This window comes from Balaenoptera ricei, chromosome 5 (genome assembly GCF_028023285.1).
Source record: "Balaenoptera ricei isolate mBalRic1 chromosome 5, mBalRic1.hap2, whole genome shotgun sequence".
NCBI classification, from domain to species: domain Eukaryota; kingdom Metazoa; phylum Chordata; class Mammalia; order Artiodactyla; family Balaenopteridae; genus Balaenoptera; species Balaenoptera ricei.
This window is the reverse complement of record NC_082643.1, coordinates 58370519-58947234: the sequence shown is the minus strand read 5'-3', so window position 1 is coordinate 58947234 and position 576716 is coordinate 58370519. Positions and strand designations below refer to the sequence as shown.

Here is a 576716-nt window from a genome sequence, read left to right as displayed (position 1 = left end):
AGAATTCAGCACCACCAAACGAGCTTTACAAAAAATGCTAAAGGAACTTCTCTAGGTAGGAAACACAAGAGAAGGAAAAGACCTACAATAACAAACCCAAAACAATTAAGAAAATGTTAATAGGAACATACATATTGATAATTTCCTTAAATGTAAATGGATTAAATGCTCCAAACAAAAGACATAGACCGGCTGAATGGATACAAAAACAAGACCCATATATATGCTGTCTACAAGAGACCCACCTCAGACCTAAGGTTACATACAGACTGAAAGTGAGAGGATGGAAAAAGATATTTCAGGCAAACGGAAATCAAAAGAAAGCTGGAGTAGCAGTTCACATATCAGACAAAATAGAATTTAAAATAAAGACTATTACAAGAGACAAAGAAGGACACTACATAATGATCAAGGGACCAATCCAAGAAGAAGATATAACAATTGTAAATATTTGTGCATCCAACATAGGAGCACCTCAATACATAAGGCAAATGCTAACAGCCATAAAAGTGGACATTGACAGTAACACAATCATAGTAGGGGACGTTAACACCCCACTGTCACCAATGGACAGATCATCCAAAATGAAAATAAATAAGGAAACACAAGCTTTAAATGATACATTAAACAAGATGGACTTAATTGATATTTATAGGACATTCCACCCAAAAACAACAGAAAACACATCCTTCTCAAGTGCTCATGGAACATTCTCCAGGATAAATCATATCTTGGGTTACAAATCAAGCCTTGGTAAACTTAAGAAAATTGAAATTGTATTAACTATCTTTTCTGACAATGCTGAGACTAGATATCAATTACAGGAAAAATCTGAAAAAAATACAAACACATGGAGGCTAAACAGTACACTACTTAATAACCAAGAGATCACTGAAGAAATCAAAGAGGAAATCAAAAAATACCTAGAAACAAATGACAATGAAAACACGATGACCCAAAACCTATGGGATGCAGCAAAAACAGTTCTAAGAGGGAATTTTATAGCAATACAATCCTACCTTAAGAAACAAGAAACATCTCAAATAAACAACCTAACCTTACACCTAAAGCAATTAGAGAAGAATAACAAAAAAACCCCAAAGTTAGCAGAAGGAAAGAAATCGTAAAGATCAGATCAGAAATAAATGGAAAAGAAATGAAGAAAACGATAGCAAAGATCAATAAAACTGAAAGCTGGTTCTTTGAGAAGATAAACAAAATTGATTAACCATTAGCCAGACTCATCAAGAAAAAAAGGGAGAAGACTGAAACCAACAGAATTAGAAATCAAAAAGGAGAAGTAACAACTGACACTGCAGAAATACAAAAGATCATGAGAAATTACTACAAGCAACTATATGCCAATAAAATGGACAACCTGGAAGAAATGGACAAATTCTTAGAAATGCACAACTGTCCGAGACTGAACCAGGAAGAAATAGAAAATGTGAAGAGACCAATCATAAGCACTGAAATTGAAACTGTGATTAAAAATCTTCCAACAAACAAAAGCCCAGGACCAGATGGCTTCACAGGCAAATTCTGTCAAACATTTAGAGAAGAGCTAACACCTATCCTTCTCAAACTCTTTCAAAATATAGCACAGAGAGGAACACTCCCAAATTCATTCTACGAGGCCACCATCACCCAGATACCACAACCAGACAAAGATGTCACAAAGAAAGAAAACTACAGGCCAATATCACTGATGAACATAGATGTAAAAATCCTCAACAAAATAATAGCAAACAGAATCCAACAACACATTAAAAGGATCATACACCATGATCAAGTGGGGTTTATCCCAGGAATGCAAGGATTCTTCAATATATGCAAATCAATCAATGTCATACACCATATTAACAAATTGAAGGAGAAAAACCATATGATCATCTCAGTCGATGCAGAGAAAGCTTTTGACAAAATTCAACACCGATTTATGATAAAAACCCTCCAGAAAGTAGGCATAGAGGGAACTTTCATCAACATCATAAAGGCCATATATGACAAACCCACAGCCATCATCGTCCTCAATGGTGAAAAACTCAAACCATTTCCACTAAGATCAGGAACAAGACAAGGTTGTCCACTCTCACCACTATTATTCAACATAGTTTTGGAAGTTTTAGCCACAGCAATCAGAGAAGAAAAAGAAATAAAAGGAATCCAAATCGGAAAAGAAGACGTAAAGCTATCACTGTTTGCAGATGACATACTATCCATAGAGAATCCTAAAGATGCTACCAGAAAACTACTAGAGCTAATCAATGAATTTGGTAAAGTAGCAGGATACAAAATTAATGCACAGAAATCTCTTGCATTCCTATACACTAATGATGAAATATCTGAAAGTGAAATTAAGAAAACACTCCCATTTACCATTGCAACAAAAAGAATAAAATATCTAGGAATAAACCTACCTAAGGAGAGAAAAGACCTGTATGCAGAAAATTATGACACTGATGAAAGAAATTAAAGATGATACAAATAGATGAAGAGATATACCATGTTCTTGGATTGGAAGAATCAACATTGTGAAAATGACTCTACTACCCAAAGCAATCTACAGATTCAATGCAATCCCTATCAAACTACCACTGGCATTTTTCACAGAACTAGAACAAAAAATTTCACAATTTGTATGGAAACACAAAAGACCCCGAATAGCCAAAGCAATTTGGAGAAAGAAAAACAGAGCTGTAGGAATCAGGCTCCCTGACTTCAGACTATACTACAAAGCAACAGTAATCAAGACAGTGTGGTACTGGCTCAAAAACAGAAATATAGATCAATGGAAGAGGATAGAAAGCCCAGAGTTAAACCCACGCACATATGGTCACCTTATCTTTGATAAAGGAGGCAAGCATATACAGTGGAGAAAAGACAGCCTCTTCAATAAGTGGTACAGGGAAAACTGGACAGCTACATGTAAAAGAATTAAATTAGAACACTCCCTAACACGATACACAAAAATAAACTCAAAATGAATTAAAGACCTAAATGTAAGGCCAGACACTATAAAACTATTAGAGGAAAACATAGGCAGAACACTCTATGACATAAATCACAGCAAGATCCTTTTTGACCCACCTCCTAGAGTAATGGAAATAAAAACAAAAATAAACAAATGGGACCTAATGAAACTTAAAAGCTTTTGCACAGCAAAGGAAACTATAAACAAGACCAAAAGACAACCCTAAGAATGGGAGAAAATATTTACAAATGAAGCAACTGACAAAGGATTAATCTCCAAAATTTATAAGCAGCTCAAGCAGCTCAATATCAAAAAAACAAGCAACGCAATCCAAAAATGAGCAGAAGACCTAAATAGACATTTCTCCAAAGAAGATATACAGATTGCCCACAAACACATGAAAGAATGTTCAACATCATTAATCATTAGAGAAATGCAAATCAAAACTACAATGAGATATCATCTCACACCAGTCAGAATGGCCATCATCAAAAAATCTACAAACAATACATGCTGGAGAGGGTGTGGAGAAAAGGGAACCCTCTTGCAGTGTTGGTGGGAATGTAAATTGATACAGCCACTATGGAGAACAGTATGGAGGTTCCTTAAAAAACTAAAAGTTGAACTACCATATAACCCAGCAATCCCACTACTGGGCATATACCCTGAGAAAACCATAATTCAAAAAGAGTCATGTACCAAAATGTTCATTGCAGCTCTATTTACAATAGCCAGGACATGGAAGCAACCTAAGTGTCCATCAACAGATGAATGGATAAAGAAGATGTGGCACATATATACAATGGAATATTACTCAGCCGTAAAAAGAAATGAAATTGAGTTATTTGTAGTGAGGTGTATAGACCTAGAGTCTGTCATACAGAGTGAAGTAAGTCAGAAAGAGAAAAACAAATACCGTATACTAACACATATATATGGAATCTAAAAAAAAAAAAAATGGTCATGAAGAACCTAGGGGCAAGACGGGAATAAAGACACAGACCTACTAGAGGCTGGACTTGAGGATACTGGGAGGGGGAAGGGTAGGCTGGGACAAAGTGAGAGAGTGGCATGTACATATATACACTACCAAACGTAGAATAGATAGCTAGTGGGAAGCAGCCGCATAGCACAGGGAGATCAGCTTAGTGCTTTGTGACCACCTAGAGGGGTGGGATAGGGAGTGTGGGAGGGAGACGCAAGAGGGAGGAGATATGGGGACATGTGTATATGTATAACTGATTCACTTTGTTATAAAGCAGAAGCTAACACACCATTGTAAAGCAATTATACTCCAATAAAGATGTTTAAAAAAAACGGAGTATGTGTCAAATGGTAAAATTCTTGATAATGCCTCACACCCATATGGATACTTCAGAGTCCCTTTCTGATGCCTTCAAAGCAGATCAAGTATGTAACTAACTTTCTACCTATGTATCTATGGAGAGATCTTTTGCTAGAGTTTTGCTTTGTGGTCTTTCAGCAAATCCTGGGGAAATGGCCTGTAGTCATGTTGATTCAAATCCTATCAGGCTAACCTGGCATCACTATTTTTGTTTGAGTATACATCATGTAGATTATTACCATCCACAAGCGTTTCTGTAGCCTTCTGTATCTCCCTTTGTCTTCTCAATGAACATTTTCTATCATTTTTGCTTCACTCTAATTACCAAAATGAATCCTCCAGGCTAGTACATCACTGTTCTGACAGGTCATTTCTTTAATTGAGAAGGATGTCTTGAAATAGAGGTAGTAGGGTTAATAATTTTCAACAAGATTCATTAGAAAAATCTCTAAAATCATGTTGACTGGTGAAGTCTCCTTGAAGTCCCCGACTGGGAAACTACACTTACAAAATATATGTCTAAAAGTGTTCTTTAGTGAAAGCTGCAACATATTCCTCACATGGAATCAGATGAAAATAGTGTAGCACATCTGGAATAAGCATCTGTTTCCTTAAATTTAATTTTCTAAAATTTCAGACAACTTATTTCTACCATCATACCTTTTTTTTCCTTTATAAACTAACATCTAGAGAACAAAAGACTCTATGACCCCTACACTCCCCCTCTAACTAAGTACTATTAGGTACTTACATAAGGAATAGTAATAGCATGAATACTCCAGTGAAGGGTTAATTCCATTTCTATGATCTGTAAAAGGACAATATTTGATTCTTTTCACAGAAAGCAATGACTAAGTTGATTACCAAATTAGTAATGGCATAATATTCCACTGGCTCTTTCAGGTTCTGGTTTTATATAAGCATACCTTCTTAATATTGGTACCAAAAAATCACTTGTACACATTTTAAAAAATATATTTCTAAGTGTTTATGTATCCCTCATTATAAATCAAATGGTTTTTGTGTTTTTTGCCTGTGTTACAAAAAAAAAAAAAAAAATTTGAGATCATGTGTGGTCGATCTGATTCATGTCACTATGCTGACATCTATAGAAAATGAATGAGTCAGTAGAAGACATAAAAGGTTAATTTAACGTGAACAAGTCAAGATCTGCATATGCCTTTGGGGGGATTCACATTAGAAAAAGATTTCAATTCTGGGATTCACATTTGAATGTAAGCATCCAGTATGTCACAATAAGTTACAGTTGATCTGAACGTTATACAAGTCCAGTGGCTCACCATATGACCTCAAATGCTGGAAACCACATAAGCAACACAGGAAACTTTGAGACTCAGAGAAATGGCAAGAAAAGTAATTTTTGGTTAGAGAGGAAAAATGGAAGTTAAAAAAAATAAGTCTATGAAATATTTATGGGTTTTGCATGTATCATTCTAATAAGAATGCAAATATTGTGAATGCTTTCTACTCACACAGTACTGACATTTACCAAATAGAATTCTGTTATTTGACCTCCTTCTGTAAACATTGACATTGCACTCACATTTATAATAGATTTCTGTCTGTTTTACTGCAGTTGAATGTTTCCACCGGGAATGTTATTAGTTATTACGGCTGAAAATGCACCTGCACCAGCTGTGCGGCTAAGCATAAAGAAGGCACCAGTCAAAATCCCGGAGTCTCTTAACAGACCTTTGCTGCATTACTGCCACAGATCCAACATTCATCCTGAAACAGCAGGGAGGAAAACCTCTTCCAACACTTTATTTCCGTAGAAATGAGGATCTGACTTCTACTCTTGCTTTCCCTCATAACATTAGCTACTGTTCCCTTCCTTGCATCCTAATCTTTATCATTTATCCGTTAGCTGTAGACAGTTTCACGCTGCATTAGTAGAAACTGTTGGAAGAAGAGGATGAAGTCAATTGAGTCATAGCAACATATAAATGTTAAAAGAAAAAAGATCAATGCAAGCAAGTTTATTTTAAAGTACAAAAGCACAAAGAGAATGGGGGAAAGCAAGAGCTTAGTCTATTTTTTCAAACTATTGAATTATTAACACAAATTACATTACTGAGAATTACTGAGATGCTCTCTGAGATCAGAAATATTTTCCAGAAAAATTCCTACTTAGATTAAGCTCTTGAATAATTATATTTTTATAATTTTGTGAGTGGTGGAGATGGAGACAAGAGTCAGGTCAATTTAGAGTAAAAATGCTAAGAACAGTCTATGCAGTAGTTCAAGCTGAGGAACTAATAAAACACTAACCCAAAATATGAATTAAAATACAACTTTCATAGATATTGTTTCTTTGAATCAATAAGGATATTTATTGATACGAACAGGTTTTTATTATACTATCAACTGGCCTGACTATTTTTAAATAAAATATTGGAAAGAGGTTATTTTTGATGTTATGCATCCAGTAGTCAATTTCATTGTATTTAATTATTTTTGAGTTAGTTGTTTTGAAGATATTTCTCGATCTCATAGGATAGGCTCAATCTCGACTTTGATGACACTTTTGTGGGTTAGGTTAAAATGAGCATTTTACTTTTCTGATAATCACCGAATTATTTTTTGTTGTTATTTATTGGAGGAGGTCATGGAGAGGGTGCAACTGCTTGTTGACCCGTGAGCTAGACCCCAGCAATCATAGGCTCCTCATCTCCTCCTCTGTCCTTGTAATGTGTATTCCACTTGTCTTCCCCACACTAATACATGCCTCAAGGACACAGCCTTGAGTTAGTGATGTGCTATTGAGACTGTCAGGATGGTATATATGACTGGACCCAATTAAGGCCTCTATATAAACTTTTAATATTCTGGCGTGCAAATATAGAGATCTACTTGTCTTGTGGATGCCCAAGACAAGCCCCATATGTAAATTCTCTTGCTTATTAAACCCACCACCTCCCAATCTGGAGAGATCTGTCTATTTCTTTGGTCTCTCACTGCCTTCCATGTACAGAGGCCACTTTCAGATTTCACCCAGAAGCTCCTTTGTGAACCAACGTTATTCCTGCTCACAAAATTATGTTTTCTCATTTCATTTTGTTTGTGTTGCTTCCAAACAATATATTTATGACTACTTGCAAATCAGTGGCAATAAATACATAGATGCTAGTTTTCAGTCAAAAGTTTAATTAATTAATATGATTTATTCAATACTCAGCTAATATGCTTTAAACACTATGGTTAGGGATCATATTAGGTACTGGAGAAATAATCCCTGCTCTTAAGAAACTTTAAATACAGTAGGGATGACAGATAAGAAGAAATGTATTTTAAGTCACTCTGATATATGGTAAAGTGTGGGGTACTTTTTTGTTTGTTAGCTGAAGGTCTGTGATTGAAGAGAAATGAAGTTTCATTAGAGGAAACAGCATATAAAAAGGCCCAGGTACAGTTTGTAGTTAGAAAAATATAATAATAGTCAGGACTTCCCTGGCAGTCAAGTGGTTAAGACTCCATGCACTTCCAATGCAGGGGACACGGGTTCAATCCCTGGTCTGAGAACTAAGATCCCACATGCCACATGGCACGGCCAAAAGTATATATATAAAATAGTGATTAATATTTTTATTTTCATCCTTACAATAGAGTTTTCCATACCACATTGTAAACCTCACACCTGGAATTCTGAAGAGTTTTGCCAAATTTACGAAGTTATAAAAAGTATGAAAGGTGATTATTCCAAATTAGGAGAATAACGTGTGTTCATGTGTATCTACATGCACATATTAATATGTGTGTTTTATTTGATGGTGTTTTAAAAGAAATGCAAACCAGCAAAACCCTGTAACTTACTTTCCTAAAATTGTCTCAGAGGCCCTTTTTGACATCATAAAAACAAAATCAAAAGCAAGTGCTTTCTCTCTCCTCCAGATATTTTCAGCACTAGAAACTTCCACACTCCCTAGTTTTTCTGCTTCTCCTAGTCAATGCTTGTATTTGAAAGAAGAACCATGTTGCCAGAAAAAGAACACCTGCTCTGGAGTCAGGCAGGGAGGGGTAACATGCCCAGGCACTAATTAACTGTTTTACTCCAGTTAAATTTAATAAAACTCTGAGCTTCAATTTTTTCATCTGTAAAAGGAGGATACTACCATACATAGTTGCAAGAATTAAGGATGTTGTAAAGTACTTTTCAAACATAGGAATGTATGAACTCTTATTACAATGATGCTTATCTGCCTTGATTTCATCTCAGTAAAATAATTTTGAATGAAGATATTGGATAACCTAATATAATTTTCATATATTGGATTGGCCCACTTGAATTGGCCCTATGCATTACATTCTTTTTATTTTCCCCTTCTCACTACTTTATAAAGTAATTGACTTATAAAACATCAATATTATTCTTAATTAAATGCATATTCATTTGAGATATAAAAATGAAAATAGTAAGAACTAGGTATAATATTCCTGTGACTCAACAAATGCAAAATCTAAGGCATTTTTTAAAATTTTTCTCTATTTTTTAAATTAATTAATTTATTTTTGGCTGTGTTGGGTCTTTGTTACTGTGCGCGGGCTTTCTCTAGTTGCAGCGAGCAGGAGCTACTCTTTGTTGCAGAGTGCAGGCTTCTCATTGTGGTGGCTTCTCTTGTTGCGGAGCACGGGCTCTAGGTGCACGGGCTTCAGTAGTTGTGGCATGTAGCCTCAGTAGTTGTGGCTTGCAGGTTCTAGAGTGCAGGCTCAGTAGTTGTGGCACATGGGCTTAATTGCTCTGTGGCATGTGGGATCTTCCTGGACCAGGGATCAAACCCTTGTGCCCTGAATTGGCAAGCGGACTCTTAACCACTGTGCCACCAGGGAAGTCCTTAATGCATTTTGATCAAATGTAGAAATAAAACGTAGAACCAAAGAAAGAAAAATAGTTTAACTATCTTCATCAATTAATTTCTTTATCGAATATTAAGAAAATTTCAAAGCAATTCTCTAGATTCTTGTAAGGGAAAATGTGAAGAATTAGATAGAAATTATGATTACTACAGCTTTTGACAGAGGTGGAACTTCATATATTCTGGATATGTAACAAAAATTAAGTGTATGAATGTAATTCAACATAATATAGCTTCAATTAAAATTCTGCCAACTATTTATGGTCTTGAGAAAAGCAACTGATCATTGGGTAAGAATTAAATTATTCTTAGTCACCTCATTTGTTGTACAGCACTTGCTGCACTCACTTTATTAATCAATGCATTCCCATGTCAAAGTACTAGTCTTAATACCTAGAACCTACTGTGTATTATAAGTACTTCCATGTTGCTCATAGCAACAGAGGCAAAAATTCAGTAGAAAATAATGATACCAAATTTAGATGGCCAAGGTTTATAAATATCCTATATGATATGTTCAGTTATCTTTAAAAATGCATTATATCAACTAAAAAATTAATGCAATCAACAGCGGAATTAGATTCCTGAACCAGAAAGAAAAACTTCAGTCAAAAAATTAATCTGAATACAATGTAAACCTTGTACAAATCTTTTTTTTCTCTCAGAATGGTTACTAACTTCATAAAAGCTAGACAAGATATTATAGGAAAGCCTGTTCTTAGGTACAGATCAGATCATATTTCCACAAACTCTAGTGGAATTTCCTATTCTGTATCATTAGACTATTGTTTCTCTAAATATTGTTTTAGTAATTAGTTCTATGACTAGATGTTCTTTCAGAAGAATTTTCATTGCAATTACAATGAAATTGCAAACCTATTTTATATGAAAAACTATCAAATAGTCCACTAAATAGAATTACAACACAGTTTTGTTATAGTATTAATTTTCAAATTAGCTGATCATTGAAAATACCTTATGCCAGCCCATTTACCATTACCGGAACGACAATGAGGCAAAAAAAAAGATAGCTGACTTTTTAAAGCATTTTTTCTGTACCAAATATTGTACAAAACATGAAAAATGTCAAATTTTACTTAATGCTCATTACAACCTTGAAGTGGGTATAATTTTTACATATGTATAGTAAATGATAAAAGTGAAGGTTGAAGTAATAATCTACTCTAGGTCACAGTCATTACCTGATGGAATCAGAATTCAAACTCACATCTGTATTGAATAAAGTACATGGGATTTAGTTCAGGAGGAAAGAATAACATAGAAAGTTTCCAATGTTCTATACTTCAATTTTTACATTTATTAAAATGGTATGTTTTATGATAAAACTGAAACTACACAGTACATTAAAACCAATTGTCCTAGGTTAAGGCAGAAGATAAAATGAACTCAAATCTGAACAACATCCTAAAACGTGTATTCTAAATCTATCCTTAGCACTACATAACTTGAGGAACCATCATTTTGAAATATTTAGGACTGTGTTTTCTCATTTATGAAACAAGAAGATTAGACTAGCTGATATCTAACATCTTCCCAGATCTCAGATTCTGTCTTCTTATTTTCTCAGAATTGTCAAAGAAAGAGCAAAAATATGGCCATGAAACAGGGGCTAGGCAAAGTATTCCTTGTAACCCATGTATTCCATGAAACCCATGAGTGATTAAAGAATTTTCTCTAAATAATAACCTAGTTATTAATATCTGACAGTAACATAATGTTATTATAAGATCACTCTGACAAGACAGTAGAAATGGCAGATGTAGATTTGGCAACCCTTGAGTTTGAATAACATAGAGAATGATGAAAAGGGAGTGTCCAGGCTGAAACAATTGGGTGAATAGAAGTAACTTTCTGAAATATTGAACATTGAGGGGAGGGTAAGTTTGAGAGGGACAAACTTGTTTTGTTTTGGACATGTACAATTTTACGAGGTGTGTTAAGTACTAGATTAGGCATTTGATTTGAATTAAACAATATATTGAGATAATGAATAATAATATTTTAAGGCCTTAAAATATATTGCCACATTACCCTTTAAAGGGTTTGTATAATTTATCATGTCCTCAGGCATAGTATGAGACTACCCATTTTCCATACTATTGCCAAGTACTAATATTTAATATATTCAAAAGTTTTTGCCAATTTTTCAGGTAAAAAAATGACATTCTTCAGGGAAGAAAAAGAATATTGCTTTAGAAAGCTTAATCTGTAGTGTAAATTTTATCTAAAGGGGTCATAACTGGCTATAAAAGGGTAAAATAAATAGAAATTAGAAATCATGAGTGGTAACTAATGTTTGGATTGCAAAACATAGAAGCCTCAATTTTAGATTTGGTCAATTTGAGTTGATTGTAAAATTAAAATTACCTATCAGAGCAAGTATTGGTGATGACTTGATGTATTAGTAATCAATTGCTCCGTAACAAATGACCAAAAGCTTAGAGGCATAAAATAACATTTAGTATCTCACTATATCCATAGGTTAGGAATCTGAAAGTGGCTTGGCAGAATCATAGGCTCAGGGTCTTACAAGACTGCAGTCAAGGTGTCAGCTGGGCTGTGTTTTTTCTGGAGCCCAGAATCCTTTTTTAAGCTCAAATAATTGTAGGTAGAATTCAATTTCTTATAGTTGAAAGTTGAAGGATTAGAGGCTCCTTTTTTTTTCCTGTCTGTCAGCCAGGGATGCTCTCGGCTCATAGAGCTACCTTCAGTTCTTTGCTGGTGTGATCCTCTTATAAAATGCAGCTTACTTATTCAAGGCCAATAGGAGAATCTCACTCTAGTCTGCTAAAACAGAGTCTCATATGATATAACCTAATTAGGGAGTGACTATCCCATCATCTTCCTGTAGTCTATTGGTTAGAAACAATTTACACATTTTGCTTGCACTTAAGAGTAGGAGATTATAAAAGGGCATGATTCATTGGAGAAACCCCTAGGGTGTATTCATCACACCTCTCCATTAGGTTACCAAAATGTACTGTGTTGGTTTTGGTTAGGATATGTGTGGCTACAATTATCAGAGTCTCTTTCTAAAATTAAATAAAAATTAGAGGGATTATCATCTCACAATGTAAGAAGAATAATAGTAGGGCAATTCCAACCTTGATGTTTTAGCTTAATGAAGTATCTAATGGTGGTGGTGGTTGTCACCTCTCCCCTATATCATCCATAGCTTCCATGCCCTCTCTCTTCTCATGGTCACAAATTGGACTCAGTCAGCTCTAGGCTTCATGTATAGACATCAAGCAATAAAGAGACAGAATGTCTTTCATTCACTTTTAATATGGAGGAAAATTTCTCAGAAGACTTCTCAGATCCCATTGGGTAGGACTGGATTACATAACTAGCCCTAGCAGCAAGAGTGTCTGGAAAAGCAATGTGGCATTTTCAGATCCTAGAGTTTTGGAAGAAAGTCTTCCATCAAAGACAGAGCATGAGAGCATGGCTGTTGGGTGTACCAACAGATAGTATCTTCCATGTTATTAAAGCATAATTTTTAATAAAAATATCACCTTTTATCCAAAGTTTGCATATAGATATATTTTAGTATATCCAGAATTGTAGAACAAACTACTGTCTTCCTAAAAGACTCAAAGTTTCATCCTATCCATAAGAAGCATCTGTTTTATTTCACTTTCAACTTTGATTCTTGCAGAGAAATCTGTTTCTAATCTTTATATAATGGTTCCTCTGAGAGAAAAGAAATACCAGTGAGATATGATCCACCATTTTCACCCCCGAATTCACTGGAAACAAACTACTGTCCTCAAGACTTCAAAGAACCTCACAACTAGAAACCCTGATAAACAACTGTGTTTTAGATCTCCCTTCAGTAAATTCCATACAATGTGTGATTTCAGTTTTCCACCTAAGGAAGACTTTGCATGCAACATGACAGCATGTGCTGTTTAAAATGATGCCTTGGTTCAGGCCAAACGGATCTCCCTCTTACTATTCCTACTTAAAGGAAAAATGGCATTTGAAATCCTAAGATAAGGCAACAAATTGGCCATAATTCAACAATGTCTATGGTTTTATATGACATTTGGCACATTTGAAATCCTCAAACAAAATTGAAGTTTCAAACTACTAGACTATCTTCCTGCATCGTGAAATTGCTTCAAAAGACTCTCAGGCACTAATATATTTAGGATCCAATTACAGGCTTTCTGTAAACAAGTAATTTTTCTAAATAGCTAATAAAGTTTTGTGTCTTTATTCATTGAACTGTTGTTGATAGATGGCAAAGAAAATACAAATATGTCAAAGGATTTTTTTCTGGCAATTGAGTGTTTCAGAAATTCTATTCTTTCTTTTGCATTATGGCTTGCAAACTGCTACTGCTATTTTTCATTGACAAAAAAATTGTTTCCTAGATGTGACAACAAAAAACAAAAAATTTGGAAAACAGGACTTAAATAATTAAATGTTTGAAATAACACATAATTTAAAATAATAACAGTTGATTAGTAGGATAAATGTTACCCAAAGCTAATATATGTTTTATGTTACATGCCAAGTGGAAGAAATATATATTTTACCCATTAAAAAGTACTTTCATATCACTTGCTATTTATTTGTCTTCTCACAAAGTGATGCTCTTGTTTTTGTTGTAGTTATTGTTATTTTAATCTAAAATGACTCTAGATGTTTCCAGAAATGACACCCCAGTAGTCAGAAAAATGTGTATGGATATCTGTGTGTACACACACACACAAATACAGTGTGTGTATGCATAGATATACATATACATATACATAAATATGCATGTATAAACAGACATTCATGCATACATACATCTGTAACAATTTCTATATCTAACTCTGTATACACACATACCGACACACACGTATATATATGACATGAGTTTATACCAATATTTCTAATTTCAATCCAATACCTCAAGGTTCTTTCTAGCCTTCCTCCTTTCCTTCTTAGTAAAGCCACTTCAGCTATATATGAGGGAAATCCTGGGAAAAGGGGAGACCACTTTATTTATTTCTTACATTTACTTTTTTTAAAATTCAATTTATTTAAACTAAGAAATGAAAACAAAAAGAGTTCACCCATTTCTCTCAGCACCTCACTCCCCCAGCTCTGGCAACCACCAATCTGTTCTCTGTATCTATGCGCTCGTTTGTTTATTTATTTATTTATGAGAGGGATCATATGGCATTTGTCTTTCTCTTTCTAGCTTATTTCACTTAGCATAAGGCCCTCGAGGTCCATTCACATTGTCACATATGGCAAGATTTCATCCTTTCTTATGGCTGAATAATATTCCATCATATGTGTGTGTGTGTGTGTGTGTGTGTGTGTGTGTGTGTGTGTATCACAACTTCTTTATTCATTTATGCAGCAATAGACACATAGGTTGTTTCTACATCTTGGCTATTGTAAATAATGCTGCAATTAACATGGCGGTACAGATATCTTTTCAAATTACTGCTTTCATTTTCTTCAGGTAAATACCCAGAGGGGGAATTCCTGGATCATATCATAGTTCTATTTTTAAATTCTTGAGAAAGCTCCTTATTGTCTCCCATAGTGGCTGCACCAATTTACATTCCCACCAACAGTACATAAGTGTTTTCTTTTCTCCACATACTCACAACACTTGTTATTTCTTGCCTTTAAAGCCATTCTAACAGGTGTGAGGTGATATCTCATTGTGGTTTTGATTTGCATTTTCCTGATGATTAACGATGAAGAGCATCTTTTCATGTGTCTGTTGGCCATCTGTAAGTCTTCTTTGGAAAAATGATTCAGATCTTCTGATCATTTTTAAATCATGGGGATTTTTACTATTGAATTGCATAAGTTCCTTATATATTTTGGACATTAGCCCCTTATCAAATATACGATTTGCAGATACTTTCTACCATTCAGTAGGTTTCCTTTTTATTTTGTTGATGGTTCCCTTCACTGTGCAGAAGCTTTTGAGACTGATGTAGTCCCACTTGTTTATTTTTACTTTTGTTACCTTTTGGTGTCAGATTTAAAAAATCATCACCAGAACCTATGTCAAGAAGCTTACCAGCTAAGTTTTCTTCTAGTAATTTAATGGTTTCAGGTCTTACTTTCAAGTAGTTAATCTATTTTGAATTAATTTTTGAGTATGGTGTAAGATAGTAGTCCAGTTTCATTCTTTTGTATGTGGCTGTCCAATTTTCCCAGCACCATTTATTGAAGAGATATTCTTTTCACATTGTATATTTTGGCTCCTTTGTTGTAAATTAATTGACTATATATGTGTAGGTTTATTTCTGAGCTCTTTATTCTATTCCACTGATCTATGTGTCTGTTTTTGTGCCAGAACCATCCTGTTTTAATTACCATGGCCTTGTAATATAGTTTGAAGTCAGAGCATGTGATGCCTTTAGCTCTGTTCTTTCTCAAGATTGCTTTGGCTATTTGGAATCTTTTGTGGCTTCATGCAAATTTTAGAATTATTTGTTCTCTTTCTGTGAAAAATGCCATTGGAATTTTCACAGGGATTGCATTAAATCCATAGATTGCTTTGGGTAGTATGGACATTTTAACAATGTTAATTATTCCAATTCATGAGTACAAAATGTCTTTCCATTTATGTGTGCTTCTTCAATTTCTTTCATCAATGTCTATAATTTTCAGTATACAGGACTTTTACCTCTTTAGTTAAATTTATTCCTAGGTATTTTATTCTTTTTAATGCATTTGAACATGGAATTTTTCCTTAATTTCTATTTCTAATAGTTATTTATTAATGTATAAAAGCAACAAATTTCTGTATATTGATTTTGTATCCTGCAACTTTACTGAATTATTATTTCTGACAGATTTTTTGGTGGAATCTTTAAGGTTTTTTATATATAGTATCATGTTATCTGCAAATAGTGACCGTTTTACTTCTTCTTTTCCATTTTGCATGCCTTTTATTTACTTTTCCTGCTTAAAGTGCTTGGCTAGGATTTCCAATACTATGCTGTATAAAAGGTGTAAGAGTGGGCATCCTTGTCTTGTTGCTGATCTTAGAGGAAATGCTTACAGTTTTTCACCATTAAATATTATGTTAGCTGTGGGCTTGTCATATATGGCCTTTGTTATGTTAAGGTACTTTCCCTCTATACCCACTTTGTTGAGAGTTTTCATTATAAATGGACATTGAATTTTGTCAAAAGCTTTTTCTGCATCTATTGAGATGATCATGTGATTTTTATTCTTTAATTTTTTAATGTGGTCTATCACGTAGACTGATATGTGGGTATGAACAATCCTTGCATCCCTTGAATAAATCCCCCAGTTGATCGTGGTATATGATCATTTTATTGCATTGTTGATTTTTGTTTACTAATATTTTGTTGAGGATTTTTGCACCTATGTTCATCAGAGATATCGGCCTGTGATTTTTGTTTTTTCTTATGTTATCTGTCTGGTTTGGATATCAAGGTAATGCTAGCCTCATAAAATAAGTTTGGGAGTGTTCCCTCCTCCTCTACTTTTTGGAAGAGTTTGACAAGAATTGCTATTAATCCTTCTTTGATTGTTTGGTAGAATTCACCAGTGAAGCTGGCTGGTCCTGGCTTTTGTTTGTAGGAAGCTTCTAAATTACCAATTCAATCTCCTTACTGGTAATTGGTCTGTTCAGATTTTCTACTGCTTCATGATTCAGTCTTGGAAGGTTGTATGCTTTAGAAATTTATCATTTCTTCTAGCTTGTCTAATTTATTGGTGTATAATTGTCTCTCAGGGACAGGTCTTAAAAGTTGGGTTACCTGATGTGGGGCATAAACCGTTCACTCTTCAAGGAGAAGCTCTGGGTTTTGAGTTACCTCCTGAGATGAGAGGTGAGATTGTGTCTCAGCCTCTCCTACCAACTTTGATGTGGAGTCCTTCTCATTTGCTTGATGTGAAGGGGTTGCTCCACCAGTTTTTAGGGTTTTTTTCAATGGAAATTGTTCCATATATAGCTGTAGATCCAGTGTATCTGTTGGATAAGGTGATTTTAGGATCTTCCTCTGTCACCATCTTGAATTGGAACCCCAATAGTACTTTAGCTATGCTCCTCTATTGACACTATTCTTTACATTGTGTTATATTTACATTCCTGTTCTGTCTATAAGCAACTTGAGGAGAAGACATAAACTTCGTCATCTCCAAAAGCCTCCTTCAAGTAATTAATATTAAATGATGTTTAATGATTACATGGATGATTAATGATATGTTGAATAAGTTGTATTTTTCTATGGGTAACACTTTCCTAATACCAAAGACAACTTATAGTTATAATGATTATATAACTATTAGGATAGTTGTTGAATGTATCTTCTGCTAACATCCATGCTTCTAAAAAAGTACTTGACATAAAGCAAATATATGAAGATTTACAAAATAGATACACATGGCCTAATAGCTATATTATTGTACATTTTCAGGTGATACTAATTATTTGGGTTTCTGAGAATGAATGTGGGTCAAGATAAAAGGAATGATGCTATTTTAAATAACAATGGATGCCTATTACATGTCAGAAATCCTCTACATATTATCTCAGTCAGCAAAATAACAGCAGTGAGGTGTTGTTTTCGTATTCATTGCACAGGTGATGAAACCTGCCCAAGTTCACACAGCCAGTAGCAATAGAAGGATATGAAGCCAGGCAGCTTGATATCAGGTAATATACTAAACCACAATTTGATATGGAAAATTTGTAGAATGATAACCAAAATTGGGGTGGGAAGAAGGGCATTTAGAACAGAAATAAAATGTCTACAAAGGATTCTTCAAATACAAGAATAATTGTACTAAATCTAGTTGTAGGATGTCAATCAATGTCCCAAGTGGACTTAGAGGCTTAATTAAACATTTGATTAGGCCTAAAATAAGGTAAGAGAAACTAAGGATAGATTTTTTTCAGGATTGTAAAAGGGCCAAAAAAGTAATAACCTATTTATTTATTTCTATTTCTGAATTGGACACAGAAACATTTTGATCAAAATATTAGCTTTACTGTTATAAATAGCTTAATGGAAGTCAGGACTTTTGACCTGCGAAAAAAGTGCTTGTTAATATGTTATGGAAATACACAGCCTTAAGGCCATCCTTTCTTCCCGCCCCTATGTCACTGGCTCAGTAGGACACCACAGGCTCCACATTGAGGGTCTTAGCCAATTACTTCAGCTTACCTCAGAGCAAAGAGCAAACTAGACTTCACTCTCTTTGCAGGCAGGCAGATACAAAATAGAGGCACAGACATATTCGCGTCAGCATGCTCAAGTCCTCCCTAATTCACTTAAAAAATAAGTCCCTCCACCCTTGAGAAAGACTGAGTAGCAGAGAGAAGGTGGGTTTTTTCTGAGTGAATTTCCTGAAATTCATGAAAACCAGAGAAATAGAGAGTTTCCCTCAAAGGATTAAACCTCTGGAACTGGTGGGGGGTGGGGAACCAAATAGATTAATAGGAATCTGGATAACATAATCCAAGTTATTTAAAAGTTCAGAATAGAAGTAAATGGGAGCATAAGGCTATTTAGGATAAATTGGGAATAGGACAACATAGTCTTGGATATGAAAGAAACTCTAAGGACATGACCCTCAAGGAGATGGGAGACTGAAAAATAACATTTGATAAAATTATAAATAATCCCAATTAAAAAAGAAAAAGGAAATCAACTAAACTAAACCAACTGGACTTGTTAAATTGTAAAACTGGACCTCTTAAAAGCATCAAGGACATATTGCTAAGAAAGTTCACTCTGATTCAAATCAGTAATAAGGACATTGTATTGAGACATTTATTCTTTGAAATCAAAGACCTTGAGAATTTTTGGTTTTTGAAACCATATTGGGGACAAAAAAGACCTCAGTAAAATATCTCTAAGTTGGGACAGATCAGAATGCTGAGGCAACTCAGCTTGGAAGGAAGGGCCTATGAGAATCTTTTCCTGAATCCATTAGAGCCAATCAGAATATTTCACTACTTCTTTGTGAACCAATCAAAGCACTCTATGCTTATACAGTGTAATATATACGAAATACTCAGACTATTCAGAGAGACTGCTTCGGAATAGGTTTTCCCTGCCTTGCCTAGCAAATTTAACAATTTAAATTTTGTCTTCCCTTTGGTTTTATTATCTTATCAACAGATTACATAGGAGACTTCTAGAAAGACAAGTTTTAATTTTAATTACAAAAGTAATTAATAATCATTGTAAAAATAATTAGTGACAAAGGAAAAAAACTAATTCTTTTTGAGTGCTTATCCTGTACAAAGTTCCTGTATACAAAGTTTTTCTAAGTGTTTTACAAATATTAACTATTTTAATCATTAGAACAACTAAAGTGGATACTATTACTATGGGCTTTTATAATAGAGAAAATGAGCCACAGAAATTCACATTCTATAATTTGTGAAGCCAGGATTTTAAAGTCAAGAATCCTACCGCTTAGCATCTAATAAAAGCTCTCAAAAGCTAATACCATTATAAATTTTATCATCTAGATATAACCATTGTTAAGAGTTCCTTGTAATTTCTTATAGAAATTTTTCCAATATAAACATATGCATAGACATATATGCAGTTTTTTTTAGAAAAATGCAATTATATTACAATATTGTTTTATAATACTTTTTCATACTTAAAATATATCTTCAATATTCTGTCATGGCATTATAGATTCGAGTCATAACTTTAAGAATAAATTCCGAACTTATACTAATTATTCAACCAAATCTTATTATTGGACATTTAATTTGTTTTCCAATTTTTACTCTTATACAAAATACAAAAATGAACAATCAGTGCATTCGCTATTGCAGAAATACGCAATCATTTATTCATTTAAGATAAATTTTAGCTTGTACATTTTTAATGCATTTTGATATATTTAATGACAATTCATCAAATAAATAATTTTTAGGACTTACAAGAAATAGACAATAAGATTGATGGTTTCTCCACAATATTTCATTACTGATAAATTAGAACTTTTGCAACATTTTACAATGTAATTAACAACAGACATCTCACTTTAATTGGCACTTCTTTTATTAATAACAGAGTTTAATACTATATCTTGATTGGTTCTATGTTTAATAAAATACTTTACCCTTTTTTATAATGTGATATAGATATAGATATCACATATGTGTGTTTGCATTGATATTTAAGAGCTATTTATATAATATGAATATTTTAAAGGTATAATATACAAATCAAATAATGTTCCTAATTCATGAATGGTGTTTCAAAATAGTTTGCTTAAAGTTCTGCTATTTCAATGATTAAAAATTATTATAGGAAAAGATAGTCATGATTTGTTTCTGGTTTCTATGACACCTTAGGAAAAAGACTGCAGAGCTGCCTTCCAGAAAACACCATTCACATAGTATTCAGGGAAGATGACACCAATCACTTAATACCCTAAGTTTCCTGAAGTTGAGCAACACCATGACCCTTCTCAGAAAGGCTTTCCTATCTCTAAGATTATTTAATTATCTCCAGACATTTTCTCCTGGTATTTTTATGGTTTGATATCTTTATAGGTAAAATTTTAATCTACCTGGAATATATTTTCATTTGAAAAATGGGATTTATTTTTATACTGTGAATAGACATTTAAGATCTTTCCTCAAAAAGTAAGTTATTGCAACATTATGTTTTTAATAATCTATTCTTTTATCTTTGATGTGAAATCTTGACAATTCTTGTAATTAAAATTGGACATACATGAAGTAGTATTAGGTATGTTTAATTCCATTCATCTCATTCATTGATCATTTATCTTGGCAGAAGTACCACAGTGTTCTGATTATGGAGACTTTCTAATATGCATTTTTATCTAATATGATGAAACACTCTTTTCCTGATCCTTTTCCATCAAGACATTCTTCTAAAAAGAAAAAGAAAAATTCTTTAGATTTCTGCAGAGTTAATCTGCAGAAAATGGTGGAAGCATTTGGTTGAAGTGCAAAGTATGTGGTTTTGTTGTATTCACTTTGTAGTTGATCTGTCAGTCATTTAGTAAGTAGCTATCAATTACTTTCCCAGTCTGAGGATATACTAGTGGACACTTAGTTATAGGCTATGCCTTCATGGAGCTTCCTGGTGATTAGGGATAATATACCTTAAACAAATCATGACAAATATCACTATGATGTGCTAAAAGTGAAATATGAGGGATGTTGTTCTCACATAAGATAAGGGAGTAACAATCTACAGGGTCAGGGCAAGCTTCCACGAGGAAGTGATGTTTAAGCTCTCACATAGAATATCAGTATACCTTAGTCATGAAAGGTAGTAGAAGAAGAAAATTTGGTAAACCATATTTTTACTGGTATATTTGCTTATTTTCTATCTTCTCAAATTGGAATGTAAGTTCCTTAAGGGCAGTGTATGTTTTATTCACTAATTCATGCTCTGTGCCTAGCTTCATGCCTGGAACAAAAGGAAGGAGAGGAGGAGAATGAGGAGAAAGGAAACGTTATAGTTGAAAGACTGAAGACAAGTGAGGATATTTTTTGTAGAATGTAAATAAGTCTATGTGTCCAGAGAACAAAAAGCAAGAAAAGGCAGATTTTGAAGGATTATAAAGGTCATCTTAAAAATGAATTCCATTCTAATAGCACTGAAAACACTGAGAGGTATTAAGAAAGTAAGTGATAGTCAGGGATTTTTCTCTTTAAAAGATCATTCTGGCTGCAGTCCTGAGTATGGATTTGGCTGACAGGAAGAGACAATGTGGAAATTACTTACTTGGGCTAGAACAGTAGCAATGGTGATAGCAAGAAGTGGACAGAATAAGAATTCACGCAGGCAGTAAAAAGGCAGGATTTTGACTTCAAGTTTTATGGCTTGAGAAACTGGGGGTAAATTGAGAAGAAGTGAGGAAGTCGACCAGTAAATTTTTGAACATTTAAGCTTGCAGTATCCATGACATACCCAGGCAGAGGTATCAAGAAAGTGGGTAAATCTGAATCTACTTGAATTTAAGTTGAGGGACATCTTTGGTAGAATATTAAGTAATTCTGTGATTGCTCTTCACTTGTTAAATATTTTTTATTAGTGGCTTACAAGATGAGTTAAGATAGGCTTACCAAATTTTCAGGTGGCAAAAATCTGAGGCCACATAATTAAATAAAAGTGAAAATAGTAATAGAATATTTTGTATATGATGACTTTGAATATTAAATGAGATAATTGCTTAGTACTGTGTCTGTGGATTAGTAAGTACTCAATAAATGTCAGGTTTTAAATAGTATGATTCAGTATTAAAACTAATATTTTTGGGAGGAGAGAATGTGACAAAGCTGAAGAGTGCAAGTTAATAGAAATATTCACATATGCAATTGTTTCAAGAAGCAAATTCAACTGTAGAATGGAGAAGTCTTGGGATCATATCAGTTCATGAACAAAAGTTCCAGGGATTCCATTTGACTAATAGGTTAACCTGAGTCCACAATCCATAGTTGAAGCAGCTTAGGGTAAGGAAGGGTAAGGAAGAACTCTATGCCCTGCACTAAACAGACAATATGTGATAGATTATCTTCAAAATGTAGGATCACAAATAGGATTGCATCCACAGAACAACCAGGACAATGAAGGACACAGAAACACTTCATATGCAGAAGGTTTGAAAGAACTAATAATTGTTTTTCTTGGAAAATAATTCTAGGGAAATGAGAAACATGACAAATAGTGATTAAATTATTCTACTTTTCCAGAAAACAGAGTAATCACGATTGTATGGAATTTTAAAGAAATCAATTTTTAAGGGAATCACTATTCAGTATAAAAATGAAATCCATAAATTTCACCAAGAAGTAAGTTTTCTCTTAGTGTATTTAAGTGAATGAAGGTAGATAACTTTCTGCTGGAATGTGCTCAGAAACTGATGTGCATATAAGACTTCCTTTATTATCAACAAAATTCACTACATCACATCAAAGATACACTAAAATGATGTGTATCAAACTGTAATTCCACTGTTGTCAGTTAGCACATGGCTAACTGTGTATATATTTTACAAGCTCATTGTAACATTGGATATCCTATTCAAGCTGAATACTGGAAGTAATATTTAGTTTAGTATACTAAAGTTATGTTTGGTGTAGCATACTATAAAGTATAATTTATTTTAAAAAAATCACATTTAACTTCTCACAATTTGTTTAAAGCGTATTTGTTACACTAGAGTGATTGTATACCTAAGAACCTGAGATCAGAATAATAGATATTAATTCACATTATTATTTGAAGTTCTGGGTTCAGAATATCCTGAATTACATCTCTTTACTTAGATTCTGCATTTTGTAATTTAAGGGTCTGCTACTTTGAACCCTCTATATAAATAATCAAGAAGAAATATTTTAAGATATAAAAGAACTCTAGCCTTTATCTGGTCTGTTTCTTTTCATAGAAAAGGAAGAGTTAAATCTCCAGAAAATAGACAACAAAATTATTAACCCCGTCAACTGGCATTGTGATGAAATAATTTTAATAATAACGCCAAAAGTAGCTAGACATTTAACTTTCAAGCATGCATAGTCAGTGGGCAAAGTTCTATATATGAACTAATTCATGTGTCATCACAGCCACTCTCTGGGGTAGGATGAAGAAACTGAAGCACAGAAATATTCCACTAGATCCAAGTCACACAGCAAGTACGTGTCCCAGCCAGAATCTGACCTCAGTCAGCGTGGTTATAGAATCTTCATTTTTAACATATTCTTTAATTATTTTAGTGGAATAATCAAAACTTGCACATGTCAAATTGTAAAGGACAAAATAGCTACAGTAAATTTAAATGATAATGCTATTGAATATTTCCACAAATTTGGTCCCATATAATATAATAAGAAAAATCTCATTTTGTAAAAAGACTTTGGTGATAAAGAGAATATTGCTCTAAATGCTCCTTAGAATTTCCTTGAAAAGACTTTAAGGGGAGGTTTGAAATAATTGCAAAATCTAGGCCTTTCCTTACCTCCTTTAGCAAGATACTTAAAGAAACCTTATCTCATCTAAAGCTGGATAAATCTTACAAAATTTAGCTATTTGGTAACATTACATCATTGCCATTTTCCTTGACCTTCCACCAGATGGAAAGCATCGACTCTAATAATTTTGCCTTGGAAATCCTAATGTTTGTTATTCTGTTAGAGAGGAAATGGTATATTGTTACATCTCTTCCAACAGTGTTCTTATTATTAAATCAATGATGCCATTTTACATAAAAAGGGTTCCATAAGAACATAACAGTCTCATAAATAAAACAGGCCCAGATTGTCTGGTGAACTGTTTCTTACACATCAAATAACGCCAGATGCTTTAAAGGTACTGGTACTGGACTACAATGTTATTTTGACCAGATTATTTATATCACATTCATTTATCCAGTTCTTTCCTTGAATAAATATCATTATTTTGTTAGCCTTAGTACAACTGAAAAGGCTTCTGGTAATTTCATAATGATTTTTCCAAAAGGAAGTTAAATATTCAAATCAGATCCAAATCACGGAAACAGACCAGGGCTACCTAGAAGTAACAAGATTCTCTTCATCTCGTCGGACTTGACAGTATGATTCATTACAGACCAATAGATTGCTATTGGTGGCTTGAGAAAGGTGAGACACTTTACCCTTATAGAAGTATAGAATATTTTTCTTGATAAAATTCATGATGTTGTAACTCTTTAGCCAGATACTATGACCCATAATGCAGGGGTTCAACTGGCAACAAACCAGTGTAGGGAGATATCCATGACTATGGGATTGTTTGCTTTTATTCATATCAGATGAGTAAGAAGAGATAGTCTCAGTGTATACAACATACACAGACACACACAGACATACCCATTACCACCACTACCACCATGGCTTAAAAATCATGTTGGACTCTTCAGCGTTAAAAACTGAATAAAAATATAATCATAAGGGAGACAATTTGGTTAACATTTTTAAGAGCCATATTTAGGATTTATAATGTTTTTCTATATCAGATCTTAAAATATTTTAAAGACTGCGTATATTGTATATTCACAGTTAAAATGATATGATTGTTAGCACTGGAGGGTCAAGTGACCCAAGCACTGTTATAGAAATAAATGTACAGCTGTTAATGAAGTCTTCTTTCTCACCTTGCATTGTAGAACTTAACTCAGACAAAATTACTTTACATTGTCTATATAGCAGGAATATATTATATTCATCCTTGCAAAAATCCACTGCTAAGTAGTTTTATGTATGAAATTAAACCTTCAAAGTGACCAAATTATGAGCATCTTTCTGAGTAGTTTTAGCACTATCAAGCCAAGAACAAGAATGAATGATCTATTGTTAGCTAATATTTAGTTGACACTTACATGCTAGGAATTTTGCTTAGTATTTTGTGTTAAAATATATGTAATCTTAACTAATAGGATTATTATTGTGTGTATTTTACCATGAGTTATCACAGTACTATGTTATTGAGAAAGAAAAAAAGAGGCAAAACATGTTTCTAGAACTTAGAAGTTCTATTATTTTGGTTAAGATATGTAAAACTAATGATGCCAAAATATTAGAAAATAATTGATTTTGTTAGTAGTGTAGCAACAATTACTAGCTCAAAATATTTGAAGATTATTATTGACTGGAACAATACATTTTGAATTTGTAGGCTATGTAAAAGCTGAGCTGAACTTAGCATAGCAGGTAGAATTTGTATACTTAATAGAATAAAAGGAATTCCTTCCTAACTAGGGGTCACGTATGAAGCACAGTGTCTATCATCCATGCTGAATGTAGCAAAAGCAAGTTCCAAAAAGAGATAAAGAGATTACAATGGGGAAAACTAAGAAATAGGATTAAATAGATGAATGAAGAAAACTAATACCAAGCTCTATAAAGCTGAGAGCTCAGAGTTTAGATTTTGATGTAAAAGACCATTAAGGGTAGAGTTACATAACAAAAGTTCTACCTGTCATGATCTATTCAAATAAAAATTGGGGTTATATTCAACTATTTAATATTCCTTTCCTGGTAAAATATAAATATTTCATTAAAAATTCCAATATTTGACTACATTGTAAGTTACTTATTAGAGAATATTTTTGCTAGAATTACAAAAGGATGGGGAGTAGGATGGAATCAGGATTGGACAACAGACACAGAGATTCAGTGTATGTAAAAACACATATCAGTAATAGAAGAAAGGATTGAGGGTATAGTGTAAGCCAAGGCGGAAAGCATTGAGAGGGAAGCAGAACTAAAGAAAATATTTCAGAAATTTCTGAGTGATGCAAAATTGAATACTCTAGGTGACTTTCAGAGAGGTATTATGGCAATAAGATCTACATTATTCTTCAAGACCTCGGGAGTTGAAATAGTGAAGAAACTGGAACTCAAAGTTAGTAGCTGGGGTGAGGGATAGGAGAGCATCTCTCTTCAGATAGCAGGTAGACGGTGCTTAAGATTTATGTATCTTCAACAAACAAAGAAAACCCCAGGCTTCTCAACTGAATCCAAAGAATAACTAAATGGACAAATGTGTATAGGCCAATTCATGATTAGCAAATAAATTTCAATCTTTGTTGATTTGATATCAAAGGTATCATCTCTTAAAATACAAGGCGAATAGGCTGAAATTCGTGCTAGAATAAAGCTCAAAATAAAAAGAAGTACTTATTTGGAAGCACTTATATAACTCAAAACCTCTTCCTTCAGTATTTTAAAACATATTTGAATTTAATATAAATTTTCAGGAGAACAATAAGTAATATTCAATTGGTCCATTCTTTGAATATCATCCAACTTTCCTATAGATATTTCTTATGAAAACTAAACACCCTTCACAATGTTTTTGTCTTCTTCATCTATTTTTTAAAATGTCTATTTATTCCAGATATTCCTTCAAAGAGCAAAGTGAGTGTTTCAAATTAAAACTGCCAAGCTCACAGCATTTTCAAAGGCTTTTGCATTTGGAGAACATCTTATACTCATTTGTCCGGGAAGAATAATTGGGGTGACTCTGACCCCCCCAATATGTGTGACTAAATTTAAATGTATTGACTACTATTAACCTTGAGAATATATCATATGATGGATTTTTTTCCATGTAACTTTCCCAAGGTATTCTCAACCCATAGAATTTTTCATGTATAATTATCAGAAATCTTATAATTTGACATAATTTAGAGGGAAATCTCTACAATTATAATAATTTACTTCTAACTCTTTAGGAATCCCCTCCCATTTTAAATTGTGATTTTCTCATTCTTGATTACCTTCAATGAGCAAGGTATATCTATAATAAATTGTTTTTGAAATGGATTTATTTTCTAAGTTATGCATGTGATACAGGTGCATATTGAACTCATTAGGTTGGATAATGTTTACAAATTGATTTTCTTCTGAACTCATCTTGTTTCAATGAAACAAATATAGTTTAATAAAGCCATTATTACTTGTCAATAAATGACATTTCATTCGATCATATATGAGTAGAATGCACAATATTTTCACAGAGCACTGCTTTTATAAAGATGATAAATATTTTAACTAATGAATTGGTAGCTCTTATAAAATAAACAATACATAACAGCATTATTGATGAAATTGGATATATTGTTCCTTACTTATTGATATTTACCAAATTTTAGTCTTTAGCTTGGTAAACTATTCTTTTCGGACCTCATTTTCACAAGTTTCTAAGAGTTTATACTGGGAAAAGAATTGCAGACGTATGGAAATGCAGATCTAGTATATGCCAATAACACTAATGAATTGATTCACTATTTTTTAGATAAGGAGGTAGAGAAAGAGCAGAAAAATAAGATGAAAACTGTCCTCTTTCATTCTTGCAGATTTCCCTATCTTAATGGTGCTACACATCATTTGGCTTTAATTCCAGATTTTCTATTTCTCAGCATAGAAAAGAAGATAATGTTTCTTTTCTTCCTTCTTAATAGCATCAAATAACAAATTTTATCTATTTAGAATGAGAAAACTTGTTGTATAGTAGAGGAGTGGCAATATAACACAGCAACAATCTCAGCTCCACCACATACTAGCATAGGACCTGACCTCTTTATGATTCAAGTTTCTTTGTTAATAAAATGGAAATAATAATATTACTTAACTTATAGAGTGATTGTGCTGTTGTTGTGAGTACATCAACCTTTAGTTATTGTACTAGATTTGTATGCTGTACAATAAATTACAAATTTAGCTCCTTAAAACAATACATATTTATTATCTCCCAGACGTCTGGGAATGGCTCATCTTTGTCCACTGTTCAGAGTCTCACAAGGTTGCAATCAAGACGTTGGCTGGAGCTGGGTTTCCTTCTGAGGCTGGGGGTTCTCTTCCAAGCTGATATAGTTGTTGGCAGGATTCATCTCCTTGCAGCTATAGAACACATAGAAGCCTATTTCTTCAAAGCCAGTGGGAGACTCTCTCTCTTCAGAAAGGTCCTAGTATCTCTTTCACATGTTTTCACTAATGAAGTCAGGCCCACCCAGGAGAGTCTCCCTTTTGATTACCTCAAATGCAAATGATTTGGCACCTTACTTACAGCTGCAAAATCCCTTTACCTTATGACATAATTTTATCACAGGTCTGAATCATATTCACAGGTCCTGCTTACATTCAATGCAAGGGAATTATACAGAGGGAGGGGAGTCATACAGCTTCCTTAGAATTCTGCCTACCACAGTTAGCTACCTACAGCTGGATATCTTTGTCCTTTCCTTTCTGTACATCTGGCAAGGTTGTACTCTACACAGAATTCTAGTCATTCATATCCTGGTCAATAAGTGGTATTATCAATCTTTTTGAATTTCATCTTTTCTTTTGAATGCATAGTGTTACCCTATTTTTGTCATAGATGTATTACTCACCTGAAATGGTGTCCTTTATCTTCCAAGTAAAGCCAAGTAGATTCTTTTGCTCTTCCTGGAGTGCCAGCCATGTCCAGAAAAGCATTATCCATATCCAGGGTGATACATAGAACAAAAGTTGGAAATAGAAGCACTCTGTTCAGTCACTGTTGTGATGTCAAGCATTGTGGGAACAACTGTAGCCTCTTTTGGTTAAACCCTGATGGTCTACAATAAGGCTCCAAGTAGAATATCTACCAGTGGAGACTAGGTTTGGCCCATGAGTCAGTATTGCAGATATCAGTTACTTATTTTGGCTGAGGGTTCTCTGCTTTTTCCATGTGCTCCACAATCTTTTCCAGAAAAAAGCCTTTCTACTTTATCACCATGTTCATGTACTTCCATGTCTGGTTCTCTGAATCAGCCTTTTCCCCAAAATGCAAGTACTTTTCCTCAGTGGTTGGCACCCAGGACAGGTTGCTGGAATGATTTCCCAATGGCTGAATACCAGTTATGAGCTGGCTTCTTCCTGATTTCATCCATGAAGTAAGCTTTTGGCCATGGGCAGCAGAGGCTTAATGAAAAACACGTCTGCCTAATCTTTTCTTTTTCTTGAAACACTTAAACTTTTCTCTTTGACAAGACAGTATAGACTTACTAAGCCAAGAACATTACCTGTGGGCATGATGCCACATATGTGCATAACTGCCAGCAGGCACTGAGGTCTCACTTGTAGCACATCTCAGCACACTTCTCTCATGGTGGCAGTTAGCTGTCCTGAGAAGAGTCCACAGCAATCAGGCAGTAACACTTCTCCTTTCTGAGCAGTCCCCTTCTCAAAAGGCTCAGAGCAGCCATCTTGGTTTTCATCTTGACCAGATTAGGTTTCATCTTCCCCCTGTTTCTCCTTTAATAGACCACTTGGCTCTTGATTCTGCTTATCACTTGCTCCTTGTTGCTCGAAGTTACTTAAGGCTCATATTCTAAGACAAAACAGATGCCCATGAGAGGGCATCCATGAGAGGATGGGCCCAGAGGGGGCTGCTATTGGAAGATACTCACAATGCTGTTGTCCAAATCTCAGTATTTACTGGCTTATTTGGAAATTTGATCAGTTGGGCCTGGTCATATCAAATTCTGAAAAGCTTCACTATTATGGACTAATAGGTTGGACCCAAATTTTCTTGGGACAAACAACCAGATTTGGCCAACAGTGTTCCTCCATTTTCTCCCTGTTAGATGTTGCTCTAGTTTTCCCTTGAATTCACAATTCCCTCTTAGATCTTCTGGTGGATCATGAATATTTCTGCCCTGATTCACTGAGGATGTCAGTTCCTCCATAGAACAAACCAGATCACTATTTTCTTCCAGAATCTGACTGACTTCTTCACACTGAGCTTGACAAATTTATTGAAAGTTGTTTTGGTGATTAGCATGAGTCAACCTGGATTCCTTCATGGATTTTGCTTTCTTTTGTTCTGTGTATGACTGTAATTTTTTGTTGATTGGCTATTCATTTACTATATCAATTTTTGAAGGTTTTATGATTGTTCTTCTGAATAGAATAATGGGTTCAGGTACACTGATTTGAATCTTTACAAATTTTTCTTTAAGTCATCAGGCATTGTTGAATGTGGATTTCTCTGGTTGTAACTAAAATGTGCCCTCAGCTCAATTTCCTGAATTAAATTCCAAGGGGTCATTTGGTTTAACAGCTTCATTTCTTTGATGAGGTGGGGCATTTCACTTGGGGGTCTTTATTCAACAGCAACCCTGACAATAAGGGTGGCTACGAAGTTGAGTGGAATAAATGGTAGGCAGGATGGCAAGCTACACAGTATTGCAGGAATCACCACAAAGTCTTGTAGGCCTCCTATTCTTAGAGATAGCCCCTCTAGATTTTCCAGTTCCTAGTTTCATTCTAATCAGAAGATCTGTGTTCTTAAGAATACAAAATGGCATGTGAGGACTTGGGGAAGGACATCTGCTGGAACTGAGAAACCTAATGGTACCAGTTGCAAAAGCTCAAGCTGACCGTCCTTGGGCCATCTTTCTTTTATTTCCTCTTCAAGCCATATGAAATACAACATACTTGATTGTTTCCCTCCTAAAACACAGGTTTAAAGGTCATAATCTCCATCTTTTGCTCATCACCTCTTGACTCTTCTCTCTTTGGATTTGTTTCATGGGCACTCCCATTTGGGGTGGGCTAGAAAGGCACCTGCCCCTGAACTGCTGCCAGCTTCTCCATGTGCCTTTGTCTCACGTCCTCATGTCAGATTTCTTCTTGAGTGAGAGATCATGGCTTATTGTGAGGGAAAACCTTAGCACTAACTGGAAATATTTTGGAAACAAAGATTATAACTGGAGGATTGTCTTCACTTCTACATCTCATAAAAGCTACATTCAGTGCCTGGGTTTCTTGTGGAAGAGAATCAAACATTTGTCCTCTTGTGCCCATTAATTTCTCCACTCTCTCAGCTATAATATTAAGCAAGCTATAACGTTTCTGACACACTATAGCAAGAACAGTTTGGGATATGGTGGCCACTGACATTAAATGGCATTGTTCTGAACTTTAGTATCTAAATGTGTTGCCTTCTGGGCTCCAATATTTTATCCTAAAGAACTTACTATTTTATTAATTTTTTCTTTGTTATTTTTCAAGACAGCATCATATAAACTACATATATTTTCCAGGATCAACTTTATAAATAAAAAATTTCTTTCCTTTTGCCTGATCAATCCTCCTAATTTTCTTATTCTTTATAGTCATCTAATAATCTCCTCACAGGTTTTCAAAATATCTTCCTTTTTGATGCTAATCTTTTGACTAGATTTTGTCAAGGAGCTCAATTCCAAAGTCTCACCCATCCAATGCACTGGTAACCATATTTCTTAAATCTGGGAGAAGTAACATAAAAAGTATCCATATCCTCTAAGCCAGTGCTTCAGTCATATTCTTGCCTTCCTTGTTCAGAATTTGGATTCACTTGCAATTTAGTCTCTCTCTGCTCTCCTTCTGGGACGTTAGAAGTAAAAGAGTTCCTGTGAGTGCATTAATCTCTTCTAAAAGATGTGTCAGATGAGAATAAGCCTCTTGTGGAGTGAATTTCAGTTCCACTATCAAGTAATCTCATTTACTAATCACTAAACCTAGATGAATATTTTTGATCCAGACTTGTCACAGAACTTCTTATATCTGCAGACAGACTGCTTCCATCACATTTACCACAACGATGTACCCATCACAAATGCAACCAGCTTATACTTCAGAGGCAAAATCGGTATGTCCTGGAGAGTGTATCAGGTTAACCAGGTGGTCCTCATTACTTGGGTAGATGAGGGGCAGGTGTGGACTGCCCTCAAGCTGGTCAGCGATCTCCACCTGCATCTAAGCCTGGACAGCCTGACTCTCTTGCATAACGTAGTGAGATGGAAGTGGATTTCATAGTGATACCTCACATCTGCTAATTTTCTCTGCAGTCCACGTACATTTACCCTTCCTCAGATATGTCTTGACTATTATTGGCCCTTTGTTCTTCTATATGAATTTTAGAATCAGCATATCAAGTTCCTGCTTGCCAGGCAACTGCCATTACTAGATATAAGACAGTCAGTCAGGGCAACAGGAGCCAAAACACAGATATGTCTGATGTTGGCAGTGTTTCTTTGGAGTTGAATCATCTTATCCAAACTATTGAAGGCTGTGGCCACTTTATTTCTTGTGAAGACTTCAGCCCCCAACTCAGCTCCGGCTCTTGGCACCCAGCACACCACATGTGAATGAGGCATGAAGGCCTCCAGGGGTTTTGTTTGTTTGTTTTTGTCATTGGGAGACTTTGTGATTGACAGGCCATTCTGCTGCCTAAACTTGCATTTTTAAAAGGCTTCAAGAAATGAGTAAAACATCTGTGAGGCTTGCAGGGTACTGGGCTAACAGACTAGGTGGCTACTTGATACCTACCCTGGCAAAATGACTCTTTTGGGGTTTGGAACAGACCTCTCAGCAGTCATTTAAAGGAGGAAGGCTAAGCTGACCTAACAGCCAGCCCACTCACTCAGGGCTAGCAGAGGGTGACCTGTCCTCACAATTGGAAAGAAATAGTATCCACCCATGACTAAGCCAGTTAAGTTTTTTCCAAAAATTCATAGGCAGAGTGGAGTATGTCCCTTAAGGACTAACAGCTGTCCTATAAAAAGAATGTAGACATAAAACCATAGTACCATAAAAGTACAGATGAGATGGAGCTTACTGGGAAAATCTTAGAGGCAGAGAAGAAACAGTGTCCAGAATCTCTTGTTATCCTATCTCACAGACTCTACTGGGCATAAATGGACTACATGCACACTGGCTAACATTTGAGGAGAGAGGAAGACTGCCTCAGTAATGCTCTGCTTATAGGAACAGGGGAGAAGGTAAAATACATGGGACTATATAAGAGTAGAACCTTCTTGGTTTGGGAAGTGACTTTGTTATAAGGGGTGATAATATGAAACCCATTGACTAATATCAAACTCTTCTGCCTTTGAGTTAACTCGGATCTACAGAGCCAGGTATCTGTCAAACAACCAAAGGGGGAAGGAAATGAGCTACCATCACCTTCCAAATCTGTCTTTCTTCAGTGATATTTAAAACTCTATTCATGAAAGTATTCTTCTCTGTTATTTCCTAGAAGTGTTTTTATTTACAGCTTTCATATCTAAATCTACAATCCATCTTGCATTGCTTTTGTGTGTACAGTATAAAATAGAAGTCAATATGTGTGGATGTATGTGTGTGTAAAAGTATACATATTTTCCCATATGGATATCTAATTAACACAAAGCAATTTATTGAAAAGGCTATCTCTCCTGAGTACACTGCCATTGCAGTGGCATATCTGTAAAGTAACTATATGTATAGGTTTGTTTCTTGATTCTCTCTTGGTTTATTTAGCTATTCTTCTGCCAATAACAGACTATCTTATTCAATGTTACTTTATAATAACTCTTGATATCGTTGGAAGACAATTCTACAGGTGTCTCTCAGATTCCTGCATGTTTTGCAAGCATAGGACCTGACTACCATTGTTCTGGTTTAACTTTTCAAGGGTGTTAGTAAAGTGAACTGTCTTAGAAGATGAAAGATAGTATCTTTTTCCAGAGCGAAGGGAAACTTAGCTTATAGTCTCAGAAGGTAGAGATAGTGTCTACCTCTGGAGCAAAGAGGAAGAATGCTAACTGTTTAAAAGATTCAGGTTCTGTAAGTTTAGGATTCATCTCCTATAATGCAATATTCTGCATATGCTGGTGTCATCTGGACCTCTTTGCATCATCTTGTAGGAATTAGGGTTTAAGGAACTGACACAAATATGCTGTTTCTGTTCTGACTCAAGGATAGATGCTTGTGTGATTTTGTTATATGAGTGATGCTGGCCTAAACTGATAGTTTCATTCCTTCAGTAGACTGGATCATAACATGAGACAAAAGGTGAAGTTTAAGACTGCAAAAACATACTGATTTTCAGAGAAGTGCATAGAAGCAAGCCATAAAGAACCACCAAAATGAATAAGCAAGTGAGATATCATTCTGTCTGCAAACACAATATTAACCCATGTTTTGAGTAGGTGATTATGTGCTATGTCCAAAATATACAAATTTTATGGTGGCATTTTAAGTAAGTTGAAGTAAGTCTAATATCACAAATTTCATAAGTTTTATTCAGTGATTCTTTTCTTAAAATCAATGCAATTATTATCACAAAAGTATTAAAGAATAATATCTAAGCATTTCATTTTCAGAAATCAAGAAGTAACTCTGGTACAATTTTATGGAATTATAAAAGATTAGATGAATGAGATTTAGATTTGTTAAACCTATCCAACATCAACACTATGCAGTTCTTTTTTATTAATTTCATTGTACTTCTTTTTCTATAGTTAAAGGATGTCCTTATCCATCTTGTCTAGAGAAAAAATGCCCACAGATTCTAAAAGCTAAAGAATGCCAGGATTCAGTATTAAATTTAAAAGACAAAGTGTTTCAAAGCAATTAATTAAAGTTGGCCCCATGTCAGATAAAAGTGCCACATAATAAAGTCCTTAGAAACTGATGTAAAAATCTAAGAGTTAAAGCAGTTAGTTTTAGACCTACTCTCCTACTGATTTAAGTTGTAGGGAGGCAAAGGGTTAGTATTCCCCAACCCTGTCTCCACACACTGCTAAACAAAAGTGTTCTTGCGTTTTTCATTTCATACCAGATCTTGACATCCTTTTGAATTTATTTTACATACTTGAGGAACATGAATACAACTTCATGCTTTCATCCTTTTATAAGACATTCATTATGTGCATTAACTGACAGCTGTGAAATTATCTGCCACTTGTCTTAAATAAAAGCAAGAAAATTCAAAATAGATGTGCATTCTGTACTTAGGCAAATTTCACAGAATCTTCTTTAATTCAAATTTCTCTAGACACTTCTTTTAATATAGGCTTTAAGTACAATGAATATGTTCAGTCATTACTACATATTGAGTGTCTGATGGTTTTTGAAAGCACAGGAGGCAGTCTACATTTTTCTCACTTGTTTTTAGTGTAACTAGGTTTGGCAGCTCTATGTGAGTATTTGCATCTTAAAAAATCTCCATCTCTGTTGCATTTTATTATATATTAATGTTGTTCTTTAAATTGTTTCAATATTCATTTTGACGTTTAAGGCAAAGTTGTCCAAAAAGAAGTGACTAGTGAGCACAATGTTTTCAGCCATTCAAGCTGATGCCACTTTTTAAAGATCCTTTTTGGTGACAAATATGAAAAAATAGCTAGTGGAAAAAGTATGTTTCCCTTAGGGAAGAGTGTCTGGGAAAATATTAATGGTCATTTCTAGCTACAGGCCTTTGTTCTGCTTTTCATAAAGATAAAGATCTGATTAGATCAAGAGACAAGGACACAGAGTTTAAGGCAAACAAAACTATACAAAATGAGTAAAAGTGAAAAGCCCTATCCTGGAAATTCAACTGTGGAGACTCCCATCCTCTTTTCACTATTATTTAGGTTTTTTTTTTTAAATTAATTAATTTATTTATTTTTGGCTGTGTTGGGTCTTCGTTTCTGTGCGAGGGCTTTCTCTAGTTGCGGCGAGCGGGGGCCACACTTCATCGCGGTGCGCGGGCCTCTCACTATCGCGGCCTCTCTTGTTGCGGAGCACAGGCTCCAGACGCGCAGGCTCAGTAGTTGTGGCTCACGGGCCCAGCTGCTACACGGCATGTGGGATCTTCCCAGACCAGGGCTCGAACCCGTGTCCCCTGCATTGGCAGGCAGATTCTCAACCACTGCGCCACCAGGGAAGCCCTATTACTTAGGTTTTATAGCAGTAACCTGCAGTAAACAAAGTAACAGCTGCTCTATAGAGTAAAAGATTATTCAACCCTCAGTTTCAATTGCTTGGGCAAAAACTTCCTTTGGAACATGCTCACATACTTTACCAAATTAATGTGTACTTTCATATTTAAAATACAGATACTAGACAGATAGATGGATAAATAGATACATAATAGATGTTCTCTTAATAATTAAAACAGCATAAAGATATAATGGGACATTATTGCTTTTTAATTTGACTTATTTTGATTGGTAGATTTATATTTACCAAAATGAAAATGACAGGTGACTAGGCAGTTACACTATTTAATACCTTTTGCTTCTAAGATTTTCTTTGGGAGGTATAGGTCTGCCCTAAATAATCTGTCTGTAGGATAATAACTTAAATCATTACAGGATACTGTTTCACTTCAGGATTTACCTCAGTTTGTGTGTTTATGTTTGTTGACTAAGTATGAGTAATTATGTTATTCTTGTAGTTATTTTACTATGATTATTATTATTACTACTACTACTATTATCATTAATGGGGAGAAGACATAGACAAATAACTTCAGAGACAAATATAAAAATGTAACCATAGTAAGTACAACAAATCAGAGGTATATTTTAGAGAGATAACATAAACGGATATAATACTGGTAGAAAAATAGTGGATTATTTTCAAGTGGAAGAATCTATTTAAATGACATCTGAAAGATGATTAGGTATTAATTAGGTTAAGTATTTGCAATTCCAATAAAAATTCTGTCAGTATTATTCATGGGGTTTGACAAGCTGCTTCTATATTTTACTTGGAAAACAAAGTATAAGAGGAGCCGTGTTAATTTTGAAAAAAGATAGGTATAAGTTGAAGAAGCTTGCCCCATCAGATATCAAAGTATAAAAATTAAAAATATGGTATTAACCAATGAAGAGGTAATTAGAACAGAACTAAATAAAGAACACAGAAAAAAGCCTATACTTATAAGGAAATAAAGTATGATACAGGGGGCATTACAGATCAGTGTGTAAAGGTAGACTAGATATTAAATGCTTCCTGCACAATCAATTATCTTTATGGGGAAAAAAAATGAATCCATACCTGACATCATATATATTTAAAAACTTTAGTTTTAATTTTAAATTTAGGAAGAAAATATATACTCTCTTCATAAAATTGGAGATTTCTTAAATAAGGAGTAAAAAACACAGACTTTAAAGAAAAATATTGATAAATTTGATTACATTATAATTTATAACAATTTATATTCATAAAAAGACATCAGAAAGCTAAAATATAATCTTAGGTTAGGAGATATTTCCCATAATATATTTTCAAAAATTAAGGAGAAAAGGTAAACCCAATAGACTAACAAACAAAATATTAAATTGGACAATTCATAGAAGAGAGTAATAAACATAAAATGAGCTCAAATTTTCTACTATCAAAATGCAACTAAAAACCTAGTAAGATAGAATTTCACAGTAAGTGATGACAAAGATGCAGAGAAATGACATCTCTTATTCTGCTAAAGAAATATGAACTGGTACAATCATTTTAGTCAGCAATATGATAATTCCTAGAAAAACTGAAGATGCACATACAATGAATGCTACCCAACCATATATATGTGCACAAGAGAAATAACTAACTTGTTCATATCAACATTTGTTTTATCACTCAAGAAAAGAAAGGGTAGTGGAAGGAAGGGAGGGGAGGAGGAAGGGAGGGAAGGAGGGAGGAAGGATGGAAAGAAAGAAGGAAATTTAAAACCCTAAATGTAATCTTTAGAAGAATGGATGAGCAAATGACATTGTATTCCTACATTGGATATCAAACAAAAATAAAAAGGGATATCTAGCTCTATATGTATAAATATAGATGAACTTTTCAAGTAACATTGGGTGTAAAAAAGTAAACTGCATGTGAATATATACCATGATATTCAATGGTATCTACCATGATCCCATTTACATAAAGTTTTAAAGCATGCAAAACAGTGATTTATTGCTTAAGAATACATATATATGTAATACAAACTATTTGTTAAATGTGTGGAATTGATAAGCCTTCAAATCAGAACACTGGTTATCAGGCGTTGAGAATGGGAGAGGAAGTAGAGGAAGTAGATATGATTGAAGTGACAGGGATTCAACTCTATTGGCAATGTGTTATTTCTTATGTTGAGTGATGTAAACATGATTATTGGTTATATTCTCTATTGTTGTTGTTTTTTTTTGTATGTCTAACAGTAGGTAAGGACTTTCCAGACAGAGAAATTGGTGTACACATAGGCCCAGTAGAAGGAAGAGACATGAGACTAAAAGAAAGCCAGTGTGCTCAGGTGGAGCCCATCAGGGCTAGAGTGTTTGAGATGAGACCATACAAGTTAGGCAGATGGGAAGATCATGCAGACAGAGTCTTGCTAGATGTGCTAAGAGAGCTTTGTTCTCAAAGTTATGTGGAAAGTTTGAAAGAATTTAAGTAGAAAAGTGATGTGATCAAATTTTTCTTGTAAAATAATATAGTCCCAATTTTATTGTTTAATACTATTTTCCTTCTGCCTGATTTTATGGATATAATCTAAATTTAATCATAGATTTTTTTAATAGATCTTTATTGGAATATAATTGCTTCACAATACTGTGTCAGTTTCTGTTGTACAACGAAGTGAATCAGCTATATGCATACATATGTCTCCCCATATCCTCTCTCTCTTTAGCCTCCCTCCCACCCACCCTATCCCACCCTTCTAGGTCGTTGCAAAGCACCAAGCTGATCTCCCTGTGCTATGCTGCTGCTTTCAAATAGCTATCTATTTTACATTTGGTAGTGTATGTATGTCGATACTAATCTCATTTCGCCCCAGCTTCCCCCTCCCAGCCCGTGTACTCAAGTCCATTCTCTATGTCTACATCTTTATTCCTGCCCTGCCACTAGGTTCATCAGTACCATTCTTTTTTTTTTTTTTTTAGATTCCATATATGTGCGTTAGCATACAGTATTTGTTTTGCTCTTTCTGACTTACTTCACTCTGTATGACAGACTCTAGGTCCATCCACCTCACTACAAATAACTCAATTTCATTTCTTTTTATAGCTGAGTAATATTCCATTGTGTATATGTACCACATCTTCTTTATCCATTCATCTGTCGATGGACATTTAGGTTGGTTCCACATCCTGGCTGTTGTAAATAGTGCTGCAATGAACATTGTGGTACATGACTCTGTTTGAATTATGGTTTTCTCAGGGTATATGCCCAGGAGTGGGATTGCTGGGTCATATGGTAGTTCTGTTTTTAGTTTTTTTAAGGAACCTCCATACTGTTTTCCATAGTGGTTGTATCAATTTACATTCCCACCAACAGTGCAGGAGGGTTCCCTTTTCACCACACCCTATCCAGCATTTATTGTTTCTAGATGTTTTGATAATGGCCATTCTGACCAGCATGAGGTGATACCTCATTGTAGTTTTGATTTGCATTTCTCTAATAATTAGTCACGTTGAGCATGTTTTCATGTGCCTCTTGGCCATCTGTATGCCTTCCTTGGTGAAATGTCTATTTAGGTCTTCTGCCCACTTTTTAACTGGGTTGTTTGTTTTTTTGATATTGAGCTGCATGAGCTGCTTGTATATTTTGGGTATTAATTCTTTGTCCATTGCTTCATTTGCAAATATTTTCTCCCATTCTGAGGGTTGTCTTTTCATCTTGTTTATGGTTTCCTTTGCTGTGCAAAAGGTTTTAAGTTCCATTTGGTCCCATTTGTTTATTTTTGTTTTTATTTCTATTTTTCTAAAACGTGGGTCAAAAAGGATCTTGCTGTGATTTATGTCATAGAGTGTTCTGCCTAGGTCTTCCTCTAAGAGTTTTATAATGTCTGGCTTTACATTTAGGTCTTTAATCCATTTTGAGTTTATTTTTGTTTATGGTCTTAGGGAGTGCTCTAATTTCATTCTTTTACATGTAGCTGTCCAGTTTTCCCAGCTCCACTTATTGAAGAGGCTGCCCCTTCTCCATTGTATATTCTTGCCTCCTTTATCAAAGATAAGGTTACCATATGTACGTAGGTTTATCTCTGGGCTTTCTATTCTGCCACTTTTGGGTGGAATGTTCTATAAATATCCACTAAATCTATCTGATCACCTGTGTCATTTAAAGCTTGTGTTTTCTTATTTATTTTCTTTTTGGATGATCTGTCCATTGGTGAAAGTGGGGTGTTAAAGTCTCCTACTATTACTGTGTTACTGTCTATTTCCTCTTTTATGGCTGTTAACATTTGCCTTATGTATTGAGGTGCTCCTATGTTGGGTGCATAAACGTTTATAATTGTTATATCTTCTTGGATTGATCCTTCAATCATTATGTAATGTCCCTCCTTATCTCTTGTAACAGTCTTTATTTTAAAGTATTTTATCTGATACGAGTATTGCTACTCCAGTTTTTTTTTTTTTTTTTTTTTTGATTTCCATGTGCGTGGAATATCTTTTTCCATCCCTTTACTTTCAGTCTGTATGTGTCCCTAGGTCTGATGTGGTTCTCTTGTAGACAACATTTATATGGCCCTTGTTTTTGTATCCATTCAGCCAGTCTGTGTCTTTTGGTTAGGTTATATAATCCATTTACATTCAAGGTTATTATTGATATGTATGTTCCTATTACCATTTTAAAAATTGTTTTGTGTTTGTTTTTGTGGGTCTTTTTCTTCTCTTGTGTTTCCTGCCTAGAGAAGTTTCTTTAGCATTTGCTGTAAAGATGGTTTGGTGGTGTTGAATTCTCTTAGCTTTTACTTGTTTGAAAAGCTTTTGATTTCTCTGTCGAATCTGAGATCCTTGCTGGGTAGAGTAATCTTGGTTGTAGGTTTTTCTCTTTCATCACTTTAAGTATATCCTGCCACCCCCTTCTGGCCTGCAGAGTTTCTGCTGAAAAATCAGCTGATAACCTAAAGGGGATTACTTGGTATGTTATTTGTTGTTTTTCTCTTGCTGCTCTTAATATTCTTTCTTTGAATTTAATTTTTGTTGGTTTGATTAATATGTGTCTTGTGTTTTTCCTAGGCTTTATCCTGTATGGGACTCTCTGTGCTTCCTGGACTTGGGTGACTATTTCCTTTCCCATGTTAGGAAAGTTTTTGACTATAATCTCTTCAAATATTTTCTCAGACCCTTTCTTTTTCTCCTCTTCTTCTGGGACCCCAATAGTTTGCTCACCTGGGAGCTCAGCAGGCTTCCTGGGCTCGAGTGGGCAGGGTAAGCACCCTCCTCTCCTCTCCTGCTACTCCTCGAGGGCCCCTCCCACCTGCCTCTCCTGTTCTCCCCTTGGCCCTCCTCCTTAGGGCTGGGACTGGCCTGGGAGCTCAACAGGCTCCCCGGGCCTGAGTGGGTAGGGCAAATGCCCTCTGCTCCTCTCCTGCTCCTCCCAGATGGCTCCTTCTGCCTGCCTCTCCTGCTCTCCCTGGCCTGCCTCCTATGCCCCCAAGGACCCACACGGCTTGAGGGGGGGTGCTCTGGAGGGCAGGGGATAGGCCTGGGATCTCAGCAGACTTCCCAGATCCAAGAGGTGGGCAGTTGCCCTCTGCTCCTCTCCCGCTCTTCCCAGAGGGTCCCTCCCGCCTGCCTCTCCTGATCTCCCCGGCCTTAGGGAAGCCTATCTTTTCTGGACTCCACTTCTCCTTCCCCCTCAGTCCCCCCACGTCCTACAGGTTCACTTGGTGGTTCCTCCCATCTCCTTGGGCATCAGGGTCCCCCACCAGCAGCCAGCAGGCGCCCTAATTGTGGGGAGATGCTAACTTGGCATCTTCCCTTACCACCATCTTCATGCACTTCCCAAGCCAAACTTCAATCATAGATATTTGATATAAAAATATAATCAAAATTTGTGCTGTCCTATGCAAAAGTAGGAGACCTACAGAAACATAGGACGTGCTTGTTTTTTCACTAGGGATTTTTCAAGACATTAGATTTTCCTAGACGCTAATAGATTACTCACATGAGGTCATTCATGTCCCTGGCACAAAGTCAGTGTACTGAACATTTTCCCATAAAGCTACACATGGATCAGAATTATTGTCTTCCTGTTCTCATCCAAGTATTAGTACTAATTTTGATTCCAGAAAATTAGAAGGGATAATATTTGGATCAGCTCTTAAAACAGGAGTTTTCACACATGGTTAATTTTTATAATTTAAATAAACACAACTTTAACTAGACTGAATGCTTTTCAGGTTTTTTGTATCTTTTTTCTTCAAATACTACCATTTAGAGTGTTCCGCATAAATAAGTATGTGTTAAAGATGTTGCACATTGACCAAAATTTCTTATAATTAATAGAAATACTTCAATCCTCAAGTCATAGAAATACTTCAATCCTCAAGTCAGTTGTACAGTCCTTTGGGGAAGTGACACTGCTTCATTGAACAGTTTTCATAACTTCTGCTTTAGCTTCCTCTTCAGAGAAATAAATGTACTATAGACTTCTTAATGACTAACAGATTCTTCCTATGGAGCTGAAGCCACTTTGTTTTCTAAGTCTCATTCTTCTTCAGCAAGTGAACAACTCTGAGGAATACAAAAAAACTTAACATTCATGATGAATTATCCCATCCATCATTAGAACTGTCACACTGCTGTGGTACTCATGTAATAGATCTTTGGTGCAAAGGCACCATTGTGATATATTACTAATAAGGTAGGTTCTTCTGAACAGTCGATTCAGCTTAATAAGAATCTTGCCAATTGTTTGGAAACATAAATTTTCAAAATGACACCTTATGCCAGACCCAGTGTCATTTGCCACTCAATAAGCAAACTACCTGTTACATAAAAGGTGTGAAAACATGCTTTGAAATGATACATACAAATATATCAATGAACAATTGTATGATTTTAGAACTTAAATTTAATAAATCTATATATCTAATGAAATTTAAATTTATAAGAGAACAGATATTTTAAAGGTTGTAAACTATCTTAAATGCTTCTCAGTCTTTTCCTCCTACAGTAATTGCTTACACATATACACAGTATCTCAGTGGAACTAAGAAATAAAGCAAAATCACTTTTAAAATATAATATTACCAAAAATCATACTACAATTTTTTCAATATATACTATTTACTTTTTTGTCTTTTGAATATCAGATCCATTGTATATAATTCATTGATTGATCTGATTAAAAAATAAACATCAATTCTTCAAGGTTTTCATGGAATTAAGACTTGTTACGTATAGTAACAAGATGTAAAATATGCTAAACATCTTTTTCCTCCTTGAGGATTTTTAAATGCCCATTCTCCTTTCAAAAAGAATAGTAAGTGATTGTAAAAGTAAACAAAGATTTTACTGTTAAATTCTAATAATTTCATACAGAGAATATTTTTTTCTCTCAGACCAATGCTTTCCTAGTGTTTCTTTTAATAAATGGCATTATATCCTTTGGACAATGTCCCAACATTTTATGCATTTATGTAATCATAGATCACAAAAATATTGGCTCTTATGTATGTCTATTTTTGCATACTTCCCATAATTACAAAAAGAATTTGGGTCCACTTGTTCTAATCATGTAATACCATTGGTAACATATAAAATTTAAAAGCAGTGTTAAATAAAAACAAGGTTAAATATTAAAATGAAACAGATTTTAAGACCTGAAAAGAGAAAACTCTGCACAAGTATAAACCTCATTCAAAATTTGACTACATCATTATCAAGTATCATAGATTGTGTAGAATAAAGGCTTATTAGTTCATATCTGATGTAGAAATTTGGTAGCATAAGAAAAAGTCTTTTGCGGGGCCCCATAAAAAGATGAAAAATTCACTCAAATTTCTTACCAACATTTTTACAAAAACTATATCTTAATTTTTTTCTCATAGAATTCCTCAATGAAACCTAATGAAGAACAATCTGGAAAATGGATATTTGTTAATATTCTCTGCTACTTTTCACACTTCTAGGCATCAAATATCCCTTTGCTTCTCTCTTTTCACACATAGAACATACTCTGAGATTGTTCAAGAGAAATAACCTACCTTACTGTCCTGTCCCTCCAGTTCAGAGCCAAGTTCTCTGGGTAATGAATTTTGTGCCATGTTTGGGTGTGGCTCCTTTTGATCCACTGACCTATAAACACAAAAGATAAGTTATTTGCCCACACACTTCACACACACACACACACACACACACACACACACACACCATGCAAAATGGTGGAAGAGTGATGATTAACGTTCCTTATTTAAAAGGAGGAAAAAAAGGGAAGGAAACACTAGAATTCCTTTTATTCAAGCCAAAACCACAGAGATATATCTATACCTCTAGAGATATATCTCATTTTAAAAATATTTCCTTTCTCCTTCAGTCTCTACCTCAGAAAAATGATGTGTGAAATCTTTACATACTTTTCTTCATACCATTAAAGATGTTTAAAAACAATAAAAAGACAAGTTTTTTCTGTATTTTGAAGAAAAATGAGATCATGTTTATCTAGCAATCTATCTGTTTTTCTAACTATTTATTCATATTTATTATGTGGCAACCTATGTATCTTTTTTCTTAACATTATATCATGAATTTTCTTCCAAACCAGTGCAAATAGGCCTAAATAATTTTTAAACAGCTACAAAGTACTTCCTACTATGCATGTGCTCTATGTAAGCGCTAGGATTTACTCCATCATTCTCTTATTTATAGGTTTCCAGGGATTGTTTTTCTCAGTTATTTTCCCACAACAAACTATCACACACACACACACACACACACACACACACACACACTGCACTTTTTTTGGGGGGGGGATATAATCTCAAAAGTGGCTTTTGAATCAAATTTTAATTATTTTATTTTACAAATTGTAGCATTTCAAACTTGGACTAGTGTACCACATCTTCAACAGCAATAGATATGATTCATCTTTATAATTATAAAATTATAATTTTATCAATTTAAGTGAAATTTTGCATTGAGTCTTTGAATTTCATTTCCCTAATTCCTAGAGAAGCATTTCATAGGTCTGAAGGTTTTTATATTCATAGTTTGCATTTCCATCATTTCTCATTTTTATTTTTGTCCTTTTATTCTTTTATCTTATTTTATAGGTACAAATTTATTTTCCTCCAGTTTAAATGAGAGATGATTGACATACCACACTGAATTAGTTTAAGGTGTACAGCCTAATGATTTCACTTACATACATCATGAAATGATTGCCATTTAAATTTAGTGAACATTCATCAACTCATATAGATACAAAATAAAAGGAAAAAAAATAATTTTTTATTGTGATGAGAGCTCAGGATTTACTCTCAACCCTTTTTTTACATAACATACAGAAGTGCTAATTATATTAATCATGGTTTACATTACATCCCAAGTGCTCATTTATCTTATAACTGGAAGTTTATACCTTTTGACTGCCTTCGCCCATTTCCCCATCCCACACACCCATGTTCTACAGCCACAAATCTGATCTTTTTTTCTATAAGTTTCTGTGTTTGTTTGTCTGTTTTTTGAAGTATAATTGACCTACAACATTATGTTAGTCCCTGTTGCACAACATAGTGATTTGATATTTCTAAATATTACAAAATGATCACCATGATAAGTCTAGTTATCATTTGTCACCATACAATGATATTCTGTTCTTATTTACTGCATTCCCCAGGCAGTATATTTCATCCCTGTGAGAGTTATTTTGTAACTGAAGGTTTGTACCTATCCCGCCCCCACCCCTACCACCGGCAACCACCTCCTTGTTCTCTGTATCTGTGTCTCTGTTTGTTTTGTTATGTTTGTTCATTTGTTTTGTTTTATAGATTCCACATATAAGTGAAACCATACGGTATCTATCTTTTTTTGTATGACTTATTTCACTTAGCATAACACCCTCTCAATCCATCCATGTTGTCACATATGGCAAGATTTCATTCTTTTTTATGACTAATATTACATTATATATTGTATATACATACCACAGTTTCTTTATCCATTCATCCGGCAATGGGCACTTAGGTTGCTTCCGTGTCTTGAAAATTGTGAATAATGCCAAAATGAACATAGGAGTGCATATATCTTATAATATTAGTGTTTTTGTTTTCCTTGGAAAAATACTCACAGGTGGAATTGCTGGGTGGTATGATAGTTGTATTTTTAATTTTTTGAGGAAATTCCATACTACTTTCCATAGTGACTACACCAATTTACACTCCCACGAACAGTGAACAAGGGTTCCATTTTCTCCACATCCTCTCCAATACTTGTTATTTGTTGTCTTTTTGGTAATAGCCATTTTGACAGGTGTAAGATGATATCTCATTGGGGTTTTGATTAGTATTTTTCCTGATGATTAGTGATGTTGAGCATGTTTTTAGGCATTTGTTGGCCATCTATATGTGTTCTTTGGAAAAAATATCTATTTAGGTTCTCTGCTTATTTTTTAATTGGGTTGTTTATTTTTTTATATTGAGTTTTATAAGTTCTTTGTATATTTTTTATATTAACCCCTTACCAGATATGCCATTCACAAATATCCTCTCCCATTCAGTAGGCAGCCTTTTCATTTTGTTGATAATTTATTTTGCTGTGCAAAAGCTTTTTAGTTTGATGTAGTCCCATTTGTTTATTTTTGCTTTTGTTGTCCTTGCTTTAGGAGACAGATCCAAAAAAATACTGCTAAGACCAGTGTCAAAGAGATTACTACCTATGTTTCCTTCTGGGAGTTTCAGGTCTTCCATTTAAGTCTTTAATCTATTTTGAAGGGTTTTTTTGTTTTTTGTTTTTGTTTGTTATTTTTGTATCATGTGAGAAAGTAGTCCAGTTTCATTCTTTTGCATGTAGCTGTTCAGTTTTCTCACCACCATTTATTGAAGAGGCTGTCTTTTCCTCATTGTTTACTTTTGCCTCCTTTGTCATAGACTAATTGACCATATAAGTATGTGTTCACTTCTGAGCTCTCTATTCTGTTTCATGGATCTATGTGTCTATTTTTGTGCCAATACCGTACTATATCGATGACTCCGATTTTGCAGTATAGTTTGAAATCAGGCAGCATGATACATCTAGTTTTGTTCTTCTTTCTCAAGATTGTTTTGGCTATTCAGGGTCTTTTGAATTTCCGTACAAATTTTAGAATTATTTTTCTAGTTCTGTGAGAAATGTCATTGGTATTTTGGTAGGGATTGCATTGAATCTGTAGATTGCCTTGGGTAGTATGGTCCTTTTAACAATATCAATTCTTCCAATCCATGAGCACAATATATCTTTCCATTTGTTTGTATTGCCTTCAGATTCTTTCTACAGTTTCTTATAGTTTCCCAAGTATAGGTATTTTATCTTCTTAGTTAAGATTTATTTCTAGATATTTTATTCTTTTTGATGCCATTGTAAATGGGATTGTTTTTTGTACTTTTCTTTGTTATAGTTTGTTGTTAGTGTAGAAATGTAGCATATTTCTGTATATTAATTTTGTATCCTGCAATTTTACTGAATCCATGTTTTAATTCTAATAGTTTTTGGTGGCATCTTTAAGAATTTCTATATGCCATATTATGTCCTCTGCAAACAGTGACAGTTTTACTTTTTCCTTTCCAATTTAGATGGCTTTTATTTCCTTTTCTTGTCTGAAATCTGTGGTTAGGACTTCCAATACTGTGTTGGGTAAAAGTGGCAAGAATGGGTCCTTGTCTTGTTTCTGATCTTAGAGGAAATGCTTTCAGCTTTCTACCCTGATGTGGAAAGTGACAATATGCATCTTCAGAGTAGGAGAATTAATGAAGTTAATCAACTGAGAAGAAACAAGTATTAATGTTTAATTGTGTGTGACCTTAATATTTAAAAGTCTTAATTGACTTCACTATTTTTATTCATTCATTCAACAGATATATATGCAGCTTTTATAATGTGTCAGATGCTATTCTAAGTACCATTGTTATAATAATGAAGTACAGATTTTTTTCCTCTCGTGGTGTTTACATTATTTTGGTGTGTGAGGAGTGGGAATAAACAAGTTAATATAAAAGCACAAAATGAACTAGGTGATTATGAGATAAGGCCTATGAAAAAATGAAACAAGATGACTGAAGAGAAGAGGATTAACTTAGATTGGGTAGCCAGAGGTTTTAGTGAGAAGGTGATATTTGATCAGAAACAGAAACAAGAAAATAAGAAGGATCCAGCTGTGCAGAATTTTGGGACTTGAGGGTTTCAGGCAGAGGGTTCCACAAAAGCAAAAATTATGATTCAGAAGTGAGTTTGGAATGCTTTAAATTCTGGCAGAAGATCGGAATGGATGGAATGAAGAGAGATAGGCAATGAGTCAGAGAGGCTGATTAGAACCAGATAGTGTAAGGCCTTGTGGGTCAGGATGAGATTCTCGAGTTTATTTTCTGATTGTTATATAAAGTCATTGAAGGGTTTGTGTAAATGAGTAAAGCAGAGAATTTCCATTTTAAAACAATCACCAATTTTGTTTGTAGAGAACAGAATCTTAGAGAGATGAGAATAGGATCATGGAGACTAGTTAGTAGGCTATTGCAATAGTGAAGATAATTGTTTAAATTGGATGATATATTAGTATCTTATTGCTGCTATAAAAAAATTACTGCAAATTGAGCAGCTTGAAGCAGTAGAAATTTATTATCACACAATTTTTGAGGTCAGAATTCTGAAATAGGTATCACTGGGCTAAAATCAAGGTGTTAACAGAGTACATTCTTCCTCCAGGTTCTAAAGAAAAATCTGTTCCATGCCTTTTCCAGTTACTATAGGCCACCCACATTTCTTGGCTCATGGCCCTTGCCTCCATCTTCAAAGCCAGCAATGTCTTTCTCATATTGCCATCTTTCCTGGTTCTCCCTCCCCTGCCTCCCTCTTTCATGTATAAGGACCCTTATGATTACAGTGAGCCCACCTAGATCATCCAGAATAAACTTCCCCTATCAAGATCTACTGATTAGCAATCTTAATTCTATCCACAACTTTAATTATTCTCTGTCACGTAACCTAATGTATTCACAGATTCCAGGGTTAGGACATGGACATCTTTGGTAGTCCGTTGTTCTGCCTATCACTGATAGCAATGTTACCAATGGTAAGAGGTGGTCAGACTCAGAATATAATTTGACAGTAGGCCTAACAGGATTTATGGATGCATTGGATGAGGAACAGAAAGCAAAAAAAAAAAAACAGTAGGAGAAGATTTCTCATATTTTTGGCCTGAGTGAATGCTGATACCATTTGTTGAGAGTGGGCAGTTCATTCTAAGAGGCTTGCTTTCAGGGGAGGGATTAAAGCTGGAGATATACAGTTGGAGAATTCAGGTTTCAGTTTTTATTTTTTCTTAAATATGTTCCATTCAGCCTTCTACTTTGCATGCCATAATAGTAGTAAATGAATTACTCTTCACTCTTTCTCATTTACTTGATTTCATAATAGTTGCTTTATGTGTGTCTTCTTATGTAAATTTTAATTATTTGGTGCTAAACAAAAGAGTAATTCAATTTGGAAAAGAGACATTGCCATCCATCACTCATGTGTTTTGACAACGTAATAAAAATATCTCTTTCTTGATTTGCTATCTCACTCTTTAATAATACAGAGCACTCAGCACAATCGTGCTAGAAGGGTTGCATTAAACCGAGGAACAGATAATTACTCCTCTTACTTTTAAAGGAAAATCTTAATTTACTCCATTAAAAGATGAATTTAATTCTAGTAAAGGAAGCATGTAGATCTTCTAAAACTGAAATTATCTGTAGAAATAGGTTACTGGTCCGAGATTTTTCAAATAGTTCACCCAATATGTAAAATCTAGTATTATAGTCATTAACAGTAGGTAAGCAATTTACATGTATACAAATTTTATCCTTAACTTGGTTGAAGAAGCTCATGTAATAAAGTGGAAAGACTTTTTATGACTTTTCAAAACATAGAGGAGATGAAAAGGCAGATATAGGTACAGATAATAAGTTTCATGTGTCCAAAATTGCATTCACTAACTGACTTGACAGAACAGATTGAATAGCAATAGGAGTAAGTGTAGTAGTTCCATAAAGGATAGTGCCACCAATCATGGACTCCCAGAGGGCTTGAGGGACCATAAATCTGGGTCTCTCAAAGACTGTGAATGACAGTAGATTGGGGGAGGGGTACAAGCAGTACAATACCTTTGTAATTTAAGAAAATATTTTTTAATTGACTTAGTTATACAAAGCCTTCAGTATGGAGGACTGCTGTGCTTATCTGTATGAAAATTTAACCACCAACATTGTCATGGATGTTGGCCATGTATATAGGTTTAAAGTCATTTGACTACTTTGGGCTTCCCTGGTGGCACAGTGGTTAAGAATCCACCTGCCAGTTCAGGAGACATGGGTTCGAGCCCTGATCCGAGAAGGTCCCACATGCTGTGGAGCAACTAAGCCCGTGTGCCACATCTACTGAGCCTGTGCTCTAGAGCCCGCGAGCCACAACTACTGAGCCCGTGTGCCACAACTACTAAAGCCTGCGCACCTAGAGCCCATGCTCCCAACAAGAGAAGCCACCACAATGAGAAGCCTGCGCACCACAAGGAAAAGTAGCCCCTGCTCGCTGCAACCAGAGAAAAGCCTGCGTGCAGCAACAAAGACCCAATGCAGCCAAAAATAAAATAAAATAAAGTAAATAAATTTAAAAAATATATATCAGAGCTGGAAGAGCTTTTTAAATAAATAAATAAATATAAAGTCATTTGACTACTTTGATTAACATTTTTTTCTCACAAAGGCAATAATATTTTGTTTATATAGGCTTGGCTGTCAGTGATTTATTTTCATAAATTCAACTATTTTCAAAGTACATACTATGAATTTTATTCAAATTTTTTCATTTAAAAGTAAAGTCAATTAAGAAAAATCAGTGGTAATTCCAATTTGGACAGTTTTGTGAGGAAAATGTACTTTAAATCATTATCTCAGTAGCTGAATCTATTTACTCCACCTGAGAAAGGGCAGTGTGTAAATTCTTAACTAACTCTACCCTTATTACTTACATTTGACCACAAAACAGAATTTTTCTATTAAATATTAACATAATTTAATTACACACACATGCACATGCACACACAAGCAGTTTTACTAACATTGTGATTGCTTACCATTTCTGGCTATCATTTATTGAGTGCATTAGTCAGATTCTCAGCAACTCAACAAGGAACAGTGTTATTTTGTTTCTCACACAATTGTGCTGGTCTGGCCCCTCTTCAAGTCAGCTCCCTTCAAGTCACTCCCCAAGCAGTGACTTGGGGATCCTGGCTTCTTCCTTCCTGTGACTCTGCTGTCTCACCAAAGAGCCTTTATGGTCAGCACAGCAGAAGAGAGGCTGACAGTGGAGCAAGAACATTAGCTCTTTAATTCCTCAGCCTGGAAGTAACACTTCTTTTCCTTGGATAAATTTAGTTCCTTTCACCTAAGTGCAAAAGAGCTTGAGACATATGCTTTTCCTGTGGCTCAGGAAGAGAAAAATCAAGAGATGGTGCTCACATAACTTGTTCTCTGCCATAGTGATTGCTATGCCAGACAATGTGCTAAGCACTTTCCAAACATTATTTCCCCAAACACTAAGAGGTAGGCACATTTTTATTTACACTCTTCAGGTAAGATAACAAGGTACAAAATACTCAGAAATTAGTAGCTCCTCTATTAGGTGGAGAAGGTTTTTTTTAAATCTAAAGCTATTTGAACTTTAATAGTTAATTTTAATGTAAGATTTAGTGTTTCAGAATATAAACCTTAATAAACAAGTGATATGACTCATGTAGTTAACAACTCTGCCCTGTATACATTGGATTTTGAATACCTAATCATTATTGGAAGCAATTTTTTTTATTTTGCAAATTTTGATCTGATTCCAAATTATATCAAACATGATATCCCAACAGTCATTTTATAAACTTGAGCAACATTTGTGTAATTTTATGGTTATTTAGGTTGCATAGATGAGCAATTGGTCAATTATATTAAAGCTCAGTTTTAATTAAGCTTCGTGTAATAGAAATATTGCATTGTAGAAAAATTGGTTAAAACATTGATTTAAAATATCTCAAAAAATGTAAAAGTGTTTTAAAATATTTTAATGGGTGAAAATGAAGAATTAAAATAATCTTGCAAGCTGACTACAGAAATATTAGCTCTTACAAGAAACACCAGACTACAGAAATCACCTCGTACAAGAAAGACCAGATTAAAACAGCAGCAACAAAACATTATAAATTGCCCCAGTAGAACATAAACAAAATGTTTTAGTTGTTAGAGTTTCTATAGGCTTCTATAGCTCCTAAACATGAGGTGTGATAGACTAAGTACTGTATTAAGAAAAGTAATGAACTCTATAAAATGTTCAATCAAAAATGCTTCATATGGGGGCTTCTCTGGTGGCGCAGTGGTTGAGAAACTGCCTGCCAATGCAGGGGACACGGGTTCGAGCCCTGGTCTGGGAAGATCCCACATGCCGCGGAGAAACTGGGCCCGTGAGCCGCAATTACTGAGCCTGCGCGTCTGGAGCCTGTGCTCCGCAACAAGAGAGGCCGCGATAGTTAGAGGCCCGCGCACCGCGATGAAGAGTGGCCCCCGCTTGCCACAACTAGAGAAAGCCCTCGCACAGAAACGAAGACCCAACACAGCCATAAATAAAATAAATAAATAAAAAATTAAAAAAAGAAATACTTCATAGAATCAATGAATGATAATTCCACAAATAGTTAAATTTAGCAATGGATTTTGAGTATGGCTTCTTACATTGAATTTACTAAAAATGTATCATTTTTAATACCTAACATTATATTAAGCACATATCCAAGAAATAATTTTAATCATATCTTTCAAAAATGCCAAAACAAGTTGGAAAATTTTTTTAAATCAATCCTTTTGCTGTTGCTTATTAGGTTGGTTGATTAATGAAGAAAAATACATATTCTTGTAAACTTTTTAAAATTTTAGCTAAAGTCGGTTACTTGTGTAATATATTTAATCATATTTGTTTGTATATAAATACCTTTACTTAAATTCCTGAAATAACATAGTATACAAAATAGTTAATGGCTGAAGCTAAAATTTGATTTAGATAACATTTATTGGTTTAATTTTCAGTGTCATTTTAATAAAAAGCATACTTCTTGATCATTGGAATAGAACAATATATTTTACAGTATGAAATTAATAAATGTAGATGTTATTGATTAAATTGACAAAGAAGATGATAGTGATGTTTCCACTGAAATAAGAATTTAATCATGTAATTCATGGGTTAGGAATGCAGGGAGAGAAGAACCCGCAACTTCTTAGATATTTCAGAAAATTTGTTGGTGAAATGATTACGTACTCATAAGTCAGGTTTTGTTTTTATTATGATAGCCAGGGCTGCTGTGTGTAAAATTATGCTTTCTGGCCTCAAAGGATTTTTCAAAGAATTTTTCAGTAACCCCGGCCCTCATATTATATAAGTTGGCTTTCTAGGAACTGAGGAGAAATCAAGCAAACCTCAGAAGAATCTCTAAATGTTAACCTCAGCCTAGACTTCTCCCCCGGCTCTATGCCAGGACACTGGAATAGAGCACTTTCTCTAATCTATCTTAATACAGTACACATTTCCAGCTCTCTCAGGCACAGCACCTCTTAAAGCTCTCTCCCTTATATAAAATATATTTTGTATGAATTAAAGACATAGGGCCAGATTCTTATCCCTTGTAACTTCCAGGGAATGCCTACTCATCAGACCTACTTACACTGCATTTCCCTAGAGTTAAGAGAATGAGCTGGCCTGCAGTAGTTTATTCTCTTGCCTTGGAGTGCTTTAACTTTTTCTGGGACTTCATAATTTGAAAACCTTATTGTCCCAATTTTCCCTTCTTCTAACATATTTCCGCTAAAGTCTGAGTCTTATTGCTTCATTTGCCTTAGCTTTTATTCCTGACTTTTTTGGCACTTAATCTTTTCTGAAATATTACTGATGCCCTGAGATAAAGGGTTATTTTTCCTATTTTGTCCATATGCTGAGATGATCAGGAGTAACAAGTAAAATAAAATGCTAGACTTTTTTTTTTTCAGTAAACATAGATTGCTGATAGATTATTTCTTTTAGAGAAAGAAAATTAGTGTCAGAAATCTTCCCTTTTTTTCTACTATATACACTTAGGCTTCAGACAAAAAAATAATCTTTTGTTTATGTGCATAGTAGGAATTGTTATTTAATGGATAATTAAAGTGAAAAGAAGTGAAAAGAAGAAAAAAAATAAGACCACTCATTGAAAAATGCTTGTCTATCTTGTCTATATTTTTAACACATCTTTAAGTTAGAGAATTGTCATTAACTGATTGATCTATCCAATTGATCTGGGTGTCAAAAATACTGTTATGACATATAAACATATTCTTAATTTTTGTTTGTTTTTTAATTTGAATTCTCTTGACCTCAGAATGTGTTATTACCTTTATGCAGCCGTTTCTTTATATAGATCAATTAATAGGTTATTAACTCAATCTATTAAGCCACTTCTATTTGACTGTTTCTGGTTTGTTCTAATCAATTGGGATATATCAGTAAAACAGAAAAGATACTCCTCTTCATGGAGCTTACATGAGAGAGGAGATGTGATTAAAAAAAAAATAATACAAATGAGAAAATAACATAAATGGTACTAGTTAAGAAATACAATGGACGAACAACGACAACAAAAAAAAGTAAAGCAGAGTAAAAAGCAAAAGTGCAATTTTAAATAGGAAGATAGGAATTAGATTTATTGGGAAAGTAATATTTGAGTAATGACTTAAATCAGTGAGGAAGTGATTTCTTATAGATATGTGGGGGAAAAAACATTCTAGGCAGAATAAAAAGTCAATATAAGTGTCCCAAAGGAGGAGTATTCTCAGCACATATTAAGTGTGTCGAGGAGGACAGTGTGGCGACAAAGAATAAGCTAGACGAGAGGATTAGAAAATAAAATTGTTGAGAAAGGAAGGTGAAGATCACACTAGGCCTTGGAGGCATTTTATGGACTTTGGCACTTTATTTGAATGAAATGAAGGTCAATCACAGGGTACTGAACTGTGAAATGACATGATCTAACTTAGCATGTCACTTTAAAAAATTCACTATGACTGTTGTGTTCAGAATAGACTATGGGATACAAGGATTTCATCCATGTGGCCAGTGAGAGGATGATAACAGTAATCCCAGAAAGAGATAATGGTAACTTGGTACAGGGCTCTAGAAGTGGGGATGGAGAGAGTGGTCAGATTCTGGTAATGTTTTGAACGTAGAGACAGCAAGATATGGTGTGAGACTGGATTTGGAGTGTGGAAGAAAGAAGGTGTCAAAGAGTCTCCTTTTTTTTAACTAAAAAAATAGAAGAATAGAGTTATCATTAGCTGAGATGAAAAAGGCAGTGAGATGGGCAATGGCTCAGAGGAAGTGCAGAAATTAAATTTTTGATATGTTGAGTTTAAAATTTTTATTAGACATGACTGCAAAGATGGTAAGTAGGCATTTGCAAATACAAGTGGGTATACAAAAGGGAAGGCTGAGTTAGATTAAGAATGTGCACCCTGTTTGTTTATTGATGGTATTTAAAGCCAGAGGTGTGGATGATTTCGCTAAGGCAGTGTGTACAGAGAGAAACAAGGACCAAGAATTGAGCTTTAGATTCTTCCTACATTAAAACATCAGGAGAAAGAGGAGAAACTAGCAAAAGTTCTAAAATGAGTGAGCAAAGATATAGTAGGAAAACCAGGAGAGTATGCCATCATGGAGGCAAAGTGAAGAAAGTGTTTCACAGAATAGAATGGGATCAACTTCATCAAATGCTGCTAACAGGTCAATTTAGAAGAGAACTGAGAACCAACCACTAGAATTAGCTACATAGGGCCAACAGTAACCTTGTCTATAACAGTTTTAATGCAGAGATGCAGACAATATCTTGATTGGAATGGGTTGAAATGTGTCCTCCTAAAAGATGTTGATATTCTAACCCTCAGGGTCTATGAATGTGATTTTGTTTGGAAATAGAGTCTTTGCAGATGATCAAATTAAGATGAGGTCACTAGGCTGGACCCTTATACAATATGACTATGTTCTTATGAAAAGGGGAAATTTGGACACAGAGATAGACATGCATAGAAGGAAGATGATGTGGAGTCAAGGGGAGAACGCCATCTACAAGTCAAGGAACACGTGAGGATACCAGAAGCTAGGAGGAAGCATGGAACAAATGCTCCCTCACCGCCCTCAGAAAGAACCAGTTCTGTTACACCTTGATTTTGGACTGCTAGCCTCTAGAACTGTGAGATAACAAATTTCCCAGGGTGGGCCACCCAGTCTATGGTACTTTGTTATGGCAGCCCCAGGAAGCTAATACAGAGTGCAGATAAGAATGTTTGGCAGAAGAGGAATTGGAAACAGATTATAGTCCATAGGTGGTAACTATAGTTATGGTAACAGAAGATGGGACTCACGTGGTCTCTATGCCCTTTAGTGCAAGCACATTCATTCAATTAATTCTCAAACAAGTGTTTGTTGAATGACCATTATATGCATTCAACTTGGATAAACACTGCAGTGCAGAGCGGAGTTACAGGGCAGGTTATCAGGCTCTCAGCAACTTGTGGACTTTTGCTACATTTCCCTATTTACAACTCATTCTAAAAATAAGGCTCTGCTGGATGTCACTACCCGCCTCCACCACCTCGCCCCAGTTCCCAGCTCTGACTCCATCTTCTGCTTCTCCTTCCCTCACTCATTCTGATTCACATTCCTAATTGCCTCAGGCTTTTTGCCTTTTGGGCATTCTCTGCGTAGGATGTTCTCACTCCAGGTCCCATGCGCCTCACTCCCTCCCTTCCTTCAGGCCTTTACTCAAAGGGCATCTTCTCAGTGAGACCTTTCCTGGCCAGAACTTTCCTAAAATTATTACTGTCCTTCTCCTTCCCACCATGGAAATATAAGAAGGTAGAAATAACAGAAAGAGAAACAGATTAGTAGTAGAAGACTCTTTGTACAAGACAGAGCAAGTGTACAATAAAAGTAAAATACAAGATAAAAATAGCATAATGACTAGCTAGATATAATTAATAAATAAATTTTATATATACATACATACCCATATGTATAGATACATGATAGATAGGTAGATAATGTAATCAAAACCTTTATACTGAAATCAGAAACTAGACTCTCTTTTCAAATCCTTAGAGTACATTTATAAAGATATTCTACATATTAGGCCACAAAGGAAATCTCAGTAAATTTGTCTCTCTGTGCTGGATTCCATGCATCAAAGACACTGCAGAGGAGTGGGTACCAGGTACCAGGAATGGGACCAGGCAGGCAAAACCTTGGGAACCACAACTACAGCAGCTCCCTTGTTACTGCAATTTGAGAAGAGAGCAAGCACTGACCAGGCTGCTGTGTGCTTTTCCTCCAGCCCATATCTCCCAGTCACCCAGATCAGCAGATCAAGGGTCTCAACAGGAAAAAGAAAGCTTCATTAAAGTACTAAAAATCCTTAAAAAAAAAAAAAAAAGACTATATTAATTAGTCCTGAGTGCCAGAAAGTAATTGCTTTTCATCTCCTATTTTTCCTGCTCCAGACTTGAAGGTCTGAGTTAGAAACAAAACAGAAATTCTTCCAAATTTAGTTAATAACCACTGCCTTGCAATTTCGGGTGATTTCCCTTTAGCCAACTTCGGACAGAATTCTACCTCTTCTTGCTTCCATAGTACCCTTCAAAAACCTGATCTATTGCCTTGATGACTTTCAGAAGGAAAATAAGTAGATTAGTAAGAAAACATTTTTGGCAAGCCTAGGCATTTACAAATGTGCAACCCATACACTACCAAAGGGAGAAATTTGTCATAATTAGCATTGTCACTCATCAAACACAGGGCAAGTTGTGGAAAAACTGATTATCTGGAAGGAAAAATCCTAAATTCCATTACCATATACAACTTTTGTTGGGAACACTAAGCTTCCCCTAAAGCTGCTATTTATAGGTGTGTTAGTGGCTCAGGAAATGATGGAATTGTTTTATTCCTACAATAGTATATAATTTGTATATAAAGATAATGGTTTTTAATACTTTCATTTATTTTTTGTACTGAAAACGATTCTTTCCATTACTGAAGAGACCATGTGATAAGCAGGCTGTACACATTTTTTTTTAAATTAATTAATTAATTAATTAATTAATTAATATTTTTTTGGCTGTGTTGGGTCTTCGTTTCTGTGCGAGGGCTTTCTCCAGTTGCGGCGAGCGGGGGCCACTCTTTATCGCGGTGCGCGGGCCTCTCACTATCGCGGCCTCTCCTGTTGCCGAGCACAGGCTCCAGACGCGCAGGCTCAGTAGTTGTGGCTCACGGGCCTAGTTGTTCCATGGCATGTGGGATCTTCCCAGACCAGGGCTCGAACCCATGTTCCCTGCATTGGCAGGCAGACTCTCAACCACTGCGCCACCAGGGAAGCCGGCTGTACACATTTTAAGGCCATATTACTGAATGGTGGCCAGATTTTTTTCCCCCTTGAGTCTTTCTGTGTTATTTTGGTCCTTTATCATCAGTTCTAGCCAGCATTTTCTTGTCCTTCTCCCTAGGCATTAAGCTAACCACAGAATAGGCATTTTAAACAACGATCAAATTTAGATGGAACTAAAATCATCTGCCACTATTATCTAATCCACAATGGTCTAGGTTAACCACAAAGAGAGTTGTGATTCAGCTTTTGGAATTTGTCTATTCAATTTTTTAAAAATAATGTGGAAAGTTAATCTGTATTATATTTATTGGCATGATAATGTAATTTTGCTTGTCTCAATGTTTTTAGTGTCTCTTGGTAAGGAAAGAATGCAATATTTTTTCCTTCCTAAGAATATGTACTGCTCACCTAAATTTGTATAGAGAAATATGGATGGGGTGAAGGAAACTGTTTGGGTAATAATCTCCCATTGAGTGACAATTCTCAGAAAGAATTGAGCTTATGTCTATGAGTTTTAAATAATGAAACCAGTGAGCTTTTCTCATTTAAGGGAACACAACTGTTGTACTGAATTCATACTTTATAAAAAATTCAAATTCTTATTATATCAAAAATGAGGATATAAGTTAGTTCTTTAAACTCCAATTATGTGCCAGGCACTATTTTAGGTACTAGGGATTAGAGAAGTACAATAGAATCCCTGTTCTCATAGGGCTTATATTCAAATGGCAGAAACAGAAAGCAAATATGCAAGCAAATAAATATATAAGAAACATTATTTAAAATTACTATCAAGAAGATTAAATAAGACATGGTAGAGGGCTACTGGGGAGCTGGTCATTCAGAGAACTGATAAGAGCTAGGCTGAGGGCAGATGACCTGTCAAAGAGAATTATATTTGAATTCACACCTCAGTGATGGGAACGAAGAAAGAAAAGATCTATGAAAAGTGTTCTTCAAACAAAGAGAAGAGGAAAAGTAAAACTACTTAATTAGTATAAATTTACAGCAACTCAAGTCAGGATTCTTAAGCAATGACTGTAGCCTAATTGAAGTGGAACACTGAAACCACAAGCTGAAGACATTTATCTATTTGACTAATAAAGAAATATCACTAAATATCTGACACATATTTTTTATGACACAGGCTTTAGACATATAAGAGTCTACGGTTTCTAAGGGGAAAAAGGTAAAATATACCCTGAGGAGCTATAGAAGGAATGAAATCAACAAACCCCAAAATAGCATAAATACAGAACTAAGTTTAACAAAATTTATAATACCTAGGAAAGTTCAAAAAAAAAAAAGGAAAAGAAAATAGGAGCTGGGAATTAGAGCCAGGGAAAGGCTAAAATAGATGTGAAATATACATTTTCAAGAGTCAAGCAATTATAACAAAATTTGAGAGATTCTTGGGGGTTCAAAAAGAGCTAAGCCTAGAGAATAATAACCTTTATCTTTGCAGATCTGATTCAGGTTGGAGGTAATTTTCCATCAAACAGTAAATAAAATATTATCCTTTGGGATTTTGAAACTTTTCTCTTTATGAGAAATCTGCATCGCTATTCTGCATTTCTTGTTTTGAAAGAGATCAGGATAATTGCTGCAAGGAAAAGAAATAAAAATAATCAAGACAAAAGATGATATAAGTAGTAATGAAAACTGGGAAGAATTCAACTAAGTAGACAAGTAGATTAAAAATACGAATAGTTAAAATTGTTGCTTCCCAATTTTGAAGCCAAAGGGGGGGAAAAAGATTAAAATATAGTCTGTTCCCTTTTTAATTTTTGTCAAACTGTTAAATGGAGCATCTTTTCATGTGTTTTGGACATTCTTGATTTCTCTTCTGTGAAATGCCTGTCCCCGATTTTTGTTCACTTTTTTATTGGTGATTTGTCTTTTGCTTAAGGATTTTTAAGAGTTTTGTGTGAATTTTTTTGATATGTCCCAGTTAATTATCCTTTGTCAGTTAGATGTACTGCAAATTTTCTTCCCCTAGTTGGTTGCTTTGCTTTTCATTATCATTATTGTGTTTTTTAATGAACAGCTGTTCTTAATTTCCTTCTTATAAGGAACTTACCTTTCTGGATAATTTTTGCCTTCATATTTTGAATCTGTGCTATTAGGTGCAGACAAGTTCACACTCATGATGTATTCACAATAAATCAAAACTTTTATCATTAAAAAATACACACACACGTATATGTGTGTATTCCATGGTTACATTTTCAGAAAGGAGGAAAAACAGCAGTTTTTTGGGAAAGGCAAAACTTTTCAAGCACCAAAGTCTAAAAGAAATTCTTTAATTCTTCCATTTCTTGAGTAATACTACAATGCACAACCAAATCAATCATTCAAAATTTTTTAGCAAAAAAGATGAAATATTTTATATGATTCATCTTATAATATTTTTGATGACAGCCAAGAACATAATATAAAAATGCAACATGCCAAAGGTATTTTTTGTAAAGCTAAAATATCATACCTGATAACATTTGGCTTTCTAATTATCAGGCTTTATTCAAGAATAGTGCAAAGAGTGTAAAGATTGCACATCTTTCAGAAAATTTTCCTAAATTTCTTTCTCAGCTGGGCTTTTGATAGGAACTTGAGAGAAAATACTTCATTCTCTTTAAAAAAGACCTCAATTGCTAACATTTTTAGGTGGAGGTTGAAGTTGCAAACAAAGCTATATAAACGTTATCTAAATGTATAATAAAATAGACATTCTTTTGTGAAAAGTTAAGAATCTAAGCAAAATCCCCAGTTATTGATTTTAAGTTAGTTTTGTTTATATTTATTGTTAATGGTTTGTCTTTTTCTAAATTTAAATCAGTGAACATCAGGAATTTATTTGGGTGCATGATATAAGATAGGCTTTTAATATAAAACATTTGGTAGCTCCACTTATGACAAAATGGTGACGAGCATGTTATACCTTTATGACTAATGTGCTCAAATCAGGTGTTTCTAATCCCAATCTATTTAACAGTCATAGATTGTACCAATTTCCGAGGAATCCTAACTTTGACTTCTTTTTAAACTGTTCTTTCCTGTTGTTGTTTTTCTGTTTTACATGGCATTTCAGTGTAAATTCAGCCACATCTTTTGTAGGTTTGTCTTATTTGAAAGCAGCTATTGGTCTTAGTCTTATGTAAGTGATTTTTTCCTTTGGCATCATGGCATCTTTCTGTCCCTGCTCTCTGAATATAGGAAGCAAAAGCTGGTACAGGGCACACTGAGATAAAGTTCCAAGGATGATGCAGAATACTAGGGAAATCCATCTGAGCTCAGTAGGGAAACAATGGAGAACTATCAAAGGAGACACTCTTAAAAGGGTAACAAAAATAATAGCAGCCAAAAAATAATCAAAATGTTTCAAAAGTGAAGACAGCTAACATACTATGTAAACAAATGTAGCAGTATCTTCTATGGATCCTTTTTGGAAGCCAGAAAATGTAACAGATTCTTTTCCAAGTCTTGGGTAGTCTTTCTAAAATGACTTTTCATTGGATATTTTACAAAAGAAATTGTGAAAAATATGGTAAGTTAAAGAAGTTAAATAGATTATAGCAAGATAGTTCAGTTTCTAAAATGCCAATACACTGCTGAAATCTCCAACAGGAGAAATATGAAATGTGGTTTTTCCCAAATGGAATACTTCTTTCTCATGTGACATCCATTAATCTCACAGAACTTTGTTTCTGGAATTGTTTCATGGAATAGGGTTTGGGGAACTTTGCTTTAAAGTATAAATTATCTTTCTGCTGGCTTTCTCTCGTATGTCAACAAGTTGCTATTAGTAATTCCCAGAGTCCAGAGAGGTTTTCCATTCAGCTGTTTGTCATTCAGTTGACTGAATAAAGAAATTGAGTTCTTTTTTGTGTATATAAAGGCTTGCATGTATATCAGGGAGCAGCCTGAAATATATCAAGAGACAAAATGAAAATAACCTCTTTCCTGATTTCTGAGTCAGCATCCACTATGCACAGAAGACTACCCTTTTCTTGTCTTTGAATGATGAGTGATCTCTTTCCCCCTGGGCTTTTTAGTTTGCTGTAGCTTATACCATATGACTTGCTTGTTTCATGCATTAATAACAAATATCTAATTTTTAATCTTATATTTAAACTACAATAGCAATTATTTTGGTGAAAGTTATATTGGTGATTTCAAGAGCCACAGTTTTATTCTATTGCTCCAAAACTTGATTTTAACTGCACCTCCCATTTTCCATCTTTCTAATACAAAAGAATGTTTGTTGCATAATGGTTGAGGCCCAATTCATAGAAATAGCTGCGCATTGTTTTACACATTTGACTACTTCTAGATTAAGGTATTTTTCTTATCAATATTGTAAGTAGAATTGTGATTAATTTGTTTCATTGAGTTAGTAAAGCTATTTAAAATTTTTCCTTTGATTTAACTTCTTAAGTCATCCTGCATCCGTAAGTCACCATTTCCTCCCATGATATGTGACATCTTACCAAATTTGTGAATATTTATATCTTCTCTGTTTTGTGCTATTTTAAATGAATGTATTCTGATGAACCACAACAACAATGAAAAATATTGATAATTGGATGTTCCTTGGATTTTCTTCCTCCAACTACTTAAAGATTTACATAAATCAGTATTTTCTCTAGAATTCTAAACTGAAAATCTTTTATATTCAGAGTAAAAAGCACACAGTCACTTCCACCTTTAACTGACACTTCTGCAATGAATGGTTGATTCATTAATACACATGCTTTTCAGGAAGTACAATTTTATTTCAACCACGTTCTTCTGACATATTTCTACAAAGTCCTTCTGAGAACACAAGTCTTTCTAAAACAGAAGATATGTTTCATTTCACAGCCTCTCTCACTTTCTTGGTGACTGTGTAGATTTATTTCCTTCCAAGCTGGCTAAGATGTTTTCCAAGTAGTTTCATAGATATATAGAATGTTTCAATAGTTATGCAGTAAAAAGTATTACAAATATGCATATATATGGATGGATTGTGTATGTTTAAAAGATCTTTCAAAGATTATGGTGTTCTCTGAAAGTGGGGCAAAATCTCATCTTCAGATATTGCTTGGTATCCAAACACGTTTGAAACTAGTATTGTTCTCATTTGAAGCCATAGCTTGAAATGGTAAAATACTGGAATTTAAAAGAACTGGTTCTCAGGGGTAGTAAGAGAGCATGAGTAGCCAATGAACAGGTCAAATAAATCAGCTTATGAACAATGAGTATCTTAAGTCAGAGATTTACTTCTTTTTGTATTACCCTTATAACCTAGTTCAGTGATAAATGCTTATTGAGTAAATAATTAAATAAATGAATAGATGAATACATCAAGAATATGGGTTTGAACTGTGCAGGTCCACTTACAAGGGGATTTTTTTCAATAAATATACAGTCTGCCATCTGTATATGAGGGTTCTGATTCCACAGATTGAACAAACTTCAGATCCTGTACTATGTTTATGCCCCAAGTTGGCTGAACTTGCAGATGTGGAATCCCAGGATATGGAGGGCTGACCATGGGACTTCAGCATCTACAGATTTTGGTATCTGTGGTGGGGCCAGGAACCAATCCCCCTCAGAAACTGAGGGGTGACTGCATAGCATAGTGAGAGAGAGAAAGAACCTCACATCATTGAAGAAGACAACATCAAGAAAATCAGCATGAAAAACAATTCAGATTTATCCATTTATTCAAAAATATTAAAAAAATAAACCTGAAAGTCTATACCATGTATGTCATGTATATAGACAGGGTTAGTGCATATCAAGTTGTATAAGATGAATATTTTTGCCCTTACTATATTCCAAATCAAGTTTTATAGATTTCAAAACAAACACACACACACACACACACACACACATGCACAAACATTCCTACTTTCTTGCATGAAAATGTCTCTTCAAGACGTATATATTGATAGGAAGCGTAAACATCAGTTCTGTCCTTAGGGTAAATGACAATAAACTAACAATTTGACAACTTCAAAAAAAGCAAAATGGATTAAAAAATCTTTTTCCATCTCAACCAATGAAACCTATCAGGGTCCTTGTGATGATTAACAGTATAGTGTAGCCAAGCATTATCCTGCCTCTTACGAAGTGAGCAAAATTTGTGATTACTGCTTCTCTCTGCAGAATATAAATCCAGACCAGACTCCCATTGACAGGGCAGATTTAAAACCACACAAGAGATTCATTAAATTCCTGAAGTCCATGCCCCTGCCTCCTGACATTCTCAAAAATCTTTTTGGGAACTTCTGAGGTTAGTTTCTATTCAAGTTCACCTTAGAGATTTTAATACTTTTATCAGCATTACTGCTAGATGTTGCATTGAAATTTCTTATGATTGATTTTTTTGATCAGATAATAATGCCATTTTCATGAATTTTATGAAATCTAGATATTTATTGCCTCTTAATAGTATTTGCAATGGAAGCGCTGAAGGCATCATGACACCTTGGTTAAAGAGATGATAGAAAAAGGTCACATGATAACCAGTGTCTCTGAGAGTCCTTAAAATTTTAACAGCAGTAGCTGTCTAACAGCTAGGCTGATTTCTGACAGCTGCTATGATGAGAAAGGCCAGACTGTGGAAAAGGATGTATAACTTCTCTCCACTGACCTTCAGGCATAACAGCTGTGCACAATCCTATATGAGAATTTTGAATGAAGAGTTCAGGTGTAATTTATATACACTCAGTGTGTTGGATTTTAAATGTTGATAGTTCTATAAAGCAATAGTTTCATTTTACTCAATGTAGCTTCCAAAATATAATTATTTCATAGTTTAATAACAAAAGACTTTATGAAGACATCATGCACATGTATGTTTGCACACTTGTATTAATATATCTTAAGTATAAATAATAGAAGTGAAATTTCTTGTATATATTAAAAAGTACATTTAACATTTTGATAAATGATTACATATTTCCCTCCTAGACAGTTGACAAGGACTTACAAGTTCACAAGAATGTCCAAAAGTTATTTTTTCATATACCTTTGCCAAAAGACAAACTTCTAAAATACTCTCCAAGATATTAGGTGGCAAAAAAATGCTATATGTTTTAAATGTTTATCGAAGGATGAGTGAGAATTTTTTTCATATTTATTGAGCATTTATAATTATTTTTCTATTGGTTATTAATTTTTTTGTAACAGCTAAAAAACTAGAACCTGCCCAGCCTACCTTCTGTATATGAATGCTATCTGCTGACAAGACAAAAAATAAAATCATCAACAAAACACACACACATATACACTCACAGACAACTCTACCAACTTCTCTTGAGGCAGAAACAAAGGAGGGTAGTGGTTTGAGATTCAGACCTTAGAAGTAAACTACTTTCAAGGGCATAAATAAACAAAATGCTTGTAGGAGTATTAGGATATGCTGGTAGTTTTACTTATTTTTTTGTTCATGAACTCTATCAATAAGAGTTTGAGTTTTGTTTGTCTGTTCGGGTTTTTTGTTTGTTTTTTCTTTTTTTTGAGAAGTTCAAGTATTCTTTAGTCAAAGTTTAAAATGTACCACACTGCATTTTCACAAAAATTCACCAGTACAAAACACTTTGCAGGTGCTGAGAAGGCAATAAAAAGTTGCCTTCAAGTTTTAAACTCATTACTATAAATTATTCTTACAGTACTTTGCAAATTCAAAAATTTTCAAACTGCATCTTATTTTTCTAAATTGCCCACAGTACTCAAAGTTCCTGAAGCTAAGAGGATTAGGCAGGGAAAAGTGTAGATAAACTTTTCACTCCAGCAGAACTGCACAGGAGGTATAATTACTATAATCTAGGGATCTTAGTGTATACTGTACCCTGTTTTTCATCTACAAGTCTGAAAAAATAGAATATTTAATGAATATTCTATAAGAACAGTCAAGGGAAGTTAATATAATCTGTCTATTGGCAAATAATGTCATGATAAACATCTTCAAAAGGACATTTTAAAAAAACACTCATATGAACACACAAAAAACTACAGAACAGAGTTTTGAGCATTGGAGTAAAACAACTGTATCTATATCCTCAGTATATTCCCCTAGAAGTGTGAACAGTAGTGAGACAAGCACTGTGGAAAAACCTCCTAGGAGAGTTACTACAGTAGCTCAGGCAAAAAAAGATGGCAGCAATTCTGAAGTATTAAAGTTAAACTTGGAAAAATAAGGGCATATTGAATGTTTCAAGAGAGAGTTAAAAATATATTTGGTATTTGAAGGGCTATTGAGTGATGGTACTTAAAGGAAAGGGAAATATCATTGAAGACATTAATGACATTCTGGGATGAACTATTAGGTGGTTTTGATTCTGGACTGGGACAGGTAGTCCTGGAAAAGGAGGAGTACTCTTGTGTCGTGTTGTTCTGAGGTTAGGGAGAAATTGTGAAATCAGTTTTAGACAAGATTTCGGGTTTCCTGTGAAACATCAAGGTGAGTATGTTAAGTCAGATTCTTGGAAATCAAAAGAGGGTTCTAAACTGGTGCTATACACTTCTAAATAATAGTCATATTGATGTTATGGGACTAGATATGATCACTCAAAGAGACAGTGTAATGTAAGAATAAGAAGGGCCAAGGATTGAGCCCTTTAGAGGAATAATGAAATTTTGAATGAATGCAGACAGAAAGAAAGATCTAAAACCAGACCTAGAAGAAGTTGGAAAGTCATCTATGAAGCAAGAGAAAAACCAGGAGATTGTGGTGTCACACAGGCCAAGTAAAGAGAATTTTCAAAGGACAGTATTGTCAACTGAAAAAAATAAAATGCTTCTGGAAATTTAACTAGAATAACTGAAAGGATTCTTTTTTATGGAACATTATGTAATCATTCTTAAGTCTAGTAAAAGCAAGACTCAGAATTCTTATCACTATATGCCTGAAGCCAGTGAAATAATTTCTAAGTAATTTTGATAATAACAATCGTGCAGAAAAACGTGTTTATTGTAGCTGTTTTATTCTATAATTTCAAAAACAATTGAAAATATTTTAGATATGCAAAGAAATTTAAAATATAATATCCATACAATGTTTTTGAAAATCACTGCAATACTGGCACAAAAATCAACAGAAAGATCAATGGAACAATTTACATAGACCTGAAATAGTTTCTAGTATATTTAAGATTTCAACATATCATAAAAAAGGAGTCAGTAATGAATGGAAAATCACACATTCCTTCAAAAATATTAATGTAATGTTTGGCTATCTGAACAAAAAACCATCTTACTATATTGCAAAATAAATTTTAGGAGGAGTAAATATTTATTTGTAAGATTACCATAATTTAATTCAATAAAGAAATTTAAGTAATTAAGAAAATTAAAATCATTACTAGAAATAGAATAAATTTCCCCACTCATTTCATAAAATTACTGTTGTATTTGAAAGCTAGATAAAGAAAACTCAAGAAAATTATACATTTGTATCACTTGGAGATAAATATTAGCTTAAAAATCACAACGGTGTATTTAAAAGTACTATTTCATGATCAAATACCTTATCTCAGAAACACAAACATCACTCAGCATGTTGTACATACATGGTCTAAGTCAATAGACCAAACAGAAAAAACATATTATTCCATCAATAAATATATATATAAAAACTTCTGTTAAAGTTCATTTCCTATTTAAGAAATATACTCCTAGTGAACTAGGCAATGAAACATATGGAGTAAACTCCAAATCAAAAATTATAAAGCAGAAAATTGGTGAATAGAACCACAGCAAAATTAAGAATCTTGATCTTTAATAAAGATTACAAAATACAAACAAAAAGAAGACAAATTAGATAAGATATTCTCAATGTTTGTAAGTAAAAGAGCAGTTAAAGGAACTTCTGAAAATTCACACAACATGGAGTGGACAAGAAGAACCTCAAAGAACTAATGGGCAAAAATATGAACAGAAATCCACAGAGAGGGACAACCAAAAGGCAAATAACCAGGTAAAAAGATGGTCAAACTCATTACAATTAGAGAAATGCAAACAGAAGCAGCAATGGAATATAACTTTCCTCCCAGAAATTTGGCAAAAATAAAACATCTAATAACATAAGTATAGGCAGATAAGTGGGCATTCAGGAATCTTCATACACTAAAGGTGTAAGTGATGATTGATATATTCTCATTCTAGGGAGTAATCCAGCTATATTTAGTCAAATTAGATAAACACGTACTCTTTGTTTCAGATTTCCTTGTCCTGGTTATATATGCCAAGGAAATGCCTACACAAATCTGTAGAGACAAATTTAATGATGTTCACACACACTGTTGGAGTTAGTGGGGTTTTGAAGGTGATCTGGGTGACCCTCTTGGGGAAATAGATTAGTAAATATGTTGGATGCAAGTTAAAGAATGTAAGTTATATAAACTATATATAATTATATATATATTATATATATATATTTCACAGGAACACATAGAAATAAAAAAGAATATACATTCAAAAAATTAGAATGATTCCCTAAGTGGAACTGAAAAATGGAAAAGACTGGGAATATATTCATAAAGCCATATTGCATAATGCTGCTATATTGTCAAGAACTCTGAGTATTAAATTTAATTCTCTATACCTGAAATTTTCTCTCTCTTTATCTAGCTAAGTATAGTTGAGAGCATTTTCTAAATATAAATTAATGAGAGAATTTCTAAAGGATATCTGATATTTTTGATATATTTGCATATATTTGATACATTTGACTGCATAAAGATTTATAAACTGTCAGGAAAAAAATGACAAACTGAAAAGAATCTTTGCAATAAATATAGCAGATGTAGATTTAACTGCATTGATATCTAAGTTTTTACATATGTAAGTTTTTACATATCAGTAAATAAGTACAGTTTCTCTCAAATGCGTATATGACATTAATAGCCTATCTACATACAATAAATATAAATGCCAATAAACAGATTAACAATATCCAATCTCATTCAAAGCCATGCAAATTAAAAAGCAGTGTGGTATTTTGCACTCAGCAATAAAAAGATATAAAATTTCTACGGGGCTTCCCTGGTGGCACAATGGTTGAGAATCTGCCTGCTAATGCAGGGGACACGGGTTCGAGCCCTGGTCTGGGAAGATCCCACATGCCACGGAGCAACTAGGCCCGTGAGCCACAACCACTGAGCCTGCGCGTCTGGAGCCTGTGCTCCGCAACAAGAGAGGTCGCGATAGTGAGAGGCCCGCGCACCGCGATGAAGAGTGGCCCCCGCTCGCCGCAACTAGAGAAAGCCCTCGCACAGAAACGAAGATCCAAAACAGCCATAAATAAATAAATAAATAAATATTTAACAAAAAAAAAAAAAAAAAAAATTTCTATGATAGTGCTTGCTAGATGATAGTGAAACAGAAATTAACTAATAAACCATATGCAAGTTGTGGAATGGCTAATTTCAAGCATAAATATCTAAAAGATCCTATGATGAGCAAAAATGAAGGAGATCAAGAGTTGTGACATGAAATTTCATCAAATGGAAACCAGAAAAAAAGAAAAGAGTCCTCAACTCTCTGTAAGTAAACAAAGAGGTTTGTTGAATAAACATTTTAAAAGTGAAGAGTCAAGATTTCTAAAATGAGCAGTCTCCAGTTATTCCTCACGTCTGTTCACATGCTAACTGAGGAAGTTTCCGGGAGCTGTGTCCTACAAAAAAAAAAAAAAAAAAAAAAGCAAAAGTTTATATGGAGTACAAAGCCTCTGCAAAAAAAGCTTACAGGTAAAGAGATGTCCAACTCATAAAGGGCTCATATAATCAAATTTTAAAAATTTGAGGGATATCTAATACATTGGCAAAATGCTGACAATACATGAAGTTAAAATATAGGCATTAAAACAAAAACAAACAAAATAAAACCATTTCATTATTTTCCTATTTATTTGCTTGTGTATTCATACCAAATATTAAGTCCTTATCTATGAGTGGTAGGCTGGTATGCAGTTTTTGAGTCTTTGCTAATTTCTTTAGTTTGAAAGTTTTCAACCATGCAAATATATTTAAGAAAATATTTTAAGAAAAGTCTGCTCACAAAAGCCCATGAAATGAAGAACGCAGTCACACTTGAGCGCTGTTAGTTGACTTGTGTTCCAAATTTAGAGTGTCCGGTTCCCGCTGGACACTTGTGATGGAGATTAAGTGGCCTGGGGAGGATCTCTGGAAACCAGAATTTGTGAAATGAAGATTGGACTTGGGGAACAAGGGCAATGTTTATGTTTATAAACCATCTGAGAACAAAAACCTTTTTAAATAAAAAAAAAAAATTGAAGAAACTTTTCTTTACAGAAAAAAAATTGTCAATGTATTTCTTTTTAATTTGTGGTTTTAAAATGTTATAAAAGAGGACTATGGTATCTTGGGACATTAAAAGTAAGACATGCGCCAAAGTTTTGCTAATAAGGCACAAGAGTTGTGAGTGACAGGCAATTTCAAAACCAAAATGATTACATTTTTTCACATAGTTCTCATAGCTTCACCACTGTCACATTTTCAGAGAAGCCCCTAATTTTTAGAGTTCCTGCCAGCTTCCTGAATTTTGCTTTATTTCACCTGACAAAACTAGTATTTACCTGAAGTGTTAGGAACAGTTTCACAGTAGTAATTAAGGAAATGTCATGAACAGAGGTTGGTGGCAAAACACTTTATTACTGATTCTTGTCATGTCTTTTCATTATATATTCAGCTTATACACTTAGAATATTATTGGCATTTATGAACTGAATAGGATCTCTAATAAAAATCATAATGCTTAGTAAGTAATATCTCATAAACAAAATTCATTGTATTTTTCAATGAAACACATTCCTTAATTGTGAAAATCCCAAACCTGAATTCAGTACTTTAAATATCATCAAGTAGTAACATTTTCTTTTAAGTCATTTCCCTGTTTTCTTCAAGTTAACTTCAGGAAACTTTTTGTTACCTGTTATTTCACCTTCCTTTCTCTCTCTCTCCCTATGTATATATATACATATATATGTATATATGTGTGTATATATATATTCACATATATGTATATATGTGCATATATATGTGTATATATATATATCACACTCTATATTTGCATAACAACACTGCCAATAATCAGAAATGGGGAAAATGAGAATATATGGTAAATGGTTAGCTAAACTGAAATCATCAACTGTGGATGAGACATATACTGAAAGATACCTTATACCATATGATAATAGAAAACCTGAATTTAGTAAAAACCACAGAAATCATAATACATTTTATCTGAGTACTTTATCAAACCAAATTGCATTTTGGACGATTACTCAGACAAAAAACATGCTATTTAACTGTGTTAGATGGGGATATCTCAATGTTCATTGTAAAATGAGTTTGTGGGATATTACAGGTTAAATGTTGCAGGTTACAAATGTTTCATGGATGAAGATATCTGGAAATGCTTGTTTAAATAATTTAATCATTACTGGCTGAAGAACTTGTCAGAACATTTTCAAGAACTGTGAAGGTTTGGGCTTTTACCTTACTTGCAAGGTAACAAGTTAGCTTGCTACAGTTTCATGGATGCTAGCAGAAGTCATAAGATCCCTGGGTCAGAGGCAAATGACTTTGTTACTTATGGCACAGCAGGCAGCATGAACATGTTCCATACAGGCAATAAGAATGGGTCCAGAGAAAGCCAGCACATGCAGTGGGTTGCATTACAACAGAAGAACAATGAGTTTAGGAAACTCAAATTTATTCTACTGAGCAGTGAGCATCCTTCTCTTTTGCTCCTATCTTCCAAGGCTGTTCACTATAAAAATATACTTGAAAAGATAATCCAGATTAAAAGACATCCTGTGCTTCAAAACATTCAGACAAGCAATATCCCATGGAGAATTGCCTCCTAAGAACCCTTTAAAATGCTTATTCGCATTGTGGATCTTACGGGTGCACTAGGACTTCCCAAATCCAATTTGAATATGAACATTGTGTATCTCTGTGTGTGTAAAACCTCTCTTAATTAGATGTAGAAATCAAGAAAAAAATTGAAATAAATCTTTTTCCATCTCATATGCTGGTTAAGATTTAAGATTGACATTCTCTTACCATTGCATATTTTAAGGTATGACAGGAAATGGAACCCTTTTGTGAAGTTTAATTAAAATATTTACTTAAGTATAATGGCCTATGCTTGAATCCTAGCTCCAACACTTACTGTTTACATGTAGGGGGGAAAAAAAGGAAAAAAAATTCTTAGAACTTCAGGTTTTAGCTGCAAAAACTTACCTCGTGAATTCATTTCTTTGATTAAGTTAAATAATACATGTAAATAACTTAATGTTCCTCATATATAGATTTTGTATTATTATATTAAAATATATTCTATAATGCTATGTACTGTATTGTTTTATAAAATATTAAAATTGTAAATAAATCTAAAATTACATTAATATAGAAGCGTAAAATAAGGGTCAAGTGAAAACTGAGGCACATGCACATACACGCATAAAACAACATCATTGGAAAGTGACAAATACCAAAGACCAAGCAAATTTTAATTTCCAACAAATGTCAAATACAAGATAAAAACATCAAAAATAAGGACCAAAAAAATCATTTAGTTTTAAATATTTCACATTTATTTTTAAATTATCTATATAGATGTGATCAGAAAGCAAAGTTGTTAACTGGTCAATCATTACTTATAGTCTGGAAGCAAAAATAGGGATATTAATATTCCTCTTGAAAGATGTAAGGACAACCTCTACAGAATGAGATTGATGACATTTCCTTCCAGGTCTAAATAGTTGTATCATAAGCACAAAGCACTGGTCCTTTTTCCCTGTTAACTTCTCAAGAGTGTATGAAAATAATGCCAGTCAAGTTTATATTCTTTTTGTTTAGCAAGAATTAATATTGTAACTTATAGGAGCCACAATCATGTTAAACATCAGTTGTTTAAAAAATGTGTTGAGGGATTCCCCGGTGGCGCAGTGGTTGAGAATCTGCCTGCCAATGCAGGAGACACGGGTTCGAGCCCTGGTCTGGGAAGATCCCACATGCCGCGGAGCAACTAGCCCCGTGAGCCACAACTACTGAGCCTGCGTGTCTGGAGCCTGTGCTCCGCAACAAGAGAGGCCACGATAGTAAGAGGCCCACGCACCGCGATGAAGAGTGGCCCCCTCTTGCCACAACTAGAGAAAGCCCTCGCACAGAAACAAAGACCCAACACAGCCAAAAAAAAAAATTAAAAAAAAAAAGTGTTGAAATAATTTATAATTAGAAAAAATACTTTCCCTTTATTAAAATCTAAACAAACAGAACAAAATGTTTCAGCCAAATTCCTTTTAAGATGCATGGGGCTTAGATTAAAATTGACTTTAATGAGATCAGAATAAGGACATCCAAGAATAAAATTCAGATTTCATGTGCTCATTTACTTGTGTTGTATGCAATCATTTTACTGTAAGTTTCTATTTTTGTGTAGTAGTTAATTAATACAAAGAGAAGAGCTTTTTTTTTTTCTTCAATTTTTACTGTTGTCTCAGTTTACTTATTCTAATAAATTAGCCGGAGTTAAATATATTTTTTAACGATGCTTTTAAAAAAAAAATTCATGTAAAAAGATTGGTATGGAAGTTGTGAACTGTTTAAACTATGAAAGCTCAAAAATACCTTGGCAGTGTTGCCTTTGTTAATGAACTTGGCATAAAGATTCTCCAGATGAGATATTAAACTAAGGTGTTTTCTGTAAAGTCAAATATTCTTACCTGTACTTTTTCCAGATGGCCTTCTGCAAGCCATCATTTTTCAGCCGTCCATGAAACAAATGCTAGGCCATCTATTTGTTTGGGAATTACTTTGCCAGAATCATTAAACCCATGTTGAGGGTAGCAATGTGAGAATTCCATAAAAAGTTTGAACCATGTTTGAAGATATTAATAAAATATTTGACTAGGTAAAATGGCTTAAAAAGGAGGGTATCTGTGAATACAGGAAAGCAATTTCTCACACCAGGTTTATTTGCCTGATACATAGCATTAGTTTAGGTAGATGCAACGTCTGTTAATTCTCTACAGGGTCTTGAATATTTTTTTAATAAAGAAAAACAAGCAAAACAATTTTCTGTCAAAATTATCATATGTGGAGCACTTTTTGTGTACTTTGAAGTAATGTCATAACCAAAACAAGAATAATTAAATTATTTTCAAACATAAAACAGTGAGAAAAATCTGGAAAAATGATTGCAGTTCTAATGATGTGTGTATTTGGCTATTACAAAAAAAAGTTTTTTACTAAGTATGGATAATAGATCTATTACTCCTAAAAAGCAATTAATTTTTTAGCAAGCACATAGCTTTTGTCTCTAGAGATAAGGTAATCAGGTAGTTAGATAACTGGAGACTAAGAATTTCTGAAATGTAATATGGTTTCTATCTCTTTTCTTAAATATCTTTTAGACTATGTATCTGTCTATTTATTATCTATCTCTTTGTGTTTATGAGTACAATATATGCTCAACTGCTGTCATTCATCCTTTATTTCAACTTCATTTTCTTAGAACCTGAGTTAATAAAAGGCTCTGAAATAATTATTTATGTTAAATATCATGAGAATCTTAATTTTGTCCCTGTGCAGTTATAAAAAAATTAATATGGCAATATTAATCTAGACATGGTTGTGTACCATATCCAAATTCATAAAACAAGTCAGCCTCTTTATTATGAAACTACTTCTTTAATCATCTCCATTTTCTAAATAACCTGGTTGAAGTGAAAAACCAAATGCAGTTGAATACTCTTACACAAGAAAAGTATCCATGTTTTTCACCATCAGTTGATATTAACTATTACTAGTCAAAGGCAAAAATATGAGAATCTAGAACAAGGGTCTATCTGGTGTAAGAAAATAGAGTACAGAAATTAACTCCAGGCATAAACTACCAAATAAGAACCTAAATCAAGTTGGTACAAACATACATATTAAGTTTTGTAAAATGGAGACTATACGGTACATAAGTTAGCACCGTGAAATTTCTCACATGTGACTGTGTGTATTCTCCATTCATTTATTCATTCACTGAGAAAAAAAAAAAAATCTGTTGGATACCTATAATTGGATAGGAACTATGTTAGGCCTTAGTGATACAATGGTGAGCAAAACACTAAACAAATAGGGTACTTGTTTTTATGGATATACTAGTAGGAAATTAGAGAAATTAATATTAAACAAACATAAAAATTCAACCATAAATTGCACAACCATAGAAAAGTAGATGGTTTTGTTAAACCATAAGGCTAAAAAACTTGGTGAAGTCTTCCTTGAAGAACTGACAAATAAGTTGAGATCTTAAGGATGACTAGGAGGAACAAGACAAAGAAAAGGAAGAGCAATCCATGAGGGAAGGAGGTGTCCCTGCTCTGTAGTAGGAAGCATCATGGTGCATATGAGAAAGTGAGGAAGTCCATTGTGACCAAAATGGAAGTTGGAGACAGTGGTGACGACGAGGAGAGAAAGGGGGGTGAGGGGCTCACCATGAAGTGGCCTGCACGCTGTGTTAAGGATTTTGGTTTTCTGTCATAAGAGCAAGTAGAAAGTCATCAAAGGCGTTAATCAGGAACTCAAGTTGTGACATAAACAAATCAATCATATTTTCTTCTGAGAAAGGTACATTCCAGAGGCCATATTGGAGGGAGGAGGTTGAGTAAGTCAAGGTTTTGAACAAGTAAGAAAACTCCTGCAGCAGTCCAGGTATGAACTATGTGGTTATGATGGATATGGAGAGGTAGAAAAAGATTTAAAACATATTTAGTGGGTAAAAAGAGAAGATATGGGGCTTCCCTGGTGGCGCAGTGGTTAAGAATCCGCCTGCCAATGCAGGGGACACGGGTTCGAGCCCTGGTCTGGGAAGATCCCACATGCTGCGGAGCAACTAGGCCCGTGAGCCACACCTACTGAGCTTGCGCATCTGGAGCCTGTGCTCCACGGCAAGAGAGGCCGTGACAGTGAGAGGCCCGCGCACCGCGATGAAGAGTGGCCCCCACTTGCCACAACTGGAGAAAGCCCTCGCACAGAAACGAAGACCCAACACAGCCAAAAATAAAATTAATTAAAAAAAAAAAAAAAAAGAGAAGATATGGAGATGGAATGAATAAGAGAAACATGGGATGGGGTGAGGGATGACTTCTAGGTTTCTAGTTTTTACGATTAACTGGATGGTGGTGCTAATCTCTGAAATAGAAAACTCTGAGCTAGAATGATTGGGAGGTAATGGGGGAAGATGATGAGTTTAATCTTGGAAGAACTGAACTTGAGGTATCTTTCTAATATCCAAGTGGAACTATCAGAGAGTTAGGCAAATACACAGGTATAGTGTCCAGAGGTGAGGTCTTGATGGAGATTTAAATTTGGAAGTTATAAATGCTGGAGAGGGTGTGGAGAAAAGGGAACCTTCATCCACTGTTGGTGGGAATGTAAATTGATACAGCCACTATGGAAAACAGCATGGAGGTTCTTTAAAAAACTAAAGATAGAATTACCATATGACCCAACAATCCCACTACTGGACATATACCCAGAGAAAACCATAATTCAAAAAAACACATGCACCCCAATGTTCACAGCAGCATTATGTACAATAGCCAGGACATGGAAGCAACCTAAATGTCCATCAACAGAAGAATGGATAAAGAAGATGTGGTACATATATACAATGGAATATTACTCAGCCATAAAAAGGAATGAAATTCAGTCATTTGTAGAGATGTGGATGGACCTAGAGTCTGTCATACAGAGTGAAGTAAGTCAGAAAGAGAAAAGCAAATGTATAAAAACGTTTATATGTGGAATCTGGAAAAATGGTATAGATGATCTTATTTGCAAAGCAGAAATAGAGACACAGATGTAGAGAACAAATCTATGGATACCAAGGGGGAAAGGGGTGGGGTGGGAGGAATTGGGAGACTGGGATTGACACATATACATTATTGATACTATGTATAAAATGGACAACTGATGGGAACATACTGTATAGCACAGGGAACTCTGCCTAATGCACTGTGGTAACCTAAATGGGAGGGAAGTCCAAAAGGGAGGGGATAGCTGTATGTATATGGCTGACTCATTTTCTTGTGCAGTGGAGACTAACACAACATTGTAAAACAACCATACTCCAATAAAAATTAAAATAAATAAATAAATAAATTTGTAAGTTATCTGTATATAGTTGATAATTAAAGCTGTGAGTAATGATTAGATTCCCAAGAGAGGAAGTATAGGTGAAAATGGTGTAGGACTCACTTGAGGAACTCAGACATTGAGAAGAGACAAACTGGAAAAAGAGATGAATGGACATGATCTAAGAGGTGGAAGAAAACCAGGATAAGAGAGTATTGCACGGGCTTCCCTGGTGGTTCAGTGGTTAAGAATCCACCTTCCAATGCAGGGGACGTGGGTTCGATCCCTGGTCGGGGAACTAAGATCCCACATGCCGCAGGGCAACTAAACCGTTACGCCCCAATGGAAGATCCCATGTGCCACAACTAAGACCCGACACAGTGAAAAATATACAATTTTTTTTTTTTTAAAGAGAATATTGCAGAAAGAAAGTAAGTTGATGAAAGTAGTCAGTGTGGTTCAGAGTTAGAATATAATAAGGCATGAGAAATATCCTTAGAATTTAATGATATGGAGATCCTAGTTAACTTAGTGATTCTGAAATAGAGAAGTGGAGATGAAAATTAGATACACGAAAGTGATAGTCTGGGTATGTTAATATAAACATTAGGTTCAGAGAATTAATGCATTTGCTATATAACATGAAGTATAACATAAAGTGGGAAATTTTTCCATCTCATCACCCAAAAAGGGATCCTTTGAATATGTTTACTATTTAAAATGGACAATTCTTAAGTATTCTAGTTTTACATGGGAAACAGTGTAGGATGTTAATAAGAACCTTGGCCCTGAAGTTATAACACATTGAGTCCAAGTGAAACTTCATATGGCTAGAAGTATGCATCTTTTGTGAACCTCAGTATCTTCCTGAATAGCAGGTTTAATGGTAATAATTAACATATCTCAGGATTGTTTTGGAGATTCAGAAAGGAAAAGAGATAGAACATATATAGGATATAATCTATAAAGTTGTACTGAATAAATTAGATTGATCTGATTGTGTGTAATAATATCCTAAATGGTGTCTCTACCTCTGGTCTTGCTACCCAGTATTACCCCCATTATATACTCCCCTTTGAACATCTGATGCTTAATAAAATATCTATGTCGTATATATCTTTGTGTCTCCCTACAGTGCCCAAGGTAATACTTTTCACATAGTATAGCCACAAAGATGTGTTATTTAAATCTCAAAAAATTATGTTAGATAAATTTATTGTTTGTTGTATGTTCAGACATAGCTAGAGAGGTTCTGCTTCTCTACTGTCACGCCTTATTGTGTTCACGCAATAATTATTTTTTTCCACTGGCATTTAGAAGGTGTAATTAATTGAAGTAAATAGTTACAAAGCAAAACAGTCAGTACTGACAGCCGCATTTTTTAAACCCTGTTGAATCAGTGTCATCCACATTTATCTGAAGTCAAAATGCTGACAAACTGTTATTAAATACACTTATGTATTCTAACTTTTTTTAAAGTACAATTGTATTTTCTCATCTCTCCTAGCTGCTTTGTTTTCTCCTACTACCTCTACCTTGAGTCAGTTAAGGATGGCTATGTTTCACTCAGCGCTAAAGGATATCCACAGACTTAGCTTAATAAATACCAAGTTGAAACCTGACAGGAATCATCTGTGCCCCTCTCCAGATTGATGGGCCCTTTCCAGGAAGCTTTAATGTGCACATAAAATGTCAACTCTCTGAAATAATTTGCAGAAGATTAGTTCCATGGTGATTCAATTTGATAAGAATGGGTATTAAGAACTACCTCAGTGGACTTATTTGTACAAATCTGGCTTATTGGCCATTTCCATAAAGATCACTGAAGTGTAGATGATAAACTAGCAGGAGGAATAGCTCTCGAACCACCAGCCCCCAACCATCCTGACCTGCCAGCCTTCTGGTTGCTGAATATTTTCAGTTTGCTTAATACATATCTCTGTTACATTTATGACCCAGGATTCAAACATGCAGCTATCACTGCTGGCCTCTGGGTCTCGAATTATAGCACCTGAATTCCAATTGTCTTCATCATATTTTATTTGTTTTTAAATGAGAGACCTGTACTATTATTTGTCATCTTAAAACTTATAAGCTGGAGGGAAATGTCAAAGTAGAAAATATTTTTGCCTGTGAATGGTGGAATCCTGGATAATGTTTCTGTTTTGTTTCATTATTTTGTTAAATTTTCTTTACTTTTCAAATTCACTGGTCATCAGGAAAAAAATATAGTGAAACATATTTAAAATGATGAATGAATACTAATATATCATCCAAACAGGTCATTTAAAATACCCAGAAATAATAAAACAAGGAATTCTCTCCAACCTAGAAAAGATCCACTGTCATTTTAGTTGAGACTATGAGTGTCATCAAACTATCAGTCTTAATATATGAGAAAAAGTGTTAAGCAAGCAGACACATAAAGAACGTTTACACGTAAAGACACATAAAGAATATTTATCACAGTGTAGTAGCTTTTACGAAGACGCTCCAAGGATCAAAGAGTAGCTTTTCAAATAACACTTAATGATTATTTTGTGAAATTTTTGTTAACCGTTTGTTTTCACCTTCTAAAGTCTTTGGAAAGAGGCTCACATTTCGTCCATTTTGCCCTTTTTCACTTCCTTATTTCTTCCCTTTGTGCTTAAAAAGACTAGTTCATATTCTTAAGATGTTTACTTTTTTTTGCAACACTATTCTCTTCAAATGTTTTCCTACTTAAATGCTAAGGAATACATTGAAATAGATTCTACAAAATCAGATGAACTGAACTACAAAAATGAAGCCTTTAATATGTCACTATCTAAAATAAGTTAGAAAATTGATTTTTAATACTAAACTTAAAAAGGGATATGATTAACGTTTACACAAACCTGACGGGAATGAGTACTGTGATGATGATCTTAGGTGAAAATATCACAAAGCCATATATCCACATACCTGTGCAGCTGAAAGCTACATAAAAGGACGAACCCTGTTTTTAATTCATTTTTACTCATTATCTTCCTAAGTATATACAGTAGTTAGTGCCCAAGTGTTTTGGGGTTTCTCTACTAAATTTCTTACAAGAGGTAGGCGAAGTCCAACTTTTTCCAAGTGGTACTTACACTACAGCCTTAATACTTCCCCTGACCCTCTGGCCACCCTCGCTGTTGCAGGAAAGAGCCATTGTTGTTTCATGCTGCCCTGTCCATCTCTGGGCCCTGCTGCTGCTACTACTCATGGTGCGATGCCATCTCTCTCTCAGTACCACCAACACTTCAACTAGCTTCATGTATGCCCTTCTGCGGTGTTCCACACCTCAGTGTACTAAGCACATATCTGGTACATTGAAGCCAGAAGCTAATGATTATTTATCTTTTCTTTTATACTTTGGTAAAGGTACTTTTACCCCTCACCCCAATTCTACCAGATTTTTGGTAAAACCACTGTTGTAGATTTAAATTACAGATTACTTTTGTCTTCCTAGTAACTACACATGAGTTCACGAGGTGGGCTGGTGAAGGATTCGAGTGACAAACCACATAGCACTAAAATCATTTCTTCTCTCTAAGCCTAACACTCTTATGGAGTCAAGTTTAATCCCATCAAATTCATCTTTACTTAAAACATTAATAAAACAATTTGTGCCAAACACTATCCTAAATACTTTATAACATTAACCTATTTAATTCTTATTCCAAATCTAAGAATCAGGTACTCTTATTAGCCTCATTTCACAGATGAGAAAACCGCAGCAGAGAAAGGTTAACTTGTTCAAGGTAACACAATAAAGGAAAGATTCAAGCTTCAAACCCAGGCATGCTGGCTCCAGCTCTGTGCTCTTAACTTCTCCATATTAAGGCAGGCTGCCTCTCTCTTCACGGAAAGCAACTCAGTATCTCATGTAAATATACACCCAGTAAACCTGATCTACATTCCAGGTTAGTCTGAGACTGCAGCCCCCTACAGAGACATCATGCCCTTGAATTGGCTGCAGTCATGCAAAATTGACCACATATATTCATCAATGCTTATCTTTTTGTTTCAAAGCTTAGGTAATTGCTCAGATGCATATTATCATCTTTGTCCTTTTATTTCTGAACATTCCTCTTCTAATTGTATTATCTTGTTTTTGCTCAATGCTAGGCAGGTAACATAGAATAGAATTTAAGAACATGGATTTTGCAGCCAGGCTATCTGAGTATGAATCCAGACTACCACTTTTTGTGTGACCTTAGGCAATTTACTTACCCTTTTTGTGGCTCAGTTTTCCCATATGTAAAATATGAATAATAATAGAACTTACTTTTTAGGGTTATTATGTTAATTAAATTATTTTAAAGTGTGTAAAACACCCAAACAGTCCCTAGCATGTGGTAAGCATTAGGTCAGTGTATGCGCTGTATAAAATTTGTATAGTCTGCTACCGTTTTTTATGCTGTTAGTTTGATCGTTGCTAATTATTGAACAATTATTATTCATACTTTTTTGTAATTCTAGAGGTGCACAGTTTATTCCCTAAGTCTCATAAGTATAATAAAACAACAACAACAAACTACCTATTAAACCTGTTTACTCATACATTGTTGAGAAGAAGCCAGTTAAAAGGTAAAGACTTAAAAACTGGAATATAACACAATTTTTTCTGGGTTGGTGATAGCTCTAATTCTGTGTAATTCCACCCAGACTTTAGATGTCTTTCTAATTATATGGGAAGCACACCGCTAAATTACAAATATTTCTGAGAGTAAAATACCAATGAGATATTGGAAATTTTGATGGACTTTTTAAACTTTTTGGCTAATGCACACATAGACAAAGAATCAAACATATTTAAATATTCCAAACAAAATAGCTCATAGATCATATTTCCATGCATTTTAGCCACTTAACGTGTAATTGGTTGACTTTTGAAACGACAGGCCAAATCATTTAAACTTTTTTCAGAGCACATGTAAACATTGGTATAGAACATTTAATTTCTCATGGAGATATTATTGAGTGGTATTTTAAAACTCTGATAAAGTAATAGGATTTGATCACATGTTATTACTAATATGCTCACAAACTGAGGTCAAATGTAAGATGATTAGTCAACTTATAGCTAATATTGTTATAATCCTGTGCTATTTAGAAATGTCAACTGAGCAGTAACAAAAAAATTGACACTCCATTTTCTTATCTTTCTTTTAAATGTCATACCAAAGAGCGAAATAGATGTGGGCCAGAGGGTATTTTGAGTTGTTTTCAGACTAAGGTTTTTATATACTGAAGTCAGTATGTATTTTGGCCTCATTTATGTGATAACATATCACCTTATTTCAATGAAACTTAGAATGCAAACAAGTTGAAACAGAGCATAAGAGAGAACGATCTAAAGATGCTGACAGTGAAAAAGATGAGAGAGCTTAATGCTTCCAATACTGGTTCCTAGGCCACTCAAGCTCCTATGTCAGTTCTCCAATGTACATTCAACTGGATAGACTGGTAGAAGCCATTGTCCTTTGGTATGTCCTTTATTTTTTCATATTATTCAACACTTTCAGATTCAGGTTTCAGATTCAGATTCTGGTTCTGGGAGCTCCTGACATACATTTACCAGATTTCCATGAGTAATGGAACTCCCTTTATTCATGCAACATATATTTATTGAAATGTTAATAACTGACAGTCTCTGTGCTGGGTTCTGAGATAGTCCCTACTATAGAAATGCTTATAGATCACTGAGGAATATATACAAGTTCACAGTCACAGTCACTGTAATAACTTCATGTCAGAAATATCTACAAGATGTGATGGAAGCTCATGGGAGTGGTTCCCAGTTCAGAGGGGGGCACTTAGAGAAGGAATCTGGAGGAATGAGAGACAACTCACCTGAGGTCTGAAGTACTGACAAGAGTTAGTTGAGAGTCTGAAGAGTGTAGTATCAACAAAGACATGCTTTGGAGTAATTGAATCTCAGTTCTACCAACGATAGGTTATGTAAACTTTGCAAGGAAACCGTACAGAGCTGTGCAAGGTGTCCATTATACCATGGTCTCTGGTCGAGGGAGCAAGTCATGATGAAAACCAACCAAAGCTCTAGTTACTAACCCATAGGCCATGGAAAGACCTGTGACTGCTTAGAGAGGACACGTTTTCTAATTCACAGGAACACTAGGGGCTAAAGACAGATCCGATGTTGGTTTAGTGACTTAACTTCATTAGCCCTCCATTATCTAAAATGTAGGTTATAATGGTAACTATTATATTACATAGTGCCATGAAGATTATATGAAAAAATTCCTATAATTTGCTTTGTAGCTAGGAACAGCACAATAAATGGTATTGTCATCACTAGAAAAGATGAAAATGGGAAGATAAACATGGATAAAAGTGGTTTCCAACACCAGTATCCTTCCACATTGAAGTCTTACAATATGAAAAAGAAAAAAAAAAGATAAAATATTCTGAGATATGGGACAATCACAAACATGAACTATATCTGACACCTTGAATTTAGAATAAGTTACTTTACACTAGATGAACATTTTTCTTTACTTCTCTATTTCTTCTTTTTACCTTCTATCCACATTTTATTTCTTCTTCTCACTTTCTATTTCTTCTCCTTTTCCCTTTACATCCAGTCTACGACAGTGACCTACCAGTCTTGCTCACGAATGTTGCCAGTAGCAACTAAAAAGCGTCAAAACCCCCAAACATCCACATGGCTAGCCACTGAACTTTTTTTTATATACATGGCCTTGAATCTGCTAATAGATAAATACATTAACTTCCATTTTAATTTTTCAAAATAAGGTAGAGAGAATGATATTTTAAATATCATACACTTTGCTTCTGCTCATTATGTTTCTTCCTCCTGAGCTACTCAGACCAGTACCAGTGCCAAGGAGATGACTCTTTTTGATTAGAAAATAAATGGAAATTGAAGATCTGTCACAATGTATCCAGGAAAATTGCACAAAGCAAAATAATTCTTCAACTCTGGGATGAAAGGATGAGCTCCCTCTGTGATCATCACTTCCTAGGATTGAAGAGTTCATGGTTGTATGTATGGTTTGAAATTAAACTGAGTTCAAAAGTGTGAAAGAATTTTCTTTTTTTTTTTTGCTGTTTATCTCCCAGAGAGAAAAAAAACTAAAAGGAACATAACAGTGGGATATTTGTATTACTGTGCAGCATAACTCACTAGTAATAGATTAAGTAAACAAATAACAGTGGTTATTAATAATTTCTTATATCATTATGTTACTCAGAAGTCCATAAAATTAAAACAGAGAAATTATCGTGATTTTTAATCTATATATTTTGATCTTTAGTTTTCTGTTTTATCATTATTATATTCATGCTCTTGAGTGTATATGAACACTTCCTAAATATATTATTAGAGATTATGACAAATGGCTCATTTATGTAGAATGTTAAATAAAAATAACAGGGAATTTGGAAACATCTTCATAGTAAATTAAATGGTGAGTGGAAAAAAATTATATCTTTTAGGGAACTTCTAAAAACTTTATTCTAAGATACAAAAACAAAGTACTATTCATCAAAAACATATCATGTCATGGTGAAAGATTACACATATCTCCTGCAAGTTTCTGCAATGGAAAATACGAATTGGTAAGAAACATATATTAGCAGCATGGGAATTCAGATAGTAAATTATGTCTTTATTTTACAACAGTGAAAACTTCTCATCAAATTGAAAATTAAATTAGAAATTATTATCAAAAATAGAACACAAGTCCTTACTTTTGGTATATAACTTTCTTACTCACCTTCAGTCAGTCATTCAGTGTTTCAGTCATGATCTTTTAAGGTTATATTTCAAATCAGCATTTATCCAAAAATAATGTTGTACCAATTATTTTATCTCGTTTCTCAACTCCAATACTTTTTCTTTCCTTCTTGCATTTTCCCTTACAAATTTATATAAGGATTGCTAGTTAATTTTACATTGAGCCTTTAGGTTGTATGATACTCAGGTAGGATTGTGACTAAACAAGAAGAGGAAGAATACGGATACTGTGACTGGGACCAAGAGATGAAAATCATGATCTTTGGGAATTTACATCTACCCTTTCTGGGGAGAGGGTGAGAGAGACAATTTGTACCAAGGAGAATTACATTTTGTTAGGTGGAGGCATATTGTTTGTATTTGTCATAACATATTTATAGGACGATGTATTCCAATGATGAGTAGCCAAAAGAATGTACTGGTTATTTGACAATTTTTTCTCAGCTCCAAATAGAAGGCAATAGAAGGAGATTGGAATGAGGAGAAGGACGTACTTCAACTCTTTGCTTGCTATCCCTGATAGTATTGCCCAGCGGTAGCTGTTTCTTCCAACAGCTACAGGTGGTTCTCCTCAGCTTCTTTTGACACTTTTGGAATGAGTCTCATCATTCTTCCTTAGTAGGACAAGCCACACACAAATTACATTTTGTGTAAGTTCTAGATCATTGGTGCCCTTGCTCAGAGATTCTTGATCTGACAATCTAATCTCTTCCTTTTGTTCTCCCAGTCCTGCTTTTTTGCAGTTATTATCTCTGGGTTATTTCTGTGCTCTCTTTTTTGCTCAGACAGCCTTCCAACTGCTTTATAACAAATTCTCTATATTAAATATCTTTTGTTGAAATACCTGGTGTGTGGTTTCTGTTTTCCTGTTGGATCTGAATCAATAGAAATACTGAAACAAATAGGATAAATTAGGAATTTGGGATTAACAGATACACTCTACTGTATAGAAAATATATAAACAACAAGGACTTACTGTATGGCACAAGGAACTATGTTCAATATATATATTCTTTTTCAGATTATTTTCCATTATAGGTTATCACAAGACAACTGAGTCACTTAGCTGTACACCTGAAACACTGTAAATCAACTATACTTGAATTTTAAAATATTTTTAAAAATTTTAAAGTGGTATGTACACTTTAAAAGTGTACATAGTTTATGTTAGCCCCTTTACCAGTATAATTTGTTTTACTACCCTTTATTTTTCTATCTGTATCTACTTTGATTTATACATTTGTACATTTAATAATGCAACTCTCATTAAATCTTTTTGGGGTGATCATTTAATGTATAAATACATACATGAATAGCATCCTTAGTATCTCAAAAGAACTAATGAAGTGAGTCCATTCATATCAAAAGAAGGTGGAGGTCATGCACAGGGTTGTTATGCTTGTCACTAGTGAGAATACTCATTATGCCTCATTAAAATTACAGCTCTTGAGGCCTTTTAGTGGTCAGGTAAATAAACTCTCTCCAGCTCCTGAAACTGGAATAGCACTGAATTCATTACCCTCTTCTTCCCTAAGTCACCCCTATCTTACACCATCCATAACGGGTTTTCTTTACTAAACAAAATAACTCCAGTATTTTCAAACAATTTTAATCACTCAATTTGATTACTGTTACCCACCTTTTCCTTCAAATATTGTATCCAATACATCACCCTTGTGTATTTCTATTTTTATATCTATTTGTTCATATTTATGTTAATTTAACGAAGAACTATATGTAACCTATATGTAGTCTTAAATATTTCTTTTTAAAATACCAGATTTCTTCTGTTTTAGAACTTTTACTGTCTTAAATTAGAGTCTTCCCATGGTTGCCCAATGCATATATACACTGCTACAAGATTAATTCTTAAAATTAAAAACAAAAAGTTTGTTTTCTATTTTTAAACTTGTGATATTTCAGTTTTATCTATTATTTAATACCTGACACTTTCAGCCCACTTCTGAAGTTTTCCAAAATCAGACCTGACTCTAAGGAGACAACAATAACTGCCTTTCCCAAGCCAAACCTACTTCTGTAGCCTAACCTTTCTTCTCATCTCTTAGTCCTCACTCCTAACAAAAAATGAATATATTCTCCAGGTTTGGGGACTCTTTCTTCTTCCATTATCTATAATAAAGCAATACATTTTCTCAAAGACAATCTAAATTCTCACTTTCTCTAGCATCCTTTATCAAAATCCATCAGTCACCATAATGATCCTATAGGATTTATTTTCTTTATTATGCATTTGATTACTTAATTACATGTGGCTTTGTCATTTTTCCACTTAACTTTATCTTCAGTTTCTCATCTCTCTACCTTGGTGGAAGCACCTAAATGGAATTTTTGGAGGTAATTAATTTTTACATTTACATATCCTCTCAGTGATTAGTAAAATACTCTATGTATAAATTGTTCCTAGTAAATATTATTTGCAAACTGTTCTTATATGTTTTTAATGTATTTACTACTAACAACATTTGACAACAACTTAATTAATTTTGTTCAGGTATCTTTAATTGTAATTGTTTGGAATGGACAGTCAAATATTTGGAAATAATTTTTTTTTAAATCAAATTATCAAATGAAAATTCACAGTAAGTGGTCTTCCAAATGTGCTTTTGGGGGAAAAAAAAAATTACCATATGGTTCTAACAACAACAAAATCCAATTCCAGACAATTTTGTGTGCCTAACAGATTGGAGTTTTATCACAAATATGTTGGTTACCTAATGAATTCATTAGAGTGTGATTAACTTCTGGATTGTAGCAAACCTGTTTATGTATGAAATTATGGTTTGGAATGATCTTCACTTGTTGGCTTGTGAATAAAATAATTTGGTTTGTATACAGAAAATTCAACGTGCATATGGCATGAATGCCACTTGTAAAAATATAATTCATAGGAAATGGATAGTGTGAATTTATGGTGACTTTGTAAGTTGGCTGACAACTTATTTTGTGACATATTCCCAGAAGGAATGCTTTATGTAGCTCATAAAAGAGGGTTTTAAATCCTAAATCTTATTTTCTCCATCGATTGCAATCAAAAGGATATGAAGCTATCTTTTTTGATATCTTTACAATTAGTTGAAATTATATAGGTGAAGGAATGAAGGATTTCTCAAGAAAAATTCTTTATATTAATAATTTTAAATAATTGTGAAGAAGACTTTTGAAACAGTTTTTGATTAATCTATGTTTTTACATGTAGAATATTTGTAATGTCTGCATTACGTGAACTTTAGGAAGTAATAATGAAATTAAGAAAGATCTTCAGTGCATTGAAATCTGTGAATAATTAGGTAAGACAAGGAAGGCTTTGAACTAAATGTTTACTAAGACGTTTTTCTTTTAGCAACGATTTTCTTTAGTTTCACCCATGAATGTCATTTTGGTGAGTTAATTAGAAACTACGTATTTGTAAAGACTTCGATATCTGGGAATATAAAAGAAAAACAGTCCTAAAAAATTCCCCTGACAGAACACATTTTAAAATGTTTGAATTGATATTTAGCTTTTAAACTAATTATAAATCAATAATAAACATAGTATATGAATTACTGAATTTTCTAACACAAGAACTTTATTTCACTTTAAAACATTATGTGTTGCCCACCAGTCACTATATAGCTTGAACATAATCTTTGTTCCCTCATGCTCTTGTTTCTTCTTTTCTATTAGTATTGACAGTGAAGTGATTCTATCACAATATCCAAGATATTATACACTTTTGTAAGAAAGATGTGACAAAGCAAAAGTACTTCAACCCATTTTCATATAAAAGAATGAAATAAATTTCAGTGCTTTGTTCTTACCCTCCTCATCCTAAACCCTGCCAACCAGCAAGACCAGGAAGAGCTAGAGGTAAGTAATTTGGCAAATGGTAATTGAGTGCTTATTATGTGCCAAAAAAACTCCTAAATTTTAAAATGGAAAAGTACAGTGAATGTTTACTTACATAGTTTCCAAAGGTAGTAAATAATGTTGCCTCTTCAGACTTGACATCTTTCCTGGTATGTTACCAATAGTGTTAACTACTAAAAAGGACTATACTCCATATCTAGTGTTAAGTCAGATAACTGCACAATGACCTTGGCAAAAATACAATGCCTGTTATCATGGAGTGAGTTATAATATTTCTGAAATAATTTAATTTTAAATATTAAATATCATTATCATATAACTTCTATTTCTTATTCCATTTACTGAATACCATTTAAATTGGTGGATTAAGAATTTTGTTCTGACTTGGAAGTTTTGGATAAAGGATACCTGAGTGTACTCAGAAATAATACCAGATATATGACATGAAAAACAGGAAGGGGTCCATTAGTCTGAAAGTTTATGAGAATGATTGTGGCTTTAAAAAGTTTTTTTTAATTTCAAATTTTTGGAGCAGTTTTATGTTCACAGCAAAATTAAGAGGAAGGTACAGAAATTTTCCATAGACCCCCATGGCCCCACATATGCATAGCTTCCCCCATTATAAACATCTCCCAACAGAGGGGTACATATGTTAAAACTGATGAACCTACGTTGACACATCATTAGCACTCAGAGTCATAGTTTACATTAGCGTTCACTCAGTGTCATACAGTCTATGGGTCTGTACAAATATATAATGACACATATTTATCATTATAGTATCATACTGACTATTTTTACTGCCCTCAACTCCTCTGTGTTTCATCTATTTGTCCCTCCCACCTCCTCACCCCAACCCTGGCAACCACTGATCTTTTTACTGTCGCCATAGTTTTGCCTTTTCTAGAATGTCATATAATTGGAATCATACAGTATGTAGACTTTACATGTTGGCTTCTTTCACTTAGTAATATGCATTTAAGCTTCCTCCATCTCTTTTAGTATTTGTTATTTTATATACAATATTCAAGGGAGGGCAACTTTTTCACTGAAAATTTTAAAAGAACAAAATAGAACAATCTACACATGTATTCATAAATTCTGATGGTGCAAAGGTGATCATGGTGATGGGAAAATTATGCTAAACTTAATATGGCTCTTTGAGTTATAGGCTCTCCTTTGCCCTGGGTATCTAAAAGGCACGTTTCATGAGCAAGATGGAATTCTCCGGCAGATTGCTTTCAGACTTCATCTGCACTACAGGTCTTCTAGGTCTCCAAGCTTCTGCCCTTTGACCTGGAGCTGGAACATCAGCTCTCCTGAGTCTTCAGCCTGCAGAGTTTGGACTAGTCAGCCTCCATAATCACATGAGTCAATTCCTTATAATAAATATATTTCTAAATATACACACATCTTATTAGTTACATTTCTCTGGGCAACCCTAATACACCTACCTTCTCATGAATACACATTCCAAACCTGGGGTCTATCTATCATCTATGTGTATTTGCATATATATGAACATATATATATATGTGTGTGTGTGTGTATGTGTGTGTGTGTGACTAGAGATAGAGATAGAGATATTGATATAGTTATAGCCAGGATTCTTTGAACAACCCTACCTCTAGCAGTCTGGGGGATTTCAGGCCTTTTCCATGTGACAATGCTTTGTCATCTACAAATACTTGGAATTGGTAAATTGTCACAAAGAAAGCCTGATAGAATCAGGCTTAAGCCATTCCATTCCCATGAGGCAATTTAAGTCAGTTATAACAAGGAAATGAAATGAAAGCACACAACGTTCCTTTGTCTTTGTTTCCCACATTATGTCATGAGAAATCCTTTCATGCCTGCCACGTTGTGATATCTCTGATGGTGAATAGAGAAGCCAGTCCCTTAGTGATGCAAATGAGAATGGAAAAGTTGTAATTAGATGTCATCACAGTCAATCATCTTAGACATAAAGGAGGGAGGGAGGTTATCTCAAGGGAGAGAAGCAGTGTGTCCAGATTGTGTCCATGGAAACACAACCTCTTTGTCTACCCCTCCTCAAACATAGGGTCTGGAATCTAGGGTCAGTAACCAAAACTGTCAAGGAAGAAGACTTCATCATTAGAAGACAAGCAAACAAGGGTCAGTTGTATTTATTATCCCATGTTAGCTTTGGTAGGGGGAAAAGAAAACACCTTGGTAAAAATTGTTGCCTCTGACTGATCTGCCTCTTAGCTTTCTGATGTCTCAGAGTTACAATTGGCAAAAGAAATGAATTTTTTAGTAGAAAACTTGACAAATTAAAAGACAACTTCCCTAATATTGGCCAAAAGTCTCTTAAAACAATCAGCTTATCCTAATTCTAAAGATAAAATTTGTGACTTTAAGGGATTAAATAACTTGTCCAAAGTCACCCAGCATCCCAAGGATCATACTGAGAACATTTAATTTCTGAAGAAGTCTGATTCCAAATCCCAGGCCTTCTGACTGGAGCACACTTATCACTCAACCACTCTCTGTTTCTCCCTGCTGGAGTGTAAGTGCCATGGGGCAGACAGTGTTATATGTTTTGCTCACTGCCACATTTCCAGCACCTAGGATAGTACTTGACACATAACAGGCACTCAATAAATATTTGTTAGGAGGATATATAGTCAGTCCAATTTGAAATGGTTCACAAATATTTTTCATTGTGTGTGTACATATGTCTATATACACACACACATATATATGAACATATATGAGAAACATTATTCAAGCTAATAAATAGAATATTCTCTGTATCTTTTGGTTTTCTAATCTATCTCATTCATATTTTTCACTGGTAAATTGGCTAAGCAAGCAAACAAAAGTTATTGTTATTTTAAACAAAATGATGTATTTTGTAAAGTTCATGATCAATTCAGGACTTGCATTCCTCCTCTGATATCAGTCTTGGCCACAGGTCACTGAGCAGACCAAACCTGAAAAGAATGTCATTTACTTTGGTCAAAACTTAGTACTTAAGTATGTAAATATTTAATGTGAGACTTTATTGATATTACAATACTTGAGATAACTTCTTCTTGGTGTTCCAAATGAAGTCAATGACATGTGATATTCGTTGCTAGAAAGGTAAAAATAAAATAAATTAATTAAGATAATGATAATTTGAAACCCTAAAGTATCTTTCTTTCTAATCCACTAGTAGAAATATTTTTCAGTAAGTACGTTCAGTTATAGAAGGCCTTTTTATTCCAATATTAAAGCATTTTGTCTCTGCAAAAGAACGACATTTTGGTTTAAGAACATTATTAAACCTTGAGTCTGTTTAAATGTCAACCTTGAAACGTATTGCATTTCCAAAAAATCAATAAAGTTTCAATTTCCTTTTGGTAAATATGTCTTTCATTGGAAGAAAAGTAAGAAACTGTCAGAGGAGCTAATCTCTTGTGGTCACTAACGTACTATTTCCTCTAATTTACATAGAGTCATATAAAAAGAACACTTTCTGTTGGTCGGTGTCATTGTTTTTCATTTGTGTATGTGTGTTTCCAAATTCTTGAAAAATCAAACAATTCCAGTCTGTTTTTTCTTAATGGTTAGAGTATCAGTCCATTTTCTATTTATTAATTTGTTTTTATTTATTTATTTATTTTACTTAATTACGTCACACAAAATCTGATATTCTGAACCAAAATGATATATCACCTACATTTATGAAAGTTTATTTTCTAATTATTTTATCATTTGGAAAAATATGACATTGTTTCCTTTCTTTGTTTGTATACTATGTGGGTTGGGGGGTGGCACCCAGGAAGATTTCTTTTTTTCTTTTCAGTTAAACAACACTGTTGTATGACTTCAGTCTTTTCCAAAAGCAAAGAAATGTCAGCCTGTGGCTCAAGAGAGAAAGAGTTCAGGGAACTGTTTCTTCTGATAAACCCGCAGTTGACTTTCATGGTCTATTTTGAAGAAATGGGTCAGATTGGTGAAATGTCATTTTCGTTATTTGTCTTTTGCAGTTTGTAAGCTTGGAATGCTGCAGAGGTTTAAGAGCCAAGAGCAATGCTGGCATGATCATAAGGTCACTGGTACCTTAACATATGCCAGAAACAGGATGGTGGTTCTCAAAACACATAAGTTCAGAGAAAATGATATCAGAAAGTTTGTGTGCCAAGTTTTTAATGGCAATAATTATGTGAAATTATTCTACTAACCTAAATCGTGTTCATTTGATGCTACACTTCTACAGCTCCTGAGATCCTCTCAAAATATGGAGCAGCTGTTTAAACAGCAGATGTATCCTATGTATTAACTATACATTAAAGATTGTCAACAGTCGTTCTTGCTGGAGAGTGTTGAAGGCTACTAAGGATTTGGAAATGAAGCAGACTGCTAGCAACTCTGCTCCAAACACAAACATTTACCATTTTAACTATTTTATATTGAGATATAGCCATAACATTTTATTAGGAACATTATTAAATTGCCTTATATTAATTTTTTAGAGCTTGTCATTCTCCAGCAAGTCTATTTAACTACCGCCACCATTGTCATTATGACTAATTATTCTATTTCCTTGGACTTTTTCCAAGGTCTTTAGCCATCGTGTATTCTTTAATCTTTACCATAACTCTATGAAGTAGGTGCTATAATTATTCTCATTTTATAGATGAGGAAATGGAGGCACAGAGAAGCTAAGTCACTTGCTCAAGATCCAACAGCTAAGTATAAAAGCAAGACTTGATGTTAGGAATTCTGGTTCCAGTGACAAACCTGCTTCTAATTATGAAAATAAGTATACATTAATTGAAAAATGTATTAGTCTTTTTGGGCTGCCACACAAAATGTCACAAACTCAATGGTTTAAACAACAGAAATTTATTTTCTCATAGTTCTAGAGGCTGGAAGTCTAAGCCCAGGGAGTCGGCATGATCTGGTCGGTTTCTGGTGAACCTCTCTCCTCCGGTGGCAGACGGCACCAACTCTCTTGCATCCTCTCTGGGCACATAGAGAGAGATCTCTCAAATCTCTTCCTCTTCTTATAAGGACATCAGTTCTATCAGATTAAGGACCCACCCTTATAACTTTTTTAATCCTAATTACCTCCATAAAGGTCTTATCTCCAAATACCATCACGTTGGTGCTTACGGATTCAACATACGAATTTTGGAGGGACACAGTTTAGTCCATGACACAAAGTATACAAACTTAATATTCAATACAATCCAAAAATGGCTCTAGAAATCTAAACATTACTTTACATTGGTTTGACTTATTTTATTTCCAACCAGATTAAAAATATCTTATTATTATAAGATCTTATCTTATTCTGTCTCCATTAATACAGAAATTGAAAAAGCAAACAAACAAACAAAACACTATGGTGACCGTTCTAGGCTGAAAAGAGGTCTATAGTCTTTTTGAATAGGCAATGCTTAGACTGTATTTTAAAATATAAACAGTTCATGAACTAGGTTTTAAAGTATAAACATGAGAGTGGGTATTCAAGAAGGCAGAGGAAGGACTGAGAAGATGAAGCATTCTCTAGTCTCATCTTTTTCAATATATTTCACTTATCAATAATTATACCTGATTATAAAAATTTTAGAGGTAAGATTTGCCACCAGCTGAATAGGTTCTGATACAGAATAGCTGCATTAGGAACTGCTGCTTCATTTCTGATGTAATATATGTACCGCTGGAGAAAAGGTAAAACAAATTGTAATATTGGTTTCCCTACGAATTCCAAAATGATGAAAAATAGGGACAAAGTGTGACTTCAGCTGAAAGCCATGTACAGGAAATGGAATTTGATATGGAACCTTGCTTCTCAAAGTGTAGTCCAGGGATGGACAACATCAACATCACCAGGATGTTGGAGACAGTACCTCAGGCCCGACTCCAGGCCTACTAAATCAGAATCTTCATTTTCTCAAGATCCTCTGGTGAATTGCATGAACGTTATTGCATAAGAAGCACTAATATAAGGAATGTGTTCATGTGGTGATGAAAACATTTGGTGGATAGGCACAATTCTTATATTTGTATCTGATTCCTTTCAATTACTGTGGTCTAATTTTTAGAGATTATATGAGAATTATGTAATGGCTCTTCTATTTATTTTTGTTAGGATGATCAAAGGGGATCATAAGGAAAATGGCTTAGAAAAGTTGAAATGAACTATAAAGGATACATTCTAATTATCTTTACATAGACTCTATTGCTTTCATTTAAACTTGGAATTTTGCTTTAAATATTAATAATAACACATCTGATTTGGAGACAAACTAATCAAGATGAAGTAAATATTGAGAAAATCTTTAAAAAAAGATTCTTAATCAGTCCATTAATTAATAATTCTAAAGCTGTCTACAAATGAAAGTGGACTAGTGTAGAAGTCAGAAAGAGCAGATTGATATAAAAATGGAGTATTTGCAACCATAAAAAGAAACGAAATTGAGTTATTTGTAGGGAGGTGGATGGATCTAGAATCTGCCATACAGAGTGAAGTAAGTCAGAAAGAGAAAAACAAATACCATATGCTAACACATATATATGGAATCTAAAAGAACAAAAAAAAAATTGTTCTGAAGAACCTAGGGACAGGACAGGAAGAAAGATGTAGAAGTAGAGAATGGACTTGAGGACACAGGGAGGGGGAAGGGTAAGCTGGGATGAAGTGAGAGAGTGACATAGACATATATACACTACCAAATGTAAAATAGATAGCTAGTGGGAAGCAGCCACATAGCACAGGGAGATCAGCTCGGGTGGGAGGGATATGTAAGAGGGAGGGGATATGGGGATATATGTATACGTATAGCTGATTCACTTTGTTATATAGCAGAAACTAACACAACAATGTAAAGCAATTATACTCCAATAAAGATGTTAAAAAAAAATGGAGTATTTGATCAAAATTGGTCATGGTAAACTCTAAGTTCCTTGAGGGCAAAGATTCTCCAGAATATATATTTTTTAAATTCCCATTGTTTACCACAGTTCCTGGCTCATAAATGGTGAAAATAACATTTGACAAAATAATTAATACAATTAATTATAAAATTAATAATATTCTTAAAATTAATTAATTTTATAATTAATACAATTAATTATAAAATTGATAATATTATAAAATATTAATAATTAAACTTTTGATAAAAAGTTTTCTAAAATGAAAATTTCTAATATTAATCTTTTATGACTTTTTGAGTAGAGATCTCCAAGTCACATTGCTATCTTGTCATTTAGGATAAAGTGCTCTTGAGTTAAACCAATGGGATTTAGGCAATGTATTAATTTCCTATTGCTGCTGTAACAAATCACAACAAATTTAGTGCCTTAAAAACAAATTTATTATCTTACTGTTCTGGAGGTCAGGAGTCTGAGTTGGGTTTCAAATGGGTGAAAAGCAAGGTGTTGGCAAGACGAAATTAATTTCTGGAGGCTTTAGGCAAGAATTTACTTTCTTACATTTTCCAGATTTTAGATGCTGCCTGCATTTCTTGGCTTGTAGTCCTCTTCCATCTCCAAAGCCAGCAGCAGTTAGTAGAGTATTTCTCATACCACATCACTTTGACACTAACTCTTATGCCTCCCTCATCCACATTTATCAATCCTTGTGGTTACCTTGGGCCTACCCAGATAATCCATGATGTTCTCCCTATTTTAAGGTCAGCTGATTCACACCATTCCATTAGATGGCAGCTAATTCCATCTGCTACCTTAATTCCTACTCTGCCATGTAACATAACATATTCACAGATTTCAAGGTCTAGGACATGAACCTCTTTGGGAAGCTATTATTCTACCTACCACACACAGAAATCACAATGGGACAGGAAAGATAGTCGACCTTGTGAGTACAGCCTTTTGGACCAGTTTAATGTACTACTATTACTTTCTTTATATCTGAATGTATAGTAGGAATTGCTGTGTAGTTATATACATAGATTTCCCCATCTTGCACATTGCAGTGGGTGTTATCCCAACTGGGGGATTGCTACATGTAGAGAAGAGCTACTACCTTTGTGGTCCCACAACACTAAAGAACGTTCTGAACTACAAATCCTTGTGACTGATGATGGCATAATAAGAAATATATATTTGATCTTTGTCTCTGGGTCCTGACAAAGAGCTCCTAAAACCTTGTAATTTCCTGAGTGATAGGGGGTGATAACAGCATCTTTTGTTTCTGACACAGGGCTCCTAAATCCCTTGGAATTTCCAGGGTGATAGGAGCTTCTTTTGTTCCAATGAGGTGACTCTTGGTGGGACCCTAGATAAATTCAGGATAGGGGCTGGTCACCAGAAAAACTAAGCTTTGATTAAAAGCCTGAAAGTTTTAGTTCCACCCTCCCCAACCTTTGAGAAGGAAAAAGGGAGATTAAATTAATAATCAATCATGCCTATGTGATGAAATATCCATAAAAGCACCTAAATGGTAAGGTTGGAAGAGCTTTTGGATTGATGAATGCGTCCACATGCCAGGAGAGTGGCATGCCCTAACTCCACACGACAGAAGTTCCTGTGCTCAGGACCCTTCTGGACTTCACCCTATATACCTCTTCATCTGGCTGTTCATCTGTATCCTTTATAATATTCTTTATAATAAACCAGTAGATTTAAGTGAAGTGCTTTTCCTAAATTCTGTGAGCCATTTTAGCATATTATCAAACCTTGGGGGCAGGGTATGGAAATCACCTAAATTTGTAGCTGGTCAGTCAGAAGTCCTAGAAGTTGGGAACTTGCATCTGGCATATGCAGTTGGGGCAGTCTTGTGGGACTGAACCCTTAATTTGTGGGATCTGATGCTTACTCCAGGAAGTTAGTGTCAGAAATGAGTCAAATTGTAAAACACCCAGTTGGTGTCCAGAGACCTGGAAAATAGATTGTCAGTGTGAATGAAAACTTCATACATTTGGGGGCAGAAGGACGGTGAGTAAAAATGGTTAGTGTTGATTATGTCACCGAAAGAAACTAGGAAATGGAAGCATCCTGCACCTTGGAGTATTTCGTAGGGCCTTGGACTAGTTGCCTCCCTGATACAGTTACCAGAAACATCTCCTTTGAAAAGTAGCTATTATTTTGCTACTGGGCCCTGATAGGAACTGAGCCATGTAAGTCTTATATACCCATTCTGAGGTATTTAGACAGATTATCCACCTAATCTTGCCTAGACATCTATCAGACTCAGCAGAGAATGGTGCCATTTCCTGTATCTTCCATGCAAAATATCTGCCAGAACCTCTGTTTGTCTGCCCTGCTCCCATTCCTGTAGCTGTTAGTCATTCCATGGATGAACAAATACCATCCAGTCAGTGACTGGAAAACAAGACAGGTTGTATTGACAGCCTTAGGCAGTTTTTCCATAAGCATGCACTGAATGTAATTATCCTAACTGAACTGGGAACCCTAAGGCTTACCAGCCAGCTAGAGGCCATGTTGAAGGTGCCATCATCTTGCACTCCCTGAGTGATGTAGGTCAGATCTGCAGATCACCAGCAGTTGTCAACAATTTCCCTCTAGGGGTATCACATACATTCCTGGAACTGTACTTCTTGAAGAAAGCCAGGAATTAACTTGCCTCTGAGAAACATGGTGATTGTATCTTGGTGGTGGTTAGGGGAGACTTTCAATTGTTTAAGGCAATACCACAGTCAATCGTGTGGTTCTCAAATGACTGTAAAGAAATATCAAAAATGAAACTATGCTTGGTTACTTGTATTTAGCAGATTGGTGGACTTCAAAACGTATATTCACATCTTGATCCTCAGAACCTGTGAATGTTACTTTATTTGGGAAAAAAAATGGTCTTTGTAGATGCAATTTAGTTAAGAATCTTTGGATGATGAGTTTACCCTGGATTACAAGGTGGGCCTTAAATCCAGTGACAAGTGTCCTTATAAGAGAAAGGCAGATGGACACTTGTCAGACAGAAGAGTTGAAAGCAACGTGACCACAGAGGCAGAGATTATAATGATTTAGCCACAAGCAAAGTAAAACCTGGAGCCACCAAAATTGGAAGAGGCAAGGAACAGATTTTCCCTAGAGCCTGTAGAGGGAGTGCTTCCTTGCCAACACGTTGATTTTGGACTTCTGGCCTCCAGAAGTGTTAAAGAATAAACTTCTGGTATTTCCAGTGGCCAAATTTGTGGTAATTTGTTACAGGAGCCATGGAAAACTAATTCATTCAAGAAAGCTTCCCAGAGGGATAAATGGCTCATTAATTTTGTGTGTTTTAGGGACAGTTATCCTAAGGAAGGGAGTCATTTAATTAGAAAAGATCATATGAACTTTGTACCTGACTTTAGTCAATATGATCAATGACACAGCTCTGGCCTTTGGAAGCAGTCAGGTCATCCCCAAGTCACTGGCCAGGGTTGTTATGAATGATAGACTTGTTCTAACTTCCTCCCTAGGAACCAAAGCAGTGTATATACACTTGCTAATATATTCTGCTGCACCTAGAGTAATACCTTCTGCCAAGAGGAAAGTGCAATTCATAAACCTAAGGAGAAAGCCACTTTTCTTTCTAAGATAGACACTGATGGTTTGGCTTATGGGTTCATTCTCCAGATTGGAGCCAGGACTCTTGAGCACGAGGTTAAGGTCCATATTGCTAGCTGGCCTCATTACACTGCTTGGAATCTTGTTGATAATAGTCTTAACTAAATACTGACAGGAGAAATTGAACAAATCTGGTGCCAGTCTCTGTTGCTCAGATTCATCAGAGTGGCCAGAAAATGGTGTAACCATGGGAAAATTCACTAGAAGCCAAGATGATGTAGAAACAAGAAGTAGATATTGGTGGGAGACAGTTCTCTGTGGGTTTCTCATGTCTCTGAACATCTCACAAGCAGAGGTGCTGTCTTTTTCCTGACCATCTTTTCAAGAGTATTTATAGAACAAATAGTCTTAGAAGTCTTATTTCTCTCCAGAATACAGGGCCAGTTTATTTACTATCCAGAATAATAAAGATATAGTCTCCCTTTGGGGAAGGCTTGCTCCCACTCTGAAATATTCGGGTTTCCTAAATCATGCGGTTCTCTCCTGTAGTGTACCTCCCTGCATGTGTGGGTATTATCGAGCCCTGTTTATATTGTGGCCTGGGGTCTGTAGCTCAGAAAGCTGCAGCAAATGCTACTGTTATGAGTAATAAAGTCTATTGTTTCTGATCCCAGAGTCTCTTCCACCAGCACCCATGTAACTGTGGCAGCCTAACTTGTCAGTTTGCAAGCAGAATAAAACTTCAGACTTCAAACCCTTCATTGTTCTTGCTACTGAACGACAACCAAAAAGAGATGAATTTAATTGTATAGGTATTATACCTCATTAAAAAATAATTAACGGAACAGTGATTATAATCCGTTTTCCATCTTTTTTGTTTTGCTTTTTTTTTAAGATAAACATGGTTCCTTTTTTCATAAAATACAAATTACATCTGTTAGTTCATTTTGATTAATTTTAATCTAATTAAGTTTAGTCCTATATTATGTATGTATATTATTTCATTTTCAATAAGTTTACTTTATTGTACAGGGTACAGATACATTTTGTTAAATTCCATATAAGATGATAAGTATTATGGCAGAAATATAGAATAGGGTTCTTGCTCTAGAATTACATACAAGGAACACTAGCATGGATGTACACACATATGTGGGGGGGGGGGAGTAGAGGGAAGGTGTAAATCAGGGAAGGCTTCCTGACTGTCATTACAATCATTTTGAAAATTGTGACACCAGAACTTCTGGAGATATATAGAATCACATCAGCTGTCATTTAAAAGTATATAAAAATTATGAGAAGAATATTAAAAATAATTCATCATAAACTAGAATAATACATACATTATTTATTAAGTAAATAACAAATACATTAGTTGAATCCAATCAGGAAGTATAGCTATAGGAAGTTTGAGTGTTAGGTAGACTGCAACTTGAATTATGGGGGTATTTACTACAAAACTACTCTTTTTGGACTGGAAGTCTTCTCCTGTTGTAAACATAGTAGACGAGGGTTCAACACAGCAGTTTGGATGTGGGGAAACTGTACCAGGTAATTGTTGCTTCAGTTTTCACAACCTGGTTTAAATTTCTGACAAATATGCAAATACTCTGAGATACTATCTTCAGAATTTTCTTGGCACTTGTCTTAGTTTTATGTTGCTTATGAAACATATTATCACAAACTTAATGGCTTAACCAGTACACATTTATTATCTTATAACTCTTTAGGTTAGAACTCACACACAGGTCTCACCAAGCTCAAGCCAAAGTATTAACAGGGCTTGGTTTCTTTCTGGAGACTTTGAAGGAGAATCAGCTTCCTTGCTCATTTAGCTGGCGGAATTCTGTTTCTTGCGATTTCCAGATTGGTTGTCAGCTGAGGTACATTGCCATCTCCTAGAGACCACCCACATTCTTTGGCTCTTGTCTCCCGTCCACTATCCTCAGAGTCAGCAGGAGTGAATTGAATCCTTCTTATGTCGCATCTTTCTGCCTTTCTTCCATTGTCACATCTCTCTCTAGCCAGACCAGGAAAGTTTCTTTCTTTTAAGGATGTGTGTGATTAGACTGGGCTAAAGCAGAAAATCCAGTAAGTCCTCTTCATCTACAGGTCCATATGTTAATCAATCTGCAAAATCAATTTTGCCACATAAGATAAATGTTTATAGTTTCCAGAGATTGGGGTGTGGACATCTGGGGGAGGGGGTGTACGCTGCCTGACACAGGGTGACATAGTTTTTCCTTGGTGGGTTAGTATATTTTACCCACAGGAAGATTTAGAGTTTGGTGTAGAAATAATAAAATAAATTCAATACATAAAAACTGCTTTTATGTTAAGGAATATTCTGTGCATATTTAGTATTATTCACATGTATAATGCTTCAGAGAACTTGGCTTAATTGAGTAACAGTTCTTCCTAAAGTACTTTATGATACTATAATATGTATAATTATTATTATAAGTTGAAATTTTACTCAGGTTATAAACTTTACCAAAACATTTAAATGAACTTAGTAGTAAAGATATTTATAAGTTTAATTTATCAGATTCACAAGTATTATTTAAGTACTTGAGAAGATCTATTGGAGATCTTCTCAAGTAAAGATATTTATAAGTTTAATTTATCAGATTCACAAGTATTATTTAAGTACTTGAGAAGATGTATTGGAGTACTTAATAAGAAAACCAAACGTATTAAATATGTAAATGCAGTTTAAAATTTTAGCAAATGTATCTAAGTTTACATGTTAGAATGGGTATTAATCAAAAAGCCACTTAAAGTAATGGTTAAAGTGTGCTAGTTTTATAAATAGAAGAGTAATATTTATAAACATTTAAGAAAAATAGAGTTTTGAGCTTAATAATTTGAATTAATAGAATAAAATTTAATTTTAAATAAAAAGAAAAATGCCTGAGTAGTATTTTCTGTGCATGGGACATACAAACACATACATACACTGTTAACAAGTTAACATATATATCATATGTCTTAGATGGGTACCAAAAAACATGTAAGAATTAGCCAATCATAAATAGGAAAGAGGAAGAAGGAGAATGGGCAGGTAATAATTTACTGGCAGGAAAAGAGGAAGTTTGACTGTTTCAAGCCAACAGAACAGACAACAGTCTCGATGTATAAAGACATCAAGATATGAGAGCATGGGCATTCTTTACCCTAAGCTATTGAGATTTCTTGTTGGTTAGTTACTTCAAACAATCCATTATAGTGAGAAATTGTAAACATGCATTCATTAAACTTAATTATACATTAATAATACATTAAACATGCGTCGAACTGATACCTAGCAGAGCTCTGTGGGGCTCCTGGGCACAAAGCCTTTCTGTGTCTCCCATTTCTTGGTTATAGGAAGTAGGCTTCATTCAGCCTCCATGACCTTCCCTGAGTTCCAACGGGCAGATTCAAGCAGTTGTTAATTAGGGAAGGGAGGGGATGCGAGACCAGGGAGAAATAAACTGTCAAGAGAAACAGTAGTGCAGCCTTGGGGCAGGGTCTTGGTTCCCCATCAGCGGATACACACAACAATATCTTTGAGCTGTTTTGCACAAATGAAATGCCCACCAGGTGGGAGAAGTTAACTGTTAATGAAGCTATGTTGCCCACAACCACGTAGCCCCCAGACCAGTTGGAATCTGAAGGTTGATGATGCTGACTCCTACTTACCTCACCACCAACCCATCAGCAGAATGTCCACAAGCTGATCACACCCTCTTTGAACCATTACTATGAAACTTCTCACTACCCTCTCCAAGTTGGGAAACACAGTTTTGAGGGCATTAGCCTACTGTGGCCCCCTTTGCCTGGCAAAGCAATAAAGCTATTCTTTTCTATTTACCCAAAACTCTGTCTCTGAGATTTAATTCGGTGTCAGATTACAGAGGCTGGATTTGGCTTTCAAACTTCAAATATATGCAAATACATTTATTCTAGACTTTCCTAGAGTATGGGGACCATGAACTAGAATTCCATGTAATTTTTTTTATAAAATCATACCCAAAATTCATGATCTGCACTCTCCAATTTTCTTTTTCTTTAAAATGGAGGTGGAATGTAAGGACATTTGTAAAGCAATATAGGCTCAGATTTTCCCCTGTATTTTATGGTTATCCATTTCACTTAATTTATTAACTCAGTTTCATTACATCTTTTCTAAAACATTCAATTTAGTTTTCATGGAAATAACGGGTTTTTCCTCTGCATGTTTCATTGGTTTACTCAATAGTTAATCAAACCATAAAAGCAATAACATCCATAACTGCATAAAAAGATTTGGAAACAAATGTACTTCCGGCAAGGATCAAACTCACTAGATAGGAGAAGTGTTGGTTTGTACTAGGAAGAATTGAAATAATAGTGGAGATCTATCAGTATGATTTACAGAGGGAATGAAGAACCTTAGTTAATACAGGTAAAAGGTGAAGTGCATGTTGGTTATTTAAAGGAATTTAACTCTGTTTTTTTTGTTTTGTTTTAAGTAAATTCAGCATAGAGTCTGGTAGGTGAAAAGTAATTCCAAAATTAATCAAGAATGAGATAATTAAAGGCCTTATATGCCACCATAAATAGATTCGCCTAAAGGAAATTTCTTAACATTTTTCTTACCTTTTATCATCTTGAGTATCTAGCTCAGAGTTTTGGGCACAATATGTACTTAATAAACAGTTGCTGTATTGCATTTAAGTGAGGTACAATTGAGAAAAGAGGACTTGAACAGAGGACAGGTGCCTTTAAGAGACTTAAATTATACTAAGGAAATTTGAGGGCTTAGTAAGTTAAAAACAGCATGTGCTATTTGTTATAACTCACTAATTTGCGAACTATTTTTATCCTCTCAGACTCTCATGTTCTTAAAATAATAACTCCTCAAGGGAAAGAAGAAATGGTGTGAAATCCATAAAGTCCACAATCCCTAATGCAGTTGAAAAAACAGATCCTCTTTTAGAAGTGAATCCTAAAACTATCCCAATGGTATTCTCTCCTGTTGACCTAACCTGATTAAATTCATAGCCCTAAAATTGCACTCAGTTTTTGGCTCACACTGGCAGACTACCATATCCAGTTCTCATGCACTAAAGTGAGGAATGAGAAACCCACATGGTGTCTGTTTTGGAGTCAGTGAGGTTGCAGGGGTGTAATGAAAGATATTCCCTAGAAGAATTGGTCCCTCAGAAAATAGCTTTCTAAGCAGATATCTGTTTGCAAAAGTTTTCTTTTATATTAAGACAAAACCCAAATCTCTGTAGCTTAATAACTTGCAGTGCTTTGCATTCCATACATCTCACATGAAGTCTCACCATTATGCTATCATATATAATATAACCATCACAGTGGAGTTTAAATACATGAATGTCACTGACAGATTGGAGAGAACAGGGGGGAGGGAACAAAGAGAAATGAACAAAGAACAAATCTAAATGACTTCAGGCTAGGTAAGGTCTTTAATTTAGCCAAGGTGTTATCTCATTAGCTAGGTGTCTTTATGCCCTGAAGGTGTTGTGATTCTTTTTTTTTTTTTTTTTCTTAGAAACAAATTACTCAACTGGCCCTCTTGTTATACAGCTGCATCATTCAGTAGTCAATTCATAGGTTTCTCACAGTTTGTAGCCTGAGGACAGGAGTGTCAAAGGATGGCTCAAATTTATCATGGATAGTGTCCCATACATCTGGGACATACAGATTAGTGATGGTATGTCTAGGTATGTTCATCTCTCAGTGCATGGTGGAAGTTTTTCTCTTTTCAGTTAAAATTTTTCATCGAAATAATTTAAAGATATTAAATGTATACTTCATTTCAAACATGACCTTGGAAGTAAATTACTGCTGATCATTTAAAGCCAAATTTATAGTCAGAAAACTTCTGTCCCTGTGAATATCACTGTTTTTGCAGAGTCGGTACAGTAATGAATAGAATATTTGTGAAAGAATAGTTGTTGTAAGAGTATAGAATATTTTCTATGTTCGTGCTCTACTAGTTTTGCTATTGTTAATTGTATGTAAGGTTTCAGATATACATAAATAGCACCACAATGTTTTAACTTTTTCTAGTATTAGAATAGGCAGAGAACTTTACTTTCTGATATCACACAGATTCCTTTGTATACATCCCCACAGAATGTTGCTCTCCAATTAAATGTCATAAAAGCTCTTGGCTGGGAGCATTGCAGATTGCCAAAAATTTCCCCCTGAACTTGCAGCTGGTTGTGCCACAAGGCATACAAACCATCTAATTCCACAGAACTTTTAAAAACGGTTTTATATCAGAGATTGCCCTCTATTTTCTTTCCAAATAGTAGCATTTCTCCACTTCTCCATACATTCTAGGCATAATTTATATGCAAATAGCCTTCTTATTATAAACCTCGATCCTCCTCAGATGAAGCTTACAGAAGATTCTAAGTGTACTTTTGGCTCGCTGACAACAAACATATTTAGGAAAGAAAGACCGAAACTTACAAAAGCATCCTTACAAAAGCTAAACTGATTTCAAGCCCTCTGAACTAATCAGACGGAATTAGCAGGGAGGAGTGGAAGATGATGAGAGAGCAATGTGTTAAGTGTTAAGCATATCATCATCGTGGTTTGCTTCCTCTCATGGCCTGACAGCCTTGATCAGCTAATTAGGAAACCTTTACCCAAACTAGTGTCAATTTGTTATTTAACTCCCGTGGGAAATTTTCACAGCTAGAAGTCACTTGTGTGAGAACATGTAGTGATATTTAGATTGAAAACAAGGAGACTTTAAAAAGATAGGAGAAGATAAAGGGAGGACATTCTTTACAAATTATCTTTTTTTTTGTTATTTTATGCCATATAAACGATAACCTTCAGAATGAAAAGAGACATTCGTGTGCCATGTGTCAACTTTTGATCATTTGACATATAATGTGAATCATATGGCTGATTAAATCCATCTCTTATGCTAAGTATGAAGCTTAATTATATCAAAATCGCCAAAGCCTCACTGGCTGCTTGGGTCTGACTGACAGGAACAGCATTTACTGTCAGGTTTCATCTAAGCCTGCCCCTTTCACGTCTTAGAGCTTTCATTCATCAGACAGTGTGAATGTTAAACCCATCTCTTGGGATGGGATTACTCAAATAATAATAGTGAAGCACTCTGTCTAGTGATGTACTTATAATTTTGAAAGCGAACTACAGTGGGTACCAGCACAGGAATGAAAGCAATAGCCTGCCTGGAAGCTTGATCTTTGATTATTTCATTGAGAACCACAATTTTTAAGGGGGTGTTAATTCTCTGAATGACACATTTTTTTTTTTTTAATTTCTAGGAAAAATAAATGGACTTTCACAAAATCTAAATATTTAGAGAACTCCAGCATATAAAGTAGTTCCAGAAATAAAATACTAGATTCAAATATATTTAAATCTTGAAGATTTTATTTCCCTTAAATTTAAAAAGAAAATCTTTAGACAAAAACATTTAAAAAATTCATTTTTAATCTTTCAAAATACTAAAGATGAATTTAAGATAACTTGAAGAATTCCAGGTTAGAATAATGAAAAGGAACAAAGTTAATTCATATTGCTCACTTATTATATACCAGGGGAAGGAAACCAGAATATGTCCCACCAAAATATGACTTTTTGCTGTAAAAATCATTTTGAGCTGAAGGCAATCAAGGAGTAAACACACAGAAAGCTCCCCCCTTTCTGCCTAAAGTCACGAAATAAATTTTCCTTTTACTGGAGACATCTCTTATCATCCAGAGATGGCACCAGAGGAATCTGCAAACAAATCTTGTTAAATTAACCCTTATCTTCCTACTTGAGGAAGATAAGGACTACCTAGCCCTAATCCCACTACCCTTAGCCCAAACCCCATTGTCTTGTCAGTTCTTCACAAATTTACTGTTTCTTTGTCTCGAAGGTATAAAAGCCTCCTCTAGTCACTTCCTAGGGTCTTCATTCTCTTGTGAAGGCTCCCATGTACATGCAAAAACTCAATAAAATTTGTATTCTTTGCTCCTGTTATTGTCTTTGTCAGTTTAATTTTCAGACCCTGCCAGGGACCCTTAAGAGAGTTGAAAGAAACTTTTTCCTGCCCTACATATGCATTGTTCTAAGTACTTTATATGTATTAAATCATTTATTCCTCATAACAACCAAGTGAGGTAGGTTTGTTACTATTTCCATTATGCAAATCAGGAAATAAAAGCTCAGGAATTATAAGTAACTTGCCCATAGTCATAGGTAAGTAGGTGTTAGAAATTCATTTCAAGTTTTCAGGCTTTAAAATGCTTCCAAGGTAGTATAATAGACTTTGTATATAATTATCATGATCATTCTTCCATGTGTTCATTGTATTTCCAAAGCTCCTTGAATCCACTTATTAGCAATTTATGGAGTTCTTTCAGTTGCTTCTCTAAGCATGGAACATGTCAAAAAATAATCAATTTTAGCAGACACTCTACTGTTGCACACCATACCCTTCATCCTACAGCCTGAGGCCATTAGTGGCTAAGGGATCTATTCTAGTAGCCCTTGGCATTTCCCTCATCCTCTGCTTGTCTGGAATGAACTTCAGAATCCAGGTGAGTACTGATTTTCTGTGTAGGCAAGCCTGATATTACCATATATCAAAAAATTGGAAGCCTGAGAAAATCTTAAAGAAATTTTTGCTAAAATGTTCTTAATTCAGACTTTGATTTCACAGGTCTTTCGCAAAAAAAAAAAAAAAAAAAAAATCCATTTGTTATCAGTGTAAGAATTAGAAAGCAAAGAAGATATGCTGGCTAATTAACAGGTTTAAATAAATAAAGATGAACTTTAAACACATGAAGATTAAAAAATTTTTTTTAATTATTAGGTTAGGTCCGTTATTCTTTTCATTTGACAAGTATTTGTTGAACCTGTTATGTCAGGATACCCTGCTGAGCTGCATCCCACAGACCTGCAAGACGTGTACCTGTGCAGCCTCAAGACTGAAGAAAGAGCCTGGAGTCAGCAACAGAGACATAAATAGTTTAATGGATGTGGGGAGATCTTACATGTCTGAAGCAAGGTCCTGCGGTGACACCCCACCGTGTGCAGCAGACTGTGGGCAGGACAAGGCGGCAGTCTTTGCTCCAGGGAAAGGAAGAGGGAGATTAGCAGTTATAGGGGGAATTGACATTGGGTTGGTTCATCAGTTACCAGGGAAACCAGCAGAGGGGCATAACCTCCACAGCCCCTTTGATAAACATAGTAGAAAGTTCTGATCTAAAGCTAGAACAATCATTAGCTGGGGCCTGGGGCAAGTACATAGGAAGGTCAGTCACGTGAATAGGGTGTAGGTGAAGCAGGCCCTGGTAGAGCAGGGGATGTACAGAGAGCAAGAAAACAACCATTTTGAGTGGCCTGACTATAGAGTACGCCCTCACCCAAATGGAGATTTCATTCTGAAGGATGAAAGGGCTAATGAACAAATAAAGAAGTAAATACAGAAATGGTCAAATGATTACAAGGACAAACAAAACGCCAAATTAGAGGACTAGAGGGGTTGCTGGGAAAGGGAAGGTGGCTATTTTATCTAGAGTGGGTGAGGAATGATTCATTTATCTGTGGTGACCTAAATGGGAAGGAAATCCAAAAAAAGAGGGGATATATGTATATGTATAGCTGATTCACTTTGCTGTACAGTAGAAACTAGTACAACGTTGTAAAGCAACTATACTCCAATAAAAATTAATTTAAAAAAAAAAAGTGACATACTCCAAACCCTAGAGAACATTTCCTGTGAATACAAGGGAGGTGACCTACTAGTTAGAGAGAAGATTAAGTAGAAATGCCCTGAGGCAAGATCGTGCTTGAGGAGATCAGGAAGGTTCAAGGAGGGCAGCAGGGCTGGGGCAAGGATGAGTGAGAAGGCAGTGGATACAGATGGTTGTCGGAAGTTAGCAGAGGGCGAATTCATGCAAGTTCTTGTAATAACCTTGAAATTTACTCTCAGTGAGATTGGAAGGGTAGGGAATTACATGATCTGAACTACATTCTGAAAAGGCCAATCTGTATGTTAGGTGAAAAATAAAGGGGCTTCCCTGGTGGCGCAGTGGTTGAGAATCTGCCTGCCAATGCAGGGACACGGGTTCGAGCCCTGGTCTGGGAAGATCCCACATGCCGCGGAGCAACTGGGCCCATGAGCCACAACTACTGAGCCTGCGCGTCTGGAGCCTGTGCTCCGCAACAAGAGGCCGCGATAGTGAGAGGCCCGCGCACCGCGATGAAGAGTGGCCCCCACTCGCCGCAACTAGAGAAAGCCCTCACACAGAAACGAAGACCCAACACAGCCAAAAATAAATAAATAAGTAAACTACATTCCTTTTAAAAAATTAAAAAATAAATAAATAAATAAATAAATAAATAAATAAACAAAAGGGGACAAGGTTGGGAAGAGAAAGACCGGTTAGGAATCTTTTAATTAAGTGAAACTAACTCTAAGGAAGAATGGCATAGGTAGTAAAAAGTGGTTGGAGTCTGGGTATATTTTGAACGTAGATTTCAAAGATTTCTATTAGTTCTATCAATAGAAAATACCAATGGAGTGAATATGGGGAGTGAGAGAAAGGGGTAACTGATGACCCCAGGTGCTTGTCCTGAATGGGAAGAGTGACTTGCAATGAATTAAGATGAAGAAGAGTGTATGAGGAACAGATTTAGGGGATGAATTAAAAATTCTGACTTGGACTATTTATATTTAAGGCGCCTATTAGACTTCAAGTGTAGATATCTAATAATTGGTTGGAGAACAAGTCTTCAGGTGAAGGCAAAGGTCCAGGCTGAAGGAATAAATTCAGAATCACCTGCATAGAGATCACAATTAAGATTATGAGATTGGATGAAATTCCTAGGGGAAGGCAAGGAGTCTGAGGAATGATCCCTAGGGCACTACAACAGGGAGAGCTTCAAAACACAAAACAACAAAAAACAAAAAGCAAAACCCACACAATTAAATAATTGAGTTAAAATCCGTGATAGTCCAGTAAAAAGAAAACTAAAAACAGAAACCCTGGATTTAGCAGTGAGGAGGGGTTGTTCTTAACAAGAGATATTTTGGCATGGGAGGGGCAGAAATGCCCATATGAACTGGGTTCAAGAGGGAAAAAGACAAAATAATTAAGAAATAGTGAATGAAGTGAATGTAAAACTATCTTGAGGTTTTACTGTAAAGTAGAACAGAGAAAAGTGATAACAAAACCAAGTCCCCCTAAAATCAAGTTCCTCTGCCGAGTTTATGCTTAACATTATTCCCTTTCTTGTCCATTACCTGTTCCCCTCAAGACTGAGAAGTATCACAGAAACGGGGGTGTTGAAATCCAGCAGGACCCTGTGGGGCCCTCCCAGTACAAAAGCCTTTCTGTGTCCCCTTTTTCTTGTTTGTAGGAAAAAGGCTTCAGCCTCCTAGACCTTTTCTGAGTTCCAAAAGGCAGATTCAGAGAGTTACTAATTAGGGGAGTGAGGCAATGCAGAAAGAGAGGAGGAGAAGTCAAGAAACAGTATTACAGAGATGAACCAGGGTCCTGGTTCCTCTTTAAGGCATATGCATAACAATCTGATACATATCTCTGAGTTCTTCTACAGGAATGAAGGTCCCTACGCAGGCAGAGGATGATAAATTTAGGCTGAGCCCAAGCACTGGATCCCAGACTTCTCAGAACCAGAAGGCTGCTAATTGAGATTCCTGAAACACCGCCCTGTTACCTCACCACCAACCAGTTAGAAGGAAGTCACACACCCTGCAGCGCCCCCCTCCCCCCAAAATTTGCCTTTAAAAACTCTTCCCTGAAACCCATTGAGGAGTTCCACTCTTTTGAGCACAAGCTACTTCTTGCCTGGTCCTTGCAATAAACCTTTCTTTGCTCCAAACTGATGTTTTGCTTTGTGTGGCCTCACTGTGCATTGGGCACATGAACTTGGGTTCAACAACAGTAACAGCCAGACATGCTCAAGGAAAACTTTTATTTTCTATGGGAGATTCTGTAACACATTTTTATGCTTTGGAGAATGATCCAGCCAATTTTGAAATAAATAAATGGTTCAAGAGAGAGCCAAAGCCAATTGTTGAAGTACTTTTTTTGAAAAGGAAAAGGGGCATGAAATTCATTTTGCATGTTTGGGCTTTGAAAGGAGCATGACCTGTGTATATGATGGTCTCAATGCCATCAGGCACACTAACTCTGTCTGTATCAAATATTTGGTAACTTGCCCTTTATTATGCAAAAATTATATTTCTAAAAAAGGTAATGTCTTTGCATTTAATTTCAAAAATATCAACATTATGTCCTAATTGCAATCAAAATGAGAAATAAAATAATTTATGACAAAATAATAATTCTTTAGCTTAATTTCTAAAACATAATTACACTGGAAAACCTGATGAAATAGTTAAATGACTGCACTGTCAAGGAGAATCTATGTTAATATAACAAGTACAGATATGGACTGACACGTGTATTATGTTTAGATCCAATTATCTCAAATATAATGAGCTATGTTATTTGGCTGACTTATTTTCAAAAATGACGAGCAGCTATTGGTAAATTTCTGAACAAATTAAAGTAAAATCTTCCCTCAAGAATATATGCTTAATGAAATTCACTATAAATTCAGTGTGCATTAAAGACAGGTAAATTTTTCGTTATGCTTACTTTCCAAGTAGAATTATGTTTTAGACACAGGTAATTATAAACAGATATTTACCTACATGAATTCATGGCAAGACATTTAAAAGTTGTAAGACATATTAGAAACACTTTTTTGAGGGTATTACTATCACATTTGTTGTAGTTTTTGTAGGATTACTGGTCTCTGCCATCTAGAAGCTAGTATCACCCTCACCCGCAAGCATTTCATACATGAAAATAAACCCAGAAATCTTTAGGAGACTGTGTGTTGATGATGAGCATCACTGATTTATAATAACAAGAAAAAAGGCAGAAGAAATGAGTAAAAATGCAGGTTGGCTGGCTAAGGTGGAGGTGTGAGGGGAGTTAATTCTGTTTATTAAATGTGAGAATGGGGGAGATGTATTGCAGATTGCGGAGGAAAAACCTATGAGTAAGAGAGATAATAAACTAGGAAAACATAGTAAGATTTCTGGAAAGAGTTCTGGGCTCCAATATTGCTGGTGATCGATCCCAAAATGATGATCAGGCATCATGACTCTGTAACTTTTTCCTTGCCAAGCTAGCTGCACCAGTTGGACTTATCCAGACTTTGGTTTTTTCCCAGGTAAGAACTGATGGAGGGGGAACACTGTAGATAATACAGCAACAAGGTGGAGTATAAAGTGGTTTATTTCTGTGGCATAACATTAAAACTGAAATTTTTAGGATGGAGGGACAATAATTCTAAAGTGACAATAAATACCAAGCCTGCTATAATACATGCCTGATAGAGTAGACCAGCCACTACTTTATGAGGTAGCAATATCCTCAAAGGAGAACCTACTTTTAGTTGATGTAAGATAGTTCAGAAGGAATATTTCAGAAGATGAGGGCATAGGGATTTTACTGAGATCAGGCTGTAGGAGAAAGCAGAGGAAAGCGACATAAGGGACTATAAGGGAGAATGACAGCGGATACTCTTTCTTCCCCCAACCCTGAAGGGACAAGAGGAGGGACCCAGAGAATGAGAGAGTATTTCATGAAGAGACCACTTGACAGACTAAAATTCAGTTAGGTATAAGTCTTGGATTACTGATGTGGGGCTTAGCACAGGTGAATCCATTTGGGACTTGTTGTTGTTTTAATAATAATAATATCATAAATATACTCACACATTAATAACTATTTGTTAGACCTACCACTTTGATCATAGAATTGCTATTCAAGAAAAACAAGATTTTAATAAATTTGAAGCATATCGTTACCTGAATAATTGAGGTCTATGTTAATGAAACTTCTGTGTAATCACTTTAGTTATGAAATATAACTGAATTAGATCATGATCTTTTTTGGAGGGGTTGGAGTTATAAAATAATTGTCAAAGAAGATCATCATCACAGTGACTTAGAGAAGAAAAAGATTTTTCATTTAAAAAGTGGCTAAGCTCCACTTACTAAAATTTTATATATTTTTATGTATATGTATATATGTATATTTCCCAAATCTAGAGCCTTAGCCAGAAAAAAATAAAACAATATTCTGTAACAGTAAAATTGCCAGGACATTGTTAAAATTGAAGTTCTAAGAGAATGTTAATTTTATTAAAACTGCTACTTAATAAAAAATCACGTGAAATTTTCAGTTTGTATATTTACTGAACTCTTTATTGTATGCTACCAACTTATTCCTGACATATTTAGATCCTTTAACTCAATAATGTGACTTGGCATCACATGCCTATGACCCATCCATTTTCAGTGACTTCTAGATCACAGGCTTCGTGCTCAGTGGGTCCTCTAACTTCATCTTTCCATTGGTAAAGATGGGCAAGGCTTGAGCATCGCTGCTCCCAGACGTTTCAAGTACTTGATAACTTTTTATTTTAATTGTGATTTGAGTCTACTTACAAATGTACAGAATGAATAATCAAAAGAACTCAATGTACTAGGATAATGTCTCTTGTTCTAGGAGCCTCTCTTATTAACATTTTGCCTTTGTATTAACATCTGATTTTGCATTGCCATCTCAGTTCCCATTTTTATGTAAATAATGACTGACCTCTGGCACTCATGTGTTATTAAAAATGCACACTTGGAAGCACATGTATTTACTAATTAGAACAACTCAGAGGCTTTGCAGGAACATTAAAGAACAGGATTCGTGATGGTTAAGTTTTCCCACTTCTTGCTGTTGCTTAAATTTTAAAATGTTATTCTTTGTTCAACTAAACTCTATTCACTTTTTAAAATAATATTTTAAGAAACAGCACCAAAGATGCTTGGCAAATAATTTAATGAAATGTTACTCAGTGGAGCTGAAAAATTCTGAAAACTCAATAAATCTAATATAAATTTGAAATTTGACGTTTTGCTGTAAGTTTATGTGTAGGAGAATATAGACATTTTTGTTATTGTGTGCAAGGCTTAAATTTCATATTTGTCAATTACATCAATAGAAGTTAATTTACAAAATAGAGCTCATAAAGTCATTCTTTAGAACTTTCCGATTCCAATTAATTTTAAATCACTTGCTGCTTTAAAAAAACATTTAAAAATCTAGTTTATATTAATTTCGAGTCACTCATAGAAAAATTATACTATTAATCTATTTACTTTTGTATTTGAATGGATTAAATATTAACACATTGGAATTTCATTACTATTTACAGACCATGCCTTGTGTTACTGAGAAAAGAAAATGCCTTAGGACATCTTATTATTGATGGTTTGGTAGAGTGAACTACCTTTAAAGTTGATAATGTAATATTAATAACCAGTATGAGTTTTTTAATTAGATGCTTTAAACATTTCAAGTTTTCTTTTTCTTTCAACTAATCAAAGAAGCAGAACAAATATGCACAGATTCAGTTCATTTCAAGCACTCTTACATTTGGACATTCGTGTGTTTATGTGTGTGTTTTAAAAATATAAAAATTACTTTTTTTTCTGATAAAAATGTAACATTTTCATGTTAAAAGAACAGAAAACAGGAATTAACAATTTTAAGTTAAAGTTGCCTACATACTAACCACCCCAAAATAATTACTTTTAATAATTTGTTACATAGTTTCCCAGAATTACTTCTTATATAGGTATGGGTATGAGATACCCTCTCCCCTGCCCCCCAAAATGTGCTCAAATTTCCAAAATATTTTATAATTTTGTTGTTTTAAGTTAACATTATGTGGTGAATATTTCATAGGTTAATAAAGAATTGTCATTGCCCTTACAATGGTTAACCAGCTTTATATTATGTTGAGGTATCATAATTTATTTAACCAAACCCTTTCCAATTGACATTTTAGTTGATATTGCTATTTTGACATCATAAATAGTACTGTGAAAAATATTTTTGTACATATTTGTACATTTCCAATTATTTTTCTTTGCATAAATCACCAGAGGTGAAATTGCTAGGTCAAAGTGTATGCACATTTTTAATTTTTATGCATATTGCCTTCTAGAAAGGTCAATAGGATATGATAGTGATTATTTCCACATACCCTCACCAATTAAAGTGGGTTAAAGTGTCAATCAGGAGAAATGGTATCTCTTTATTTAACTGGCCTATTGTTGTTTTTTTTTATTACTGATAATTGCAAGTATCTTTACATATGTACAATGTAGCTTTACAGGACTTTAAAAAAATAATGTTTATTTGTCATATGTATGGCAAATTTTCCCCAGTTATTTCCTTCTCAGTACTTTTTATAGTGATAGGTATTATTGTTTGAGTGAAATTTTAATTTTTATGAAATACTGGTTAAATTAAGTTTTGAAGTACAAATGAATGTGTGGACCATTACTTCCACAGAGTGAATTTTTTCTTGGATTTATTACTTTAGCTAATATTCAAAATTCAAGAGGTCTTTCTTTTCAAAACAATGTAGCCTTGTATTTTCAGACACTACTCTCTAAAGCCAAGGGGAATATGCTAATCTGTCTGTAAATCAACTGCAGTAAAAATTATGTACTTTAACTTCTCCACTATTTGCTCCCCAGTGCAAGGAATCTCTTTTACCACTCCAATCATCCTTTTTCTCATCTTCCATTCCCAAGATCTGTATATGTGTACTGATTGGGCATAGGTAGCTCCAACCCATGTATTTTCACAAATATATTCTGTATTTGTTGTGACAGAACATTTTCTTGAGAAATATTGTTCCAGTATCTACTGAGAAGTTACTGAGTTTTTGTTTCTAAGAATATTTATGATAGTCATCAAAATTTTCTTCATTAAATAAAAGATAATTGAAGCAACCATCCATAATATTTTATTGTATCTATATCAAGGTTTTAATGATTTACACAGAAAAAACAGATAAGACATTTTCTCTTATATAAGAGAGGTGAATGCTGTGGTCTAAGGACAACAGATTTTTTAATAATAAGTATTATTTTAAATTGAATAGTAAAATTTTTTTTGAAAAAATTTCTTACTAAGTGTAAATTTTAAAAGGAACTGTATCAAGAAGCAGGGAGATTGGGGCTTCCCTGGTGGCATAGTGGTTAAGAATCCGCGTGCCAATGCAGGGGACACAGGTTTGAGCCCTAGTCCGTGAAGATCCCACATGCCATGGAGCAGCTAAGCCCGTGCACCACAACTACTGAGCCTGAGCTCTAGAGCCTACAAGCTCTGGTGGTGCAGTGGTTAAGAATCCACCTGCCAATGCAGGGGACACGGGTTTGAGCCCTGGTCCGGGAAGATACCACATGCCACAGAGCAGCTAAACCCATGCACCACAACTACTGAGCCTGTGCTCTAGAGCCCGCGAGCCACAACTACTGAAGCCCGTGTGCCTAGAGCCCGTGTTCCACAAGAGAAGCCACTGCAGTGAGAAGCCCACGCACCACAACGAAGAGTAGCTCCTGCTCACCGCAACTAAAGCCCACACACAGCAATGAAGACGCAACGCAGCCAAAAATAAAAAAATAAATAAAAAATAAAAAATTAAATTGTGTTGGGGCTTCCCTGGTGGCGCAGTGGTTGAGAATCTGCCTGCCAATGCAGGGGACACGGGTTTGAGCCCTGGTCTGGGAGGATCCCACATGCCACGGAGCAGCTGGGCCCGTGAGCCACAATTACTGGGCCTGCGCGTCTGGAGCCTGTGCTCCGCAACAAGAGAGGCCGCGATAGTGAGAGGCCCACGCACCGCGATGAAGACTGGCCCCCACTTGCCACAACTAGAGAAAGCCCTCGCACAGAAACGAAGACCCAACACAGCCATAAATAAATAAATAAATAAATAAAATAAACCCAAAGTTTAAAAAAAAAAAAAAAGTAAGCTGAAATATTTAGTTTAAAAATAAATAAATAAATTATTTAAAAAAATTAAATTGTGTTATATCAGAAGGATGAGAAAGGGTAAAAGAGTATAGGTGTGGGCTATATAAGAGGTACATTCTCACCCATTGTAACTGTTAAATAGAAAACTCTACAATTGGCAAGACAAAAATAACAGTGGAGTGCAATAATTAGGAACTGAAATAGCAAAAGAAACATTGGAAAGATTTAAAATATTTGCCTATGAGGAGCAGAATGGGCAAAGAAATGGGTCACAGCATGACTCTTGCTCTTATGAAGCTTTCTGTAGTATATAATTTTTAAAAATCTATGTACATGCTCTTTACGTTGACAAAAATAATTAAAATAGTTTTGTTAAAGAAAACATTTCAAACATTACCTCAATACATGAAATATCACAAGTTTGTTGTTGCTCAAACCCTTGAAGTTTATCCCTCTCATTAAGTGGCAGTACCTCTTCTCAGAAAAAGATAACTTTAGAACTATTTTAAGGGTAAATGCAAGTATTTGTAAGAAAACATTCCTCTGACGTGAAAAATTCGTTAACACATGTATTATTTTTATGTAGAAAATTAATATTTTCTTAATTTTTTTCTCTCAGACTTTAAACTCCAGTTCTCATACTGGTAGTTTTTTAGTTCATTTTTCCCTCCCCCATTATTTTAATCTTAAGGCAGTTTAGAAGATAACGGGATTTTAATTCTCCAGAAAAACTAATTATGGAAAAGATGGCATGGCTTCAAAAAGATTTTGCACAGCACCCACATCACCAAACCAGCTTTGTTTTCTTTGGCACCAGCAGCTACTTTTATCTTTCTTTTTTATTTTGACTCTTCTTTTTTTTTTTTTCTTTTTGAACTGCATTTATCAATGTCAAGGTACTCTCACTTGCTCTATTAAGCCTTATGATAAGACATTTAAGAATAACGATTTTTTACAATCCAGGGAAGCACATCAGTCAAGGAGTTGTGTTCAGAAAGGGAAAGCAATGTAATTGGACTTTAGACCTCTACTGTTGAAAAACTAAAAGTAAGTCATCTTATTTTCTTTTTATCTGTACTTTGTTTAAGTACGTTAATATAAGAAACAGGGCTTCCCTGGTGGCGCAGTGGTTGAGAATCTGCCTGCTAATGCAGGGGACACGAGTTCGAGCCCTGGTCTGGGAAGATCCCACATGCCACGGAGCAACTGGGCCCGTGAGCCACAACTACTGAGCCTGCGTGTCTGGAGCCTGTGCTCCGCAACAAGAGAGGTCGCGATAGTGAGAGGCATGCATACCGCGATGAAGAGTGGCCCCCACTTGCCACAACTAGAGAAAGCCCTCGCACAGAAACGAAGACCCAACACAACCAAAAATAAATAAATAAATAAATAAATTAAAAAAAAAAAAAAAAAAAGAGTTACTTTAAAAAAAAAAAAAAAAAATATAAGAAACAGCAGTTTTACCTTACAGGGTAACATTAAATCACATTTTGCAAAAATTGACAAAACAGAAGAAATTGGTGACATCCTTTGTAAAAAGAAGCAAACAAAAGACACCAGAGTGATTTTTTTTTTTGTCTGTGAAATATATTAAAACTTTGCTGATGACAGTTGGAAATCAAAACATTAAAACTTTTAACATAATAAAATAGCTGTGTTTGTGAAGATTTTTTAAAAGTTTCCTAAACCAATAAGAGAGAAAAATTGAAAAGTAGTGAATATAATACACATTAAACATCAATTGAAAATAGGAGTCAGTGTGTTAAAAAAAAATTAAGAGGTTGGTCAGGTATAAAGGAGTTCATCTTAAATTTCTAATACTGTTACAGTATGTACAGCACGGCTGAGGTAGGGTGATGGACAATATGACCTCTTGATGCCCTTTACAATCTTAAGGTTCCAAGACAGTTGAACAGACTGTTGAGATGATGCAACAGCTGCATATAACGAGCCACTGGCTTTTATGATTATTGAACTTAATATTTTTCCTATATATATAAGATTTATTGATTGATGCATCCAAGCATAGAAGTACAACAGCTTTAGATTAAACTAAATTATTCAATATTCACTGTAGAAAATGGAGTCCTCTAAATCTACTTAGAAGTTGGCAATATTAATCTAAATCTAATCATTAATCATTAATCTAATCATTAAATCTAATTATTAATTACACCCAATACCAACTTTCTGATTGTCTTCAGGACTGTTTAGGATTACTTTCTTTACAGACATCAAAGTACAAATTTCTCCCAATATGAGTCTCAAGTTTAACAATTTTAAAATAATTGTGACTTCAAGCATCACTTTGTTATTTTAAGCTAATGAAAATTAAATATTTTGTTAAAAGAACATGTATGCTATTCAAGGATTTTAAAAATAAATATAGATTCAATTCTGACTTCTGTGTGAATGATTAATCAGCTTGCATTTGGATTCTTGGTCCACCTTGCTGTTTGAGTTTCTTAATTCCAAATGTTTATTAAATATTTTGATACATAATGACCTTACCAAATTTATTGTAATTACTTTTGGATAAAGCCTTTCTGTTCTCTATCCTGATTTTTAATACTACTCTAGAACCTATTTACTTATTCTTTAAGTATTTCAAGAATGCCCTTGCCTTCAAAATCTCCATGTTCTTATCTGTTCTGCTGATCACCACTGTAATTATCCTATTAAAGAACAATTCTGATTACTTCAGAATTTAAGTAATTAAGTAATCCATTTATATCACTGGACTTTGAATAAAGCAGATTATCCTCCATAATGTAGGTAGGTCTCATCCTATTATTTGAAGGACTTAACGGAACCAAGACAGGCCAGCAAAGAAATTCTTGCCAGTTGGTGCATTTGGACTTGAACTTCAACTCTTTCCTGAGTCTCCAGGCTGCTGTGCAAGCTGCTCTGCCATTTGGGCCATTACAATGAAACAGATCTAATGGTTCTCGAAATGTTAGTGACAGTTAAGGATGCTGTTCACTGTTGCTCTCTAGGTGCAGCACAGTGCAGGCCCTTAGGATTTTGGAGCAAAGCCCTGCCATCCTCTATGGATAGCTACTGTCCTTTTGAGAAGCAGCTTTGGCCAGCTACTGGGCCTTAGTAGAGACTGAACACTTAATCATAGGCCACCAAGTTACCATGTGATCTGAGCTGCCCATCATGAACTGGGTATTACCTGCCTCACCAAACTATGAAGTTGGGCGTGTAGAGCAGCACTCTATCATCAAATACAAGTGGTATATATGATATCCAGCCTAAGAGGACTTGAGGGTACAAGAAAATTACATGAAGAAGTGGTCCAATAACCCATGGTCTCCACTCCTGCTACACAACCTTCTCTCTCCCAGCCCACACCTATGGCCTTGCGAGGAGTTCCTCATGCTGAGTTGATAAAGGAAAAAAAGACTCATACCAGGTTTACCAATGGTTCTGCATTATATGCCAGTACCATCTGAAAGTGGACAGCTGCAGAACTACAGCTTCTTTCTAGGACAAAGTATAAATAAACAAAACTGATCAAGGGTGGATTTGTTATAGTTAATTTTACGTGTCAGTTTGGCTGGCCACAGTGCCCAGATATTTTTATTTGGTCAAATATTATTCTGGATGTTTCTGTGAAGGTGTTTTTTGGCTGAGATTAACATTTAAATCATTTTATATATGTGTATATACATATACACATATATATACACATATATGTATATATAAAACATATATACATATATATAATACATATATATAAAAGATATTTTAACATCATTATCTGAATATATTTTGTGCTTCGAACTTCCACGCATTGTTAAAGGAAGATCCTCTGACTGAATTTTGCCCCTCCCCACTCCATCCTAGAATAGGAAACGCACGTCTATTTTTCAAGGCCAAACTAAAATGCTACATACTTCTAGTTTTATGATAAAGTCTAAAAAACCGTGTGCTTGAAACTGTGCTTGTAGTTTAAAGATGCAGCACCAAGCGTTCCCAAGAAAGCCCATGGAAAACATCGAGGGGTTTTAGTAACATGTAATTTAATGCAAAACAGAACTCAAGACAAGAAAGGGGACTGTCTGTGAATCAAAAGCAGGTTTAGAAAAAGAAGTAGACAAGAAACTGCAATGCTTGCTACCGCTGAAAATCTCAGCTATTACCCCCAAATTGCCCCAAACTAGATAGGTTGCTACTGTTGTTGCAGCTCAGGAGTCAATGTAACCAGGCCTGGAAGGCTTACAAACACAGTCCAAGGAGAAGATGGGATAATTGTGATGCAGGGTGTGATCCACAAGTGGGAAAAAACAGACCTCAAAAAATGAACACAAATAAATTAACAAAGAGAAAAATGTAATTCAAGGAAATGATTAATAGAGAAATCAGGTAATAGCTTCAAAATAAGAATGTGTGGGAGTCTCAGAGATAATGAAGGGACTTGCATTCAAGGGGCAGGGGAAGCAAGAAGAGACTATGACAAACACATGTTGCTATTTTTAGACCTAGGAAAAGGAAAATACTGCACACAAAGAACAAATGAGGACACTGGAAGATCAATCTTGAAGAATTATCCTATTTAAGAATAAATGTTACCACAATTAAATTATCCCACTTGAAAATTTTTAAGAAAAAAAAACTGAGAGTTGAAAAACAGCTTGAGAAGTTCTGGGATTCATTTAATACCAAACTTAGAAGAAATAGAGTAAATAGGGAAAAGCAATGGTTGAAAATAACAGCTGTTACTTTGTCAGAACTGCAGAAGAAAAGTAATCCTCAGATTCACGACTTAGAACCATGCTTAGTATTAGATTTATAGAGACGGATAAGCCAGATTCCATCAAGCTTCATCCCCTTAGTTGGGGAGGGATGCGTGTGAAAATCAGACCTGCATGGAATATTAATTCTCTATATTGTCATCTACTATCAATCTCCTTCTCCAGGTTCTGTTCTCACTCTTACTATGTGTATGTAAAATCTATAGTATGTAAAATCTATACTCCAGATCCAGCCCACTTTCCTTTGCTTATCCCATTATTATCCTCATGCTAAAAAAATTTATTGTTCATAGAGTTCTCATAATTGCTTGTATGCAATCAATAGATAACAAATACCCCAAACAAGGAGTAAATATAACACTTGGTGAGCCTGTTAAAGGAAATAGAAGGCGTTGTAGATATAAAATGAATATATGTGCTAAAGAGAAGACTTAAGTGTTCCAAGAAACAGTAGAAATCCCATTGGTTCATCTCGCATTCTAAATTATACATACGGGTTCTACATTGAACCAATAATAATATAACTAGATATAGACAATTGCAATAAGGTAATTTGTCATGAACTACTGAAAATTATATCTATTCAGATGTTCCAAAAATATTTCTAGGATATTATAGAAATAAATGAGTTTGTGCTGTTAGCATTACTCTCTTTTTTATTCTCTCTGTATTTATTTTGTTTATGCAAAGCAACTTGCTTACCTAAATTTCATTATAGAATGATATAATACCAAGGTTGAAAGAGTCCTTCAAAGGATTTTAACCATGCATTCTTTTACATTTTTCAGGAAGTAGACTTGGGTTTTCCTTTTGATAACTGTATTGCTTATGAAGGTAATAGGTATTTTGTGAATAACAGAGAAACCAGCATTTGGGTAGTACTAGATATTCTATCATGATAGACTTCCAAATTCTTGTACAGATAAGAGATGTGTGATATAAACCAGATGCATCTTTTTCTCTCTTTCTTCTTATGTTTTTTAAGGCTCTAAGAGTGGGAAAGCAGAGAGAGTTTATTCTTTCAAGGTAATATTCAGATCCTCTATCAATGGGGTATATACTATACATGAATTTCTAATTGTCATGACATGCTAAGACTAAACATGAATATAAAAAACTGGAAGCCATTTGGAATACTCTTTTATTCTTTCATGCATTCTTTCACATATTAAAGTCTACTATGTCTATGGCATAGGGATATAAAGATAAATGGAATAACTCTCCTGTCTTTATGTCTACAGTGTGAATCAAATTTGAACATACACATGTATATTAATATGTATATTGGAGTTTCAAAGGGGGATTTCATAGAAATATAAATGAAATGTATAGTAAGGAGAGTTTGAAGTTAGGGCTTCACAATGCATACACTTGATAGAAGGTTCATCAGATGGAGAAAGAGGGGCAGAGGTGGATATTGCATTCCAGCCAGAAGAATGTGTTCGTAAACAATGCTGAGGCAAGAAAGACAGTAGGAGTTCCAAACACTGCAAGCGTTTACTATGTCTAGAGAACAAAATTTATATGTGATTGTGACATGTTTGGGCTGTACCCAGGTCATTATAGGTCTTGTATACCAGGGGTTGGATTTTATTTTAAAGACATAGTGGAAGCAATTATACATAGTCAAACAGAAGATCATCTAGTGTGTCTTTTAGTAAAATCAATATGGTCACAGTATTGAGCCATAGTTTTCAATTATTTTTCGTTTGAGAATTTTTTCATATTAGAATAGACTGTAATAATGTTGCAGTTTCTCAGCATTGAGAACTCATTTCGTGAAGGATGGGTTGAAGTCACGCAAGGCGGAAAGCCTGAATGCATTTAAAGCAGTGATTCTCAAACTTTAATATGCATATGGATCACCTGGGCATCTTGTTAAATGCAAATCATGATTCTTTAGGCCTGGGGAAGAGTCAGAGAGTCTGCATTTCTCACAAGCTTTAGCAGAAAGTACTGAGTAAGAGTATATTCCTCTTTGTACACCTAAGTTAAAAAGTCCAGTTCCTGTTTATAATCACTTTTCTCCAATTCTGGAGAGAATTTTTGGTATCTCTCAGGCTAAGAGCATAGTAAATATCCTGTACAATATAAAGAAAAAAGCCATAGCCTGAATCCCATAGAATAACATCTAACACTGCTACCAATTTTATGTAAATCTCAGAACTTTCAAGTAATCTGTGCCTGAACTTTTTGCAAAGTGATGACCTAAAATTCAAATACATTAAATGTATGCTCCTGAGAGAAATTCTGAGTGGTTTTAGAGTTCAAAATGCTTAGAATATTCTTTTTAATCTGCATGCATTTTACTTTCCCACCTGTATTGTATAGCTTTAATGAGAATTTCAGGATAATCTTTCTAAATCCCTAGTATCTTTCTTCCTATTATCTCTCAGGACGAGCCAAAAGGAACATCTAACTATTGCTATTTACATTGATATGTAAATTTGGTCATACATATTTTATAGAGACATGTAAATGACTCAGCTGAAGCAGATTCATCTGTTTATCCCTTGGATTGATGTGTGTACCCCTCTTAGCAACACAACGATTGCAGATACCTGCTTAGCATAAGCAGCTTATTAAAATTCAGTAAGGAGGAGAATGCCTTTGTGAGCAATTTTCTTATAGTATTAATAATCCTGATGGAAAAACAATACTACACAGATATGGACCTTTTCAACAGTGAACCATCTAGACTTTTTCACTGTGAATTAATGCAAAGGGCCTAATGGTTTCAGGGAGGTTAATGCCCAATGAAAGGGTTCACATTACTAGAAAAGGCAAAAAGGGAAGTAGAATGAGAGATTTCTCTTTGACTTGAAAGGAAAATCCATGGAAAATAATATAGAATTCTCAGTTGGGAACTAATTGAATGTTGCCAATGAATGATATAATTTTTGAAAAACTGAAATAAACCTTTCGCTTTTTTTATTATAAGACTTTTTCAGATTTATCTCATTGGAATCTGATCAGAAAAGAATTAAAAGAACTAATTAAAGCTCTGATTTCTAAGTAAAGTTAGATCTTATTGTCTGTACCGACAGTTTGTGACAAATTAGTGTTTTCAAAGTTTGAGGATATCAAAATAAATATGATGACAAGAGTGATCATGAATTTTTCTATATATTCTCAAATAACGTTTCCTTTAGAAATGTAGTACTGATGTTTATTTTACATTAAAAATTAGTAACACTGACCACTAAAATTGAGATTTGTTAGTTATATTTGAATTATAATTTCAATTAGTAATATATATTTCTGTTAGCATGTATATAAACAGAACTAGAAGGAAGTATCATCAAATAAATTTCCAGTCCAGAAGTCTGCTTCTGTTTATAGCAAATTTAGCATAGATAGATGTCTTATTTTGATAACTGTATGTCTACCTGGGCATTAAAGACCAGGAAACGTCAGACTTGACTTCTTTTTGTCATCTTCCGTAGTTAAGTCTCTATAGGCTGCCTCCTTTGTGGAACATATTTGTATCAGAAAAAAATATGAAAGGTGTTGAAATGAGTAAATGATTACTGGGCATCTTCTCTGTGGAATGCAAGGTGTTGCTAGTGGACATTTGGGGGCAATCTGGTTCTATGGGGATGTACGCTTTTCATTGTCTTTACTGGTCTGTTATACAACTCTGTACAGATGGAAGTTAACTTGGAAGGCTCATGGTGATGCAAGTCATTCCTGTTCACACAGATGATAATTAATTGTGTCTGGTGGAGATGCAATTGATTTCCAGCCCAACCCCCCAGGGTGGTAGAGATAATCCCAAATATCACCTTTTAATTTCTTTTTGATATTGAGTAGTTTTGCATAGATTAGCAAATTTATTTTAGTATTCCTGATTGCCTATATATATGTCTATTCTTAGAAATCTAATGAACCAGTTTTAGCATCTTACTGTTTCCTTATCAATTACTGAGTAAAATAAGATCTTTGACAGGTTGTTGTTTTGTATTTATATGTGAGTCATGCTTTTACCTTTATCATTTGTTGACATAAAGATTGACGCTCTTATCCTTAGACATGGTTTGTTGTCCAGATATTTAGAACATGGAGGTCTGGATGAAAATTCACTATACATTATTTCCTCCTTGTAAATTTTCAAGTTCACATGAGAATTTCACTCAAGTGAAGAAAATTATTTTACTAGGAAAATCATTGAATTATTAAGTAAAATAGTTCTTAAACAAGGTATATAGGAAAGTCAACTTGCCAAATTGCAAGGATCTCATTTTTCCACACTACCCATCAAATGCTACATCTACTCTTCTTATGATCAGAAAATTCTATGTCAACATTTACCTTTTAATTATATGCCAGCATTTTGTAGTTTACTATGCCACATAATTTTTCACTTATTCTGTGTGATAATAAACCTCTCCAATTTTAAAATACGCTATGTGTCTCTTTAGTTTTCTTTTCAATTAACAGGAATCATCATGTGCTTCATTGATATAAACTACTGTATTGAGAAAATTTAATATATGATTGAGGAAGCTTAGAATCATATACCAGACTAGATGCAGAGCTTGGCAACCCGTGTGCCAGAAATAGGTTGTATTTTTCACGCTGATATACTGATGCAGTAGGGAGGGAGAAACTTATGATTCAGACAAGAAGGGGAATAACTTTGAAGTAAAGACCTTGAGAAAGTAAAAAAGAATGGGCTCCAGTGTATGGAAAGGGGTTGGATTTGTATAGGAACCTGAATACCATATTTAATGACCCAAATGTAATAAAGAAAATATAGATTGGTAAATATGATAGGGGTTAGTCCTTAAACAATTACATCTATTTTCTCTCTGCAGTATGAGGTAAGGTCATCCAATGAGATTGAGGCCTTATTACTTCAGTTTTAGAAATGAGAAGGTGATACAAGCAAAAGAAACACTACGGACAGGTGGAAATACATGCAAAATGGAAAGGCTGTCGAGCATGACTAAACAGCTAAAAACATGTATTAGAAGTGTGAAGAAGGAGGAAAGAATGGTAACCTAGAGTCAAATGACAAGGGTCTTGAATGATATTTCTTGATTAGGAATTTATTTGTAGGTAATGAAGGATTGTTAAATTTTTGACACCATGAGAACAATGTTTAAGGATTTATTCAGTGGCTGAATGAAAGGCATTGGAAATAGAAGAGATTAAAGGCAAATATTTTTATTAAGAAGCTTTTATTATAGTGCATGTTCCAGGCCATGAGAGCTGAATTCAAGTACTGTCAGGAAAAAAAAAAAAAAGAAAAATTCACAGAAAATTGAGGGAGGCTTTTTAAGATCCTCTAAAGAAAGATAAAACCTCTGTATGGTAGTTTATTCAAAGAAAAATATACCTTCCGGTAAATTATAATTCACAGTATACTAAATGAAAGAAGTTTCTACTCTTTCTTACTAAAGGTCTATGGGTAGTATAGAATTTCACTAATGCTATCTTACCTCCATCATCTTATCATGTAGTTTCCAATATGTTCCATAAACATATGCTTAAATAATGAAGGGATTTCTAGAAAAATATAGATATTACACTATGAGTAAGAATGAGTTTACCCTAAATATGTGATAAATTAAACATGCATAATACAGAGGTAAAATCTACTGCTCTGTATTCTACACAAATCACAGAACTTTATATTTTCTAGCCGGTAAGAACCTTAGTAACCAACATCGCTTATTTTATATATATGGAAAATGAAAAAAAGATATTAAAAGCTTAACTAAATAAACAAAAACAACTTAGCAAGGCTATTAACAGTGAGTGATAAAGTTGTCTTTGTTTTTGTTTTACAAAGTCTTTATTTATCACTTGGAGGCTTCTGAGATTCACAGTTTAAAAAAAAAAAAATCACTTGAGGCAGGATTCGTGGTTTGCACTCAAGGACTGATTTGCTGTACTGAGGTATAACAAACAAACAAACAAACAAAAAGTGTTTCTCTGTAAATGTATAGATACTTCACAGGAGTTATTTTATCAAAGCACTTGTGATATGCCTTCTTATATACCCCAATTCAAATGTTCTAAGACAAATTCTTTGGAAAGATTTTGAAGTGCCCTTGTTGTTACATTGCTAAAGTCACCTTTTGCTGGCCTTGTGACAGTCCTGTAAGAGTCCACAGTTGTGAGAGGATGTGGGATGCATATATGTGACTGCCCCTTACTTGCCAGGCAGAAATTTGAAGACATTCAAAATAGAATCTACAAATGGATCATTAACTAATCAGGTTTATTTGAAAACCATGTTTATAACTAGCTTAAACATTTAAGATTTAGGCTTCAGTAAGGTGTGTAGTATTCACATTATTCGTTTATTGTAAGAGTTTGTTTCTAGGGCCTTTTTTGATCTCTCAGGATGTGTCAGAAAAAGAAGTCATGTTAGAGATAGATAAAAATAAGAATTGAAGTCTGTATTTTTGTAAGGATTTGAAGTAAAAAATATTGTAGAGAAGATATGTATAGTCAACAAAAACAAAATGCCAATTAATTAATTTTATCCATCAACAAGAATAATACCAAGAACAAAGTTTAAGAGATGGTGTTGGCAATGTCTTAGCTTATTGCTGGAAGAGTCCAAGGGAACAGAAGGGTGAGGTTCAGTGGGTGAATGCTGCATGGGGGCTGGGGCACCTATTCACTAGATCCTTCCCTCCATTCCTTGAGGTGTGTCCCTGGGGGAATTAACTCTTCTTTCTACTATTACACATTTTCCCCTAGTTTGTTAAGTAAGAGCAAGGCCTTTGGAATATATATTTCTTTCTTCTTTTGTATAAACTTAGCAATGTGAACGGAGCAACAAGTTTCTTTTCCTTCAAGTGTATGTATTGTCAGATTTCTACTTCCCCAAATACTTAATATCCTTAGTCCTTTATATCTTTTACATTGATTTGAAAACCCTTTTCTATGCTTGCTTCAAAATGAGTATTACATCTTAGAGTAAGTTTTTAAAAGTATATCTTTTTACATAGCCCCACTTAATAAAAATGACAATGCCATAGAGACAAAAACCAAAGAAAAACAAAAAGGAAAACAGACAAGACACACACAGGATGAAAAACGAATAGAGGAAATCATTAAGCCACCCATCCGTCCTTCAAAGTTGGTGTGGTAGCTGGAGAAATTGCAACACAGTCTGACTCATTTTGCTGAAAAGAGCATACATCTACCCATTATCAAGAAGAGAACTCTAACTTCCTTAGTTTCAGAAATTCACCATTGTGAAAACTAAGTATATTCCTTGGTATTACATTAAAAAATAATGAAGAAAAATAAGTATAGTTTTAAAAGCTTTTTTAATCGTGTTTCCATGCTTATTCTATTACTGTATTCTGGTAAGTAGACTTGAATATCTCATCTTCTGTGGCTATGGTTTTTTTTTTTTGCCTTTAATATAGAAACAGAAAAATTGGTTTTATTATGGATTACCCTCCAGAGAATATTCCTTTTGATTGAGTTTTCTCTTTTTGGTACTGTGAGACAAAAGGATGATAGCAATTAGAGGAATGTGGGCTAATCTAACTAAAACATATATATATATTTTATATATTTTAGATTATATCAGTTCTTTATGTTTTATCTATGATTGAAAATCTTAACATAATAGCCAAAGTACCAGAGCATTTTTACTGTATCATTCCTGAGTTGTAACTAACTATGAGTTTGATTGAAAAGCCCAATTTTTAAAACATACATGATGACATTAGGCCATATTATCCAGAAACTGCCCAGAAATCATATGTTTCTGGATATCTTATTAAATTGTTATATGAGGTTGTACAATGTTAAGAAGAATAACATATTTTTGTCTTGCTCTATCAATTCTGAAAAGAAATCTGAGGGTACAGGGAAGACTATAGAAAGAACATTAACTATTGACCCAAATGCATGCATTGTCTTACTGGGGCCCCTGAAAGCCCAAAGTAACTTCTCCATTAAATAAGAACAGATCATAAGATCATCATGGTTAATACATCAAAGAAAATCTGAAAAATCTGCTGTTTGTTATTAAAAACAAACAAAAATAAGAGTTATAGCAAGGAACTGTGATGAAGCAAAGCTATAGGACTAATATCTACTTCTACAGAATATTTTGTAGAGATTGGTATATGGAGACAAAGAAATTTCCTGTGGTTAATATCTTTTGACCTTAGATTAACAATCAAACAAAAATGGTACTAGTACCTATATATTATTTGTAAATATGAATTGCAAAATATGTATGCTTCCTCTGAATGATAGTTTTGTTAACATCCTATTTTTGGTCATTTTAATAATCTATTCATTCCTATGTAAGTAAAAAATTAACTTCTTATAGGAAGCATACTTATGGAATGTGAAATATTAGTTATGGTAAAATAAAAATTATAGGGATTTAAATTGATCCTACATGCTGTACTACCTAATATTAATTGTGATTTTCTTCATGTTTGCATTTAGTTTTCAGGGCTGGGGAGTTCAATAAATTCGGGCCCCAAACTAGACTTGTCATCTAAGACAGCAGTCCCCAACCTTTCTGGCACCAGGGACTGGTTTCGTGGAAGAAAATTTTTCTGTGGGGGCGGGTAGTGGTGGGGAGATTGTTCAGGCGGTAATGCGAGCAATGGGGAGCGGCAGATGAAGCTTCGCTTGCTAGCCCGCCGCTCGCCTCCTGCTGTGCAGCCCCATTCCTACCAGGCCTCAGACCAGGCTGGGGACCCCTGACGTAGGATACAACAGAGTGCAAGCCTAAGATACATATTTTTTTAAATTTTTTATTTTTTTGGCATTTTTCTTTCACACACACACACACTGTATTTTATTTTTACAAGAGATAAATAGACTGACACCAAGCATTGTAAATGGATGACCACAACAAAAGCAACAATGATTGCAATTACCAAACACGAAATACATTCATACTATGTCATAATATTGACATTCAGTCCAGTAATCCTCCACTGTAATAGCTCCTTTACTTTGCAGTGAAAATTGATTTGTATATTCTTTGCCTCTGAGTCCTTGTGGGATTTTTTTTTTTTTTTATTCAAACAGCAAGTCACAAAAGTTATAATCATCCTCATCAGTTCACTCAGTCCCATGTAATTAATTTTTATCTTGATCTTTTGTTAGCACTTTTATGAGTTCATCAGTTTTTCATTAGAGTTCTGAAAATGCTTATTCATTCAGTTCAGCAGTACAGTTACCAGAAACCTGTACTTGTCAGAGTCTTTTCTATGAATTCCTTGAAGATGAAACCCTTTTATAGGAGCATATTTGCAAAAGCATCAGAGTACACCCAGAACTGTCTGTAAATGACAAAAGACTTAAAAATGACCACGGTTAAAGATTTGATGAAAGTTCATAATAGTGCAATTGACAAGGAAATTTAGTTATTTCTGAGATATACATTTTAAAGTAATAACTAGAATTATGACTTATAACATTATACCAGAACATATAAGATTTTTAGAAATTTCACGTAATGTCTGAAACATTTGTATTAACATATTTCCATACAAATAACCCAATGAAAGTTTAGTATTAGTTGTTTTGTTTGTTTGATTTTTATACTGCAGGCTCTTATTATTAGTCATCAAGCCTAAGATATAATACTGTGCTGTTACTAAGGTACAACTGGGATAGTCATGTAAGTTAGGATTCTATGCTCATGGAATAAGAACCTAGTAGGAAAGCTAGCTATTAACCTAATAAGATCACACTAATAAATGTATACTTTTAAACTCAGAAGAGTACTCAAATGCAACTTTTTTGAAATTGCAATGTACACACAAATCACCATGAAATTCATTAACATGTAAATTCCGTGTCAGTGGGGCCTAAGTGGAGCCCAAGATTCTTCATTTTTATCAAACTGTTTGATGATGCTGATGCTGCTAGTCACAGATCACATCTGAGTAACATTTTAGTCAACGTTCTCTGGAGAAACAAAACTAAGAGGATAGATAGATAGATAGGTAGATGATAGATAATAGATAGATTAGAATTTATGGAATTGGTTCATGCACCTGTGGGGGCTATCAAGTCTGAAATTAATAGGGTAGACTGAAAATTCCAGAAGGAGTCAGTGTTGCAGTCTGGAGTCCAAAGGCAGTCTGGAGGGAGAATTTCTTCCTCTTTAGGGAATTTTTTCTCTTATGGCCTTCAGCTGATTGAATGAGACCCACTCACACTCATACATGGAGGCTTTACTTAAAGTCTATTGATTTAAATGTTAATCACATCTAAAAAATACCTTCACAGCAGCATCTACATTTGTGCTTGACCAAACAAATGGGTACCACATGGCCAAGTGGACACATGAAATTAACTGTCATACATATGAAGGCTCTAAAGCAGAAATGGGCAAACTGTGGCCTCTGGGCGAAATTTGGAAAACCTCTTGTCTCCTTCGTGTATCCGACAAACTAAGTACAGTTTTTACATTTTTAAAATGGTTGAAAAAACCAAAGAAGAATAGTATTTCATGCCACATGAAATAATATGAAATTCAAATTTCAGTGTAGCTAAAGTTATATTGCAACACAGCTATTTGCATTCATTTACATATTGTGGACACAGAGTTGACCAGTTGCGACTGAGATGGTATGATCCACAAAGCATAAAAGATATCTCATCTTTTACAGAAAAAATTTGTTGACTCCTACTTTAAAAGAAAGAACATGGTTTTATGTGAGTAGATTTGAGATGAGGATACGGAGGAGAGACGACAATGCAGAAGAGTAGTTCTCAACTTTAGTGTGCGTTAGAATAATTTGGATCACTTGTTAAAATACAGATTTCTGGTCTCCACTCTGAGCTTGTCATTCAGCATGTCTGGGATGGGACCCCAGAATTTATTTATCTAATGAGTTCTAAGTTGCTGCTGCTGCTGTTTGCACACCATACATTGAGATTACTGGGATCTAGGATAGATTTAAGAAATTTCAAAAATTCTTAGCTAGATAGAAGACAATGAACCTGTAAAGAGTCAGGAAAATAACTGAAAAAAGTAGGAGAAAACCAACATCACATGAAAGATACTCTTTCAAGAGAGAGGAAGTATTCCAATGTGTTAATAGTGCTAAACAGTCAATAAACTGATGACTAAAAATATAATAGCCTTTGGATTTAAGGAAAGGAAGTCTCTGCTTGTCCCTGTTAGTGAGGTCTATTCTGGTGTATTCCTGGTATATCATGTGAATACAACATCTCTACATCTTACTACTGGAAGTTGAATGCAAGAAAGTTGAAATTAATAAATGATGCATGCTAAATTATAATTATGTCATTAGGTAACTGTGCTATATTTGAGTTGGATATGCTATTCCATTATGTGACAAAGTAAGTATATCATATTGTAAGAGGTGAAACAACTTATTTGACAGATGTTAGAGTTACTATTATAAATAGTGAGAGCTTTGTAATATTGGGCCAAAATAAACATAACATGTTAAATCTGACCTAAACTTTTGGTGTTTTCTACCATTAGCATATGGTATTTTAATTATCTTTGAAAAAAATAAACAAACAAAAAACAAAATAATAAAAATTTAAAACAGAGCCATATTTAAAGCTTAAATAAAACTGGTGTGCTTCTGAGATCCTCATAAATGAATTACTCCCGAGAAAATACTTGATTGAGTTGCTGTTCTTTCCCTAGTGGTGTGTTTGAAAGAAAAAAAAAAATTTTTTTCAGCTATCCAAGAGAAAAGGTAGATTTCCCTTTTTAGATCTTGGTTTCTTTGATATTTTAGCCATGTGAAATAAATTGAACATCCCATTATAAGAATAAATGGTCAACTTTCCTTTGTGAATACATTTTATTTATAAAATATGAAAGAGATGGCAGTCTTTATTGAAAAATAAAATTGTCATAATTTTACTGAAATGTTTAACAATTTTTCCCTCTTTCAACATTATCGCAAAGTGACACAATTCCCTAAATCACAACCAAAACTTTATCCCTCTAATGCACTGGAAGTCATATCTGGAAAAACACCTTATAATGTGGTTTTATTTCTTTTCTACTTGGAAGTTTCCCATGAGTTTAAGAGATTGAAGGGCCAGACAAACATGCAAGTGCACCAGAAAGGTGTGCCACTGAAGTGAAAGACCACCTCTCCCCAAATATTATACATATTTTTAGTTTTATATATTTATTTTTTTCTCTATGTGGTTGCTTGGACAGTTAGCTGTGTGTACCAAGAATTGTTAAATTCTTACAAACTATGCCTGGGGTCTATTGGAACTGTTTGCTATTTGGTCAATTAAAAAATATATATTCGTTCCTGAATCATTGAAGATAGGGGACAAGACTAAATTTTACTTCTTCAAATTTTTAATGTTTTCCTTCTTTGAATTTAACAACCTTAACGATCTTAAAAATATGCATAACATTAACTTCTTAGGGATGAGTATAATTATGGTCTATGACTAATAATCTAAACTTTGCTATTGGGGAAGGTTTTTTTTTCCACCATTAAGACAGTATATAGAATTGAGTAATTATTTCATATCTTTATAGTATCTGTGAAGGTTTTGAAGAAATATTTGATTCCATGTGATATAATTAAAATGCCCAAAATCGTTTCTAAAACAAGAAAAGAATCACAAGGAAAATAAATGGGAAGATACAAGAGACAGCAGCTATGAGAGTGTCTCACTCCTGCTCCAGTTCATTTGTATGGTCATTTGGTCTTTTTGGGAAACTGAACCAAGTAGAGGGAGATGTTATCGGAAGAAAAAACAAGTCTCTATTTAAGAAAATAAAATAATTTGGGAATAAAAAGTAAAATAAGAGCAAGCAGAATTGGACTTTATAAGCAGTGGGTAAAAGGATAGGTTAGGGAACCAGACCACTGAGATTCAAATACCGGCCCCAACACTATGTTATCTTGGGCAAATTGTTTAACTTCTCTGTGCTTTTCTTCATACATATAAAAGTAACTGATTCAAACAGCTGTTATGAAATTTAATATAAGCGCTAAATATAAGCACATAATAGTCACCATAATACATTTTATTTTTACTATTATTACTCTCTAGTGATTTAAAAGGCAGAATTAATAATAAAAAATGACTGTCTATAGTATATCCATCTTAAGCATATCTTAGTTTATATCAGTAACTCTAAAATTTACGATAATAATGTCATTTCCTTACAAAGTTTTATAATTAGAATTAGAATAAAATCAATATTTGGCTGTCTGGAAGAAACCTCTCCAAATACCCCTACATGAAACTCATTTCTGTTTCCAGTTGAAACAAAAAAAGTATAAATAGATGTAACTACAAGCAATAGTAATTGATTATAGTTTATTTATTTATTTTTAATTTTTTTAATACATCTTTATTGGAGTATAATTGCTTCACAATACTGTGTTAGTTTTTGTTGTACAACAAAGTGAATCAGCCATATTCATACATATATCCCAATATCCCCTCCCTCTTGAGCCTCACTCCCACCCTCCCTATCCCACCCCTCTAGGTCATCGCAAAGCACCAAGCTGATCTCCCTGTGCTATGCTGCTGCTTCCCACTAGCTATCTATTTTACATTTGGTAGTGTATATATGTCGATGCTACTCTCACTTCGCCCCAGCTTCTTCCTCCCCAACCCGTGTCCTCAGGTCCATTCTCTATGTCTACATCTTTATTCCTGCCCTGCCACTAGGTTCATCAGTACCTTTTTTTTTTTTTTAGATTCCATATACATGTGTTAGCATATGGTATTTGTTTTTCTCTTTCTGACTTACTTCACTCTGTATGACAGACTCTAGGTCCATCCACCTCACTACAAATAACTCAATTTCGTTTCTTTTTATGGCTGAATAATATTCTATTGTATATATGTGCCACATCTTCTTTATCCATTCATCTGTCGATGGACACTTAGGTTGCTTCCATGTCCTGGCTATTGTAAATAGTGCTGCAATGAACATTGTGTACATGTCTCTTTCTGAATTATGGTTTTCTCAGGGTATATGCCCAGTAGTTGGATTGCTGGGTCATATGGTAGCTCTATTTTTAGTTTTTTAAGGAACATCCATACTGTTTTCCATAGTAGTTGTATCAATTTACTTTCCCACCAACAGTGCAGGAGAGTTCCCTTTTCACCACACCCTTTCCAGCATTTATTGTTTCTAGACTTTTTGATAATGACCATTCTGACCGGTGTGAGGAGATACCTCATTGTAGTTTTGATTTGCATTTCTCTAATACTTAGTGATGTTGAGCAGCTTTTCATGTGTCTCTTGGCCATCTGTATGTCTTCTTTGATGAAATGTCTATTTAGGTCTTCCACCAATTTTTTAACTGGATTGTTTGGTTTTTTGAAATTCAGCTCCATGAGCTGTTTGTATATTTTGGAGATTAATCCTTTATCCATTGATTCATTTGCAAATATTTTCTCCCATTTCTCCCATGGTTTCCATCACTGTGCAAAAGCTTTTAAGTTTAATTAGGTCCCATTTGTTTATTTTTGTTTTTATTTTCATTACTCTAGGAGGTGGGTCAAAAAAGATCTTGCTGTGGTTTATGTCAAGTAGTGTTTTTTCTATGTTTTCCACTAAGGTATATATAGTGTCTGGTCTTACATTTAGGTCTTTAATTCATTTGGAGTTTTTTTGTGTGTATGGTGTTAGGTAGTATTCTAATTTCATTCTTTTACATGTAGCTGTCCAGTTTTCCCAGTACCACTTATTGAAGAGGCTGTCTTTTCTCCATTTTATGTTCTTGCCTCCTTTGTCATATATTAGGTGACTATATGTGCATGGGTTTATCTATGGGCTTTCTATCCTGTACGATTTATCTATGTTTCTGTTTTTGTGTCAGTACCATAGTGTCTTGATTACTGTAGCTTTGTAGTATAGTTTGAAGTCAAGGAGCCTGATTCCTCCAGCTCCGTTTTTCTTTCTCAAGATTGCTTTGGCTATTCATGGTCTTTTGTGTTTCCATATGAATTGCAAAATTTTTTGTTCTAATTCTGTGAAGAATGCCATTGGTAGTTTGATAGGGATTGCACTGAGTCTGTGGATTGCTTTGGGTAATATAGTCATCTTCACAATATTGATTCTTCCAATCCAAGAACATGGTATATTTCTCCATCTGTTTATGTCATCTTTGATTTCTTTCATCCATGTTTTATAGTTTTCTGAGTACAACTTTTTCACCTCCTTAGGTAGGTTTATTCCTAGGTATTTTATTCTTTTTGTTGCAATGGTAAATGGGATTGTTTTATTAATTTCTCTTTCTGATGATTCGTTGTTAGTGTATAGGCATGCCAGAGATTTCTGTGCATTAATTTTGTATCCTGCAACCTTACCAGATTCATTGATTAGTTCTAGTAGTTTTCTGGTGGCATCTTTAGGATTCTCTATGTATAGTATCATGTCATCTGCAAACAGTGACAGTTTTACTTCTTCTTTTCCAATTTGGATTCCTTTTATTTCTTTTTCTTCTCTGATTGTCATGGCTAGGACTTCCAAAACTATGTTGAATAATAGTGGTGAGAGTGGACATCCTTGTCTTTTTTCTGATCTTAATGGAAATGCTTTCAGTTTTTCACCATTGAGTATGATGTTTGCTGTGGGTTTGTCATATACGTCCTTTATTATGTTGAGATAGGTTCCCTCTATGCCCATTTTCTGGAGAGTTTTTGTCATAAATGGGTGTTGAATTTTGTCAAAAACCTTTTCTGCATCTATTGAGATTATCATATTTTTTCCCCTTAATTTGTTAATATGGTGTATCACAGTGATTGATTTGCATATGTTGAAGAATCCTTGCATCCCTGGGATAAATCCCACTTGATCATGGTGTATGATCGCTTTAATATGTTGTTGGATCCTGTTTGCAAGTATTTTGTTGAGGATTTTTGCATCTATGTTCATCAGTGATAATGACCTGTAGTTTCCATTTTTTGTGATATCTTTTTCTGGTTTTGTTATCAGGGTGATGGTGGCTTTGTAGAATGAATTTGGGAGTGTTCCTCCCTCTGCAATTTTTTGGAAGAGTTTGAGAAGGATCGGTGTTAGCTCTTCTCTAAATGTTTGATAGAACTCGCCTGTGAAGCCATCTGGTCCTGGACTTTTGTTTGTTGGAAGATTTTTAATCACAGTTTCAATTTCATTACTTGTGATATGTCTGTTTATATTTTCTAATTCTTCCTGGTTCAGTCTTGGAAAATTATACCTTTCTAAGAATTTGTCCATTTCTTTGTGTTTGTCCATTTTATTGGCATATAGTTGTTTGTAGTAGTCTATTATAGTCCTTTGTATTTCTGTGGTGTCAGTTGTGATTTCTCCTTTTTCATTTCTTATTTTATTGATTTGCATCCTCTCCCTTTTTTCTTGATGAGTCTGTCTAAGGGTTTATCAATTTTGTTTATCTTCTCAGAGAACCAGCTTTTAGTTTTATTGATCTTTGCATTTGTTTTATTCATTTCTATTTCATTTATTTCTGCTCTGATCTTAGTGGAAAAGTTCCCTAACATGGGAAAGGAAGTAGTCACTGGATTATAGTTTAAATGTCCAAAGTCCTATAAAGTTTATTCAATTTTACACACAAAAGTTGAACTTCATATGCTACAAGGAAGAGATAACTATTTGTCATTGAGCCATGCAGAGAAGTTTCCTAGTGCTAAATCCTTTGCCTTTTCTCTGCTCTTTATATTGCATCCTAGCTTAATTTCTGTGACTTGCCTTTCATGTTATTATCACCCAACATCTTGGTTTCTTCCATGTATCACAGGCAGAAACAAGAACTGTCTATTTTGAAAACATAATTATAAGGAAGTTCTTCATTATAGCAACATTTCCATTCCAGATTCATATTATAACATTTATTTTATAAATGTTATAAAATAAACTCTGTGTGTGGAAAGAGGTAGATGTAAGGAGTTCACAAATTTTTCTTTTCATTTTGGGCCCTTGGTTTGTTATGGCAATATAAAATTGACTAGAATTATATTCTGTAAAAAAATGTAAAACTTAGACTACTTTTATTTTTTAAAATATAAAGGCATCACTTAAATTGTTAGTACCTTTTACTACAAATAACATTTCTTTCCAAAAATATTTCTTTCTTTATAAAAGTACAAAATGATGAAAAACACTATGTTCTTGGGTTTGTATTATTAAGGTCAAGTCATCTGTCAATAAAGGAATAGTTCTAGTCTAGCAAAGTCAGGTTTAACAAACTTCATATAAGCAATTATTTTCCACTGGCTGTTACTCTAAAAGCCAGAGGCTAGTTTATTATTAAAAAGTGTTTCCTAGATGAAGTACACTTTCAGCATAGCAAATTTTCCAAAGTAATATAAAAAGACAACAACTTTCAAATAATAAAACAATTTCAAGGCAAAGGCAATAATTTTCTGCTAAAATATTAACCATGTAATACTGAACACATTCAAACTATTAACAGTTCTGAACTACTATAAAAAGTGATCAGATAGAAAACCAAGAAAAATATAGTATAGTACACAAACTTTATCAGACAATTGCCTGTGTTCCAAGTATGTTAGCTTCAATATTTAAGCGATTGTAATTTGAATAATGCTTTTAATTTTTTTCTGATTTTTACAAATACTATTATTTAACCCAATGTATTTTTATGGTTATTTGTTTTTAACAACACGAAGAAGAAACCACAAACATCATGCTATTAAATAAATCCTTTTCCAGTCAATATTACCTGTTAATAATTACGTGGTATGGAACAGCATTCTTGTACAAGAGAAAAAGAAGACAAAAGAGGGAAAGAGGGAGAGAGAAAGAGACAAGATGCAGAGCAGAGAGGTGAAAGGAAAGAGAAATGGAAGAGAAGCTACAAATAGCTAAGCCCGAGAGAAAAAGAAAATGAAGACGCTATGTGAATGTTAAGTATTCTGTTGCAAACCCAGGGATCTACAGAATAAATTATTACAAGGTGTTGCTTCATTTGACTATTCACTGACTGCCAAAATGACAGATTTCGCTGGATTTTAGTCAGGTCTAGAGGAGCATTAGAGAGTTGGAGACACGATTATTCCGGTAGATGGAGGCCAGAAAAATAAAGCTGTTTCAGATCTTTGTATTCTGTAAATATCTCATCTCTTTTTCTTCTCCCCATTCTCTTTCTTCCTATAATGGACATGTGAATGCACTCTTAATTTCAAACTTCCTATTGAATTTCTGGAAACCCTTATTTCTAATAGGAAAAGTCTGTTTCATTTGCTCACAGACATAAACATCCAAAACAACATAGATCAATTTTTATTGCTGTGCTAATCATGTACTTGAAGTATTGAGTAAAGGAGAGAGTATTTATCTCAATACATCAGTGGATGTTTATGAAACAGACTTTAGCCTTTTGTCCATTATCCTTTCTGTTACTCTAAGAGCATTTAAAAGTATGTTGATAACATTTATAAGATTAAGGCAAAGTTCCTCACACCCACCACTTCATTCCATTTTTTCTTAGTTCTATGATGGACTTGTAAATAATTTCATCATCATTATGGTAATAGTTGATGGGAAATGACATAATTTTCCCCAAACAAGAAGTTCATTTCTCCAGAAGCATTTCTTTTTCTCAGACAAAATACATGCTCTAAAGGAGACTACTGTGTAAACTATAATGCCTTCTTTCCCTGGATTTATCCTAATGACTATCCTTACCTCCTAAACTGGTTGAGTCCAGGGCCTTGTATTAAGCCATTCATTCAACAAGTTTTTACAGAGCAGCTGGTTTTTCCTTTAAGCACAGTGTTCTGTAATTGAGATGCAATGTTAAGCACAAATATCATTTGGTGCCCTCTGGACATTACAATTCAGCCAGATAGGTAGATATATAAGTACATGATTACAGTACAGTTTGGCAAATGTGGTAAATACTATCATTCCTCTTACCAAATTGCCTCCCTTATTCTTTAATAAAAATTCAATGTTTCCTCTTTGTGTATAGTTCAAGACTACCTAAATCATACTTCTCCTTCCCAAATGATGTCTTATTAATCAATTTTTCTCTCGTTGAACACTTGTGTGCCAGGTATTTATCTAGATATTGAGATAATAGCAATAAGCAAAGCAGATACAATCTTATTCCTGAGAGAGTTTACATTCTAGTAGTTGAAACAGACAGTAGGCACAAAAATACATACATACATGAATTCAAGTAGTAATGAATTCTGTGATGGTAAATAAAATAGGGTAAAAACAAATAGTCATGTGGAGTGTGGGGAGGGAATGTTTGAGCAGAAACCTGAGGAAGAAGGAGAATCCTGGAAATATCTATGGGGGAGAATAATCCAAGCAGAGAGAACAGAAAGCCATGAAATGAACTAGGGATACTTGAGATACTGCAGTAAGACCAGATCATTGTGATTAGGATTAAGTGAAGGAGATAAAAAGCAACACACACACACACAAATTTAAGAGATAGAATCAGAGAATCATTTAAAATACACTCTAATTAGAGTTCTGTCATACTTGTTTAAAAGTTGGATTTTGGAACAGGGAACTATTGTAGAGTTTGAGCAGCAGGTTACCATGATACAATTTAATTTTTTAAAAGACAATTATGATCATTTTAAGATTTTACTTAGGGGAATAAGAACAGAAGTAAGAAGATCAGTTAGGTGGTATCTGTATCTTATGCAATAGAAATGGAGGTGACGAGAAATGGTCAAATTTGGAAAGCATTTTGAATGTGGAGCAAGAAGAGAGAAGAGAAGCAGGGTTTGGTGCACATGGATGAAAATTTCTGTGTTAAACCTTTCAAAATTATGATGCCCTTTAGACATCTGAATGGAGATATCAGGAAGACAGTTGAACACATATGTCTGTAACTAAGAGTGTAGTTCTGAAGGCAAGGGTTTTGGAGATAGTGACATTGGTGATATAGAAATTACTTACAGTTATGAATGAGGGTATGGATTGAGTGTAGATTGGGTGTGGATAAAGAAGAGTACAAAAGAAACCCTGGATACTTCAAGGACTATGAGTCTGCTCTAGAGGCTAAGGGAATAGTGTTTCAGGAAGAAAATTTTGATATCTCTGAGGTTGAATAATAGGAGGACTAAAATCGACAATTGCATTTGTCAATATGGAGGTCACTAAATACTATTAATGAACTTGGCAGAATCAGCATAATTGGAGTGGGTAAAAGAGAGCGTGTGAGTTGGGGAAATGGATCAGTTATTGCAGAAAACCACTTTAAAATTTTTTGCTACATAAAGATATAGAGAAATGGAGCAGTAACTGGAGAGTTGAGGGATCAGTGGTCATTTATGGAGACTATTACTGCATGTTTGTATCCTTATGAAAATGACATAATAGAGCGATGGCATTGATGATGTAGAGACAGGAGCTATTTCTGGGAAAAAAAATCCTTAAATAGGTAAGGGAAATAGAGTGAATCAACTGGAAAAATGCAATAAGATTGCTAAGCAATGTTATGCGCCCACTTGAACTCTGTGATACTAAATGTAAAGTGATTCCATCAACAGTGGCTTAATTTTCCCTACTCATGTTCTACAGGCAATTAATTAGGAGACACATTGTAAAATTAAGTGGGTTGCAGTTTTGCCAATTGAGGAAGACAGAGGGAGTTGGGGCACACTATTTAAGGATGTTTATAAATGTGATTACATGATTATAGTGATGGATTATGGCATCTAAGTTGGAAAAGGAAATTTTGAGATGGTGATTGGAAGTGAAAATGGGACCATTAAAGAATTGGAAGTTGAAAAGTTATGACAATGGGTAGAGTAAGTGAGCTGGAAATATTAGAGATGGTGGTCAGAGAAGGGGCTGACTTTGGTAACATTCTGGAGGTTATACTATTGTACATAATAGGAGTAATGGTATAAGTCTGGGAGCTGGTGGTAGAAGTAAGGTGGAGGGAAAGTTATTGACAATTATGAAAATAAAAAATTTAAAGGAAAACGGAATTGGGAAATTATTTGCTTGGGACAGTCTGGTACCAAGGGGTTGGCAGGCTGAACTCTAGTCCAGGCTCTATTTCCAACCCTGGGCTCTGGACAGAGGCTGGTCTCAGGCTGAAGGAAGAAACTCCTTTTTAAATTGATCTGCCTGAAAGGAGTGCCTCTATTGAAATTCATACACAGAGAAGAGGTTTTTTAAAATAATTTGAACAAAAATACTCTGTGCTACCGATCCCTGGTTTGAAATCACCAGACGTGTAGTAAGGGGTAAAGGTATTATATTACCATTGTCAAGGAATGAGAAGGACTGACAGGAAGGCTTGCACAGGACCACAGCTAAGAAAGGGAGTAGACAGTATGCTCTGTTGGCATCAGCTTCAAACAGATTGAGATTTTAGTTTAAAGATGGGGAAAAGCAATGGTCTGGAAGGGCTATGAGAAGCAAAGAAGATGTCTCTCTGTTTACACGTCTTGTGGGTGTAAAATCATCTACCATTTTATAGGGCTGCAAGGTAAGCCATGCCTTGAAGTAACAGCATATTTCAATTAGATTAAGAAGATGAAGAAAAAAGTTTCAGAGAACCGTTTCGTGGCTTTACCAGTTAATGTGTGTTGTTTCCTAGTTACTTAAATTCTTTGTGCTTCAGTTTTTCACCTGTAATACAAGAATGATATACATTGTCAGATTACTGTGAGGGTTTAGAAAGATAATATACACAAAACACATAAAAGGTTTCCTAACACAGAGCAAACACTTAAATATGACTTGTTATTATTCTTTATTAAAAAGTTTTGAGAGTGTTGTTGTTGGTATGTGTACATGAGAGAGAGAGAGAGAGAGAGCAGATGAGGTTGGGTGTGATGTCAGGTAGGGCATGGATAGTGACAATCTTACCATGAGAACTCTTAAGCTGGGAATGTTCCTTCGAGGGTGTATTACTGATCATTATTCTACTGTTTGAGTGTTAAATCCCTCCTGTTTTACGAATGCATGATTCAAATATAATATTCATTATTCAACAATTTTTTCAGCCACTACTCTTTAACTTTTGAACAAACTTGGAAGATTTTTACCCTGTCTCATTTTCTTCTTACTCAAGATTTTTTATTGTCCTGACTTGAATGGTGTGGATTGGTGGCTTAGCCAAAACCTGGCCTCTTCATTCCTTGCCTTTCATCCCCATAATTCTCCACTTTCAAAATCACGGAACTAAATATGTCCACTTCTGATAATATTTATGTAGGGTGGCTTGGAGGTACATATTGGAGATTAGAGACGAGGCTAACTTCTCTACTTCACTACCACTTGGGAATAAAGTCTGGGAGACTGGGGAGAATTGCAGATTATTTTAATGACCAATGTCACATATCCTGGACTGATCTCTTATTTCAACCACATAGGTTGGACAATTCCATCTTATTCTGATGGTCTCTAGCAGTTTCTCTTCACTGTTCTGCAATGGAGGGGGGCTAGTAATTGTTTAACAAGCAGCTGGTGCTAGATGGGGCAGGGGAGAGGGCAGGAATCATGCCCTGATTTGTAGCATTTGCTGATTTCCCTGGTGTAAATATTCTCACCATGGACAATTTCAAGATTCAGCATGAGGTACTGAATGTATTTCTGGGAAGAGATATGCAGTAGTGCTCCGTTATATTAGTATTCCTTACAGATAATAGACAAGTAATCACAAGAGGGTAGATAATAGAAAATAATTAGTACAAGATGGATTTTGAGTATTAATTATTTCATTTTTCTTATAATTTATTTAATTATAAATTTATGCAATTTAATTTTTAATGATGGCTGTGTTTTACAACAAGCTCTCAAAATTCTTGGAAGATTTCTACACAGGACCATCACTAAGGCCATGGCCTTCTTCAGAGCCGTAACGGACTGCTCTATTTGCACACCGGTGCAGCCTGAGAGAATGAAGTTAACACCCCCGGAGGCAACCCTCGACAAGTATGGGTGTGAATTACTAAACAGGTGCCCCAACATCTCATGCCTCAAACAGACAATTTTTGACACTTCTCTGTGATTGCAGGTTAAACCTCAATAATGCACCCACCCTGATGTTTAGTTCCCTTTTCCTCTCTTACTTTCCCTGCTCACCAGCTCCTGATTTCTAAAAGTCTCATGAATAAATGACCTGCAACCATGACTTTGACCCAGACTATGCTTCAGAGAAAACCCCCCATCCTAAGAAGCTAAAACCAGAGCACTCTTAGTCAGCAACCTTTCAGAATGAGATTCTGGAACTAGGTCACTGTAAGATAAAGTTATCTTAAAGCTGAGCTGCTTTTCTGACTTATCTATGGGGATGTCTGGAAGTCTGATACTGACTCTAGGCTAAGATAAGGAGGAGAGAGGCTACCTAGTTTATAATTACCTATTTAATGTTAGAAACTCCCCCAGCAGCCAGAGCCACCTTTTTAATGTTATTTAGGGATGTGTGGATTAATGGCTTACACCTGGTGAAACCAGTTATCAGCTGGCTCGTATACATGTCCAGTGGGGCATAAAAGACCCTCCTGGAAACGTTTGCCCTAGGTCTCCTGAAACCAAGACTCCTTATACATGTCTTAGTAGTTCACAATCCAGAGTTAAAGAGTATCCTGTGTGACTGAAAAGGATTTTGGAGAGCTGTGCCTAGAAGTTTCTTGGGTCCCATATGCTTACCTGCATTTTATTTCTACTGTTCAATACAAAATCTTTCAGCTTCATTAAAGCCTTACATGAGTATGCTCTGTGGAGTTTAGTCAGTCCTTTCAATTATCTGACCAATGTAACCATTACAGTCTCTCATCACTGGAATGTAACACAGATCCCATTGCTTGTGGTAAATGGCCTGTTGCAACACCACAATTAATTAGATACTCATCTGAGCTGACTTGGGGTAAAGTACAGGCAAAGTGGAAACACTGAGTTATACAGTCATTCTAGCATTTGATTGGTGTGGATACTACCAGGCAGTAGTAGAGGCTGATGATAAGTGACTTCATGACTCAATAGAGCTTCCTGGTGTTATCGGTTCTGCTAATTCATTAGGTCCAGCGGGTGTAGCAGCAATCCATCATATAATAGAAAAAGTACATCTTGGATCAAGTACCAGCATATCCAGAGGGCCTGTCTGTTTCTTGAAGTGGTGGCACCGTCCTCCGTGTTAGCCCACTTGGGGTACACTAATGTGTCTATTTCAGCTCACGCTTAAGACTCAAGGAGTTGGATCCCCATAACTAGTTGGTGACTGAGGAGAACTGGGGGTCTGTTTCACAAATTGTTTAGCTTGTTGTGTTGGTGTTTTAGCTAAAATTGGACTACTACTCCATTGACTATAGCTGTACCACTACTATATTGTGAGAAGTAAACTTGCCTGTATACTTGGAAAGAGGGAGAATTGGCCTGGTAACAATATACATAGAGTATAGGTAGTGGTGAATACCTTGGTAGGTCAGCTTAGGGGCTGGAAGGGCAAATTGGAAAGTCAGAGGGAAGGATATCTAAAGAAGTGACATGCTGATTTAGGGGTATATGAGCATGAACACATGCTGAGAGAATTTTTTGGTTTACACTAATACCCACCACAGAGCATTCAGTGCAGAAGAGACACTCAAAACCTTGGTGCATATGAGGATGGACCTGTTAGAGTTTGGCTAGCTCTATCTGTGGCTTCTCCAATGCTCATATAATGGGTTCATGAGTGGAGTAGTCATGGTGACAGAGCCCAACAGCACTGGCCCCTTTACAAGGCCAACTGAGCTGCTGCTTTCCTGGCAGTTAGTGCTTGATATCAGACCAACCACTTGCTAACAAACTAATTCCTTCAGACACATTTTCCCCTTTCACACCTATACCAGATATGGCTTCATCTACCCTGATTATAGTGTCTCTGCCAGAACCATTAGGGGAGTGTTGATAGTATGCCAGATTTCCTCACATTGAATGCCACATCACAGAACCTGAAACCAAGGATGCATTTTATAGTGAAGAATTTGTGACTGTGAGTGTATGATCACGGATCCACTGATCCCACCATTTACCCATCACTCTGAAGTAGTCAGCCCCATAGAACCCTGGAATGCCCTCACCTAAGGCATCAGGTGGGAAACAAAACACTACGAAGTTATGGTGCTGTCTTCTAGGATGCAATATTTATGATAATTCAAGAACTAATTCATGCTGCTTTATCAATAACAGCTAGAATATCAGGGTCCAGAGACCAAAGGTTGAAAGTAAGGTTTATCATCAGACTCAGTGACTGTTATGGGCTGAGTTGTTACCATTTCTTCCACCCCCAGATTCATATGTCAAAGTCCTAACCCTGAGCATCTTAGAATGTGACTGTATTCTGAGATAAGGTCTTTAAAGAGGTAGTTAAGTTAAAATGAGGTCATTAGGGTGGGCTGAATCCAATATGAACTGATGTCCTTATAAGAGGAGGAGATTAGGGCACACACTGGAGGGGTGACTATGTGAAGACAAAAGGAGGAGAAGATGGCCATCTGCAAGCCAGGGAGAGAGACCTCAGAAGAAACCACCCCTGCAGACACCTTGATCTTGGACCTCTAGCCTCCAGAATCATGAAAACATAAATTTCTATTGCTTAAGTCACTCAGTCTATGGCACTTTGTAAGGCAGCCCTAGCAAACTTATACAGTGACCAACTTACAGAATTTACATTTTCTGTTTGCTTCTTCGGCTCTGCTCTATGGAACCTTCTGGTTTGTGACTGGAAGGAAATTCATCCTCTACTGAATCTGAGCTTTGATTACTGAACCCACAGACAAGTGAATTGTTACATTGACAGGCATAACTGACCCTCATTATCATGCGGAGCTAGGATTGTCCTCACATAATAGGGACAAAGAAAAATATGTCAAACTTGAAGAAGTCACTAGGGATTTTCCCCAGGCTTCTGTCAGGGTTGACAGTGGGTTCCCTAGTCAGGTAAGCAGACTTCACTGGCTGCGATGTTGTTGGAGAGTGGGTGGTGGAGGAGGGTGATAACGGGTCTCCTTTATGGCTTCAGGTGTAGTTGCAGCAGCTTGTTTCTTCTGTATTATATGTATTTTATCCTTTTTAAGAAATTATGGTTTGTTGCTTCCCAGTAACAGGGCTGGCTACATGACTTGTGGGGCCCAATGCAAAATGAAAATGTAAACCTCCTTGTTCAAAAAGCAGAAAAAAAAATGCTGTTAAAGATACTAAAATATTGTTTAAAAAACTGTTTCCTTTCTTCCTTCTAGTCTCTTTCTTGACCAGTCAGGGTGTTTTCAATTTGTTATTGAATGTCATATTCCCTCCAGGAAGGAGATCCCCCCAGGGAGAGTATAGATCTTCATAGGTGCCCAGGGTGTCCCTTCAACTCAGCATGTGCACAAGAGTGGCCTTTAGGTTGTCAAGCTGGCCCTTCTGTCAGCGGCAGGACCAACACACTATGCAGGGCAGGTGGAGAAAGTGGGTGGGGCGTCAACTTCCCTTTTCCAAGTGCTCACAGCCCCAGCCCATGATGAATGGGTGACCCTCAAGAGATTGCAACCTCCACTTTGGGAAGCACTAGGTATCTAGGTTCCAAGTGGGCTAGAGGCTTGTTCCTGACTAGTCGCCTGCCATGATGCTGCAGGCTGGGACCAGGACTGCAATTGTCATGATCAACTCTGAGACTCTGTGGGTCAGGCATCCCAATACCAACCCTCCCTGCATCTGTGCCCAGGCTGCTATGGGGGGTCAAGTGGAGATGTAGAATGTAGGCCTCCCCCCGCCCCCCCCCCCACCGATGTGACCTGGTTGCTATGGGAAAGGAAGGGCTGGCAGCAGTTGTCTATGGCCAGAGTGGGTCTGGGAAGCTAGGCAGTTGTGGTGCTAGTGGAAGGCGAGCAGGGAGCCTGGCATCCTCCCCAGGGAAATACTGAGAGCTGCGGGAGTGCAGGAGCTGAGGATCCAAGCACCCTCCTCCTCCATTAACCCACCTGCACACACACACACACACACACACACACACACGCTTCGTTGTTCCATCAGATTTCACTTACAAAAGATTAAAGGTAGCATTTTAAAGAATTTTAAGCTGGCAACTGCAAAGCATTAAACTTCAAGTGCCAAGCCTTACTGAGCATGGACTTTAAGGGACTGCACTGGTCGCAGGCCAGTGAGGCTGGCTCTGTCTTGAGGAGTAGAATTAATATGAAGCCTGAGTAGATCTAAGTAGTGTAAAAGTTGGGCTGCAACAAACACTCATGGTGTCCTGGGTCACATTCCTTGGTCTGACTCTGATTTTATCTACAGCTGAAGTAAATAGTACTGATTTGTGGTAAAAACACCTACCTGGATTGTGTGTTGAATAGCTCTACGTTTCTGCTGTAGAAACTCACAAAGCCTGTACACAAGTGCAGCATGAAAGCTTGTGGATGATGAATTAACTGAAGGTGGCTTTCAGTCATTGTGGACAAATGGACAGCCTTTCCTCTAGAGGCTTATTTTTAAGAGGCATTGTTGAAGCTTCCAGAGATCCTGGTGGAAATGGAGTCCTTGGTGTCTACAGCATTATCATTTTGGCTTTTCCTCCTTTCCTTTTTCTCACTCTTGCTTTCCAGAGCCATCTCCCAAATGAATCTCATATACCCAAGACATTGCCTCAGGCACTCCTTTCAGGGAATGTATATTAAGATGGGGGGAGGGATGAGACACTAGTACCACTACTATACCCTTCAATCATTCTCCAGTGCTTTAGCAATAACTCCTAGTAATTTGATTATGTGAATTGCAGAGTCTTGAATGAAACTCCCAAGACATTGATGGGACTTCTAGAAGCTGGGGAAATGAAAGTGTAATTTCAAAGCTGTGATTTCCTGTCTTTTAAAAAGTGGAGATCATAACCCCTCCATCCCCCCACCCTTTTTTGAACATATTTTTTTTCTCTCCTTTATTCTGGTGTTCTGGGAAAGTCTCAAGAATTATCCCTTTAATTCTAGAGGTACACAGAAAACAAACCAAATGTGGGACGAAATCTTTGAGGTAAGCGTGGAGTTTTAAACTTCTAAGCCCAGTTTTCATTTGATAATGTAGATTGATGTCCATGTCTTTTTGAGTCAGCTCTTTGTCCATAAAACTTGTGTTGCTCTTTTTCAGGGAAATGGTTCTCTTCCAGATATAGATTGTAACTGCACTGCATGGCATGTCAATGCTTATTTGCGTGGACATGAGCATTTTCGTATTTGAATAGTCACTGAGACCAGAACTGAGATCCAGGGGCCTACAGACAAGAAATGAAAGCTTGGTCTCTGTTTTTGGTCAGAGAAATAACCCGGAAAAGAACTCGGCTAGATTTGCTGAAGCTCACCCTCATCCACAGGATAAGCATTCTATACTCGTTCTAATCCTGGGAAGCAGCCACTCAGCCATCCAGGCCAGAAATTTTGGACTCATTCTTCTCTTTTCCTAAATAAGTGACATCAATCCATCCATGTGTCCTACTGATTCTACCTCTTTACTTTTCTTAAAAAATGAATTCCTTCCTTTCTATTAGCACCCCCCACCACCACCACTATGTCCCTGGTTTAAGCATTTCTCATCTACTTCACTTACTATATCTCTACCCTAATTGGTTTTCTTGACTTTCTATACTTGCCCTCTCTAAGGCACCCCCCTGCCCCCACTACAGAATAACACGTGAGACTGTCAGATCAGTGTTGTTGAATAGAACTTTCTGCAATTATGGGCATGTTCCATATCTGCAGTGTCTCTTAGGATGACTACTAGCCACATGTGAGCACTGGAAATATGGCTAGTGAGATTGAAAAATTATTTAATTTTAATTAATTCATATTTAAAATTAAATAGCCATGTTTGGCTGGGGCCACCCTATTGGACAATACACCTCTAGCATGTGAACTCCATGAAGAGGTCTTTTCCTTAGCCATCAGAGATTGAATATTCCTTCTTTCTTGTTCCTAAAACCCCATATGCACATGATGCTTTACTGTTACTTAATTTCTTTACTGGTATGTCTCACCTGATAAGTTGTAGCTTCTTGAGGTCATGGATCTTATCCTGGAAATCACAATAAAAATAACAATAGCCTCAATAGCAATAATTTGAGACAATTACCACTTACCTCCTCTCCCTATTTTCCTGCTTTAGTCTCCCAAAAGATTCCACAAATAATTCCATTTTCTTGGAAAAGTCATTGAAAGAAAGCCCTTTTCTTTTATTTCTTGCTCTTCATTATAGGGAAAGATTATGGAAGCTATTGCAGAAAACCTAACATTCACTGGACCACATCATGTGTACTAATATGAGGGATCACTTTGCCTCAAAAGTTGGTAAGAAAGAAACACATCTTGACCAGGTTTTGGGGCAACCTTCTAGAGGAAGGGTTAATGACTCAGATGCTGTGCCTGTGTTGTTCCAAGAACTATGCTGGGTGATAGGGATACAGCAGTCAGCAAAAGAGACTTGATTTCTACTTTTATCGAGCTTATATTCCAGAGGAAAAGAAAAATAATAAACAAGCAATGAAATAAGCAATATGTTTCAAAAATCAATATATATTTACAAGGTTCTTTGAGAAAAGTCGGGCCATGGTGTGATACTTTCAGACAAGCTGAGTAACCCACCAGACATTTAGTCAGAGACCTTAAGAATAAGAATAATGAGCCATACAAAGTTCTGGGGAAGGAGTGTTCCTGGTATAGGAAACAGCACATACAATGATCTTGAGGTAGACCGTCACTTGCAGATCTCTGTGACAAGAACATAGATAGTATGAGGTGAGTAGTGTCCATATTTATTGCAGATGAAGAGGCTGAGGCATAGATATATACACTAACTTTCCCAAGGTCACACAGCTAGTAAGTGACAGAGCCAGATTTTGCACTATTCTATAGGATCCCAGAGCCCACGGTCTGGATCTTGACTGTTTAACATAAAAGTGCTTAAATGAATGAGAAGATGAATAAATGAGCTTTGGAAAAGGGATCTATATAGACCATTAAAGCTCATCTGATCAGCCAAAATATCAATACTAGTCTAATAATAGGAATGTTATTTAAGGTAAAAACCATGTGAATGATAGCCACTACAGTAATACAGGCATATAATGCCAGCAGCTGGGGATAAGCTTTGAGTTTAGGTTTAAGACAATAAATTGTGCTAAAAATCCTATTGTGAAAGCAAACCTATTAGATTTCACATCTATATAATTTATTTCATAGTTAGATGACTCCTTACTATTTTTTTAAAGCTCTTCTCTCTGATAATACCATTGCTTTACTTACATAGTAGAATTTGTCTAGTGGTTAGAATAGTTTTCTCCTTAGTTCATAAAAAAATAGAAATCATATGATATTATCTCTAGATTCCACTATATTATGACGCTATTATCATCAATATATTTTATCCTCTGGCTATGAGATACAAGAAGTTAATCTCCTAAAAGTAATATCTCAGAACTACTCCCTAAGACTTAACCTTTGGAAAAATAAGTGAAAATAGTAGGAAAGTCCTATTACAAATTGTTTGCTTGCAAATATGACGTCACCAATTAGAAGATATTCAATCATTACTTTAAGTCATGATTTTAAATATTTTATGGTAGGTAGCCCTTCGAGAATTTAATGAAGATCGTGAGTCCTTTCCTTCCAAAATTCCAAGTTTGCAATTTTCCCCAGTTCCCCAAGGCTATCATCCATAGGCACTAAGTAATGTTAAAAAGGTTAATAACACTTGTATTAATACCTTTGGTTCTGGGTCATTTCTTCAGAAATATCTACGTAAAATTACCATATGTATTTCCTTTATTTCATTTATTCTCTACTTTTCTGAGTACTATATATGTACTTCTATTTTTATACTTCTCTGTTTTTTTCACATAACACATAACATTCTTAATTTAAAGTTTAGCAAAATGTGTGTGTGCGTGTGTGCATGTGCACACACACATGTGGAATGTTTTCTTGATTTTCAGTCTTATTTCCAGGTCCCAGCCTTTTTTCCTCAGTCCCTCAGGGTTGATGCATTGTGCTGATGCACTCATTTCTAATAAGATGCCCACACCATCAACAGCTGCTTGTTACATGTTTCTTTTTTCTCAGAAAATCTCTGTTCCCCCAGTCTGCTGCCTTCCTTGGCTAAGAATATTTGAAGAGTTCTATAACTTTTAATATCAAATGACACATTCACCAGGGTAATAATTTTTGTTTTAATGTTTTATTCTGTAACCTCTTAATTTAGGGCCATATCTTAAGTAACAGAAAATAATGAAATATAATACATATTTCAAAGAGAGTGAATTTGAGTAATTCATTTTTATGTCTTAGGAACCACCCAACTCCATGCAGCTGCATCATAATTGTGCTATTGCATTGGTCTCCAGGAAAAGTAGGCATGAGTATGGATGGATCATTATTCGGATACAATGCACTGATACAGATACATCCCAGAGTGGATGTCGTCTTGTCATTCCATCCCCACAGTAACATAGGTTGAGAAAATAATAGCATTCTTACGGTTCACTTGATCAGTGGTCACATAGATGACAATTCACTCTTAGAATTACCATGTGGTAGTAGTAATAATCGCTACCAGCTAAAAGGGTTCCATGGTCACACATTTGGGGAATCATTGAACTAAATTTAGTTGAGGCTTTGTATTTCTAGAATGTTTTGTGAAGCTCTAATAGAGGATAATACAAGCAAAGTTTTCAAAACCTATTTGACTTTGACCTTTGGACCACTTTTTTTTTTTCATAAAGGACAAGGACCATTTATTTGTTGGAAACTGTTTTTCTATATTATGGACAATCAGGACCATGTGCTTTGACAGAACATGAAGGCACAGTTCATGAATAAACATGGGGAACATTCTGCAAATCTTGAGAAAGACCTGTGCTTCACCACAAAAATTAGATCATAATTTCTTGCCCCTTCTTCAGAATTAACAAAGCAAAGGACTCAGGAGTCTGCAATATACCTGCCCTGAAAGCACATCTAGGCTGCACATTTCTGAAATATTTTGTTTGAAATTAATACTCATTATAATTGTATTTCACATATTTGTAGGAAAAAAAAGGATGATTGAAAAACTTTGTTGTTTGGTCTGACCTCCATACCTGATATGGTTAGAGCTGTTACTACTCCAAAGAAGATACAGTAAATCAATTCATTTTATCCTTATATCAGAGTGGAAACCCTTCAAGGCTTATCGTTTCATTTGAACGTATAAATTTTTATTTTCTTTAAAAAATATTTTTTAGCATAATCCAAGTCAATTTGTTTGCTGACATGGTTCAGAATACCTTCTCTAAGGGGTATGTCTATTTATTTGTACAAAGGACCAATCTGATGCTTTCTAATTTTTTCTTTCATGATCCAAAGTTACACTATTTTATAAAATTTTGGACAAAATGTGCTGTATAATGTTTATAACTGTTTGCTCAATGGTGTAAGATTCCTATTAAATCCCCATCATAAAAATGCATAAGTTAAAGTATCAAGGAAGAGGGTCTCTTTGGTTCTGGGTGATATATTTAATTTTCTAGCCTATGTTTCCTACTTAGAGTTATCTTTGACTTTTTCTTATTTTTTCTACATTTGCTGGTGATACATCTGAGAAACATTTTCAATATGAAACTAGTAAAATTTTATAAGTTTTAGATGGAGCTGAGGGTAGAGAAAATTTAAAATATAAATTTTAGATCTTTCCTTTGTTAACTATATATAAAGTAGTATCTTCTGGGAGTATGGAATAAGATATAAGCTGTGTTGAAGGTAAGGAAGTCAGTTTGGGATATGCTGATTTTAAAATGCATACATTACAGCCAATTGGAGAGCTTTAGTGAAAATTTATACACATGGAGTTATATTTTGGGAGAAAGATTGGTGCTGGAGATTCAGTACGGAATGTTATTCCAATATATGTTAATATTGGAGACTTGTGAGTTGATACAACTTCCAAGGGAAAGCATATAGCATGAGATGGGAAGAGTAACCACAATTTCAGTATGTGAAAGGAAGGCAGAATAATAAAGGATAGTGGAAAGGATTGAAAATAAATGGTTAGAAATGTAGGCAAAGCAAGAAAGATTGAGCTCTTGGATGCCAAGAAAGGGGGGATATTTAAGGTGGACATAAAATTGAAAGGGTCTTCTTAATGTTGTTAAGACATTAGTCAAGATGAGAATAGAGAGACTGAGGAGAAAAGATCAATAAAATATGCTCTCAGGCCCAAGGGCCACAGGGGGGTCATTTGAACATTTGATCACTTTTAAATAAAACACACAAAAATAACACCAATACACTGTTCTGCTTTATCTATATAAACTCTATCTGAGAAAAACTAAATAGTTAATGAAGGGAAACTAGTCTTTATAAAAGTAGTATAGCATGAACAAAGAATGATGAAAATCACCATCTTGAAATTATTAACAAATAATTACTTGGCAATGATCAATTGCCGTTAACATAGCAGAAAGATAGCTTGACTTTGTGTACTGATGGAAGTACACAAAACTACCTATGATGTATTCTTTAAAAAATCAAACCTGAATTTGACTGCCAATTTACAGGAAATAAAAGGAACATTTGGATATTGATTTAAGGGAACTGTAAAAAAAGGTATGATAAAACAGGGGAATACTGATTGGATATTTAAAAATATTTTAAAAGTTTATTAAATTTTAGGTAGGGTAATGGTATTATGATTATATTTTTAAAATAATCCCTCCATTTTGGAGATGCACTCTGAAATATTTATTTATGAAATGATATAATATCTGGGCCTTTTCTTCAATCTAGGAGAAGAGCTAGTCAGTGGAGTTATGTACAGAACAAGATTGGCATTGAGTTGATAATTGCTGAAACTGGCTAACATATATAAGTGAATTTATTAAAATTTTATCAAATTTTATGTTTGAAAGTTTTGATAATATTATGTAAAAACAAATACAGAATGAAAGGAATGATTGCAGTGAAATTAAGGAGAAGAAGAGAGAAAAAAATCGAGGTAATTCTCTTATATGTTTTGATAGTGAAGAGATGGCAAAGTAGGATATATAAAGATACATAATTTTTACTGAAGAATTATTATGTGGTGGACACTACTTTCAATCTATGTCAATATCCTTAGGTTATTATAACAGTCATATTATTTCCTCATTTAATAGATGAGGTACCTGAAGGCAGGGAGGTTAAATGGCTTGTCTGAGTTCACGCAACTGTTAAGTGACAGATCAGGATATGACATGTTGGCTCTAGACAACCATAGTGCTCTGTACTCCGTCACACGGTGTAGAGGAGGAGTAAGTGGGCCAGGGAGACTGACAGCTGAGGATATTCAGAGCAATGGATGGAACAGATTCCAAAGCATGTAGGAGAGTGTAATCTGGAACTCAGGGGCAGTAGGATTAACTTTAAAATAGAGAAGGGATATATGAATGAGCTATGTGATCTGGATGAAAACCACTTAACCTTGCATAGGCTCCATTTCTATCTTTGTTCAAAAGAAAAACAGAATAAATGTCTCACTTAACCGTTGCGAGGATTGAATGAAGATTTTTACTTTCTGGAAATTTAGGATCATTCAGAAACTTCAAACTGAAATTAATAATCCCAACAGATTTGTATTTTTCATAACCAACTATTAAAAAATTAGAGGGATGATCTAAGAATAACTGTTGCTGTGAAAAAATTCACCTATATTTCATCATTTTTGCCAACTTCATTCCAATTTGCTAGTTTTTAGTTGCTGAATTCAAGTAGAATACATTTGATATTTTATATAGAGCTCTGCTTAATTTGAATGGCTACTGTGGATTTTCAGAAACATCAACTTATTTTACTTTTGGTAATAATAATTTGGTAGTAAATCACCTGTAGACTGCAAAGTTTCATAGGGGAAGTTCAGCTATCATGGATGGAATTAAGTAATATATATTTATTACAATTTCCTAAGCTTGTAAGTGAGAAAACTATGACATATGCTAGAAAAATACTCTGAATTAGATTGTGCTGCTACTCAGTGGAAGAATCACAAATAAGAAAAACTTTTTTTGATTCCCAAAGTCTGCTTATTCTGAAAACTGAACATGTTAGAAATGTAATCAGTCAGATCCTGGTTCCCACCCAAGGTTTACACTTTGCTTTGGAAAAGTGTGCACATCATTTTTTCTCACTAACCATTAGTTCCTGCATCAATTAAATTAACAGGTTGGCTTAAATTAATCCATTACCTAGATAGCATGGGGTGGAATCAGAATAGTGTGGTGGAAAGTACATGGGTTTGGTCTCAAATAAATGTGGGTTTCATCCTACCTTTGAAGAGAAGTCAAACCTTGGGCAATTTCTTGACAGCTTTGAGTCATTGTTTCCTTATCAGTAAAGCAGAGACAATAAAATGTATCTCAAAGGTAAGTGTAAAAAATTCTAATACAAAATAGTGCGTTCTTATTAAATGTTAATTAACTTTTTCACCACCACCCCATCACTCCTACCTGGTCAAAAGTGCCTATGGGATTGGGGGAAAATTCCTTTTATCACAGGATCTTTACCTCTGTAGCAAAGCAAGAGCAAGTATTGTCTACTTGCTGAGAAAGAACTCATAGTCTTTACATGAGGGTAAAGCAAATAGCATATGATTTCCCTTGTAATAGTGATTTTCTGCATAAACAAAGGGGTTATGGATAATTTCCATAGGCATGGTGATGTCACTTTTTATGAATTAAGTGCAAACAAAATACAAATATGATTCATTTCCTCGAATACAGCAGATTGTTTGTTATGCTTTTTACAAAAGGAGACCAATATGATACAATACACAGAGAAGAAGAGGGAGTGTTTGTACTTAATGACATCCCTTCCTGTAAGAATGCAACTCCTCCACACTGCCACAAGCAGATGCTTGTTGATAAGAAAGTCATCAGAAAGTCTCTTTTTGCAGACTGTACACACACAGTTTTCTGGGTTTTTATTTTCTCTTTTTTCCCACTCCTTTTTTTTTCTTTTTTTTTTAAAGTAATGTTGTATAATACTGTCACAATTAAACTTCTAATTAGGTTTCACATAGTTATGCTCATGTCCAACAATCTCAGCGTCAAACTCTAGTTGCAAAAAATATTTGAATGCAAAGATTCGTGAATATGTCTTTGAGGAAAATGGATGCTGATTGCGCTTTAAATATTTAGCATAAGAAATTCCAACATGTTTAGCAGAAGGAACTGAAATCATTATACAAAGACTGTAAGTTTAAAGTCTTTTGGGGGAGGGTTAAGCATGACAATCGGAATTAACTGTATTCAAATGTTTTTTTATTTTCTGAAAAAATATAAAATTTCATATCTTACACTACAAAAACATGTACACAAACCAAATGCACATAGAGCTTCAAACGGAGAAAAAATACAGAAATGCTAATTCTTCCTTGAATTAATGTTGAGGCAAGGACTTGAGATATCTCAATGCCTAACATAGAATAATACTATACAGCTGCTTCTGACTTGCCTGAAACTAAAACATTCTAATAAACATATTCACAAATGACTGAGTCTAAGTTTTATTCTCAGACTATTATAAATGAAATTTTATACACTTTTAAATAATAAATTGTAAAACTATTAGCATCTAAAGATGCACAAACATGTTGACCACTGAAACTTCTACTGTTAAGATAGCCCAGCCTGAATAAATATGACATTTTTTGCCACCTTCAATTTTTTTTCATTTACATTTAGAAGAAACAAATAACATTTGATTCTGATTATTATAAATGACTCTTTTTTTTTTTAAGAATTGGTGTCTTTTCCTAAGCAATAATTATGTGGTCATTCTGAATAAGAACATTCAATCATTTATGTGTAAAAAGACTTTTTCATAAATCAACAAGAAATGAAAAGAAAGTTCTTATCTATTTCTTCTTTGATACGTTACTATATAATTAACAGCATAATAGAGAAAAATATTCAATGTAACCAGCTGTGCTACAGAGTTGAAAAAATGATGACTTATTCTAGTTATTAATTTCAAATAAAACTAGCACTTTGATTGTTTATTCATTATCATCATCATCTTATTGTACCTACTTTTTATTTATTTTGAGGTTATACATCTGTCAGGACATAAGCAAAGACAGTTTACTATCATACTTAGCTTTCTTTTCTCTTTATTTTTAGAAAGGACAAAATGAGAAAAGGATCTTATTCTACTATGCAACATCATACATCTAGTAAATTTCTAACATCTGACTCAAATGGCATTTGCCATCTAATGCACAATTACAGCCAACAAACGTCTTCCACAGGTAAATATCTCTGCTTGTGCTTTTGAGAACCCACTTTAAATGGGAGAAAGAATGGTGTTAAAAAAATCTTTAACTTTCACATGGAGATTAAATAGCAGACATGCAAACACATTAAGTGCTCAATTGATATTAATTTTCCATTTTAAACTTGAGATAGGAAACTATTTCTTCATCATTGCACACTGGTTAAAACTCTTACAAACTGAGTTAAGGATGTTTTGTATTGTTTTGGCAACTCTGAAACTAATAATGCTGACCACATTTAAGTTTAGGTAGAATATTGGAATATAATTTTTATAGTAATCCTACAACTTTAGAACACTGACTTGGTGATTATAATACAAGAAATAAAAGACCATGCACATTAATTTTTTTTAAACGGGAAAATCATAATTTTTACATTTTTACATACAATTCATACATTTCAACAGCCAAGAAGAACTGATTATGTCATTTTTACATGTGAGCAAATGGCAAGATTAGAAAACAAATTATGATTGATAAAAGTAGAATTGAGTGACTTCGATAGATATCAGTAAGTTGAGAATTACTCCCTGCTTGTACCTCTTTTTCAAAGTTAAACACTGAGAAAGACTTATGATTTAAAGATATTGTTACTGATAGTTAAAATAACATTATGTTTAATTTGACAAATCTATCTTATGTAATAAAATTATTGAATCTATATTTTATTTTTGGTTGTCTGGTAGGTGACGATATGAACCAAAAGGATAAGAAATCACACAATCAAGATTTGTCAAACCTTGCCCTGGGTTACCGCCTCGTTGCATTTCACAAAAGCTGCCTCTCTCCTTGTTCCACTTCTCACATTTATAGATGAGATTGGCACTTCCCAATTGGTGATATATCCAGTGGTGAACAAATATTTTTGAAAGGAATTCTTTCTTCTTTTTTTGGGGGGGGCGGGAGTACATCTTCTAAAATCATATTGACATTCCTTAGCAAGTCCCAACCAAAGTGAGATATGGATGAAAGCTATGTGTCTATTTAACTTTCATCTCAATTTACTTTCCAAAATATACATTAAGGTTGCAAAGGAAGGAAATAAATTTGATCGAAATTAATTTGTAATGTTCTTTTGTGTAAAAGAGAAAATCTGCATTGTAACTTCAAATTCCAATCACTTAGATATATTCCGTCCTGACCTCCCAATCATCTTTGAACACATAAAGCTGGAAAACAATTTAAGTATATTTGTTAATGTATAAGTAATTGTGGCTAGTCCATCAACTCTAAAATTTATGGTCATTTCTCTTTTAAATCAATACATTTATTGCTTTGAAGTTTCTCAATTGTTACTTTATAGCTTATATTTGGTTGGTTTTACTAAATTCAATAAATGCAACACAATCTCCAATTATTTTGTACAAAAGGAATTAGTTTAGTTACTTTTTTGTTTCCTGAAATGAACAAATGCATCTTTCATAATGGTGATGCCTCCTTACTTGTGATTTTATCAAGACAAAGTTAAGTCCATCTCTCTCTATTTTCTCCGGAAATTTCACTACTATAGAGTATATACTTAAGCATAGTTTGTGTGGACCCATGGTACAGTATAGACCCAGTAAAGAATTATAGCCCTCATTGGACAGGACTCAAGATATCATTTGAAATTGCTTAAAACTTCCCTTTTTCCCTATATTCTTTAGCAAAGAGATACTTAAGTAAAAGGTGGGCAGGGTAGAAAGAAGTTACGTCCAAAAGTTTATTCTTGTATATGCTAACATTTGACTGAAACAGGCGCTTGGGAAAGAGAGAGGGAGTGCCAACAATATAATGCTGGTATATTCCCTGTGGATGTCACTAATCCAAGCTACTCCAATATAACTGTTGCCATTGGTAACCAGAAGTAGGCTGTATTTTGCTTAAATGCTGTGCTCTTTGAATAATCACATGTCATTCATGATTTATAAAGTGTAATAATACAAAAAAACTTGGTTATTTCACCAAGGAACTCAGTTTTGTTCAAGTTCTAATAAACAGTTCAAATGTCAGTCTTCACCAAGTGTGGTATATAGAATGTACATAGGACATATATTTCTTAATAAGGTCAATTAAATAACGCTTTAGATGGGCTCATCAAAATAAATTCAGTTCAGTGTAACTGAATACAAGATGAAATTACCAAATGAATAAACTGCCATCAACAAATAAAACTGTCAAGTCTTGCCATAGAGAAAATTCTAAAGGGAAAAATATATACATATGCATTTATCATCATTCCATTGCTGCTTTAGTATCAAAATTTCTTAGAGCTGAGCCACAAGGGAAATGGTTACCAAGGATTAGCACTTAGGAGTAATGCTTGGTGCTATGTGCTGGATTTAACAACATTAACAGAAGTCTGCACAGTTAAATCCTTCTACATCCTGCTGAAAATGTGCCCTTCGGTGTCAACTTTGCTTGACAAGATATTTTCTGGGACTCAGAAAGGTGAAATTTCTTACAGGGGTGCAAGATTAATGGCTAGAAGAACTGCATTGTCACAGATATCACAAAGTGTTTTTAAAACGCCAAAGGGGATTTAGTCTTTTAGACATTTCCTGTTGGTGAATAAAGAGATTTAGTAGCTTTTAGACACATGAGAGGAAAAAAGACACAAGCTTGGGTTAAATTTTGTTTTACAGCTTCCTTATTTCTCCGATTCCTAATACACTCTGGAACACTTGTTCCTGAATGTTGCTAAAATTAAAACACTATTAACAATGCAAGCAGAATGGTAATACACACATGTGCAAGCCACACACACACAGAGCTCCAAATTAAATTGATTCCTGGGTATATAGCAAAGTATACCGTATATTCACATTTATTACCTAGTAGTTTCTAGAAGAACAACTAAAAGTAAATTTTATAACACAGAAAAATAAATATACATCCTGTATTGTACTTGTCCTTGATCAAGCAACATGTTTATACACTAGTTTCTATAACTTAACGCTGTGTAACAGCATTTAAAATTACAAAAGAAGATATCTATTTAGAAATGATCTAATCATATTGCTCTTCAATACACTTATGTAGACAATTAAGACTTGAAGTTTGAAGTAAACTTCAGTAAACTGCAGCTTTTGTTAGCCCACAAATGGCTATAAAACTTTTCCTTTCAAATAGATTCTTGGAAGTTTTGAAAAGGGCTGACTTCATTCAGTCTATAAAGGTGCTATATATAGTTATATATTTCATGTATAAAATTTTGTAGAAGTAGTGAGAAGGATTTTGTTGTTGTAGTATAAGATAATGTTTAACCTCATGTTCTTATTCCATGCTGGTTATATTTGCTTCATGAAAAATGAAGATATTGAGAGGAAGATAAAGAGATTTTAGTAAAACACTGATCACAAATTCTGTGGCTGAAACAAATGCTTTCTTAAGGTTTAGAAATCACTGAGTTTTCCCTTTTACCCCCTTTTTTGTTAAAATAAATCTCAGGGCTTGTTTACAAAGTGCAGAATCATTCACTTGACGAAGTGACAATTAACTGAAGTTACAATGGCACCATCCCGTTGACCAGCTGCACCTTCATTTCTTGAAGGCTGTTCATAATCTTCTTCTGGTGACCAACAAGAGTCACTCCAAGCCGTCTCAAATCCCTGCATGAAGAAAGCACACATTGGATGTATGTATTGATTCAATTTGTAGCACACCTCAATACTTCACGCTGGCAAAGAGGCAAACATTTTGCAGAAACTAATTAGATTACAATCCCAATTTAGACATACATGGTCCAGTTTTCAAAAGCAGGCTCTAAAATTGTACCTGAAAATCTGTTTGCAGTCAAAGATATATTTAAAACAAGGAGTGATATATTATATATTTGCCCCCCTTTTTGGACATGATTATTTTGGTGGCTCAGAGCAGTAAAAAAACAAATTTGCACATGCTTACCAATAAATATTTAAATTAAAGGGTACAATTTCATTGAACGGTTTTGAAAATATGGACCTACAATATGAACAAGCACTGTTTTTTTTTTTTTTTTGCTAAAAGAAGTGAGCATAAAATATACTTTAAAAAATTTCATAGCTAAGCAGTCGAATATCAAACTTTTCAAATGACTCAGTCAGCACAATCATCTTCTATAACAGATATCTTTAGGGGATAATCAGCACTACATTGCTCTTATAACACTTACAAATATTTTATTTTTTACTTGGAACCCAAAGTAGGGGAGCTTTCTTCCTTTATCAAATACATCTAGGCTCTATTGGCATTTAGAGTATTCTGAAGATTACACGCTATCAAGCAGTCTTTTCAACCAAGATGCTTTCATATTGTTTCTTTTAAACAAGCTTATTATTCAAAAGAAAATTACAAATGCTTAGATTCCTAAACTACTGGCATATTATGGAGCTCAAGGCCAGTGCTCATGGTTTTTAAATGTTATTTCATAGGATATTCAGGAATTCTATTTTCCCAAAATATGCATTTGGCAAATATAATAATTCAGGTATGTTTGGCAAATAATAACGTTAATTATAAAAAATGAGCATTAACAATTCAAGATTTTTAAATGACAAGGGATGTTTGGTATGTTAGATTTCTTTAGATAATTACTCTATTTAACACATTTTGCTAAAAGTAGAATATTTTTGCATTCAGTAAATGCATCAATTTCAGATTGTCTTAGAATTCTTCAGAATTGGACACAATGACACTAGAATCATTATATGTAAAATTGAATAGTTTTGGAAGATCCAAGAAATCTCTTAATTATCAGAGGATACAAATTGAATAAACGGGTACTTAACCTCCATGTGTATTATTATTGGAAATAATTATTTATCTAAATAATATCTTAGGTGTCTTTTTCTTTTTATGTTTTCTTGATTTCTTATAAGAGTTTTAGCAAATGGCAAATAGCTAAAAAAAAAAAAAAGCAATCACTTGGCTAGATAACACAGCCAGTCTTAGCAGAGCCAGGACAAAAACCAAGAATCTGACACCAAAGTTCATACTCTTAATTTCTCATTTCTCTGAGATATAATTTTGAGCAAAGAACTTTAAATTACATATAATTATTTATTCATCTGTAAAATGAGAACTCTGTATATATAACATCAAATATCCAAAATTCTAAAAGAAAGAAGATATCTAATAAAGGAAACCAAACGCAGACTTCTTTGACTGAAGCTATGGTAACACAATCTATAGAAGAATACTTCATGGCAACTACAGTTATGGGCTAACTAATACTCTCATGTTTTCACATGTAACTTATGCATCATGAATTGCGAAGATAAGAGAATTCACGGGTGCTCACTACAAAACTTTGGACCTAAGTCAGGACAAAAGAGTCTAAAATTTCTTAAACTGAAAGCAATCGACCTCTACTAGAGAATGTAAATAATTAGTACTTGAAATAAAGTTTAAAACATATGTTTTATCATATGCTTTATAAACCTACAGGTGATTCTGACAAATTCAGATTTGAAAGTACTGATTTAATATATACATACTTAAACTGCACAATTCATATGGCCAACCCAATTAATAGGAATGAGGTTTTGAAAATAGCTATTACAGTTTATTCTGAAAGACCTGAAAAAATTTTACAGGTTTTCCTGCTCAAACAGGGTGGACTTGGCATATACAATACCAAAACCTTAATTTGAAGTGTGTATCTATGGGGGACAGGGCATGGGTGTATGCGTGTATGTATTCCGTATTCCAACTCTTGGTTGTTTTGTCTAACTCTCATGAAATCACTAGTTTGACTTATTTTTGTTTCCACTGTCTTAACCTGTTATTATATTATATGTAAATATAACCTCATTCTCTGCAAATAACCACAAGAAAGACTCTGGTTCAGTGCTTTGGGAATTTAAATTTTTTGTGGCATCTATATATCATGCTAAAGAATGAATGTTTTAAGGAATTGTATTGGATTAATACAGTTATAGAGTTTGTTTACAGACAAATAAAACCTGTCCTTCTTCAGAACATTTCATATATCTAGATTTTAAATTAAATTTGTTTGAATTTTCCCAAGCATAAAATTTTATTTAGGGTCGTCTTATGATCTGATTATCCCCTAAGATTCATACGGAAGGTCAGACCACTGAAATTCTCTCTCCTTCTTCCTCTCTCTTCCTCCGTCTCACCTCCCACCTCTACCCCTCCTTCCATGGGATAAATGGAATTATGAAAACACAGCATTGAGTTTTACAAACTGCCATAAATTATGTCTTTAATGGAAAGCTGTTGTTTTAAAAATCTGATCTGTCATTTCAAAAGCTGTCAAATTAATGTGCAGAGATTTAGAAAGTAGCATTTATAATGCATGCAATATACATTTACCTTTATACAATGTGATTTACAGTTAAAAAGTGCGGAGAAATAAGATTATTAATGCAGTTAAACTTGTTCTCAGCAGCAAAGTAGTTTCTTTAAAAGTCCCGTTTACTATTTTTCTAATAATACTACAAATGAGAATTAAAAAGGTATTAGAAAAATGTTTCTGGTAAAGGTTAAGTAACTTTATTCCAATATTGATAAGTACATTAAAGTATTTTCTTTTATGTAGTTTTGTCTCACACTTTCATGATTTCCAACAATTTCCATTTTACTCCTTAAAGTACATATTAAATGGTCAATTTAACAGTAATAATGTGAGAGAAATTTGATAAAAATTGAAGTATTTTACATTTCATGATGAAGGTGCTTCTCTATTTGCAATGATTTTTGAAAAAAAAACTTGAAAATGGTTTAAGATGTATTTTACTATTTCGTTTTTCTATATAGGAATTTCTGTAGCAAGGTAAAGTTTTAGGTGTGTCCCCTTTACAAATATTATACTAATTTTTATCATGACCACGTGTAATCTTAAGTAATACCCGAAGCCAATTCTAATGATGATAAACTATATTTCAGCATAGGCCTATGAATCTAAACATGATGAGAATAGTATTGTTACATAAAAAATGGTTTGGATTTTGTCAACAAAGCATGGTTAGTTTTAGAAACACTGCAAATATAATGAATTGCCATTGTTGTGACGACATTCCAATCTTTTTTTCAAATGTTATTCCATAATATTAAATAATGGAAAACACTGATATTATGGTGCTAAAATGGCAGAATGAAAAGTGGAGAATAACGAGAGGTGTTTAGTTGATATTGGAGCCAGCTCTTGATTATTCAGGATGTAGTTCATCCACTTGTAGAGGAAACATTCCCTTACATTCTTCTCCCTTCTTCTTTACACATCTTTTAGCCATATCGTTGGTACTTAGCCCCACCAACACTGGCTGGATAGGAGAAGGGAGAAGAGAGTTTAATGAATATTCACTAAATTTCAGTGCTTATTCTTTTTGTCATAGTTTTATTATGCAGTTGTATATTTGGACCTTTTTGGTTCACTTAGAAGAATCCTGATAATCATTATATATGTACTGTACAAGATAAATATACATATATTTGGCAAGAGAGAACTTAACCATGATCTGGTTATGTTTTTCAACAGTTGAGACCTTGTGAGGGTTTCACTAGACATTTTAGCTTACTTATGTAGAGCACAGAAGACAGTAAGCACTCCTATGTGTATTTTAGGCATATAATAAATTATGCATAATGATAAGTTAAATTTATTTGAATTAGTGTGCACAAATTTTGGCTCTAGATTTGTGACACTTTCCTTTAAAATATTTTAATATTTTAAGACCCCATTTTAATAAATGATACTAATAGGAATCTCTTCAGCTTACACACAATTGACATAATATTTAAGTTCATTGGACTTTGCTCATTTTCTGAATAATCAAAAGTTGATAGTACTGGTCTGACAAGAAGTTTAAAAAACAGCTGTAATACCGTCCTTAATTCAAATCTTTGGATCATTTTGCAACTCACCTCAAGCTCACAATTCCCCCTATCGACCATAACTCACTGCACTTAAACACCATAGTACAGATTGCGTAATTACTGCTACAACAATTGTTCTAATATGAGTACTGTTCACAGAACAGCAAAGTTTAGGCACAGAGATCAGCAGACAGAAACATCTAAGGTTGAAAGCCACTTTCATTGAACACATTTTAACTCTAAGATCTTGAAATATTTCATTTCTATTCCACATCAAGCCATACATGTATGTGCTGGCAAAAAAAAAAAAAACATAAATAAAATTAAACCTTTATGTGAAGGAAATTTTCACCAAAGTATGTGGTTCTGAAAAACTATAATTGTTTACTCTTCCTTATTCTAAACCCACCATGAGAACAAATTTAATGGTGCAAATTATAGCATATTTTTCTTATGTAGGTATATGGCAGTTTGATCTTTTGCTTTATATTAATTAATTTTAGGGTTTTTTTCTAAGCATTTATTACAGGTATGAATATTTCTTCCATTTCTCAGTTTCTATTATACTCTGGCAATAATACTGGCACTAATATTTTATTTTATTATAGTATTATACAGGCTACATAAAATTATTGTTTAGATATAGGCAAAGACCGTGTATAAAAATCATTAAGTATTTAAGAGTTTGTCTTTACTGATATCCCTGTTCCTTTGCCATAGTCCTTAATAATGACTGACTTTTTTGGTGAAGGGCAAGCAAAATGCATAGATAATTTTGTTTCTTATATTTCTGACCAAACAAGTAACTGATTACCCACACTTTTGTGAGTTATTTAACATAATATTTTGAAAAATATGTTCTTACTAATAGGAAAAAAATATGGTCAAAAACACAATAAACAGGACTTGCCTGGTGGTGCAGTGGTTAAGAATACGCCTGCCAATGCAGGAGACATGGGTTCGATCCCTGGTCTGGGAAGATCCCACATGCCACGGAGCAACTAAGCCCGTGCACCACAACTACTGAGCCTTCACTCTAGAGCCCTCAAGCCACAACTACTGAGCCCGTGTGCCACAACTACTGAAGCCCATGTGCCTAGAGCCCATGCTCCGCAACAAGGGAAGCCACCGCAATGAGAAGCTCGTGCACCACAATGAAGAGTAGCCCCTGCTTGCTGCAACTAGAGAAAGCCCACGCGCAGCAATGAAGACCCAACTCGGTCAAAAATAAATAAATAAAAAATAAATAAATTTATTAACAAAAAATCAGTCCTACAATTCAAATATTTATAAAAACCAAAAATCAAAAAACAAACAAAAAAACCACAATAAACAAGAGGACATGTATTTAAAAGGTGTTGGACTCTCCAATAAATCAGCTTCACTGTGGTTAAGGTTGGCTGGCTCAGTTCCTAGTAAGGAGTGTGTTATTATGGTCCCAGGAAACTCAAGCAATTGACACATGGTGACTAACATTCTCTGAACAGGAAGATGTTGGTAAGTCTCTTAATTTCACCTTACTCTTCTGGTCAGAGTAAATAAATTAAAACATAAAATATCTGAAAGGAGACAATATAGCAGGAGGCAACAAGCTACCAAAGTAACAGAGAGAGAAGAAATTGAACCAAGTAGAGAAGAATTGACCAGACAAAAATACTGGAAAATAGAAATGAGTTGCAGACCATCATAAGATGATAGAAGAAGCTATTAGGGCTTGAAAGAAAACAGACAAAATGAGAGAGTTTGGAGTTAGAAGGGAAAATAGGAAAGTAAAGAGAAAGGAATTAAAAGAAATAAGAAAAAGTGAAACCATAATTCTAAAACACTCAACATATTTACAATATTTGGGGGCCCCAAAGAAAGTAAAACAGAGGTAGTTAATGCAAAAGCCATTATTGGTGATTATAACTATTCTCTGAAGGGAGAAGCAAAAAAAGTAGTGGATATAAATATATACATGTATATGTGCTATTTTAATTAAAAAAAGAGACATCATTTAATGCAAATAGTTTTATTATATATTTACAAGTAATCTGACATTGGGTAGAAGAAATACCTACAGTATCATTTTAATATAAAATGACAAATGACTTTAATAAATTAAAATGACCATTTTTACTGAAAAATTAAAGAGCAATCATGTAAAAATAGTTTTAAATTATCAGTAAAATTTTCCATTTATTATTTTAAGTATAGGACAGATGAGTTTTTTGAGTGTCCAAAGAAATAATGGGCAAAGTATACGTGTCATCAAGTATATATGATTCAGTGGTGATGATGAAAATGGGATTCAATAAATTAAGATAGCCAGCTGAGTGGTGATTTTAGGTCCTTTTAGCTATAGTTATGGAGAAGAGAAATGCTGAGAGAATGTGACATTAATTGGTGATAAATGATGGTACCCTGTTACCTTTTTGTGGATGGGCAGTGAATTCAATGAACCAGAGAATGCCAGAATAGAAATGGTGAGAACCAAGCACTCAGTGTTCATATTATGTGAAGTAATGGAAGAAGGTCTGTGGTTTAGTGCTTTAGAAGGTTCTACCATGTTTTAAACCTTACAACAATATTTTAACCTTTGAATTTGTAGGTAATTTGAACTAAGTTATCATTATATTCACAGGTTAAAACATCATTCGTGTTAATGTAATCTAGATGTAACCACCATAACAACAGTTAATTTTCACAAATAACAAATATTAGGCTAAAGTAATTACACATACAGAGTATATAATAAGATACAAACAACTTACAACCTTAAAGAATTCAATATTTAACTCTAGTGGTTTTTATTTAATAAGATTTGATAAACTTTATCTTAAACGTGCAAACAGAAAAGGGCACAATTGGTTCCACTGAGATTGTACCAAATAACAAATCAGAGGCAGGATCTAATATATCCTTGGATTGCAAGAATATAATATGCACCACTTAGAGAGTAAACAAGATTCCTGCCTGGGAAGCTTTGCTTAAGCTGATGTTACCTGGGTATTCATCAGAGCCAAAATTTAAGAGTATGTTTTGTTGTTATTTAGGGCTAGCCACACCAATTGTGCTTACAGTTTGTTTTGTTTTGTATTTACATTCATATAACATAGGTATCAGTAAAAAAACTTTGTCAAGAAAACATCTTTTCCACAACACAAAGTACCAGTATTTTGCCAAGGAGATGTTATTCCAATTATTCAAGTACACAAATGTTATTTGTTTGAAGTAAAGAAGCAAAGATACTGGCCACAAGTAGCATTAACCATGCAGTTGTTAACAATACAGGCTAAAAATGAAGAGGCTTCTTTGAAAGCTGCCATACATGGACAAAGGTTAACTGATTTCCCTTGACCTCATCCAGATTGGTTTCTGAACAATTTTTCTCGCCCCAGCAATTATGTAAAAATTATCAGAAAAATTACTCACTCCAAGGTCACCTGAGCCACAGCGTCCATTGAACTGTATCCATTTTCCATGAAAATCTCTGTATATCGGCCCATTTTGATTGCTTCTAGCCATTCACCTACTGATCTGTAGGCCCCAGACCCCAGTGAGCCATGTTCTGCCAACAAATTAGGTACTCTAAAACACATAAAAGACAAATATTAAAAGTAACATTTAAATTCTTTTGTAACAAATTATATTGTAGTATTAGCTCATAATCAATGGATCTTTGAGTCTATAAGTATATTTATAATAGAAAAATATACAAATGCTAACAAGGAAGAAAGTAATTCAAAATACAGAACACAAAACAATCTATTCATATTTTTTCTATCCATAGTTAATGATGACTTATAATGGCTTGATATGTACATTTTCTGTAACAAAACATTAGCTAAAAATTCCATGTAGTAATTTAGATGTATTTACTTCCTAAAGCTGTTTTGTTTGTAAAAATAATATAGAAAATGCTACCGAATAGAGATATGCAGGATAATTTGTGTAAAGCCAATTGCTTCTAGACTTCACTAGAGAAACTCATGCTCATTTAAGCTACTTTCCCAGGAGACCAGAAGTTAGTTATCCTTTATATTATGCTCTTACATATACAGGGGTGCTTGTTAATTCACCTAATTACTGGTTAATTCCAGTAGTGGAACTGGAAAGCAAAATGTAACCCCCAATACATAAGAAAACTGAATAGAATTAATCAAACCATGCGATGCTCTTAACTATACTAAGTTTATACACTTTGTCCAATAATATATGATATGATAATGATGATGATGAAGATGATGATTTCTAGAAAGGTATCCTAAGGAAATAATCAGGAAAAATGGCAAAAAGTACACGTGCACTTTTTTGCTAATGAAAGTAAACATCAAAAGCAATTTAAATGTCCATCAGTGGGAGTTTACTTAAGTACATTTCAACCATAAGATGTAGGACATATACCTTTCTTTCTACTCATGTTCTCTGTACTTTCTCACATCCCATTTACACTTCAACCTACTTCAGTGTAGTTTCTTCCACACCAATTCTATAAAAATTGCTCTGGTTAAGGTGAGCAATGACCTCGATTTTATCAAAATCTGTGAAGATTTTCCAATATGTAAGATGACTGACCTTTCAGAAACATTCAACAATCACCACTACTACCTCCCTCTTGAAATTTTACCTTATCTCAACCTTCTTTGAATCACTGTTCTTTCTTTTGTGGCTACCATAACAGTGTACGCGTCTCTTCAATCTCCTTTGCTTGCTTCTTTGTCTGACTTTAAAATTTGGAGGTAGCCAGGACATGGCTCTGTATCTCATCTACTCAGGCTATAACTTTATTCTACTTTAGGCAGTTTTACCCACTTTCATAGCATCTATTTTTCTCCAAATTTCATCTCCTGCCTAAATCTCTCATATATTCATATGCTTACTTCATGTCTCTATTAGTTCCTGGGGTTCTCATCACAACATGTCCAAAGCCACACTACTCATCTTCTCCACATCCAATTCTTCCTGAAGTTCTCATCTTTATACTCTGTGATACAATAGTCTGTTGCTTCCTCGTTTTCAGTCCCCTCACAATCTATAATTGTGTGTACTATCCATTCGACTTCAAATATATTGCAAATCTGACCATTTCTATTTAATTTGTCACCACCTTAGTTCAAGACATCATCATGTCTTACCTGCACAAGCACTCTAGCTCATGGTTATTCTGCTAAATTCTACTCTCACTCTCACAATGTTTTTATTTTGTTTATCTCTCTCTCCCCCAACAGTGTGCTGCTCAATGTTGTATAATCAGCACCTAGCCCACAGCATGACACAGAGTAGACACATGAATATTTATTGGATGAATAAGTGGACATTTGATAGTAATTTGTAGTCATTAAACAGTACAGTCAAAGATTTGTTGAAGATAGAATGGAGAATAGCATCTCAAAGTTGAGATTATAGAAGAGTTACAATTTTTGGTAATAGCAAAGTCTAGAATATGAATATGAAAAAGAGTCCAAGGTGGGCTAGAGACCAAAATCATTGAAGGGGAAAATTTCAAGTATTGAGACATATTTGAATATCATCTACATGGTTACTCAAATCACCTAGTTTTGTGACATGGGTTGGGATAGAGAGAAAGAGACAGTGAATCAGGAGCTAACACCTTCTAGAACCAGGATTTGTAGATGACTTAATAAAGATGGGGTAGTGAGCGATACAGTCCTCTCCCAGTATCTGCAGGGGATTGGTTCCAGGACCCCGCCCTCCACCCCATGGATACCCAAAACTATGGATGCTCAAGTCCCTTATATAAAATGGTGTAGTAGAGTCGGCTCTCCACATCTGCACATACAGAGGACCAACTGTATAGTCTTAAGCTAAATCTATTTAAATGAAACCTAGCAAGCTGAATTCTACGTAATACATAAAAGGAAATATGAAAATTCTTTGGAGATTTTAAAGCTGCTCTCAAGCTATAATGATGATGCTGATATAAATTAATACAATTTAGAATATAAAAATATCTTTTTATGATTTCCTCTCCTTATATCCATTTGTGACAACTTAACATAACTCAAACAAGTAGATGAGAGAAACACAATATTTTAGATGACAATAAACAATTTAAAAGCAGTTATTTCGGGAACAACATAAGGAATGATCTCTAAGATGCATTCTCCAGTTGCTACCATAGAAAGTTAATGATGCCTGAACAGAGTTTGAAGATTCATTCCTCATTTGTATTTAAAAATGACTTTTTGCCTAGTAAACAAATGTTATACCAGAATCATAGAACTTATGTAACTTTATCAACAAATTGTTTCTCATTTAGTTCATACTATGGGCAGCCAATTCAGTTACCAGCAGGATACCTTTTCTTGTGGAGATAGACAACTGCCTTATATATAGTGAAAATAACAGTTTGGTAAATTTTCTAGTACAGAATCAAACTGATTTATTTTTTGAGAGGATAATTTGTAATTTTTCATGTAAAAGAGGTAAGAATGCTTTATATAATGTAACATTATTTAAATGCATTCACATGCATTCAGAAAAGTTTAAAAAATGCTCATTTGCTCACACAAATTTTTTCCACAAGATTACTCATTTATTATTTTTAAGTCCTGTTCATACTACACAGTAAATGATTATCCAAATATCTGTACTCAACTGGATAAGGAAAAGGAGTTGTTGATGTTCATAAAATATGACAGGTGGTGAAATCTATTCTAAGGAAATCAAAGAGTAATTGTTGTTATATATCTCCTGTTTAAAATTATACCAGTGCTTAATTGGCTTTTCCCCATCATCTTATAATCTTATTTTCCCCCATCCAAACCTACGTGGGGTCCAAAGCACCTGAAAATACACATATCTGGGGATTTTTAAAAATGCTACCTGAATCTGGCTATAGTTAACATTTATTTGAAACTGGTAGATTACACTATTAGATTAGGTACAGGTGTTTTAAAGTATAATTTAATCATTTATATTTCACTCATTATAAAAGAATAACATTATGCAAAAACCATATTCAAATAAATTAGTGTAATATAGGTTCATAGGCTAGCATGTGTACACAAATAATTTCATTAACTTGATATTTGTGGCATCAATCTGAATTAGCAATATTCAGAAACACCTCTCTGGACTGGCCTTGTACCTGCTCGATGCATTAACCAGCGTCTTCAAGCTACTTGGGTTACGGATCAGCTTGTCCAACATATTGACGATTTCATCAAACTTGGGCCTGCTATTTCGGTCTTTCTGCCAGCAATCCAGCATTAATTGGTAGAGAGCAGCAGGACAGTCCATGGGGCTTGGCAGACGGTAGCCTTCCTCTACAGCTTTAATCACCTGTGTAAAGTGAAAGAGAACCGGTCCCCCAAAGCCACAAATTTAGTACAGAATAGATTGAGAAATTTCCCACTGTTCAGTTTGCATCCTTTCTTACTCTTACTCTTGCAGTAACAAGCATCACTGTCTCTAACATCCTTGATTATTCCATTTGCTGCAAAATACAACAAAGAAAAAATATGCTTTCGCACAATATAAAAAAAGACAGGTTTTCCTCACATATGATAAAGAAAATAAATGGTAATCATCTCTACCTAAAATCTTGGTGTAGGGTGATTTGTAAAATTAATTGACATAAAAATAAACAGTTTATCTTTTATTTATCCTCACATTCTGGAATCAAAGAGAGATTAACTTTTCTAGTGGCTTCTCTGAAAAGTTAATGTCTTTTTAATGAAAAATTATGTGTAGAACCACATTTTTTAAAGTAATAGAACTGTAATTTTACTACTAAAGTGACTTTTGGATGGCAAATGATGGATAAGTCAAAGGCTAAATTAGCATAAATGTCTTATGTATCATTTAATAATGTCAAGGTCTGGCTGTTTATTATCATCTACTGATTTCTGTCAGGAATTTGGAATGACTGTTTAATAGTGCAGGAATTACAAACATCACTGATTTTAAATGCAACCACACATATGAGTATCAGTCTAATTGTGAGATTGTTTTATCAAAGACATTCTTAATGTTGCTGCTGCCATCAAAATGTCTAATTCCAGAAGAGTTCTGTCTACGCTACTGAACATAATAATACAACTTTTATTCAATTATTAAAATTTTAATATTTAAATGATACTCCAAACTAATAATAATGAGCATATTTCTCAAAATCCTATTTGAATAATTTCTTAATGATTAAACTTAATTATACTTTTCAACAAGCACTTTAGATTTGATCTGACAAATTGAAAAAATATGATGATTAGAATTGAATTTTTATCAAGATAATTTTGAAAGATTGTAGAGAAACCAGTCTCTCAATGATAAAGGAAATGGCATCTGAACAAAAGTAGTGGCAGATGGAGAGATTTCGGAGACATTTATAACATAAGGGTAGAGGTGAGAGTAGAGAAAGTATTTGAGAGAAAACAAGTCCAAGCCTTTCACACCGGATGGCTGTTGTGATTAATTTTAGGTTAGCACATTTATGGGGGTGGGAAATGCTGACAGGTATAATTTGGGGCTTGTTTATTTGAGGTGAGTAGGGAACCACAGATGGCAATCTGCAGGAATCTGTCTGCAGTACAGGAGATATTTGGGCTGATAATAAATGTGAGGGTCATCAACGCTTGGTCACAGCTTGAAGTAGGGTGTAGTTTATATCTCCCCAGGAAGGGCACAAAATAAAGGTTCCTGAGAAGCACCAATAGTTAAGTTTGGGCAGAGAAATAAAAAGTACTCAAGAACTCGAAAAATAAATGGTCAGATAAATAATTGAATAACTATGAGCAAAATATCTGAGAGTCATCTACCACTTTAGTTAACTCAAAAACAATACAGCTTTATTATTATTATTTAATTTTATTTTTTAAACATCTTTATTGGGGTATAATTGCTTTACAATGGTGTGTTAGTTTCTGCTTTATAACAAAGTGAATCAGCTATACATATACATATATCTCCATATCTCCTCCCTCTTGTGTCTCTCTCCCACCCTCCCTATCCCACCCCACTAGGTGGTCACAAAGCACTGAGCTGATCTCCCTGTGCTATGCAGCTGCTTCCCACTAGCTCTCTATTTTACATTTGGCAGTGTGTATATGTCCATACCCCTCAAAAGTTAAAAGGCATAGAGGGAACTTTCCTCAACATAATAAAGGCCATATATGACAAACCCACAGCCAACATCATTCTCAATGGTGAAACACTGAACCCATTTCCACTAAGATCAGGAACAAGACAAGGTTGCCCACTCTCACCACTATTATTCAACATAGTTTTGGAAGTTTTAGCCACAGCAATCAGAGAAGAAAAAGAAATAAATGGAATCTAAATTGGAAAGAAGACATAAAGCTGTCACTGTTTGCAGATGACATGATACTATACATAGAAAATCCTAAAGATGCTACCAGAAAACTACTAGAGCTAATCAGTGAATTTGGTAAAGTAGCAGGATACAAAATTAATGCACAGAAATCTCTTGCATTCCTATACACTAATGATGAAAAATCTGAAATTGAAATTAAGAAAACACTCCCATTTACCATTACAACAAAAAGAATAAAATATCTAGGAATAAACCTACCTAAGGAGACAAAAGACCTGTATGCAGAAAATTATGACACTGGTGAAAGAAATTAAAGATGATACAAATAGATGGAGAGACATACCATGTTCTTGGATTGGAAGAATCAACATTGTGAAAATGGCTGTACTACCCAAAGCAATCTACAGATTAAATGCAATCCTTATCAAACTACGACTGGCATTTTTCACAGAACTAGAGCAAAAAATTTCACAATTTATATGGAAACACAAAAGACCCCAAATAGCCAAAGCAATCTTGAGAAAGAAAAACGGAGCTGGAGGAATCAGGCTCCCAGACTTCAGACTATACTACAAAGCTACAGTAATCAAGACAGTATGGTACTGGCACACAAACAGAAATATAAATCAATGGAACAGGATAGAAAGCCCAGAGATAAACCCACACACATATGGTCACCTTATCTTTGATAAAGGAGGCAAGAATATACAGTGGAGAAAAGACAGCCTCTTCAATAAGTGGTGCTGGGAAAACTGGACAGGTACATGTAAAAGAGTGAAATGAGAACACTCCCTACACCATACACAAAAATAAACTCAAAATGGATTAAAGACCTAAATGTAAGGTCAGACACTATAGAACTCTTAGAGGAAAACATAGGCAGAACACTCTATGACATAAATCACAACAAGATCCTTTTTGACCCAGCTCCTAGAGAAATGGAAATAAAAACAAAAATAAACAAATGGGACCTAATGAAACTTAAAAGCCTTTGCACAGAAAAGGAAACCATAAACAAGACCAAAAGACAACCCTCAGAATGGGAGAAAATATTTGCAAATGAAGCAACTGACAAAGGATTAATCTCCAAAATTTACAAGCAGCTCATGCAGCTCAATATCAAAAAAACAAACAACCCAATCCAAAAATGGGCAGAAAACCTAAATAGACATTTCTCCAAAGAAGATATACAGATTGCCAACAAACACATGAAAGAATGCTCAACATCATTAATCATTAGAGAAATGCAAATCAAAACTACAATGAGATATCATCTCACACCGGTCAGAATGGCCATCATCAAAAAATCTACAAATAATACATGCTGGAGAGGGTGTGGAGAAAAGGGAACCCTCTTGCACTGTTGGTGGGAATGTAAATTGATACAGCCACTATGGAGAACAGTATGGAGGTTCCTTAAAAAACTAAAAATAGAACTACCATACGACCCAGCAATCCCACTACTGGGCATATACCCTGAGAAAACCATAATTCAAAAAGGGTCATGTACCACAATGTTCATTGCAGCTCTATTTACAATAGCCAGGACATGGAAGCAACCTAAGTGTCCATCAACAGATGAGTGGATAAAGAAGATGTGGCACATATATACAATGGAATATTACTCAGCCATAAAAAGAAACAAAATTGAGTTATTTGTAGTGAGGTGGATGGACCTAGAGTCTGTCATACAGAGTGAAGTAAGTCAGAAAGAGAAAAACAAATACCTCATGCTAACACAAATATATGGAATCTAAAGAAAAAAAAAAAGGTTCTGAAGAACCTAGGGGCAGGACAGGACTAAAGGCACAGACATAGAGAATGGACTTGAGGACATGGGGAGGAGGAAGGGTAAGCTGAGACAAAGTGAGAGAGTGGCATGGACATATATACACTAACAAACGTAAAATAGATAGCTAGTGGGAAGCAGCCGCATAGCACAGGGAGATCAGCTCAGTGCTTTGTGGCCACCTAGAGGGGTGGGATAGGGAGGGTGAGAGGGAGGGAGACGCAAGAGGGAAGATATATGGGAACATATGTATATGTATAACTGATTCACTTTGTTATAAAGCAGAAACTAACACACCATTGTAAAGCAATTATACTCCAATAAAGATGTTAAAAAAAAAAGGCAATAACTATGTTATAGCATTTGTAGAAAATATTACAAAAACTATAACACATGGTTAACATATCTAATGTATTAAAATCTCATGCATATTGAGAAATAAAATAATAAAACAGTAAAATAATAAAACAACAAATAAATAAGAAATAGGTACTAATCAAAAATTTACAAAAGAAAAAAAATGCTAAATCGATTTTGAGAAATTATTATCACTAGTGATCAAATAAATGAATAGTAAAAATTAAAAGTATCATTTGCACTCATATATTAATGGAAGTTCATTTATTTATTAATTTGCTTATTATAAGACTTCCCCTTGTGGATAAGGACAGTGGTATTACCTTAATAACATATATGTACCAAAATTAAATGTCTTAGTATATTTTATATCATGAAATATTTAACTATGCAGTGAAAACAGTTATTCCTATTTACTTAAAACATGATATATTTTATAATGTGCTTTTCCCCAAAGCTGATACCAATTATGTCTATTTTTTTTCTTTAGCACTTATTTAAAAAAAATATTGTATTTCCTTCACCGAGCAGCTAGTCTTTTTATTTTATTTTATTTTTTTAGCAGCTAGTCTTATATGTGATTATGAAATGAATGAATTAAACCAATTCCTTAGTTTTAAAGGAATTAGTACGTTATTTGATCTGAGAAATTATTTCCAGAATATATTACTTAACTTTATTTTCAGCTAAATGTTTATATATAAATATAATACTCTGTCTCTAAGTTAACTTAGAACTTGGCCCAGTAATTAGGTCATTGAATTTAATTCTAAATTCATGTTTAGAATTTATATTTAAAATAGATTTAGAGCTATAATTTTAGATTTTATATTTAGACATTTTGAAGTGATTTTTTTTTTCATTTTTACCTATTGTTCCTTTCATAGCTTGGGGGAGAAATGAATGGCATTAGTACTCTGGTGGTTTGTGAAATGCTGAAAATCTGCCAAAGTGCAATTTAGGTTGTTCATTTTACCATACAATTTATAATGTATGGCCAATGAGTCATTATCTCAATTGACTTTGTTATTACGATTACCTTTGTTAATTGAGGTGGTTGAGATGAATGCAAGAAAAGAGAAAAAAAATAAAAATAATAAGACAACCAGAATTTTTACAGACAATCTGGCACCATTTCAGATTTCTATATCTGAAATATTATCATAAGCTATGCATTTTCTTGGCATTGACATGTAAATCAATAGTCTGAACACAATTTAAAGAATGCTGCCTTTCCTTCCAATACATAAAACCCAACACTGAGCACCTAATAAGGCATTCTTCACTGGATGGTGACTCTATTGGGCCCTTTCCATCATGCAAGGGTCATGGGTTCATCTTTCAGATACATATACCCATTCTGGTTTGCTTTTACCCACAGAGCCTCAGCTAGCATTATAAGGTTGGAATGCTTGATCCACAAACATGGACTCCCACCGAGCATATACCCTAACTAGAATATCCACCTCATAGTGAAGGATGTGTGAGCTTATCGCATACTTAGCAATGTGTTCCTAAATATTTAACAACTGGCTCTTCTTGTGGGGAAAACAGATTTATAACATTTTCTCACTTATCTGATATAAATACTCGCTCCATGTCAACTGCAAGCTACCAACATAATCTCATTCAGGTAGAAATGTTCTGAAAATTCACCAGCTGATATGTGCTGGTTCCAGCAACCACTACACATAGTTCACCATCCAGAAGCAACTAGCCTCACAGAATGCTGGAAGGCTTTTTAAAGGCACAGCTGAAGTACCAACATGGAGGCAACACTTTGATAGGAGTAGATGTCATTATTCAGGATGCAATTTATGTATTAAATCAATTAACTCAGAAACTTCTATATTGTGCTTCATTCCCAGTAGCTCTTGCAAGGCGACAAATGGTTATAGCTGTCACCAGGCACTTTGGACTACTTGTGCCCAGGTACAAGCACAAGAGAAGGTAAGTCACCATGATGGCCAAGGTTATTGATACTGAACAGCAGGAGGCATATCAGCTGTTTTCACACAGTTGGGGTGGGGAGAAATTTGTGTGGAATCCAGGTAATACTCTAAGGGGCTCTCTTGTTACTCCTTTATAACAGCTGTGGCCAGAAAATGCCGACCCCCAAGAGTGAAGGATTGATTTCTTCTACTAGTTAAGCCACAATGATCTGCCAGGTTGTTGGTGATGGGAAGTCAGAATGGAGAGTGGAGGAGGGAGAGGCTAAGGACCAGATGAGGTCCTGAGATCAGCTGAAGCTACAGAGGTTGCAGTTCAGTCCATAACCTGCCTCTGCTGAATTTCCCTTCAGAAGGAAAACCCCACAGAACCATGGAACAGATGCTTCCTGAACCTGTGTGGAAAAGTTGTTCTGTGTTGCAAAAGGGGTGGAGCATAGCAACCTTGAGAATCTGTCTCTCATATCTTCACCTGCAGGGATGGAAATTGATCTACAGTCCTTAACCCTAAAGCCTCTAAAATCCATCATCACATTTACACCAAGGCCATGCTTTACATAGGTTACTCCCAGTCAGTTACAGAATATGGTAGTGATAAGATAGGCACATTCCTATGAGACTCCTATGACAGGCAATGCTGGCTTGAGGACTCCTTGGCGGCCTTGGCAACCTCTCTTAGAAGTGCACTTCAGCCTCAGATGCTTGCCTCCAATCATCTTTCCTTCGATCTCTACTCTACCTGGGGTCAGATTTGTATCAGAGTCTGACATCTCTCCCAGCTTCCTCTCATCCCTTCATGTTTGTCCTCACAAGCAATTCTCTTTAATAATACTAATGTGTATGTAACTTCCTCATGGCATAGGCTTCTTGGAGGATCTAGACTAGCCAAGGCCCATTGGTATCATAGGTACTAAGATGCAAATTGTATGTATATTATCTACATTCATTTTTAACACATATTTGCAAAATAGAAATCATTATACACATTTTACAGGTGAAACACGTGACATTCCAGAAGGTTAACTACTGCCCACGTTCACATAAGTCACAAGTGGCAGTGGAAAGATTCACATTTAAGTCTCTCTGGCATGCAGATATGTGGTCTTTCTATCCTGGTGCTGAGTCACACTATTGAAATGAGAAATAATTACCTCCCAAGAAAATAATTTGGGACAGGTATGGATATTACCTCACGGAATCAGATTTCTTGCACCATAAGAAAAAAATTAATACCCAGAATTAAAATGAGCTATTTTGGAAGATAGTGCATTCTTTATCACAGGAGGTGTGAAAGTGTAGGCTGAATAAGTGAGTGGCAGGAAATTTGTAGGGAAACTTTGAGCATCAGCTGTGTGTTCTGATGAATTAGGTTCTATATAGAGTGTGAGTGCCTGTGTTGCTTGGTGTTTACTCAAAATTTCACAGATGAGTCCTTTAGTTACTATGAGATATGAAGCTTCCCCCAAAGTGACTAGAGTTTAATAATATAGTCCTGGAAATTATCTCAAATGCCATAGAAATAGTTCCAGATAGACCAATTTTCTTCCTAGGATATTTTTTCTGTCTCCAATAGCTATTAAAAATGTACTGAGTATGTCTTTTTTCTTTGTATATCAATCTTAGATCAATAGAATTCCAGAGATTAAAGAGATCTTGGAAATTTGTTCAAGTCCATTCCCTTTATAATCATTGAAACTGACCGAGAGTAATAGAATCAAAGATGATTCTATTCTTTCAATTTCAGATTTGTGTTTTAGTTGTTTTTAAACAACAAGGTATAGGAATTTTAGGCTGCAGTATTGATATTTCTTTACGTCTCATTTTTTTCCAAAGGGGTAAGAATTTTCATGAGGTTACCTACCAGTCCCTAAACTAATTACTTGCATCCAAGGGCAGCATTATCCTTAGAAGACCAATAATCATTTGTCCAATAGGCTCATTTTAGACATTACTGCACTGAGACTAAGAATAATTTGCTCACTGTCAAATCTTGGTAATTTGCAGTGCTTGGATGAGAACTAAATTTCTCATACTTTAGTTAATTACAACATGCTGTGTGTTACCATAAAATATTCTTTTTTGTTTTACCATTAAAAATTCCAGCAATATTATATACATATACACATATATACATCATTCTATTCCATCAGAAACTGAAACAAAAAATTGTTAGAGGAAGAGAGGCAAACCCAGCACAAAGTGAGTTCACATCCTTCTGGAGTCAAAGTTTTTGCTGCCTTAAAGGTCATATTTAGGCTGACAGAAATGGTACTAGAAACCTGAATGCCTAAAAAAAATTTTAAAAACAGATTACTTAAAACATTTTGAGTTTTTAAAACATTTTGTAATTTATGTACTTAGTATACACTATGTATTCATACATTTCTGAATAAATACAAGAGAAAGACATTGTCACTAAATATAAAAATGCAATACAATGACATCTCTTCTTATTTTGTTTTTTATTTTAAGTTCTGAAAAATGTTGAGATTTAAAATGTTTGCTATAAATAAAGAAGCTTCTACTGACTACAGGATGTTATCTTAGCTTCCCAAGCTTGAATCAGAGTTCATGGTCTGATATGTACCTAAAATCATCTTAATCATTTTAGTTTATTTTTATTATGTGTTGTTATGGCTTTTCTCTGTGGTAACAGAGGCAATCCTAAGTCAGAAAAAAACTACTGCAGCATTCTATCCCTCTGACACAGTGGAAGGTCTCCTCTGAGAGATTTAGATTATTCTGCATGTCTTGGTAATGTAACATTTTCATGGTGGCAAAGCCTTTTTAGAATCAGTATCTGGAATGTAGAGATGATGGGATACATCATTCAAAACTGCCAAATCAGTACTTCTATTTTGCTTTCTGAGAATCTTTTTTCAAAAGAAATATTCAATGATCATGATTTTCAAATACAGTAGATCGGTCATGTTTCTTAGATACAAATTTTGATGGAAATTGAGGCATACCAAACTTAATGCCATATCTAGAAACTAAATGCCACTAATGCTAGTAAACTTGCTGAGAAAATGCAAAGCATGTATTGGACCTTCTATTAAAGGAAGACATTTTAGAAAGATCTTTAACTGTATAACATTTTTCTGTAAACCTCATTTAGATTCTTGGAAAACCCAGCCAATGCCAAAATATTAGTTTTTATTTTTATTATGCCCTACAAATATTAGCACTTCCTTGTATTTTTCTAAATAGTTTGAAATAAAGTTATCTGCAAAAGTATCAAGGCTCTCAAATGGCTGAAATCAGGAAAAATATCTGTTGCCAATCCTTCACACCTCTTTGTTTCTATGTCCTTTTCCATATAACTTTATATTGTCCATTCAAAATGAGCAGTGTGAGTGGACTGATCCTCTGATTATGGGATTGGACGATGGAATGTTGCAGGCTGGGTTTATTCTCATCCTTCAGCCATGGGGAAAATGAGCTCATATCTAGGCTAGCCTGCTGGTCTCTGAAAGAAGATGAGGGCCGTGTGGAGCAGAGCCAAGGTTTACCAGTATCGATCAGCCAATCCCCAGAAGCATGAGCCAGCACAGTCCAGATCAGTAGAAACACTTATGAGCATTCACCTAGCATTATGTTCTACTTTGATCTATCATTTTATTTGTGACAGATAACAGCTATATCAGGCATAATTTCCAATAATGTGAATAATAATGCTACACATATTATACACATAGTTGGGAAAGACTAATAATTCCTAGTGATGGAATCAGAATTCAAAATATCTCAAGTGAGAAGGAGTTATAACACTAGGCAACTAAGGGGTAAATGTTTTCCTTGAGTGAAGGGAGCAGGCTTGCTGGCGTTACAGAATAAAATACTTTCACAAAAACTAAAGGAAAAAATGGCATTGAAATGAGCCTTGAGAGAAGTCAGAAGCCAAACCATACATCTCAAGTTAGCATTCGGCATTTATCTGGAGAGTAGCAAGTAGCAAATAGGTCTGGTCTTTGTCTAGGCTAGATTAATGCATAGTAATCATTATATATTGAATTGAATATTTTATATTCAATTAGAAGGTTGAGCTAGGCTCACTGGTTGGAAATGAAAGGGAGGATGTAAACATTGATTCAATTGGAAACAGTATAGTGGTTAGATATTAAAATTTTGGAGAACCAGGTTGAAATTTCTGGTATAACTTTTATTATTTTTGTGGCACTAAGAAAATCATTTAATCTCTTAAGTTTCAGTTTATTAACAGCCAGACAGAAATAATATCTCTCTGATGGGTTGTTAAATGTGTGACAAGAGTTCAATACTTTGGCCATAGTCCTGCCCCTAAAATCATAAAGTTGAAGACAATAGATACTGCGTTCTCTAAATTTAGAGAAACATAGGTCAGCATCCCTTCACTAGGTCAAGCGAACAGGGCAAAAGAAAACTAGTTGTAGCAATTTTAGATGACTAAAAGAAAGGGAGACTCACTGCCTTGCAGTATGCTTGTTGAGAGGAGAGAATCCATCAGCCTAATTTATTATTGCTATCCGAGAAGAATGCCGTGAAATATTTCTTGGGAAAGCCGCAGGGTGACCCTGCCTTCTCATCTGGGGAAATCTGAAGAAGGCAGGATGGCTGGGGCAGCCTGCAATAGTATCTAAAAGAGGGAAGACTGGTAGAACATCAAACAAGGATGTGCTTTCCTCAGGCGAAGCAGACATGTGTAAGGTACCATAAGAGGTTGTGAAGTGGGGAGCAGGCGGCAAGCGCGAGGAACTCTGGGACATCTCAGTTGGAGCACATCCTCCTCTTAAGGACCTTGCAGAGAGGAAGGCAAGAATCTGACAATTCTTCCTTCCCAATCTTGCTACTTAGGGTCAGGTTGGCCCTGCAGTTGTGGAAAACACTTTGAAATGGATATAGGATTGACTCTGATTTAGATTGGACTTGGATTTTTATATCTGAAAGTGAGTCAATTACCGGCATGGTACTGTTGATTCACCAAAATGCAGCTGGAGAGCTAAAGCACCTGTCTAATAATCCCTGAGGGCATAGGAGCAGGAGATTTTACAGAGCATGGATGAAAGAAATAATTGGAGAAAAAAAGAAATGTTTTAAATCAGCATGGTATTTAGTTAAGACTGTTCATTATACTGGTTTTTATATAAAGAAGTAATGAGCTATTAGTTGGTAAATCATTTAAAACAGAGTATGGAATATAGTAAGGGCTCAATAAAAGATAGCTTTTATAATTATTTGAAGAAAAAATATCAAATTTCAATGCAGTCCAAAATAGAAAGGGCTATATTGAATAGTAACGATGGAAAATTACAAAGGCAAAAACCAAAGAGCCATGTAGTCAGGCAGCATCCTGAACTTGAATAGAAGATTCTTTCATGGTTTCTTTAATTCCAGGATTCTATTATTCTAAGCCTGAATTATTTATCCATGTGGGAAAAAAATCTGTTTTTTTTTTCCCAAATTAAATAGACAATATTACTCTTCCTACATTTTTTTAATGTAAAGAAACAGATTATTTCTTTTTATCCTCTAAGAGCATCCACTATTAAATCAATATCATTCACCCTTTTGGTTTGGAGTTTTAGCTCCCTTTATCAAGTGCATGTCATAAAAACTTGTCTGTCAGCATTCATTCTTTGATGGCTCTTTCTTCATTTTTGAAAATGATACTGACATAAAACGAGTGACACAGCACTACAGTGCTGCTAGAACTGTCTGGCAAGCTTTTATATAACAGTAACTTGCTTTCCTTTGTACTAACTTATTTTGAGCTTCTGCATAAAGGATTTTAATAACAACAAACCAGATCAGAGGTTAAGCAAAGAGTATTTCATTTTTTTAAGCAACTGTCATTTTCAGAAATATATATATACACACACACACACACACACACACATATATATATATAGTCTCCCGACTCAGAGAACTAACTGTTTCAATTCAAACTTTAGGGGGAGTAGTTCCATACTTACATCTTGGTTGGTCATCTCCCAGTAGGGTCTCTCTCCATAAGACACAACCTCCCACATCACGATCCCATAGCTCCAGACATCACTGGCAGAGGTAAACTTTCGGAAAGCTATAGCTTCTGGGGCAGTCCATCTGATTGGAATTTTGCCTCCCTACAATTGAAAAAGAAGAAAAAAATTCCCGCATACTTCAAATGTATCTAGGGATACTGCTTCCTCACTGAAAAGATCTAGAAAGAGATGTAGCATTTTTAAGTGAATCTGTTTGACAGCATACAGTCTCTTTTCACATATCTCAGCCCATAAGCACTTGTAGGCTGACTACTAATTGGCTGTCTGGACTCTTTCTAGTTTAAATTCTGTTTGACTACTGGAACACATACAGGACCCACATCTCAATTACAGTATCAGGATGGCAGCTCTAAGTGGGGAAAGCAGGCAGTCAGGCAAATCAATAAGGTATACTTTCATGACTTTCTAACAGAAAGTAAAGGACTCAAATTCCCAGGGTTCTTTTTTCCTTTAATATAGGGACTGTAAATAGAAAGTCTTGATTGCTGAATGTAACCATGAGAAGTTTAAAAGTTAATAAGACAAGCATGAAAATCAGATGTATTAAAAACTTAGTTATACTTTCTCCTGACACCGTGCAATTTCTTTTAGACTTGATTTCTCTTATTTCCCATTGTCATATTTTTGTGTGTGTTTGGTCAAACTGTTTTGTTTTGTTTTGTTTTTAACCTAAAAGGTAAGTATCTAAATGAGATTCAACCAAATTAAAAATTATTAAAATTAGATTACGGGGGAAAACTTACAACATTATCAAGTTTGGGGTTTTTACATGATAAAAACAATGATTTGGTAAGTTTTCTCCTAGTTTACATGATAACACTTTTATATCCCACCCCTTTCAGGGTAAACTTTTTTCTCCTCATTTTTAAAAGAAGAAAAATCAATGCAACCAAACATTTCATCCATAAGCAAATATATTTTAAAAGAGAGAAAGAGAGAAGTGTGTGTTTTTAATATTTTCCTGTAAAAAGACTAATATATGCCTTCCTGTTTTGCAGGAAGAAAAAAAAATTAATTCACAAACTAGAAAAAATGGGACTTAAACTTTCTTTATGAACCAAAGTTTCAGGATATATGAAGAAATAACAATTTCATGTACTGCTTAAAATTGTTCTGAGTTGATGTTAGTTTGAATTATTGAAACTAAGTTTGAATTATTTGCTCCTTATGGTAGCACCACATTGAGAAGACTTTCCTGAAACATAGCTTTTGTTAATTAATTATTCATAGGCAAGATCACATCATTAGGCCTGGCTATGTGGCACTGGGATCATCTATAATTACTACAATTCTTCTTGAAATTGTAATTTGTTGATTACTTTAAACTTCAGCCTAGAAATTTTCTCCTGGTCCTCTGACCATCATATTGGACATCAATATTATCTGAAGTTCCCTTATTGGCTCATCTCTCAGTATATGGATTTTCCACGAAGTGCTGCCACACCCCATTTCCCAGGAGTAAGTCTTGAGGGTCTCAGGATCTCTGGCTCCTCTCCCCCTCCCGCTCCACCAGCACGGCACATTCACACAGACCTTGACAAATTTATTTTATGCATTTAACTGAGACACCAACCAATCATGCTGGGAATGGATTTTTCTATAACCTCAATCTTGCTTAGGCCAAGTTTATTAAGTGTAACTCTAATCCCAGGAGAATTCCTAATTGAGGTTTCATTTAACTCAAATAATGACAATAATAATTAGGTCTAGAAGGAAAGGGATATTCCATCAATTAATTTATTGATTTATTAAGCTGACAATTTGAAGGCTTTGTTTGCTTAGATAAGTTACTCATGATCTTCAGCATAGTATAATCCTTAACTATCCATAAATCACAATGCAACAATGAAAAAAAACCAGCCTTATAATCTATAAATAGTTTATTGTTAGACTATGAGTAGAAGTAATTTTAAAACGTTGAATTAAATAAGAAAATGTGTAACATCTATCATAAGAATAAGAGATGACAAAAGTATTCTGCATTGAAACAAAAGTTAGCCACATTGTATAGATATAAAAAGATATAATGATAAATTCCTGTCTTCATAAGAAGTTTAAACATTGAGGATATCTTGATGCCATTCAGAAGATTTAGAATTAAACAAATGTAGTTTATTAAAAGGGATTAAAACTCCAGAAGTGCAATACATAGACTGTCCAGAAAATTCTGTTGCATCAATTCCCACAGTTTTCCACAGAAAAAACTGTCAATTATACAACAGCAATTCAGGAAGCAATTACTTTGCTGGAAAAGGGTGTTGATTTATGTTAATTATGACAATGTGAATTAGTGACCAATTTTCCATAGATGTGGGCTTAACAGTTTACATAGTATAAAAGAAATTAGGCATTAAAATACCACCAGTAATGTTAATATATGTATATATAATATATTTATTGCTTTTAATGCAGGAGATTCTCTCTTTAACTTTTTCTTTTATGTTTAATACTCTATAAGATTTTTATGAGTTGTATCCACTCTGAACTCAAACTTTTTATTTTCAGTATCTGCAAGGAAAAAATGAACTACTAAGACTCATAAAGTGAATACTTGGCTTATCTGAATTTAATATTTGAATTTTCTGATACCTAACAAGGAGAGTTATCTGGATTTTTTTAATCCACCTTCCCCTTTTTCTCTCTCTTTCTTCCTATATTGGAGGAATTTCTTTCTTTTTTCTTTTCTTTCTTTCTTTCTTTTTCTTTTTTCTATTTCCTTTAAAATCTTTAAATATTAAATGTCTCTAGTCTAGTATTTCAGAAATTCATTCTGTTAGCTCTTACCCTAGTGGTGTAGGCTGCCTCAGGATCATCTTCCAGTATCCTGGAAAGCCCAAAGTCAGACACTTTGCACACAAGGTTACTATTGATTAAGATGTTTCTGGCAGCAAGGTCTCTATGCACATAGCCCATGTCAGAAAGGTACTTCATTCCTGCAGCAATGCCTCTCAGCATACCAACCAGCTGGATCACAGTGAACTGCCCGTCATTTTTCTGTAAAGATTATACAGAAATATTAGTCCTACAACCCCAATCACTAAGGGAAAATATGAAAGGATCTCCCTTCAATCCCCAAATTAATATATACTACTACCAAATTCATATGCAATTTCTATCTGAAGGAGAATGGAAAAAGTTAAGCAATAGATAGTTAACTTGATAATGCATAACAGTCCTCTGCTTGGTCAAAGCAGATAAAGGCTTTGAGAGCCCTTGATAAAATCTCACTTATAGTTGCTCTTTTCTACATTGTAATCCTTTATTCTCAGTCATCAGAGGAGTGTTTTCATCACTTCAACCTAGTGCCTGCCTTGGGTTAACACTGCACATTTTTGAAATGACTTAAAAGAAGCTGGCTGGATAGGCGTATTGGGGTAAGGAAGAAGTGGCCAGAGGAAGTAAGGGAGAATCTGCAGTAGCAGATAGGGGAGGGAGGGACTGAACAATGACCAGGAGAATGTTAGCATTTCTTGCAAGCTTGCTGTCTTTGTCAAGGGCACTGGACTTGGTGCAGACACACAGAACAAGGCTCAACTGAAGCTTATTTTGAAATAAAGGAATGGGCTTCCCTGGTGGCGCAGTGGTTGAGAGTCTGCCTGCCAATGCAGGGGACACGGGTTCGAGCCCTGGTCTGGGAAGATCCCACGTGCCGCGGAGCAACTGGGCCCGTGAGCCACAACTACTGAGCCTGCGCGTCGGGAACCTGTGCTCTGCAACAAGAGAGGCCACGATAGTGAGAGGCCCGCGCACTGCGATGAAGAGTGGCCCCCGCTTGCCGCAACTAGAGAAAGCCCTCGCACAGAAACGAAGACCCAACACAGCCAAAAATAAATAAATTAATTAATTAAAAAAAAAAAAAAAAAAAGAAATAAAGGAATGATGTGACCTTAAGAGACCGAAGAACTTAAATATATGTATAAGAAATTTGGCAGCAGAGTCTGGTAGAGGCTGGAGATTGAAAGGGAAGTTTGCCTTGTCAGTGGACCCCTGTCATATTCAATGCACAGGCCCTTCTTATAATTGTCATTAATGCCACTGTCCCATTACTTTTAATCAATAGCAATAGTTGCTACATTGAAAGTGAAAAGCTGCCAGACTACAGGTTTAATCAGGCCTGCAAACATGTTACATTGTCTAGCACATGCTATTTATTAATAAAATGAATTGCCAACGTTTAAAATTTGAAGACTTGCGTATTTAAAAATACAATCTTTTCCTAAAATCCAGAAGATCTGACAACATTGGCTACTGTCTGTTATCACATAATGACTCTGCTGGTACAAGTAGTGACTGGCCCTCAGATGAGTTATGAGTCTATTTGACTCTTTCATTAATATAGATGATTTTCATGGACTTTTTAGACATTTTCCTTATTCTGCCTGATATTATATACTTTGAGAGAGTTAAGTACTTTTTTTTTTAATTTTTATTGAAGTATAGTTGATTTACAATGTTGTGTTAGTTTCTGCTGTACGGAAAAGTGAATCAGTTACACATATACATATGTTGACTTTTTTTTAGATTCTTTTCCCATATAGGCCATTACAGAGTATTGAGTAGAGTTCCCTGTGCTATACAGTAGGTCCTTATTAGTTATCTATTTTATACATAGTAGTGTAGTGTGTATATGTCAATCACAATCTCCCAATTTATCTCCCCTCCCCCCATTTCCTCCCTTGGTAACCATAAGTTTGTTTTCTACATCTGTGACTCTATTTCTGTTTTGTGAATAAGTTCAATTGTACCATTTTTTTAGATTCCACATATAAGCGATATCATATGATATTTGTCTTTCTCTGTCTGACTTACTTCAGAGAGAGTTAAGTACCTATAAAAGCTTCTCTTTTTCTCCTTTCCTTACTTTCTTTCCTCCTTCCTTCCTTCTCTCTTTTATTTTTTTTTGGGGGGGGCACATTAACATACACTTAAATAAAACTGTAGAGACACGTAATTTGGATTTGTATACATTTTCTGAAGTGGATAATTTTCAAACCAAAGTTAATTTTTGTAGTATAATTATCCTGACTCCAGATATTTCTATTTAAAATTTAGCTTCAAAGTGGCTGGATTTCAACTTCAACATCATGGTCAATATATGAATAACACTTTGAATAGTTACATTTGTCTCATATCTTACCTTTAAAAATGTATCTAAAGAGCCATTTTCCATATACTCTGTCACTATCATCACTGGTTTACCTGAAAAGAACACAGTGGTATAAACTGTTGCTTTTAGATTTTGTACTCTTATCTAGGAAAAGTTTACCTGAAAGTTTTTTATTGTTGTCCAAATTATATACATCCGTTAAAAAAAATAGTCCTCTTTGAGTAGCAAGTAAATTCATGACATGATGATATCTTAGTATATACTAAATTGGGTCAGTGAGAAGAAAGTATCACAAGAATGATAAAGATTCAAAAACCCATAATTTTCAATACCAAAATCAATTTATGTAGAAAATGAGTTTAAGGATGAATTTTATTTTAATAGAGGTAATGACATAAAGTGCCAAATAATAATATCCAGCAAAGCACTGCAAACATATTCATCTTCCTCACAGTTCTAAATAAAAACTCTTGTCTAGTCTAACTACCCTGTTTATGATCCCTGGAATATATGTCTTATTTTCCAAACTTAATTTCTTTGTTCTTATAATTCCTTTACTTATGGTTACCTCCCTTTTCCTTCTCTGCCACATACTTACGATCTTCATCAACCCAAATTTTTTCATTCTTCAAAACCCTGTTCTGATTCCTCTTGCTGTCTGGAAACTTCTCTTGCAATCATCATTCTGATGGATGAGGTCCTCCTCTTTTCATGTCTGATATAAAACTGTAGCTAGACAGACTCTGGAGCTACACTGCTTGGCTTTGTATCCCAGATCAATCACTTACTATCAAGTGATCTTGGGCAAATCAACTCTTATCTCTGTATCTCATTTTTCTCATCTGTAAAACGGAGATATGAATGGCACCTGCCTCATAGAGTTACTGTGAGTATCCACCAAGTCCTATTGTTACCCAGGTCACTTAAAATAGTGCCTGTCACTTAGAATTTGCTATGTATTATTATTTTATAAACTTTATCAACTTTGTATCTGTGGGGTTTCATTGCTAGATGTAAGTCGACTAAGAGAATAGATCATATTTTATCCCTCACAAAATTATAGCATTTAGTGTGTAATATGTCTGTGATACAAGATGAAAAATATAAGATCAAAAATCTTTGCTATACGAAAAAATATCTAAAACATGGTTGTTAGTTTTATCACTCCACGCTAACCTCACTATATTTTAAAACATGCCCCTTTACTCTTTGATAAAAGTATACTACATACAATTTTAGTGTTAATTTAAACTATTTTTAGGTAAGTAAAAAAAGACCTTATGATAGTAAAATTCTATCTTGTATATCTATTAATTAACTTTTTATATTATGAAGGGAAACAGGGTCTATTCAATTATGAAATGCACTGTAATTAACTTAACGGCATTCTCCAGAAGGGTGTCTGTATTTTACTTGAGAAGTGATTCATTCAGCTCATAGAGTTAGAACTTTTATATTTATTCATACAGCATTAGTCTGAAATGTAAACAGAGATATAGAAAGTTGACAATTGCATGAAAAAGAAATAACTAGAAAGAAAAAGGAGTTTTCATTCCAAAATCACTTAAAACTCACTATTTAGTATAATAAGGTAGGTCAGTCTAATTTCTCACTCAGACAATTATCTTCTTTTAAAATACTTTAGAAGCATTATTCTTTGAATGAAATGTGACAAGTAATGCTAAAAAGGCGGATGCATTTCTCCTCCTCTTTAAAGTTTGTAAAAGTTATTTAAAAAGTTTGTCTGAAAAAATTCATTTGTCACATATTTGTACTATACCTACGTTAGGTAAAACATCCCATGTGTAGAGAATACACATTGGAGATGTCATTTGATTTGACTTTGGAAGATTGAAAGTCTTCCAATGTGTATTTGGAATACACATTGGAGATGTCATTTGATTTGACTTTGGAAGATTGAAAGGGTCACTGGTGTAATAAAAGGTGACAGATATTCCAGGAAGAAGAGGCAGCATGGGCCAAGGTATCTTGTCATGAAAGAGTTCATCAAGTTCAAACATGGCTAGAGGGCTGAATTTTGCTTTGTAATTCAGGAAGTGACAGGAGATGAGTTGGGGAATGTTGATTTTTAAAACTGACTGGAAATACAATACCTTAGTTAGAAAAAAGAGAATGACTCGTTGTATTTGTAAATGGCCAAGACAACATAACAGAAAAAAAGATTATAACTGCTTTTTCTCCTTAGTATGGCTGTAACCTAAGTTCATGGATTGAGATATGCTTCCAATTTAACTTCATTTTAATGATGCCACACCCATTTTAATGGTCCTCAGACAAACTCTAAATAGACAAAATTCTGCTTTGGGCCCTTTTGGTCCCATTCTTACATCCTAGAGCCTATTTCTGGCTTTTATTAACGTTGAAACCCCTTTTCCTTCAAAAGTCCAGAATTAATATGCTTCCCCAAGGGCGACAGCCAAAATATTTGATAACTGCTTTGGCACAGGGACCTACATGTCTGAAGTTCAACCAGCCATAATGCTGGAATATCAGAACGTCCTGGTGTACCAGACATCACCTCTTCATCTGCCTGATTTCAGGAATTCAGAAGTACCCAGAGATGAAGCTGAGTAGGCATATAAAAGGGACATGTGGGTAACCGTGGCTTCAGCTTTTTATCAAACAGCATGGGAGTATTTCAATAAATTTATAGCTAATAGAGCCAAAAAAGTATGTATTTGCTGAACACCAGCCCTGATCAAATTAGGAAAAGGGCTACATTTTCTAGAATCAGCCTGTGTTTCTAGGAATATGTCCTGTGTAGATCTGACTCTCACTTACAGAAATCTGTTGAGGGAGCTGTCATAGTTTAATTGGAATTGGAAGAACTGAATTCCAGCAGATATCCAGAGAATATAGTCTTAGCTTTCCCTCATTGGTACCTCTCAGCTCCTACCACATGAGCAGATGCCTTGTCCATCAAGGTGAAGGCCTAATCAATGTCTACAATTATCTACTCTACCCCAAGCCTTTTATGATTACAGCACTTCTCCTATATTACTACTTCAAAACCTTCAGTTTCCTTCTATGCTCTTTTTCTAGAGAATAGAAAACTTTTTCTCAGTTTCTTTCTCTTCTCTCTGTCTATCCTCTAATTTTTTAGATCCTCTTCTTACAGCTATGGGTTAGTGGTAAATATTTACTACTGCTCACCCAAGGCCTTCTGAGCAGGAGTTGGATAAAATCCCTATGTAAAAATATCTCTTTCTTGGGTAAATTTGTTCCTTAAATTCAACCCAGATTCACTGAGCTTAGATGAAAATTCATACTCTAAAGAGAATGACTGATCAGAAACCTTACTGATATTGAATAATAATAACCTTACTGATATTGAATATATATAATAATATATATTTGGAAAGAAAAAGTAATTGCTTTTTAGGGAGATGGGCACCTGGTATTCCTCCTATAAGATTTTTTTTTTTAGCATTCATCACTTAGTTTTAAAAGTCAGATTCATTATTTATGACAGTGTAGGTTTTGAAAAATATGATAGGGACCTAAAACACCTCTTGTATTTCAGAAAATGGGGGAAAAGCAATTAAAATGCATGTTTGCAAACAAGCATGATCTTCTTTTGTTGACAAGAATAAGACAATTCAGGACTCATTTGATTATTTCTCATGCTTGAGCCATTTTAATGATAATTATATTTAGTTTGGCATATGTTTTGTCTCAGTTCCTGCTAGCCTGCAAAAATGACATAGCATTAATTAATGTGGCTTTACTCTAACCATTGTAAATTCAATAAAGTGGTATAAAACATTTTCCATTATCCAGCTTGAAGTACAGACAAAGAGTAAATCTGCCAATAATTTTGAAAGCATATTATCAAAAATCAATACAAAAAGAGCACATAAAGCATGTCAAAACATGATTTTAATCACAGAGTAGAGTTTTTACATTACTTCATAATATTTACTGAGGACCCAGTTCAGGCAGAGTCTAAGTAGTAATATAAACACATTATTTGTGGAATTCACCAACCTCATATTTCATCATTTGGTATTGATAATCATAAAAGAACTACAGTTTATTGATATACTGAGTGCCCACCTACAAGGCATGATGTTATTTTTAATTGTCATCAAAATTCTATAACAGTGATATTACAAAAGACTCTTTTCAGAGAAAGAAAAGTGAGGCTTAAAAAGATTCAATATATTACCTGAGTTGATTAGTGCAAGTCGTATAAGAGACAAAGTTGGGAATCAAATTCATGTCCACCTGACTATAAAAGTTGTTTTCCTTCCCTCCATACTATGATGCCTATAATTTCCAAATATTTATTTTAAATTTTAAATTTAACTTTAAAATTTCACAAATATTTAGTCTTTTGTGATAATATAAGTTTGATAATCATGACTATGCCATACCAAACTGTTCATGCATTAATGGCAGATCTGGTAGGAATTCAGTTGCTTTCAATAAATAATATATTCTTACATATGAGCATTACTTATATATGCTCCAAGCGTTCTGAAGTGTTCGATAGTGAAGTGGATAGGTCTTGGACTCCAATTATATGAAGTATCTAAAGTAGTCAAACCCATAGAAACAGAAAGTAGAATGGTGGCTGCCAGTGGCTGGGGGAGGGGGAAAGAAGGAATTACTGTTCAATAGGTATAAAGTTTTAGTTAGGCAAGACAAAAAGTTTCTAGAGATCAGCCGTACAACATTGTGCTTACAATTAAAAAAACTGTACTGTGTAATCTACACCTAAAAATTTAATAGGGTAGATATCATGATATGTGGGTTTTTCTTACCACAGTAAAACAAGACTGCATTTGCTTCCTTAGTAAGTGATTTTTTTTGGTGCTAATGTTCAACAAAATCCAAGAGAGAAGAGAACACGCCACTTCTGGTAAAGCAGTCTTTTTTCACAAGCTATCTCAAAGTTAGGTGAGACAAACTTTGGGGAGTGTTGATTTAGTCCTTACTTTTCAGAGCATGGCCCTTGACAAGTGGCATAGCTATCACCTGAGAGCTTGTTAGAAATGCAAAATCTCAGTGCCCAATCCAATCTATTAAAACAGATTCTGCATTTTAGCAATATCCTCAGAGGCACGTTGTATTTTGAGAAACACTGAACTAGGCCACATCACAAGAGTTGCAACTGAATCTGGGCTTATTATTTCATTTGCATTGGTACTACCTGCTTTACTGAAACCACGAGGGCATCAAAAAACATGTGGTACCACTTAAGGGTATAAGGGAGGATTTGATTTAGAAACATCATAATTCACTGGAAAACAACAGTCACTTGTTTCTCTTACAAACATTTTACAAGATTTGTAAATAATTAAAAGTAAGCCTGTGCTTATACTTATATCTATAGTTTTATTTCACTATGCCATTCTATTTGGGTTGTATTCCATTTAGTACATTAACACTTGTAGGTGTTTGAAATTACTTTTATTTTCACTCCAAGGGAAGTTTGGAATAAGAAATATCATGATTCAATTATTAATGGTTAATGGTCACCCAGAAAATGGGACCTTGTGCTTGTAGTAGGAATACATAGTGCTTATCAAGCGGGAGAGTGTGAAGGGAGGATGAAGTATGGGGCAATCAGAACTTAGAAAGGTACTCAGATATTTTAGTTCCATTATGACCCTTATTTATTGGTTAACACTTTAGGGAAAACCACTTTTAAAATTATGCAATTTTAATTTTAGGAAAGACTATAAAATCAAAAGCCTCTATACCTTACCTGAGATGGAAACACCAAATGTTTCTATTAAATAGAAATTCCAAATTTTCCATAATATCCTCTTTTATTTCAGATTGTTTATATTGATATAAACTTTCTCATTAGCTGCTCATTTCTCAAATTAAAAATAAATTAGAATTGCTCTGACATTAGCAAAGGTGAATAATTACTTGTGGAGTCAGAAATGATCGACTTTGCAGAGGAGCTAAGGAATCTAAGAATTAACAATGTGACAGCTTTGTTTAATTAGTAATGAAAATGACTTTAAAAACACAAGGTTTAATTTACTGATAATCAATCTTCGAGCCAGTAAATCTCTGTTTCTATAGATATATATTTTTTGGGTGAGTAGAATTTAGATTTTACCAGAAAAAGCCCTTGTAAATATCTAATAAATATCTTATGTTTATTTATTATACCTCTCTCTATGCCTTAATAATGAAAAACATGTATCAAATTAATGAGCTGGCTTCCATTTCTACTGCAGTGTTAAATTTGTTTATTTCCATCATGGTTTATCACTGATAATGGCTCATAGAATTGTTTCCTTTTGTGAAAGGGAAGTTATAAAATTCAAGCATATTCATACTGCAAACATTTTCATTTATACTTCTCAGAATCCAATCTTATACACAACATCTGCAATTGGGTGCTTATAAGCCTCTCAAAAGTAACGTGTCCAAAACGGAGCTACTGATTACCAACCACAGTCCTGCTCCTCCTGGAATTTTCCCCATAACTGACAATTCCTTTCTTCAAGGTACTCAGGACCAATAATTTATAATTATCATTGACTCTTCTCTTTTTCTCACATTCCACATCTAATCCACAAGAAGACTTACTGTGATTGCCTTCAAAATATCTATAGAATTCAACTACAACTCGCCATCTTGTTAGATTACTACCCTGACGTAACCCATAATGAGATGTGAATAATGACAGTAGTCGCCTCACTGTCTCCCCATTTCAACACTGGCTTCTACCGTCTTTATTCAACACAGCATCCTGACTGATCCTGTTAATGTAGAAATAAGATTCTATCACATCTTGGCTCCAAGGCTCAGATTAAGAGGCAGTCTTTGCAGGGACCAAAGTGTTCACATACCGTCTACTCTCCTATGAAGTCTTCAAGTTAAGCTCTTACCAGACTCCTCTCATTCATTCCATTCAAGCGACACTGGCCTTGTTTTTTCTTGAACATTCTATGCAAGTTCCATTCGAGTCTTGCGGGTTCTTTCTACAACACACTGCCTGCCCCCAGATATCTGTAAGGCTGACACCTTCACTTATTCAAGCTTTATCAGAGAGGCCTTTCTCTAAATAAAATAGAAACCACCAACCCTCAATAGAAACAATCCATAATCTCCTAACTTAGCTTTACTTTTTTCATTTAATATATTATAAATGTATTTGTTCAATTAGTTTGTCTCCCCTACCCAAAGGTAAGCTCCATAAAGGCAGGAAATCAGTCTGTTTAATCTCTGCTGTATCCCACTGATTAATAGGAATAGACATGTATTAGGTGATCAATTAATACCTTTTGAATAAATAAATGTTTCTGGTCAAGTGTATACTAAATAATAAAAATGAAGTTAGTAATGTACACTATAAGAGCCTGGGTTTTGGAGTCATGCAGAACTGCTTTTAAATCTGGTATTATCCCATGCTAGTTTTATGATATTGGATAAGGTATTTAACCTCCTTAAGGTTAATTTTTCCCATCTGTAAAATGAGAACAAATACTAGTGTCTACAGGATAGCATTATTGTGCAGATTAAAGGAGATAATATGTAAAGAACATTAACTTAGCACATACTTAAAGTAATGTTAATTATTAGTAGTAGTTATAACTGTTATATTTATATGCAAGATCCTGTGAAAAAATCCTCGTGCAATTTTCTTCATATGAGTTTTAATTATTTTTCCTAAAACACCCATGGTTTTATAGAACAAAGTTGTTTAAATTAAAATATAAATTGTATATCACTCTAACTCATTTTAACTGTTTAGATGACTGTAATTTAGTCATTGATTCATTTACTATCATTCATGTCTTTTTAAAAAGTTTTGAAATTCCCTAATGTCTGGCCCTGTGACAGATACTAGGGGTGCTGTAAACATATATCAATTTCAAGAAGTTCATCATGTAGTAAGGACAGAACATGTAGAGAGATAACTATGATACAATGGACAATATGACAAAGTGCAGAGAAATGCAGCTAGAATTTGTAAGACTGTCTCTGGCTGAGAATTCATTCATTCAACAAATACATGAAATGCTACACGTGCTGAGCACAGATCTAGGAACACACAGGTGAGCAAAATAAAACAAATGTAGAATTGGGATGCTTTCCTTAACTCAGCTATTCAACATTATTGAGTGGCCTACTCTATGCCGGGCAGACACTGAGGATGGAAGGAAAAATGAAGAGAAATGATCTCATGGAGATCATGGAGAAGGTCATGGAGAAGGTCATATTTGAATTAAACTTGAAGGTCAAGTAGAACTGAGGAAAGTGGAGAGGACATGCTAGGGCGGAATGAAGTATCTCCAAGGGCAGAACAAGAACTAGGTAGAGTTTTCTGGAAAGGAAATAGTGTAATATGGAGATATGGCCAAATTATATCAAGCTCAGTATCAAAGTATATGTATTTTGCTTGATTTGTTTGCTCCTGGTGATGAAGCAAGAGAGGAAATTGATTTCATAAAATGTATGGAATGGACTAATGTCCATTGGAAAATACCAAAATGGAAAGACTAGTTTGAAGATTGTTGGAATAGCCCTGGGTAATATATAATAAGGGCCTGTAAAATAAAATGGACTTTTACAGGATAGAATGAAATACTATATTTGAAAGATAATTACAAATTTATATAAGTCAGAATTATCTGACAATTTAAATCATCAATTGCCATTGAATGCATTATTTCCTCAGACATGGAAAGAAAAACAGGGAGACATTTCTTTAATTTTTCTCTAATATTTTGTTTAAATTTATTAATTTTACAGGAGAACTAAGTTTATTTGTATATGATCCTAGATTAAGAAATATAAGTATGAATATTTAAATAGAAATATACATATTTCAATAGAAATATTATATAACTATAAATATTTCAATATAAATATATTTATATAACTACATTGTATAAACTATATTATATAATTATATTATATAAATATTTATATAACTATAAATATTTCAATAGAAATATTTCTTTGGTCAATTTTGATAATATTTCCATGGGTGGAAAAAATAAATCTTAAAGAACTAAGGCTGCTACAATGGAAAAATTATAATTTTCCACTTCTAAATTTTATTCCTGAATCTATTTGAATAGTAAAAGCTGGCTCTATGTGTGTTACATTAAAGCATCATGCATTGCAAATGAGTCAATTAAGCCAGGACCTGTGGATTTCTTATGTCATTTGTCATAGGTCTCTCTAGAATATATATATTTATTTATGATGTCTCCTGTTTAACAACAAATCACAGAAGGAATTTGAATGAGGCCCCATATTTCTGGCACGTAAGGCAGTGATAGAGGAAAGAGGAAGGTTCATGATGGCACCACCCAGAGGAGTGCTACTTCAGACTCCCCACCTCAGCTTCAATCAAAACAATCACAAGATTTAGTTGCACTTATGTCTCATTATCTGTGTGCTGCAGGTTGAGAATAACTGCTGAATAAATTAGCATCAGATCAGAGAGCATGACATTAAGGACACAAATAAAGTGAGTTGCAACATGGTAAATTAAAAACAAGTTGAAGACTTCCTAAGTTGAACATCAAGAGCTACATTTATTAAGGGGAAATACAGCTTCAATTCAAATAGAAAAATAAATAAGACAAAGAAGTATTTTAAATATTTACATTTTGCTTTACCTGTATGTGTAACTTCACCGCAACAACATCAAACAGAATATTTGATTAGAAGATTGGAAATTTAAAGTCTGTATTGTCAACCACAGCCCTGTTTTTTAGACTAGACTTCACAGAATTTAAATATGATCATTTGCTGATAATGGCATTTGCTTCTTAAGATAAAGGTCTCAAGTGCATATAAAATGGTATATGACAAATTTAGTTGTTTTACTATGAGAGTTTAGTTGTCTTATATTGCTCAGTCAGGACTCATTCACATAAAACAAATTCTGTAATAAATTAGAGATCTATAAAAGTAGGTGACTATTGGCTCTAATAATTTTGGGATCTTGTCTCCTAATATCTGATGATATTTGATGAATTCACCTAAACAGATTAAAATAAATACTACTATAACTACCTGCAATTTTGTTCACATACACACAAATATATCTTAATTTAATCTGCATAAAATTTTTATAAGGTAGGTACGATTTTTTTCTTTTTCTGTGACATTGAGGCTCAGAGTGCTTAACTAAAGTGACCATAGATTGGTTTTAGGTTTAAGTGTAATGGGTTTACATAAATATTTAGGACATCATCTGTTTCTTCAAGGAGCAGACTTTTTTAGCTAGGGAGCTAAAATACATATGCAGAGGAGACAAAATTAAATGAAAAATTTGAATAAGAGTTTTGGACAAAGGAAGGAACATTACTGACAGTTGCAAAAATCCTTATATAGGTACAGTGTTTGAAAGAAGGAGCCATTATTTCAGGGTTAAGTGATGAGGAATTATTTCATGAAGGTGATAGAATTTGAATAAGATTTTGAAGGAATTGGAAAGGTAGTTAAGTTTCAGAGAAAGAGGCAATGTAAGCAGGGCAACGTATCAATTAAAATGGATTAGGAATGAAATGGATATGGAGGAGTTCAGAGCACAGGAAGAGAAATAAATGGAAAAGTAATAACCATGTGTTTATTAATTACCTACTCTGTGTCATGCCCATTTAACCTTTACCTGTATTAATTCATGTCACCTTCACAACATCACTGAGGCATTCTTACCCCATGTCATTAGTGAGGAAACTAAGGTTCTGAATGTATAACCAACTTGGGCAAAGTCACATAGTAGTTTATGGCAGAAGCAAAATGAAAATTGGTGGCTAGAGCCATAGCCCGTGTTCTTGACCATTATGCAGTACTGTTTTCCATGATCATAATAGCGATCTGGCACTCTTCTACACATTACAACTTAACTCACTACAGGATGGATTGGCTGTCTACATATAGGCATTAGTTTTACATATACCCTGGGTAAGAGGAAGTCATGGTCCTAGTTTATTTGAGGAAGTGAAACTTAGCAGTCATATTATGGATGAAAAGAAGACATGAAATATATCAAATATTTTGCATCCTATTATTACTGTTACTTCATTAAGAAGTATGTTTTACATTAGATAATACCTTTCCTGCATAGGAAATAATTTTACTCAATCACTGTTATAATTCTTGTTCCCATAGTATCTAGCCCAGCACATGCTATCACTAATGTCCTTTCAAAGTCCTTCCCCTCAGATAGAGTATAGTCCCATTCAAATTCTGATTTCATTTTATTGTACCTGTGACGATCTCCCTCACATCATATTCTTACTTAAAATATTCCTCCCCATTCATCATAGGGCATGATTTTGTAAAATATTTTAATTTATTTTATTCCTTCAAAAAAATATATATTTTCTTTGTCTCTCACCTGCGTGGTGTCCCTGCCTCTTACCTATTTTTAGGCATGTACTCAACTGGGGGAAAGAAACACATCTAAGTTTTTTTGTTTTTTTTAATAGATCTTTATTGGAGTATAATTGCTTCACAGTACTGTGTTGGTTTCTGTTGTACAACAAAGTGAATCAGCCATATATATACATATGGGCAGAGGACCTAAATAGACATTTCACCAAAGAAGACATACAGATGGCTAAGAGGTACATGAAAAGTAACACATCCAAGTTTGAAGAAACCCACATGGCTGCAGGTAATTTTATTCCTATGTTGCATTCCCCTATGGGCATTCTTACTGGAGATGTGTATCTCTTTGAGACATGGAGAAAAACAATCTCCCAGCAATACAGGCTGATTCAAAAGTTCTGCCAACCATCAACATGATAATTTTAGCTAAGGTATTTTTCTTCTGTGTTCTCATCTGTGACCTACTGTGAATGAATCATGATTTGGGAATTAACTGGTTATAAATCAGTAAATTTTGTTGTTGTTGTTTCTTTTGTTCCTCTTTATTTTGAAAACGTTTTTATTGTTGTTGTTGTTTTTGTTTTGTTTTCCATATTTAAAAGCTAAATGGCATAAATGGATATCCAATCAATTGAAATTACTTCATAGGTTGAGAACATTTATTGAACATACTTTGCTGCTGTGCACATTTGGCATATGTAACTTAAAACTTGATTAACAGCAAATGGAAGTTGAACCAGTGCTTGAAAAAAGTCTAAAGCATGTTCCTTGCCAAATGTTTCAGATGATTTTACAAAGTGGTATGAAGTGTATGAAGTATAAAGGAAGGAAAGAGGATACATAGGAATGGTGAAGAAAAAATGGATTAAAAGAAAATAAAGGCCTCAGTTATGTGTCACATAAATACTTTATTGAGTGACTGAAGAATTATTTGAAATCCTTATAATGGGAAGCTCAACACATAACCACATTTACAAGACACTAACAAGAATCTGAGAGATGTGAAATTCCAGATATATCTGAGTAAAAACAGGATTTGCTTTAACAAAATAATTAGTCTCAAGGAACTTTCCCAGTCTTCTGAGGCAATTGCTTTCCTTAGAACTATTAAAATATCTCAATGAAAAAAATCAATAAAAGAAATACATCTGGCTATAAAAAAAAACCACTTAAAAGGTGGCGGGCATCTATGGTTACAGTAATCCTATTAAATGTTAAACTTCAATGCCTCAATCAAAACTTTGAAGTTAATATTTCATTAGGATAAAAAGTGAAAGAGCCAAGAGGAAAAAAAAATTGATACTTTTACTGCTCCTTTTATCTGGATACAATTTCTCTGGTGCTGAATTCATAGTAAGTGAGTTAACACAAATATTTCAAATAATAAATAGAAATTTGGGTTCATTGAAGATCAGCTTTGACAAGAATCTACTAAAATACAGGACAAATACTATTAATATTAGGGAAATTGTTAATCACATTATTATGGCCAGTTTTCTCTCTATCCTGAAATCAATAATAATCTAATAGAAGAAATTCAGATATTTATGATCACACACACATGCATAATTTGCCATTGTACTTACTTTTGGTCACAACACCTTCTAAGTGAATGATGTTAGGATGGTCAAACTGCCCCATGATACTTGCTTCACCCAGGAAATCTCTGCGTTGCTTTTCAGTATAGCCTACTTTAAGGGTTTTAATTGCCACAGGTAATTCTCTTTTTCCTGGAAGTTTCAAACGTCCACTACAAACTTCACCAAATTCACCTTGTGATAAAGATGTAGAAAACACAGAAACTCATTACAAATCCCTACTCTAACAGTAGTCTAAAATTCTCTTAGAGTAGTAAGGTTTAGATAAAACAGAGTTGAAGGGGAGTCCAACTTCCTTATCTATGTTAAAAGAAATTAATGGTGCATTGGGAAAAATCATTTACACGTGATCGTAAGACACATTGGGGGCTATTAGTTTCATCTCTCTCACCTACAGAAACCTTAATGGAAACATTAGAAAGAAACTAAAAGCAACTGACTGAAAATCACTTCCTTCTTCCTTTCTTTCTACTCTAGCAGTGACACTAATGAGAAGAGAAAAAAGAAAAGGGCCATAGCAGGACAAAAAGGAAACAGTCTTAAGGAAGAAATGATTCATAAGTAGAATAATTGGGTGCTTGAATTTTGTAAATACTTTTGGGTATTAAAAATTATATATATTATATATGAAATATAATAAACAGTAGATGGTGAAAAACACTATGTTTGAATATACATTTTTGCTGGTTTGTTTTTTTTCATAAACCTAACATTTGCTGGTTTAAGTATGAGCTAGGCAGAAGGTAATATTAAAATATGATCAATTATATACCACCTTGAAAGTAAGTCAATTACAAAAGATTAAAAACATTCTGAGTTAGATCAGGACATTGATATATTACATTTTATAATATAAACACAGGTTAAAAGTCCGAGTTAAACACACCGTCTTACCCGCTCCGATAACTCTTTCAATGGTGATGCATGAAGCTTCTATCTCCTTGGCGAATTCATGGACAGCTTGATTGGGATCCTCATAGGTGTGTGGGTCAATATAAGTTCTTACTCCTGGCAGTTTAACTGTAAAAATAAATGGGCATTACAGTCGAAGTGCTTGTGATGGATGAGTGAAATTATAAACGTTATTAATGTACAACTATGGCTTAAATCCCCAATTCCTAGAAGTGACAGAGCTGCAAGGACAGACCCTCTCCTGAATTATAGGAGTCATTTGTACAGCTATCTCATTTTTATAATTTTAGAAATCTGGATTGTTGCCATGCACAAGAAGAAGTGCATATGTGACGACGTATTTGAGTAAGGACATCTTTCAACACTAATGTTTCAGGAGTCAGTCTCTGAGGCAAACTAAGACACTTTTGTTTACTAAACTGGACAATGAAATGCTACTGGTTTAGTTGTTGGTTTGTTTTCTTATGCTTTCCTTAAAATCTCATCACAGATGATTAGTTTAGGTTTTACAAAAATAATTTAAAATAACTTTTCTGGTGCTTTGGTCCTATAAGACTGACAAAGCAGTCAAGAAGAAAAGAGAAATTCACTCTATTGTTGCTGCAGAGCATTATGCAAGTCTCTTATGCTCTATGAGCCTCAGTTTCATCGCATTTTAAAGGCTACCGATATTACCCTCACAGTATTTTTTGACGATAAATAACGTTAAATAAGATAGGACTGTGAAAATAGACTCCAAAATGTTTTGCAGCATGAATTATGGCTTTCATGATTTTGACTTTCGTGGTCATGGCAGAGTGACAAAAACAAAAAAACCTTCTTTTTGTCATTTACTTGGCAAATCAACTCATACTGTACTATTTGTTAAAAATGAACATATTAATAATAAAATTAGAACCCATTTAGGCAGATTTTTAAAGCTCATTATTAAAACTGGATTTTCTGCATTTCTTAAAAGTGTAGTCTTTTTCAAGTCATTTGAACCAAGGTTGCTGCTACAGGATGTGCTTAGGGAAATTCCTACCAAAATGTTAGAAAAAGAAGAAGAAATTTATTCATTTAATCTGGTGGTGTTATTTAATGACATATTTCTACTGATTGTTGTTACGAATTAGAATTGGCCTGGAAATATGGTTTGAAATATAATAGCTTTATATATTAAGCAAAAAGTTTTTATTTTAATGATTGTAATGAAAGTATGCTTTAAAGAATTGAAAAAACCATCCAGCTGTTGCCTAGGGTCAGCTGGCAACACCACAAGCCCATACGCTTTAGAGGAATGTAACAAAACACTTACACTTTTTATCCCAATATTTTTGGTCAGTTATTACAAATCTCTAGCCTGAAAAGAAGCCAAAATCACAATAAAGTGTCCCCTACTTTGTTTTATTTTGATTTTTTTTTACAGTTTGCTTACTGTGCCCATTATGAAAATGCATCTTTTCCTCTTCTGGATCTTGTTTTGCTTTGCTGTAACCACACCGCCTGGAACAGAGTAAGCTACGATTAGCCACATCTCCAAGTGGTGCATCACATCAAGCCCAGAAGCACGCAACACAATTGAAATGATTGCAACCTTAAGTGATTTTCACACCAGCAGTATGAAATAACACCAATACTCTTTTGTATGAATCGTATTTCCCCAGCTAGTATCCCTCACTCTTGCCCAGATTTCACTGAGAAGTCTGAAGCTCTCCAAACCTATTTTTAAACATGACTTCACCATATACCATACACCAGACATTTCTCTGTTCCCTTCTTCTTTTACTGCTTTTTGCCACCTCAGAGGTCCCTGCCTTTTCTCAGGATGAACTGTCCCAAATACGTCTCTGATTCAAAAGTCTCCTCCTTTCAGCACCTTACTCCATTATTCTGTTTCATTTATTTCTCTTGTTTTGGAGTCTTTAGTGTCTCCACTGGTCTCCTGTCAATCTATCCATTTCCATCAATTTAATTAATACCTCTATCCCTCTGGTTTTATTCTTTTGAGAGTTATACTCTTATTCCCTTTGGATTTATTTTCTAGGAATATTCCACTGGCATTCAAACTCAATAGATCTGAAAAAGAAAAGAGTATCTTTCTCTTTACTTTCAATCTTGATCTGCTGCCTTCTTTTCCTCTTAATAACATTTTCATGGCTTTGGTACCTTAAGGTCAAAGCCCTGTTCTCGTGGACCTCACAACAAGTTAGTTGCCAAATCCCAAGCATTATATAACATAAAAGTCTTTTGATCCACCTCTTCCATTTCACTAGCTCTACCTCTTCTTCAATTAAGGTCTTGCTGTTTTTCTTTTGGATTACTATCAGTGCCTCTGAACTGATGCCCCTGCATTCTATAACTGCTTTCCTAAACTACACTAGACATGGCTGTAGCCAAATTACCATAAATAAGGTATTTTTCTATTGTGTTAGCTCTCTTCTGCAAAGTTTTCAATAAAATAATAAGGTAAAGATTCCTAAATGTAGCCCCAATGCACATTTCCCACATCATCTCTGAGATATTTCTCCATGCTTCCGTTATGTTCCTATATACTGGTTCCTGCACTTAGGATGCTCTTCTTAACAATTTCCAATTATCAAAGTCCAGTTCAGTTGTTGCCTTCTTCATGTTTTCTTTCCCTAATACCGTGGCTTAATGCAGTCTTGCCCCCTCTGAACCCAGTAGCTTTCTGTATCCCTCTCATGGTGTGACTGCCATTCTACAATGCAACATAGTCATTTGAGAATGTTTTTTGGCTCTCTTGCTATTGTTGTTAGTTTCTTAAATGGCAGCAACTACCATTCATCTATAAATTTCTGAAGTAACCTAGCACCTGGCTCAGAGTTGGCCCCAAAAATATTCGTCACATTGATGAATGAATAAATGAATGAGTGGATGATATTCTGGTTGAGTCTACACAAGGACAAGTGTTTAGAGAGAGAATACGCTGATGAATACTAAGGTACGTGAATAACCATATAACGTTAAAACAGCTGACCAAAATAAAAATATCTAAATTACTTTTAGTGAAACTCTAAGGAAGTGAATTTATTATTCACAAGCTCTTATAACAAAATTGAGTTTATTAAAAACAAAATTTCATTTACTTCTGCATAAAGAAAATACAGCCAAAATGTCAGATTGACAAAATATTTTCATTACCAAGTTGACTGAAAACTACTATATGATGTAAATGAAGTGGCCAATTGACATGCACTGAGGACTGTTCCTTGGTTTCCTATTCTAAAATGTTTCTTAAATATGTGTATATTTTGATATAAAAATGAAACTTTTTATTCTCTATCTTTCTTAGTGTATAAGTACATATATTATACAACATAGATAACAAAACCTGTTCTTGTGCCATTTTTGAAAAATTTCAATTATCTTAATTTTATCATATTAAAGAACTGGCAATTTATTAGTAAAGTACAGCTAGGAAAATTTAAGTAAACTTGAAGTAATATGCTTAATACATATAGTGTTCTTGGGTGAGGAAAATTACACAATGAGGAACTGGTGGCTTTTCAAATTTTATTCATAACATGTAGATGCATTTGTCACTTAAGAGCCCTTAAGACATCTTGAATCACCTCACCACAGTGAAATGGAGAGAAAAAACGAACACATGATATCATCCTGAAATAATAGCTGGTCTATTCAAGCTGACATTTAAGATATTTTAATACATTGTTCATATTTTTTAGATATTACATTATTCTTTCAATCTTTAATGTATGTACCTCTAGAGAGAAGTTATTGATACTGGGTTTTGTTTTTTCTTTAACCAATGTTCTAAATACAATTGTGTGAAATCATCCTGAGATTTATGTTATTTAAATAATACTGACAAAAACTTTGTTAGAGGAATTCTAAAGATACCTAAAAAGTATACAAGTTCTTGCAGTTTACATTAGAAAACAAACATCCATTCCACCTTTAACTCTCCTACCTTCAAAAAAAATTAAGCTTTGAAACTTATATCCTCAAATAGTCTTTATCATTAAATAAGTTTCATGGGTATTTAAATTGCATGCAAATGCCTCATATGAAAATGGAAATAAAACTTTGGATCTCATCTAAAAAATGATTTGGGAATACCATGGTGAGGAGTTATTAACATTTTAATACCTAGGGTGAGAGTCAGGAGGGCAATAAGAAGGAGTTATTTTTGACTACAGGCATCTCAAGACTTCTATAACATAATAGGGCTGCATGTCACATTAACATAAAAAATTAAGTTCTGGAACACCCCAAAGCAACATTAAAACAAACCTCAACAAGATACAGCAAGTAGAAGTGCAGCTGGCAGAGACTGGCACTCAAGCAGTGGTTCAGCCTTGGTAACAAAGCATTGCAGGGAGCAGGTTCATTCAGTATCATCTTCTGTACCTTGTCCAGATGCATCATTTTAACTCAGCATACACTAGAGTCAATAAATATGCCATTCTGTACATCAGTTACAACTCCTATCTTCTAGAACCGATTTTTTTTTTCAAATGGAAAAGAAACAGTTTCTTCATTTTGCTTCAGTCACAATTTTAATGAACTTTGATATCATTTTACTAAAAACAACTGTAGTGCAATTAGAGGAATCATCTTCTAGCCATTTATACTTATTTTCTTCTAGAAAACAATGTTATTTTATTTTTTAGTAGTAGAGGTGGGCATGAGAAATAATATTAAATGTAAGCATAATTCATCTTCATAAATGAATATCTATTAAAAGGTACAGGAGAGATGCTTCCTATATAAGTGACTTCATGGGGAATTTAGAAATCAATCTATTTTCCCCCATTTCTATCCTAAGGATTTGAATAACACAGCCTTGATAATATTAATGCAGATCTTAAAAACTTGGCCCAAGCCACAACATCTAAATTTGGATATTTGAAATTTCTGTAAGACATGAAATAGTAAACAATAATCTTTATGAATGGATGGATGTGCCAATGAGTAATTTAGTTCTTGGATGTAAATTAAAGATTTGATAATAAATTAGTGGTATGAATGTCAAGCCCTCCAGAGTACCAAGTGAAGCACAGAATCAGAACTTTACTAAATGACACCATTATGGACAATGAGGAAAGATGAGTGAATGAAAGAGCAAAAGGAGATTGTAGATCCTTACTCCACAATAACCTCCACAAAATCTGATTTTTCCATTGCTTTAGCCTATGGAAATAAACACTGAATAAACACTTTTTTCCCCTTAATTCTAAATAAGGTGGGGAGGGGGGAATGGTGAAAGAAGGAATGGTTTTGCATTTTGATGTCTTTGAAAGAGTGAGCATATGCCGTGCCTGGCTCAGAAATGGACGTGCCTATAACTGTTCCTCTATTATCCAGATGGATTAAGAGATGCTTTACCATACTTTAAAGCAAAAATATTCAAAAGGCAACGTTGGAGCAAACATTAGAGTCAATATGTGCTGCTTATGAAAAAGAAAAGTTCCTTGTATTGTAGCCTCTTTTAAAAACACATTTCTCCATATATGCACACTCTCTTGTTCTGACATAACGACCTCAACCACCGCATAATGTTGTGTTTAAGAATTTTATGCTGGAATCTTGAAAAAAATAAGTTACAGTTTTTTTGGGAAATAATTGGACCTTTTCACTTCAAGAGTCTCTCCAACTGTAAAGTAGTTTTAATAAAACCTCAGTTAACTCAGCCCCCATAAAATAAAGAAGCATATGAAGATTAGCTTATTTATATATCTAATAAATACTGAAAATAGATTGTTTTATTTTACAGGACCACATTCTTCAATAAGAATGTGAGTGCAAATGCAGAAAAATGGGACATTGGATATATAGGCTGACTTGCTAGCATTTGTATACTAGGGTACTGGATTTTGAGTTCCTTACAGAGAGATGTAAGTTACACAAAAAATGCAACTGATTTATTATTATTTACTGAAAATTCTCAGACATACTTCTCAAAGAAAATGTACATGTTTTTGAAAACATGCTTTCCTTGGATAGGGGAATGGAGTGATGATTATACCACAAAAAATGAGGGCACAGCTTGCTGTGTTCCCATCTCACATTCTTCCAAGGATACTAACCACCCTATGATTAATGGCAATGTAAGAAGCTAGCTTATTTCCTATTTTATGCCTTATATATCATTTTTAATTTCTATATTATAAAAGACAAAGAAAAAAAACCTTAGAAATAACACTTCTAAAATAATGTAGTACATATGAATTTGTAAAGTTTTTCATTAATAACCTCTTCAAATCCTTTTAGAATTAGCAGTAAGAGAAAGACATGAATAATTTGAAATACTTCAGAAAACTCAAAGATGAATTATAGACTCTTCATTACTGAGTTAAAATTTAATTACCTTAGAATTTTGATATAAAAACACATTTCGTAAAGTATGACATGTAAGTATTGTGTCTCCCTGTTTTCAACAAATTTTGTTCTAATGTGAGAGTAGGTAATTTCCTACTAATTTTTAAAATAGTTCATGGATGTGACCATTGGATTTCTCAATTAGAGTAGTCCCACTTAATATCTCCTATGGTCTGAGGTTCCACAGTTATTACAAAAAAGGATTTGGTAGCAGTTCATAGCAAGTCCTCAGTTGGAATTTAATATATTATCTCTCTATATTGTGGGCAAGCCTCACATCTGCCTGCCAACAGCACTTTAAATGGCGGTCTAGAATTATAAGGATGATTTTATTCTCTATGTCTCTTTCGTAACTCTATAAAATGGAATAGCACTTCCACATACCTCCCCGACAGAAATCTGTTGAAGATGAGTGAAATAATCTGTTAAGTATGTAAAAATAAAACTTTGCTAACTTCAAATTTCAACAAACTTTCAGTTAATGAATTAACTTTCAGTTAGTTCATTGAAAAATTAAGGTAATAATGTTTCAATGTAATCCACAATCATTTTGGTCAGAAAAATATGTTTTGTTTTTGTTTTATTCTCTGAATTATGAGAGAAGTTAGAGTTTATCCCTTGTGCTTCCGATTTTAAATAGTATTTAAAATAAATAATAATAATTTCTAAAAAAATGTGGTTGATTTTCTAAAAATCACAGAGTAGGTAAATGAACAAAATAAGAATTTAATGTCTCTATTTTCAGAATAGTGAACTCCATTTTACTTGCCACATGAATCCCTCAGAAGAAGTAGTAAGGGATATAAAAACACTGGAAAGCTTGACAACTGATGAATGCAGGAAATAATCTAACATATGTTTGAATTTAAGAAATGCAAGAAAAAGCTACTTTGGGACTATGGGAAATTTCAGAAGAACTTATAATAAACATTATGTTATAAATATATATTGGTTCCTGTAAGCATAAACAAAAATGAATATCAAGGGGTAAATAGTAATGTTATTTTAGAAATTGCACATATTAATATCTTATTTACATTGAAGACAATCAATTCAACACTGGATGCTTGTAAAAATGGATGGGGTGAGGGTGGGAGGAATGAAGAAATGACTAGAGTCTCAAGCCAGCTGTGATGGTATGAAGTCAAAGATCACAGATTAAAAAATACCCCTGCGAAAAATGTAGGCCATCTTGGGGATAGGGTGCCTAAAATCTAGGCATCTGGGTTTCATTAAGACATATTACAGAAATATCTTCCATCACTGAGTAGATTTCCAGCAAAGCAGGAAGAATATTTTTAAAATTAACATTATGCATATGTGTAAAGATTTCACAACAAAGTAGGCAACTAGAGTGATGAAAAATAATTTGAGATCAAAGATAACAACATGTAATTACCAATTTCATCTTATAAATGGCACACCAGACATTTGAAAAATAATGGAGTATGGTTTCCTGGTGGGAACTTTGAGAGTAAAACTCAGAACTCCATAGCCCTGCAGAAGATTTAATGTAGTTGAATTGCAGAACAAAGGATCTAGATCAATGGTTTTGAAATTATGTTTTTCAGACCCTGAGATTTCCACAAGGTATATTAAGGTACTTCTAAAAGCCAGTATATTTACAATGGGCAATTTTAATGTATATGTGTTGCATTATATTAAGGTCAAAACCAATCACACATATTCATGAGTGGTCTTTCAAGAAATGAAAAACTATGATATTCCAAAATCTCAAAATGTCTATCTAACCTCTGCTCTGTAATTGTAAATATGTCTGTTCACAAATGATCACAGAATGTTCCTTGGAAATTATTTATGTGGTAATTGACAAACGCTGATATGATTATACATACAAAATTAGGTGACAAGATTTCAGGTCAAGATTTCTTAGTATTTTACTGATTGTAGTAGGAAAATTCTCAGCCCTTAATTTCCACTACCTAAGGTTTTTTTTTTTTCCCTTCCTAATGCTTTAATCTAAACAAATAGTATCTTTAACTGAAACCTCATAGTGACTAGAAATTGTAAAATGGAAGTTGAGAAAGCAGAGCAATAAAAACATATTTAGCTTCCATTCTTCCCAACTAATAATTTTGAACAACTTTCTTGCTGTCCAATTTATGTAAGCTCAATTAAAGTTTGTTTCTTTTGCTTTATTTTGTTTTGTTTTACTAATGCATTAAAAAAATTCTGGCTTTTCCATAAATCTTTGCACACAAATTGTTAGCATTTTATTGGGTACCTAAGCACATTTGTGGCTCAATAATTTGTTTTTTGTGTACACACACACACACACACACACAAATACACATGCACACACACAAACACACTCATTGAATAATTGCTGACATTATTTGAAGAAAGATGTTAGAAAAAAAATTGTTTTCTTAGGTTTCCTGGTGTGTGATTTGTGAAGAAAATGTTCCACCTTCCCTCTTTTCTTTTATTTCTTCCCTTTATAAACTCCCTGAAGTCAACTACACAGTAGAAAGAGATACCATTTTTTAAAAAAAATCAAGCAATTTAAATCCAGCTAAAGTTAGTTTTCATCAATACTTTCTAAGTCATGGCTTTATAAATGTTCATACACCCATATCTTTGAGGTTTAGTTCAAGGTATGTCTGGATGTCATTTTTCTTTTTTTCCAAGATGTAAATTCTGCTTATTCTGCTTCAGTGATTATTTATCTCTTATAATAACCAAATTTGAGAGTCAAGTAAAATGAGCAATTCAGTGACCATTTTTAAGTTTTTTTATAGAGCAGTAAAAAAATAAAATCACAGTTTCAAGCCATTTATATTATACTTCAGCCTTTGCCAGGTTTCAGGGTTGTTTTGTTTTTGTTTTTAGTCTGTCACTGAAGCCCTAGGCTCATATAAGAATTTCCTAAGTTAAATAAGTAGGAACAAATCTGTACTTTCATATTAACTTAAAACAAATTTTCAAATATAAAAATTTCAAAAGATTGAGTAAAAAGATCAACAAATCTTATCAATCTGTATTTGTTTACGCTCTCTTGTTCTCAGAAGATCATTGGTATCAATTCCACCACTTCTCACATCTATGCATGCATGCACACTCATTCACTCCACAGTTTTTTGAATCAACAAAAATTAATTTACACCTAGAGAACACAAGTAACAATTTTAAATGACCCAAGGCAGCCCTATAATTCTCTAAAATGCATTTCAGCTCTTTTCTTGGCAAATTTTGACTACAAATAACAGCTCAATATAGTAGTGGAGGGATTTAGACTCCTTAATCTAGACAGAAATTATCTGGAATATTTCACTTTTTTACAAGGTAGCTCACTACTGTGTAGGAGAGTTCCTCTAAATCTGTGAAGAGAGTTCTTTGGTCTTATGTTCTAGCCTATAGTTTCATAGCTATAACCCAGATATATTTAGAATTTGCATTTGTAAATAATTAAGACTATCCCATTTGGACACTGATCCCAAAAATGTGCATATTTTTTACTTAATTGGTATCAACTTAGGAATATCACTTCTAATATCTGAAGTAATTCAAGCTTAAAACTATTAAGTAAACCATTTAAAATTACATGTGGTTCTGTTCTCCAATGCCACATATATCCACAATGATTATGAACATAGAAGATCCTACTTAGGCTATGGTCATTCCATGGGTCTGGGAGACAGAAAAGGTGACTTCACTTTGACAGAAGTGGCATTCTACTTCCACGTATGATATGGTTTCACTCTTGATGGAACAACAAAAACAGTGACATGTTAAATGTAAAACAGATGTTACAATCTTACAATGTCCTGCTTTAAATCAGGACCACAGTAAAAGCCTTGGAAGAGAAGTATGAGTGCTTGACTTAAGGGTGATATGCTATATGCATATTTGATTTGAAAGTATCCATTGTGAAATCACTTCAGATTCCTTTTTGGGACTCAGTTTCAGTCTACTCTTCTGTTAAAGCATAACTTGAATACTAACTATTAAAATGTACACAAATGAAAAAAAAAAAAAAAAGGAATGCTGACGATAATACATATAGGTGGGACAGCACATAGGAGTGAAAGCAGGAGGGGAACACTAACCATATTAGGCTTGGATGGGCAACAGCGCACAGGGAAGAAGCCCTTCCACAGCCACAATCGCAGCAACTGAAAAGCAAACAAGAGAGCCCAAGATAAGGAAGAGATCCCACTCCCTCGATATAGCTATAAAGACACTACGAATTTAGACAGGTGTCTGCTTTGCTTTTCAAAAGCAAAAATTCCTAAATGCATACAATTAATTTTCCCACAAAGCTTTTCAAATTAAGAAGTATTTTATGGGTTTAAGAAATACAGAGCTGTATTAAATAGTTATTTTTATTTTACTTAAAAAGCTTATTTGGTAGGAAATATAATGAGCCAATGTATTTGATTATCCAATTAAAACAGACATGCAAATAAAAATGTAAGCATTTGAATATTTCCTCAGAAATTCCTGCAAAAATTATACTCAGAAGACGTTCTAAATAGCCCTGTAAATAAATGTTTTGCATAGAGCTTAAATATTTAGGATGGAGAACAATGCCTTGCTCATTTGACCCACTGATTTCTTATAGCAGTGGCATCATTTATTACAGACTATTGAAAATGTTATGCTTACATGACTTCTCCAATCATTTACGGAAAGCTGTCAATTTAAATTTAAATTTTCAGATTTTAAAAATGCATCTCCATAATATATTTGCAGAGCTATTGTTATATTAAAAAAAAAACCTATATATAATACATGCACTTTTCTGGATATTGCAAGATTCAATATTCTTTTAAATTTTCCACATATTCATAGTAAAAAATCCAGAAAATACCAAGTAAATTGTTTAATATGATGTACTTTATTGCTAGAAACCAAGTAAACTAAAGGCAGAATATAACATAGAAATTATTTAGTGCTTCAATGCATTCACTTTCCAGTATAGTTTATAAATTGCACTTAGAGTGATTTCAAGAGAACTGTGGGATGAGCTCAGTAACGGTACCACACACCAGCAGGCCAAGACTTTTATCTAAACTCTGTCTATTTTGAACTTTAATTACTTAAAATGTATCTAGTCTATTTTATATCAAATAAGGAGAAGAAAATAAAATATAAACATCCAATATATTTGGGAATGCTAACAAAGGTAGACAAGTATTTCCAAATTAAATTCCAATGGATCTTTTTCAAGGAAAAATAGGCAATGTTCCATATATTTTCTTTGGAGCATTGACAATGCTTTAATGTTCCCACTACTAAGTGTCTGAGAATTTGGCTGTCACTAAAATGGCAACAGTGACATTTATTTCCAGATAGACTATTTGTATTTTAAAGAATACGCCAAATAATTATTTTCACTGTAGAGATATTGAAAGTCAAAGTTACAGTATATCAAATTGTTAAAATACTTTTAAGAGTAGATAAAGCATCTGTAAAAACCTTCGGCAAATCTTGATATATTTCCTTATAATTACATTTATTTCATTAATGCCTTAATTACTGATATTTTAAATATGTTAACTTTTCTACTGCTTCTGTTTGTATCAGCACTCAGATTTGGGGTTGGTAAACTATGGCCCATTGGCCAAATCTAGCATACCACTTATTTTTGTAAGTACAGTGCTATTGGAACATGGCCACACTCGTTATTATTGTTTATGGAGTCTTTTGTGCTGTTGCGGCAGACTTAGGTAGCTGTAACAGAGAATGTGTAGCCTGAAAAGCTTAAAACATTTACTATCTGGCACTTTAAAGAAAGTTTGCCCTCTTTTTTTAGACTATTAGTTTTGTGAGATGAAGATGATTCCTTGACCTTTTTTTCCATCACAGTTTAAACATAATTAATGACACGTAAGTAGTTTCACTGTAATTGGTATTACCTAATGGCACAATTATCTCAATTTACTGATAGCTATTAATATGGAAAGTTTGCATAGATGTGTTAATTTTGAATAGCACAGTTCCAACTCAATAAATAATAAATAAATAATAATAGATTGTTGACACATGTATACAACTGTTTTTTAGCAGTTAAAAAAAGATGATGTCATCTCCTAATAAAGTACAAACATCCTTCTAGTTGAGTGTGCACAGCTTATAAACACATGTAGAATTGTGCTTAGGAAAGCAAGAACTGCACTGTGATTGGCCATTACCTATAAGGATTTGTTTAATGCTTGATCAGTGTTCTAAGACTCAAAAAATACACTAATGATTCCAAAAATAATAACATTTTATTCAGTCCTTTTTATTTGAAAAAATATAATAAGGCTTTTGTCTTACAAATTAGTACATATACACGCACATACACACACACGCAATTCACTATAACACCAAATCTACAAATTTTAGTCCTGAAGAATTTAACTCACCTTACCTATCATTAGATTTCAAATTATAGTTTTTAAAAAGTTTAGTCAAAAAATCTGAAATCTTGTAAAATCAAACACTCCTACTTTTTCTGAGTCATTGTTTTAGATTTGGTACTGATGCTTTCTTTGACTTGTTTTAAGATGGCATAAATAAATACCCTGGGTAACTTAGTTAACTTCTTGGTGTTTCAGTTGACAGCCATAAAATAGGGATAATAATGGATTCTATCTCATAGGTTTTGTGAAAATAAAGTGAGAGAATATATGTATTCACTTAGATCAGTGTCTGGCACATCATATGCCTGGGAGAAAAGCGGTAGCTATTACTCTTAGTAATACCATAATCAAAGTGATAGAATAGATTCTCATTATTTCAGAGAAATTTATTTTTTTCATGATCCATATAATATTACCATACTAAGTATTTCCATTTATAACATAACTAAATATCTAATTACTTTCAGACCAATTCATATAAATATAGATGGCCAATGTAAGTTAAAAAAATCATTTCCACAAAATACATTTTCTTGGGGTTTAGTGATCAAAGCATACTGTGCATTCATATGTCATTGAGAAAATTAAAACTGAAGCTCCTTTTCTGTGAATGTCTGAAGTGGAATAGTAATCCCCCAAATTACTCTTTTTAAATTAACTCCAAGGATGCTGTCACAATAACACTTAGACACCAGATGGTATAAAGAACATGTTCTTTCCTTAATCAATAAATATTCGAAGTACAGGTTGAAAATGTTTACAAGCCTCAGAGATAATTTAGAAATAGAAACCAAAATGTGCTAGAAATAGCAGCCAATCTAATTTATGTGAGCTATGGTTCAACAAAGTCCATCTGCATTCCCATAACATTTTAGCACCTGGAAACCTGTAAGTGACTGCGTGCAGCTATAACAAGATTGTTATTATCAAAGTTTAAAATAGTTTAGCTCTTCTGGACTTAATATCAAAACTGTAGATCTTTGTTTTAACAGATATTTTGATTTGTCCTCCCGAAGATTAAAATGTGATAACAGAACCTTTCCAGACCCAAAGAAGATTCAAATGAAATTACTTTAGCCAGGTCTTACACAGAATTGATCAATACATGTACCAAGTGTGTCAATGTAAGTAAGATAACCTCCCTTCTACCCAAGAAAGATGATTATAACTCTAGGGAAGAAATTCTCAAAGATACTAGATCAGAGAAGTAAGACTACAGGCTGTGGATAAATGATGACTTAAATTCTTAAACAGAGATCATACAAGTGGATAAGAAAAACACTAAGATCCCAAAAGGTAAATGAGAGAGGCAGAAAGAGTAATTCCGAAAAAGAAGTATTTTAATTAAATAGAAAGTATTTTCAGTTTACTGGTTAAAAAAAAGAAGAAAATGAAAAGGTTGCATAATTTACCCATTTTAAATAAAACAATGACAACAACAAAATTGGTGGTACTTAGTGCTGGAGAAAAGACTGTAGTTTGTGCCCTCAAAGGTCACAGTGAAAAGTACCACCGGTACTTTAGAAAACAATGCTCCAAAACTTATTAAGAGTGATAAAAATGTCCTTACCTTTTGACACCATTGGGTAGCAAAACAGTTAAGATCATGGAGTTTGTAGTCAAATTAAGAGCAGTCCTGGATGTATCCACTACTAAATGTATAGCTTTTGGTAAACTTGTTATTGATGTAAATGAGATAAATAGTAGAAACTATATTACATAGGGTTGCTTTGAAGAATGAGTTTGATTATAAATGTAAAGCTTTCTGCACTGTCCTGGGCTCACAGTCTGCACTTAAAACTTTTTTTAACTGGTATTATTATAATAACATGGGCTTATGGCAAAAAGTAAGGTGTAGATAATATGCACGAGGCTGGCTACAGATTTTAAAGGAACCAATGACCAACAAATATTTTGCAAATAATATTAACAAATAGTTAATAAAATCTATTTGTGGAGTCTATGATGCAACGAAATTAATATGGTGTAATATTAAATTTTTTAAACTTTAGGTAAAAATTAGTGTGGAGAGAAACAAAATGATGGCAAAAATTATATAAAATCTTTAAGAGCTACTGTGTTGGAGTGTTTCATGAATTTGAATTTTTATGAGACAATTTTAGTTTCCCTGATTTCAAAATTTTTTGTGGTTATTTCACTTTGTAATTTTAAGAAAAACAAAGAATTCAAATAATTCCAATTATGTTGCTGATTACAATATACTGTCATCTACACTGCATCAGTTTTAAAATGCTAAAAATGGGGCTTCCCTGGTGGCGCAGTGGTTGAGAATCTGCCTGCCAATGCAGGGGACAGGGGTTCGAGCCCTGGTCTGGGAAGATCCCACCTGCCGCGGAGCAGCTGGGCCCGTGAGCCACAACAACTGAGCCTGCGCGTCTGGAGCTTGTGCTCCGCAACAAGAGAGGCCGCGACAGTGAGAGGCCCGTGCACCGCATGAAGAGTGGCCTCCGCTCTCTGCAACTAGAGAAAGCCCTCGCACAGAAACGAAGACCCAACAGAGCCAAAAATAAATAAATACATAAATAAATTTTTTTGAAAAAATGCTAAAAATAATTTAAACATGTAACAAATATTTACAACAAAAGAAGCTTAGGTTATTGTTCAGTGGTAATTAGAACTGACAGTGTTGTTTTATACATTTGTTAAAGTATCTCATAATGCGATACCTTTTGCATCTGTGTCTTTATTCTTACTCTTCTTAGATTTATTACTGATTTCCTGATGAAGCTAGGCTAAAACTGAAAATATCTTTTGCAAAAACTAGGAAGGAGATAAAAAACATAATGATAACACATATGGTTCCCAAACTCTACGCCTCAGTCCCCATGCTTCTGACAAAAAGGCCTAAAATTATTCCACCCTCCAAGAGGAGGTAATGTAAAATGGCTGGAAAGAGGTTTGTTTTCATTTTTGTTTTTGTTTTAGTGTGTTTTTGAGTAACTCTGAGGGGAATCCCACATCTACAACACATGCATACATTTATATGTGCAATCCAATCACTACTCCCAAGTCGTAGTCTAGGCAAATTGGAATAGGATAGAGTTATACACAGTAATTTAAAAATCTTTTCCAGTTGTCTGCTTCCTTCCTATAAAGAGCTTCTTACCCCTCACCAATGATTATAGCTGTCTCCCTATTACCCTCTAGGACCACTTATCAAAAACTGTCCTATCTGAGCCCTAATCCCTGGTAGGTGAGTTTTGAAATATCAACGGATCTTAGTCTTACCTAATCAAGTTCCAATCCTGGCATACTCATATCTTGCTGTGAAATAATAAGAAATATATATATTGGTCTCTGCTCCCAGCTCCTGACACAGACTCCTAAAACCCTTGTTAAATAGGGGTACTATGAGAATCTTTTGTTCTAACTTCCAGTTCCTGACGCGGAGCTCCTAAAATGCTTGTAATTTCCTAAGTTACAGAAGCACTAGGAGCATCTCTTGTTCTAATATTTGGTCTTTGACTCTGGATCCTGACACAAAGCTCCAAAATCTCTTGCAATTTCCTGGGTGATAGGAGTGTCTTTTGTTCTAATTAGGTGACCCTTGGTGGGTTGGTTGCCAGAAAGTCCAAGTCATGATTAGAAACTTGGAATTTTCACCCTTACCTCTCATTCTCCAGAGAGGGGAGAAGGGCTGGAAATGGAGTTAATGATTCATTATGCCTACATGATGAAGCCTCCATAAAGAATCCCTAAAATACATCCATATACTGGAAGCATGGCACACCTCAACTCCACAGGATAGAAGCTCCTGTACTTGGGACCCATATAGACCTGGTCCTCCATCTGTCTGTCTATCTGTATCCTTTATCAAATCTTTTATTATATAATCAACTGATAGTTGTAAGTAGGTGTTTCCCAGAGTTCTGTGAGCTGTTTTAGCAAATAATCAAATCCAAGGAGGGGGATCATGGGAACCTTTGATCTGTAGCCAAGTCAGAGAGAAGCTGTGGGTAACCTGGGGACCTACTGGTTGTGACTTGCATCTGAAGTAAGGGACAGTCTGGGACTGAGCCCTTAACCTGTAGGGTCTGTGCTAACTCTGTTTAGTGTCAGACCGAATTACAGGACACCCACGTGATTTCACAGGGAATTGCTTGGTGTGGAAAATATAACCCCAGACATCTAATATCAGAAGTCTTGTGATTGTGGTAGCAGTGTGAAAGTAAAGGAGAAACACACAACAGGACTTTGCCTTTCCAACACACTTGCTTTCTCCTTCTGTTACCTGTTTCAAGCCTGAATAGTCTTATTGTAACATTCATCCTAAAAGTAAGAATCCTGGGACTCAGAGACAGGGAACCGCTTTCGCAAGGTGGCACTCATAACAAGTTGTGGAGGTAAGATGTGGGCACCAGTTACTGCATTGTAGTGTACTGGAAGCACAATTTCTTCTTCCATGTCTTCCAGCTCCTTTCATTTCTACCTCTCCCCCATGCTCAGCTCCCCACTCCCTCTGTTGAAAATTTAAATACATTTGCATGGGGAACCCTGTTATGAACACTTCTTTTTTCCTTCACTAATAGCAAGTTACCAGGTTTAAAAAGTCTGATAAATTTATTCACAATGAATTACATACAACAACTAAATTGCCTTTATCTGAGTCTAGCCCTTATTGTAGCAAAATATACCACATTTTGTTTTAAAGTATTAAAACGTGTGTGCCGTAAAAATACTCAATGATACTCAATGATCCAAATTCTACTACATTATTCAAATGCATGTATAAAATAGAGATTAGATCATATAAGTGACTGAGGTAAACTAAATAAATCATACATATTTACAGATTTCTAAAATAAAAACTAACCCCCAAATTCTACAAATCTAAGTGTTCTATGTGCAGTCATCCTTTTTTCTTAAGGACAAAGTCACAAAAATAAACAAACAAACAAATTCACTTCAACTTACTCTGAAGACAACTATTAAGACCTAGGAATATCAAACTACATGAAAGTGATACTGACCAGGACCCTGTGGGGCTCCTGGGCACAAAAGCCTTTCTGTGTCCCCCATTTCTTCATTATACGAAATAGGCTTTATTCAGCCTCCATGACCTTCCCTGAGTTCCAAAGGGCAGGTTCAGATATTGATAGATGCTAATTAGGGAAGGGGAGGGGATGCGGAGACAAGTGAGGAACAGTCAAGAAACAGTAGTGCAGCCTTGGAGCAAAGTCCTGGTTCCCCCTCAAGGGATATGTATAACAATATCTTTGAGCTGTTTTGCAGATACTGAAGCCCCCGCCAGGTGGGAGAAGTTAACCGTATGCTGCCCACAAGCGTGTAGCCCCCAGACCAGCTGGAACCTGAAGGATGATGATGCTAGCTCCTACTGCCCCCACTTACCTCACCACCAACCAATTGGTTACCTCACCACCAACCAATCAGAAGAATGTCCACCAGCTGATCACACCCTCTTGGAACCATTACTGTAAAACTCCTCACTACCCGCTCAAGGTCAGGACACACAGTTTTGAGGACATTAGCCTGCTGTGGCCCCCTTTGCCTGGCAAAGCAATAAAGCTATTCTTTTCTACTTCACCCAAAACTCTTTTTCTGAGATTTAATGCGGTGTTGGGGTACAGAGGCCAGATTCAGCTTCAGAAGCAGAAAGAAAACTTGTGACAAGTTATCTTAGACTACTCTTCAGTTGGTTTATTTCCCAAGCTATACTTTAATGATGATTCACTGTACTTCTTTTAATCATTCTAATGGGCCAGAGAGATCATTATAAAACAAGCTCTTCTTTCATGAATGCCACAGGTACAAGGACTGATGCAACTAGCAAACGTTATTGAACATGTTAGATTCAGTTTACTTATGCCAGTATATATTTGGGAACGCAAAATGAATTTCACCGAATACTAACCACCTTTTATAAGCTTTTTTGCTACAGTAAACACAATCATTCTCATTATCTGCAAACATTTACTAAGAATTGGTGTGCTATGCTTTAAGAATAAGAAATTATATATAAAAAATGCTTTCTACTCACATTATATAATGATTCTAAACCTGGCTACAGACTAGAGTCAACTGGGGAGTTTTGGAAAAAAAACAAAAAAAACCCACAATGCCCAGGCCTCAGCCCAGAACAATAAAATTAGAACACCTTGCCTTTGGGACACAAGCATTATTATTTTTCAAAAGCTGTTAGTTGATTTTCTCCATGTTGACAACCACTGATCCAATAGGTACTCAATAAACACTTGTTGTATTGAATGATGTGTCTTATAATAGTCTTAAGGGAATTTACTTAATGAATACAAAGGAAAAGGTTTGTAATTAGCATATTAATGGTCTGCATGTTAATAAAAACTTCTAAAGTGCCAGAAGGTGCTTTAAAACAATTTGTTCTCTGGTAAGTAATTTAAATAATTCTCCTGCAATTTGTTTACAGTGTTAATTTACATTATCTACAAACGAAGACTGGTTTGTTAAGTAACTGTAAATTTCATCCTATCCTCTATCTTTTTAAATCACAATGTTTTCCCCCATAACATTTAACTTTACAGGTTTCTTTCAATTGCAAGTTCTATGATTAATGACAGATTTTTGTACTTCTATATTTTAATAGTAGCTACTTGGATTCTCTAGGAGTCATAATATCTCAAATAAAATAACAAAACAGTAAAACTATTCTTTATTCAGTGTCCTCATTTTGCCCTTCTGAGCTACTGGACCACAGACTTAAAGTCACGTGAAAGCAAAGCTCAGTTTTCTCGAGGCTTTTCTGCAGAAAGCCTTCAAGAAGTGGTGAATATTTTGATGTAAAAGATTTTCTCTTTGAACTATTCCTGGGCTAGAGTAAACCAGAACTATGTATACATATCTTTAATTATATATATGTATTTTATATATATTTACTTATTATATTTATATATGAGAACTCATGCCATTAATGAGGCAGGCAGGAAGGAAGATGAAGCTGCGGAGGGGCCCAGGCAGAGATTGTGGAAGGCCTTGTAGACTGGTCTAAAGAGTCGCAGGAACCTGGACACTCCATTCGCATTCATGTTTATATGCCTTACCCATCACACACACTCTCTTGTAAAATTTCTCTTCATCCTCCAGGTCCAGCTCAAATTTACAATTTCTGTAATAATACTTCTGTACCCCTTAAGGTAAGGGGTACATCCATTCTATTATTGCACCAATTTGTTAAAAATACAGCACTAATTGTGTTATGTTGAAATTATCTAATTGCATGACTGTGTCACGATTAAACTACCCACCCATGCTATGAAAGCAAGAAGCATATCAAAGAATCAAATTTTATCAAAAAAGCAAATTCTGTAGGTCACCAAGGTCAGAAAAATCTAGTGAGCCCATAACAAAAGAGGTTACATGATCCATTAAGTACTTTGCTAAAAGCTGCCCAGTGTGATATTTTGAATGGGAAAATCAAATTGTTTTACTTTTTTCATACATTTCACCATTTAATTTTTAAAATATTATTCAAATTTATGTAACTGAATGTCAGTACTATATTACTTTACACATGTGTACATATGTGTATTCGTACATAGATATTTATATACACATGTACCTATATATATATAAATTCAAATATATATAAGTATACTTTAGATATGGCCAATAGAACACGAATGCTTTTAAAAATTATTTGGTTTACATACTCTTGTCAAGTATACATGATGTTTTAGATTAAACCTTCTGAAAATTCAACTTTCTCTTCAAGTAGCAAATAGGAAATAGAACAATGTAGGTATTATATAGGTAAGGCAGATTACAAATTTTCAAACTGATATCTAACTCAAAAACTGGCAAATAGGCAAGTAAAAGAATAAGCTTAAGAACCACTAAAAATGCAAAAAAATATTTTTTCACCTCCATCTCAATCTCATTCCACACCCCCACTCCTTTTTCTTTTCCCTTATCTCCCACTTTCCTTCTCTGGCACTGTAAAGACATATCGTTTCTTGAGTTATTTGATAAATCAAAATCCTTCTCAAACAATTTCAATCCTCCAACTTCAAAATTATATTGTGTCTTTCATAAACCAGTAAGATTCAAGGTGATGCTGATTTGAACTAGTTAATTAGCTGATCACATAGTAAAAGGAATTCACTGTATATTCATGTCTGTAATCCTTACGATTTTTTTCTCCTCTTTAGTTTTTAAAAAAATTTTGAACATTAAGCTTATAAAAAGCCTTGCAGAAGACGGTGGGGGGGGGGTGGAAGACGCGGAGTCAACGTCTCCCCACAACTAGGGCTCCTGCCTGCCGCTGGTGGGAGACTCTGACGCCTAAGGAGACGGGGAGGAACCCCAAAGTGAATTGGTAGGATGTAGGAGGACTAAGGGGGTAGGAGAAGTGGAGGCCAGACGGGGTCGGTGCCCCTGAGGCCAGGGAGATCAGGAGAGTCAGGCGGGAGGAGCCCTCCAGGAGGAGCAGGAGAGGAGGGGAGGGCGATTGCCCTGCCCACGTGGGTACCGGGAGCCTGCTGAGCTCCCAGGCTGATCCCCTGCCCTCCAAAGCCCCCTCCAGGTCTCCTGGGTCCTTGGGGGCATAGGAGGGAAGGCTGGTAGATGAGGAGAGGCAGGCGGGAGGGGCACTCCGGGAGGAGCAGGAGAGGAGAGGAGGGCGTTTGCCCCGCCCACTCGAGCCCAGGAAGCCTGCAGGGCTCCCAGGTGAGGTCCCCTGTCCTCTGAGACCAGGGGTGGGGGGCACGCCTGGGCCCCTTCTGTTCCTTGAGCCTAAGCCCCAACCCCCACGGCCCCCAGGGCCTTTTCCAGCCCTGTGGGTCCTGAGCATTGGCAATGCCCACCACCCAAACCTCGCCCTTGCTTAGGCCCCACCGTCCACAGCAAGGCCTTTTCCCACTTTCTTTTTTTTCTTTTCCCTCCTCCTCTTTTTTACTATTGTGGTACTGATGTACCTTCTGGTTGTTGATTCATCTATATATTTATTTTTATATTCTTCCTAACATATCTGTTAGTTTCCTAGTCTAATTTTTTATTTTTTTGAATTTTATTTTATTTATTTTTTATACAGGAGGTTCTTATTAGTTATCTATTTTATATATATTAGTGTATATATGTCAATCCCAATCTCCCAATCATCCCACCATGACCACCCACCTCGCCACTTTCCACCCTTGATGTCCATATGTATGTTCTCTACATCTGTGTCTCTATTTCTGCCCTGCAAACCAGTTCATCTGTACCATTTTTCTAGGTTCCACATATATGCGTTAAGATACAATATTTGTTTTTCTCTTTCTGACTTACTTCACTCTGTATGACAGTCTCTAGGTCCATCCACATCTCTACAAATGACCCAATTTTGTTCCTTTTTTATAGCTGAGTAATAGTCCATCGTATATTGTACCACATCTTCTTTACCTGTTCATCTGTCGATGAGCATGTAGGTTGCTTCCATGACTTGGCTATTATAAATAATGCCTCAAAGTATATTGGGGGGCATGTCTCTTTTTGAATTATGGGTTTCTCTGGGTACATGCCCAGTAGTGGGATTGCTGGGTCATATGGTAATTCTATTTTTAGTTTTTTAAGGAACCTCCATACTATTATCCATAGTGGCTGTATCAATTTAAATTCCCACCAACAGTGCAAGAGGGTTCCTTTTTCTCCACACGCTCTCCAGCATTTGTTGTTTGTAGATTTTTCTGATGATGCCCATTCTAACTGGTGTGAGGTGATACCTCATTGTAGTTTTGATTTGCATTTCTCTAATAATTAGTGATGTTGAGCAATTTTTATGCGCTTCTTGGCCATCTGTATGTCTTCTTTGGAGAAATGTCTATGTAGATCTTTTGCCCTTTTTTCATTTGGTTGTTTGTTTTTTTTTAATATTGAGCTGAGCTGTTTATATATTTTGGAGATTAATCCTTTGACAATAGGGTACTGGCACAAAAACAGAAATATAGATCAATGATACAGGATAGAATGCCCAGAGATAAACCCACACACATATGGGCACCTAATTTATGACAAAGGAGGCAAGAACATACAATGGAGAAAAGACAGCCTCTTCAATAAGTGGTGCTGGGAAAACTGGACAGCTACAAGTAAAAGAATGAAATTAGAAAACTCCCTAATACCATACACAAAAATAAACTCCAAATGGATTAAAGACTTAAATGTAAGATCAGACACTATAAAACTCTTAGAGGAAAACATAGGAAAAACCCTCTTTGACATAAACCACAGCAAGATCTTTTTTGACCCACCTCTTAGAGTAAGGGAAATAAAAACAAAAATAAACAAATGGGGGGTTTCCCTGGTGGCGCAGTGGTTGAGAATCTGTCTGCCAATGCAGGGGACACGGGTTCGAACCCTGGTCTGGGAAGATCCCACATTCTGTGGAGCAACTAGGCCCGTGAGCCACAATTACTGAACCTGCGCGTCTGGAGCCTGTGCTCCGCAACAAGTGAGGCCGTGATAATGACAGGCCCATGCACTGCGATGAAGAGTGGCCCCCACTTGCCGCAACTAGAGAAAGCCCTCACACAGAAACGAAGACCCAACACAGCCATAAATAAATAAATAAATAAATAATTTTAAAAAATAAATAAATAAACAAATGGGACCTAATGAAACTTAAAAGCTTTTGCACAGCAAAGGAAACTATAAACAAGACAAAAAGACAACCCTCAGAATGGGAGAAAATATTTGCAAATGAAACGACAGACAAAGGATTAATCTCCAAAATATACAGACAGCTCATGGAGCTCAATATCAAAAAAACAAACAATCCAGTTAAAAAATGGGTGGAAGACCTAAATAGACATTTCACCAAGGAAGACATACAGATGGCCAAGAGGCACATGAAAAGATGCTCAAGATCACTAATTATTAGAAAAATGCAAATCAAAACTAAAATGAGGTATCACCTCATGCTGGTCAGAATGGCCATTATCAAAAAATCTACAAACAATAAATGCTGGAGAGGGTGTGGTGAAAAGGGAACCCTCCTGCCCTGTTGGTGGGAATGTAAATTGATACAACCACTCTGGAAAACAGAATGGAGGTTCCTTAAAAAACTAAAAATAGAACTACCATATGACCCAGCCATCCCACTACTGGGCATATACCCTGAGAAAACCATAATTCAAAAAGAGACATGTACCATAATGTTCATTGCAGCACTATTTACAATAGTCAGGACATGGAACCCACCTAAATGTCCATCGACAGATGAATGGCTAAAGAATATGTGGCACATATATACAATGGAATATTAGCCATAAAAGGAAACGAAATTGAGTTATTTGTAGTGAGGTGGATGGACCTAGATTTTGTCACACAGAGTGAAGTAAGTCAGAAAGAGAAAAACAAATATCACATGCTAACGCATATATATGGAATCTAAAAAAAAAAAAAAAAATTGGTACTGATGATCCTAGTTGCAGGGCAGGAATAAAGCGGTAGACATAGGAAATGGACTTGAGGACATGGGGTGGGAGGGCGAAGCTGGGCCGAAGTGAGAGTAGCATCGACATATATACACTACCGAATGTAAAATAATTGGCTAGTGGGAAGCAGCAGCATAGCACAGGGAGATCAGCTCGGTGCTTTGCGGTGACCTAGAGTGGTGGGATAGAGAGGATGGGAGGGAGGCTCAAGAGGGAGGGGATATGGGGATATGTGTATGCATATGGCTGATTTGCTTTGCTGTGCACCAGAAACTAACACAGTATTGTGAAGCAATTATACTCCAATAAAGATCTATTGAAAAAAAAAAAGCCTTGCGCTACTATTTACTGAAATGTATGAAGTGAGAGAATGAATATACAAATGGACAATGACCAGACCAAGTAGAAAAATAGAACTCTGACCCCAAATCTGCAGCAACCAGTCCAGGAAGCCCAACTACAACCTCTGTAGTAATTGTCTCAAGTGGTCAGAACTTTATCAATAAATGCCAGTTTCCCTAATTTTTGTCTGTGCTTCCAGCTTAGGACCAACTAGAGGAAGTCTAATCAATCACATAGGATGCCCCACTTCTGGTTAGCCCACCTCCAACTACCCCAGGCCAATAACCTCCAATCAGGGCATACCTGAAGCCTTCCTTTTTTTCATTATAAAGCTTTAACACTCCTCTGCCTGCCTTTGGGTCTCTGCCAAATTCAGGTGATGGTGGCTGATTCCCTTGCTATAGCAAGCTCTTAATAAATAGCCTTTGCTTGTTTTAATTTGGGTGTTTTTTTGTTTATTTCCACAGAAGAGATCATCTTTACTAGTTCAATAAAGAGAAATTACATAGATTCATTTTTGCAATCAACCACTATCTTTGGTCTGTTCTGGCACAATAGTAGTGTTAATATACAAAATACTGAATTATGTGTTTCTCCTGCAGTATGACACCTCCACCGAGCAAACATCAATTTCCTCCATTTCTAGAAGCTGAAAGTGACTACAAGCTCCTTCCTCTGAACTTCTCCTTCCCAGTCATTTCACAGCTGAATCAATCTATCTGCAATGCTTCTTCGAGAGGAGCATACGACTGTCATGACTAACTTGATTGTGCTTATCTATTCTTATCTATTTTAGGTTTTAATTTATTTTGAGAGAAGTAGAAAGGAAAAAGCAGGAGAAAATAAAGTTGCAAAAAAAGTGATGCTAATTTTGCCAGCTTAAAAAAAATAGAATATTTACACACAGTTCTGATAGTAACATTTGTTTCAAACATTCCTTTGTCTTAATGAAAGTGTAATACTAATTAAAAATATGAGTGGGTCAAAAAAAGGGAAGAGTTTATTCAAAGAAATAAGCCAAATATTTAAGTTCTGATTTATTTAGCTCCCTCCATTGTGGCTGTTAAATATTTTTCCAAAGTTGAATCACATCTATCAGCATTAAACTTATAAGGTAGAGAAACCAGGACTAATGTTTTAATTTAATTACATAACTCACAAAAAATTAAAGTAACTGGTAAAGTACACTGAAATTATTAAAACACAAGGAATGTGTGTATTTTGTGATAAGCAAATTATGAGAATTGAATTAATTATGAGAATGATTTAAAAGAAACCTAAAGGTTCATTTTCATATCAAACTATTCAAATTCCATGTAAATACATTTTGTTTTCTATTAGTATTGGTCAGGAGTACCAAAATCATATATATGGTAGTTGTGTTTAAAATTAAATACAAGGGTGATAAATGTTAACTATTTTAATACATTATGCACATATTCAATATATAACATAACAGTGGTTAATTATGATTACAATTGCTTTATATGTATGCAATGGTGTATACGTGTATATGTGTGTGTGTATGTATATACACGCAAAAGTACTTATGTCAAATATTTATAATTGTGACCATGTGTGATTTCCCAATATGAATTTGCCTGCAAAAACATTGAAAAATATGGTTAAATTATAATACTTAAACTAATATGAGCCTTGTATAAGCTAGAAGAATAGCTTTGATAGCCCAGAGGCAGTATAGATAAAAGAATTCCTACATAGACACTTATTTAGTATATGCTACATGTAGAGACCTATAACAGTATCAGGAGAGGGTGATAAACAGTGCTGGTACTTATATAAGTCTATAGAAAATATCAGTTTAGAGCCCCAACCCCATAAAATTAACATTTTTTGTATCCCATGCAAAATAAATATTATTGAAAAGCAAACAAATCTTGCTACTTCTAATGATATATTTTCACTATATGAAAAGCTAAGATCCCACTAGCCTAAATGGGTAAAAAGCATGTACATCTAATTTACAAAATAGGTAATAAAATAGCTAATGATATATACTCATTGTAAATATATTAATGATCCTATTAAATCTCAAAAATATAAAGAAATTCAATTAAAAACACAGAACTATTTTTTTCCTATTAAATTAGCAGAGATTGACTAGTTTGTGAACCACCAGGCAATTTCATTCACTGTTGGGGGGAATAGTAATTGGTACTATGATTTAGGAGGGCCATTTGTCAATATGTATCAACAGCCTTTAAAATATTCATATTCATTGACCCTTACTTTGAATTATACAAATGTGTTCTAAGAACATTAGAGATAAAAAATAGCAACCCCCTTCCCCTAAACCAACACAACAAAAGAAAACAAATGAACAAAACAAAAGGAAAAGCATATGGGAAAGGTTAGATATTAGAATATCAAAGAAGCAATACGTTTTTGCTTTTAAAATATTTCCAATTACGGAGGAAATTTTTATATTATAAGTTAATCAAAGAAAAACAGAAAACAAAACTATAAATTTTGAACTCAAATATATATATAATATTTTAAATATATATGGCAAAATATTAATAATGATTACCTCTGGTAGATATTTATGACTCATTTTCTTTCTACATTTTGTCTTGAATGTTCTATGTAATTTTTATCGTAAAATTTAAACCTGCATACATAAATGAAATAGCAGCTAGTAAGAAATTAGGACAATAACTGTAACCGTGCCAACTATGTAACATGCAATGTAAAAAATCAACTGAAAGGTATAGGCAAGGCAGACAGCAAGAGGTCTTGATAAAGTCAAAACATCAGGATGTTCATCTAAGGAAATGGCCACTAATCTAACCTCTGGAGATATTTTAGGATATAGCTGAAATAGTTCAGCAAGTTGAATATTTGAGGTCTAAGGAGACAAAATGCAGTGTGTGGAAATATAGAAGCAGGATTGATAGTGAGTTTCACTTTAGGACATGTTGTACTGAGATGACCCCTAGTAGACTTCCAAGCTAGGTTATTTAAGAGTCCTCTTAGAGTGAGGGGGGTTTCAAAGAGTTGGAGACGCAAGAGCAGGGTCCAGTCACCCTGGCTTTGGGGAAATGATAAGAACCAATAGGCCAAACTGCACCGGCTCCAACCAGATATTTGAGACGTACAGAAGGACTTCCTATTTCCATTTCCTGCATGAAGATTTAGAAGCCTCAGGGCTTGGGTAGAAAGATACTGGGTGGTAAAATAGACATCAACTTGGAATTCAAAATAGCTATTTCCCTTTTGGGGCTGGTGAGCGACAGTACACACTAGCACAGGTTTGGAATGATTAATTATGATTCTTTAGGACTCCAGGAAAGGCCCGGTTTGTCCTGTCCCTTTACATTCCAAATGACTAGAGAAGAGGTGAATCTAGCAGAGCATCATAAGTACATTTGAAACAGCTAGAATAACAGGAGGTCAGTGAAAGTCAGATATCAACATCAGAATAAATCAAGAGGTCCTTATGTATTAGAAAACATACAAAGTCATGCTAATATAGAATTCTGATTCATCATATATTTGTCTCATGGAACTGTGTATATAAACAATGCTCAATATCACTTATCATGTAAATATTGAATTCATGCTGATTTGATGATAACAGATTTTACATCATGTTGGGCATGATGAGATAGAAGTTAGTCATTTGGGTAGCTAAATTTCATCTTAAAGTTTTCTGAGGAGGATTGGACCTATAGATTGACATTTTCCTGATAACTTTATTTGTAGCAAATAAAGGAAATCAGAATAATTCTACAAATTTAGTATCTACTGATTAAATACTGATGCTGAACTTAGTATCCTTAAAATGTAGCACTGTGTTGCTGGCACATATGGAGATCTCACAAACAACTTCATCAGTGAGGATTGGTGGTAAATTCCAGTATATGTAAGGAAAATTAATATTAACATAGAAAATATTCACTTAATCTTATATTCTTACATATTTTAAAGATGTTTGTTCAACTCTGCTCTGTGATTGTATGTTACGATTATCTTTTACATTCTTATGTGTACTATGTCCCATATTTTGAAAAAGACATATCTTTGTATTAAACAGGGAAAGCATTAAGTAATCAAGGTTTTAACAAGTTAAAGTGTTAAACGATCAAAGTTACATGACACGAATTGAATTCCACATAGATAGATTTTTTTTTAAATGTTGGCAAGATGTGTACATCATCAATGAATAGAATCAGTTCAAACCAATGTCTATTAAATTTGCTTCAGGAAAATCAAATGAAATAGGTATAGGAATGTGAAAGCAGCACTAGGATTTCTCAATGTCAGAAGCATGGAGGGCTCTTGGAGGTGGAGAAGCAGTGTTTGTGAGATACATGAGAATATTTGAATCCTATGGAATATTCAGTCTGGAGGGACCCTGAAGAGGAGTTATGCAGTTGGTCTAAGAAGGGCCTAAGAAAAACTAAGAAACAAAGAAGCTTTCCTCCACTAATCACCCCACAGAGGTCTCAACTTGCCAACTTGATGATATTTTGCTACTCAGGATGAAAGTGGTAGCATGAAGAGGAAGCAAAAACAAAAACAAAAGCACCTACGATAAGCCCCCAAGCATCTGTCTTGCCTTTCAATTGACCCTGAATCAAGAGAACTCATGACCATCACAGAGATAAGAAAACCAGTGCCAGACCACAAGAACAGGATGATAAGTCTTTATAAATAACAATTAAAAACATATAATTAAACATAAAATAATAATTAAAACTCACTAACATCATTACCCGCAATACTGATGGCTCAAGAGAGTGGACAATGCCTGTAGACTATTGACAGCAAATGTGTGCCAAAGGTCTGATACAGAAAAGTATGTCATTTTTCTGTGAGATTAGAAAGTCAGGGGAGTAAGAAATAAGAAAGAAAAAAGAAGCAATGGGTGAGAGATAGTAAAAGAATTTGGTAAGCAAGATAATTGGGATATAGTATGTTTTGTAGCACTATAGCTATCAGAGCCATCAGACAGATCTCAAGTCAATACTTCCACATGGTATAATAAAGAGTTCAGCTGTTTGAGTCTGAGTTGCTAATCCATTAGAGACATTTATTTCTTTCCAGGTTCACGCAAGTTTAAAAAAAGAGTACAGGTCTTGAAAAATGTGGCTTTTACCTGGTGTTTAAAATCATTTGGAACATTTTATTGTTCATTTGCTTCATTTCTCAGCAATAATTACATTCCTAGACATGCCTCAGTAAATTGACTGATTTTTTGTTGAATAGATGGTCCACCTTTTGGCATAGGGCAGTGCTATTGATTTTCTCTGTAGAGCTGGCTATCAGGCTCCTATGAAAGCCTGTGCTATTGTGGGCTCTGAGAGACATGGTAAGGTTCCCAGAAACTAGCAGAGTTTTCCACCAGAGCCCAGCGTCTACTGGCATGCCAGCATGCTCTCTCTTTCAGATGGGGATCACATTCTAAAAGAAATGGAGCTTCAGGCAAATGGAGCTTCAAATAAAAAGTGTATTCAGCTCTTGTGGTTAGGCTTTTGACCTGTCCTGTGTTTCACAGTACTTAAAATCTGAAAGTCTCCAGATTCTTTGTTAAAATAATTTTCTTCTTTGCAAAACAATGACATTAACTTGCTTCCAGTACCATAAATAGAGTTTTTCCTTCCAAAAGTTTGCCTCAATATAACTTCCTGAGAGTTGCAGTGATGTTTACCTGTTTGATCTGTGAGAAGTCACAGGTGGGATGTTCAATAATGTTGAGCAATTGAGCCAGTAACCCTCTTGGGTTCAGTTTCCTAGGACGATTTATTTCCCACAGTGGGCAATTAGTTGTTGCTATGCCCCTAGTCTTTCTGGCACTACTCTGCCCTGATCCCCATTTGTATGTTATTAATAAATTATCATCTACTCTCTAATTATCTTTGCTTCAGATTCTGAAGAAAAAAGCACGTAATCATGAGAAAATAGAAGGGATAACAACTCTCAGATATTAAACCAATACACATGCCTGGATTTATTACAGTTTTATAAAGTCACATCTATTGCTAATTCATAAACCACTGAGATTTGTTTTTAATGAGCTCTTTTCTAAAATCAGCGATTGCATGTGTGATTACAAATTTTTGTCTATTTATCATTATTTTAAAATAAAATAGTATTTGATTAAAATATTTTTATGTAATACTTATCCTTATCAAAACTTATCAAGTCTGAAAGTACATAATCCTAGTTGTTAAAGGTGCCAAATATATCAACTATCCATGCTGCCCATAACTTGAAAAGATTGAGAGGGAAATACAGTTACTTTGATGTACATTATCATTTATAAAAGTGAATACTGATTGATATCACCATGTGCATCACCACACTGGCATTAGGATGCCCAGATGTCAAATAAATAATATAAGCTAGTGAAGATTTCTTATCTCCTATACAATACTTCTTTGATATCATTGCATTTATTTTGCTGATGGCACAAAAAGTTCCATTTCTCAGGAAGAAAGCACATTTATGGGTTAGGTATTTGATTGTGCTTATGTCAGAGTTACTAACATTTTTCATTTTCCAAACTATCAACATTAATGGGAAAAATGAGACAAAGCACTTCAAATAGAGATTGATGCTCAATTTATCTTTAATTCAATAATTTATGAGGTATTCATTCAATTAGGTTATGTGGGAGAGCCACAGAAGCCTTTATCCTCTATATACTTACTGGAGGGCAGAAAAGAAAACATATTTACTATAATTTGTGGTTGAAAGTGTTACATTCCATGAGAAATACTGGTATATTGTTCTGAGACTTAAGTGGAAGGGGAGAATACTTCAGCTAAAGGAACTGAGTATGTTTTAATGATAGAACAGTTGATGTGAGTTTTGACATGTGGGTGAGGTTTAAATATTGAGAGATGAAATAGAGGATATGAAAAAAGAAACCACGTGAGATCTTCTTTCTTCATTCTTAGTTCACGTGTGTTGTCTGAGACTGACCCTACTTCAGGTTCAGGCACGAACTCTAACTGTACTGCCATGCAGTATACCTTCCCCATACTCTTCTTAGTTAAGGTCTCAGCGCTACTGATTGGTTTACTCTGTGGGGCTGTGTATTAGGTTCCTGTCAGAGCATGTGCCACCTGTGAGAGCGAAGGTCAAAAGCTCTAAAGTAGGGGCTGGATTCAAGATGGTGACCATTTCTGCTTCAGGAATACAACAATTGTCTGGTCTCCTGCTACTTTATGGACTACTCCTTCTCAGTCTCCTTTGGCTGGATCTTCCTCCTTCACTCTATCTCTCAATACATATCAGAGCCCCAGGGCTCTACCCAAATAGCTTCATTCTGATCAGTGCCTTTAAATACCATATTTGTGCCAGAGCATTCTTGAATCATGTGTCTCCAATTGCATAGCAGAGAATATTTTACCATTTGGATCTATTAAGTGCCTGTATTTTGGATTTTTAAAAAATCTCTGGAACTTTTCATCTATATGATTTACAATTATCTTTTGGATAAAACCACTTTGAATGTGCCTTCTGTCATATGCAACCAAAGGAATCCAGGTCAAAAACACATAGTGATAATGCTGGAAACCTAGTTCGAAGCATGTTTTCAAGTCTCCAACTCCAGCTTCACTCTTCCAGTCATCCAGTCATTGGACATTTATTGAGAAACTACACTAGAATCCGTGTTCAACATGAATACATATCTATGAGGGGAGACACATATAAAATGATGAACTAAAATCATTTCAATTGGGAAAAAAGTTTTGAGGGAAAACAAAAGTGATATTAACTAGCTTTCACAAAATCAGGAATGGTCATAGGGTTGGTGACATTTGATATGTGTGATTCTAGAATAGATACAGTTTACCAGGTATAATTGCCAAGTGTAGAATAGAGGGAAAATTCACTATAACCCAATGTATTCCTTAATTTACTTTAGTGGTAAGATATCGCTGACTTTAATTTCTAAGAGTTATTTTATTCATAGCAGTTTGGAAGTTTCTTAAATGTTAATATTATTATCTTTAGCAGTAAATATTCAGTGGTTTTACATATAAGAGATCAGAATTTCACCAAAATCATATAGTTGAATGATATAAGTCATGGGGAAGTTATATAGTGAAGAGCAAATGTCTTAAAGTAAGAGCTGTGCTCAAGACCCAGGCCCTCACTAACTGACTATATAATATAATTTATGTTCTAGACAGTGTTCTAAGGGGCAGGAACCCACAGATAAAAATCCCTATCATTTAAGAGCTTATATTCTAGTATGGGAGACAGACAAAAAATCAACAGAAGAAATATATATATTGGGTGGGCCAAAAAGTGCCTTTGGTTTTTTAAGCAAAAATAAAAGACACATTTATCACTTTCTCCAAGAACTTTATTGAACACTGTATTCAGCCTTTTGTTCCACTACCTTCTGCCATTTTTCAGGCAACTTCATAATTCCATCTTCCCAAAACTTTTTATCTTTTTGAGCAAAGAACTGTTCCAGGTGCCTTTTACAGTCTTCCAGGGAATTGAAATTTTTTCCATTAAGAGAATTTTGTAAAGACTGAAATAAGTGGAAATCGGAAGGTGCAATGTCTGGTGAATATGGCAGATGAATCAGAACTTCCCAGCCAAGCTGTAACAATTTTTGCCTGGTCATCAAGGAAATATGCGGTCTTGTCTTATCCTGATGGATGATTATGCATTTTCTGTTGACTAATTCTGGACGCTTTTCGTCGAGTTCCACTTTCAGTTGGTCTAAATGGGAGCAGTACTTGTTGGAATTAATTGTTTGGTTTTCTGGAAGGAGCTCATAATAGAGGACTCCCTTCCAATGTCACCATATACACAACATCACCTTTTTTGGATGAAGACCGGCCTTGGTCTTTGGTGTGGTTGGTGGTGGTTCATTTCGCTTGCCCCATGATCTCATCCCTCCATTCCACACTGCTGTACAGTATCCACTTTTCATTGCCTGTCACTATTTGTTTTAAAAACGGAATTTTTTCATTACATTTCAGTAGAGAATTGCATGTGGAAATACGGTCAAGAAGGTTTTTTTCGCTTAACTTACGTGGAACACAAACATCAAAGCAATTCACATAACCAAGATGGTGCAAATGATTTTCAATGCTTGATTTGGATAGTTTGAGTATGTTGGCTATCTCCCTCATGGTATAACGTTGATTGTTCTCAATGACTGTTTAGATGTGATCACTATTAACTTTAACTTGTCTACCTGACCGTGGAGCATCATCCAGTGAGAAATCTCCAGAACAAAACTTTGCAAACCACTTTTGACACGTTCGATCAGTCACAGCACCTTCTCCATACACTGCACAAATCGTTTTGTGCATTTCAGTTGCGTTTTTACCTTTCTTGAAGTAATAAAGCATAATATGCCAAAAATGTTGCTTTTTTCTTCCATCTTCAATATTAAAATGGCTACACAAAAATTCACCAATTTTGATGTCTTTTTTTAAAATGCACGCTGATCTGACAGCTGTAACATACAATCTAACAAAACTGTTTTGAATGAACTTAAAGACAGCTAAGTGTTACTAGAGCCATCTTATGGGAAAAAAAATGAACGAAACTTTTGGCCCACCCAATATATTATAATATATATAAGATATACATACTATAATGGCAATGAGTGTTATAACAGACAAGCCAGGGTAAGGGATATCTGATGTGCAGAGGAAGGAATCATGGGTCATCATTTTAGTCAGCTCAATTGAGAGAATTAGATTGAGCAAAGAAAGAAGGAGGAAGCCATACTGTTCTCTGGGTCAAAAGAGTTTTAGACAGGAAGAAGAGCCAATGCAAAAGCCTTACAGCTGGACTATTTTTACAAGATTCAAGAAACATCAAGAAGATAACTTTTATGAAGTATAAATTGGATATAGAGCTGATACTGAGACATAGCATTGTAAAATATTACATGTAGGGCTTCCCTGGTGGCGCAGTGGTTACGAATCTGCCTGCCAATGCAGGGGACACCGGTTCGAGCCCTGGTCTGGGAAGATCCCACATGCCACGGAGCGACTAGGCCCGTGAGCCACAACTACTGAGCCTGCGCGTCTGGAGCCTGTGCTCCGCAACAAGAGAGGCCGCGATAGTGAGAGGCCCGCGCACCGCGATGAAGTGTTGCCCCCACTTGCCGCAACTAGAGAAAGCCCTCGCACAGAAACGAAGACCCAACACAGCCATAAATAAATAAATAACATTAAAAAAAAAAAAACTTTAAAATATTACATGTAAAGTCCTTGGAACAGTGCCTAGTAGTAGGTAGTATGTAATTCATGCTAGACAATATTAAACTTATTATTATCAATATTATTATTGTGTTACTTCCGTTAGGCAAAGATGCTTCTCTGATGGTTTTAGAATGCTACATAGCCTAAAAAATCATTCACTTTGGAAGCTATTATTCTTTGATATCAAATGTGGGCAGAGCTCTGGCATTTGTCTGAATTAAATAATTGCATTCAAGATGCCTGTACAATTATTTTATTTGGCTCCAAATGAGCTTGAAGAAATGTTTCTAAGTCCAGCATATTTTACCATCAAGCTATTGTTTTCCCTAACATAAGAACTGTGGCAGGCATTTAATAAGAAGTCAAATATTTCTTGAATTAATGAATCATACCATCATTTTGGTACAAAGGAAAAAATGTTATCATGAAGGAAATGATTCCAATTTAAACTCTTTTACTTAACCCCGGCTGTTGTAATTCTGTTTATGAAATTCTGTCCATTTATCAGATTACTAATTTAACTAGGAAACACTTTGAAAAAAGGACATTGCCTTTTTATTTTAAATGCCTGGGACTTTTCTTGGTGTTTTATATGCAATAAATACTCAATATATGTTTGTAATGGATAATTGGGAATAGTGTGTCATTTACAACATATTAGACTTCAAGAAACTTGAAAAAAATTACAAAAGGCTACATTTTAATATTATTTTTAAGTAACAAAAAAAAACCTGAAAGCAGTGTTTCCATAAATCTGTTTTTTCCCCTAAATTTCTGACATGGTCTGAGTAACTTAAATTTGTACCTAGCCTCCAAGTACAGTATTAACTGATTTCTGAAGAATTTTTGCCTCAGGAAATGATTTGACATTTCAAATCGATTGAGTTTCAATTGTTTAATGAAAGACAAAGGGAAACAGGATTTAGCATGTCTAACCACAGTATTTGAACATGACCAGAACAAGCAAGGGAAGATTTTTTGCCTGGAAAATAGTTAATCCTTTTTATAGGCATTAAGCCACCCCTTAGACTAAATTTATCATATCAGGAACATCACAGAAATAAAGTCACATATTAATAGCCTTAGAATCATATCCAAGACTTAGCATCTTGAAGGATTCCTTCTGCCCCTTCAGGAGCTATAAGTTTTTGGTTTTGTTTTCCAATTTTAAAATTGGCAAACAGCTTTATCTTTTTTGTGTTTATATGAAAGATAAGTACACGTAAGTGTAGGCATGCATGTGTGTAACATGTGTGTATCTTTAACCTCTCAGTGTACAAGTGGAATTAATTGAAATAAAAAAGCAAAGCTCTGAAATTTTCTTAAGATTTAATTAAATTCATAAGTAATAAAAGAGACAAAATATTAAAATATATTCTTTTATCCCAGGGTGTCTATATTGAACAAGTTTCAAAGAAATAGTTTCTGTACACTGAAAGATGTGTTTTCCTTTGTATTTCCTATACAACTAAATCCTGTTAATTTAAGCTTTATATCAGACTAAGAAAGTGTCCAGTAGTCAATTTTCAGAATGAGGTCCCAAGTTTAAAATAGGGACACAGAAAAAAAGTCAATCTAATAGTATCAATGATTGTCTTCAAAGGAAAGAAAAAGAGAAGGTCAAAGTAGAAGACTTTCTCAAATATGTAACTAGAAGAGTGTGGAGATGACATCATTGGTTGAAAGACTGATTAAACAATTTATATCTATAAAATTGTATATATAAGAGACAACCTCACAAAATTAGGGTATAATAAGAAAGTTATCAATGTGCAGTGTCATTACTGATAAAAGAGAAAGATTAAAAAACAATTACAAAAAAACTCCTAAAAACAAAAAAACAATTACAACACGCTGTGCATATTAGGAGGTTTAATTTATATTCAGCCCAGGGTAATTAGCTCATAGTTTGCTGAGAACAAGTCAATTATTTTGTAGTCCCATGAAAACACCATTTACAAGTAATAGAAAAGAAAGTAAAAAGGATAGTCTGAAACCTGCAGAAAATGCTCTATGGAATATTTAGCACCTTTAAACAAGATGATCACATGATTTCTAAAACTGATAGAATCCTAAATGATGTTACAATTCTTTGTCATTTTTTAAATAGAACTTTCTCCCTTCAGGATTGATACTTGTCTATATTATTTTAACTGTATCTAGGTAAGAAGACTCCAAGAGGTTTCTGCATAATCAATTTTAGCCTAAAAAGATTAGAAAGTCTCTATATTTAATTTATTTTTCATTTTCAATGTATTTTAGAATAAAAAAGTTTATTACTTTCTTTGAAATAGATTATTCTCATAGTATTCAATGTGTTATATTCCTGATTTTTTTCCTTTGGTCTGAATAAAAATTCAAATTGCCAATGAATATGTACTTTCAATACATAGCTGCTTCTGAGCCCAAATGATGATATAAATTGTCAATGAATATTACATACAGATGATAGTAATATATTTGCAATATATCAGAATTAAGTCTATATCACCACTGAGTTAAATTATTTGTAATTAAAAGACATTTTACGTAAGAGAAAATATCTGGTTTATAATATATTCAAGAGGTTAAAAGGTGATATAAGAGAGTAAGTTCAAAGTCAGACTGGAGTCTAAGTGTTATTATGTTTTTGTGTGTTTATCAATCATATTTTAGCACAGTGAAGAGGGAGAAATATATATAATTCACTGTCTTTAGAACATTCCTAGAAAAGGCTTTTTTTCAATAATTTGCTATTGCTTAAAGGTAACTCCCAAATTTGTGTTAGGCTTTGTCCACACCTCTTCATTTAGTTTTTCTTTTATTTGACAAAACTTTACTGAGTTAATCAGTATACTCTATGTACTAAGAGGTAGGTTCAATTTTCTTAGTCCCAACAAAAATTGCGAAGTTCATTGCCTTGAATGAGATAGGAAAAGCCTTTCTAGAATCATATCATTTAGTTTTTGAATAAGTATGTTTGTATAATACAAACATAAAATAACCTGTTCATGAAAAGTAAAATAAAATGGCCAAATATATTTCTTTTTTTTTTTTTTTGATTGCCAGTTAACTTTAATTATTTATTGGGAATATACATATCAAGTATATAAAATGGAGTTTAACAAGCAATTACAAAGGAAATACTTTGTACAACTACCACCCAAATCAATAACCCCCAAAACCCCAAATATGCACACCCCCTTTACAACTTCACCGTCATCTTTGTCTGGGTAGCATCTAGTTGGGTTTTGCCTTTTTATCTAAACTGACAGTCTCTTTTTAATTGGTATGTTTAGATTATTCACATTTAATGTGATTATTGTTTGGATTAAAATCTACTACTTTGCCAGCTCTCTTCTATTTGGCCCAAACTTTTCTTTGTTTGGCCAAATATATTTCTATCATAAGACAAATGCCCTTGAAATCCAAGAATGTGCATTCAACAAAATGAAGTAAAAGTTTGGTGCAAAAAATTTGCTGGTAAAAAAATATAAATCTCAAATTGACTTTTAGTAAAGTGTATTTTCCTTTAAATTGCAAATTCCTAGTCTCAGCATCACAGTCTGTGTAATTAAGAAAAAAAATTAAAGTGAATAAACAATGCACAAATTTGTAAGGTATTGCTATTTTTAAAAAGTAATATACTTCCGTAAGACAGTAGATCCAAAATTATCTTACCATGTCTTGGGTTTAGTTATGCTGAAAATTAAGCTTTGCCTCTTGGGTATAGATGTCATTTTTATTTAACTGAGAAATACACTAAACATTTCTATATACTAAGATTTAGTTATTCTTGTATGGTAGTTTCAGTTAGATATGGAATTCGTGTGTGTGTGTGTGTGTGTGTGTGTGTGTGTGTGCTAAAGCTATACTCTTCTTCAGCTACCAAATAGTAGGTAGATTGAATCTTCTCTCACTTTGTCTAATGCTGCAGATGTAATGAAGTGAATTGCTTTTAAGTCAATTTTGTATGCATTAGGGAAAAAATTGGGGAGGGCAGGGGCTGATTCATATATAGGTAAGCGAGAATCCTTAGTTGAATGTCATCAGTAAATTCACATTAACAATACTTAGGTTAAACAGATAAAGTGTGCTAAGTCTATAATAAAATACTTCCTATGTTTTATTTGTTCTTTAATAAACCTTCAAACACAAAAATTTATTGGCCTTTAGATGTCTGCTCTTTCCTCCATTTTTATTCAGTGGACCCGACAAATAATATTTTCTTATGATCCCCATGTGCCTAAATATAACTAATGCTTCTGGATTTATTGGAAAGGAAGAGGCCAACCATTTCTCAGAAGTAAATAAATGATATTACAAACCAGCTTTGCAAATGTATCATAGTTATCCACCCTTTTGGGGTAGAAAAGACACATTATCTCATGGTAGTTTTCTTAGTAGTTACAATTAACTCAATTCAATTATCTTACTTGATCGAAACCTGAGCAAAGTTTTTATGACAAGACTGGTGGAATTAGCTTATCTTCCAGAAAGCAGGGACAATGGTAGAGCATTCTCCCAAAGTGACTTCAGAGGGAAGAGATCAGTGGGGCACGAGCTAGCCAGCCTCTGACTGGGGAGGGCTGGCTGTCCTCAAGAGAACACAAACTGCTTCCCAGTTTGTGGGAAGAATTTAGAATTTAGCAATTCTAAAAATGTATCACTGCTATTCTAACATTAAAAGTAAGCAATGATTTCTTAGGAAAACTTTCAACACTCAAATCAACAAGAACTAGAAGAAAGAGAATTTTCAGAAAAGAGAAAGGACGTTCAAAGGAAGTAACAGTGTTTTATGAAAATAAAATGTCACTACTGTAATTTAAGGATGTAGTCACAAATCTTTTCAGAATACAATATGCAGTATATTGAAAATGTCTAATTCTATATATTTATGAGTTGAGTAGGTGCTGAAGAGTCAAAAGTAAATGAGTAAGTACAAAATCAATATGAATATTGATTTTATGACTTTTTTTTGGACCTTATAGTATATTTTTGTGTATTTGTGCAGGTTTAAATAAATATCTTCATGAAGATTTTCATGAGATTTTCTATAACAGTCTAACACCAAAACATTTTCAAATGGACAGCTCTCATTACGGAATATCCCTTCTAATAGTGGCCTGGATGAAAAATGAAAATACATTTGCTGTAGGAGTAGAACACACTCATGCTTTTATTTGTTTATTTTTTTAGGAAGGTTGATTATGCTCAGCTCAATGTCGGGAGATACCTTCTACATAAGCTCTTGCTGGGGCTCTATCTCTTTTATTTTTGTTCAAAATGAAAAATGTAGATAGGTAATACACATATTAATGTATCTATTGATACAACATTCAATAAAATTCACTTTAAATCAGTATACACTATGATTGATGTATTCAGGTTGAAATCATTCAGAAGCTGAAAATAAATGCAATCATAAAAAAGGGGTGGTTATTTCTCAAAATGCTTGTTTGTGGGTGTGTCTGCTTTGTATCCATCACCCTGTTAGGATAGAACTCTGGCTAACTAGAATTATTAGTTTTATTCTTCTAAAATATCAGGCACAGACACAGACCTTCCCAAACACTAAAATTGAATCTTTTGAGAGGATACTTCAATACTTTTGAGAGGAAAAATAAAATTCAGGTTAAAATAAACTATATCAGAAAAAGATATGGTTATATTAACAACATAATAAATAATAACAAGTTAATACTATTCTTGTGTAGACAGTATACCTGGAAAAGAGGAATTGTGTGCTTAAAAGTTAGCACTAACATGGACAAAGGTACGGCTTGAGAAATACATCCTACATACAGGTTATCTACTGATATATTGCTCGCCTCATTTGTTTCGGGATGTGTTTAATAGCCATATGGTCAGATCAAGGTAAGGAAGAGATCAGCTGTAAAAGTTCAGAAGCACAGCTTCCTGTCTTACCTTCCACTGAGGAGGAAGCCGATAACCACTGCCAACAAAATGACTCCCACTGTCACAGACACAGCAATTATAGGAATCTGGCTTTGATCGCTGGATGCTGCAACTGCTGATAGGAGACAGAGGAAATATAGCCTGTGGTTACAGGGATCATATGCATTCAAATAAGAGCTGCTTAATAGTCAGTAATCAATGCAAGGTTTAAGCAATTCATCCACACTTGGCTAAGATTTCCCCTTATATCTCTTCTCAATGGTGTGTAATTGAAAAGACATCTTCAGGAGGAAATATTTATTCTCCAAATGGAAATTGGAAAGAACCACTAAGTCACTGATTATTTCCTTATCATAAAAAAGAATGTCATTGTTTGTATAGTATTAATTTAGCAATCTTAGGTTTGCAAGACAAAATGGAACTTTGTTTTTGATTTCAAACACCTCCTAAATAGGAGGTGCTAAGTATATGAGATTTGACGTTTTTAAGAGTTTGCATATGGCTGTTCTCTAGGGAAAAAAAAGTCTCATTATATTAGATAGGACTTTTTCTTATAGATATAGGTTGAAATGTCCAAAATGTCCAAAATGATGTGGCTATGACCTCGTATGATATCACTATTTTGAATATAATTTTAAAAACTATAATTTCAAGCAGAATATAAACACTAAATATACTTTATTAGTAGGAACGCTTTTTCAAAAATATCAAGGCATACATTTAGAACTTTGTATCTACAGTAAGATTAGATTTGTTTACATGATCTTTTTTAAATACATGAATTTAGATGAAATATTTTATATTTTAATAACACAATTACTATCATAAGAGGAATATGAACATAATTAGATAGTTGTACCTAAAAAAGCAAGGGACTTTTTCTTTTGTGCTGATAGCTAAGTTGATTAAAATAAGAAACTTATAGAGCAAAATAAATTTTATTAATGTTCTCAAGAAACCCTCAATAGGATACCTTAGCATGCTTATTGTTTAATGACATTATCATTTTGATAAGTTCAGAGTGGCATGATAACAAATTTTACGTCACCAAAACTAATAACAACTATATTTCCCATGTTTTGTTTTTCACAGTCTCTTACATGATCTTGGCCCTATCAATAGTTTTGGACATTTAAATGCTACCCTTTCTAGTCTTGTCATCTCATCATTTATTCTTTTAACCCAAATTGAATGACTTTCTGACAACCTTCTTACACTGATCTACATTTTCAACCCTTTCAGATCAGTCTTCAAGAGCCCAATATCAGCAAAAAGTGGTTCATGTATGAGGAAAACTACTACTTACAATAGAAATCTATACTCTTCCCCTCCCTCTTCTTGGATAATAATAGTTGCAATTCAAGGTCCCTTTACCCTGCTTTTTCCTATCCTCTGATGCTGAGGTCTGTGGTAGAGAATTTATTACTGGTGAACAGTATAAATGTAGTAGGGCAAAGCTACCCCACTATCACTAGTAGTAGCCTTCCCCAAGATTTGCTTTTTTAATTTCTAAATTTAAATTACTTATTTTCTCAGTCGACTTTCTTTTTGGCAGGTGGCACTGTTTCTAGAGAAAAACATGCAAATTTGGTCCAAATAAGTTCAATGTTATTTCATTTGTGCTCCAAAGCTTTTGGTTCTCTCTTTTAATTTCCTTACAGAGTCATCCCCATAATGAGTCTTCCTCATTTTCTCAGTAGACTAATCCATTCTAACTTCCCACATTTTAGAAATGTTAAACTTTATAGATAAAAGAGAGTGATCAAGTCTGAACTCCATGCTTAAATACAACTCTATACCCTTCTTTTGCTTTACCTAACTCCACTGTTAGAATCTTTCTTGCCTCTTCCAAGATAATGATCTTTAAAGATCTCCCTCCAGGAGAGATTATCATTTCCTTACAGACTGCTTCTCTGCTACTTACAAGCCTAAACAGATAATTTCTCTTGGAGAGAACAAATTCTTATACCTAAACTTACTGATATTATTAGTTCAAACTGAATTTGAATACAGGTCCAACATTTACTGTACATTTGGGTTAAGGCAAATTATTTAACCTTGTAAAGTCTCATTTCATTAATCTCCAGTTAGGGATAATTTCCCTGTATCATTATATTTCTGTTTAGAGATAACACTTAGCATAGAGCTTCAACTATTGCCAGCCTTATTTAAATAGAAGATATTACATATACATATTATCTCCTGTTTTATTTGTCATTCTTATTCTCTCCTATTTTTCAGCATCTTGACTGAGTCATCCAGAGCCAGCCTCATCTTCTGAGAACCAACATTACTAAATTTCCTCTGAAATGTCTCTTCTGCCTTTGAGTTCTATGCATGATATATTTGCCATATGTAATGAGTACTTCTCCATTTACCTTACCATACACTATAATGAGGTATTTGACCTTGTTGAACATACACTCCACCTTTTAAACTCTTCTCTTGTTTCTATACATCAGATGAGATGTTTTCTCTTTTTCCCACTCTGAAGCACTGCTTTGTCAGTTCTATTGGCTCTGAATTCTCTTCCAACATTTTATGTGTGAGCAGTTCCTGATGAATGCTGGTTCTTAATCCTTCCCACTTCTTTCCATCTCTCTTTCTATCTCTTTCCATCTTTCTCCCTTTCTACCTCTTTTTTGCCCTACCTCTCATAGATATTTCTTTGCTCATGGCATCAGTTAACTATAAGCTGAAGAGTCCCATATTTATATCTCCAACGAATATTTGTCTTCAGAGGATCATTCTATTAAAAAAAAATCAAAACCTCTATTCCCTTTATTTGGATTTTATTTTCACATAAAAATAAACATGTTTAAAATCGACCCTTATACCACATCCACCCCCAATGGCATTAAAAAAAAAAAAGCGTCAATAAATAAACATACCATAAATCAAACCAACAAACCAGACTAATTTTATCTTTTTCTGGTTTCTTTTAAGTAGCGCTGAATTTTTCTTAACCCCTACTTACACTTAATCACCAAATATTTTTGTGTTTCTTTTATGTTTCTCCGCATGCATTACTTTTTATTTCATCCAATACTCACCTATTTGATTCAAATCTGCTGGAATATGGTTCATACGTTTTTTAAGTGCTCCCTTTGACTTCTACGTACTCACATGAAATATCAAAAAATATCACTTTGATCACGTTTCTCTGAACAAAAAGTTAATAAATACCTACTGCCTATGGAAAAAAATTTCCAAATTCTCCATCTAGCGTTCAAAAGCCCTTCTAATCTGACTCTAACAAATCTTTCTGGTCTCAATGTGCCAGTTTGGGACTCTGAGAGATAGGGTTTTGGAGGAAGCAGTCATGATTAATCAGAAGTAGGGATCAAAACAGGGCAATTTCAGACCAACCAAAGTATTAATTTTGAGAAAAAGTACGGTGCTTAGAAGTGTGGAATGCTTCATTTTTTAGTAATTGCCAAGATCTCTAACTTAGCAATGTGCTAAAATGTGCATGTAGGTATAGGATAATATCTTGCAATAAAACAATTGTTAATGGCATGGCAAAAATTTTCAAAAATGTTTAAATTAATATAATTTATGAAAATACTTTGTAAGTAACGTCAAATCACAAATGTTCATATTTACGTTTTTATCTGCTGTCCACTGAAATCAGATCTTTTTATAAAATAGGCAATTAAATAAAGGGACTGTGAGGAAGAATTTTAAAAATAAATTTTCATTTATTTTTTAAAAGTTTGCAGCATTTTTTTTTAAGTTACCTTCCTTCCTTAGGCTTGCTTTCTTTCTTTTTTTTTTTTTTTTTGAATTTTTGAATTTTATTTTATTTTTTTATACAGTAGGTTCTTATTAGTTATCCATTTTATAAATATTAGTGTGTATATGTCAATCCCAGTCTCCCAATTCATCCTACCCCTGCCCCAACCCCCACTTTCCCCCCTTGGTATCCATACGTTTGTTCTCTACATCTGTGTCTCTATTTCTGCCCTGCAAACCGGTTCATCTGTACCATTTTTCTAGGCTCCACATATATGCATTAATATACGATATTTGTTTTTCTCTTTCTGACTTACTTCACTCTGTATGACAGTCTCTAGATCCATCCACGTCTCTACAAATGACCCAATTACATTCCTTTTTATGGCTGAGTAATATTCCATTGTATATATGTACCACATCTTCTTTATCCATTCGTCTATCGATGGGCACTTAGGTTGCTTCCATGACCTGGCTATTGTAAAGAGTGCTGCAATGAACATAGGGGTGCATGTGTCATTTTGAATTATGGTTTTCTCTGGGTATATGCCCAGTAGTGGGATTGCTGGGTCATATGGTAATTCTATTCTTAGTTCTTTAAGGAACCTCCATACTGTTCTCCATAGTGGCTGTATCAATTTACATTCCCACCAACAGTGCAAGAGGGTTCCCTTTTCTCCACACCTTCTCCAGCATTTGTTGTTTGTAGATTTTCTGATGATGCCCATTCTAACTGGTGTAAGGTGATAACCTCATTGTAGTTTTGATTTCCATTTCTCTAATAGTTAGTGATGCTGAGCAGCTTTTCATGTGCTTCTTGGCCATCTGTATGTCTTCCATGGAGAAATGTTTATTTAGGTCTTCTGCCCATTTTTGGATTGGTTTGTTTGTTTTTTTAATATTGAGCTGCCTAAGCTGTTTATATATTTTGGAGATTAACCTTTGTCCGTTGATTTGTTGGCAAATTTTTTCTCCCATTCGAAGGGCTGTCTTTTCGTCATGTTTGTAGTTTCCTTTGCTGTGCAAAACCTTCTAAGTTTCATTAGGTCCCATTTGTTTATTTTTGTTTTTATTTCCACTACTCTAGGAGGTGGCTCAAAAAAGAATTTGCTGTGATTTATGTCAAAGAGTGTTCTTCCTATGTTTTTTTTTTTTCACACACACACACACTGTATTTTATTTTTACAAGAGATAGACTGACAGCAAGCATTGTACATGGATGACCACAACAAAAGCAACAATGATTGCAATTACCAAACATGAAACACACTCATACTATGTCATAATATTGACATTCAGTCCAGTAATCCTCCACTGTAACAGCTCCTTTACTTTGCAATGAAAATTGATTTGTATATTCTTTGCCTCTGAGTCCTTGTGGGATTTTTTTTTTTTTTTAATTCAGACAGAAAGTCACAAAATTATACTCATACTCATCAGTTCACTCAGTCCCATGTAATTAATTTTTTTTTCATCTTGATCTTTTGTTAACACTTTTATGAGTTCATCAGTTTTTCATTAGAGTTCTGAACATGCTTATTCATTCAGTTCAGCAGTACAGTCAGTTACCAGAAACCTGTACTTGTCAGAGTCTTTTCCATGAATTTCTTGAAGATGAAACCCTTTTATAGGAACATATTTGCAAAAGCATCATAGTACACCCAGAACTGTCTGTAAATGACAAAAGACTTAAAAATGACCACAGTTAAAGATTTGATGAAAGTTCATAATAATGCAGTTGGCAAGAAAATTAGTTATTTCTGAGATATACATTTTAAAGTAATAACTAGGATTATTACATATAACATTATACCAGAACATATAAGATTTTTAGAAATTTCATGTAATATCTGAAACATTTATATTAACATATTTCCATACAAATAACCCAATGAAAGTTTAGTATTAGTTGTTTTGTTTGTTTGTTTTTTTATACTGCAGGTTCTTATTAGGCATCAATTTTATACACCTCAGTGTATACATGTCAATCCCAATTGCCCAATTCAGCACACCACCATCCCCACCCCACTGCAGTTTTCCCCCCTTGGTGTCCATATGTCCGTTCTCTACATCTGTGTCTCAACTTCTGCCCTGCAAACCGGCTCATCTGTACCATTTATCTAGGTTCCACATACATGCATTAATATACGATATTTGTTTTTCTCTTTCTGACTTACTTCACTCTGTATGACAGTCTCTAGATCCATCCACTTCTCAACAAATGACTCAATTTCGTTCCTTTTTATGGCTGAGTAATAGTCCATTGTATATATGTACCACATCTTCTTTATCCATTCGTCTGTTGATGGGCATTTAGGTTGCTTCCATGACCTGGCTATTGTAAATAGTGCTGCAATGCACATTCGGGTGCATGTGTCTTTTTGAATTACGGTTTTCTCTGGGTATATGCCCAGTAGTGGGATTGCTGGGTCATATGGTAATTCTATTTTTAGTTTTTTAAGGAACCTCCATATTGTTCTCCATAGTGGCTGTATCAATTTACATTCCCACCAACAGTGCAAGAGGGTTCCCTTTTCTCCACACCCTCTCCAGCATTTGTTGTTTGTAGATTTTCTGATGATGCCCATTCTAACAGGAGTGAGGTGATACCTCATTGTAGTTTTGATTTGCATTTCTCTAATGATTAGTGATGTTGAGCATCTTTTCATGTGCTTCGTGGCCGTCTGTATGTCTTCTTTGGAGAAATGTCTATTTAGGTCTTCTGCCCATTTTTGGATTGAGGTGTTTGTTTCTTTAATATTGAGCTGAATGAGCTGTTTATATATTTTGGGGATTAATCCTTTGTCCGTTGATTCGTTTGCAAATATTTTCTCCCATTCTGAGGGTTGTCTTTTCATCTTGTTTATGGTTTCCTTTGCTGTGCAAAAGCTTTGAAGTTTCATTAGGTCCCAATTGTTTATTTTTGTTTTTATTTCCATTACTCTAGGAGGTGGATCAAAAAAGATCTTGCTCTGATTTATGTCAAAGAGTGTTCTTCCTATGTTTTCCTCTAAGAGTTTTATAGTGTCCCGTCTTACATTTAGGTCTCTAATCCATTTTGAGGTTATTTTTATGTATGGTGTTAGGGAGTGTTCTAATTTCATTCTTTTACATGTAGCTGTCCAGTTTTCCCAGTACCACTTATTGAAGAGACTGTCTTTTCTCCACTGTATATCCTTGCCTCCTTTGTCATAGCTTAGTTGACCATAGTTGCGTGGGTTTATCTCTAGCCTTTCTATCTTGTTCCATTGATCTATATTTCTGTTTTTGTGCCAGTAACATATTGTCTTGATTACTGTAGCTTTGTAGTAGAGTCTGAAGTCAGGGAGTCTGATTCCTCCAGCTCCGTTTTTTCCCCTCAAGACTGCTTTGGCCATTCGGGGTCTTTTGTGTCTCCATACAAATTTTAAGATTTTTTGTTCTAGTTCCATAAAAAATGCCATTGGTAATTTGATAGGGATTGCATTGAATCTGTAGATTTCTTTGGGTATTATAGTTATTTTCACAATGTTGATTCTTCCAATCCAAGAACATGGTATATCTGTCCATCTCTTGCTATCATCTTTAATTTCTTTCATCAGTGTCCTATAGTTTTCTGCATACAGCACTTTTGTCTCCCTAGGTAGGTTTATTCCTAGGTATTTTATTCGTTTTGTTGCAATGGTAAATGGGAGTGTTTCCTTAATTTCTCTTTCAGGTTTTTCACCATTAGTGTATAGGAATGCAAGAGATTTCTGTGCATTAATTTTGTATCCTGCAACTTTACCAAATTCATTGACTAGCTCTAGTAGTTTTCTGGTGGCATCTTTATGATTCTCTATATATAGTATCATGTCATCTGCAAGCAGTGACAGATTTACTTCTTCTTTTCCAATTTGTATGCCTTTTATTTCTTTTTCTTCTCTAATTGCCATGGCTAGGACTTCCAAAACTATGTTGAATAATATTGGTGAGAGTGGACATCCTTGTCTTGTTCCTGATCTTAGAAGTAATGCTTTCAGTTTTTCACCATTGAGAATGATGTTTGTTGTGGGTTTGTCCTATATGGCCTTTATTATGTTGAGGTAGGTTCCCTCTATGCCCACTTTCTGGAGACTTTTTATGATAAGTGGGTGTTGAATTTTGTCAAAAGCTTTTTCTGCATCTACTGAGATGATCATATGGTTTTTATCCTTCAGTTTGTTAATATGGTGTATCACATTGATTGATTTTCTTATGTTGAAGAATCCCTGCATCCTTGGTGTATGATTCTTTTAATGTGTTGTTGGATTCTGTTTGCTAGTATTTTGTTGAGGATTTTTGCATCTATATGCATCAGTGATATTGGTCTGTAATTTTCTTTTTTTGTGGTATCTTGGTCTGGTTTTGGTATCAGGGTGATGGTGGCCTCATAGAATGAGATTGGGAATGTTCCTTCCTCTGCAATTTTTTGGAAGAGTTTGAGAAGGATGTGTGTTAGCTCTTCTCTAAATGTTTGATAGAATTCACCTGTGAAGCCATCTGGTCCTGGACTTTTGTTTGTTGGAAGATTTTAAATCACAGTTTCAATTTCATTACTTGTGACTGGTCTGTTCATATTTTCTATTTCTTCCTGGTTCAGTCTTGGAAAGTTATACCTTTCTAAGATTTTGTCCATTTCTTCCAGGTTGTCCATTTTTTGGGCAAAGAGTTGCTTGTAGTAGTCTTTTAGGATGCTTTGTATTTCTGCTGTATCTTTTATAACTTCTCCTTTTTCATTTCTAATTTTATTGATTTGAGTTCTCTCCCTCTTTTTCTTGATGAATTTAGTTAATGGTTTATCAATTTTATCTTCTCAAAGAATCAGCTTTTAGTTTTATTGATCTTTGCTACTGTTTTCTTTGTTTCTATATCATTTATTTCTGCTCTGATCTTTGATTCCTTTCCTTCTGCTAATTTTGGGTTTTGTTTGTTTTTCTTTCTCTAGTTCCTTTAGGTGTAAGGTGTAAGGTTGTTTATTTGAAATTTTTTTGTTTCTTGAGGTAGGCGTGTATAGCTGTAAACTTCCCTCTTAGAACTGCTTTTGCTGCATCCCATAGGTTTTGGATTGTCGTGTTTCCATTGTCATTTGTCTCTAGGTATTTTTTGATTTCCTCTTTGATTTCTTCAGTGATCTCTTGGTTATTTAGTAACGTATTGCTTAGGCTCCATGTGTTTGTGTTTTTAACGTTTTTTCCCCTGCAATTGATTTCTAATCTCATAGCGTTGTGGTCAGAAAAGATGCTTGATATGATTTCAATTTACTTAAATTTACTGAGGCTTGATTTGTGACCCAAGATGTGATCTATCCTGGAGAATGTTCTGTGCACACTTGAGAAGAAAGTGTAATCTACTGTTTTTGGATGGAATGTCCTATAAATATCAATTAAATCTTTCTGGTCTATTGTGCCATTTAACGCTTGTGTTTCCTTATTAATTTTCTGTTTGGATGATCTGTCTATTGGTGTAAGTGAGGTGTTGAAGTCCCCCACTATTATTGTGTTACTGTCAATTTCCTCTTTTATAGCTGTTAGCAGTTGCCTTATGTATTGAGGTGCTCCTATGTTGGGTGCATATATATTTATAACTGTTATATCTTCTTCTTGGAATGATCCCTGGATCATTACGTAGTGTCCTTCCTTGTCTCTCATAACATTCTTTATTTTAAAGTCTATTTTATCTGATATGAGTATTGCTACTCCAGCTTACTTTTGATTTCCATGTGCATAGAATACCTTTTTCCATCCCTTCACTCTCAGTCTGTATGTGTCCCTAGGTCTGAAGTGGGTCCCTTGTAGACAGCATATATATGGGTCTTGTTTTTGTATCCATTCAGCAAACCTGTGTCTTTTGGTTGGAGCATTTAATCCATTCACGTTTAAGGTAATTATCAATATGAATGTTCCTATGACCATTTTCTTAATTGCTTTGGGTTTGTTTTTGTAGGTCCTTTTCTTCTCTTGTGTCTCCCACTTACAGAAGTTCCTTTAGCATTTGTTGTAGAGCTGGTTTGGTGGTGCTGAGTTTTCTTAGCTTTTGCTTGTCTGTAAAGCTTTTGATTTCTCCATCAAATCTGAATGAGATCCTTGCTGGGTAGAGTAATTTTGGTTGTAGGTTCTTCCCTTTCATGTCTTTAAGTATATCTTGCCACTCCCTTCTGGCTTGTAGAGTTTCTGCTGAGAAATCTGCTGTTAACCTTATGGAAGTTCCCTTGTATGTTATTTGTCATTTTTCCCTTGCTGCTTTCAATAATTTTTCTTTGTCTTTAATTTTTGCCACTTTGATTACTATGTGTCTCGGCGTGTTTCTCCTTGGGTTTATCCTGCCTGGGACTCTCTGCACTTCCTGCGCTTGGGTGAGTATTTCCTTTGCCATGTTAGGAAGGTTTTCAACTATAATCTCTTCAAATATTTTCTCGGGTCCTTTCTCTCTCTCTTCTCCTCTGGAACCCCTATAATGTGAATATTGTTGAGTTTAATGTTATCCCAGAGGTCTCTTATGCTGTCTTCATTTCTTTTCATTCTTTTTTCTTTATTCTGTTCTGCAGCAGTGAATTTCACCATTCTGTCTTCCAGGTCACTTATCATTTCTGCTGCCTCAGTTATTCTGCTATTGATTCCTTCTAGTGTATTTTTCACTTCAGTCATTGTATTGTTCATCTCTGTTTGTTTGTTCTATAATTCTTCTAGATCTTTTAAAAACATTTCTTGCATCTTCTCGATCTTTACCTCCATTCTTTTTCCAAGGTCCTGGATCATCTTCACTATCATTATTCTGAATTCTTTTTCTGGAAGGTTGCCTATCTCCACTTCATTTAGTTGTTTTTCTGGTGTTTTATCTTGTTCCTTCATCTGGTACATAGCCCTCTGCCTTTTCATCTTGTCTATCTTCTGTGAATGTGGTTTTTGTTCCACAGGCTGCAGGATTGTAGTTCTTCTTGTTTCTGCTGTCTGCCTTAGTCAGTTTGAACCCTTTTTTAAGTTCCTTGATGGGTTTTAATTATTGGCTATTTCATTTGCACTGATTAATTTGTGAGATATTTCTTTTTTTTTTTAAATATAAAATTCAGTATTATTTTATAATTGGTTTGTAACTGGAGTATGATTGCTTTACAATGGTGTGTTAGTTTCTGCTTTATAACAAAATGAATCAGCTTTACATATACATATATCCCCATATCTCCTCCCTCTTGTGTCTCCCTCCCACCCCCTCCCTATCCCACCTCTCTAGGGGGACACAGAGCACTGAGCTGATCTCCCTGTGCTATGTGGCTGCTTCCCATTAGCTATCTATTTTACATTTGATAGTGTATATATGTCCATGCCACTCTCTTCTCATAGGAAATAATTCATCAAGATTTTTTACTATTTATTCCTTTGTTTGCCCTGACAGCATGAATAATATCTCCAACTACATCAACTAAATTTAAAAGATATAGATTTTATGAGATACTATCAATATCTTCATACTTGTTCATTCTTTAGCAGTGGTTAAAAAAAAAAAAAAAAGTAAGCCCAGTATGATTCATGATTATCCTTTTACATTTTGTTAAAATTTTTAATTTTTAAAGATATGAACCTCTAATCATGCATATTGCCTATTTTCCTATATATGTTTATTAAGAATTACTTGATTTATAATGTAGTTTTGGAAGAATAGCTGCAGAATATTTTGGAAATATTTAAAAGTAAATTTTGGAGCAATGAAACACACTACTATCAAAAGAATGTTAATTATGAAAATTAATATTCTTTCTTAAATAATATGTTTCTTTGTGCCAATTATTATATATTTACATCATCCCTGGAAACTTTAAGATAGTATCTGTTGAGAAATCATTTTGTTTTCCCTTATTTTGCTTCCCCACTCCTGGTTACAAATCCATATTACATAAATATTCTCTAGATACTTGCTACATATTTGAATCATTGAGTTAATCATTGAAACTAAAGAGGTTTGTTAGAGACAGATTATAAGGGTTTTCTAAGGCCAGGATGAGAATTTTGGATCTTTCTCACACAGCAAAAAGTATCTGTTAACTTTCTTGATCAGGAGAATGTGATCAAAGTTATAATATTTGGTTTGTAATATGAGTACACAGGAGTTGGGAAACTTAAAACAGTATGGCAGGCAAATAAACACATGAAACAATGTTGAACATCATTGAATATTACAGATCTCAAATAAAACCACAATGAGATACCACTACTCCCCTCTCCAAAAGGACAAAATAAAATAGTGACAACACCAAATGCTAATAATCATGTGGAGAAACTGATCACTCTTACATTGCTGGTAAGAATGTAAAATGGTCACCACAGACACTCTGGAAAACATTTTGTCAGTTTCTTACAAAATTAAACATGCAATTACCACAAGATCCAGGTAACTGTATTCTTGGATAGTTATCCCATGGAAATAAAAACTTAGGTTGACACAAAAATATATACATGAATGTTCATAGCATTTTTATTGATAATAGCAAAAACTGGTATCAGCCCAGATATCTTTCAACAGGTGAATGGTTAAACAAACTATGGTACATACATATCATGGAATACAACTCAACAATGAAAAGAAACCAACTTGATATGCACAACAACTTGGATGAATCTACAGGGAATTATGCTGAGTGAGAAAAAAATTCCAAACTAAAAGGTCATGTACTGTATGATTCCATTTACAAAACATTTTTAAAATTTCAAGATTTTAAAAATGGATGTTTAGATTTTAGTGGTAGCCAGAGATTCGTTATGGAACAGGAATTGTTCCTGAAGGCGGTAATTGTGTTTAAAAAAGAAACAGAAAATATGAACAGACCAATCACAAGTAATGAAATTGAAACTGTGATTAAATACCTTCTAACAAACAAAAGTCCAGGACAAGATGGCCTCACAGGTGAGTTCTATCAAACATTCAGAGGAGAGCTAACACTCATCTTTCTCAAACTCTTCCCAAAAATTACAGAGGAAGGAATACTCCAAAACTCATTCTATGAGGCCACCATCACCCTGATACCAAAACCAGTCAGAGGTACTACAAAAAAAAGAAAATTATAGACCAATATCACTGATGAATATAGATGCAAAAATCCTGAACAAAATACTAGAAAACAGAATCCAGCAACACATTAAAAGAATCATACACCATGATCAAGCGGGGTTTATCCCAGGGATGCAAGGATTTTCAATATATGCAAATCAATCAATGTGATACACCATATTAACAAATTGAAGAATAAAACCATGTGATCATCTCAATAGATGCAGAAAAAGCTTTTGACAAAATTCAACTCCGATTTATGATAAAAACTCCCCAGAAAGTGGGCACAGAGGGAACTACCTCAACATAATAAAGGCCATATATGACAAACCCACAGCCAACATCGTTCTCTATGGTGAAAAACTGAAACCATTTCCTCTAAGATCAGAAACAAGACAAGAATGTCCACTCTCGCCACTCTTATTCAACATAGTTTTGGAAGTCCTAGCCACAGCAATCAGAGAAGAAAAAGAAATAAAAGGAATACAAATTGGAAAAAAAGAAGTAAAACTGTCACTGTTTGCAGATAACATGATAGTGTACATAGAGAATCCTAAAGATGCCACCAGAAAACTACTAGAGGTAGTCAATGAATTTGGTAAAGTTGCAGGATACAAAATTAATGCACAGAAATCTCTTGCATTCCTTTACACTAAGAACGCAAGATCAGAAAGAGAAATTAAGGAAACAATCCCATTCACCATTTCAACAAAAAGAATAAAATATCTAGGAATAAACCTACCTAAGGAGGTAAAAGACCTGTATTCAGAAAACTATAAGACACTGATGAAAGAAATCAAAGATAACACAAACAGATGGAGAGATATACCATGTTCTTGGATTGGAAGAATCAATATTGTGAAAATGACTATACTATCCAAAGCAATCTATGAATTCAATGTAATTCCTCTCCAATTACCAATGGCATTTTTTGCAGAACTAGAACAAAAAATCTTAAAATTTGTATGGAGACACAAAAGACCCTGAATAGCCAAAGCAATCTTGGGAAAGAAAAACAGAGCTGGAGGAATCAGGCTCCTTGACTTCAGACTGTACTACAAAGCTACAGTAATCAAGACAATATGGTACTGGCACAAAAACAGAAGTATAGATCAGTGGAACAGGATAGAAAGCCCAGAGATAAACCCATGCACCTATGGTCAATTAATCTATGACAAAAGAGGCAAGGATATACAATGGAGAAAAGACAGTGTCTTCAATAAGTGGTGCTGGGCAAGCTGGACAGCCACATGTAAAAGAATGGAATTACAACACTCCCTAACACCATACACAAAAATAAACTCAAAATGGATTAAAGACCTAAATGTAAGACCGAACACTCTAAAACTCTTAGAGGAAAATATAGGCAGAACACTCTTTGATATAAATCACAGCAAGATCTTTTTTGACCCACCTCCTAGAGTAGTGGAAATAAAAATAAAAATAAACAAATGGGACCTAATGAAACTTAAAAGCTTTTGCACAGCAAAGGAAACTATAAACAAGACAAAAAGACAGCCCTCAGAATGGGAGAAAATATTTGCAGACGAATCAACGGACAAAGGATTAACCTCCAAAATATATAAACTGCTCATGCAGCTCAATATTAAAAAAACAAACAACCCAATCCAAAAATGGGCAGAAGACCTAAATAGACATCTCTCCAAAGAAGACATACAGATGGCTGAGAAGCACATGGAAAGCTACTCTACATCACTAATTATTAGAGAAATGCAAATCTAAACTACAATGGGGTATCACCTCACACTCATTAGAATGGGCTTTATTGGAAAATCTACAAACAACAAATGGTGGAGAGGGAGTGGAGAAAAGGGAACCCTCTTGCATTGTTGGTGGGAATGTAAATTGATGCAGCCACTATGGAGAACATTATGGAAGTTCCTTAAACAACTAAAAATAGAATTACCATATGACCCAGCAATCCCACTACTGGGCATATACCCAGAGAAAACCATAATTCAAAAAGACACATGCCCCCCAATGTTCTTTGCAGCACTATTTATAATAGCCAAGTCATGGAAGCAACCTAAATGCCCATTGACAGATGAATGGATAAAGAAGATGTGGTACATATATACAATGGGATATTATTCTGGCATAAAAAGGAATGAAATTGGGTCATATGTAGAGATTTGGGTGGACCTAGAGACTGTCATACAGAGTGAAGTAAGTCAGAAAGAGAAAAACAAATGTCGTATATTAACACATATAGGTGGAATGTTGAAAAATGATACAGATGAAGTGGTTTGCAAGGCAGAAATAGAGACACAGATGTAGAGAACAAACGTATGGCCACCAAGCGGGCGGACATGGGGGGCGGGGGTGGTGGTGGGCGGATGAATTGGGAGACTGGGATTGACATATATACACTAATATGTATAAAATAGATAACTAATAAGAACCTCCTGTATAAGAAATACATAAAATAAAATTCAAAAATAAAATAAAATAAAATAAATAATAAAATAAATGGTCATCCCTCGGGAAAAAAAAAGGGGGGGCAACAGCAGAGATCCTTGTGAGGTTGACACTATTCAATATCTTGACTGTGATGGTAAATACACGAACCATCGCAAGTGACCAGATTGTACAGAACTTAATTCATACCTGTCTACACACATACACACAAAGGAGTACAAGGAAATGTAAGATTGGTGGATTGCATCAATGTCAATATCCTGCTTTTGATGTTATACTATAGTTTTGCACAATGTTACCACTGGGGATACTGTGCAAAGTGTGCAAGAGCTCTCTCTGTATTGTTGCGTGTGAATCTACAATTATCTTGATAAAATTTTCATTTAAAAAACAGAATAGCATTATTCTAGCAGTTGGGCTATACAGATTTTTGAATCAAATAGGTAAGAATTAGATGAGAGAAAGTATATTGAGGAAAAAAACAATCATAAAAGAAACAGAAATGTGTTCAGTAAATCTTGGGCAAGTAGAGACTAAGAAAGATTCAGTGATGTTTCCATAGTTTCAAGACAATTTATATTAAGGAAAAACAAAAACAAAACAGAAAAAGAGCTAGCTAGGTTAGCTGGATGGTTTCATTCATGCTAGGTTTATTTGTTGGCATGTTTTTATCATCGCCATTGGGAATAGGAATAATAAAAGGGGTCAATTTTAAACACATTAATAGTATGCACAACAAAATTAAAGTGGGTTACAGTCAGTTATAAAACATAAACTAAAACCTGACAGAAAAAAAGCTGGAGATTTTCCACCCAAATCCTCACGGTAAATAGTTTTTCTAAAGTAATTATTTTGCATTCTTGTTTCTATTATTTGCATTTGGTTTTAGGGCTATATTTTTAACACAGAAGATAACGTAGATGAAAAAGGAAAGTTCTTCATAACAATTTTGTAACTGAAGTATAATATAAATTAATAATTAATAAGTTTAAAAAATTAAGCAAATCAAGAACATATGTCAATATATCATATCATGCAATTATGAACTGAATAATCAATTGGAAAATTCTTTGTAAAGTTTAAGTTCAAAGTAATGACTTTCAGATAATTTTTTGTCCTAATATACCTGAATGATAAGGTAGACTTTCCTTAACAATGGTGACTCATTAAAGCCAGGTTAACTGTCACCCACCAAATGAAAATTGCCGATAGCTTTGACAGCAAAAATGTAAATATGTTTAAGATACCATAATTCTTGACTCTAGTATTTGCAGATTGTGTTTTGGAATAATATATGTTTGTGAAGAATTAAATTATAATATTAAGTAAATAATGCTCAATAATATAATTGAAGTAATTTCACAAAATACTGCATAAATAGTTGTCAAATGAATGGTATATAACACAAAATGAAGTGTCATTTTAATAATAATTGTGTATCTTCTTTAACTCCCTTTAACTCTTCTAATCCTCTCCAAGATTAGAGTATAATCCTGGAGAAGGGAGGGATTATGCCTTAAGGTTATTTGAGTCACTCACAGTACCTAGCGTGAAAAATCTTTTGATGTGTAGGGAGTTAATGACAAATTTAAAAATAATGAACAAAACTATTATCCTAAAATGGTTCTTGACACAAACATTCTAATCTTCAGAAGTAAACAGTCTGTATTCTTGTTCTCAGGAGAGAAGTTTCCACGTGTTACTCATGTATATTTCTCCAGAGTCTAGCAAAGCCAAGCACATAACAGGGGCTCAACACATTCTTCCTGAATTGTATCCAGAAGATTTCTACATGAGGGTCAAAAGGGGTTGGTATGTAACAGATACTTGGTACAAAGAAAAATTCATTCTTAAATTGTTTTCAAATACATGTACACATAAGCAAGTAAAAATAAAATTCCACACTAAAGTTGAGGCAGTACATCCCTAAAATATTTTCATTATCTATTAATAATAACATTAAAATCTGATTTTGTAATAAAAATATTTGTGTGATATTTCTTTCCATCTAGAAGTTATGTAGGAAAAAATTTAAAAGAAAGTTTCAGGTGAGACTTTGTAAAATTATATGGAAAATGACATGTTATTTCTCTCAATGATCAGATTGATGAGTATTGGCATACCTAGAAACTACTATTTAAAAAAAAAGTAAAGGAAAGAACATCAAATAGTCTGAAGAAAAACTAGTTGCTGAACATGCCAACATCCTAAAACTAAGTATAATTTTATAATCTTTTAAAGTGACATTTTTCATTTGTAAAATTATCCAAGCACTTGAGCATATTGTGAGATATTATTTACTTTATGGCTTTGTTCCCAGAGTTGGTAAAGCACATAAGCATAAATAGAAACAAGCCCTATTAGGATGGCCAGCTTATATAATACATATTTCATCATAAATCCAGATCAGGGTCCAAGATATGAGAGTGAATAATCCATTGCCAATATTATGGAAATTTTCTGACTAATTACATCAATTCATATGACATTTATTAAAAAAACTTTTCTAAATAGCATTAAATATTTAAATTTCAATATGTCAATTAAACTTCAGACATGGGACTTTCCTTGCATGGAAAGAAAATAATTTATCATTTTTCACCATGGCACCCTAATCTGTATAAAATCAAGTGAAGTCATACTTAGCTATTTTTAAAGTAATAAAAATTATTTTTTGGATAATTCAGTTAAACATGCTTTAAACAGAAGTATATCTTCATTTTCTAAAGAGCTGTATTAAATAGGTTTATGAAAATTTTAATTTAATAGTTCTCCTAATCATTACAAAGTAAATCTGATAATTAAGCTCTCATTTTGTTGGTTTTCAAAGGGAGGAAACACGTATTTTATTTTCTTCATTTAAAAATAAGTAATTCTTACAAAACTTGACTTTAAAAAAGTATATATATATGTATTGTATATGTACAAACAAATACATTTACACATATTTGACATTTCACACTACTTCTCTGTGTTATTTTCTTCGTAACAAGGCATTAATAGTGTCAGTTCTTTCATCTATAAACAAGGCAAGTTATTTCTTTCTCCTAATCCTGCTTTTAATGTGTGCTTTAGTACAAGTAAGTAATCTAAATATTTTGTTTGACATTAAAGAAGAAAAAGTTTCATGCTATTTTTACTATTTTATGAAAAGAAAGGTACAAGAAGGGTTTTCCAGAAATATTTCCGGACCCTCCACTCAGAGACATTGTCACAGATTTTGATTTTTTTTTCAAAACAATCAGACTGGTTTCTTAGAGCACCATTTTCTTGCCAAACTCAATACTAATGAAAGTTCCCTGTGGAATTTTCATAGAAAGACTAAGCCTAGTAGCATTGTTCAATAAAACAAGTAAAAAGTAAATGGCAATAATTCAATAAAGTATGGCAACAGTGGAAAGAAAGTCTTTAAAAGCAAGGTTTAAACAGTTCTTAAGGATGTCCTGATGTTTCATCTCCCTGTAGACTAAATGCTATGAGGATCGGGGACCGATGTGTTAACCTGCTAACCTCCCATAATAGCATGACAGATGCTTCCTACCTGACAGAGTAATGCCTGGGAGAGAGAGAAGAAGCGGGAGACTGACAGAATGCCCAGGGAGAGTATTGATCCACTGACTCTTTTCTGGTAACCATTACAGAGACATGAGTTGACAGTAATTAAAATGACTTACACACTGGGACGGTTTCAAACTCAAATCTTCGACTGAAGACACCATAGCCTGCTGCTGTGCGTGCTCGAATTTGGAAGACATATACTGAAGCTGGTTTCAAGCCCTCTGCAGTTATAGTTGTCTCTTTAGATTTGATAATTGTATAGCTGGTCTCTTGGTCCTTGGATTACACATGTATATGCAATAAAAAGAAGTCAAAAAAATGCATTATTAATGAGAGCAAAACACAGAATCAAAGATAAGAAAAAAAATCAGAAACGAATAGGTTTGCTATCAGTACAAATATGATATTTTACAAACAAAATCCTACGCATCCTAGTTGTGTTAGTTATATAGAACCTTAAAGTGTTTTCTAGAACTCATAGATGTAAGATATGTTCTCCACCCATCTGCCACACTTGCCTTGGGCAGAAATAGATATGTAAACTTTAAAAATAAAATTTCCAGGAGATACACTATTTTATAGACTCTAATTTAGTATTGCTAATTGTGTGCTTGTTTTTCTCATAAATGATTTATTGGCGTGCAACTAACATGATGCTTGTTTATAGAGGAAGGTGACAATGTTTGATATACAGCCAGGTAAGACTTATGCCTTTTATCTTTAGTGAATTTGATTTCTTTTTTAATTTTATTTTATACATTTTAAAATTTTTTTAACATCTTTATTGGAGTATAATTGCTTTACAATGGTGTGTTAGTTTCTGCTGTACAACAAAGTGAATCAGCTATACATAAACATATATCCCCATATCCCCTCCCTCTTGCGTCTCCCTCCCACCCTCCCTATCCCCCCCTCTAGGTGGACACAGAGCACCGAGCTGATCTCCCTGTGCTATGTGGCTGCTTCCCACTAGCTATCTATTTTACATTTGGTAGTGTACATATGTCCATGCCACTCTCTGACTTCTTCCCAGCTTACCCTTCCCCCTACCCGTGTCCTCAACTCTATTCTCTACGTCTGTGTCTTTATTCCTGTCCTGCCCCTAAGTTCTGAAGAACTTAGGGGCAGGACAGGAATAAAGACACAGACGTAGAGAATAGAGTGATGGTGGCCTCGTAGAATGAGTTTGGGAGTGTTCCTCCCTCTGCTATATTTCGGAGGAGTTTGAGAAGGATAGGTGTTAGCTCTTCTCTAAATGTTTGATAGAATTCGCCTGTGAAGCCATCTGGTCCTGGGCTTTTGTTTATTGGAAGATTTTAAATCACAGGCTCAATTTCAGTGCTTGTGATTGGTCTGTTTATATTGTCTATTTCTTCCTGCTTCAGTCTCGGGAGGTTGTGCTTTTCTAAGAATTTGACCATTTCTTCCAGGTTGTCCATTTTATTGGCATATAGATGCTTGTAGTAATCTCTCATGATCCTTTGTATTTCTGCACTGTCAGTTGTTACTTCTTTTTCATTTCTAATTCTATTTATTTGAGTCTTCTCCCTTCTTTTCTTGATCGGTCTGGCAAGTGGTTTATCAATTTTATCTTCTTAAAGAACCAGCTTTTAGTTTTATTAATCTTAGCTATTGTTTTCTTCATTTCTTTTTCATTTATTTCTGATCTGATCTTTATGATTTCTTTCCTTCTGCTAACTTTGGGGTTTTTTTCTTCTTTTTTCTCTAATTGCTTTAGGTGTAAGGTTAGGTTGTTTATTTGAGATGGTTCTTGTCCCTTGAGGTAGGATTGTATTGCTGTAAACTTCCCTCTTAGAACTGCCTTTGCGGCATCCCATAGGTTTTGAGTCGTTGTGTTTTCATTGTCATTTGTTTCTAGGTATTTTTTGATTTCTTCAGTGATCTCTTGGTTGTTTAGTAGCGTATTGCTTAGCCTCCATGTGTTTGTATTTTTACACATTTCTTCCTGTAATTGATACCTAGTCTCATGCGTTGTGGTCAGAAAAGATACTTGATACAATTTCAATTTTCTTAAATTTACCAAAGCTTGATTTGTGACCCAAGATATGATCTATCCTGGAGAATATTGCATGAGCACTTGAGAAGAAAGTGTATTCTGTTGCTTTTGGATGGAATGTCCTATAAATATCAATTAAGTCCATATTGTTCAATGTATCATTTAAAGCTGTGTTTCCTTATTTATTTTCATTTTGGATCATCTGTCCACTGGTGAAAGTGGGGTGTTAAAGTCCCCTATTATGATTGTGTTACTGTTGATTTCCCCTTTTATGGCTATTAGCATTTGCCTTAAGTACTGAGGTGCTCCTAAGTTGGGTGCATAAATATTTACAATTGTTAATGGATTGATTAATTGGATTGATCCATTGATCATTATGTAGGGTCCTTCTTTGTGTCTTGTAATAGTCTTTATTTAAAGTCTATTTTGTCTGTTATGAGAATTGCTACTCCAGCTTTCTTTTGATTTCCATTTGCATGGAATATCTTTTTCCATCCCCTCATTTTCAGTCTGTGTGTGTCTCTAGGTCTGAAGTGGGTCTCTTGTAGACAACATATGTATGGGTCTTGTTTTTGTATCCATTCAGCCAGTCCATGTCTTTTGGTTGGAGCATTTAATCTATTTACATTTAAGGTAGTTATCAATAAGTGTGTTGCTATTACCATTTTCTTAATTATTTTGGGTTTGTTATTGTAGGTCTTTTCCTTCTCTTGTGTTTGCTGCCAACCAAGTTCCTTTAGGATTTGTTGTAAAGCTGGTTTGGTGGTGCTGAATTCTCTTAGCTTTTGCTTGTCTGTGAAGGTTTCAATTTCTCTGTCAAATCTGAATGAGATCGTTGCTGGGTAGAGTAATCTTAGTTTTAGGTTTTTCTCTTTCATCACTTTAAATATGTCCTGCCAGTATGGGGATTCCTTTGTATGTTATTTGTTGCTTTACCTTGCTGCTTTTAATATTTTTTCTTTGTATTTAATTTTTGATAGTTTGATTAATATGTGTCTTGGCATGTTTCTCCTTGGATTTATCCTGTATGGGTCTCTCTACGCCTCCTGGACGTGATTACTATTTCCTTTCCCATGTTAGGGAAGTTTTCAACTATAATCTCTTGAAATATTTTCTCAGTCCCTTTCTTTTTCTCTTCTCCTTCTGGGACCCCTATAGTTCGAATGTTGGTGCCTTTAATGTTGTCCCAGAGGTCTCTGAGGCTGTCTTCAATTCTTTTCATTCTTTTTTCTTTATTCTGTTCTGCAGTAGTTATTTCCACTCTTTTATCTTCCAGGTCACTTATCCATTCTTCTGCATCAGTTATTCTGCTATTGATTCCTTCTAGAGAATTTTTAATTTCATTTATTGTGTTGTTCATCATTGTTTGTTTGCTCTTTAGTTCTTCTAGGGCCTTCTTCAACGTTTCTTTTATTTTCTCCATTCTATTTCCAAGATTTTGGATCATCTTTACTATCATTACTCTGAATTCTTTTTCAGGTAGACTGCCTATTTCCTCTTCATTTGTTTGATCTGGTGGGGTTTTACCTTGCTCCTTCATCTGCTGTGTATTTCTCTGTCTTCTTATTTTGCTTAACTTACTTACTGTGTTTGGGGTCTCCTTTCTGCAAGCTGCAGGTTTGTAGTTCCCCTTGTTTTTGGTGTGTGTCCCCAGTGGGTAAGGGTCGTTCAGTGGGTCGTGTAGGCTTCCTGGTGGAGGGGACTGGTACCTGTGTTCTGGTGGATGAGGCTGGATTTTGTCTTTCTGGTGGGCCAGACTGCGTCCGGTGGTGTGTTTTGGGCTATCTGTGACCTTATTATGATTTTAGGCAGCCTCTCTGCTAATGGGTGGGTCTGTGTTCCTGTCTTGCTAGTTGTCTGGCATAGGGTGTCCTGCAGTGTAGCTTGCTGGTCGTTGGGTGGAGCTGGGTCTTAGCGTTGAGATGGAGATCTCTGAGAGAGCTTTTGCTGTTTGATATTACGTGGGGCCAGGAGGTCTCTGGTGGACCAATGTCCTGAGCTCGGCCCTGCCACCTCAGAGGCTCAGGGTTGACACCTGGCTGCAGCACCAAGACTATGATTGTGGAGGCTTGGTGATTCCAAAATCTGATCACTTTAGGCCAGCAGGTCAGAGACTCTGGGAAGAGTTGCAGCCCAAACGAAGGCTGCTGGCAGAATCCCTTGAATTTGATTTCTAATTATATTTAGGGGTTGGGAGAAGGAATGTGAACTTCACTGGAGAACTTTAATTTTAACTCACTAAGTCGAAACAGTGAGTTTTAAAGAAAAAATTCACATAAGCAAAATATTTTTGTCCTTTTTAAAAACTTCATTTTTTCACTTTCATGTGTTTGGGCTGGGTTAGTAGTGAATGGAGATGAAGGGGAAAAAGTCACTGAAAAGAGAGCTTTGGAAAGTGAAACAAAGAGGAACTATTCCTATTTTGACTGCTAACAAAAGTCTAGACAAACCATCTATAACTCCTCATTATCTCTGAAGTTACCATTCTGAATATAAAGTGTTAGATACATAAAGATTTAATACACATTCCCTGCTTTGAACTTTCTCTTCCCTTATGTTTTTCTGTGTGAATTTTTGGCTAAGCTTGTTTTTTCCTTAAGGTCTTTTCACATGTATTAAATTTCTGATAGATATTATAGGATGAATTAAAGATAGGTTATGGTTAGAGATTTTATTCCCCTTTTTTAAGAATTGGCTTTTACTTAAAATAACTTATTGATGCCTGTAAATCATTATTTTCTAAATATTTCAGGGAATTTTGTCTTTACAAGCAGAAATAATGTATTGATTTTTTAAAAAGATCCAAGGGGAACAACATGCAAAGGATTTATTTTTCCTAAATGAGAAAAAAAAAAATTGAAAACAAGAAAATAACATTTACTTCTCAAACATTCTAGTAGGGAATAAGGTTATTATTTAATGTTCATAATGCTATTAAAAAGTAAAACAAATGCAAACCACACTTCTTGTCCCTTGAAGTTTACAGCATGTCATGCTGGGCCTTTAGTGTGAACACTGAAATCACGTGCTAAAACACAGCAAACCCATTTTTACTTTTATCCTCAGTTTCCTTATCTGTAAAATTGGGATAAAAATTGGAGGCTGGATATCCTCACAGAGATGTTGTAAGAATGAAACAGGTAATGCATGTGACAACATGTATTAAACTGTAAAGCACATGTTTTAATTGTCATAATTATTATTTTAATTTTTTTCTAATTTGACACATCAAAGTCAACTTCTAACCATATTCTATGCTACCACCAATACAATCTAAAATAAACAATGTGTAAATATTCTTCCCTTAAAGCAGTTTACCATTCCTCAATTAATACGTTCAAACATAAAATTTTCTTAGGGTTATGTATATTCAAATTTCTCTCTAGATAGATATGGTTTAAATTCTAATCCAAATAGGTTTTTCTGATTCAGTCTACATAAACAATTGATCTTTGTTTTTTTAACGCTCACGTTAGTTTAAGTGCCTAGTCTCTAAAGTGTTTAGGAAATTTTGTTAGAGTTTTCAAAGAATTTAAAGTAGAAAATTAAATTCTATAAAGTTTTACCTAGTAATGTCAGTCATTTTCTTCACTCACAAATATTTATTGATCTTGTCTACTCTATTACCCCTTCTATGTGCTAGGGGTAGAACAGTAAAAAAAGCAGGCAATTTCTTGATGTGTTCCTTTTAAAAGGGGTAAATAGCTTCTATAAACTATTGTAGTTACTGATGCTCTGAGTACACTCAAGTTTATAACTGAATGTGTAAGACTTTCTTAGTAATATTATCCTGTCCAGTTTGGCTGTGATTGAATCAGTAATTTTCAGTAAAAAATGATAAAATATATGTTCACTACTATTTGCATTTTGTTTAAAGGGAATTTGAGTTCATGAGAAAAATCTAGACAAAACTGAAGTTATGATTCTGGTATATTTGACATAATTAGGATTTTTACATGAAGTATTAACATTTATATGAAAAGTAAGATTTTTTTTTAAATGAAAAATAGCATAGGAATATCACGGTTAGAATTCCAACCATGTTATTAACTAAGTACGTGTGTAAATGTGGGTATGCAACTCAACCTAAGTTTTTTTTCTTCTTTAAAATAGGATGAAATTATTTATCAAGACCCTGTGAGGACACAGAGATAGAGATAATATACATAGCGCCTAGCACAATCTTCTGAGCACTAGAGCTTCTAGGTAAATTTGAGTTTACCCTATAGCATGATGGCAAATTCTTCTACTGAAAAGAAAAAAAAAAATTTAAAAGCTTACATGATTGTAACTCTTAACTATTGAAAAAGTAGAAATTGATAATTTTGTCAAAAATAGAAAAAAAATCATTGCAAGGAAACTGGAATGCTGCTCCTTGAAATAACGTATAATCTAACATCGTTGATTATACAAAATTATACAACATTCTGTCTGATTTATCTATTAACATTATGTATGCCTCAGTGGTTCCTTATCGCGGGTCTAATGGTACGTTGTCTCTCTGAGTTAGTTGAATACTGTATTATTGAAGAGACCTAGCGAATATATCTAAGGGATCAAAACCCATAAATACACATTTTGAATCCTCGAATTATCTTCTAAAATTTGCTTCTGATCCACTCCTTTAAATCATCCTCATAAAGTCCTCCATTTCACAAACCTATATACACATCTTCAACACCCACAACCAAATGTTGCCAAGTCCTTGGTCAGGGTAGTGGTTTTGCTGCCTTCATGCCCCAGCTGAGCAAATGAGCTACATTCCCCAGCTGCTTAGCAAACACTGTTCACAGGCAGCGAGGGGAGGGCCTCAGCAGAAGGAGCCAGCTGGCAAACACCCTGCCAAAGGGCAGCTTCCCTTTGCCTCTGTCTTTAATTAAGAGATGGCAATGGGCCCATCACCATGCAGGAGCAGAGAGGCCCAATGACCTCTATTAGAGCAGGGCAATCACAGGCAGAAATGCCAGCTGGCGAATGTGTGAGTCCTGGAAAGCTCTGCCACCTGTGTCTGGCCAAGAGCCATCCAATAAAATGGTGGTATCATTCTGAAGATTCAAAATGAGCTCTGGAAACCTATCAGGACCCCCACCTCAATACATGGTATAAAAGCTCATTATCCTTTTTTTTTTTTCCTTCTCAAAGTGTTAAAAAAAACCCCAACCTTTTTGTGTATTTTATTGGTGTGCTCAATAATTTTGCTTGGCAAAAAAGTCTGGGAATTAGTATCTTCTCTGTAAAATGGAAAACATTGACCAAAAGAAGTCAACTTTCCCAAAATAATATATAAGGGTTGCTGTGTTAAAAGCATGTAGGTAGGCAACTTGTTATTCATTTATGGAGAATATGAATAGAAATCATTTTTCCCCAAATCATTTTTTCTTATTTTCAGTTATGCAGATAATAGAATGTATTAATACAGCTTTAAATATTAAATATTAAATGTAAAACCAAATCTTACTGAAATAAATATAATATAAACATGAACTATAAAGAAAATATTTCCACAACATGGATAAAATTAATTAGAATGAACATTAATAGAAAAGGACTCTGCCCCACCAGTTGTTGAGTAACTCCCTGTTTTAACAGAAGCAGCAGCTTAAAAGAAAAAAAAAAAAAGATAAATCCTTGCTCCTAATGAATATTATGTGTATGAGACTCATGCATATGCTGGGAAGTAAGAGTAAAAACAATCGAAGGTTACTCATACGGGGAAAAAAACCAGGACAATTTCCTTAAAGACATAAAAAAGAAAAACAAACTCATTGGTCCAGCTAGTTGCTTCAGGTAAAGAAAAACTATGCAGGAAAACAAGTACTTGTTAAACTTTTAGTCTTCCCGCTATTGAACTTTATTTCATCTAAGATATGCATATTCAAATATATAGTTTTCAAAGTACAGTTATTTTAAAATGTCATTATGCATCTCAACTTCTTTTAAAATCAATTTTAATTACAATAAAAATCTGGAAACTTAAAATGTTTACAAAATAATTCATAAAGAGATATATATATATATATATATATATATATATATATATATATATATATATATATTTGCCTAGCTTTGCATTAGTATGCAGTAATAAAGCTTACAAAAACTTGAAAGAGGAATGTAAACATTAATTTAACCAATTGTTTCCGGATACAGCATGTGTTTAAATTGTAGACTTCTAGCATTGGCAATTCAGTTTGGACCACTACTCCCAGAGAAATGGGAATCAGTGAGGGTATTAATATTATAACATTTTATTTGATTTACCGTATTTTTTTTCAGTAAACACTGTAACCCTTATCGCAACATAGCTTTGTCTCAGAGGTATTTTCTTAGGACACTCTTGGTGAATAATGTATTAAATAATATATTTTTTTCTGAAATATAAGTATCTTCATTTATGTTCCCTAGTAATCCACTAGTTACATGTAATGCCACCAGCAAATCATTCCTAGAGACAACTATTTCAAACATGATAATTGAGTTTATTTATCTATTTATAAAATGAATATACGAATATTGTAGACATCCAAAACCTAAAAAGAATGTAGATAACCTCGCTCTCCCCCACATACACTTGGCTGTTTTGTTCTCTGTTGTATCTTTACACAGGTAATTGTTGAATCAATGATGAAAGAAGCAATTAAAAAATGCTATGAATTGGGACTTCCCTGGTGGCACAGTGGTTAAGAATCTGCCTGCCAATGCAGGGGACACGGGTTTGAGTCCTGGTCTGGGAGGATCCCACATGCCGTGGAGCAACTAGGCCCGTGAGCCACAACTACTGAGCCTGCGCTCTAGAGCCCGTGTGCCACAACTACTGAAGCCCGCGTGCCTAGAGCCCATGCTCCGCAACAAGAAAAGCCACAACGAGAAGGCCGCGCACCGCAACAAAGAGTAGCCCCTGCTTGCAGCAACAACAGAAAGCCTGTGCGCAGCAACAAAGAACAACTGTGGCCAAATAAATAAATAAATAAAATTTATTAAAAAAAAAAAAATCAGGGCTTCCCTGGTGGCGCAGTGGTTGAGAGTCTGCCTGCCAATGCAGGGGACACGGGTTCGAGCCCTGGTCTGGGAAGATCCCACATGCCGCGGAGCAACTGGGCCCGTGAGCCACAACTACTGAGCCTGCGCGTCTGGAGCCTGTGCTCCGCAACAAGAGAGGCCACGATAGTGAGAGGCCCGCGCACCGCGATGAAGAGTGGCCCCCGCTTGCCGCAACTAGAGAAAGCCCTCGCACAGAAACGAAGACCCAACACAGCCAAAAATAAATAAATAAATTTATTAAAAAAAAAAAAAATCAGTTGCAAGAAAGTTTTTTTAAAAAATGCTATGAATTACTTCAATGTATTTCAATGTTTTATCTATAATCTTTCATCTATGCATATAAATGGAATGTTGAATTTTTAAGTAACTTTCATTAACAGGATATCAGTATTTCTCATGATACTTTTGCATTAGTATAAATGGGACCATTCATTCCCCTTCTCGTTTCCAATGTTCTACCTTGGACAATTTCTTAGGTATTGCAGAGTAAGTTTTTGAACTTCCACCCTTTTCATTCTTCCCTAAGAGAGAAGGAGCGATGTCTCTGGGAGTTTGGGAGAAGCAACCGGGTAAGTGTGGCTGAGCCCTTCCTTCCCTTCTCTTTTGGGATCTGCTTCTCTGCATTATGTCAGCAACCTTTTTTACTCCTACTTCCATAGGACACATATGTCTGGGCCAGGGTCTCCTAGCCACCTCTTAGAGACTAGTTTGGGCACTCATCTATCTTTACCTGGTCTATTAGAACTCAGGTTGTTCTAAGTAGTGTATGCCATTCAGATCTAGTCTGTACAAAAAATCACAGTAAAATAGGGTGGGAGTTGTCGCTTCCAACATGGAAGCAACAAGGTGGTTACATATCTAAGCCAAATATTCCAGTCCAGCTTTAGAAATTATAAGTTCATCTTTAGTTTCCACCTGTTTATTCCTTTATCAATAGCTCATTTGGTTGTGGATTCAGAAAAGAGGAAGAGGGATGATTATTGCCTTTAGATTTCGACAACTATTAGGGCAAAACATGTGAGAGTGGACCTAGGAGCCAACTCAGTGAAGAAGAGGAAATCAAGCAACTATAGGGAATGTGAAGCATACACTTCCAATTTTATGCCCTCAAATTTTTAAAATAAATTTTATGCTACAGTGTTAGATTTTTGTTATAGATTTTTTAAAATTATAAGGTACATATACACCTTACCTGCCTATACTTCCTTAATAGTATAGGTATTATGCAGGGTTACTGGCCATAAGAATGTGTTTTTCCCTGTGGTACACTGCAGTTACTACTGAAGGTTAACAACTCCAGTGTTTGGGACACTTTGAAAATGTCCTATGACTTCATCTTTTAATGCTGTGAACCCTAGTTAAGCTAATGTTAGACTCTACGGCAGTATCCCGGCGGTGTAAACTACTTGGCAGCAGCAGAACACAAAAAGAGTGCTCCCTGTACACTTCCAGCCTTCATAATCATGACTGCAAGTCAATTGTCATTGATCTACACATAATATTGCAACACGCTTTTCTACAAATTGGATAACTGCTGTTGCTAAAATTAAAAAAAAGAAGAAGAAGAAGAAGAAAGGATATTCTTTATTCTTAATCCCACCTTTTCAAAATATTTGATTTCATACTCCAGGATGATTCCATTGGGGCGATCTGGCTCTTGCCAAGACAAAGAGATGCTGTTTTTTGCAATTTTCCCCTTTTTCACATTGGTGACTGGAGAGGGAGCTGCGGAATAAAGAGTAGCATGATTAACAGAGCCTTGAAATTACACCTGTCTATAATGTATATCGGGCATTCTTGACATGTAGAATAACAAAAATCCCAAATAATTAAACTTTCATTTTACTCGGAAACAATTATACTTAATATACAGGTTTTTACAGATTTTGAAGTGTTTTAAAAAATATAAATCAACTAATATCCTGAGAATTTTCTATAATAAAATTGTAGTCACATAGAATCTTAAGTCTACATTTTCTCTATAAAGTTTAGATACATAAACTATCTTACTTTTTATAGAATAAAGATGTTCTTGATGACCTTATGTATATTCTATATTCCTAAAATTTTCAGACTCTGTATAATATATCCCATTACACTAATAATACATAATTATCTATATTACCACATTTTCACGACATTAAAACTCTTTTATAATTTCTTATTTTTGAAATCATATGGGTCCTATAACCACTGAAAATTCATACATTAAATATAGTGGAGTTTTTCTTAAAAATATGCTATTAAATGTGTTAATATATTGAAAACAATAGCAAATAAAAGAGACATTTTCCTTCATTTCCATTTCCCCAAATATTTAAATAGAAATCACAATCGCTTATGGTGTTCATTGCTATTTGCCAGTGTCTATTAAATGACACTGATGAAAATAGAAAAAGGATATGCTATTTTAGGTATATCTGAATATTTTGAATTTGAATTCACACACATATGAATATTTATTTCAACATCCATTTTTATCAATTTGCTGAGACTTGTATAGACTCTGGGTTTGACACCATAAAGAGGTATTGACAAATACTTTTCTTGATGTAGATAACCTTTATTTTTGTAGTTTTCAGCTTTTATAGACAACCAAGGAGAAACCATCCTGGACTACTGAATGGTATATATATATATTATATATATACACACACACACACATATATGTGTGTGTGTGTATGTATAAAGAGATAGAGAAATAATATATAATATGCATATTTTATATATAAAATATATACATATTTTATAATGTATATACATTATATTTTTATATACACATAATTTTTATATAATGTATACATATAATAAGATGGAAAAGATGTCAGCCATAGTGAGTAGTGTATAACCACAGGCTTAGCCCTATGTGAACAGTATTAGACATCTGGTGAGATTAAAATTTAAAGATATGTTATATACATATACATATATATGTATAGTAGTTCTAACTATTTTAATCTCCAGCAGTGTTCAGACAAAGTAATACACTGTAATTTGTCACGTTTAATTATTTTTTCTACTCCTCCGAAAATGTAATTAAATCAGAGGCACCACTTTGAGCAACAGACAGCAAGAACAAAGTTTAGAACTGTTTGGTGAGCCCCATACTAGTGTGACAAGGGGGTGGGGAAGAGGCTCATCATTTAAAAACAGAAGTGAGATCCTGTCACTCCTCTGTACCTCTCTGCCTCACTGCAGAGTGAAACCCAAATGTGCAAATGCATACAAGCATCACTACCATATGGCTTTCTACATCTCTGACCTCATCATCTCCTGCTACTGTTCTTCAGCAGCTCTACCCAGGCTGGCTGGCTGTAGGCACTTCTGACACACTACTGCCTAAGGATCTTTGTATTTGCATCCTATTATTCAGAGGTGCTTCTCACCCTGACTTCTCCAGGGCTTTCTCCCTGCTCTGGGTTTCTCACTGAGACCTTTCTTGTCTGCTCTCTACCTCAGCCCCCCTCACCTCACCATGCCCTCTGTTTCTTCAGTGTTTTATTTTTCTCCCTAGTTCTTGAACTTCCACCATCTGATATTCATATCTTAATTTTATATTTGCTTTTTTAGTTCTCTCAAGTAAAATGTAATTTTTATGAAGGCAGAGATATAGTTTATTTCATTCACAGCTGAATCCCTAGATCTAGAACAGCACCTGGACAGAGAAGGATTCCATAAATATGTATGCAATAAATGAGTGGTGGTAAAAAATCAAATATAGAGAAAACCTTTATTTTTTATTATGTATTATGTCAACAAACTCATCTATGAAACAAGGGTGAAGTGTCTTTCAATAAAATTAAAATAGAGACAGATATACTCTGTAAGAGCAAAATTTGTTAACTAGTGTTTTCTAGTGTTTTATGTACTTATAATAGGGTGATGATGACTTTGGTACTATAAAATGTACTTTTATTCTTTTAATCATAGCGCTTTGTGGTATTCAGATTCAGAGGATGCATAATTTCAGCCTTATCTGCTTTCCTTAAACATGTCCAGCTCCACAAATTTTCTGGACTACTACAGAACACATAGTGTGCATACAAAGCTAAAATTGTCTAGAAGAAGTTTTGAAATTGCAGTGTATTTACTTCCACGGAAACTTTACTGGACTGGTGGTTCTCAAAGTCACATTTTGGCATAAGTTCAAAGTCCCTATTGATTCCCTCATGAAGGAAAAGTCATGCCATATTTGGTATTGTGGACAAAGCATTCAGAAGACATGGAAACAAGAAAGAGGAAGCTATAAGTCCCCTAGTTCATCATTGTGTTTGCAGCAAAATAGCAAATTTACTGACAGAAACAGGAACAAAGAATTAAGGAAGACAGTAGAATTTTTTTTAATGTATTTTGTTCAGTAGTGAATATCTTTATGAATTATCTTAAATTATAAACTATACTCACTTTCCCATTACCCTATATATTTTTTGCATTATACTTTAGTAAAGATCCAGACAAAGACTGTTTAAAGTTCTTCACTCATTTTACTACATTGCAAACATTCTCATTTTGATTGATGTATTTCTTGTAGGTAGCTATCAGTTTTCACTTAATAAATTGATAGTGTTGCCAACTTTCTATTCATAATTGCATTTAACATGTATGTTCCATGAAGGCAGGGATTAATTTGGTTTAGTTCACTGCTATATTCCCAGCACCAGAAAATTACTTGGCATATAGATATTTCATAAATTTTTATTGAACGGAAACATGCATGAATGAATGAATGGGAAATACATACATTATCATGTATCATTCAAAACCGAGTTTGTCTCATCTTACGTGCATATACTGGGATCTTATTATTTGGAGATTTGAGCTTTATTTTAAAGCAATCAATTCTTTAATAAAATAATCAACCATTTCAACATGAAGCTATCAAATAAACATCAACACAGACATAACCAGCCTAAAGTGGAATTCTTTGTTATTTACCTACATCCATCAAAGTTAAACATAAACTGTATGGCTTTCAAAGACTGTTTGATTTAATAAACACCATTGTTTTCCAACTTGGTTGTCTCAGAGGCTAAATCATACCCTTTAAATCATGGTTCAGAATGGAGGGAGAAGAGGAAACCACTTCTCAGCTCAGAGTAATTCAAGAATAATTTGCTCTGTGACGAGACCATCTCTGCATCATTTGGGTAAAACTGATCAAAGTGGGGACACTGACAGCTCCTGGGGACACAATGATGATGTACAAATTGCAAATGGCAGCACTCTTACCCTACTGCAAAGTATTTTACAGAAAATATGTACATTAAAATAACTGCAACCAGACTTGCAATAGCAGGGCATGTTTAATTTATTTCATTCATCTCCCTCACTAATACCTTCTGCTCATTCTTTATCTACTCAACCATTTATTAAGTAAGCCTGGAACAAAATGAGAATTATGACACAGAACATTGCTGCCTGTAAAACTGCGCTGGATGATGTTACATCATAAAACTATTACCATCCTAGTGTAAGAAGAACAAAAATACTAGGAATCAAGTTGTGAATAGAACAAAATAATTTACATAGCTTCTAAGTTTCACCTTATGTGGAAACATCCCGAATGGTTTCTGTATTGTAGCTTCTATATTGGAGGTGAACTTTGAATACCACTATAATAAAGCAAGATATTTATCCCTTAGTAACATTTCCCATTATGGGCTAATTTGTCTAATTGAATTTAAAAAACAAATCGAGAATGGTTTTATATTTATAGAAAGATTATTAAGGTAGTACAGAGAGATTCCATGTATCCCACACCTGATGTCCTCTATTAGAAACATCTTTAAAAAAAAGTGGATATATGTATAGGTATAACTGACTCAGTTGTACCACAGAAACTAACACAACATTGTAAATCAACTATACTCCGATAAAAATTTTTTAAAAAGATGTTGTAAGATGTTTCCTACAACAGTACAGTACATTTATCACAATTAATGAACCAATATTGATACATTATTATTAATTAAAGTTCATTTTTATTCAGATTTCTTTATTTTACTTATTATCCTTTTTCTACCCCAGGATCCCACTCAGTATCTGCCCAAATTATTGTCTCTTCAACCTATTTATTTATTTGTTTGTTTGTTTAATCATTTATTTATATTCATGTGGAGTACGGACACATGGGTTTTTTATACTTTAGCTTATAATCTAATACTTTATTTTTTACTCATATTGTTAAAGCTTTGGCCATTGATTACTCTTTCAGTTAGCTCCTATGTCTCTTTCACATACCTCCATCATCCTGGTTTTTTCTGTCTGTTGTTTGTATTCTACATCACTTTCATTCCCCCTGGCACTGCAAGACCAGATGCACTAGGTCCATCTTGTTTATTTACTGTCCTCAATCTTAGAATAAGTAATTTCTCCTAGGAACACTGGTTTCTTTTATTGGAGAATTCCAAGGTCTGGATAAGTGTGCTCCTTGCTACTGGGGTTTTGCTTCTTGGCCCTCTCAGCTGGTAAAGCCAGGAAACAAATTGGTGTATGCTAACCTGTGTATATCTGTAAACATTTCTAAATATAACTATATGTGTATATATATATGTTAAGCTAAACATAAGTATAAACTGATGTCACCAACTCTAATCAGTTATCACACAGATTATTCTAGCTTCTTCACCCTAACTTATCTGTAACCTCCTACTTCAACAGTGGGTCCCACCATCTGCCATCCATTTACTTAATTGTTTAATTCCAGTATATATGTCTAGTGGTTAAAGAATTGCCAATCTGTGTCTGTTTGACTTATTGATAATTATGTAATGTAGAAATCTCTAACATCTCAATGGCACAAGCAATGACATACAAAAGTCTGCTTTTATGTAAAACAGCATATCATCCTAACTTTTCAAATACAGAAGCTAGTTTAGGGCACAGTGTCCTTAGATGGGAAGAGATGCCATGACACAGACAGCTTGGAAGTCAAGCAGAATTGGCTTCAAATCCTTTGGCAACCAGCCATCTCCTAGCTGAGTGATTCTGTTTAAGTTCCTTAACCACTATGAATGTAAATTCTATCTTTAAAATAGGAACAATGATACAAACTTTTTATAAGACTGCAGTCTGATTCTGTATTACAGTATAGGTATAAGGTAGGTACCAATTAAGTACTGTTTGTATTAATAGTTTTAAAATATTAGACAATTGTTTAGGAAGACTTCAATAATAGATTCTAACTCCTTAATCCTTTCAACCTTCCATCAATCGAAATTATATGTAGCCTCTTCTCTAAACTTGACACTGTTCTAAATGTTGGGTGGGTGAGATCAAAAGGCAAAGTACCTATACAGATAAGATATTTAATTTTCAACATCCAGTGGATTTCACAACTCTACATAAATAAATAGTTATAGGTAAACTTCCTTCATCATCACAGATTTTTTTAAAGACCTAAAAGTGTTGAATTTTTAATTGCTAATTAAATGATTAATAATTCACTTAATATAGATTGATGTCTGTCTCATTATTCAAAAGAAAGTTATCATGATGAAAACATGAAACTTAATTGTGTTAAATGGAATAAGAAAATACCATTTATCAGTCCCTGTACACAATGCTATTTGTGTAGACGAAAATAAACTATAGATAGACTCAAGTATTGGTTACTTATATTTAAAAAAAACAAATAATACATCTCTATGTATCAATATTTGACCTATCCACGTAAAATTTGAATCTTAAAGCACTGAGAAAGATAAATAAGGTAATATTGAAATCTTTTCAGTCTGTGACAATCCACAAATGTGTTAAAACTTTCTCAGATGGCACTTCTTTTACTTTCCTCCAAAGGCCCCTCCACATGAGTAATGTATTAGTTTATTTATATACAAGCTTCAAAAATACATGTATCTTATATTTAATTTCATAGGTCAAAATCTGGCCAAGTGGATTGTCAATATCTGCCAGCTGGAAGCTCCCACTCACTCTGCCACACACAGTTCATCATATTTAGGTGTTTCTTGTTACCCAGATGGGTCTGGGACAGTGTTTTTTAAAAATACAGATTATTAGGCTTCACTCCAGGAAATTCTGACTCAGGAGGTCAGAATGGGCCAAGGATTCTGTGTTTTTAATAAACACTCTAGCTGAATTATTTTTTCAGTAATTTTGGGAAATATTGAAGGCAACCATACTAGGATCAGTTCTTTTAACAAAATTATACAAACCTGGAAACCTGAGGCAAGAAACTGGATCAGTGTCGTTTTGTGAACTGTTGACTTCTTAAACCTTTGGCTCACTCTAACTGCCTTGTTATCTTGATGTCTGATACCATATTTGCCTTTCTTCATTTGGGAATTGTTTCTTTTTATATTTTCCTGACCCATTAGTACTTTTTTGGTAAACTGATTTGTTTCTTCATTCAAGCAATTTGTTTTAGTCCAACCAGACTATAATCTCCATAAAATTAGAAAACTCTTGTGCCTTTTTCACTATTGTCTGCTTAGTTTTTAGAACAGTTTCTGGATGATCCTAGGCACACACAAATTTTGATAAGAGGTGAATAAACACTTATCCACATTCTATTACAATAGATTTTCTAGAGTTTTAAAATGAAATCATACAGTATGTATTCTTTTTGGTTGGATTAATAAGGGACATGAGTAAACTTGCTGAGAGAAATGGATATGATTGCTGTCTTATTTTTAGTGATGTTTCACAGGTATATAGATATGCTAAAACTTAAGTTGTACACTTTATGTGCAGTTTATTGTATATCAATTATACACCAATAAAGACACTAAAGTGTATGTGCATGTGTGGGTTTGAAGTGAAAAGCATATGTGCCCAATGCCCCCCCAAGACTATTTATCAAAATTTGAATTAGTTAGAAAAGTGTAATAAAATAATATTGAAAGTTTCAATTTTGGGAAAAATTTGAATCTATTTTTATAGGTTAGCTATAATTGAAATTTAGTGGCTTTAATAAAAATTCTATATGGATAATTACTTCTTTGCTGCTTAGGTAGACTGAAATAAATATTATAAAAATTAATGACTACAATCTCTTGTTACAGACTTGATATTTTTGTCTTTGTATTGTACCATACTCTGATGATACAATATAAATGAAAGTTGTAAATGTATATCAAGCTATAATAGAGTCTTAACTTAAAATCAATTTTAAGGAAAATAAATGGTAAATGTTTAAATCAATTCATGAGAAATGGCAGGAAGATAAAATAAAATAGAAAGAAGTGTGACCAAAATTATGTTGCCTAGGCGTCTGATGCAAACTGACACTATATCATCATCTATCCTCACATTATGAACAAGCATTTGGTATACTGTGTTTACTTGAATTTTCCCTATATGTGAATTTTCACTTATTTTCTTTCTAAAAGAAAACACCTTTTAGTCTCACTATTAGCAAAACTTCCACATTTTTTAAAAAGGTAGAACCATCTAAATATTTTACATTATCTGATTTTTACATTACCATAACACTTCTATTTCTTTATATAATTTTAGACCATCTTTTGAAAAATTTCTACCCCAAGGTAAAAAGCAAAAAATGATTTTATTTATATGGTAGTGTGCTTAGTGAGGGCAGGGACAATTCCTTAATTGTATGGTTTCCTTCCAAGTGCAAAGTGCTGACTGAAATGGACCGAACTGACATGGCAGCAATTACCAAAGGAATGGTTAAGAATGTCTATATATAAAAGAGCTGTCTGTTGGGCTCAATTCATCCTGGAAGACTTTTAAAAGTTTGTGTTTTTTTTTTTTAAACTGAAGTTATTTAAAAATTTGTTTGATCCTGATCTTGCATTTGTACCATCTGTTGGACAGTAATTTCCCCATCGTTGGTCACTTTGTGCCATTTCTGTTTTTATAATTAGGTGGGGAAATCATAAACATATTTAGCACTCCCCCCCAAATCTCAGTTTTAGCTAATGTTACTATTATTATTACTATTAAAAATATGATCTATGGAGAGTAATTTGTCAGCAATTGCCTTATATATTAAGCCAAAGTTTGGACATAATTTTACTTCTGTGTACATGTACATGTGTGTATGTGTGTGGGTTTATGTAGTTTAATGAAATGTAGATACATCCTTATTTCATTATATTTTTATATATGTATATATAAAATGTGTATATTTATATATATACATATGTCTACATCTATATCTGTATATATAACACTCTATATATACATACATATATATATATATATATATATATAAAAATAGCAAGAGAGTAATGTGCATCTTTTGTATAGCTGGTTTAATGAAACTACATATAATGACGACTCTGCTATACTTGCTTTTGAGTACATATATATCATTTGAACGTAAGAAAACAAGCAATTAGATTTCCTAAAGTAAATGAGAAATGCAGTTGCTGAATTAAATAATAAACATATCTGAAATTGTCAAACTGGAAAAGTGGGGCAGATATTTTAAAATATGTACATGTTCATTGAGTATTATATCGTATATTTTATATTTCATACTGTATGTAGCACATAAATTATAGATGTATACACTTATTCTATACTTAAGATATATTTATTACTATGTTGTCATTTGATACCACCAGAGCAAGAGAAATAACTACAGTGCATTCTCACCACACCTGGTATCCATGGTCTCTTCTAAAGAAAAAAGGCATTTTAGAGGTTTCTTTCTCCAATAAAAATTCAATCTGCTCATTTAGACAAAACCTACAATCCCTCCATCTTAAAAGCCTGCACTGGATCTTTTGATATATGATCAAAAGACCATTCCAAAAAAATTGGCTTTAAATGTCAGTACTTATAGAGAGATGACGTCCTTTTTAATAAAAAGAACCTATGAACTGAAATGTCCCATTAGGTATAGTTTGTTTTTTTTCAAAAACTTGAAAATCATAAGATACTGAAAATGAATTGTTTTCAGTAGGAAATAAAAGCAACTTAATTGCAAAGAAGTAATTTTGATGTTATCAGACTTAATAGTATTAACCATATGCATCAAATACCATTTTGAAGACATGTGCACAATGATGCTAATTAGAAAAGAAAATGGCAATAATAATAAGAGAGAACTATATCACTGGCATTTATAGTCAATGTTTTTCCGATACAATCATGCAAATTACAAAACAAATATTAAATGTAACAATGTGTAAAATGACACGTGCCTCTTTATGAATTAATCCCACACCAAATAAACTATCATAGAATTTGTTTTTCATTTATTACTTCTTATTACCCTATAATAGAATTTTTATTACACAAAGTGGCCTTACTATCAATGACAATTTAATCTTAACCACAATATTCATTTGATGATAAACAGAATTTAAATAGTTTTTACAATATCCTTTTAAAATAAAGTGGGGTTATATTTAGCAAGTAACATGGCACAGTTGGAAAACTTTAATCAACACAGTATTCTTCATATACATTATATCCAAGGGAATATAGTGCCATATTTAATTTTAATCAATTTTACCAACTTTAATCAATGCTAAACCTCAATTATAGGATATGACAATTAGTCTTATAAAGTGGATAAATAGTAATTAGGTCAATAAACACACTCTCATAACTCATGTTTTTTCGTAAGAGAAAAATTAATCTCTTCTTATAAATCCATATTATGTAAAGTCTTGTTTACCACAGAATAAGCCACAAACAATAACAAAACCATTAACTGGTAACTTTAATTCAATTCTTAATTACTTCAAGATTTTCATAATATAAACTGATCTAGCATTTTAAAAAGCAAAATAAACACATCATAAATATAAACAACCTATTTTTTTCCTTTATCATTTCCTATTGGTCTTAATCTTATATAGCTATATAAACAATAGGGATTATTTAATTCAATAAAGATCATGATAATAAGTTATCATTTATCTATTGACTGTTTAAAGAATCAGATTAGATTTCTGTTATACCATTTAAGTTCAAGGCCATCACATCATCTTTCCCTAAATATATTTTCTCTGAGGCCATCTGACAGGATTCTTTTAAAATCTGAAGTTGTGCTGGTAGAAACAAGAAATTAAATTTTATGGCTATCAAACAACCAAGGAGACCTAAGCAGTGCTTATCAGCTGACCTCATAAATATCCCAATTAAAAAGTCTTGAAATAGTATAATTCCTAGCAGCCACAAGAGAGGCCAGAAGAAAATGCAAGATTAATGATTATAGGTAGTCAACCTTTTAAAGTCCAGAAAAAAGCCAAATCAAGATATTCTGTTCCAAGTTAGTAATGTTATCAGATATTCAATTCTTCAGCTCTTACCATGAGACCAATTTTAGTGAATCCAACCACATATTCCCCAAGTGGTGGGAAATCTCAGCTAATATTGAATTTGCATGTGAGGCCATTTTCTTTTGAGAGTGACCACACAGAGAAATTTCTAAAGCCAACAAAATACAGCACTATATATTTGTCATTAGAAGTTCAAATACCATGAGGTTCATATGTTTTGTTTTATTGGAGCAGTAGTTTGTGCTCATATTTTCCAGAAAAGAAAAATAAAAGTACATAATTCTAGCTGTAAAATGCTCAAGATGATGCATTTTGCAAAATTTCAGTTATTACTCAGAAGGGACTAAGTCCACATTTTACTTTGAGAAATGTTTAACAAATTTTGGCTTAAAAAAAAAAAAAGGAGCAAGTACATTCATGGATGAATAGATGGATAAAGGAGTTATTGTAATTACCTGATAATACATTGCATTTATAGTAAACATTACGTGCCCGATACTTTGTAGTCTAAGTACTTTATACACATTAACTCATTAAATATTTCTAACATCCCTAGGAAGTCCACATTATTATCATCCTCTTCTGAAGCACTGAAAAGTTAAGTAATTTGTTCAGTCAACCCACCAGGAATTGGTAGACCTAACCAGTCTTGCTTCAGAATTTGTATTCTTAAGCATTACACCATAGAATAATAAAAGAATCCCTCAATAAGAGAGATGTTGCACTTCGTACTTAATTGAACATCAGATTATGTTAAAGATTACTCAGATTACCTAATTTTTCCTTGATATGGCCTAACCTCTTAATTTTTGTTCAACTTTTTAGTATCTGCCAAAGCTGATGACAGAAAACAAAATACAAACAATAATCTCATAAAAGATTAGGCAACTCTACTGACATATATACTGTATGCATTTTGTGATGTATAATTTTATCTACTCTGAGTTGTATTACCTAAAGCAATGGCTTTACAACCATTTGATCTACCATTTTTAAATATGTATTTTAAATATATGTAAGTTAAAAAAAATTTTAAACACATATTAAGTCAGAAAGAGAAAAACAAACATATATTAATGCATATATGTGGAATTTAGAAAAATGGTACAGATGAACCTATTTGCAAAGCAGAAATAGAGACACAGATGTAGAGAACAAATGTATGGACACCAAGTGGGGGTGGTTAGGATGAACTGGGAGATTGGGATTGATGTATGTACACTACTATGTATGAAGTAGATGGCTGGTGAGTGCCTACTGTATAGCACAGAGAACAAAAACACTAATTCAAAAAGATATATGCACCCCAATGTTCACTGCAGCATTATTTACAGTAGCTAAGATATGCACACAACATAAGTAGTTATCAATAAATAAGTGGATAAAGAAATTGTGAGATACATATGTGTGTGTGTATATATATATGTATATGTATGTATACATACATATATGTACATATGTATATGTATACATATGTACATATATATACACACACATATATATCTCACAATCACAAGATTGTTGCCTCACATAATGTTGCAACCCCTTTCACTAACAAATTGAAATTTTGAAAACAAAATGTTGACTATTTTTTATCTGACCACAAAGTACTCAATCCAGGGCATGCTCTTCAGAAAGAATTTATGTGACTTCTCCAGCTTGTTCCAGAAAATGCTCCAAGCAGGCACAATGCTTTGTAAAGATACAGTGATTAAAATAAAGCCTATAAATAAGACAACATACAAAATATAGATTCCTATATTTTCTCCATTGCCCTCCTTGTGTGCAAATTGTGGTATATGTAGGTAAAGAAATTTACCATTAACAGTCTATATTACATATAATAACCACATAAAAGAAAGAGCAAATCACTTATAATATCCAAATTCTGACTAACACTTAGTCATAGACTAAATATACAACCTGGGCAAGTTCATGAATGTTTTATTAGCACACATTAAAACCCAACTTACTATCACTGAGAATTTTAGAATTTAAGATTTGTGTAATAGGTGTTTGGGGTCAGTAAATGATTTGTATCCCCTGTTACAGGTTTCTCGGCCCAGAGTGGAAGCAGTTGCATTGATTAGACCACACTGATATGGGCCAAGGATAATATTTGCAGCACTCAGATGAAGAAGTATGCTTAAAGGCATAACAAACACTCATAACATTTATTGGGGTTCTTTCATATTCATAAGATGATTTTTTAAAGTGTAGGAGAAATTAAGAAATCAAAATATTACAGACCTTGATGCTGACTCACAGGGCTGTAAGAAGAGATCTCTTAGCAATCTCCAAGATCTCTAAGGTATCTAATTAGATTGACAGATTTTAGAATTACTCTCAAGAAATTAAAGGTTTATAAACAAAGAATTTTTCTAGATGCGTGTTGTTGCACTCCTTGTTCGCTGAAAAGTTCTCGTGATTGCTGGAAATCTCAGATCTGGGAGCAAGGAGAACTTCTGTTCTAGCTCTGCCACTATCCTTTTAGCATTAGGGGCAAATCATGGAGCCTTTTTATGTGCAAAATTAGGGTGCTGGAGCAGACTTTATGTTATTCCTTCTGACACAAAATATTCTATAAGTATAGAAATGAAGCAATGGGGGAAAAAAAAGTCCTTCTTGAATTGAGCAGAGAAGCCCTGACACATGGTCATGTATGTTGAGCATCAGTCCAATTAAATGCCTGAATTAATACAAATTACCTCTTCTGTAAATTTTAAATGATTTTTTTTCAATTTTGGGGTCCTAAAAATTCATTATAATGTTAAAATTGAATTCAAACCTTTTCCTTACTTGACGGTGGACATTATTCTCAATGGACAAAGATAACAACAGTTAATGATGAAATAACTGTATATAAATTCACGTTATGTTTGTTGAGAACTAAACTGTTTAACATGAGAATTGCTTAATTCCACCTTTATCTATAGGAGGTGGGTCTTTGGGGGCAGCTTCATCTTTTGAGGCAGAATTGTCCTGATGAAATTGAACTTGGGAAATCCGAAACGCTATATAAATAATTTTAACTGAATGATCTATATTCTCCAGACAGCATTTAATTACCTTGGAGAAATGTTTCTATGTTTTCTGACCAACTACTTCAAGGTCTATTAAAGTAGTGTTACAAACAAGCACCAAAAAGTGTAATTAATCATTAGTGATACACACTTCCTTGGGGGCACTTTCATGTTAAATCTTGATCTTTTCCCTTATACTTTAAAACTCCTCTTTACTTAGAGGATCCAATAGATTATACCTCCTTATGACTAAATCATCCTCAAATAAGAAAACGGAGGTACTAATGGAACAATCCAAAGAGTCTGGTAAAAAATGATAATCTGGCACTGCATGTGTATTAAATGTTGACTAACTTGAGACCAGTTTTTTTTGTTGTTGTTTTTGCTTTTTTCCATTTCTGAATATGGACAAAATTCCATGAGAAATTCTTAGATTCAGATGCACAATATCTATTTTAAATGTATATATTTTAAACAGTGAAATCAGCATGAGACTACACTAATATAAGAATTACTACAACAATAATTACCTGGCCATTTAGACATGAGATTATCTATCCATAACTAACTCACACCTACTGGGACCTGGAAAGTTTAATGACTTTGTGATCAATTACATAATGCCAAAGGTTGTCTTTTCCCCATAATTTAGTACTCATTTCTTTTCTTTTTATCCTCTCATGAATAAATGGTACCAGGCTTTTGGTCTGTATATTTCCATCACAATAACATGGTAGGGGAGGAAACGAAACTCTTTTTACAGTGTTCACTGCCAGGAATTTATGAATTATATGCTGATTTCTGTAAGTGTGCCTAAATATAGTGAAAGGGGCATTTCATGAATGTGTAAACAAGATAAAACATAAAAAAGCAATGTTTTCTAATAGGAAAAACTAAATACTACCACTGTTATAATTTATTTTACTTTCACTTTCCCTCTTCACCCATGCATTACAAAGACATTTTTCTCAAACTTATCCCACAGTCTCAGCTCATAATATTGTTGCAAAGAAGGCAAATGGAGCACTAATACTGGCTTACAGGTCCTCAAAAAGAACCTCTGGCTTCCTGCCAATCAGAATTTTTTTCTTATTGTACTCAGTGGCCAACCTTCTTAACAAGTTTTAAAAGTTTAACAATCTTCCCAGTGGGTCTTAAGAGTGTCTATCATCAATGTCTATCATCACTAGGCATTTGTTTCTTCAATTTATTAAAAAAGATACATCAAATTTTGGACAATCCATAAATAGTAATAGAAGTCTATTCATTTTTATTAAATATTAAAATAAAATTGATTGTATTTTACAAGAAGTGCCAAGTAAGAAAACAATTTTTTGAAATCCATAATCATTAGGGAATGGCCCAAATTTCTGATACAGAAGCAAAATAACCAATCCCACTAACTACAAAGTCATTCATAGGATTGTAAACCTGTTGTTTTCAATTATAAAATTTGATTCAAAATTTTGAATTCTAGAGTGAATCTGGAATTCAGCTCGAGTTCTTTCAAAATATAGTAAAGTTAGAAAATTCTACCAGTGCCTCAGTATATTCATTTGTAAAATTGGGATTTTATCTCTCTCCCACCTAACTCACAAAGTCACAGGGAGTTGATGCCATATTAAATGTAACATTAAAATCATAAAATCTCTATATCAAAAAAATCATGAATTTACAGAGGTAAAATTAAGCATCCATTTCCTTTGTCTCTCCTGTGGTGTCTTATCAAATCTCAAAGGCTTCACACTGCATTTTTAAAAAAATGTGTCAGAAATGGTTCTCTGGTTTCAGAATTCAAAACAGTATTTATCTGTTCATAAAACACCATAATAGGATCATTCTTCCATTTAATTAAATACTTGCAGAGAGATTACCATGTGGCAGGCACTATTTTAATTGCTGGAGAAACAGCAGTGAACAACATAAGCAAGTCCATTCCTTCTTGAAGCTTACATTTAAAATGCTATCAATTTATCTATAAACCTATTTATTTAATGAGCAGGAGGTACCAAGAATAATCACCCCAATACCTCAAAATATTCCACTGAACTCAGATTATTACAAAAGTCTCACATCCATCTTTTCCATCTATGTTTTCCTATGTGAATTCCCTGCATCAGTTAAATTAATTACTCAGTGAAACCCATTTACTTCTTGGAATTATATATATATATAAACATGAATAGTAATGTAAATGTGAATACACATACATATATGTATATATTTTCATATTTTCATCTTGTTTGGAATGCCCTCTCACATCTTTCTTCTAAAATATGAGCTGAAGGCTATGGAAACAAAAAGAAGACAGTAAATAACCATGTGGAGTTGAAGAACATTATGAAAGGATTAAAGTAAGGAAATATATGGGCTAAATCTTTAAATGGAAAATTTTCTATTGGGCAAAAACAACAAGGACCATTTGGGGTGAAGGAATATAAGTATAAAGACTAAGAGATAAGAAAAAGTTATATCATTCTCAGTGATGTTTGATGTTATAAAGGATATGTGTGGTGGGTGAAAGCAGAAAAGGAAGTTGGAATAAGTGTTGAAAACCAGAATGCTGTTATCACTGATTTAATAATTAGGATAGTTTGTATTGTTGTTGTTGTTGTTTTTATTATTAATATTTTATATTTGGTATAAATTAAGTGTCTTCAAATAGATATTGCGCTCTTAAAAACAGTGACCAGTGATCTGCAACTTTTTGCCCCTAATCTCAAAGCAATGGGAATCACTCCACAAACGTTTGTGATTGCTATTGCTAACACTGCTATTGTTTGTGCTGGCAGTGTGTGGTAAATGTAATACTATTTAATATCAGTGAGAAAATCTATAGGAATTATAGAAATAGAGATCACAATGGCCTGGCAGATACCAGATTTTACCTGGGACTTGAATGATAGGCTATGAATGGATAGGAAATAAGAGAGAAAGGAAATTTTACCAAAGAAAATGTCCAAAGGCTCAAATGCACAAAATAGAAAAAGGCACTAAATTATGGGGACATTTAATCCTCTCTGGATTAAAAGGCTTGCACTAACATGTGTTTGGATAATAAGCTTAAATACTTATGCTAGGACCAAAGTACCAAGGACTTTGTAAGTCAAACTGATAGTTATATTGGAGACATAGGAACTAATATCATGAAGGTGGTACGGTAGGAAGATATCTCTGCCAAAGTAGGTAGGATGTCTGGGATGGGAGGAAGGCAGGAGGGGTCATATGAGATGGGTTTTAAAAGGAAAACAAAGAAAACAAAATGCGTGAATGATTGTTTTGCCATTTCTTAAATAAGTTTTCTTTTTCCAAGGGAATTACAATGCTATAACTGCTCAAACTCAAACCCTACAACCACCACCCCGTGCTATCCTTCGTTTATGTTAGGAAAAATGAACATCTACTCTGTTGAAAACCTTAAGGATATCATACTCCCTGTATGGACATATTAAATTGATCACAAATTAAATTAGTTGCAAATTGAATTAATAATTAATCACAAATGCCCACTGATTCATTTCTATTATATTTTTTAAAACTTTCCTCATCTCTATTACAATGCCACCATAGATCAGGGTCTTATAATCTTGCTCTATAATTTCAACAGCCTCTAAATGGTGAAGTGCTACCATCACCTGAAAAGTAGAAGCCCTTTAGTCTGCACACAAAGATCTTGACCTTTCCTCAGCCTGTGCTTCTGGTCTCACATTCTTTCCCTATCCTAACAGATGCATTTCATGCCAGCCATCCACATTTTCCTGTGCAATACTGATTGGGAACAACATTTTAAAAGTCTGGAGGCCAATGGTAGAGACATACTTCACAGAGACATCAAGCAGGCTGGGAAATGGAAACTAACTTTTGGAGTTAGCTACAAGATGGCTAGTGGATTTATTTAAAAACAACAACAACAACAACACAACACACACACACAAGAATATAAGCTCAAAATGAGTAAAGAATAAAAGGAAGAAAGTTAAAGGTAAGTTGTAACTAAAAGAGACTATAGTAATATGTAATTATGAAAAAAGAGTGAGAACTCATAATTCTAGCTGAGGAAGAAAAAGGAAATAAAAAAGAAGGGTTCAGACGGCTTATATCTGAACATAGCTGTAACAGTTAACACTGATATACAGTTGTCCTTCGGTATCCGCAGAGGATGGGTTCCAGGAACCCCCCTCTGATACCAAAATCCATGGATGCTCAAGTCCCTTATATAAAATGGTGTAGTATTTGCATGTAACCTACACACATCATCTTGTATACTTTAAATCATCTCTAGATTACTTGAAATACCTAACACAATGTAAATGTTATGCAAATATTTGTCAGTGCATGGTAAATTTAAGTTTTGCTCTTTGAAACTTTCGGATTACTTTTTCCAAATATTTTCCACTGGCGGTTGGTTGAATCCATGGATGTGGAACCCACGGATATGGAGGGCTGACTGTGCAGCTTGTATAACTCCATACACTGAATTCATTAAAATGTACTAAACTGTTACATATACTAACTGTTAAAAATCTCATAACAACCCTATGAGGTAGATGCTGTCACCATTTCTATTTTACAGACAGGAATACTGAGGCAGAGAGAGGGTACAAATAGCGTTGGAGTTGGTCAAACCCAGGGAATCTGGGTTCAGAGTCCACATGCTTAACCACTGACAGTACTATACTATATTACAACAGTTGTGTCCTAGAAGAGGCAGGAAAACTTGAAATACCTTAATACTTTCAGATATGTAAAAACTGCTTTACATTTTTAAGGGAAATCCAAATATTTAGCATTGCTGTTTTGCTTGGATTTCCTGTACAACAAGAATTTAGGTTAATCAATAGATGTTGTATCTGTGTCTAATTTCTAAGATAAATGGTGTACAATCTTTGTTCAACGTAGAAAAGTTTTTTTTCCTATGAGACATAATCACTGTTTAAAGTTCTTGATAGTCTGAGAGTTCTTATCTTGCAAGTGCTGGTTGAAAATTCCTTCCTAAATCTAGGCAGAATTACAAGATGCCGATATTAAGTGACATAAAAGCATTTGAGTTAGAAAGAAAATGTATACGAATCAATGATTAAGTAACCATAAAGTCAGATAACAGGGTATTTTAACCTGTCGTCTTAGCGGTTTGAACTGAGGATTCATGATCTTTTTCAAAAACTCTCTGATTTATTTTAGCAATTCCAGTAGCATAGTTTATTCTGTATACAACATAGCTATATTTAATCTATTTTCTTTTATGTTTGCATTTGCCAAAAGGAAAGCCAAATGCTTGGGATTATCTGTATTTAATTGATTCAGGTAAAATGATGCCCTTGATGTTTATAAGAAGTAGGAAATATGCTTACATTACGAGGGTTTTTGTCATCTGTGTAACTATAGCATTAATTATACTTTATTTCATTTATCTTTTTGCAATGCTTATAGGTTGTACTATTTGCTTATTTCTTAGTTATCAAAAAATAAATAATATTTCTTTTTTGGAAATACCACTAATATCATGAGATGTTCTCTCATAGAGTCTTTGTGAATGAATATTTATTTATATAGATATTTAAAACCAAATACAGTTGTTTCTTAATAATTCTTTAAATGATTATCTGAACATAATTATTTCTAATTTCAGAAATGTTACCATTAACCTCATGAAGTATTTGCACATAATCAGTGTGAATATTACTAAAAATTTGCATAGATATCAAACAAAACAAATAAAGGTATTCTCTGGCTTTTATTAATTCATTAAAAAGATTTTTTAATAAATATATGAGTAATACACTAAGGGGGGGAACACTGTGATAAAAGAGGAGGTTCCAGAGGAGACCCTAAGATCTGGATAAATATTGAACTTTAGTATTATGCCTACAGAATTTCAGTAATATTTATGCAAAAAATAATATTATGGAAAATATGAATTTACTATTTTTATGCAAGTTATTAAAATTTTTCCTAAAGCTTTGCAAAGAAAAACAAACTCAGGATAGAATTCTCTGTTCTTGTCAGAATAGAGATGAATTTATTTTCCATTACTTTATAATATAAAAATATACTTCAATTTTTTTCTATGGTATTTTGATACATATATGTCCAATATTATTTATTTGGGATTCATCAATGTTAAGGTCCAACCCTGCCCAATTCTACGTCTGCAGATCCCTCCCTCTTAAAGTTTTTGGATATCAAAACATATCACTCCAAATCTAGTCATTATAATTCAAAGTCTTATTACTCACTCAGACATATGCAAAGCGAGGGATGTCTTTGGGGAAGGGAAGGGTACCACCATGGGGAGGATTCTCATGTCTGGAAGGAGAGGAAGGGGGAGAGGAAGAGGAAAAGGTAAAGCCTGGTCTCAGGAGCCATTTCTGGTGGCCCGTCTCTCTGTGGGTGTGTTTGGAGGGGGTGGTAGTTGGGAAGGAAGATCAGAGGAATAATGTGGGTAGCCTTGTGTATGACTTCTCAAGCGTAGTAAAAGTAAGTAGGGCTGGGGCTTCTGTCTGTCCTTGTCTGCCCAGGCCTCTGTTAACTGTTCAACCAAATGTCATTTGCTATGAGTGACTTATTGCTTCCAAACTTATTCCTCCACAATTTAACTATCAGAAATATATTCACTGTATGATACACAAAAAGTTAATAACTTTGAAATTAATAAATGCTTGTCAATATACCTGCTTATTGATTTTCTAATAACTTCAAGTCACCATATTATATAACACCATTAGGACATTTAATACTCTATTATAAAAACAAATGATACAGAGTAATTAATTGAAGAAAAATGCAAATGACCAATAAACATGAAAAAAGTGCTTAGTTTCATGTAAATTAAAGCAACATTCATACCACTGGCAAAATTAAAAATAATTTAAACACATCTTATAGTATTAAGAGTGTAAGAAAATTAATGCTTCTATGATTTACTTATAAAACTACAAGTTTTTGAAAAGTAAGTTTACAGAATATCTTGAATTTAGAATGTACATACCTAGAGAAATTTATCTTTACCACTAGGTAAACATATGCATAAAGTAATGCTTACTCTAACATTATGAGGAAAAAAAAATAAAGAGGTAAGAGGGAAGAAAGAAAAAAACTCAAGGGATGGAGGGAGGAAAGGAAAAAGGAAGGGACAGAGGGAGGAGGAGAAAAGGAGCAATTTGCATGACGTAGAAGAGTAATTAAGGTATATCCATTTTGTGGAATACACTACAACTGCTAAAAAGGACAATGTAAATTACATATAAACACAGCCTTGGAAGGTTCTGCAAAAGGTATTAAGAAAAAATAGTAATTTGGAACATTTGGAAAATCAAGCGACCAGAGTGGAAAAACTGTCTCCAGTTCAGAAATATTATCTAAGCCAAATGAAGTAACTATCAAGAAAACCCACAGATTAGCCAACTCAGTTGAACTTATTGGTTATATCCTTTTGTAATGTAACTTCAGACATATGATCTTTTTATTCTAACATATATATAGCTTTCACTGGTCTGTCATTACTCTGCTAGGCATTTTACATGGATTACCTCATTTAATCTCCCGTATAACCACATGAGTTAGATACTATACATTATCCCATATAACAGATAGTATATAGGTTAAGTAAGAATTCCTAACGTTTAATAATCATTCAGTTTGTAAAAATTTCCATGTAGTCTGACTACAGAGATGACTACATAAATCTTTAAATTAGCTTTGCCCTGTGTACCAGTCAGTGTATGTGTGTGTGTATATATGTGTAGGAACTGGGCATAGCGTATGTACACATGCTCATACATTTAAATAATAATAGTTATTATATGCTACACATATAATATGCTATATTTAAAAAATTTTTGAATTTCTAAAAGCAATAAAGTGGATTAAAATTAAATATGCCTACCACAATCATATTTTTTCTTAGAGATGGCAACAAGAAATTTTGCAGTCAACTTGTATCTCCTAGAAAATCATTGTTATTCAGCAATTCCCTGTAAGGTGAGAAGAACTGAGATGCAGAGGAGGGTGAGTGACTTGTCTGTAGTCACACAGTCACTGCCTAACACTAGGGATGACAACTCTCAAGTCTCAGATCTCTACTGAGTTCACCAGATCACCAACGTTTATACAATGAACTTCAGAAGTTAGAAACGCTTTAAAGTTCCTATTGAACAAACTATATTTTCCAACAGTTCCTTTCAAAGAACAATGCTAGAAACTTCAAACACCTCAGTGACTTGGTTTTTAGAAGAGTAAATCTGAAATGTCAGGTGTAGTGGATGAGAAGGTTCTGCTGCAGTATCCTGGGGTTTGCCCTAGTTATTTTCAACTTGTCTAGACTGAGACATTGTAGTTCATAGTTGTGTCTGCTTTTCATTAGTTTTTTAAAGTGTATCCATGTATAAATCTTTCTATCTGAATTCCATAAAGCTGATCAGGTTTTTCTAAAATGTAAATGAATATCATCTGCACAAACTATATCAATAATTGCATTAGCTGGGGTCCATTTAGAAAAATAGAAACCATACTAGATATTTCAACAGAGGGAATTTAACATAGGGAGTTGTTTATACTGGTGTTGTAATACTGAAACAGATAAAAGGAAATATTGAGGTATTCCACTGGTAGGTGCTACAAAAGCAACTATCATCCTTACATAAAAGACACAGAAATTTGGGAATATCAGAACCAAGAAGCTGGCTGCTGCTAGTACCCCAGTGGTTTGGAGAAGCGCCTCTGAAGTGGTGTGATAAAGGTGGTTCTGAAATGCCTACAGAAATTAGAGGCTGAAACAAACTGCTGTTGTGGAGACAAAGCACTAGTGGAGCAATGCCTGAAACAACAAGCAAATAAGAAGGATAATTTCCCATCTTCCAATCTCCCTCTATTGCCTGCAGTTGGTAGACTCTGACAGGAAGCCATCTGGCAAAAAGCAAAACCTTTTTTTTGCTGGGTCTCAGTATGAGGATGACAAAACTAACTATAATATAGTGGAATTCCATTTGAGAGACAAAGATTTAATTGCCTATTACCCCTAACCAAAGTTTATGTTTCTAGGCTTTTGTGGTGTGTGTATAGGGGGAGGGGCTTGGGGACAGTGAGGAATACACATGTATGTGGACAGGCTTTCTGTAGCTTTGGTTTGTACTGTAACAGTAAACATCACTTAGTAACTGGTTGTTGACTCTTACTTGAAGCCTTTCATGGTTGACTTGTATGCTTAAGTAATGATTTACTAATGTTGCCACCAAGTAATGAGGCTGTATATCATAGTGAAAAGAGTTTTAGCTTTGGAATAGCACACACAAGCTTAAATTTCAGTTCTGCAACTTTCTAGCTGAGTAATTGAGGGAAAATTGCTTACCCATTCCGAACCTCTTTTCATCTCTATAAAATCAAGATAATATCTGTCTTTAAGTTGTTATAGAGATTAGGGATATCATATTTATCTAATCTAGTCAATGCCTATTATATAGCAGTGCCCAGTATAGTATTATTACTGTAGATACTGGGAGCTTCTATTTGAATAATCTTATTTAGTCGTCATAAAATCTCAGTAGAAAAGAGGAAAGCAAAGCTCTATGAATGCTTACTATGCACAGCACACTGATCAAAGTTTTATAGAGATGATCTCTTTTATAGCTACAAAATATACATTTTGTCTTGGTTTTCTAAATGAGAGGTATTAATTTTAGACAGGTGAAGTGACAGCTCAATTCTGCACAGTTAGCATTCAAAGATAGTGTGTTTTTGCTTGTTTTCTGGTTGTTTTTATCACAGGTCTAGAAATACTACAGACATCAGCTTAATTCTCATGAGTTTAGTTAAAATGGTTAGTGCCCAACCGGCAGATACACTTTCTCCTTCCAGATCAGGAACACATTTAATCAGCTTGTTTTTCTTGCAACTGTAGCCAGTATTTATCTTTTTTCTTGGCAGTTCTGCTATATTATTCATTAGCCACATCATTACTATTTATTGAATATGAAAATAGCCACACCAATTACTGATACATTTTGCTTGGGTGCTTTTAGGAGTATTTGTGTCATTTTTCTCAAAAGCTTCAAATTCTTCCATCCTTAGACATTTCTTTTGCCCAGCAATAACTATAAAATAGATCTTTAGTCTTAATTTTTGTTTGACTTAGCCATTTAACACATTTTATTTTGTTGAACCAATACAGAAAAACAAGCAAAAAAATAGTGATGGGTTTTAGAAAAGTTGTACACAGCTGTCAATTTCACTATGTTTTAGCATTTATCCTATACTTCTAATAAATAAAATATTTCCTTTGGATTCTCTTCCTACTTCATAAATGTTTCTTATTCTCCTTGTCTATATATTTTGGATATATATTTTTAGAGAATATCAACAAGCCAAAGATGTAGTAACTTTAAATGTCTTTTTTTTTTTTAACACTTTGGAGTTTAGTGTTTGGATTGATGATTTAAACTGTTTGGATTGATGATTTAAACTGCGGTATATATACATTTTAAATTTATATACAAATTGTTCAAAATAGTTTAGATTTTCTTCTTTTTAATGCAGTATGTGGCTATAGAGTTCATAACTGAATTAATAAATATATTAACATTTTAAAACAGGAAATATTATCTAAGCAATTTACTTATCAGTGCGGGAGTGTTGATAATCACAGATGGAAGAAGTCAGCCTAAAACAAATAATGAATAGCAAGAGGCCTTCAAATATTGCTGCTTTATAAGAAAATTTAAATGATCATACAGCTTCCTGGATAGTGAAGATGCCAACAAGATTGTGAATATTCTCAAGTAAATTTATTATAAAGAAAGTTAACTACATCTGAAACTGCTGCTTCGCAGACCAAAATTTTTGCTATTCCATAAAGAATCAGCCATAAAGATGAAACATTAATATATGATAAGTAGAGGTTCATCATTTTTTATTACAAGCAGTTTTCACTTCACCACACTAAAAAGATTATCTCTGTACTCCTGCCTTAACTTGCAAGTTTAAAAAAAGTTAGTTGTGCCATCTAAAATTTTAGCATTTTTTTCTATAGTTTGGCAGATGATTCATATACTCAGCGACCTTCTCCTTTCCAGTCTATACTCACTGCATTCATCTTTCAAACTAACAAAAGCATTAATATTCTTGTACAAAAATATTAATCTTAGTTCAAATAGTTGTGCTTCAAATCCACTACTTCAACTACACAGACGGGTAACAGACACAGGAACAAGACTAGCAATTTCTTCCATCAATTCCTCTAGTAGCTCAAGGAATAAAAATACTTCAATCTTCTATTAAATACTGAGTCCATTTTAAAATGTAACCTTCAAAACATGCCACCTCTTTTGCTACTGTTGTCGTCCAGCCCAACATCATCTCTTCCTGGATCCTGTAATAATATCCTAACTGGTGTCCCTTCTTCCAGTGTTGGCCACATAGCTATTAACTACCAAGCTGTCAAAGGGATCTTTGTAAAACAAAACTCATATAATGTCAACCCTCTATTTAACATACTCAGGTTAGTTTTAATAAAACAGCAAACTTCTCAACACGGGTTACAAGGCCTTTGATGAATATATTTGTTTGATTATTTAAGTTGTACCAGTTGTTTGTTTTTTACTTTTTAAATATATTACTGTTAACAACTTTATTGTCTGAGTATGAATTATTTTATACAACATTTACAAGTATAAGGCCAAAAATGTCTATTTGGCTAAGAATATTATAATCAGTAAAAAAAAAAACTTGTTTATTCATTCATTCATTCATTTACTTATTTAATAAATAAATATTGTTCCCCATATTGTACTAGAAATTTTGATGAGTACTAGGACACTACAGCAATACACAAGAAGACACAATCATTGATGTCACTGAGTTTAGACTCTAGTGAGGGATACAGGCAAGTAAAAGAGGCTATTACAATGTAGCACTGTGGGAAATAACTACACTGGTAGAATAGTGTACCTTGGGAAAACATAAGTGGAGTACCTCTTCCTGACTTGGAAAGTCAGGTGAGTTTTACCAGAAAATAACTTATAAATCAAGATATTAATAATGTCCAGAAATTAGCCATTTAAAGGAATGTAGGGAAGTATGTTATAGACAAAAAGAACACTGTGTGTGTGTGTGTGTGTGTGTGTGTGTGTGTGTGTGTGTGTTTGTGTGTGTGTTAATGAGCATATGACGTTTCAATACGGCTGCAACACAAATTGTAAATTTGGAGAATGAGACATGAGGTTAGTGAGATAAACAGGGGCAAGTGGTATAGAACCAATAAACTATACTAAGGAGTTTTTGAATTTATCTAAGACCAACCGGGGATAGTTAATAGCTACAAATAAAGAGGCATACTGCCAAGCCTGCATTTTCAAAAGCTTACTTTGTTTACCTTGCAAATGATGGATTAAAAGTGGGGGGGGGGTAATATACCAGTTAGGATATGAAAGTAGTCCCCAATCAGATATATGCTGTTTGGTGGGGATCATGATATTCACTTAGATATTCCAAATACTTCTGCAAATAAATAAATGCTACTGAATTCCAGATTCTGCAGCCATCATTATGGTCAAAGTCAAAGGAATGTATTATTCCTTTTGTCCTAGTGGTTTCTCTGAAAATGTAGTTTTGGAGGAGATATCTATGAGATAGATAGGTAGGTAGATAGATAGATAGATAGATGATAGATAGGAAAAAAGAAGGAAAGAATATATATATATATATATATATATATATATATATATATATATATATATGATCTAATTCTGAAGGCTGGACTTGAGAGTGACAAAATTTTGTTGGTTTTTCTTCAAGCAAAAATTGACAAAAGCTAGAAGACTGCTGAATGTTACTAAATATTATTTTTACTTAGACAAACTTAAATTAAAATTTTGCCTTCATAACCCATTCCTTGCCAACATAAACAGTTGCAAATGTTGAATTCTTTGCTACAGAGGATTCCATTGACTTGCAAAAAGTGCAAGATTGTATAGGAAGTGATTTAAAAAGTTGTTAGGAATTTCTGGTATACCTTGAATAAATTTTTCCTTGTCTGGCAAAGAAACGGCAGACCAAGAAAACTCTAGAAGATAGATCTGAGGAAATTACAACAAAATGACAAATACTAAAAAATACCATGTAAGAGAAAAGAGACATGGGATATTTGAGAAAAATTAGAATTTTCTAAAAGAAGTTCCAAAAGAAGAAAGCAAGAAGAGCCAGAAGATAAGAGTTGAAGAGAAGATGATGACCAATTTCCAAAATAGGTGACTATCATATTTCCTCATTTCAATAACTGTGTTCCAAGAACTACTAAAGAAAATAATCTCAACATCAATTTCTTGTCATATGGAAAATTTAAAAATCACAACGATAAAAACTTAAGAGACTTTAGAGAAGAAAAAAGACAATTTACAGATAAGCTACAATGTACACTGATAACAGTCCATTCTACAGAACAACAAAAAGTATAACAACAGAAATAAAAAAAAAAATTATTGTCAACCTATTACAAAAGGAGAGAAAAGCTACAATCACCCCCCCATGCCAACCACCAAAAAAAGAAAGAAGATACAGATATTATGTATATATTACAAACTGATAATTATTCCATTGTAATTATAAATAAAAGAAACACAATGAAGAGTTTAGGAAAAGAGCCATGTATATATGAGAGTCTTTATTAAAAGCCCATAAAAATGATAAACATTTTTAACAAATGACATGAGAAAACAAGCCATTTGTATTAAAATGACTCCAGAATCATAATATATCAGAAAGCAAATTATAGATGAACTAAATTATGTGAAAATCCAAATACAAATTTTGAGATGAAAATATATGAGAATATTTTTTGCAGCACACACCAGGAAAGGTTTTTTTTTTTTTTTAAATTGACATAGAAATTACAAACCATGCAGAAAAGACTGATAATTCTGAACATGTTAAAATAAAAAATAATGTGTAACAAAATTTAAAAACATACTACAGGTTAATAAAAGATATATGCATTGTTTAAAACCAACAAAATTACTATCTAGTGAATATAAATTTTAAAAAGGAATATTTCAATATAATAAATGGGTTTAAAATTACTAGGTCACTCATAGAATAAACCTAAATGTCCAAAATTATATAAAAAGTTTTAGTACTTTATCAAAAATCCAGAAAAATGCAATGAAAACAAAAAAGAATACATTTAACACCCAAAATTTTTAAATCTGATAAAACCTGCATTAGTGGGAGCTTGTTGAAAAGGGCCTTTGCATTGATTTACATTTTTGAAAGTATATACATTGGCACACTTTGAATTTTAAGAACAGGAGAAAATTTAAAATACAAGAATTTAAATTCTGTGTCTCTGGCCCAACAAAACTCTAGGCAGAAGAGGTATGTACAACGATTGTTTGTATAGAAAAAGAAGTTGAAAAAAATCAAACTATTATTCAGTGAAAGAATGGATATACTGTGGTATAATCATATAGCAATTATATTCAGTAAAGTTCATATGTAGGCATTGTTATGGGTTCGATTATGTCCTTCAAAAAATGTTAAATTCCTAAAAGCCAGTACCTGTGAATGTTACCTTCTTTGGAAATATGGTCATTAGTACTGACCCTAGTCCAAAATGACAATGTCCTTATAAAAAGGAGAAATATGGACACATTGACACACAAAGGGAGAACCTCTTATGAACACTGGGGTCATACTGCCCCAATCCAAAAAACTACCAGAATCTAGGAAGCCTAGAACAGATCCTTCCCTAGTGTCTTCAGAGGGAGCATGGTCCTGTCAACACCTTGATCTTGAAATTCTAGTCTTCATAACCATGAGACAATAAATTTCTTTTGTTTAGCCACTCAATTTGCGGTATTTTGTTAGGTTAGCCCTAGCAAATGAATACAGACAGGTATCAACATAGATAAGTCTCAAAAACACTAAAAAAGCAAGATGTTAGAATGTACATTAAGAGTGAACCCTAAGGTAAACTATGGACTTTGGCTGATTACCATGTGTCACTGTAGGTTCATCAGTTATAACAACAGTACCATGTTGGCAAAGGATATTGACAGTAGGGGAAGCTGCACATGTGTGGGAGCAGAGGGCATATGGGAGACTGTTATACATTCCTCTCAATTTTATTGTGAACCTAAAACTGCTCTAGAAATATTTAAATGAAAAGCAAGATGCAAAAAAGTCATGGTATACCAAATTTTAAAGTATGGATTTTTATATTAATGCCTACATTTGCAGTAAAACTACAAAAAACGTAGAAACAACATACACACATACTTCACGATCATGGTTTCTTCTGGGAACAGGGTGAGGGAGAAAGAATGGGAGTCAGAATTTAACTATAGAAATTTTAGTGTCTTTTTTTAGAAAGTGAAAGAGAATTTAAGCTACCAAGAGGAAAAAATTCTATGCTTCAGCTTACTAGTATCTTATATCATTTTGTGTATACTTTGTTTCTTTGAATTGTTTCACCATTACAAAGCGGAAAACAGAGCACTTACATTACTCCACGTTTTAACATCCAATAACCCAGATCCATATGCAGTATTCCACATGCAAAGCCATTATGACCATTACATGGAAGGACAGACGTTTAGACCAATGTAAAACCTGATAGTCACCTGTTTCACTTGCACATTCAAGGCAGAATGGAAAATGTGTGATCATGTGAAATATTAGAAATAACTTTTCTCTTTCTAATTATGAATTATATCAAATCATTAAAATTGGAGATAGCAATTAAAATACTGGACCAATGCTTGGATTAAAAAATGAAAGTTACATCCTAACAAATCAGTCCATTTTTCTTGACAGAATGAAGTTACCTACATATTGATTTCCCCATTAAGTTCCCCCAAAATTTTTTCACTTTCTGAACTCAGAGCACAGTTTCTCCTTAAGAACCTCAGAAATAAATGTGACAAAGAATTCATCAGTACAAATCCTACATTACTTTTTCCTCCTCTGTCCTCTCTCTTAAAATTGAAATGAGTAGTGCTTTGCCTCTTTAAGTATAACTTTATACAATCTCAAAAGGGTATTCGTGCATGAGACTGCTTTGACTAATGCCTGGAGCATGAACAGTGAAACCTTATTCCTTACCACAGCCCTTCTAATGATACTTCAAAGACTAACCAAGCACCCTAGAGGCTGTTCAGAAGTGCCCATCCTTCCACGATAAAGTCTGGCTAACAGAACAGATGGCTTCAATCACTTTTGAATGAGAAGTAGCTTCTTTCTGTGAGATATTTTGCATCACATACACTGACTATCCAAAAGTCAATAGCAGTTTAAAAAAAATTTTTAAGAATAATTGAAGAAAAAATGGAAAACCATATTTGTTTTTACAGTATAATCCCAAGTATCTTCAATTCACCATCTTTTTTTTTTTTTTTTCTATAAAGGAAAAAATAATTTTGGGCAAAATTCTGAAAAAAATACTATTCTATTACATTTTAATCACACTTATCACACTTTGCAATCCCAGATATCTACCAAAGTAAACATTTTCATTTTTTGCTAGTCATTAATTATAGCATATTCTGGATATATTAATTCCAAGTTATACAAAAAGCATGTTTAAAAAACATAATTATGATACCTAAATATCACATTCAAAGGATAGAATGGCACTTTTATAACAACTGATTCATAGTTAAGAAAAAATTAAACAACAATATAAAGTAAAAATCAAATCAAATACATTCCTGAGCATGGCAAAACTATTTTATCAAAAGTATTATTAAAGTTATGGCAACTTTTCATAACTACATTCAAGGGCTCTTAACATTAGATTTTATTTTCCCCCTATCTAAAAGCATCAATCTAACCAGATTCCTGGAATAATCAAAGTAGGCCTGAAATTATGGTCAGGTACATATAAATCAGCTATGTCAGATGCTTAAGACTGATTAGGTTTTGTTGCCATTTAGAAGGAAGTATTCCTGAATGTGAGAAGGAGTGGGAGGAGTCTGTAGGAGGAAGCAGACACTGTCTGCTGCAAGGAGGATTGTTTTCTTCTAGTTTAATTATTATCATTTTCTCCTGTAAATTTCCAACAGTCATTTTATTTTTTTAATTTAATGATATTTTCTCAGCTTCACTGAAGTATGATTGACAGATAAAAAACTGTATATATTCAAAGTGTACAATGTGATGTTTTGATATATGTATACTCTGTGAAATGATCACCACAATCAAGATAATTAACATATCTATCACAAAGTCATATTCTTTTGATAGTTAAAGCTCATTTTTTTTTTCTTTAAAATTATTTTACAGGTAAAGATGAGGTTTGAGTAGGTGGAGAAATCTATCCAGTGAAATGTTTCAGAATCATTAGAAGAATGGGTTATGGAGAGAAAAAATAAATTCTACTGAAAAGTTTCATGTACTTTTAGCTTTTATTCAAAATGCTGTTGATCCTGTTTATATATATTTTACTGGTAAGATTTTTAACCACTTCAGTGTTTGCTACTTACTGTGGCAAGAGTTAAAATTCATAATCTATTCTGTATAATTACTTAAACAAAGAGAGATTATACATATTTCTTTCCACATGAAATATTTAACTTTTGTTATAAACATCAAATAAACATGCCCATTTTTAATGTTAGTGAGAATGTAATTCATAAAAGTATTTTAAATGCCAAGGTATGTCAGAAAACTTATCTGCAGTATTCTTCATTAATTTATACACACACACACACACACACACACACACTTGCACAAGGGAGGGAAGGGGGTAACTATTCCAAGTAAACTTGTGACAGAGACAGACCATTGCTTAAAACAAAGTACACTACCTTGCTCAACTAAAATACAAAACAAAACAAAAGAAATCAATACTGAATGGCTGTGAGAGCTCATAAATTAAAAATTAAGACAGTAAAGTTTTAATGTTTACAAATTCACTTAAAACAATTTTTGAAGTGTCATTTTCCATGAATGCAAGCAAAGAAATTAAAATGAGTAATGTTTGTCTTTAAATTTGAAAGTAGAGCAGAAACAAGGAGGAAATTAGATTGTTCAATTGATTCATAACTAAAAACAGCTGTTGCACTGTATTAACTCTGTGTTCTATTTAACACTTATGTATTTGTAGTAAAATAACAAGTATTTTTAAATAAGAAGAAGGAAAAATTCCCTCCAAAAAAGGAGAAAATTTTGCTGGACTGGTAATCGTTATTTTTCCTTCCTATGTTTTCCATTTTCACTGAGTCACAGTTGTTAGGAACTTATTTCCTCAGTCTCTGTGCATATAAACAATGGTTCTAGTAATTTAGAAAAATTTAAAGGAGAAAGTTTGTGGTAATAAATGAGCATAATCTTTGGAACCGTAATGGAAAAAAATTGTTTTCCTTTCAAATGCCTTTGCTTTCCATGCAACCATTGTAAGTTAAATGAACGCAGATTTGTAAAATTGTGTTTCATGGTTAATCATTTCTTAATACTCATAATGTAAGCTATTTTTCTAATTTTACTGTATCAGCACACATGAAAAATTATACTTACTTAAAAATCCTAATTAAATAGTGGAGAAAGATTAAGTGGTTTTATGTGTAAAAAATTATAATGCATGATTAACAGAGTAAAACTCTACACGTCACTAGATACCCCACTAAGTATGAGATTTTTAAACATATTTGTACAATCTGTTATCTACCTTTCTCTCCAAAATATGTGAAAATGAATTAGCGTTAAGACTTTTAATTCTCCACTGACTCTTTAGATCAATTAAAACTGCCCTGAAAAAGGCACAGAATTCTTTAAAAATAACTAGCTATTTGAGAAGAAATATTAAATTTATAGAACTAATAATACCTAAATTCAGATTACTGTGAACAGCATGCTTACATCATAAAAACAATAAGCCTTTTCCATCATATCCTAAAACACTCTAGATTGTAGATTTTTAAAATAGATTAAGTGTAAAGATGTTATATTTTTAAAGCAAAACTTGGCCAAAGTGACTCAAAATTTTCTGATAAATGAGAAAAATTTTAACTGAAGTTTACATGTAGAGAAAAAGAATAAGAGAAGGTAGAACATAATAATTTGATCAGCTATTAGGTAATCAAATCATTGCTTTTTCTATCAAGCTAATTTTGGTCATGTAATTGTGAGTTAAGAACTTGATGTGAACAAAAAGCTAAGTTCTGGTAGCAATAGCAGTTGTGGGCAATCACTTAAGTAAAAGTCATTGGGTTGCTAATTGTTGCTCATGTTTCCTGGGCATTTGCTTAATTATAATATATGTCAAGTACATTTTAATCTCATGTATTTGATTGCTAAAGAAATGGCAGCAATAGAAGTGTTTCAAAGAAAGATACATAACCTTTACGGAAAAAAAGAGACTAAAAAATTAATGATGACCAAAAAGGAAAATATTATATATTCATATGTATTGAAATAATTGGATACTGGACAGCAAGAAAATTCTGAAGGACAAAGAACAAATTCTGCATCATGAAAAGTGTTGGTCCTATGCAACATTCAGTGCACCCTCAGCAAATATGGAAGAAAGGTAATTCATCAAAAATGTAAAATCTTTCCAGTGTGTGTTTAGAAGCATGTCAGATACCCATTAGACAAATGTTAATGCAGGAAAAGGCTAAGACTTGTTCTATTTAAAGGCCACGTATGGTAAAAAATCTACACATCTTTATTTTTATCAACTGAATTTTGAAAGACTTCTTTCCCTCCTCTTCAAGGAAAGATCAGATTTCACGGCCATTCATAAAGGCATTATTTTTCCTACTCAACTGGATAGTAAAGGCTGCCAAAAGGAAAGTTGGGAGGAGAAAGAAACTTGTTAAAAAGAAAACCATGAATCAGTATGAATAACTACTATGCAAATTTGCTTGAAAATAGGGACAATGAAGAGTGAATGCCTGAACAGTGCTCTGCCAGTCTGTCACTGAAAGAAAGGAGACTCTCCGAGGACAGCAAATGGAATTTCTGTACCAGAGGCCAATCTTTACTGCCTGTGCCGACTCTGGCAGATTTCACAGCATTAATTTCTCTGGTTCTATTTCTGAACTCTGCTTTCTTCTGCTCTTTAATTTTCTTTCCCTTCATGGGAATGGGAAAGGAGGGAATAGTAGCATAAAATAATCTATGATTCTAAACATGCTGTGGTAGCTATGCTGTTTTCTCCAATTTGTTAAAGACCAGCAAAAAGGAAAAACATGCACTTTGTTTTAGAATCATCGATGAAATGTTAATGCTGATTAGTGTGTCACAAGAAGACTGTATTTTTAACTAATCACATATGCTGCTCAATTTCTGATGGGAGAGCTTGAAGGGAGCCAAGTAATTAATGGGTCTTGGAAATGTTTAATTAAAATTTTAATCAACATAAAAGTTGCATAAAAACACAATTATTTTAGTCAAATATGATTCCATTGAAGTATATCAGCTATGAGAGGGAAAAAAACACGTAAAATAAACACACACATTATTAGCTGATTTATAATATGTCACCTACCCACATTCTCAAACTTGATTAGTAATAAATGAAAATTTTCTTCCCATTTCAAGCTATGGAAATACATTGATATACATGAAGGCATTATTTTCTTCCTTTCAATCTGATTAAACTGCTTAGTACATGAAAATGCATAACCCCAAGAGTTTATTTGCTATCTCACTGCAGCAATTAATAGCATTCACATTACAAATTTCATTATTTTATTAGGGTATAATGTAAATCAGTGTAACCAATAAAGAATAGATAGAAATGATAACCTTAGAACTGACCTCCAGAATACAATAATACTATTATTATACTTAGAGGGAGGAAAAAAATAAATAATACTATTATTATACTTAGAGGTAGGAAAATAACCAACAAAGAATAGATAGAAATGATAACCTTTGAACTGACCTCCAGAATACAATAATACTATTATTATACTTAGAGGGAGGAAAAAAATAAATAATACTATTATTATACTTAGAGGTAGGAAAATAACCAACAAAGAATAGATAGAAATGATAACCTTTGAACTGACCTCCAGAATACAATAATACTATTATTATACTTAAAGGTAGGAAAATAGACATTTTAATAAGCTACATGTACTTTCATTTGTGAACTGAAATAAACATACCATATTCATTTCTCCTGTAAGAATGGAAGAGGGAGGAGCACACTGGAGAAACTGCATCTTGCTTTGGTTAATGGAATGGAGTCTGGCTTGTATACTGGATTTAGCACTGTGACTTAAGCAAGTTCTCTAAACTCAGTGTCCTAATTTGTTAAATGAAGAAAACATTATACCTACAATTAGGGTCGTTATAAGGATCAAATGGCTTAATTTGTGAAAACAATATAGTAAGCATTTTATAATTTATATATAAAATAAATAATAACATTTCTCCCCCATTTCTTCTTCTGTTAAAATAGACTTTTCTTTGATTTGAGAATATATTCTATATGTGAACTAATATTTGTTAATAATCACTTTTAAATGTATATCCCAGAAGAGAAGTCAAGGACTCATAATTTCAAATCAATAAGTTTTTCTACAATGCATTATTGTTTTTCTGTTCAATGAGGAGTCTCATGGCCTAAAACAGTGGTTTTCTAAGCATAGTTCAGCACCTACCATATCACAATTAGTAGGTATAATTATTAAAAATGTAGATACTTTGACCTACACTATATCTATTGCATTGGGGGTCTGGATTTTTTGAGATGCCAATGTAATGTACAAACGTATGCTATTTAGATTCTTTGTTAAGGAAGGTTGCTTAAGAACAATCTTCTTGAAGGAGGTTCCTAAAATATGATAAATGACTGTATAAACTTCCATTGTAATGAATTTTTTCACATTTAAAATTTTTATTTTCAATTATTTTATCTTAAAAAATTTGAAGCAATGAAGTTAATTTCATACAAAGAAACTTTAATGGCTCTTCAGTGCATAGAAAATTAAATCTTTTTACTCTGGTATTAAAGCTTTCCAAAATCTTGCCCCAACATAGCTTTCAAAATTTATAGTCCTACTGTTTTACATACAATCAAACTGGACCATTTGAAGTTCTTCACGTGCATCTTTGACAATACTTCTCTGATTTTACCGAACATATTTCTCCACAGCCCAGCATGTTCTTTTTAGTCTCAACATGTCCAGATTCTACCTACATTTCATTACCTTATTCAAACAGTATTTCCTTCATGAAAAAAGGAGATTTTTGATTTTCTTACCTGGAAATAATTATTATTTCTTCTGAAAGTCCACATTGATTTATTAATCTTCTTAATAGACCTACTTTTAACTTTATCTTATAGTTACTTGTATACATATATAGTTTCTCACATTAAACTTTACACTCACTGAAGGCAGGAATTATGATTTATTTCTCTATTTTGAATATGGCCTAGAATAGCGTCTTTTTAATAGCAGGTGTCAAAATTATTATAGACTAAATGTATTCATAGAAACAAGGCTAATGTAAATGTCATATATACATGAATTTGTTCAATCACTTATTTAATTAGCCATTTATTGATAAGATTTATTTATGCCCATATTGCTCCATGTAGGATATGAGATTAATATCACCATCAGTAAGTGAGTTAATATATTCATTAATATGACTTTGAATGTTATTCTCCTAAATATCAAAAAAGTCTCTTTCATTAATTTTAAGTGCCTATGCCATACAATGAAAATGCATGTGAATTTTCACATCTGGTTTTTTAAGAGACTAAGAATCGGTTACAATTTCACATTCTAATGCTTGCAAACAAGTTAAGCGAGGAACATAATAATAAATCTGAAGTATTGTGGTTCTTGCCTCTGGAGATTAAACAGGGGCCAGCTATGCACTACGCATATCCAAGGAATATAATAATCATGTTCAGTACTTTAATTCCTAATTCAAATTGGATCTAGAAACAAATTAAGAGAAATATTACATCTTACCAGTGGGCTTCAACTCCAATTTTGTGATCTAACACTTGTAAATTATCATATCCCATCACAATGAAACAATGAAAACTAAAGGAAAAGCAAAACAACAGTGATTAAAAAATTAACTCTGGTTTATGGAAAACTACTTTCCCAATCTTCCTCAATTATGATATATAATGCAAAAATCACTGCTCTTTGGGCATTTTCATATTTCTTATAATATTTATAAATATTTCCATTTCATCAATCGCACAATCAAAGTATGAATGATTAGCTGGAGATAAGGTTTTCGCTTGTAATAAGGGTATCAAGCCAGTGATCTTAACTAGTCATGTATGGGAGATTTACTTCTAAGGCATGATTATCTACAAATCTTTTTGTAACTTCTCACATGCAGGATATTATAAGAGGAAAATATACAGCATAATAATGTATATAGTTTATTAAGTTTATTTACGAATACAAAATTTTCCTAACTTAGGAAAAATAAAGTAAAACTCCAAATTTATCTACCTATGCATTTTCAGTCTGTCTTTTATTAGAATGGGGATGAAAAAAACACTAAAGCCACTAGAACCAATATTGAGGACTTTGTAATTTTGATAGAAGAAATCTAAGGAAGAACTATTCTGAAATAGAAGAATCTATTAAAAATGTATTTGTTGATTCTAAAATATTCTGTTATCCAATCCAACATAAATCACTTGGTTGGTAACTAAAGAAAAAAGGGCTTTGTATCAAGGGCTAATGTTGTCGATAGAAAATCCTACCCAAATCCTATTTTGAAATAATCTACTCTCTGGATGGAATTATCTTTGAACTTCAGCCTGAGAAATTTGAAAATAATGTATTTTTGACCTTTCCAGTTTTATTGTTTGTTGTAATGTTAATGTCTTGAAAATAAATAAACATGCTTTACTTTTTAAAATAATATATATACAGATATGTATATTGTTTCTGGTGATAAAAATAGATTTAGGAAAATTAAATATATAGGGGTACAGAATTATGTTTATCTACGTAGAATTTTAATACTATACAGTCTTAAATTTCAAATGTATAATATTTTATAATACATTTCTATTTCCAAATATGAATTTAACTATGTGACTGGAGATAGCCAGACATGATTTGAATCTCAGTTCCATCAGTAACTATAATACTGAATAATTCTTAGTTTCCATTTGCCTCAGTTTTCTTAGGTTCAAGTGAAGATTCCATGGAGGATGCTGGAGAATTAAATGAGTACTGAATGTAAATTACTTAACTTTATGCCTGCAACATACTAAACAACTGTTATAATAATGACTTTTCAAGGTCAGCAGCCAGATAGAGGAAATATAAGATAAAAGCTAATGAGGATATAGTTTCATAAAAGAAACTCAGGCCAGGTCTCTAGACACAGTGACAGAATACAATTGATATTGAGTAATTATGCAGTTAACCAAGTAGAGCATGCCTGCTATGGGAGGAATGAAGCATATACACTCTTAAGTTGATGGAGAAATAGGTAGACAGACTGATAGACAAATAGATAAACAACACAATTCATACATATTCATACATAAAATAGGACTACTGAAGAAGTTTGGTCTTTTGCATTTTAAGAATAAATCATCTATGTTGATTTTTGAGTTATCTTTTGAGAATAAATACAGTGATGGTGATTAATGTGATGCTCCTGAAACAAAATTGCCTGGATTCAAATTCTGATTTCTCTACTTATTAGTTCTATGTAAGTGGATTCAATTTTTGTATGTCAGATTTCTCCTCAGTAAAAGAGGAATGATGAAGGTGATAATGAAGTAACATTCATTAAGTATTCAGAGCACTTCAAGGTATTTGTAAGTGTACCACAGATGTTGGCTATGTTATTAATTTCCAGTTTCTGTAAGGAAACAGCCCCCAAATTTGGTGACTTAGATCAATAATGATTTATGATTTCTCACAATTCTAGGCATTGGCTGGGTGATTCTTCTGCAGGTCTTGTCTGGATTTACTCACATGGCTGCATTCATCTCCCAGAAGGCTTGGGCTCTAGGCTTGTCCCAGAAATCCTTATCCCAGGTGTAGGGCTTTCTATGGGAAGGGTGGAGCCCTGTCTCTCCAGGTGCTTTCTCATCCTCCAAAAGGCTAGACCAGGCTTCCTCAGAAAATTATGACCTCAGGGTTCCAAGTGGTGGGGGATGGAGCTACCGGTCTTTAGAGGTCTGGGCTAACGAATTCACACCTCACTTTTGCTGTATTCTATTACTCAAGGAACATCACAAGCTGGCCCAGATTGAAGAGTTGGAAAAACAGACTTCATCTCTTGATGGAAGGAGCTTTAAGTGTTTTTATACCCTACCATAACTATTATTTTTATTCCAGGACCTGGAAGCTTGAATAGAAATCTCTATGTCTGCATATAGAAAGAATGAAATAAATTCTTTAGCCAGGTCTCTAAAAAATTTATGATAATAAATGCAATCTTGAGAATATAAAACTATACTTAATAGCCATGGTCTATAAGTGAATAATATTTTTAATATTTTCCCAGGAGGTCAGTGTATAGTACACAGAGGTATCAGTCTGTATTTTTATTGTTAAAGTTATAATTAATGTTTAATCTAGTACCTGTCAAAGAGGTCATATTATGAATGCAAACATAGGCATATAATTTATATTTGCAACAAAACTAAACAGTATTGGTAACAGTTTTTTTTCTTTTTTAATGAAGATAAGATCTCTCTGCCACTTACAATAAATATATGTGCTCTCGTGGGATGCATGTTGGCTCATTCTGTATCCCAGCAGCTTCCTATTCGGAAAACCATTTAGGACAGATGACTCAAGCATTTAGTAATGACATTCACAAGATGAAACCTTATGGAATCTATCTCTTATAATCTTATATTAGGCATGGAATTTGTAGTTTTAGTGATACCAGTGAAGAAAATCCTTTTATTTAAACTGGATTTCAGTTGTTTAGTATGTCACAGTCATGAGTTTGAAACGATTCTACAAAAGTTATGAGAAATATCACTGCTATTAATAAAGAATCTTTGAAGCAATAGGAAGCTCTTTACATCACTGTTTGCACTATTAGAAAGGAAGAACACCAAAGAATCCACAAGGTTAAGTGTGAAGAGCACTGGATAGGGATTCCAGACATCCGTATTGCAGCATAAAATCTTTCAATGATTAAGCAGCCTTTGACAATTACTTCATTTTCTACTCTCCTCATTTAAATATCAATCCATTCAGTTAAATATAAATCCATTCGGATGTTGTGAAAATGTCACCATCTACAATGTAAATCATATGCAAGTCTTTATAGAATTTTTCTTTTGTCATTATGTGTTTAGGATTGATATTAATATTGATGCTTACATGTACAGAGATCCTAAGAAAGAATAAAAAGCTATAGTCACAACTCTTAAATGTAAACATCAAAGATGATTAAGCAAATAAGTGAAAAATGTTTCCTGACACTTAAATTTAAAATCTATCCATAAATTTATTTCTCCCTAATTAAGGTTAAGCAAATGATTTATTATTCTATTTTGTTTTCCTACACTAAAAAACTCCACATCCACTAACACTGTAACAATACAAAATGTAATTTTACTTAGAGACCTCATAAAACTTTGCCTTTTACCTACTCTAAGAAGAACAAAATTGTAGTTGCAGAATATCATGAAAAATATGAAAGAAACTCAGGCATATGCTAAATAAAGTAATAACTTCTTATAAATGTACAGTGTAAGAGTTCTGCAAATGTGCATTGGTTGGGACTCAGTTTTGTTCATTTTAAATAATTAAGTTTCAAGGCTCATCAGTCTTCCCATATGCAGATTATTTTCTACAATTTTTTTTTTTTTCTATTCAGAACCAATTTAAAAAAAAAAAAAAGCGAGAATATACGTGAAATTTGCCTCCAGAAACTGATAAAGCAATGCAAAGAGCAACCAGGCACTTTCATTTTAAGACATTCAATTAACTTAACCTAAATAGATAATAATTTACAAAATCGTACAAAAAACCCTGAAAAACCCAAAGCTGTGATAGTTTTAACTAACAACGTTTTTGATGTAACAAATTACGAAATAATTAAACTGTAAGGTCGAATAATGTACACACGAAGAAGCACAACAGTATTTTCAGTATTATAAGAAGAAATCAGACAAGATTATTTAAAACATAGAAATTATGACCAAATGGGAATGTTGTCAAAATTAGGATAATTTCATCTGAAAAGTAAAATTGCTTTCGGGTTCTTGAAGTGTCAGGAAGAATTGATATTAGTATTGAGAGGAGATCAGTTTTCTATTAATAAAATTACATGTAAAAATTTCCTGGTTTTTGAAAATTAATACCATTTCACTTAATTACATTATTTATTTACTCATTTATGAGCACCTGTTATATGTTAGAATCATACTAGTCAGTGAGAATTCAGTCATGGATAAAACCTACATAATCTCTGCCCTCAAGGAGTTTATAGCATAGTGGAGGAAATAAATAAGAAAGCAAATAACGACATACTTGCATGAGAGGGATGAGCGTTTCAGAGCACTGAAGAGAAGCACCTATCTCAGATTTGATGATTCAAAGACAGCTTCTTGAAAGAAATCATCTTAGCTGGGAAATAAAGACCGAGCAGCAGCTAACCAAACAAAAAGTGGAGGTAATGGGGGCCTAGGGGATGTCTCCCATGTGGGGTCCCACGCTATCAGCCAGTGTAATGACATCTTTTAATGCAGATCAGCAAATGATTTGAGAATTAGGAAGATGTAACTGTTTTGTTTGATAAAACTGTAAAGTTTGGAATTTTCTAAGACAAATACCTATTTGTAAAAAGATACCTTTCAAGAATTTCCATCATTTGTTCATTCACTCACTCTTCCAACAAATAATTATCAAGTTATCTCTACATGCAGGTGCATTTCTTGGCAAGAAACAATAATAACATTCCTGCACTTGATGGAACTTACATTCTCAGGGAGGAACAAAAAAGATATACAAACTAAGTAAGTTATATAGTGCTATAAAGTGCTATGTTCTGTGGAAAAAAATAAAACTGGAAAGTGGGATAAGAAAGGCCAGGATGAGGGCCCTGTGTGTGGGCACAGGTGCGTGTGTACTAGCATCAGCACACAATTATAAGCAGGATGGTTAGGAAACACTTCTGAAAAGATATGTAGGCAAAAGGCATTTATTATGCCAAGGTAGGGAGACATATGGAAGTTTGGGAGAAGACGGTTCTAGGCAGAAGTAACAGCAAGTAGAAAAGTCCTGAGACTGGTACATATCTGGAAAGTTCAATGATTAGCAGGGAGGCAAGTGCAGCTGGTAAAGTGAGTAAATGAGAAAGTACTGGGAGATGAGGTCAGCCAAAGAAGTGGTAAAGGTCCAGATGCTGTAGGTCTGTGTCATTTACTCTGAGTGAGATGGGGAGTCATGAGAGTTTTGAGCAGGGAAGTGATATCATTTGATGTATTTTAAATAGATCCCTGTGGCTGCTTTGTGGAAAATAAACTGTGGAAGTCCAAAGGGTAAACAAAGGGATTCATTAGGAGACTGTTACAATAATTTAATTATGAAATAACAAAGATTTGAATCAAAATGTTAGCAATGGGATGGGTGGGAAACAACTGAATTATAGATTCATTTAGGTGTAGAATAGTTAGGATTTAGTGATGGTTGGATGTAGGATCTGAGAGTGAAAAAGCATCAAAAAGGACTCCAAGATTATGTCAACTCTCAAACATTACCTGGTAGTATCTGATTGTAAACACAGACTCTTTGTCCAGGTTGCTTCTTTTCCTTAAGATTTTATGGGCCAAGAATCTTGTTATTAAAGTCAGATACTTAAGATGGAGGCATCCTTTCTGTAACACTTCCCTTTCCTTCTAGGCAAGTCACCTCGGTGCATTTGAGCCTATAGCTGTCCACATGAATTCCCCACATCTTTCCTGCATCTGAGAACAGAAGGCAGAAATGAGACACACAAAATCGATAGTCCCTTAATCACCAATGGGACAAACAAGATACTTATTAAAAACATATGTAAAAGAGATGGCAATAAAGATGAGTGAAATTTAACTCTCTCACTTGTTTCTAATGGAACACACTCATAACAAACCAAAATACAAAGAGATTATTAATTTACTTCTACACAATGGGATGAGCAAGGGAAAGATGGGGCAATGCCACCTACTCAGAACAACATATGAAGGTCAGAAAGCAAAATAGAGTTTGCATGCTTAGAGAGTAAATCATGGTGATTGCAGAGTCTTTCTGACTGGGCAGGTCTTTTGCCTTGTTTCAGCTAGTAGAAAGCAATAAATGTGATGATGTGTAATTTTTCTTGGAAACCTGACTTCAACAAAGAGACAAACTGCAGTTTGAAAACCATATGAAAAAAAAAAAAAAAAAAAGAAAACCATATGGAGAAAAGCCCACTTTTCCCAACCAAGGTCTTTCTAAATAAGCCAGTTTGTTGATCTTCAGATGTATAAGACAGCTCAGACAAAACCAACAGAGTCACTGTGGTAGGCAGAATAATGGTCCTTCAAAGATATCCATGTCCTAATCCCCAGAACCTCTGAATATGTCACATTACATGGCAAAGGGAAATTAAAGTTGCAGATGGAATTAAGGTTGCTAATCAGCAAATAAGGAGATTATCCTGGGTTATCTGAGTTTTTCTAACGTAATCACAAGGGTATATGAAAGTGAAGAGGGAGGCAGGGCAAGGTAATGTAAGAGGGACTTGAGTCACCATTGCTGGATTTGAAGTTGGAGAGAGGGGCTCACAAGCCGAAGAACGCAGGTATCCTCTAGGAGCTGGGAAGACAAGGAAATCAATTCTTTCCTAGAGCCCCCCAAAGAAGACACAGCCTTGCAGACCTTGATTTTAGCCTAATGAGACCCTTGTTGAACTCTGATATAAAGGATAATTATCAGAGATAATTATATCGAATGATAATAAATTTGTGTTGTTTAAGCCACTAGGTTTGCTTTAACTTGCTACAATAGCCATAGAAAACTAATACAGTTACCTATCCAACATGCAGCTGACTATACATGGATGAATAAGCAAGCCGAGGCAAGATGGAACACCTAGCAGTTATAGACTGTTGAGCAAAAATAAATGGTTATTATTTTAGGTTACTGAGTTTGGGGGTGGTTTGCTACATAGTACATAGTCAAGCATGCTTGTGGAATAAAATGTCACAACTTTTTTTTTTTTTTAAGTGAGAAGAGAAAAGGCTCTGGGGTAGAACTTTGAGGAATAAAAATGTACAAATTGATGGGAAAAATAAAATAATTTACAAAATAAACTGCAAAATGCAAAAGAAGATATGTTTTAAGAGAGGGTTGGGTATTCCAAGAACAAAAAAATTTTACTCATAAAGACACTTGAAATACTAATAGACAACCTTTCACAAAACATTTACCAATTAGAACAAAGAACACTGCACATGGGCAACAAAACAGAGTTTTAATCCTCAAATCCATCTATCTATCCTTTTTTGTGCCACAGTTTTAGAGTTTTGATGGGATTGACTCTACATCTGGGTCCGTGGTGAGGACCCTGGGGAGGTCCCTAGGGAAGCCCATGGGGAATGAGCCAGCTGGTCTATTCCCGATCCCTCGTCACAGCGACGGGTTCCATAGTATCCCTCCCTAACCTGGCCCTTGTGCTTGAAGTCTAGGACTGTTAGTCGATAAATTGAGGAAGAGAAGTTTTCTTTCCTTCTGGTATGATGTGCTATAAATGTATGAGATCTGGAATCGCTCTAGCCATTTTGCTACCTTGAAAGAATTCCATCAAAACAGACCCAGAAGAGGGTAAGCTCTAAAAATCTCAGAGAAATGAAGTCAGATCCATGATCAAACTGTTTCTGAAACTGGTGCTTTTCAATGATAAAATATGTTCCCTGCATTGCTTAAGTACATTCTAGTTGAATTTATCTTATTTGCAGCATTTTGGCTGCTGTAGAGTCATACAACTATGAATTTAAATCTGTAATCTATTAAAATAGGTAATACTGTGTAAAATAGGGATACTACATACATACTTCAATGAGCTGGTGTGAGGAATAAATAAGATAATGGGTGATACCTTTGGTTGTTCATATTTTAGAAAATATTATGTAAGAACAAATAATTCTTGTATATGATAATTAAAACACCAAAGCCATGGCTGGATTAGATGAAATCTGAAATACCTTGAATTTCTCAAAACAAAAGGCCAGGGTTGGATGAAGGTGAGGAATGCAAGGGGTATTTAATAGTTATTTGGGAAAGAAGACCAGATTCAGGGATAAAAGGCAAACTCTGTCTCTATTTCCAATTTCACCAAAAATATTTTAGATATTTTGCTAAGAAATTTAGTTAACATATCTCTATAAAACTAGAACTTGGCACATAGTGATACATGTTCTTGCTATAATCATCATTATTATTATCAGTTTCTTTAAAATAAGTTTAAGGAGCATTTAATTAAGAATTTAAAATAGATTCTGATTAAATATAAAAAAAACTATTCATATTAGTAAGACAAAAACAAATAAGAAAATTAAGGGAGGGTAGATTGTTGTTAAACCAGAGTCTAGTTGCACCACTGATGTGACTTGCTAACAAAATAATCAATAGTTGTTTTTCAAGACAGTATAGCTAGTCCTTTTAAAAGTTCATACTTTTGAGCTGAAGAACCTCATCTCACATGGAAGTAACTGCAGAAGCCTTCGAGGGATTTTCTAAACACTTAATAGTAGAACATTTATTTTCTCTGCTGACTTGTAATAACCAAGTTCGTGAATACTATCTCCACCAAAAGCAGCACAGTGACATACAGTGTTAGATTTTTTTCTGTAAGGAAAAAGTAATGGTAGGACTAGAAATAATTGTAGTGCTTTAGAAAGTAGAGAAAAAAGTCAGACTACCTGACTTTATGATCCTTTACCAATTATGTAAGTGTGTGATTTCATAGTTTCAGGAAGCAAGCCACTAATATTTCCAGTCCAAGTCCCTGGAAAAATAGACTTAAGTCCTGTGAAAAACTGAATGTTTAGCTCCCTCTGAGAGTACCAATATTATCATCTTACTGGAAAATGTTTAAAATGATTCATTTAATCTTTGAGTCCTTTTATCCTCATACATAAATTTTATATGTGTAAAATGGACCAAAACAACAACAAAAAAATAGAGTAGTCCCTCCCCCCAGCCTTATCCACAGTCTCACTTTTCATGGTTTCAGATACCCCCAGTCAACATCCGTCCAAAAATATTAAATGAAAAATCCCAGAAATAAACAATTCATAAGTTTTAAATTGCCTACTGTTCTAAGTAATGTGATAAAATCTCACATCGACCTGCTCCATCCCACCTAGGATCCCCAACCATCAACATTCTCTGCTCCTGGCATCCAAAACTCCACTTCTTCATGGCTCAATGATCCAGGACCACCTGAAGCAGATGATCTTCCTTCTGACAAATCATCAGAATGTCAATAGCAGCCTAACACTACGTCACAATGCCAAGGTCATTCATTTTATGTCATCAGATAGGCATTTTATCAACTCACATCATCACAAGAAGAAAAAAGGTGAGTACAGTACAAAAAGATATTTTGAGAGAGAGAAAGAGACCACATTGACATAACTTTTATTACAGTATATTGCTACAATTGTTCTATTCTATTATTAGTTATTGTGGTTAATCTCTTGCTGTGCCTAACTTATGTATATATGAATATATAGGAAAAAACATAGTATATGTGTATAGCACGGGTCACCAACCCCGGGCCACGGACCTCTACTGGTCTGCAACCTGTTAGGAACTGAGCCACACAGCAGGAGGTGAGTGGCAGGCGAGCCACTGAAGCTTCATCTGACTCTCCCCATCACTCACATTACTGCCTGAACCATTGCTCACATTACCACTCACACCCCCCCTCCACTGTCCATGGAAAAACTGTCTTCCACAAAACCGGTCCCTGGTGCCAAAAAGGTTGGGGACCGCTGATGTATAGGGTTCCGTACTATCCAAGGTTTCAGGCATCCACTGGGGGTCTTGGAATGTATCCCCTGCAGATAAGGGGAGAATACTGTAAACCACTAAACTGCTACCACCATTCGCATTATTACCAATAATAACTTAAAAACACTAATTTACTCTCTACAAACAAAGGTTTTTTCTGAAATAGAACTATTTCTTTCTATATCTATAGTGTATAAAGGGTTAATTAAGTATAAGTAATAACAAGTAAAGTCTTATTAATATGAGTAGACTGTTGATGACAGAAATTATAACTTGAAAGGTTAGTAATTTATAGGATAATGAAAGTTTTCATCTTCAAATGTCATTTACTGTTTTATTAGGGAAAAATAAAGATTGTTTAAAAAATAGATAGACACCCTCTAAATTCATATACTTTAAATACATAGATGTAATTAAAGCAGAGAAACTGCACTGTTTAGAATAATACTTTATCTGTATTTGGTTCTCTACCACAAGCCTAAGGGAAATCATTGCTCGAATTGTAGTTTAAGCATCGGTTTGCAATACAGGTCATATCCTCAGGCCTTTTAGGCTTGAAGATTCAATAATCTAGGCTCTCTTTTCTTACTAATGGAAGAAAATTTGTAAAAAGTGAGATCAAAAAGCTAGCACTGCAAGCATATTTTGTTTAATGGAAAACATTTCACATCTTCAAACACATTCTTCAAGCTGGATGCTTGTTTTGACAAAGAAGATATTGGTGTTTGTGTGCCAAGCTACAAATAGGTAATTTGCTCTGACTGAATTCCAATAATGTATTAAATGGGCTGTCAAATATTAATAAAATTAGATAAACAGAATAAATTAAAATTATCCCAATAGTCAAATAATCTCAAGATATTTTTTGTCACTTCATTTTGTGTTAATATATCATTCAATAATAGGTCATTATCAGCAAAGATTGATTACTCTGGTATTGATGTTCACCAAACAAGGCATGACTATTGAAATAGATGTAAGGGCAGTTACAAAATGGTGTATCATCTATTTTTAATAAATGCAACTGTATATCCTAAGTGGATTTGAATAATTGCCTCTACAGACATGTATGTGTGATAAAGGAAGAAAAATACAGAGAAAAACAATGCGAAGTCAACAAGTCAATCCATATCGTCATCCAAAGATAATGAATTTGATGCTATTGCTGCTGATCTTAATACTCAAACTGTCATTAGTTCTCTTCTAACTGTTTTATTTTATTAGACTTTATTCTTCAATTCGTTAATTCTTTAGCAGGAAAATAAAAAGTTCTAAGGTTGGAGTAGGATGGAGTATGCCTTCAACTGTTTTTGTATCTTTCAGAATGCTCAGTAGCATATGATGAATGCAGGAGGTGCTGAATAAATACTTGATGTTTGAATGAATGGCAGTCAATTTCAGGAAAATCACATGAACAAATCATTTTGACATGCTGTACAAAAAACGTTTCAGTATTCTAAGTAAACTTCGTTTAGAACCTAATAGAGGACTCATGGATATGCTTGATTTAAACATGATTTCACATCTGTATTATGCTACATCTAAAGAGCACACTAAGAAGCTTTACATGATGCCAGGTCACTGGGAATGCTTTCAGAACTTTGTTCTCAAGGACTAGAGAGCAACAGCACTTCAGAGTGAGGTTTTAAACAACTTGATATTCTATGCATATCAATTTACAATAGGCATCTTTACACAAATAAGTTCACAGCATACATGCCAGTGAGATGAATGATTGAACAGTTCAAATGCTGAGTGAGCTGCTCTGATTCTGAACTGAACCACATGATGGTTCACACTTGAAATGGATTTTTGACCATGTTTCTGTTAAATAGGGAGTGAGTTTGCAACCAGAATTACACAGAAGAGCAGAGTTTAAAACTAGCTTCCAGGTGAGCAGGAGGCAGAATAGAGTACCCACATTAGAAAGAAAGAAAATAGTATTAACAAAATCATTGCTGGCGTAAAAACAGAAATCAGCAGGTATTTTGTAAAGAGCTTTCGAGAAAAGCAACATCAAGCAAACCTGATTAAGCATTGTCACCATTTCCCTAGAGAGGAGGGACAGGAAACAAATATCATAACCTCCCGCAACTGTAATTTTTCTCAAAATGTGGGCTAAACACACCCTGCAGCAGAATCACTGACGTGTGTGTGTGTGTGTGTTAAAATATGCAGATTCTCGGGCCCTCCCTTGGATATAATGAACCATAAATGCAGAGTGTGCAGTTCATGAGTAAGTAACTCATAAACACACTATAGATTGAAAACACTATGCATTGCTCTTAAATAGCACAGTAATCATTATACAAAATTCCTCTCTGGAATGAGTTCAGTCAGTTGCAGTGAATTCTTTTGTCAAGATTAGAGTGTGTAAAGAAACAGATATTAAGAAAGTAGGAAGGCCAGCTAAGCAGTAGACCTTAAATAATAATGTTTTATTTCAGAGTTCCAGAAAACCTAAACCTATGAATTACAATTAGGGCTCTGTGTCTGGATCCTGAATTTAAAAGAGAGGGGGTGGGGAGAGGCACTCAACAGAAATAAGAAAACAAAACCTTAGCACGTAATTATCTGAAGCATTCCAAAAGATTTAGAAACACGTTACACATCACACCAGTAACTGAAATTATAACATTAATTCAAATAATAGAGAAACAATTGAACTCATTATTTTAGGTAATATTTTAAGAAGCACAGGTTCCAGGCATTATTGTGATCCCCAGGGGAAGATTCCAGAAAAATAGATAAGAAAGCAAATAGTTGTACTGCCTATGCTCCAGGTTACCTTAGAGAGGCAAGCCCAAACTGGAGAGCAGAGCAAACTTTCTTATGGAAGCAGCGATTTAAGCAGATCTGAAGACTGAGCTATCTAGGACAATGATGTAAGAAATAGGCTTCAGGCAGAGGAAACAGCAATATTTACTAGTGATTCAGAGCACAGTAGCTCTAGAGTAAGAATTTCGTGGTTTAGATTCCTATTCCCTCACTTACTAGATTTGTGACCTTGGGCAAATCACTTCAGATCTTTAAACTTCAGTTTCTTCATCCTAAAAATGGGAATAATAATAATATTATGTCATGAAGATGTTGCTAGAATCAAATAAGAAAATGCAAATAAAGTTCTTCGCATAGCAATGTGCACACACTAAGTGCTGAAACATGCTAGCCATTGTAGTCTCTGTTATTGGTACCACAGTAGCTAGAAAGGAAAAAAAAGAAGGAACAGAAGTCCCTGAAGTCTCTTTTAGAAACCAGAGAAGTCTCTAGAAAGATTCTTGTCAGTGAACCAGACAAGTATTTTGAGGATTTCTAAAAATATTCCACCCCATCTGCTAATCTTTATTAAATACACTAGAGATGAATTATGGAGAAATTCATCAGATTAGTGTCTCATTTTTGAACTATGTTTTCAAAACAGCAAATAGGCATAGGAAAAGCTCAGAACTTGTGCCTCACTTAAGCCAAGTTTTGATGTGGATGGGCAGCTTCAATTGGCAAAATTAAAAGATTTTTTGTTGGTAGTATGAGGCCAATGTACAGATATTCATGATATGTAATTAAACAAAACATTTGTCTCTAGATAGTTTTCTTTAGAAACTTCAATAATTGACAAATTAATATTTGTCCATAAGCAAAAATGATGTAGCTAACAAAATTTGTATTTTTCCAAATACATTTTGATGAAAATGAAAATTATGACTATTTTCTATATACAAAGTATTTTCCCCCTTTTCGCTCTTACTTTGATGCTGTTATTCTCTTGTTTCTTTATGTTATTGCTGTGGATATTTTATTGAATTGAAAAACTTCAATGCCAATATAAAACTCAGTGTTTTAAGAAATCATTGAAGATAGAGTCACCATTGGAAAATGAAATCTCATAGTTTACTCGTCCAAACTTGAAGCAGTTGCTTTTGTTACCTGATCACTGATTCTATATATTATTTTTCACTTTTGAATTTTTTTCTTCTTATTTTACTTCACCAATGGGTTTGTCTATATAATACTCATAAAGTCTAAAAAGGTATTTATCTCATAGTTTCTTCTATGAACTCACACTATTTGGAATACTACTGAAAAGTTTCTTAAATACTACTATAGTAACATTTATCAATACCTTATTATGTGCTAAGCATTACTCTGTTTTATAGATATTAACTCATTTAATTCTCACAACCATCCAATGTTATAGATACTTTTTTTTTTTTTTCCATTTTTACAAGTGGATAAACTGAGATTCTGGAATGTTTAAGTAACTTACCATGTCACATAGCTAGTAAGTGGCAGAGACCGTATGGAAACAAAAAGTCCGGCTCCACAGTCTAGATCTTTAACCAACACACTAATTTGCTGCTCTGTGTAACAGATTAAATGCACACACACACACGCACACAGTTTCTACTCTGTGTATTATATTTTGAAGACAATGAAATTATATTAGGTACACTGTGTAGGGAAATTGGAAAAGAAATGAAAATGTGATCTACTAGTTTTATTGAGTTTTTTTCCGTTTTTATAAAATAAAATTTGGATATACTGAATGAAAATCACTATATTAGGGCTTTAAATTGAATAAAGAATGCCCACAGATTGGGTAGTCAAAGGATCTGGGTCTCTGTCCCTGGGTGAATTAGTGTGTAAAGTGCAGTGGACGTAAGACAGTTATAAGCAGCACATTAGATGGTCAAAAGCAATATAAGTGGATCTATAAAATATTTTGATTGTGGTGAAAAATTTAGTAGTCAGAATGAGATATTTAACATAACGATGACCTGAAATTAAAAACACATGCATCCAATGCTAAATAAACTTTTAATAAGAATACTTATGAATAGAAATAAATAATCCATGAAAAGGCTGCTGTTTAGGAAAATGGATTTGGGATAAAAACAGTACATAAGAAAATACATAAACCAGGTGAGAACCTTGCATAGCTCAAAGATGGTAATGTGCCATGAGTTAAGGCATATTATTAACTCAACTCACATCATCTGAAATACAAAGAATATACAGAATGAAGGAAAGAAAGAACAAAGGAAAAAAAGAATGAAGAAAGGAAAGAAAGAAGGAAGGAAGGGGGGAAGGGAGGAAGAAAAAGAGAAAGATAGGATGAACAAACCTTAATTACTTGAAAAAACAGATCTTTTCAAAATAGTGAAGATAACTTGCTTAACAATTATATGTAGAAATTTTCATTCAAATTCGAACAAATTCATTGGATATCATAGTTTGAATATGGTGGCAAATCTGAAGATTTTTCAGTAGCTTCAAGTTTGAGATTCCGAAATAGCAATGCTACTAATGGCAGCAGCAACTGCAATAAAGTAAAGTGCCTGCCATTTATTGCTTGACAGCTGCAGTGGCAATGTTTCGCTTCATCAGGCCAGATCTGTGGTAGAGTATTGGGCATTTCTCCTGAAACTTGCCTCTAATCTTTGAATCTATTTTTCTCAATGATTGTATAAGCCACTTAATACCTTTTATTAAAGGGCTTTTCTGTTTAAACCAGAGTAAATTTTGTTTGCAACTAAGAAAATAGACATTAAAACCAAAAAATGTTCCCCAAAGAGAAGTGTCGCAGGCAACAGTCTTTTAAAGGAATGGGGATTTGGACCAGTGGTTTGACTGGTTGAATTTCAGTGTAGCAAGAACCTATGTAGTTTTAAAGGATGGTAATCTAACAACACGGGGCATATGTCTTATCACCTCTGGTCACCTCAAATAAAGTGATTCTTGAGGATAATATTTTTGGTGAGCAAATTCCATCTGTTTTAGTACCATAAAAGCATGGGAAATATAAGAAATATAGGAAGGATAGCCGGTGTCTAACTGCACTGCAGAATTTAAAGAAACAAAATTAGCTTCTCAATGTTTAAATTATCTGCTCAAGTCATATTGAGATGATCAGAGAGTCTCCATATCTCATGTCCTCTTAACAGTGAAAAGGATGACAGAACTGCACATCAAAAACCAAGTATTATCCCACAGAATTCCTGAACTGCTAAAATGATTGACTTTATTGCCTTTTCTCATGAGAAAATGAGGCCACTGACTGGCGAAAAAGAGTGAAGCCCTGAGCATTGGAATGTGGATATGTAGGAGAATACAGATGATTCAAAATATTCTCAACTTCTAAATCTTACTGAGTCTCTCTTGCTACCATTAAGCTGTTCCACACCTGACCAAAGAAGCTGTTCCTTCATGTCTTCAATACCTTATCTAAGATCATTAACTGATAGAAGGAAGTACTTGTCTTCCTGCTCAAACTTATTACTCCGTCTGAACTCAAGATCCCAACATCCTCTTGGGAGCCAACTACCTGGTCAATACTGGAGACAAGAAGCTCCTTGAATATGAGTCTCACAAGATTCTATAACTTAAATCTGCAAAAGCATAGGGAATATGTGTGAAAATGGATTCTATGTGTTCCTTACAGAGAAGTGAGAAACAATTTCATTCAAGCTGGTATAAATGCATGATTAGAGATTCTGGATCCAATGTGGTTCTCCAGGTAGCTATCACAAGTGCTAAATGCTTCTTCAATTAGTTGACCAAAATCTGGACTGAAAGGTGGGCTAAGTTTTTAAATAAAGTTCAGATACTGGGAATTCCTTGTTTTAATGTAGAAGAAGGGATTAAATGATCTACTGAAATAGGAATGTTAAAGTGGATTTATTTTCCAAAACCTATGAAACTATCCACTAATTACATCTTCAGAAAGGACCCAGAAGACAATTTCATTACCATAATGATGAGAAATAAATTGATGAGGACAGTGCCACCTTTATAAATAAAATCTCTAAAATTTCTGTTCTCTATACTTGAGAACACAGAGGTTGAAGATGCAGTGAAATGATTTCCTGATTTCTTTAGGGTTCAAGTATGGCAGAGGCCAAGTAGTAGCACTTTACCACTAGAAGGAAAGTGGGCACAGATTTCATAATAGGCAGCAGATGTGAATGGAAAAAGTCTAGTACGATGGCATTTAGTGACTGAAATAATGGACCATTTGATCTGTACCACTAATGATATGAAGGTCTGAGAAATACAAATCAAAATTTAGTGACCTAGTTAGTCATGGTCTCTCACGAATTCCTAGACCTGATTTAGTTCACTTACCCTATAACCCCTAAATAAGAAGAGAAAGTTGACTGTCCTTAAGAAGGACTGTGCAATAGTAACATACGTTAATATTATACATTTTCCTTTTCAGTTTATCTGAAAGGAATCTCTGGCCATTTCTAGATAAGTGGGAAGGGGGGTGTTACCGCCTAGATTATAAAATGTAGATTATAAATTATAAAATGTAGATTTCTGGATCTAAATTTAGATTTACAAACTAGGGTATAGAATATAGATTTCACAAATTATAGAAAACTGCCTCTGAGCTAACACTAATCCATGTGAATCCGGAATACCACTAAGAAACCCTGATATGAGTGGAGGCTATGATGGTAATGTGATGAATGAGATTTTGTCCTGAGCCCATATTACAACTGACACATTCAATTCTTTGATTATTTCACCAGGTTACTGGTGTATATTTGGAAGATTTTCTCTTCAGCTGGAAGAAATCTCTCTTTGTCTCTGAGGCTCATGCAGTAAAAGCTGTAAAACTGTAGTAATGACCAAACTAAAGCATCTCCCTCCTGCCAAAAGAGTAAACACACACCTTTAGTGGATCCATAGGGGAATGCAGCAATTAGTGTCACCATAAAAAAATAAAAGAATAAAGAGTGGGGATTACCAACATGCCGATTTAAATTACCTGTTTAATCTGTATAGAAGACAAACTAATCTTGGCAAACAACAATACATTTAATCAAGTGGTGATTACAAATACAGTCAATAAGTTTTCTCCACTGAAGAAAATCAACAAAGACCCTCAGAATGATTATAGTAATAATCTAGCAAGTGACAATGAACATTTTTTTTAACATCTCAATCAATAGAGACCAACAGAAAATGTTTGTTGCCCTCCTCTCAGGAACAACTATGTACTTTTACCATCTCAGTTCAGCATTCTCTTAAATTTCCAACTCTACAGCATAATTTAGTCTCAGGAACCCTGATCATCTCCACATCCTGTGAGACATCATGCTGGACAACTACATGAATGGCATCAAATTGAAAGTACCTGATGAAATGGGATTATCATGTCCCCCAGACACCTTTGGAAGAACCAAGAAATAAAACCCTTCAAAATACAGTAATCACATTTCTTAGTGATATTTCTGATAGTCTGGGACAGGTTGGGACATGCCCTCCAAAGTGTTTGTTGCACTTTGCAACTCATATCATGTTAATCAAGTGCTCTGAGGACAAAATCCAAGAGTCTAAGACTATTTCAAAAACAATTAAAATTTGGTGATTCTGTACCTTTGCAAATTAAAGTGTTAATACTTTTGGTTTTTCAGTTAGAATGAGCTTATTCCTTCTAGGGATAAAATATACATTTGCATATATTAAAAGAACTTTATGATTTAATTCTTGATAAAGTATGCCTAGTGCAAAATTATTTTAAAGTAAAAAATTTTTAAATATGTTTATAGAAGAGCATCATAAATGCACACTCTTTTGTGAGCAGATAATGAAACATTTAAAGTAACTGCTTTCAATGGGATTTTTAATTTTCATACTATGTTGATAAATCACCCTCCATCTATCCATCTATCTAGCAGATATATACTTTCAGACGCCCTAAAATAATAAAACAGAAGAACAACAGGAGTGAACAACAGAAGCATTGTCATGTAAATAATCTAAATGCTTTTTTCTATAAAGAAAAATTACTAAATGTACATCAATTTTTTAAAACAATGCACTGCATAGAAAGGCAAAATCACTAGAAAACTGGAGGAGCTCAATGAATTTTATTCCTTTTCTAAGTTTGAGTTTAATAAAGCACGGTTTTTATATCCATTATTTTATCCACTTAGCAATTTGACTATTAGAGTTCTTTATGTGATTAACGTATTCACATTTCCATGAGATGTTATGGAAAAACCCGAATGAATCTTTTGGCCAACGCCGTATTTTCCTATCATTTTCCCCTTCTCACACTGTTCTTTTAACTTTTTTTCTTTTTTAATACATCTTTATTGGAGTATAATTGCTTCCCAGTACTGTGTTAGTTTCTCTCGTACAACAAAGTGAATCAGCCATATGCATACATATATCCCCATATCCCCTCCCTCTTAAGCCTCCCTCCCACCCTCCCTATCCCACCCCTCTAGGTCGTCGCAAAGCATCGAGCTGATCTCCCTGTGCTATACTGCTGCTTCCCACTAGCTATCTATTTTACATTTGGTAGTGTATATATATTTCGATGCTACTCTCACTTTACCCCATCTTCCCCTCCCCCCACCCTGTGTCCTCAAGTCCATTTGTAAATTACTTTTTTTCCCTCAATTTCCCCCTTCATATGTGTTTATATTTCTTGACCATGATAATCCCCACAATAACTCTGTAATTTTTTCCTTGTCAACCTAAGTACTTATGCTGAATTTTACGAGGCCCATAAATTCCAACTAAGTATAGTATTTAGCTTTTCTTAAAACTTCATCTTTTGACTTGACTATTAAATTACATGCAAAAAAAGTATCATTTGAATTCTGGCAACTTGCAAAAGCAAGATGCTAGACTCCATAATGATTTAATAGCTGGAAAAATGTCTTAAATGCTGTATAAACATCCATAAATTAATCATTTAATCACTATCCTCAGCACGAAATCATTATTTCCTTTTATAGACTGAGCCAGGGTTACCTAATCAGTTTCAGTTTCTAGCTTAATGCAAGATTCTCATCTTGAAAAAATTACTATTTTTTATTTCTTCTTGTACTTGTTGAATATAATTTTGAATCTGGACAGTTCATATATCACATTCATGTCACAGACATAAATCAATCAGAAAATGACAAAAAATTATAAAGTTGAGACAAATCAATTAAGAAACACATGCATTTCTCAAAAAACACTCCTTAGAGGAGAGTAAAACTAATGTTGGAATCTGCTGAAAGACGTTTTATATAAAAACCGCATGTGGTACAGATAACTTTCTTCAATTTAATGCTGAAGAAAAATTCAGACATTAAAACCAACTACTACAGCCCACTTTCTATAATGATGGTACTTGATAAATGTCCAGCATAGTGGCATTGAATCTAAGAGCTTTTAGGAGCTACTTGAAGTTAATAATTTTTGTGGAAATTGAGACTTAGTTGGTCTGAAATGTCAGATACTGCGAAAATCTCCCTTCTTATTTTGATTTTTTGGGGGGTAGTTTTGTAGTGATTTTACACTATATGTACTCTGAGAACTTGAGGAAAAGAAGCAGCAACCAAAAGTTTCTGCTCTGAATACAAATGTTTGTTTTACGTGATAGCCATGCCTTGAACAGCTGGATGAAAATTATTCTTTCTTGATATATAAGGTTTTTAAAGTTGAAAAAACAAAAAACACACTTTGCAGTCCTAACAGGCCAGCAAGTCAAAGACAACTAGAGCAAATATTAATAACATCATTTAAAAAATAAACGGTCATTTCTTACATCTAGTTCATCAGAGAAATATCTTTCAAAGAAAGTTATGCAAGCTTAGAAAATGTCCTCCCAAAGGGATACAACTCTTAATGATTGTTCAATATGCTTTCAATATGTTAATGGAAGATTCACACGTAGAACCAAGTAAGCTTGAAAGACGTTGCATATGAAGCCTGACATGAAATGTTTAATGCCAGTATTTTTCTGATGTGGGAAGGCGGTTCACATTCACAGAGCACTTGTGGCATTCAGACACTGCGATGGAAAGTCAACATACACTAGTATTGCCAGAAGCTGAGTCTATACTGAAGGAAAACCTAATTTTCACTATTTTTGTCTAGCTCTTTTTAGCACTTTTATTAGTTCAACCTTAGGTTAGGGAGTAAATGGAGAAAATATAAAGGATTCACTGAGGACAGTGGTGTATACGTGTACCGTGTTTTTTCTCATGGAATAAAAAAATGCTATTGGCATGTATTCAACATGGATGAGAACATCTAGAGTGCTTAGAATGATTCTTAGTGAATTACACAAATACCTGTATATTATCTGGGCCACTTTTGAATGTTTTCTTCAGTTTTATCAGTCAAAAATAACTATGAACTCAATGGCATGTGTTTTCTTTTTCTTATTCTCAAGAGATAACCACTTCATTTACCTGACACATCCAATAATTCACATTATTTTGGCCAAAACTTGATTACCAACAGCATTCTCTTGTCAACCAGATCATTCCACCACCTACAAACTTATACTAACATTATATGAATTAAGTCTGATTCGATTCAGTCAAACACATCCTATTGCATTGTGAGCTCTACCGGCAAAGATGTCCTCACCCACCAAAGCCCACCTGAGGTAATTATGAGGTAACAAGCTTATGCCCTTGGACTGAGAGTTTTGGCCAAAAAATAGAAGGAAAGTTACATTGAATGCCTCTTCCCGCCCATGTACTTGTTGTTGACAAAAACAAGTTATAAGTTACTCATAGGCTTTGAATGACTCCTGCCACATAATGAGTTATTAATTCAGCCATAGTTTATCTTTGGTTTTTATTTTAACAGAAAATAATTCTTCTATATTGTTTTCTTAAAATTAAATATTTGAGGGGAAAATTTAGGGGAATTAGTAGTTCAAGCAGAACTATTTTCCCTACTCTTTAATAATTACTCCCTAATATTTCCAAGATCTTCATATAGAATATAGATGTATCTTCACATGTATGGTGGTTGTACAATGGTTCATAGTTATTTTAATTTTGATAAGTGGATTTATCAAAAAATTATCTCATTCATTTTTATTATAATAATAATAGAAATAATAAGAAAATCCTATTTCAATCTGCAAAGAAAATTCAGATGTGGTGCCAAACAAACAAACCAACCTGCCAGATTACCTGCTAAATTAATGAATTTAACAAAAACACCTGAAGTAAACAAAACAGCAAAAATGTAGATCTGAGCTGTAATTATTGCACTGTGTGAAATTATGAGATAAAAAATTTTGCCACAAATGGATTTGAGCCAGAAATGTATTTTTTAATGAAAAAATTCAATTAAAGCCTATCTTTTTTTTTTTTCTGTCCATGGATGTGTCTGCTAAGAAAGCCTTAGCTTTTATTTGCTTAAAGCTAAGATAAAGCATTTCAAGATGTATTTTACTTTAAGTCCTAACCCTCTGGATAATGGGAAGTCATCTCTCACGTCTCAGGCAACTTAGCCCTGAGCTGTGGAGATGACTGACAGAGCTCGGCCTAAGGTACATGATTTGGTTAGACATCACACTTACCTGCTTGATTTGTGGTTACATTTACAGACACATACTGCCGGGCTCCTGGGCTCAAGTCGGACACTCCATTCACTGCCTCAATCTCAAAGGTATAGTTTGTGTGAGCAAGCAGATCCACCATCATGACAGAGGTGTTTTTCAGGCCGATTTGCTGGGGGAGGTACCTGACATGACCGCCACACTCGTCACACACACCTGCATGTGAGTTGCACTTCTTGCATGCAATATAATATGACACATCTGTCCTTCCACCAGTGTCAGCAGGAGGAATCCATTCCAGAAAGACACTAGTTTCATTAACATTTGAGATGGCATTCCGAGGAGCTGAGGGGGGTCCTGGTTTGCAAAGTAAAGTGAAAAAAACAAATTTTGAGATGATAAAATTAGGCATTGTTTACTACACAAATCTCTGGTCTGAAGGGAAAAAAATGGATTTGCAATCAATCTGTTAAGCAGGGAGAATGCAAGAGTCATCAATTTGTAATAATCTTTGAAAAATCTTGTTATACCTTTGTAGAAACAATAGTGGGGTTGGTATACTATAGAAATGACTTATCTTGGCAAAGTTGCAAATTCAAATAAAGATGTTTTGCTTAGTGTATATGTAAAGAATTATGGGTAAAAATATGTATGCAAAAAATGTTAGATAAAATTATGTATTCAAATAGTGGTAAGTTCTTTGGCAAGTCCAAGGAATAATTCTCCTTGGGGATTGAACAGATTACTCCCTCAATGATACTCATCCCTGAAACCTAGGAAGTAAACATGAAGGATTTACTAAGCAATGAGCACAGGTAGAAATAGGATTTATTAGTGTGGCTCTTGAGTACAAATTCCACAGAAAGTAGAAAAAGTAGCCTTAGTTTATCTCCAAATAAATTGCATAGCTACTGATAAACCACCAACAGAATTTGGAACCTCCCTCATATGTCAAGAAAGAACTAGAATTTAAGTAGTTGATCAACATTGCAATCTGTAATAAAATTCTACTTACTTTGATATTGTTTTAATATTGTGTCTCTGCAAAATTGTGAATTTTACTTAATTGGAAATCTAAAATTTATTTTAAAAATAACTCTCAAAAACACAATAAGAGGAAGAATGAACATGTTCTGACCTTGAAAGATCAGCAGAATAAATTTATATATAAATAACAAATAATATTCATGTGTTTATTACTTTATTTCTGAAATAATAGTTAGCAGACTAAAGAGAATTAAACTTGTTTACATATCAATTGTAACAAATGTATTACTCTGGTGGGGGATGTTGATAATGAGACAAGCTATGAATGTGCGCAGACAGGGGATACATGGGAAATCTCTACACCTTCATCTTAATTTTTTTGTGAACCTAAAACTGCTCTAAAAAATAAAGTCTTTAAAAGAATTCATTGCATAATGTCTGATTCTATAGTAGATTTTTAGATACTCAGAGTTACAACTTCAGTCAGCTGTTAATATTATATGATCAGATGTTCTCAAAGAGAAAATACATTTATATTTGTTTCAGACATAGTAAAGATTTCCCAACAGGGAATAAAATAGACTGTGATGGTAGCTGAATGGTTCATAAGCATAAATTAAGCTACTTAGGATGACATAGCTTAGTTATCTTAATATGTGCTGTCTGTTCTAAATATAGAAATTAATGTTAATTTCTACCTAACATTTATTAAGCCATGACTGCTGAGGACTAAATTTAAAAGTAATAAGAAAGCTACCTAGTATTTATAAAATGTCACTTAAAATTAAAGAACCCCATAACGTAAAAGCTGCCAGTTTTGACAAAACAATCTCCACTTTAGCTATATTTGTGGTTGAACCCTGTGCATTTTTCCATACAACCTCACACACTTCGATATAAAACAGTCACGTTTAAGTTGAAACAAATACTTAAGATGGAAATACAAGTGGTTTTTTTTTTTTTTTTTTCTATTCCCTCTACCTTATTTATTGAATAGCGGAAGGTTATGGAGAAAATGTAATTTGAGATCAAAATGTTACAGGTCTACTTGTGAGAAAAAGGTAAAATATACTTGAAATTTGTCTACTTCAAAAAGATATCAAACTTCTGAGGGTTTTTTTCTACCAACTGAAATACACCCCTCAGTTACCACCTTTCCTCTAAATCTGTAAAAACTGCATCAGAGTCTGACTCTTTTTCTTGACTCTTCTACTAACAGCCCCTCAGCATGTGGGTGGGGGCACATATGCCTCTCAAAGTCAAAATAAAACTCATATTCAAGGGAAGCCCTAAAGTAGAGGTAACCAGTGGAGACTGAGACTGACATGCACCTAAAAATAATGTAATGAAATTTCACTGTCCTGCTAATAGATGTGATGCATGAACCAAAGTAGAGCTGTGAGAAGTACACTCAATTTGAACAGATTCATTAGAATCTGAATTTTGTTTGATTTTCTTTTCCTACAGGTTTATAACATTTTGTTGTCCAGAGTACCAGAAAAAACATTAAAAGTAGTTGAAACCATAAATTTAATAGCAAAGAGCCAAAGAGACATCAATCAAGCCATCTCATCTGTCCAAGGGTATCATCATATGAAGAATTTGTGTTATAATGAATGCAACTAAGAACAGAACACACACACTCACAGATTATATATTAGAAAGATCTTCTACAGGACTCCCAATAGTCTTTTTTGAGAAATGCATACAAATTAGTGTTCTTTTGAGACACAGTATTAGAAATTCACGCACCTGGAGACAGAGAAAATATAAAGCCTCAGGTCCTAAAAGAAAGCTAAGCAGTCCTTGCCACCAGAGCAGGGCTTTCCACCATTCCCAAACCTAGTAAACTTACAGAAAGGGAGGCTCACATTTGTGCTGAGAAAGATAAAGGTCATGGATGGTCTACTTAAAGAAAGAATTCTTACAAAATTAATAAAATTTAAATAAGTCAAGATATGGTTTTCTCTCCCTAATTTACCAAACTACAGTCTAGCCAACACTCCCCCCTACTATTTGGGCTTTCTTTTGCTCTGAATAATTGAAGCAATTTCCACTGAAACCAAGATGCATCACATTCAATCACTGTTTATATCTCCTCAATTCAAATGTATCCTCTCAAAAAATGTATATAATGATGTCATTTACTTATTTGAAGAGGACTGTTTATAATTAGTAATCATCTAACCCATAAAATTATCAGAATGTGATAAAGAATGATCTTTAGCAATATAGAGTTAATTAATATCAATGATTTGAGAAATTATGAAAATATGTTTCACTGACACGATGAAATTGACACTGAAATTCAGATAAAATTTCAGTTTGTGATTATTTAAGTAAAGAAATTGTATGTCTTTATATATGATACCCATGAATACTAAATTTCAAAAAAAATGTGTCTTCATCTTTGAAAGCACCTACAACTTACTGGGATCTAAAAGAGTAAAACATGGGACATCATGGAAACTGAATGTTATGGGGAGATGGGATTCACTGTTCTTCCCTTCAATTTTCTGTTTTTGTTTGATCTGCTATAGAGACTATGGTAGAAAAACTAAAGAAGTATTGTCATGAAGCAAACTAACACATAAATTTGTTTCCTTCCCAGAAATATGTGGAACACTAGAAAAACAAAAACACCAAAACATTGATAGATGTGGATGTACCCACTGCAACTGTTGGAATTAAATGTTTAATATTCATCTACTCATTATAAGATTACCTGAGCATATAATTAATAACAGTTAAGGACACTCACTGTTAATAAACACAACAACTACTTGAAAATCCTAGTTGACAGCTGATTTTATATGCGACTCTTAAATTTGATTTGCCATCCCCCAGTTCTCCATGTTTGTGTAGTGTTTCCTGTCTTCTTTTATAAATGACCTTCTCATTGGTCTTTGCAGCTTAGTGGGGCAGGTTAGAACGAGAAGGTGGAAGAGCCATGTACTGCACGTTTTTGTGATCAGAAAGCTGCCTTGGAAGAAGAAGAGGAGGAAGAAAAATAAAAAAGGTTTACCAGAAACAGGGGAATGGATTTGTCAAAGTCATGTTTGGCTATCATGAACACTAAAATAAATCATAAAATAAAAGGAAAAATTCCATATTTGTGGCTCAGATGTTGAATTTGAAATGAGGGAAAATGGATGCTTCTCACAGTAAGTGATAAAACAGACTCAAATTTCTCAATGCTTACTCAAGAAGGTTGAAATCTGGTGAAATACTATATTGGAAGATTAAATATTATGCCTGTTTTAGGGAAATGGTAATAGAATGTAACAGGCTCCATCATGCTCTTTCTTCAAACTGGTGAAAGTTAGTATCACCAAATGTCCATGGGTTTCCTTACTTGTGCATCCCATTGTGGGTGGATCAGACTCCCTCCTGAAATAATCCTTTTCACAGACACAAGAGGTTGAAGCTTCCTCATGGGTATAACTGTGAGGTGGACATTTGCTGCAGCTCTGGCTGTGAGGTGAGGCTTTGAAGAACCCAGGTCTGCACACTGTCAAAAGAAATAAGAGACTAAGCTTTTCCCTGGAACAGATGCAGTGTTTGTTTTGTGAATAATGTCATTATTTTGACTAGTATACACAGATTACATATAACACCATCTTTTCATTAATTTCAAAAATTTTTCGTCAGTTTCTGAATCATAAATAACAGGCTATTCATTCAGATAATTAAATATTTATTTTAAGTATTTAAATTAAACATGTTTGGAATAGATATATTTTTAATGATTTTTATGCTACAGGAGCTTATAAGAAATTATATTATAAAAGGTAAATACTCATATGTATTTAAAACTGAAGAAGTGCTTTGAGTATAATTTTCAATTATGCTATTATTAATACAACTTATGTTGAAGAAATACAAAATTTCCACTATGCTCAGAGAATGGCATGGTACACAGTAGTTACTTAAAATTTTGTTGTTGAATTAATAAATAAACCAATTAGTATGTGCTAAAACCTTCACAAAATTCTGTTAGAATGGAGAGAATGCATGATTGAGCTGGTATATCATTCACATTATTATTAATTCACATTATTATTATTATTATATTGATTCCAGGAGGAGTCAGATTTTAGGCATTTGTTTTACATTTTACTCCATTTTAGAACTTTTCGTTGAGATTCTTACTGATTCAACATGCATCTATTCTAATATCAGTCATGTTTATACTATAAAAATTATGATGCTCTACAAAGGGGAAAAATTGTGCCTTATTCAATTTTCCATTCACAGTACTTATTGCAGTGTTTGACCACAGAAGGTGTTCATGTATTGTTATGTAATGCACACATGAGTAAATGGCATGGCACGAAAAATGTAACTGAATTACTTAGAATCACATGAAGAAAATGTTCTCCGATATTTTTCTTAAGTTGGTGGTCAGGTAAGTAAATGCTAACTTTATTAGTTAGCATTACTATTAGTAAATGCTATTAGTAAATGCTAATAAAGTAAGTCTCTTTATTCTGTAGATTCCCTAGACTTTTGTATCTTTCTTTCTTCTTAATGGGTAATAAAGCCAAACTTCAATATTCCAATTGCCCATTATGAACAAAGTGAAGACCACCAAACTGATGGTTTGATTACTTTTTAGAGCTTAGTTAACATAAAGCTAATCAACCATCTATGTTTTTTCATATTTTGAAAATTCACTATTTATACTTAAGAGCATTTATTCAAGTATCAATGAACATTTGCTAAGCTTAAAGGTAAACTTGTATTTCAAAGGAATTTTTTGATAGACATAATGAATTGGGGCCAATTTTCATGTGCTATAAATGATCTGGGGTTTTAGTAATCCATGCTAAGGCTTTCTGCCATCCCCATGAATAATCAGGAATTGACAAAAATGAGAAGGTACTTTTTCAGTAGATCTAATTATAGCTATAGTAAAGCCTTAATGCTCTTATAAGTTCAGAGCGAATGTGCACGTATTTGAAAGATAAGAAGAGCTTTTTGATAATATTAGGGACATTCTTGTAGTTAAATGATTAGGAGAAGATTTAAAATATTATTTTTCTTATAATAGGATTGCTGTAGCAACCAGTACCATTCTTAGCTAAGTTACCCAATTTTTCTTCTTTTATCCTTTTTAGTAAAACCATTCTCACTTCAAACATGATTTGCTCTCAAAGACATGAACTGTCCATCAACATATTCTGCATATTTGGAACTCATTTATCACTCATGAAACAAAAGTCATTTCTTTTTAATGAGTGCCTTTTAATTTAAAAACTTGATATGATATCACATATTACACTATTTTTCAACCCTCCATGGGAACTTTGGAAATAGGAAACAATATAAATGTAAGTAAAAAGTAGATAAATGTATCTTTCTGTTCAGTAGTTGAACAAAATGCTTTCAGCAGGTGGTGGACCAGAAAGTTTCCTTGCTACTGGGTTATGAAGGTAAAAAAGATAGACATGGCCCTGCCTTTATGAGGCTTAAAGGTACTGTAGGAATAATTATAAATATGATTATTCTAGGAAAGAGAAAGAGCTTGGGAGTGAATATGGACACAATTTAGACTGGGATGTCAAAGAAGACTTCCCTCAGGAAGCAGAGCCTCTGCTGAGACGTAAAAGATTAGGAAAATTATCCAATTTGAGGAGGAGTACTGCAGTGCCTTAGAGGGTAAAGTCTTTTCAAAGGACCAAAAGAGGAGGAGGACCAATAGGGATATGAAAAACACTAAAATATTGATCAGGGAGATAGTAGGAATAAAGAGGCAGAGATGAAGTTAGGGAAGAGGATACCAGGTCAGAAAACACCTTATGGTTTCTATTATTTGGGACTTTTATTTAACGGGTAAAAACAGGTCATTACAATGTTTTAAGCATGGAAATAATAAGATCAAAGTAGTGTTTAAGAGATCATTTCACTGTAACACGTGCAATGGATTGGAAAGGAACATGGTTGGAGGCATTTGACCTTTTTGTTTCTGTTGCATTGGTCCAAAAATGGACAAGAGTGGATCCAATGGTGATAAGAGTAGGTAAATTCAGGAGATGAATATGAGGTAAAATCAGCAAGATTTCATGATACATTTAATTGATCAGATGCATGAATGATAAATCTTAAGAATGACTCTAAGGTGCTTGGCTTAAACTGCACTGGCAATACTGGTACCATTTTCTCAGAGAACACTAGATCTGAAATGTATTGGGGGAAGATAATGATTATATTTAAAGCATTATTTAATTTGAGGTGGCTAAGGACATCCAAATAGAGGTATAGAGAGGAAAACTGTAGGGTTTAATGTTGTCCAAGAAAAATATCACAAAACCGTAATTATCCATTGCCTTCAAATCATGGCCCTAAATCCAAGTGAGACATGCAATGCTGCTACACAATCTTAGTGTTATTTTCTTAGTTAACTTCAGTTCCCACTATCGAAAGGATTATTTTGTAGCTTTTCCTCTTTCTTCTAAGTCCTTACAAGCTCTGTTCCTTTGTGACTCTCATGGTATATTTGTGTGTGCATGCTGAGAAAATAGAAGTCATCAGAGAGGAACTTTCTTATTTTCCTACCACCAAATCTCCAAACCTATATGCACCTTTCTTCCTGTTAAAATGGAAATGTCTTTGCTCTTATCAAATAAAAATACCTTTATTTGAATTAGGAACTGTAACTCTCTGAGAGTAATCTTCCAAGTGTCTACTATCCCTTTTACATACTCAGGGGCACTCTCAGTCAATCTCTCTCTCTCTGTCTCTCTGTCTCTCTCTCTCTGTCTCTCTCTCTCCCCCTCGCTCCCTCTCTCTCCCCCTTTCCCTCCCTCCTGTAGTCATTAACAGGAGCCTGATACAACTTCCAGAACTCATCAATGGAAACAAAGTGAAGCAAAACAAAACACATAACAACAACAAAACTATCAATCTCGCATGACCCCATTTCTCCCCATGGGAAAAGCTACCAAACAGTTTGCTTTCCATGCAGAACACAATTTCTTAAATTATTTTTCCATACATGCATATCCACCTCCTCATTTTAAGTCACATGTTGACACACTCCACTCCACTGCCACTGCTTTTATTACGAATGTAGCCTACTTGTTGCCATACTTCTCCACAGCATTTGATGATGTCCTCTTCTTGGAAACTCCAGTTAATTTTCCTACAAAATGCTAGCATAGCCTACAAGTTTCCACACAATATTTAAGAAACCCTTTAAATGTGACCTCCTTCCGCACTCACTATCTCCATTCATACTAACCTACTTGCAATTTCCAGCACTTGAGAAACTCCTTTATCTGCCTCTGAATATTGCAGGAAAAGCATTCCAGGCCAAAAGACAAGAAATGTAAATTGGGGGGGGGGAGGTAAAAAAGCTTGTAGTTCATGATAAACTTGGATTTAATCTGAACACATTTGGAAGACTCTGTGTGTATTATTATTTTTTTTTTTTTTTGAGGACATTCTTTCTGTTAAGCACTGTGGCAGGGAATATTTGTACTGTGGGGAGAAAATAAAAATTATACTCTATACCCTGAAGCTACGATATATTTGGGAAACAGAAAATAAATAATAGTCAAAAAAAGTAAAATTTACTTTTTACATTTTAATCATGACAATATTCAACAAAAATTATTTAGATAAGCAGTAAAATTTCTCTAAATTCCAACTTGATATAGTTCATTCAAAATAAAGGAAGCTTCTGGAGCAAAGCTGTTTCACATGACACGTCACCTAAATATTTGAAAATACTATGCAAGTCCACTCAAGTTGGACAAGAAACAGGAGAAAAAAATGCATCCTATGTTAACATGTTTCATAAGATTATCTTAGCAGTCCTCTGGAGGCACAGAAACTATTTTTAATAATTCTTATTCTGTCCATGCTTCAAGTCTCATTTTAAGTGCTATGTTTTTTTTCTATGATGCTTGTGCTAAATCCATGATTACATATTGTTTCCTTACACATCCTTTAGAACTTTGAACCATTTGTTTAACTTCTCTTTTATGGTAGATAGAAAATATTTTGCCAAAATTCTATGTGTATGAATTCCATCTACTCCCAACTCATATAAACATTCTGGAGAATGGAAACTGTTCATTTGATTTTCATCATATGAACCATAGTTCTTTGTATTGAGTACATATTCATCAGTATTTACTGGTATAAGTAGTACATTTGTGTCTTTCTTAGGGTCTAAATGGTATGGCAGGAACTTTAAAAAGCTGGTAATCAGAGTTGTTTAAATATTAAGTTCTGGCAAGTAAAAAATATTTCATCTTCACTCACTACTTTAGAAGTTTTGCACAGATTACCAACACTAACTCTCATATGTATCACTTTAAAAACAAAGATGTTATAGTCAGTTTTTAGATTTAAACATAAGATGCATGTCATCTATATTCAAATTAATGAAGGCTGTCATTTGTTAAAAGTGTGAAAAGGTGCTGTCTACTCTGATTAAGAATTTTTTTAAATCCTCAATATTACCAAAAATGTATAGTTGACAAGTTAGGATTTTTCCAACTATTTCTTGTCATTTAAATTACTTTTAATGTTTCCAAAATATTTTCGTGTTAAAGGTCCTTCACCCTTGGGATACTTAAATGAATCCATTTTACAATTCAAAGTCAATACTCCAGAAGCATGGTCACCAAGGAAAAATATTATTTAAGTAATGTAAAAAATACTGTTTTAGTAATTTATAATTAAATTATAATTCTCCCCATTCGAATTAAAACATACAGATCATTTAAATATATATATATAAATATATATGTATAGAAGGAAATGAGAATAATAAATGCACAGACTGTTGTTGTCTATAGAGTTCAAGATATAATTAACCTTCAAAAAGTCATTAGATTTATCTAATTATACTTTATTAAGAATGACAGAAAATCACTATGAACAAGATTTTTACCATAGTTCTATCATATGTGAATTGTCAGAGAATATAAGCTATGTCAAATTTGCTTTTTAAATAGATTTTTCAAAATAAGGTGCCCACAAGATAGCTGAAATTTAAAAGATGTGTTAATTAAGAAAAACAGCATAACACAACATGCTAGAAGGAAATTACAATTCAAAATATATCCAATAATATTTATACCAAAATTTAACAGCAATAGATTTATCCTTACATTTAAAATATATGCTCAGTAAAAAAATAGGTACTGTGTTAAAACACTGACATTAAAATAGATTTTCAACTAGGTAACAGTTCTTGAATGCTTGCAAACAGAAACATAAGAACTAACCTATTTTAGAATCTAGAATAGGCTAATTAGAATCTAAGTTAAATGATTGAAAGCAATAAGGCTAATTTGAATATTAGAAAACAATATCAGAGAAGAACAAGAATACTATTGATAAATACTTTAAATATATCTCTTTCTCTAGATATATATATGTCTATATATATATATAAATTAGGCTCACCAAATATTGATAGACGCTCAAAGGAATTACATAATATTTATAAATAAAAAGTAAAATTAATTGCTACATATCCTTTACATATTCACTCATTCAATATATGTAATAAACCAAGCCTGTGTGTCATAAACTGTACTGGACATATAAATATAAGTAAAAACTACTCATTGCCATTATGCCATTAAATAACTCAGTCGTGGCTATTGCTTACATGTTGTCTGGCACATATTTAGGCATTCATTACTTGTTTAATGTTTAGTATTAATACACACATTTTTAAAAGACACTCAAAATGACAATTTAAAAATAGCATCCTGTGTGTGTGTGTCTGTATGTGTGTGGAGACAAAAAATTTTTGGATTAACCAAGATGGCGGAGTAGAAGGACGTGCTGTCACTCCCTCTTGCGAGAGCACCAGAATCACAACTGGCTGCTGGACAATCATTGACAGGAAGACCCTGGACTTCACCAAGGAGGATACCCCACGTCCAAGGACAGAGGAGAAGCCACAGTGAGATGGTAGGAGGGGCGCAATCAGAGTAAAACCAAACCCCATAACTGCTGGGTGGGTGACTCACAGACTGGCGAACACTTATACCACAGAAGTCCACCCACTGGAGTAAAGGTTCTGAGCCCCACGTCAGGCTTCCCAACCTGGGGGTCAGGCAACGGGAGGAGGAATTCCTAGAGAATCAGACTTTGAAGGCTAGTGGGAATTGGATTGCAGGACTTTGACGGGACTGGGGGAAACAGAGATCCCACTCTTGGAGGGCACACACAAAGTAATGTGTGCATCAGGACCCAGGGGAAGGAGCAGTGAGCCTGGGGGAGACTGAACCAGACCTACCTGCTGGTGTTGGGGGGTCTCCTGCAGAGGCGAGTGGTGGCTCTGTTTCACCGTGGGGATAAGGACACTGGCAGCAGAGGTTCTGGGAAGTTCTCCTTGGCGTGAGCCCTCCCAGAGTCTGCCATTAACCCCACCAAAGAGCACGGGTAGGCTCCAGTGTTGGATTGCCTCAGGCAAAACAGCCAACAGGGAGGGAACCCAGCCCCACCCATCAACAGTCAAGTGGATTAAGGTTTTACTGAGCTCTGACCACCACAGCAACAGGGAGGGAACCCAGCCCCACCCATCAACAGTCAAGTGGATTAAGGTTTTACTGAGCTCTGACCGCCACAGCAACAGTCAGCTCTACCCACCACCAGAGCCTCCCATCAAGCCTCTTAGATAGCCTCAACCACCAGAGGGCAGACAACAGAAGCAAGAAAAACTATAATCCTGCAGCCTGTGGACCAAAAACCACAGTTACAGAAAGATAGAGAAGATGAAAAGGCAGAGGGCTATGTCGCAGATGAAGGAACAAGATAAAACCCCAGAAAAACAACTAAATGAAGTGGAGATAGGCAACCTTCCAGAAAAAGAATTCAGAATAATGATAGTGAAGATGATCCAGGACCTTGGAATAAGAATGGAGGCAAAGATTGAGAAGATGCAAGAAATGATTAACAAAGACCTAGAAGAATTAAAGAACAAACAAACAGAGATGACCAATACAATAACTGAAATGAAAACTACACTAGAAGGAATCAATAGCAGAATAACTGAGGCAGAAGAACGGATAAGTGACCTGGAAGACAGAATGATGGAATTCACTGCCGCGGAACAGACTAAAGAAAAAAGAATGAAAAGAAATGAAGACAGCCTAAGAGACCTCTGGGACAACATTAAACGCAACAACATTCGCATTATAGGGGTCCCAGAAGGAGAAGAGAGAGAGAAAGGACCAGAGAAAATATTTGAAGAGATTATAGTCGAAAACTTCCCTAACATGGGAAAGGAAATAGCCACCCAAGTCCAGGAAGCGCAGAGAGTCCCATACAGGATAAACCCAAGGAGAAACACGCCGAGACACATAGTAATCAAAGTGGCAAAAATTAAAGACAAAGAAAAATTATTGAAAGCAGTAAGGGAAAAACGACAAATAACATACAAGGGAACTCCCATAAGGTTAACAGCTGATTTCTCAGCAGAAACTCTGCAAGCCAGAAGGGAGTGGCATGATATACTTAAAGTGATGAAAGGGAAGAACCTACAACCAAGATTACTCTACCCAGCAAGGATCTCATTTAGATTTGATGGAGAAATCAAAAGCTTTACAGACAAGCAAAAGCTAAGAGAATTCAGCACCACCAAACCAGCTCTACAACAAATGCTAAAGGAACTTCTCTAAGTGGGAAACACAAGAGAAGAAAAGGACCTACAAAAACAAACCCAAAACAATTAAGAAAATGGTCATAGGAACATACATATCGATTATTACCTTAAACGTGAATGGATTAAATGCCCCAACCAAAAGACATAGACTGGCTGAATGGATACAAAAACAAGACCCATATATATGCTGTCTACAAGAGACCCACTTTAGACCTAGGGACACATACAGACTGAAAGTGAGGGGATGGAAAAAGATATTCCATGCAAATGGAAATCAAAAGAAAGCTGGAGTAGCTATACTCATATCAGATAAAATAGACTTTAAAATAAAGAATGTTACAAGAGACAAGGAAGGACACTACATAATGATCCAGGGATCAATCCAAGAAGAAGATATAACAATTATAAATATATATGCACCCAACATAGGAGCACCTCAATACATAAGGCAACTGCTAACAGCTATAAAAGAGGAAATCGACAGTAACACAATAATAGTGGGGGACTTTAACACCTCACTTACACCAATGGACAGATCATCCAAAATGAAAATAAATAAGGAAACAGAAGCTTTAAATGACACAATAGACCAGATAGATTTAATTGATATATATCGGACATTCCATCCAAAAACAGCAGATTACACGTTCTTCTAAAGTGCACACGGAACATTCTCCAAGATAGATCACATCTTGGGTCACAAATCAAGCCTCAGTAAATTTAAGAAAATTGAAATCATATCAAGCATCTTTTCTGACCACAACGCTATGAGATTAGAAATGAATTACAGGGAAAAAAACGTAAAAAGGACAAACACATGGAGGCTAAACAATACGTTACTAAATAACCAAGAGATCACTGAAGAAATCAAAGAGGAAATCAAAAAATACCTAGAGACAAATGACAATGAAAACACGACGACCCAAAACCTATGGGATGCAGCAAAAGCAGTTCTAAGAGGGAAGTTTATAGCTATACAAGCCTACCTAAAGAAACAAGAAAAAGCTCAAGTAAACAATCTAACCTTACACTTAAAGAAACTAGAGAAAGAAGAACAAACAAAACCCAAAGTTAGCAGAAGGAAAGAAATCATAAAGATCAGAGCAGAAATAAATGAAATAGAAACAAAGAAAACAATAGCAAAGATAAATAAAACTAAAAGTTGGTTCTTTGAGAAGATAAACAAAATTGATAAGCCATTAGCCAGGCTCATCAAGAAAAAGAGGGAGAGGACTCAAATCAATAAAATCAGAAATGAAAAAGGAGAAGTTACAACAGACACTGCAGAAATACAAAGCATCCTAAGAGACTACTACAAGCAACTTTATGCCAATAAAATGGACAACCTGGAAGAAATGGACAAATTCTTAGAAAGGTATAACCTTCCAAGACTGAACCAGGAAGAAATAGAAAATATGAACAGACCAATCACAAGTAATGAAATTGAAACTGTGATTAAAAATCTTCCAACAAACAAAAGTCCAGGACCAGACGGCTTCACAGGTGAATTCTATCAAACATTTAGAGAAGAGCTAACACCCATCCTTCTCAAACTCTTCCAAAAAATTGCAGAGGAAGGAACACTCCCAAACTCATTCTATGAGGCCACCATCACCCTGATACCAAAACCAGACAAAGACACTACAAAAAAAGAAAATTACAGACCAATATCACTGATGAATATAGATGCAAAAATCCTCAACAAAATACTAGCAAACAGAATCCAACAACACATTAAAAGGATCATACACCACGATCAAGTGGGATTTATCCCAGGGATGCAAGGATTCTTCAATATACGCAAATCAATCAATGTGATACACCATATTAACAAATTGAAGAATAAAAACCATATGATCATCTCAATAGATGCAGAAAAAGCTTTTGACAAAATTCAACACCCATTTCTGATAAAAACTCTCCAGAAAGTGGGCATAGAGGGAAGCTACCTCAACATAATAAAGGCCATATATGACAAACCCACAGCAAACATCATTCTCAATGGTGAAAAACTGAAAGCATTTCCTCTAAGATCAGGAACGAGACAAGGATGTCCACTCTCACCACTATTATTCAACATAGTTTTGGAAGTCCTAGCCACGGCAATCAGAGAAGAAAAAGAAATAAAAGGAATACAAATTGGAAAAGAAGAAGTAAAACTGTCACTGTTTGCGGATGACATGATACTATACATAGAGAATCCTAAAACTGCCACCAGAAAACTGCTAGAGCTAATTAATGAATATGGTAAAGTTGCAGGATACAAAATTAATGCACAGAAATCTCTTGCATTCCTATACACTAATGATGAAAAATCTGAAAGAGAAATTATGGAAACACTCCCATTTACCATTGCAACAAAAAGAATAAAATACCTAGGAATAAACCTACCTAGGGAGACAAAAGACCTGTATGCAGAAAACTATAAGACACTGATGAAAGAAATTAAAGATGATACCAACAGATGGAGAGATATACCATGTTCTTGGATTGGAAGAATCAACATTGTGAAAATGAGTATACTACCCAAAGCAATCTACAGATTCAATGCAATCCCTATCAAATTACCAATGGCATTTTTTACTGAGCTAGAACAAATCATCTTAAAATTTGTATGGAGACACAAAAGACCCCGAATAGGCAAAGCAGTCTTGAGGCAAAAAAATGGAGCTGGAGGAATCAGACTCCCTGACTTCAGACTATACTACAAAGCTACAGTAATCAAGACAATATGGTACTGGCACAAAAACAGAAACATAGATCAATGGAACAAGATAGAAAGCCCAGACATTAACCCACGCACCTATGGTCAACTAATCTATGACAAAGGAGGCAAAGATATACAATGGAGAAAAGACAGTCTCTTCAATAAGTGGTGCTGGGAAAACTGGACAGCTACATGTAAAAGAATGAAATTAGAATACTCCCTAACACCATACACAAAAATAAACTCAAAATGGATTAGAGACCTAAATATAAGACTGGACACTATAAAACTCTTAGAGGAAAACATAGGAAGAACACTCTTTGACATAAATCACAGCAAGATCTTTTTTGATCCACCTCCTAGAGTAATGGAAATAAAAACAAAAATAAACAAGTGGGACCTAATGAAACTTCAAAGCTTTTGCACAGCAAAGGAAACCATAAACAAGACGAAAAGACAACCCTCAGAATGGGAGAAAATATTTGCAAATGAATCAACGGACAAAGGATTAATCTCCAAAATATATAAACAGCTCATTCAGCTCAATATCAAAGAAACAAACACCCCAATCCAAAAATGGGCAGAAGACCTAAATAGACATTTCTCCAAAGAAGACATACAGATGGCCACGAAGCACATGAAAAGATGCTCAACATCACTAATTATTAGAGAAATGCAAATCAAAACTACAATGAGGTATCACCTCACTCCTGTTAGAATGGGCATCATCAGAAAATCTACAAACAACAAATGCTGGAGAGGGTGTGGTGAAAAGGGAACCCTCTTGCACTGTTGGTGGGAATGTAAATTGATACAGCCACTATGGAGAACAATATGGAGGTTCCTTAAAAAACTAAAAATAGAATTACCATATGACCCAGCAATCCCACTACTGGGCATATACCCAGGGAAAACCGTAATTCAAAAAGACACATGCACCCGAATGTTCATTGCAGCACTATTTACAATAGCCAGGTCATGGAAGCAACCTAAATGCCCATCAACAGACGAATGGATAAAGAAGATGTGGTACATATATACAATGGAATATTACTCAGCCATAAAAAGGAACGAAATTGAGTCATTTGTTGAGACGTGGATGGATCTAGAGACTGTCATACAGAGTGAAGTAAGTCAGAAAGAGAAAAACAAATATCGTATATTAATGCATGTATGCGGAACCTAGAAAAATGGTACAGATGAGCCAGTTTGCAGGGCAGAAGTTGAGACACAGATGTAGAGAATGGACATATGGACACCAAGGGGGGAAAACTGCGGTGGGGTGGGGATGGTGGTGTGCTGAATTGGGCGATTGGGATTGACATGTATACACTGATGTGTATAAAACTGATGCCTAATAAGAACCTGCAGTATAAAAAAACAAACAAAACAACTAATACTAAACTTTCATTGGGTTATTTGTATGGAAATATGTTAATATAAATGTTTCAGACATTACATGAAATTTCTAAAAATCTTATATTTGTATTTGTATGGAAATATGTATGGAAATATGTTAATATAAATGTTTCAGACATTACATGAAATTTCTAAAAATCATATTTGTATTTGTATGGAAATATGTATGGGAATATGTTAATATAAATGTTTCAGACATTACATGAAATTACTAAAAATCTTATATTTGTACTTGTATGGAAATATGTATGGAAATATGTTAATATAAATGTTTCAGACATTACATGAAATTTCTAAAAATCTTATATGTTCTGGTATAATGTTATAAGTAATAATCCTAGTTATTACTTTAAAATGTATATCTCAGAAATAACTAATTTTCTTGTCAACTGCATTATTATGAACTGTCATCAAATCTTTAACCGTGGTCATTGTTAAGTCTTTTGTCATTTACAGACAGTTCTGGGTGTACTCTGATGATTTTGCAAATATGTTCCTATAAAAGGGTTTCATCTTCAAGAAATACATGGAAAAGACTCTGACAAGTACAGGTTTCTGGTAACGGACTGTACTGCTGAACTGAATGAATAAGCATTTTCAGAACTCTAATGAAAAACTGATGAACTCATAAAAGTGCTAACAAAAGATCAAGACGAAAAAAAAAAATTAATTACATGGGACTGAGTGAACTGATGAGGATGAGTATAATTTTTGTGACTTTCTGTCTGAATTTAAAAAAAAAAAAAAAAAAAAAAAAAAAATTCCACAAGGACTCAGAGGCAAAGAATATACAAATCAATTTTCACTGCAAAGTAAAGGAGCTGTTACAGTGGAGGATTACTGGACTGAATGTCAATACTATGACATAGTATGAGTGTGTTTCATGTTTGGTAATTGCAATCATTGTTGCTTTTGTTGTGGTCATCCATGTACAATGCTTGGTGTCAGTCGATTTATCTCTTGTAAAAATAAAATACAGTGTGTGTGTGAAAAAAAAAAAAAAAAAAAAAATTTTTGACTCTCAGTAAAAGATATACACACACATATTATTATAAATTATAATTATATATAAAATTATAACTTTTATATACTTATTAAATTATACTTTATATTGTAAATTATAAATAAAATATAGATGTGTCACTTTAGAAATTGTTTAGGATTGTATTACTCTCAGATTTTTATGTTCTAAATGTATGTCATTTATAGAAGTGCTGTATCAGGTAGGGTCAATGATCAATTCTACTGAACTGAACTCCCTCTCATAGTCTAGGGTAAGACACCTCCCCTATAGGTCACAAAAGAGCAGAATATCCTTAAATTTAGTAAAAAAATGTATTATGTACCAATATTACCTCCTACTTTATTTCTAAGATCAGAACTTATATACTTCATAACTAACAGCTAGTGACATTAGAAAATACTTAAAATTTGAAATATACTGAATAAGTTATGTATAGATAATATCTATGTACTAAATAACCTGGGATGGAATATTTGTCATGCTCAAGTAATGCATGTTGATTGAATTATTACTTAGTTAAAATTATTCCTTGATGATGATATGGTTTTCTAAGATAAAACAGTTAAGCTAAACTAATTTCAGTTTCACAAGTTTAAATACCAAGAGTCCTGTGGAGTATTCATGAAAAGACATTATGCAGTGATATGATGATGTGTCTCTCCACTGTGGTTTGGAATGGACTGACACATGGCCCCTAAACTGTGTACAGCTGTAATTCACAAGATTACCATTTTATATTTATCTAACTAAATCTCCACTAAAATAAAAGCCACAGAATTTCAGCGACTCTTCAAAGACTTCCATAACCAATCTATATAAGGATGAACATTTATTGAAAATAATAGAATCTATGGTATCTCTCAAAGCAGAGGTTATAATTTCCCTTTAATTTTTGATTAACTGGATTTCTCTCCAATAACAAATTGCTATAGATAATTTTAAAGTTGTATTTTAATTGTTAATTTACTGGACACATTTTATTGCTGTAATTTCAATAGATACTTAAGATGCTGAGCAGTTTTGTTCTCCCAAACAAATATCAGCATGCTTTAGTAATAGTGTGTACAGGACATGTATGAGAATGTATGTGAATGTGCAAAACACTTGATATTTGGTTATATATTTTCAACTTCATTTAAAAATTAGATAAAATTAATTTAAAATTTTAATCAGATAAAGATTTGGAGTTAAAAAGTATGTTGTTAAAATGAACAGAATCCAACGCACCATTTGTTTTGAAAGTATATGCAAGGTCTGGCCCAGGGTCTTGACCTTGACAGCTATGATAAAAATAGTGCTTTCTGTTATGAACATTTCACCTTGTACCACTGGGCATTACATCTCAGTTCACTAACTCAGAAGATGATACCACCAGAGTAACAAAACCATATCTCCTTTGATATGATGAAAAAGTACAGATTAAGTATGTACCATTTTGAAATAAAGAATAAGCCACTCTTTGTAGTATAAATCAATTAGTGATAATTTTCTCCTTAAAAATCAAGCAACAACTACAACCAAGGAAAATTTACTCCTCAGTCCATTCAGATAATTACTCCCCAGATTGGTTATAATTTGACTTTAACTAAAATGTTAACAATGCAGTTCTCTTTAAAAAGCATAGATATAGAGAGATTAACTACAGTAAGTATTTGAAAACTATAATTTACATTAAAACAAAAGAAATATTTAAAAATTGCCCTGATTATTTGCGAGAAAGTGTGCTTGGATATAGGATGTACCTGGTTTATATGAACATAAATACAATGAAGGCAGTATAAAGGATACCTAAGACATGCAGTCGTTCTAAATTTTCTCCGGATTGCACACTGAGACAAACTGAATTAAGCCATTTTGCAAATGTTTAATCCATATCTATGAAATGTTGTCCTTTTAAATTGAAAGTCTGTGAATTAGCAAAAGCAACTGGCTAGTGAAGTTAATTTGGCAAAAGCAACCATCTATTTGCCCCTAATTTTCAGCGTTCAAGTGTCCTACTGGGTTTCAAATTAAACAATTTCAGATGTCAACATTAGGGACACAATGCTTTATTCACAGAATAGAAAATTCATGCCCAAAATAACTTAGTAAAGACTGTCCTTTAATAATATACCTTATTTCTAGAAACTTCAAGCAGGCAAAATCTGAAATATATTTCATGGCATTATATATTACATTATCTTTATTTGTCTATGTTTAGCTCACATATTTTTTCTTCTTAGTTTAATGTGATCGGTGCTATAGAATTTCTCAATCATTCCCAGAGTTTATTTTTATGTCTTAGCTATCTGGATCTCAATTTCAAAACCAGAATGAGGCTTGGCTTTTTTTCAAAAGTCAGAGCAGGAAGAAAAAGGAAGCCAGAAAAACAATAACTAAATGGCTGATCTCAAGGATGATTAAAAAACAGGTTCTTTACTTCGTAATATGGAAATTTAGACTTCAAGATTATAATCTCAATTAAAATTAGATTATGTTTTAAAGCATATTCCTTTCCACTGTCACTTTATGGTTACCATCCTGCCAGCATCTCACCAAACATTCTCTTTTATAATTACATGACATAGAAGCAATCATTACAGTAGCCATACTAATAAAACAAAATGACATATATTCAGCATGACCACTAGTGCCAGTCAATAAGTGGAACTCTACACAGATCCAGATCATTTAATTAGGACAATAATAATATGAATTCAGTGCTATTAATTCCATTGTATAGGTACCAGACTAAGCAATGTGCCTAAATTCTTAGAACCAGCCAGTAAGTAAAGAATCTGGAAGTTCAGCACAGGAGTGTCTGGTAACACAGCTAAGCTTTCTCACCATTATTCGGTTGAGAGCAGGCCTTGAGGCACCATCTTTCTCGTTCCTGGATAATAGTCACTCTCTATGTAATGAACCATTCTCAGGGTTGAGGATTGTGGAGAACATTTCAAGTGTATTCTATGCAATCTCAGGTAACCCAGACTGCTATTAGCAGGACTTTATTCACTACTTGTTTCTCATTACTGTGTTCTCCACAGTCCTGTTTTTAACTCTTTCAGTCCATGTGGCCACCTAATATCTCTTCTTTGATTAAAGAGCTTGGACTTATGAGGTTATTAGACTTGAGTTCAAATCTTGGCAATTTTACATTGTATCCATATGACCCTTGAGATGATACATTACAAACTTTGAAACTAATTTTCCATATCTGTAAAACAGTAGCTCCTTTATGGATATTTGTAAGGGTTTAATTGGAATACACACATACACAGGTATAGATCCAAATATAGTATAGGTATAGATATACACGATGTGTAACATACACACCCATATATGTGTAGCACAGTGCTTGGCAGAGAACACTCAATAAATGGTAGCTCTTTACTAATATGAAGAATACTATGATTAATATGCCAATGGTCATCAAGTCTTGAGCTATGTCTATCCACTTCAACTCAGAATAGATTTACATCTCATAATCACAAGATTACAGAACTGGAAATGACCTTACACGTGGCTGTCACATGCCAGACGTAATACATGCACATATCAGGCTTGTATATAATGAGTAGCAGTAATTCCTCTCACCTCCCTTTGTTTTTCCACTGAAGAAACCATACTAACACTTGAGTGAGAGTAAAAGACAAGGGTTCATTAAAACTAACCTAAAATCTAAATTAAGAAAGACATTTCAGGGCTTTTAACTATTTAACAGAGAAGCAAAAAAGATTAAAATAGCCTGCCTAAAATCACAGAGAAATTTAGGACTAAAACTTTGGCCACTGATTCCAATGTTATACTTTTTCAAGTACATTCTTGAACTATTGTCAGAAGGATAATACCTCACTTTTAAAACAAAAATAAACCTCATAAAACCACGCCATGGAAAGCAGTTGTTCATGGTGGTGATGGTGTTAGACTTCACCTCTTCCACTTGACTGTGTTACCTTGAATATCTCACAACTGTCTTGTCTAACGTCATCCACTCCAGGTTTAGATGGTCACCGCACTATGGGCAAGTCTTAAAGTAGTCTCAAATTAGATAAACAAATTCAAAATGTTCACTTCATTAGAATATAAAGCTTTAAGAGACTGCCAGCATTTATCTTTTTTAATACAATCAGGAATAACCTCTTATAAGGCTAAAATTTGACTCATGATAATTTTTCCTTCCTTAAACAACAGACAATCTCAGAAGTTAGATAATCTTTGTCTTTGTGAGTGCCTAGAGATGTGGGGTATATTAATTTTCTTACAGTTTTGTAGAATAATATCACAATTTTAGGGAAACACTTTCTTCTAAGGAACTACAATTTGAATAGTATGAATGACTAACCTAAAAGTTACAGATGATAGAGGCTGATGAAAGCATGTGCAGTGCATTATAGAACCTCAACTTTTACATTTCTTTTCTTCTTTCTTCTTTCTTTCCTTTTTTTACATCATGAACATATTACATTGACACATTTTTCAGCATGAAACCTACAGAATTGATATTGAAAAGATAGCATTTGTTATGGACTAAATGTTGTTTGTGCCCTCAAAATTCATATGCTGAAGCCCTGACTTCCAATGTGATGGCAGTAGGAGGTGGGGCCTGTGGAAGTTAACTAAGTAGATGAGTTCATGAGGGTGAGGCCCTCATGATGGAATTAGTGGCTTTATAAGAAGATGGGGAGTGGCTGGAGCAAAGTTAGTAAAAGTAAGTGTATTAGGGGATGTGGTCAAACAGGTGGTGGGCAACAGATCACAAAAGGCTTTGAAGGCTGTTGTAAAAACTTTCATTCTTACTCAGAGAAATGACATAGTACAATTTTAAAGGCTCACTGTGGCTTCTGTCTTGAGAACTGACTTTAATGGATAAAGAGGGAAAGCAAGGGGAACAGTTAAGAGGCTACTACTATAATCCACCAGAAGGATAATGCTGGTTTGGTCCAGGTTGGTAGTAGTGGAAGTGCTGTGAAACCACTGGATGCTGCATATAATTGACGGTAAAGAAAACAGCATTTGCTGATGGATTGGATGAGAGATATAAGATAAAGAGAGGAGTAAAGCATGATTTGAGGAACTGAAAGGGTGAAACTGTCCTCATCTGATATAGAGAAGTTTGCAGATGGTGCAGGTTTTCAGGGGAAGATGGGGAATTCAGTTTGGGACATATTACATTTAAGAAGTATGAGAAATTCAAGAGGAGATGTCAACCATACAGCTGCATAAATGAGTCTGGAGTTTGAGAGATAACTCAGGGCTGAAGTTAAGAGTATTTAAGGCCATGGGACTGAATAAAATCTCCATGGGGAAGAGTGTTCATGGAGAAGAGAAGATGGTCCTCCACACTCAGTATCCAACACACAAAATTCCAGACATTGTTGGTTGTCTTTGGCTGGGTGCTCAGGATACAAAGATACTACCAAGAGACTAAAAGCATAGCTTTCAGCTATTTATTTACTAATTATTGTGCCTTCAAAGTTCCGGGCAACTTACTAAGACATATTTTAACTTCACTTCCTCAGTTAAAACTCAAGAAACCCATGAGGTAAATAATATCATCCATTTTACACTTAAGTAAACTGTACCCCTGAAATATACCCCCCAAAAAAGCTGAGATTCAGACTCCATTCTGTTCACTGACAAGTCTGTCCCCCAATCTCCTACTTCTTTATCCTTGAAGGGATTCTGGCTCTTTATTCTTGAAAGGATGCTGGCTCTGTCAGCCTTCTTTCCCAAGAAGAAACTCAGCCCCACTTTCTCTCTCCACCTTTCCTTTTGGTTTCTGAAGGAAAACCCATATTTGGTTGGACTAAATGCCACCTGGCTTTGTACCATCCTACTTTTTATTCAAAGATGACCAAAATTAAGTAATACATTATCTGGGGGAACATTTTCATTTTTTTCTCTGTAAGATGTAAATTTCTTTCTAGCTCATGATAGTATTTTTATCAAAATTATGGTAAAAATCAACAGGGACAAAATTAAAAATCATCTTTTGGAAAGTAGTCATTATGTTGTGATACTTAAAGCTTCTTATTAAAAATACACTAAATCCATCATTAGCAGTAGTTACTATTAAGAATATTTTACATATCAGTAAGCATGGCATTGCCAGTGGTAGGTGAACGTACAGAGAAAATAAGTATAAGAAATAAATGTCATGAATTATGTTAATTTTAATAAACTTTTAAAAGACATTTTAAATATAAAGACTATAGTGTTTTACATAGATTTTACAATGAATCATTTAAACATCAACTGATATATCATAAACATGAAAAATAAATGAATACACCTAACTTTTTCAAAATCTATCCTGTATGCAAAATTTAAAAATTAATCTAGTGGTGAAATCTGGAGGGAAAAAACCCTGACTTTTCAAAAGCCAAATGTGTGATGGCTTACTAGAACTGAGTCTTCAGTCCTGTGATCAAGCCTGCCATGCAGTTTTGTCACTGAACCTGCAGAGAAAGAGGGATTCTCAAATTATGATCTGTTTTAAACAACTGGAGTAATTTGTGGTTAGGAAATATGACATTTGGGAGAACTTATTTTGATTTATGTTGTGTGCGTTTGCTCTACCCACATTTTAGGGCTCTAGTCCAAAGCAGTAATAAGTTACAAACATTGTTCTTAGGGAGCCACTAAATATTCTTGATAGATTTTCATTTATGTAAGCACACAGATAGTAGGGAAGTCTCTATTTTTTATAAACTCTTCCCCAGACATATTAAGTATTTAAATTAAAGTTGAAATGGAATCAATCATTCCTAGTTCTGAAAAATCATATTTTTTAGTGGAGTACTTCACATGAAGATTTCTAAGCACTTTTGAATATTTCACATATTTTGTGTGTTTATTTTCTTTAAAGTATTTGAAACTATGCCTAGAAACAAAGCATTGACTGAATCAACTTTTACACCTTTTAAAAAGTTTGGAAAGGTATCTCAATAATCAATCTTTGTCTGGTCTTTCAAATCATTTTAACATGTATTATGATTTTGTCATGAGAATCAAAAAAAGTCAGTGGGAAACAACTTTCTATTCTTATCCATATAATAAAAGTCAAGACAACACTTATTGAGTGCCTACTATATGCCAGGTCTTGTCATAAATGCTTTGCATATACTATCACACTTTACCTACCATTTTATCCCTTACCTCATGAATCATCTTCTCTATACAACTCTGTACATCTCCCCTTTTATTGATCCCATGTCCCTCACTTCAGTAACACCTGAAAACCTACTATTATAATTCTGTCTATTTTAAATTATCAGCAAAATCTCCTGCATCCTCAATCTATTTTTTTAAAATTAATTAATTAATTAATTTATGGCTGTGTTGGGTCTTCGTTTCTGTGCGAGGGCTTTCCCCACTTGCGGCAAGTGGGGGCCACTCTTCATCGCGGTGCGCTGGCCTCTCACTATCGCGGCCTCTCCTGTTGCGGAGCACAGGCTCCAGACGCACAGGCTCAGCAATCGTGGCTCACGGGCCTAGTCGCTCCGCGGCATGTGGGATCCTCCCAGACCAGGGCTCGAACCCGTGTCCCCTGCATTGGCAGGCAGACTCCCAACCACTGCGCCACCAGGGAAGCCCCATCCTCAATCTTTTTTCATATTCCTTTTACTTTTTAGCTCTAGCAAACACATGGTTCTCTCCTGAAGACAGTAACTGCCCACGGGCACTGGTTATCTCATATGCCCGCCTACCAGTTGGCTTCTAAATGGGGCAAGTGTCCCTCCTGCTCTACATTGCACTTCCCAGACCATTCTCCCTATAGTAGATTTTATCTACTATAAAGTGCCTGCCGCAAGATCTCCCATGATATCTTTTAAAATTTATTTTTGGTGAGCGCATTTAAGTTCTACTCTCCTGGCAAATTTCAATCATACAGTTTAGTGTTATCCACTGTAGTCACCATGTTATCTTTGAGAGTAAAAGCAAAAGGTGAAACCTGAAATGTATAAGTTTTTGTTTCATATCCTAGAGCCTACTATGTTTTTTCCAACATTTACATTTACTTTTTTTATGTCTAAGTTTCTACCAAAATTAAAGAAAGCTGAGCTTGTGAAGTAAGCTTTATAGAAACGCCAAACCTAAACTATTCAGGTCCTAATCATTTGAGAGTCACTGTTGCATAGGTTTGCCCCAAAGGGAAGCAAAAGTAAACATTTCCCTTCCTCTTCTTTATGTAATCCAGCTACCATTCCCAGCCTGACAAATCCATTTCCCATTACCTGCCATAAACTTGAAGTACTAGCCTGCAGCAAGTTCAGCAGCAGCTCTTAGCCCACTGTCTGTGCTTCTTAGATTTAGAGCTTCCAGAGCTTGATTTGTGAAGCTCTATTCTGAAAATCGTTATGTAACTTAACTTTTCCCTTCATTTAAAATTTCACAGTCCGTCTGAAAATTCTTTTTATTTAACAAATAGCTATAACTCTCAAAACACCCATCTCTGGTACTCAAACCAACAGAAAAAGGTCTAAGATCTCACTAACTGATTTATATTTGCTAGGGGTGCTGAAAAATCTGAGGTCTGTCCCAGCACTGCCTCTAACGTGTTCTGTATCTTCCAAGGAGGCTCTGGTTCTTTTGTGTCCCAATTCTTTGAGAATATTGCAGGATAGGGATTTTCTGTTTCATCCTTGGTCTGCTGGGCTTTTCTAAGTAATTAATAATTATAGATGAACTATGTAAATACACAAATTTTCAATAATTGCACTTGACTTACTCAAAGTCAACACCCTATTTTCTTTCCTCATCATTTTCATCTTTCATACTGGTAAGCAAAACATTTCTCTGTATTTGAGTATAATTAAAAGAGCAACCTTGACCCTTCTCCAAATCATATCTGCCATCAAAATTAGTTTTCCAGAGTATGGAGACTTTTTAATAACATATGATCTGAGCTCTGTGGTTAGTGGAGAACAGATTTAAAGTGTCATCCAGTTTATCCAATATTTACATTACAGAAACCTCTGTGCTTCCTTAATGTAAATGTATGAATGACATAAGACTTTGAGTTAGTGTAACTGAACCAGCAGAGGCCCTATTTATTTCATGATTGATGTACAGCTCTTCATATCACACCCCTGTCCTCTACCAACAATGCCTTCCTTACACAGTGTGCAATCGGTCCTTTTTTAACTCTTCATTTCTATTTTCTATTCTTACAATTCACTGCAATTGAAATGATTCAATATAAATTTTACAACAATCTGAATAAGTCGGTCTCACATCACACATTTTATTTTAAATCACTTACTATAAGCAATACTCTGGGAATTGAGAATATATTAAGGGAGTCTAAAAAGCATGATTAACAGAAAGAGGCAAAGGATATAAGAGAAAAGCATTATCATGTGGCTGCTAATTTAGTTAGTGGATTTAATTTTTTTCATACTCTATCTTCTCCATTCTTAATATTTAATCACAGAGCATCAGTAGGTAGACTAACACAAAATATATAATTGAAATGTATACTTAATATGATACATGATAAAGTATGTAGTATAATATTTAATATAATATCACATAACAGACATCATATTATATAATATGTATTACATATCACCTGGAATCCTACAAAAGTAATAAATATGCATAAGACAACTATGAATATTTTTCCTTGGTACCATGATTTTTCATGTAAAATAAGTTGGAATCATACATTGTCACAGTGACCTGGTGCTTGAGCTTTGAAGCAACAAAGTATGGAAACAGAGATTAGGGGTACATTTTCAGTTGGCCTGATATTTCATTTCTCTTTGCTATTGTAAATGGAGGGGACTGGCTAATTTTCCTACAGTGTGTGAGAAGATGTCCAGTTGGCTGGGATAAAAGACACGTTTTGAGAAAAACAAAGTTGTTTTGCTATATGATGAAAAACATATTTTATAACCAAAAGTGAAAACAGAAAACAGTTTTCAATTGCGCTTACAAATCTGATGCTGTACAATATTTTCCTTTATGAAACAGTTTGGATATCAAAGACCAGGAGCTATCAATATGGAACCGAGGCTTTACAGAGATAATAAAAAGGACGTTCCAATAGCTTTGTTGAATTTTCAGAGTCCTCTTGATTTTTTTAGTTGCTTCTAGCTCCTTCTGAGAGAAAGAAAACTACTGAGTAAGAGGTTCAATACACAGAATGACTAGAGGCAAGTTTTCAAGTTCAAAAGTGTCTTTTTCCTAACCTAGAACAAAGAAGGGGGAAAATGGTGGATGATTTACTTCCACATCAGAATAGCTAAGGTGATTAAGCCAGCACCACAAAAACTCTTCTGAAAACTTCAGAGTAAATATTGAACTATGAAATGCCTAGAAATAATTTAAAATGATTGACTAGAAAAACAACTTGGTCTCCCCTTCTAAGCAAAATTGTAAACATACATAAAAAATTTTACTGCTGTCTACATTGCTTTCACTGTATTTTTTCATTCACTACATTTTTGATGGGCCACAGTACTCAAGGAGGTCTATCAAACAATTGGAGCAGGATTGTCATTAGAGTAGTGAAATTGAAATAGGTGCATATAAAATTTTTAAAAAGATAAAATATTTTGAAGTGACTCTGTCGAAGGAGAAAGGAGTCTAGAGGCAAAGTCTAGAGAGCAAAACAGATAATGTGCTTCGTCTCCTGAGCCAAAGATGACTAGGTAGACAAAGGTGTGATTCTTTCAAATGTTAACACATCATATCCTTTATTATTGCCTTATATTTTTATACCAGACATGTATTTCTATGCTATTTATGGTGTGTACATTTACATACCACTTGTCACATTGCTCAGTTTTGTAATTATATCTGTACCTGTATTTTCGCTCCAAACTGTAAGTTCCTAGAAGATCAAAGTTGTGTTGTATATATCTCAGCATACCTGTTTGGAACCAATCAAACGCTGCTTGGATTAGCCAAATGGAGTATCAGAAAATAGCCTCTAGATAAAGGAAGTGAAATATTAAATATGCATATATATATCACACTTTATGTAGCTGTGCATTTTCATTGTGTTTAATTCTGAATAAAATCCTGGTAATTTTCCATATCAATAAACAAGCTTTTCAAGTACTTATACCAATATTTTCCCCAGAAAAAGAACAGATTGTTTGGCAGCTGAAACACTGAGGATATAAGTAAATATAACAGATCCCCTAGCTACTCCTACAAAGCAAAGGAGGGGTACCTGAATTTTGTGTTTAAAAGTATCTAATCCTTCCAACAAAGATCTATTCTGTTCCACAATGATACACATCATATAAATGTCACATCTTCTTATGAGGCATTGTCTGTAACTTTTTCCTTTCTTAAAAATATCTGCCATACCATATTATCTCCTAAGTTCCATGTAGAGTCCTACAGTATGTATCCTGTGCCTTAAGAAGAGCCTGTATTTGAAGGTAGTAGATTTTTAAAGCTTACAATTATGCAATTTTCCATCTACTAAAAGACTATTAAGTAGATATGTCTTGGAACTGCTGTATTAATGGAGTGGCATTTGGCAGGTAATGCTATGATTTATTTTAAAAGTTGCCTTTATGACTGTGTAAGAAAGAGAAATAATTTAATATAATTTCATTCATTCATTCATTCACAAGTTTTTGATTATTTTGTCCCAGGGCTATGAAATGATAATGATATAATTTAAAAAGACAGGTTTAAAATTTATCATGAATTTAATATATAGCTTTTTTTTTTTAAGATGGAACATTTTTATACAATGTATTCTTTCTCCTGCCTACAGCAGTTATCAATCTGTTTGCTACAAGTGTCCCTCTGCTCTTAAACTGTACAGATACACATTTGTGACGCATTCAAGTAACCTACTACACCCTTTGGAACCATTGAAAAACTATTTACTATACTCTAAAGAGCAGTGATCTGCCTTAAAGTGCTAACATTTAAAAGTACAGACTTCCTCAAATGAAATACATAAAGAAATAAAAACACAGTGACCTTACTAAACACAAAGACTCATCATTTTCTCAAAGAGAAGCCCCCTGGCATGAATAAACCATGAAAGTATTGTTGAAGGAATAGTATAAGAATAGTAAAAGTTAGAGCATATCAAATTTCTTAATTTTTTTGCTTCAAACAAGTACCATGGAATTTTTCTGAATCTGTTCTTCTATGTCTTTCTCTCAGGCACCAAAGATGTTTTGGAAAATCTCTTCGTAGCTGGCTATTATCTTAAGCACTGAGGTTATAGAGATGAGTAACACTTCCTGTAACTTGATTTTGCCAGTTATTGGACAAATTAACCTCTCTCAATTTCAGTTTCCTCATATAAAATATAGTATACTACTACTATCTACCTCATTGTATTGTTGTTATGAACCACCAATATTTAGCCCAGTACCTGTCATATAGTAAGTATTTGACTGATGATAGGTATTATTATTTTTCATTTATCAAAACTTATTGGTAATCTGATAAATTATCAGAATTTATCAGATAGCTTGTCTAAAAAAAGACAAGTTAATTTTGAAGCAATTCTCTCCTTAGTGAGTTTCCACTGTTTGTTAGGAAAAAATATCTACAATAGTTCGAAATCAGTTAGAAAAATAAAATTAGCAACATCTCTGATATCAGTTTAAGGAAACCAAAATGCCATGAAAGCCATACCTTGCATATTTGTAGATCATACCACCTAAATGTCAACTGCATCAAATTAAAGTTTTGCCTCACTTCCACCTTCTTAGAAAAATGCAGGATCTCCCTCATTTTCTTCCTTCTTATCTTATTATTTATCTTCAGTAAGGTAAAAGCAATAGATCCAGATAATAAAATTCCAAAATATATTAACAAGAATTTCAGAGAAGAAAAAAACCTCTATTGCCACCAAATACACATTTTAAAAAAAAGTTCATTCTTACCCCTACTTGGAAAATTATAAATTTTAGCTACCAACTCATAGATATCAAACTGCAACCATTTAAAATATTGATATTACTAACAGTTGGTGAGCAAGTGGTAACAATTAAATTTGTATATAGTGCTAAGGACAAGCACACTTTGGAAAGAAATTTGGCAGTATCTGCCTAAATTCCACCTCTATGTATGTCTCTTAGAGAAACACTCACAAATGTGCCAAGAGCCTTGTATTAAGATATTTATTGTGCTATTGAGACACAATCTATAGTAGAATACTATACAGCAATGAAATTAAATAAATTAGATATTTATTCACCAAAGGCATAAAACATGAAAAACTTATGTTGATAGGAAAAATAGCTGTAAAATTATACATAAAATATTTTCCAATTACCTAAATTTTGTAAAACTAAGAAAACATAATATACTGAATTGGAGATACACACACACAGACACACGGAAGCACAGACCCACACACGTAGAAACCCACACACAACATACACATGAAGTACAAAAAGACATAACTAGAGGAGGGTATTTACTTTTGGAGAGGGTTAAGACTCAGTAGGAGTAGAGCCTCAACTTTATTTTTTTAATGAAATAATAATTTAAAAAGAAAACCATTTCTTTTTAAAATCAGACTATATTTTCAACCAATAACCCCATGGGGTTTGGTATGAAAAGCTGAATGGTAACTCTGCTAGGACTAGGATGTGGTGGGAATTAAAGTTCTGGGCATCCTTATTTTTAAACATTTTAGTTAATTAAATAAATGTTCCAGGGTTTAGTATTATCTGCTCATCTCTCTCATTATGTTGATGGAAGTTTAAGCTATGGTCAGCTTGAAAAAAAGATCATTTGACCAGTAAATGGCTTTACCAAAATATTTCCTAAGCCATTTCATACATAATGAGATATAATCTTGCTGTGGATGTTTGCAACTATAAAAGGGGGACACAGTTAAGCATTGTACATTGATAAAATATTAGATGCTGTGAGCCAAAACACCACAGAAGAAATGAGCAGCTTCTAGATTTAGCCTAATTAATCCAAAATTGGATAAAGAAAAAAATACACTGTGCTTTAATTTTGGCACTAATTTTTGCTAAGATTAAAAAAGAGGGATTTCCTAGTTTAAAGAGTCTAATTATTCTCCTCAAGTACATTTTATGCACTCTTAAGAAATGTGGTTAAGTCACTTCCTCCTCTATCCTCCTTTTATCCTTAAGAAGTAAAAAGAATTTGGTTTTCCCTGTTGCTTAAAAAAATCTGTAGAAAATTCAATCTGTATAGACATTCATTCATTAAAATCCATCTTTTAATGTTTAATTCAAGAATCCCAAGAGGGAAATAACTAGTTCAAGATACCCAGTGATTTACATACTACATCCTTGTCAACAAATATGCAGGGCAGGAATGAATTTCATTTCCTTTTGTTTCACACTATTTTTTCCATCTTTGGTTGCATTTGAATTTTAACTCTGTTCACATTCTGCTATTCATAGGAAAGTGGCCTGAAGCGGACAGCAAAAGAAGCACTAAATCGAGCACATAAATCACCTCTTCCCTAGTTCCACAGCCGATTTAAAGAGCATCCTGGCACTAATGCTTGGAAATAATATACTGTCGAACCCAACACAGCAGAGGGACTCTACTTCAAATTATAGGATAGTCCAGGTGACCGTGCAATTACAATTAACCTCTTGCCCACAATGTCAGTGATAAACAGTCAAGTGAGTGATGGATCCAAGAAAGTAATCAGGTAACTGAAAAAGCGATTTCTGAGGTTTTAGTGTTTAAAAAAATATTTTTAATTAAAATATCTCACAACTTCAAAAATGGTTTCCTGGTGAATGTAATAGTGTTATTCCCTGTTAAAGCAACTATATCATATGACATAATAAAATCGACTAGAAGAATATCTGACACATAACAGGTGATCAAGAAATGTTTATGAAAACACTTGCAGAATGTTAATAAGCACATTTGCAGAAATCCACAACCTTTCTAATCCTCAAGCACTGGTCCAATTTTTGAAATAGTTTTTCAAAGCATACTTTTTCCCAATCAGGTTTATATGAAATAATAACTATACTGATATATTGACATCAATTATGTATGAATATAATGCATGCATACAGACACAGATATAGCATATCAGGTTATGTATACTCTTCATATAGAGAACCAGAGAACAAGAGAGACAGAGAAATATTGTGTTTAAGTATACCTGGTCTTTTCACTATAGATATTAATAATTTTCATTGTGTATATGCCACATACACACATAATGAAAGTATGTAACAGCTTATTAATAGATATTATGGTTTAACAAATCTCTGTAGAGGCAAGAATTTTCCAACCTTTGAATCACACAAATGTGCTTGCATATGTAAAACTGGAACTATGACATGGACATATGTTACCCTTACTCTACTAAAATATACTTAGTTCAAACTCAGTATATTAAATTAATATAGTGATAGTAATTACCATAAAAATTTTCCAAGGAATTCAGTGATCAATTCTGACAAAGTTCTGGTAGGTGTTATTAATGAACTAAAGTCTACTATTAAAAAGCAAACTTTTCTAATTCAAAATGACATTATAATCATACAAATTTAGAAACATTGATACTCAAAGTTAACACACATATATAAGATAATTGAGAAAGCAATTAAAGTATAAACAATTAAAAATAATACTATGTATTCTTTATTGTGACAAGTGCCAGGTGAAACAGAAGTAGTATAATAAAATGATGTTAGTTTCATACTTCTTACATTCTAGCTGGGGAAAAAAGTCTATCATAGAGTTTTTAAAAAGAGAATTAATATAATCAGTACAAACTATTGAAAGGATGAAACCCAAGAATAAATTAACCAGTTAGAGAAAATTTATGGAGCTGTTAGGATTAGAGCTATGCCTAGTAACACAAAAAAGAATAATCTTAATATTAAAAAAACAAACAACCCAATCCAAAAATAGGCAGAAGACCTAAATAGATATTTCTCCAAAGAAGGTATACAGATTGCCAACAAACACATGAAAGGATGCTCAACATCACTAATCATTAGAGAAATGTAAATCAAAGCTACAATGAGGTATCACCTCACACCAGTAAGAATGGCCATCATCAAAAAATCTACGAACAATAAATGCTGGAGAGGTTGTGGAGAAAAGGGAACCCTTTTGCACTGTTGGTGGGAATGTAAATTGATACAGCCACTATGGAGAACAGTATGGAGGTTCCTAAAAAAACTAAACATATAACTACCATGCGACCCAGCAATCCCACTACTGGGCATATACCCTGAGAAAACCATAATTCAAAATGAGTCATGTACTACAATGTTCATTGCAGCACTATTTACAATAGCCAGGACATGGAAGCAACCTAAGTGTCCATCGACAGATGAATGGATAAAGAAGATGTGGAACATATATACAATGGAATATTACTCAGTCATAAAAAGAAACGAAATTGTGTTTTTTGTAGTGAGGTGGATGGACATAGAGTCTGTCATACAGAGTGAAGTAAGTCAGAAAGAGAAAAACAAATACCATATGCTAACATATATATGGAATCTAAAAAATAATGGTTCTGAAGAACCTAGGGGCAGGACAGGACTAAAGACGCAGACATAGAGAATGGACTTGAGGACACAGGGAGGGGGAAGGGTAAGCTGGGATGAAGTGAGAGAGTGGCATGGACATATACAAACTACTATATATAAAATAGATAACTAATAAGGACCTACTGTGTAGCACAGGGAACTCTACTCAATAGTCTGTAATGACCTATATGGGAAAAGAATCTAAAAATGAGTGAATATATGTATAACTGATTCACTTTGCTGTACACCTGAAGCTAACACAACATTGTAAATCAACTATACTCCAATATAATTTTTTTTAGAAAAGAATGAAAGCAATATACGCAGGATGGCTTTGTGGGATAACAAGGATCTTGGTACCTGATAGTAAAGAAGTATCACATCAGTCCTGGGCTGAATTCCCCCCCAGGCTTCTTTTGCATGAGAGAAAAACAATTATACTTATTTAAGCAATGAAACTTGTTTAGGCCTTTGAACTTTCACTTATATTCAGCAAAAGCTAATTCTAATGAATACTTAAGCCCACAGCACTTCAGGGCAAAAACTGCCTTCTCCTAATCTCTTTTGAAGCAAACAGATAACAATTTATCACTGTGATCTGACTTCTTTCAGTTCATTTAACTTCCTTGAAGTATGACAGGCATCAAAATCTCTTGTAATTGACTCCTTACTGACTGGCAAGGAAATCACTGCATCTGACAAGATCTTCAAGGAAAACAAATTTCCAATTCCATAATATGGAAGAAGTTCCATTCCTACTGAGCTAGTATATGAGTGAAACCATGTATATTTTACTAATTGTCTGAGATAAAGTGCAATTTTCTCACACAAACCAGAAAGATTAATCCAGCAGCATCCTGAGCAGTCAATTATACTGTACTTTTTGAGACAGAAGTTTTACTGAAATCTTTGCAAGTTCTCTGAATTCTACATATATATATTTTAAATGTTGGTGAAATAAATTAAATTTGGCTTTGAATCAAATTACAAACAATTCCAAAGCATATAAACTTAATTCAACAATTTCATCCACATAAAATGAGACATTTGTATCTTTCAACTTGAATAAAAGGAAATCTAAAATACAGAAGATTTAAATACATTGTTCACATAGCAGAAGTTTTGGAAGGAGAAGTCTATAAAAATCTTTATATTTACATTCCCGTTTAACAGCAATTCATGGCACAAAAAGGAAAATGAAAACTGAAATTAATTGTTCGGTTTCAAGTATTCTATACTTGATTTATCATGATATATAAAATTGGTGCATATCTTAGAATCATGTTTCTGTGATGACAACCCAGTTTTACATCCTTTAAATGGTAAATGAATTAATCACTTTCATATTCTAATTGGGTCAGACTATGACTTAAAGGGACACATTTTTCCATAAAACCCCTGGGATTCAAAAATTAGAGCATATTTCTCACATGAGAGACAGAGTGAATATCTATATGCTCCCTGTAGGGGAAATAAAGGAAGGTAGTGAACCAAAATTTATTTTCAGTTATAAGAAACTGGGATATGGACCACTTATTTTCCAATTGATTCTTTATAACTCAAATGAGCATGTGCTTATATCTAAATTGGAACATTATCATCTTAAATTTAAGGAATAAAACTAATGTGCATCATTAAGTCTTATAGTTATTACATAACTGTACGATAAGTAGGAGATACTTAGTGAAAATATATGACATAGAAAAATCCAAGTTTTTCAGATGGCAAAATTAAGTTGTACCTTGCTATTGTGACACTAGCTCCCTGAAACTCAGGAATGCCTGCAAGAGGATGTTTACCTACCCTATTAGATACATTCCCAAATTTTAAAAATGCCCAGAAATAAATATCTACAAAATAGGTTCCGGCTCACAGTCTTCATATGGGCTCAATTCTTTTTTTTTTAGTTTAGAACCATTTCTTACTTGTATCATGTTAAACATGGACTTTTCCACATATTTGGTATACCTCAGAACCCAAAAGTGAATTTGTCTCTAAGTTCTAAATAAGGATAATAGTATCTTTCTCCTAGGATTTGATAAGATTAAAGATTTGATGAAGTTAAAAAATTAATGCAGAGGAAAATAGAGTAGGGCCTGTCAAGCAGTGGGGACACAAAAGATGTTAGTGGTTACTATGATTGGCAGAGAAAAGTGAAGTTTCATAAACACCTGCTGCAGGGGCTCCCTGTCTCCCACTCTCCCTAAGGCCAGGTCCCTCCATTTTGGCTTGAACTCTAGTGATTTCAAAGCCACATCCTAAATCCCCTTTCACTCTAGTAAGCGTAAGGCATTCTGTTCTTTGTAAACACAAGACAGAAAAACTGAGAGGCAAATTCTGCTTCTACTGTCTACTTTTATACTAATTCAGACCTCATAGAGATCTTTATCCCAAGACATGATATAGACTAAACATACAGATAGGAATTTTTCAAAAGTTTACATCAATGTATTAATGATAGACAGTTTTATTAAGGGCAACCATAAGGTTGTAAGAATGTGGAATAAGAATAATCTATCTTATACTGCTGAACAAATGGCATGAAGTATACAAACGGCTTCACCAAAGAGCATTTCTTGTCACTCCTGCTAGATGTTTATGGCTCGGCTGAAGTGCCCCTGGGTCTAAAGAAAGACTAAAGCCTTATTCTCCTTTCTTAGGAGCATAAATAAAACTCTAGCTTTGATAGGTATTAATTTTGCATGATCTTACTTGGTTCCTTCTTTTCCATCATTATTCTCTCCAGGAATGAGTCAAAGATGTTATTCTAGAAGAAGTTTCTTAAAAATGTAATTAGAATTCTTAAAAGGTGAACAGAAAAAGAAGAGGTAGGAAATGGAGAAGGAGAAAGAAGAAAAAAGATGGAGAAAAGAATTTGTTAAAATATAATTTATTAAGGGAATGAAGATAGGCCTTTTATGTGTCAGCATGAAAGAAGACAGAAATAATGTCTGAATATGACAAAAATGACCCTTCGTTAATTATTTCTAGGCAGATGTGAAAAAGAAACATAGTCATAATTCCATTTGCTTCTATAATCATGTTCAATAGCAGTTTGTTAAAATTGTACAGCAAGCAGATCAAGGGACTTGTATGTTCAGATAGCTGCTCCAAGAGGTTAAAAACAGCTACACTCTGATCAGTAGAGATGTTACAATCTTACTGAAAAAAAATTTCAAATTAAATGATATCATAGAGAAAGAGTTTTGGAAGAAACAAGGAGGCTTTAAATTAGGCTTATTCACTTTTCAAGAAAGTTTCTTGCAAGCATACTGTTTTCATAATCTGACCTACTTTGCTAATGCTTCACTCTAGTTGTTGTTATTGTGAATCATGTTAGTGATGATCGCACCTTCTATTTCATTTTACAATCGTATAATATGCCAAATAATAAGCTAAATATCATTGCACCTTATTATACAATAAAATTCGCATGTGACTACTGTATATTTTTCCAATAAGTGCTTTTGAAAAACTATTCTATTCTGAGAGCATTCCTGCAATTTAAAATTTACAAAAAAAATAGGCAATTATGTAATGTGATTGTTCTATAAGGGTGTTCTACTGGCAGGAAGAAGATACTGACAAAGTCAGCACCATGCATGAAATTAATCACAGTGAAACAAATGTCAGGAACATACAGACACTTATCATGAATGTCATAAATGAATGGGTGGCAACAAGACATGTTAACACTATATTTCACTGTATAGACCAAAGGGTATATTCTTAAAGCCTGAGGAGTATTCTTAAAAGTTCTATTTTCCAAATGGAAGAAATATGATCATGAAAAGTTATTTCTTCTCAAAAGGATCAAATTGTCTCTTGCCTTGCACAGTTCATGTGAATAAATGGGATCTGACACCAGTCTAACTTTATCATTGACAATTCTATAGTTCAATAAGCAATCATTTTTTTCCTCTCTGAACTGCTTATTCTCCCCTGAGTTTGGTGCCCAGAGCATGTCTTTTCAGTGCGTGTTTAAAAATAATTTATATGTTGACAAACTGAAAAATAATAGTAAAACAAAAAAGCAGGACAACAGGTTCATTTTTTTAAAGAAGAGAAACATTGCAAAAGATTCCTGCAAACATGAATTTAAGTTGGCAGGGTCCTCTTACACCACTAATCATACAATAATTAAAATACTGCAGGAATTTATTTAACACCAGGTTGGTTTCACCTAGGCACTTAGATTGCCACATTACAGGACAGAAAGTCAAGGGTGTTTAACACAGTTATCCCTCTTGGATGCCTTTTTTCTCCTTATTCTTTTTCTCTTTGTAATGGTATGAGTTTCCAAGCCCCAACCCCATCCCATCCCCATCCCAGTACCTGACAGCAGTCACTTTTAGTGAAAAATCCTTTTTAAGCGTTAGTCACTAAACACATTGAAGTGTTAGGTCTGGTTGCTGATTTCCGTTCAACAGAAGGAAAGGAACACTTTTCAACAAAGGAAAGACTTTGAAAATGACGAGCCTGAGACAAAAATGACAGTACAACTACATGCCCCTCTCTCTCTTTCTCTCTAGCCCACATCCCTCTCTCATCCTCTCTCTCCCTTTTCTCTTTGTCCTCTCTTCACTCCCCCAATCTTCCCTTCCTGTCCTCCTTTCTTTCTATCTTTACATTTTTTTCTACTTTTAAGAAAAATATCATTCAGGTTTTTTTTTTTTTTTTTTCTAAGTCTCCAATCTGTCTTTTCCTCTAAGCTGTGTTTAAACAAACAAAGATAGAAAGTCCAGTCATGATGGAAAAACTACCTTGTGGTCATAAAACTATGCAGATGCTATTCTTATTAATATATTTGTCACCAAAGAAGCACAGTTTTATCCAGGATCATTTTTTTCTGCCCTAGTAATGTTGGTATTTCTAATTGAAAGAAATATAATGTCAAAGAATCAGGCATCTGTGATTCTCAAGTAAGTGTATTCCTGCTACTTTCTCTTCATTTAATTTGTCTCATTTCTCCTCACCCTGTTTATACAGTTTGGATGGGGTTTCAAATGGGATCAGTTATGGAAAGCAGTACCCATGTATCTGGTAGCCCCCAAACAGATGGGATCTCCATTTTTCCAAAATAACCCATTACTCCTGATCAGATAACTACAAAGATCACTGTCTTGACTAATACATATGAAAGCAGAAAGATGGGATCAATACATGATGCCAAGGCTTGAATAATGCTTATCAAAAATAAAACAAATTGTTATCAGTTATTTCTTTGACCTAAAAGTCCAGAAGAGAGACGAGGTTTATAGAACTTGACTAGTAGTACAACAATTTGACATAATGGGATATGAATAAACTAGAAAACACAAAACAAGGAATTCTGGAGCTCAGCTGAGTGATCGTTGATAGAGAAGAAGGTGAAAAAGGAAAGATCAAAATATTTTTAACACTAGGTGATTTTCCATTTGACAAAAGACATTACATTGCAGCATATATAAGCTACCACTCTTTATAGATCCAACAGAAGCTTGCATGTGAGGCCAATGATTTCATTTGCTAGGACCAACTCACATGGTCTGGAACAAAAAAGGTCGGCAACAATAGAACAGTGGTCTAACGACAGAAGTTACAACTTGACATGTCTACTATAGGAGTCAATTAATTGTAGAGCAGCACTGGAATGAGAGAATGTCACATTCACCATACTCAGTGGTACTCTAACGCAGGGGTCTGTGAGGACCACACAGTAACTATTTACAGCTTCATGAGCCACAAGGTTTCCATCACAGCCACTCAACTGTCGAGTTGTAGCTCTAAATTAGGAATTGACAATATGTAAATAATAAATAAATGAGCTCTGGGTGGGATTTGGCCCACGTGCCTGCATTTGAATGACCCCATTCCAAAGAATCACACTTGAGTAAACATTTTAAATTATTTTACTACTTTTTAATCTTTATTTTAATAAGTAAATGGAGAGGCAGTGAGAGTTTGGAAGTGCTAGGATGCTTACTTCTGACTGCCATGTATTATACACAGCATTCATGGTAGAGGCACTTAGAGAATTTAATAACTAATCAAGTTGCAGCTATACTGGACACCAAACAAATATTTATGTGTCCCATCATTAATATTTCCTTCTATTCTGGGAATAATAAAAGGCATCAAGAACAGCTATGTGGAAAATTGAGAGTTGCATCGAAAGGGGGATGTGCTTGCTATTGCTTTAAAAGCAATGCAGCTCTTTGCACATTTGCATATAAATTTTTTCCTGAATTTAAATAAACGATTTTTCTAATGGTTCTTATTTATTTTTGAACAAATATATTGCACTTATTCATTTTCTCTGTAGTGCAATATCTCCTGACTCAAACATACTTGCAGATATTTTAGCAACTGTCCACTGATTTGCAAAAGTGATTTATAATGCCAGAGTTTCTGATTCTGTTCAAAGTTAGCAAGTGAAACTCTAAACTCTATGACACTAAGTTACCCAAAAAGCACTGACTTTCTTAATCTCATCTGGATATTAAGACATTAAAATATCTAAGAACTTCAAGATCCCTAAAGTCTAATTCTACAAAAAACATGTCAGCATTATTAAAAGCAATCATTAAGTTTCTACCAATCACCAAAAGGAATGTTATTTTTAGGAGGTAGCACTTTAAAAAATTTTTACTAATTCAAATCAACTTTGTCCCACTTGCAAAGTAACCTGTCTGCATAACGCATTTATTGGAAAATTTCAACCTCTTCCCTAACAGAATAAGCATTCATAAGTCCCAATGTGACTGGAAGCAACAGTTCTGTAATGGAAATGTCACTGCAACCTTAAATATAGCATTTGCCACCGTGAAAACTGTAATAAGAGATGATCGCAAATGACTGGTGTGATGAATCAATGCAGAGAAAGAAGAACAGAAAGAAGTCTGTGTAGGTGTTTCTGTGGAGTGGGGGGAAGAGTGCCTTAAACACAGGAGTAAACAGATGGCAGTGACAGAGGCATTCTGGGATAAATTTGACTTTTTACACCATGGGACTTCTCTGCTACCTGCAGTTACCTATACATCAACTGGACATAATAATGAAGATTCAAAGGCAAGTGGAGAAAAAAGAAAGAACAAGAGTGACCTTATTGCTCTCACTTTGGTGATGAGAACGAAAGAAAGGAGGAATAAAAAAGAGCAAATGAGACAGGCAAGCTGTTTTGAAAAAGGTCAGTCAATATATATTGACTGGGCTCTCCTGACATATTTCATGGTCTAACATAGTTCATAATCCATTAATTTTTTTTCCTACTGTTGTATTAAATACAATGTTCTGGATAAGAGAAAACAGATTTAAAAAACTACTCTTGGACTTCCTCTTTTTATTATGATGAAATAGGTAATTCAGGCTAAATTTCCCTCTTAGAACAAGTTTAAAAAGCAGAACAAAATACTTAAGAATATCTCCTTGATGTTTGAGGACACTGTCCTAGCAGTATTGTTGATCCCCAAACTGAAAGGCTAAGCGGTCCTTTTGACAGCCACATAAGTTTAGGGAAAGAGAGATTGGAATCTAATGGCAACCCAGAGACAGGGGCTGAGGGATCCCAGGTAAATACAGTAGTACTACATTGGAAAGTGACCCTGGAAGCCTGCAGTCTAGATAAAACCAGAGGCACTCTCATACAGGATTTTGCTCAGCTTCAGATTATCTCAATTCATTAAAATGGATTGAGAAGATCTCAGATTATGAGTACCACAAATCCTGGGTCAAAAGCAAGCATTCTCTGTCGAGGAAAATATTATCATCCAGTAAATCAAATAATCACACAGTTTTGCGAATAAAATATACAATACATAATCAAAAATAACCAGCACCACAAGATAGGGTAATATGAATAAAAACTATCCAGCCCCAAACAACAAGCAATATCAACTGATTCATGGAGACTACAGTATTGATATTAGCAGATGTAGATATTAAATAACTATAACTATTTAAAAATAGCTATATAAAATATGTTCAATAAGAAAAATACAAGAATAAGATTTTTTGTAGAAATTTGGAAATTTTATTTTAAAATGGTAAAATATAATAGAATTAGGAACTTAATGGATGGGGTAAGAGCAAATTAGACAAAACAGAAGAAAGAGTTAGTGGACTGGAACATAAGAGGAAAAAATTCCAGACTGAAATAAAAGGAGAAGAATGGAAAATGTAGAAGAAGACAGGGTATGAGACAAAGATAATATCCTGGGAAGTAATAACATACCTCTAATTGGAATCAGAGGAAGGGAGGAAAAATAAGATGAGTCAGAAGTAATGTTTAACAAAGTAAGGACTAAGAAATTTGCAAACATGATGAAAGATGTGAAACCACAACTTCAAGAAACTTTATTAATTCCAAGCAAGGAAATATAAAGTAATACATTTGGGGGAGATTATTGTCTATGCTTCATGTTTCTGTATGTCCTACAAGCAGAAGCACTGACTGGCTTTGTTCAAGACTGATCTTTGCATAGATGTTTGTATAGTAAACATTCTTGGATAATAGAGTAAGTGCCTCACTCTAGAGCAAAGAGAGGTTTTTCTGTATGCTCCAGTGTAACAAAGGTACAGCTATAAAATCTCATGTTCCCTTAACACAATGCCTCTCACCTGAAATGCAACCCACTGAGTATATTCTTGATGTATATACCAAGTAAAAATTCAGAAAGCCAAGACAAAAATAAATCTGAATATCAGCCAAAGAAAACTGTCAGATTGCTTTCAAATGAGAAAAAGTACACTAACAACTGAATTTTCAATAGAAATCATGGAAGCAAGAAGATAATGGAATGACACCAGCAAGTCTCGAAGAAAATTCTGGCAACCTAGAATTTATAATCAGCAAAAGCATCCTCAATATTCAAGGTGATTTTCAGACAAACAAATTGAGAAAAATTATTATCAGTAGACCCAAGTCTTAAGGAATTCTAAAAGGTATTCTTCTGGCAGCAGGAATATGATTATAAATGGAAGGACTCAGATTCAAGAATGATGATAAATAGCAAAATATGTAAGTATATGGCAAATTTTAAATTAATATTTATACAACCATAATAGTTTGAAATATAGCGCCAATTAAAATAAAAGACAGCAATGGCTTCAGTTTGGAAAAGAGTCATGGTACTAAGTGTTCTAAGGTGATCTTTTTTCTGGAAAGAAGGTTAAAGTAACAAATACATTTCTTTAATATGAAAGAGATGCATGCTATAATCTCTAGGACAACCCTTAAACCCTAAAGAAAATAGAAAAAACAAAGAATTGAATTAAATTTCCTATTTAAAGTATGTCTTTCTATAGAAGAGATTAACAGACCAAGTAGATCAAGGTTACAGTATGTATTTTTTTATTTGTACATAGAAAGATTAATGTTAAAGTTTTAAAAATCATGTATATGCCCAAACTTTGATATACAGGAATATTTCCTTTAGACACATAAAAATTAAAATTAAGTCCCTGCCTTGTAAGGGTTACTAATAATCCCTAAGGTATCTTTCAACTATGCTGCCCGGAGCCTCCAAAGCACACTTTACATTTATTTATAAAACTAAGTATATTACAGCATTTAAGACTGTGTATATGACTACATAGTGATGTTGTTATTACATAAGTATCATGTTTAAAACATTTGACATGTAAAACCAATATACAAAAATTCTTAGAAGTTTTTCTCAAAACATAACAAAGATGAATATTTCAAAAAATAATAATAATCACTGTTAAATTATTGTTTTTATTTGCTTTACTGAACTGGATAAAACATAAGAAAAGAGCAATAATAAAAAGAAGTAAAAATTATTTTTAGACACAAGTTGCTAATTCTTCAAAACTTTTGTTTCATGCGTGGTGGGGGAGAAGAGCTCCTATTTCTCTTCATTCAGTCATTACATCAATGTGAAAATATGTTGAAGCATAAGAAATTGCTGATATTCATCTATTTTGACACGTGAAAATGGATATTTCACTTGATTTATATTTTAGTAACATTTCAAATGTTAACTAACTTCTAAACTTTTCTTAACTTCTAAATGTGTGCATGTTGTATTCAGCACTTACATTTATATTTTATTATGTCAAGCATGTGTTATGGCATATTGCATACATAGCATTCTAATATAAGTTTAAAAATTTTGTGATATACTTATGGCACAAACAATAGTCAATAGTCAATACTAAATAACCAAAGTAGTCGTCCTCATTTTTACTCGTACTGATTATACTACTCAGTCATCTGTATAATGAATAATGCTGATTGATTCTAATTGTAATTTCAGAGTTCTGAGAATGTAGATATTCCCATGCAGATAGTACAATTATTCTGAACACTGGAAGCTAGTGGTTAATAAATTACATGTTAAAAATTGTAGTAAAATATTTATCAAGTCTGTACTTGCAAAGTTATTTTGGCAATTTTCTTTTCCTTCTACAAACTTGTAGAACTGCAACACAAAACACTGTAAATGAGGCTCGTCTTAAACAAGCTGAGCAATGATTTAGGCCTCAGTACATTTCTACCTGTCTCCTCAGTGATGCCATGTTTTCATCCAGAGCAGGGGGGATAAAAACACCAACATCACTAATGAAGCTGTTCATCCCTGTGGCCTGATGTTGGAACAGCAGATGCTGACTTCATCAGTATTTAAATTACAGGAGGAAAGAATGTTTTCTAGTTGAGCACTGTTCCAGTTCTTTGAACTGACTGCCATGGATTCCTGGAGCTTGACCGCATTACAATTTTCACACTTAGCAACTGTAAAATTGTTAAAGAGATATCTTTCCACACGGTTTATCCATTATTACAGCTAAGTTTGGCATACCACCTTAGTTACGGACTTTAAATGCCACTTTCATCACTTCCCAGGGTAACCTTGGCCATGAAATCGGAAAATCAGATCATTTTCTGGTCCGTTTTCTTCTTTTCCTTTGGATGAGATTAGATTTTGCTACGCTTGACTGACAAATCCCATTTAGGATTCAAGGAGAGGCCTGTGCCCCGGCCTCTTTAAGAAGTGGGAGGTGAGATGTCTTAGGCAGTGATGGGGAAGAAAGGACCAATTTCAACTCATCACACAAAGGCAATTAGTGATTAATTCACACAGTGAGACAAAAATACTTGTAAAAGTATAAAGAGTGTTTTAGTGTCAGATCACAACATTATTTAAGATTCTTTAAAAATACCAGTCATGTTCAAGGCTTTTCTCTGCATGTTTTTTCTTTCAAATTATATTTCTTGTTATGTGACAGAGTAAAGCACAAGCTCAAATTATTTTTACCTGAATAATACGTTCCACAATTAACAGGAAAAATCATGTTTTAAGAAATAACCAGTGTTAATCCAAAATAGATACATTTTTCATGGCATATTAACATAAGATGATCGCTTTATTATTCAGGGATGTAATGCTTAGTTGCTCGGCTGTACAGTTCCAGATATTACCCGCTTTGAGGACATTTATCCATTGTTGATGTGGTGAAAAAGTGTGGTTGAAGAAAGGATGAAAATAATAATTGGTAAATGCCTCAGATTAACATTATGTATTCCAGATTTTGTTTTCTGAGTATATGTAATAGGATTAAAATCTCAATAATGAGTTTAGGGATGAGTTGGCATTTTAAAATCTATGTCCTGCTACACCACAAATTTACATTAAACTGATTGAAACAAACAAACAAAAAATCAACTAGATACATTGTCATAAGAATCTGAATGAGCAAATGGATCAATGAGATGTCCAAGCCACCTTCTTGCATTTAGAGACCTGTTCAACATTGAAAGACCATTTGATTTAAATAGGCAAACTTGGAAGAGTAGCATCTTTAAGGATCAACCGGCTAAAAATGATTGTTACTTTATGTTGATTTCTACGCCTACTGTCCTGTTTCTTTCTAAACTTCTTTTTATCAATAGTTGCATTTCCAGGAATTATTATTGTATCACATTTTGCATCATTGAAGTTCTAGTGACTTCAGAAAGAATCTTTAGTAGTCCTCAATTTCTCTTTCAATACATTTAGTTTCTGATTTGTGTCCAGTCAATTTGGGGCTCTAGCCAAACACCTGGTAAAAGAATAAGCTGAAATTCATTTCTAAACGTTATGTGGGAAGAAATGTGGATCACAATACCTTGCATAAAGTGCTAAATAAATATTTGTGAAAGACTAGGCCATTTCCCTTCATCTCTCTGGCTGTATAAATATTGCAGTGCATGAATGAAGTGTTCAGATGTAGGAACTCAAATGTTTTGAAATCAATTATAAAAAGAGATTCACAGCTGCCTAAAAATTTAAATAACTTGTTTTCCCTCAAATGGAAAATCTTTCAGTAATATGGAAATATGCACCATCCTAATAGAAAATTCTAGTGAAATTTTATTTTATATATTAGGTACGTTTCTGAGAAGCTGGGCAAAGCAAGCATGTGTATAAAAAAGAAAAAAAGTCTCAGTGAATTTCATTACACTTTCAGTAAGAATACCTCTTAGCAAAAGATGTTGTCTTTGGTACATGAGAAAAATTATTACATACCTATGAATTTCAATGTTCATTTCAAAAAGTATTCCTCTTTTATCCCTGTGCTTCTAACATTATATACCATTTGAAGATGCCAAGCAAATGAGAAAAAAAATCTCTGAAATTTGCACTTCTGCAAATCTCAAAGATACACACTCTCACTTGAAATCTCATATATGTATGTATATTAATATATAACATTCATATGATTTCCATTTTACTATTTTCATTCATTTCATTGGATTTCATTACTTAGTTGGCTGTCATTTTGGCTATACTTGTTGTGATATCAACAACATTCAGCTCTATTTTATTCACCAAATAATGATTATTTATTAAGTATGTGCAAATTAATTTTTATTAAAAGTTAATAATTTACCTTAGGAAATACAGGTGAGAAATAAAATAGTCTTTGAACAAAATCTGATAGTTGGGCAAGGAAAAAGTGGTAAGACAAATATGTAGATAATTATAATAAAAATATACTACAGATTTGATTTCTTCTTAAACTCTACATTAGTTTTTTCAGGTAATGCTAGTACTTAGTCTACATTTAATTAATAAGCTATTCCCCTATGTATGGTCAATGGATTTCTCATCACTAAATATATTTCCATGTTGAATTTTCTTTTTACTTGATAAAAAGTTCTATCATTCTGAAGACAACTATATGAATTATCTGATTATTTTTCATATAGTCAATACTTAGTGAGAATTTACCTTATGTAAATAATTGTTTTAAGGCTTGGTTATGTAATTGAGGAGTAGGTATCCTGGGTCTCTGGACTCTCAGTATAAATAAATTTTAATGAAATTTATTTTAATTCAATAAAATTTACCTGTGCTTCTACACAGTGATAATGTTCCAGAGATGGGGAAAATTCACGCTTAGGTATAAAATGTCAGCACTTTCCCTCTTTACAACAAAGAATAGATTTTTTACATTGCTTTTGTCCATTTCAGGGAAGTTATATTTACTATACAGGTTGTTTTAAAATAGTGAACATACTCTGTGACTCAACCATTTTACTCCTGGGTGCATCTTCAATAGCAGTGGATACATGTTTTCAGGTTTTGCAGACTCAGAATGAATAAGAAAAGGCTATGGCAGCTTGGAATCCACTGGGAAGAAATGTCCGAAGGCTAAATTTGAACACATCACCATGATTCAAAACACTGATTTGAAAATAGTGTTTTAAATATATACCATTGTTCCCAGATCCTAAATTCACTCTTAAAAAAATGCCCACTTATCTGTCTGTGGCTATCAACTCAAAACAAAAAGTTAAGTGAAACTCAAGCACCTGTTTTTTCAAAGAAAACAAGATTTGCTTTATTTTAAATTTCACATAGTACACTACTCTGACACACTGTTCAGAGCTGGGCTACTTCATCAAGCTCTTAAGAGATCATTCAAATATTCTGACAACTGACAGTAATTGATTATTTAGTGTGGATTTTTTTACTCAAAACCATGAGGTCAGACTAATGCTACCAAAGAGATATATGCTGTATTCAGACTGTCAAATAGGAATACTAGGATAACATCTGTTAATTTGACATTTTTCAAGCTGTATTTATTTCAAATCTCTTTTTATTTTTCACAAACTGTTATCAAATAATCTAAAAAAAACATGGAAAAGATATAACAACTTTCCAAAATTTCAGGATTTTGTTTTTAAAATCACTGCCTTTCTTAATCCAATTCCAACTACAGTTTTTAAAAATGGAACTAAAAGAACACCCTGATGATGATGAATGTGTGCAGACTTCACCAAATCCTATTGATGTTTTATAATGTAAGAAAGACCTGTACCCTAGATAAGATATCAGTAGCCATTTCTCATACAGAAAACACATCTTTCTACTGACATGTCAGTTTTGAAAAAGCATAAAGCCAATTTGATGGCAAGTGTGGATATGTGTTATTTCACCACCAGTCAGATTAAATGGAACAGGCTCAAGAGAGCCTACAAGGACTATTATGATGTCAATAAAACGTTCTGTGAGTGGCAGGGCTAAGCCGGGGACAATTCACCCACTCACTAGTGGAAGTCGAACCGCATGCTGAGAACACTCAGAGGAGTACTCGACAGGATTAGAAATAGCCTCAGCATGACCAATATAATTTTTCCTCTCCACAAAAGTAAACATCTAGCAAGTGTGGACCAAAGAGAAATATCAAATTAGAAGGATTAAGCTATGTTTCTACCATTGGCAATATATTTGTGTTTGGTAGAAATAATTTATCCAACAATTGTGTACATATGTGTAATTATGTACATGGCTATGGAAATCACATGGGGAACAATTTCCTATAATTTAGAGGATTCTAAGGACTTTTAGTATTACTACAATAATACAAATTGATATTGGTTTTATCTCTAATTCTATTTTCAGAGTATGGGTAAAATTTAGCAAATAAACTTTTAGCTTCAACACAGCTCAGTTTTAACTACCAACAAATGCCCTATGGTACATTATAGCCCAGGAAAAGAACTGGCACCATTTTTGTTCCTTTGCATTGGCTAAGACCTGAATAAATATTTATTAAGAACTATCGTGCAACTAGATGCCAATAAAATGGACAACCTGGAAGAAATGGACAAATTCTTAGAAAGGTACAACCTTCCAAGACTGAACCAGGAAGAAATAGAACACATGAACAGACTAATCACAAGTAATGAAATTGAAACTGATTAAAAATCTTCCAACAAACAAATGTCCAGGACTAGATACCTTCACAGGTGAATTCTATCAAACATTTAGAGAAGAGCTAACACCCATCCTTCTCAGCTCTTCCAAAAAATTGCAGAGGGAGGAACACTCTCAAGCTCATTCTACGAGGCTACCATCACCCTGATACAAAATTCAGACAAAGATATCACAAAAAAAGAAACTTATAGGCCAATATCACTGATGAATATAGCTGCAAAAATCCTCAACAAAATACTAGCAAACAGAATCCAACAACACGTTAAAAGGATCATATACCATGATCAAGTGGGATTTATCCCAGGGATGCAAGGATTCTTCAACATACAAAAATCACTCAATGTGATACACCACATTAACAAATTGAAGAATAAAAACCATATGATAATCTCAACAGATGCAGAAAAAGCTTTTGACAAAATTCAACATCAATTTATGATAAAAAAATCTCTAGAAAGTGGGCATAGAGGGAACCTACCTCAACATTATAAAGACCATATACGATAAACCCACAGCAAACATTCTCCGTGGTGAAAACTGAAGGCATCTCCTCTAAGATTAGGAACAAGACAAGGATGTCCACTTTCGCCACTATTATTCAACATAGTTTTGGAAGTCCTGGCCATGGCAATCAGAGAAGAAAAAGAAATAAAAAGAATACAAATTGGAAAACAAGAAGTGAAACTGTCACTGTTTGCAGATGACATGATACTATACATAGAAAATCCTAAAGATGCCACCAGAAAACTACTAGAGCTCATCAATGAATTTGGTAAAGTTGCAGGATACAAAATTAATGCACATAAATCTCTTGCATTCTTATATACTAACAAAGAAAGATCAGAAAGAGAGATTAAGGAAACAATCCCATTTACCATTGCAACAAAAGAATAAAATACCTGGGAATAAATCTACCTAAAGAGGCAAAAGACCTGTACTCAGAAGACTATAAGATACTGATGAAAGAAATTGAAGATGACACAAACAGATGGAGAGATATACTATGTTCTTGGATTGGAAAAATCAATATTGTGAAAATGACTATACTACCCAAAGCAATCTACAGATTCAGTGCAATTCCTATCAAATTACGAATGGCATTTTTCACAGAACTACAACAAAAAATTTTACAGTTTGTATGGAAACACAAAAGACTCTGAATAGCCAAAGCAATCTTGAGAAAGAAAAACAGCTGGAGGAATCAGGCTCCCTGACTTCAGACTATACTACAAAGCTACAGTAATCAAGACACTATGGTACTGGCACAAAAACAGAAATATAGATCAATAGAACAGGATAGAAAGCCCAGAGATAAACCCCCACACATATGGTCACCTTATCTTTGATAAAGGAGGCAAGAATATACAGTGGAGAAAAGACAACCTCTTCAATAAATGGTGCTGGGAAACCTGGACAGCTACATGTAAAAGAATGAAATTAGAACACTCCCTAACACCATACACAAAAATAAACTCAAAATGGACTAAAGACCTAAATGTAAGGCCAGACACTATCAAACTCTTAGAGGAAAACACAGGCGGAACACTCTATGACTCTATAAATCACAGCAAGATCCTTTTTGACCCACCTCCTAGAGAAATGGAAATTGAAAACAAAAATAAACAAATGGGACCTAATGAAACTTAAAAGCTTTTGCACAGCAAAGGAAACCATAAACAAGACGAAAAGACAACCCTCAGAATGGGAGAAAATATTTGCAAATGAAGCAACTGACAAGGGATTATTCTCCAAAATATACAAACTGCTCATGCAGCTCAATATCAAAAAAACAAAAATCCAATCAAAAAATGGGCAGAAGACCTAAATAGTCATTTCTCCAAAGAAGATATACAGATGGCCAAGAAGCACATGAAAAGCTGCTCAACATCACTAATTATTAGAGAAATGCAAATCAAAACTACAATGAGGTATCACCTCACACCAGTCAGAATAGCCATCATCAAAAAATCTACAAAGAATAAATGCTGGAGAGGGTGTGGAGAAAAGGGAACCCTCTTGCACTGTTGGTGGGAATGTAAACTGATACAGTCACAGTGGAGAACAGTATGGAGGTTCCTTAAAAAACTAAAACTAGAAATACGATATGACCCAGCAATCCCACTCCTGGGCATACACTCAGAGTAAACCATAATTCAAAAGGACAAGTGCACCCCAGTGTTCATTGCAGCACTATTTACAATAGCCGGGACATGGAAGAAACCTAAATGTCCATCAACAGAGGAATGGATAAAGAGGATGTGGTACATATATATAATGGAATATTACTCAGCCATAAAAGGAATGAAATTGTGCCATTTGCAGACACAGTGGACTTAGAGACTGTCATACAGAGTGAAGTAAGTCAGAAAGAGAAAAACAAGTATCATATATTACTGCATATATGTGGAATCTAGAAAAATGGTATAGATGAACTTATTTGCAAAGCAGAAATAGAGACACAGACATAGAGAACAAACGTAAAGCTACCAAGGGGGGAAGGGAGGGGTGGGATGGATTCAGAGATTGGGATTGACATATATACACTACTATGTATAAAATAGATAACTAATGAGAACAGACTGTACAGCACAGGGAACTCTACTCAGTGCTCTGTGGTGACCTAAATGGGAAGGAAATCCAAGGAAGAAGGGATATATGTATACGTGTGGCTGATTCACTTTGGTGTAAAGCAGAAACTAACACAACATTGTAAAACAACAATACTCCAGTAAAAAAAAAAAAAAAATCTATCGCAACTACTAAGGTTAGTAACCATAGAGCATTTTGTCATCTGAAAAACATTTAATTTTGTGTTCCGATTCCATATGGAGTTTTCCTTCATTTTCTCTATCAAAAAGTTATTGACTAAGAGAGATTCTGTTTGTTTTCTTTATTTGGACTACTGTGGGTCTCATTTTCTGTAGTTTCTTCTTGTGGGAGGTGTGATAAAGCTTAGAAATAGATTTTGAAAATAGGACTGATGTATAAACACATTAAAATTTACATGGAATAGTCTAGGCTTGACTACTGGGGGTAAAAGTGAAAACAGATGTGGGGAAGGGTCATGGTAACAGCGATTTTGGCGGAACATATCTCATAGATCATATATACTGGGGTATATATGTTTTCTCTCATTCTGTAATTACACACCCCAATCCCATAAATTTTGTTATGAATGTTTGAAGACTGATACATTGGGGATCATATGAAGCACAAATGATGATCTATAACTAATATCATTGAAAAATTAAAGTTAGCTAAATAGTTTGATCAACTCTGACCCATAATTATTTAATAAATATTAAATTTATACTTATTATCACCATTCATTCAGAAAATATTTTAGAGTATTTATGATGTGCTACCCTTTGATCTAGGCACTTAGACCACTACAGTAAAGAGAACAGAAAAAAATAAAATCACAAAACCAAATTCATAAATATATATAGATTATTGCATAACTCATTAACCCAAGAGACCAGAGAGAGAGATAGAGAAATGTGTGTGTAGACACAGACCAAAAACCAGGGATAACTGTAATAAACAAGAAGGTTTGATTAGGAGGTGAAAGGCAGAGACAGTCAAGCAGATTTCAAGGAGGAAGAAGGTAAAGAGGCAACAGAATTCTAACAATTATCTGGGACTTCAGAGGGGAATAAAGAGGGAAGGAGCTGTAAAAGGCTGGGTAATGTGAGTTAAAAAAAAAAAACATAGCAATGTTCTCACATCATTGATTGATTACTGAAATGATTCTAAAAATTCCAAGCCAAAATTCTTCTTAAACTGCACTACTCAGAAAATCTATTTCCACCTTTCTCCATTAGCTGTGTATAAGCGTAGTTATACATGCATTTATTGATAATGATAACATATCACACCTGCATGAAGTTGCATTTGATGTGTATTTAATTTTCTCACAGTGGATTGGTAAAAATGAAATGTAAAATGCACACGGGAGTAGTTTAGAAAAAACAAAATATAGTATCATTACATTAGAATATTTCATGTATGTGTCCCAGCTGATCCTTTTATTGGTCTTCATTTTAGCTATGTATGTGTGTGTGTGCATGTGTATGTATGTGTAGGTTTTTTTGGACACCTTTATATGCTGAGCACAGTAGGACAGAATCCATTTGGGAATCTATCCTTATTTCCTTTTACAAGAAAAGAAAATAATTGTAGAGTATCTACTGCTGGGATTTAAACCCATGTTTCATGCCTGGAGATATAACATTTTATTCAAGGTGCCAAAGCTTACAAATTTCTCATTAGAAAATTCTTCAAAACAAAAGATAAGGGTAGTGTCCCATTGTCCCTCTGTTGGGATGCCTCATTCATAAGCAAGGGCAGGTAGGGGGTAGACTGAGTACAATGTGCTGAGGAATGGCACGACTTAGTGGGCAGGTGCATTTCTGAATTTAGGCTGTTCAAGTGGTCCACTGATCCCATGGTCAACTTCTAATGTCTCACAAGTATATATAAATACATGCATTGGGTAAAAGCAGAAAGTGAGAGCAACAGAATCATTAGGCCACTGAAATTAAGACACACTGTATTGATATAAACTGTTTCAATGCCTCAACTCATCATCAAGTCCATGCACCTCCATTATGTTAAAAGCCAAACACATGTATTGATCTGTGGTATATTTCTTGGAAACCATGGGGTAGAATGAACCACAAAAAGGTTGGGGGGAAAACCATTCTAGGAAATAATTTTTAAGCAAGATTGATATACTAACAAATTGGAGATAAAAGGGCCTAGAAAGAATTGCTTTGCTGCTCTCAATACAGTAATAATTCTCTTCCCACTGGCGTGTAATATCTTAAGACATTTCTGGTGACCATCCAGTTTGACAATATTCATAATTAACCTGATCAATATCTATAATCTAGTTAACTGTGGTTATCAGAAAGTCAGCACCTTTAACTGAATACAACAGAGCTCTTGATTCGTTTGATTATTTGGAATTTAGAGTCAAGTTTGAAGGTCACTGGCCATCATTCCTTGAAAGAACCAGACATGTTAGGCATGGAAATTATGTTATAGACACAGTAGGATGGTGCTTTTCAACTGTGATGCAAGTAAGTTTGGAAGTCCTTAATTTCAATGGAACACTTTTTGTGGTTTTATTTCAATGATAATTTAGGGAAATTAATATAATGAGTTCTAAATTTCCTATTACTACTGAGTAGTGCCACTTTCGGGTTTATGTTTTGGATTATATTGGCACTAAGTGACCAGAGTTTATATTGTAACTTTTAAGGCCATGTTTCTCAACTGTTTTTCTAACACACTTTGGAGACCTTTAGGGTTCTCTAGTATAACCTTGAATGCTTGTGAATATTTGTGGACCTTTAGAGTATGCCTTAATTTCCTCAAGTATAAGGGAAAAATATGTAATTAGCTCTTCTTGAAACTAGATTTCATATTAACATAAGAAAAAAAACCTAGATATTTTGGGTTGGTTTCATAGCCTTTAAGGCATTTTGGGAAAAGAGAACTTTAAATTTGGTGTCTAGTATATTCAGCCCAATTTCATTTCAATAACTCTATTCACAAAGTATTTAAGTTCTAAACTCATACTCTTGTATAAGAAAAAGATTCATGAAGTTATAATTACGTGTTCCAGAAAAATTTAATAAGGGATTTCTAATATGGCCTTTTGTAATTTTCACTTTGCTCAGACTACAATTTACTTTATTCTACCTCAATGTATTTCGGTCAATTTACATTTCTAAAAACTCGTGAATCTATTAGTTATGTTATTTTCATAACTAATAATTTAAATAATATTCCACTTTCACCAAATTTGGAAAACTTGCATATGTGTAAGGCAAAAGAAATAGTATAGCAAAAAACAATAACTGAAAACAATAACTTTTAAAAGAACAAGATAATCTTTAAAGTTAAGAGAATTCTAAACTATAGTTAATGCACATATACAGTAAAGGTACATATATATTTTTTTTAAATAAATTTATTTATTTATTTATATATTTATTTTTGCCTGCCTTGGGTCTTCGCTGCCGTGCACAGGCTTTCTCTAGTTGTGGCAAGCGGGGGCTACTCTTCGTTGCGGTGCACGGGCTTCTCATTGCGGTGGCTTCTCTTGTTGTGGAGCATGGGCTCTAGGTGCGTGGGCTCAGTAGTTGTGGCTCGCGGGCTCTAGAGTGCAGGCTCAGTAGTTGTGGCTCGCGGGCTCTAGAGCGCAGGCTCAGTAGTTGTGGCACACGGGCTTAGTTGCTCCGCGGCATCTTCCTGGATCAGGGTTCAAATCCGTGTCTCCTGCATTGGCAGGCAGATTCTTAACCACTGCGCCACCAGGGAAGTCCCAGTAGACGTATATTTGACAGTGAAAATATAACCAAAAAATTCTAAAAAGACTGACTTATAGTAGAAATAAAAATTGAACAGAATACAAGTAAATGTTAATTCTAATTAGGAATAGTCTGAGTTCATAATTTGAAATAAATTATGAAAAATTTTTATTTCCTATTGTACTTTGGAGACAATAACTAGAAGGTTATTTTTATCTCATTTTTTTTTTTTTGCCCTAATGATCTTTACTTCAAATTTGGTTATGCCAGAAATGCTGTGATGTTCAATTTAGCCAATTCTTAGGTTATAACCTTGATTTCTCCACTTTCTTCAAAATATTCTTTCAAACTTTCTTTCATAATTTCTCTGTCCTTTGCATTACAAAAAGACCTCTGTGGGGGCCCTCCTTTTACCACATGGAAATATGGTAATTAAGAGCTTTTCTGCCCCTATTTTCTCATGACTGAGTAACATGGAAAACAATGGGGTCTCCTCTTCCTGTTTAGCAATTCCGTTCATTCAACAAACATGTTCAATGTACATGTCATAATATAATAACAGTCTAAATGGGTTAAATTGCAGTGTGTATTAAACACACAATTCTCTCTGGCAGATGTATACAGATATTATGCAGAGCACCACTTAACACTCTTCATATCCAGTTGCAATGCACAAAGTAACACTTCACAGGGTTCCACAAAAACCCACTCCAAGAAACTAAGACTCCTCTGAAACACCTTTCCGAAACAAACTTTTTTTAGAAATTAAGGCTGCCATGTAAATGGTGAACCATTTTCTAAATCAATTTCATGCCCTCTCTTCAACTCCACCTACCCACCTTCTTTTTCCTTTTTTTCTGTCATTCCTTATTTATTTATTTTTTTTGATGGAAATCCAGAGAAGCAGAATAGCGCTACTCCAATTTAATTCACAGTAGCAGCACTGAGTGATTGGGCCCTAAAGCTCTGAGGTGGCTAGAAACATCTGCCAGTTATCAAGGCCTATTCTTGTCATTTGCAGGGCTTGTCTGTATTACACCATCATATCTGTAATGGGAGTAAAATGCAATTGACAGCTCACTAATTATAATAAATTGTTTTTCCTACCAAAACAGTAACATACCTAGAGACCACTTAAAATATACCGTGGTGGTTGTGGAAAGCAGACTCTTTAAACATTTCTTTATTTGGGGGGTAATTCCTTTATTTATTTATTTATTTGTTTATTTATTTATTTATTATAATGTAGCTTCATTTTTTTAATGGGAATTTCAGGAATGCACGTTTATGCATGGTCATCCTCTTATAGGTCTAACATACTTAATATAAAAGAATCACACATTGACTATACCCACCCACCTACACTCACTCCACATTTCTATTTGTGCATTCATGAAACTGTTAATTTACAGAAGCTTGAAAATATTTATTTCTAATATGCTATGAAAGCAAAAAAAAACCCCAATTTTTTATAGATAATTATAATAGATGTTTGCAATTCTTGAAAAGTTTTGGTTCTTAAAGCATTTCATTATATGAGGCATAAACGGATTACCACCAAAAGTGAAGTTCTTAGTAACCCCCTACTTCCATCAGTCAACAAGGTTGCATCAGACGCTTAGGTTCTTTTTTAAGTTTTGATACTTGGTCTTGAAATGGCCATATGTCAAACTGACACTTCTCATCATAGGAAAAACATATATTTTAAACAGCTGACATATTGCCACATGTAAGCTAATATCAATAACACCAGAGTCTAGGTTCTCTGAGTATCTAACCTATTAAGGAAAAAAGACTGAAAGAAGGGCTCTGCCAGGAAGTAAATGTTCAAGTACAAATTGGTGATAGCCAAACTCTTGTCAGTGTATGACATTCTGCTACCGAAAATTGAATGAGATAAAAATGCAGCATGCTTTAAAATGATTCATACAAAAATGCAGCATGTAACATCTGAATGTATATGTATAAAAGCATATTTTGCAGGAAGCAGTGAATACAGCCTATGGCTGTGCCTATTAACCAAAGAGCTTGAGGAGTACACTCCACTTACCCACAGTGAAATGCAAAATATGGATCAGTGAAAGTTCCTATGTTGGAGTGGACAGGGGACTCTCATAATAATTTATGTTCTTATCACTGACATTCTCCTGTTCTTTCAGATTCACATTCATACTTTGTTCTGACCCTCCTGTTTTAGATTCTGCCAACTGATAAATTAATCCACCTCTGATAGTTTTTTATAGGTGTCATGAAGTACTGGCCAGTTTTCATACTCAAAGTCTTGGCACAGAAACAATGGAAATCTACTTACAATCATGAGTAATCAACATTGAAAATACATTTCTATTTTTAATCAAAAATATATTTTACTTCAAGAAAAGGCTCTCTCTCTTTTGCCATGGCATAAATTTGTGGTCCTGACTCCACAATCGTTTTATCTGCTCTAAAGAAAGTGTGACTTTTTGCTTCAAGTGACAAGTGTCTTTTTTCAAACAACTTTCAAATTTTGCTAGAAGTAGATCTTATTTGAAAAGTAAAGCACCCTTTAAGGTGTGATTCCAACAACAGTTGTTAAAGGAGAAGCACGGAAACTTATTTTATAAACTTATTTTGCTTCAGTAATACGTATGAGAATTAAACATATAGCACTTTTGGGATACCTAACACAATTATATCTACCAAAATACTGTTGCATTTGATTTAATAATCCCCAAAGATGGAAAATTCTGTCTTGTGTTATGAAAAATTAGATTTACTCATGATTTGTCATAAAATACAAAATAATCACATACTATATTTGGACTACAATAATATTTAAATACCAACTAAATACCAAATGTGCAACAGAAAATTAAATGTTTTTATTAATCATTAACACTAAATCTGCCTATTTTTATTTAACACCAAATCTTCATGCTTGAATATTGTGTTTTATTCTACTGTATGGAAAATACCAACATAACTTTTGAAATGACTATCATTCAGTTTACAGAGAAAAAAATATTTCATGAAAGTACTTGTTTTGAAAAGCAAAAATACCATACCAATAGGAATAATATCCTAAAAATATGTTTATTTTTTAAAGAAATCACTGTTTCTTATAAAGAAAGAAAATAAATCTATCATCAATGAATTTTTCAATTTTATGAATATTTTATTACATTTAGGATCATGAGAAGTGTTTCTCTAGTGATCTTCAGTTTTAATCTACTGTTCTAATCATTAAGGTCTAGCATATATTCTAACACTAAATATGACTAATTATTTTCCTTTATCATGATGTACATTAAAAAATAATTTTTCTTAATTTTTCTAAGCATAAAAAAGAGTTAAAATGTTTAAATGTTTGAAAAGTAACATTTAACTAACTCACCAATTTTATTTCAGAGAATAATGTAAATACCTACGCAAACATGAAACTGTCACAAATGCATATCACAAATATATACTTTGAAGAAATATTTTAGTGAATTCTATAGTGCAATACAACAATATGAAGTGTGAATCATTTTTCTTGAGTCAAGTATGACCCCTTTATAGAACTCTAAAGAAAATAAGTTTTTAAGCAGTGAAGGAAGAAAATAATTATTCAATAAGGGTAACTAGGACACTTAGTTCTCTACCTTGAAGTATGTTTTCTGTTTGATTTTGCTGACTGGTGATGAACTTCTCATGTTCCTGTTTAAATCTCATCCCTAAATAATGATATGGCTTCTAGGCTCAAACCAAGAGTATAAAGAATTTCTTTCATCTTCAGAAGATTCTACTTCCAAAACCATTCTGCAATTAGTTTTCAAGTATATACTTACAGATATAATAATTTTATTATTTATGATAATGTCATCATACTTTATTTAGTCATTTTTATCTCTTTAATATATCACTCAACCTCCATAGCAGGCATTCTAGAGGTAAACATATGGACTAGAAACAGAATTAAGTCTCAATATTTAAACTTAAATCCTAACCACATCTAATAGCTTCTAAGCATGAATCATCCCAGTAATATGTGAAATAAAGGGAAAAAATTTAGACAGTACGAAAGTCATGATTATCAATTTCTCTCACTTTAATAATAATGAAAGGTGATGATAGAAATTGATAAACATGACTTTTGTGATATATACTAGCTAGAAAGTTTATATAACTATTGTGGCTGCAAACCTAGTTCTCTGGCAGAGTTTCCCTCAGCTTATGTATATGGAGTATGATAAGCATGTGTGTGTAAGAAAATAGAAATAAAGAAAAGTACAATAAAGAGAGCGTGTCCTTTACTCTCACTTACTATTTGTGTAATAATAGTTATCACAACAATTCTGTAAGGTGGATTTGAATATATTTCAAAAGCTTTGAAAATACCCAGATACATTCATACTCTTAAAGCTCTAAATTAAGAGAATAATTAGAAATACAGTTAAATATTTGTTTAAATAGAAATTTATTGAAATGTTTTTCCAAAAAGAAGAGAAAGCAGTCTAAATGTCCAGGAATAGGTAAATTGTTAAATAAACTACTTGTATTTTGGTAAAAATAAAAATCATTAAAAATCATTTTCTCATAAAGCACTGAATGCAATGGCAAAATGCTCCAGTAATGCTCCAGAGATACTGAGTGCTTCCGTCTAAATCTCCCGATTGACATTTCCTGTAAACCCCGTGAAACTTCAGGTGGATTCTCCAGCATCTCACCTTCAGTTCAAGATCAGAGTTATGGAAATTCTAATACTTAACATCACTGGTTTTACTGGACAGTGTTTCCCTTCTAGAGACAAGGCAAAGAGGCTGGTACAGCGACATAATTTGAATCAACACTATCCCACAAAAAGTAAGATCTAAATTGTGAAAAGACCATTGCTAGCCATAGAAAAGGATAAATCTAGGAAAACACTATAAAGAACTGGGCACTTTTAGGAGAGAGCAATCAATATAAAGCACATACCAACTAGAACAAGTGAGTAGATCAGAGAGAAGCTCAACATGAATCACTACAAGATTAATTCTTTCCCAGTGAAATTGAGTAGGCCATACTTTACAGCATCTCTGCTGCTCAACACCTTGGATGGTCAGCAATCTAAATGTTTAAACTCTTACCAAGCTGAGTAGCTGTCCATGTATCTCCTCCTCTTGCTGCCCAAACCCCACCCCCTCAGCAACTTTATGACAGAGAAATCATCTATTCTCTCCACTTACTACCTCCACAACTCAACATGGAGATGTTAGTTTATCTGAATATTCTACTACACAGTGAAGCTCTCTATTTGAAAATGTCTATTCAGGGTCTCAAAGTTTTTACCTGAACATTCTCTGCTAAAGGAGGGAAGCATTATGTTTAGTATTATAATGGTCTATTTCCTCAAATGAATTATGCCACTTATCCTCCTCTTCACCCTATAAAGGAAAAGGATCAAGTCTATAAGCAGATTTAGTTCTAAATATATGGCATATTGAAAACCCAATAGCAATCTCACCATCACTATCCTAAGATAATGAGAACTCTATTAGAAATAACTATATAAAATTAGTCAAGGGAATGACATTTTCTAATTTTGGTCTGAACTTTTTCTAGAAACATCCCCATGGCAGAGCTCTCCATCCATGTGGAAAAAATGGCAAAGTATAATAATAAGACAAGTACAAAGTATGTAGTATGTGGAATGTGATTATCATTCACCTGAAGAGGCTTAGTGTCTTTAGAGTCATCTCTCTCAACTTTGATTCATCCAGTATTAGGCACCGTCCCTAAACTATACACATATTTGAGTGTAAAAGATAAAAATGAGGAGCTAAAATATCTTGGTACTCACCACAGACTTTGACATATTTTCTTTAGTTTCTACTATGAATTGTCACTTACTCGATAACTCTATTCGCTTGGGAGATCTCTCACCCTAGACACACATGAAAAGTTCGCGAAGTTAGGACAGGTAGGCATTTGGAGTAGGACCACTGGGAGTTCAGGTCTTGACTTCGTACTTGATGCAAATGTTCAGTCCCTTGCCGCCTCGTTCCAAGTCCATCAGTTTGAATGACATTCACTCTCCACACCGAAAGAAAGTTTACACACCACAGAAATAGGAAAATGAATCCTATTTTTCTTGAACACATATAAATCTTTCTAACACTGTTTCTAATAGCATGTTTGAATGTGCATTTTATTTCCAATCAAAGAAACATTTGCTAAAAATCATATCTGATGGTAAGGTTTATTTTTTAATTATTATTATTTTATTGGCTGAACACAGACTTACGTTTAATTTGCTATCATTATAATTTTAGGGACTTGCCTGGTGGCACAGTGGTTAAGAGTCGGCCTGCCAATGAAAGGGACACAGGTTCGAGCCCTGGTCTGGGAAGATTCCACATGCCATGGAGCAACTAAGCCCGTGTGCCACAACTACTGAGCCCACATGCCACAACTACTGAAGCCCACATGCCTAGAGCCCTTGATGTGCAACAAGAGAAGCCACCACAATGAGGAGGCCTCACACCGCAACGAAGAGTAGCCCTTGCTCACCACAACTAGAGAAAAGCCTGCGCGCAGCAATGAAGACACAACGCAGCCAAAAATTAAAAAATAATTAATTAATTAAAAAAAAATAATTTTAATCTATTTACTTAAAAGTAAATTTTTTATTAACTGAATATATATTGTTTTTCAAAATTTATGAGAATTCCTGTTTTTAAAAGACCATTTTATCTATTGGACCTCAGTATTTGGAGGGTACCTTCTTTAATACTTTCAGCTATGTTCATTCATGAGATAATTAGGCAGTTCATTTCAAAGCCTTTTATAAGTCAGTGACAGTTACATCATTTTTATGATATTAAAAAAGTCTGCTATATCATTTTTATGTGACAGTAGCACATGAAGTAAGTTACTATGTATCTTGAGGCTACTAAGGGATTGATGTGGTGTTTAGAGACTAGGGCAGGAAAATCTTTCCACAGTCAGTTAATTTACATTATTATAATTTAAGCCTAATTTGTTTATTATTCCTCTGCTTGAAAGTTTTAAGCAAATTCTGCATAATACTATTATTTATATTTTAATTTGAAATAGACTATTTACAAAGTAGGCTTCGTTTTAGACAAAAACATTACATTATACATGAAGAAATACAACTAACTACCTAGACTCTAAAATATCAATAGAAGTCCAGCGACAATTTCTTTTTTAAAGAAAAAAGGTTAAAGGGAAAATACGTACTTAGCATCAAAACTGAAGTGTACGTTAACAAAATCCCGTCACATTTCTCTCACACCAGACTGGTATGCTACCAAATATACTAGAAACAATCTCCACAAATTTAGGAAACTTTTGTTCTTTGTTCACATTGTGTCTCTTGTAGTAGAACATCTAGTACTTAACTGGCCTCAATTAATATTCATTGAATAATTAAATACATGCAAATTATAAATAAGTTTAATATACAAAAATGGGTTACTTCTTGAGATATCACTATATATCAATATACCTATATGTATATCTAATTTCTAACTCTCTAACTCTATCTATGTCTTATCTCCACACCCATCCCAAATGTGTAAATCATTTGGGATTATCTATGAGTTTCTCCTATAAAACTCTTCCTAACATATTCTACCCCAACCCCCAGCTGTTTTTTGCAATATATACATACCTCCTATAACAAGCAGACTTGTTACTTCCAAACTTTTACACTCAGAAAAATGACAGCGGTGGTTTTTTCCTCCTCCCTCTCTCCCATGGAAGGGTCAGTAAAAGACACCGCTGGTGGAGGAGGAGACTGGAAAGGCACAGGTAAGCCAGGGACTCAGTGCTCAGCCTCTCGCTGCCATCCTCAGGGGCAGGAGCCAGGGACAGTGGCAGTTCACCTTTAAGGAACCGGGTAATAGTGGACCTGGACAGTCCCAGTAAGCAGAAAGAGACAGACATACAGGTCAGATGTCTGCCCCACCCGCATATGCTCTGCATGATCTGAGCCATTAATATATGTTCAGGGCAGAATGTTGACAGCAATTAATGTAGTGTAAACTTGTAAAGCCTTCCACTAAGTAAAGAATGTACGTAAATTAAAGTTTTATTTAGGTAAAGATCTTACTGTTTGCAATGAAAAGTGTGTATGTTGTTTGAATTTTTTTATAAAAGAAGAAACAAAAAGGATACATTAGAAAAACAGGTCTTTGAGGTTTACCAATAAATACACGGCCAATATTATTATCAAGACTTAGGCAATAATTTGGCAACAAACTAAAGAAAATATGAGAGAAGAACTACACAAAGTGCCCTTAATGCTGGCTTTTACTCATTCTAGCATTATTCCTGAGCCTATAATTATAGCCTTCTTATGTAGAGAATTCCATATTTGTTTGAAATGCTAAAGCTTACTATTAAAAGCAGTAAGAGTATATTTTTGGAAATAATCAAATACTATACTAACTTGATCCTTAATTAGATCTTAAACTACAAAATGCAGCTGAATATGGGAAGCAATTACTTTATTTGGTGTTTTGAAATATTAACCTAAGATAGAAATTGCTATTACAGCATACTTTTATAGCTGGCAGGTATGGTACTTTCAAAAAAAAAATTTTTCAAAGATCATTAAAAAATTCTTATGGGAATTCCTTTTTCTTTAACTACAAAATAACTAAATAAGCAGTTTAGCATGAGAATGTGGAATTTCTACTGTTTCATCTCCTTAGTTATGTTGTCAGTGTTTTTCTTCCCAGGTATTGACTGAATAACTAAAAGACAGAAGGGAAGCATTTGTATGTAGAACTGTAGGTAATGGGGTGAAGGATGGAAGGAAGGGTTCCCTGAAGTGGAACCCACTTCAGGGTTGTGGCAGTGTAGCCTAAGTAAAGTTTCAATGTGAGATACATGAATATTGGAACAAATGAGTGTAACTACATTTAGAATGTTTTACTATATGTTACTGATGGCTCATAATATTTTCAAAATATTTCCTAATTATAAAATTAGGAATATAATTCCTCTTATTACTCATTGCATTTGTTTTCCCCATATTTGCTTAAAAGAGTCTTCAGCTCTGTTGGGTCAAACATACCAGTGCCTAATAGTTCCAGTCAGTGTGATTCAAATTTGACCATTTCCATTTTTTCAAGTTGATTTCCAACCAACATGTGTCAATTAAGAAAACTGAAATGATAAATTTTGATTTTTCTGAGCATAGTAATTTCAAACCAACAAGAATAGGACTTCTTATTATTGAGTTAGCCTATCAATGAAGACACATACACACCTCAAAGTACTAAAAATAATTCTTCAGTGATTCTCATTTGAAGAGCAAGTAACTTAGGCAAGTGCAAATACTTGCTTCTACAACAAAGATTAGAAGATTCCTTCATTCGTTTAAAAATTTAATCCACTCCATTAATATTTGAAAAAAAACCCTAAAGAGTATATAGTTGATGATAAATGTGTGTAAGCTAAAGTTCTAAGCCTGAAAATAATCCAATGATTGAATTTTCAAGAAGAGCAACTCATTTTAGCAGAGTTCTAAAACCTGAATAATGCTCCAAAAAATTCAGTCTCTCAGTATTTATTTAATTAAAAAAATTTTCTATCACTACTTTATATATACAAATACAAAGCTAAAAATAAAATTATTAGCTTATAGTTGCTATACTTATAAAATCAAATAATTTTACAAAGTCAATGCAAACAAAACTACAGAACCAATAAAATTCAAATTAACAATACTATTAATGTCACAGATTATGATATTTTAGTTGCAAGTAAAATACTATGTTTGACTACACTCTCGTTAATTACATGGGGAACTTTCAAGTTCAGCACAAAGTGATGATTCAATCCTCTTGAAACTCTTCTATATTTAAAATGCTATGAGGGACTTCCCTGGTGGTCCAGTGGGTAAGACTCCACGCTCCCAATGCAGGGGGCCTGGGTTCCATCCCTGGTCAGGGAACTAGATCCCGCATGCATGCCACAACTAAGATCCCGCATGCTGCAACTAAAGATCCCGCGTGCTGCAACTAAGAGCCGGTGCAACCAAAATAGATAAATAAATAAATAAATATTTTTTAAAATAATAAAATAAAATGCTATGAAACTTCTATTGATATAATGAACATTATTTTCATTTGGATTTTGCTTGGTCATGCAACAAATTACTTGGCTCCATTCTTCTACATTTACTCTGAATAATTAATATTTAAGTAAATTAAATTTGCATAAAGGTTTATTTGGAAAAGGTGCATAAGTAGACCTAGAGAAAATGCATATTCTCCCAGTACTCAGATTTAAAACATAATTATATTATTTTTTGCTATGGTCTGAATGTTTGTGCTCCCTCCCCAATTCATATTGTTGAAATCCTAACCCTCCAAGATGATGGTATTTGTAGGTGGGGCCTTTGGGAGGTGCTTAAATCATAAGGGTGGAGTCCTCATTAATGGGATTAATGCCTTATAAAAAAGAGGCTCCTGAGGGATCCCTAGTCCTTTCGACCATGTGAGGACACAGGGAGAAATCAGCAGTCTACATCTGGAAGAGGGCTTTCATCAGACACCACATCTGCCAGCATAGTCATCCCGGACTTCCCAGCCTCCAGAAGTGTGAGAAATAAATGTCTGTTGTTTACAAGCCACCCAGTCTCTGCTTGTTTCTTACAGCAGCCCAAAAGGGTGAAGACACTTTTTAAAAGATTTTTGTGGTAATTAAAACATAAAATATAAACATCCTAATAAAGATCTTTAAGGTCCAGAAGAACATGTCCAGGAAACCCATTCTGAAGAGCACCATACTAAGTCAATCTGTCACCTCAAAAAATGAACTACTGAGCTCTAGCAAGTAAAGTGACCTATTCACAGTCATCTGTTTCTGTCACAGGTTTTTGAAACACCATTAACTATCATTGTCTTCATTCATCAATCTGGGATCTTAGAAACTTAATCTGAAACTTTCATTCCATGAGTTTATATAGATTATGGAGACTAAAGGTAATGAGTTTTAAAATATATTAGCCATAGGGACATTTTTAATTCTTGCTTATTTAACTGCAGTAGGCTAAAATTCTATATAGGGTCTTGAGTTAGAAAATGTCTTCAATGCATTTTACTTCCTTAAATGAAATATAGGTTATAAATAACTTGACAAAATAACTATTTCAAACCAATTTAACAAAAGGTTTCTAAATGGGCTTTGTATTAAATGCTGAAGACATAACAAATGTTCAAATTTTTAACACTGTTTTGTTTGTAATTCTTTACACTTAGACATTTAAAATTCTAACAAAATCATCTAAGTAACAAACTTTAGGTGAAATGGTGGCAAATATTCATGTCTGATTATGTGGGAGTGTATGTGGGTGTGATTATGCGAGTATATGACTCTATGTCAAAAAACAGGACCTGAGCTGCAGTAAACATTTCCAAATTCATTTAGGAAAAAGAAATATAAAAAGAAATCCTGGATGTATTCTGAAAGAAAGAGTAATTTAATAGGTTGAAACTAATATTGTTAATGTGGTAACTTAGGTATGTGTAGAAATTTCTGTGAGACAAATAATTTATAACTAATTTTCTGGATGCCACAATTCTGTTCTTAGGCTAAGCCAGGGGAGTAGGTATTTTTGACTACACCTTGAATAATTTTCCATTTTAAATTTTAGAGTCTAAACTAGATGGAAAACTATGCATTAGATAAGCAAAATTGGGTGTTATGTACTCATAAAACATTTTATCTTATTTTTCTCTTCCTCTGGAGGACAAAGACTAAATTATAATTGTTTGAATATCAGAAATGACTGGCAATTGGGAAAACAAAAGAAAAGAAAACAATCTCAAAGATTTTCCTAAGCATAACCTATGGGGGAAAAAAAGAGAATTTGTTTATGGACAAATTATCAAAAAGCAATAAAGTGAAGTGCCTTGCTTCAGTTGAAATTTTCTGATAACTGGTCTCCAGACAAATGAAGGTTACAGAGATATCTATGAAAGTAACCTGTGTAGTCCCTGGGGAAAGAGGAAGAGTTAAAATTGTATTCCAACGTCTCTTGCAACTGGCTTGCAGCTGTGCTGTGTGTGGGTAATCTTAAGTATCTGATTTCTGAAAAAATGAAGCAATGGAGAAATTTAATAATTTACCTATATTTACTGAAGATTCAGTCTGCAGTGGTGTAGAATAAAGGGAAATGACAATTGAGACTAGTGCTAAATGACTTTCTGTTGATTCTACAACTTTGAATTACATAATAGATCATCACTTCTATGTCGTCTTTGCCACTACCTCCACTCTTCCTTCCTTCTATTCTTGTCTCCTTTATATAAGAGGAGGAGAAATACAGGAACTAGAATTGAGACAAGGTGTTCTTTCCTTATTTTTAATTCTACAATAAAAGCCCTATTAAACTGTTAGGTTAACAGACTCATTCTTATTTGCAAATGTACACACATGTTCATTAAATTCATTTAAAAATATGTCTTAAGGTAAAGTCATTGTTCCACGTGTTACTGTTATACAAAGTTCCCTAGTCTCAGGGAGTTTATATTCTGCTTACAGGAGGGAATTAATTAATTTTACAATTATAAGAGGAAAATGTATTTTAAAGATCAATATTTAATGAAAAACTATTGCCACTAAACATGATATTATTAAAGCTTTCTCTATAGGATACAGAGAAAATGAATTAAAAGAAAAAAAAAAAACCTACAATAAGCAACAATAACTTATGTTCCCTGTCTTCAAAGTTTATGTCCTCCTACAAAAGAGGACATTAGTCTTTAATCTTCCTATTTTTTTTTTAGATGGGAATGACATCTTCAGAATAAAGTACACGAACTAATGTATGCATCACCAATATAATTCAGTGAAATTACATATGACAATAGTTTATCAAGGTTTTGTTATAAGAAGAACAACAATTTGCAGACAATAAAGGCCCAGCAGAATAAAAGCCTGATTGCAGCGATGAATAATGCACATCACCTATGGTACTAATTAACCTTGTACTCCAGTAAGATAATATAGAACAATAAGGCTAATTTGAATGTGGTCCAGCACTTTTCCCTAGGGCTTGTGGTTATCACCCTTCAGAACACGTAAAATTTTATTTTGTAAAGTGAGAAAGATATATCTGTTATTTTTTACATAAAATAATTTAAAAAATGAAATTATATTTTAGTATAATGAATTTTCCAAAAAGGTAGATTAAACATATATATAATATAATGTACAAGATATATAGTATGCTAAATAAAAATAAAATGTGCTAGGTAAAAATAAACATACACTGTTTACTTATAGAGTAAATTATACAGAATATTAACAATACATATTAATTTGGCAAAATATTTAGCTAAAATATCAATGTATAATCAAGCCAACTGGACTCAGAAAATGCCTATAATTTATATCTAATCCTTCGATTAGTGTAACCAAGAATTTTCCCCTTCCTCTTAAAATTATAAGATGAATTAAATGGACAAGGTAAAACTAAAATCTGTAATGGCAATATTTTCTTCAAAAATAAACTCCTATGAATTTATTCAAAATATAATACTTTATTCTTTGTGATTAAATCACTGTTGGATGGACAGTCATAGTGATGCCTGAGAAGAGATAAATTATCTTCAATCGAAAATGCCAATCTTTAATCACATTATTTGTTATTATTTATGTATATTTTAAAATGAAAATAATGACATTTCAAATCCCTGTTTCAAAAAATCTCTTGCGAAAGTTTGATGATAGAGAAAAGATCTTTTTAGATTTTTAGGTGGCATGACACAGCTTCCCTACCTCCCTCCAAAAAATGCTCAAAAGTGACAAAGCATATGTATACACAAGTCTTGTCTCTATTGCATGTTTAAAAGTAGGCAGGAAACAAGAGAAACTGAATGTGCACAGAAACTGAATATCTGGTAGAAAAGGTTTTCTACCTTTTATATAAATATACTTCTGAATGAAAATATTGCTCTCTTAGTTCATAACAGTGTATGTTTATTTTTAGACAGAGTTTGCATATATGTGAATGTCATTCTTGATGGAAATCCTTTGTATTTGAACTATTCTCTTTTGAGAGAAAAGTATATTGTTAGGAAGTCTATTTAAATATTTATTTAGCATCCATATAATGATTACATATATGAACTTTTCTCTTTTGAACTGGTTATCTCTTGATGGGAAAAATCAAAGAAAATTTTTAGAGAGGATAAAATCAATGCTTGTAAAATACAGTGTGCTGGTCTCTCCACTACCAGTGTGGTATAGAAGTTAAAAGCAGAAAACTGAAACAAATGGCCTGGGCTTTCATCCAACTCCACTACTTACTGACTGTTACCCTTGTTATGTAAACTCTCTGTGTCTACTTGTTTTTCTGTAAAACTTAAGAACCATACATGATTCATAGTGTGTATGTGTGCACACGCATACACACGTGCATGTACACAAGGATCAGATTATATAACAAATAAGCAGTGTTCAGTAGAGTGTGTGCCACATAGAACTTGCCATGGAAGTGTTGGGCATGTTATCATTATTATTTTAATATCATCATCAACAGGCTTATCACCATCTCTAATAACAGAACAAAAAGGATGGATTTATTGTACAGAAGAATTCCTACACACACTTAACAAATATTTATGTCAGGCTATGTCTTTACATGTCACAATAATACCCTTCTATGTCCTTTGGTTCTAAGTTAACAGAACCAAACATCCAATTTTGGAAGAAAGAGGCAAAAGAAATAACAAAGCCAAAGTAGCTTTCTCTTAAGGAATTAACTTCAGGTTTTCTCGAAGAGTAAAGGTATTCAAATGAAGGAAATCAATTTATAACAGAAAAATTTATAATAGAAGGAGAAAAAAAAGGAAATTAGGAAAGGATATAAGTAGAATTAATCATAAGTAGGAGCAATCAAAGTAATACAAGAGAGAAGCAGCTTGTATTAGAAAAAAATAACTAAGAATTGGAGAAGAAAAAAACATAACCTAGTTTTAAATCTTGTCTGAGAGTTGGGCCTCAGAGTTTTTCAAGGTCAAATACCACTTCAGTGAGGAAAAATACACGCCAAGTGCATTTTAATGAACAGTAAGAGCTGAAGTCGTCAGTACTTTCTTAAGTTTAAACAGAATATATTCACTTTAGTAGTAGAGAAGCTGAAATGACAGAATACAAATACAAAGACAAATCTTTTTTGTCTCCAGGACCAAAGTAAGTAAGACGTTTTCAGAAAGAACAGGGATATGTAAGGATTACTGGAGTCCGCAGTTACATTTAGCTGTGCATCTGACCTTTCTATATAGAAAATATAAAACATTTGGGGGTTCCCTGGTGGCGCAGTGGTTGAGAATCTGCCTGCTAATGCAGGGGACACGGGTTTGAGCCCTGGTCTGGGAAGATCCCACATGTCGCGGAGCAACTAGGCCCGTGAGCCACAACTACTGAGCCTGTGCGTCTGGAGCCTGTGCTCCGCAACAAGAGAGGCCACGATAGTGAGAAGCCCGCGCACCGCGATGAAGAGTGGCCCCCGCGAGAAAGCCCTCACACAGAAACGAAGACCCAACACAGCCAAAAATTAAAAAATTAATTAATTAATTAAAAAAAACACATTTGTTGTAATTAGCAGTTATAAATCAACAAGCTCTAATAAGCATTTAAAAACTATATTATTAACTAGAAACCAATTGAACAAAATAAAGAAACAGAATATGTATTTTTCTATAGAAGCTAAGGACTTATACCCCCTCCTTTTTTGGTCTTATTATGTAAAACTAGTAATATTTATCATATCAAAACTGAAAAAATTCTTCCAGTATTATTTTTTTTCACTTGAAATACATTGAAAACTCTGAAAATTATCATCTTTGAAATGATGGAAATAGTGTCTCCCAAATAAAGAGAAAAAAAAAAAAGAAAGAAGGAGAGAAGAGAGAGAAGGAGTAATGACAGGGAGAGAGACAGAGAGAGAAAAAGTATTCTTAGGGAATTTGAGTTTTCAGCCATATTTTCCTCAATTCCTGGGTTATTTTCCTGACATAAACAATGAAGAAGTATCACTGCATATTAACAGTATTTGACTGCACATATATTGCTTTAGATCATATGAAACTACCATCTTTTGTATTTCCAAAGTGGTCATGTACTAGCAATTTCGTATAATTGCACCCAATTTAATAACTTTTTTCCTACTAAAAGTCAAATATTTCAGTTATATAATAATTATACAATCTTGATTTGTCATGATTCTTTCAGCATTACTGACTACATATATATCTAAACAGAATTAGTTATTTTTGTACCTTTTCCTATAGTTATTATCATATATTGTTCTTTGAATTTGAGTTTTTAAAACAAGTAGCAGTTATTATTTTTCTTTACATCAATGCTACGATCATCTCCATGCTTGTCCTTTGGCTGTACATTTCTCCCCCATATAACTCTAACAATTGAGTTTATCGATTTTTTAAATTAAAAAATAAAAGGTGGTGCCTTCCGGGAACGTAGAATAGTCAGTATGTTTTTCTCTCAAAGTTTATATACATTGAAGTCAAACAAAACTGTATTAGAAGCTAACTCAGAGTTCTTGGAAATCATACTTAATCTAGTTCAGCTTCAATTTCCTCACTTATAAAATAGAAACAACAGTATATCTGTCAGAGTTACATTGTTTCTATATACCTGACATATAGCTGGGTCTAAAAATGCAGGAATATGTACTATTTTTTTCCTAGAACAGTTCTGTTTTACCCATTAGAACATAAGGACATTTGCCTTTATTATCAGGCTGACTGTTTAATTTAGATGAGTCAACAGAGAAGTAACAATTATTTTAATTGTACTATTTTATTTATGAAGATCTGTTTGCTCATTTTTTAATTTTTATATTGTATTTCTTTTGTTTTGTATTCCACTTCTTTTCAACTTCCCACGATTAAGAACGACATGAAAATACTTCAAAATGGAAGTCTCCAGTAAGACCCCTTGTACCTGAAAGCCATAATATCAGAATTGGTGGGGAGGTGAAGAATCATTTAGTTTCTTTATTGTGGACATGAAAATTCAAAGGCCACACCAGGTCCATGAGGTGCAGAGGCTTTTTCCCAAGCCAGAATCTTTACAAAATCTCCTCACTCACATTGTACAGTACAGTATCATTTTTTTTTTTTTTTGGCTTCCCTACCCCACCCCCAAAAGAAACAAAAGCAACAAAACAAACAAAACTTGAATAAAATCACACTTCAATACTCCAAAGCTAAAATACGAAAAAGAAAAAGGTTTCCTGTACTACTTATGGGAGCAGACAAATAAGGCAAAGTAATTTATGTGCACAAGAATGCAAAAAGCAAAAAAGTCAGAAATGGATTGAGAATTCTTAAATAGAATATTGAATATTCACATAGAATATTGAATATTACATAGAACATGTAATCAATTCTAGTTTGGTTCCTGATTATAGGGTCTCTATTGAACAGGGTAAGAGCTTCACGCTCTTGCAATTTCCTCTCACTCACACTTTGGTTTGCTCACACAGTCTTGCTTTGCTTTATTTGTTCCATTCCCCTGTCACTACATAATTCTTCTACCATAAATTGCCTTTCCACATCCTCAGTTTGAGGTCTGAATATGGGGACAATAATCTCCTCTAGGCGACTCTGGTGACTCCTAGGTCCCTCCAGGGTGCCTCTGCCTCTGATATACAGTGTAGTTCTGCTCACATAGATGTTAGATTAGCCCACAAGGGATTTGAGTTGGGTGACAAAATTAAGTGGAGCTCAAGTGCATTTTAATGGAGAACATATAATACAGTGGGAAAACACAGATATGAAACAAACACACCTAGGTTAAAATGTCAGTTTGCCACTTTATAGTTTTAGTTAAAATTAACCTCTCTGAGCTGCAGTTACCCCCGAAACTATGGCTCACAGGATGCTGTCAAGCTTAAAAGAGAGAATGTCAATAAAACATTTAATAGTACCAGCACATAGCAGGTCTTTGCACATGTGTCAACCCTTCTTCTTGCCTTACCATCCCATATTAGATACCCTGACAATTCTGGCGTTCAGAATTGTCATAAATTGCCAGTTTTTGTCATTTATCATTTATTGGCCTCATTTCTTGGATTCTCTATTATTTCTAGTATATTATTGCTTTTTACACTCACTTGAAAGTCAAACTATTCCCTTTGGCCAGCTTTTGTATTTTCAAGGAACAAGATTTTTTTTTCTCCTCAGTTATTCCATTCTCTTCTAACTTCAGATGAAAATAATTTAAGTTCTCCTGAGATCTGATCAGAGGAACACTCTGGCCAGTCTTCCCCTTGATGATGGAGGTTGCCCTTGGTTAAGACTTTCACTTTCATCAGATTTTTCTAAAACTCAGATTTTTTTTGCCTAACTAACTCTGTGCCTCCTCAATGATTAATTTCTTCTTCCTTCAGTCCCTAATCAAAGTTTGTCACAAATGGACTCTCCATTCCTGTCATATACATTCAATTCCTTGCAACATGCCTGGTTGGCCCAGTTTATCTCCCTCTTAAATTGAAATTAAAATTTTCACACTTAAACTCAGAAACCTCCTCAGTCTTTAAAGGCCGTGACCTGAGGAGCTGACCCGGTGCAGACTGGACTGGACAGAGTGGTCCCCCCTCCCAGGGTTCCACATGTCCTAGGAGGATAGGTCGCCATCCCAGGGCGGTGAAAGCAACACAAAGCAAACGTCCATTCAAAAAGCAGATACAAACAAACAAGCAAACCTCCAGCACTTTGCCTAGGGTTATTTTTCACTGAAATGGCTTTCAACTTTTAAAGTAACTAGCATGTACTGAGGATTTACTCTGGGCCAAGTACTAAGCCTCATGAGCCTCCAGTCTTTAAAATCTAATCCAGGTTTCAAAATCATAAACAATACTTTTACTGTGGGAGACAGTGGAAAAACTTTTTTCCTGTGGATTAGTTTCTAACGTTATGTCCTGAGATCAATAATATTTCAGTGCCTGCCAATAAAGCATGGAAGAAATCAAACTGTAAAACTAAAGTGCCATACTTGAGTATTATTTGGAGGCAACTACTAACAGATGTTTTCCTCTTGTCCGTGGTGGGACAAAAGTTCCTATTTTGGATTTAACTTCATTTTCACCTGAATGAAGAGCAAAGTTCCTCCAAGTTTAAGTGCATTGTCTGTTGCTGTTTGTTTGTGTGGGCCTGAAGAGGAAGGCCTGACTTAAGTCAGCTCTATTATTACTGGGTAAATGCCCTCACCACCCCCTCTCTCCAACCACTGACTGTGTCAAAAAAAGCTACTGCTGTCACAAAACAAGGAGTCCTCACTGTTGTGACATTTCATTTATCTGGGCAGCAACATGCTTGAAAGGAGACTGCCTCATATGGGTAAAGTATGGAAGACAATCAAACCCAGTTAAGCAAACCAGTGTTGACATATTAAATCATGCTTGAACCAAGAAAGCAAAAACAGGCGACACACAAAACCTTCTAAAGAAAGTTTTAAATAAATAAATAATACAGGTCAGTGTAGTTCTAAAAAAAGAAGCTTTTAGCGTTGGAAAATACTGGGACGAGGTGAATACGGGGATGTCATTCACAGGAGCCAGTGATTCTGCTGCTCTCTGATTGTGGGGTGCAAAACTAGAGTTAGTGTGGTAAAGGGAAGCATAGGAGAATACTGGGAAGCTTTAGGGAAATCACATCACCTTACTTTCCAATCCATAAAATGGAAAAAAAATTTTGATATTCCCATTCTTTATTTAAGAAATGTCCTAATAGAATCCTTTCCAAGCGCTTTGAATTCATCAGAGAAAAAGCCCTTATGCATATGGAGTAGTGTATTATTAGTCTCCTGCACAATCACACAGCAGGGACTTTGGAGTGCTCATTCTCTAAGTCTGATGCCTGCTAACAATTCCATCAAAGAAATGGAGTTATCCATCAGTCAAATTATCATTTTCTCTAATTGTTACTTCCCCCAAACTGTGTCTCTTCTTTTTTCTTTTTTAACTATACCTTAACAGCACTCAAATGAGCAGGATATCTTCAAGCTCAGAAAAGATCAAAGCATATCAACAAATCACTTGAGTTCTTAAGGACGAACCCTACTGGTCAGCCATAAATGCAGACAAAGTGTTTAAACAACAAAGAGAATCAAATACTAGAGGATAAGATGTGATCCACATCTATGACCAGAAATAATAAAGGATACAAAAGCCTTTTCATGTAATGATAACCAGTTATGAGATCATGAATAGCTTAGAATTCATAGTTTTATTTTTACAGCTAATTAATAATACACTTTCTAGAAAAAACTATGCGCAGCTAGTGGCTCCATGCCCTCCTGCTTTATAATAATTGGCATGTCTTTCTGGACTAACGTACAAACTAAATTTAAAGGCAATAAATTATACTGTTTAGGTAAACAGCATACTTAACCTTTTTTCCTGTGAGTAGTATAAACTGGATATATAAACAAATCAATTAAATAGATTGATACCTACAAATTAAGCTAAGCTTCTTATTAGTTGCTTAGATAGTTAGCTTTCTGTGCAACCCTCCAAAGTGGTTAAGCAGATTTTTCAAGGCTTATGGATATACAGGAGGTGTACTACATAACTCTAAACCTGTCGAGCAGAAAACATTTGACATATTAATTATAATAGAAATATGGTCCTAAGAAGAATCAGTGCTTTTTATTCAGGATTATCATGGATGCTATATGTGATTACAAACTACAAATCAATTTGTGATTAAGTGTGTTTATATACTGTTCAAAGTACAACAGTAGAATGGAAAATCTGAGGTTAAATATATGATTCTAATGCCCAGTCTAAAACGTGGTGGCTGTGTGATACTGGGCAGGTTAATCTTCTCCTTACTCCCAACCCTTGGACCCCAATTTATCAGTTTACTGACGATCATAAAATTTGCAACTAACATATTAAATCCTGATTAGCTAAAGTCAAGTCACAGGCTGTGCTAATATTTAAATATGTTATTCCCACCCCCCCGAATTAAAGTTCTCTTTTTCCTGCAAAAAAGCATAATTTTGTTTTAGTTATTTTGTTGTAACAGAGAGCTTATGAAATACATCAAGATTTCCATCTGTATCATATCTCCATTTTTAGTACTATGAAAAAATATGATTATTCTTATTTCAATAAAGAGCATTAACATAGCACCTCTAAACTCCTGTCTTTTGCTTTCCTTTATTCAGGATGAAATTATTTATTATAATTACACCACGTTGGCTAATAACATGAAATTAAATTTTGTGGTATCATTTAGTATCCTTTATGCTAAAATTGTTTTAGACAAAACAATATGACTACTAGTTTGTGTTTCCAAGTTTCATAAATGTTCCTTTTATACTCCTTTCTCAAAGCCAGGATGTCCTTTTCCCTAAATTAATTTTTTAAAATATTATTTTTTTGAAGAAGTTTGAGAGATTTTGATAAAAGAATGTAGAAAGAATTTATGGAAATGGAGGAATTTTTTCTCTATGCTCTGTAAATCATTTTAATTCTAATGTTACTTGCAGAAGAAGAAAAGTAAAAGGTAACTTTTTCTCTATTCATGTCAATGTTAAAATGTCAATTCTCATTTTAAAAAGTTACTTTACTTGACAAATGTTTCAGTTTAATTTTTTCAGCTATTAACTCTTTAGTAAAATAAAACATGTTGACTAAAACATAAATGAAATGTACTTTTCAAAAAATGAACTACTTTTTATTTCTGGTAAAATGAATACCAATGAATTTTGCATTTGGTGGGTGGAGAGTGTTTCAGACAGGGATGTATATATCCTTCACTAATTTTAGCTTCCTGTAGGCCAGCAATAATTTTTCAAAATTAAAAGTTTTATACTTGGGCATTGTATACTTAGGAAACTATAGACTTAAGTTTAGCATTTACTAGTTCACCCAAGTCTTCTGGTTCCAACAACATGAAGGTCTAAGAAAACCTGGAAACAATCCAGGTACAAATACCTAGAAATTAAATTAAATAGAACAAAGTTTGGGGTTGATAAAGTTAATTCATATATTGGGACCCACAAAATTGAGGTCACCCCAGTGGCCTGGCACATGTCACAAATCTAAACCTAAATCAGCCTGCACTTCAGAGAAACCTAACATACACCAATCAGTATCCTCCAACTCAGCTTTAGTTAGCCCACCTTACCCTGGAAAGTAGGACCTGCTAGCCAGCCTTGTAAGTAAATCCGGACCTCCGAGACAATCATTCCCTGGTTCCGCATTGCCTCTTCTAAAGCTCTAAAAACCTCACTCTTGCCCAAAATCCCCTGGGAAGAGTATCCCACTGCTGGTGAGGCACTGTACTCCCCCAGTCCATGGATTACTTTGAATAAAGGACATCAAACTTGTTACTAAATTGTTTTAGTTTTGTCATTTAACAGGGCTCATTTTACTGTGTTTTGTTTTAATGCAGGGAAATTTTAAGATGGCAATACATTTTATAAATCTGGGGATGGAAACCCACAGGGGGCAGAAAAAAAGAGGGAACCAAAGCATGGAGTGCTGCCTTTTAGAGCTGATCCTATCCTGCTTCTCTGCAGGACAGAAGGGCTGAGAATGGGTGTGGGAAACGGGAAGACTTGGATTTTAATGTCCCAGGGTCCAGGAGAAAAAGCCATAGCCTTGTGTCAAGTGGGGAGCCCTTCAGAGAGTCTGAAACCTTGAAAAACTGGCTGCACCCTCAAGAAGGCACTGGTTAGTAGGAGGAGGAGGCGAGGAGAATTTGTAGAGTTAGACAGAATAAGACAAAATATTAATATGCTTATCATTTCTGTGTTGTTTATACAGTTTCTTTGTATTTGGGTATAAAGCAGAAGGTTGGCAGACTACAACCTATGGGCCAAATCCTGCCTGTCACCTGTTTATGTAAATAAAGTTTTATTGAATACAAAAAAAAAAAAAAATAGAAGGCACTGGGTAAAACGCTGCCCATGTATACAAGGAGTGCCAAAGAGGCTTGTGGGAGATGGGATCTCTTCATGGAGGGAAGAAATCAGTCTTCAAGAATCAAAATTTGTGGCCTTCCCTGGATTAGGTTTTGGGATATAAACTTACATAAGACACTAAAAGCCACCGAACCTTAATCCTAACTATCATAAAACTCCTTAATCTGGACTACACGTTACAGTCACCTAGGCAGCTTTAAAAAAAAATACTGACGCCCTGGCCAGCACCACACAATGGAATCAGAATCTCTCATAGGTGTGTCCAGCAACAATATGGTTTCCAATTATTAAAACTACCTGTGTTGCACTATAAAAATGTTGAGAAGAGAAGAATTAGATAAAAACTGGTCCCAATAATACCTCATCAGTAGGAGGAAAGCTTAAATCATGTGAAGAACTCCTACAAGCCAATAAAAAAAGACAAGCGCTCCAAAAATGTATTTCATAAATTGGAGTGATTAGGACATGGATGCCATTTGTACTTTTTTCTCTGCCTTGCTGTGGTTTGATTTTTCCCCTAATTTGCCAATATTGTTTACTTATGGTAATAGTAGAATGAATTGATGGTAAATATGAAATTCCAAAGTCAAGAAGCAATTAGCAGAAATAAAAAAGGAAAGAATTTCATTAGGTCTAATACAATCAAAAGTTATATAATTACCATCTATATCAAAACAAGAAACATCTGGATGGAAAGATAAATACATAATTAATGCACAATAGTCATGAAACAACATGGAGAGTGCAATATTTTGATATTTATTCAAAGGGATTAAGATAAATACATTTCTTGCCCTTACGTAGTTACATGGCCCTCAAATTTATATCTGTATTTCAGTTCCCTAATCTTTAAAATAAAGAAAAAAGGAGGATTCACTCCAAGAGTCCTTTATATTAGTGCTTCTCAAACTAAGATGCACATAAAAAACACCAAGGGGGGCTTCCCTGGTGGCGCAGTGGTTGAGAGTCTGCCTGCCAATGCGGGGGACACGGGTTCGAGCCCTGGTCTGGGAAGATCCCACGTGCTGCGGAGCAGCTGGGCCCGTGAGCCACAATTACTGAGCCTGCGCGTCTGGAGCCTGTGCTCCGCAACAAGAGAGGCCGCGATAGTGAGAGGCCCGCGCACCGCGATGAAGAGTGGCCCCCGCTCGCCACAACAAGGGAAAGCCCTCGCACAGAAACGAAGACCCAACGCAGCCAAAAATAAATAAATAAATAAATAAATAAAAAAAAAAAAAAAAAAAAAAAAAAACACCAAGGGATCTCGCTAAAATGTAGATTCAGATTCAGTTTTTCTATGATGGGGCTTAAGATTCTGCAGTTCAAAAGTGCTCAGGTCATGCTGAAGTGGCTAGTCAATGCCCCGCTCCTAAAGTAGGCATACTTTACATGCCTTTACAGGCTATCTCTGCAGGTGCATGTTGTATTATTTAACATTTCACATATGAGGAAAGTTGGGCTCAATCTGATTTTGTTTGTCCACAGTCACACAGCTACCAAATGGAAAAGTGAGATTTGAACTGAGACCTGCATCACCTTAAAGCCCAAAGCTCTCTGTTTACTGCATACAAAATCTCCTGGTGATTTCAGATCGATTTTGAGGTTTTAAGTCTACTTAATGAGTTTATGCCAGTGTTGGCTACTTTGTTTCATATCATTTGCATTCTTTTTTTAACTTTTTGCTCTTAAGAATCTGAGAACAGACACTGAGATGTTTGCTGAATCACACTCAGTGAGTTTTCAAAATTAAATTTTCCTGTACACACAACTTTTCCCATGAGAGCTATACTGATTTATGTTATCAGACTTTGTGAAAATTCTTCTGCTGCTATCTGAATAATAAAAAAAAGCAAACAATAAAACAGAAGGAGTACGTTGTGGTTTCCCAGTACATTTAAGTATCATGGATTTTAAATCACTTCTGAATATATCAATTCAGATATATATAATAGCCTTTATCTTTATCATTAAACCTTTTTTCAGAGAATTATCTTTCTATATTAATTTATTTCTATATTTCTGTGTTTATATATTTCTATATTAATTTGTTATAATAAAAGTAGCCTATCCAATGCATATCATTTTAATAAATGTTTTTTATCAGGAGATGTTTTGTAAAATATGAGACACTTGAACATAAATATAATCATTAATTCTCCATCCATGTGATCATAATGGAGCTCAAGACCAGAAATGCCAAAATTCCTTTGCACGGTAACAATACGGAATGTGCCACCATCATAATAAGACATTCTAGAGACTGACCCAAAGTAAAATGTACAAAGTAGCTATTACTATTGCTGTAAATATGAGGCATAGTATTTATTTGTTACATTTATTCTAAACATGGCATAGGAAAGGGAGACTCAAGACTTTGCCTAATGTACCTTCTTTTATGAGTGAGAAAGTAGGAGTGCAAAATCAAGATCAGAAGTTTGTCTAGGAGGGATTATGGAGTGTTTGTTTCTGCTTCTTCTATTTCTTTTCCTTTATTGCCAAATCTCTCTCTCTTTTTTTTTTTTCTTTTTACTGAGCACATATCCAGAAGATTCACTGGACCAATGAAACATTAAGTTCTTAAAAAAGAAAAGGCTTTCATTCTTTCAACTGGTATAATAATTTACAAGCTGCCATCCACCACACCAATACTACTCATAAATAAACTGAGTTGTTTCATATTTGATATGTATGTATTTGACCCTAGGTATTATTAGGAATTCTCTATCCTTAAGACAGTATAACATGTATATGAATAGCCTCTTTTAGCAGGTAATTTCAGGGAGTAGCAGCTCTTTTATTTCTCAGATTTTAATATGCAAATACATTTTAATATAATTTTAGAGAGAAAAGAGATATATACAAAATTGATTAATATACTATGATAGATCTCTGCACTGAAAGCTTCCATCTGCTTGTTAAGCTGTTTCCTATAGTCTTCATGTGGCTTTTTTTTTCACATCTGTGTTAAACATCACCTTTTCAGAGAAACATTTTCTTACTACCCATTTTTTTGCACACTCACACTGCCAGTAACAACACTCATAAACCGTAACTGTAGATGTGAGTGCATATGTACGTTTGTGAGCTATCTGTCTGCATTACTAGGATACAGGAATTGTAGAGATAGACTACAGTGCCTAGTACAATAACTTAAAGGATGAGTGATCAATAATTTAAAGAATGACTGATGATATCTAAGGAGAGAGCAAATCTCCTTTATAAAGTAGGTTCCAATATATTTACATAGTTTTGATCACCCAGTAAATAAAAATGTAGAGGTAGGATTTGAATCCAGGCATTCTGGCTCAGAATCTGCATGCTTAAAACACTAGAGTACGTTGCATTTCATCAGCAGCATATTTCCTGATATCCTATATCACTTTATCCAAGTTAAATTAGTCGCATTTCAAAATGAATATGCATTTTAAGAAATGTACACTTCTTTCGTTCTGCAGAAAAATGTTCACTTTTGCAAAGGTAACCAGTCTATAAACATATTTAGCTTTAGCAGCACATCTGCTCACGTAGGCAGATGGAGTATATTGCAATCAGTGGTTCTCAACTAAGAGAGATTTTTGCCAACAGGGGACATTGGCAATATATGGAGGCATTTTTGACTATGAAAATCAGGAGTGGAGTATTAGAGGCCAAGGAAGCTGTTAAATATCCTACAGGGAGCAGGACCACCCCTCCCCCCAAACAACTAGTTATCTGGCCCAAAATATCAATAGTATCAGTGTTGAAAAACCCTGATTTAGAAAAAAAAAAAGAAAAGCAAAAACAAAAAAAATGCAGAGTATGCTCTAACATTTTAATAGAACTAATCTAAAATTATTCAAGGGAGGAGTTAAAAAGAAAAAAAAATCTATTTTATTACTCTCATGTGTAATACCTGCAAATAGATGAAATGACTTAACTACTTGATTGTCTTAGTGGTGGCTCACAGCAGCAGGTCACACACACACATATACTCACACACCATTGACACTCTGCTTTCATAATTGCCATCTTTTGTTAAAATTTTTAAATTAAAATTAGTTTCCTTCTGTTGCATAAAACAGAATACAAAATAGGACCAAAAGTTCAACTCCTTTGAAGTTTTTTGGTAATGTGCCTAATTAAAAATAACTAGGCTCTCCAATGCATAATTATATGAACACCTAATACCCTAAATTTCCAGCCAATTTTGTTTCAAACATAAATATGCACCAGAAGTTTGAATGATCGACATACTATTCCCTGCAGTATCTGTACTGTTTCTGAATCAAGGTTCTTTCTTGAGCTTAGTATTTTCACTACATTTCCTTGCTGTGCAATCATCTCCCAGTTGGACAATTAATGTGCTTTTTCTCCGCAGCCCTTGGCATGTGACACCCCCCCCTTACCCTGTATTTGAGCATGTACCATATACCTTCTTCACTCTGACTGGTTTTGGCAGTGACCCACAATCTGAATCTCTTTCCTCCATTTGATATAAGTGAAACTATAATTATCTAGGGGTAATTTCAAATTACTACTTCATTCCACTAGCAACTGATGAAGATTAGTGGTCTTGCCTTGCATCTGAGTAAGTCAGCAACATAATCACAAGAGAACTCAGCAGGCAACATTTGATTCATGTGAACTCAATTACTTCTGTCAGACACATTCACTTCAATAAAAAGCAGAAACTTCCAAAATGGGTTTCTGCTAACAATTTTGTGCTCAAAAAAATTTCATTTGACTCTTAAGGGAAAAAATAGCATGAATTTCATCAGAAATAATAATAAATAACAAATATGGAAACATACTTGTATAAATGGATTTAATACATGATTAGTTCCTGAAAATAAAGAACATTTCAAGGAAATAAATTTGTATACCTAAGGCAGCTTATTATAGAAAATTCAGGCATATAAGTAAGCTTTAGAAAAATGAATTCACTCTATATTTTAAGGTAATACAGTAGAAACCAGAGTACTTGGTTACCTTGTTAAAATCAGATTATTATGGAAAAGGTAGCCAAGTTCTCCTAAAGGAAGTTAAATACGAACTGCTAAATGGACAGGGACCCCTGAATCACTTCTTGGTTGTCTTCTGGATTGAAGCTGCCATATGTTAATAAGCTGCCTAGCATTCTGATTCCTTAAGGTTTAGTTGCTAAAAGCCTCTCGGTCAAGTCTATCATGCCCTGAACGCATATCAGGTCACATGAACATGATCCAACAAAAACTACCTGGTCACTTCCTAGTACAGATTCAGTAAATCTTAACATATGACAATCATTACAACAGGTTTACTCAAACTTCACCTTCTTATTACAGCCTTAATTAAATCCCAACATATTTTGATTATAAAAGAAACTGTTATTAAATGTAAATACGTAATAAGGCTATATTATAAACACTTTTCAGCATGTGATGTTTTGAGGTCTACAAAAATCACTAAGACGATCTCTATCATAGTTAATATATCATATGCCAATCACATATGATTTAATACCTGAAACTTGAAAATTTGGCCTGAGAATCTTAGGACTAAGTAAAGATTAATTTAAAAGATATATTTGTCAATTTTTATGACCAAGGATGTTTTCTAAAGATAAGTACAAAGGTAAGGTAAACACAATTATTTATTTAAAATAAATAATTTTAAAACATAGTATTCTTTTATGACTTTGCTCATCCTATTTCCTCTTTTGAATTCATTTTCCTTACCTCTTGCCTTTCAATTTCTTTCTCACTTCTTAAGATTACATACACCACTGCTGTAATCAAGGAGTATGTAATCTAATGGGGGTGGGGAGTGAATCATTAATCAAATAATAAGTTAACAAATATGTGCAAAATCATAACTCTAAATGGTTTTATGAAGGAAAATATGTGAGTAAATAACAGAAGGGGATGACCTAGTCTTCAAGGATCAGGGCCAGCTTCCTTGAACAAGGGGTGTTGGAGCACAGATCTGAAGAATTAGTATGAGTTAATCAGGCATAAAGGAGGTAAAAGAATGTTTCAGGGGAAGGGAACAGAATCATAGAAGAACAAGTAATGAAAGTGAGTCTTCAAGAAACTAAAAGCAAGCCAGTGTGGCTAGTGCATAGTTTAAGATGTGTCTAGAGAGCTAACAGGAGCAAAGTCATGCAGGATCTTAGGCTACTTTAAAAACTTTATTTTAAAGGAAACCATTGAAGAGTCTAAAGTAAGTGTGTTGGGACTAGTCAGGGACTGAGGAGGATGGGTGTGTGCAACTACCAGATTTGCATTTTTGTAGAGATGATACACTCACATGGCTCAAAAACCAAAACTACATAAAAAGTCATTCATTATATTTAAAAATAAAGTTCCAACAAGATATACTTATAGATTGGAGGAAAAAGGAAACAGAGAGAAGTGGGTGATTTTATGAGATAATTGCGTGGTAGTTTCTATAAATACTTTGGGATGGATTGAAACTGGGAGGTGGGTAAGAAGGAGATGTCAAGAATGATTCCTAGATTTCTGGCCTATCAAGGATAGCTCCAAAACATCAACATCCCTACTTAAAGGTTTGGGGACAGTACATTAAAACCATAGAATGAGTTAGAGTTATGGAGGAATTGTATATGATACACACACTTACACACATACATACATTTACATTTGCATGTACATATAATATATAGGTTTAAATGCATATATTTATTTACGTGGGACTATCTGTGATGCCTTAATTCTCCGAAACAAACCTTCAACATTTATTTATTCATTCAATAAGATATGTTATTTATAGAATAAACATTTGAAATTCCTCCTAGAGCGGCCACATATCATTTGTACATGGGAAAACACCAAGAGGCACTATTCATATAGACTGCACTGTGTAGAACAACTTCTGGTGCTGTGTCTACAGCCTTCATGACCCACAGCTTTTGTTCCTCCTACCAGAGTAGGGTAATAAACACATTAAGACAGAATCCAGTTTATTGACGTTTCCTCCAAGGTAGCCTCTCCAGTTCGTCCCTCTTTCTCTCAGGTCTCTACTCCTCAGTTAGTAAGAGTACGAGAATAGAAAGTTGCAGTAAATGCATGCACTAAAAAACATCCTGTCAGAACACTACTTCCCCAAGATGTTTTCATGATAAGCACCTGCAGAATATTTTAAGCCCAGCAACAATCAAAAATTATCCTCTAAATGCAGAGGTCCTTTATACTCTGTGTCAATATGGATGAAGACAAAATCACTGTGTTTGAAGTAAAGCTACCACATATCATTCGCTAAAAGGATATAAACAAATAACCAAATCAAGCATGCTGCTTTATAATACTAGTAAACAAATTCTTAGAAATAATAAGATTCATATTATAAATATTTTAGGGAAAAGAATACAGTGAATTCAATGGATTATATTTAACTCCCACTTCTGATTCTACAATTACATATATCTTTCACCTTATACCAAGAAGGCTGCTCAAAAAGAAAAGTTAAGGTAATGTTAGTTAGAACTTTCCTTTAAATCCAAACCTAAATAAAATCTGATTCATTTCCTTGACAAACTTAAAAGCATATCTGAAACATAATTTTGATTTAATAAAACTTTACATATACATACAAAGGAATAGAAAGTTGTAGATTACATGGAGAAATAATCATGCACTTGATTGTAGATGGTATACAAATATGAGGTGATGCTGAAAAAGGAAGTTTAAATATGGTGTAATGTGTTTCTAGAGAGAAATAATTAAGCAAAGTCAGTATGATTTACAGAAAATTTCCTAGTTTTGTTTCCCTGGATCTACGGTCAATCTACAGTCAAGCCTGAACAAACTTGAGCAAGTTTGATCCACATTATATACTGGATTTAGAAAAAAAAAAATGCACCTGAAGCTACCAGTGGGATTAGGGGACTTCTTAGCATTTGGTTTTCTCCTCAGTTAATACACATTAACTCTCATTACCTATTTGGCATGTACACATCATGGTGAAAACAAGTTCAGATTCATAAGGATGGATTTTTCCTCTTTTAAGGAAAACGTGTTTTCTTCTTCATAAGTTGTTCTTCACTTTGCATAAAGTACTATCCTGTTCCAAAAAGCTATTGATAAAGATCCAAGTTTAAAAGGGCAACTCACCACACTGTGGGCAAAATGAGGGTATTTTCAGATGAAGAAGGAGGCATGCATGATCAAGTTTCAATTTAAAAGAAAAACTAAAACACAAAAATTTCCAAGTGCAAATTGCTTTGAAATGACCTTTCTGTATTGGCTCTATCTCCAAACAGTTATTTTCTTGGGTTCTACTTATTATGCATTTAAAATTGACCCAGAAATTCTTAAAAGCAAGCATGTAATAGCCATTACATGTAAACAACACAGTAAACTAAGTCCTGTCACCTTACACATATTTTCCAATGAAGTTCATGTGGCTGAACTTATATCTGAAGAAATTTTAAAAGGCAGTTAAAAGCATGCCAAAACAAGTCTCATCGAAGGTTTACATTTGAATTTCATATAACGAGTAAAGAGTACTATTTTCTCTTCATGGAGATAAAGTAGCAATAAAGTAGCAGACACTAATCATACAAAGAAAGTTATATACAAAGAAATAATCCCTTGATCTGAGCTGTCCAAAAATAAAACTTCTGAAAGCAAAATGAATATGAAATATTACACTGCAAGTAAGACACTCTCTGAGAATTATGTATATCCAATAAAATATTACATTAAATGTTTCACCATTGCCAGAAGTTTTAAAATTCTGAGAAGAAAGAAACCAAACTTGAAGAGAAATAATCTCCATAAGTTAGCAAAGTAAAAGGTCGTTTGCTCATAATCACTGGAAGAAATACATATACATGATCCAACTGAAGATCATGACAACCCGTGCAGATCCACAGGTAAACTCTTACCTTGACAGGTGCCGTTTTTCTCTTCATATCCTGCCTTGCACATGCATTTCCCGATGGGCACGAGCCACTCCCCTTCAGCGCTGCAGTGCATTTTGGGTGGTTCATCTGTCACAGAATGGTTGACACAGGAGCCCGACACTTCAAGCAACTGTGAAGAATCAGCTCCAGTGATTGTGTCAGGGAAGACAGCCAAGTGTCGTACCACAGAAGGGCATTTTTTATAGTATACACGAACGGAAACGAGAGCAATGCAAGCACCCACATCTTGAAAAGCGAGATAAAATCCCTTTTTGCTTAGAGGTCCTACATCTCTGACCTCTGTATTCAGTTTCATGACACGGTCACCAAGATCAAGTTCTGTAAAGCTTTCATCGGCAGCAATGGTATCAATTTTGATGTACTGGTTTTCCTTGATGTTTCTCCCATTCTCATCTGACTCAAAGTAATACATGTTAAAAGTTTCCTTACAGGTCCCCAGCCCTCCAGGAAGACTGTTGCAGTCCCGCAGAGTAAACTTGAGTTCTATGAAGATTCTGGAAGCACCTTCGTTGGAGATCCAACTGGTCAAAAGCCAGTTATTTTGATTCTGTTCCATAACTTTGCATACTTGGTATGTGTGGATAGGGGTATAATTTTCATCAACTTCACCAATCTCTTCCCACTGGGTAATATAATAGAAGGACAAAAAAAATTAAAAGACAATTAGAAAATAACCAGCAAAAATAGTCAAAGAAAACTAATTCAGGTGTAAAATTTCTGCATCCTCAATATACAGTATTGAGAGGAGCTATACCGTGAAAATTTTAAAAAATTATTTCCCTTTTTAAATTACGTAAATAAAGTATTAGTCATTGTCTCCAATGTAACTCAAGCATGAGGACATGTGAATTATATTCCCCAGAAAAAATCATGTATTTCAGAGTAATAGTAAAAGAAAATTCAATCTGGATGTGATTAACAAGAAGCAGTGAAAGGCAAGTATATATATTTAGAAGAAAGTTTGAAAGAAAAAGGGTAGGTAAAGTTTGAAAGAAAAAAGGAAGTACAATTTGTTTTAAAATGACAATGAGAAAAAAAGCAGTAAATGTGGAAAAGAAGGGATAAAAATGTAACGTGAATCCACATTTATTTAACCCTGGCATGTTACAAATAACACAACAATGTTATAAAACTTGAAAGAAAATTCATTAGTTTAAAATTAATAACAAATGTTTATTTCATTGAACCAATCTGGTTAGGAATCTTTTACAATTGGATAACTAAGTGTTTATTCATACATTTATTCACAAATATAAACCTAGAGACAGACAGAAAATAGAGATAAAAACTATAGATTAGTAATATCGAGAGCCTTGTCATTTCAAATACTGAGACTTTTTTGTTATACATATCCTGGGAATGCATTATTCTTTCTTACCAATGCATTATTTTATGCACAATGACCTTAGAAGTTCTGAATATACACAGGATGTAGAAAAATTAAGTATGATTTATATAGCTTCCAAAATAATATTCAGCCAAAGAAGAGATCTAAACCTGTCTCTTTCCTAGTAAAATACTATGGTTTTGAGAATGTCAATGCACCATACCACTTTCTAAACAGTGTAAAACCAGATTTTTCTTCTTCATAAAGGTTATTATAACAAGAAATTTTTAAAACCTGTCTACAATCTGTGTGAATAAAACTACATATAACTTTGTTTTAAATCTTTAAAAATTGTCCTGAAACACACAGAGCAATGAAACCATACATACTGACTTTCAATAAATGCAGAATGTGATTTCAGACATTAAGTATTAACTTCACAGAACCTCATTTAGTTAGACATGAAATTAAATGGAGCATTATTTTTTGATTCTGTTGAAATGACAAAGATACGAAAATGTGGCATCACAAGGGATGCACATAAATCGTATACCTCAGATGGCCCCTCTCAGAGTTCCAGCTACCATCAGACAGACAGAAGTAAAAGGTCTGTCTTTTAATGAGGGAAAACTGCTGAGCTCCTTAAAATCACAGAGACATCAAGGTTGTATCTTACCTAACAACTTTCACATTAGGGTGTTACATGAAACCTTAGTTCATTCATTTAATCTCACTTTTGTCCTCTCTCAAAATTTATCTAAATTGTACTTAGCCTCTGATTTTCTAAACCAGCTTTCTCTCTCATTAAACTACTTACAGTTTCTTCCTGAAGCCATCCAGGTATCAATATGTTTATTATAAATGCTTAATGAATGTCATGATTAATATTTCATGGAAACAAGCACCTCAGCTAACCAAATGAAAACAACAAAAATGATCAACTTACTGTAAGAAGATTAATTAAATGTATTTTCTTTGCATTAATAAATTGGAAAAGAGCATCGAAAAACTCTTCTCTGAAAAAGGAAAACCAAAATGCTACATTATCTCTGTTTTAGATTCTCTTATTTTTTAATAGTCCTCCAATGCAAAATACAAACATATTTCAAATCCTTGGCCTTAAATCATTTATAGAAGACTCATTTCTGCATCACATATTCCAATAGGATCCTGCTAGCAAGTCAAAGGAATTGGACAAGTAAAAGGAATTGGAATAGGAGCATCTTCCAAGATTATAAGGCAAGCAATTCACAGTCTTTGTACAAAGTCCAAGGTACCACAAATATTATTAAAAATGCAAGCCAAGCAGCACTTGACAAGACAGCTTAATAGTTACTGCTTCAGGTGATAATTTCAAAGTATGTGCATAGGCATATTACTTCTCTGAATATTCTCAATTAAGAAGAGGAAAAACTGTAATTTTCTTTGATGTTAGGATTTATCATGGTGGGATTTTATGTATTTTTCTTTTCAAGTGTCCAAAATATAAATGAAGGCTCACATTTTCTATTTCTAATGCATGAATAGGAGGACTTTAATTTAAATAATTATGGCTATAAGCCATTCAGAGAATCAGAAAGGTAATATATACACATTTCCAATAAGTATCTGCTCCTATTTAGACAAATACGCTAAGAAACAAGCAAAAATATTTCATTTATTTTAGATTGACCAGCTGAAATAAAACGTTGAATTCTTCAAAGTTTTCTTCCCTTCTAATACAAAGGAGACATCCTGCTGTCCTCAGCAAATATCTTATTTACGAAGAAGAAACAAAGAGATGAACAGAAAGTAATACTCATCAAGAACTTACGATCACAGCAGGTATATTCCTAGATGCTTTAGCAAATGTCATGTCAAGGAGATTACCGTAATTTAATGAAGGGCACAGACAGAAAACACAATATTTTCAGTTTAATTTTGTTGGATTCCTATGATCCCATGGTTTAATAAAATATTTGCTGACTACTACAAGCGAGGTGCCTGGGCATTTTGGAGGCATGGCCACTGAACATAATATGGTTGGTGTAGCTCTGTTCTTCAGGTCTGGCTACTCCTCAAGACCCACCCTTTGAGCCCAGGCTTTTTCTTTGTGTTTGCTTCCTCCTCATTCCTATTTCTTTGCCTTAATATTAAAGAACTGGTTACACACTCAGCTTGGGCTGACTTGATTTCTCTCTCAAATGCTTGGGCTTGCTCCTTTTCCCACTGGCCACTGAGAACTCCAAGTCAGATGCATTCTAATCCCATGCCTGGCCAGGCATCACAAGTCAGCCACATTCATCAGAGAAGTGTAAAAGAAAAAAGACTTATTTTCATATCCATATGTGTATCATGGAGTTACCCACTTATCCTACCCAAAGCCATTAAGAACTATTTTCTCCCTGCCTGCCTCTCATTGCCCTATTTGGTTTCTTGCCCCAAGCTCCTATTGCCTCTTATCTTGTTAGCATTGATTTCATTTCCAATCCCCTAGCCTATACATCACTTCTTTTGCTTTCACAACTTAAAACACTGATTCAGGACACACAGCCTAAAGTAAAATCTCCCCTTACATTGTGTCCCCAAATACACATAAAGAATCATCAAGCGAACGGAGTCGATTTTGACCTTTCAAGTTATGGGGGTGCCTATTATCTAGTTCTGTTTTCATTATTATGCGTCTATACAGAGATTAATTTATTAAGGCTAAAGTACAGTGGTCAGAAACTTTGTAGTAGAGGCCTGCATATAAATACTTGACTGGTCTTGTACAGAGGAAAGATTATCAGCCTGAAGCTCTAGAATTAGTCCCAGCTCTTACAGTATCTAAATGTATAAACCAAGACTTAACCGCTGGCATACTGATTACCATAATCTCGAGTGAGAACTGAAACTCCCTATCCCAGTCATCTAATATCCAGTATAAAACATCAGAAGTGGCCTTAAAAGACCTGGTCCTATTGTTCATTTTAGAAATGAGAAAACCGAAGACCAGATTTTCCCAAGCTCACGAAGTACCACCCTGATACCATCTGAGCATCCCCTCTGCCTGTCTGTACCTCTGCCTTCTTATTAGCATGTCTCTGTCCCTGAAGTCTGGGTTTCCGTGTGGGATTCCTTGATTCACTGCATTGATTGCTACTCCACTCTGTTGATACTAAATTCACATTTTTTTTTCAAACATGATGTAACCATGAATAATAATTTTCTTTCTTTCTTTTTCTTTCTTTCTTTCTTTCTTTCTTTCTTTCTTTCTTTCTTTCTTTTCTTTCTCTCTTTCTTTCTCTTTCTTTCTTCTCTTTCTTTTTCTCTCTCTTTCCCTATATATAACTTAATACTCTAAACATGGATATGAAGGTAAAGACAATTTTCTTTTTCTCTACTATACCTCAGAGTCTGACACCACAGGACACAGAGTAGGGCACTCAGTAAATATTTTATAATGAATGAATTAATAACAAACACATACATATCCCTCCTAAGTCCAGAGATATATGTTAATATGAAATCTGAAATAATTCAAACATGGTAAATAAATGACTATATGATTTGCCTTTTGTTTTTGTTTGAAGAAAAATAAATTTTGTTCTCTGTAAATTGTCTGAACTTTATATATTCAAATAAAGGAAAGTTTATAAGTTCATATTTTTGAAAATTAGTCTTCAGTAAAAACCTCTAAAAAATTTATTTTAAGACATTTGCTTATTCCAATCATACAATTATTTTTAGTTTAGTTTTGCATATTAACCTATAGAACTCTTTTTCTTTAGCATTATGTTTTCCCAGTTATAACTTACAGCTTAGTTTAGATATGTTAGATATTTTTAGATATTTTTTAGCATGAAATGTTTTAACATATCAGTTTTTATTTTTCACTCACTAGCCTTCTTCAACATTCGATACAAATTAAAAGCCCAGGATGTAGCATATCAGTTAGTGGCACTATACCTTCTTTCCTATTTCAGTCAAACAACATTAGTACCATCTTAATGATTTTCTTCGGCAGAGCGATGTTAAAATATAGCTAGGAATCAACTGCTCCCAGCTTTACTCTGCAGTGTCCAAAGTATAACTTTGTAACAAACCTTGTTTACCACATAAATGCTTCTTTCAATATAGGGATAACTGTCCATTATCCTTTAATATCTCAATATTTTGTATAATGTATTTTGAAATGCTCCAAAAGAAACTAATTCTAGTCTTCTCATTTTATTTGAAATATTGTTAGATATCATTTATTTTTTATTTTCTTTGTGTGTGTGTAGTGTGTTTGCTAACTTCACTGAAGATATCCTGACCTCAAATTACTAATTAACTGTTGTTTTTAAAACAGTAGTACCTCTCCATGATCTTAGAAATTGCCTGGGAAAGAGTTTGACTATGTGCTCAAATTCCGAAATCGGACATTTTACCCATTTTAACTAGTGAGCAAAACATTCCAATTGCTACCGCATCATATGTTTACCTAAAGTCTAGAATTTCTGGAAGCTTCCTGCTCTTGCAAAAATCAAATGAAATACAATATAAAAAATCAGAAACTTCAAACACACCAAAGATCTTTTGTTTTTCTTTCTATTAATGTCTAGTTTCTTATAGTAATTTATATTTTTAATATCAGATTTTTAGTTTCATTATTTCATTTTTTTTCAATTTTGCTATACTGATTAAAATTAGGTAAAATATACTCAAATAAGAACCTAAATGAATTGCTTATTTTCTCATTTTTCCCAGGTGCATGATAAACTATTACTAATATTCTTCCCCATAACACTTTATAAGACTTGCTATGTTTACATAAAATCATTATGTTTTTCCTCCCTGTTGGATGTACAATTGAGCTCATTTGTGTGTGCATGCAGAAGTCTGCCATTACCTAATACATTCAATCCAGGACAATTCCTCTGAGAGAAAATGAACCAGAAAAATCCTCAAAGAATAAGTGACTTAGGAACATGATTAATGGCAGAAAAAGTGAGGAATCCTATTATTGTTGGCGCGGACTTTTTTGTTTGTTCTTGCTACCTTTGATGTGTTACTGTCCACTAGAGGTCATTCCTCATTAGAAAGAAATACTGTATTATTAAGACCAGTGCATATTGAACACAAATATGTATCCCTAGTCCACCTGCTTGTCCAGCGGCTGCCCAAATGCTTAAACAGTGAGAGTCAAGTAGAGGACCAAACTTTACCTTGGGTCATAATGCTTTGAAAGAAATTTTATCGTAATTCAAAGGTAATCATGGAATGTGTGAAAACCTCAAGGCTATAATACAGTACAGGAAGAACAGGTCCGAGCTACAGCTAGTCAACCTACATTTGAGAAGATTAATTTTCTCATTACACACTATATGCGTGACATAATCATACAGAACACAGCCACATCATTTTGCAGAGGAGTAAACTGAGATCCAGAGAGACTGATCCACTAATTAGTGCCAAATTAATGTCTAAGATCGGAAGTCCCTGATATTAATTAACATTTGCTCCTTTTGAAGGGTTAAAATTTTAATGCATAAAATATACTGGCACATGAGGTCATTTTAACCAACAAAAGAGAAAATGTTTCGTTACCTAATGAACTAGGTATTTATGTTTCAAAAGATAAAGTTGTGGGCCTTTCTTGTAGAATTCTAGCACCCATCCTTCCTTGGTCAGTTTACTGACTTTTTGATCAAGACCACACAAGTCCATTGAGCAAGAGAAGTAGCTCAGTTTTTATGCATAACCACAAGGCAAAATGGTTTAAAAAGAAAGAAATATGTAGTAGTAGTTTCTGTTTCAGAAATTCAATCTCTTTAATAGCTATGGTTTTTTAGTAAACTAAATGTGACAAAATGTATCAACTTTCAGCAAAAATCATTTGAATTAATAATCTTGTTACACTTCCTCAATAGTATGTTAGTGGAAAAAAGGATTGCATCAAATAGGTGTTTGAGCTGTTTAAAGCATCTTTAAAATTCATGAGTATGATGTAGCAATATTGCTAGAAATGAGTCAATTAATTTTCTATGTATGAAATAAAGCTGAAGTCAATTACTTTATTGCCCATAGAATAGTACAAGTATTTATGGGCTCAAATTCAATTTGTGAAACAAAATCACTTGAGAAATATAGAGATGAAAACTTTCAAGTTTATATGAATACTTTCACAGGGAAATTTGTAGACAATTGAGCATCTGCTTACAACACTAAATATGAATGGTAAAGAGGAGATTTTTTTCACCTGGAAAAACAATTCATATTTTTTTCTGTAATGTTGCAGTCAGTATTTTTTTTTTTTCAAAAAGGAAAGAAAGAAAAAATATGGATTCTTTCTTTATTTATTCTTTAAAAAATATCCAAGCGCACAAGAAATGACTTAGAGACTGGAAAAATCAAAAGTACATTAGTAAAATATTGACAGAGAAGTTTATGATTTAAACAAAAAGGTATTTCTTAGAAAAATATTGTAATGAACATAATTTAAAAGCAAAAAAGAAAATGTACATGTAATGACTGCTTATATATTTGTTGTTATTCCACTTTTAAGAAGGTATATATTTAACAGTTTCACATTACATAAAATGTTAAAATATCTCACGAATACTTCAAGCTTTTATTTGGCTTTTTCTTGAAAAGTTTACTTAGGAAAACAAATTCAAACATCAACTTGTCAATAATAATTTTAAAAGGCAGAACGAGCTAAGTGAATAGGTATGTTTGAAATTAACAAATTAATAAACTGAATTAAAATCTTAAGTGATCTCATCAGTGTTTAATCAAAAAGCAGTCCCATTAAATATGACATGTTATCTAGTTTGTCAGTAATTTTGTGCCATGAACTAAAATTTTAAAAGCAGCAGCTAAAAATAGATTTATAAACCACTGATCTAGTTTAGTTCCATTTTATACAATATATTGAGACACCTCCATTTTTATGCGATAGTAGCTTACCACTGTATATTTTCTATCCTGTTATACCAAGAGGTAGGCAGTCCAACATTTGATAACTTGTAAAACTGTGGTAATACAGATAATCTTTTGTGTACGATTACAAAAGTTCACATAGTCTGTGAGTTTATATCTTTCTAAAGAGATGACTGTGATCTCAATTACATATTTGCATAAGTAAAAGTGTAGATTTACCACAGAGATTTTAAGATCTAACGAGTCATATGTTTCTATGTTTCAGGGTTTCACAGTGGACACACACACACACACACACACTCACAATGAAGAATTCTTTCATGACAGTATTACAAGATGCTAGAAATGGTCCTCCGAGTGTTATTTAAATACACATGTTCTCAATAACACTTAAAAATTTTAGAGTGGCATTACTACTGTCTTTAATATAAATACTGTCCTATTATAAATAGCTAAGAATTATGTGGAGAAGCCTTCTTCTCAAAGCAATATGAAAGCTTCAGTAAATGAGGAAAAAAACTATTTCACTTGGGATTCAATTTAATGAAAATAAAGTAGATTAATCTCTGGTGCTAACCTCTGGTGAACTTAACATTTCAGGCAAAAGAGATACAATTATACACTTACCATTCTGGCAAAAAAAAAAAAAAAAAAGATTTCAGTAAACCATTTGCAACTCTGGATTATTTATCCAGCCTATAAAATATACCAGAAAACATAATGTTGTCTGTGGTCTCTGGTCTTTATGCTGCCCTCATTTTTCAATAGAAGATACTACATTTCTGGTGTAGGCCTTCACAACAGCACCCGTAATCAATTCCATATCTCATGTTAATCATGTTCTTGTAATCAGTGGCTATTCAACACAAATTTCCATCTCAGTTTTTGTTGGAAAACAGCCACATTAGGGCTTTGAGTTTATTCAAGTTTAAGTGATTATATTGCCATCATAGACTAAAGTTCACAGCATCCACTTGCCATAGCCGTATTACCAACACCGTAGAAATGGAGGGCGTCTACAGTTACTGTGTTGCCCAGTCAGAAGCTCGAACTTCCATACAGAACAACTTTATTTTTCAGAACCCCAGGGCTTCTCTCTTTGAGGTGGAAGTAAAAGAAGGAACAGCGAGGGATCCATTGCAGTTTCTTCCTTCTGAATTTGTTGAGTCTTTTCTGACCAAAAAACTGCTCTCAACAAAAATAGCTCCTGAAGTAAAATACACATTTTTACCAAAAACTTAATATGAACATTTTCAATGTTTAGTGATAGTTCTAAGATGGCAATTCCATATTTTTAGCATTCATTTTTACATGTTTTTGATCATTAGTTTAATGCAAATTTAATTTTGACCTACATTAAACTGTAGAGTTTTATAACAGGGCATGCTAGTTGAAGACAGTGATTGACTAATACTTATAGAAATTTTCTATCAACTCAATCTAAATATTTTGTTGCATTTTATTGAGGAATTTTTTTATTTGAGGATTACTGTGAAAATGGATTTTTCTGAGAGTGCTAAGAATTCTAGGCAAATATAAAACCTTTACAGCATTAGTGAAATTACAGCAGTAGGGAAGAGAAATCTTACGTTTGTTCTCCCTACTTGAATCTTCTGCCTATATTTTTTCCATATCTTCCTAGATTGTCGCTTAATCATCTTGAGGCCTTTTTTTCCTTAGGTTAGTGACCACAAATGGGAATAGTGAAATTAATTTTGCATTGGGATTTTAATCTTAAAACTGAAACAAGTTTTTAATTGCCTTTTCCTCTGCTTATCAACACAGTCCCTTTCACCAATATATTCTAGTAATAGGAAGCATAAATGGAGCAAATGTAGATAACAGATAAGTTATCGTACAGTTACATAGTTATCTAGTTATCGTACAGAAACATAGAATTTTTTAGCCTAAATAATCTTAGATAATATTTGATATTTCTGTATCTACTTGTAGAGGAGCAAACAGGACTCTGTATATGATAAAGGATATATCCATAATCACAGGAAATAATTGTCACTGACTTCCATTTATTGTTCTGTTTGCTACACAACTAATAGTTAATAACTAACAGATATTCTAGAAAGCTAAATAAAATGTTCAAAACTATACCTTGTCTTAGTATAAGGCCCAGATGAGGCTCAGGTTTCAGGTTTAGAAATATACAGAAAAAAAATTTGAGTTGGATTAAAAAGAATTGTTTCCTTTCCCTCAATTATAATCTAAATGCACAGTGTTCTTTTAAATATACTAAAAATCAAATTAATGTGATGTTCCTTCACGATACTTGAATCCCATTCAGTTTTTCTTTTCTGTGAGAAAACTACTACTATTTTAGTAGAGACCTAATTTACACTTTAATTTTTTAAAGATTTTTAATCTACTTTTTTTACATTTTGTCTATGACAGTTACACAGAATGAATGATCATTCAAAATCTCCTATCTGCTGGTCTATGTAACCCTTTTTTTAAATAAAAATGAAAGTCAAAATAGTATTTCAGTTCTTGAATGCTTATACATCTATTGTTGTAAAATGAAAGAAGCCCATGGTGTTGGCTGGAGTTTTGTTTGGCTAAAGACATGCTAAAACAGAAAAGAAATTAAGAGTTTCAGCAATAAGGAAAAATTTAAAGATATGTACTCAGAAAATGACCCAGGAAACTTGAGGAATCAGATAATGGATTTGTATTAACTTATAAAGGGCTCAATGCCTTCACCATATGTGGGAACAAAGAAAAACACAAGGTGATATGGTCTTCCCTCCTTACAGATAGGTAGGAGAAACAACAGGGAGTAGCATGCTTCAATACTTACATGGGTATCACTATGAACCAAGTCTCCATTTTTTCCATGATATATTGAAACTCATTAGGAAAAGCAATAGAGTAATTGTTAACCTCAGACACCGGTCTTAGAAAAACGATACTCCCCTTAACCAGGATATAGCCCAGTTTGAATAATGAAGACTGCCATCAAGTTTAATGAGGTTAAACAAGAAAAGATGAAATAAAACCATCGGGGAACATCACTTGTTTACATAAATCGCCTCCTTCTTCACTTATGCTGGCTATGACAATATGCACCAACCTGGAAGACATCTAAGCTCAGGAGTGGCAAATACTACTGAGGCCAGAAGTAGGATGGAACAAACAAATATATTAAAATCTGGGCTTTAAACCATTTGAAATTTATACGATCTAAAATAGATAACTAGTGGGAAGCAGCCGCATAGCACAGGGAGATCAGCTCGGTGCTTTGTGACCACCTAGAGGGGTGGGATGGGGAGGGTGGGAGGGAGGGAGATGCAAGAGGGAAGAGAAATGGGAACATATTGTATATGTATAACTGACTCACTTTGTTATAAAGCAGAAGCTAACACACCATTGTAAGGCAATTATACTTCAATAAAGATGTTTAAAAAAAAAAAAAACCATTTGAAAGTGGAGATAAGATATCCATATTTGATTCTGCAATGCCAAATACAGTCACTGGCACATAGTAAGTGAATGATAATGCTTATGAATTAATAGTTACAGTCTGTTTTCTCCATTAGACTATGAACAGCATGGAGTTTGTCTTTCATTTCTCCAATTATAATGTACAAAGTACTAGGACAAAATAGATTTACAGTAAGTGTTATTTTGTTGAATAAATGAAAGAGAGCACCAAAAAGTGAGAAAGGTTCAGAAATCACAATCCAGGAAAAAAATTCAGATCCAGAAGCAGAAATAAAGTCAGGTTCCCAGGGATAAGAAGAAGAGTTCAAATACTGGGTTAATTCCAGAAAACCCTTTCACAGGGTTCTAGCATGCGTTATTTTTATTAGGACTCCTAGCACGTTGACACATTTAGTCCTGGACATCTTCTGAGTGTTTCTCTGTATCTAGTACTGGGTTGTGCGTATCTGTGTGTCTGTATGTGGATGTGTTTCTGAGCATGTTAGAGATTTGGAAAAACAAAGGAAGAGTGCACCGGGCATGAACATTACTATCAGTACTCAGAGTTCAAAGGAGAGCCTATAGTCCATTAAGTTCTCAGATCAAAGTTTCACTTAGATTCTATTTTGCTGAAGCCTAAGGAGTACGATTAAACCTTAGATGGGAATCTTAAGGTTAAAATTATTCAGTAAGGCCCAACTTGCTCTAGACATCCTCATATTAGTCCTATGTAATTGTAGTGTGTTCAGATTGCTTTATTCTACAGGAAAATAACTTTTTTTTTTGCTTAGAATCAATTCTAAACAGTATTTTTTTGGTATACTCTTCAAAGATGAACTCTATACCTAGTACAGTTTTTTATTCAATCTACCAACTAGGATCTGGGCGCATACCTTGAGTTAGAAAGAATGGTATACACCTTAGTAATGTAAAGGTTTTCTAGAAAAACACTTACACTTTAATTTGTTTATATGTTCACATATGGACTGGTGTGAATTTACGTTCAAGTCAGAGGAAACATGGCAGATTTCTTAAAACCCTGGACAAGAAGTTAAGTGTTTCAGTCTGTAAGTGAAGACCAAATTTTATATCATTTCCAAATGTTAACCAATGGACTGTGACAAAGTCTTCACTAATTCTTAAAGAAATGAGAAAAATGTAGTAGGTATTTCATAAAACTCAATTTGTTCAATTTAATGGATTATTCTTTATTTGGGGATTATATGCTTATATTTTTAGTATTAGAATTCTCTCTTTTAATGAAACATAAGTCATAATGGAGGGTAGTTTATGGGTTTTGATTTAGAGAGTGTTTTGAATTTAATTTTCAAATCACTGGTTGATCAGTGGCATAACTATTTTATATTCTAGGAAATGCCTGTTGGGTTTTGCCTATGAAAAGGAAGGAATGAATGATGTCTTCTAGAATGGACTTGGTCTGGCTTCTGAAGTAAACTGTGCACAGTACTTGAACTTCAAGTTCATGCAATTTCAATTATTAATAAGAGAAGAATGGCTGGTGTGTCATGTAGAAACTCAGGAAGGCTGCAAACAAATAGTATATTAAGATTTAATTTTAAGGGCATAAAGTCATTTTATGGCAATTTATTATCAACTGATTTGGATAACATGGGTTTAGGCAGTTTAGCTTATGAAAAGGTAGCACTCTCATAATATTTATAACTAACCTATCTGAATCTTGGAAATAATATCCCATAATAAAAAGCTTTTATTAAAAGAGGTTGGGCTCCTAGGTCGTAAGTCTTACAAAAAGCTATCAACATATGTAATATATAATTAATATATATGATATTGTTTCTATGAGCAGCACATTTAAGATATAACTGAGGAGGTCCGGTGCTCATAGCTCTTTTGCGACAATCCCAAGGATCTAAATCCATACTCTTATAAATGAGGAAATGTTTCTCTTCCTAACACACATTCATTTATTTATTCATTCATTCAACAATTACATTGATCACCATATGCTCTGGAGACTCAACAGTGAACAATAAAGACAACTGCATGTTTCTTAAAGTATACCTATATTTAACATGTTATCATAGATGGCATACAATCATAAAATTAATATGATATAATATAACATAATACAATATAATTAATATAATATAATGTCAGGTTTATGATAAGTGCTAGAAAGGAAATATAAAGTCTCTCTTATACTCTTCCAAAATAGCTATATGAGGCAGGAGGCTCTAGGATTTTGGAAGTCAAAATCTAGGTATATTCAGAATAGCCACTCCATGGAGACTAAGGCATAAAAACTCTGGGGTCAGTAAAATAAATAAATGGACCTTAATCAAACTTAAAAGCTTTTTCACAGCAAAGGAAACCATCAATAAAATGAAAAGACAACCTATGGAATGGGAGAAAATATTTGCAAACAATGTAACAAACAAGAAGTTAATATCCAAAATCTATAAACAGCTCATACAACTCAACAGCAAAAAAGCAAACAATCCAATCAAAAAATGGGCAGAAAACCTAAGTAGGCATTTTTGCAAAGACATACAGATGGCCAAAAGGCACGTGAAAAGATGCTCTACATTGCTAATTATTAGAGAAATGCAAATCAAAACCACAATGAAGTATCACCTCATACCAGTCAGAATGGCCATCATCAAAAAGTCTATAAATAATAAATGCTGGAGAGGGTATGGAGAAAAGGGAACCCTCCTACACTGTTTTTGGTAATGTAAATTGGTGCAGCCACCATGGAAAACAGTTCCCTAAAAAAATTAAACACAGAACTACCATATGACCCAGCAACCCCACTCCTGGGTATCTATCCAGAAAAAAATGAAAACTCTAATTCGAAAACATACATGTACCTCAATGTTCATAGCAGCACTATCTTCAATAGCCAAGACATGGAAACAACCCAAGTGCCCATCAACAGACGACTGGCTTAAGAAAATGTGTTGTGTGTGTGTGTGTGTGTGTGTGTGTGTGTGTATATACACACAATGGAATATATATGCATACAATGGAATATATATACACATAGTATACATATACACAATGGAATACTACTCAGCCATAAAATGAATGAAATATTACCATGTGCAAGAACATGGATAGACCTAGAGAATATTATTCTGAGTGAAGTAAGTCAGACAGAGAAAGACAAATAGTATATGATATCACTTATATATGGAATGTAAAAATAATACAAATTAATCTATATACAAAACAGAAACAGGCTTCCCTGGTGGCACAGTGGTTGAGAATCCACCTGCCAATGCAGGGGACATGGGTTCGATCCCTGGTCCGGGAAGATCCCACATGCCACGGATCAGCTAAGCCTGTGCACCACAACTACTGAGCCTGTGCTCTAGAGCCCGTGAGCCACAACTACTGAGCCCACGTGCCGCAACTACTGAAGCCTGCACGCCTAGAGCCCGTGCTCCACAATGAGAGAAGCCACTGCAATGAGAAGCCCGCTCACCGCAACGAAAAGTAGCCCCGCTCTCCCCAACTAGAGAAAACCTGCGTGCAGCAATGAAGACCCAACGCAGCCAAAAATAATAATAAAAAAAAAAAAAAAAAAGAAACAGACTCACAAACATAGAAAACAAACTTATGGTTACCAAAGGGGAGAAGGAGGGAGCGAAAAATTAGGAGTATGGGATTAACAGATATAAACTACTATACATAAAATAGGTGAGCAACAAGGATTTACTATATAGCACAGGGAATTATATTCAATATCTTGTAATAACCTGTAATGGAATATAGTCTGAAAAAATATAACAATCACTTTTCTGTATACCTGAAACTAACACAATATTGTAAATCAACTGTACTTCAATTAAAAGAAAGACTTTGAGGTCAGTGGCTCCATGACTTCCTGATAGGTATGTTTCTGCCTTGTTATGTAATGGATCATACCTATTATTATGAGTGCCATAGAACAATATAACAAAAATTCTTAATGAAATCACATTAAAGATTGTGATACAGAGTATCTCGCTCTTAGAAACAAATGAACTATGTGTTTTAACAGCCATATGCTTTGATAGTACTATGGCAGCTATTATAAATAGCAATGAAAGTTTAAGGTTTTATTTGACAAAATTGCTAAATTCAAAGTAAAACTTTAGAAAATGCTAAAACTGCATATATTTGCACCATCGGTAACTAATGACTAATGGACAAAAAATTAAAGTAAAATCTATGATCTAACAGCTAACCTCACATTTCACTATTACCAGTTGTGATCAGATCAAAAACTAGGAAAACAGAATTTGGCCAAATAACCTGTAGAGATTTACAAAAATAGAGGTAAAAGTAAAGTGGAAATAATTGTCATACTTCAGGAAAAGTTAAATAGAAAGAGATAAAATAATTATAAGATAAAAATTTTATTGAATTATTTTAAATACAAAAATAATTTTTGGTGACATTCCAAAACTGAAAATTGAATGCTTTTAGGTTTATGTATCATTATTCAATGCCTTTCAGATTAGTGATTCACAAATTCACTGCAGAGTATGGTTACTACCCATTGGAGTAGTAGATGGGGCAACTGATTGTAGATGGGGGCAAGAACTTTCATTTACTGCTACTAAACAGTGCATTTCCTTTTAAAATCATAACAAAATAAACCCCATTGTTATCTCTCTCATAATATTCTAATAAATTTGAAAGTAGATGTTTTTAAGGACACAGATTATTGAAAATAATTTCATCTGTGAAACAGGAACAAATTTAATAGACAGACATTTAAAAGCAACTGATGTAAAAAAAAAAAAGGACATGGTTCAAAAGGATGCACCCAATGTTCATTGCAGCACTGTTTACAACAGTAAAACATGGAAGCAACCTAAATGTCCATCAACAGATGAATGGATAAAGAAGATGTGGTACATATATACAATGGAATATTACTCAGCCATCTAAAAAGAATGAAATAATGCCATTTGCAGCAACATGGATGGACCTGGAGATTATCATACTAATTGAAGTCTAAGTGAAGTAAGTCAGACAGAGAAAGACAAATATGCTATGATATTGCTTTTATGCAGAATCTAAAAACATGATATAAATGAACTTATTTATGAAACAGAAACAGACTCACAGACTTAGAGAATGAACTATGGTCACCAGGGGAGAAGAGGGGAGAGGGTTAGATTGGGAGTTTGGAATTGACATGTACACACTGTTATATTTAAAATAGATAACCAACAAGGACCTACTGTAAAAAATAAATTAATTAAATTAATTAATTAATTAATTAAATTAATTAAAACAACTGCTGTAAAAAAAAGTCATTGATATAGATGAAATGACCACCTTGGAGTTCAGTGTTTATTGCACATGATTGTTTTTATTAACTACAGCACTAAACATATTTCAGATTTAGATAACTAAGAAAAGATTTTCCCTTATGATATTAAGCTCAAGATTTCCCTTATGTGATCTCCTACATAAATTACTGAATATTAAAGAAAGACACAAATCTCTATTATAGAGGGAAATCTATTAAATGTAATAATAGACAGATAATAGAAGAAAAAGCTGTGTAAAGAGAATTATTGTGCCTGTGATCTATTTTTTTCTGAAACTGCCAATTTATCAAACACAATATATAAGATGATTACTTGCCTTTTTACATGTGTATAGAAAGCACACATCTATGAAGAATTTTCATATATTCCGTATGCACCTCTTGTCATGTGCAGAGGCAATCACATACTATGTAACACAGGAGGTAAACTAATCTCCTCCAGTCATCAAGTGATACCAGCTATGACATTCAGAAATATTAAGATATCAAGCATTTAAACAGTGCTTGTATTTCTCTCCCAGTTCTCCTATGAGGTATGTCAATATTCTCATCTCTAGAAAGATTTAGTAATTGACCTACTTGATCTAATTCACAGAAGGAGGCCATTGCAAAAATGAGCTAAATTTAAAAATCTGCTTGTCTCTGTGGTTGTAGCTACATGATAAGAAATTGTCCACAATATAATAGCTGATTCAATTTATAGTTAAAAATAAGTAAATCTGATTTTGGCATCACCAATTACACAGACAACATCCAGGATCCAGTATGTGGGTTTGTTAGCAGTTGTTATAATATTTATTTAAAGAAAGTATTTCAATAAATGTTAATATCACATAAATATGTCACACTTTGAGTGACAATTTACATTTTGAAAAGAGGCATTATGTAAAACATGGCTTGACACAAATTTGTCACTGGCAATGGAGAAATAAAACATGAATTTATTGCAATAATGAAAAATACTTTTGAACTTCTGAGGTTTTATAAGTATCGCAGTAGAAGCCTAACATATCATTGAATATACAAATTGCTCACCAGAGTCCACAGACAGCATTGCTATTAGCTATTTCATTATTTTGATAGAATATTTAATGTTACACATCTGTATTTGGAGTTCGAATTTCACTGTTAAAAACTATTACAAGACTTGAACTTCTTTATGTATTTAATTGTATAATGATATAATCTCCAGCCCTAGCACTTGTTTATTAAAAAAGTCAATGAATAACTTGCATCTTTGTATCCTGAGTGTCTAGTATAATTCTAAGCACTTAGTTTGATGGATAAATATTTGTTGGAGGAAATGATGAACAAATAAACTATTCAAGAAATTAAGTTCAAAAGCATGATTTCAAAGTTATATGCAAACTCATATAATCTCAAATAAGTGTTATTTAGAAAATCCACTTGTGCATGTGTGATGCTCAGATTAAGGGAAAAGTTACACTGTTTTTTTAGAAGACATTCATTCAATATAACTTTCTGTGGGATTTTACATGGCTTCATTCTCTATCCTACCATGTAGCAACAGATGATATTATATAGATGTGTAACTAGAGCTAATAAATTATTATTTATTTATGAGCTAAATAAATTGTTTTGTTTCTCATTTATGTAAATGAAAAGGGAATTTCTCTCATTGACCCTTGGAAAAAGTAGATCTGAAATCCTCTCCAACCATAGCTTGCATATCTAAGTCACCTAGTCTCTGCAATAAGAATGTATAATAATCCTAATAAGCCTATAATAAGCCACATATTAGAAACTAATATGGTGGTAATTTCCAGTAATAGACTAGCTAGTTGTTATTATGGTGCCTTAGACAAAATTTCCAGGCATGTGTAAGAAAGTGATTCTTAGGCACTGTTCCATATGTCATTATGACAAAGGGAAAAACATATATTTCTTTATTCTTATTTCTCTGTTATCACTGCATCCATATGTTTTAAAAAGAAAACAAGTTCTTTGAAAAAAATGTTTCCTAAACTATGTTCTGCTGAACATTCTTCATGAAGATGTTCATACATATAGTAGGTAAAATGTTTCTTGATCAAATTATTTGGGAGACTTGCATGGTCATTAATCTACAAAGGCTTAGTATAATGCAATAAGTAGAGAAATATGCTAATTCTACTTCATTTAATATTTTTGAAACTTACTTGGGTATAAAACCCCTTTGGCTTAACACATGAATTTCCTGTTTCAGACAATCTATTAAATCTACTACTCTACTAAAGTAAAACATCAATTTGGGAAATATTAAGCCTCAGTTGAGGAGTTTTAGCCCTCCTTAAGTTATCTGCACCCTAACAGTCTGTCTTGTTTACTAAATACACATTCATTTTATGGGATGTGTAGTTTGAGCAGGAGAGAGAGATCTCCCATATTTTCACTGCCTTTTCTGTGGCTGACCACATTATACCTTATTACTCCTTTAGAAAAATAGAAATTGGCACCTGTCTTAGTTCAGTCTGCTTTAACAAACACTACAGACTAGGTGGTTTAAACAACAAATATTTATGTCTCACAGTTCTGGAGGCTGGGAGATACAAGAGCAAGGCACCAGCAGACCTACTGTCTGATGAGATTCTGCTTCCTGGCTTGTAGATGGACACTTTATTGCTGTATCCTCATGTGGCTGAGAGAGAAAAAGAGAGGAAGCAAACTTCCCCTGCCTCCTATAAGGGTACTCAACCCATCTTAAGGGTTATACTCTCTTGATTTTACCTCCTGAAGGTCCCACCTCCTAATACCATTGCATCATGATTTCAACATATGAATTTGAGGAAGACACAAACATTGCAAAGATAGTAAATAAGAGAATCTTAATTTCAATATTTTACTGTGTATATGATATTGTAACTTCATGCTCATTTCTACTTTCAAAGAACACCACAACATATATTATATGTACATGTCAGGAATAAATTTCAGTGCACTAATGAATAAAGCTACCATGAAAATTACTGGTGATTGGCTAGCTAGAAAACACTCTCAACATCTGATGACATTATAGTTACCTTTCACCTTCCAGATTAATGACATGCTAATATTACTTTTCGGAACCATTTTAATCTTCCTGACATTAGCATTGAAATTATATGCTACTTTTATCATAATAACCTCAATCTATATATTTTACAAATGTAGAAGTATTGCAAAATTATAAGATGATATAAATGCAATATATTTTCACTGTTAAATTACCTTTAAAAATCCCATTATTCAATCTGGCATCAAAATAAAGCAAACAGTAAACCAGAGAAGCTTGTTTAATGAAGTGAGTTTATCTCTCAGGATTATACTCATCGTTATGCCTTTACTGGTGAAGACTGGAACTATTTGTGACACAAAGTGAATAATCCTCCATTATTTAAATAATTTGTAATCACAGCCCGTGATTCTTCGGCTTATTACATATTTGCATGTTATAATCAACTAAAAGTTCATGCATGCCCAACTATACAAAGCTCTGTTTAAAATGAAACTTCTCCAACAGCTTTGGCAGCTGTCCTGTCTGGATGTATATAACGTGGAGTGGAATACATGAAGGATTCATGAAGCATATGCACACCATTTCTATTATATATGTTCTAGATCGAATGTTAAGAAATAAAGCTGAATTGGAAGGTATATTCTGAATAAGTTCAGATTCATAACCTATGGCATTAAATATTCACAGTAACATTTTGGAAGCATTGAAATCACGTAAGGCAATCCCACATAAGAAAAGCATTAATTTATCTTAAAGACTGTAAAAACTATTACTCAACAGTAAAGACTGCCTTACTCTTTTGTTTCTATATTTTTGTATCTATAACTTGCTTCTAAACAAGAGATTTGGCTTATGATGCAACATAGGGACTTTCAGAACCAGGTCAGCAAACACAAGGGTGATTTTCTTGGCCTCTAAGGAAACAATGAGCTTATAGGATGCTGTTAGTCTTCTTACTCATAATAACTAGATGTATACTGAAATACGCAAAGAAGCATGGAGGCGCATAGATATTTGTCTTACAGAACAGAATGATGATAATCAAAAGATGTAGAATCACTGATTACAATGAAGTCTAAAATATAAAAATAGTGGGACATATAATAGTAAGATTTTAAATAAGTCAAATAGACCAATTAAATATGATTATCAAATAGAATTTAAATAAATCAAAGAGACCACTCAAATAAAATTATTGAATGCTGGGTAAAATTCATACGCATTGTAGAAATCAGGCTTTAGAAACATGATGGAAATTATGTATTGAAACAACTAATTTCACTGCAAATTTTTGGAATAAACATTTCACATTAGTAATTATTTTTATAACTAAATAAATTTTATATGAGAAAACGGCTTTATACTTAGGGAAGTGCTTCCTTAACAGAATTCCTAAGAGACACTAATTGAGATGACACCAACTTTTTTTTTTTTTTAAGCTGCTCTCCTTATAGCAGAGATGGTCACCAACAGCTAGAGCTACACTTATACTGTATGATTTTACCCTCCTTCCTCAATCCAGCTGGGTATATATGAATCAGTGATGGTCAGCAGAACCAAGTGGAAATCTTTTTATGTGGAATTTGGAACATCCCCAGTCAGCCTGAGCTGGTCTTTTAAATACAGGCAATCAAATTTGGAATTGTGTGAAAGCCATGTGAAACTGAAGCAAAGAAATCTGGTTTGCTGAGAGAATAACAAAGAAATGACTAGTCAAAGGTAGGAACCAGAGAGAGGCGAACATCAGATCATGAAAGGTTGGCCAATCCCTTGGTTTCATTTTTTTCAAGAACTCAATTGATATTGGGTTCTGTGAGTTAAACAGGCATCATGCTAAACATTGCCTCATTATCTCATTCTAACAGGCATAAGAACATTGTGCAGTGGGTAGTATTATACATAATTTATAAATGAGGAAATGGAGACACAGAGTGACTAACTTGCTACACATTAGGTAGTAAGGTGTGGAGTTAGATTCTGAATCTAGATTAGCTGATTTCAAAGTCTCCATGTTAACCATAATGCCTTTAAGGAGGCAAATATGTATACAAATTAGTAATTTGGATTGAACTCAATAGAGAGGGGGGCCCAGAGTTGTGTATATGTTTGTGCAGACTGTGTATTTCACAACTCTAGGAGACATCATTCAAACTTATCTGATTAGCTGAGGAGAGGAAGTGAGTCCTGTATATCAATGTAATCTCACTATTTGGCACATAACAGTCTTTTGGTAAAATTAATTGTATAATAAAAATAAAGTATTCTTGGTTCAAGCTTACATGACACCAAATAAATAAGAACCCCTAGATCCAAACTTCGGTGTATCTTTTTACTATTCTATTTTAGCCAAAAATGTATAGCCTTTTGCATCTAAACAACCACCACTTCCTACAGATTCAGATGCCTAGTTATGTATCAATCAGTGGCAGATGCGATTAATGCGAATTTATATTTGAGGCATAGAGCAACATGCTAGAGATAACAACATAAAGGTCTTTACACTAAAGAAGCTTACAGTAGTCATACACAAACAATGGTAACACTATAAATATCTAATTTTTAGTGTGCTCAATACACAGGAAGTGCTGGATTTTGATTCAGCCTAGGAAGTGGTCACCTTTCCAGGTGGTAATGGAAAGTTTCATGCTGTATAACTTAAACTGGGCTTTGGAAAAAATGATTAGTATTAAGATGGGTTATATGGAGGGTGGAAGGTGAAGTATTTCAAGCAATCCGTGCAAAACACTAGAGGTAGAAATTTATATGAATCTTTTGGGGATTTAAGAAGAGAGAAGTCAGTTCATTTGGGGGGAAGTGTGTTGGGATATAAGATCACAAAGATACCAGCCCCAGGCTCCAGAGGACAGAGATTCCAGGCTGAGCAGTATGGACCATCATTTTCTGCATTAGTGCAAGAGTGGCATAAAAGAAAAATAAAAGGGAGAGAGAGAGAGAGAGAGAGGGAGAGAGGGAGAGAGAATAAGGCAATGAATAGCAAAAGCCTCAAAAAACTTCAAACCCGAGAGGAGTCTTGAGCATTCTCTCTCCCTGTGCTGCCTTTAATGGAAATAATCAACAGGAATGCTGGATGATTACAGTATATATTTTCTCTGTGGGAGAGGGAGATTATCTACTCAGAACCATAAAGCATTTTGCTTGCAAAATTAATTCAAATTGACTTGCATGGGAGCACTGTCACATGAACTGAAAACAGCTGAAGAATGGTTTAAAAAAAAGATCATGATAAACAGCAATCAAACCACTAGGAAAATATCTGGTGTTTGGCCCCTGGGGACCTCTGCAAAGCCATTTTATTTAACATCTTCATTAATGAATGGGAAGATGAGAGTAAAAAAAAAAAAAATCATTATAGTCACATATGGAAACTGGAGCAAATATCAATGAGAGCAGAGAATTTTTTTTCAGAAGAAGAAGGATTTTAGGTCCAGATTTTACAAGGAGTAAGTCATTTCACAGAGAAACCTCTAGATAGAGACCCAGAAATCTCCATATACGTAATGGGGAAAAGGAAAACATGAGTACCCAATATAAAACAGGTGGGAATAATATTGGGAAATGGCTGTTTGAAGTAAGTGGGTGCACAGGTGTCTGACATCACAGGTAAGGTGACAGTAACATATATAACTCTTTAGAAATAACCTGAAACTCTGTTCACATGTATGCTCCCGGCTTCTTATACAGACCAATAGAGAATGTCATCCAAAAGGAGCGGATCAGTAGAATTAAGTGTTTGGGTAGAAAGCTAGTCTAGGTGATGAGTATGGATAACATAGCTGTACACACTGTGATCTGGAGAAAAAATAGATAGGGGTTGGGATGGAGGGAAAAAGGATTTCACAGCATGATCTGCTAATGGAAGAACAGTTAATCTTTGAACCATACTTTCCTGAGGAAATAAGACTTAAACTGCAGTTTGAAGGATGAGGTCTTTAGCTAGCCTATTGCAGTTAGGGTAAGAAGAAGGATTAACAAGAGGATATCATGAATAGAGGCCATTTTCCAGTTTATGTTTGTGAGTTGCCCTATAATGCAGGAGTGTTTTGAGAGACTGTAAAGAAGAAAATATAGGCACTATTTTATAGTGACTTTAAGTATATAAACAGAGTGACACCTAGTAAACAAATAATATATGCATGTCTCAATCCTACCTTGCATGAATGCACTGTGACTGTTGCTAATACATTCAATATATAGCAAAGGCGAAATACAACATTTGTCTCACATGCCAAAGCAGAACTGCACACTTTAAAAAACTTTCTTCATAATTGCTTAGTTTCTATATGGGAAATCTAGTGCGAAACTGTGCTTCATCTAAACTTCAGTGTATGCTAAATGACTGTCTTGAATTCCTTAAATTATTTATCTTAATTACCTTACGGGTTGGGTGTGCTTTTTGTTTTTCTAAAAAATAATGAATACAAAGCTACTTTGGAATAGGGTTGTTCTTCATTATACTGGCATTTGCATTATATAGTATAATATCCATTCCCTTTAGAATTCTTTTCCAATACTGTCCAAATAAAGAGCTTTTCTATATCCACTAATGTGCTCTTTTTTCCTCCACTTCAGCATAACTTTAATCTTTAATAGCCTCTCCATGCTCAGTGTGGGCCTCAGTGCTTGTCATTATCTTTCCTCTCCTTTGGTAGAAAGCAAAGCCAAAACAAGGTTCTGGCAAAACATCCTGATCATAACCAAAATATATGAGATTAGCAGGGTTCAAATACTTCTCCTCATTCTTTGCCTTTAAGTTTGGGGAGGAGGAATCACACACAAAACCCTCACATACACTTTTACCAAAATCTGAGTATCAGAATAGAAAATCCAGTTTAAGTTTCTCTTGATGCAAGAGAATCCACATAAAACACTAATGATGGATTCACAGTCCATTTTGAGTAATCTAAACCTGAGTTATTTTCAACTTCAAAAGTAAACACAGGTTCTCTGTCTCGAAGAAATCAGAAAATAGAACAAACTGACACTAAGACAAGAAAAGCCATAAACTCCCATTTTGAAGTGACTTTATGTAAGGACTATTGCTTGTTCTTTCTCCCCTAGGCAGAGAGCAGCTTACTCTGTCTCCATTTTAGTACAAATATGATTTAAGTCAATATTCTGAAATCTCTCTCAAGTGAATAAGTTATTTTGAATGATCCTAATACCCCCTAAGATCAGCATAGGAAAAGACTGCAAAAATAATGTTTATCTTCTTTGAATGGAATAGGAAAAGAGAGCAAAAATAAAAGCAGAATTTGCAATACGATTCAGAGGTGACAGCCAGGGGAATGTGGTGGCTTGCCCACTGGGTGAACAGGAAGTACAAAGGACTCAGTGGGGAAAAGGCTTTCCGCCAAAGCAAAGAAGGAGGTCTATCTTGTGATCTTTTGTAACAACAACATATGGAAAAAGAGCAATAGTGAAATTTCTAAGGCGTTAAGAGCATAATCTGCTCTAAACAAACACGATAGCCATTCATTTTATTCTTATAAGAATGTTTTGAAAACACTTGCTCAAAATTTCCAGGAAACAATGCTATTAACATGAATGATCAGACTATATAAATTAATCAACATTAAATGTTCCGGAAGGTGAATGAAATAACGCTACTGTAATTAGAAGGAAGCAGAGTACATCTTCAGGGTGTGTACAGATAGGACAGGGAATGTTCTGTATGATACTGCAATGGTAAACACATGTTATTATGTATTTGTTAAAACCCAGAGAATGTACAAGAGAAAGAGTGAACTTTAATATAAACCTGGAATTTACCTAATAATAATGTATCAACATTGCCTGGTCTATTGTAACAAATGTGCCACACTAATGCAACATGCTAATAGTGAAAAAAGGGTAAGGAGGATATTGAAGTTGTGTATAAGAACCCTGCATACTTTCTGCTCACTTTTATGCAAACCCAAAACTTCTCTAAAAAAATTAAGTATATTAATTTTTAAAAATAAGGCAATGGTTAAAAAAGTAACAAGTATTTTAAGACAAAATCTTATGTAAATATAAAAAAAAGAGGGTTGGCAATAGAGTCAATCATGAAATAAATTAATTCTCAACGTCTCTTTATTATTCCTTATTCACAATTACGAATTACTATTGCCGTTAGAATTATGTCCTAATGGGTTGAGGCTGAAAAAGTTTGAGAACCTCAGTGTAAAATACTAACAAAAGGTGCTCTGGAGGAAAAAAATATTTACTCAAACAGGCAGTGAAATTTAGAATTGAGGGTAACTATGCACATTTTACATCAATTAAGCCAGAAGTCAGTCTGTGTTTTGCTTATTTGTTTTTATTTCTGTCTACAATTAAAGACCAGTTCCGGGAGAAAAAAAAAAAATCGACAAACCCTCCCCTTAATTTTATTCAAAGTGAAATTAGAGTACTGAGTCCCACATTTGGGAGTTGAGGCATAAAAACTCTGAAGAGTTTACTTACTTCATTTGAACAGTCAAATGCCAAAGAGATAGCTGAGTGGTTGTTGCTTTTAACCACCAAACTGTTGCTTTCTGGTTATGTTTGAAAACAGCAATACAAAAGTAGCTTTTTAACCAACCATCATCTTTTCTGCTTCTTCAATGGTTGAGCGATGAAGTGGTGCATTCAAATACATTATCTTACTTTATCCTAAAACAACACTGCAAGGTAGATGATATAATAGCCACCCATCCTTGCTTAACAAACAGGAAAGCGGAGATTCACACAGGTCCCAAAAATAATAGAGTGAATTACAGATATAGCTGGGAGTCAAGTTAATTCATCCTTTTCATTACCTATCTACGTTTTATATAATTATTTAATTATATATATATTTGTTATATACACAATATAACAAATGCAACTTATATATTTGAGCACCTACGTGCTATACATTTTTCCAAAGATGTATTACGATCGAGCAATTAATAGCATGTGACCCACTCCACCTCATTTAAAACTTTCTTTGAGGTGAATTTTCTCTTCAGCATGAATTCCTCTCTTACATGAACTAGACGTCTGAGAACCATCCAGAACCTATGTCTCTGGAGACCTAACTATTTGTAGGAGTTCACCTCTGGTTTAAATTAATCAGTATCCTGGAAGACCTGGGTTTAAAATGGCCTCAGTCTCTTACCAACCGCGTAACCTTGGGAAAATCACTTACCCTTACTGAGCCTCATTTTCTTCATCTACAAAAAAGTACTAAATATCTCTTTTTACATTGTCATTGTCAGTACTAAATGAATTTATGTACTAAATGAAAGAGTAGTTTTTTCATGGCAAGACAATGAGAAACAATGATATGACAGCACACGTGCCAAATGCAATACACGTGTTGCTCCCAGTTGTGTCACAAGCTACTTTAATGACCTTGAGAGAATACTGTCACCTCTCTGCCACTTTCATACAAGTATAGAAAGAAAATAATAGAATGCATTTCATTGATCACATTGCTCTAACACTCTGATAACTCATTCTCAAAATACCAACACTGCCCCAAGCTCCAGGGTATCAGGGACTTTTGCTTGTTTTCTTCACTTACTATCTTCACTACCGTAACCTTGGTTATAGTAGGCACTGACTCTTCTTCACTACTATAACTAACTACCAAAACTAGGCACAAACTAAGTAAGGCACACTCTTAGAAGAGTTCAAGCCACAAACTAAGTGTCCAATATATATCTGTTGAATGGACAAATGCAGCAAATTTGCATGAAAGCAACCTTTGCTGTAACATAGTAATCCTAGATATGTACAGAAAAAAAAAAAAAAGGAAGGAGGCTTCAAGTTATTACCATGAGGCAGAAGACACTCACACATACACCCACTGTCTATCTCATACATTGTAGCTACAAAGCACATGCTGAAGCCCAAATTCAAAGGATGTGCCGTAACTGAGGTGAAGTACTCAAACACAAACTAGGAAGAAACAGGCTCAGCATGGAACACAAGAGAAGTTTTTAAAAGTCCCTCCTAAAACAGAAGAAAAAACTGATGCGTGTGCAGTATTAAAAAACGACTCCATGATAATGCCAACATTGCAGACCAGCAACTTAAATGACCGAAGAGCAGCAGGTAGAAATTGAGTCAAATAGGAGAATTTGCTTACTCTCTTCCAATAGCAGCCTTTACTCAGCTTTGGGCTGTTGAGGTCATAGAAAGCTGCTAGCTCTGGCTTTCTGAAACTTCCAACTAAACAGAGAAGCTGGAAATTCAGACTTTATATGAAATCTCCCAATCTTTAAATGCTGACAATGAATTCATACAGATATAGTCAAAAAACTAACAAAGAAACACAAAAACATGACTGACTGATGGATCTTTTAATATTAGGAGAACAGAAATGCAGCAGAAGATCAAAGAAAGGATGTTTACTGGGTGCCAAAACTGTGCCCAGCTCTACTCTCAGTCCCACTTATTTAATCTTCATGCAAAACTACATCTCAGTAATGTATGTCCCATTTCATAAATTAACAAATAAGCATCCTTCTAATAAACATTTATTGAAGTTCTATTATATGCCAGGAACTGAGCCTAGTTTTAGAAACACTGTACAGTGGTAAATATGAGATTGCCATAAGAAATCTAAAAGCTTAAAAGCAAAGAAAAAGTATGACAGGTGCAATGATTGTTTCTAAGAGGTGTATGGAATGTGTGCCTGACTACAGGGGATGAATAGGGTTTCTCCTAAGTTACTTGCCCAATTCTCAGGCCTAGATTTAGGGTACTATTTTTATCGGTCTAAGAAATAAAATAATAAAACATTCATTCTTAAGGCCTGAGGTTCAGGACATGTTCTGAAAAAAAGAATATTCTTCTTTACTTAATACAGTAAAGGCTTTCAGACTGGGGGAGCTCTAAGTCAGACAAGTCAAGACAGCCTTACAAGAGCATTCTTTCATGGAGTTATCAGGTTATATATAATGACAATTCTCTGAGATCAAGTCTTTGAAGAGTCTCCTACCTGACTCTGCCCACTCTAGTGCCTGCCAGGCTGCTGTTTTTCACCCTGACAACAGAGTTTTGGTTTTGTCCAAGGTTACTTTAAAGAGCTGGAGTGGCAGGAAAGGACACAGCGCACCTTGAAATGCCACAAACTTGTTGTTCTAACAAGATTTAGTCCTTTTTCTTGACTAAATGTTCCCTGGATTGCTCCAAGATTTTGGTTAATTTCCAGAGTTCTGAAAAGGTGATTCTTGTAATATTTTCCACTTTTCTCATGGCTTTCATGGAAGAGAAAATTTTCAGATGCCCTTATTCCAAAATTTTTGCTGATATCACACCAATGATCTATATTTCACTTAGAGTTAGATTTCTTATCTAATCCTAAATGAGTCAGCCTAATAACAATATATAAAAAGTGTGTATATATATATACCTTTTATTGGAACTACTTGTACTTTGTATGCTTATTTTCTTTAAAATATAATTTTAAAAGTATCTTTGTTTTGCATTTGGGTGACATAACATCAATATAACACCTGAATTCCACATGCATTCCTCATACTTGGATAAGTGCACATTCACTAAGTTTCTCTAGTTTAACTTCTTTTTCTTCAGTATTAACATCAGGCATTAGCTATGTCAAAAGAAACATCACTCAAAAAATTACAAGAGTTTTGAAAAAATACTCATTTAAAAATCTGAACAAAATTAACACTATACTAACAATTATATAGAAAGAAAAAGAAAGGATGAAGTTGTTAGAATGACTGGAAATAGCCCATTCCTGATAAAAAGATTATGTTTTTATAAAGGAGTCAATTGTGCTTTATGCAGAAATCACATACAGAATTGAGTAATTTCCCTAAAAATGCCTAGTTACAAGGACAACTACAACATCAGATTTACCCTCACAGTTACACTCTGTCAAACCTTGTCTGAATAACTTCTGAATGGAAATAGGAGGAACACAAAACTAAATTCAGAGAGATTCAAAGAGAATATGACATATTTTCTCAGACTTTTAAAAAATTAATTTCAACCCAATATGTCAGCCATCTTCTCAGGAAGGGCATTTTAAGATATTTATGAAAGAAATCATTTTTGATATGTGAAAAAATGAAGAGTACAAAATATATTTACAGGTTCTCATAGACGGATGTTAGCCAGCCATCTTCCTGTATAGGGCTGGTGAAAGATGAAAGAAAGACAGTAATGCAGAGGTTGGTGAGTGAGGGGAAGGATAAGGAAAGAATGGAGAAAGGAAGAGCATAAGAAAGATAAAAGACAGATTAAGAGAATATATATACCTTTATGTTGGCACTGGCTATATCTGATTAAGACAATTTGTTTTTCATTTGGCTTATCTTCATGTTTTAATATCTTAACAATCTACTTGTATTACTTTATTTATATTATACCTCTAAGTGTAACCATAATATTTACAACCAAAAAGAAATATCAACTTAATGAAAAAAGAGAAAGCACATTGAGATGAGGATGTTAACATATAAATTATTATGCATTAGAACAATTAATGCTACTTGTCTTATTTCCACAGAAAGAATGTTCTAAGTAAAGAACCAATTAAAACATCTGGTATACTCATCAATTAGAAAAAAAATTTAAGTTTTGGTTATTTGGGTTGTTATAACCAGATTTGTTATAATATTAAATTACTTAATTAAATTGAAATTAACCTTCAAAGTCATATGAAATATTACTAGTGTGCATAATCTTCTAATTAATTGCATATATACACTGTATAATAAAGTTTTAAGCATTCAAATTGTTTAACAATACTTTTTCTTTAAATGGAGGATTGAAAATATTATTTGTTTTTGTCACAAGGTGGTTAGATAATTTTTTTATTTTTCTTTTTTATATATTTTCTTTTTTATTATAAAAATCCATGTGTGTTTTATTTTATTTTTTATTTTTATTTTATATTGGAGTATAGTTGATTAACAATGTTGTGTTAGTTTCAGGTGTACAGCAAAGTGATTCAGTTATACATATACATGTAACTATTCTTTTTAAAATTCTTTTCCCATTTAGGTTATTACAGACTATTGAGCACAGTTGGTTCAATAATGATGTTGGGTAGTTTTAGCTTGAAAATTTTTTAAATATTTAAATATTAAAGTCATTATATAATAAAAATATTCTATCAAAGTCTAGATTGTTTTCAATATAATAGTCATGCAATACAGTTAATGTTTTCTATGTAATACAATGATTTTGTCACAATATTTTACTAATGTTTTCATTTTCCATCTGATAATATGGATGTGTTTTTAATTAAGTATGAGATAATGGAATACTTTTTATATAATCTATGTATTAAGATTGTTAGTACTATAAATATATTAATAGGCATATTGTTAAAAAATGGCTTACCTAATTTTCATCCCAAAGAAGTTATTTTTAATGTACACCATAAAATAATTTACTAATAAAAAAACAATGGTTGATTATAAAAATCTTCCAATGGAGCATCTTTTCTGAAAGTTCTCAATAGAGAAAAATTCAAGAATTAAAAGAAAACCTTTGAATGATGAATAATCTGATAATCTGAGACATTTTAAATTTCAATGGAATTTAAAGGAATTTCTTATAATGTTTTAATTCCCTAATGTAGTAAATTAAACACATAATAAATTGGTCACAGTGTTTGATTCAACACTGTCATTGACACATGAACTTTTATTTCCTATTCAATATAAACAAGATAAGGGCAAATTAGCAGCAAATCTTTGTTTTTTTCTTAGCTCTTCTTCTTCTTCTTTTTTTTTTTTTTTTTTAAGATAAACCAATTCTAAAAATGTGTTGGTTGCTTCAATCTAAAACTCTCCTGAATGCTGAAGAAACTTCACATTTCTTTAGGGAGAAATATTCAGAGAGGAAAATTAATATATTTGTTGTTCAGTCATTAAAATCTCCTCCCAGTTTGCTTGCTTTTCCCAGTCAAAGCTAATTTGAAGTCTCCTCACTCCCCTTCACACACACCCCTCTTTTCTTAACATCAACTATGTCCAGAGAATTTACAACTATATGATATTTAAGATGATGTCTATTCAAGTAGTTTAAGTTGTAGGGAAAATTTCATAAAGGCTTACCCCATTTTTTGGAAAAGCAATCCATCCCAAGTCCCCCATGACAGTCCGTGAATCCAACAAATTCACTAAAAGAGAAAGAAAACAAAACTGAGTCAAATATACAAAAATACATCACTATTTTCATAGAGTTATTAAAAGCACATATTACATCCATAACTGAAAGTAGATTGAGCATTCATTATGACGAATACAAGAGTTATAATTTGAAGAAAACATTATTAGGATGCAAGAGAACAAGTGATTTTGAATAATTATTTGGAGAAAAATTACAGCAAAAGTATATAAACAAGTTATTACCCTAAGTGCTTTTTTTTTTTTTTTTTTTTGGTCAAATAGGAATAAAGGAAAAGAATTAATAAGAAAAGGGGAAAAATGAAAGGTCCACAGAAAACCATGAGGACCATGTCCATTTTTTAAAGATGCTGGTTCTTGGGATTAAGCTGCAGCTGTAAAGTTGGGGCTAAATATACTCTATTTTCTTCTGGAAAGCTGTTATAAAGGCAATGAACAAATAATTAACATTAAACAACAATAAACTATTCCCAAGTTTGTAAGATTTTTTGTGATATTAACCAAAATCCATAAACCAAATTGCAAATTTAGTTAAGAAATAAATCTATACACTCTTAACCAAGCCTAGGAAATGCAGCAGCTCTTAAGGTTGTTGCAATAGCTAAGTGCTCATTGCATTCCAAAGATACTTTCTATTTATATATAACTATAGTCCAAAATGTGTTTTTTACAAAACTGTTAGCTACATTTTGAAAGGCAGAACTCAATTAGGCTTGGGTATCCTAACATGTTTGTAACTCCCAAGATGGAAGTCCAAACATCATCATTGCAAAAGGAAGCAATGGAAGAGTATCCACATGCACATGCACCAACATTCGCACACTCACAAACTTGCACATACTCACACACAGATACATAGACACTCAGGGAGTTTATATTTCAAAAGGTTCACCTACTGTCCTTCTGAAATTAAAGTAGTTTAAAAGTGTACTAGGCAGAGAGGCTGCCTAAAATCATACTAAGTTCACAGACACCCCCAAACACACCACTGGACGTGGTCCTGCCCACCAGAAAGACAAAATCCAGCCTCATTCACCAGAACACAGGCACCAGTCCCCTCCACCAGGAAGCCTACACAAACCACTGAACCAACCTTGCCCACTAGGGGCAGACAACAAAATCAACAGCCTGCAACAAGAACCTGCAGCCTGCGAAAAGGAGACCCCAAACACAATAAGTTAAGCAAAATAAGACAGAGAAATATGCAGCAGAAGAAGGAGCAAGGTAAAATCCCACCAGCCCAAACAAATGAAAAGGAAATAGGCAGTCTGCCTGAAAAAGAATTCAGAGTAATGATAGTAAAGATGATCCAAAATCTTGGAAACAGAATGGAGAAAATATAAGAAACGTTTAACAAGGACCTAGAAGAACTAAAGAGCAAACAAATAATGATAAACAACACAATAAATGAAATTAAAAATTCTCTAGAAAGAATCAATGGCAGAATAACTGAAGCAGAAGGACAGATAAGTGACCCAGAAGATAAAATAGTGGAAATAACTACCAGAGGGCAGAATAAAGAAAAAAGAATGAAAATAATTGAGGACAGTCTCAGAGACCTCAGCGACAATATTAAATGCACCAACATTCGAACTAAAGGGGTCCCAGAAGAAGAAGAGAAAGAGAAAGGGACTGAAAAATATTTGCAGAGATTATAGTTGAAAACTTCCCTAATATGGGAAAGGAAATAGTCAATCAAGTCCAGGAAGTGCAGAGAGTCCCATACAGGAGAAATCCAAGGAGAAACATACCAAGACATATATTAATCAAACTATCAAAAATTAAATACAATAAGAAATATTAAAAGCAGCAAGGGAAAAGCAAGAAATAACATACAAGGGAATCCACATAAGGTTAACAGCTGATCTTTCAGCAGAAACTCTGCAAGCCAGAAGGGACTGGCAGGACATATGTAAAGTGATGAAAGGGAAAAACCTACAACCAAGATTACTCTATCCAGCAAGGATCTCATTCAGATTTGCCGGAGAAGTTAAAAACTTTACAGACAAGCAAAAGTTAAGAGAATTCAGCACCACCAAACCAGCTTTACAGCAAATACTAAAGGAACTTCTCTACGCAGGAAACACAAGAGAAGGAAAAGACCTACAATAACAAACCCAAAACAATTAAGAAAATGGTAATAGGAACATACATATCGATAATTACCTTAAATGTAAATGGATTAAATGCTCCAACCAAAAGACATAGACTGGCTGAATGGATACAAAAACATGACCCGTATATATGCTGTCTACATGAGACCCACTTCAGACCTAGGGACACAAACAGACTGAAAGTGGGGGGATAAAAAAAGGTATTCTATGCAAATGGAAATCAAAAGAAAGCTGGAGTAGCAATTCTCATAACAGACAAAATAGACTTTAAATAAAGACTATTACAAGAAACAAAGAAGGACCCTACATAATGATCAATAGATCAATCCAATTAAGAAAATATAACAATTGTAAATATTTATGAACCCAACATAAGAGCACCTCAATACATAAGGCAAGTGCTAACAGCCATAAAAGGGGAAATCGACAGTAACACAATCATAGTAGGGGACTTTAACACTACAGTTTCACCAATGGACAAATCAACCAAAATGAAAATAAATAAGGAAACACTATTTAAATGATACATTAAACAAGATGGACTTAATTGATATTTATAGGACATTCCATCCAAAAACAAAATAATACACTTTCTTCTCAAGTGCTCATGGAACATTCTCCAGGATAGATCATATCTTGGGTCACAGATCAAGCCTTGGTAAATTTAAGAAAATTAAAATCATATCAAGTATCTTTTCCGACCACAACGCTATGAGACTAGATATCAATTACAGGAAAAAGTGTGTAAAAATACAAACACATGGAGGCTAAACAGTATGCTACTAAGTAACCAAGAGATCACTCAAGGAATCAAAGAGGAACTCAAAACATACCTAGAAACAAATGACAATGAAAACAAAATGGCCCAAAACCTATGGGATGCAGCAAAAGCAGTTGTAAGAGGGAAGTTTACAGCAATACAATCCTACCTCAAGAAACAAGAAAAATCTCAAATAAACAACCTAACCTTATACCTAAAGAAATTAGAGAAAGAAGAAAAAAAAAAAACCCCCGAAGTTAGCAGAAGGAAAGAAATCATAAAGAAATAGATCAGAAATAAATGAAAAAGAAATGGAGGAAATAATAGCAAAGATCAATAAAAGTAAAAGCTGGTTCTTTGAGAAGATAAACAAAATTGATAAACCATTAGCCAGACTCATCCAGAAAAAGAAGAAGACTCAAATCAACAGAATTAGAAATGAAAAAGAAGTAACAACTGACACTGCAGAAATACAAGGGATCATGAGACATTACTATAAGCAACTATATGCCAATAAAATGGAAAACCTGGAAGAAATGGACAAATTCTTAGAAAAGCACAGCTTTCCGAGACTGAACCAGGAAGAAATAGAAAATATAAACAGACCAATCACAAGCACTGAAATTGAAACTGTGATTAGAAATCTTCCAACAAACAAAAGCCCGGGACCAGATGGATTCACAGGCGAATTCTATCAAACATTTAGAGAAGAGCTAACACCTATCACATGGCCATCATCAAAAAATCTACAAATTATAAATGTTGGAGAGGGTGTGGAGAAAATGGAACCCTATTGCACTCTTGGTGGGAGTGTAAATTGATACAGCCACTATGGAGAACAGTATGGAGGTTCCTTAAAAAATGAAAAATAGAACTACCATATGACCCAGCAATCCCATTACTGGGCATATACCCTGAGAAAACCATAATTCAAAAAGAGTCATGTACCACAATGTTCATTGCAGCTCTATTTACAATAGCCAGGACATGGAAGCAACCTAAGTATCCATTGACAGATGAATGGATAAAGAAAATGTGGCACATATATATGATGGAATATTGCTCAACCATAAAAAGAAATGAAATTGAGTTATTTGTAGTGAGGTGCATGGACCTAGAGTCTGTCATACAGAGTGAAGTAAGTCAGAAAGAGAAAAACAAATACCCAATGTTAACACATATATATGGAATCTAAAAAAAAATGGTTGTGAAGAACCTAGGGGCAGGACAGGAATAAAGACGCAGATGTAGAGAATGTACTTGAGGACACAGGGAGGGGGAAGGTAAGCTGGGACGAAGTGAGAGAGTGACATGGACATATATACACTACCAAATGTAAAATCAATAGCTAGTGGGAAGCAGCCGCATAGCACACGGAGATCAGCTCGGTGCTTTGTGTCCACCTAGAGGGGTGGGATAGGGAGGGTGGGCGGGAGATGCAAGAGGGAGGAGATATGGGGATATATGTATACGTAGAGCTGATTCACTCTGTTATAAAACAGAAACTAACACACCATTGTAAAGCAATTATACTCCGATAAAGATGTTAAAAAAAAAGGTGCTATGTAGTCAAAATGCTTTAGACCTAGATCATAGACCATTATCGTTCAAACATATTGAACCTAACCCAAATGGATCCACCTGGCGTGCTGTGCAGCCGGACCCCTTTGAAGGAGCACGGTATTTGGACCCCAAAGCGAAATGACTGGGCTAACCCTCGTCAGAGGTACTGAAGCTTTCTCAAACTACGTTCAAGAGTCAGTATCTTGAAATGCCCGCAATTCTAAAAAGATGGTTGGATTTGCAAATATAAGCCTAGGGTACTAAAGGTTTAACATTAGATAGGCTGAGAAATGTGTAAAACTTCTACAAGAGAACGTAATCTAAAATTATCATGATCTAGGAAATCAGGATCACAACTGAAATAGAAATTTTCGGCATGCTATGGAAATGATGTGCATTTAACCCTTATTATCCATCATTTTATTTCATATCACATATGCAAACATACATATCTTACACACTAAGGTAACAGTCTATATTAAAATTATTAATATGAAAATAAATCAAAAACTTTAAAATCTTAAAAAACACAGATATATACTCAATACTGTAACCTACCCATAAACTTGTCTATTTTCCTCATTAAGTTCTGAGCTCTTTAACTATAAAAATGCATGCCTATAGAATGTTTGTATCAACTCTAGCCTACATACACCATGTTGGCTTTAGGGAATAAAACAATAAATGATATGTGGGATTATTATTTTTTAAAGGAAACTGACCTAACTCAAAAACCATTGTTTTAAAACAGCAAAAACCAATAACAAACAGACCGAAACTATTTCACTACCCACTACCCTTGCAAATCCTCGAGTCAGTCCACTAAATTTAATTTTTCAGGTAGATCCGTACTCTTTTCTTTTTACGCTACTGTTGGCTCTTCTGGTTTCTATGGGAATAAGGCTACATTAAACTTAAATGTCCTTGTCCTCATTTTAGTTTTTCTGGGGCACTAGGTCTGTGTCTAGACATGACTAAATATCAGGGGAGTGCAGAACCTAAATCCTTCTGTTTATTCATCTTTATGATTCATTTTACTCACCTTTGACATTGAGCAGCAGCATATCTGTGTGGACTAGATAAAGTAGAGTAAATGAGTAAACTAAAGGCCTTCTGCTACGATGGCAGTCAAATTGAACTTAATCCTGTGGTGGCAAAGTGATGTGCATAGGAATTCTAGGAATTCATAACTAGCCTGCCATGAGAAACACAGCATTCCTTGTAGACTTCTTAATAATATGTGCATCTTGAAATATTCATTATTATCAACAGAATTCCAGATGTCTTTCTAAAATTTAATTGTCCTCATTTGAATTAACTTTAATTAAAATTACTATTTTTACTCTTCTTGGCTTAGAAAATGTGTAAGTGTGAAAGCAAATGAAAATACTAGCTTCACTATTTTTACAATTTATTGGGTGTTTTCCATATTGGAATACATTACTGAACACATGGAAATAACTACAATAGGAATGTATATCATCTTTCTTTTGATGATCTTGTCAAAAGATTTTCTTCAGGTAAACAGATTAGGAGTTTTATAGGAAATACATGCATGTCACTTTTCCATACTGCCTAAAATTGCTTTCCTCCTAGAAGATGATTTCATAACATTCACAGTGCAAAGCAGATATTTACATATACCATTACTGAATTGAAAATTGAGGGAAAAAAGAGAAAAATTAGGTGTTTTAGGTAATTACCTGCAGATTACTACTTTATAATTTTGTTCATGTAATGCAGAGTAAATTGGGATTTGATGCCTCAGGAAAAATAACTATCTAAAATTATATCTACATAAAATTAGATATACAGATAGGTACAGATAAGAGTAAGAGAGCTTTCTTATACCTCCAAGTCTTGCACATGCTGCTTTAGCTCTCTCAAATACCCTTCTCCCGTTGTGAACTGCTAACTCTTCATTTGTACTTCAAAACATATTTCAGAAACTGTCTTCCCCAGGAAACCATCTCTGATTCTCCTTTTCCTAAATGTGGGTAAGGTAGTATTACTGAATATTTTATTAACACCCAATTCTTATATCCAAAACACGGAATACATAGAATTGTATTGTTCCCCTAAAAGAACACTGTTTGACTCATGCCTATGAACCTAGCCTGCATTCAGAACAGCTGAATAGCTGTTTGTCTTATGAATGAATCATTTGGTCAGTAGACAGATCAGGAGGGTGTGGCTGAATCAACACACACCAGTAGTTCTCAACATGGGCATCTGATAATGTCTGGAGACATTTTTGATCATCAAAACTGGGAAGTAGGGGAGTATCTGCTACTGGCATCTCATGGGAAGAAGCCAGGCATGCAACTGACTAAACATCCTTCAGTGAACAGCAAAACTTCTTCCACCGCACAGGAAAGAATTATGTGGCTCAAATTTCACCAGTGCCAAATCTCAGAAACCCTGGTATACACCTATGATGCTTCTAGAAAATCTCTACTTCCACAATTCCTTGCACAATGCATCAGTAGCATGATCATCATTAATAGAAGTTAACACATTTGGAAGCATTCCTTATGAATGAAAATACTACTCCTATTTAAGGAAATGAAAGTAACAAAAATTGACATCTTACTTAGAGAAAACAGAGTATTCTGAATACCCAACACCTATAAATTATTTTTAGTAACCAGTGTAACTATTATTACAAGTGTAGTCATTTATGCTCTAATAATTTCTCAACATTCATGATGGTATGCATGAAAAAGCTTTATGCCACTGATATTATCAATGCTTCCATTCCCCCCATTACTTAAGCTACTAACATAAAAACCAGTTTAGACATAGCGTATATATAAATGTGAATTTTCAGAATTTCCTTTTCTAACTTCATTACTGAATTTATAAAAGGCGGTTTGGCAGTAATGCAGCACAGTCACTAAGTATCTTCTGTGCTACAATTACAGTAATTAAATTGTTCTGAACAGTATATATGCTTGTTGTAAATTGCAATGAATACACAATGAGTATTGATCTTCATTGTACAACTTAATTAAAACTTGTCCAGGAGAAGCCACTAATGAATATAATTAGAGAGAATGTTTGATACCACAGTTACTCTGAAAGACATTAATTAGATATCAGAAATTTTATGGAAAATGTTTTTATTCTATTATTTATATTTTAAAATAAAGCCACACCATTAAACTGAGAGACAGCCTTCAAGGTCATTTTCCCTCAGCCATTCTATAATTACAATGAAGATGGGCATATTGGTTGGTAATCTAATCATTAATTTAGAAGACTGATTCTCCAGGAGAAATAACTCTGTAGAGGTCAATGAGTATTTAGTCTATTGCAAATTCCTAAAGTTAACATAGGAAAAACAACAACTCACAAATACAGGAACTTTTTAATAAGTAAAAATCAGTTAACTGCCTAACCAAATAATAGATTATAATAGAAACTAATTCAAACTAATCTTAAGTATGTCTTAATTTTATTACTACATACTAATAAATTTAATGCTTTCTTGAACAGAGAAAAGCTTTCAAAAATTTTACCTTCAGAAAAGCCAGAGAGTTGCTAACTCATTCTTTTTGTTGGGATTCAAGAAGGACAAAGGGAGGGCAGAACGAGTAAAATGGAATAGGCACAAAAAGACTCCTAAATCTTCAACTTCACACATTCTAAAAATTAAAGAGTAATTGGAGTTAATTATTCAAATATGCTCTTTAATGGTTATAACTTTCAAGATTTGTAACTTGTTGTGTATCCCTCTGACTCCATTGCTTCCTCCTTAACATCTTGCTAATATTAGGCAAAAAAATGTTATTGGATTTTCCAGGAAAATGATGCATTGGGATAAATGTGTTTTGAGACTTTGAAGAGTCAAAAGACAGCTGAAGGCACATGGTCCCACCACCATCAGTAGGTAATGCCTTGAAAGAATGTGTGATCCTTGATGACATGAAGGTAAAGGAGACCCAAAAGGCATATACACAACTTTACATTGTTTCTGTTTTTCCTATGATCTTCACATTAACACACAAACACGATTATAATGGTAGTCGGACCTCCACCACAGTGTGAAGAGAGAATACTTTGGATTAGTAGCAGATAAGATGGCATTCTCTCTCTCTAAAGGCATTGAACCAAAGACCCATTGAATACAGTCGAGTTTTGATGTTTGCCTGCTTATTGATTTCCATTTAACAATACCAGAAAAGCTACTGGATTCAATTACAGCACACGTTTAACTAATCTGTGGGACTAAACCCCAGATATACATCTGTCCAGCCTCTCTCCATAGTCTCATTCAGCACAGATGTGATTTCTTGCTTCTGGGCTAAATTTTATAATGAGACAACTGCTGCAGGGAACAAAGAACAGTTGGCAACAGGAGTGCAGAGAAAGAAGACATGTGTTTCCCATTGGAAAACTAAATTTGTAAATTTGGTAAGAATTATGTTTTAGGTTTAGGGGTGTTACATAGATTTCTGTCGTCTTTGCTTGAAAGCAAGAATCTATAACCAACTGTATTTCGAAAATGAATGGGAGAGTATTCATTTCTTTTGTAATTCTGATCAACATAACTGTACAACCTTTTTTTAGGAAAAAAAAAAAGGAAGACTATTAGGAAAGAAACTTATTCAGTGTTTACTATGTGTCAGGTACTCTACCAGGCAATTTATATATATTCTTTCATTTAATGATCCCAGCAAACCTAGAGGATCAACACAACACTGACAGTTTGCAGTATCATTCAGAGTCCCAGCAGGGAAATCAAGGAAGGGAAAAAACATGAGGCAATACCTGAAGCCTTCATGACAGACCACAAGCCTTGCTTATGGTTTTTCCCATAACCAAGTCCCACACTTAAGAGCCTAGAATCATCAAATACCTTGACTACAGCAACCTATCTCCCCAGGGCATCCAAAGGCCAAGAAGTAAACCCTAATCATGAATGAATCTACTTTATTTGTACATGAACCATGGCTGTCAAACACTGCCTGTGGAAAATCTCACCAATCTAAAAGATTGGTTCTAAAAATTGTGATAATCATGTAGCTGAGTTCCAAATTTTCCTTATGTTTTGGTAGCATATGGTCATGACCCCCATGGACACTCTCTCTCATCTTTCATCTTCAGTGACAATGCATTTCTGTGGTTTTCTTTAACCTCTCTGGCTATGTGTTTCCATTATAATCTACTCTTCCTCTACCAACCCTTCAAACCTTGGCTTTGATCAATACTCTATTTTTGTAGACTGTCTTCACTTATCACTCTATAACAATGATTCTTGACTAGGACTTAAAATGGGAATAAGAAAAAAGAATCTTTGGAAAGAACAAATGTCTTAGCACCAGTCCATACATACTGAATCAGACTATTTAGGATGGAGAATGGCTAGGATATTTAATTTTTGTTTGTTAGTTGATTGGTTTTAGAGGTGATATTAGCACATACCCCCTATGTAAGAACCCCTGCAGAGGAGCTCACGAACTTCCAAGTCTTCAGTTGTAATGTAAATATTAATAACCCCCCAAATCCATATATTTTGTCCATCTCTCTCTCCTGAAATTCCAATCAACTTATAAAACTGTCTGCTATTTACTAACGCATTCATGACTTGCAGTCATTTCAAATTCAACCTGTAGCAAAGTGAACAAAGTATCTTCCTTGTACAAAAAAATCCTCCTCCTATGTTCCCTATCTCAGTGAATGCAATGTCATAGAACCAGTTGTTCCATCCAGAAATCTGGGAGTCACCTTTGTCTTCCTTCACCTTTACCCCCTACATTGAATCAGTAACCAAATCCCATCAGTTCTAACTCTATTCTGTATATAACTCTCTGAAATGCTTTCTCTGTTTCATTCCACAGCAAAATCAGTCCAGTCAAATCTGTGCCATAATTTTTAACTTGAAAAATCTCCTAACTGGTTTCTCAGTAGAGAGGCATGATCCCTGAAAATGTCTACAACACACTGCATCCAGGAAGACCTTTCTAAGCCACCCATGTGGTCATGTCACCTCCCTACTTCAAACCTTGTAGTTGTGTCTTGTTTTTAATATAAGTTCTTCCAGAAAAATTGGTCTGTATTTTCTTCTCCAGTTTCATTCAGGCTTTTCCCTCCTTCTTTTTCCGCAATTTAGCAATGCTGAACTTATCTCAGTTTCAATTATGTGGCCTTAACTATTGTTTCAGTTCTGTCCAACGAGCTGTGAAGGTGATCTACAAAGGAAAGGAGTTTTTATGAAGAAAACAGTAGAAAAGGAAACTCCTGGATGCCTTGAAAGTTGCTGGGTATGAGTATATTTCCTGGAACTGATACAGCCATCTAGAGCAAATAAGGAGAATCAGCAGGAGAGCAAAGCTTATAGATTAGGGTTGGCAGAGTGAAGGGATGAGAAGTATCTGATTCCAAATTATATCACAGAGTTGCTAATCCACCTAAATTTGAAACTTGCCTCTCTTGGGACTTCTTGTTATATGGGAAATAATCAGATTTGTTGCTTAATCCAGTGGGAAGTGATTTGCTGTTATTTGCAGAGGAAGGCATCCTAACAGATACAACTGCTAAGTGGCAGAATTTGAAGGCAGACTTTAGTCTCTCTTATGCCAGAAGTCTGTTCTTCTTCTATCATGTCTCAATACTTCACATTTAAAGATATTTGACTTAAAGAATTCCAATGACATTTCAAACTGAGTTACTTACACCATCATATTAGTTATCTTTGAAGTGATAAGTGATATCAAAGATAGATGATTTTTGTGGTCTCTTTCAATCTTATTACTCTCATTGTTGACTATGAGCAATAACCACTGCCTTTAATTGTTTCAAAATACATTCACCTCTGCTCATTTTGTTCTTTTTGTCTCTTTTTTTTCATTTTCTTACAAAATATTTTTCATCATCATAAACAAAGAAGTTTTAGCCATTGCTCTTTGAAAAGTAAGCAGTAGCATAGTCATACTATGAAGCATACAATTCTGAAGGAAGCAAAAATCAATCAGAAATGTATGCTAAAGATTTTGAATTGTTAATATACTCTAAAATTATAAACTCATTGGAGATGGCAAAGAGGGATTGAGAATTCGTATCCACTGGTTAGTCTATACAGAGTGTTTAGGCAAAGGTAACTCTGAATCCACTGAGCGAAATTATGACTAATGAGCAGTCTGCTCCTCACAGGACACACTGCATGAAAAGAGCAAAAACATAGGGTTTTCATGGCTACCTTGTCAGGTGTGGTAACCAAACTTGTCTAGTTTTACATATTGTTTTTATTCTAAAAAGAAAAGTCAAAATTAGATGACATAATGGGCTTGAAAATTGTCATATTACAGAATATGCTCACTCAATTCCTGTTCACCACTCTACAATGTATGTAGATAGTATATGAAGCTCTTCCTTGCAAAACAGTGCAAATCCTCAACATTTGAAATAAATGTCCATATTCACAATTCACTTTGAGAATAGTTCACTGCATGGAGAATATTCATCAGTCCTATGGTTCTGGTTTGCTACTGTGTGAGCTCGTGGAAGTGATTTTACTTTGAGGGCCTCAATTCTCATATTTGTAATATCAGTGATTAAGACTAATAAAATTATGTGTATCTGTAGTTAATACACATTATATCACTTAATCTTAACAATGATCCTTTGGTGTGTTATTTTCCCCACTTTACAGATAAGGAAATTGAGGTTGAGAAAAGCTAAACACGGCAGTGGTCTAAGGTCATGGAGCTGATAAGCACAAAACCAGAATCTAAATCCAAGTCTATCTAACTCCAAAGCTCTTTCTCTTGCTTCTATATCACACTTGCCCCAATATCAGACTTACTGAATCCAAAGGTTCCCTCCTTTGAAACTCTTAATTTCTACATATCAAGGAGTTTTACTAAATCAATGAATTTTGAATAACATGTTACAGAAGCCAGCATCTCTCATAATGATCTAGTAGTACTCTATATAAAATGGAAATCCTCAGATCTATTAATCTAAACAGAGCAGATACTAGTTTTTCCTGGAGAAATCAAAATTTAGTATCAAATTTCCAACAGTAAGTTACAAGATCTCAGAAAGCAAAAGGGTAACTCATTTTTTAATTTTATTATTCATTATGCTTTAATAAGCATGCTAACTGGGGCAAAACAACGTATAAGTTTGTCAAAATATACTTTGTCCTTAGATGTCAAAAAGCACATCAAAATAGAATGGGAAATGTATGCAAAGCTGATTCTTCGTTTGGAATGAATCTACCCCAGTCCCTAATTACCCCTAATGTTTGATTGAAATATACCAAACTGCAAAACAACCTATATAATAATTAGCTTTCCAGCCTTCAGGTTAGGATAAAATGATGATTAGATCTGAACATGCACTAAAACAGACAGAAACTCGCACAAATTCGCAGTCTCTATTTTAAGGTGATGTCATTTCCAAAAAAAGCACAAACAACTGTGTGGCCCAGTAGCCCTTATTGTGAAATGAGAAGTGACCCAAATTTCTGCTAGCAACTTCAGTCATTATCCCATGTCAGTCTTGTGGCTTAATTAAAACTGAATTCTGATGTAAACCCTACAGAATGGCTTTGTTATCTAAAATGGAAAAAATATACATATATTACAAGAAATCCTTGGATAACAATTTGTCATCAAAAGCTAGTCAAAATATAAAGCAATACTGACAGAAGTATAAATAAATATTGTGTCCAATAATTTTAGGTGGCCGAACATAAACATTTTAGTACCCAGCTCTAATTATCCATTTCAAAATAGCTAGCAAGATTCATGACAGCAGCAAAGTAATTTTTAAGTCATTTTTTAGAAATACAATAAATTATGTATCTTTATAAGGTATAAGATTGATGATCTAGTAGCAATCATTTTTGCCTAGTTAACCTGGTACCTAAAATATATTTTTGGTCAAAGTATAACCCCACTAGTTGGCTACTTCTCCTTTTACAATGTGTATAAAGGAAAAGAAAAACAAAGAAAATAAAGTAAAATAAAACAAGATAAAAAAAAATAAAAGTATTTTCTCTTTTCAGTGGTATTTTATCAGATGCTATTTTATGCCCATTAATTACTAACATCCTTTCTCCTTCCTTCATATCAGAATCTCACTTGTGTTTAGAGGGGCAATGAACCCAGCACCAGACAATGGCTCATAACTGGCCTTACCAAATAATGATCATTATGTTTCTATAATCTTAGCCTCCACTGAACTGGGGGCCCTTGTTACATAGGTCTGAAATCTCCTTGTCAGCTTCTGGGAAAGTTTTGTTGTCCTAGCTGAAGGAATGGTGCAGCTGACATGATTCTTGGCTCTTCTCTTTCCCTTCTTCTTGTTCTGAACTGGATGTGATGCTTGGAGATGCATCAGCCTTCTTGCAACCATGAGGCAATAGACTTGAAAGTAAGGCCAAAAAAGTCACAGTGATTCCTATCCTGACATCATTAAGCCACTGAACCCAAACCACCAGACATCTACCCTGAAACTTCTTTCTCAAACATTTTTTTAACCCCTCTACATTGCAAGTCACTGTTGGACAGTTTTTCTATTATCTTCAACCTAATAAATTATATGTAATACAAATAGTATATAAAAAGGAGAAAGTCTAGCTCACTGCTTTAACTTCTATTAAAGTTCTATGGACACCTGCAGTGAACGAGCGTTCATTCGTTCAACAAATGTTTATTAAGCATCTACTTAAGTACCAAGAATTGTTCTAGGCCTTGGGGATGCATTAGTGCATAAAATAGGAAGTATCCTGCTGATTGTTCAGCCTTCCAATTGCTTAGCTCTAAGAGTAGACACTTGCTTGAATTTACATTACCTGTGAAATAATCCTTCTGTATCCCCCAAGTCAGACTCTTAGGGTATAATTATCTGAATTAACATTTGACACTCAGGGATCTATGTGAACACATTCAAAATGAAGATAATATTGTTTAGGAATATAAAGGGGAAATATTAATCAAAGCATACACTTTGAGGATCAGTTCTGATATCAATGGTCTATCACTGACTACATATCAAACCATAGTTAGAATAATTTTGGATTTTGACATTTGTTTTTACAATTCTCTAACATTTTGTATGTCCTTATTGTACATAGTGTTATCTGATAATAATATACATTACCTTTAGCCTTAGCACATTTTCATATTCGTCTTTTTGAGATTAATAATATAAAACATTTATATAGCTTTTTCTAATATAGAATATATATATAGCTTTTTCTAATATAGAATATATATTCTAAAAGTACAGATTCTCAGGTTCTAAACTTACAGATTTCCAAAAGACTTGCTTTAATGAATTTTGACTCAATGAGTATAGGAGGCTCCAGGCATGGTATATTTAACCATGTTTTGAGGTTGGCTCTGATGAGTGCCTCTGGGTTAGGAACCATTGGTTCAAAGTAAACTTTACTAGATATTATAATTTATTTTTTAGCTAGATTGTTACAAAGCTACAAGTCAGGATCATAGCACACGGATTTTCTATACAACATTCCTTTTATATTTTAACACAGTGGTTTTCACACTGAGCCCACAATGGCCCCTGTGGTTCTAAAGAGATATCTCAGAGGCACAAGCAGATGAAGGGAGCAGGGAGGTAAAGGCAGAGCCAGGAAACCCAATAACTCTGTTGTTATCTGCTTCATGTATTGGGCTTCCACAGTGATGAGAGGAATGAGAGGTTCTGAAACTTAAAAAAAAAAGAAATTTGAAAAACATTTTTAACATTTTGTCCTTGGCTTTCAACAGTGACTTACATAAGAACCTATTAGCTGGTCACAGTGTTGTTTGTGTTTGAACAATGCCATGAATAATAATTCTTACCAATTTTCAAAATATACAAAACTGATTTTCACCTAATAGGTTCTGACAGGTTTTCTGCCAGGAAATGAGAACTGTGTAACTCAAAGCTTATACTTAAGTTTTCTATTCAATTGCTTTAGCATTAATGATAGTGAGATTTTCTTGATATAAATTTTCTATGTCCCCATATACTTTGCTTATATTATTCTTTTTTTTTTAAATTTAATTTATTTATTTATGGCTGTGTTGGGTCTTCGTTTCTGTGCGAGGGCTTTCTCTAGTTGTGGCGAGCGGGGGCTACTCTTCATCGCGGCGCGCGGGCCTCTCACTATCGCGGCCTCTCTTGTTGCGGAGCACAGGCTCCAGACGCGCAGGCTCAGTAGTTGTGGCTCACGGGCCTAGTCGCTCCGCGGCATGTGGGATCTTCCCAGACCAGGGCTCGAACCCGTGTCCCCTGCATTGGCAGGCAGAGTCTCAACCACTGCGCCACCAGGGAAGCCCTGCTTACATTATTCTTAATTGATTTTCTTATACAACATGTGGTTTTGTAACAAAACATGATTCCTTCCTTGAATGATTGTATATGTAAATAAAATACAAATCATAATACTTAAGTACATTTAAATAAGTATAATCTCTAGATAGTGGGTGAAACCAAGAGCTTCTGCATCAAACACACCTGGTTCCTATCCTATCAATTTATTTGTTGTGCAACCCACTGCAATTTACTTAATTGCTCCCCAGTCCCGTCTCCCACTAGTAAACTGAAATAATATCCAGCTCACAGGGTTATTGTGAGAATTAAAGGAGATTATGTGGTAATAGTTTTCAGAGCAGTTATCACTATTATCCCTCCCATCTAGAAGGAAAATTCAGTTCAAAGAATTCTTAGCTCAGTAGAATACAATATTAACCCGCTGACACTTCTCATATATTAGAATTTTTAGAGTAAATAAAAATATGTTCAAAAGGGATAGTTAATTAAATATACTAACCAGACCCTGGGTAGAATTAAACACACTAACCAGACATTAACCAAGCTATACTTAAAAAGCCATTCATCATTACATTTTAAACTTTATTCTTTATAAATCTATTATTTAATGTTATTCTGTTCACATGGTTGATGATATCCATTTTCCTGCTTCTTTCCCTGCATTATTAAGAATTCCTACCAAGTTGTAAATCTAAAGTGCTTCATAAAGTAAGTGACAGTCTAAATTATCCAGGAAATCTAGAACAAATGAAAGAGTAAATCCATCCCCTCCCCAGAAATTTAAACCATTAAGAAACAGATGTTTTATATTAATTGTTTTTCTAGAGATAAGATTAAGTCATGCTTAAAACAGAAAAACATATTTTATGTTGGCTGATTGTGGCTCAAGTCATGAATTCTGAGAACTTATCATAAGAAAGAGGGGGAAAAACAGTAGTTGATTAAATCACAAAAATATAGCGACCACAGCATATATCCTATTTATTTCCTAGTGGTTTGCAAATTTCAGTAGAACTTTCCTCTCATTAATACTTTTGGTAAATCTAAAATAAAGTATTTTACTGCCAAATTTCTTGGTATTAATTTGTTTTGGTGGGCAAATCATACACTCTTTTAGTTGGCAAAATCTCCGTTTAAAAGAGACTCTATAATACCAGAGATTCTAAACTCTATTAGCTATGAATTTAGGACAAAGGCTACATAGGCTCTACCAGGAAAAACAGTAATGTGGTGAGAATGGGTGTGTTTAAAAGCAGAAACCAAACAAGTTACTTAATATAATTTATTCCTTAAAAGTAAATTTACAGGGCATAACATACTTCACTGATACCTACGGAGTATCAGGTATTGGGGTTACAGACAGGCAAAGCTTTCTTCATACTGATGCATTTGGTAAATGCAAAAACAGAAAACCTGCCAGTTTTCTTGGAATCAACTTGCTTTAGTTGGCAAATCATACTAAATAACTCTGTTCGTAGGGGTGTCTCAGTTCAGAAGAGAGCATTTTCTCTCGTTAACCTTTACTATTTACGGCAATTTCTGTTCTTATCAAATATCAGAAATGTATAAACAAGGGAAAACTTGATTCCAGCCCAGCGTGATACGCTACACACGGAAAAAGAATGGGCACAGAATATTGGGAAAATTGGGGAGGGCTCTTACCCTGTATAACTAGGCGTACAGATCAAGGTAACCTAGGTGCAGGAAGGAGCTGAGGGTTTCCTATTGAGCGCCCAGAATCCAACTGTGCTGAGAGCAGGGCTCCCCCACAAAAGCATGGAGTGCAGGGACGTGGAGGGAAGCAGCAGGAGAGGTGGGCCAGGAGCAAATCACTGAGTGCTTCGTACTCAGGCTCAAGGAATTTAGATTTTATCCTGAGGGCACTGGAGAGCCATTGAAGGGTTTACCCAGGGAGTAAACAAGGGCTGCTTGAGCAAGTGAACTGAAGTCAAGTGTTTTTCTTGTGGTATTTCCATATACAATAAATATTAGACAGTACTCACTAACTAATGTCGAAAATTAGACCCTGCTAAATGTCAGAGTGCCAACCCACACTACTTTTTAGCACGTGGACTATTTAACACTTATATAATGCTTCCTGTGTACCGGAACTTTTACAAAACACTTTATTGATATGAACCTAATCCTTACAACCCCGAACTGTATGAATATTCCCATTTTACAGAAAAGAATGCATAGACACAAGGAGGTTTTCTAGCTTTCTAGGTTTTCAAGTTCACACAACTCTTAAGTGGTTTAGCCAGACCCCAGAGCCTGTGCTCTTACCACTCTGCCTCACCACCTCCTAAAGTGGAATGCTGATTCTGCAATCATGAGACTTTGGCTTTGAAACCAGTTCTGATTTTTTACTAGACCAACTTTTCTTGTTTCAGTTCCTTTGTTTATAGCAATGATTTGTCTAATCTACCCTACAGGTTTTTATGAGATTCTCGTGGAATAAGGTAGGTTAGCACATTTTGTAAACTACAAAGCATTTTAATAAGATAAACTACATAAAAGTGATTATAAAATATTTAATATTGCCATGTATATAAAGAGAAAAAAAAAAGCACCCAAGAAGTTGCCTTGGATAGGAGACTAAAGGTGAATACATTTTCCACTCAACCCACTGAACGTTTCAGTACCTTCACTTGTTACAAAAAGTAGTGTTGCCTAAAAATTATAATGTCATGAGTTTAAGGCAAAACTTTATCTCAAAACTGCCCTCTCTTTCCAACAGAGCAAGGGGTAGTGATCAGCCACAAACAGCACTTCGCCGGGAGAATTTCTGGACGGGATTACAAGTATACACAGCTAGGTCCAACGTGTAGCCTGGGCTAGAGATTGAGAACTGGGCTGCTTATACATGAAAGTAACAGAAAACAATTTGAAAACTAAAAAATACATGGCCTAAAATTAAAAAGACATAATATGGAGGAAGAGATCTTGCCTTGTGATAGTGGGCAATGAAGAGGGGAGATGTCAACATGGGGGTCAATCAGTGTGTAAAAGCCCAATGACAAGAAGCGGATCAAGTATTTAGTGAGAAGGAAAAAAAAAAATTAGAGGTATGAGTGAACATGAGAACAAATATCTTCAGGACGCCACATGAATTTTTGTATGCACTTTAACCGTACTTCCCACTGTCTGTGGAATGAGCCATTATTTGGATGGTGAGGGCAAGAGTGACTGTGGACATCTGCAGGACTTTAGTCAACAGTCTCCCCTTGTATAGAAGAGTTGAAAAGAGCAGTGCTGGAGTCAGACTGCCTGGGCTTGAATGCAGATTTCTACCACTTTTGGATGTGTAACCTTGGGCAAGTTATTTAACCGTTCTCTGCCTCAGTTTCCTCATGTGTAAAATAGGAATAATAATAATAATAATACATATTTCCTAGGCTTTTTTTGAGGAAGATGAATCAGTATACATGTAAACCACTTAATGTTTGGCATGCGGTATATCAATAATGAATATTAGCTATAATTATTGTATACAGGTGGGTGTACTCATGCACGCAGATACACACATACATTTCACAAGCAGATCTAAATACAATACATTCTAAACTTCCTTATACCTGTTTATGTTACCTACACAAAAAAGATAAGCTTTCACAGAATTGTATTAAAACCTTTCTAAAAATATAAAAGCTCAGTTCTATTTCCAAGTAATATCTTAAAATCTGAATATAACTGAGCAGATGAGAAAATTGTATACTTTAAACCAAAACAGAGGTGTCGAACTATAGTGTCAGACATATGTTTCAGGAAACTTCTAAGGATTTAATTCTCCCAATTATCCACTTTCATAGCACCGTAAAGGTCATTTAAAATATATATTATATTAAATACATATATATAAAACTTACTATGCCAGTACTAAATATCCAAAACATTTGAAATATCTCTTGATATGTTTTGTGGCTAATAAGAAACTTCTGACCCCTCCTTGGAGCATAATGAGATAAAAGGCAACATTTACAACCCATGATCCTTGTACTGATGATTTTCCCTTTATTTCCTAATCAAATCCCAGTATTCAATATTAAATAATTAGGAAACCAGCTAGAAAATAGGACAACATCACGTGGTTGATTTTTATCTTTGATTGCTCTATGGAAAATTTGCATATGCAATTCTTTTTGTTAGATTGTTTTCCTGTCCCAGATTCCCTTTGATCATCCAATGCAAGGAAGACAATAACCTGTGATTCTGAAAGCTTATCTCAAATATCCCACATTTGGTAGTGGGGAAACCCCAGGGACTAACATTTGTTGGATACCTGTTTTGCTCTAGGAATTTTACTAAGCAACATACATACTCTGCACATTATTTTATTTTCACAACAACGCTATGAGTGTGTGTTAACACTTAATTTTAACTATGTGGAATCTGAGGTGGATGGTTCAAGAACACATCACTCATACATGGCAGGGCTCACTTCATGGTCTTTACATGTTCCCATTTTGCACTACCCCAGTGAGAGGCAGTTATCGTGAAGTTAATTAAAATTAAGCTACAGGGCCCTCAATGATATGGGTCACTTCCATGCCACTAAGGCACCAGCAAAGTGTTCACTAAATCCGTATTTCTGCTACACTTGCAAAACTAAAATATTTTTGTACTCCTTTCCTTAAGGACGATTCCTCACATAGTATAAACTTAAATCTACAAAACTGCCGCTCCCAATGCTTCCTTGTACCCTAGTCCTCACCTGGCAAGTGAAACATTAACATACATGGACTTTGCAGAGCTCTAAGCAGCCACACTCCCACAACTTCCATATGCTCACCAATTAGAAAATTATCTCATTTTGATTGTTCTCCACAACAATTATGTGAAGTAGTACCATGCTACAGATACATGAACTGAGGCTAAAAAAAATAACACGAGTGTCCACAGAATTCAGAGGTAGTAAATGATGGAGATTAGAAAAAAAGGAAAGAAAACAAAACAGAAACAAAAAAAAACTCCACAAAATACAAAAAAAAAAAAAAAACCAAAACAAAACAAGACTAGTTTCTTTTTGAATTTCAAAGCCAGAAGTTTGGATTTGATTTTTTCTTTTCTCTTATTTTTCTTAATTCCATACCAGAAATCCTTTCCCTGCTTCGTTTTGCAGGCTTGAATCAAAAAACAGTGGCTCCAAATCTCCAAGATTAAATGGTTCTGTTGTTGTCATTGCTCCTATCCCCAACTTCCAGAAAAATCAAATAGGATGGTTTGAAATTAGATATGGTTAAAATCCTTCAGACACAACAGTTCCCAAGTATTTTCTACTTTTCTCAGAAGGCTGGTTGTATCCCTTTTAGGAGACTCGTGACAGAATCACTATACTGCCTAGACTGTAGGGAGACGACAGACCACTGTCATCTTCCACAAAACAGGGCAGTCGAATCACCTGTCCAGCTAGCAGCACACAGGCCAGGGCTCTGCGTGAAAGCTACAACTTGGCTCAGAGAGAGCGCGCCTGCTTGCGGACTGCTGGGCTGAACCGGTGCCAGCCGGACCTACCTGCTGAGTTTGTCTTTCCACAGAAGACATTAACAAGCATCCTGGAGCTGGAAGGGACAGCCAGTGCAAAGTAAATAAGTGAGCTATCTTATAAGAAACACAAAACTGACAGATATCTTAAACTCTTGTACTTCTGACTTAAGAATCAAGTAAAAAATATATAACTTGGTTTGCTACAATCTACTCTTTACCGTTAAGGACTGGGTCCCATGATTTATTTAACAGAAGACTATACTGTCTGATCACCCCAATACTTCCTTGGAGGCAAGATGTATGGATGAGCTCTTACAGGCAAGGATGAGCTCTTTCCCTCTTATCTTGATTTGACTTTACATAAATGGAGTATCTGATAAGGGAGAGGGGAAGAAGGAAGAAGGGAAAGAGAGAGAAAAGGAGGGGTAAAGGGGAAATGAGATGTGATGGATGAAAATAAGAGTGTGAAATTATCATAAGAGAAAAAAGACACTACCCATTTCTGAGTAAAAGAACAGACTGTATTTTCTCTAAATCCTCCAATACTGAGCCGGAAACATGTTTCCAAGTAGGAACATTTTCTCACAAAGCATATGCAAAATATTTCAACCCTCCAGTTTTGGCTCTTTGATTATTATTATTATTTTTTTTACCAGATCATTTACTTAACAGAGTTACGAGCCCAGTTTAGTTAGAACCGAAGACGTGTGTGATGGATGGAGAAGATAGCCTGGGCAATAGTCCAGCAACTATAACAGAATTAGACTCATCACAGTCACTTTAATCCCAATTATTTAATCTGCGAGGTATCTAACGCCACAAGTATTTGTCATGACTCAAGAAAACTGTACAACTTACAGAGAAATAAAAGAAAAAAGAACTAAATGGATGAAATAAAATGAACTAAAGAGTTATTTTTTTCCATTAGGCTGGGATTTATATCTTCAGAGTCAGTAAAACAAATATAAAATTAGAATGTGTGTGTGTGCTGGTATGGTATTTTTTAACAATATAAAAAATAAAACCCAAGCACTTGTATTAATATCAAGTTCATAGTGATACCATCATGACATCCCTCCCCACTCTTTCTCCCAGCTTCACCACAACCTTAACACACAACCTAAAACGTGTCCATGTGCACAAACACAATCCTCAGGCCAAGTTCCTGAACTCTGCTTAATAAATGCACGGCAATTAAAGCCATGAATACTGAATCACTGGAAGATACAGAGGAAAGAATACATGACCTAGGGTCAACTTCTGATCAACAGTTTTGTATATTCTCCAATAGTTTAAATGATATTAATAAAGTACTACATAAACTGATCAGAAATTAAAGGCTGTAGAACCTACAGGGAAAAAAGAAAAGAGCTAACATAATGCTTTAAGAACAGAGCTTACTAGGTTTTCTTTAACTGAATACATTATCAATGAGATTCTAAAGACAAAACACATACTTTTTTTTAGAGGATTTTTCGGCATTCTTTAAATGGTAGAAATGACTCCTTATGGTTTCTTTAAATTGCTAAAGATTAAAAAAAAAACATTAAAAATTATACCCACATAAAATGGCAGCTAGTAATAATAAAAGTCATCATGCTAAACCACAGAGTTTTCAAAAGCTCCAAGTGGTGCAACTGCTAAATTACAGTTTTATTTTATAACTTTGTAACAGCTAGAATTCTCATTAGAGATACTCGATGACAAGTTTGAACTTTTAGAAAAAATAAAAGCTAGACCATAAAGTCCCACACATTCACCAGACACAATTTAAATTATTATGTACCTTACAGCATTTTTTAAATTTTATTTATTTATTTTTTGCTTTACACTAACAATAGATAGTCTAAGAAATTTTTAAGATGGTAATGAAATAAGTTAAAAGGTAATTTAAAAATCTATTTCTCATGAGATTTGTTGATTAGAATTATGTTTTAAGTCATTCAATTAAGTGTTTTCTATTGCCATTTTAATATGAATTTTAAATTACAGCCATTTCTTATTTTATGGGATTAGAATGAGTGAAATGAATAAATCCTATACATTTGAAATTTACAGTGTCAATAGAAAAATGTAAATTCCAATCAAGTTTTAATACTCAAGAATACCTGTACCACTATCTATTTGTAATTTGATTTATAAATGGCTATTTCATAGTACAATGTACAGCATCAGTGAGCCTAGTATTTTGGTGGAAAGTTCTTTATTACAACACCTTGTATATGTTATCAAATGTATTCTAAAAAATGAGCTGTTATCCAAAATTTGGATTTAAAAATTCTTAAACATTTTTTCTTGTTCAAAAGTAAATTTTTGTCTTGTTCAAACACTTTAAAATTGATTTCATTAACTCTGAATAAACAAATGTCTAGAAAGGCAGAAACTAAAACAGGAAAAGTATATGATAAAGGGAGACTCCTTAAGCAGTCATGCTAACTGTTTTGGAAGTTAAAAACCAAATACTTAAAAACCGATCATTTACATTTTGATTTAAACATTTTCAATGGAACCAATAATTCAGACAAGATTTTCACAGTGAATAATTATCAAATCTTCCAGTTTTCTAACTGCTATATAATATAATAATAACATAATGCTTTGAAAAATGTTATGAATAGATCAGAGAATCTCCAGTTATTCATTTCCTATATCAAATATATCTTACTGAATAACCTATTTTGTTTATTATTTCAAAGTTATGTATTATTAAACTTTTTGTAAAAAACATGAACTATTTAAATCTGTGTTTACAAAGCCTTTAGAACTTATTTTATTTTTTAGTGACTTTTGTATACCTTCATAGAAACGTAAGTGTATCATTTAGTCTGCGATAGAACATATGATACATTTTTAATGTCAATTAAAAATACCATTAGGTGTGTTTATGTATACAATAGACTAGGATAACTCCTTTGAAGAAATAACTATCTAACCAACTGATTATATACATTTTGATAAAATAACTAAATATGTATTTACCCAATAGAGCATGCCAGCAGGAACTATTCTGCTCTATAGATAAATACATACTCACCAGAGATATTAGAACAGAAAGAATCATTGAGTCTCTAAGGTAACAATTTACATTTTTAGCTCTCGTATTGATTTCATAGTTAAAAGTCACTGTTTCTGGAAAGAAAACAAATGGACAAATACTGCAATCAATTTTTAGTGATTCATAAGCAAGGCTGAATATTCAAACTTCAGTTAATTTTGATGTTTTATGAAAACTATTGTAAAAGTATTTTAAGATTGTTAAAAATGCCATAATCATCTTTGAATAATCAGATACCTCTGCTGACTTAAGTTCATGTTATTCATTAGTAAAATGAAATATATCTGCTAATTTAAATTGAAAAAATAAAGTATAAAGAATTATTACTTTTTACAGTAGTTATTTCTTCAAGATATTAACAACACATTTTTCTTTTTAAAAAAAGTTGTTTGACTCATAAAAGGAAAAATAACTATAGTTAGTTAACATAATCATGCACATTATACCCTATTTTTACAGTCAAAGGTAAAAAGGTTTCTTACAAATGAAAGAGAAATAAATTGGTCACTCAAGCAAATACATAAAAAAGCACACCAAACAAAGGAGGTTCGAGTGGTCAAGTCAATAAACAAAAATGTAGTGAAAAATAACTAAAGCATAGTCATTTTCTCAGCAGTAGCAGCACTGAATAAAGTCTAATATTTAATTAAATAGACTAGGGCTGTTTTGTCTGTAAATAGCTATATCATCTCATTTTTATATTTCATGTAGAAATATTCTAAATGGTCACATTTTGTAAAGCAGAGTATTAATAATACAAATAATGGCAAGTAATACATTTCTAAGCATAAAAAAATGAATCTTTTCCCATACCAATTATATCCTACGTGAACTTACATAAAGAATTAATAATATTTACAAGTGACAATATTATAATAAGAATATTTTCAATCAAAGGAGAACTATCCATTAGAAATGCAGAAATTGTTCAACCTCTTCCCTGCCTTAAATGAGGAAATGAAATCCTCTTACATGTCACCCAGACACCCAAGAAGATCTTTGTCTACATCAAAAAAAAGGCTTAAAATGTTAAGACCCATCCCTCTGCTCCCCATTCATGGTTTATAAAGCAAAAAGCCTAAACTCCTCATGGTGTCTTCCTAGTTCCAACAAGCTATGATTCAAACAGGGGTAATGGCTCTCTTTTTTCCTTCAGTAGCGTCCTGGTGAGGGAATAATTTTACTGTCCTTTTTCTGTGGGGTCCTGCCTCTTTATCTAAAAGGAAATGAATTACAACCAGATGACAAGGCCACAAAACAAAGCCATTTGGTTTTACAAATCTATTATGTCTGTCGTCCAATCGTTTTATGGGCCTGGTCCTATTATAAACCAAGAAAAACCCTAAAACAAACTTTCTTCCTTTTCTTTCTTTCCATTGAAAACATTTACAATTTTATAATTGTTTTTCAAACAGTTGAGGCCCCCAGTTTTTCCCCTCATGTGGTGTTTTTTTTCTCCCTCAGAGCCCCTCCATTCCACTTTCTCCAACATACAAGACATTCAGAGACAAGAAACTGGACTTTTCAAATACAAACTGCTGACAACTGTCAGAAGCACTTTACTGGGACATTACTGACTGTAGCTCAATGAATTAAGCTTGATTCACTGCGGGTGAATCATTTTCAATGCAGAGCTGTTCAGCAGTAATTGGCCAAGAATCCCTACTGCAAAAAGCACTTGTCAAATAATGCTTGTTTACAAATATATCTCCAGACAGCAAAAAGTGGCAGTTACTGAATAAGTTCAGGGCCACCTCCAATATTCATAACAGTGGACACGCTCCCTTTACTTATTAAATCTATTAAAATTTTCACTTGTTGATACACTTGCTAATATTTGTCCTGCCTGATCAGTCTTAGACAATTTTTTTGCTTTATATATGCCTCGGAATTATTTTACAATAAAAGTCTTGTATATTACACTGTAGTTCAAAGGTTTCTTCCACATGTTATTTATGCCTAATGTGTGTAATAAGACAACTAAAGATATATTGACATTATCCTAGAATTCAGGCTAAAGAGTACATTTTCCTCTTTTTGTCTATTATCCAATGTATTCTAAAATTCATTTCATATCAGTCCAAGATTCTAGACACATATTTGACTTTTTCTGTTCAATTCTGCTTATTTATGTCTACCAAACTTAAATTTTAAATATGACTGGAATACCAATTATAAATGTAAACTCACATTTATTTCTATCTGCCTTGAAAATTTTATTTCTCACATAATGGGAGCATTCATATCATACACATATATAATGTATATACACACTATAGTCTGAGAAATCACTAAGCATCTATAGGTTGCAGAAAGCAAAGTATAGGAGAGCAAGTTATTAATGGAGTCAGTGCATACATAAAATCTTTCTGCCCCTGATCTTCCAAAGTTCCTCCAAAAACAATCAAAAACAAACTTAAAATCTCCAATCTGAATCTTTAAATAAATAAACAAACTGACTTCTGTTATAAATACCTTATATTCCTGTTGTTTGATTTAGAAGAGCAGTATCATGGAGAAACAAAAAGAAGAGAACATAAATATTAAAGGTCTGGGATGACACTAATGGAAAGATGGAAACTGTTGGGCAGAGACAGGATGAATGAGAGGAAGTGTGTGTGTGTGTGTGTGTGTGTGTGTGTGTGTGTAGATATATAAATTTTATTTCTCGTTATGTAAAATAATGAAGTTACAAAATGTACCCCAAACAACAGACACGCTTTTACTTTTAGCGTCTTCAGAACACTGGCTGGTAAAGTACCGCTCATTGTTGGTTAGACCTCGGCAATCCCCATCTCACTGAAGCCCAAGTTTTGCTGTGTGTACCAGTAGCTGGGGTAAGGACAACACAATCTGTGGGTGTTAAGTCTGTAATATAAGCCAGTCAACCTTCCACAAGACTCCAGCTCCGCTTACAATAGGAGACCGATGCTATTTGCTTGCTTCCCTCCATCTCCTTTTGCCTCTTTCTCCCCGCACAGTCTCGACCCTTGTTTCCATTTAGCGCCACCTTCCCTGAGACTTCATTTCTTCCATTCTCTAACCAAGAGCTACTACTCCCTTACACCTCTACATAAGCCCCTTCCCCCATCACACCTGGAAAAAAACAAACAAACAAACAAACCCTGAAACATAACGGAACACACGAAAGGATAAATTATATTACTACTACTATTACTCTTTAAATCCAAACCAGGATGCCCCTTTCGGTGGAATAAGACAGTTAATGAAAGGACTCCTAACCCTGTCATAATCCTCCGTACTTCTAACATAATGAATCTAACATGAGATGTCAATAATAGGACTATGACTTCAGAAAACACTTTCTCAACTTTGTCGGGAAGGTAAAAAATGCAGACTGCTTGTGTTAAGCATGGGAGACTTTATAGGTAGGTAAATAGATAGGTAGATAGATCGATCTACATGTAATCCTTAAATCAGATTTTTAAAAATAAATGTAGGGGTTAAAGAGAGAAATTCATGGGGTGGGGTGAGGAGTCTCGATCTGCCCTGCTTTTCACACCGTTCCTAGGGAGCTGGCAGCACCCCGAAACCAGCTCAGCGCCTTCTCCTACAGCCAAGACACAACCCGGGCAAGTCACGAGGACATACACGACTCCGCCGCTGCTGCTTCATCTTTCCGGTCCGGGGTCCCCTGCCCCACGAGTGGAAGGAAAATTTTAAGGTTCTGTGCCTCACTCGAGGCATCCGGACCCCCAAATCGAAACCCCAACCTTGCAGCCAAGAGGGTAGGGTTTTCGATGTTTTCGTGATGGAGCTGACCGATATGAGATGCTGCCCCCCCCCCCCCACACACACACAGAGGGCTTGTGCCCTTAAGCTCGGTCCCGGCGTGTAAGAGGAGCCAGCGCGGCAGAGCGGACCCGGAGGCCGAGGGCGGCGGGCCGAGGGGCTGAGCAGAGCTCGGAGAGCCGCGAACGCCGCGCAGGTGCTGCTCCCGCGCCGGCCCTACTCTCCCGGTGCAAGGCGGGGACAGTCTTCTGGGTCCGGAGCGCAGGATTGGGGGTGGGGAGGAGAGTGGGGGCTCGAGGATCCGGAGCGGGGCTTTTCCTTCACGGAAACATGGGAAGACCTGACCCGGTGGGTGCCCGGAGGCGACACTCCCCTCCCCCCCGAACCCTCCGCCTCCCGCGGCGTCCCACCTTCCCGCCTTCTTCCAATTTCGCCTCCGTGTGATTATGAGACCCCCAAAGTGAGCGACACCAGCACAGTGTGGAGCGCCTTCCTTCCTTCGCCATCCCCCTCCCTCGAGCAATAAAAGCTCTTACCACCCACCCCAGAATAGCAGCGGGTGATGCCCTAAATAACAGCTCCCAGAAGGCACTCCCCTCTCCCCCAAATAAAAGCATCCAGCTACCCCCGCTGCGTTTCCCATCCCCGGCCTCAAACAACGGTTTCTAAAAGCCCCAAACGCTCCCGAGATCCCTGCCACTGCTCTTCAAACAGTTCCCACTCTTTCAAGCCCGAAATGTCACTTCCCCACGGGCTTCAAGTGAGACCCAGCCGCACCCAGCCTCCGGGCGCGGGTCTCGGAGCCCTCTTTCCTCCTGGCTTCCAACTTCCCAGCCCCCCCCCCCCCCAAAGCAGCCTGTGTCCACAGGCAGGTTCCGCGCCCAGCACTCCTCAGCTAATGTCAAACAATGCAAGCAGAGACGGCGGGATGCGGGCGAAAAGGCTAGCGAAAGCGGACGACAAATGTTAGTTCGAGAGGAGGGGTGCGATTTCATCCGCGGTAGCCGCGTCCAGCGCGCCCGGACCCGCGCTTCCAGGCCCCGCCTCGCCCCTCCGCCCCTGGTCGCCGCGGTCCCCACCCCCACCGCTCTACCTTCGTTGCTGGGGCTGGCCAGGAGGGTCCGGAGCGCGGCGCACAGGAGAAGGCAAGTCCAGAGGGGGGCCCTGCGAGGTGCGGAGTAGCAGCCGGCCAGAGACGCGGGGGTGCTGGGTAGGTCGCCGCCGCCGCCCGAGGGCCGCCGGCGTCCCGCACCCCGGGGCCCCGAGCCCCGCATCTTCTCTTCGCCGCCTCCGCCGCCGCTGTCCCGCGCCGCTCAGTCCACGGCTCCCGCCTCGCGGAGGGGGCGAGAGAGGCTCGCGCTTCCTCCTCGTTCCCCGTGGGCTCCTTCGCCTTCTGGCTCGCGGCTCGTCCAAATGCGGGAACCAGGGATCCTCTGAGACGGCTGAAGTTTGCTCCCGGCTCCCTACTCCCTCCTCTACACCGGGGTTAAATGAAATACTAGTTACGGTGGATAGTGCAGTTCGGGACCGGACTCAAGGGTGTCGAGAAGGTTCCGCGTCCTGTTCTTTACCTCTTTAGACTTTTAAGGATTGGGGTCTTTTAAATGCCACTGGGGGAGAGATAAAGGCTCCTTTTCAGTCTTCAGGGCTGAAATGGACGAAGGTAAGGAAGACAAGGCATCTTAAGAAGAAATCCTCAATAAAAAGAGGAGAAAAAAGCAGGGTGGCTAAGGAGAAAGGAAGAGGAGTTGGGAAAATATAGGGTGGGGAAAATACGAGAGAGGGGAGCGGAGGAAAAGACCCAGAGTTCAAAGAGGCCGGCAGAAGGAAATAGCTGCGGGCTGAGCGCTGACGAGGGAAGGACTGACGGCGGCTAGCGGGCAAGAGCGCGGAGCCCTGCGGCGGCGGCGGCGGCGGCCCGGAGCTGCGGCGGTTCCCGGTGCTCGGGGAGGAAGCGGTGTGTGCGCCGCTGGGCAGGCGAGCTCGGAACTGCACCGCCACGGCGCGCTCCTGCTGAGTCTGGAGCTCCGTGGTCTCCTCCGCCTGCCCGCTCTGCGCCTCCCACCCTCCTCCCCCCTCCTCCCCCCTCCTCTTCCCGGCTCCCCCCGCCCTCCGCTGCTCGCAGCCTCGCCAGTGAGAATCTACTGTAAGTGTGAGTAGCTTAGACGAAGTCACACACCCACGGAGGGAAGTAACCAGGAGGCTGCCGTGGTGAGTGTTGCCTAGCGGTCTCCGGGAAAGGTGCGTTTGTCTCCGAGGATAATTAGGGCGAAGAATTCTCCTGACGACGCCTGCGAAGACCCGGGCTCCCGGGAAGCTGAAGGGAAATCGGACCCAGTTCAGCAGCAAGCCCTTAGAGGAGCGGGTCCCTTGTTTGGCATATTGCCTGCTGCCCATCACAGGCTTGTGGCATCAACAACCTTGCCGTCACATAGCCAAGCATTCGTAGGCTGTGCTAGTCCGTGGCTAGTTTCTTAAATACCCTTATCGCTCACTGCTACTGACCCTTTCTGTTCTTCCAATATTTTGGCGGCTGGAATGAAATAATTAGTCAACATTTTCTTCAAAGTAAATGGTAGAATTTCTAAATATAGAAACGGTAGCTATGATTGCGATTTCAGGAAGTCAAAGAATTTGGCAATTGAGAAATGTGGTGTTCCAGTTACTTTTAAGATGTGATGATTTAATTAACTAATTTCATTGATGGGACGTTTTATGCTTTAGAAATTATATGATATGTAGATATATGAAATTAATTCCAGTGAAATTAATTTCAGGATATTTTTAATTAAATTTGTTTTAATGTCTTGTGTTCTGCTGCATTGAGAGACACAAATAATTAAGAAAAACGGTTTAAAACAATTAACTTTCCATGTTTCACCCCTATTATGTCTTCCCTTCCTTTATTATTTTTTCCTCAATTTTCTCATTGATTTTTTCAAAGAGATACATCTGAAGGGCAAGTTTTAGTATACGGGCATTAAAAAACAAAAAACAAAACAAAACAAAAAAACCTGCAGATAAAGCATCTACCAAAAAGTGTGATTTTAGAAGAAAGGTATCTCATTTAATTTGCTGCAGAGTCTCTACTGTGAAGATTGGGTTTACACTCACACCTAATAATGTTGGTTCTGCTCACCAACTTTAATATCGAGAGCCCTGTTTGTCTTCACAATAAATTTCTCATAATCTTTAGCTGATGACATTTGTTTTTTGTTTAAATATTTACAATAAAGATGAAAGAATAAAGCGGCAGTGATGCAATTTCATGCAGAGGTGGAAGCTCATCTTTGATTTTTTTTTTTCCCTGAAATGTTTTGGCACCAGAAATCTAAAAGCAGCTTCTTTCTATTATAATGTGCTCCAAATGCATGAAGCAAATTTAGAGGAATGGCAGTGAATCAGTCTCTCAGTTTGGCAAAAAGCCTCACAGTGAGATGAAAAGTTAAAATTTATGTTTCTATTTGAAGACCATTCAGAATGTAAGCTCCTCCACCCAAATTTATAGTTGAGTTACTTAAAAATATCTAAACAGAATATCAAGGAAGTTATCTAAAGCCTATGAACACATAATAATGCTGTGTATGAAACAGAGGCAGTTTAATGGGACTTTGAACTTGTTGTTTTATTTCTTTAGGCCTCAGTATCCTCATCAGTAAAAAGAGGGATTTGGAGAAGATGATCTTCAAGTTCTCTTCTCTTCCATATCCTTTGCATTTCTGTTACTACTCTGTTCATCTGTCTCCAATTATTTACCTTTGACTGCAAAATTACCAAATTTCTTCAGGCTATCTTTGAAAGCCTTCTACTACAAACGGCTTAAACAAATTTTCTATTTTATTTTACACTAAAATTTTGAATTCAGTGTTACCTAAATTGTCTCATACCTCTCTGCTTTTACATCTGGCACTCCACTCTACAGAAGTTCCACCACTCCCTAAAAATATTTAACATTTCCCCCACCCTATTCCCTCACACACATCTCTCTCATCCAAAACCCTACTCAGTGTCCAAGGAGAGTCAAGCATTCAAGACTGATTTTTCTCTTCCCAGAAAGAAGTGATTTGGTTCTCTTTCTCCAAGTATCCATAGCTTATGATTTATGTCAATCAACACAATGATAATATTTCCTGGGTGAAAAACTGGAATGAATGATCTAACTATAAGTATATATATATATTGGTATAAAGAGACAGAATTTAAACTAGGTATGCCAAAGAAAACCTGGGACACTGTTCCCTATGGTGGGAATTATTCTACCTTCTCATTAAGGGACTGAGAATACAGAATGCAAAATCCTTTGTATTCTCCACCTTGCTATTCTCCATCTTTGTCATGGTTGTTAAATAGTATTTATTACGTATCTTTGAAAGAATGAACAGCTGTAAAATGAAGCCCCAGGGACAGCAATGAAAGTCATTTTTTGGTCTAATGAAGGTTAATCAGAGAAGACAATTAGGGTGATTTGGCTTTGGCCTCAATCTCAAAGGAAGTCTTATATTTGACCATGTGTTGATTTCTTGGCACGGACATACTCTTAGCATACTTACATTGGATGATGGCATTGCATGAAAACTAGATTTGTCTTTTTCTGTCATACTACAGCTTTGCACAAGAAAGCCTACTATGTTTGCACTTCTCATTGCTTCGGATAACTGCTGTGGCCTCAAAATGGTGAAAGTGGCTGGTGTCTCCCTAGATCTCTACTTGGTCTGGCTTTCGTACTAAGCTTTCATGAAGAAAAGATATGAAGAATCACCTTGATATGACACGTTGAATGGTTACTACCCTATAAAAGGTATTATAGTTAAATTCAATGTATTAATAAACCTGAATATATCTTCACTGCATTCAAAGTAGAACAACAACAGAAGCAATTTTAATAAGCAGACTTGCTGGTATTTACGGATGATTTGCTATGTATTAAGCATCATGTGATGTTTTACATCAATTATTTTATTTAATGTTGACACTCCAACCATCATGTCTGTGTAATTATTGGCCGCATATTGATGATGAGAAGACTGAGGAAATGAGGTAGGCACCCTGAGTAGTCCAACAGCTGGTAAGATGTGGAAATTTTAACCCATGGCACTGACTCTGTGTGAGAAAATTATAATGTAACAGAAGTAAAGAATAAATTTGATAACCAGTTGTTCAGGAAAAAAGAGCAGTACCCAAGAATTCTCCATTAATGGGAACAATTAATGGAAAAAAGTATTCCAATTTTCAAGTTTATTTAAATCTAAAAGGAATTAGCCAAATAATACAGTACAGGTCAGTTAAATGAATAGGAGGAAACAAGAAAGGAAGGATCCTAAATGAGCATTACATGGAGAAAAAGACTGTCTCATGTATACAAAAACATGTACAAAATTTGTTTGTGTAAAATGGAGACAATGGACCAAATCAAGAAAATAACAAAATTGAGGTGTGTGGACAGATAAACAGACAACACAAACAGATGGCAGGAAGCTCACATAAACCATGGAAGAAAACACAAGCAACAGTCTTTATAAAAATAATCTAAATAAAACTCCATAAACCAAAGAACATGTTTCCCTAAAATATTATGTAATCTTAGCAATTTTTTACATAATTGTTTTAAACGTTTTTGTCACAGCTACATTCTTTCTTTGGGAGAATTTGGGAAAAACAAAAACAAAGCAAAATTTAACCCATGGTAGATGTTACATTGAAATTATAAGATACCCTAATGAAACAATAAGATACTCTAATGAAGTTACTTTTTCAGATCCATGATTTCCTGAAAAGAATACATATATGGTGATGTCAATTATATTGATCCCAAAGGTAAAGATTCATTAAAATATATTTATATATATTAAATATATATAATATATACAAATATATATTATATATATTAATATATATAATATATATTAAAATATATAATTTTATAATATATATAACATATTATATTACATATATATTTAATATATATAATATATATTAAAATATATTTAAGCAATCAATAGTAGCTCTTGAAGTTCACAACCAGATTAATGCTAATATATTCATTATTTTATACGTTGCATTTTAATTTAATTAACATAAAAACAAAATTTTTTTCATTATTGTTTTTTAAGAATTTTTTTAAAGTCCTAGAACCCCTTTGTCTATTAATAACCCAAATTTTTATATAACAAAGTTAGATTTAATTTTATTTAAATCTAATTGATTATCAGTTAGGTATTTAATTTTAAAAATAATGAATTAATAGCATTTTAATAAATTAATGAAGGTTTAAATATATAAATTATTTCATTACTATACATTAAATGTAATGTTCATTACATTAACAATACATTAAAGCACTACTCATCAGAAACTTCATTTATTAAACGGGTTCATATTATAATCAGCATTCATTTTTTTTTTTTACTTTCAATGAATATCGGGAACAGAATAAAATCTTCCACTTTCTGTGAGTATTAGGAGAGCGTTTTATAGCAAAGAATAAGGAAAAAAATATTCAAATAAATTATAGTGATCTAAAGAGCTACCGATTTTTATTGTTGTTGGTGGTGGTTGGTTTATTCTCTAATGGTCCCTATATCAATGTGCTACAAGTGTCCATATTGCAGTGTATTAGGAGGCCAAGGCTGCTGAAGTTGATGAGGAGCCACACTGATTTGCCCAGAAGTTCGTCAGCTGCTCTTTGCCTCCAGCATCTTGAACAACTGGCATCATACGGAGACGTAGACACTGAAATAACAAGGAATCTCGGGGCTGAAGAAGTAGGAAAAGTGTGCTCAGAAGAGTCACAAGATTGAAGTGATACATTGTAAGAGTGACTCACTTTACTTAAAATTCCACTTTTCTAACCATCTTCTGGACTCCAGAAGTCTTTGCTGATATGTGAAAAATAAGCTGTATTATTTTTCATATTCAGAGAAAGGTTTTTATTAAATTCAATGTATATACTGACTTGAAATTCATAAATAATCCACATATGAGAACATATTTTATAATATAACTAGCAATAGTTTGCTGGGGGGAAAACTGATACATTTGCTCAATGACATAAGTAAGTAAGGGGTACATTTGCAACCAGGCTTTCAATACCACTGTTGATTGTCCATGGAACCGGCTTCTAAGTAAAAGTTGGCAGTGATAACCTCATGTACTCTCACACTCTATGGGTGAGAAGTGAATCTGGAACGTCTTTTGTAGGGTGGTTTCACAATATTATTGTGCCTTTAAAATGTGGGTAACATTACACTCAACAATTACACTTATTAAAATTTAAGGAAATAAATTAATAAAAATGGACTAAAAGATTAAACATAATGGCATTTTTAATGGATAAAAATCAGAAATACTCTAATATTCAATAAGAAGTGCTAAATACATCTATATAATAGACACCATGGAACCATTTAAATGCTTGGAAGAATATGTACATAAAAAAAATAGTTCTAAAATATCAAATTATAAAGGCATATACAAAGCAATTTTTTAATATGGAAAGAAGGCATGTTCCATTAATGACATTTGTATATGACTGGTGAGATAATTTCTGCCTTTTATTTTTGTATTTTCTACCATTAGCATTTATTATTTGTATAAAAATACAGATTATTTTTTTGTAGAAAAATCAAAGTAAAAAAATTCCAGAAGAAAATGTGTATGTACTTATACACACACACAGAAAGAAAAAATAAAATAAAGAAGGAGAAACAGAGGAATAGAAGAGAGTTGAAAGACAGTGATAATGAGTAAACTTATACTACCATAAATTTGTAAAATAAAATTATTTCAGTTGGCCCCTGCCCCTATTCTAAAAACAGGGGTGATCATTTGTTTGATTTAATCGCTTTTGGCATGTCCACAATATTTCCAAGTATTCTGACAATTCTGGTAGGCATAATTTCTATCCTCTACCTCATGTTTCAGTGCATTTCCTGCTGGAATCTCCAAAGCCCCCACTTGGTTGATGGCACTTCTGTTCCTGTTTTCTTTCCACACTGACTTACTTCATAATTGGCAAAACATCCCTATAACTTTGCTTCAGAATGTGTAGGTTCTGAATAGGATAGCTAATTTTCTTAAAATACATGAAAAAAGAGGAGTATTTTTTTCACAGTCAGTGAAAATTGATATTTGACTTCAATGTCCTATAATTTTATGGCCTGGAATATCACAGAGAATTTCTCTGGAGCAATACTTTTCATCAGATTCTTTCTGAGTGTCTATTTTTCTGATTTTCTTCTTTCCACCCTTCTTCATCTTTCCCTTTACCATGCACCTAAATTTCCATTTTTTCAACTAAGTAAAATAGTCCCAAAGTCATTTTCTTCAGTAAACTTATGCCACAGATTCTCAACAATCATAACTCAAAAAATCCATGAAGGGCTTTCCCTAGTCCAGTTGGCTCAAAATGGAGCCTTCTGAAATAACAATTTTTCCTTCATGTTCCCTCCATGTTACTTTTATAAAAACATGTCTTTCCTCCATGTTACTCTTATAAAAACATGAAAGCTATTTGGATAGGACAAATATATATTATTAGCTATTTTAAAGTGATAAAAGGACATAAGGTAAATGTGGAAATGTTACTGATTGTAGTAAAACTAGTTGATTCCATTAAAGATACTATCAGACACTATGATCAAGTGAGATTTATCACAGGGATGCAAGAATTCTTCAATGTACACAAATCAATGTGACACACCATAATAACAAATTGAAGAATAAAAACCATATGATCACCTCAACAGATGCAGAAAACGCTTTTGACAAAATTCAACACCCATGTATGATAAAAATGCTCCAGAAAGTGGGCATAGAAGGAACCTACCTCAACATAATAAAGGCCATATATGACAAACCCACAGCAAACATCATTCTCAATGGTGAAAAACTGAAAGCATTTCCTCTAAGATCAGGAAGAATACAAGGATGTCCACTCTCACCAATATTATTCAACATAGTTTTGGAAGTCCTAGCTATGGCAATCAGAGAAGAAAAAGAAATATAAGGAATCCAAATTGGAAAAGAAGAAGTAGAATTGTCACTGTTTGCAGATGACATGATACTATACACAGAAAATCCTAAAGATGCCACCAGAAAAATACCAGAGCTCATCAATGAATTTGGAAAAGTTGCAGGCTACAAAATTAATACACAGAAATCTCTTGCATTCCTATACACTAACAACAAAAGATCAGAAAGAGAAATTAAGGAAACAATCCCATTTACCATTGCAACAAAGAGAATAAAATACCTAGGAATAAACCTACCTAAGGAGGCAAAAAATCTGTACTCAGAAAACTATAAGATACTGATGAAAGAAATCAAAGATGACACAAACAGATATACCATGTTCTTGGAATGGAAGAATCAATATTGTGAAAATGACTAGACTACCCAAGGCAATCTACAGATTCAATGCAATCCCTATCAAATTACCAATAGCATTTTTCACAGAGTTAGAACCAAATATTTTACAGTTTGTATGGAAACACAAAAGACCCTGGATAGTGAAAGCAATCTTGAGAAAGAAAAAAAAGTTGGAGGAATCAAGCTCCCTGACTCAGGCTATACTGCAAAGCTACAGTAATCAAAACAGTATGGTACTGGCACAAAAACAGAAATATAGATCAAAGAAACAGGATAGAAAGCCCAGAGATAAACCCACGCACCTATCATCACCTAATCTATGACAAAGGAGGCAAAAATATACAATGGAGAAAAGACAGTCTCTTCAACAAGTGGTGCTGGGAAAACTGGACAGCTACATGTAAAAGAATGAAATTAGAACACTCCCTAACACCATACACAAAAATAAACTCAAAATGGATTAAAGACCTAAATGTAAGACTTGACACTGTAAAACTCTTAGAGGAAAACATAGGCAGAACACTCTGATATCAATTGCAGCAAGATCTTTTTTGATCTGCCTCCTAGAGTAATGAAAATAAAAACAAATATAAACAAATGGGATCTAATTAAACCTAAAAGCTTTTGCACAGCAAAGGAAACCATAAACAAGAAAAAAAGACAGCCCTCAGAATGGGAGAAAATATTTGCAAATGAAGCAACTGACAAGGGATTAATCTCCAAAATATACAAACAGCTCATGCAGCTCAATATCAAAAACCAAACAACTCAAGCAAAAAATGGGCAGAAGATCTAAATAAACATTTCTCCAAGAAGACATACAGATGGCCAAAAAGCACATGAAAAGATGCTCAACATCACTAATTATTAGAGAAATGCAAATCAAAACTACAATGAGGTATCACCTCACACCAGTCAGTCAGAATGGCCATCATCAAAAAAATCTACAAACATTAAATGCTGGAGAGGGTATGGAGAAAAGGGAACCCTCCTACACTGTTGGTGGGAAGGTAAATTGGTACAGCCACTATGGAGGACAATATGGAGGTTCCTTGAAAAACTAAAAATAGAACTACCATATGACCCAGCAATCTCACTCCTGGCATATACCCAGAGAAAACCATAATTCCAAAAAGATACATGCACCCCAATGTTCACTGCAGCGCTATTTACAGTAGTCAAGACATGGAAACAACCTAAATGTCCATAGATGGAGGAATGGATAAAAAAGATGCGGTACATATATACAATACAATGGAATATTACTCAGCTGTAAAAAGAACAAAATAATGCCATTTGCAGCAACATGGATGAACCTAGAGACTGTCATACTGAGAGAAGTAAGTGAGACACAGAAAGACAAGTACCATATGATATCACTTAAATGTGGAATAAAAAAAAAGGGTACAAATGAACTTATTTATAAAACAGAAATTAGAGTCATGGATGTAGAAGTCAAATTAATGGTTACTAGTAGGGAATAAGGGAGGGATAAATTGGGAGATTGGGATTGACATATACACATTATTATATATAAAAGAGATAACTAATAAGAACCTGCTGTATAGCACAGGGAACTCTACTCAATACGCTGTCATGGCCTATGCAGAAAGAATCTAAAAATAAAAGAAAGAAACTTATTCACTTTGCTGACACCTGAAACTAACACAACATTGTAAATCAACTATACTGCAATAATTTTTTTTTTAAAAAGATACTATCAGTCCTTTTTGGCTGTAGCTGAACATAGATTTAACTGTCAGTACTGATCGCCTCTGAGGAAGAACATGATTCACCAAAAGGACTAAGCATGAACATACATCACAAATCAAAACCTTGGTTTAGAATTCAACAATAATTTTTATTGTTAGACTGAATTTGTTTATTAAATATAAATTACAAAAAATATGAAAATGGGTATATTTCATAAATATATTATTTTAAATATTAAACAAATAATTTTTCCAGAGAACAAAATGTCTAGGGGAAAAAAACTTCCTTTTCTTTACTTTTATAAAATATATTCCCAGCATTATTGTGTCTTAGAATCAAATTCCATTCCATGTTTAGAATTAAAAAAAAAGGAATAAGAAAAATGCCCAAAACTGCAGAATGGAAATGCCCCCATTTGTTATTTAAAAAAAATCACTTCCAGTCACTTGCTCATAGCTTGTGTGTGAAGCTTCCTTGCAGACTTACACAGTGGACTAGTCTGAGGACAAAGGTTTTTGTAGGTCCGCCAACGGGAGATAAATAGAAGAGAACAGTAGTACCTTGAAAATGTGACAGGGTCCCAAAACACAAACTTCTAAAACACTGTATTTTCTCTTAAGGTTTTGCCTGTCAAAACTATTTTACTACAAGTGCATTTTTGTAGACATTTCATTTTGAAATAACTATAGATTCATAAGACATTGCAAAGAAATGTAGAGAAGAGTCACATTACCCTTCCCTAAATCCCTAAATCTCCCCTAATGTTAACGTGACACATTTATAATACAAAATCAAAACCAAGAAATATCATTGGTACAATTTATAGAGCTTATTCACATTTCAACAGTTATACATGCACTCATTTGTGTGTGTGTGTGTGTATGAGCGTGTATGTCTATGCAATTTTATTTCATGTGTATGTAGCCTTGTGTATCCTCCAGGAAAATCAGGATACTCATACCATCACTAAAATATTCCCTCATGTTATCTTTTATATCCACACATATCCCTCTACCCCATTCCCTGGAAACCATTAATAAATCCTCCATTTACATTATGCCATTTTACAAGGCTACATAAGTGGAATGATATAATATGTACCCTTTTGAGACTGGCTTTATTCATTCAGTATAATTTCCTTGAGATTCATCCAAGTTGTTGGCATATCAATAGCTCATTCCCTTTGATTGCTGAGTAGTAGTCCGTGGTATGGATGTACCACAGTTTGTTTAATCGTTCACTAATTGAAGGACAGATGAGTAGCTTCCAGCTTTGGGCTGCTACAAATAAAGCTGCTATGAACATTCGTGAACGAGTTCCTGTGTGAAAATAAGTTTCATATCTTTGGAGTAAGTGCTCACAAGTGCAATTGTTAAGCCAAATGTTATGCCATTTTCATCATTAATTTTTAAAGATATGTGGTTTACAGCCACTCCATTTGCACCTCCAACTTATTCAACAGAAACAGGATAAATCATATCCAACTGTATAATAAATCTCTGTAAAAAGAAAATGTTAGGACACACAAAGATATTCAACATGTACACAAAACAGCAAGTGAAATAGTCAATGGAATATTAAATAAATAAAAAAGAATATTTGAAGGAAAAATTTCAGAAAATTAAATGAATATCTTGATATGCAAATTCCACAATAACATTTCTATATTGAAACTTTAAGTATCATAATAATAACTATCTTAATGAAATAATAGTCACACAAACTCTTACTTCCTTGATTTATTTAAAATAGACTCTTCAACCTCATTATTTCTCCTTAAAAATTTTTAGACTCTTTACACATATTCCAGTACCTGAATGAGTAACTCATATCACTTCATCCCAAACTGACATTTCAAAAGATGAGTTCAAATACATTTGCAGAGATATTTTTGAGTTCACTCAAGCTGAGCAGTACTTCTTATATTTTGAAATGTCAGACAGCTGGTCTGAGGAAAATGGAAACAGATCTCTTTTTTAAACATCATCATACATGTGGGCACAGGATTATGACTTGGTTTCTCCAAGCACACTGTGGAAAAAATTACATATTTATTTGTGTGCAATGGTTTTCCAGAAAAAAAAAAAAAAACTGAAAACACTAGAAAAGCAAGAATCAACTATTTTAATGACTTTGTACTGGGAGTTTTACTTGAGGTCCATTTTTGTATCTTCCCACTTTGGATTTTCTAATTGTTTTAAGTGGGTTAAAACTTTCATTTTCATGTAGTAATATAGTACTATGAAAATTCAAGAACTCTATTATATAGACCAAATATCTTAATAGGGTTTTTGAAACCTAAATTTCACATTAAAAATATTTTAAAAAATTGCAAACAACTACATAAAATATTCATGTACCCTTAATTCCACATGAATAAACTTTCACAGCTCCCAGATTTGCCCAAATTAAAAATACTGATGAATTTGTGCGTTATGTAAAGGTAGCAGATAGAACTCAAGCATCTGCTTTAGATTACCTCTAAAACTCTACTAAAGTTACTAATAAAGAGATTTTAAAAAAACAAACAGAAAGTCGTAATGAGCAAGAGAACAGGCAAGGAGACAACAGAAAACTATCTTGGAAGATAAGACTGCAAATGGCTGAGTGGTAAATAATCTAAGAGGCCCAAGAAAGTTGAATCCTAAATCAACAAGTGGAAAAACTAATTAGCTACCTGATTTTTATAAGTTCCAACAAGAAAGGTTGCTTTCAGAAGATAAAATTGATAGAATGCCTGATGCATTTTAATACAAGGAGAAGAGTAATATAATTAGCAATTTTTTGGAGATATTTCACTGATAGGTAGAAAGAACAAGACTGTTATTCAGGGAAAACATAGGTTTAAGGAAAAGACAAGTAATCATATGATAACTCTTGAATGACCTGTTGATAGCAATCACATAGTAAGAACAATGCAAATGGTGAATGTAGATCTAGTAAAATTTCTGATAAATAGATGTGATTGAAGGATGTGAGAGAATGGTTATAGAGGGGAATTATTAAAGAGAACAAAATCCTTATCTTTATTATTACAAAATCAATAGATAATGCATAAACCTTAAATAGAGATGCTGAAGTATTTACATGTTATTTAGAAATACAGTGTTAACATACAAAAATAATCAGCTAAAAGGGTCAAAATTGTTGATTTTGGAGATAAAGATGTTAGGAGCAGAGACACGGAAGCACTGTTTTATTAATAAATTTTATAACTATGTGTCTTTAAATTATACCCATGTATAACACTTATTAAAATAAAACTAAAATGAAATAATATAGTTTATGTGGTTTTAAATATTTCAAAAATATTTAACATATATGTAGTATTCTTCAATTTGTATTTTTAATGTCAGAATTATATTTACAACTCCTATACATGTCAATAAATATACATCTCTTTCAGAAAGTTATCCATTTTTTAGTTATCCATTTTTTCTACTGTTTGCAATTTAATAAAAATTCTTGCACATGTAAGAGTTTATTTAAATTTACATACTTAGAAATGGAATTAAAGGATTGTAAGATTCAAATTTTAATCTTACCTAAATATTGCAAACTCGTTCTCTATAATGTCTGTAAAATTTTTCAATTGAAATATTCCAAATTTGGCAAGGGACGAATATTGTTACCGCTCCCCTCTCCAAAGAGGGGAAGTGGTTCTCCTTTGACCACTGACTTCTGAGAAAACAGTTTATTTATTGGTAAGTTCTATAGTGACTTTATTGCTATATTTCTTTTTTTTTTTTAATTTTTAAATTTTTTTTTATTTTTTATTTTTGATGTGGAACATTTTTTTTAAAGTCTTTATTGAATTTGTTACAATATTGCTTCTGTTTTATGTTTTTGGTTTTTTGGCCCCGAGGCTTGTGGGATCTTAGCTCCCCAACCAGGGATTGAACCTGCACCACCTGCATTGGAAGGCGAAGTCTCAACTACCGGACTGCCAGGGAAGTCCCTATTGCTATATTTCTATAGTGACTTTCCTCTAAGGAGTTCATGGGGTTTCTTTTTTGTTTTGTTTTGTTTATGCAGCAATAAATGCAGGAGGACAGTGAAGCAAAGTCAATAGAAGTTTAACAGAAAAACAATTTTAATTCAGAACCGTTTTGTCCATCAAAGACATTGTTCCTGTGTGGAGGAAACATTCAGAGCCCTGTATAGCTTCAAAAGAATAACACTCAAATATATTTTCCTCAAAAAATTTCTGGAATAATTTTTCCATATCACCAAGAATTGAGCAAAATATGAACAAAGGAATGGCTATGAACATTTAACAGCTAAAAAACCAAGATAAATGTGTGAAGGTATTAAAGTCTATTGGAAAGCATAGGGTTTTAATGCATTTAAATAACTATTGTAATTATAACTCCAAAATAGAATGTTTAAGTATAAAAAAAAAACTTAAATGATAAATTTATTTTTTAAATATGTTGCTTGTGACCTCAAGATAAATTACATGTGAACTGAGGAAAATGTTAGGGAAGAAATGTAAGGAAAATGAGTAAGAGAGACTAAAAATAAATGGTTTAATTTTAATACTAATAAACCCTTTTTTTTAAAAAAAATTCAAAATCTTTAATTGAAATTAGCACCCTAAGTTTTAAATCACTGCAGAGAGAAGTGCCAGTAAAACAAAAAATGGAACAAAAAGGAACCCAAAAAAGCATAAAATAAAATCATACATTGGACCAAATATAAAGTTATTTAAGTAAATATGAGCAGCTTAAATTATTTAATTAAAATTTAAGATACTCAAACTGAATATAAGGAAAAACTATTCATTGTTTTTGGTTCATAGATGATCTCTTGTAGAAAATTATCTTTCAAACAAAACCTGAGGGATAAGAAAGTTTGAAAATGATTTAGATAATATTTGAAATGATGGAAATACAAGAGGAAATGAGAAATGAGAAAATACAAGAAGAATTCAGCAATGGGATAGAATGTAATATCCTTCTGACTTCTCTGCCTGTGAAATTTCTTCTCATTCTATAATAATCTGCTCTAATGTCACTTCTTCAAGTATTTACGAATAGGCCACAACATTAAAAAATGAATGATGCTTTCCTTGCATTTTTGTATTACTTCCAAGGTAGCATTTAGATTTGGTGATACTTATGACTCCTGTACCATATAAAGTCTTTAGTGGCAGGAAACATGCACTAGTAATTTTTGTTGTCAATGTCTACAGTAATTTGAGATGTGTATATATGCAAACCATGTTTTTGAATTGAGTTGAATTGATTTTTTAAAAGTTCTCAGCCTCCTTACTCATAGGTAAGAACTTTTCATACTTTGTGATTGTGTGATAACTACTTTATGTTAGAATTATGTCTAATTCATATATCTTTGGATGTGATTAGGAATGTTTTTAAACTCTAAGATCATCGTATATTTACTTGCAAAATGCTAAAAATAAAATGCATATTTTTAAGTATCTTTGCATTTAGAAGACCCACAGATTTTCAGTCTGGCAACACAAAAATACATTAAAATAATATAGATTTTATAAATAAATACACAGTGCATTTTCCCTGTATTCTTTACTTTCTCCCATCTTCTTACTAAATAACCTTTAATGAGTTATATTTTAGAATAGTAGCAAAACTGAGACACAATTTGAGGCAAACTGCTTTAAATCTTTTTAGCTTAACCTTAATGAAATCACAAAAACAACTGTGATATCAAGGATTAAATCTACATTGGTACTTGGACCTGGGTTTATGTTTGTTTGTTTGTTCTGAGTGGAATACATTTTTCCTTTCAGGTTATTGAAAAATGTTTGATGGTATCCTGAGTATCAATTTTAAATAGAAGTCTAAATTAAAAAGCAGAAAAGAAAAAATAAACCTTGTTTTAGTTATGAGTAACTGAAATCATCTCACTATTTTATTTAAGCAAAAAGCAGTTAACTTTTAGTTAATAATGTATTAGAAAGACATGCATGAAATTCTAATGAAGCTGTGCATGTGTATAATTACTATTCAGATTTGCACACAACTACTGGTAAAATTGCTGTAATTGTGTTTGCAAGTGTGGCTGAAAAAAATGACTAATGAAAATCCATTTTCACAATTTTTACAATTCTTTCTTATAACCATTTCTAGAACTGAGTTTTTCATTGTTTTCAAGTCAGTTTCAGCCTCAGCCTTATAGTCCAGTCTGTTCACATGTGCCTTAGGTTGGAAATTGCTAATTAGTGCAGACAAATTCATTTAGTCATTCTGGTTCTTTTTCAGGTGTTTAGGTGCTCTAAGTTGAGGGAATTTTACTTTGAGTTGTAAAGCACTTTCTTTGCATTCTTTCTGTCTGAATTGCAGTTCTCAGATCTGAAATAGGGAACTCAATTAGAAGACATTTTAGGTACCCATCGATTATATTAAAGCACAGTGGTATTTCAGGTCATGCATCTTCCAGAAATGAAGACTCTATAATTTGGTTAGCAGTGAAAAGAAAATATTAATTGTTCCATGTTTGTTAACCTGAAGCATATAAATTAATGGTAATGTTATCCCAAAATTGAACACCTGCCCAGAGCTATAGGACACAGACATAAAAAGCCTTAAATGCAAACTCTGTACCTGTGAAAGAATTGATGAATACAGCTAAGTCCAACTTGTAAAAATGGTGCAGATTTGTTTGTTTCTGCAGAGGTCTCTGCTTCTCTGTGGAATGCCAGCTTAAGACAAAGATGTATTCAGCTCATGACTCAAATATTTTGGGAGTTCTGCTGGAATTTACATTGACTAAGAATGCTGTGGGGAAATGATTCATCCTGAAAGAAAATTGTGTCTAATTATGTACCTTCTCCCAAACTTTATATTCTATCGTTCAAAAAAAATCATTGTCTTTAGTTATTTATGTATGAATTACCTGAAAATCATAATATTATTAATACTATTTATACATGTAGAATAGCATAATTATGTTATCATAAGCATTATTGGAACGTGACTGTTTCTTCTATATTTGCCATTTAGTACTAAATATACAGAGGAAATAATGCTGACAAAATTTCTAAATAGGCAGGTGCAGAGCTATTGTTCTTTCTATCATTAACCCTAGGCTTTCTCTAGACAACGGATCCCCAAAGTTTTTTGATAATACAACCCACCATTAAAATATTTTTGGACAAATATCCCCAAATATGTTTATTTATTTATAAATTGTTTACACATACTTCTTTACTGATGCAATATGTACTACATTGTAAACCATCACAAAATACAAAGATGTTATAAGTGATTAAGTTTAAAGATTTTAATAATTACAGATGTACATTTATACTTCAAATTGTCTTTTTGATGACTTCGAAGTTTTTACAAACCTCTTGTCATATCATTTAGACCATCACTGTTTTTGTATGGCAGGGTGGCAGACCAGAAGATTGAACTTGATTGATAAGTATCAGTTCTGCCATTTTCTGATATTTGTTCATGTTTGGATTATTAATCATATATTATCTTTAACATATGTTTATTTGGCAGAAATATTTGTAGGCCACTTGTCCATTTGTAAGCATTGTATTAATTAATTAAGCCTATAAAATATATAGTATGTAAGTCCATTCAACTGTGCACGTGCAAACTTCAATAAGTCAGAAAATTCTCAGCAAATAGAAGTGTGACTCTGTCAGTCTCTCCAGGATGTGGAACTTCTACTGTTTACGCAGGAAACATTGCATGCCATCTGTGATATGTGACAGAAAAAAAAGGGACTAAGTAAGGAACCAGTGTTAGTCTGCATATTCAAACTCTCCAAGGGATTGTCCCCAGTTTGCAGGCAGCCTCCTTAGACCATTCGTCTTCCAGTTGGGGTACAGATAGCCTGGGGTTACAAGATACAACAAGCTCAGATGCTTTTAAGGAAATTCATTTTCTGATCCTCACTTCCATATGGATTCTTTCCTAAGACAGATTAAGGTTTCTGAGTCAAGCAGCTTCTTTCCTACATCTCCCTTCTCCAGTACATTTATCTACACCTTATATTAAAAGGATAGGTTTGAATAAAATTCTGTGGAGGCATTGGGATTGAACATGATCTAAAGAAGTAAAGACCACATAGTATTATACTTGTTCATGTATTTCTTTTTAATTATTAATGTTGTGTTTCAAATCATTATTATATTTAGATCTCACTGTATGTTATTAAAAGACTGACATAACCTGTCCATTTTAAAATAGCAATATTTAATGAGCAAAATTTCAAAAGTTTTAGCTATTTAAACTGTTAGAATTTAATTGTCAACCTAAAAATTTTCTTGAAAATACTTGTTTTATTCTAAATTATTGTAGGGGATATATGAGGGGAAAATACTTTTAAAAGACACTGCTTTAGCCGGGCACTATCATTTTAGCATCAGCGTATATTGGAAGTTAATATTTTTGAATGATAAGATACAGTCAGATTTTAGCCACCAGATAATAGTGTCCTGGTAGGAGAAAGAGGGAGGGATGGAGAGAGAAAGAGAGAGAAAAAGAGAGAGAGAATAAATATGAGAGAAAGACAGGAGGCTTTTAGAGCTGATGTAAAACTGATAGTTATTTATAGGTTTAATTACTGATATGCCTGAATGCAATCAACAATAATTCTGTGTCATGTCTCCTAGATCTTCCTAATGGATCATGTGTTTGAGGAGAGTCTTCTATGTCAAAGTGATTTTTAACGTAATTGTTTTATTATAATTATAATTACTATTATTACTACCACTATTACTGTTACTACATGGATGTTTAGGGTATAGGACAACTGACCAATTTTTCATGGGTCATTATATGCCACAGTCCATATAGTCAAATTTTGTAAGACTGTATGTGAGTTTTGCATTCATTCTGGATATGCTTAACAACTACTACATTATCTTTAACAAATATTATTTTTTTATTGTAAAATCTTGCTTTTATCACTGATGCTTCCAAATAGTTCCAGGTAGCAAGTTGCTATTTTCATAACACCTCTGCATTAAATTAAAAGGAAAACATCACTTTAAGCTCTCATTGTTTCTAATTAGCAAGAAAAAGAAAATTTTTCAATAAATAGAAATCACACAGATGCATGCACATATTGCATTTTAGAAGGAAGACATAATGAACCAGAATTATTCACTTAGGGAACATGGAAAAAATAAATGATTAAAAATAATCCCATTATCCAAATGCCATGGTCTACATTGCTGTACTCTATGAGTATGTAGGAAACTAGAAATTATGAAATTCAATTCAAAAGGTAATATTTTAATAAAAGATAGAACATTTTGTTATGAAGACTTTGTCCTAGTGATGTTTACTGAAAAGTTTTTTGATAATGATGACAGTTTTTATAATTTTTAATAGAGATATTAAAATATGAAGAATAGCATTGATGACACTGGATGTTTTATGTTTTCTTTGTGCCATTTACTTTATATGTGTTATTATTCCTTCTAATATGTACATTCTTTTGACTAAATTTCCTTTGTACTACCTACTTGTATGTAATGTGCAATGTATCTCTGACTATATTTTCTCTGTTTTGTTTTTCTTCCTCGTCATACAACTGGACTATTTTTTCCAGGCTCCTTTTCAGTGATGTGTGGCCACTTGGCTTAGGTTCAAGTAATTGAATAGGAAGTAATCAGCTTTCCTTTCTGGAACAGACAATAAACACATGCTCCTTCTTAATACCAAGGCTATGCTCTTGCCATCAGTTGACTGAATGAGGAGGAATTCAAGGATTTAGAGGCAAGCAAAACTATGATCTGGAAGGATCCTGGGGGTCCAGATGACTCTGTAGAGCAAGGCTCCCATGAGGGTCTGTCCCCTCTGTGATATAAGTGAGAAATAAACTAATTGTATAAAACCAGTGTGATATAGTGGTTTGTTTGTTAAATCAGTTAGCCTACTCTGGCTAATACATCATGTCGTGGGTGACTTTGAGCCATAGGTTAATTAATACAACCTTATCTTAGGTGCTTGTGATATCAAGCCATCCTTCTTCTCATTGCCAGGATACATTTTATATCAAACAGCTGTTGAATAGCTGCTTATTTCTAAATCATTGCTTTGGTTCACTATCCTCTTATAGTTCCTATTATGATCCCAATTCCCTCAATATTTTGATGTTTGTTTTACTCACTTCTTTTTCAGGTTTCCCTCATCTTGGAGTCCCTGCCTTTTCTTCTATACAAATCTCAACTTTCCGTCCAGATTCTAATAAAGTTCTACAACCTTTCTAAGCCTTTCCTGACAATCCCCATCCCTTTTTCATGTCAGACCCTTCTCCACAAAACCCCAGTCCCATCTCCTATCATACTGACCCCTCACTCACATTGTCCTTCCCTGCTCCTTTTCTGATATGCCAAGCTTATTTCCCCTGATGCTTCTTCATTTATTTACCTATATTCCTGAAACTCTATTAACCCTAAAATCCCTCATAGTTTTCATTCTTATTTCATTCAGATCTCTTACTATGTGACATGTCTCAGAACAGAGTTCCCCAATTACCCTGCTTAAATTAGTTCTCCCAAAGGCTATCATTCTGCATCCCCTTATTTTGCTGTATTTTTTCTAGTGTTTACAATCTGATCTGATATGCGATATATCTGTTTATTTATTAATTTTCTGTCCCCTTCCCTAGAATGTAAGCTTGCCCAGAGTAGGGGATTGATCTATTCTATGCCCTATATCTAGCCATAGAACAGTGCCTGATATATAAATGGGGTTCTATAAGCATAGAATGAATGAATGAATCAGTGAAGCACCCTTCTGAAATTTTATATTAATGGTGGTTAAAACCAAAACCACTTTTGGTACCTTTCAGATGCATTGCCTCATTTGAGCCTCTCTCTCTCTCCCTCTCTCCCTATTTCTCTTTCACATATTTTATTATTTAGAGATGAACACAACAAAACTCAAAATTACCCTCTTATGAAATTGCAGAGGTAGAATCCACGACTTTTGACTCTGGACCCTGAATGATTACCACAACGACATACACACACCATCAGACAGTATGCAGATTCAGTCTTAAATGTAATACCTAATTATTACTTCTTTAGTATTTGCCCATTATGTTAATATGCTTTGTTTCTTTATAACTACATTGTAACCCTGTTGAAAGAAAAGATCATACCTTAATATTATGGCAAGAGCTTGCATTTGCTCAAATATTTCCACTGATTTACTCACTTATTATTTGTTCAGAAAATACATTCCTTATAGCTCAACACAGTATCATTTAAAATTTTTGCTTTAAATATAACATGATTCCTTGATTACATACAATATATGTTTTACACTTTAAGAACTACTTTCTAGCCATTGTTTAATTAAAATATAAACAATGGCAGTGTTTTACATTCAGTGCAAAGCAATAAAAACTGAAAGCTCTTACTTGTTCTGTGGCATATTTACTTAGTCTGAAATGAATACTGTTTGAATAAATTCATTGAATAAATACATGACTAAATGGAATTTTGTCATGCCTTTTCTTTCTTTGAGTGACACACCATGTGCCACAAAATGCTGCTACCTTTCACACATTGGGTGGCCTTCATTTATATTTGAACATTTTTTTCTCATGCAAAATGTTCTCAAATAGTTGTAAAGCAGTAAGAGGAATAATTTAACATCATGGTAATAACTTATGCTGCACTTTTTAAACAAAATGCACTATTCTCCATTAAGTCATGTAAACTATGTATAGGGTTTACATTAAAATACAATGCTTGCATTGAAGCACAAGAGAAAGCTCTCCTAGGGATTGGCCTGTTTGAGATTTCTTACATACTTTTACACTCTGCTTTTGGATTGTAGAATTATGTACTTTTTGATTCTTAGGGATGGTTTCTCTAACTAGCTTTTGCCAGGCAGTGTTAAAACTTTAACCATTCAGGATGTTTTCTAATCACCTTTTCTAAAAGGAAAAAGTGACTATATATTTCTTTAATCTTTGATTCCAATTATCAATTGTACTTGAGATACAATTTTCCACTCAATCAGAAACTTACTCCCAGATAGATGTTTCTAAAGTAATACCCTCTTTTGCAACTCTTATCCCCACATCCTCCTTTATTTCCCTTCACAGCCCTTATGCACCTGATATATATTAACTGTTTTATTTTCTTATTCTCTGCCTTCCTCTTCTAGAATGATATGCTGCATGAAACCAGGCACTTTTGTCATTGCTTTTTCAAAAAATTATCTTATCTCTAAGTACTAGCATATAGTATGATCCATCAACATTTCTTGAATGAAAGGATGACTACATAGATGAATTAAAGTTTCATTTCTAGTGAAATGAAAATTAGCTATGTTGAATCTACCAAGTTTCAAAAAGATTCATCACACTTGTATGCTATTTCAATCCAGAATGAAAGCTAAGTTACACATACTTTTAAAAAATATGATTAAAAAGGACCATAAACCTGTCCTCTAATTATTTAATTGCATAATCTTAAAATTTAAATATAAATAAATCAGTTAACTCATTTTTTAATATTCTTTAAAGTCACATGTCATAGCTTATTCTTGTTCTGTCACATACATTTCTGGCAAAGATGATTCGAGTTCTCATTTAGAAACACTGGCAACTTATTTTAAAATAGCCTATTTGTTCTTCTCTTGCTAGATGTGTGAGACACAGAAATAGAATACTGTGTGATGGAACAGATGCTGTAGCAATGGTGAGTTTATATGAGGATGCTGATGACAGATGCCACCTTAAAGCATTAGCCAATAAAAAAGCACGGGTATTACACTACTTACAATTACTCATATGAGCTGGGCTGTGGGCAATCCCAACTGCACAATCTCACTCTCATGTGCTGTAAGTGATCTTGTATTATGGATATAATAAATATCCAAAATTAATTTAAAAGGAAATAACGAAAATTGTATTTTACGGCACGTAGCATGAATCACCTCAGGTTTTTTCTTAGGGAAGTGCTTTATTCTCTACGGCAAGAAGAAAGAAACTAAAACCAAAATTTATTCAAAACAGAATCCACTGGAGATAGTTAAGTAACTTTGAAGATTAAACCAAGAACACATTTTTCAATAGAGAATATATTATTTATAACAGTAAGGAGTATATTTACTAGGATTATTTTCCCTTTTTTTGAACAGCTTACAAATATGAACAGTTGAAATCCTACTAAAATTAATTGGAGGGAATCTCCAATTATTTTCTTAGTGAGGAATTATGTTTTATTCTACATCACTAAAAATAAATGTGCATTTCACTTAAAGCAGTTTTATTTAGATAGTTTGAAAATAGTCATTCAAGGACACTTTTGAACCTGCATATGTAAAATAATTAAATTGAAAACCAGTCAATATATTTTGGTCATCTTACAGTCCTGCCAGAATTCCATTTCACCAGGTTTTCTATTTCTATTATTGATTATTTCAGCAGCAGAGGTAACTCAAATGAAAAAATTATATTTGCCTTGTTCAATTATGTCAAGTTTGGATGGCTCAAAACACAGATTCAGAGACAAGAATTTGGGTACAAGGAATGTATGTGAGAGAGGATCCCAGGAAGTGCAAGTAAGAAAGTGTGAGGCAGGGAAGAGAAGCTTGGGTTATGGGCACTTAGCCCTCTAAAGACCCTCTGGAAAACGATATGGAGCAGGCTTCAGAATCATCCTTCCAGAAAGGGGAAATCTTGTTATTATTCATTGACCACCCCATTCCCCATTGTTTCAAGGTTCAAGCAAGTTCTTAGGTACCAATAAAGTCTTCAACAATAATGTATTGTATTCTTAAAATTCACTAAGGGGGTAGAGCTTATGTTAAACATTCTTACCATCATGCACCTACAAAATCATCATCATCCTCATCTAGGGGATGGGAGGAAACTTTGGGAAGTAATGGATCTGTCTATGGTACTGATAGTGGTCAGCGATGATTTCATGGGTATATACTTATCCCAAAACTCAAGGAGTTGTGTACATTAAATATGTACAGCTTCTTACATGTCAATCATACTTCAATCAAGTGATTTAAAAAGTCCTCACAAGACAAAACTAAAGAAGGTCTTACCTAAATAGACATTTCTCCAAAGAAGATATACAGATTACCAACAAACACATGAAAGGATGCTCAACATCACTAATCATTAGAGAAATGCAAATCAAAACTACAATGAGGGATCACCTCACACCAGTCAGAATGTCCATCAACAAAAAATCTACAAACAATAAATGCTGGAGAGGGTATGGAGAAAAGGGAACCCTCTTGCACTGTTGGTGGGAATGTAAATTGATACATCCACTATGGAGAACAGTATGGAGGTTCCTTAAAAAACTAAAAATAGAACTTCCATATGACCCAGCAATCCCACTACTGGGCATATACCCTGAGAAAACCATAATTCAAAAAGAGTCATGTACCACAATGTTCATTGCAGCTCTTTTTACAATAGCCAGGACATGGAAGCAACCTAAGTGTCCATCAAAAGATGAATGGATAAAGAAGATGTGACACATATATACAATGGAATATTACTCAGCCATAAAAGGAAACAAAATTGAGTTATTTGTAGTGAGGTGCACGGACCTAGATTCTGTCATACAGAGTGAATTAAGTCAGAAAGAGAAAAACAAATGCCATATGCTAACACATATATATGGAATCTAAAAAAAAATGGTTCTGAAGAACCGAGGGGCAGGACAGGAGTAAAGACGCAGATGTAGAGAATGGACTTGAGGACACGGGGAGGGGGAAGGGTAAGCTGGGACGAAGTGAGAGAGTGGCATGGACACATATACACTACCAAATATAAAATTGATAGCTAGTGGGAAGCAGCCGCATAGCACAAGGAGATCAGCTGTGTGCTTAGTGTCCACCTAGAGGGGTGGGATAAGGAGGGTGGGAGGGAGATGCAAAAGGAAGGAGATATGGGGATATATGTATATGTATATGTATAGCTGATTCACTTTGTTATACAGCAGAAACTAACACAGCATTGTAAAGCAATTATACTTCAATAGAGATGTTAAGAAAAAATAAAATAAAATTGATTCTAAAAAAATAAAAATAAAAAAATAAAAAAGTCTTAAATGAAAAGCTGAAGGTAGGCTGGAAACTGTCAACTAAAACCACTGGTGAACTCATTTGGGGTGAAAATATATGGGATAGGGAATGAATGGCATCTATTACAGAGATTTTTATCTTTTTGTGTCATGCATCAAGATTAATGACGTGTGTGTGTGTGTGTGTGTGTGTGTGAATGCATATGTTATGATATCTGTATGTTTGTGTATAATTTAATTTTGCTTTAACACAAACATTTGTTGAAGACTTAAAAATCATTGCTAATAACTTTCCAGAAATTAATGAGTTCAACACAAATGGTAGCATATGAGACTAGCTCTTGATACGTTAATTTTGCTATTAACATTTTCTTCTTATTATAGAAGTACAATACTTGTATAGAAAGGTCTCTTAAAAATTGAGTTAACAGAAGCACCATCACTGAATATAAAGATGGTTTTCATTTTAATTGTTTTCATCCTGGTGTTCCTTAAATTTTTCCCTCTAAAATTCCCCGTGAAGAATTTGTTCTTTATCAAATGAGCAGGAGTAAATTCAAATTAACTTAATTGCCTTGTAGCTTATTATCAAAAACTAGATTTTTATCTGCCAATATAGAATTTAGAATATATTGTTAGTTTCCTATATTTACCTTGAGACAGTTCATTTTCTTTCCTTTTTCATTTGTTGTTAGTTTTTTGTTGCTTTGTTTTGTTTTTGTTTGTTTGTTTCTTTTTTTTGGTTATGTCAGGGGTCAGGGAGAAAATAAAAAATAACTTGCTAATTTCTTTGGAGCAAAAAAGAATCAGTATAGCTTGAAGTGTGCTCAGATCTGCTTTCTGCCATCTCTGGAATACTTGCAGTCTAAGCTCATATAAATGCCACTGAGTGAAGGGAAAAGGTCAGGAGTAAGCTTGGGGTTGACCCTTTGTTCAACTTTCAGTCATACTAATCTGTATACAGGCCTATCCCTTGAGGCTTCAGCTCTTCCTTGAAATTCTCTGCTTCAGTTTCATTCATTTTGAGAGAAAGAATATTTTCTGAAACTCTAGGATATATTTAAGGTCAGAGGCAAAGCCAAACAGGTAATGTCATCAGGTCCTTTCCAGTAATAGATACAAATTTACTATGAGCCACTGTACTGTCTTCATATCTCTTTTCTTTCTTTTAATATCAAAAACATAAAGAAGGAGGTAACTATATTCTATGTTCCTCACAATCAACAGGATAATCACTTTTTCTAAACAATACCAAAACTTTCAATCAAATGACCAAAACTTATAGAATTTTTGAAAAAATTATCAGTAGTTCCTAAAAACACATTAGAGGTATGAGTCTCTGTTATAGATGTTGTGTGCATGTCCAGATGATCCCTTTCCTATTGCTGTCAGTCCACATGGAGTGTTATATTATTTTTTAAACAAATCTTTTGTCTAAAGTGTATATGCAAAGGATTGAAAGAGATTCAAATATAAAGTCAGCCAAGTAATCTGCAACTCAAAATTAATCTTGAAGAGCTAAAACAACTCTACTTAAAACAAGTAACAGCTAAAGCGCTGCGTCTGAGCCATAGTCTGAGGGTAGGGTTACAGAACTAAAGTACAAATACAAAATTGTCCAGGCAGTAGGTGGGGTACAACAAGGATACAATTAGAAAATAATTGGAATAGGTCAAGATTAAATGAAGTGGTACCTGGACCATAGGCAAGAAAGGACATACAGGGTTTACCACTTGCTTTTTTTCAGTTATTGAACTTGCTGATGCATTGTCTTAAAATAACAGGAGATTTGAGGTGAAAAATTTGGATTATTCTAAACAATTCATGAAAGAATGTGGGGATTTTAGGAGTTTGAGATTATTTAGAAACCCAATGAATGAACTGAAACAATGATTGGACTTCTTGTAGTCAGGAAATGTCTATCTCAGGGTGACTATACTTTTCTACTTTTCTGGAAGCCTATATTGGCCTTCCTAGAAGCACATCTCTTAAAGGTATGGACTAGAAATGAAGAATGAGTGGGGTTCTGACTTTCTGATATTCAAAATTCTAGGATCCAGTGTTCTTCTATGGAGAACAGGGTTTAGTCAAGAATTTTTCTGAAGTACTGTGTCACTTTTACTCTCATGGAAGAAGACAATCTCTACTCATAGCTTTTACTGTAAAATTGTTTTTAAGCACTAACAGTGGGTGCATAAGACAAGCAAAAAAGGATCGCCAATAAGGACTTGTTTAAGTTAAAATTTGAAGCCATTAAACTATGGCTGTTCTAATTGCTATAGCTTCCAGTTAAAAAGATAACATATCGTACTTCATAATAAATATTACACATATCATTTGGAATGGGCAAATAGAAAGTTTAATGAATTCATAAACAACACAACCAATAAAGAACAAGAAATTAATGAACTTAAATGTGAACATATATTCCAATGATTAAAAAAAACAGTTAAACTCATTGGGGAAATCAAATGTGTGAAGCATGGCACTATTACATATACAAATAAGATAGCACATCCATTGCATATCACTTTATGGTTAATCTTATGACTCAATTTGGATAGGCTCTGGTGCACAGATGTTAGGTCAAACACCAGTCTAGACATTTCTGTGAAGGTATTTTTTAATGTGATTAACATTTAAATTAGTAGGCTTTGAGTAAAGCAGATTATCCTTCATAATGTTGGTGGGCCTCATCAGTTGAAGGCCTTAAGAGAAAAAGATGAGGTCCTCTGAAGAAGAAGAAATTTTGTCTCCCAACTCCCTTAGGACTCAAGACTGCAACATCAATGCTTTCCTGGGTCTCTAGCCTTCCCTGCAGATTTCAGACTTGCCAGTCGCCATAGTTGCCTGAAACAATTCCTTAAAATCTCTGTCTCTCTTTCTCTTTCTCTTTATCTCTCTATCTATCCATCTATTTATCAACATGCACACATACACATACATTGGTTCTGTATCCCTGGAGAATTCCAACTAATATGATCATTATTAAGTATCATAACAGTAAAATAAATGTGACTAGAACTTCAGAGAGGCACTGTGAGGTAGGGAAAGAGCCAGTAGACCTGAGTTTAAATTCTGCTTATCTTTTATTAATTAAGTGTTTTTGAGCAGTTTATTTAGCCTTTCAGAGGTATAGATTTCCTGATCTGTAAAATGAGATGGTAGGTAAGGGGTGGGTAACAAATGCTACAAGAGATATTAATATGTTTTGAGGATTGACTGGGAAAAACATGAGAATTCTTTAGAACAGTGATTTTATACAGTAAGTGATTAGATGCTATTTTTTTTCTCTATGGTAGAGAAGAATCATAAATACTTATACTCTTTTGTTAAAATTATTAATTCTAGTCTCATGAGATCAAAGCATCTTAGAATTGTAAAGGTGTTCTTAAATTACTGATAACAATGACTTTAGTGGCAATTAGTGGAAACTGTTGTAAGCAGTAAGTGAATACATTATTTTGATTGTAGCAGACTAAATTAAAAATCCATGAATTGATAGTAAAGGTAAATATATATATATATATATATATATATATATATATATATACACACATATATATATATGTGATGAAAGAAAGCTCTTTGCAGAAGAATGAGACATATATGATGATTTATAAATCACCATTTTTACAACATTCTATGCTATAATCCATTCAATCATATATAATTAGTGGATGCCAAAACCATTACATGAAAATGTATTAGAAAGCAAGATATGAATGGGGTGCCCATTATCACTCCACATATTAATTGCAAAATATAAATTAAAAAAAAAAACCTTCTAAAGTGATCAACTTCAAGATCATTCATAGAATTGCATCCTCACACCATGGTATTCCTGGTTAGTGCATTAAAAAGTATCCAAAATCACCTATGAAATATTCATCCCCTACATGTTTAATCTGAATCTATTCCGGCCTCAAGGTCTAACGTTCGCTTATTGGGAATAAAAGAATGAGGCTAACATCACCATCAAGCAACATATTCATAATATGGGATAGTCTCCAAAATAACTGGCCTGAAACAGTCAATGTCATTAAAAAAAATGAGAAGACTGTTACCTTTTGGTACAAGATATAAAGGTAAAGGAGTATGTGTATCTTACAATAGATAAGATTTTATATTATTAATAATTGAATCATTTAAAATTTTGAAGCAGAGAACTGACATAATCACATGTGCTTTTTTAGAAATGTCACTCTTACAGCAATATGGAAAAAATAATAGATTTTATTGAAATAGTGCTGTAAGAGAAGAAGAAGCCTTAAGTTAAGTCTAAGTCAGGAACAATTAAGATGTGAGATCCTAGATTTGGTGCTCGGTTTAATGTGATTTTTGAAGAAATGGTGAGTCAAACATCGTAGAATTGTGCCAGTCACTAAAACAGTAATGCGGAGGGTGGCACAAGTCAAAGTGAGAAACAATTTCCATTTTGGACTTTTGTGCTAAAGCTGCCTATGTGAAATCAAGGTGGAGATGCCTTACCCCACAGACAGAATGTGAGCATCAACTGCTTACAGATGGTGGTTACAAATTCAGGTGAGGATGGAATCTTCTAGGGCTATATAGAACTAGAAGAGGGCTAAAAACAAAACTTTGTAGCACGTTATATTATTTTACTTGTTGCTGCTATAACAAATTGTCACTAATTTAGTGGCTTGAAAAAGCACAAATTTATTCTCTTAAGGTTCTGGAAGCCAAATGTCTGAAGTGCGTTTTATAGGATTAAAATCAAGTTGCCTGCAGGGTTGTTTCCTTCTAGAGGTTCCAAGGGAAGAATCTCCTTGCCTCTTCCAGTTTCTAGGAGACACTTACATTCCTTGGCTTGTGGCTACATCACTCCAATCTCTGCTTCCCTCATCACATTCTCTTTCTTTCTCTGACACTCCTCTTCTGTCGTCAAATTTCCCTCTGCCTCCTTATGTAGACCCTTATAATTACGTTTAACCCACCCAGATAATCCAAAACAATAGCCACATCTCAAAGTCCTTAACTTTCATCATATCTGCAAAGTTCCTTTTACTATGTAAGGTAACATATTCACGGGTTCTGGGGATTCAGATGTGGACATCTTGGGGAGACCATTATTCAGCCTACAACACACATCGACATGCAGATTCATGGATTAAGATATTTTCTTTATGAAGACTGATAAATAGAAGCCAGAGAAAAAGGAAAAAGAAAAAAACAGAGATATTTTTGCCATATTAACCAAAGGTGGTAACATTACAACAGAGCACTTTCCATACAACTGCTATTAGACATTGCACATATGCTTCCTGATAATACTGATAACACTTCTCTGCAAAACTCTTGGCAGATCTGAATTTAGTTAACTGGAGTTTTCTCTCATTTTCACGAACATTTCTAAGTAGAATTTATATACTCTTGGGATGCAGATCATGGAACATGTTCCAGGATTTACTAGATTATTCAAGTACAGGCACTGGCATTCCAATTAGACCACATGCATCCACATATGTTACTATGAGTAGCATTTTATTTAATCATTTTACTAATGACTATTGAATAGCTAGTAAGTGCCAAGTATGCTAGACACATAACGTTCACTCTCATTAAAAAGTTTACATTCTACAGGACTTGACCAAAAACCATGGGTCATACACACACATACACACACACACACACACACACACACAGGTATTCAAATCTAAGATGCCATTGATTGTAAAATACAGGCTTCTTTTATGTAACACTAGGAAATTAAAACTTATATTATTGAACTATACCACAACACCAAAACACCATTCCATTTATATTAAGATAAATCTCCAATTCCAGAGATATTGTGAAAATTAATGTGTCCTGAAATTGATAAAATGTTGTGATTCAATGTACTGTGTATTGCTGTGCCCATATTAATTGAAGTAAGGAGATTAGTGAAGTTTAACAGGAAAGGATATTGTCCAGTTTTACTCAAAGGGAAAGAAGTTATCAGGCCATGACCAAAAAGGTTGCTTTTGTTTGTTTGGTTGTTTATCTGTTTTGTCCTCTTGGCTACAGATTCAAAGATATATTACACCAAAGAGAAGGGAGATAAAAAACTTAGATCTATAGTTGATTTAGATCTAATCTCCAGAATTTAGACCTAGAGAATGAGAGAGATGTAGCAATATACAACTGGACAAATGGGGACACTGAAAAGTCAATAGTACTTTGTATACTTGGTTTGCTTAGATTCTTCTCTGGGCTCTGAATTGACTCTCACATAGGTTGACTCGCCTAGACAGCATTGCGTGAGCACGGGCTTGAAGGGTGAGAAAGTAGAAGACAAAACTCAAAGAAAACCATTGACAAATGCGTGGAAGCATGAAAGAAAAGGCCTCTCTGGAAAATTTAAAGTATTTAGTATTGTTGATACATCCACTGTGCCAGGCCCTGGGGGGTTGCTCAATATTAATGATGTTACTGATCACGGCAAGAGCACACTGATGATTCACAGCCTTTGAAATGTTGTATATTTGAAAACTACATGTGTTTGTATTCAAAATATAAAATCACGTTTTTCAAATAAGCTTTGGAAAATGTAAAATAAAAGCTGAAGAGTCTCACTGCGGTCAGTGTTATTGATCATATGGAAAACACCCAATTTATTTATTTTGAACTTATTTTTAGTAATTTACAATTTCAGAATGCAATATGATAATATATTTACAGATAGTAGCAGGGGAGCTGGGAGCAAAAACCTAGTCTCATTGGTTTCCAATACCTAAGCCCTTAAACTATGACTTCTCAGGTCCAAATTCTAGAATCTTCAATTTCAAGTCAATTCTGTTTAGGAAAAAAGAGCAAAAAAGAAACCCAACTAAAAAGGGTAATAAAAGACCCAAAGTTATTTCTGTTAGAGGATTTATTAATCTAACATGAGTAATTAATTAGATTTGATGGTCTCTGTTTCACAGAGAAGAAGTGGAAGAAATAGGATTAGTTCCTACGAAAAGAGTATTCTCTCTGTGGCTCTATCATTATCATCATCATGACTGTGAGTACCTATCAGGAAACATTACACAGTGAACAATAAGGAGATAATTTAATGTTATATGTCAGGTAAGCTTCTCTGGGAGATATGCTGGAACTACAGGAAGACGTTAGGCAGGTAAAACAACGACAATGTTTAGATTGGTAGTAAAAATGCTAAATCCATTGTCAGAAAGGTCATGTTCATAGTCAAGAACTGTTCGAATAGAAGCTTTAAAGCAAGGCTCAACTAACTTTTCTGTAAAGAGCTAGACAAAATATTTTCAGCTTTGTGGTACATATGGTCTGCACTGAAACTACTCAAGTCTCCCATTGTAGCATGAAAATAGCCATAGGCCATATGTGAATAAATGGGTATGGCTGTGCTCTGAAAAACTTTATTTATAAAAACGAGGGAGAATTAGATTTAGGCTTCATACCTTAGTTTGACAATTTTTGTTTTAAATGATTTAGATGAATGTAAGCTATATCCAAAATAGAAGTAAGAGCCAGAAAGGTGAGCAAGCCATTGTAGTAAGTGGTCAAATAGCCTAAGCAGTAGTGATTCTCAGAATTAGATAGATCTTAATTCTGAGTGAACTATCAGGTTTGGCCAGGGAAGTTTTCTGAATCCTAGATGAAAAGGATAGGCTAAAATTTAGGATTGGACTCTAACCCCAGTTGGGGAAAAATCATCTAAATAAAAAGTCCATGTTAAAGACAGATAAAGAAGACAGTGAGCTCACTAGAGTACATTGAGCACATAGTGAGAAGTGGCTCATAGTGAGAAGAGAGGTACACCATGATAATTGCAGCTAAGTTTGTTTTAGATCCCATCTCCTGCTAGCACCATATACTAATCAAACATGCCTGTTCAGAAATTGGTTAAACGGAATTCCCTGGCAGTCCAGTGGTTAGGACTCGGCGCTCTCACCACTGGGTCCCTGGGTTCGATCCCTGGTTGGGGAACTAAGATCCCACAAACTGTGTGGCGCAGCCAAAAATAGAAAAAAGAATAATCCAAAGAAAAATCCTCAGTATGCATCAGAGTAAGCAATTTTATTTATATTTAAAACATGAAGAGCTGAGTCGACTCAGGCAGGAATTAAATATATTATTTTATAGAGTCTCAATGTAACAAAAATGAAACATGTGTCACTAATCCACCTTGCCAGCTTATACAGCTTTTGAGAGTGAAAGGTTCTCAGTAATAACATTAATTATTATTAAATATTACTAGCTTAGTGTTGTAGAGAATATAAACACCAATACTTACAGCCTTTTGGTAAAATGTACTTTAATTTTTTTAGGACATTGTAGAGTTGGCTATCAATTTCTAACACAACATATTGTAGAATTGCCATTAAATAATTTTTAGAACTAATTAGTGCAAGCCATTTTCTCTCAAGTGGCAAATGTTCCATTTTCTGTACTTTCCTCATCTTTACCACCTGCTAGCAGTGTTTTAGGCAACAAAACAGCAGTGTTCTCAGCAGACAGTAGAGCATGCTCCAAAATGTTAGCTATTCAGATGGTTCACAATAAGACAAAACCTTGAAGACTATGATAAATGATTTTTATTTCTTTATTTTCATTCTTCCTTTCCTCTTTAATGTCCAAACACTGGATTGTAAAGGTGATTCAAAACTCTATTTGGGGTGTACATGTGAACATATAGGAGTATAATTTTAAAAATCAGATTAAAAATATAATTAAATATATCTTAATCTATACATTTATTTGTTGAATCAATTCTCTGACATCCAAAGATTAACTTTCCTTTCTTTGCATTATTTTATGGTTCCTGGTTTTCTAATTATTTTTTCCTCCTGTGAACAGAGGTTGTTTTTTCTCCAGGTGGAAAGTGTTCAGGCTGCTCTAAATAAATACCATACACTGGGTGGCTTACAACAGCAGATTATTTATTACTCATAGTTCTGGGTCTGAGAAGTCCAAGATCAAGGTGCCAGTAAGGACCCTCTTCCTGGTTCATAGACAGCTGTCTTTTCACTGTGTCTTCACATCGCATAAGGGGCAAGTGATTCCTTTGGGGTCTCTTTTATAAAGGCACTAATATCAACCATGAGGGCTTTGCTCTCATGACCTAATTAACTCTCAGATGTGGTACCTCCTAATACCATCATATTGGGGGTTAAGATTTCAATATTTGAAATTTTGGGAACACAAACTTTCATTTATAGCAGAAAGTTATCCTCAGTATTAATTATGTTCTTTTTCTTTAAATGAAAATTTTTTATCAGTTATAAGACAATTTAATAACATGTAAACATTTTGAAAGGAGTAACACAACTAATACTGAATAATGGCTCAATTTAACAATTATTTTGAATACTGAATGAGTCTATTTAAACAATACGTTTAGAATGAATTGTTGGTAGAAAAATGTATTCATCACTTTCTAAATTATTGATATCTTATATGTACTGTTTATTTTGCACTTCAAAGGAAGGTAAAACTCCTGATTAATTTTAAGATAGAGCAGAAGGCAATGTTTTAACCAATATATAAAACAAGATAAAATATTTGAATTGATCTTTATACTAGTAAGGGAATAAATGAAATAAATGGTCACACAGTTTTAAAAATCTGAAGTTATAAATGCCCATTTTTCTTCAAGGAAATAAACATGACTACAGATTGGTCAGAGTAGGATGATATTCACTTGCAACTTTAAAAATAAAACTGTGTGGGTAGGTTTCATTATTTTATTTGAATTCTACTAGAATGAAGTAAAGACTTGAATGAACTAAGAATGTAAAAAATTACATTATACTGCTTCAGTATTTTGATATGAAGAACAGTTAAAAGAAATATATTTACAAGGGCAACCCTGAAAGTGTCCAAATATTCATTTTTTTCTCACTGACCTAAAAAATATATGGAGAAATTATAAAACAGATGATATTATTCTACATACTGAAAGTTCAATTTAATTAAATAAATTTATTTAAGCACTTACTTTATTACTTTATTAAATTTATTTAAGCACTTACTTTTCAAAAATAATGTGCTAAGTGATGGGAATTTAGAAATGACTCAATGCCTGACTTCAAGGAATTCAGTCTATCAGAAAGACAGACAAGTTAAACCAACCAATACATTACAGTGTGATAAATGCCAAAAGGAAGGGAGGAAATAGCCTAAAAGTCCATAAAAGAGGTACCCCAAACAACTTTTGATAGAAATGGGATAGCTTGGGAAAATATTCCTAGAAAAAGTCAACTGAAAAAAGTTTTAAAGGGTAAATGACACTCATTTAAGCAGACAGGTGGAGAAAAAGTTTCCATTCCATGTTGAAAAATGTTTCCCAACTAAAGGCAGATATATTTATATGGATCTATAAAATCATGTACATGGTAGTAATTTTTTTCAGGGAAAAAGTTGACAGGTGCATATTCTTTCGATTGATTTTGGAAATATTTTATGATAAATAACACTGATTTGGGTCCTTGCAAAATAAGAGGCACTCAACCGATTTGGGAGAAAAGGAAATGATTATAAGAAATTAGTGACAAATTAGGATACTTTTTTATTTTTACCTGGATTACTTTACAAAATTATGTAGAGTAGCTTATATGCAAATAAATATTTTTAGAGGTTAATGGAGCTCAAGTTTTTGCAGTTTAGTTCTCCTAACCCTCCTGCAGATAGAAATATAAGACAGAAAGAAAAACATCTATTTGAAGGTGATGTAAAATGATCAAATCTAGCAGAAACTGGAGGGGAGTCTGTCCTTAAGTAGAAAATGGAACAAACGAGATTTTCAAATTTGCAGGTTTTGGCTGAAGGAATCTTCCATTTGAATACTGCTCCTGTGGTGGAAAACCATGACCTTACTAGCTTAAGGTGTCAGAGGACAGAGCTTGGGGTTGGGAAAGCATTTGGAAACTTATGGAGGAAACTTTGGAAAGAGAGAGTTGGATAGGAGATGGAAACAAAAAGTGTTTGAAAACTGCACAAGTCCTAATAAAACACTAAATTTTTCATGCATGAAAGAGAATGCAGAACACCCTCAAAATGTGGTAGTTCAAATCTGAAAGATCTGGGTGGCTGTTTCAGCTGCTGCCCATGCAAGGGAGACACAAGCTGAGTTCAGACAAGTGAAATACCTGCTTAAAAAAAAATCAATCCTCTGAAGAGAATTATAACAAAATGTAGAGCCTCTATAATGACATAAATATAAATATAAATATAAATGTAATATCTATTCAGAAATCATGAGAATGCAAAAAAACATTAACATTTGTACAGAGAAAAAATGTAGTCAATAGAAAACCTTCCTGAAATTATCAGGGTATTGCAATTAGCAACTAGGAGTCTAAAGTAGCTATTAAAGTATGCTCAATGAGTTAAAGAAAACTATACTCATATGGATAATCAGATGGGAAATCAACAAAGAAATAGAACTATAAAAAAGAACCAAATCAATGCAGTGAGGCTAAGAAGTACAACTAAAATAAAGATTTTACTGCATGAAATTGATAAAACAAAATAGGAGGCTGCAAAAGAAAACATCAGTGAACTTGAAGATAGATCAGTTGAAAGTATCTAATCTGAATAATAGAAATATTAAGTACCTAAAATATATGTAATTGAAGTCCTATAGGAAAGGACAGAGGGAATGGGGCAAAAAATTACTTGAAAATATATTATAGCTCAAAATTCATAAATTTGGAGAAAAAGCATCAAACTACAGATATAAATACTTCAAAAAATCACATCATTGTGAAATTATGGATATCAATAGATAAAGATAAACAACTAAAAGAGGCCAGAGGTAAATGACATATCACAAACACAGGAACAGGAATTAAAATAACTGTTGACTTATTAGAAAAAAAGGTGGGGTTTAGAATACAACAGAACAACATATGTAATATGCTGAACAAAAGATACTGTCAATGGGAATGCTGTATCTAGAAAAATAAGTCTTCAAAAATGAAGGAAGAAAAAGACATTTTATTGTAAACCAAAACTGAGAGAATTCGTTCCATTCAAACTTGCATACAAAAATGCTAAGGAAGTTAATTCAGAGTGAAGGAAAATAACAACAGATGATAACTTGAATATACATGAAAAGGTACAGATGTTAAATGTGAGTAAATAAAAAACCGATTTTGTTTCCAGCCAAAATGAAGAAAAAGGGACCAGATTTACCTTCCCACCCAAAACAACAAAGAATCCAGACAAAATAAATGAAACAATGAAACACATCCAGCAATGTAAAAGTGATCCCTGAAAGATGGGAAAGAAATGAGATGTGCCATATAATTGTCTCAGCCTACTGTCTGAAGAACATAAACTCAGGCAGAACTCAACTACCTCTCACTAGAGGAGATAGATCTGGAAGTCCAGGAGTCTAAGGCAGCCAGAGTTCACAGTGCAGAGTACAAGAGAAAAGTGAGCAAGTGAGCGAGCGAGAGAGAGAGAGAGGGAGGGAGAGAGAGAGATCTGGATTTCTGCAGTGCCTGTATAATACTAACTGGTGAGTACATATATGGAAAATACCTGAGTTCAGAAAAAGAACCACCAAAAATGATTAGAAATAACAACCTGCAAAGCTCAGAGTGAAGAATATTGCTTGTTCTCAAAAACCAGTGTGGAGAGCCTCATAATTCATGAAGTAAGAGACGGAATACTAAAAAGATCTTACTTAATGGTTTGTAAAATTAACACCTGGCTAAACACTGATCTGCCTCTACCTAATGAAGTTTAAAGACAATATCCACAAAGATCAAATGGTTTTGAGTAACTTAATTGTGTCCTGGAAGCAAGCTCAATATTTATAGGAATACAAAAAAAATCCATCATCCAACAAGGACAAACACACAATGTCTATCATCTTATCAAAAATTACCATGCAGGGCTTCCCTGGTGGCGCAGTGTTTGAGAATCTGCCTGCTAATGCAGGGGACATGGGTTCGAGCCCTGGTCTGGGAAGATCCCACATACCGCGGAGCAACTAGGCCCGTGAGCCACAACTACTGAGCCTGCGCGACTGGAGCTTGTGCTTCGCAACAAGAGAGGCCGCGACAGTGAGAGGCCCACCCACCGCGATGAAGAGTGGCCCCCGCTTGCCGCAACTAGAGAAAGCCCATGCACAGAAACGAAGACCCAACACAGCCAAAAATAAATAAATTAAAAAAATTATCATGCACCCCAGAAGCAGAACAATCTGCCCATAGCAAAAAGAAAACAAAAATCTATCAAATAATCCTAGGTATGACACAGATGATAGTAGATAAAGATATTGAATACATAGTGACAGAAAATATCCAAAAATGAAATACAGAATAAATCAATATTATTTGCAACAGCCAAAAACTTGGAACAGCTCTAACGTCCATCAAAAATGGAATGGTTAAACAGTCATACAATAGAATGCTACTCAGTATCACATAAGAATGATAATATAAAACTGATATATGGAATGATGTGGATGAATATTAAAATAATTGTTTCAGTGAGAAGCTAAACAATATAGTAAATTCTGTATGAATCCATTATACAAAATTTTTTTAGATGCACACTAATCTATAGTGACAGAAAGCAGATCAAAGTTTGCCTGTTTGGGGATGGCAGCAAATATGAGGGCAGAATTACTAAGGGGCAAAAGGAAACTTACGGAAGTGTTGGACATATTTATTATTTTGATTGTCTAAATGGTTTAATGAGTATATACATATGTCAAAGCTTATGAGACTGTATAATTTAACATGTGCAGTTTACTGTATGTTAATTATGCTTTAATAAATGTGATGAAACCAAACCAAAGACCAAGAATATATTTTTAAAAATTTATTTAAAACATATGTCCTGATATAATGTTATCAGTCATAATTCTAGTTATTATCCTAAAATATTATATGTCACAGAAATATCCAAGTTTCCTGCTAATTGCATTGTACTCAAGTCTTTAACCATGCTATTTTAAGTTTTGGCCTCTATAGACAATCATTATTTTATGCTGATGTTTTTACAAAATGAAGATTTTCAAGAAGACTCATAAAAAGAACTTTTTTTTTCTTTTAACAAATGTAAGTTTCTGATAGCCTTCAGGTAATACCACTGAACTGGGTAACAAATGACAAAACTCTAATGGAAAACCAGATTACTTCATCCAAATCAACAGAATTAATTACATGGGACTGAATGAACTGATTTATAAGTTTATGACTTTTTGGAAAATATAATAGCTTTAATTTTTTGTTTTCCAGAAAAAACCTTTTCTCTTATGCTATGATCTAAAACAAGTTGATAAAGTATACATTTGTAAACAAAGATAAAACATTTATCTTTTTCTCTCTACCTGATCCTGCTAGAATTTGGCTTCTCCAGCTGGCTCTCCTATGGACTTGATGGTTTATTGCAACTGGATTACAACTAGTTATACTAATCATTGTTTTAATTTGTTCTTTGTTTCCAAATTGTTTATGATTCGAGTCTTCCTTTTGCACTATCACTTTGTCAATGTTACTACCTACATTTCTTATATCCTGTCTATTTATAAGATTGTTGTCTCTTACAGTGTTTAATGTGTAATCAGACCTCCAACAAAATTGACAGCTAAACATCTTGAGGAAATAGATCACATTTATAACTCCATAAAATAATTGTAATAGTGTGATTCTAGGTATGGGAAGAAGCGATAAGGGAAAATACCTCCTGGATCATAATGGACTAGTAAGACAGAGGATCCAGAGAATCTTTAATTATCAACAGGGTTAATCTGGAAATTAGCACCTGGGGTGGCATATCAACAAGAATTTTGCCTGATCTGGGCTGAGCCTCCCAGTGCCAGGGGACAAAAATTGGTCATGAAATGTCTTCCAGATATTAGTCAAATTTTGGACCAAGAGGAGGATCTGAGGAATGGAATATTTCTTGCCATATCAGTAAACTCAGGGTGTCACAGTCATCAGAAATTGCAACCACAGCCTATGGTGAGCTGGTGAGCCCTGAGGGAATTCAGGAGGGAAAGAATACCTGCCATCTAGCAGCTATCAGACTGCAGCCACTCCCTGTGGTGAGCCCTGAGGAAACTTAGGATATGAAAACACAGGTTACTGGCCCCAGGCAGCTGAGATGCATATCAAAGGAATGATTTTCTGTGAGCCTAGACTCTTGCGTCTTCCTATACATAGAAAAGCACTTAATTCCTTAACTTGACATATCTGGTTTTCTTTAATTAACAGTAATATTTTGATGTTGCCAACTATCTGCCCCTTGTTGCAAAACTCCTATATATCCTAGCTCCCCCTCTCCTCCTGGAAGCAGTTCTTTTAGGGTTACTTGAGATGCTGTCCTGTCTCCTGGGCTTGAAGTCCTAAAAATTCCCACCGAATAAAACATAACTCTCAAAAACAATATATGACTATTTAAAGTAAAAATTAATTATTTAAAAACTAGCACTACCTTGAGGTTCACAACATAAGTGGATACCATATATATAATGTAAATCACACAATAGACAATGCATGAGACCACACTGTTGCAAGGCTCCTATATTTCACACAGAGTAATATAATTTTAACTCTAAATGCATATTGTGTTATATAGAAGGTGTACATTATAATCCCTACACTAAGTAGTAAAAAATTATGCAAAGTGGTTCAGTGAAAAAGCCAAAAAGAAAGTGTGATTTTCAGAATTAGAACAAGAAATTTCACAACTTGTATGGAGACACAAAAGACCCTGAATAGCCAAAGCAATCTTGAGAAAGAAAAATGGATCTGGAGGAATCAGGCTCCCTGACTTCAGACTATACTACAAAGCTACAGTAATCAAGACAGTATGGTACTGGTACAAAAACAGAAATATAGATCGATGGAACAGTATAGAAAGCCCAAAGATAAACCCACACACATAAAGTCATCTTACCTTTGATAAAGGAGGCAAGAATATACAATGGAGAAAAGACAGCCTCTTCAATAAGTGGTGCTGGGAAAACTGAACAGCTACATGTAAAAGAATGAAATTAGAACACTCCCTAACACCATACACAAAAATAAACTCAAGATGGATTAAAGACCTAAATGTAAGGCCAGACACTATAAAACTCTTAGAGGAAAACATAGGCAGAACACTCTATGACATAAATCACAGCAAGATCTTTTTTGACCCACCTTTGAGAGAAATGGACATAAAAATAAAAATAAACAAATGGGACCTAATGAAACTTAAAAGCTTTTGCACAGCAAAGGAAACCATAAACAAGATGAAAAGACAACCCTCAGAATGGGAGAAAAGTTTTGCAAATGAAGCAACTGACAAAGGATTAATCTCCAAAATTTACAAGCAGCTCATGCAGCTCAATATCAAAAAAACAAACAACCCAATCCAAAAATGGGCAGAAAACCTAAATAGACATTTCTCCAAAGAAGATATACAGACTGCCAATGAACACATGAAAGGATGCTCAACATCACTAATCATTAAAGAAATGCAAATCAAAACTACAGTGAGGTATCACCTCACACCGGTAAGAATGGCCATCATCAGAAAACCTACAAATAATAAATGCTGCAGAGGGTGTGGAGAAAAGGGAACCCTCTTGCACTGTTGGTGGGAAAGTAAATTGATACATCCATTATGGAGAACAGTATGGAGGTTCCTTAAAAAACTAACAATAGAACAACCATATGACCCAGCAATCCCACTACTGGGCATATACCCTGAGAAAACCATAATTCAAAAAGAGTCATGTACCACGATGCTCATTGCGGCACTATTTACAATAGCCAGGACATGGAAGCAACCTAAGTGTCCATCAACAGATGAATGGATAAAGAAGATGTGGCACACATATACAATGGAATATTACTCAGCCATAAAAAGAAGCGAAATTGAGTTATTTGTAGTGAGGTGGATGGACCTAGAGTCTGTCATACAGAGCGAAGTAAGTCAGAGAGAGAAAAACCAATACCGTATGCGAACACATATATATGGAAGCTGAAAAAAAAAAGGTTCTTCATTATACTATATTTGAAATTCTCCATGTTAAAGTGTTTAAAAAGCTAAAGCCTATGAGTTCTACTAGGAAGAGCATGTGTGTTTTTTGGGGGGAACTGGGTGGCCATAATAATTATTGCAGAAAATCAAGGCTAAGAGAGAGAGCTTTATGGAGAATAAAACTGGAACCCTTAAGAAAAAAGACCATACAAATTATTACCTCTTCTTTAGTAAAACACTCTAATCAGGAGGAGCATCGATGTGTGAGTAAGAAGGCAGAGAGATTTATGTATTAGAGAGACTCGGGTTTACATTTTTGTTCTTCTTTATTAGCTTTGTTACTTTGTGCAAAGCAATTAACTTTTCTGAGTTTCAGTTTATTCAACTCTAAAATGAGATTAATTATCTCTAACTCAAAAGGTGGCAATGAGAATTTGGCAACCTTAATATATTGTAAGCATTTTCTACATTGCATGAAATTGACTATATGTTAAAGGAAATTTTGTTTTTCTTATTCCACAGCCCACCTTTCATTATAATCCCTGGCCTTGAACAACTTTGCTTTGTATATATTTGGCACTAAACAAATTGAAGCTACTTTTATTATTAGCATCAGATAAGTGTTACAGAAAGGCTTATTTTGTGATCCATCCAAAGTCTACAGTAGAATAGAAGTTTCAAAGAGTAGTCTGTGTGAAGAACTTTCAATTGAGAAAATGAGCCCTAGAGTTTTGTGAGAACCAAGGGTATATATTTGTAATTTTGAATAGAAGAAGTTTCCCTCACTAATATGTAGGACAAAATATCCTTTATGTCAGTTCTTGAGGCATTAAATCTGTGGGCTTAGAATAATTTTGCAAGTATAGTGGCTCACATAATTTAACTAGAGTAGAAGCAGCAAAGCTACCTGTAATTTAAGAAGATTTATATTATCATGCATATTTAGCAAAACTGGAGTCCAAGAGTGAGAAATTTGTTCTGATGCTGAAGGCTGTAATTCGGAAGAATTGAGCATTGTTATAAAGGCAGCACATTAAAATAAATGGCTTCTGAGCTATCATTTAGGATAAAGTTGGGAAGAAGTCTTAAATTTGTAAGAATATTATTGTAGCACATGTGTCATTTGTTGATACACCCTGCAGCACCTTAAATAATGAAGTTCATTTTTATCTTTTGTAATAAATATACAGCAGTACTGGATTTCTGATTTAGCTATAACTTTTAGGACTGAACAGAAACTCTAATGTCTGAAACACTTTTGCCTTATCCATTCTTAAAAATATATTACATATATTATATTAAAGCATATAGTTATAGTATTATAGCATAAAGTTATAATGAATCAAGTGACCGATATTAAATTTCTCTGGAGATGTGTATCAGATATCTAGTAAAAATGAGATTCCATAAAATAATGAATAAATAATTTAAAGAATTAGCAAATATATTAGAACACCACAGTTGAGACACAGGAGGCTTACATGAAGTATCTTGTAATATGGAAGAGAATCTCTAGGTTTTATATCTTTTTATTGTCATAAGAAAAAGAGGCAATATAACTCACTGGTTTTTTTGTTTATTTGTTTGATTTTTGTTTGTTAGTTTGCTGATGTTATTGTTTTAAGAAATTATATGGAAGGAAAGAGGGCAATGACAGTGAATCTATGACTAGGGAGTAAGGAGATTCATTTGAGAAATATTTAAGGTAGAACTGACAAAATTAAACCGACTGAGAATACATAAATGTTCCTAAATCTTCCAGCAGAAAGAGACTACAAAGAGCTATACAGCTTATTCATCCAGCTAGTGTTACAACTAAGCTAACAAAAATGAATTTTCTAAACCTGAATTTTGAGGTTACCCAGTGCTAGAAATTTTAAAACCAGCCTTAATGGATAAATTTAAAACTTAAGAAAAATTATGTTGTTATAAATAAATTATATTATTTTATTACTGTTATATATTTTTATATTATTATGAAATAAATTTGGCCTTTTAAATTTGGTAAGGAACTTTGAGACCATATATTTTTAAATGTTCACCTTAGTTTTGAAGAATCCAGATTAATGTATACCTTCTTTGTATGTTATTGTATAGTTCTATGATTGAATTTCCTTTGAGAACTGAAGAAATTAATATGGTAAAAACTTTAAGTAGCATCATATTATTATGAGGGTAGAAAATTTAAATATTAATATTTGAATTTTGTTGTTCATTTCTGTATACATAATGATTGGTCTGGGGAAATACTGCAAGGGTAAATTTTATTTTCTCTTCGAAAATGAGAAAAGGTAGACAAGTACATAATGGTTCAAAAATTTGAATATTATTTAATTTTATAATTAATTAAAATTGCATTTAGTACAAATACATATAATCTTCTTTGAAGTTATTCAATGACATGGTTTTCTTTCTGAACTTTAATTTTTTCAAGCATGTCTAATGGATTAGATTTCAGAAAGCCACTGGGACATTTTTATGTGGTGACATTGTGTTTCCAATGCCATTTATTCTACAACTATTATGTGCCTGTTATTTGCCAACAGTATCATATTATTTGACCTCCTCCTATATATAAAATGGAGATTTCATTTTGTTATATTTTACATTGTGTATTCATTAAAACTTTGCCAATAAATTAATACAAGCACTGCTAAGCTCAATTAACGTTATTGAGCACTTATAATGTTGTAGTCTAGGTTCTCTATTAAGGACTTTACATGTATTTTCACATTTGATGCTCACAACTCTCTGGGGTAGTACTTACCTTAGTTTTGTAGGTGAAGAAGTAGAGACTAAGGGCTTTCAATAATTTGCTCAATGTCACAAGGTAGCGAGTGACTGAAGCCACCATCAAAACCTAGCTCTATTGGATGACAAATGCATGATTCTATTGCTACTCTAAGCTCCTTCAAAGCAAATTAAACATGAATATATAATAAATTTCTCATTTTTTATGTGAAAAACATCATAAATTCATCTTACAAATCACAAAGAATATAGCATTTTTGGAAATCTACATTTTCTAGGAGGAGGGGTCAAAAGTGAGGGGTGGAGATGATGGTCTGCCTATTAAACTGCTTTTCTGTTTGTTTTTTTCTGATCTGTACTAGTTTTGTGAGGAAGAAATAAGGCAAAATTTAGTTGATACCAATAGCTCGTTTGCCACGAATTTCACATGACAACATGTGTTTTATCCATTGACCTCTAAAGAGTAATTATTAACTTGAAGTAGCAAGTTCTCTCAGTGCAAGGAATTGAAATGTGTTTAATGAGATGACAATAATGACAAAGACTAATAAATGCTCAATGTGCATTATGTATTATTCTAAGGACTTTACAAATATCTATTTATGTAACCCTTACAACAATCCTGTGAGATAGGTACGATTATCTGTCTCTGTTTTTCAGATGAGGAAACTGAGCCACAAAATGGTGAACTAACCTGCTCAAGGCCACCTAGAACTAAGCAGTGATATTTTCACAAAGGCTACTGATTCTAGAGTGGTGATCTTAACCATTATTCTTTTTTTTATTTTTTCACATCTTTATTGAAGTATAATTGCTTTACAATGGTGTGTTAGTTTCTGCTTTATAACAAAGCGAATCAGCTATACATATATATATATATATATATCCCCATATCTCTTCCCTCTTGCATCTCCCTCTCACCCTCTCTATCCCACCCCTCTAGGGGGTCACAAAGCACCTTATTCTTTAACTAATCTCAAATGAAAGGAAAGATCCCTCAGTGACTTCTCAGACCAACCCCAGTGCCTACAGCTCTCTCAGGCACCATATAATATCGATCATCCCTTTTGTTTTCTTTGTCTCTTTCCCCAATTTACTAGATCCTTCCTTAATGGCACTTGGATGTGTTCAAGTTTCCCAAATCTTAACAATATAATTGGCTCCATCTCAATTACTCTTATAACTAAGTAACTGTCACATTCTTTTCATTCTCTTTAAAGCCAAACTTCTTAAGAGAATTGTCTATACTAATTAACCCTACTCCCTTGGAGTTATGTATTCCCCAAACACATTCCAATATCTAAAATGTAGCTACAACTCCTCTGGAAGATTTTACTTTTAAGTTCATTATTGCCCTTTGTCACTGAACATGATGAGATTTTAAAAAATCCTTTCTATCTTGACATCTCAGTAGTTCTTAACACAGTAAATTCTTTTGTTCTCTTGGCTAAACTGGTTTTCTCGACTACTTCTTAACAACTTTTTTGTCACCTTTGCTGGCTTATCACTCTAAAATGAGCTTGTAAATTATAAAGCTATGTGAATTTTTGGCTTTACATTGGTTAAGTTTAATTGCCATTTAAAAATATTTTTTTTAAGTGACACTGGTTTGGCAGTAAAACAAATTGGACATTGTGAATGCAGAAATGCATGGGAATAACAATGTGGCATGAATTTGATAGTGCAGCAAAGGTAAGTCAATGAAGGAATCACTGCCTCTCCACATTTACTTGCAAAGTAGCAGTGAATTTTTTTATGGTACCTGAAAAAGAGATCCCAACAATAGATGGAGATGGGTTATATTTTGGTACTGAATTCTGTGCACAAAGATTGCCTTTCACATGTTAAGTTGGAAATTACTGGCACCAAAATTGCAGAATGGAGTTCAGTGGCTTGAAAGAAAATTTGGGAAGCAAAGATAGGGTTCCTTTGTAAGAAATCCTATACAATTAACATTCCTGATAACACAGAGAATGATTGTGTGTGTGTGTGTGTGTGAGTGTTTGTGAGAGATGACATCAATACCACTAAAGGGGAGGTTGACTGTGAATAGAAAACATTTTTAGGAAAATGTTATCCACTTGATTTCACTTGTATGCACTTTTTCACATGTGACCAAGAGTAAAATATGATGAAATTTGTCTAAAAAACTTTAAAAATATGAAATATAAAATCTAGGTGTAAAAAGTATTGTATGATAGTTTAATTACCATTTATTGTTGTTGTTTGCTTTCTTAGTGAAAATAACACATCTTACAATTGATGGATATTCAGATTTGATGAAATACAATATCATAGTATTTATAATGTGTGTCATTATTTGATTATTCTTCATCTTCTCCCCCCAGATTATAGACTCCATAAGGAGGATATGGACTCTGTTGTTTATCATTCTATCCCAGAGTCTGCAAAAATGCTTGACACATAAAATGGATGAATTTTCTATCATTAGCAAATAAAAACAAAGATCAGTTTCACTTATTATTCTAATGCTTAACTCCAAATGTCTTCAGGATTAAAAAAACACTTCCCCACCAAGGAAGTGATTCCATCTTCTAGAGCCAGTTGGTGTCTTGAGGTTGCTATTGACCTGAGGCCCATGCCTTTGGCATAGTGTGGAGCTTATGCTATTGTTATGTATGGACATTTCAAGTTCTATGTATAGTGACATCAAAGGAGACTTCCTAAATTTAAGAATTGGGAACTATTGTGGCCCACATTCTTGGGCTTAAGTCACGTCATCAGCCATTTCTTCTGACGTTATTTACTCTCACAATCTTTCAAGCATTCCTAAGTTTGCATATAACTCTCTTATATCTTAATTATCTGTTGGGTTTTGCATTATTTCTGGTTTTCTTGAGATATTTAAAATGTCTTCCTACCTATCTCTAGAGAACCACTAATGCCATTTCATTGGGATCCTTATACACATATCAATTCTGTTCTACTTCTTTGATGTTTTTAGCAGAATTCTGTCCTCTATCTTTATATACATATATATATATATATATATATATATACACACACACACACACCACACACATATGTATACACACATATATGTATATATATATATTTTTTTTCTTTCCAATATGTCAGCATTGCAAGTATTATATACATTAAAATTACATCTGATTGGATTCTGGATAGCTTTTATAAGATGGGTTTATCTGGCTCAATAATTATAACCCTGAAATCTTGCTAATGATATATTACACAGCACAAACTTGTTAAGGTTAAAATCAGACGTAGTCATCACATGCATAAGAATTGGTTAACTTCCAAATATACAGAAACCAGCAATGTTACCCTAATTCTACCTTTACCTTGTCTCTCTAAGTTTCAACAGCCTGTGAGCAGATAAGGAATCTCACTGGCAACTTACTCCTAGAGCAGATGGGAGAATTTTATGCTCAACAAAGGTCCCTATTTGGTATTTTAGAGAGTGTTTCACATTTTCTTGCAAAAAAGGCAAGATTGCAAGCACCAACTGCAACCGCCAGTGCTGCTGTCTCCCTCCGGGGATTGGCACTGACCTACTCATCTTAGAAGTCCATTTGGGCTTCTATGAGATGTATTGTTGCTTTACTAGGTACTACAATCCCTTGCCATGAGCTACTGTCACTGTGCCAAATGCCTCTGCTTATGTACAAAAATCTTAATGCCCAATGAACAAACAAGGTGGTTTGGAGGGATCTGAGTGAACATTGTGTGATCCTCTGAGTTACACCGTGTCAGAGTGGAGAGGAAGCCCTGCTATAAATCTTTTAGTTAAATACCTTTGCCCTTTTAACCTATTATCCGTGTCTTCTTAGGACTTTTAGGCACTGGAATGGAGGACAGATCAGAGGGTTAATATTACAGGATCATCAGCTCCTTAATGACAAAGCTGACTGTGTGTTAAGTGGGTCTAACTCCCTGTGTCTGGCTCCTTTTTTGCTAAGGATGGGCTATCCCAGGAGGCTTCTCTAGACCTTCCTCAACTCTTCCTAGAAAACCTTTAGCGCTTTGACTCAAGCTTGACTCCTGCTCAGAACTTAAAATTATAACATGGAAAATGCACAATGCTGGCTGACTGGGTGGTACAAAAAGTATATTTACCTCATTTTTTGTGGCTTAATTCTAATTGGACAAAATTCTCCTAAATCAATTCTGAAAGATTTTTTAAATGTCATCTTTGTACATCATTCATACTTCCTTTTCACCAGGAAATGTGGTTTTCCTTTGACTTGCATGCTGATATTAGGCTAGAAATTCCTTTAGTTAAAAGTGCTTTTTGTAGTTAATAGTGTCACTTCACAGTGATTAAGACTGACACAGGTACTGACACAGGCTCCTGTTTTGGGCACAGGCTTGTCTGCACATGCTCTCAAGTTCTGACAGTCTGGTGCAGATTCCTAATATGGCCTTAGACCACTCAGTCTCCCTTTCTGTACTGAACTCTACCTATAAAACTGAGCTAATAGAGCTCACAACATTTCTGAGAATTAATTATTCACTTTTCATACAAGGTTCAAAAGCAGTACAGAAGAATGGATGTGCTCAATGTTATAATCTCTTTATTCTGTAAAATGGTAGGTTTTTAGAGTTAAAACAAACAAGGCCAAGCTTGATCAAGAAAAAAACCTCCCCTACTGATTTTGCTTACAATAGCTTTGGCACTTCTGTGCTAAGGAAATTCATGTAACTAGGCACAGTCAGACAGCTAGAGCCAGTTATTACCCCACCTGCTCTCCCTCATTATATTCTCACGGCTTGCTCTCTCATTTCATTTGGGTCACAATTCATCTGACCACACTACTTTAAATTAATTTCTCTCCTCACTTTCCAACACTCTCTATACCCTTGTCCAGTTATATTTTCTACATTATAACTTATCACTGTCTAACATTATATATGTATACATAATACATATAATAAACATTATATATGTGTATATACAAGTATACATATATATTTATATTTTTGTCTATCTACTCTCCCTCTCCAATAATATAAGCTCTATCATGGCAGTGTTTAAACTGTTTTGGTCTCCACTGTATCTGCAGGATCAGACCAGGACCTGGCACATAGGAAATTTCAATAAGTGCTTGTTGAGTGACCAAATGAATGACTAATCACTTAGCTATATCTCTAAGAAGTGAGTGAGCCCAGGTTACAGAAAAATTACTGTTGTTTATTAATGTGTTTTTTCCCATGAAAAATAAATGGATTTAAATTGGGCCTTCTGTATATAAAAATGTGTTACTTCACAGTGCCTGATCTAAAAGTCCATTAATTTTCATTACATAACAATAATTTAAACAACAACAGTAACCATCATTGGAAGAAAACTAGCAAAAACATGTGAGTGATTTCTTTGGACCAGGCATTAGAAGAAATGGTCTCTCTCTGTCTCTGTCTGTGTCTCTCTCTTTCTTACACTCTCAATATTTTTTCTAACTGAGTGTACCCAGCATTCCTATGGGTACCCTTATATAGATGAGAAAACTGAGGGTAAAAGTGAAATGTCCCAAAGTCTTTGAGTGGTAAGTGATTGAATGATGACAACCTGACCCAAGAGTCTGAGCTATGACAGTAATCCAAGGCAATTATTATTTTGTCCATACTTGAAGTGGTTTCTAATTTTGTGTAAATTTTTTCTGTCTATATCTTAGGGGAGGAAGTCTTTATTTTTCTAGTTACATGAAGCAATGAGAGAAAGAGACAGAGAGAGAGAGGGAGAGATAGGGAATATGATAGATTTTCTAAGTTAAAAAAATGCTCTAGGAGAGACCTTCAAGATGGCGGAAGAGTAAGACATGGAGATCACCTTCTTCCTCACAAATACATCAGAAATACATCTACATGTGGAACAACTCCTACAGAACACATACTGAATGCTGGCAGAAGACCTCAGACTTCCCAAAAGGCAAGAAACTCCCCATGTAACTGGGTAGGGCAAAAGAAAAAAGAAAAAACAGAGACAAAACAATAGGGACAGGACCTGCACCAGTGGGAGGGAGCTGTGAAAGAGGAAGAGTTTCCACACACTAGGAAGCCCCTTCACTGGCAGAGACAGGGGTGGCGGTGGGAGAAGCTTCGGAGCCACGGAGGAGAGTGCAGCAACAGGGGTGCAGAGGGCAAAGCAGAGAGATTCCCGCAAAGCGGATCGATGCCAGCCAGCAATCACCAGCCTGAGAGGCTTGTCTGCTCACCCGCCAGGGCAGGTGGGGGCTGGGAGCTGAGGCTTAAGATTCAGAGGTCAGATCCCAGGGAGAGGACTGGGGATGGCTGCATGAACACAGCCTGAAGGGGGCTAGTGCGTCACAGCTAGCCGGGAGGGAGTCCGGGAAAAAGTCTGGACCTGCCTAAGAGGCAAGAGACCATTGTTTCCAGTGAGCAAGGAGAAGGGATTCAGAGCACTGCCTAAACGAGTTCCAGAGACGGGTGTGAGCCGCGGCTATCAGCCCAGACACCAGAGACAGGCATGAGATGCTAAGGCTGCTGCTGCTGCTGCAGCCACCAAGAAGCCTGTGTGCAAGCACAGGTCACTATCCACACCTCCCCTCCCAGGAGCCTGTGCAGCCCGCCACTGCCAGGGTCTCCTGATCCAGGGACAACTTCCCTGGGAGAACACATGGCACGCTTCAGGCTGTTGCAACATCACGCCAGCCTCTGTCACTGCAGGCTCACCCCGCAAGCCGTACCCCTCCCTCCCCGCAGCCTGAGTGAGCCAGAGCCCCCGAATCAGCTGCTCGTTTAACCCCGTCCTGTCTGAGCAAAGAACAGACACCCTCAGGCGACCTAAAAACAGAGGCGGGGCCAAATCCAAAGCTGAACCCCAGGAGCTGTGCGAACAAAGAAGAGAAAGGGAAATCTCTCCCAGCAGCCTCAGGAGCAGGGGATTAAATCTCCACAATCAACTTAATGTACCCTGCCTCTGTGGAATACCTGAATAGACAACAAATCATCCCAAAATTGAGGTGGTGGACTTTGGGAGCAATGATATATATATACTTTGGGAGCAATTATATATATATATATATATATATATATATATATATATATATATATATATATATTTCCTTTTTCTCTTTTTGTGAGTGAGAATGTGTATGATTCTTTGTGTGATCTTTGTGTGATTTTGCCTGTATAGCTTTGCTTTCACCATTTGTCCTAGGGTTTTGCCTGTCTGTTTTTTTTGTTTGTTTTGTTTTTGTTTTTAGTACAGTTTTTAGCTCTTGCTATCATTGGTGGATTTGTTTTCTGGTTTGGTTGCTCTCTTCTTGCTTTCTTCCTTCTTTTTTTCTTTTTTTATTACTTTTAATTTTTTTTAATTTTTAATAATTTTTAAATTTTTATTTTAAAAACTTTATTTTCTTTCTTCCTTCCTTCTTTCCTTCCTTCCTTCCTGTTTCTTTCCTTCCTCCCTCCCTCCTGCTCTCTCTCTCTTTTTCTTTCTTTCTTTCTTCCTTTCTTTCTTTCTTTCTTTCTTTCTGTCTGTCTGTCTGTCTGTCTTTCTTTCTTTCTTTCTTTCTGCTTTTTTCCCCCCTTTTCTTCTGAGCTGTGTGGATGACAGGGTCTTGGTGCTCCAGCCGGGTGTCAGGCCTGTGCCTCTGAGGTGGGAGAGCTGAGTTCAGGACATTGGTCCACCAGAGACATCCCGTCTCCACATAATATCGAACAAAAAAAGTTCTCCCAGAGATCCCTATCTCAACTTTAAGACTCAGCTCCACTCAACGATCAGCAACCTACAGTGATGGACACCCTATGCCAAACAACTAGCAAGACAGGAACACAACCCCACCCATTAGCAGACAGGCTGCCTAAAATCATAATAAGGTCACAGACACCCCAAAACACACCATCGGACGCAGTACTGTCGAACAGAAAGACAAGATTCATCCTCATCCACCAGAAAACAGGCACTAGTCCCCTTCACCAGGAAGCCTACACAACCTACTGAACAAACCTTAGCCACTGGGGGAAGACACCAAAAACAATCAGAACTATAAACCTGCAGCCTGTGAAAAGGAGACCCCAAACACTATAAAGTTAAGCAAAATGAGAAGACAGAGAAACACACAGCAGATGAAGGAGAAAGGTAAAAACTCACCAGACCAAACAAATGAAGAGGAAATAGGCAGTCTACCTGAAAAGCAATTGAGAGTCATGATACTAAAGATGATCCAATATCTTGGAAATAGAATGGAGAAAATGCAAGAAACGTTTAACAAGGACCTAGAAGAACTAAAGAGCAAGCAAACAATGATGAACAACACAATGAATGAAACTAAAAATTTTCTAAAGGAATCAATAGCAGAATAACTGAGGCAGAAGAACGGATAAGTTACCTGGAAGATAAAATAGTGGAAATAACTACTGCAGAGCAGACTAAAGAAAAAAGAATGAAAAGAATTGAGGACAGTCTCAGAGACCACTGCGACAGCAATAAATGCACCAACATTCGAATTATAGGGGTCTCAGAAGAAGAAGAGAAAAAGAAAGGGACTGAGAAAATATTTGAAGAGATTATAGTTGAAAACTTCCCTAATATGGGAAAGGAAATAGTTAGTCAAGTCCAGGAAGCGCAGAAAGTCTCATACAGGATAAATCCAAAGAGAAACACGTTAAGACACATATTAATCAAACTATCAAAAATTAAATACAAAGAAGAAATATTAAAAGCAGCAAGGGAAAAGCAAGAAATAACATACAACGGAATCCCAATAAGGTTAACAGCTGATCTTTCAGCAGAAACTCTGCAGGCCAGAAGGGAGTGGCAGGACATATATAAAGTGATGAAAGAGAAAAACCTGCAACCAAGACTACTCTACTCAACAAGGATCTCATTCAGATTCAATGGAGAAATTAAAAACCTTGCAGAAAAGCAAAAGCTAAGAGAATTCAGCACCACAAAACCAGCTTTACAACAAATGCTAAAGGAACTTCTCTAGGCAGGAAACACAAGAGAAGGAAAAGACCTACAATAACAAACCCAAAACAATTAAGAAAATGGTAATAGGAACATACCTATCGATAATTACCTTAAATGTAAATGTATTAAATGCTCCAATCAAAAGACATAGACTGGCTGAATGGATACAAAAACAAGACCCGTATATATGCTGTCTACAAGAGACCCACTTCAGACCTAGGGACACATACAGACTGAAAGTGAGGGGATGGAAAAAGATATTCCATGCAAGTGGAAATCAAAAGAAAGCTGGATTAGCAATTCTCATATCAGACAAAATAGACTTTAAAACAAAGACTATTACAAGAGACAAAGAAGGACACTACATAATGATCAAGGGATCAATCCAAGAAGAAGATATAACAATTGTAAATATGTATGTACCCAATAAAGGAGCCCCTCAATACATACGGCAAATGCTAACAGCCATAAAAGGGAAAATTGAGATTAACACAATTATACTAGGGGACTTTGAACCCCAGTTTCACCAATGGACAGATCATCCAAAATGAAAATAAATAAGGAAACACAAGCTTTAAATGATACACTAAACAAGATGGACTTAATTGATATTTATAGGACATTCCATCCAAAAACAAAATAATACACTTTCTTCTCAAGTGCTCATGGAACATTCTCCAGGATAGATCATATCTTGGGAAACAAATCAAGGGTTGGTAAATTTAAGAAAATTGAAATTGTATCAAGTATCTTTTCCGACCACAACGCTATGAGACTAGATATCAATTACAGGAAAATATCTGTAAAAAATACAAACACTTGGAGGCTAAACAATACACTACTTAATAACCAAGAGATCATTGAAGAAATCAAAGAGGAATTCAAAAAATACCTAGAAACAAATGACAATGAAAACACGACAACCCAAAACCTATGGGATTCAGCAAAAGCTGTTCTAAGAGGGAAGTTTATAGCAATACAATCTTACCTCAAGAAACAAGAAATATCTCAAATAAACAACCTAACCTTACACCTAAAGGAATTAGAGAAAGAAGAACAAATTTAGCAGAAGGAAAGAAATCATAAAGATGAGATCGAAAATAAATGAAAAAGAGATGATGGAAACTATAGCAATAATCAGTAAAACTAAAACCTGGTTCTTTGAAAGAGAAAAAAAATTGATAAACCATTAGCCAGACTCATCAAAAAAAAAAAAAAAAAAGGGAGAAGACTCAAATCAATAGAAATATAAATGAAAAAGGAGAAGTAACAACTGACACTGCAGAAATACAATGGATCATGAGCAATTACTACAAGCAACTATATGCCAATAAAATGGATCACCTGGAAGAAATGGACGAATTCTTAGAAATGCACAACCTTCTGAGACAGAACCAGGAAGAAACAGAAAATATAAACAGACGAATCACAAGCACTGAAATTGAAACTGTGATTAAAAATCTTCCAGCAAACAAAAGCCCAAGACCAGATGGCTTCACAGGCGAATTCTATCAAACATTTAGAGAAGAGCTAACACCTATCCTTCTCAAACTCCTGCAAAATATAGCAGAGGCAGGAACACTCCCCAACTCATTCTACGAGGCCACCATCACCCTGATACCAAAACCAGACAAAGATGTCACAAAGAAAGAAAACTACAGGCCAATATCACTGATGAACATAGATGCAAAAATCCTCAACAAAATACTAGCAAACAGAATATAAAAGCATAATAAAAGGATCATACACCATGATCAAGTAGGGTTTATCCCAAGAATGCAAGGATTCTTCACTATATGCAAATCAATCAACGTGATACACCATATTAACTAACTGAAGGATAAAAAGCATATGATCATCTCAATAGATGCAGAAAAAACTTTTGACAAAATTCAACACCCATTTATAATAAAAACCCTCCAGAAAGTAGGCATAGAGGGAACTTACCAAAACATAATAAAGGCCATATATGACAAACCCACAGCCAACATCGTTCTCAATTGTGAAAAACTGAAACCATTTCCTTAAGATCAGGAACAAGACAAGGTTGCCCAAACTCACCACTATTATTCAACATAGTTTTGGAAGTTTTGGCCACAACAATCAGAGAAGAAAAAGAAATAAAGGAAATTCAAATCAGAAAAGAAGAAGTAATGCTGTCACTGTTTGCAGGTGACATGATACTATACATAGAGAATCCTAAGAACGCTACCAGAAAACTACTAGAGCTAATCAATGAATTTGGTAAAGTAGCAACATACAAAATTAATGCACAGAAATCTCTTGCATTCCTATACACTAATGATGAAAAATCTGAAATAGAAATTAAGGAAACACTCCCATTTACCATTGCAACAAAAATAATAAAACACCTAGGAATAAACATACCTAAGGGGACGAAAGACCTGTATGCAGAAAACTATAAGACACTGATGAAAGAAATTAAAGATGATACAAACAGATGGAGAGATATACCATGTTCTTGGATTGGAAGAATCAACATTGTGAAAATGACTATACTACCCAAAGCAATCTACAGATTCAACGCAATCCCTATCAAACTACCACTGGCATTTTTCACAGAACTAGAACAAAAAATTTCACAATTTGTATGGAAACACAAAAGACCCTGAATAGCCAAAGCAATCTTGAGAAGGAAAAACGGAGGTGGAGGAATCAGGCTCCCTGACTTCAGACTATACTACAAAGCTACAGTAATCAAGACAGTATGGTACTGGCACAAAAAACAGAAATATAGATCAATGGAACAGGACAGAAAGCCCAGAGATAAACCCACGCACATATGGTCAACTTATTTTTGATAAAGGAGGCAAGAATATACAATGGAGAGAAGACAGCCTCTTCAACAACTGGTGCTGGAATAATTGCACAGCTACATGTAAAAGAATGAAATTAGAACACTCCCTAACACCATACACAAAAGTATACTCAAAATGGATTAAAGACTTAAATGTAAGGCCAGACCCTCTAAAACTCTTAGAGGAAAACATAGGTAGAACACACTATGATATAAATCATAGCATGATCCTATTTGACCCACCTCCTAGAGAAATGGAAATAAAAACATGAATAAACATATGGGACCTAATGAAACTTAAAAGCTTTTGCACAGCAAAGGAAACCATAAATAAGGCGAAAAGACAACCCTCAGAATGGGAGAAAATATTTGCAAATGAAGCAAGTGACAAAGGATTAATCTCCAAAATTTACAAACAGCTCATACAGGTCAATATTAATAAAACAAACAACCCAATCCAAAAATGGGCAGAAGACCTAAACCAACATTTCTCCAAAGAAGATATACAGATTGCCAACAAGCACATGAAAGGATGCTCAACATCACTAATCATTAGAGAAATGCAAATCAGAACTACAATGAGGTATCACCTCATACCAGTCAGAATGGCCATCATCAAAAAATCTACAAACAATAAATGCTGGAGAGGGTGTGGAGAAAAGGGAGTCCTCTTGCACTGTTGGTGGGAATGTAAATTGATACAGCCACTATGGAGTACAGTATGGAGGTTTCTTAAAATACTAAAAATAGAACTACCATATGACCCAGCAATCCCACTCCTAGGCATATACCTTGAGAAAACCATAATTCAAAAAGAGTCATGTAGCACAATGTTCATCACAGCACTATTTACAATAGCCAGGACATGGATGCAACCTAACTGTCCATCAACAGATGAATGGATAGAGAAGCTGTGGCACATATATACATCGGGATATTACTCAGCCATAAAAAGAAATGAAATTGAGTTATTTGTAGTGACTTGGATGGACCTAGAGCCTGTCATACAGAGTGAACTAAGTCAGAAAGAGAAAAACAAATACCGTATGCTAACACATATATATGGAATCTAAAAAAAAAAGGTTCTGAAGAACCTAGGAACAGGACAGGAATAAAGACGCAGGCATAGAGAATGGACTTGAGCTCACGGGGAGGGGGAAGGGTAAGCTGGGACGAAGTGAGAGAGTGGCATGTACTTATATATACTACCAAATGTAAAATAGCTGGTGGGAAGCAGCCGCATAGCACAGGGAGATCAGCTGGGTGCTTTGTGACCACCTAGAGGGGTGGGATAGGGAGCGAGATATGGGGATATATATGTATGTATAGCTGATTCACTTTGCTATAAAGCAAAACTAACACACCATTGTTAAGCGATTATACTTCAATACAGATGTTAAAAAAAAAAATACTCTACTCATCATAGTCCAAAGAATATGTTCTTTAAAGAAGATATATTGTAGCTTTAGAGTAAATCACCCATGGAACCCAATTAATAGCTGCTCTGTATTATAATCAAGTCCAGTAATTTTGTATTTAAACTCCCTTTGATTGGGTCTAAGATGAACCCTGCTTATTTCAAAATTCCAAATTTTTAATATGATACAATCTTTGTGTCATAATTTCTCTGATATTTGTGTCATAATTCCTCTGAAATTATTGTGATGAAAAAATTTCTTTGATTTTAATTTTCCATCTTTATGGCAGAAGATCCAGTTCTTCTCTAGATGTATGGGTGTTCTGTAAAGAAATTCAGCAAAGATTTTATCACCCTGTTGCAAAACTGTCTATATATTGATGCATTTTTTATAAGCAGAAATAAAATATTTTAATGATATACCTGCCTGCTATATTTTGTGACAGATGTTCTATGATGACCCAAACTGTAGAAATGTCATCCTTTATTTGGGGCGTGATTAGCAACAGCATGACTTCCTCATAACATCTTATATTATTCTTCTATATGGCAAATGTAATAGATGGTTCATTTTTGTATATTATTTTGCACACAGATTAACATTTAAAACTGTTTTTATAATTAATGTACTTAGAATTTACCTGTTCCTTTAGGAATTTTATTTTCCCCTCAATAAAAGCTTATCATTCTGTTGTTAGAGAGTAGCAGATAATAGCTTTCTTGGGAAACAAATATTTGCATGAGAGCTTGGGAGAACAAAACCACTATACCTGAAAAATAATTTAACTTTGAGGCCTTTATGCAAGTATATTTGTATTATTGTCTCTACTTATATGAGAGAAAAACACAGATTAAAATATTGTAGAATTTGGAGTTCTATTTTAAGTTTATTTATTTGAATATTATTTAGTTGATAAAATTTGCAATATAAACCATGGGTTCTTGTGACTTTAGTTTCATGGTATTAATTTATTTTGTATTCAGATTGAGTGATGTTTAGTTGTTAACTGATCAATTTAGTTGAGAAAATATACATTTTTTGGTATCTATAATGTGTAAGCACAGACAGCAAAATAAAATTGGAAAATATTATTCTTTCTATAACAGAGGTTTATGTTATGATGAAGAAAATTAACACATACCAATAGGAGACCTTGGTCAGTATAGTAAACTATGATGGGGTAGGTTCAACTCTAAACAATCAGAACCTTAAGCCTCAGCTGGACATAGATGCTATTTCCAAAAAGACACTACTCTCATGGGATTGACACTGTTCAAAAAAGAAAAGTTTGGCCTTAGTGGGACTCCAGCAGAACCAAACAAAGTGGCCCCCACAAAATGCCCATACAACCCAAAGTCTGTGGTATTCCCATGAAATTAATAACTGCTGAGGATGAACTCACTACTTAAAATTACAAAACAATAGAAGAAAAAAAATAACTATGTCAAAAAGAGTTTATGGATACAACCAAACAGAGAACAGAACTTAAAAAATCTGTTAAACTAAAAAAAGAACCAATTAAACAAAAGATGGAAAAAAAAACAGATATGAAAGAAAAATATATCAAACTAAAATTTTAGAAATGAAAAACATAGTTATTAAAACAATAGATAGAAGAGTGAACTATATTTACAGAAAAAAGACTTAGTTCTCATAAAGATTTCCTCAGGGAAATTACCAGAATATAACATAGGAAAATTAGGGATTTATTAAGACACACTCCAACTTGTATTTTATAGGAGTTCCAGAAAGGGAAAAAAATGGAAAAGAGGCATATTTGAAAAATATACTGACTGAAATCATTTTATAATAGAGAAAAGACATGAACTCTCAGATTGAAAAATCACCTCTTATCCTAATCAGGGGAAATGAAACAAAACACTTTGTTGAATAAATAGCAGTAAATCTTCAGAATATCAAAGCTAAATATAATTTTTTTCAATCATATGGAGGAAACAGAATCCCTAAAATGAAAAGTTTCTGACTGGCTGCACACTTATCATGAGCAAAAGGGACCAGAAGTGTCTGAAGATATTAGTCGACCCAGAAGTCTGTTATGAATTCAGCTTTTATTGAGAAGAAAGGTGAATTTTCAGATTTACAAAGACAAATAAAATTTATAACTCTCAGATCCTCTCTGAATAAAGCACTAAAGGATATATTACAGAAAGAAGAGAATCAAAGACAAAAAGAAGGTCTGTTGCACAAAAGCAAGGGTAAACAAATAAGTAAAATATTTGGTAAATCTAATTTTCACTATGATTTTTAGTAATGGTATTACTATTACAAATATTTTAGAACAAAAGTAAGTAGATTTAAATTAATAATCAACAATGCCTTGGAGAATATAGGAATGTCTGCAATATTCTTATTGTGAAGGGAAAGAATAGAAATATTAGCTAATTTTGAATATTATTCAGTTAAGTATGCATGCTAAAATTTTTATACTCAATCAAATAAATAGAATAAAAGGCAGGTAAGTTTGAATCCAATGAAAGGCACACACACAAACACACACACAGACATACACACAGAAAAGGAAATAGAAATAGAAAGTAAGAATTCTGAAAATTAATACAAAGGAAATTTTGTTAAGTAGAAGTTACAAAGTAAAATTGAACAAAAATGTATCTTTAATAGAAATTGGTATCAATGGATTAATACACCTCCTTATATTAGAACTTACTTTGATAGAAGAATATGATATGCTACAACTGATTTACACACAACATACCAAGGACTAAGGAGGGAAAATCAACATGGAATGACTTCTAGGAGGTGGGATTTTGTCTTAGGTTTCAAAGAAAGGGTGGAATTTATCTGGGTCATACTTGGGATATGTATGTGAAATGGATATTCTAGCCAGTATGAAATAATGTAGCAACATGTTAGAGGGGCAAAGTGCAAAACATATTTGTTGAATTGTGGGAGAGGTAATAAGCACATAGTGTATGTGAAGCAAAACTGTATATGATGGAGAGATAAACAGGATTCTCTTACTGGAAGAATTTGCATTAGAAGACTAGAATTAGTGGTGGCAACAAGTTGGTACCTGTAATAAAGTCGAGCTAAGTTTGTGCACTGAATAAATGTGGAACTTTTTATAAGTTACTGAAATGATCTAACCTACAACCCATTCATATGGAATATGAAGAATATAATATAGATTTCATAAATCTATTTTGAGTATTAAGTTAGATAATTTTTGTTAAGAGCTCAGTTTATTATCTGGCAAGTGTTAGAATCATAGAAAATGTTAACACTCATTACTTTTATAATGCACTTTCTTCTGTAATGTAGTGGTTGAAACTCTCCACTTTTTTCCTTTGGAGGGGAGTAGAATGGTGTTTTCTGATGGTAGATAGAAAGGCTGGTTGAGAATGAGATCAAGAGATCTGTGTATTTGGAATGAGCTCTAGACACTTTGTGATTGATTGAACCGCTGGCCTGAGTGCTCCGTGAGGGAACCTAGTTCACTTGTGTGTCTTCCATTCACTATAATGCCATCTTATAGTATATGACTAATGATTAATTTTTATTATAAACAAGCATATAGAAGAGTCGAAAGAGAGGATAGCCTCTAAGATACGATAGTTGCCCTCAAAATGTTTAACATTAAACTGTAGCATTATGATAGTGAATAAATCATATTAAATGAATATTACTCCAAAGAATTTACCAGTGGTAAGCACATAAGCACATTCATTCATGTATTGAAAAACCACAAATTCTTTATAAGATTGTTATATAAAATAGGAAAACCTATATCATGTTAATTTGTAACTATTCAGTCTCCCAGAACCTCTAATTTTGGAGGCAGAGAAGGTAAAGGAATATGTGTTATTATAGCAGTGGTCTTCAAACTGACACAAACCTCTGGTTTTCCGGGAAGTATGTGGGCATGAATAATTTAAAGAGAATAATCATCTAGACCCTCAACTTTTATAGGTACCCTTTCCTAATTTTAACCTACTTCTGGTCCTCATTTTCCTTTCCAAACTCTCCTTTCACAATAACCCATTTTCCCTTTTGTAATAAAAAGGAAATCTTTTCATCCAGCAATGAGGCATTGCCATAGAGGAGAAAAAAACAAAAATTTCTAAAGAAGAAAACATAGAAATGATTGATAAAAGCCTGAGTCATTGAGGAGATCCCTGTGATAATAAAGTTCATGTAAGATATATTAAAGTGAGCACATTATGACAATATGCTCTACAGTGAAAATTTTCACATGGTTACAACCCTGTGCATTATGTATGTATGTGTGTATGTATGTATTTATTTATCTTTATCATCTATCATCTATTACTTATCTTGATACTCAGAAATTAGAGTGTAATAAATAAGTATATTAATGTACTTACTGGAATTGATTAGGGAAGAGAGATTTTTCTGACAGAAATTGTCTGACTTGCAGATTGTTTTAATAATGAGCACTTCATTTCTCCAAAGAAGACATACAGACGGTCAAAAAGCACATGAAAAGATGCTCAATATCATTAATTATTAGAGAAATGCAAAAAAACTACAATGAAGTACCACCTCACTCCAGTCAGAATGGCCATCATCAAAAATCTACAAATAAATGCTGGAGAGGGTAGGGAGAAAAGAGAACCCTCCTACACCGTTGGTGGGAATGTAAATTGGTACACCCATTATGGAGAACAGTACGGAGGTTCCTTAAAAAACTAAAAATAGAGTTACCATATGATCCAGCAATCCTACTCCTGGACATATATCCAGAGAAAAACATAATTCAGAAAGATACATGTACCCCAACCTTCACTGCAGCACTATTTATAATAGGCAGGACATGGAAGCAACCTAAATGTCCATCAGTGGAGGAATGGATAAAGAAGATGTGGTACATATATGCAATGGAACGTTACTCAGCCATAAAAAAAGAATGAAATAATGCCATGTGCAGTGACATGGATGGACCTAGAGATTGTCTTGCTGAGTGAAGTAAGTCAAGAGAGAGAAGGACAAATATTGTATGATATTGTTCATATGTGGAATCTAAAAAAAATGGTATAAATGAACTTATTTACAAAACAGAAGTGGAGTTACAGATGTAGAAAACAATCTTATGGTTACCAGGGAGAAGGGGAGCAGGGATAAATGGGAGATTAGGATCGACATATATACACTACTATATATAAATTAACTAATAAGGACCTACTGTATAGCACATGGAACTCTACTCAACACTCTGTAATGACCTATATGGGAAAAGGACCTAAAAAAGAGTGGATATATGTATATGTATAACTGATTCACTTTGCTTTACAGCAGAAGGTAACACAACATTGTAAATCAACTATACTCCAATAAAAATTTTAAAAAAATAATGAGCACTTGCTTTATCATTAAGTCAAATTGTGCGTGTATTCATATATTGGAAGATTTAGACTTGCTCAAAATACTTTCATTAAAATACATGTAAAGTACACTTTCAACAGCAATATATATATTAAGGCAGAAATACATACTTGGAAAATATTAAACTTAGACATTTTAAATGTAGAATATGTTTGGTCAGGGAAACAGAAACCACTCCACATACTTTAAGCAGGAATGAAATTAAATGGCAAATTAGGTGCTTACAAAACCATTGAAAGAGATGGGTGATGAAACAGTCAGGAAAATCTCCACCAGTTTCAGATTCACTCATAGCTTTTAGAGAATTAAGAAATTTCAAGAATCTCAGAAAACTACACTAATGACTATAGCTTCCTAGAGCATTAAGGAAGTTGATTTGCCAGGAAATGTCTTGAGCTTATGGCAAAACCTGTGGCTACTGCAGCCTCAACCTCTTCTAGGGAAATAATAACATAGCTTCTGTCCTTCTTATGCTTTCTAAGCCTCCTGCAAATGTATCTCACTGGCTGAATGTACCTCAGGACTCTGCTGCCAACTACTTTTTTTAAAAAAGAAAATATAGTTTCAAGGTTTCCAGCCTCTTTGATGGAGAAAAAGCATAAAAGTGAACAGGAATGATGCTTACTTGCCAGTAGGCAGTCTGGCACAAATGTTAAATTTTAAAATGTACTTCTTTTCCAAAAACACTTTAAAGATTAATCAGACAAGAACTTTGAAGGCTAGTGTTCTAGAATGTCATAATCAGCTCTGGCTGTCATAATAAAGTACCAGAGACTGTGTGGCTTAAAAAACAGACATTTATATCTCACATTTCTGGAGGCTGAAGAGTCCAAGGTCAAGTGCCAGCAGATTTGGTCCCCAGTGAGAACCTTCTTCCTGGCTTGCAGATGGTCACCTTCTCACTATGGGTTCACCTGGAGGAGAAAGAGAGCTATGGTTTCTCTTCCTCTTCCTGTAAGGACAATAATCCCATCATGGGGGCCTTACTCCCATAACTTCATCTAAACCTAAGTACCTCCTAAAGGCCCCACCTTCAAATATTATCATGTTGGGAGTTAGGGCTTCAACATATGAATTCTGGAGGGACATGGATATTCAGTCGTTAACATAAGAGTATTCTCTCTTTTCATCCTCTACCACACTTCTGGTTTCTGTTATGTCCTCTCAGCCATTCCTTCAAGTTGGCCATTTTCCTTTTATTTTTATCTCTGGCTCCTTGATAGGACCTCCTGCTAAACCTTTTAACATCTAGAAAGTTGTCTCAAATTTCACAGCTATCAAAGTTTTGTGCTTGACCATGAGTTTGTTGAGTTACTACTGCTTGTCAAGGTAGAGTTTCTTGCTATATATGTCCAATGATTTCTGCCCAAAGAGCTACCAATAATACTTCTTAATTTTTTTTAATTTAAGTTTATTTTTTAAAATAACAAGTTAAAATTGACTTTTGTGGTGTATGTTCTAAGATTTTTTATTGAGGTAAAATATATGTAACATAAAATTAACCATTTTAGCCTACAATTCAGCGGTATTCAGTACATTCCAAATGTCGTGCATCCATTCCCTCTCTCTACTTTCAAATCATTTTGTCACCCCAAAAGGAAACCCCACACCCATTAAACACTCACTCCCCATTCTCCTTCCCTCCAACCCCTGGCAACCCCTAATCTGCTTGCTTTCTTTATGGATTTATCTCTTCTGGATATTTAATGTAAATGGAATTATATAATATGTGATATTTTATGTCTGGCTTCTTTCACTTAGCATAATATTTTCAAGTTTCACCCACACTGATCCACAATGTATCAATACTTCATTACTTTTCATGTCTGAATATTTCCTTGTATAGCTATACACATTTTGTTAATTCATTCTGTTGTTGGACATTTGGGTTGTTCCAACATTTTGGCTAGGGGAGCAGTGCTGCTATGAACATTTGTGTATCAGATATGTTTTCATATTGAGAGAACTATCTGCTGTGTCTGAACTCTTTATAATTTTTCACTGGATGCAAAAGCTGCTGAGAGCACCCTGTTTTATAGATTTTAAAAACAAAAATTTCTGTAGAGTTGAACCTGATAGATAATATTAGCTAATATTTTGTACCTGATCACCTGAAACTATGAATAAATTGTCTTAAGAATAGCATTTCATACAAAAACTTTTAGTAAGTTAGTAAATAAGTAATAACAGTGGTCAAAATAACACTAATGGAATGTTTAATATATGCCCAGTAAAACATTATTTTGATTCACTTGTTCTTTACAATAAACTATGATTATCCTAATTCTGTAGATGAGGTCACTGAGTTAGAATAACCTACTCAATGGCACAGCTAGGGAGTGGTGAATTCAGAGTATGATTCCAGAAAACATTGTCCCAGAAACCAACATTGCACTATTTTGTTTTCTACTAAAGGCCTCAATCTCTCTCCTCTCATTTAATCATTGTTTTAAAGCAATGCTGACTTGATCTCACTTGGTCATTAGTTCTTGTCTTCTTCCACAGATTTTAGTCTCCTTATCTCACTAACATCAAACTTCAAATTCTCTGCAGTGGCCTAACTGCTCCTTTATGATCAGGCCCTTGGCAGCATCATTCACTCTTCCCTTCACACATTCTACTCCTTAAGGCTTTGCATTTTCTGTTTTCTCTGCCTAGATGAAATTTAATTTAAGCACTGTTCAATTGTCACTTCTTCACAAAGGCATTCCAAGTCAACCTTTCTCTAATCACCAATCACTAATCTATCCTCTCACCTTGCTTTGTTTCTTTTATAGAAATTACTACCATCTGCATACATATATATATACATACGTTTGTAATTGCTCGTGTCCCGCATGCTACCCACCAATGTAAAGCTTCTTCAGCGTAGAGACTTTTTAAAAATTTGCTGGTGCATTTCTAGTGTCTACTATGGCGCCTGGCAAATGTATCATATGCAGTAAAGATTTGATGAATAAAGGGCTTCATTGAGTGAATTCCATGGGCGCTCCCCTGGATATTATCTGACTCCAGAATACACTGAATGTACTTAAGATATTCAAGTATCTTCTCCAGCATTAAACTATCATCTTGGTTCAACCTTCTACGCCTTGACTACCTCTTATTTTTGGACGAGTTTTTCCATGGAAGACATAACATAATGCAGCTGGGGACCTGACTCATGGACCCTCTACTCATATCTAGACATGTCTATTTATAGGACCAGCAGAGCTTATGCTCAAGTTAAGATTCTGCTTGGTCAAGCTGAGGTAGACCCAGAAAAGTTGATTTTGATTTTTTTACACCTTTTGAAAAATTTCCTTTGAAGTTGCTTCAGACGATTTGTAATTTGCTGGTCTGGTTCACTTAGAACTGGCTTCAAGGAAAGTACATAATCTGCTTCCTGGCTTTGAACTGGGATCAGTGGTGCACTGGTCAGGTGTATACTCTTTTTCCTCCTTGTCACTAATCAGCCTCTGATTTTAATTATATGAATTTTTCTTTCATTTGTTTTTTGTTTTATTTTGTTTGTTTTTCTTATCTCTCTGTTCATATATATTCTGATTTGTTTCATTGTGGAAAGGAGGCACAGATGGCCATTTTCCTCTGTGTTACTTCTCTGTGTAACTTTCCTCCTTTTCCTTTAAGGTGATCGTGGTAACTTGGTAGAGTAGGATGAAAATCCTATGGAGTTTAACTCGTCTTGCTTGAGGTGACCTAACAGATTCTATTCCTATTTCTCTAAATCAACGGAGGGAAAATCTGGGTTTCATATTAATATCTAATTTTACTTTTACCTACTCAAATATTTTTCATGAAGGTATATTATCAGTTACAGGTTTTTTTTTTCAAAGTTATATCTGTGGATTCATTGTACTGGAATAACTAGTGGTTCTTGTTGCTGAGCTCTGCTGCATACAGAGTTAGTGAATCACTAACTCTGGATAATAGGCCCAGAAATTTAACAAACTTCCTAGGTGTTTCTCTGTCACACTAAACTTGGGAATTATTGATCTACAGATATATTACTATGAAAAAACTTTTAACATATTTGGTTTTTTGGGGGCATCTTACAAATTTGCAACATGGTTTCCAAATACTCCATTACTTCCACTTGAAATTATTTTAAAAATGTATTAAGTTGGTATTTGAAGAAATCTACATACCAAAATGTAAGAATTTTTTTTTAATTGTACTTTTTTGGTCTTGAACTCAAAATGTTCTATATTCTAGTTGGTATAATACTGGATTGAAGCTGTATAGATTCCATGATATTTAACATTTCTCATCAAACTGTTGCTATTTTCATCTTTACTGTATGAGAATATGGAATATATTTATGGCACTGTGTTGTATTGTTTTTGGCTACCAAACATACTTCCTGTGGAACAGTAAATTGGTAGGCATCAATCATCATTCATTGTAGAAAATTCAATATATCAATCAAGAACATGATGTTCTTGTTTGGATGGTATAGACAGATTCCAAGAATCATCTTCCCTCATTTATCATCTTGAGAAAAATATAACAAACCCATATCTCTTATCCCATCTATAATATGTAGCAGCATGTAAAATATATCTTCAATTTATTTGGATGCCTATATATGTCAAATGTTTTGATATAATATCCTCTTTTTTATTCATAAACCTATGGCTTGGGGGGATTTTTGTAAATATATTTGATTGTTCTATTGAAAGAATTTCATTCAGTCTCCCTTAATATGAAGCTAGCTTGCATTGCTTTAACTCTCGCTCATTTTTAACATTCACTGATATTTATATTAAAATTAGCAAATGATGGACATAAAATTATAATAACAAAAGCCACTTTCTGAGATTGTATTGCTGATACAAATATGTAGCATTTTAAATAATATTAGTGGTCACTGGGTTATGGTTTACTAGATGTATTAGAAATACGCTTATTAATATGGCTTCAGTCAACTTGTGACCTGACAATCCAATTCACTTAGAACTAATGTAGTGTTATTTGGGCTCAGTAACTTGGGAGAGTATTGGGTACATCATGGACTGGGAATGCCAGATAGATAAAAACTGCAGAAATATTTTTTAAACTACCTGTGGGGTATAACAGAAACTAGGTTTTCTACCTAAATATCAAGCAATTCTTTTTTTTCTTCTTAACAGTTATAAAAATTTAGCATAAGCTGCCCCAAACTATCCAGCTGTTATTCTCCCTTCTTTTCATAGAGTCAGAGAGGTTTGTCAGCTCCCTGAGCTGTCAGGGAGAGATTTAATGGCATCATGGTGTACTCTGTGACATCCCCAGCACACTTACTTTCTGTGTGGTGAAAAGCTTTTCTTTCCCAGCTGCAGGAACAGTATTCTTCAAATAGTTTCAGTTATTACATACTATTACTAAATTACATTATATTGCATTATATTTGTTATATGATACTATTTTAAGTTACCATTGTATCATACCAGATTTTTTTTTTTTTTTTTTAAATACAGTATTGGGGAAGGAGACTTCTACAGCATTTTTTGTTAGGTTGTTTTTTTTTTTTTTTTTTTTTTTATGGCTGTGTTGGGTCTTCGTTTCTGTGCGAGGGCTTTCTCTAGATGCAGCAAGTGGGGGCCACTCTTCATCGCGGTGCGCGGGCCTCTCATTATCGCGGCCTCTCTTGTTGCGGAGCACAGGCTCCAGACGCGCAGGCTCAGTAATTGAGGCTCACGGGCCTAGCTGCTCTGCGGCATGTGGGATCTTCCCAGACCAGGGCTCGAACCCGTGTCCCCTGCATTGGCAGGCAGATTCGCAACCACTGCGCCACCAGGGAAGCCCCATACCAGATTTTAATAGAAGTTTGATATATGTAAGAGAGTCCTATGTTAAGAGAGGCTCTAATGCTAATTCCATTTCTTTGGGAAAATATTTTAGCATCTCTGAATACCTGCCCTGTCTATATTTCATGATTCTTGTGAGTTTCAAAATAGAGTGTGTATTCTATAGAGCTATAGAGAAAAAAAAATTAGGTAATTTATAATAGTAATATTATGCTATATTTTACTAATTAAACACTTGTATGTTTTAGGTTATTTCTTCTGTAGTGTTGAAACATCTTGCATTCTCAGGAAAACAAGCTAGAATTGCATTTGGTTATCATGGACAAACTTACTTAGCACAGACACAGAGTTTGAATCCTTATAGATTTAACTGTCCACTGATGTTTTATGAACTGAGTTTCCTCATATATTTATGATTCAATCAATCTCAAGGATTCTAAAAGGGCTTTTGTAATTTTACATGAAGTATTTCATACTGACCCTTGAGTAAGACACACAGTTTAAGAGAGCTAGCTCACACGAATAAAATGTAGCCTATAAAGAACCATCTCTGAAATAAATTTCCTCTCTCCTTTATGCTAATCAGCCTACATAAGAAAAAATAAATAAATAGATGTTCCCACATCATAGTAAAATACTGAAAAAATATTGAATATTGAAAAATATTGAATAGTGAAGTAGCAGTATGATAACTATTTAAAAATGAGTCTTCAGGCTATGACAATATAAGCAACATTATTTACTATGTTAATCGTAACCATGTTTGAAATTATGTGAATAAAAGGATGTTTCTAAGGTTTGTTTTCTATTGTGGTACATGGAATAACATGATTAATTCATAACTGTGATTTTGAAATCTGAAGAAAAGTTTTAATATGTAAGACATCAAAATTAGGTAGTTTGGTGTCAAAGCAAGCAGAAGCAGATATGGAAAACCTGGGAGAACACAAACAAATAAGCTGGGATAGGCTTTGGCTTCTTGAGCTTCCTCTCTGTCTCAGGTCTTTTCACAGCCTGTACCTGTTCCTGGGATTTGTCACTTTTCCCTAGATCCACAATGGACTACCCAACATCATAAATGTTTTGTCCCAGGACTTGATTCAGCATGGATATCAGTTTCCCACATTAGGTACTGGGGGTGGTCTGTGGTATCTTGGCTTTCATTCCTGCAAGTGAATGTGGCTCTATCAGGGCCTTCAAAGATGGGTGTAGATGACCGATCTCATTCCCAACTTCCTAAAAATTTGTTGTACTTCCTCTATAGATTTCCAGGGTCCCATATGTCCAAGAAGATCCCCCTCATTAAGCCAAGCCTCCCTGTAGGATAGAGTAATGCAATCCATAAGGAAATGAGTCTCTTGAACCACTCGAGCACCATGTGGGAGCTACTGGAGGGCAGGATATGTGATGTTGCTCATTTTCCCTGCCTCCTTCCCAGTCAGAGAAATGCCATTGTTTCCTATATCCCATAGCTGAACATACCATGCCTGGATATTTTCCCTAGCCTTTTGTTGGAACTTGGCAGCTATATCAATAAGCTCAGCAGGCATATATTCTCTCATTATGAACATTTCTTGAATTGGGGGCTGGGGTTGTTGTTGATGTGCTTTTGCTTTTCCTTGTATTAGGGGTTGGATGTCACCAGACATTTCATCTGTTTCACTGTCAATCACAACATCTTCCTCTTCTTTCTCTTCACTTTACCAGGGATTCCACCTCTTAGCATTCCAATCAGTCTTTGTCACAAGCACTTGGATTTTAATCCACAGTGGTTTGTGCTCTCTTAGTTTTGCAAAAAGGCATGCATGCTAAGGTTTCCAACTTATCACCCTGTTCTTGCATCTTGTGTGCCAACAGAGTAGTGGGCACCCTAACATCCTTCTCTAACCTCAGCTCTTCTTCTAACTTTCTAACACCAGCTTCAGCCTCTAGTTGGGCAATTCAGTGGCCAGCTGAACTGTCCACAGTAGAGGCCAGCTCCCTGTGCCAACCATTTGTTTTTCTTTTTTGCTGGAGTATACTATGTACAGTTCCTCAAGCAAATGCATTAAACCTCCTGTTGTCATTCATCAGGACACAAGCATCTGACATATGGTCCACTTCTCCCTACATAGAGATGGATGGCCAACCTGAGATTTCCCCCAAAGATGCCTCTTTTCCACAACCCGTTTCTTCAATCTCCTGACTGGCTCACCAACTGCTGTTTGAAACCTTGGGAGTTTAGGTGAAATTCAAAATTGGCCCTCATAAAGGGAGGGCAAGGACAAATGAAGAAAGAAGCAGATCTCTCCAGATTGGTAGGTGGCAGGTTTAATAAGCAGAGAACTCACATAGGAGGCTTGTCTTGGGCAACTGCAAGATGGGTAGATCTCTGCACCCATCCACCAGAATTTTAAGAGTTTATATAAAGGCCTTAATGGGATTTAGTCATTTATACAGTCCAGATGGTCTCAGTAACACATTACTCTCTCAAAGCTGCATCCTTGAAGTGGCTCCCAGTATGGAAACGGTAGGCAGAATGGACATTCCAAGGACACTGGATTGGATAAGGAGCCTCTGATTGCCTCAGTCCAGCTCATGGGTCAACCAGTTGTCACATCCCCTCAATGACTTCTTCCAACAGAAGTATAATTAAATGCAAACAAAGTTGGATTAAGAGGAAGAGACTGTTTTATTAAATTCTCTCCTTTTTGTTCTTGATTTTGCCCTGTGTGATACAGTGTCGACTTCTTTACTAAGTACTTAATAAATATTAGCTAACTGGGTGAATTTATAAATATAGCAGTTAAAATAAATAGATACCTGAAGAAAACAGTATTTTCAATGTGAGTATTATGGAGAGTTGCTGATCTGAGCACAAACTCGACACTTCCCAAGTACTTGTCCGTAATAATTTCCTACTAAGCATTCTCTACCTCATTGGGGATGACCTCATATGTCACTGACAATAGAGACTCATTCATGTAATTATTCATCGTAGAATGAATCACTCTGATCCCTATTGAACTCCTTAGAGGTGATATGGTGAATGACAATCTCAAGTACCTTTTGCTTATTTTCTTTTCCAGTTTGAAAAATCACTTAATTATAGAAAACTCCCTTGAATAAATATTCATACATAAAAAGGATATGTGTTGTCTTAAGAATCATCACCTTGTTGAAAATGGTGATTTCAGACAATTAGTAATTACCTTCTATTCACTTTGTTCCTAATTTTTCTACTTGCCCGTGAGATATATAGTCTTTGCAGAAGCACACTCAAAACTAACAAAATTCTTATCTAATAAGAACTACTTTTAATAGAGTAATGATATATGGAACAAATCATTTTTTTCATTCTATTTGTAGAAAACTAGGTTTTCTGTATTACATTCTAAATACCTTCTGAGGGCTTTTGTTGATTCAAAATAAAAACTATATATAATTTGATTATCTTGATCCCTTATAAAATTTCCTAAGACCAATTTGTCTGTTTCTCGCTGGCTATGAGGGACTTTCTTGAAAAACAGTGAGAAGAGTGTTAAATATTCTTGTTTTGTACTTTAATTATTATTTATCCTAGGTTTTATTATACATCATAGGTTGGCAAACATTTTTCTGTAAAGGGCAAAATAGTAAATATTTTTAGGCTTTGCAGGTTATTGGGTCTGTTACAGCTACTAAATTTTGTCACTGAAGCACAAGAGCAGTCACAGACAAAATGTAAATGGTCCAGCATGGTTGTGTTCCAATAAAACTGTATTTACAAAAACAGGTGGAGGGCTGGATTTGGCTTGTGAGCTGTAGTTTATTGGCCTCTGATATGTAGAACATTTAAATATATAATATGAAGACAGCTGTTTTTCTACCTGTTAATTTAAAATTTATAAAAGAGTTATTTAGCCTTAGCATTATTGTCTGTTAGACTGTTTTCTCCACTAGACTATGAATTCCTTGAGAGTAAGGACTCTGTCATTAAATTAAACTCATTCAACTGAATGAGAATCTATATTTCATTGAAAAACATTTTCCATTTTAGAAGTTTTGAATCTATTTTCTCTTTTCAGATGCATCTCAAGTATCAAAGATTCTTAACAACTTGCATAATAAAGCATGGGCTATATGGCTATACAGCTGAGGAAATTGTAATCTTTTCCCATCATTTAAGATAAATATTATTACCAACCTCCTCTAAAAGATGTATTAAGCTTTATCTAGACCCATATTTTAATTTATTACTCTCACCATAGTTAGGGTCATTTTATCTTCTCCTTAGACTCAAGTCTTCCAGATATTGCCACACAACATAAAGCCTTTAGGCTCCACAAATTGTTTTGCTGCTGGTCCAGTCTTGTGCATCATTTGTGATATTAGGAGTGGAGGAGTGAGGTATTTCTATGGGCTCTGATACTTATTAACTTTTCTACTTAAACTTTTTTTCTGTTGAACAGCTATCCTCAACCTGAACCACTACACCTTCCATTTATGAGTTATTCTCCAAAAGCATTGAGAAAGTATTTTGCCTTTATCCATATTGTAAAATGGGACCTTACTACCCTTTTATAGGATGCCCAATTTCTGGAACTTGAGTTGCCCTTTCAAGATGAGTTAATGCTGAGTTGTATGTGTATGTTGGGGTTTTTGCTATTTTATCTGACATTTCTTGTTACTTATTTATTTGCTCCTATATCACCTGAAGATCCTTTTTTATTGATCATATCCTCTCACATTTCAAACACTAGGAGCCAGTTCAGCTGAGGAGTATTTGTTTGATTCCATTGGATCAATCTAGTGATAAGTTTTGACCTCTTGCTAAAATCTTCAGTTGTAATTTGATAGCATTTCTATATGTGTCTCAAGGTATATATAACAACTTTGGTATTATAAGAAATAGAATTCTATGCTATTTTAATTCCCTACAACTTTATGATTCAACTCTTTTTTCCTAGCTATGGAAAGTTTGAATCACTGGCATATTTGAAATGAATGAACCAGATTTTTCTTAAATTTTTAAAATTAATTCTGATTATCTTGTCTACCACTAAATACCAACGAGCAACATTTCACCACTATTGAAGGCATTAACACACATTAAAACTGAAGATGGACTTGAGGATATGGGGAGGGGGTGGGGTGAGATGTGACAGGGTAAGAGAGTGTCATGAACATATATACACTACCAAATGTAAAATAGATAGCTAGTGGGAAGCAGCCGCATAGCACAGGGAGATCAGCTCGGTGCTTTGTGTCCACCTAGAGGGGTGGGATGGGGAGGGTGGGAGGGAGGGAGATGCAAGAGGGAAGAGAAATGGGAACATATTGTATATGTATAACTGATTCACTTTGTTATAAAGCAGAAGCTAACACACCATTGTAAGGCAATTATACTTCAATAAAGATGTTTAAAAAAAAAAAAAACTGAAGACAAAAGGACAAATGCATTATTTGTGATATGGGAAAACCAGCACCAATATTCATCCTTACTTCCTATTCCCTTGTTCAAATGTTTTTGTCATTATGGAAAACAGTATGGAGGTTTCTCAAAAAACTAAAAATAAAGTTGCCATATGATCCAGCAATCCCACTCTTGGGCATATATCCCTATAAAACTATAATCCAAAAAGATGCATGCACCTTTAGGTTCATAGCAGCACTATTCATAATAGCCAAAACATGGAAACAACCTGAATGTCCATCGACAGACGAATGGACCCATGTATAACATTTCTATTTTTATATTATATAATAAATTAGCTGTATTAATTAGAGCTCACTTAGTTAAGAAATATATCTCAGAGAAACTGTTTGAACGCACAATTCTCAGAGCCACCATAAAAACAGCGGCTCAAACTTAACATTTGTGTTCATTTCCTTTGTTTACCTCCTTCTGTCTCATCAGTCTAATTATTTTACGGTAACAAGGCAAAGGCAAATTGCAACTCAAATATGCCCAAATGCATGTAACTTGCAAACTTACTATGTATTTGAAGTTCATTTCATATAGTAAATCACTTAAAAGACACAGTATGTATGTATGTCTTTGTATAGAGAGAGAGAGAGAGAGAGAGACAGACAGACAGACAGACAGAAAGGAGAGAGTTGACTCTCCTCTCCTCCACATAATATCCTATTTATTTATCTGTTTCTCTTTAGAGCAAAAGATCTTGCAATAGAAATCTCTATTTTTCTATAATTATTATTCTTTTATTCTATTTCAGATTTTTGGGGGATAATTTCCATTAAGTTTTTATTGCTAATATCCTACCAAAATCATTGTTATTAAGGACATGAACAGCCTCCGCTTTGATAAATGCAACAGTTAATTCCAGTTCTCATTTTATTTCAACAATCAATGAAAAATTCAAAGTGTCAATACAGAAGTAACAAAACATATGAAAACAAATGGCTGCCAAGTATTTAAAGAAATATTTAGATTAACAAAGAATAAAACAGAGCAATTATAAACACCAATAGGCATTTAAAAATTTCTTATATTAGGGAACTTTTTACTATTTTCAATGTTAACTCCATTTTTCACAGAGGTACATATGGGTGTGCAATAAATATCACTGCCTGAGAGGATAAATGAATTAATTAATTAATTTAATAGCAATGTATACTACAGGTAGGCATACACATTTTAGAGTCCTTATTAAAAGTAATTAAAATGTAGAAATGAGGAATCTTAAAATTATGTAGAATTTGGAATTTGAACTTAAGAAATTTACAGAAATGTAGAAATTACTATATACAAATAATGTTCATTGAAACATTTTAAAAAACAAGGGAATGATAAAAGCAAATTTCTAACATGCTCAGTTAAGTGTGGTATTAGGTAAAAATTATACCAAGAGAAAGAACAGCAATTCTCAGGTGGGAATAAACTTGTTATATTTTAGAAATTAAATGAAGGCCAGAGAAGTTGGGAAATAGCATTCAATGGGAAGAGTGTTGTAAAATGAAAGCTATCATGCAGGGTTTATAATCCATTTTAAAGCACTGGAATTTATCCAAAGAGCAATGAGAGGCCATTGAAGAATTTTTAAGCTGGGGATTATGAAATAAAACTTTTTTTTTTTCAAGTATTATTCTGGTTCCTGTGAGGAGAATAGATCATAGAAGGGGGAAGGGAGGCTACAAGGAAACCAGGAATATGGTGATGCAGTTTTCCAGGTGTGTAGGCATCATTTTTTTAAAAATATATTTTAATTTATTTATTTTTGTCTGCGTTGGGTCTTCGTTGCTGCGCACAAGCTTTCTCTAGCTGCAGGGAGCGGGTGCTACTCTTCGTTGCAATGCCCGGGCTTCTCATTGCAGTGACTTCTCTTGTTGCACAGCACAGGCTCTAGGCATGTGGGCTTCAGTAATTGCAGCACGCAGGCTCAGCAGTTGTGGCTCACAGGCTCTAGAGCGCAGGCTCAGTAGTTGTGGTGCACGGGCTTAGTTGCTCCGCGGCATGTGGGATCTTCCTGGACCAGGGATCCAACCCGTGTCCCCTGCATTGGCAGGTGGATTCTCAACCACTGCGCCACCAGGGAAGCCCTAGGCATCATTTTTTTCCCCGTGTTTTCCCTCTTTTGTGCCCATACATGGAAGACTGTAATTCTCAAACTCTTGCAGTTGACTATTTCTGGACCATATATAGGTGCATATATCCCTTCTAGGCAGATGCATTTGATTTCTAGTTTGAAATTCTCTAGTAATCTTTTTCTTACCATAGTGATTGAAGAAGACTGTATTAGAGTTCTCTAGAGTAACAGAACCAATAGGACATATAGAGAGTATATAGAAAGAAATTTATTATGAGGGATTGGCTCACCTAGTTGGGGAGGCTGAGAAGTCCCGTGATCTGCTTTCTGCAAAGTGGAGGCCCAGGAAAAATGGGGGTGTAGATTTAATCCAATCCTGAAGGTATGAAAAACAGCAAAGCCAATGATGTTAAGTCCCATGTCCCAAAGGCCTGAGAACTAGAAGCACTGATGCTCAAGGGCAAGAGAAGATGGATGCCCTATCTCAAGCAGAGAGAGCAAATTTGTACTTCCTCTGTCTTTTTATTTGGGCTCTCAAAGGATTGGATGTCTACCCACCCATACTGATAAAGGAGATCTTCTTTACTAAGTCTACCTATACACAGACATACCCAGGAATGTTTTACCAGCTATCTGGGCATCCCTTAGCCCAGTCAAGTTGACACATAAAATAAAGCATCACAAAATCCAATTATTAAGATGGTGCAGCCATGATACTGAAGCATTCTGAATCAGTAATTTGTGGCATGGGGCAGTTGTCTGGCAGAGTATCTAAAGCCAGAGCCTACTTTAAATGAGCAAGAAATAAATCTTTGCTGTGTCAAGCCACTGAGCTTTGGATGTTGTTTGATAATTTAGCCTATCTTAACTAATATATCAGGTGGGAGAAGATGATTTCAATTTGTGTAGAAATGGAAAATCATGTGAGTAGATGTGACAGTTTAAGGAGAAAACTTAAGAGGAAGAAGAAAAGACACCCTGGGACAGGCCCCAAGAAATTCCTGTGAGGGGCTGCAGAGGTGAATGACACAGATGCCAGGTAGATAATATGAATAAATGAATTTGCAACATGAAGCATACATTGATAAAAACTGGAAATCAAGATACTCATCTAAATTTGATACTTATTCAATATGTTCACATTTTGAACTCTTTTAGTTTTTAAAAGCTGCCAGTTAATTTTATTAAAAAGTAAAGATAACAAAAAAAGTCAATATATTGTGTCAGACAGACTGGTGGCCTGATTAAATAAAGACTCTGAACCACTGGTTCACATCATCTCATCTTCTAAATATACTCAAATTTTATTCCCCCCCCCACACATTATATTTTTTCTGTCTTAAGCCTATTCAATTCTTTTTTATGTTAGAAAAAAAAGAGGGAAAGTAGAGAGGATGAAGGAGAGAGAGAAAGAAAATCAAAGCAGGCATTGTTTTTGAACAAATGGTCAGAAAGAACTAATTTCCTTAAGAATATGCTGCTCTTTTACACAGCCTACCCAGCAAGACAGAGAAGCAGGGGACTGGATGCTGATAATGGTAATTTCTCACGTTAGAGATGTGATAACCTGAATTCTGAAATTGTTATGTGAATATAACTTATCTGCTTAAAGTAGTTTGTATGTTCAGATTACTCACACTTAGTGTGTACATGTGTATATGTGTGTGCATGTAACTGCTCCATCATGAGCACATAGTCATTTCAGTGTACTCTATGTAAGGCAATCAGAGGTGAATTAAGGGACAGAATCTTATTCTCAAGATACATATTTTTTAACAATATCTTTCATTGTTAAAAGTGATTGAAATAAAAATAGATTGCTATTGAAATACAAATTTTCAGCGGTTCTTTTAGATGCTTCTATGTCTATGGTCGAGTAGAGGATTGAAATAGTACACAACAAAACAGAAGGAAACTGCTGGTCTAACACAGACAGATAAAAAAGAATGTGAAAGAAGTTGAGGCATAAATGATAGAATGAGAAGCTCAAAAAAAACTAAGTTTCCCAGAAAGAAAGAATAGGGGGAATGGAGAAGAAGCAAGATTCAAATTGAAAACTGCTGACAAGTTTTCCAAAATAGAAGATCCATATTCTCAAATTATTTCTCCCTACTGAGTGCCAAGTAAAACAGTAATAATTAAGAGATCCACAGCTCAATACAAGTTAATGAACATAAAAAATCATAACAAAAACTTACAAAATACTAAAAGGACCTAAAAGGAAAAACAAAGTACCCAACAAAATATGGCAATAAGGCAAACATTAGAAGAAAAAAAGAAGGAAAAAATTATTTTAAATTGCGATAGTCCATTTAGAAGTCCAATAATTTACGTCAAAGTCATAAAATATTTGCATGGATCACTTGGTGTCATTTCCCACCATTGTTCCAATGGCCACATTGCTAATCAGTCATAGTGCGCTTCCCCTGAGCTGAAATCCTCGGCACTTTTCCCAACAGTGTGCTTGGCATTGAGATAAACCATAGTTTCCATTCCAGAATGGCTAAAATAGAGTGTGGAAGACGATAGATTTTCAGACAGTGACAATAAAGTTTCACCTTTATGCAAAAAGAGTATCTTCTCTTGCCTGGCATGGCCATTTGCACAGGTTTCATGGCCCAGTGATGTCTGTGCTTCCTCCTGGTGGGATTTTCCAGCCATGGGGCAGCCTCACTAAGCTGTGACTCAGCCCCCTTCTCTCTGAGTTATGGGTATCCCTGCTTTTCATTCTTCTCTTCTACTATGTTCTAGTTCATAAGATGAGAAGTAAAATGTCTCACTATTACATTTCTTTCAATACTGTTTTTAATACAGTATGTCTAAAAGATTTTCCTGGTTTACATCACTGATGCAGTTTTTTTTTTTTTTAATTTATTTATTTGTTTTATTTTATTTATTTTTGGCTGCATTGGGTCTTCGTTGCTGTGTGGGCGTTTTCTCTAGTTGTCCTGAGAGGGGGCTACTCTTCGTTGCGGTGTGCAGGCCTATCATTGCAGTGGCTTCTCTTGTTGCGGAGCATGGGCTTTAGGCACGCGGGCTTCAGTAGTTGTGGCGCAAGGGCTTAGTTGCTCCGCGGCACGTGGGATCTCCCCGGACCAGGGCTCGAACCCATGTCCCCTGCAGTGGCAGGCAGATTCTTAACCACTGCACCACCAGGGAAGCCCCACAGATGCAGTTTTATCCTAATTTTATAACATCTATTTTCACAAAAATGTAGGAATTAGGAGAAATGCTGCTATCTTCCTTGAAAGTTCTGCCAATTTCTACTTTTAATGTTCCTATACTATGTGAGGTTTTTCTGATGATCAAGGTTGGGAGAAAATTTTACTATAAATCCTAAGACTACTGGGACTCTGGGATTATAATACTACAGTGCTTCTCATATACTTTCATCAAAGTAGTTCTTATGATAGGAGAGAAGGAATGCTTACTTCCAGTTGTCTTGAAGGCATGTCCTAAGCAGCCTTAGTGAACAAAACACTTTTTCTGAAATTATAAGGTTTAACATATAAAGCATGAAAATATTTCCAAACAGATGCCACATCAATGTAGTTTTAATATAAAAATATTTCAAAATTGCCATTGACTAAACTTGACTCTCCAAAAGGAACACTGTAGTTATTCTGAGAATAGATATACTACTCTGTTATGCACCATCAGTTAACTCTCTTCTTGAAGGTGCTATACATTAGTTTGAAAAGGCCAGTTCTATGACAATCATTAAATATAAAATATATATTTATTGTAATGTCAAATAAGATTTTCTGAAATGACAATAATAAAAATAATCTCAATTTTATGGAAAGACATGACAGTGCATTCAGAAAATCTTTGAAGCTGCAATTATTGCTATCAAGTCCACATTAATTTAATATAATTTTTATTTGTCATGTATCGCTACTTACAGTGTAGGATAAAAATGTAATGGTAAAATATATCCAAGCACCTGGGCTTTACTAACAATAATGACAACAAAATCAATGGATTCTATCTGTTGTACATAAGTTATTGTTTCCAGAATAGTTTTCTTAATTTATTAATAATGCAAAATAATACCAGTACATACAAACTATATACAAACATATGCAAGATGATTAAATCTCTATAGTTCAGTTCACAATTGTGTACACTTTTAGAGTACAGACACAAAACAACTGGCAAGGAGTGAAAAATGAGATTGCCTAATACCATTTTCCAAGGTAGATAAGAAATATTTTTCCCAATAGAACCTACTATATGCGTCCCCTATTCTTAACTTTTATTTAGTAACAGCATTTGGAAGTATACCATCCATTTATATGATTTATTCACACGGGCTGTAAAAACAAGTCCTTAAATAATGTGTTTTTTAACTTGTAAGCAATTTATTGAACATTTTATATGGTCTCTCTTTACATTCTTCTCTTTAATCTGTCTTTTGGCTTGAAATCGGACTTATTTCTGAAAAATAAAGCAATGCAATCAGCTCAAAGTTCTAACTTTGCTCTGCTTTTTCTTTCTTTTTTGGTCAGTGATCCATATATAGTTTGGAGCTTTGAAAGAGAGTGGAAGTCTAGAAATTTATGTTATTGAAAATAATTAAATTTGAGAAGCAGCAGTGTGAAAAAAGACATGAGTGAACTAGAGCCCTTATAAGCTCTATTGCAACTATATAATTTTACAAAATCATTTGACCTAAATTCTAACACTTATAATTTCATTAGAGATGAGCTTTGTTTCTCTTTTAGAACTAAATTCTATTTGTTGATACAATCACACTCTGTGGCATTGACAAATTTTCAGCAGCTCGATGAGTTACAGTACATTGTTTCAAGAAATGTAAATCATCAAAAGAATTTCACAAAACCAATTTTTTTGGCACTTTTCACTGCTTATTGTCAAACTTCTTGACAGTTGAGTTTATCAAAAGTAACAAGTAACAATTAATTGTATTTTTCCTCACTACACATTTGAAGAAAAATACTGACTACAACCAGCATTTAAGACCCCAGGAAACATCATTTTTTTTTCTTCAGAAAGCACAGAATTGGGATTTGCCAAAGCAGCATGGGTTAATATCTTGATATGCACACTTAAAGGAATACGTGAAGGTCTAAAGTAAATCCACACAATAAGAAAGAGTTAAATAGATGTTGCACAGTTGAAGTCTTCAACATTACTTTGAATCACTTTTTTTTTAAATAGAATGTAATCATATGAGAAATCTTAAGCCTATTCAGTATTATTATAACCTTATTTCATTTACTGTCCTTTGACAGACAATTTGGAAGTTTTAAGAAAACTGTTCTTTAAACTTTAAAATGTAAATAATAATTTTTCACAGTACATGGTGATAGCACATCAGTAGAATCTACGCTTGGATTAGAATGCAATGATTTGACTTTGTCAATATAGGCTGATCTAGCATGCTGAACTGGGTGTTCTCTATGTGAAGGTTATTACTGAAAAAACTAAAGATTTCAGATATTTGTTGTCAGGATGGGCTGCAGGCATTTTATAGAGCCATATGTATTGAAACTGAAATTTCTGCTGATAGGGAAGATTAGTAATACCAAATTTTACTTTGATTTAGAGGCTAGTTTTAAAGACAAAGGGAAATTTGGAAATGATGCTACAAGTAAATTTCTACACAGTTCTTCGTAGCAAAAAGATAGGAATAATATGATCTTATAAAATCTAATAGCATTAACTTAGTTGTCAGTTGTGGTCTGTGGATGGGAGTGCAGAATGACAGATAAAAAAAAAAAAATTTAGTTAAACCAAGTGTTAATTCATGTGTCCCAGGTGGTTTCCTTCTTGTGTCCTATAATTGTATTGAAAGATAGTGATTTATAAATGTAAAATTCCACTGTTTTCAAAATTCCTTGAGACAATGTCTTGATTTGTTTTTTCTTCTCTATCCTTCTCCTCTCTTCACGAGCACACACACATGCACACTTACTCACACACACACATATGAACACACAGAATCTTACAAACCAGCAGGGGTGCAACTGCCATATCCACCTCAACACCAATACCTTATTTCTGCCTTTGTATCAGAAATAAAGCTTGACTAAGAACAGGTGAGAAAATTCAGATTAAAAAAAAGAGAGACAAAACAACAAATACAAAGATTAAAAATATTAAAAGTGATTCAGCAAAACATATTTCTCTGGTTATCCCCTTTTCAAACTCTTACTTTTTTGCTGCTACTGTTTTTACTGCTCTAAATATTATATTATGTGTCAGTTACATCTCAATAAGGCTGGAATAAAAAGAAATAAATGTTCAAGTTTTCCCTGCTCTCTTTTAAAAGTTTGAAAATGCGGTTTTCTATTTTTTGTTTTATTTCTTATAGTAATAATTAAATTCTAAAATTACAAAAGAAGTCATGAAAGAAAGCAAGAGATAATTCAAATATATCTCTGGGGGTAAATCTATTGTTACAATTTGGTGAATACCATTGCAGATATTTCTTTATGTATCTGTACATGGAGAATGATGTCTCTATCCATGCATGCTTGTCTGCATGGATAGATGGATGGGTAGTTGCAGAACAAATAGTCAGACTGATAGATAGATTTTAAAATAAGATCGTACTTTTAAAGATATTTACAGTAAGAATCATTACATGGAAGCAAAAAATCTTTGTTAGCATGAAAGTATTTGGGTAGAGTGCTGTTTTCTAGACAAATTTATTTGATCTATGCCATATACCTCTAAAACACATGGGTTGGTGAAAGAAGGAGCTTGGTTTGTGTGTAGTTCCTGAAAATTCCAGAGAAATAGACACATTATCTTCTACAGAGCTGTTTTTGAGCTTAGTCAATGTTATACCCCTGCCTGCCCTGCCTTTTTGTGCTATTTCTTTCTAGAGATTTAAAAAAAAAAAAAAAAAAATATATATATATATATATATCACGGTTTATTTCATTTTATATATATATATATCATGGTTTATTTCATTTTATATATATATATGTATATCATGGTTTATTTCATTTTATATATATATATATCACGGTTTATTTCACTTTATATATATATATATATATATCACGGTTTATTTCATTTTATATATATATATATAATCACGGTTTATTTCATTATATATGTGTGTATGTGTGTGTGTGTGTGTATATATATATATATATATATATATATATATATATATATATATATCATGGTTTATTTCATTAAGTCAGGGCTTATTTCAGTCCCATGAGTTTCTGCTCACATTCCCAATTCCTAAACATGACTGAAAAATGACATAATCAGAAGCCATTCATTCTGGCACCTTCCCTGGTACCATGAATATGCAGCACTGTCTATGCTTAATGTTTTTGCCACAGCAGTGTATTCATAACTCACCCACCCCCAACTCAATCAACTCTGAGATAGAAAAGCATTGGTAGGAATTCTTAGGATTAATTCCATTCTCCTTCTCCTCTCAGTGCTGTTTGGCTGGAGGAGGCCAAGTAGTTCTGATCTAAAATCTTTTGTTTCTTTCCCTTATAGCTACATTTTCCACCCTTAACAGTTCATTTATTTTCCTCTTGTTTATTTGATACTGGTACACAAATGAAATTATATTTTAATATCTTTATTTCATTGTGTGTTGGAAAAGGGAGCATCTACACTTCTGTTTTACTCTGTCTGACCCACTCCATGTCCAGGTTTTAATATATTACATTTGCATGCATGCAAGCATGTGAACACACACACAGAAACACACACACACCAGTAGAAGATATGTGTAGGTTAGAGATATAAAGTACATTACTTGCTAAATCTTTTTTCAGACATTCATTATATTAAATTTTCATTTTGTTCAAAAGGAAAAATGCCTACCAAATTATAATTTATGCTTCCTCACAATTTTATTTACTTGTGTTGTACATCATTTCAGCCAGGTGTTGGCACATTAATCATAATCTCAGCATGCTTCGCTAACTTTAACATTATTTCTGAAGTATTGTAAATTCTTTCCCTAATCCAGATCCTCTACCCCAGCTCCAAGAATCACATATAGCAAACCTTCAAGCATTCATTAACTAAATGTTCTACAATGAGTTATTTTTTAAACCTACAGTTTATTACCGTAAATAATTGCTGGATTCACCAAGTAAACAAAGAACAATAAAAGTCTATAAAATATAATATTAAATTAAATAAAAATCCCATAATGAGTGACAGCGGATAGATAATAGTGGATTATATTACACTAAGGCTGTCACTAGTCAAGGAAATCATTTTTCAGCTTTAATATTCAAATGACATAGCAGGAGCTGCTTGTACCTTATATCTATAACTATTTTGTACTGACACCACTAATCCACATCAAACATTATGACATTATAAAACTCTTTATCATATAAAATATTACTGTCACTTGATTGAATAGATTTTTATTTTTGTCCTTCTTCTTCATCTTTTTTTTTCCCCGAAAATATATTGGTCAAATACTTGTCTGATATATGTGATACTTTATTCTCTAAGCTCTTATACTAGTGTTCCTCTAATGTTAAGCATGTAAATCATTAATACATGTTCTACCACTAGTTAACTAGGTTGGGGAGACACTACCTGTTGAAATCAATGCTTGAATATTTACAAATGTCATTAGCATATTCAAAAGTCAGAGTAGGCTTACATTAAAGAAAAATAAATGTTTAACTTTTTGTTAAATCTGGTAGTTACCAAACTCTTTGGACTAGCTGATTTTGCATATTGTAGAGCTAATCAGGAATGTGTACTTTGTTGTTTTAGAGAAGTGGTCATAGAGGGATTCGCTGAGGATATCTAAGGTGAAGGATAAAGAGGAATTAGCTAAGGAAATACAGGCTGAGATAAAAATTGTATTGGCAGTTAAAATGTTTAACCAGCTGTCTGCACAACTTCACTGGCACTGACCAGTCAGAGGATACTCATGCTGTTAAACCAGACCTGGACCCTAGAAATGAATCATAGAAATCCTTCTGTCCTGGCATTAACCTTTTTATTCCTGGATCATGTGGCATTTTGAAGTCCCAGGGAGGATGTCAAAGTAGCTCAGGCAGCAGAGAGTGGAAAGCCTAGGATCTCAGGAGATGGATATTTAGCAATTAGCATTAAAAATTTGAACACTTTAATAGAAGTAATAGTTTGTGGCTGAACTATTAATACAATCCTGTATAAGACTGACCTCACCTTAAGGACAAATCTGAGAAAAGGAACAGAGGTCAGAGGAGATATGTTGTCTTTTTTAGTAAGTTTTTATTAAATTTAAAAAAGCTGAACTTTTTCATCTTGTAAAAGTTCAGTAAGAAATCCCCTTTTTAAGGCAGATGTAGAGGACATGGCCAGTCACTATATTTGGATTATAGTATAAGGAAATCCTTTCTGATTCTATCAGGGTGTCACTCCTTGAGATTCTTTCTTCTCCATAATCCAGAATCTTGAAATAACACTTAAAACCAATGATAAGAAAGATGGCGGAAGAGTAAGACGCGGCGATCACCTTACTCCCCACAAATACATCAGAAATACATCTACATGAGGAACAACTCCTACAGAACACCTACTGAATGCTGGCAGAAGACTTCAGACCTCCCAAAAGGCAAGAAACTCCCCACGTACCTGGGTAGGGCAAAAGAAAAAAGAAAAAACAGAGACAAAGAATAGGGACAGGACCTGCACCAGTGGGAGGGAGCTGTGAAGGAGGAAAGGTTTCCACACACTAGGAAGCCCCTTCGCGGGCGGAGACTGCGGGTGGTGGAGGGGGGAAGCTTCGGAGCCACTGAGGAGAGCACAGCCACAGGGGTGCGGAGGGCAAAGCGGAGAGATTCCCACACAGATGATCGGCGCCGACCAGCACTCACCAGCCTGAGAGGCTTCTCTGCTCACCCGCCGGGGCGGGCGGGGGCTGGGAGCTGAGGTTCAGGCTTCGGTCGGATCGCAGGGAGAGGACTGGGGTTGGCTGCATGAACGCATCCTGAAGGGGGCTCGTGTGCCACAGGTAGCCAGGAGGGAGTCCGGGAAAAGGTCTGGACCTGCAGAAGAGGCAAGAGACTTTTTCTTGCCTCTTTGTTTCCTGCTGCTTGAGGAGAGGGGATTAAGAGCTCCGCTTAAAGAAGCTCCAGAGTCGGGTGCGAGCCGCGGCTATTAGCGCGGACCCCAGAGACAGGCATGAGACATTAAGGCTGCTGCTGCAGCCACCAAGAAGCCTGTGAGCAAACACAGGTCACTATCCACACCGCCCCTCCCGGGAGCCTGTGCAGCCCGCCACTGCCAGGGTCCCGTGATCCAGGGACAACTTACCCGGGAGAACGCACGGCGTGCATCAGGTTGGTGCAACATCACGCCGGCCTCTGCCCCTACAGGCTCACCCCGCATCCGCATCAGTAACCCACCCTCCCCGGCCTGAGTGAGCCAGAGCCCTGGAATCAGCTGCTCCTTTAACCCGTCCTGTCTGAGCGAAGAACAGACGCCCTCAGGCGACCTACACTCAGAGGCGGGTACAAATCCAAAGATGAACCCCGGAGCTGCGCGAACAAAGAAGAGACAGGGAAATTTCTCCCAGCAACCTCAGGAGCAGTGGATTAAATCTCCACAATCAACTTGATGTACCCTGCATCTGTGGAATAGCTGAATAGATAACAAATCATCCCAAATTCGGGAGCAACGATATAGATATAGATATATTTTTCTATATAGATATAGATATATTTTTCCTTTTTTCTCATTCTGTGTGTATGTGTATGCTTTTGTGTGTGATTTTGTCTGTATAGCTTTGCTTTTACCCTTTGTCCTAGGGTTCTGTCTGTCCTTTTTCTTTTTTTTTAACTTTAAAATTTTTTTTCTTAATAATTATTTTTTTATTTTAATAACTTTTTAATTTAATTTTATTTTACTTTATTTTATCTTCTTCTTTCTTTCTTTCTTTTTCTTCTCCCTTTTATTCTGAGCCATGTGGAGGACAGGCTCTTGGTTCTCCAGCCAGGCGTCAGGGCTGTGCCACTGAGGTGGGAGAGCCAAGTTCAGGACACTGGTCCACAAGAGACCTCCCAGCTCCATGTAATATCAAATAGCGAAAATCTCCCGGAGATCTCCATCTCAATGACAAGACCCAGCTCCACTCAATGACCATCAAGCTACAGTGCTGGACACCCTATGCCAAACAAGTAGAAAGACAGGAACACAAGCCCATCCATTAGCAGAAAGACAGGAACACAACCCCATCCATTAGAAAAGAGGCGATCGAATATTATAATAAGGCCACAGACATCCCAAAACACACCACCAGATGTGGACGTGCCCACCAGAAAGACAAGATCCAGCCTCATCCAACAGAACACAGGCACTAGTCCCCTCCACCAGGAAGCCTACACAACCCACTGAACCAACTTTAGCTGCTGGGGGCAGACAGCAAAAACAATGGGAACTACGAACCTGCAGCCTGCAAAAAGGAGACCCCAAACACAGTAAGTTAAGCAAAATGAGAAGACAGAGAAACACACAGCAGATGAAGGAGCAAGGCAAGAATCCACCAGACCTAACAAATGAAGAGGAAATAGGCAGTCTACCTGAAAAAGAATTCAGAATAATGATAGTAAAGATGATCAAATCTTGGAACTAGAATGGAGAAAATACAAGAAACATTTAACAAGGACCTAGAATAACTAAAGAGCAAACAAACAGTGATGAACAACACAATAAATGAAATTAAAAATTCTCTAGAAGGGACCAATAGCAGAATAACTGAGGCAAAAGAATGGATAAGTGACCTGGAAGATAAAATAGTGGAAATAACTACTGCAGAGCAGAATAAAGAAAAAAAAATGAAAAGAATTGAGGACAGTCTCAGAGACCTCTGGGAAAACATTAAATGCACCAACATTCGAATTATAGAGGTCCCAGAAGAAGAAGAGAAAAAGAAAGGGACTGAGAAAATATTTGAAGACATTATAGTTGAAAACTTCCCTAAGATGGGAAGGGAAATAGTTAATCAAGTCCAGGAGGCGTAGAGAGTCCCATACAGGATAAATCCAAGGAGAAACATGCCAAGATACATATTAATCAAACTATCAAAAATTAAATACAAAGAACAAATATTAAAAGCAGCAAGGGAAAAACAACAAATAACACACAAGGGAATCCCCATAAGGTTAACAGCTGATCTTTCAGCAGCAACTCTACAAGCCAGAAGGAAGTGGCAGGACATATTTAAAGTGATGAAGGAGAAAAACCTACCACCAAGATTAATCTACCAAGCAAGGATCTCATTCAGATTTGACGGAGAAATTAAAAACTTTACAGACAAGCAAAAGAGAAGATAATTCAGCACCACCAAACCAGCTTTACAACAAATGCTAAAGGAACTTCTCTAGGCAGGAAACACAAGAGAAGGAAGAGACCTACAATAATAAACCCAAGACAATTAAGAAAATGGTAATAGGAACATACATATGGATAATTACCTTAAATGTAAATGTATTAAATGCTCCAACCAAAACACACAGATTGGCTGATGGATACAAAAAAAAGACCGTATATATGCTGTCTACAAGAGACCCACTTCAGACCTAGGGACACACACAGACTGAAAGTGAGGGGATGGAAAAAGATATTCCACGCAAATGGAAATCAAAAGAAAGCTGGATTAGCAATTCTCATATCAGACAAGATAGACTTTAAAATAAAGACTATTACAAGAAACAAAGAAGGACACTACATAATGATCAAGGGATCAATCGAAGAAGAAAATATAACAATTGTAAATACTTATGCACCCAACATAGGAGCACCTCAATACATAAGGCAAATACTAACAGCCATAAAAGGGGAAATCGACCGTAACACAATCATAGTAGAGTACTTTAACACCCCACTTTCACCAATGGACAGATCATACAAAATGAAAATAAATAAAGAAACACAAGCTTTAAATGATACATTAAACAAAATGGGCTTAATTGACATTTAGAGGACATTCCATCCAAAAACAACAGAATACACATTTTTCTCAAGTGCTCATGGAACATTCTCCAGGATAGATCATATCTTGGGTCACAAATTAAGCCTTGGTAAATTTAAGAAAATTGAAATCGTATCAAGTATCTTTTCTGACCACAATGCTATGAGATTACATATGAATTACATTAAGAAATCTGTAAGAAATACAAACACATGGAGGCTAAACAACACACTACTTATTAACCAAGAGATCACTGAAGAAATCAAAGAGGAAATCAAAAAGTACCTAGAAATAAATTACAATGAAAATACGATGACCCAAAACCTATGGGATGCAGCAAAAGCAGTTCTAAGAGGGAAGTATATAGCAATAGAATCCTACCTTAAGAAACAAGAAACATCACAAATAAATAACCTAACCTTACACCTAAAGCAATTAGAGAAAGAAGAACAAAAAAACCCCAAAGTTAGCAGAAGGAAGAAATCATAAAGATCAGATCAGAAATAAATGAAAAAGAAATGACGGAAACTATAGCAATGATCAGTAAAACTAAAAGCTAGTTCTTTGAGAAGATAAACAAAATTGATAAACCAGTAGCCAGACTTACCAAGAAAAAAAGGGAGAAGACTCAAATCAATAGAATTAGAAATGAAAAAGGAGAAGTAACAACTGACACTGCAGAAATACAAAGGATCATGAGAGATTACTACAGGCAACTATATGCTAATAAAATGGACAACCTGGAAGAAATGGACAAATTCTTAGAATGCACAACCTTCCAAGACTGAACCAGGAAGAAATAGAAAATATGAACAGACCAATCACAAGCACTGAAATTGAAACTGTGATTAAAAATCTTCCAACAAACAAAAGCCCAGGACCAGATGGCTTCACAGGCAAATTCTATCAAACATTTAGAGAAGAGCTAACACCTATCCTTCTCAAACTCTTCCAAAATATAGCAGAGGGAGGAACACTCCCAAACTCATTCTACAAGGCCAGCTTCACTCTGATACCAAAACCAGACAAAGATGTCACAAAGAAAGAAAACTACAGGCCAATATCACTGATGAACATAGATGCAAAAATCCTCAACAAAATACTAGCAAACAGAATCCAACAGCACATTAAAAGGATCATACACTATGATCAAGTGGGGTTTATCCCAGGAATGCAAGGATTCTTCAATATACGCAAATCAATCAACGTGATACACCACATTAACAAATTGAAGGAGAAAAACCATATGATCATCCCAGTAGATGCAGAGAAAGCTTGAGACAAAATTCAACACCGATTTATGATAAAAACCCTCCAGAAAGTAGGCATAGAGGGAACTTTCCTCAACATAATAAAGGCTATATATGACAAACCCACAGCCAACATCGTTCTCAATGGTGAAACACTGAACCCATTTGCACTAAGGTCAGGAACAAAACAAAGTTTCCCAATCTCACCACTATTATTCAACACAGTTTTGGAAGTGTTAGCCACGGCAATCAGAGAAGACAAAGAAATAAAAGGAATACAAATCAGAAAAGAAGAAGTAAAGCTGTCACTATTTGCAGATGACATGATACTATACATAGAGAATTCTAAAGATTATGCTACCAGAAAACTACTAGAGCTAATCAATGAATTTGGTAAAGTAGCAGGATACAAAATTAATGCACAGAAATCTCTTGCATTCCTATACACTAATGATGAAAAATCTGAAATTGAAATTAAGAAAACACTCTCATTTACCACTGCAACAAAAAGAATAAAATACCTAGGAATAATCCTACCTAAGGAGACAAAAGGCCTGTATGCAGAAAATTATAAGACAGTGATGAAAGAAATTAAAGTTGATACAAATAGATGGAGATATATACCATGTTCGTGGATTGGAAGAATCAACATTGTTAAAATGAGTATACTACCCAAAGCAATCTACAGATTCAATGCAATCCCTATCAAACTACCAATGGCATTTTTCACGAACTAGAACAAAAAATTTCACAATTTGTATGGAAACACAAAAGACCCCGAATAGCCAAAGCAATCTTGAGAAAGAAAAACGGAGCTGGAGGAATCAGGTTCCCCGACTTTAGACTATAGTACAAACCTACAGTAATCAAGACAGTATGGTACTGGCACACAAACAGAAATATAGATCAATGGAACAGGATAGAAAGCCCAGAGATAAACCCACGTACATATGGTCACCTTATCTTTGAAAAAGGAGGCAAGCATATACAGTGGAGAAAAGACAGCCTCTTCAATAAGTGGTGCTGGGAAAACTGGACAGCTACATGTAAAAGAATGAAATTAGAACACTCCCTAACACCATACACAAAAATAAACTCAAAATGGATTAAAGACCTAAATGTAAGGCCAGACAACATCAAACTCTTAGAGGAAAACATAGGCAGAACACTCTATGACATAAACCACGGCAAGATCCTTTTTGACCCACATCCTAGAGAAATGGAAATAAAAACAAAAACAAACAAATGGGACCTAATGAAACTTAAAAGCTTTTGCACAGCAAAGGAAACCATAAAAAAGACGAAAAGACAACCCTCAGAATGGGAGAAAATATTTGCAAATGAAGCAACTGACAAAGGATTAATCTCCAAAATTTACAAGCAGCTCATGCAGCTCAATTTCAAAAAAACACACATCCCAATCCAAAAATGGGCAGAAGACCTAAATAGACTTTTCTCCAAAGAAGATATACAGATTGCCAACAGACACATGAAGGAATGCTCAACATCATTAATCATTAGAGAAATGCAAATCAAAACTACAAGGAGATATCATCTCACACTGGTCAGAATGGCCATCATCAAAAAATCTAGAAATAATAAATGCTGGAGAGGGTGTGGAGGAAAGGGAACACTCTTGCACTGTTGGTGGGAATGTAAATTGATACAGCTACTATGGAGAACAGTATGGAGGTTCCTTAAAAAACTACAAATAGAACTACCATACGACCCAGCAATCCCACTACTGGGCATACACCCTGAGAAAACCATAATTCGAAAAGAGTCATGTACCAAAATGTTCATTGCAGCTCTATTTACAATAGCCAGGACATGGAAGCAACCTAAGTGTCCATCGACAGATGAATGGATAAAGAAGATGTGGCACATATATACAATGGAATATTACTCAGCCATAAAAAGGAATGAAAGTGGGTTATTTGTAGTGAGGTGGATGGACCTAGAGACTGTTATACAGAGTGAAAAAAGTCAGAAA

At 34.4% G+C, this 576716-nt stretch overlaps 1 protein-coding gene and 1 pseudogene across 5 annotated transcripts; both read right to left on the bottom strand.

Moving 5' to 3' along the window:
* Positions 1-29357: 29357 nt before the first annotated feature.
* LOC132366235 (elongation factor-like GTPase 1) lies at positions 29358-32848 on the bottom strand (annotated as a pseudogene).
* Positions 32849-163553: 130705 nt separating this feature from the next.
* On the bottom strand, positions 163554-484173 carry EPHA5 (EPH receptor A5). Of its 5 annotated transcripts, XM_059924076.1 has the most exons (19): positions 483993-484173; positions 454804-454868; positions 422741-423401; positions 339491-339646; positions 335170-335505; positions 276250-276374; positions 265708-265867; positions 246830-246935; positions 216640-216705; positions 207642-207709; positions 206207-206332; positions 205301-205486; positions 201992-202003; positions 192399-192460; positions 190046-190255; positions 187193-187342; positions 174963-175156; positions 171284-171439; positions 163554-163659 (listed from the first exon to the last, which is right to left on the bottom strand). In XM_059924076.1, the coding sequence occupies exons 1-19, from the start codon at positions 484171-484173 to the stop codon at positions 163554-163556; spliced, it is 3126 nt and encodes a 1041-aa protein (XP_059780059.1). The 5 variants fall into 5 exon arrangements, with proteins under 5 accessions (XP_059780059.1, XP_059780057.1, XP_059780058.1 ...); XM_059924074.1 differs by lacking the exon at positions 201992-202003; XM_059924075.1 differs by lacking the exon at positions 201992-202003 and having other exon boundaries at positions 246830-246932.
* Positions 484174-576716: the final 92543 nt, after the last annotated feature.

Bases quoted from the DNA above. Each gene is read 5' to 3' on its own strand.
- EPHA5 (XM_059924076.1), bottom strand. From the start codon at position 484,173: ATGCGGGGCTCGGGGCCCCGGGGTGCGGGACGCCGGCGGCCCTCGGGC. The intron at 190,256-192,398 runs GTAAGATATGAG...TAATCTTTACAG, and splicing joins CTTTAGATACATTTTTAAAG to AAAAATGACGGGCAGTTCAC. The intron at 171,440-174,962 runs GTACAAGGCCAG...TATGTGTTTTAG, and splicing joins CTGGTTAATGCATCGAGCAG to AGTACCTAATTTGTTGGCAG.